General features: G+C 43.0%; 3 protein-coding genes, 2 long non-coding RNA genes and 221 other non-coding genes across 233 annotated transcripts; 2 read left to right on the forward strand and 224 right to left on the reverse strand.

The window, feature by feature from the left end:
- Nucleotides 1-19,474: 19,474 nt before the first annotated feature.
- LOC125724529 (serine/threonine-protein kinase pim-1-like) lies at nt 19,475-214,943 on the reverse strand. Of its 6 annotated transcripts, none has more exons than XM_049001269.1 (6): nt 159,963-160,221; nt 32,657-32,751; nt 32,463-32,507; nt 32,001-32,379; nt 24,291-24,467; nt 19,475-24,199 (listed from the first exon to the last, which is right to left on the reverse strand). In XM_049001269.1, exons 1-6 carry the CDS (start codon nt 160,075-160,077, stop codon nt 24,102-24,104), a joined length of 909 nt encoding a protein of 302 aa, XP_048857226.1. In that variant the 5' UTR covers nt 160,078-160,221; the 3' UTR covers nt 19,475-24,101. The 6 variants fall into 6 exon arrangements, with proteins under 6 accessions (XP_048857226.1, XP_048857223.1, XP_048857227.1 ...); XM_049001266.1 differs by lacking the exon at nt 159,963-160,221 and adding an exon at nt 33,178-33,444; XM_049001270.1 differs by lacking the exons at nt 19,475-24,199; nt 24,291-24,467; nt 32,001-32,379; nt 32,463-32,507; nt 32,657-32,751 and adding exons at nt 73,169-74,135; nt 74,227-74,403; nt 81,500-81,878; nt 81,962-82,006; nt 82,155-82,249 and having other exon boundaries at nt 159,963-160,220.
- LOC125724532 (uncharacterized) lies at nt 56,960-57,852 on the forward strand. Its single transcript, XR_007387212.1, has 3 exons — nt 56,960-57,106; nt 57,196-57,673; nt 57,790-57,852. It is a non-coding gene; the product is annotated as an uncharacterized LOC125724532 (long non-coding RNA).
- On the reverse strand, nt 94,808-94,889 carry trnal-uag (transfer RNA leucine (anticodon UAG)). The gene has a single exon. It is a non-coding gene; the product is annotated as a tRNA-Leu (tRNA).
- Nucleotides 95,734-95,815, reverse strand: trnar-ucg (transfer RNA arginine (anticodon UCG)). Its single transcript has one exon. It is a non-coding gene; the product is annotated as a tRNA-Arg (tRNA).
- On the reverse strand, nt 96,043-96,124 carry trnal-aag (transfer RNA leucine (anticodon AAG)). The gene has a single exon. It is a non-coding gene; the product is annotated as a tRNA-Leu (tRNA).
- On the reverse strand, nt 96,352-96,433 carry trnal-uag (transfer RNA leucine (anticodon UAG)). The gene has a single exon. It is a non-coding gene; the product is annotated as a tRNA-Leu (tRNA).
- On the reverse strand, nt 97,279-97,360 carry trnal-aag (transfer RNA leucine (anticodon AAG)). The gene has a single exon. It is a non-coding gene; the product is annotated as a tRNA-Leu (tRNA).
- Nucleotides 98,514-98,595, reverse strand: trnal-uag (transfer RNA leucine (anticodon UAG)). Its single transcript has one exon. It is a non-coding gene; the product is annotated as a tRNA-Leu (tRNA).
- Nucleotides 99,132-99,213, reverse strand: trnal-aag (transfer RNA leucine (anticodon AAG)). The gene has a single exon. It is a non-coding gene; the product is annotated as a tRNA-Leu (tRNA).
- trnal-aag (transfer RNA leucine (anticodon AAG)) lies at nt 99,789-99,870 on the reverse strand. The gene has a single exon. It is a non-coding gene; the product is annotated as a tRNA-Leu (tRNA).
- Nucleotides 100,097-100,178, reverse strand: trnal-uag (transfer RNA leucine (anticodon UAG)). Its single transcript has one exon. It is a non-coding gene; the product is annotated as a tRNA-Leu (tRNA).
- Nucleotides 100,715-100,796, reverse strand: trnal-aag (transfer RNA leucine (anticodon AAG)). Its single transcript has one exon. It is a non-coding gene; the product is annotated as a tRNA-Leu (tRNA).
- On the reverse strand, nt 101,372-101,453 carry trnal-aag (transfer RNA leucine (anticodon AAG)). Its single transcript has one exon. It is a non-coding gene; the product is annotated as a tRNA-Leu (tRNA).
- trnal-uag (transfer RNA leucine (anticodon UAG)) lies at nt 101,680-101,761 on the reverse strand. Its single transcript has one exon. It is a non-coding gene; the product is annotated as a tRNA-Leu (tRNA).
- On the reverse strand, nt 101,989-102,070 carry trnal-aag (transfer RNA leucine (anticodon AAG)). The gene has a single exon. It is a non-coding gene; the product is annotated as a tRNA-Leu (tRNA).
- On the reverse strand, nt 102,606-102,687 carry trnal-aag (transfer RNA leucine (anticodon AAG)). The gene has a single exon. It is a non-coding gene; the product is annotated as a tRNA-Leu (tRNA).
- On the reverse strand, nt 102,915-102,996 carry trnal-aag (transfer RNA leucine (anticodon AAG)). The gene has a single exon. It is a non-coding gene; the product is annotated as a tRNA-Leu (tRNA).
- trnal-aag (transfer RNA leucine (anticodon AAG)) lies at nt 103,842-103,923 on the reverse strand. The gene has a single exon. It is a non-coding gene; the product is annotated as a tRNA-Leu (tRNA).
- On the reverse strand, nt 104,460-104,541 carry trnal-aag (transfer RNA leucine (anticodon AAG)). The gene has a single exon. It is a non-coding gene; the product is annotated as a tRNA-Leu (tRNA).
- trnal-aag (transfer RNA leucine (anticodon AAG)) lies at nt 105,078-105,159 on the reverse strand. Its single transcript has one exon. It is a non-coding gene; the product is annotated as a tRNA-Leu (tRNA).
- On the reverse strand, nt 105,696-105,777 carry trnal-aag (transfer RNA leucine (anticodon AAG)). Its single transcript has one exon. It is a non-coding gene; the product is annotated as a tRNA-Leu (tRNA).
- Nucleotides 106,005-106,086, reverse strand: trnal-aag (transfer RNA leucine (anticodon AAG)). The gene has a single exon. It is a non-coding gene; the product is annotated as a tRNA-Leu (tRNA).
- Nucleotides 106,622-106,703, reverse strand: trnal-uag (transfer RNA leucine (anticodon UAG)). The gene has a single exon. It is a non-coding gene; the product is annotated as a tRNA-Leu (tRNA).
- Nucleotides 106,930-107,011, reverse strand: trnal-aag (transfer RNA leucine (anticodon AAG)). The gene has a single exon. It is a non-coding gene; the product is annotated as a tRNA-Leu (tRNA).
- Nucleotides 107,239-107,320, reverse strand: trnal-aag (transfer RNA leucine (anticodon AAG)). The gene has a single exon. It is a non-coding gene; the product is annotated as a tRNA-Leu (tRNA).
- On the reverse strand, nt 107,548-107,629 carry trnal-uag (transfer RNA leucine (anticodon UAG)). The gene has a single exon. It is a non-coding gene; the product is annotated as a tRNA-Leu (tRNA).
- trnal-aag (transfer RNA leucine (anticodon AAG)) lies at nt 108,782-108,863 on the reverse strand. The gene has a single exon. It is a non-coding gene; the product is annotated as a tRNA-Leu (tRNA).
- trnal-aag (transfer RNA leucine (anticodon AAG)) lies at nt 110,634-110,715 on the reverse strand. Its single transcript has one exon. It is a non-coding gene; the product is annotated as a tRNA-Leu (tRNA).
- trnal-aag (transfer RNA leucine (anticodon AAG)) lies at nt 112,177-112,258 on the reverse strand. The gene has a single exon. It is a non-coding gene; the product is annotated as a tRNA-Leu (tRNA).
- Nucleotides 112,795-112,876, reverse strand: trnal-aag (transfer RNA leucine (anticodon AAG)). The gene has a single exon. It is a non-coding gene; the product is annotated as a tRNA-Leu (tRNA).
- On the reverse strand, nt 113,722-113,803 carry trnal-aag (transfer RNA leucine (anticodon AAG)). Its single transcript has one exon. It is a non-coding gene; the product is annotated as a tRNA-Leu (tRNA).
- On the reverse strand, nt 114,032-114,113 carry trnal-uag (transfer RNA leucine (anticodon UAG)). The gene has a single exon. It is a non-coding gene; the product is annotated as a tRNA-Leu (tRNA).
- Nucleotides 114,340-114,421, reverse strand: trnal-uag (transfer RNA leucine (anticodon UAG)). Its single transcript has one exon. It is a non-coding gene; the product is annotated as a tRNA-Leu (tRNA).
- On the reverse strand, nt 115,266-115,347 carry trnal-uag (transfer RNA leucine (anticodon UAG)). Its single transcript has one exon. It is a non-coding gene; the product is annotated as a tRNA-Leu (tRNA).
- Nucleotides 115,574-115,655, reverse strand: trnal-uag (transfer RNA leucine (anticodon UAG)). Its single transcript has one exon. It is a non-coding gene; the product is annotated as a tRNA-Leu (tRNA).
- Nucleotides 116,807-116,888, reverse strand: trnal-aag (transfer RNA leucine (anticodon AAG)). Its single transcript has one exon. It is a non-coding gene; the product is annotated as a tRNA-Leu (tRNA).
- Nucleotides 117,425-117,506, reverse strand: trnal-aag (transfer RNA leucine (anticodon AAG)). The gene has a single exon. It is a non-coding gene; the product is annotated as a tRNA-Leu (tRNA).
- On the reverse strand, nt 118,043-118,124 carry trnal-uag (transfer RNA leucine (anticodon UAG)). The gene has a single exon. It is a non-coding gene; the product is annotated as a tRNA-Leu (tRNA).
- Nucleotides 118,351-118,432, reverse strand: trnal-uag (transfer RNA leucine (anticodon UAG)). The gene has a single exon. It is a non-coding gene; the product is annotated as a tRNA-Leu (tRNA).
- Nucleotides 118,659-118,740, reverse strand: trnal-aag (transfer RNA leucine (anticodon AAG)). Its single transcript has one exon. It is a non-coding gene; the product is annotated as a tRNA-Leu (tRNA).
- On the reverse strand, nt 119,276-119,357 carry trnal-aag (transfer RNA leucine (anticodon AAG)). The gene has a single exon. It is a non-coding gene; the product is annotated as a tRNA-Leu (tRNA).
- Nucleotides 119,894-119,975, reverse strand: trnal-aag (transfer RNA leucine (anticodon AAG)). Its single transcript has one exon. It is a non-coding gene; the product is annotated as a tRNA-Leu (tRNA).
- Nucleotides 120,512-120,593, reverse strand: trnal-aag (transfer RNA leucine (anticodon AAG)). The gene has a single exon. It is a non-coding gene; the product is annotated as a tRNA-Leu (tRNA).
- trnal-aag (transfer RNA leucine (anticodon AAG)) lies at nt 121,130-121,211 on the reverse strand. Its single transcript has one exon. It is a non-coding gene; the product is annotated as a tRNA-Leu (tRNA).
- On the reverse strand, nt 121,748-121,829 carry trnal-aag (transfer RNA leucine (anticodon AAG)). Its single transcript has one exon. It is a non-coding gene; the product is annotated as a tRNA-Leu (tRNA).
- LOC125724531 (serine/threonine-protein kinase pim-1-like) lies at nt 204,817-358,032 on the reverse strand. Of its 3 annotated transcripts, none has more exons than XR_007387211.1 (7): nt 357,775-358,032; nt 357,253-357,347; nt 357,061-357,105; nt 356,599-356,977; nt 348,586-348,762; nt 348,331-348,494; nt 204,817-204,831 (listed from the first exon to the last, which is right to left on the reverse strand). XR_007387211.1 is itself a non-coding variant. In XM_049001272.1 (6 exons), the coding sequence occupies exons 1-6, from the start codon at nt 357,887-357,889 to the stop codon at nt 348,397-348,399; spliced, it is 909 nt and encodes a 302-aa protein (XP_048857229.1). In that variant the 5' UTR covers nt 357,890-358,032; the 3' UTR covers nt 347,466-348,396. The 3 variants fall into 3 exon arrangements, 1 of the variants encoding a protein (XP_048857229.1); XR_007387210.1 differs by lacking the exon at nt 204,817-204,831 and adding an exon at nt 347,466-348,288; XM_049001272.1 differs by lacking the exon at nt 204,817-204,831 and having other exon boundaries at nt 347,466-348,494.
- On the reverse strand, nt 253,240-263,357 carry LOC125724528 (serine/threonine-protein kinase pim-1-like). Its single transcript, XM_049001263.1, has 7 exons — nt 263,072-263,357; nt 262,539-262,633; nt 262,346-262,390; nt 261,884-262,262; nt 254,780-254,956; nt 254,358-254,688; nt 253,240-254,227 (listed from the first exon to the last, which is right to left on the reverse strand). The coding sequence occupies exons 1-6, from the start codon at nt 263,304-263,306 to the stop codon at nt 254,591-254,593; spliced, it is 1,029 nt and encodes a 342-aa protein (XP_048857220.1). The 5' UTR covers nt 263,307-263,357; the 3' UTR covers nt 253,240-254,227; nt 254,358-254,590.
- trnal-aag (transfer RNA leucine (anticodon AAG)) lies at nt 274,570-274,651 on the reverse strand. Its single transcript has one exon. It is a non-coding gene; the product is annotated as a tRNA-Leu (tRNA).
- On the reverse strand, nt 275,806-275,887 carry trnar-acg (transfer RNA arginine (anticodon ACG)). The gene is given in 2 exon segments: nt 275,806-275,840; nt 275,850-275,887. It is a non-coding gene; the product is annotated as a tRNA-Arg (tRNA).
- On the reverse strand, nt 276,115-276,196 carry trnal-uag (transfer RNA leucine (anticodon UAG)). Its single transcript has one exon. It is a non-coding gene; the product is annotated as a tRNA-Leu (tRNA).
- trnal-uag (transfer RNA leucine (anticodon UAG)) lies at nt 276,423-276,504 on the reverse strand. The gene has a single exon. It is a non-coding gene; the product is annotated as a tRNA-Leu (tRNA).
- On the reverse strand, nt 276,731-276,812 carry trnal-aag (transfer RNA leucine (anticodon AAG)). Its single transcript has one exon. It is a non-coding gene; the product is annotated as a tRNA-Leu (tRNA).
- Nucleotides 277,040-277,121, reverse strand: trnal-aag (transfer RNA leucine (anticodon AAG)). The gene has a single exon. It is a non-coding gene; the product is annotated as a tRNA-Leu (tRNA).
- trnal-aag (transfer RNA leucine (anticodon AAG)) lies at nt 278,585-278,666 on the reverse strand. Its single transcript has one exon. It is a non-coding gene; the product is annotated as a tRNA-Leu (tRNA).
- trnal-aag (transfer RNA leucine (anticodon AAG)) lies at nt 278,894-278,975 on the reverse strand. Its single transcript has one exon. It is a non-coding gene; the product is annotated as a tRNA-Leu (tRNA).
- On the reverse strand, nt 279,203-279,284 carry trnal-aag (transfer RNA leucine (anticodon AAG)). Its single transcript has one exon. It is a non-coding gene; the product is annotated as a tRNA-Leu (tRNA).
- trnal-aag (transfer RNA leucine (anticodon AAG)) lies at nt 279,821-279,902 on the reverse strand. Its single transcript has one exon. It is a non-coding gene; the product is annotated as a tRNA-Leu (tRNA).
- trnar-acg (transfer RNA arginine (anticodon ACG)) lies at nt 280,130-280,211 on the reverse strand. The gene has a single exon. It is a non-coding gene; the product is annotated as a tRNA-Arg (tRNA).
- trnal-uag (transfer RNA leucine (anticodon UAG)) lies at nt 280,439-280,520 on the reverse strand. Its single transcript has one exon. It is a non-coding gene; the product is annotated as a tRNA-Leu (tRNA).
- Nucleotides 281,055-281,136, reverse strand: trnal-aag (transfer RNA leucine (anticodon AAG)). The gene has a single exon. It is a non-coding gene; the product is annotated as a tRNA-Leu (tRNA).
- Nucleotides 281,364-281,445, reverse strand: trnal-aag (transfer RNA leucine (anticodon AAG)). Its single transcript has one exon. It is a non-coding gene; the product is annotated as a tRNA-Leu (tRNA).
- On the reverse strand, nt 281,982-282,063 carry trnal-uag (transfer RNA leucine (anticodon UAG)). Its single transcript has one exon. It is a non-coding gene; the product is annotated as a tRNA-Leu (tRNA).
- Nucleotides 282,599-282,680, reverse strand: trnal-aag (transfer RNA leucine (anticodon AAG)). Its single transcript has one exon. It is a non-coding gene; the product is annotated as a tRNA-Leu (tRNA).
- trnal-aag (transfer RNA leucine (anticodon AAG)) lies at nt 283,217-283,298 on the reverse strand. The gene has a single exon. It is a non-coding gene; the product is annotated as a tRNA-Leu (tRNA).
- On the reverse strand, nt 283,526-283,607 carry trnal-uag (transfer RNA leucine (anticodon UAG)). The gene has a single exon. It is a non-coding gene; the product is annotated as a tRNA-Leu (tRNA).
- trnal-uag (transfer RNA leucine (anticodon UAG)) lies at nt 286,923-287,004 on the reverse strand. The gene has a single exon. It is a non-coding gene; the product is annotated as a tRNA-Leu (tRNA).
- Nucleotides 287,231-287,312, reverse strand: trnal-aag (transfer RNA leucine (anticodon AAG)). The gene has a single exon. It is a non-coding gene; the product is annotated as a tRNA-Leu (tRNA).
- On the reverse strand, nt 287,539-287,620 carry trnal-aag (transfer RNA leucine (anticodon AAG)). Its single transcript has one exon. It is a non-coding gene; the product is annotated as a tRNA-Leu (tRNA).
- On the reverse strand, nt 287,848-287,929 carry trnal-aag (transfer RNA leucine (anticodon AAG)). The gene has a single exon. It is a non-coding gene; the product is annotated as a tRNA-Leu (tRNA).
- Nucleotides 288,774-288,855, reverse strand: trnal-aag (transfer RNA leucine (anticodon AAG)). Its single transcript has one exon. It is a non-coding gene; the product is annotated as a tRNA-Leu (tRNA).
- Nucleotides 289,392-289,473, reverse strand: trnal-aag (transfer RNA leucine (anticodon AAG)). The gene has a single exon. It is a non-coding gene; the product is annotated as a tRNA-Leu (tRNA).
- trnal-uag (transfer RNA leucine (anticodon UAG)) lies at nt 290,627-290,708 on the reverse strand. The gene has a single exon. It is a non-coding gene; the product is annotated as a tRNA-Leu (tRNA).
- Nucleotides 292,169-292,250, reverse strand: trnal-uag (transfer RNA leucine (anticodon UAG)). Its single transcript has one exon. It is a non-coding gene; the product is annotated as a tRNA-Leu (tRNA).
- On the reverse strand, nt 292,477-292,558 carry trnal-aag (transfer RNA leucine (anticodon AAG)). The gene has a single exon. It is a non-coding gene; the product is annotated as a tRNA-Leu (tRNA).
- trnal-aag (transfer RNA leucine (anticodon AAG)) lies at nt 292,786-292,867 on the reverse strand. Its single transcript has one exon. It is a non-coding gene; the product is annotated as a tRNA-Leu (tRNA).
- On the reverse strand, nt 293,095-293,176 carry trnal-aag (transfer RNA leucine (anticodon AAG)). The gene has a single exon. It is a non-coding gene; the product is annotated as a tRNA-Leu (tRNA).
- On the reverse strand, nt 293,713-293,794 carry trnal-aag (transfer RNA leucine (anticodon AAG)). The gene has a single exon. It is a non-coding gene; the product is annotated as a tRNA-Leu (tRNA).
- trnal-uag (transfer RNA leucine (anticodon UAG)) lies at nt 294,022-294,103 on the reverse strand. Its single transcript has one exon. It is a non-coding gene; the product is annotated as a tRNA-Leu (tRNA).
- Nucleotides 294,639-294,720, reverse strand: trnal-aag (transfer RNA leucine (anticodon AAG)). Its single transcript has one exon. It is a non-coding gene; the product is annotated as a tRNA-Leu (tRNA).
- On the reverse strand, nt 294,948-295,029 carry trnal-uag (transfer RNA leucine (anticodon UAG)). The gene has a single exon. It is a non-coding gene; the product is annotated as a tRNA-Leu (tRNA).
- trnal-aag (transfer RNA leucine (anticodon AAG)) lies at nt 295,257-295,338 on the reverse strand. The gene has a single exon. It is a non-coding gene; the product is annotated as a tRNA-Leu (tRNA).
- On the reverse strand, nt 296,801-296,882 carry trnal-aag (transfer RNA leucine (anticodon AAG)). Its single transcript has one exon. It is a non-coding gene; the product is annotated as a tRNA-Leu (tRNA).
- On the reverse strand, nt 297,419-297,500 carry trnal-aag (transfer RNA leucine (anticodon AAG)). Its single transcript has one exon. It is a non-coding gene; the product is annotated as a tRNA-Leu (tRNA).
- On the reverse strand, nt 297,728-297,809 carry trnal-aag (transfer RNA leucine (anticodon AAG)). The gene has a single exon. It is a non-coding gene; the product is annotated as a tRNA-Leu (tRNA).
- Nucleotides 298,346-298,427, reverse strand: trnal-aag (transfer RNA leucine (anticodon AAG)). Its single transcript has one exon. It is a non-coding gene; the product is annotated as a tRNA-Leu (tRNA).
- Nucleotides 298,964-299,045, reverse strand: trnar-acg (transfer RNA arginine (anticodon ACG)). The gene has a single exon. It is a non-coding gene; the product is annotated as a tRNA-Arg (tRNA).
- trnal-aag (transfer RNA leucine (anticodon AAG)) lies at nt 300,200-300,281 on the reverse strand. Its single transcript has one exon. It is a non-coding gene; the product is annotated as a tRNA-Leu (tRNA).
- trnal-aag (transfer RNA leucine (anticodon AAG)) lies at nt 300,818-300,899 on the reverse strand. The gene has a single exon. It is a non-coding gene; the product is annotated as a tRNA-Leu (tRNA).
- trnal-uag (transfer RNA leucine (anticodon UAG)) lies at nt 301,436-301,517 on the reverse strand. The gene has a single exon. It is a non-coding gene; the product is annotated as a tRNA-Leu (tRNA).
- trnal-uag (transfer RNA leucine (anticodon UAG)) lies at nt 302,672-302,753 on the reverse strand. Its single transcript has one exon. It is a non-coding gene; the product is annotated as a tRNA-Leu (tRNA).
- trnal-uag (transfer RNA leucine (anticodon UAG)) lies at nt 303,290-303,371 on the reverse strand. The gene has a single exon. It is a non-coding gene; the product is annotated as a tRNA-Leu (tRNA).
- trnal-uag (transfer RNA leucine (anticodon UAG)) lies at nt 304,217-304,298 on the reverse strand. The gene has a single exon. It is a non-coding gene; the product is annotated as a tRNA-Leu (tRNA).
- Nucleotides 304,526-304,607, reverse strand: trnal-uag (transfer RNA leucine (anticodon UAG)). The gene has a single exon. It is a non-coding gene; the product is annotated as a tRNA-Leu (tRNA).
- On the reverse strand, nt 305,453-305,534 carry trnal-uag (transfer RNA leucine (anticodon UAG)). The gene has a single exon. It is a non-coding gene; the product is annotated as a tRNA-Leu (tRNA).
- On the reverse strand, nt 305,762-305,843 carry trnal-uag (transfer RNA leucine (anticodon UAG)). Its single transcript has one exon. It is a non-coding gene; the product is annotated as a tRNA-Leu (tRNA).
- On the reverse strand, nt 306,689-306,770 carry trnal-uag (transfer RNA leucine (anticodon UAG)). The gene has a single exon. It is a non-coding gene; the product is annotated as a tRNA-Leu (tRNA).
- trnal-uag (transfer RNA leucine (anticodon UAG)) lies at nt 306,998-307,079 on the reverse strand. Its single transcript has one exon. It is a non-coding gene; the product is annotated as a tRNA-Leu (tRNA).
- trnal-uag (transfer RNA leucine (anticodon UAG)) lies at nt 307,307-307,388 on the reverse strand. The gene has a single exon. It is a non-coding gene; the product is annotated as a tRNA-Leu (tRNA).
- trnal-uag (transfer RNA leucine (anticodon UAG)) lies at nt 307,616-307,697 on the reverse strand. The gene has a single exon. It is a non-coding gene; the product is annotated as a tRNA-Leu (tRNA).
- trnal-uag (transfer RNA leucine (anticodon UAG)) lies at nt 308,852-308,933 on the reverse strand. The gene has a single exon. It is a non-coding gene; the product is annotated as a tRNA-Leu (tRNA).
- Nucleotides 309,161-309,242, reverse strand: trnal-uag (transfer RNA leucine (anticodon UAG)). Its single transcript has one exon. It is a non-coding gene; the product is annotated as a tRNA-Leu (tRNA).
- trnal-uag (transfer RNA leucine (anticodon UAG)) lies at nt 309,470-309,551 on the reverse strand. Its single transcript has one exon. It is a non-coding gene; the product is annotated as a tRNA-Leu (tRNA).
- trnal-uag (transfer RNA leucine (anticodon UAG)) lies at nt 309,779-309,860 on the reverse strand. The gene has a single exon. It is a non-coding gene; the product is annotated as a tRNA-Leu (tRNA).
- On the reverse strand, nt 310,088-310,169 carry trnal-uag (transfer RNA leucine (anticodon UAG)). Its single transcript has one exon. It is a non-coding gene; the product is annotated as a tRNA-Leu (tRNA).
- Nucleotides 311,015-311,096, reverse strand: trnal-uag (transfer RNA leucine (anticodon UAG)). Its single transcript has one exon. It is a non-coding gene; the product is annotated as a tRNA-Leu (tRNA).
- Nucleotides 311,633-311,714, reverse strand: trnal-uag (transfer RNA leucine (anticodon UAG)). The gene has a single exon. It is a non-coding gene; the product is annotated as a tRNA-Leu (tRNA).
- On the forward strand, nt 325,344-325,999 carry LOC125724533 (uncharacterized). Its single transcript, XR_007387213.1, has 3 exons — nt 325,344-325,472; nt 325,562-325,654; nt 325,785-325,999. It is a non-coding gene; the product is annotated as an uncharacterized LOC125724533 (long non-coding RNA).
- An 11,647-nt stretch (nt 358,033-369,679) lies between the features above and the next one.
- Nucleotides 369,680-369,761, reverse strand: trnal-uag (transfer RNA leucine (anticodon UAG)). The gene has a single exon. It is a non-coding gene; the product is annotated as a tRNA-Leu (tRNA).
- A 535-nt stretch (nt 369,762-370,296) lies between these two features.
- trnal-aag (transfer RNA leucine (anticodon AAG)) lies at nt 370,297-370,378 on the reverse strand. The gene has a single exon. It is a non-coding gene; the product is annotated as a tRNA-Leu (tRNA).
- Nucleotides 370,379-370,914: 536 nt separating this feature from the next.
- Nucleotides 370,915-370,996, reverse strand: trnal-aag (transfer RNA leucine (anticodon AAG)). Its single transcript has one exon. It is a non-coding gene; the product is annotated as a tRNA-Leu (tRNA).
- A 1,154-nt stretch (nt 370,997-372,150) lies between these two features.
- Nucleotides 372,151-372,232, reverse strand: trnal-uag (transfer RNA leucine (anticodon UAG)). The gene has a single exon. It is a non-coding gene; the product is annotated as a tRNA-Leu (tRNA).
- A 226-nt stretch (nt 372,233-372,458) lies between these two features.
- On the reverse strand, nt 372,459-372,540 carry trnal-uag (transfer RNA leucine (anticodon UAG)). Its single transcript has one exon. It is a non-coding gene; the product is annotated as a tRNA-Leu (tRNA).
- Nucleotides 372,541-372,766: 226 nt separating this feature from the next.
- On the reverse strand, nt 372,767-372,848 carry trnal-aag (transfer RNA leucine (anticodon AAG)). The gene has a single exon. It is a non-coding gene; the product is annotated as a tRNA-Leu (tRNA).
- A 227-nt stretch (nt 372,849-373,075) lies between these two features.
- Nucleotides 373,076-373,157, reverse strand: trnal-aag (transfer RNA leucine (anticodon AAG)). The gene has a single exon. It is a non-coding gene; the product is annotated as a tRNA-Leu (tRNA).
- Nucleotides 373,158-373,384: 227 nt separating this feature from the next.
- On the reverse strand, nt 373,385-373,466 carry trnal-aag (transfer RNA leucine (anticodon AAG)). The gene has a single exon. It is a non-coding gene; the product is annotated as a tRNA-Leu (tRNA).
- Nucleotides 373,467-373,693: 227 nt separating this feature from the next.
- On the reverse strand, nt 373,694-373,775 carry trnal-aag (transfer RNA leucine (anticodon AAG)). The gene has a single exon. It is a non-coding gene; the product is annotated as a tRNA-Leu (tRNA).
- Nucleotides 373,776-374,002: 227 nt separating this feature from the next.
- On the reverse strand, nt 374,003-374,084 carry trnal-aag (transfer RNA leucine (anticodon AAG)). Its single transcript has one exon. It is a non-coding gene; the product is annotated as a tRNA-Leu (tRNA).
- Nucleotides 374,085-374,620: 536 nt separating this feature from the next.
- Nucleotides 374,621-374,702, reverse strand: trnar-acg (transfer RNA arginine (anticodon ACG)). Its single transcript has one exon. It is a non-coding gene; the product is annotated as a tRNA-Arg (tRNA).
- Nucleotides 374,703-375,547: 845 nt separating this feature from the next.
- On the reverse strand, nt 375,548-375,629 carry trnal-aag (transfer RNA leucine (anticodon AAG)). The gene has a single exon. It is a non-coding gene; the product is annotated as a tRNA-Leu (tRNA).
- Nucleotides 375,630-375,856: 227 nt separating this feature from the next.
- Nucleotides 375,857-375,938, reverse strand: trnal-aag (transfer RNA leucine (anticodon AAG)). The gene has a single exon. It is a non-coding gene; the product is annotated as a tRNA-Leu (tRNA).
- Nucleotides 375,939-376,474: 536 nt separating this feature from the next.
- Nucleotides 376,475-376,556, reverse strand: trnal-aag (transfer RNA leucine (anticodon AAG)). The gene has a single exon. It is a non-coding gene; the product is annotated as a tRNA-Leu (tRNA).
- A 227-nt stretch (nt 376,557-376,783) lies between these two features.
- trnar-acg (transfer RNA arginine (anticodon ACG)) lies at nt 376,784-376,865 on the reverse strand. Its single transcript has one exon. It is a non-coding gene; the product is annotated as a tRNA-Arg (tRNA).
- A 227-nt stretch (nt 376,866-377,092) lies between these two features.
- On the reverse strand, nt 377,093-377,174 carry trnal-uag (transfer RNA leucine (anticodon UAG)). Its single transcript has one exon. It is a non-coding gene; the product is annotated as a tRNA-Leu (tRNA).
- Nucleotides 377,175-377,400: 226 nt separating this feature from the next.
- Nucleotides 377,401-377,482, reverse strand: trnal-uag (transfer RNA leucine (anticodon UAG)). The gene has a single exon. It is a non-coding gene; the product is annotated as a tRNA-Leu (tRNA).
- Nucleotides 377,483-378,635: 1,153 nt separating this feature from the next.
- On the reverse strand, nt 378,636-378,717 carry trnal-aag (transfer RNA leucine (anticodon AAG)). The gene has a single exon. It is a non-coding gene; the product is annotated as a tRNA-Leu (tRNA).
- Nucleotides 378,718-378,944: 227 nt separating this feature from the next.
- Nucleotides 378,945-379,026, reverse strand: trnal-uag (transfer RNA leucine (anticodon UAG)). Its single transcript has one exon. It is a non-coding gene; the product is annotated as a tRNA-Leu (tRNA).
- A 535-nt stretch (nt 379,027-379,561) lies between these two features.
- trnal-aag (transfer RNA leucine (anticodon AAG)) lies at nt 379,562-379,643 on the reverse strand. Its single transcript has one exon. It is a non-coding gene; the product is annotated as a tRNA-Leu (tRNA).
- Nucleotides 379,644-381,723: 2,080 nt separating this feature from the next.
- On the reverse strand, nt 381,724-381,805 carry trnar-acg (transfer RNA arginine (anticodon ACG)). The gene has a single exon. It is a non-coding gene; the product is annotated as a tRNA-Arg (tRNA).
- Nucleotides 381,806-382,032: 227 nt separating this feature from the next.
- Nucleotides 382,033-382,114, reverse strand: trnal-uag (transfer RNA leucine (anticodon UAG)). Its single transcript has one exon. It is a non-coding gene; the product is annotated as a tRNA-Leu (tRNA).
- Nucleotides 382,115-382,340: 226 nt separating this feature from the next.
- trnal-uag (transfer RNA leucine (anticodon UAG)) lies at nt 382,341-382,422 on the reverse strand. Its single transcript has one exon. It is a non-coding gene; the product is annotated as a tRNA-Leu (tRNA).
- A 226-nt stretch (nt 382,423-382,648) lies between these two features.
- On the reverse strand, nt 382,649-382,730 carry trnal-uag (transfer RNA leucine (anticodon UAG)). The gene has a single exon. It is a non-coding gene; the product is annotated as a tRNA-Leu (tRNA).
- Nucleotides 382,731-382,957: 227 nt separating this feature from the next.
- Nucleotides 382,958-383,039, reverse strand: trnal-uag (transfer RNA leucine (anticodon UAG)). The gene has a single exon. It is a non-coding gene; the product is annotated as a tRNA-Leu (tRNA).
- Nucleotides 383,040-383,265: 226 nt separating this feature from the next.
- trnal-uag (transfer RNA leucine (anticodon UAG)) lies at nt 383,266-383,347 on the reverse strand. The gene has a single exon. It is a non-coding gene; the product is annotated as a tRNA-Leu (tRNA).
- Nucleotides 383,348-383,573: 226 nt separating this feature from the next.
- On the reverse strand, nt 383,574-383,655 carry trnal-aag (transfer RNA leucine (anticodon AAG)). The gene has a single exon. It is a non-coding gene; the product is annotated as a tRNA-Leu (tRNA).
- A 228-nt stretch (nt 383,656-383,883) lies between these two features.
- Nucleotides 383,884-383,965, reverse strand: trnal-aag (transfer RNA leucine (anticodon AAG)). Its single transcript has one exon. It is a non-coding gene; the product is annotated as a tRNA-Leu (tRNA).
- A 227-nt stretch (nt 383,966-384,192) lies between these two features.
- trnal-aag (transfer RNA leucine (anticodon AAG)) lies at nt 384,193-384,274 on the reverse strand. Its single transcript has one exon. It is a non-coding gene; the product is annotated as a tRNA-Leu (tRNA).
- A 227-nt stretch (nt 384,275-384,501) lies between these two features.
- Nucleotides 384,502-384,583, reverse strand: trnar-acg (transfer RNA arginine (anticodon ACG)). Its single transcript has one exon. It is a non-coding gene; the product is annotated as a tRNA-Arg (tRNA).
- Nucleotides 384,584-385,428: 845 nt separating this feature from the next.
- trnal-aag (transfer RNA leucine (anticodon AAG)) lies at nt 385,429-385,510 on the reverse strand. The gene has a single exon. It is a non-coding gene; the product is annotated as a tRNA-Leu (tRNA).
- A 536-nt stretch (nt 385,511-386,046) lies between these two features.
- Nucleotides 386,047-386,128, reverse strand: trnal-aag (transfer RNA leucine (anticodon AAG)). The gene has a single exon. It is a non-coding gene; the product is annotated as a tRNA-Leu (tRNA).
- Nucleotides 386,129-386,355: 227 nt separating this feature from the next.
- On the reverse strand, nt 386,356-386,437 carry trnal-aag (transfer RNA leucine (anticodon AAG)). The gene has a single exon. It is a non-coding gene; the product is annotated as a tRNA-Leu (tRNA).
- A 227-nt stretch (nt 386,438-386,664) lies between these two features.
- Nucleotides 386,665-386,746, reverse strand: trnal-aag (transfer RNA leucine (anticodon AAG)). Its single transcript has one exon. It is a non-coding gene; the product is annotated as a tRNA-Leu (tRNA).
- Nucleotides 386,747-387,282: 536 nt separating this feature from the next.
- trnal-aag (transfer RNA leucine (anticodon AAG)) lies at nt 387,283-387,364 on the reverse strand. The gene has a single exon. It is a non-coding gene; the product is annotated as a tRNA-Leu (tRNA).
- Nucleotides 387,365-387,900: 536 nt separating this feature from the next.
- Nucleotides 387,901-387,982, reverse strand: trnal-aag (transfer RNA leucine (anticodon AAG)). Its single transcript has one exon. It is a non-coding gene; the product is annotated as a tRNA-Leu (tRNA).
- A 536-nt stretch (nt 387,983-388,518) lies between these two features.
- On the reverse strand, nt 388,519-388,600 carry trnal-aag (transfer RNA leucine (anticodon AAG)). The gene has a single exon. It is a non-coding gene; the product is annotated as a tRNA-Leu (tRNA).
- A 536-nt stretch (nt 388,601-389,136) lies between these two features.
- trnal-aag (transfer RNA leucine (anticodon AAG)) lies at nt 389,137-389,218 on the reverse strand. The gene has a single exon. It is a non-coding gene; the product is annotated as a tRNA-Leu (tRNA).
- Nucleotides 389,219-389,754: 536 nt separating this feature from the next.
- On the reverse strand, nt 389,755-389,836 carry trnal-aag (transfer RNA leucine (anticodon AAG)). The gene has a single exon. It is a non-coding gene; the product is annotated as a tRNA-Leu (tRNA).
- Nucleotides 389,837-390,372: 536 nt separating this feature from the next.
- trnal-aag (transfer RNA leucine (anticodon AAG)) lies at nt 390,373-390,454 on the reverse strand. Its single transcript has one exon. It is a non-coding gene; the product is annotated as a tRNA-Leu (tRNA).
- A 227-nt stretch (nt 390,455-390,681) lies between these two features.
- trnar-acg (transfer RNA arginine (anticodon ACG)) lies at nt 390,682-390,763 on the reverse strand. Its single transcript has one exon. It is a non-coding gene; the product is annotated as a tRNA-Arg (tRNA).
- Nucleotides 390,764-391,299: 536 nt separating this feature from the next.
- trnar-acg (transfer RNA arginine (anticodon ACG)) lies at nt 391,300-391,381 on the reverse strand. Its single transcript has one exon. It is a non-coding gene; the product is annotated as a tRNA-Arg (tRNA).
- Nucleotides 391,382-391,608: 227 nt separating this feature from the next.
- Nucleotides 391,609-391,690, reverse strand: trnal-aag (transfer RNA leucine (anticodon AAG)). The gene has a single exon. It is a non-coding gene; the product is annotated as a tRNA-Leu (tRNA).
- Nucleotides 391,691-391,916: 226 nt separating this feature from the next.
- trnal-uag (transfer RNA leucine (anticodon UAG)) lies at nt 391,917-391,998 on the reverse strand. The gene has a single exon. It is a non-coding gene; the product is annotated as a tRNA-Leu (tRNA).
- Nucleotides 391,999-392,225: 227 nt separating this feature from the next.
- On the reverse strand, nt 392,226-392,307 carry trnal-uag (transfer RNA leucine (anticodon UAG)). Its single transcript has one exon. It is a non-coding gene; the product is annotated as a tRNA-Leu (tRNA).
- Nucleotides 392,308-392,533: 226 nt separating this feature from the next.
- trnal-uag (transfer RNA leucine (anticodon UAG)) lies at nt 392,534-392,615 on the reverse strand. The gene has a single exon. It is a non-coding gene; the product is annotated as a tRNA-Leu (tRNA).
- Nucleotides 392,616-392,841: 226 nt separating this feature from the next.
- trnal-aag (transfer RNA leucine (anticodon AAG)) lies at nt 392,842-392,923 on the reverse strand. Its single transcript has one exon. It is a non-coding gene; the product is annotated as a tRNA-Leu (tRNA).
- Nucleotides 392,924-393,151: 228 nt separating this feature from the next.
- Nucleotides 393,152-393,233, reverse strand: trnal-aag (transfer RNA leucine (anticodon AAG)). The gene has a single exon. It is a non-coding gene; the product is annotated as a tRNA-Leu (tRNA).
- A 227-nt stretch (nt 393,234-393,460) lies between these two features.
- trnal-aag (transfer RNA leucine (anticodon AAG)) lies at nt 393,461-393,542 on the reverse strand. The gene has a single exon. It is a non-coding gene; the product is annotated as a tRNA-Leu (tRNA).
- Nucleotides 393,543-393,769: 227 nt separating this feature from the next.
- Nucleotides 393,770-393,851, reverse strand: trnar-acg (transfer RNA arginine (anticodon ACG)). The gene has a single exon. It is a non-coding gene; the product is annotated as a tRNA-Arg (tRNA).
- A 536-nt stretch (nt 393,852-394,387) lies between these two features.
- trnar-acg (transfer RNA arginine (anticodon ACG)) lies at nt 394,388-394,469 on the reverse strand. Its single transcript has one exon. It is a non-coding gene; the product is annotated as a tRNA-Arg (tRNA).
- Nucleotides 394,470-394,696: 227 nt separating this feature from the next.
- On the reverse strand, nt 394,697-394,778 carry trnal-aag (transfer RNA leucine (anticodon AAG)). The gene has a single exon. It is a non-coding gene; the product is annotated as a tRNA-Leu (tRNA).
- Nucleotides 394,779-395,314: 536 nt separating this feature from the next.
- Nucleotides 395,315-395,396, reverse strand: trnal-aag (transfer RNA leucine (anticodon AAG)). Its single transcript has one exon. It is a non-coding gene; the product is annotated as a tRNA-Leu (tRNA).
- Nucleotides 395,397-395,623: 227 nt separating this feature from the next.
- trnal-aag (transfer RNA leucine (anticodon AAG)) lies at nt 395,624-395,705 on the reverse strand. The gene has a single exon. It is a non-coding gene; the product is annotated as a tRNA-Leu (tRNA).
- Nucleotides 395,706-395,932: 227 nt separating this feature from the next.
- On the reverse strand, nt 395,933-396,014 carry trnal-aag (transfer RNA leucine (anticodon AAG)). The gene has a single exon. It is a non-coding gene; the product is annotated as a tRNA-Leu (tRNA).
- Nucleotides 396,015-396,550: 536 nt separating this feature from the next.
- Nucleotides 396,551-396,632, reverse strand: trnal-aag (transfer RNA leucine (anticodon AAG)). The gene has a single exon. It is a non-coding gene; the product is annotated as a tRNA-Leu (tRNA).
- Nucleotides 396,633-397,168: 536 nt separating this feature from the next.
- trnal-aag (transfer RNA leucine (anticodon AAG)) lies at nt 397,169-397,250 on the reverse strand. The gene has a single exon. It is a non-coding gene; the product is annotated as a tRNA-Leu (tRNA).
- A 536-nt stretch (nt 397,251-397,786) lies between these two features.
- On the reverse strand, nt 397,787-397,868 carry trnal-aag (transfer RNA leucine (anticodon AAG)). Its single transcript has one exon. It is a non-coding gene; the product is annotated as a tRNA-Leu (tRNA).
- Nucleotides 397,869-398,404: 536 nt separating this feature from the next.
- Nucleotides 398,405-398,486, reverse strand: trnal-aag (transfer RNA leucine (anticodon AAG)). Its single transcript has one exon. It is a non-coding gene; the product is annotated as a tRNA-Leu (tRNA).
- A 536-nt stretch (nt 398,487-399,022) lies between these two features.
- On the reverse strand, nt 399,023-399,104 carry trnal-aag (transfer RNA leucine (anticodon AAG)). Its single transcript has one exon. It is a non-coding gene; the product is annotated as a tRNA-Leu (tRNA).
- A 536-nt stretch (nt 399,105-399,640) lies between these two features.
- Nucleotides 399,641-399,722, reverse strand: trnal-aag (transfer RNA leucine (anticodon AAG)). The gene has a single exon. It is a non-coding gene; the product is annotated as a tRNA-Leu (tRNA).
- A 227-nt stretch (nt 399,723-399,949) lies between these two features.
- On the reverse strand, nt 399,950-400,031 carry trnar-acg (transfer RNA arginine (anticodon ACG)). Its single transcript has one exon. It is a non-coding gene; the product is annotated as a tRNA-Arg (tRNA).
- Nucleotides 400,032-400,567: 536 nt separating this feature from the next.
- Nucleotides 400,568-400,649, reverse strand: trnar-acg (transfer RNA arginine (anticodon ACG)). Its single transcript has one exon. It is a non-coding gene; the product is annotated as a tRNA-Arg (tRNA).
- Nucleotides 400,650-400,876: 227 nt separating this feature from the next.
- On the reverse strand, nt 400,877-400,958 carry trnal-aag (transfer RNA leucine (anticodon AAG)). The gene has a single exon. It is a non-coding gene; the product is annotated as a tRNA-Leu (tRNA).
- A 536-nt stretch (nt 400,959-401,494) lies between these two features.
- trnal-aag (transfer RNA leucine (anticodon AAG)) lies at nt 401,495-401,576 on the reverse strand. Its single transcript has one exon. It is a non-coding gene; the product is annotated as a tRNA-Leu (tRNA).
- A 227-nt stretch (nt 401,577-401,803) lies between these two features.
- On the reverse strand, nt 401,804-401,885 carry trnal-aag (transfer RNA leucine (anticodon AAG)). The gene has a single exon. It is a non-coding gene; the product is annotated as a tRNA-Leu (tRNA).
- A 227-nt stretch (nt 401,886-402,112) lies between these two features.
- trnal-aag (transfer RNA leucine (anticodon AAG)) lies at nt 402,113-402,194 on the reverse strand. The gene has a single exon. It is a non-coding gene; the product is annotated as a tRNA-Leu (tRNA).
- A 536-nt stretch (nt 402,195-402,730) lies between these two features.
- trnal-aag (transfer RNA leucine (anticodon AAG)) lies at nt 402,731-402,812 on the reverse strand. Its single transcript has one exon. It is a non-coding gene; the product is annotated as a tRNA-Leu (tRNA).
- A 536-nt stretch (nt 402,813-403,348) lies between these two features.
- On the reverse strand, nt 403,349-403,430 carry trnal-aag (transfer RNA leucine (anticodon AAG)). The gene has a single exon. It is a non-coding gene; the product is annotated as a tRNA-Leu (tRNA).
- Nucleotides 403,431-403,966: 536 nt separating this feature from the next.
- Nucleotides 403,967-404,048, reverse strand: trnal-aag (transfer RNA leucine (anticodon AAG)). Its single transcript has one exon. It is a non-coding gene; the product is annotated as a tRNA-Leu (tRNA).
- A 536-nt stretch (nt 404,049-404,584) lies between these two features.
- trnal-aag (transfer RNA leucine (anticodon AAG)) lies at nt 404,585-404,666 on the reverse strand. The gene has a single exon. It is a non-coding gene; the product is annotated as a tRNA-Leu (tRNA).
- Nucleotides 404,667-405,202: 536 nt separating this feature from the next.
- Nucleotides 405,203-405,284, reverse strand: trnal-aag (transfer RNA leucine (anticodon AAG)). The gene has a single exon. It is a non-coding gene; the product is annotated as a tRNA-Leu (tRNA).
- Nucleotides 405,285-405,820: 536 nt separating this feature from the next.
- Nucleotides 405,821-405,902, reverse strand: trnal-aag (transfer RNA leucine (anticodon AAG)). The gene has a single exon. It is a non-coding gene; the product is annotated as a tRNA-Leu (tRNA).
- A 536-nt stretch (nt 405,903-406,438) lies between these two features.
- On the reverse strand, nt 406,439-406,520 carry trnal-aag (transfer RNA leucine (anticodon AAG)). Its single transcript has one exon. It is a non-coding gene; the product is annotated as a tRNA-Leu (tRNA).
- Nucleotides 406,521-406,747: 227 nt separating this feature from the next.
- On the reverse strand, nt 406,748-406,829 carry trnar-acg (transfer RNA arginine (anticodon ACG)). Its single transcript has one exon. It is a non-coding gene; the product is annotated as a tRNA-Arg (tRNA).
- Nucleotides 406,830-407,056: 227 nt separating this feature from the next.
- trnal-uag (transfer RNA leucine (anticodon UAG)) lies at nt 407,057-407,138 on the reverse strand. The gene has a single exon. It is a non-coding gene; the product is annotated as a tRNA-Leu (tRNA).
- Nucleotides 407,139-407,364: 226 nt separating this feature from the next.
- Nucleotides 407,365-407,446, reverse strand: trnal-uag (transfer RNA leucine (anticodon UAG)). The gene has a single exon. It is a non-coding gene; the product is annotated as a tRNA-Leu (tRNA).
- Nucleotides 407,447-407,672: 226 nt separating this feature from the next.
- Nucleotides 407,673-407,754, reverse strand: trnal-aag (transfer RNA leucine (anticodon AAG)). Its single transcript has one exon. It is a non-coding gene; the product is annotated as a tRNA-Leu (tRNA).
- A 227-nt stretch (nt 407,755-407,981) lies between these two features.
- trnal-aag (transfer RNA leucine (anticodon AAG)) lies at nt 407,982-408,063 on the reverse strand. Its single transcript has one exon. It is a non-coding gene; the product is annotated as a tRNA-Leu (tRNA).
- Nucleotides 408,064-408,599: 536 nt separating this feature from the next.
- Nucleotides 408,600-408,681, reverse strand: trnal-aag (transfer RNA leucine (anticodon AAG)). The gene has a single exon. It is a non-coding gene; the product is annotated as a tRNA-Leu (tRNA).
- A 536-nt stretch (nt 408,682-409,217) lies between these two features.
- Nucleotides 409,218-409,299, reverse strand: trnal-aag (transfer RNA leucine (anticodon AAG)). Its single transcript has one exon. It is a non-coding gene; the product is annotated as a tRNA-Leu (tRNA).
- Nucleotides 409,300-409,526: 227 nt separating this feature from the next.
- Nucleotides 409,527-409,608, reverse strand: trnar-acg (transfer RNA arginine (anticodon ACG)). Its single transcript has one exon. It is a non-coding gene; the product is annotated as a tRNA-Arg (tRNA).
- A 227-nt stretch (nt 409,609-409,835) lies between these two features.
- On the reverse strand, nt 409,836-409,917 carry trnal-uag (transfer RNA leucine (anticodon UAG)). Its single transcript has one exon. It is a non-coding gene; the product is annotated as a tRNA-Leu (tRNA).
- Nucleotides 409,918-410,143: 226 nt separating this feature from the next.
- Nucleotides 410,144-410,225, reverse strand: trnal-uag (transfer RNA leucine (anticodon UAG)). Its single transcript has one exon. It is a non-coding gene; the product is annotated as a tRNA-Leu (tRNA).
- Nucleotides 410,226-410,760: 535 nt separating this feature from the next.
- On the reverse strand, nt 410,761-410,842 carry trnal-aag (transfer RNA leucine (anticodon AAG)). The gene has a single exon. It is a non-coding gene; the product is annotated as a tRNA-Leu (tRNA).
- Nucleotides 410,843-411,378: 536 nt separating this feature from the next.
- trnal-aag (transfer RNA leucine (anticodon AAG)) lies at nt 411,379-411,460 on the reverse strand. The gene has a single exon. It is a non-coding gene; the product is annotated as a tRNA-Leu (tRNA).
- A 536-nt stretch (nt 411,461-411,996) lies between these two features.
- trnal-aag (transfer RNA leucine (anticodon AAG)) lies at nt 411,997-412,078 on the reverse strand. Its single transcript has one exon. It is a non-coding gene; the product is annotated as a tRNA-Leu (tRNA).
- Nucleotides 412,079-412,305: 227 nt separating this feature from the next.
- On the reverse strand, nt 412,306-412,387 carry trnal-uag (transfer RNA leucine (anticodon UAG)). Its single transcript has one exon. It is a non-coding gene; the product is annotated as a tRNA-Leu (tRNA).
- A 226-nt stretch (nt 412,388-412,613) lies between these two features.
- trnal-uag (transfer RNA leucine (anticodon UAG)) lies at nt 412,614-412,695 on the reverse strand. The gene has a single exon. It is a non-coding gene; the product is annotated as a tRNA-Leu (tRNA).
- A 226-nt stretch (nt 412,696-412,921) lies between these two features.
- Nucleotides 412,922-413,003, reverse strand: trnal-aag (transfer RNA leucine (anticodon AAG)). Its single transcript has one exon. It is a non-coding gene; the product is annotated as a tRNA-Leu (tRNA).
- A 227-nt stretch (nt 413,004-413,230) lies between these two features.
- Nucleotides 413,231-413,312, reverse strand: trnal-aag (transfer RNA leucine (anticodon AAG)). Its single transcript has one exon. It is a non-coding gene; the product is annotated as a tRNA-Leu (tRNA).
- Nucleotides 413,313-413,848: 536 nt separating this feature from the next.
- Nucleotides 413,849-413,930, reverse strand: trnal-aag (transfer RNA leucine (anticodon AAG)). The gene has a single exon. It is a non-coding gene; the product is annotated as a tRNA-Leu (tRNA).
- A 227-nt stretch (nt 413,931-414,157) lies between these two features.
- Nucleotides 414,158-414,239, reverse strand: trnar-acg (transfer RNA arginine (anticodon ACG)). Its single transcript has one exon. It is a non-coding gene; the product is annotated as a tRNA-Arg (tRNA).
- Nucleotides 414,240-414,465: 226 nt separating this feature from the next.
- Nucleotides 414,466-414,547, reverse strand: trnal-aag (transfer RNA leucine (anticodon AAG)). Its single transcript has one exon. It is a non-coding gene; the product is annotated as a tRNA-Leu (tRNA).
- Nucleotides 414,548-414,774: 227 nt separating this feature from the next.
- On the reverse strand, nt 414,775-414,856 carry trnal-aag (transfer RNA leucine (anticodon AAG)). The gene has a single exon. It is a non-coding gene; the product is annotated as a tRNA-Leu (tRNA).
- Nucleotides 414,857-415,392: 536 nt separating this feature from the next.
- trnal-aag (transfer RNA leucine (anticodon AAG)) lies at nt 415,393-415,474 on the reverse strand. Its single transcript has one exon. It is a non-coding gene; the product is annotated as a tRNA-Leu (tRNA).
- Nucleotides 415,475-415,701: 227 nt separating this feature from the next.
- On the reverse strand, nt 415,702-415,783 carry trnar-acg (transfer RNA arginine (anticodon ACG)). Its single transcript has one exon. It is a non-coding gene; the product is annotated as a tRNA-Arg (tRNA).
- Nucleotides 415,784-416,010: 227 nt separating this feature from the next.
- trnal-aag (transfer RNA leucine (anticodon AAG)) lies at nt 416,011-416,092 on the reverse strand. The gene has a single exon. It is a non-coding gene; the product is annotated as a tRNA-Leu (tRNA).
- Nucleotides 416,093-416,628: 536 nt separating this feature from the next.
- Nucleotides 416,629-416,710, reverse strand: trnal-aag (transfer RNA leucine (anticodon AAG)). The gene has a single exon. It is a non-coding gene; the product is annotated as a tRNA-Leu (tRNA).
- Nucleotides 416,711-416,937: 227 nt separating this feature from the next.
- On the reverse strand, nt 416,938-417,019 carry trnar-acg (transfer RNA arginine (anticodon ACG)). The gene has a single exon. It is a non-coding gene; the product is annotated as a tRNA-Arg (tRNA).
- Nucleotides 417,020-417,246: 227 nt separating this feature from the next.
- Nucleotides 417,247-417,328, reverse strand: trnal-uag (transfer RNA leucine (anticodon UAG)). Its single transcript has one exon. It is a non-coding gene; the product is annotated as a tRNA-Leu (tRNA).
- A 226-nt stretch (nt 417,329-417,554) lies between these two features.
- On the reverse strand, nt 417,555-417,636 carry trnal-uag (transfer RNA leucine (anticodon UAG)). Its single transcript has one exon. It is a non-coding gene; the product is annotated as a tRNA-Leu (tRNA).
- A 535-nt stretch (nt 417,637-418,171) lies between these two features.
- Nucleotides 418,172-418,253, reverse strand: trnal-uag (transfer RNA leucine (anticodon UAG)). The gene has a single exon. It is a non-coding gene; the product is annotated as a tRNA-Leu (tRNA).
- A 227-nt stretch (nt 418,254-418,480) lies between these two features.
- Nucleotides 418,481-418,562, reverse strand: trnar-acg (transfer RNA arginine (anticodon ACG)). The gene has a single exon. It is a non-coding gene; the product is annotated as a tRNA-Arg (tRNA).
- A 227-nt stretch (nt 418,563-418,789) lies between these two features.
- Nucleotides 418,790-418,871, reverse strand: trnar-acg (transfer RNA arginine (anticodon ACG)). The gene has a single exon. It is a non-coding gene; the product is annotated as a tRNA-Arg (tRNA).
- Nucleotides 418,872-419,098: 227 nt separating this feature from the next.
- trnal-uag (transfer RNA leucine (anticodon UAG)) lies at nt 419,099-419,180 on the reverse strand. The gene has a single exon. It is a non-coding gene; the product is annotated as a tRNA-Leu (tRNA).
- Nucleotides 419,181-419,715: 535 nt separating this feature from the next.
- Nucleotides 419,716-419,797, reverse strand: trnal-aag (transfer RNA leucine (anticodon AAG)). The gene has a single exon. It is a non-coding gene; the product is annotated as a tRNA-Leu (tRNA).
- Nucleotides 419,798-420,024: 227 nt separating this feature from the next.
- On the reverse strand, nt 420,025-420,106 carry trnar-acg (transfer RNA arginine (anticodon ACG)). The gene has a single exon. It is a non-coding gene; the product is annotated as a tRNA-Arg (tRNA).
- Nucleotides 420,107-420,332: 226 nt separating this feature from the next.
- Nucleotides 420,333-420,414, reverse strand: trnal-aag (transfer RNA leucine (anticodon AAG)). Its single transcript has one exon. It is a non-coding gene; the product is annotated as a tRNA-Leu (tRNA).
- Nucleotides 420,415-420,641: 227 nt separating this feature from the next.
- Nucleotides 420,642-420,723, reverse strand: trnal-aag (transfer RNA leucine (anticodon AAG)). Its single transcript has one exon. It is a non-coding gene; the product is annotated as a tRNA-Leu (tRNA).
- Nucleotides 420,724-421,568: 845 nt separating this feature from the next.
- Nucleotides 421,569-421,650, reverse strand: trnal-uag (transfer RNA leucine (anticodon UAG)). Its single transcript has one exon. It is a non-coding gene; the product is annotated as a tRNA-Leu (tRNA).
- Nucleotides 421,651-422,185: 535 nt separating this feature from the next.
- On the reverse strand, nt 422,186-422,267 carry trnal-uag (transfer RNA leucine (anticodon UAG)). Its single transcript has one exon. It is a non-coding gene; the product is annotated as a tRNA-Leu (tRNA).
- A 227-nt stretch (nt 422,268-422,494) lies between these two features.
- On the reverse strand, nt 422,495-422,576 carry trnar-acg (transfer RNA arginine (anticodon ACG)). Its single transcript has one exon. It is a non-coding gene; the product is annotated as a tRNA-Arg (tRNA).
- Nucleotides 422,577-422,803: 227 nt separating this feature from the next.
- On the reverse strand, nt 422,804-422,885 carry trnar-acg (transfer RNA arginine (anticodon ACG)). The gene has a single exon. It is a non-coding gene; the product is annotated as a tRNA-Arg (tRNA).
- Nucleotides 422,886-423,112: 227 nt separating this feature from the next.
- On the reverse strand, nt 423,113-423,194 carry trnal-uag (transfer RNA leucine (anticodon UAG)). The gene has a single exon. It is a non-coding gene; the product is annotated as a tRNA-Leu (tRNA).
- A 226-nt stretch (nt 423,195-423,420) lies between these two features.
- Nucleotides 423,421-423,502, reverse strand: trnal-uag (transfer RNA leucine (anticodon UAG)). The gene has a single exon. It is a non-coding gene; the product is annotated as a tRNA-Leu (tRNA).
- A 535-nt stretch (nt 423,503-424,037) lies between these two features.
- trnal-uag (transfer RNA leucine (anticodon UAG)) lies at nt 424,038-424,119 on the reverse strand. The gene has a single exon. It is a non-coding gene; the product is annotated as a tRNA-Leu (tRNA).
- Nucleotides 424,120-424,346: 227 nt separating this feature from the next.
- Nucleotides 424,347-424,428, reverse strand: trnar-acg (transfer RNA arginine (anticodon ACG)). Its single transcript has one exon. It is a non-coding gene; the product is annotated as a tRNA-Arg (tRNA).
- Nucleotides 424,429-424,964: 536 nt separating this feature from the next.
- On the reverse strand, nt 424,965-425,046 carry trnal-aag (transfer RNA leucine (anticodon AAG)). Its single transcript has one exon. It is a non-coding gene; the product is annotated as a tRNA-Leu (tRNA).
- Nucleotides 425,047-456,598: the final 31,552 nt, after the last annotated feature.

The raw sequence follows: 456,598 nt of genomic DNA on the forward strand, positions 1-456,598 counted from the left end.
CCTGCATACTAGCATAGCATTTCTCTCGGTTAATATGGCTTCAACCTGGCTTCCCGTAGCACTATAGTTAAGCTAAATAACGAAAAACGACAATTGGGTTTTCACAAATGTGATTATTACCTCAATTTTCCTCATTTATACAGCAACCATCTGAGTTAACAGCAAAATTAGGAATATGAACGTCATTAGATATACATCCTTTTCATGCTACGCCTGTGCAACATATAGTTTAAGACCATGCTAGCTAGTGTTGCACATAGCGATCACCAAATGAACTCACCGGAGAAAAGAAAACAATATCCCTGTCCGACTTTCTACGTATACTATGCTCAATGCTTAAAAAAAGAAACGGTTCGCTATTAAACATTGTTGCGCTATTTATTAGTTTTCTTCACATGAGCTAAATCTCCAACTCACTAACGTTCCACCGCTCGCGGTATTATTTCTCTTCTTCTTCCTGCTCGCTCGTAACCGCAACACTGACCTCCTCCCTCAATACCACACACTGCCATCTACTGGACAGGAAGATCTGAACAAACCTAAAAGTGACATAGAATTCAGATATATAACCAAAATGAATGAACCATTTTTATAGGCTGCTTTAAGTGGATCACATCAACATTTACTGTGTTTTAGTGTCTTTAATATGTATATGGTCTGAACATGCTTTCCAAATCTGCAGCAGTCAGCTTCTTAGCAGAGTGGTACAAGACCAGAACTAACACACTTGAATGCTGTTGCAGCGCGGTCAAAAACTGCAGAGTTGAAAGTCCATCTTTGAATCTATAAGGAGAAATGATCTTGTAACAGTTTACTGGATTTAAAGATCAAACGAACTATGAAATGCAACAAATCTACAGAACACATATGGAACCAATTTACCAAAATGTCTTTAAAGTCCCTACAGACAAGTCTATGCTTTAATTTTTAGAGATAAGGTTTGATTGCATAGATAAACTATGGAAGTGTTTTAAGAAAACTGAGCCTCTTCTGTGAATGTGACGCACACAAGAATTTTGTCACAATTTGTGTGTTTAATGGGCATTTTGTTCAAAAGCAATACTAGAATTGCTATTCCATTGTGTACCGCTAGAGGGGGTTATAGCCTAACGGGAACATTAGTTGAAGTTTCGCGGGATTTTCTATAGACAAAGAAACGTCTGGTTTATGTTGTCTGGGCCATGCAAGTGTGTCATTCAGTTTGTACATCTGAAAAAGGCTCTTTCTTGAACAGGTCTTTTTATGAGCATCTGATGACATTTAGGCAACTGTCTGAATATTATTAATCTGAATAAAAAATAGCACATGCAATATGCACGTATAAATATGGCATTTTATTATTTGTTTTCCCCATTACTCGGTCAGCTCTGAAACTAGCCTACTATTGGTAAAACGGACATGACTGAGTGATCTCAATTTTGTAATTAACATAACAACTAATAACAATACAATATGTCTTGGTTGGTTTTAGCTGTTTTAAGTGTGTTCATGTCTTCTTCCCAGAAAATGCTACTAAGGATGATCAGCGTATTGCCCATGCTGCTGGACTTTGCAAAAAATTGGTGGGACATTTGTCACACGACTGGAAGCAGAAGGTGGCACTGAAAGAAGCACAACAAGAGCATAACCTCCCAGAGCATTTACTCATCACAGAATGCAAAACCAGGTGGGGCTCAAGGCAAAAGATGATGGAGAGGGTCTTGGAGCAGCGGCAGGCCCTATCTGATGTCCTCTTGGCAGAGCGTAAAACACGGCATCTGGTTCCCTCATGGCAGGACCTAGATGTGCTTGAGTCTGTAACCTTGGCGTTACACCCTTTGCAAGAATTCACTGATGCTCTTTCCGGGGAAAGCTATGTAAGTGTTTCATATGTTAAACCTGTACTTCATCTTTTGAAGACCTCATTTCAAAGGTAGATGACTCTGATTTAACCAAAACTATAAAAGCAAATATCTTGGATTATATGATTACAAAGTATGATGACGCAGCAACACAAGAACTACTGGACATTGCATCTTTCAGTGACTCCAGGTTCAAGGGCAACTACATTAGGATGGAACATATCTATTTTTTTATTGTATTCTAAACTGCCTCTCTGTTTTAGGAGGGAACACTTTCTGACAACACTGAGGCCCAAAGCATGGATCCACCAAGTGACAAGAAGGCAAAGCGATCATTGGGCAGTTTGCTGAAAACAAATCCAGGCTCCACTCCCACTCCATCTTCCATGCAGCTGGGGCAAGCTGTTGAAGCTGAACTGAACAGCTACTTGCTGTCCCCGACCATTGACAGTGAGGCAGACCCTTTGCCTTGGTGGAAACTCCACCAGGTCACCTACCCAAAGCTAAGCAAACTAGCTCAGAAATATCTTTGTATACCTGCCACTAGCTCACCCTCTGAGAGGCTCTTTAGCACATCAGGGAATGTGGGCCCTTGTGAAAAAATAGTATGCCATTAACATATTTAAGCACACCCTATTTAGAGAATACTTCTATCAGACTTTTTTGACCCAGCTTTAAGTATATTTAATATACTAAAGTTGTGATAATGATATTAATTTAATATATTAAAAATATATTCAGTGTATTGACGTCATACTTTTTTGACCGAGCTTATTTCATACTTAAATATACTTTAAATATATTTAATGGAATGTACTTTTAAACATACTTGTAAGATGCTGCAAATATATTGCCCATATACTATTTACATGATATGTAAGCATTAATAGTCTAATTTTACTGCAATTTAAATGTTTCTGCATTCTACTACAGACATTAAGTATGCATATTAATATGGAAGAGTTATTCCGTTAAAACTGGGAAGAAAACTCGAGACAACATTAAGAAAAGTTTTTTTATTATGTGTATCAACCACAACATATAAATCAAACCAACAAAAGAACAATCAGCATCAACACTTTACTTGCTGTTTGTTTGTTTTGCAAAGCTCTCGTTATTGCACTTTCTCCTCAAGATATTCTTCACCTCTTGGGAAGAGGTCCCTGGGAATTGTGCGATGACGCAATCTGTTGATAAAATTTCAGATCACTTTTACTGAACCAGACAAATGGTGAGCATTACTGTAAATCAAGAGTTTCAAATGAAGGCAAACCAAAAATTTGAAATCTCATCTGCAAAACCCGTGTGTACGCAGGTTACCCTTTGCTCACAACCAGTCCCCTAATTAGAGTTGCAATAGTAACCTGCACACACAAAGGGGCTTTCTGGACATCCCTTCCCTAACATCTGCATAATGTAATTCCACACATCATTGGAGCGATCAGGAGTTTGGTTGAGATCCCTCTCTTTTCACATTTATAAAGCTTTTCTAAAGTTTCAGTGCCATAGAACTGATATGATTGAGAATAGATTTGTTTAAAAGACACAATAAATCTTTGCGGAAATGCAAACTTTACAAAAATTACTAAACTAATGGGCAACTTGCCTAAATTGTGCACAGAACATACCTATTAATGCTTTGACTTTTTCAGGGTCCAGCTGGTCTTTCTCTGGCAGGTCCTTATGATTGCTTGCATGCTTCCCTGTGATCGATGAGGATGCCAATGTCTCCTTCCCGAAAAGCAGTAGTGCCAGCTCTTGTGTATAAAGTGACATCCTGGTTTTGCTCAAACGATCAAAGAGCCTTTTCTGGACTTGAATGCTGGAGTTAGGCAATGTTACCTGAAAGTAAAATGTTAATTAATTTAATTTTTCTTTATGATTAACTTCCTTTTAGTCATGTACTTCAGACTTACAATACCATGTCCAACAAAGGTTAAGATGCTGCGTAAAACATAATATGGGAAACCTATCTATGTGCTAATCAGGGGCGCCGCTAAGGGGGGGAAAGTTGGGACAATTCTAAGGGCCCACGCCCTTTAGGGGCCCCAAGAGATCTGAATGGGTGTGGTAGGGGGGCCCAACCTCATATTTTGTCATAGGGCCCAAAATTGCTAGCGGCGCCCCTGGTGCTAATTAACAATATTTCCCATCTTTAGAACTTATCATATAAGGATAGCGGACCTTTATTATAACCATTAATGTTTTGAAAATGAGAAGTAATACAAAAATTACCAACTTGCCATTTTTGCTCATTTAATGCAATGTACAAACATTTACACTTGTTTGATGTTTACAAAATTTCTCAGTTGATGTACATGCTTATTTAATTTTGTTTCATTGGTACAGAACTAGGGCGGCATGGTGGTGCAGTGGTTAGGACTGTTGCCTCACACCTCTGGGACCCGGGTTCGGGTCTCCGCCTGGATCACATGTGTGTGGAGTTTGCATGTTCTCCCCATGTCGTCGTGGGGTTTCCTCCGGGTACTCTGGTTTCCCCCCACAGTCCAAAAACATGCTGAGGCTAATTGGAGTTGCTAAATTGCCCATAGGTGTGAATGGTGTGTGAGTGTGCCCTGCGATGGGCTGGCCCCCCATCCTGGGTTGTTCCCTGCCTCGTGCCCATTGCTTCTGGGATAGGCTCCGGATCCCCCGTGACCCAGTAGGATAAGCGGTTTGGAAAATGGATGGATGGTACAGAACTAATACCAATCTACCATGCCAGGAACCGTACCAAATTGAAAGTTCTGGTAGTGAACCAACCACCGAATACACAATAGTAGCAACAGCATTTGTGATTATGTAACCCATCCATGTAGGAGCAGTAGGGCATGCAGCGGCAGTAGTGATGTGGGACGATACCTTGATCAGCGCCACATTACTAGCCTAGGAATTGAACTAGCAACCCTGTGATCACAAGAACAACTCCCTAACCGTTAGGCTACCACTGCCCATCACCAGCTGATGTGAGGCAAAGACTGTTTCTGTTCTTTCAGCATCCTGCTTGCCTCACCTGGAGTATTATGTGGATAACCTTAGCTGAATATCATGTAGAAGTGGGCTATGCTCTTTGAAATCTAATACTTCTGATGCATCAAACAAGGATAGCTATATAAACTGAAAGAAATTTAGTTAAATGAATAATTAAAATTTTAAAATATGACAATAACATGAGTTAGATGCAGTTACTGCCTATTTTGTAAGGAACTATTAAAGGTCATCTGCAATCTGTAACACAATAATTACAAGAAAGGGCTTAATACCATGACTGGTGAACTTGCTGAAGCTGCTGTACCAGAGCTTGAAGGTCCTGCTGATTCGCTGCTCGGAGTGCTCCAGCTGGGGGGCGAGCCAGTGTGGCCAGCCAGTGGTAATTTTGACACTACGTCTTTTAGGGTTTTGACAATTGCAGGTAGCTCTGAAGAGAAATGGTGTTTTGCAATGTTTTGGTTAGTGCTGTGTATGAAGGTGAATATTTCATTTAAATACATAGAATTAATACAAAGTCATATGCTATTTCATAAATATGCTACTGAACATGCATAACTTTGAGCATCACCAACAACGCTTTGTGCCTTCTGTGGTAACAATACAAAATTATTGGATGATTTATATTTGAACCATAAAGCCATTTACAGACCTGCCAACCATAGGAAATTTTTTTGAGTACCACAACGGTGGCACTCGCAGACTCACACTCGCTTGGTGAGCATGACCGGAGTGCACAAGTGGTGACTTTAGTTGGGGGCAAGAGCGTAAATTTGGTTTTGATATTGGTGGGGACATATAAATCTAACACCCACCTAAACCCACCCCCCATAAGCTTATCAACACTATAATCGTTGGATATTGGTGGGGACATGTCCATGTTAACTCTACACCCTTGGTTGGAGGGGCAGCAATTTATGACTGGCAGGATGCTCGGCCAATCATTTCATGTGGTTTTCTTTTACCACAATTAAAACAGTTAATATGCATGTGATGGTTGTATGTACCATAGAAAACATACCTTTAAGAGCCTTTATGGTCTCCATGTCAAGACAACAGCTGGCACTTTGGGTTGTACTTGGTTTGATATAGCTGTCATCCTCTTCATCCTCTGAATCACTTACCAACTAAAATAAAAAGAAAAGAAAACATTAAGTTGTTACCTTTCTCAGTCTTCAGACGAGTGCGGGTATCCACTAATGTGCAGAGCCATAGAACTCTGGAAGCATGTTTGGGAAACCCTGGGAAGAAGGCTGCACACTGCACTATATTATGTGCTGTAAAGTTAGTTAATAAATGCAAATTTATAATTTACTGACAAATAAACTTGTATTTGTATTGAACAGCTTTAATTTATAATTCAACAAAATATTCTTACCAGGCGTTTTGACATACTCCTTTGACGTCGGGCACAGTCACTTTCTTCAGAATCATAACACACCGCTGTGGGAATTACAGACCTTTTTTTCAGAATTTCTTTCTTTAGCCTTTCTGCCATTGCAATGGCAGCATCCTTGTTTAGGGTGGGGTTCTTTTCCTATATTCAAATTAAAATGGTCAGGGTTAAAAATGGTAAAAAAATATATATTTATTTTATAACATGAATGCATTTTTGCAATAATAACATATGGTACTGGTAATTTGATTACACTTCCAGTAAATAACATTGTTTTACAACTACCAGATCATTTGCATTTACCATGCCTTCAATGGTTGGAAACATTTCAGAGTTTCACATTTCTGACAAATCTAACAATAGTGATTGTTTGCTTACCTTCTATTTTTCATTGACATTTTCAACAAGAAATCTGCTATTTACTTTTCTCTGTCTCTTCACATTCACAGTATTCCAAATATCCTCTCCACGAATGAACTTGTCTCTTTTTTCAGCCATGATTTTCCAGTCATCTGTAATAACGACATTAAAGAAGGATAATGCACACTATTTAGCATATGCACCTTTACTGTACAGTTGCACCGATTGCAATTTTCTTGGCCATTCTGTTTTTTGACCTGCCAATGTGTTTCGATTGTGCTGTTAGTTTTCTAATTTGTTAAAATGAAATGAAAAATTTTGCAGTTTAGCACACTCCATGCTCTTTTATCTCAAAGCAATGAGCTAACATAGACTCGGTGGCAAATTTAGACATGGACAACAGACATGCAACCGCATCTACTAGCTACTAAACCAGACTAATGTAATTATTATTAACTTGACAAACTAGTGTAATTAATCTTCAGATTACCTTACCTCCAAGAAGCAATATCTTTGCAGCAATACCGAGTTCTTTCTTCCCGCCTTTTTTTGATGGCCAAAGAACTTCCACCCAACCGTCTTCAGACTCTAAATCGGGGCATTTTGTAACCTGGGTTATGTCCTTCTTGTCTGATTTGTCTACAATATCTAAGCGTTCCACCTCTACAGACCTATCCTGAAAATAAAATAATGCTAAATTGTATTTTGCAGACATCTATGCTGCTATGCGTTGCTTATTAATTAGCAGAGAACAATCTGGTAAATCAAGGAACTAATTGCACACCTTTTTACCGATTATCAGTTTGAAAAATTGCATTGTCACGCTGTCATTGGTCACACTTGGCGCACAAGCGTTGCTTAGATCAGCCAATCGAAAAGACGTTTGCTGGTTTAATATTCTATTACCATCGTGACATATAATATTTAGTGTTAATAGCAAGCTGCCTGATCCTCAAAATATAGACGATGAAGTGTTATGATACTGATAATCAGATTTAACTTGCAGATTCTGATTTTCTCTTGAATTTTTATATTCATAAACATCAATATCTGAGGATGGATGAATGTTGTGAGAATGGCAAAAAAAGAGGAAGATATAAGAGATTCTTGGAGGAGGATGATTCGCGAGTACCGATAAAGACTAAATACAGACGCAAGGTGACAAAGGTATTACATCTGAGTTAATTAGCAATTTCATTTATTATACTGTGTAATGTTACTGAATATTTATGATAATTCCATGTTTTGTTCTGGAGGTACAACAGACTAACAAGACCCATTATAAGTCATATATTGATTCCGGAATCCCTATTCCTAGGAAAAGTGCTTACAGGAAAAAAACAAAGCAACGTAAGTCTTATTTTTAAAATGTACCGACTTGTTATATTTATTCAAAGTGAAATCATTTAAATATGTATTGTATAATATAAATTTGACTGAATTAGTGGTGTATGTGAAACATTAAAACGTGTTTTTTTAGCGCTCAGTTGAGCATTCTGAAACAGCTAATGAATCTGAGCAAGAAAGTGTGGGATTTCTTGGACAAGAGACAAAGCAACTGAAGGTAAATAAAATACATTTAAGATAAGTAGATATTCTGCATGAATGGAAACATATAATAGTCTGACTGTACATTTTAAGATTTCAGATGAATTATTTGAAGCCCATGGCCCTGATGTACATGATGAAAATCAAACAGATGTCATACAGTTACAGGAAGAAAAATGCACATTAGTAAGTTTAAGCTGTTTCATTACAATTAAATAGCAGAATGGAATTCTAAACAAGGTGGACAGGTGCAATGTCATTTATGGAAAAAGTAGAAGCAAATGATCCTGTTTTTTGTCTAGCCCATTGCAGAAGCTGACACTCAACAAAGTAATGAAGATGGCAATGATGAACGCGAGATCCATTCTGAAAAGATTGCCATGAGCAGACAGGTACTGTGAATTTTTGAATCACATTTGCACAAATAATCTTTGGTCCCCAGGAATTGCTGTATGTAAAAGGTGGGCGATAGGACCTAAAGTTAATATTACAGTATTTTTAACTTTTTAGACATTGATGGTATTATATCACGGTATTACATTTTTATATTTACAAACAAAAAACACCTTTCTTGAATGCAGAATTTTATTTTCATAACAAAAGACTTAGTAAACTTCACAATTCCAAATTAATAAAACTGAAGAACAAAGACATAAGAATAATAATAAAAAATAAACTGAAGTATACTATACTTTTCCAAATTATAATAGTTACGATGGGTAATATAACAAAGCACATTTTCTTTGTTGCCAATATATGTACAGTATAGGTAAAATACTATTACTTGAGCATTAATAGCCAGTTTTTCTTTACAAACAGAAGCATCTCTGCCTTGTCACCCACACTTATATGGTGGTTCCCCCATGGTTTACTTTGGTCTTACATGTGTTACAGACTGTGAGCTTTGTGACTTCTAAACTCACAGTTAAGAACTTTCACACTAATAATATGTAAACACATGGCTTAGTGTGTGTCCATTCAAAAAAGTCAGATCAGAAGGTAAACTTTGTGATATACAATATGGAATGGAATATCAAAAACTTGCATGCAGTGGGGATCTTGGTGAGAATGACATCAGCTTGTTATGGAATTGTGATGGAATCCCTGTGTTCAAGAGTTCCAAATGTCAGATTTGGCCTATTCAGTGTCAAATAATTGAGCTAGACCCACAACAGAGAAAGAATAATATTTGTGTCCCTTGTCTTTGGTTTGGGAAAAATAAACCCAACATGTTCACATTGCTACACCCCTTTGTGAGTGAAGCTCTTGTACTTGAGAAAGATGGAATCAAATGGAAGGACGCACAAAACAGAGATCAGGTTTCAAGAGTCCATGTTCTGCTCTGTAGTTCTGATTCTGTTGCTCGACCTCTCCTCAGAAATACTAAGCAGTTTAATGGTACTTATGGATGTGATTTTTGCTACCATAAAGGAGGAGGTCCATACGCATCTTGTACTCCTGAGCCCTCTCTGAGATCAGAGGAAGAGCATTATATCCATGCAATGGCAGCAACACCAAAAGAACCTCGATTTGGTGTCAAGGGGCCCTCCCCACAAATGAAGCTCAGTAAGTTCCAAATGATAAAAGGCTTTGTACCTGAATATCAACACAGTGTGTGTCTGGGTGTTACAAGACAGCTTGCATCTCTGTGGTTTAATTCATGTAATCATGAAAAAGAGTGGTACATTGGAACTAAAACTGATGTTGTTGATAAACAGCTAACTGCAATCCAGCCTCCAGTAGAGGTGACAAGAACACCTCGTTCTGTACAAGATCGCAAATTCTGGAAGGCATCAGAATGGAGGGCTTTTCTTTTGTTTTATGCATTACCAGTTTTTAAAGATGTTCTGCCAAAAAAATTCTGGAATCATCTTTTTCTTTTAGTTTTTGGAATTTACGCATTGCTTCAAGAGAAAGTGGAAATATGCAGCCTTGACTTTGCAGAGCTCTCACTGAAAAACTTTGTCACTGAATTCGAAAGATTGTATGCACAGAAAATGTAACATTCAATGTTCATTTGTTAACCCATATTGCTACAAGCGTCAGAAACTGGGGGCCCCTTTGGGCAACATCTACATTTTCTTTTGAATCCTTCAATGGAACACTCCTGAAATTTTTCAATGGAATTACACATGTACCACAGCAGATTGTAAAGCAGTTCTTACGGTGGAAGAGCTTGAGAGAACATGGTGAAAGATGCATGAAGGATGCTAATGAAAACGTGCAATGCTTGTTTAATGAACTGCAAAATGCCAATGTATTATTAGCAAGTTCACAGCGAATTAACAAACTCGTTAGAGTCTTTGGTAGTCCTTTTGCCCAAGAAAATGTACCTGTTACACACAGGATTGCAGTAGAGCAGTTACTGGGCTTTAAAGTAAATTCCTACTGCTATTATAACCGCTTTATTGTCAATGGAATAGTTTGTCACGCAGAATCCTCTAAATTACGCAAAAGAAACAACTCTGTTGTAGAGCTCAAAGATGGAATGCTATGTAGCATCAAAAGTCTTGTACTAGCCAAGCCCCAATGCATGCATGACTGTGCAATGTGTGACTGCAATAGAAGGTGCTGTGTTTTAGTACAGGAATTGGTAAAAAAAAAAAAAAGGGGGCATTTGTGCAGAGACTCTCAGCTAAATATATCCAGCGAATTTATTCATGAGGTCACACGATCAGACAATGTAATTGCTGTTCATCCAAGTTCTTTCAAAAGGAAATGTGTTGTGATCTGTTTTAAAGCCAGAGCATTTGCAATTCCTCTGCCAAATAATATTGAACGGGATTAGATATGCTGTCTCTTTAGCGCTGTTCATAAAATTTCCATGGTGGAGTTTAAACATGAACAGATACGTTTGTCTTACTGTTAGGGCTATTTTGAGAAAACCTGAAAGGTATATTCGTCCAGTCATTGCAATGCATTGCAGTTATGGTTATCTTTGTGTTTGCAAATTTTGTAATTACTTTAGGCATTTTAAAAGGGTAGAAGAATTTCAAGTGAAAATGTAGATTGATTTAGCATGTGTGTGTTTGTTCTTTATATAGACACACTCATACGTACATTTTTTTCAAATAAACCATTGTGCACAGTAGCTCCTATTTGTGTTATAACTTGTGAAGTGCATTAGTACAAATAGCTGTGAAAAGTAAATTAAATACATATAAGTGTGTGTTTAGAAATGAGTGGAAATGTGTTTTGTGTTTTTGTGGAAATGAGTGGGAACTGCTGACATACTTAAAATGTATTTTCTAATATTTTAAATACTGTGCTATTTTTGTTTTCACAAATTTTGGTTAGCGACTTTGAAGAATGAAATAAATATACAGTAATTGAAGTATATATGACTTTCTTAATTTATTTTATGTATATTTTAAGAAACAAAAAAATACATTTAATGTGTATTACACAAAACTAATTACTATACTGTTTTAAGTATACTGCTGAAAGCTATATCTAGCATCTCTAAAGTATATTTCAAGTGTACTTACTGTAATAAGGAAAATGATAGCATGTTTTAAGTATGTGCCATATACTTTTAGTATACTGGATATATATTTAAGTATACTATTTTTTTACAAGGGCAAGAACTCCAAATAGCAGGCTGAGGAGCTTGTACATGTGTTGTTTGTGATGAACAGTGGTGGGCAGAGCCAACCGAAAAGTTAGCTTCAATACCCTCTAATCTGCCAACTCCAAAGTTCAGTTTGATAACGCTAAACCTGTAAACCACTAAAAATTTAGCAGAAGCTAACAATTAGCACTAACCGCTAACTTTTATTGCACATGCGTGTGTTTTTTATGCTACTGGTTTTTGTTTTATTTATTTTTCTTTTTAATTGTATTTTAATGGTGCTTTTCACTGTTTATAATTTGTTAGGTTCTGGTTTTATTTCATTTTATATGTTGCTGATTGAGAAGCACTCTGACTACGGCATTGAGGTTGCTGTTTTAAATGTGCTATATAAATAAACTGCCATTGCCATTTTATTATATGAATATAGCTTTGGTTTAGTTTTTGACGTCTGAACCCTTAAAAACATACCTAGAGAGCTAAAATTTAACACTGAAGTCCAGTCTGTCGGACTAGAGTGATTAACAGGTGATATTTATAACTTGGAGTTTGGGATTATTCTGTGTTGAAATTTTAAGTGATATTCTATTCACAGGATGTAAGCATTTTTGTTTGTTATTTCACAATTGGCCATTTTGTTTTTAGTGAAGAACTTAGGGACTACAAACATGGTGCCATTTACCCTGAACTACGAAGGAAGGTCTCAGCTCTGTATTGGTCTATTGTTCTGTCAATCAGAACCTGGAAAATACAACCAGGGGCTTGTATGACAGAGCAGGATTTCTCACTTAGCCGAAGTACTTGTTGGATTTAGGGTAGTCTGAGCTAAATGTATCTGAACAAAGAAAGTCCAGAAGAAGCTAAATGGTCTGCTGACAGTTTTCAGAGTTGGCAGAAAAGCTAATCTAATGAAAAATGTAGCTTCGCTAATTAGCTGTAGGCAGATTAATGGAACACTGCCCTCCACTGGTAATGAATTTGGAGCCCTGTGATTTTTATTTTATTTTTTTTCGATGAGAATATTTATTTAGTTAACCAAAGACAGGCTACAGGAAGTACAGAAGCCTCTTGTAAATGTCAGTATCTCAGACTTTGTATGTTGTTTAATACTCCCCTGCTAAATTGGAGTATGTATCAGGTTTCACATTCATGTTTGTTTCATATCATTTGAAACGACACCATTTTTTTAGTTTTAGTTTAGTTTTAGTTTTTTTTTACAAATTAAGACTGAATGTGTCTGAAAATGCTAAATGGTGTAACCATAAAAGAGTTCGAAATATTTTAAGTATTTAATCCATTTGGAGCATATGTACGTGTAAATTAATTTGAAATATCACATAAAAACAGATTTTATTAGGATTAATAATTTTTTGTTATATTGAGTGGAACATACCTTGAAAACACTTTTGTTAAATAATCTTTGACAAATTATGTAAAAATTATTTAGACTATATTTTAATCTGTTTTTGCATGTGTTATCATTTTATGAAAAATATTGCTTATTTAAGTTATCACACTACGTGATCTATTTTGACTGACTAGATGAAAGTGATTAAAATTGTACCAAATGATGACAATTGTATAAAACCATTTGCATCTATGTACTAAAATATTTGGAAATTTGTGTAAAGCAATGAGAAATGATGTAATGTTGTGCAGACGTGCATTATGGTGTAGGGATTACTCTTGTTGTTTTGTAAATGTTAATTGTCATGTGAGGAAAAACTGTAACATTATGTCAAAATAAATATTGTAGGAATATATTTGTGGGACTTTTGTTGAGTACATTTACCTATACAAGTACATTTGTATTTCTGTATGAGAACTCCCACATTCCGCTCTTGATGCCACCCTCCCAAAATCTCTTGCCACCCCATGTAAACATTTCTGTAACCACCACTGCAGTTACAGCCACCGCCTGTGGCAAGTTTTCTAGGAGCCACTCTACTTTATAAATGACAAAATCATTGCTCACAGCTTCACTTTCTACCTGCTGCAGCAAAGAATATACTTCTTGCCTAAATATTGCTTTAAAAGACATTCTGAAGTGAGGTAGTAGCGTATTAACAGGGGCACAGCTGGGGTGTAATGGCGGTGGCCATAGCCTGTCGTGTAGCGGCTGTCGCATCATTGGTTAGATCTTACAGGATTGTCTCAGTCCTTTTTCCGTGACCACACCCCTTTGAGAGCTTGAGAGCTGTGATTGGACAGCGATTACATTTCCTGGTGGCACAGTTTCGGCAAGTATTTGAAAATGAGCCAATGTAGCAGAGCAAAGATGGTCACTGCTTTTCGGAGTGATGTGGCACAATTTCATTATTAAAATGTGTGTAATGTAAACCCTTCTTTTTCTGGAGGGTAGTTGAACACGGTCAATTAAATGATTGTTTTGTTTTCATTGTGTCGCGTTCTCTTCACGACACTCACGAAAAGCAATGCCTCTTGTCCGTCGCATTTCCACATAGCACGGTGTCTGCATGCTGTGCACTGTAAAACAATATATCGCGTTGACTGTTTTCCCCCAAAAGCCAAACTCGGGTTTGCATTCCAAGGCGGCACGAAATCTGCCCCATAAGTAGCAGATGGTATAAAAAGTCTTTTAAAGACCCGTGACGGCGCCGGCCTTCTTACTGATCCTGCTCGTCTGAGCTTCCTCCTCCTTTTTATATTGCCTCCCCAGCAAGAGACAGCATATGTCCAGGCGCTGGCCACGACAGAATGGTACAATATGTAGCAGTTTCTACTTATTCTGATACAATGTACTTTTAAATGGCTTACTTATTTTAAACAAACCTTTTATATTGGTTTATATTATAAACCATTATAATGGGATCACGTGATTTCAACAAGTACCTAGCTGGTAGCTACCATCAGAAATGCTGTCACCAGATTTAAACACGCTGGAATAGTGTTGCTTTTAAGAATGCTATTCAAATACAGTAGACCAGGGTGTAATGTCTGGACACTATAATGGGCACCACCTGTCCCCAGTCTCCTCTAAATATAACTACTACCTATTATTTTAAACGGAACTACTCCAGAGAAGCTGAACACTATAGGGATCAACATCATCTGTTCTGTCGATAATTAGAGCCAATATCCATCACATGTTCAATAATTGTAATCGTCCTTTTAATTTACTGATGTTACCGATAAATATTCATCATGCGCGTTGCATGCACTTTTCTACTGAAACTACTCTGAGGTCTCACACTGAGTTCAACCTACCGCATGGATTGGTTGAAATGTGAACGAGATCATCTCAAGTTAAACCAATGACTGGCTTTCTCCAGATATGAGTGACAGCTGAGGAAAGAGGCTGCGTACAGGCAATAGCGGAGAGATGGAAAGAGAACCATAAGTTCAGAAACATTAAAAGTACATTAAAAGCTGACTGTAAGCGCACCTGAGTAATATATTCCATCTTATCCTGTCTAATTATTAGTTTTGTAGTAGTGACACTTTTATCAAATGTGTACAGTACATAGGTATTTTTGCAATTTTCAAATGCTTTGGGAAGCCAAATTTTGAGCCATCTGACTGCAATCAAAAAACTAAAAATGCCAAAAGACATATTTTCTCAGCAAATTTAAAAGTGCTGGCTAACAGTAAGTGTAAATATTCTCAGATTATTATCCACGTTGGCACTAATGATGTCTGATTGAGGCATTTGGAGATACCTAAGATAAATTTCATAGAGGTGTGCAACCTTGCAAAGACGATGTCTGTGTCAGTAATGTGCTTTGGCCACATCTCTGCTAGACGTGGTGATGAAATGTACAGCAGATTATCATTGCTGTACCGCTGGCTGTCAGAATGGTGCCCGATAAATGGTGTGGGATTTAAAGACAATTGGCCGACGTTCTGGGGTAGGCCTGGGCTTTTGAAGAAGGAAGGTAATCACCCCTTGTGGGATGGTGCTGATCTCCTGTCCAAAAGCATTGCTCATGGTCTCAAGGCCAGTCGCTGACAAGCCAGATCCAAGTCCAGGCGGCAGGCAAACCGGCATAACTGACCGTCTGCTAGTCGCTTAGAGTCGTCACCCAGGGTTCATGTTATTGAGACTGTGTCTGTTTCCCGCACTTCTAATCGTGGAGGTGTATTCCACCATAGTGGATGTCATAATAACTTTAATGAAAACTGAACCAAATCCATTGTTAGATAATAGGTGTAATGTGAGCCTAAAATCCTGGACTTTTAAATGTAAGATCACAGGCACTAAGGCATTACTAATAAATGAAATGATTACTGATTTTAGTCTTGGTGCGTTATACTTTACTGAGACCTGGGTTAAACCAAATGAATTCATGGCATTAAATGAATCTACTTCAGCTGAATACAGTTATAAGCATAACCCTCGACCAAATGGCAAAGGTGGTGGTGTTGCTGCAATATTTCAGTCTAATCTAGGAGTGTCCAAGAAAAGTGGTTATAGCTTCTGAACATTTGAAATTCTTGTTCTTAGTTTTGCTGGCTCATCTCCTTGTGGTCCTTCACCTCCAGTCATCATCATTGTGTAAACACCACCTGGTCCATACAGAGTTTTTTTTTAACAAATCTGGTGGTCACTACTGACAAAGCCATGATTGTTGGTGATTTTAGTATTCACATGGAGAATGACAGTGATCCTTTAACAACAACGTTTGCTGCTATTCTTGACTCTGTAGATGTATGTCAGAATGTAGTCGGGCCTATTCATGCCTGTAACCCAGGACCTCGTAAGGATGTTAAGATGATTCAAGGACCCCGGAGTGACAGAAGCCCTAAAAAATTTGGAAAATAACTGGATTGGTCTGGACTTTTTCCCAATATGATATGCTTTTGTGGGGCACAAAATCTTTAGCAACGCCCCTGCCTGTAACCATACCCTGGATTCAGGGACGGATTATGGGTTGTGTGGGCCCCTGGGCAAAACGTTCGCGAGGGCCCCCCCACCACCACCAGCACCACCACCACAACCACCACAATTCAAGGGCCCTTGGCAGCCAAACACCCTCCCTATAGGGTCAGGGGCCCTTGTAGACAGAGGATCAAAGAATGTAGGCCCTCTAAAATAGACAAACGAAAATACATTTTTGATAAGTGTTGCAAATTGTTTTGGGCTAGGGGCCCCACGGGCCCCCTGCACCCCAAGGGCCCCTGGGCAGTGGCCCCCCTGGCCCGGTCCGTAATCCGTCCCTGCCTGGATTTGATTATTAGCCATGGTATTTGGGTGGAACACACATCTATTATCCCTCAGAATCCTCTACTTTCAGATCATTAATATAGTACAGCCTCCCTTCGGCCCCAGCTGGAAAGTACAATATCAGACGTCCCATCACCCCATTATCAACAACAATGTTTCTTGACCAACTTCCATAGTCCTTCAACCTTACATCTGAAGCCTCATGTGAAAATGAACTTGAACAGGTATCTGTGAACATGGTAAAATCCTTTCGCAGCACTCTAGGTCTTGTAACTCCACTTTAAACAAAGAGATAGAGATAAGAAAGCTGCACCCTGGTATTCTGAACTTCACTTCGTGCTCAACTAAACTAGTAGTTTTCTGATCAGTCTGGAAAGAGAGTCTCTCCAAGTACAGATAAGCACTAGTGACTGCTAGGTCTGTGTATCTTTCCAGATAAATAGAAGAGAACAAAAACAATTCTAACTTCCAGTCTGAATCTGTGTCTAGGTTAACACAGAATTCTTCAACCCTAAACTCGCAAGTCCCACAGGCTCTTAGGAGTGATGTCTTTATTACATTTTTTAATGGTAAAATAACTAAGATTAGAAAGACCATCACTTCTGTGGCCACATACAGCTACCAGCCTTCTACTAGTCCTGTTCCTACTGATATTGACACTTTTAAATCTTTCTGTCCTAAAAACAATCAGAACTTTTGAGCTTGGTTTTGAGCACGATCCTGTTAAACTTGTTAAACTCATCTCTTAGGCTTGGATATATTCCGAAACCTTTTAAAATAGCAGTTATTAGACCTGTTCTAAAGAAACCAAGTCTTGAACCTAGTGATTTAGGAAACTATAGACCCACGCCAGGATTGCAAATCTTCCTTAATGTATTAGGATGAATTTGCGGACGATTACGTCGCCCACGTGGCATGGAATTAACCCTTCTACTGTAATATTCTGGGAAGTCATAATTGTGGATTAATTCTGTGATTGTGTGGACAGATCATCCTGAAATTCAGATAAATCATCCATGATTCACCCAGAATATTATTGAACTGCACAAACGTTGTTTTTTACCAATCACCTGTAACACCTATTTTGTCATATATACCTTGAGTCTCATAAAAAGAAACCAGGTTGCTTATCTAAGCCATTAGATCGGCATGCAGTATGCTTATCTTGGTTTTGGGAGACAGGGGAGGGTCGTTATACAGCACCTTATATTCCCTTTAGGGGGAACAGGGAGGCATTGCGCAAAGACACCTGGCACAAGCATGCCTATTGTACAATGTTACCGCAAGCAGCATCACTCGGTCAAAAGGGGGAATTGGAGAACATATTGCCTGAGGGGAAGGGGTGAGCCTGGCCAGCTCATCCCCTGCCCTCACGCAACGCTAAATTTAGTATAAAGGAAGAGGAAAACTCAGTGTTGACCGAAGCTGAGCCGTGGGATAGAGCGCGCATCGCCCGGCACTTTCTCGGGACTTACATCTTGGTTTCCTGCCAGGACTGAAAGGGGCTCCCCAGTCTAAGAGTGAAGGTAGGTGATGATGGCACATTCGAGTGTGAATAGTTTTGCAGCAGCTTATGCGTTTAATTGATCATGGGGATTAACTATCACCGCTCGTTATAATAATTCACATTTACTATATTTTATTGTTTCTTTTCTATATATACTTCTTCGTATAATATATACTATTCTATATCCCTTGTAGTACGAGGTTATTTTGCATTGCTTTCAGTACGATAGTTTGGTATTGATGTCATTGTGAGGTTATTTTGTATTACTTATTAAAGCGTTTTTGAGTGAACCTAAGCGTGCCTGTTTGTTCCTTCGAGAGGCCTACATCACTCTCACATCCATTTTAATACACTTTCATTTCAAAGATCCTAGAAAACGTTGTTCATCAACTGTCTTCTTTTCTATGGAAAACTAATGCTAATGAATTATATCAGTCTGGCTTTAGATCAAACCACAGGGAAGACAGCTTCAATCAAAGTATTGAATGATTTGCTTATGGCTTCTGACCGTGGCTGGATATCTTTGTTGGTATTACTAGATCTAACCTCAGCTTTTGATACTGTGGACGATAATATTCCCTTGGACCACCTAGAATCTGTGGTTGACATTAATGTAACAGCTCTTTCTTGGTTTCACTCTTATTTAACTGATTATTATAAGTTTACCATGAAATATAATTTCCTTCCAGACAAGTCCAGAATTAACACTCATTTCTCATGCATAGTAAAATTAGCTTTAGCTTACACAACCCTTAAGACATACAAGCCAAGCATGAGTGACCTTGGGTCTAAGGCAGATGCAAAGCCATTGATGTGCAAATCATTGTAGCTCTTGCAGAATGTAGTACTCAGCAAAAGTGCTACTTATAATATGTAACAGACTCTGAGTCTCAATCATGCTCAGTCCAAGGTAAGGTATCCAACACTTGACACCCCAAGATTTTTGGATTCCCTCTGGCCCAGCCCTCGTCTTAATTAAGATCAAATCATTCTGATATGACTTGGATATTGGGAGAACCAGAACTAACCACTGTTACTGAGAAACCAGAACAAATGAAAAACACATATACAGAGCATCTGCATAAATAAATCTGTATTTTAATAACAGATAATAAAAAGAAATAATAATAATAATACATTTATTTTATATAGTGCTTTTATACTAGATACTCAAAGTCACTTTACAAAGGCAAATCAGGGAAAAACAAACACACACACACACACACATTAGGCAAACAAACAGGACAAAGTTCTATCAACAATTACAGGCAATTTTGAAAAGAGGCTCTTAAGAGAGTCTTTAAAAGATAAGAGAGATGAGGAGTTCCTAATGTCACTAGGAAGGGAGTTCCATAGAGAGGGGGCAGTAACAGAAAAGGTCCTGTCATGCTGTCAGTAATTAGTGATTTTAGGAGATTACAGGAGATTACTGTCAGTAGAATGAAGGCAATGTTTGGGGGAATGTCTATATAGTAGATCAGTTAGATATGATGGGGTAGGGTAAGCGGTTTGGAAAATGGATGGATGGATGGATGGGGCAAGACAGTGAAGAGATTTGCAGATGAAGAGCAAAACCTTAAACGAAATGCGCTGCTACATAGGAAGCCAGTCATACATCTGCTGTGCGATGTGTAAGGGAGTAAGAGAGCACAACAGATGTGTGACCTCTAGGTCTGTTCCCTCTGCAAATATTCCCCAATCTGTAGTGTCAAAACAGCCTTATACAGTAGGGCCCCGGCGCGGCTTCCTCAGTCCACACCTCAATAAGAGAGCACAAGTTCTCAAGGACATCTAGACTGGCAGACTCCACCGGAGAGCCAGCAACATCATCAAAGACTCCTCACACCCTGGATACTACCTTTTCTCCCCCCTCTCCTCTATCTTATCTAATCTGATCTTATGTTATATAATCTTCCATCCATCCATCATCTCCCGCTTATCCGAGGTCAGGTCACGGGGGCAGCAGTCTCAGCAGGGAAACCCAGACTTCCCTCTCCCCGGCCACTTCAGCCAGCTCCTCTGGGGGAATCCAGAGGTGTTCCCAGGCTAGCCGAGAGACATAGTCCCTCCAGCGTATCCTGGGTCTTCCCCTGGGCCTCCTCCCAGTAGGACATGCCCGGAACACATAACCAGGGAGGCATCCTAAGCAGATGCCTGAGCCACCTCATCTGGCTCCTCTCAATGTGGAGGAGCAGCGGTTCTACTCTGAGTCTCTCCCGAATGACCGAGCTCTTCACCCTATCTCTAAGGGAGAGCCCAGCCACCCTGCGGAAAAAACTCATTTTGGCCGCTTGTACTCGCGATCTAGTTCTTTCGGTCGCTACCCATAGCTCAAGACCATAGGTGAGGGTAGGAACGTAGATTGACTGGTAAAGCGAGAGCTTTGCCTTTTGGCTCAGCTCTTTCTTCATCACGACAGGCCGATGCAGTGCCCGCATCACTACTGACGCCGTACCGATCCGCCTGTCGATCTCTCGTTCCATCCATCCCTCACTCGTGAACAAAACCCCGAAATACTTAAACTCCTCCACTTGGGGAAGGACCCCCTCCCCGACCAGGAGAGAGCATTCCACCCTTTTCCAGCTGAGGACCATGGTCTCAGACTTGGAGGTGCTGATTCTCATCCCAGCTGCTTCACACTCAGCTGCGAACTGTCCCAGTGAGAGCCGAAGGTCACGGTCCAATGAAGCCAACAGAACCACATCATCTGCGAAAAGCAGAGACCTAATCCTGAGGTCACCAAACCTGACACCTTCAACGCCCTGGCTGCGCCTAGAAATTCCATCCATAAAAGCTACAAACGGAATCGGTGACAAAGGACAACCCTGACGGAGTCCAACTCTCACCGGAAACGAGTCCAACTTATTGCCGACCATGCGGACCAAGCTATAACACCAGTCATACAGGGACCGAACAGCTGTTATAAGGAAGCCCGGCACCCCATACTTCCGGAGCACTCCCAACAGGACTCCCCGAGAGAGACAGTCGAATGCCTTCTCCAAGTCCACAAAACACATTTAGACTGGTTGGGCAAAATCGTATGAACGCTCCAAGACCCTGCTGAGAGTATACAGCTGGTCCACTGTCCCACGGCCAGGGCGAAAACCACACTGCTCCTCCTGAATCTGAGGTTTGACAATCCGACAGACCTTCCTCTCCAGAACCCCCAAATAGACCTTACCAGGGAGGCTAAGTAGTGTGATCCCCATATAGTTGGAACACACCCTCCGGTCCCCTTTCTTGAAGAGGGGGACCACCATCCCGGTCTGCCAATCCAGAGGCACCGCCCCCGATGTCCACGCAATGCTGCAGATGCGTGTCAACAAAGACAGCCCCACAACATCCAGAGCCTTAAGGAACTCCAGGCGGATCTCATGCACCCCCAGGGCCCGGCCACTGAGGAGCTTTTTAACCACCTCAGTGACCTCCGCCCCAGAGATAGGAGTCCCAAGTCCCCAGACTCTGCCTCCTCATTGGAAGGCGTGTCAGTGGGATTGAGGAGGTCTTTGAAGTATTCCCTCCACCGACCCAAAATGTCCCGAGTTGAGGTCAGCAGTGCCCCATCACCACCATAAACAGTGTTGATGTTGCACCGCTTTCCCTTCCTGAGACGTCGGATGGTGGACCAGGATCTCCTTAAAGCCATCCGGAAGTCGTTTTCCATGGCCTCGCCAAACTCCTCCCACACCCAAGTTTTTGCCTTGGCGACCACCAAAGCTGCATTCCTCTTGGCCTGCCGGTACCCGTCAGCTGCCTCTGGAGTCCCACAGGCCAAAAAGGCCCGATAGGACTCCTTCTTCAGCTTGACGACATCCCTCACCACCGGTGTCCACCAACAGGTCGGGGATTGTTGTCACGACAGGCACCGACCACCTTATGGCTACAGCTCCAGTCACCTGCCTAAACAATTGAGGCGTGGAACATGGCCCATTCGGACTTAATGTCCCCCGCCTGCCCCAGGACATGGGAGAAGTCCTGCCGGAGGTAGGAGTTGAAACTCCTCCTGACAGGGGATTCCGTCAGACGTTCCCAGCAGACCCTCACTATATGCTTGGGCCTGCCAGGACTGGCCGGCTTCCTCCCCCACTAGCGGAGCCAACCCACCACTAGGTAGTGATCAGTTGACAGCTTTGCCCTTTTCTTCACCCGAGTGTCCAAGACATGCCTACACGACTACAAAGTCGAGTATCGAACTGCGGCTTAGGGTGTCCTGGTGCTAAGTGCACATATGGACACCCTTATGCTTGAACTTGGTGTTCATTATGGACAATCCGTGATGAACACAGAAGTCCAATAACAAGACACCACTCAGGTTCAAATCGGGGGGGGGGGCCGTTCTTCCCAATCGCGCCCCTCCAGGTCTCACTGTCATTGCCCAAGTGAGCATTGAAGTCCCCCAGCAGAACAAGAGTGTCCCCAGGAGGAGTGCTCTCCAACACCCCTTCCAAGGACTCCAAAATGGGTGTGGGTATTCTGAACTGCCACTTCAGAGCGCATAAGTGCAAACAACAGTCAGGACCCATCCCCCCACCTGAAAGCGAAGGGAGGTTACCCTCTCGTCCACTGCGGTAAACCCCAATGTACAGGCGCCCAGCCAGGGGGCAATAAGTATGCCCACCCCTGCTCGGCGCCTCTCCCCGCGAGCAACTCCAGAGTGGAGGAGGGTCCAAGCCCCCTCAGGCAGACTGGTTCCAGAGCCCAAGCCGACCCATATCTAGTCAGAACCTCATAACCTCATGCACCAGCTCAGGCTCCTTCCCCGTCAGAGAGGTGACATTCCATGTCCCTAGAGCTAGCTTCTGCAGCCGAGGATCGGACCGCCAAGGTCCCCGCCTTTGGCCACTGCTCAACTCGCACTGCACCTGACCCCTATGACCCCTCCTACAGGTGATGAGCCCATTGATGTGCTTTGTTCAGGCTGTGCCTGACCAGGCTCCATGGGTGCAGGCCTGGCCACCAGGCGCTCGCCATCGAGCCCCACCCTCAGACCTGGCTCAGGGGGGGCCTCGGTGACCCGCGTCCGGGCAAGGGAAATCGTGGATCCAATGATTTTCTTACCATAAGGTGTCTAGTGAGCCTAATTTGTCTGGTTCCTCACCCTGGACCTGTTTGCCTTGGGTGACCCTACCAGGGGCATAAAGCCCCGGACAACATAGCTCCTGGGATCATAGGAACACGCAAACCCCTCAAACACGATAAAGGGTCGGCTCAAAGACATCTTATCTTATCCAATCATATCTTAACTAATCTTATATAAACTTATCTTTTATAACCTTATCTTAGTCTTATATAAACTTATCTTAACTTATATAATCTTATCGTATATAATCTTATCTTATATAACCTTATCTTAACTTATATAAACTTATCTTATATAAACTTATCTTATATAAACTTATCTTATATAACCTTAACTTATATAACCTTAACTTATATAACCTTAACTTATATAATCTTCTTATATAACCTTATCTTAACTTATATAAACTTATCTTATATAAACTTATCTTATATAACCTTAACTTACATAACCTTAACTTATATAACCTTATCTTAACTTATATAATCTTATCTTATATAAACGTATCTTATATAATCTTAACTTATATAACAACTTAAAAAAACTTATCTTATATAACCTCATCTAATCAACCTTAATCAAAACAGTAAGAAAATAATTGACAAGGCCCAATAATAGTCAGCAGTCACTTCTGCTGCAGCCAGAGATGGCGCTGAATCTGCTCCAAGCTCCGCCGGTTCGCCGCCTTGCGTCTCAGGCACCCGCGAATTAGATTGCAGCAGCCTGTCAGAGAATAATTTGGCACATAGTTAGTCAGAAAAAAACACTCCCCGTCAGGAGACTCAAGTCACGGGACAAAAAATAAGCTGCTCACCAGAAGAGACCCATGGGGGGAATTTCAGGCGGCCTGAAATGATTGCCGTCTGGTTGTGGAAGGGTAGGTAGCCGCACACTAGAGTAAATAGTGTAACCCCCACAGACCAGACTGTGGCGGGGCCAGCCAGATACTCTCTGCTCAGGAACCACTCTGGGGGAGCGAAGATCTTTGTGCCTGAAACAACAAAGCAAAATCTTTCATAAACTCACAAAATCTTTCATAAACCTATATTTTTACTGAAACAAGTTAGATTAGGACTCATGAACACAAATCCAACTCCCCTGCAGGAAGTTTGATCACATGTCCAGATTTCTTGATCACTGCAGTGTTTCCCCTGGGTTTGCAGCTTTTTTTTTTGTTTGTTTTGGGGGGGCAGACAGTCACCGACAGGATTCATGGTCTTCATGTGTTTCTTTTAATGACAGCAGTCAATATAACAACTGAACTAAACATCAGAACATTTCTTTTTATGACAATTATCCATAAAATGTCACTGCAGTGTATCTTTCTGGGCTTCTGGAAGGACATTTCTAGAGCCTCTTGATATGGGAAGTCAGAAACGTCCGGCCCATTTATTCCCGATCTGCAGGCAGGCTGCAAGATGGTCTTCCTTGCAGCCTATTGCGGATGTTTGTCCTCCACCCTGGGAGCAGATATTTTTGTCTGCTTTTCAGGTGGTTGACGCGACATATTTTCCAACGTGTGCTCCCTGTCCGCTGGTGGGAGTGTGCTCACCTGTGTGCGTGCACGTGTCTGTGTGTGTGCATCGGGGCAGAACTCCATGTGCGATACAGAGACCAGAGGACAATTGTAAACGCACGACCGTGTAGAGACAAAAATGACAAGCTGTTGTGTAAATAAGATGAATAACATAAGGCTGTTTACTTTTGATAAAGGCACAATGTATAGCCCTGTTCTATAGGAAAGGTAACCTTAAATGACTTCTTTTGTGATCTGGAGCTATATAGCTATATAAAGAGCTATATAAAATTAAATAAAATTAACTTGACCTTCAACGGGGGGTGGGAGGTGCCGTTGGAGAGGCGGGGTGCCCCCCTTATATAATGGTAGACCTGCGTGAAGTTGGTCCCCCATATGCTTCAGATACTGGTCTCAATTGTATGTGCCGCGTTTGTGCCGTTAAAATTTTTTTTGTGCTGTTTTAGTTTCTGACATATAAATGTTTGTTTACATGTTGACGTCAGCAGTTTGAAGTTGGCCCCCCATTTCCAGCAGACCAATTGCAATCGTGTGTGTTGCGTTTGTGCTGGTTTGTGCCGTTAAAACTGTCCTTTGTGCTGCTTCAGTGCAGAGATATTATTTATTTACATGGTCATGTGACTCCGCCGTTAACTTTGCCCCCCATTTCCTTCCGAACCGGTCTCAGTAGTGCCCTTTAAAAATTCTGTACTATTTTTTCTGAGTTATACCTCTTAGTTTATGCCTTTACATGATTGTGTTTGATGATTCCGCGACAAAGCTGGACATAGACTTAGTCAGCCCCACCAGTCAGATACTGCATTTCAGGATCCTGCTGAATAAATTCAGATTCTCAGCGACTGATAGCCATATGCATTTCATATGTAGCATGGAATTAGGTAGTAATAAGGTAGTAATAGCAATAAGGGAGCGCTGCATTTTCACGTGAGCAATGCCATCTTAGAAAGGGGGGGGGGGAGCGTTAATATTTGTGAGGTCTATATGTGTGCATTAACTATACACACACACACACACACACACACACACACACACACACACACACACACACACACACATATATATATAGTCAAGCCCAGAATTATTCATACACCTGCCAAATTTTGACTTTACGTTACTTTTATTCAACCAGCAAGTTTTTTCTTGATTGGAAATGACACAGGCGTCTCCCAGAAGATAATAAGACATGTACAAGAGGTATCATTGTGGAAAAAAAATATTTCTCAGCTTTTACTTACATTTGAACAAAAAGTGGCATGTCCAGAATTGTTCATACTGTACCTTTTGCAAACTTGGCTAAAGAGCAGATAAAAATATCAGCGTCTTATTCGCGTTGCGTACCATGTGATAAGAAGGGACCCCGATGGAAAGAAATTACAGATGCGGTGACATTTCATATCGCCAAAGATATGGTGCCCATTTGCACTATTGAAAAACGGGGTTTTCCAGAAGCTAAAAACAATCGACCCCAAATATGAGCTCCCAAGCCGAAAGTATCATACCGAAGTAGCCCTACCATGTTTATATAGCAAAACAAAAAATTGCACAGCTGCTGGAGAATGTGCTGTGTTACTCAACTACCTCAGACCTGTGATCCAGCCGAAACATGCAGCCATACATGAGTTTGTATGCTAGTGTTTCATATGCATTAATGAAATGTAAAGAGGGGAAGCATTTAGGCATCCTATAAGTAAACAAATGTCTGTGCTGTACAGTGTGTAATTGTAGTTCGCCTTTTTGCTGTACAGAGAATGGTGTAAAGGACCCAAGAATTGACGAGCCACTGGTGTTTCTAAAAAGGCTGTCAGTGCCTCACATTCAGCTGGACAAGAAGAAGAGATATGGCTGTGGTACAAGCCGAGCTCGGCCTCCCCACCCACCAGCTTATCACAGAGGGCCCAACAAGGTGGGCTTCAAGGCAAAGGATGGTAGAGCGAGTTCTGGAACAGGAAAAAGCCATAGCCCGGATCTTGGGGTCTGAGAAGAAAACTCAGCACCTCATGCCGACATGGCAAGACATAGATATTTTATAATCAGTAAACAAAGCTGTGAAACCACACCAAGAATTCACTGAGGCCCAGTCTGGGGAGACTTATGTCAGTGTCTCTTACCTCAAACCGATGCTTCATCTGTTCAGAAGCAGTCTCTTACAGCCAGATGAGGGAGATACTGAACTAACAAAACTAAACAAAAACAACATACTGGGGTACCTTAATAGAAGATGAACTGTCACAGATGAACCCTTGGACATGTCTTCACTAATGGAGCCCAGATTCCGCACGACTTACACTGAACATAACAAGGTGGAACAAATTAAGGAAAGAGCTGTTATGGAGCTGAAGTTTCTCCTTGCTGACGAAGCAGCACAGCCTGAGCTGAAGAAGAAAAAGACATTGGCAAGCTTCTTCAAGAAGAAAGTGCCTTCTACCTCCCAGTCCAAGTCAGAAAAAGTCAAAAATGAGTTGGCAGCCTATATGCTGTCCCCTGACATAGACCCAGACACAGATACAAGTAAAAAAATCGGAGATTTTAGCTTTAGACAATATCGCCCAGCCCAACATACAGACATACGTATTTTTCGCTGTATTTTTACAAAGAAAGTAAAACTTCATTATCGGACATTTTTATTTAACCGCCATGTACAACAAGTAAGAGGGTCCATGGGAACCAATTTTCCCCTCCAAGGCGGCTGCCTGCCAAAAGCCAGCCAAAGGGAGTAACCCCCCTCCTTCTGGGGATGTGCCTAAATTCTCGTCTAAACCCGCCCATCTGTTCACTTGCAGGGTGTTACCATGAGATGGCGCTTTCTTTACTAAAACACAATTTAGTTGTGGTCACAAGTTTACACACACAGGTACAACAGGTATCAACCAGAATCTTTTGGTATCCATTAGCAAGCTTCTGGCATAATTCTGGCTGAATATTTGACCACTCTTCTTTGCAGAATTTCTAGTTAAATTAAACTAGCTGGGTTCCTGACACGGACCCGGCTTTTAAGCATAACCCACAAATTTTCAATAGGGTTGAGATCGGGGGTATTTCACAAAGCAGGATTTCTTGCTTAGCCGAATAACTTCTTGGAGTTAAGGTGAACTGAAGACACAGCCGAAGTTTTTACACCAGAGACAAACAGGGCTAGGTACTTGGCTAGCGCTCATGCTGGTACATACTAATCCAGCGCTATGATATTGTACAGTACATACAAAAACCCCTCGGAAGTGCAAAGCATGTGCTTTCAATCTCTGCCTTCAACCAGACAGGAACTGTTTTGAAGCTTGGCATCTTGATCAGGAGCGACAATTTGTTGTTCTAATATTCATTTATTGTTTTGTATTAGTCCTGTAATATAATGTGATTGCATATTTTATTTATCAACGTTTAATCTGTTGCATGTGATAAACTGTAAAAAGGCTAGTATTGTGTCTTTTCTTACAGTTTTTTTCAATCGCTAAGACAGAGTAGAATCTAGGGTAGTATCTCTTTACATGCCTGATCCATCCTTGGCATTTCTCTGGAGAAATATCTTGGCATCCAGCATTCATTGTTTGGTCTTGTGTCAATTTGTTTATATTATATGGCTTTTACCATCTATTTTAGAAAGGGTCTTGATAGTAATTTAAGAAAATTACATATTTCAGTTTTGACGGTCTTGTTAGCAGTTTTAGGGTCAGTATGTTGGTATGTGCAAAATGGCCTCTGAAAATTTAATGTTGTGAGTGAGACAGGAATCCATGACTTTTAGTCATGATTGCATTTAGTCATTGATTGCATTTTGTATAAGATAATGTTGTGGTGACTGTTTGAAGAGTTTTGAGAAAGCAACTCCAGAATTGCAGTATCTGTCTTAGCAATTGAAAAAAACTGTAAAATTCACACTGCCTTTCCAAACTGATTGGTGTGAGGAGCAGTGACAGACATTCCATGGGCCATTGACAGTATGCAAAGGTGTGGTGACTCCAAAGTCACTTCAAAGTTGTAACACTTTAGTAATCACACCAAATACAATTTTGTTTGTGTAGCCAGCCCCAATGTCTATAAGCCTCAGAGCTCAAAAGTCTTGGCTAAAAATGTTTATGATGTGATTTTTTACAATTTGTCAGCACCACTGAAAATAGGTTTTAACAAAAAGATAGAATAATCACTCTCTAAATGATCTCCAATTATTGGTGCTGAATAAAAGTATTTGTAGCAATTTGGGATAAATGTTTTTTTAGATAGGTGAAATATTTTAGTTTTTCCAAATTGTTGAAATAATAAAAATCATTTTGGGAACGAAACTGCCAATTGCCAAAAGTCATTTATTGAATCAGTCACTTGTTTGATGAAACTTTAAACCTTTCTCACCTAGTTAGACACAACTTGCAGACTTGTAACTTGGCTTCTGATGAGCCACACCTGTTCCTGATATTTACCTGAGGACAGGTGTGGCTCATCAGAAGCCAGGTAGGATAGAAAACCTGCTGGGCAGTAGCCCTCCAGGACCGGAGTTGGAGACCTCTGCACTAAGGAATGTGTCTGTTTTATTCAAGCACCGTACAGAACCATTTGATTTTTTTATTTTCATTTTCCACTCTGTCCACCTTTATTCTCCACAATCATCCTTATTACTTTGTTTAGGCCTGTAATTAGTCTGTTACACACATCTTGGGTCACTCTCCTTTTCCAAAACTACTGGTAAGACTTACTCTGGTAAGTCACTTCAGCTTTCATAATCACTGCTCTCCCTGGTGGTTGGATAAATCATTGCAAGTACTTTACAGACAGAGGTAAGGGGCAGATCATGCCGGCCCCCTTGTTCATTACATCATCGTGGGGGATCTCATTACAGTCAATGTCCCACCCAGGACCCAGCAGGGGCCAGTCATGGACCAGCCAAGGCCCCATCATGGAAACATGGGAAAATTCAAGTGGCTACATCTGTAGACATTGCAACACACAGTGCAGGCAAAATGACAAGAGTTTATTATACATTGTTGTAGAGTATTAAGCATTAACTGGTCGCATTTGCTGCCGTGGCGTTCACTAGCTACCTTGTAGCAAAACGCTATGTACGTCTGCACGTAATTTAGAGTTATGTGATGTGCTTTACCACTGTAAATGGCACACAATCGCTTTTCACACCGCAAGAGCCACTTTACATATTGTCGTTTTGCTTTTTCACTCCCACAACTCAAGAAATGGACGTCCTGTGCTGTGCTGAGTTGGTAGAACACATGATAACCTGGGTCAAGCCTGCACGTAACGAGGCAGTATGTAACGGTCGGTCATTTGTGAAAATATCTAGCAGGATCCTGAAATGCGGTATCTGGCTGGTGGGGCTGACTAAGTCTACGTCCAGCTTTGACACGGAGTCATCAAACGCTCCACCTTCTGTTCACATGAGAAACACGAGCCTGAGCACTATACGGCGATCATGTGAAGGCGTAAAGTAAGAGGTATAACTCAGAAAAATAACAGCACAGACAATTTTTAAACGGGACAAACTACTGAGACCGGTTCGGAGGCAAATGGGGGGCTAACTTAACAGCAGAGTCACGTGACCATGTAAATAAGCAATATCTCTGCACTGAAGCAGCACAAAGGATAGTTTTAATGGCACAAATGCAGCAAACGGGATTGCGATCGGTCTGGTGGAAATCAGACGCAAATGGGGCATCAACTTCACGCTGATGACGTCACCATGTAAACAGACATTAATATCGCAGAAACTAAAACAGCACAAAGGATAGTTTTAACAGCACAAGCCAGCACAAATGCAACACATACAATTGCGATCGGTCTGGTGGAAATCAGAGAAAAATGGGGCACCAACTTCACACTGATGATGTCACCATGTAAACAGACATTAATATCTCAGAAACTAAAACAGCACAAAGGATAGTTTTAACAGCACAAGCCAGCACAAAGCAACACACACAATTGCGATTGGTCTGGTGGAAATCAGACGCAAATGGGGCATCAACTTCACGCTGATGATGTCACCATGTAAACAGACATTAATATCTCAGAAACTAAAACAGCACAAAGGATAGTTTTAACAGCACAAGCCAGCACAAAGCAACACACACAATTGCGATCGGTCTGGTGGAAATCAGACGCAAATGGGGCATCAACTTCACGCTGATGACGTCACCATGTAAACAGACATAAATATCTCAGAAACTAAAACAGCACAAAGGATAGTTTTCAAAGCACAAGCCAGCACAAAGCAACACACACAATTGCGATCGGTCTGGTGGAAATCAGACGCAAATGGGGCATCAACTTCACGCTGATGACGTCACCATGTAAACAGACATTAATATCTCAGAAACTAAAACAGCACAAAGGATAGTTTTAACAGCACAAGCCAGCACAAATGCAACACACACAATTGCGATCAGTCTGGTGGAAATCAGAGGAAAATGGGGCATCAACTTCACGCTGATGATGTCACCATGTAAACAGACATTAATATCTCAGAAACTAAAACAGCACAAAGGATAGTTTTCACAGCACAAGCCAGCACAAAGCAACACACACAATTGCGATCGGGCTGGTGGAAATCAGACGCAAATGGGGCATCAACTTCACGCTGATGACGTCACCATGTAAACAGACATTAATATCGCAGAAACTAAAACAGCACAAAGGATAGTTTTAACAGCACAAGCCAGCACAAATGCAACACATACAATTGCGATCGGTCTGGTGGAAATCAGACGCAAATGGGGCATCAACTTCACGCTGATGACGTCACCATGTAAACAGACATTAATATCTCAGAAACTAAAACAGCACAAAGGATCGTTTTAATGGCCCAATCTGGCACAAGCGCGGCACATACGATTGAGACCAGTTTGGTTGAAATCTGAAACATATGGGGGGCAACTTCACGCAGGTTAATGGTAGGGGAAACACTGCACTGGAAAACACTGCACTGGACTACCCGCCACTTGCTATTGAACCAGGGGTTAGTTTGACAGGTTTTAATTAGCCTCTCTCACTGACCTGAAAATTTTGTGTAGTGGGAATCTGTCCAGATATCGCCACAGCCAAAGTCGATGAGCTTGACCTCCAGAGTGTCTGTCCTGATCAAAAGGTTCTCTGACTTCAGGTCTCGATGGAGGACGCCTGAGTCCTGGCAGTGACGCAAGGCGTGGAGGACCTGCACCATCACGTGCCTGGCAACACCTTCTGACAGGAGGCCTCCTTTCCTTTTGCAAAAATCAAAGAGATCTTCGCATGGGTCCGGTCTTTCCAGGATCATAATATAATCCTGTGGTCCATCAAACCAGTCGATGAGCTTGAGCACGTTGGCACAAGATGACTCATTGCTAACAAGCTTCATCAGCGCCACCTCCAATGGCATGGGCCCGTCAAGTCCAGGCTATGAATGGGAGGGAAGGATATACATATGTTTAGACAGAAATTCTTCCAAATAAACCCAGCTCTATGACTGAAAACACTTACCAGTTCTAGCTTCTTTTCAGTCTTTCTGGCATATTTGATTGCCACCTAGAGGTAAAAAAAAAAAAACACAAATTTAGTGTAGGATTTATTGAGAAATCATCACCTTTTATAGGTGCCTGTAACAGGTGCAATAAAAGGGATCCCTATGAGAGATATTACTACGCATGTCGCGGCTACACCATTTGGTCACTTACTGGGAAGCCATCTGCCTTGCGAATGCCGGCAAAAACTGCCCCATAGCCACCCGTTCCAAGTAGATGGCCCTGGAGGTACAGGTCCTCCAAATGTTCTACAACATTAAGCAGGTACACTTCAGAAAAAGAGTCCATACAGCATTTTCTACAGGATAACACAGTTGAAGACACTTCACTAATAACTTTAAATAGCATGCATTAATATTTCTTTACCACATGCCAATCCTAAACTTGGCTTTTAAATTCAGTATTATCATTAGTTTGCCTTTTAGATGCTGCAGTCAGAGTAAGATCGGGTTCAGAATCAAAACGTATTGAATCAATTTGGGTATGTTTGCTTTTCAAACGTTCAGCGACATTTTTTTTTATCAATCAATGAATCAATTGTTGCATTTATTTGTTTAATCTATAAGTCCAGTACACTATTCGCATCTGCTTTTGCAGCAAGCCTTATGAAAGAGATTTACATGGCTTTCTTAGGTGTCATTTTCATTCTCTATCAAAAGACTTCAACTTCCAACCTTTGCGGGGAGTTTTGGACCCGACTTCGTCGGTACTCCGGACTTCCGTACTCTCTCTCCTTCTTTTCGCAGGAGATTCATCAGCGGAATCGGAGTGGGAGCGTTTTTTACCCATTTTTACTGCTATGAGTAATAGATAATGAAAGAGTAAAGACGTTCTTCTGCAATGCTAAGCAAGAAGTAATTAAATGATGCTTTTGTGGCTGACCAGTTACGGATGGATGGATGAGCATCATTCAAATATTGTTGATTTTTGAACAACAGACGGCATCATGCACGGGGTTACATGGGCTGAAGCCCAGAGGTCCCTCACTCCCCCCCCCCCCCCCCCCCCCGTCGTAAAATTGAAAAAAAAGAAGAGACGTTTGAATATATTATTTAGCAATAATATAATTAGTTTTTAATTTGCATATTCTCCCCCTGTCATCGTGGTGTTTCTTCCGGGTTCTCCGGTTTCCCTGTATTTCAAGAACATGCTGAGGCTAATTGGACTTGCTAAATTGCCCGTAGCTATGCATGTGTGAGTGAATGGTGTGTGAGTGTGCCCTGCGATGGGCTGCCCCCCCATCCTGGGTTGTTCCCTACCTCGTGCCCATTGCTTGCGGGATAGGCTCCGGACCCCCGCGACCCAGTAGGATAAGCGGTTTGGAAAATGGATGGATGGATAATTAGTTGTGAATTTGCATATTGGTGTTTCTTCCGGGTTCTCTGGTTTCCCCGTAGTCCAAAATCATGCACGATTATTGAATATGGATGAATTGTTAATTGTTCTGTAATAAGCTGTGGTTCATTCGTTCTAAAGCTCAAAATATCTCCAAGTAGTACATCAGAAATCACGGAGTGACAAGGAATCTGCCATTACGATTAAAACAACTTAACCGATCACATAGGAAATGCAGTCTAAAGTTTCTGACTCAGTCATAAACAGCGTGGCTGGTTTGTGGGAATATTTAACAAAAATGATTAAGGAGAAAAAAGCGAACCAGATCACCGAAAGGCAGTCGTATTCCGCTGAATGGGAATACACTGGGCACCGCATCTAATGATCACGTTTGTCTGGGAGAAATTGATCATTATATATGCGGATGATGGTTATTACCGCTTTTTTCTGCTTCTTAATTATGTCTCAGACAGATTACCATCTGATTCACATATGTATATTTATATTAAAATACGGACAGCGTCGCAATTTACTTCATTTTATTGACGATTTAAAACTACAGTAGTTGTCTCAAACGCTTTTCAAATTACAGTACCTTACCAATTAAATTTCTGAAGTGCGTATAATGCCAATACGATATAACACAATACAGTACTGTACATAATATTCAATTCAATTTTATGTATACAGCGCATCTTCGTAACCTTACGTTGTCTGAAAGCATGATATGTTCCCAAGGCAGTCTGTGTTTCTCATCTTTCTGGCTCTTTACTGTAGGCTGTGAAAACGATCGTTTCTATTTATGTAGGCTCCTGAAACGTATGTAATATATTACCTATATTGTTAAAATACAGAAAACAACACACAGACAAATAAAAAAAGGTCATGGATTTTAAAATGGTTTGTTACTTAATACTCAGGCGCTTGTTAATATTGATTCAAAAGTTCAAAACAACAGACATGAACTTGGCACTTGCTACATTATAAGTGTGTATCAGATGTATAGTAACACTACGGAGCCCCTGTGTCTCCATATCTCTGCATCGGAAAATTAGATGAATAAGCAATGCACTTTTGTCCAATATTGCCTGTGCCCGCCCAGAAATTAGCCAGAGCTTATTAGCGAAATAACGTTACATCATGTATTATTCTGTGGGAAACGAAAGATCGATCTGCTGGCCAGATGTAATAAGAATCATAAACAATGCAGATCGTAAGTAAAAGTAAAATATAAATAAAAGTTCTGAACTGTGTTCCGTTTTGATCAATTGATCCCCCAAATAACTAATAAATTATTAACCAACAAAGTGATTGACTTATTTATCCTCCGTTGTTTCGGCTTGGCGGTGTAATTATGTGTGGAGTTTAAGCTACGATCTTAAAGTTCCCAGTTTCTATTGTGCGGTGTGACACATGAAAGTGACCAGGAGTTACAAAAGGCATGACAACCCAGGAACTTGTAAACCGGGACCAGGTTCCGTAACTTCGCTGTGAAAGCGCCTTACATATGGAATCTGTGCCAATATTATCAAGCAAACTTTTTTGACATCAAGCAAAAACAAGGCTAAAGAAAAAAACTAACTGAAGCAAAAAAAAAATGTCATCTCAAAAGTCAAAATTATAACTTGCAAACACATGATTGGTCTTTTGATTATGTTTTCATTTGTTTACGTTGCAAGCTTACTCGCTCGCGCTCCCCGACTTTTTTGTTTATAGTTCTGACATAAACGTCTCGCGTGGGCGGGTTTTTTTTTTCAGAGTCGCGTCCCCATTGGCTAATACGTTTTTGACTGACAGGTCAGTTCCCCCCCACCGCGACCCTAAATAAGACAAGTGGTTTCAGAAAATGGATGTATAGTGTAATAGAAACTGTGTTGCGATATTGTAAGAGAAGAATATTGTAAGAATATTTCTGACAGTTTGACGGCTAAGGAATGCAGTGAACTACATTACTGTAATGGGAACACGTGATCTTTTAGCATGTAAATGTTGAGATTACCCAGCTCCATGCCAAAGACATGGCTGAACTTGAAGCTCACCCACAACCCAAAAACCAAACCAAAAAACACTGTTACTCATATTTATATTCAATTTGCTATTGATAAATAATTTGATAAATAATAAAACTATCTAATAAAAAATCAATTATATGTTCAATATTCATTATTTTAGTATATATTTTGGCTATTATCGTCTCACACTGTAGCCCACACATAGATTATGAGTTTACTCAGAAATGTCAGTCTTGATTTAACTGAACATTTTAAAAGTAGAATGTCTTATTTATTGTCCCTTGAAACCTTATCGTTTAGCCCAAGGAAGATCTAGAGTCTAGATCTACAGCTGCATCATTAGCCATGCCATTGTCTAATATAACATTGTCTAGTCCAGTGGATCCCAAACTCTCTCTGCAGGGCCCCCCTTTCCCAGATAGGAACATTATTGATCCCCCCCCACCCCATTCAATCTACACAGGTTCAGAATCAAACTTTATTTAATAAAGTTTTCTAATCGAGCGAAACAAATGCAATTACAAATGGTGCAATTTCATCACTGTGGGAGAAATAAAGAGCATAGTGAAGTTATAAAGAAGAATAAACAGCTGTCTCCACAGGAATGGCTGGGAAATTAACCAGCTCCCAGTCAGAAGAAAACGTAAAAGGGGATCATCTCAAGTCTCACACTTTTCCGTGGCTGGTGTGGACTTGCTTTGTGCTGCACATCTTCTCAATTCAGGGTTGCAGCTGGGAAACAGTCACTCTTAGTTCCTTTTCAATGTGCAGCTTTGATCTGTATTTTGTCTTAATAGAGACCACAGCAGAAAAGCTTACAGGTAGGATGTAGCAAAAGGAAGGAGTGTGCCCACAGCTTTCCCTCCTAACACTGAGTAATCCTTCTCCACTCCAATTCAAAATGCAGCCAGTGTTTTAGACTTAAACTGCAATGAACTGTTCCTCCTCTGCAGTGCTGAAATCCTCATCTGGTGTAGCACTGAAGGGGTCTCCGATCCAGTCAAATATTTTAGGCTCCTGGAAACGTTTTTGTAGAGTGGAGAGGTGAGCTTTCATGTATGGGATCATTGTGTTCTGAAGTTTGTTGAGCTCAATGAATGTTTTCAGGTTCCCAAATGAGTCTATATTTCCCTCAGTAACTCGCTGCTCCCACATCTCCAGTTTTCTTGTGAATGATGTGATTTTATCTGCCCGATGTGGAAGGTGTGTATCGGTGCCTTGCATCTGCAGATTTAGCTCACTGAGTTTCTGAAACATGTTACTCAAGTATGCAACTTTCAGGAGGAATTTGTCATTTTTAAACTTATTGGCAAGCTCGTGACCCTCTTCCTCCATGAAAGCGCTGATCTCATCTCGGAGCTCAAATATTCTGGTAAAAACTTTCCCGCGTGACAGACAACGAGCCTCACTGTGAAACAAAGCAGCTGTGTGGTTGGAGCCCATTTCCTCGCACAGGGCAGGAAAAATCCGGACTTTGATGGCGCGTATTTTAATGCAGTTTACTGTAGCGATGACATCCGTCATTACATCGTTTAGCTCGGGACTCAGCTGTTTAGACACCGACGCTTCTCAGTGGATCATACAGTGTGTCCATCGCACATTGGGGGAGATGCGCTTCACGAGTGCTTGCAGTCCGCCCCGTTTCCCAGCCATAGCCTGAGCCCCGTCGGTGTTTATGATTTTAAGCATTTATTCTGCAGTGGCTCTGCCAGTAATTTACTTACAGAATCCTTGAAAATTGCTGCTTGAAATCCTCAGCATCGATACATCTGATGTACGTTATGAATAAACAGTCTCTGTCACTGTCAGTAGCTTCATCCACCTGCAGCGTGAAGTGGCGTCTTTCCCGCACCTTGTCAGTCAGCTGCTCCTCTATGTCTTCTGACATGTCATGAATGCACATCGCAATCATATTGTTTTATAATGGAATTGCCTTTTACATGCTGGCTGTTGTTTCATCAATCATAGTTGCAACCATATCGATAGCGGAGGGAAGCATTAATTCCTCAGCTATTGTGTGTGGTGTTTGACAGTGAGCAATTCAGTAGGCAACTTTATATGATGCTAGTTGAGCGTTTTTAGGCAAAGATACTGTATAACTTTAGTAATGATGCTTTGTTGTGCACGGCGGTTTGTGAGTTTTCCTTTAAAGAAACCAACTGGCTTATCTTTATGCTTAGGGTTTGTTGTCTCCAGATGACGTCTTAATTTGTTTGGCTTCAGACTGTCAGCAGCGAGTATTTTCAGACACACAACACACTGTGGTCTCTCCTGGTTACCCACCATTGTCGTTGTGAAACCAAGGGCCAGATATGACTCATCATATTTTCTCTTCTTTGCTTTGGAGCTTGAACTTGCAGCTGATGAAGAGTCAGCCTCTGCTGGAGGCTTGGCTGGGTGCACAAACTTGTCCATGTTTTTGCTAGCAGTGTTCGAGTGGAACGTAGGCTATCCTATTGGCGTGCCCCCCTGCAATACCTGGGGTGCACCCCCCAGTCTGAGAACCACTGGTCTACTCTAATATAATGGGTATGGGGTTTAGGCACAACAGACTTTCTTATTCTGTAAAACACGTCACATTGCTTCCAGGTCAGGTCTGCGCTACAATCTAAGTTGAATATACTGCTATTTTACTCAAGAGATGCTTTCACAAGCTACCAAAGATGGGTGCAGGTTGACATCTAAAACTCCTGCCACCAAAATGGATAAGGGCTTTAAGCTATACGCTTCCTCATACATAAGCAACTACAAGTGAATGTATCTGCTTATGTTATCTAATGTTATTAGGATAGAGCCTTAAGAAAAATTGGATTTTATAATGTTAGCTAACGTTAGTAGTCCTGAATGGGGATAATTCAGTACGTCACTAGCAATCTAACACCAACAAGTTAATCTTAACCGATAGAGAACTCTCTGCAAATTTCTGATTTCTTATTGTTAGCTATTAGAGCTTCATAGTCTTGCTGTTGCTTATTTTCCCCCAGTATCATACAAAGACAGGCTGAGTGGTGATGTTAGCACCTGGGCAGCCTGTCACATGGCTATGAGGAAGCCACACAGCCTGAGAGTAACTTTAGGGATGTGTTGGGTGTTCTGTTGGAGTTCTCAGTCTGTTCCAGTTCAGGGACAGTATTTATCAAGCTTCTTAGGATATAAGTAGGAGTAGAATGATCAGTGATCATGATCCGGCCCCCTTGACTAATAATATTATGGTTCTTTATGGCATATTTGTGGTTCTCCCCTATTTATAAATTCATGTCTCACATTATATATCCATAATATCCAAAGATTTCATGTGATGGAAACTTATGGTTGAAATTCCTTGATTTTGTGCATTATAATATACAGCAGAAATCACTGCTAGGATTGTCCCACTTCTAGAACTTTACTGGTCATGACAAGTACATTTTCTTCTTCTCACTAACATTTGGATATTTAAATCCAATAAAATGCCAACAATAAAAACCAATAGCTTTCTCCTTCTCAGACAAGTGGATGTAATGAGACCTGGTTTCTGGTTCGGTCATGTGACCTTTGATATAACCCCTATTAAAATGCACAGTTTGTTACTAGTGTGGTATTTGTGTGTTTGATGTTGATCTGCCCGGCAACTAGATGGCCAGCCATTGGTTCAGGTGTCGGATTCCTGGTCATCCCTATTCATGAACTTGATGAGAATACCATCAAGAAATCGCCAGACCACCGCAAAGCCCAGTAAAGAAACCAGTCCTGAAGCCTGCTGGTGAAGACCTGCTACCCAACAGTGAACTGCAACCCCAAGACAAAACCTTTTACCTTAAACCTTCACAAAGAGAGAAATTCAAAGGGGCTCCACTCCAACAACCGCTCAAAACACCGCACCTTCTGGAGTGCTACCATTCCCTCAGCTCATCACCTCTACAACCTACTGTCATCCACCTAAAGAAACAGATTCATATACTACATCTGTCATGTTAGTTGTCGTGTTAGTTAAGAATAAATGCATGTTTTTTTACACAACTTCAGCCTCCGTTCATTGAGTGCTCACTGCCTCTGTGCGAACTGGCTGTTACGCTCTGAAACCTCAAACTCGCCTGAAATATCATGAGACTCTCTCTCTCAACAGCCATGAGGGGAACTTTGCTACCAATCGTTTACATGATCTGGTAATGCAGCTCACTGGACGTGCATTCTAACACAGGTTACTAAGTGATATTGGTAATTGGTAAATCCCATTTATGTCTCACATTTGCAAACTCACGGAGATTCACAGTTGAGTTTGGAGGAACCAACCATTCGGTATAACCGCACTGCACTGCTGGAATTCATGGACACTTTGTTGATATAGATATAAGTAGGCAGCTACAAGTTCATAACGTCTTTCGGACGTTATTTAATGAGGCCATAAAGCAAAGATACATGTCAACCAGAAATCTTTGTGCCGACTGACCACCAGTAGCGAATAAGTTAACCTCATGAAATTTTTAAATGTGAAGAAAATAAATCGATGGATGAAGGAAAATAACACATAATTTCGATTCTATGTTTGATAAGAAAATAAACTAATTAGAAGCCATCAATTAACAAATCAATAACAAATAGCCGTTGCCATCGATGACTATGTTGTTTTGGATTGCAGTGATTCTCAGCTATCAGTCCGTCATATAACATTAGTGGGTGGCCTGTCAGTCAGCTCAAAAGCTTGAGTGCCTAAATGAAGATGTACAGAGGTCTGTTTCTCTTCATTTAATGTAATGTAACATATAACAGTAGTCAGTGTTGACGTAGACAAACTTGGTCTCCCAGACAGCTTTCCAACATGTACTCTAAATGTTTTCATGCTGCATGTTGCCAAGCCATTAGCTTCTGTCATCTTGGCCAGATTGTTTTGTTACCCCACCTCTTTTACATATCCACTGGCCAGGGGACACACGGTATAAGCATGTATTCCATACAACTAAATGGATTTTGTTGCAGTTTTATTTGCCTAGACATTGCTGGGCTGACTGTACTTTAAGATGACGGCTATCATAGGGCATTATGGTGTGTGTATGCGTTTCATTTTAATATATTAAACTTCTTTTTCATAGCATTGCTTAGGGAAGTTCTTATGAAACTTGAGATGGTGTTTGATCAACAAAAAATCATTATTGGTCTTGGGCTAAGTTGTTGGACCTAGGCATTGACGAAGGTCTGCTGCCCCTGCAAGACCTTCATCAACTCAGTCTGGAGCAGAGGATGCAGCAGGATCCAGACCTTAAACTAAAACTGATGAGCATTTCTCAGGGTCGGCATGGTGATGCAGTGGTTGGCACTGTTGCCTCATATCTCTGGGACCCAGGTTTGAGTCTCAGCCTGGGTCACATGCGTGTGGAGTTTGCATGTTCTCCCCATGTCCTCGTGGGGTTTCCTCTGGGTACTCCGGTTTCCCCCACAGTCCAAAAACATGCTGAGGCTAATTGGAGTTACTAAATTGCCCATAGGTGTGTGTGTGTGAGTGAATGGTGTGTGAGTGTGCCCTGCGATGGGCTGGCCCCCCATCCTGGGTTGTTCCCTGCCTCGTGCCCATTGCTTCCTGGATAGGCTCCGGACCCCCCGCGACCCAGTAGGATAAGCGGTTTGGAAAATAGATGGATGGATGGATTTCTCAGGGTTTTTTTTATATAATAAACAGACTGCATTCTATTCTGACGGTGCTTCTGAAACTAGAAGTGATCATCTTTTAGGATTATTCCTGTTAGGGCCTTGGGGGTGAGAACACAAAATGGCATCCAGAGGGCGGTCTGTTCATTCAGCCTTACCTCTAGTGCCAAGCCCCACATCTCAGCATCTCACCAGCTGTTGCGCGGCAGGGGGTGGTTAGCGCCATGCCTTTCACCTGTTTTAAAAGCACTTTAGAACAACATGCACCAACACCACATCTGAGCGGGCGAAGGGGGGCATGGGGTCTTTTCACACCCCCATTCTCTGTTCGCCATTTGGAGCTGGGGGCTGAGAGGAAGAGCTGGCCGCCTGGCCGGGGTCTGAGCTGCTGGGCTTCTCGGCTGCTGCGGGGTCCTGGGTGGTCTTCTGGTCTCCTCGCCAGAGGAAACAATAGGGGTCCACATAGAGTATATATGGGGAGTGAGAGTATGTGTACAGCATTCATTTCTGTGTGTCTAAATGTTGGGTGAATGTGTAAATATTTGTTTATGTGTGCATGAGGGTGGGAACGTATGCTTGTATATGTGTGTGCCTGTTTGTCTATACGCACATGTCAGGTTGGGTCCTAGACTCCACCTGAAATATCATCTCGGACTCTATTCCCCCCGCCACACTCCCTGCTGGTGGATGGGGCCCCCGGCCGCTGGTGCGTTGGTGGTTCTCGATGTCCGGGACTGGGTGCTTGGGTGGGTGCTGGTTTCACCTTCAGCGGTTGCCTGGCGGGGTCTTGCCCTCCTGGCTCAGTCGGGCCCTTGCTGGCGGGTTGGGGCGCCCTTGGATCTCTGGGCCGGGGGCCCGGTCTGCCCTGGTGGGGCCGGCCGCTGGTGTAGCCTGCGGGCTCGCCTCCAGGCCCCCTGGGGCTCCTGCACTGTGGCTGCCGGATGGCCTCCCTCCGGAGCTCTCCTCTGCCCTTTTCTGGGTGAGGGCTGCTATTCTCCCTGTGGTGGTCCTCCGGGGCTCCCATGCCCTGGGGGGCCTCTGGATGTCTGGGGCCCGGGTCTCCTCCGTGTCTGCTTCATGTCCTGAGGGGTGGGGCTGTGGCTCCCCACACACACTACTAGACATTTACATGGAGAAATCTTTTGAACACCAGCGCGCTCACACACACAGGTGTGCACACAGGTGTACAAACTGGTACTCACAGACACACACTGTCTCGGCTGTTGCTTCTTAACATGGTCATTGTGATTCGTACAGATGTTGGTTGTTTTCTCTCATCAGCAGGTATTGAAGCAGATTATCTGTGTTTTTTTTTCCTCTTTTCCCTACCTCTCTGTTTCCCTTCTTCTCAGTTTTCGTCCTTCTTTCCCCCTCTTTCTCCCTCTCATGAGGAAATAAATAAAAATAAATAAATAGAAATAAAGTAGTCCTCCGCAGAGCGGGGGTGGTGGAGGGAAAAAAAAATAAAAATAAATAAAAATCCCTGATGACGAGAGGACAGGGCCACTGTGCTACACGCACAGCCAGACAGTCAAAATAGGAGGCACAACGGGCCCCATCAGTCGGCGCGTGCACGACTACTATACTACAGGCGAAGCCGCCCCCTAAAAGCAGTCTGACTGCCAGGCACTTACCCCCACCGTCCAAGTACAGCAGTGATGCTGACTCGACTAGGGGGCCACGACAGAGCAGCGTGACTCCCCAACCGTTGATACCCGGTCTTACGGAGGCGGTGGAGAAGACGTCGCCCCCCCATACGTCTCGCACCCGATCAATAAAAGCCCCATCCCACCCAGTCTCCTGCAGACATAAAACAGTAGTGTCTTTGCACATTGTTAAAATAGCCTGCACCTTCGCCCAGGAGCACAGCCCCCGGGCATTCAAGGATGTCAATAAAAGTCATTTAAATAAAAAACAGGCACAAAGAGACACGATAAAACCAGTAAAACCAGGACACGGACCTAAAAGACACAAACCCACTAAAAGCAAGACGTCCCCACACCAAGTAAAAAAAAACCCCAGCACCACCACCCGCCACCCAACCCAATGAGCGGGCGACGTCAGGGATAAACCAATAATATCTCACCGGATAAAAAGGAAATAAAACAATAAAACTCATAAATAAACCATCAATAAATAAGTACAACACCAAACAAAAAAAAAAAACTAAAAACATGGGATGGGGCGCTAAGGGACGATGGCAAAACAAAAAAATAATCCAAACACAATAACCACAACTATTCAGTTAAAAGCCATCGCCATCATCCAGACCCGAGCTCGCAGCACGCAGGGATTGGGCAAAAATAATATCTGTGATTGAGATGAGCGTTAAAAAACCTCAACATTTTGTGGTATGAGAACTCATTTGTTCCTGGTTGCATTTTGACAATTTTTTATGTTTCTTGACATCACTGAAAATGCAAGTAGACTTTCTATTTTCTGTTGTGCATTGAAAAAGCATTACAAACATGGGTCTAAATGTTTCAAAAAAGGCATAATACATTATGGCCATTATGGCCATGTGTTTTGTGCATTATGAATGCTTCATGAAGCTGTCGTCTGTTATTTTTGTTTTTCTGATTTGGTTTTGAAATGGAAAATTCAAAGAATGAACGATACACATATTATGCACGGATTCAAAACACTCCCATCCTACAGCAACTCTGAAGGGGCACAGCTCACTAATGGTACTCATCACAACACACAAGAAGTACTAATACTGTGTATGTGTAAGTCTGTTACAGTACATTAGTGCAAAAGTTTCACATAAAAATTTTTCAGAAAATATAACAGAGCTTTTTAAGCTACTTTATATTTGTATCCAAATCCATTTCGCTATATTGACAGCGGAAAAAAAAAACTTTGCATCAGTGCAAGGCACTAAAAGGTTGTCCTGACTGTTTTAATGTTTCAGAGGTATGTTTAGGTGTAACAGGCAATGAACCAATGAGAATGAACCACCTCAGCTTTAGAAGGCAGCAGTGCATGAGCTACAGCAGATTGCTATTACAATGGTGCCTTTGCCTGCCAAGCCTGATCGGTTTTCATCTGTGAAAACAGACCTGCTCCTGCTGGAGCACATCATTTATGGGAGGACCACTGTTCCAGCTCAGCCTTCCAAGGTGAAACAGGTATGGGATGTAGCAGTGAGTATGTCCTCGTTTTCTGACATCAGCAGACCATCCGCTCAGTGCTGAGAGCGGTATAATGATGTCAGAAGACAGGGAAACCAGAAGCTCCCTGCTGAACCTGGTGTGTTTAAATATCCATGTGTTTGGCACGACTGAATGGCTTGGAGTCTGCAATCTCAGCAGCTGGACCCAGAGTCTCAGATCTCCAGAGTGCAGGGCAAACTTAATGGTCCGCTTATGTGTAAGGCTACAGTACATGTTCACCCACCCAGGACACGGTATGTTAATGGAGCAAAGCCTAGTAAGTTGTTAGCGCTCAAGCTCCTTCAGTGCAACTCCTTTGCTACTATTTCATGTGTGAAATCCAAATATGGTACTATAACCAATAATACTTAAATCAATGATTGCAAAAAATAAGGCTCCCAAGAATTCAAGCTGAAGTGTTGCAATATCCTATTGGCCACTGTTAGCCCATCCTCTGTTTCGTATGCTGTCCTTGGCCATGAGGTCTTCTCAACTCTATTACTCTATAAACTCTGTGATAATTTCGTTACTTTTAAAACATGGCAAGAACCCTGCTGATTGTTCCAGCTATCGTCACCTGTCCTTAATGAATTCAGATGTGAAGCTGCTAGAGAAGGTGTTAGCTTACCTTTAATCGATAATAGCTAAACTTATAAATCCTGAACAGGTCAGGTCAGGTCAGGTCAGGGCGGGGAGTGTGTGCTGATGCAGCGTGTCGCCGCACCCACCACATGGGGAAACTCCTTGGGATCTCAGTTGGCGACCCCCCAGGCAGACACACGGTCCAGTCCCACCCTCTGGAGATGGCCATCCATCTGCCGCAGCCATGTGTTACGTGGGCGTCCCCTCGGCCTGGTCCAGCCACTCAGGTTATCAGCAATGAGGATCCCATGAGCCGGATCATCCTCAGAGAAACACCATAGCGCCGTAACTGACGCTCCATCACAAAGCAGGTAACGTGCCTCATTCGGGACTCCTCTAGCAACTGCTCCTTCATCACAAAGTCAAACCAGCGATACCCAAGGATTCTCCAAAGAGACAGTACCTTACATTACAACAAGGAAGGAATAGTATTGGTCTCTCCAAGATTCTGAATTTAAAAAAAATAATCGACTTAATCTTACTGATGTAACCTGTATTATGTCATTACATATCTCGTTTTGATAATACAGTATATTGATACTCTGTAAACATTCAAAAATTGGTCCGTCTTGTTTCATTGTCACCCAAAAACTTCACAACTGTATCGAGAAAGGATCTGCAGCACTTCCGCGTGCATCATAACAATTGTAACTGCATTTACAGTTTTGATTTGAACATTCAAAGCAGCTCAGTTCCGCAGTTTTCACCCTCCCTGAGGTTGATCCGGCTTTTATTTAAATTTTACTTTACACTGTAGAAGGTAACACTTGTTCTCTATTAAAATATATCAGGGTCCTTTACTTGTATGTCATTATCCTGTTAAATTAATTAAAATAATGAGTAATGGTCTCCTTTTACATGATATAATTCTAATACTAAGTTAGGTGAGTAAAGTGGACTTGTAACGTTGCATTGCTGGAGAGAAAAAGCCGAGTCGAGCTTTGCACATGTGCAGTGATGTAGCAGGAGTTTCCATTGACTAGAACCTTCCACGTGGACTTGGCAGTCTGGGAGCATAAGCTTTTCTAGGTAAGTTGTTCGACATGAATGTTTAAATTTATTAGGTTAAATTTCACAATTTACAATCGCATATTTACAGGTACAGGCAATAGCGTTGTCACAGCGTCATGTTAGGCCAAAGTTAACCCGCTACGAGTTTTAACGCTAGCTAACTTTAATGTTAGCTAGTTAACATGAACCTTAAACAGTGAAGTATGAAGTCATACAAAAAACAAAAAAGAAGGTGACATCTTACAGTCGTGTTCTACTTGCTCTCAAACATTTTTTGTTTTGATTCAGTTTGATAAAAAGCCAACGTGTAAAGCTGTTCATCTTTATGGACAAGAATCAAGAATCGACATTTGTCAATAGACTGACAGGTAACACATGAAGCTCTTTTCTTCTTAAATTATAATTCTTATTTGATAGACAAATGGTCAAAGTGGTCAAGGCTAAAACAAATTTAACCAAATAATAATACAAGGCTATGAGCACTAACAAAAACCTCTACTCTGAATGAATTACGAAGGGACGGATCTCAGAACATGCAGGAGATGATGACACACAGGCCAACTCAAAACTACATGTCGTCCAAAATATACACGGCATGTAGGATGAAACAATAAACTGAACCTTTGGAACACTTGTTAGAGGACAAACATTTGGATTATTGCATGTTTAGGTATGTTTATAAGCCAACTTCTCAGTGGCTTCTAAAATTCAGACTCAGCATAGTCAAGTTTTAAAAGCAGCAAAAAGCCTGGAGAATTCTGAATATCAAACTCCATGTTTGTCTCAAAGTCACTGTATGATTCTAAGAGTGGCAGCTTTAGCGTATCTGCACAGGTCTTTGACATTGGGGAAAGATAATCAGTCAAAAACTGAATGCATGGTAGTGGTGTCATTCCTGCAAGTGGAAATGATGCTATAGCCCTCTGGCAAACATCAACACATCCTCTAAGGACAGGGCAGTCACTCGTTCTGAAAGGATAAGTCAGTCAATGTAAGGGGGCACACTATGTAGTACAGAATGTTACTACGACAGGTCAGTGCCCTCTTTCTAAGGAACTTTTCCAATAGGAGTAATAAGAGCAACAGGACCTCGCCGAAATGAACAGCCGGCATTTATTTTCAAAAACAGATATAAACAAAGTGTACCTCTTTTAAGGCTTTTCCCCACAGTTGCAATTACAAAACATAACCGAAACATACAAAATATACTCGGAGCTCTTTCAAAACCCCAAAGCAAAATGTCCAATCCACCCGCGTAGCATATGTTTGCTTTCAAGGTGAGATGAGGTCTCGGCGCTTATCTGTAACATGGGACGAAGGCACAAGGCACGGAAAGGTCCGCTTCGGCAGGCAGACGCTCCTCTTCAGTCTTCTCCTTCGTAGCCGCCGCTCGTCCGTCCGATCGACAAGTTTCCATCCAATGTAGAAAAAAAAACAAGCTACATAGCAGCGTAATACCCAATTCTCTCAAAATTAAGCTATCAGATCTGGAGAAAATCTTACTCGAAAACCCATATTCGTTGAACACACAGTAGTTTTGTTGGAGTTAGACTCCGCCGAGTCCGTTGATGAGGAAAGAGATGCATACGTGAGGCGAAGGATGGTTGTAAGTCCGCTCTCTTTATTCCTTGCACAGACCGCGATCCGGGAGCCGCTCAGATGCACAAACAGTACATACCCGAGGAAGCTCAAACTCTATTGTCTGTGTCTGGCTTATATAGCCCGTCTGGGGCGTCAGCAACCCCTTCCCTTGTTAGGCCCAGTAGGTCAAGAGTAAGCATAATGTCACAACAACCCTGCAACACACACCTTCTGCTTTTTCTGCTACACCAGTCTAGGGTGAGGCCTCCTCCCCTGCCTGCCTGCAAGTTGGTTCCTATTTTTTAGTGTGACAAGGTTTAGCACAAAGCTTGGCCCCCCTTCAATTTAGAATTAAAATTTACTAAACCTTATTGCCTGCATACTAGCATAGCATTTCTCTCGGTTAATATGGCTTCAACCTGGCTTCCCGTAGCACTATAGTTAAGCTAAATTACGAAAAACGACAATTGGGTTTTCACAAATGTGATTATTACCTCAATTTTCCTCATTTATACAGCAACCATCTGAGTTAACAGCAAAATTAGGAATATGAACGTCATTAGATATACATCCTTTTCATGCTACGCCTGTGCAACATATAGTTTAAGACCATGCTAGCTAGTGTTGCACATAGCGATCACCAAATGAACTCACCGGAGAAAAGAAAACAATATCCCTGTCCGACTTTCTACGTATACTATGCTCAATGCTTAAAAAAAGAAACGGTTCGCTATTAAACATTGTTGCGCTATTTATTAATTTTCTTCACATGAGCTAAATCTCCAACTCACTAACGTTCCACCGCTCGCGGTATTATTTCTCTTCTTCTTCCTGCTCGCTAGTAACTGCAAATCTGACCTCCTCCCTCAATACGACATACTGCCATCTACTGGACAGGAAGATCTGAACAAACCTAAAAGTGACATAGAATATAACCAAAATGAATGAACCATTTTTATAGGCTGCTTTAAGTGGATCACATCAACATTTACTGTGTTTTAGGGTCTTTAATATGTATATGGTCTGAACATGCTTTCCAAATCTGCAGCAGTCAGCTTCTTAGCAGAATGGTACAAGACCGGAACTAACACACTTGAATGCTGTTGCAGCGCGGTCAAAAACTGCAGAGTTGAAAGTCCATCTTTGAATCTATAAGGAGAAATGATCTTGTAACAGTTTACTGGATTTAAAGATCAAACGAACTATGAAATGCAACAAATCTACAGAACACATATAGAACCAACTTACCAAAATGTCTTTAAAGTCCCTACAGACAAGTCTATGCTTTAATTTTTAGAGATAAGGTTTGATTGCATAGATAAACTATGGAAGTGTTTTAAGAAAACTGAGCCTCTTCTGTGAATGTGACGCACACAAGAATTTTGTCACAATTTGTGTGTTTAATGGGTATTTTGTTCAAAAGCAATACTAGAATTGCTATTCCATTGTGTACCGCTAGAGGGGGTTATAGCCTAACGGGAACATTAGTTGAAGTTTCGCGGGATTTTCTATAGACAAAGAAACGTCTGGTTTATGTTGTCTGGGCCATGCAAGTGTGTCATTCAGTTTGTACATCTGAAAAAGGCTCTTTCTTGAACAGGTCTTTTTATGAGCATCTGATGACATTTAGGCAACTGTCTGAATATTATTAATCTGAATAAAAAATAGCACATGCGAAATGCACGTATAAATATGGCAGTTATTATTTGTTTCCCCATTACTCGGTCAGCTCTGAAACTAGCCTACTATTGGTAAAACGGACATGACTGAGTGATCTCAATTTTGTAATTAACATAACAACTGGTAACAATACAATATATCTTGGTTGGTTTTAGCTGTTTTAAGTGTGTTCATGTCTTCTTCCCAGAAAATGCTACTAAGGATGATCAGCGTATTGCCCATGCTGCTGGACTTTGCAAAAAATTGGTGGGACATTTCTCACACGACTGGAAGCAGAAGGTGGCACTGAAAGAAGCACAACAAGAGCATAACCTCCCAGAGCATTCATTCATCACGGAATGCAAAACCAGGTGGGGCTCAAGGCAAAAGATGATGGAGAGGGTCTTGGAGCAGCGGCAGGCCCTATCTGATGTCCTCTTGGCAGAGTGTAAAACACAGCATCTGGTTCCCTCATGGCAGGACCTAGATGTGCTTAAGTCTGTAACCTTGGCGTTACACCCTTTGCAAGAATTCATTGATGCTCTTTCCGGGGAAAGCTATGTAAGTGTTTCATATGTTAAACCTGTACTTCATCTTTTGAAGACCTCATTTCAAAGGTAGATGACTCTGATTTAACCAAAACTATAAAAGCAAATATCTTGGATTATATGATTACAAAGTATGATGACGCAGCAACACAAGAACTACTGGACATTGCGTCTTTCATTGACTCCAGGTTCAAGGGCAACTACATTAGCAAAGAAAAAGTCAAAGACATCAAGACAAGGGTGATGTCAGAAATGGAAGAAACAGCACAGAAAGTAATTAGGTTACACATTTTATGACATGCCCGAATACTGTAATCGCATGTTGCATTATCTGAATGTGGATGGAACATATCTATTTTTTTATTGTATTCTAAACTGCCTCTCTGTTTTAGTAGGGAACACTTTCTGACAACACTGAGGCCCAAAGCATGGATCCACCAAGTGACAAGAAGGCAAAGCGATCATTGGGCAGTTTGCTGAAAACAAATCCAGGCTCCACTCCCACTCCATCTTCCATGCAGCTGGGGCAAGCTGTTGAAGCTGAACTGAACAGCTACTTGCTGTCCCCGACCATTGACAGTGAGGCAGACCCTTTGCCTTGGTGGAAACTCCACCAGGTCACCTACCCAAAGCTAAGCAAACTAGCTCAGAAATATCTTTGTATACCTGCCACTAGCTCACCCTCTGAGAGGCTCTTTAGCACATCAGGGAATGTGGGCCCTTGTGAAAAAATAGTATGCCATTAACATATTTAAGCACACCCTATTTAGAGAATACTTCTATCAGACTTTTTTGACCCAGCTTTAAGTATATTTAATATACTAAAGTTGTGATAATGATATTAATTTAATATATTAAAAATATATTCAGTGTATTGACGTCATACTTTTTTGACCGAGCTTATTTCATACTTAAATATACTTTAAATATATTTAATGGAATGTACTTTTAAACATACTTGTAAGATGCTGCAAATATATTGCCCATATACTATTTACATGATATGTAAGCATTAATAGTCTAATTTTACTGCAATTTAAATGTTTCTGCATTCTACTACAGACATTAAGTATGCATATTAATATGGAAGAGTTATTCCGTTAAAACTGGGAAGAAAACTCGAGACAACATTAAGAAAAGTTTTTTTATTATGTGTATCAACCACAACATATAAATCAAACCAACAAAAGAACAATCAGCATCAACACTTTACTTGCTGTTTGTTTGTTTTGCAAAGCTCTCGTTATTGCACTTTCTCCTCAAGATATTCTTCACCTCTTGGGAAGAGGTCCCTGGGAATTGTGCGATGACGCAATCTGTTGATAAAATTTCAGATCACTTTTACTGAACCAGACAAATGGTGAGCATTACTGTAAATCAAGAGTTTCAAATGAAGGCAAACCAAAAATTTGAAATCTCATCTGCAAAACCCGTGTGTACGCAGGTTACCCTTTGCTCACAACCAGTCCCCTAATTAGAGTTGCAATAGTAACCTGCACACACAAAGGGGCTTTCTGGACATCCCTTCCCTAACATCTGCATAATGTAATTCCACACATCATTGGAGCGATCAGGAGTTTGGTTGAGATCCCTCTCTTTTCACATTTATAAAGCTTTTCTAAAGTTTCAGTGCCATAGAACTGATATGATTGAGAATAGATTTGTTTAAAAGACACAATAAATCTTTGCGGAAATGCAAACTTTACAAAAATTACTAAACTAATGGGCAACTTGCCTAAATTGTGCACAGAACATACCTATTAATGCTTTGACTTTTTCAGGGTCCAGCTGGTCTTTCTCTGGCAGGTCCTTATGATTGCTTGCATGCTTCCCTGTGATCGATGAGGATGCCAATGTCTCCTTCCCGAAAAACAGTAGTGCCAGCTCTTGTGTATAAAGTGACATCCTGGTTTTGCTCAAACGATCAAAGAGCCTTTTCTGGACTTGAATGCTGGAGTTAGGCAATGTTACCTGAAAGTAAAATGTTAATTAATTTAATTTTTCTTTATGATTAACTTCCTTTTAGTCATGTACTTCAGACTTACAATACCATGTCCAACAAAGGTTAAGATGCTGCGTAAAACATAATATGGGAAACCTATCTATGTGCTAATCAGGGGCGCCGCTAAGGGGGGGAAAGTTGGGACAATTCTAAGGGCCCACGCCCTTTAGGGGCCCCAAGAGATCTGAATGGGTGTGGTAGGGGGGCCCAACCTCATATTTTGTCATAGGGCCCAAAATTGCTAGCGGCGCCCCTGGTGCTAATTAACAATATTTCCCATCTTTAGAACTTATCATATAAGGATAGCGGACCTTTATTATAACCATTAATGTTTTGAAAATGAGAAGTAATACAAAAATTACCAACTTGCCATTTTTGCTCATTTAATGCAATGTACAAACATTTACACTTGTTTGATGTTTACAAAATTTCTCAGTTGATGTACATGCTTATTTAATTTTGTTTCATTGGTACAGAACTAGGGCGGCATGGTGGTGCAGTGGTTAGGACTGTTGCCTCACACCTCTGGGACCCGGGTTCGGGTCTCCGCCTGGATCACATGTGTGTGGAGTTTGCATGTTCTCCCCATGTCGTCGTGGGGTTTCCTCCGGGTACTCTGGTTTCCCCCCACAGTCCAAAAACATGCTGAGGCTAATTGGAGTTGCTAAATTGCCCATAGGTGTGAATGGTGTGTGAGTGTGCCCTGCGATGGGCTGGCCCCCCATCCTGGGTTGTTCCCTGCCTCGTGCCCATTGCTTCTGGGATAGGCTCCGGATCCCCCGTGACCCAGTAGGATAAGCGGTTTGGAAAATGGATGGATGGTACAGAACTAACACCAATCTTCCATGCCAGGAACCGTACCAAATTGAAAGTTCTGGTAGTGAACCAACCACCGAATACACAATAGTAGCAACAGCATTTGTGATTATGTAACCCATCCATGTAGGAGCAGTAGGGCATGCAGCGGCAGTAGTGATGTGGGACGATACCTTGATCAGCGCCACATTACTAGCCTAGGAATTGAACTAGCAACCCTGTGATCACAAGAACAACTCCCTAACCGTTAGGCTACCACTGCCCATCACCAGCTGATGTGAGGCAAAGACTGTTTCTGTTCTTTCAGCATCCTGCTTGCCTCACCTGGAGTATTATGTGGATAACCTTAGCTGAATATCATGTAGAAGTGGGCTATGCTCTTTGAAATCTAATACTTCTGATGCATCAAACAAGGATAGCTATATAAACTGAAAGAAATTTAGTTAAATGAATAATTAAAATTTTAAAATATGACAATAACATGAGTTAGATGCAGTTACTGCCTATTTTGTAAGGAACTATTAAAGGTCATCTGCAATCTGTAACACAATAATTACAAGAAAGGGCTTAATACCATGACTGGTGAACTTGCTGAAGCTGCTGTACCAGAGCTTGAAGGTCCTGCTGATTCGCTGCTCGGAGTGCTCCAGCTGGGGGGCGAGCCAGTGTGGCCAGCCAGTGGTAATTTTGACACTACGTCTTTTAGGGTTTTGACAATTGCAGGTAGCTCTGAAGAGAAATGGTGTTTTGCAATGTTTTGGTTAGTGCTGTGTATGAAGGTGAATATTTCATTTAAATACATAGAATTAATACAAAGTCATATGCTATTTCATAAATATGCTACTGAACATGCATAACTTTGAGCATCACCAACAACGCTTTGTGCCTTCTGTGGTAACAATACAAAATTATTGGATGATTTATATTTGAACCATAAAGCCATTTACAGACCTGCCAACCATAGGAAATTTTTTTGAGTACCACAACGGTGGCACTCTCGCAGACTCACACTCGCTTGGTGAGCATGACCGGAGTGCACAAGTGGTGACTTTAGTTGGGGGCAAGAGCGTAAATTTGGTTTTGATATTGGTGGGGACATATAAATCTAACACCCACCTAAACCCACCCCCCATAAGCTTATCAACACTATAATCGTTGGATATTGGTGGGGACATGTCCATGTTAATTCTACACCCTTGGTTGGAGGGGCAGCAATTTATGACTGGCAGGTTGCTCGGCCAATCATTTCATGTGGTTTTCTTTTACCACAATTAAAACAGTTAATATGCATGTGATGGTTGTATGTACCATAGAAAACATACCTTTAAGAGCCTTTATGGTCTCCATGTCAAGACAACAGCTGGCACTTTGGGTTGTACTTGGTTTGATATAGCTGTCATCCTCTTCATCCTCTGAATCACTTACCAACTAAAATAAAAAGAAAAGAAAACATTAAGTTGTTACCTTTCTCAGTCTTCAGACGAGTGCGGGTATCCACTAATGTGCAGAGCCATAGAACTCTGGAAGCATGTTTGGGAAACCCTGGGAAGAAGGCTGCACACTGCACTATATTATGTGCTGTAAAGTTAGTTAATAAATGCAAATTTATAATTTACTGACAAATAAACTTGTATTTGTATTGAACAGCTTTAATTTATAATTCAACAAAATATTCTTACCAGGCGTTTTGACATACTCCTTTGACGTCGGGCACAGTCACTTTCTTCAGAATCATAACACACCGCTGTGGGAATTACAGACCTTTTTTTCAGAATTTCTTTCTTTAGCCTTTCTGCCATTGCAATGGCAGCATCCTTGTTTAGGGTGGGGTTCTTTTCCTATATTCAAATTAAAATGGTCAGGGTTAAAAATGGTAAAAAAATATATATTTATTTTATAACATGAATGCATTTTTGCAATAATAACATATGGTACTGGTAATTTGATTACACTTCCAGTAAATAACATTGTTTTACAACTACCAGATCATTTGCATTTACCATGCCTTCAATGGTTGGAAACATTTCAGAGTTTCACATTTCTGACAAATCTAACAATAGTGATTGTTTGCTTACCTTCTATTTTTCATTGACATTTTCAACAAGAAATCTGCTATTTACTTTTCTCTGTCTCTTCACATTCACAGTATTCCAAATATCCTCTCCACGAATGAACTTGTCTCTTTTTTCAGCCATGATTTTCCAGTCATCTGTAATAACGACATTAAAGAAGGATAATGCACACTATTTAGCATATGCACCTTTACTGTACAGTTGCACCGATTGCAATTTTCTTGGCCATTCTGTTTTTTGACCTGCCAATGTGTTTCGATTGTGCTGTTAGTTTTCTAATTTGTTAAAATGAAATGAAAAATTTTGCAGTTTAGCACACTCCATGCACTTTTATCTCAAAGCAATGAGCTAACGTAGACTCGGTGGCAAATTTAGACATGGACAACAGACATGCTAACCGCATCTACTAGCTACTAAACCAGACTAATGTAATTATTATTAACTAGACAAACTAGTGTAATTAATCTTCAGATTAGCTTACCTCCAAGAAGCAATATCTTTGCAGCAATACCGAGTTCTTTCTTCCCGCCTTTTTTTGATGGCCAAAGAACTTCCACCCAACCGTCTTCAGACTCTAAATCGGGGCATTTTGTAACCTGGGTTATGTCCTTCTTGTCTGATTTGTCTACAATATCTAAGCGTTCCACCTCTACAGACCTATCCTGAAAATAAAATAATGCTAAATTGTATTTTGCAGACATCTATGCCGCTATGCGTTGCTTATTAATTAGCAGAGAACAATCTGGTAAATCAAGGAACTAATTGCACACCTTTTTACCGATTATCAGTTTGAAAAATTGCATTGTCGCGCTGTCATTGGTCACACTTGGCGCGCAAGCGCTGCTTAGATCAGCCAATGGAAAAGACGTTTGCTGGTTTAATATTCTATTACCATCGTGACATATAATATTTAGTGTTAATAGCAAGTTGCCTGATCCTCAAAATATAGACGATGAAGTGTTACGATAACTTGCGTTCATAGTGGGGTACCGCAGGGTTCGATTTTAGGACCACTATTGTTCCTAATTTACATAAATGATATGGATACCAATATATACAGTAAACTGCTGAAATTTGCAGATGACACCAAGGTGGGTGGTGTAGCAGATACTGAATTAGTGGCTCAGCAGCTACAGCGGGATCTTGATTTAATTAGTGACTGGGCCGATACCTGGCAGATGAAATTTAACGTCGATAAATGTAAGGTACTCCATCTAGGGAGCAGAAATATAAAGTACAGGTATTTCATGGGTGTCACTGAAATAAAGGTAGCTGATCATGAGAAAGACCTTGGTGTGTATGTTGATGCTTCCATGTCCCATTCTCGCCAGTGTGGGGAAGCAATAAAAAAGGCCAATAGGATGTTGGGGTATATCTCCAGGTGTGTGGAGTTTAAGTCAAGGGAGGTAATGCTAAGATTATACAATTCCTTGGTGAGACCTCACCTAGAATATTGTGTGCAGGTTTGGTCACCATATCTTAAAAAGGACATTGTGGCCTTAGAAAAGGTGCAGCGTAGGGCCACAAAAATGATTTCTGGTCTTAGAGGAATGTCATATGAGGAACGGTTACTTGAGCTAAATCTGTTCAGTCTCAAGCAAAGGAGACTGAGGGGGGACATGATCCGGGTATATAAGATTCTAACAGGTTTGGATGCTGTTCAACCAAATAGTTACTTCAGCATTAGTTTAAATACACGAACTCGTGGCTATAGGTGGAAATTAGCGGGAGAACACTTCAAGCTGGATTTAAGGAAGCACTTCTTTACACAGCGTGTAGTCGGAGTATGGAATAGCCTTCCTGATAATGTAGTGCAAGCTGAATCCTTGGGTTCCTTTAAATCAGAGCTAGATAAGATTTTAACGACTCTGAGCTATTAGTTTAGTTCTCCCCAAGCGAGCTTGATGGGCCGAATGGCCTCCTCTCGTTTGTATAGTTCTTATGTTCTTATGTTCTTATGATACTGATAATCAGATGTAACTTGCAGATTCTGATTTTCTCTTGAATTTTTATATTCATAAACATCAATATCTGAGGATGGATGAATGGTGTGAGAATGGCAAAAAAAGAGGAAGATATAAGAGATTCTTGGAGGAGGATGATTCGCGAGTACCGATAAAGACTAAATACAGACGCAAGGTGACAAAGGTATTACATCTGAGTTAATTAGCAATTTCATTTATTATACTGTGTAATGTTACTGAATATTTAAGATAATTCCATGTTTTGTTCTGGAGGTACAACAGACTAACAAGACCCATTATAAGTCATATATTGAATCCGGAATCCCTATTCCTAGGAAAAGTGCTTACAGGAAAAAAACAAAGCAACGTAAGTCTTATTTTTAAAATGTACCGACTTGTTATATTTATTCAAAGTGAAATCATTTAAATATGTATTGTATAATATAAATTTGACTGAATTAGTGGTGTATGTGAAACATTAAAACGTGTTTTTTTAGCGCTCAGTTGAGCATTCTGAAACAGCTAATGAATCTGAGCAAGAAGGTGTGGGATTTCTTGGACAAGAGACAAAGCAACTGAAGGTAAATAAAATACATTTAAGATAAGTAGATATTCTGCATGAATGGAAACATATAATAGTCTGACTGTACATTTTAAGATTTCAGATGAATTATTTGAAGCCCATGGCCCTGATGTACATGATGAAAATCAAACAGATGTCGTACAGTTACAGGAAGAAAAATGCACATTAGTAAGTTTAAGCTGTTTCATTACAATTAAATAGCAGAATGGAATTCTAAACAAGGTGGACAGGTGCAATGTCATTTATGGAAAAAGTAGAAGCAAATGATCCTGTTTTTTGTCTAGCACATTGCAGAAGCTGACACTCAACAAAGTAATGAAGATGGTAATGATGAACGCGAGATCCATTCTGAAAAGACTGCCATGAGCAGACAGGTACTGTGAATTTTTGAATCACATTTGCACAAATAATCTTTGGTCCCCAGGAATTGCTGTATGTAAAAGGTGGGCGATAGGACCTAAAGTTAATATTACAGTATTTTTCACTTTTTAGACATTGATGGTATTATATCACGGTATTACATTTTTATATTTACAAACAAAAAACACCTTTCTTGAATGCAGAATTTTATTTTCATAACAAAAGACTTAGTAAACTTCACAATTCCAAATTAATAAAACTGAAGAACAAAGACATAAGAATAATAATAAAAAATAAACTGAAGTGTACTATACTTTTCCAAATTATAATAGTTACGATGGGTAATATAACAAAGCACATTTTCTTTGTTGCCAATATATGTACAGTATAGGTAAAATGCTATTACTTGAGCATTAATAGCCAGTTTTTCTTTACAAACAGAAGCATCTCTGCCTTGTCAGCCACACTTATATGGTGGTTCCCCCATGGTTTACTTTGGTCTTACATGTGTTACAGACTGTGAGCTTTGTGACTTCTAAACTCACAGTTAAGAACTTTCACACTAATAATATGTAAACACATGGCTTAGTGTGTGTCCACGGCTGTGATGTTGCCTGTGCTGCCATGTAATATGACTGACTCGGAATTTCTTTATCCATTCATCTTAATGTGGATCTGATATCTGATCAGCTGAACCAAACCTGACAACATGAGGAAATGTTTGAGACCCATTGCTATGGCTTAGGATAAAACAGGATATCAAAATGGATATCATTAAAACATTTATAATACATTTCAAATAAGAGTTTCAGAGACTCTAACTTCTGATATGGTCTCTTAATTTTTTTGTTGTATACATTAATCTTGTTTTCTCTTTAGGTGGATGAAACTGATGATTGTGATCCCCTTTACCCTGGTGCACCTCTGACCAAAGGACAGAGTCTGCTTTTACTGATGTCATACATTCTTCGACACAGCCTCACAGGGAAAGCGCTTGAACATATCCTAAGGTTGTTTAATGAACATTTCCCAGGACTGGTGCCTTCAACAGTTTATCTCTTTCACAAAGCATATGGAGAGTATGGACATTATGAACCTCATTTCTACTGTTCCTCCTGTTCAGGCTATATTGGGATGAGTCACAATAGTCCAAAGCATTGTATTTTGTGTAGGGCTGAATTTAATGTCAATGAAAGCCTATTGAACGGCTCGTATTTTCTGGTTCTTAACTTGGCGTCACAAATTATGGATGTTTTAGAAAATCCTAATCTTTCATGGTGCAAAAAAGTCAGATCAGAAGGTAAACTTTGTGACATACAATATGGAATGGAATATCAAAAACTTGTATGCAGTGGGGATCTTGGTGAGAATGACATCAGCTTGTTATGGAATTGTGATGGAATCCCTGTGTTCAAGAGTTCCAAATGTCAGATTTGGCCTATTCAGTGTCAAATAATTGAGCTAGACCCACAACAGAGAAAGAATAATATTTGTGTCCCTTGTCTTTGGTTTGGGAAAAATAAACCCAACATGTTCACATTGCTACACCCCTTTGTGAGTGAGGCTCTTGTACTTGGGAAAGATGGAATCAAATGGAAGGACGCACAAAACAGAGATCAGGTTTCAAGAGTCCATGTTCTGCTCTGTAGTTCTGATTCTGTTGCTCGACCTCTCCTCAGAAATACTAAGCAGTTTAATGGTACTTATGGATGTGATTTTTGCTACCATAAAGGAGGAGGTCCATACGCATCCTGTACTCCTGAGCCCTCTCTGAGATCAGAGGAAGAGCATTATATCCATGCAATGGCAGCAACACCAAAAGAACCTCGATTTGGTGTCAAGGGGCCCTCCCCACTAATGAAGCTCAGTAAGTTCCAAATGATAAAAGGCTTTGTACCTGAATATCAACACAGTGTGTGTCTGGGTGTTACAAGACAGCTTGCATCTCTGTGGTTTGATTCATGTAATCATGAAAAAGAGTGGTACATTGGAACTAAAACTGATGTTGTTGATAAACAGCTAACTGCAATCCAGCCTCCAGTAGAGGTGACAAGAACACCTCGTTCTGTACAAGATCGCAAATTCTGGAAGGCATCAGAATGGAGGGCTTTTCTTTTGTTTTATGCATTACCAGTTTTTAAAGATGTTCTGCCAAAAAAATTCTGGAATCATCTTTTTCTTTTAGTTTTTGGAATTTACGCATTGCTTCAAGAGAAAGTGGAAATATGCAGCCTTGACTTTGCAGAGCTCTCACTGAAAAACTTTGTCACTGAATTCGAAAGATTGTATGGCACAGAAAATGTAACATTCAATGTTCATTTGTTAACCCATATTGCTACAAGCGTCAGAAACTGGGGGCCCCTTTGGGCAACATCTACATTTTCTTTTGAATCCTTCAATGGAACACTCCATGTGAAAGATGCATGATGAAAGATGCATGAAGGATGCTAATGAAAATATGCAATGCTTGTTTAATGAACTGCAAAATGCCAATGTAGTATTAGCAAGTTCACAGCGAATTAACGAACTCGTTAGAGTCTTTGGTAGTCCTTTTGCCCAAGAAAATGTACCTGTTACACACAGGATTGCAGTAGAGCAGTTACTGGGCTTTAAAGTAAATTCCTACTGCTATTATAACCGCTTTATTGTCAATGGAATAGTTTGTCACGCAGAATCCTCTAAATTACGCAAAAGAAACAACTCTGTTGTAGAGCTCAAAGATGGAATGCTATGTAGCATCAAAAGTCTTGTACTAGCCAAGCCCCAATGCATGCATGACTGTGCAATGTGTGACTGCAATAGAAGGTGCTGTGTTTTAGTACAGGAATTGGTAAAAAAAAAAAAGGGGGCATTTGTGCAGAGACTCTCAGCTAAATATATCCAGCGAATTTATTCATGAGGTCACACGATCAGACAATGTAATTGCTGTTCATCCAAGTTCTTTCAAAAGGAAATGTGTTGTGATCTGTTTGAAAGCCAGAGCATTTGCAATTCCTCTGCCAAATAATATTGAACGGGATTAGATATGCTGTCTCTTTAGCACTGTTCATAAAATTTCCATGGTGGAGTTTAAACATGAACAGATACATTTGTCTTACTGTTAGGGCTATTTTGAGAAAACCTGAAAGGTATATTCGTCCAGTCATTGCAATGCATTGCAGTTATGGTTATCTTTGTGTTTGCAAATTTTGTAATTACTTTAGGCATTTTAAAAGGGTAGAAGAATTTCAAGTGAAAATGTAGATTGATTTAGCATGTATGTGTTTGTTCTTTATATAGACACACTCATACGTACATTTTTTTCAAATAAACCATTGTGCACAGTAGCTCCTATTTGTGTTATAACTTGTGAAGTGCATTAGTACAAATAGCTGTGAAAAGTAAATTAAATACATATAAGTGTGTGTCTAGAAATGAGTGGAAATGTGTTTTGTGTTTTTGTGGAAATGAGTGGGAACTGCTGACATACTTAAAATGTATTTTCTAATATTTTAAATACTGTGCTATTTTTGTTTTCACAAATTTTGGTTAGCAACTTTGAAGAATGAAATAAATATACAGTAATTGAAGTATATATGACTTTCTGAATTTATTTTATGTATATTTTAAGAAACAAAAAAATACATTTAATGTGTATTACACAAAACTAATTACTATACTGTTTTAAGTATACTGCTGAAAGCTATATCTAGCATCTCTAAAGTATATTTCAAGTGTACTTACTGTAATAAGGAAAATGATAGCATGTTTTAAGTATGTGCCATATACTTTTAGTATACTGGATATATATTTAAGTATACTATTTTTTTACAAGGGCAAGAACTCCAAATAGCAGGCTGAGGAGCTTGTACATGTGTTGTTTGTGATGAACAGTGGTGGGCAGAGCCAACCGAAAAGTTAGCTTCAATACCCTCTAATCTGCCAACTCCAAAGTTCAGTTTGATAACGCTAAACCTGTAAACCACTAAAAATTTAGCAGAAGCTAACAATTAGCACTAACCGCTAACTTTTATTTCACATGCGTGTTTTTTATGCTACTGGTTTTTGTTTTATTTATTTTTCTTTTTAATTGTATTTTAATGGTGCTTTTCACTGTTTATAATTTGTTAGGTTCTGGTTTTATTTCATTTTATATGTTGCTGATTGAGAAGCACTCTGACTACGGCATTGAGGTTGCTGTTTTAAATGTGCTATATAAATAAACTGTCATTGCCATTTTATTATATGAATATAGCTTTGGTTTAGTTTTTGACGTCTGAACCCTTAAAAACATACCTAGAGAGCTAAAATTTAACACTGAAGTCCAGTCTGTCGGACTAGAGTGATTAACAGGTGATATTTATAACTTGGAGTTTGGGATTATTCTGTGTTGAAATTTTAAGTGATATTCTATTCACAAGATGTAAGCATTTTTGTTGGTGAAGCCCTATTTCACAATTGGCCATTTTGTTTTTAGTGAAGAACTTAGGGACTACAAACATGGTGCCATTTACCCTGAACTACGAAGGAAGGTCTCAGCTCTGCATTGGTCTATTGTTCTGTCAATCAGAACCTGGAAAATACAACCAGGGGCTTGTATGACAGAGCAGGATTTCTCACTTAGCCGAATTACTTGTTGGATTTAGGGTAGTCTGAGCTAAATGTATCTGAACAAAGAAAGTCCAGAAGAAGCTAAATGGTCTGCTGACAGGTTTCAGAGTTGGCAGAAAAGCTAATCTAATGAAAAATGTAGCTTCGCTAATTAGCTGTAGGCAGATTAATGGAACACTGCCCTCCACTGGTAATGAATTTGAAGCCCTGTGATTTTTATTTTTTTTTTTCGATGAGAATATTTGTTTAGTTAACCAAAGACAGGCTTCAGGAAGTACAGAAGCCTCTTGTAAATGTCAGTATCTCAGACTTTGTATGTTGTTTAATACTCCCCTGCTAAATTGGAGTATGTATCAGGTTTCACATTCATGTTTGTTTCATATCATTTGAAACGACATTTGCACCATTTTTTTAGTTTTAGTTTAGTTTTAGTTTTTTTTTTTTACAAATTAAGACTGAATGTGTCTGAAAATGCTAAATGGTGTAACTATAAAAGAGTTCGAAATATTTTAAGTATTTAATCCATTTGGAGCATATGTACGTGTAAATTAATTTGAAATATCACATAAAAACAGATTTTATTAGGATTAATAATTTTTTGTTATATTGAGTGGAACATACCTTGAAAACACTTTTGTTAAATAATCTTTGACAAATTATGTAAAAATTATTTAGACTATATTTTAATCCGTTTTTCCATGTGTTATCATTTTATGAAAAATACTGCTTATTTAAGTTATCACACTACGTGATCTATTTTGACTGACTAGATGAAAGTGATTAAAATTGTACCAAATGATGACAATTGTATAAAACCATTTGCATCTATGTACTAAAATATTTGGAAATTTGTGTAAACCAATGAGAAATGATGTAATGTTGTGCAGACGTGCATTATGGTGTAGGGATTACACTTGTTGTTTTGTAAATGTTAATTGTCATGTGAGGAAAAACTGTAACATTATGTCAAAATAAATATTGTAGGAATGTATTTGTGGGACTTTTGTTGAGTACATTTACCTATACAAGTACATTTGTATTTCTGTATGAGAACTCCCACATTCCGCTCTTGATGCCACCCTCCCAAAATCTCTTACCACCCCATGTAAACATTTCTGTAACCACCACTGCAGTTACAGCCACCGCCTGTGGCAAGTTTTCTAGGAGCCACTCTACTTTATAAATGACAAAATCATTGCTCACAGCTTCACTTTCTACCTGCTGCAGCAAAGAATATACTTCTTGCCTAAATATTGCTTTAAAAGACATTCTGAAGTGAGGTAGTAGCGTATTAACAGGGGCACAGCTGGGGTGTAATGGCGGTGGCCATAGCCTGTCGTGTAGCGGCTGTCGCTTCATTGATTAGATCTTACAGGATTGTCTCAGTCCTTTTTCCGTGACCACACCCCTTTGAGAGCTTGAGAGCTGTGATTGGACAGCGATTACATTTCCTGGTGGCACAGTTTCGGCAAGTACTTTTCAAAAATGAGCCAATGTAGCAGAGCAAAGATGGTCACTGCTTTTCGGAGTGATGTGGCACAATTTCATTATTAAAATGTGTGTAATGTAAACCCTTCTTTTTCTGGAGGGTAGTTGAACACGGTCAATTAAATGATTGTTTTGTTTTCATTGTGTCGCGTTCTCTTCACGACACTCATGAAAAGCAATGCCTCTTGTCCGTCGCATTTCCACATAGCACGGTTTCTGCATGCTGTTCACTGTAAAACAATATATCACGTTGACTGTTTTCCCCCAAAAGCCAAACTCGGGTTTGCATTCCAAGGCGGCACGAAATCTGCGCCATAAGTAGCAGATGGTATAAAAAGTCTTTTAAAGACCCGTGACGGCGCCGGCCTTCTTACTGATCCTGCTCGTCTGAGCTTCCTCCTCCTTTTTATATTGCCTCCCCAGCAAGAGACAGCATATGTCCAGGCGCTGGCCACGACAGAATGGTACAATATGTAGCAGTTTCTACTTATTCTGATACAATGTACTTTTAAATGGCTTACTTATTTTAAACAAACCTTTTATATTGGTTTATATTATAAACCATTATAATGGGATCACGTGATTTCAACAAGTACCTAGCTGGTAGCTACCATCAGAAATGCTGTCACCAAGATCTAAACATGCTGGAATAGTGTTGCTTTTAAGAATGCTATTCAAATACAGTAGACCAGGGTGTAATGTCTGGACACTATAATGGGCACCACCTGTCCCCAGTCTCCTCTAAATATAACTACTACCTATTATTTTAAACGGAACTACTCCAAAGAAGCTGAACACTATAGGGATCAACATCATCTGTTCTGTCGATAATTAGAGGAAATATCCATCACATGTTCAATAATTGTAATCGTCCTTTTAATTTACTGATGTTACCGATAAATATTCATCATGCGCGTTGCATGCACTTTTCTACTGAAACTACTCTGAGGTCTCACACTGAGTTCAACCTACCGCATGGATTGGTTGTAATGTGAACGAGATCATCTCAAGTTAAACCAATGACTGGCTTTCTCCAGATATGAGTGACAGCTGAGGAAAGAGGCTGCGTACAGGCAATAGCGGAGAGATGGAAAGAGAACCATAAGTTCAGAAACATTAAAAGTACATTAAAAGCTGACTGTAAGAGCACCTGAGTAATATATTCCATCTTATCCTGTCTAATTATTAGTTTTGTAGTAGTGACGCTTTTATCAAATGTGTACAGTTCATAGGTATTTTTGCAATTTTCAAATGCTTTGGGAAGCCAAATTTTGAGCCATCTGACTGCAATCAAAAAACTAAAAATGCCAAAAGACATATTTTCTCAGCAAATTTAAAAGTGCTGGCTAACAGTAAGTGTAAATATTCTCAGATTATTATCCACGTTGGCACTAATGATGTCTGATTGAGATATTTGGAGATACCTAAGATAAATTTCATAGAGGTGTGCAACCTTGCAAAGACGATGTCTATGTCAGTAATGTGCTTTGGCCACATCTCTGCTAGACGTGGTGATGAAATGTACAGCAGATTATCATTGCTGTACCGCTTGCTGTCAGAATGGTGCCCGATAAATGGTGTGGGATTTAAAGACAATTGGCCGACGTTCTGGGGTAGGCCTGGGCTTTTGAAGAAGGAAGGTAATCACCCCTTGTGGGATGGTGCTGATCTCCTGTCCAAAAGCATTGCTCATGGTCTCAAGGCCAGTCGCTGACAAGCCAGATCCAAGTCCAGGCGGCAGGCAAACCGGCATAACTGACCGTCTGCTAGTCGCTTAGAGTCGTCACCCAGGGTTCATGTTATTGAGACTGTGTCTGTTTCCCGCACTTCTAATCGTGGAGGTGTATTCCACCATAGTGGATGTCATAATAACTTTAATGAAAACTGAACCAAATCCATTGTTAGATAATAGGTGTAATGTGAGCCTAAAATCCTGGACTTTTAAATGTAAGATCACAGGCACTAAGGCATTACTAATAAATGAAATGATTACTGATTTTAGTCTTGGTGCGTTATGCTTTACTGAGACCTGGGTTAAACCAAATGAATTCATGGCATTAAATGAATCTACTTCAGCTGAATACAGTTATAAGCATAACCCTCGACCAAATGGCAAAGGTGGTGGTGTTGCTGCAATATTTCAGTCTAATCTAGGAGTGTCCAAGAAAAGTGGTTATAGCTTCTGAACATTTGAAATTCTTGTTCTTAGTTTTGCTGGCTCATCTCCTTGTGGTCCTTCACCTCCAGTCATCATCATTGTGTAAACACCACCTGGTCCATACAGAGTTTTTTTTTAACAAATCTGGTGGTCACTACTGACAAAGCCATGATTGTTGGTGATTTTAATATTCACATGGAGAATGACAGTGATCCTTTAACAACAACGTTTGCTGCTATTCTTGACTCTGTAGATGTATGTCAGAATGTAGTCAGGCCTATTCATGCCTGTAACCCAGGACCTCGTAAGGATGTTAAGATGATTCAAGGACCCCGGAGTGACAGAAGCCCTAAAAAATTTGGAAAATAACTGGATTGGTCTGGACTTTTTCCCAATATGAAATGCTTTTTTGGGGCACAAAATCTTTAGCAACGCCCCTGCCTGTAACCATACCCTGGATTCAGGGACGGATTATGGGTTGTGGGCCCCTGGGCAAAACGTTCGCGAGGGCCCCCCCACCACCACCAGCACCACCACCACAACCACCACAATTCAAGGGCCCTTGGCAGCCAAACACCCTCCCTATAGGGTCAGGGGCCCTTGTAGGCAGAGGATCAAAGAATGTAGGCCCTCTAAAATAGACAAACGAAAATACATTGTTGATAAGTGTTGCAAATTGTTTTGGGCTAGGGGCCCCATGGGCCCCCTGCACCCCAAGGGCCCCTGGGCAGCGGCCCCGCTGGCCCTGTCCGTAATCCGTCCCTGCCTGGATTTGATTATTAGCCATGGTATTTGGGTGGAACACACATCTATTATCCCTCAGAATCCTCTACTTTCAGATCATTAATACAGTACAGCCTCCCTTCGGCCCCAGCTGCAAAGTACAATATCAGACGTCCCATCACCCCATTATCAACAACAATGTTTCTTGACCAACTTCCATAGTCCTTCAACCTTACATCTGAAGCCTCATGTGAAAATGAACTTGAACAGGTATCTGTGAACATGGTAAAATCCTTTCGCAGCACTCTAGGTCTTGTAACTCCACTTTAAACAAAGAGATAGAGATAAGAAAGCTGCACCCTGGTATTCTGAACTTCACTTCGTGCTCAACTAAACTAGTAGTTTTCTGATCAGTCTGGAAAGAGAGTCTCTCCAAGTACAGATAAGCACTAGTGACTGCTAGGTCTGTGTATCTTTCCAGAAAAATAGAAGAGAACAAAAACAATTCTAACTTCCAGTCTGAATCTGTGTCTAGGTTAACACAGAATTCTTCAACCCTAAACTCGCAAGTCCCACAGGCTCTTAGGAGTGATGTCTTTATTACATTTTTTAATGGTAAAATAACTAAGATTAGAAAGACCATCACTTCTGTGGCCACATACAGCTACCAGCCTTCTACTAGTCCTGTTCCTACTGATATTGACACTTTTAAATCTTTCTGTCCTAAAAACAATCAGAACTTTTGAGCTTGGTTTTGAGCACGATCCTGTTAAACTTGTTAAACTCATCTCTTAGGCTTGGATATATTCCGAAACCTTTTAAAATAGCAGTTATTAGACCTGTTCTAAAGAAACCAAGTCTTGAACCTAGTGATTTAGGAAACTATAGACCCACGCAAGGATTGCAAATCTTCCTTAATGTATTAGGATGAATTTGCGGACGATTACGTTGCCCACGTGGCATGGAATTAACCCTTCTACTGAAATATTCTGGGAAGTCATAATTGTGGATTAATTCTGTGATTATGTGGACTGATCATCCTGAAATTCAGATAAATCGTCCATGATTCACCCAGAATATTATTGAACTGCACAAACGTTGTTTTTTACCAATCACCTGTAACACCTATTTTGTCATATATACCTTGAGTCTCATAAAAAGAAACCAGGTTGCTTATCTAAGCCATTAGATCGGCATGCAGTATGCTTATCTTGGTTACAGGAGACAGGGGAGGGTCGTTACACAGCACCTTATATTCTCTTTAGGGGGAACAGGGAGGCTTTGCGCAAAGACACCTAGCACAAGGATGCCTATTGTACAATGTTACCGCAAGCAGCATCACTCGGACAAAAGGGGGAATTGGAGAACATATTGCCTGAGGGGAAGGGGTGAGCCTGGCCAGCTCATCCCCTGCCCTCACGCAACGCTACATTTAGTATAAAGGAAGAGGAAAACTCAGTGTTAACCGAAGCTCAGCCGTGGGATAGAGCGCGCATCGCCCGGCACTTTCTCAGGACTTACATCTTGGTTTCCTGCCAGGACTGAAAGGGACTCCCCAGTCTAAGAGTGAAGGTAGGTGATGATGGCACATCCGAGTGTGAATAGTTTTGCAGCAGCTTATGCGTTTAATTGATCATGGGGATTAACTATCACCGCTCGTTATAATAATTCACATTTACTATATTTTATTGTTTCTTTTCTATATATACTTCTTCGTATAATATATACTATTCTATATCCCTTGTAGTACGAGGTTATTTTGCATTGCTTTCAATACGATAGTTTGGTATTGATGTCAGTGTGAGGTTATTTTGTATTACTTATTAAAGCGTTTTTGAGTGAACCTAAGCGTGCCTGTTTGTTCCTTCGAGAGGCCTACATCCCTCTCACATCCATTTTAATACACTTTCATTTCAAAGATCCTAGAAAACGTTGTTCATCAACTGTCTTCTTTTCTATGGAAAACTAATGCTAATGAATTATATCAGTCTGGCTTTAGATCAAACCACAGGGAAAACAGCTTCAATCAAAGTATTGAATGATTTGCTTATGGCTTCTGACCGTGGCTGGATATCTTTGTTGGTATTACTAGATCTAACTGCAGCTTTTGATACTGTGGACGATAATATTCCCTTGGACCACCTAGAATCTGTGGTTGACATTAATGTAACAGCTCTTTCTTGGTTTCACTCTTATTTAACTGATTATTATAAGTTTACCCATGAAATATAATTTCCTTCCAGACAAGTCCAGAATTAACACTCATTTCTCATGCATAGTAAAATTAGCTTTAGCTTACACAACCCTTAAGACATACAAGCCAAGCATGAGTGACCTTGGGTCTAAGGCAGATGCAAAGCCATTGCTGTGCAAATCATTGGGAACAGCTCTTGCAGAATGTAGTACTCAGCAAAAGTGCTAGTTATAATATGTAACAGACTCTGAGTCTCAATCATGCTCAGTCCAAGGTAAGGTATCCAACACTTGACACCCCAAGATTTTTGGATTCCCTTTGGCCCAGCCCTCGTCTTAATTAAGATCAAATCATTATGATATGACTTGGATATTGGGAGAACCAGAACTAACCACTGTTACTGAGAAACCAGAACAAATGAAAAACACATATACAGAGCATCTGCATAAATAAATCTGTATTTTAATAACAGATAATAAAAAGAAATAATAATAATAATACATTTATTTTATATAGTGCTTTTATACTAGATACTCAAAGTCACTTTACAAAGGCAAATCAGGGAAAAACAAACACACACACACACATTAGGCAAACAAACAGGACAAAGTTCTATCAACAATTACAGGCAATTTTGAAAAGAGGCTCTTAAGAGAGTCTTTAAAAGATAAGAGAGATGAGGAGTTCCTAATGTCACTAGGAAGGGAGTTCCATAGAGAGGGGGCAGTAACAGAAAAGGTCCTGTCATGCTGTCAGTAATTAGTGATTTTAGGAGATTACTGGAGATTACTGTCAGCAGAATGAAGGCAATGTTTGGGGGAATGTCTATATAGTAGATCAGTTAGATATGATGGGGTAGGGTAAGCGGTTTGGAAAATGGATGGATGGATGGCTGGGTCAAGACAGTGAAGAGATTTGCAGATGAAGAGCAAAACCTTAAACGAAATGCGCTGCTACATAGGAAGCCAGTCATACATCTGCTGTGCGATGTGTAAGGGAGTAAGAGAGCACAACAGATGTGTGACCTCTAGGTCTGTTCCCTCTGCAAATATTCCCCAATCTGTAGTGTCAAAACAGCCTTATACAGTAGGGCCCCGGCGCGGCTTCCTCAGTCCACACCTCAATAAGAGGGCACAAGTTCTCAAGGACATCTAGACTGGCAGACTCCACCGGAGAGCCAGCAACATCATCAAAGACTCCTCACACCCTGGATACTACCTTTTCTCCCCCCTCTCCTCTATCTTATCTAATCTGATCTTATGTTATATAATCTTCCATCCATCCATCATCTCCCGCTTATCCGAGGTCAGGTCATGGTGGCAGCAGACTCAGCAGGGAAACCCAGACTTCCCTCTCCCCGGCCACTTCAGCCAGCTCCTCCGGGGGAATCCCGAGGTGTTCCCAGGCTAGCCGAGAGACATAGTCCCTCCAGCGTGTCCTGGGTCTTCCCCTGGGCCTCCTCCCAGTAGGACATGCCCGGAACACATAACCAGGGAGGCATCCTAAGCAGATGCCTGAGCCACCTCATCTGGCTCCTCTCAATGTGGAGGAGCAGCGGTTCTACTCTGAGTCTCTCCCGAATGACCGAGCTCTTCACCCTATCTCTAAGGGAGAGCCCAGCCACCCTGCGGAAAAAACTCATTTTGGCCGCTTGTACTCGCGATCTAGTTCTTTCGGTGGCTACCCATAGCTCAAGACCATAGGTGAGGGTAGGAACGTAGATTGACTGGTAAAGCGAGAGCTTTGCCTTTTGGCTCAGCTCTTTCTTCATCACGACAGGCCGATGCAGTGCCCGCATCACTACTGACGCCGTACCGATCCGCCTGTCGATCTCTCGTTCCATCCATCCCTCACTCGTGAACAAAACCCCGAAATACTTAAACTCCTCCACTTGGGGAAGGACCCCCTCCCCGACCAGGAGAGAGCATTCCACCCTTTTCCAGCTGAGGACCATGGTCTCAGACTTGGAGGTGCTGATTCTCATCCCAGCCGCTTCACATTCAGCTGCGAACTGTCCCAGTGAGAGCCGAAGGTCACGGTCCAATGAAGCCAACAGAACCACATCATCTGCGAAAAGCAGAGACCTAATCCTGAGGTCACCAAACCTGACACCTTCAACGCCCTGGCTGCACCTAGAAATTCCATCCATAAAAGCTACAAATGGAATCGGTGACAAAGGACAACCCTGACGGAGTCCAACTCTCACCGGAAACGAGTCCAACTTATTGCCGACCATGCGGACCAAGCTATAACACCAGTCATACAGGGACCGAACAGCCGTTATAAGGAAGCCCGGCACCCCATACTTCCGGAGCACTCCCAACAGGACTCCCCGAGAAAGACAGTCGAATGCCTTCTCCAAGTCCACAAAACACATTTAGACTGGTTGGGCAAAATCGTATGAACGCTCCAAGACCCTGCTGAGAGTATACAGCTGGTCCACTGTCCCACGGCCAGGGCGAAAACCACACTGCTCCTCCTGAATCTGAGGTTTGACAATCCGACAGACCTTCCTCTCCAGAACCCCCAAATAGACCTTACCAGGGAGGCTAAGTAGTGTGATCCCCATATAGTTGGAACACACCCTCCGGTCCCCTTTCTTGAAGAGGGGGACCACCATCCCGGTCTGCCAATCCAGAGGCACCGCCCCCGATGTCCACGCAATGCTGCAGATGCGTGTCAACAAAGACAGCCCCACAACATCCAGAGCCTTAAGGAACTCCAGGCGGATCTCATGCACCCCCAGGGCCCGGCCACTGAGGAGCTTTTTAACCACCTCAGTGACCTCCGCCCCAGAGATAGGAGAGTCCACTCCCAAGTCCCCAGACTCTGCCTCCTCATTGGAAGGCGTGTCAGTGGGATTGAGGAGGTCTTTGAAGTATTCCCTCCACCGACCCAAAACGTCCCGAGTTGAGGTCAGCAGTGCCCCATCACCACCATCAACAGTGTTGATGTTGCACCGCTTTCCCTTCCTGAGACGTCGGATGGTGGACCAGGATCTCCTTAAAGCCATCCGGAAGTCGTTTTCCATGGCCTCGCCAAACTCCTCCCACACCCAAGTTTTTGCCTTGGCGACCACCAAAGCTGCATTCCTCTTGGCCTGCCGGTACCCGTCAGCTGCCTCTGGAGTCCCACAGGCCAAAAAGGCCCGATAGGACTCCTTCTTCAGCTTGACGACATCCCTCACCACCGGTGTCCACCAACAGGTCGGGGATTGTTGTCACGACAGGCACCGACCACCATATGGCTACAGCTCCAGTCACCTGCCTAAACAATTGAGGCGTGGAACATGGCCCATTCGGACTTAATGTCCCCCGCCTGCCCCAGGACATGGGAGAAGTCCTGCCGGAGGTAGGAGTTGAAACTCCTCCTGACAGGGGATTCCGTCAGACGTTCCCAGCAGACCCTCACTATATGCTTGGGCCTGCCAGGACTGGCCGGCTTCCTCCCCCACTAGCGGAGCCAACCCACCACTAGGTAGTGATCAGTTGACAGCTTTGCCCCTTTCTTCACCCGAGTGTCCAAGACATGCCTACACGACTACAAAGTCGAGTATCGAACTGCGGCTTAGGGTGTCCTGGTGCTAAGTGCACATATGGACACCCTTATGCTTGAACTTGGTGTTCATTATGGACAATCCATGATGAACACAGAAGTCCAATAACAAGACACCACTCAGGTTCAAATCGGGGGGGGGCCGTTCTTCCCAATCACACCCCTCCAGGTCTCACTGTCATTGCCCAAGTGAGCATTGAAGTCCCCCAGCAGAACAAGAGTGTCCCCAGGAGGAGTGCTGTCCAACACCCCTTCTAAGGACTCCAAAATGGGTGTGGGTATTCTGAACTGCCACTTGGCGCAAAAGTGCAAACAACAGTCAGGACCCATCCCCCCACCTGAAAGCGAAGGGAGGTTACCCTCTCGTCCACTGCGGTAAACCCCAATGTACAGGCGCCCAGCCAGGGGGCAATAAGTATGCCCACCCCTGCTCGGCGCCTCTCCCCGCAAGCAACTCCAGAGTGGAGGAGGGTCCAAGCCCCCTCAGGCAGACTGGTTCCAGAGCCCAAGCCGACCCATATCTAGTCAGAACCTCATAACCTCATGCACCAGCTCAGGCTCCTTCCCCGTCAGAGAGGTGACATTCCATGTCCCTAGAGCTAGCTTCTGTAGCCGAGGATCGGACCGCCAAGGTCCCCGCCTTTGGCCACTGCTCAACTCGCACTGCACCTGACCCCTATGACCCCTCCTACAGGTGATGAGCCCATTGATGTGCTTTGTTCAGGCTGTGCCTGACCAGGCTCCATGGGTGCAGGCCTGGCCACCAGGCGCTCGCCATTGAGCCCCACCCTCAGACCTGGCTCAGGGGGGGCCTCGGTGACCCGCGTCCGGGCAAGGGAAATCGTGGATCCAATGATTTTCTTACCATAAGGTGTCTAGTGAGCCTAATTTGTCTGGTTCCTCACCCTGGACCTGTTTGCCTTGGGTGACCCTACCAGGGGCATAAAGCCCCGGACAACATAGCTCCTGGGATCATTGGAACACGCAAACCCCTCAAACACGATAAAGGGTCGGCTCAAAGACATCTTATCTTATCCAATCATATCTTAACTAATCTTATATAAACTTATCTTTTATAACCTTATCTTAGTCTTATATAAACTTATCTTAACTTATATAATCTTATCTTCTATAAAGTTATCTTGTATAACCTTATCTTAACTTATATAAACTTATCTTATATAAACTTATCTTATATAACCTTAACTTATATAACCTTAACTTATATAACCTTATCTTAACTTATATAATCTTATCGTATATAATCTTATCGTATATAACCTTATCTTAACTTATATAATCTTATCTTATATAAACGTATCTTATATAATTTTAACTTATATGACAACTTACAAAACAATACAAAACAACAACAATACAAAACTTATCTTATATAACCTTATCTAATCAACCTTAATCAAAACAGTAAGAAAATAATTGACAAGGCCCAATAATAGTCAGCAGTCACTTCTGCTGCAGCCAGAGATGGCGCTGAATCTGCTCCAAGCTCCGCCGGTTCGCCGCCTTGCGTCTCAGGCACCCGCGAATTAGATTGCAGCAGCCTGTCAGAGAATAATTTGGCACATAGTTAGTCAGAAAAAAACACTCCCCGTCAGGAGACTCAAGTCACGGGACAAAAAATAAGCTGCTCACCAGAAGAGACCCATGGGGGGAATTTCAGGCGGCCTGAAATGATTGCCGTCTGGTTGTGGAAGGGTAGGTAGCCGCACACTAGATTAAATAGTGTAACCCCCACAGACCAGACTGTGGCGGGGCCAGCCAGATACTCTCTGCTCAGGAACCACTCTGGGGGAGCGAAGATCTTTGTGCCTGAAACAACAAAGCAAAGTCTTTCATAAACTCACAAAATCTTTCATAAACCTATATTTTTACTGAAACGAGTTAGATTAGGACTCATGAACACAAATCCAACTCCCCTGCAGGAAGTTTGATCACATGTCCAGATTTCTTGATCACTGCAGTGTTTCCCCTGGGTTTGTAGCTTTATTTTTTTTGTTTGTTTTGGGGGGGGGGGGGGGCAGACAGTCACCGACAGGATTCATGGTCTTCATGTGTTTCTTTTAATGACAGCAGTCAATATAACAACTGAACTAAACATCAGAACATTTCTTTTTATGACAATTATCCATAAAATGTCACTGCAGTGTATCTTTCTGGGCTTCTGGAAGGACATTTCTAGAGCCTCTTGATATGGGAAGTCAGAAACGTCCGGCCCATTTATTCCCGATCTGCAGGCAGGCTGCAAGATGGTCTTCCTTGCAGCCTATTGTGGATGTTTGTCCTCCACCCTGGGAGCAGATATTTTTGTCTGCTTTTCAGGTGGTTGACGCGACATATTTTCCGACGTGCGCTCCCTGTCTGCTGGTGGGAGTGTGCTCACCTGTGTGCGTGCACGTGTCTGTGTGTGTGCATCGGGGCAGAACTCCATGTGCGATACAGAGACCAGAGGACAATTGTAAACGCACGACCGTGTAGAGACAAAAATGACAAGCTGTTGTGTAAATAAGATGAATAACATAAGGCTGTTTACTTTTGATAAAGGCACAATGTATAGCCCTGTTCTATAGGAAAGGTAACCTTAAATGACTTCTGTTGTGATCTGGAGCTATATAGAAAATAAAATTAAATAAAATTAACTTGACCTTCAATGGGGGGTGGGAGGTGCCGTTGGAGAGGCGGGGTGCCCCCCTTATATAATGGTAGACCTGCGTGAAGTTGGTCCCCCATATGCTTCAGATACTGGTCTCAATTGTATGTGCCGCGTTTGTGCCGTTAAAATTTTTTTTGTGCTGTTTTAGTTTCTGACATATAAATGTTTGTTTACATGTTGACGTCAGCAGTTTGAAGTTGGCCCCCCATTTCCAGCAGACCAATTGCAATCGTGTGTGTTGCGTTTGTGCTGGTTTGTGCCGTTAAAACTGTCCTTTGTGCTGCTTCAGTGCAGAGATATTATTTATTTACATGGTCACGTGACTCCGCCGTTAACTTTGCCCCCCATTTGCTTCCGAACCGGTCTCAGTAGTGCCCTTTAAAAATTCTGTACTATTTTTTCTGAGTTATACCTCTTAGTTTATGCCTTTACTTGATTGCGTTTGATGACTTCGCGACAAAGCTGGACATAGACTTAGTCAGTCCCACCAGCCATATACTGCATTTCAGGATCCTGCTGAATAATTCAGATTCTCAGCGACTGACAGCCATATGCATTTCATATGTAGCATGGAATTAGGTAGTAATAAGGTAGTAATAGCAATAAGGGAGCGCTGCATTTTCACGTGAGCAATGCCATCTTAGAAAGGGGGGGGGAGTGTTAATATTTGTGAGGTCTATATGTGTGCATTAACTATACACACACACACACACACACACACACACACACACACACACATATATATAGTCAAGCCCAGAATTATTCATACACCTGCCAAATTTTGACTTTAATTTACTTTTATTCAACCAGCAAGTTTTTTCTTGATTGGAAATGACACAAGCGTCTCCCAGAAGATAATAAGACATGTACAAGAGGTATCATTGTGGAAAAAAAATATTTCTCAGCTTTTACTTACATTTGAACAAAAAGTGGCATGTCCAGAATTGTTCATACTGTACCTTTTGCAAACTTGGCTAAAGAGCAGATAAAAATATCAGCGTCTTATTCGCGTTGCGTACCATGTGATAAGAAGGGACCCCGATGGAAAGAAATTACAGATGCGGTGACATTTCATATCGCCAAAGATATGGTGCCCATTTGCACTATTGAAAAACGGGGTTTTCCAGAAGCTAAAAACAATCGACCCCAAATATGAGCTCCCAAGCCGAAAGTATTATACCGAAGTAGCCCTACCATGTTTATACAGCAAAACAAAAAATTGCACAGCTGCTGGAGAATGTGCTGTGTTACTCAACTACCTCAGACCTGTGATCCAGCCGAAACATGCAGCCATACATGAGTTTGTATGCTAGTGTTTCATATGCATTAATGAAATGTAAAGAGGGGAAACATTTAAGCATCCTAAAAGTAAACAAATGTCTGTGCTGTACAGTGTGTAATTGTAGTTCGCCTTTTTGCTGTACAGAGAATGGTGTAAAGGACCCAAGAATTGACGAGCCACTGGTGTTTCTAAAAAGGCTGTCAGTGCCTCACATTCAGCTGGACAAGAAGAAGAGATATGGCTGTGGTACAAGCCGAGCTCGGCCTCCCCACCCACCAGCTTATCACAGAGGGCCCAACAAGGTGGGCTTCAAGGCAAAGGATGGTAGAGCGAGTTCTGGAACAGGAAAAAGCCATAACCCGGATCTTGGGGTCTGAGAAGCAAACTCGTCACCTCATGTCGACATGGCAAGACATAGATATTTTATAATCAGTAAACAAAGCTGTGAAACCACACCAAGAATTCACTGAGGCCCAGTCTGGGGAGACTTATGTCAGTGTCTCTTACCTCAAACCGATGCTTCATCTGTTCAGAAGCAGTCTCTTACAGCCAGATGAGGGAGATACTGAACTAACAAAACTAAACAAAAACAACATACTGGGGTACCTTAATAGAAGATGAACTGTCACAGATGAACCCTTGGACATGTCTTCACTAATGGAGCCCAGATTCCGGATGACTTACACTGAACATAACAAGGTGGAACAAATTAAGGAAAGAGCTGTTATGGAGCTGAAGTTTCTCCTTGCTGACGAAGCCACACCACAACCTGACCCTACTTTGCAGGTGCAAGATGAAGATGCAGCACAGCCTGAGCTGAAGAAGAAAAAGACATTGGCAAGCTTCTTCAAGAAGAAAGTGCCTTCTACCTCCCAGTCCAAGTCAGAAAAAGTCAAAAATGAGTTGGCAGCCTATATGCTGTCCCCTGACATAGACCCAGACACAGATACAAGTAAAAAAATTGGAGATTTTAGTTTTAGACAATATCGCCCAGCCCAGCATACAGACATACGTATTTTTCGCTGTAGTTTTACAAAGAAAGTAAAACTTCATTATCGGACATTTTTATTTAACCGCCATGTACAACAAGTAAGAGGGTCCATGGGAACCAATTTTCCCCTCCAAGGCGGCTGCCTGCCAAAAGCCAGCCAAAGGGAGTAACCCCCCTCCTTCTGGGGGTGTGCCTAAATTCTCGTCTAAACCCGCCCATCTGTTCACTTGCAGGGTGTTACCATGAGATGGCACTTTCTTTACTAAAACACAATTTAGTTGTGGTCACAAGTTTACACACACAGGTACAACAGGTATCAACCAGAATCTTTTGGTATCCATTAGCAAGCTTCTGGCATAATTCTGGCTGAATATTTGACCACTCTTCTTTGCAGAATTTCTAGTTAAATTAAACTAGCTGGGTTCCTGACACGGACCCGGCTTTTAAGCATAACCCACAAATTTTCAATAGGGTTGAGATCGGGGGTATTTCACAAAGCAGGATTTCTTGCTTAGCCGAATAACTTCTTGGAGTTAAGGTGAACTGAAGACACAGCCGAAGTTTTTACACCAGAGACAAACAGGGCTAGGTACTTGGCTAGCGCTCATGCTGGTACATACTAATCCAGCGCTATGATATTGTACAGTACATACAAAAACCCCTCGGAAGTGCAAAGCATGTGCTTTCAATCTCTGCCTTCAACCAGACAGGAACTGTTTTGAAGCTTGGCATCTTGATCAGGAGCGACAATTTGTTGTTCTAATATTCATTTATTGTTTTGTATTAGTCCTGTAATATAATGTGATTGCACATTTTATTTATCAACGTTTAATCTGTTGCATGTTATAAACTGTAAAAAGGCTAGTATTGTGTCTTTTCTTACAGTTTTTTTCAATCGCTAAGACAGAGTAGAATCTAGGGTAGTATCTCTTTACATGCCTGATCCATCCTTGGCATTTCTCTGGAGAAATATCTTGGCATCCAGCATTCATTGTTTGGTCTTGTGTCAATTTGTTTATATTATATGGCTTTTACCATCTATTTTAGAAAGGGTCTTGATAGTAATTTAAGAAAATTACATATTTCAGTTTTGACGGTCTTGTTAGCAGTTTTAGGGTCAGTATGTTGGTATCTGCAAAATGACCTCTGAAAATTTAATGTTGTGAGTGAGACAGGAATCCATGACTTTTAGTCATGATTGCATTTAGTCATTGATTGCATTTTGTATAAGATAATGTTGTGGTGACTGTTTGAAGAGTTTTGAGAAAGCAACTCCAGAATTGCAGTATCTGTCTTAGCAATTGAAAAAAACTGTAAAATTCACACTGCCTTTCCACACTGATTGGTGTGAGGAGCAGTGACAGACATTCCATGGGCCATTGACAGTATGCAAAGGTGTGGTGACTCCAAAGTCACTTCAAAGTTGTAACACTTTAGTAATCACACCAAATACAATTTTGTTTGTGTAGCCAGCCCCAATGTCTATAAGCCTCAGAGCTCAAAAGTCTTGGCTAAAAATGTTTATGATGTGATTTTTTACAATTTGTCAGCACCACTGAAAATAGGTTTTAACAAAAAGATAGAATAATCACTCTCTAAATGATCTCCAATTATTGGTGCTGAATAAAAGTATTTGTAGCAATTTGGGATAAATGTTTTTTTAGATAGGTGAAATATTTTAGTTTTTCCAAATTGTTGAAATAATAAAAATCATTTTGGGAACGAAACTGCCAATTGCCAAAAGTCATTTATTGAATCAGTCACTTGTTTGATGAAACTTTAAACCTTTCTCACCTAGTTAGACACAACTTGCAGACTTGTAACTTGGCTTCTGATGAGCCACACCTGTTCCTGATATTTACCTGAGGACAGGTGTGGCTCATCAGAAGCCAGGTAGGATAGAAAACCTGCTGGGCAGTAGCCCTCCAGGACCGGAGTTGGAGACCTCTGCACTAAGGAATGTGTCTGTTTTATTCAAGCACCGTACAGAACCATTTGATTTTTTTATTTTCATTTTCCACTCTGTCCACCTTTATTCTCCACAATCATCCTTATTACTTTGTTTAGGCCTGTAATTATTCTGTTACACACATCTTGGGTCACTCTCCTTTTCCAAAACTACTGGTAAGACTTACTCTGGTAAGTCACTTCAGCTTTCATAATCACTGCTCTCCCTGGTGGATGGATAAATCATTGCAAGTACTTTACAGACAGAGGTAAGGGGCAGATCATGCCGGCCCCCTTGTTCATTACATCATCGTGGGGGATCTCATTACAGTCAATGTCCCACCCAGGACCCAGCAGGGGCCAGTCATGGACCAGCCAAGGCCCCATCATGGAAACAGGGGAAAATTCAAGTGGCTACATCTGTAGACATTGCAACACACAGTGCAGGCAAAATGACAAGAGTTTATTATACATTGTTGTAGAGTATTAAGCATTAACTGGTCGCATTTGCTGCCGTGGCGTTCACTAGCTACCTTGTTGCAAAACGCTATGTACGTCTGCACGTAATTTAGAGTTATGTGATGTGCTTTACCACTGTAAATGGCACACAATCGCTTTTCACACCGCAAGAGCCACTTTACATATTGTCGTTTTGCTTTTTCACTCCCACAACTCAAGAAATGGACGTCCTGTGCTGTGCTGAGTTGGTAGAACACATGATAACCTGGGTCAAGCCTGCAAGTAACGAGGCAGTATGTAACGGTCGGTCATTTGTGAAAATATCTAGCAGGATCCTGAAATGCGGTATCTGGCTGGTGGGGCTGACTAAGTCTACGTCCAGCTTTGACACGGAGTCATCAAACGCTCCACCTTCTGTTCACATGAGAAACACGAGCCTGAGCACTATACGGCGATCATGTGAAGGCGTAAAGTAAGAGGTATAACTCAGAAAAATAACAGCACAGACAATTTTTAAACGGCACAAACTACTGAGACCGGTTCGGAGGCAAATGGGGGGCTAACTTAACAGCAGAGTCACGTGACCATGCAAATAAGCAATATCTCTGCACTGAAGCAGCACAAAGGATAGTTTTAATGGCCCAAATGCAGCAAACGGGATTGCGATCGGCCTGGTGGAAATCAGACGCAAATGGGGCACCAACTTCACGCTGATGACGTCACCATGTACACAGACATTAATGTCTCAGAAACTAAAACAGCACAAAGGATAGTTTTAACGGCACAAGCCAGCACAAATGCAACACACACAATTGCGATTGGTCTGGAGGAAATCAGAGAAAAATGGGGCGCAACTTCACGCTGATGACGTCACCATGTAAACAGACATTAATGTCTCAGAAACTAAAACAGCACAAAGGATAGTTTTAACGGCACAAGCCAGCACAAATGCAACACACACAATTGCGATCGGTCTGGAGGAAATCAGAGAAAAATGGGGCGCAACTTCACGCTGATGACGTCACCTTGTAAACAGACATTAATATCGCAGAAACTAAAACAGCACAAAGGATAGTTTTAACAGCACAAGCCAGCTCAAATGCAACACACACAATTGCGATCGGTCTGGTGGAAATCAGACGCAAATGGGGCACCAACTTCACACTGATGACGTCACCATGTAAACAGACATTAATATCTCAGAAACTAAAACAGCACAAAGGATAGTTTTAATGGCACAACCCAGCACAAATGCAACACACACAATTGCGATCGGTCTGGAGGAAATCAGAGAAAAATGGGGCGCAACTTCACGCTGATGACGTCACCATGTACACAGACAATATCTCAGAAACTAAAACAGCACAAAGGATCGTTTTAATGGCCCAATCTGGCACAAGCGCGGCACATACGATTGAGACCAGTTTGGTTGAAATCTGAAACATATGGGGGGCAACTTCACGCAGGTTAATGGTAGGGGAAACACTGCACTGGAAAACACTGCACTGGACTACCCGCCACTTGCTATTGAACCAGGGGTTAGTTTGACAGGTTTTAATTAGCCCCTCTCACTGACCTGAATATTTTGTGTAGTGGGAATCTGTCCAGATATCGCCACAGCCAAAGTCGATGAGCTTGACCTCCAGAGTGTCTGTCCTGATCAAAAGGTTCTCTGACTTCAGGTCTCGATGGAGGACGCCTGAGTCCTGGCAGTGACGCAAGGCGTGGAGGACCTGCACCATCACGTGCCTGGCAACACCTTCTGACAGGAGGCCTCCTTTCCTTTTGCAAAAATCAAAGAGATCTTCGCATGGGTCCGGTCTTTCCAGGATCATAATATAATCCTGTGGTCCATCAAACCAGTCGATGAGCTTGAGCACGTTGGCACAAGATGACTCATTGCTAACAAGCTTCATCAGCGCCACCTCCAATGGCATGGGCCCGTCAAGTCCAGGCTATGAATGGGAGGGAAGGATATACATATATTTAGACAGAAATTCTTCCAAATAAACCCAGCTCTATGACTGAAAACACTTACCAGTTCTAGCTTCTTTTCAGTTTTTCTGGCATATTTGATTGCCACCTAGAGGTAAAAAAAAAAAACACAAATTTAGTGTAGGATTTATTGAGAAAGCATCACCTTTTATAGGTGCCTGTAACAGGTGCAATAAAAGGGATCCCTATGAGAGATATTACTACGCATGTCGCGGCTACACCATTTGGTCACTTACTGGGAAGCCATCTGCCTTGCGAATGCCGGCAAAAACTGCCCCATAGCCACCCGTTCCAAGTAGATGGCCCTGGAGGTACAGGTCCTCCAAATGTTCTACAACATTAAGCAGGTACACTTCAGAAAAAGAGTCCATACAGCATTTTCTACAGGATAATACAGTTGCAGACACTTCACTAATAACTTTAAATAGCATGCATTAACATTTCTTTACCACATGCCTATCCTAAACTTGGCTTTTAAATACAGTATTATCATTAGTTTGCCTTTTAGATGGTGCAGTCCGAGTAAGCTCGGCTTCTGAATCAAAACAGCTACAGTACTAGTATTGAATCAATTTGGGTATGTTTACTTTTCAAACGTTCAGCGATATTTTTTATCAATCAATGTTGCATTTATTTATTTGTTTAATCTATAAGTCCAGTACACTGTTCACATCTGGTCTTGCAGCAAGCCTTATGAAAGAGATTTACATGGCTTTCTTAGGTGTCATTTTCATTCTCTATCGAAAGACGATAAAATTTAAATTCCAACCTTTGCGGGGAGTTTTGGACCTGACTTCGCCGGTACTCCGAACTTCCGTACTCTCTCTCCTTCTTTTCGCAGGAGATTCGTCAGCAGAATCGAAGTGGGAGCGTTTTTTACCCATTTTTGCTATCATGAGTAATCGATACTGAAGGAGTAAAGACGTCCTTCTGAATGCTAAGCAAGATGCAATTAAATGATGCTTTTGTGGCTGACCAGTTACGGATGGATGGATGAGCATCATTCAAATATTGTTGATTTTAGAACAACAGACGGCATCATGCACGGGGTTACATGGGCTGCAGCCCAGAGGCCCCTCAGTCCCCCCGTCGTAAAATTGAATAATAAAAGAGACATTTGAATATATTATTTAGCAATAATATAATTAGTTGTGAATTTACATATTCTCCCCCTGTCATCGTGGTGTTGCTTCCGGGTTCTCCGGTAGTCCAAGAACATGCAGAGGCTAATTGGACTTGCTAAATTGCCCGTAGCTATGCATGTGACAGTGAATGGTGTGTGAGTGTCCCCTGTGATGGGCTGGCCCCCATCCTGGGTTGTTCCCTGCCTCGTGCCCATTGCTTGCGGGATAGGTTCCGGACCCCCGCGACCCAGTAAGATAAGCGCTTTGGAAAATGGATGGATGGGATGGATGGATGGTGTTTCTTCCGGGTTCTCCGGTTTCCCCGTAGTCCAAAATCATGCACGACTATTGAATATGGATGAATTGTTAATTGTTAGTTACCTGTTCTCTAACAAGCTGTGGTTCATTCGTTCTAAAGCTCAAAATATCTCCAACTAGTACATCAGAAATCACGGAGTGACAAGGAATCTGCCATTACGATTAAAACGCAGAAACAACTTAACCGATCACATAGGAAATGCAGTCTAAAGTTTCTGGCTCAGTCATAAACAGCGTGGCTGGTTTGTGGGAATATTTAACAAATTGATTAAGGAGAAAAAAGCGAACCAGATCACCGAAAGGCAGTCGTATTCCGCTGAATGGGAATACACTGGGCACCGCATCTAATGATCACGTTTGTCTGGGAGAAATTGATCATTTTATATGCGGATGATGGTTATTACCGCTTTTTTCTGCTTCTTAATTATGTCTCAGATTACCATCTGATTCACATTTGTATATTATATTAAAATAAGGACAGTGTCACGCTTCATGATCACTGGCTAGGCAAACGGGCAGGCGAGCAGACAGGAAGCAGGCAGACAGGCGAATTAACGGGGCAAAACGAGGGTTTAATTGGAATCATGGGTCGACAAACACCAGGTAACATCAATGACAGACAACGGGTTCGTGTACAACAGAGACTTAAATACAGGGAACTAATCAGAAAAGAACATGATGCGACTTGGCACAATCAGGGAATCACACGTGGGTAATTAGGGGGCGTGGCACACACGAGGAGCGGACGGAGCGGGTGTCACAGACAGCGTCGCTATTTACTTCATTTTATTGACGATTTAAAACTACAGTAGTTGTCTGAAACGCTTTTCAAATTACAGTACTGTACCAATTAAATTTCTGAAGTGCGTATAATGCCAATACGATATAACACAATACAGCGCTGTACATAATATTCAATTCAATTTTATGTATACAGCGCATCTTCATAACCTAACGTTGTCTCAAAGCAAACGATCGTTTCTATTTATGTAAGCTCCTGAAACGTATGTAATATATTACCTATATTGTTAAAATACAGAAAACAACACACAGACAAATAAAAAAAGGTCATGGATCTTAAAATGGTTTGTTACTTAATACTCAGGCTCTTGTTAATATTGATTCAAAAGTTCAAAACAACAGACATGAACTTGGCACTTGCTACATTATAAGTGTGTATCAGATGTATAGTAACACTACGGAGCCCCTGTGTCTCCATATCTCTGCATCGGAAAATTAGATGAATAAGCAATACACTTTTGTCCAATATTGCCTGTGCCAGCCCAGAAATTAGCCAGAGCTTATTAGCGGAATAACGTTACATCATGTATTATTCTGTGGGAAACGAAAGATCGATCTGCTGGCCAGATGTAATAAGAATCATAAACAATGCAGATCGTAAGTAAAAGTAAAATATAAATAAAAGTTCTGAATTGTGTTCCGTTTTGATCAATTGATCCCCCAAATAACTAATAAATTATTAACTAACAAAGTGATTGACTTATTTATCCACCGTTGTTTCGGCGTGGCGGTGTAATTATGTGTGGAGTTTAAGCAACGACCTTAAAGTTCCTAGTTTCTATTGTGCGGTGTGACACATGAAAGTGACCAGGAGTTACAAAAGGCATGACAACCCAGGAACTTGTAAACCGGGACCAGGTTCCGTAACTTCGCTGTGAAAGCGCCTTACATATGGAATCTGTGCCAATATTATCAAGCAAACTTTTTTGACATCAAGCAAAAACAAGGCTAAAGAAAAAAACTAACTGAAGCAAAAAAAATGTCATCTCAAAAGTAAAAATTATAACTTGCAAACACATGATTGGTCTTTTGATTATGTTTTCATTTGTTTACGTTGCAAGCTTCCTCGCTCTCGCTCCCCGACTGTTTTGTTTATAGTTCTGACATAAACGTCTTGCGTGGGCGGGTTTTTTTTTCAGGGTCGCGTCCCCATTGGCTAATACGTTTTTGACTGACAGGTCAGTTCCCCCCCACCGCGACCCTAAATAAGACAAGTGGTTTCAGAAAATGGATGTATAGTGTAATAGAAACTGTGTTGCGATATTGTCAGAGAAGAATATTGTAAGAATATTTCTGATGGTTTGACGGCTAAGGAATGCAGTGAACTACATTACTGTAATAGGAACACGTGATCTTTTAGCGTGTAAATGTTGAGATTACCCAGCTCCATGCCAAAGACATGGCTGAACTTGAAGCTCACCCACAACCCAAAAACCAAACCAAACAACACTGTTACTCATATTTATATTCAATTTGCTATTGATAAATAATTTGATAAATAATAAAACTATCTAATAAAAAATCAATTATATATTCAATATTCATTATTTTTGTATATATTTTGGCTATTATCATCTCACACTGTAGCCCATGATGCAGTAGATATAGCACATAGATTATGAGTTTACTCAGAAATGTCAGTCTGGATTTAATTGAACATTTTAAAAGTAGAATGTCTTATTTATTGTCCCTTGAAACCTTATCGTTTAGCCCAAGGAAGATCTAGAGTCTAGATCTACAGCTGCATCATTAGCCATGCCATTGTCTAATATAACATTGTCTAGTCCAGTGGATCCCAAACTCTCTCTGCAGGGCCCCCCTTTCCCAGATAGGAACATTATTGATCCCCCCCCCCCCCCCCATTCAATCTACACAGGTTCAGAATCAAACTTTATTTAATAAAGTTTTCTAATCGAGCGAAACAAATGCAATTACAAATGGTGCAATTTCATCACTGTGGGAGAAATAAAGAGCATAGTGAAGTTATAAAGAAGAATAAACAGCTGTCTCCACACGAATGGCTGGGAAATTAACCAGCTCCCAGTCAGAAGAAAACGTAAAAGGGGATCATCTCAAGTCTCACACTTTTCCGTGGCTGGTGTGGACTTGCTTTGTGCTGCACATCTTCTCAATTCAGGGTTGCAGCTGGGAAACAGTCACTCTTAGTTCCTTTTCAATGTGCAGCTTTGATGTGTATTTTGTCTTAATAGAGACCACAGCAGAAAAGCTTATAGGTAGGATGTAGCAAAAGGGAGGAGTGTGCCCACAGCTTTCCCTCCTAGCACTGAGTAATCCTTCTCCACTCCAATCCAAAATGCAGCCAGTGTTTTAGACTTAAACTGCAGGCTCATTGATGAATCTGAGGTGACAACAATGAACTGTTCCTCCTCTGCAGTGTACCACTGAAGGGGTCTCGGATCCAGTCAAATATTTTAGGCTCCTGGAAACGTTTTTGTAGAGTGGAGAGGTGACCTTTCATGCATGGGATCATTGTGTTCTGAAGTTTGTTGAGCTCAATGAATGTTTTCAAGTTCCCAAAGGAGTCTATATTTCCCTCAGTAACTCGCTGATCCCACATCTCCAGTTTTCTTGTGAATGATGTGATTTTATCTGCCCGATGTGGAAGGTGTGTATCGGTGGCTTGCATCTGTAGATTTAGCCCATTGAGTTTCTGAAACATCTTACTCAAGTATGCAACTTTCAGGAGGAATTTGTCATTTTTAAACTTATTGGCAAGCTCGTGACCCTCTTCCTCCATGAAAGCGCTGATCTCATCTCGGAGCTCAAATATTCTGGTAAAACCTTTCCCGCGTGACAGACAACGAGCCTCACTGTGAAACAAAGCAGCTGTGTGGTTGGAGCCCATTTCCTCGCACAGGGCAGGAAAAATCCGGGCTTTGATGGGGCGTGTTTTAATGCAGTTTACTGTAGCGATGACATCCGTCATTACATCGTTTAGCTCGGGACTCAGCTGTTTAGACACCGACGCTTCTCAGTGGATCATACAGTGTGTCCATCGCACATTGGGGGAGATGCGCTTCACGAGTGCTTGCAGTCCGCCCCGTTTCCCAGCCATAGCCATAGCCCCGTCGGTGTTTATGATTTTAAGCATTTATTCTGCAGTGGCTCTGCCAGTAATTTGCTTACAGAATCCTTGAAATTTGCTGCTTGAAATCCTCAGCATCGATACATCTGATGTATGTTATGAATAAACAGTCTCTGTCACTGTCAGTAGCTTCATCCACCTGCAGCGTGAAGTGGCGTCTGTCCCGCACCTTGTCAGTCAGCTGCTCCTCTATGTCTTTTGACATGTCATGAATGCAGCTTGCGATCATATTGTTTTATAACAGAATTGCCTTTTACTTGCTGGCTGTTGCTTCATCAATCATAGTTGCAACCATATCGATGGTGGAGGGAAATATTAAATCCTCAGCTATTGTGTGTGGTGTTTGACAGTGAGCAACTCGGTAGGCAACTTTATATGATGCCAGTTGAGCGTTTTTAGGCAAAGATACTGTATAACTTTAGTAATGATGCTTTGTTGTGCACAGCGGTTTGTGAGTTTTCCTTTAAAGAAACCAACTGGCTTATCTTTATGCTTAGGGTTTGTTGTCTCCAGATGATGTCTTAATTTGTTTGGCTTCAGACTGTCAGCAGCGAGTATTTTCAGACACACAACACACTGTGGTCTCTCCTGGTTACCCACCATTGTCGTTGTGAAACCAAGGGCCAGATATGACTCATCATAATTTCTCTTCTTTGCTTTGGAGCTTGAAGTTGCAGCTGATGAAGAGTCAGCCTCTGCTGGAGGCTTGGCTGGGTGCACAAACTTGTCCATGTTTTTGCTAGCAGTGTTCGAGTGGAGCGTAGGCTATCCTATTGGTCTGCCCCCCTGCAATACCTAGGGTGCACCCCCCAGTCTGAGAACCACTGGTCTACTCTAATATAATGGGTATGGGGTTTAGGCACAACAGACTTTCTTATTCTGTAAAACAGGTCACATTGCTTCCAGGTCAGGTCTGTGCTACGATCAAAGTTGAACATGCTGCTGTTTTATTCAAGAGATGCTTTCACAAGCTACCAAAGATGGGTGCAGGTTGACATCTAAAACTCCTGCCACCAAAATGGATAAGGGCTTTAAGCTATACGCTTCCTCATACATAAGCAACTACAAGGGAATGTATCTGCTTATGTTAGCTAATGTTATTAGGATAGAGCTTTAAGAAAAAAAATGGATTTTATAATGTTAGCTAACATTAGTAGTCCTGAATGGGGATAATTCAGTACGTCACTAGCAATCTAACACCAACAAGTTAATCTTAGCCGATAGAGAACTCTCTGCAAATTTCTGATTTCTTATTGTTAGCTATTTGAGCTTCATAGTCTTGCTGTCGCTTATTTTCCCCCAGTATCATACAAAGACAGGCTGAGTGGTGATGTTAGCACCTGGGCAGCCTGTCACATGGCTATGAGGAAGCCACACAGCCTGAGAGTAACTTTAGGGATGTGTTGGGTGTTCTGTTGGAGTTCTCAGTCTGTTCCAGTTCAGGGACAGTATTTATCAAGCTTCTTAGGATATAAGTAGGAGTAGAATGATCAGTGATCATGACCCGGCCCCCTTGACTAATAATATTATGGTTCTTTATGGCATATTTGTGGTTCTCCCCTATTTATAAATTCATGTCTCACATTATATATCCATAATATCCAAAGATTTCATGTGATGGAAACTTATGGTTGAAATTCCTTGATTTTGTGCATTATAATATACAGCAGAAATCACTGCTAGGATTGTCCCACTTCTAGAACTTTACTGGTCATGACAAGTACATTTTCTTCTTCTCACTAACATTTGGATATTTAAATCCAAGAAAATGCCAACAATAAAAACCAATAGCTTTCTCCTTCTCAGACAAGTGGATGTAATGAGACCTGGTTTCTGGTTCGGTCATGTGACCTTTGATATAACCCCTATTAAAATACACAGTTTGTTACTAATGTGGTATTTGTGTGTTTGATGTTGATCTGCCCGGCAACTAGATGGCCAGCCATTGGTTCAGGTGTCGGATTCCTGGTCATCCCTATTCATGAACTTGATGAGAATACCATCAAGAAATCGCCAGACCACCGCAAAGCCCAGTAAAGAAACCAGTCCTGAAGCCTGCTGGTGAAGACCTGCTACCCAACAGTGAACTGCAACCCCAAGACAAAACCTTTCACCTTAAACCTTCACAAAGAGAGAAATTCAAAGGGGCTCCACTCCAACAACCGCTCAAAACACCGCACCTTCTGGAGTGCTACCATTCCCTCAGCTCATCAATTCTACAACCTACTGTCATCCACCTAAAGAAACAGATCCATATACTACATCTGTCATGTTAGTTGTCGTGTTAGTTCAGAATAAATGCATGTTTTTTACACAACTTCAGCCTCCGTTCATTGAGTGCTCACTGCCTCTGTGCGAACTGGCTGTTACGCTCTGAAACCTCAAACTCGCCTGAAATATCACGAGACTCTCTCTCTCAACAGCCATGAGGGGAACTTTGCTACCAATCGTTTACATGATCTGGTAATGCAGCTCACTGGACGTGCATTCTAACACAGGTTACTAAGTGATATTGGTAATTGGTAAATCCCATTTAAGTCTCACATTTGCAAACTCACGGAGATTCACAGTTGAGTTTGGAGGAACCAACCATTCGGTATAACCGCACTGCACTGCTGGAATTCATGGACACTTTGTTGATATAGATGAAATAGGCAGCTACAAGTTCATAACGTCTTTCGGACTTTATTTAATGAGGCCATAAAGCAAAGATACATGTCAACCAGAAATCTTTGTGCCGACTGACCACCAGTAGTGAATAAGTTAACCTCATGAAATTTTTTAATGTGAAGAAAATAAATCGATGGATGAAGGAAAATAACACATAATTTCGATTCTATGTTTGATAAGAAAATAAACTAATTAGAAGCCATCAATTAACAAATCAATAACAAATAGCCGTTGCCATCGATGACTATGTTGTTTTGGATTGCAGTGATTCTCAGCTATCAGTCCGTCGTATAACATTAGTGGGTGGCCTGTCAGTCAGCTAAAAAGCTTGAGTGCCTAAATGAAGATGTACAGAGGTCTGTTTCTATTGATTTAAGGTAATGTAACATATAAACAGTAGTCAGCGTTGACGTAGACAAACTTGGTCTCCCAGACAGCTTTCCAACATGTACTCTAAATGTTTTCATGCTGCATGTTGCCAAGCCATTAGCTTCTGTCATCTTGGCCAGATTGTTTTGTTACCCCACCTCTTTTACAAATCCACTGGCCAGGGGACACATGGTATAAGCATGTATTCCATACAACTAAATGGATTTTGTTGCAGTTTTATTTGCCTAGACATTGCTGGGCTGACTGTACTTTAAGATGACGGCTATCATAGGGCATTATGGTGTGTGTATGCGTTTCATTTTAATATATTAAACTTCTTTTTCATAGCATTACTTAGGGAAGTTCTTATGAAACTTGAGATGGTGTTTGATCAACAAAAAATCATTATTGGTCTTGGGCTAAGTTGTTGGACCTAGGCACTGACGAAGATCTGCTGCCCCTGCAAGACCATCATCAACTCAGTCTGGAACAGAGGATGCAGCAGGATCCAGACCTTAAACTAAAACTGATGAGCATTTCTCAGGGTCGGCATGGTGATGCAGTGGTTGGCACTGTTGCCTCATATCTCTGGGACCCAGGTTTGAGTCTCAGCCTGGGTCACATGTGTGTGGAGTTTGCATGTTCTCCCCATGTCCTCGTGGGGTTTCCTCTGGGTACTCCGGTTTCCCCCGCAGTCCAAAAACATGCTGAGGCTAATTGGAGTTACTAAATTGCCCATAGGTGTGTGTGTGTGAGTGAATGGTGTGTGAGTGTGCCCTGCGATGGGCTGGCCCCCCATCCTGGTGTTGTTCCCTGCCTCGTGCCCATTGCTTCCTGGATAGGCTACGGGCCCCCCGCGACCCAGTAGGATAAGCGGTTTGGAAAATGGATGGATGGATGGATTTCTCAGGGTTTTTTTTATATAATAAACTGATTGCATTCTATTCTGACGGTGCTTCTGAAACTAGAAGTGATCATCTTTTAGGATTATTCCTGTTAGGGCCTTGGGGGTGAGAACACAGAATGGCATCCAGAGGGCGGTCTGTTCATTCAGCCTTACCTCTAGTGCCAAGCCCCACATCTCAGCATCTCACCAGCTGTTGCGTGGCAGGGGGTGGTTAGCGCCATGCCTTTCACCTGTTTTAAAAGCACTTTAGAACAACATGCACCAACACCACATTTGAGCGGGCGAAGGGGGGCATGGGGTCTTTTCACACCCCCATTCTCTGTTCGCCATTTGGAGCTGGGGGCTGAGAGGAAGAGCTGGCCGTCTGGCCGGGGTCTGAGCTGCTGGGCTTCTCGGCTGCTGCGGGGTCCTGGGTGGTCTTCTGGTCTCCTCGCCAGAGGAAACAATAGGGGTCCACATAGAGTATATATGGGGAGTGAGAGTATGTGTACAGCATTCATTTCTGTGTGTCTAAATGTTGGGTGAATGTGTAAATATTTGTTTATGTGTGCATGAGGGTGGGAACGTATGCTTGTATATGTGTGTGCCTGTTTGTTTATACACACATGTCAGGTTGGGTCCTAGACTCCACCTGAAATAACATCTCGGACTCTATTCCCCCCCGCCACACTCCCTGCTGGTGGATGGGGCCCCCGGCCGCTGATGCGTTGGTGGTTCTCGATGTCTGGGACTGGGTGCTCGGGTGGGTGCTGGTTTCACCTTCAGCGGTTGCCTGGCAGGGTCTTGCCCTCCTGGCTCAGTCGGGCCCTTGCTGGTGGGTTGGGGCACCTTTGGATCTCTGGGCCGGGGGCCCGGTCTGTCCTGGTGGGGCCGGCCGCTGGTGGAGCCTGCGGGCTCGCCTCCAGACCCCCTGGGGCTCCTGCACTGTGGCTGCCGGATGGCCTCCCTCCAGAGCTCTCCTCTGCCCTTTTCTGGGTGAGGGCTGCTATTCTCCCTGTGGTGGTCCTCCGGGGCTCCCATGCCCTGGGGGGCCTCTGCATGTCTGGGGCCCGGGTCTCCTCTGTGTCTGCTTCATGTCCTGAGGGGTGGGGCTCCCCACACACACTACTAGACATTTACATGGAGAAATCTTTTGAACACCAGCGCGCTCACACACACAGGTGTACAAACTGGTACTCACAGACACACACTGTCTCGATCGGCTGTTGCTTCTTAACATGGTCATTGTGATTCGTACAGATGTTGGTTGTTTTCTCTCATCAGCAGGTACTGAAGCAGATTATCTGTGTTTTTTTTTCCTCTTTTCCCTCCCTCTCTATTTCCCTTCTTCTCAGTTTTCGTCCTTCTTTCCCCCTCTTTCTCCCTCTCATGAGGAAATAAATAAAAATAAATAAATAGAAATAAAGTAGTCCTCCGCAGAGCGGGGGTGGTGGAGGGAAAAAAAATAAATAAATAAAAATCCCGATGACGAGAGGACAGGGCCACTGTGCTACACGCACAGCCAGACAGTCAAAATAGGAGGCACAACGGGCCCCATCAGTCAGCGCGTGCACGACTACTATACTACAGGCGAAGCCGCCCCCTAAAAGCAGTCTGACTGCCAGGCACTTACCCCCACCGTCCAAGTACAGCAGTGATGCTGACTCGACTAGGGGGCCACGACAGAGCAACGCGACGCCCCAACCAATGATACCCGGCCTTACGGAGGCGGTGGAGAAGAAGACGTCGCCCACCCATACGTCTCGCACCCGATCAATAAAAGCCCCATCCCACCCAGTCTCCTGGAGGCATAAAACGGTAGTGTCTTTGCACATTGTTAAAATAGCCTGCACCTTCGCCCAGGAGCACAGCCCCCGGGCATTCAAGGATGTCAATAAAAGAGTCATTTTAAAAGCAGGCACAAGGAGACACGATAAAACCAGTAAAAACGGGGCACGGAGCTAAAACACACACAAAACCACTGAAAGCGAGACGTCCCCACACCAGATAAAACCGCCAGCACCACCACCCGCCACCCAACTCAATGAGCGGGCGACGTCATGGATAAAAGACACAGAGCCCACCGGATAAAAAGGAAATAAAACAATAAAACTCATAAATAAATGATCAAGAAAAAAGTATACCCGCAGACAACAAAAACATAAAACAGGGGATGGGGCGCTAAGGGATGATGGTAAATCATAAAAATAAACCAAACAAAATAAATAGACAAGAAACATACATCAAAAAAAAGGAAACAGAAAACCACAAAGCATTCAGTTAAAAGTCGTCGCCATCGTCCGGACCCGAGCTTGCAGCACTGCCGCAGACTGCATCTTCTCCTTCTGCTGGTGAAGTGAGAACACGATGTTGTAAATAAGGCAGTCGTGGGATTCGAACCCACACCTCCGAAGAGACTGGAGCCTTAATCCAGCGCCTTGGACCGCTCGGTCACACTACCCATGTTATGCCTTATCTTGCAGTTCGGCTCATATGAAGAACCTTTATATACAATAGGCATCCTAAGAGAAACAGGCAGGTCTTGTACGCTGATTTGTGTTAAACCGCGGTCGAACTCCAATGAGTCGGCAACAAGAGAAAGTCACATTAGACACCCACATACATTTTTAGTGTGAGGAAACTTTCTCTATATAAATACAGACAACCACGCTACGTAGAAGTTAAACAGGCCAGCGGTGGGATTCGAACCCACGCCTCCAAAGAGACTGGAGCCTTTATCCAGTGCCTTGGACCGCTCGGCCACACTATCCATGTTATTCCTTATTTTGCAGTTCGGCTCATATGAAGAAGCTTTATATACAATAGGTATCCTAAAAGAAACAGGCAGGTCTTGAATGCTGATTGGTGTTGAACCGTGGTCGAACTCCAATGAGTCAGCAACAAGAGAAAGTCACATTAGACCCCCACATGCATTTTTAGTGTGAGGAAACTTTCTCTAGACAAATACAGACAACCAGGCTTCTTAGAAGTTAAACATGGCAGCGGTGGGATTCGAACCCACGCCTCCGAAGAGACTGGAGCCTTAATCCAGCGCCTTGGACCGCTCGGACACACTACCCATATTATTCCTTATTTTGCAGCTCGGCTCATATGAAGAAGCTTTATATACAATAGGTATCCTAAAAGAAACAGGCAGGTCTTGTATGCTGATTTCTGTTGAACCGTTATAGAACTCCAATAAGTCGGCCTCAAGAGAAAGTCACATTAGACACCCTCATGCAATTTTAGGATGAGGCAACTTTTTCTAGACAAACGCAGACAAGCAGGCTTCTTAAAAGTTAAACATGGCAGCGGTGGGATTCGAACCCACGCCTCCGAAGAGACTGGAGCCTAAATCCAGCGCCTTTGACCGCTTGGCCACAGTCCCCATGTCGTTTCTTGTTTTACAGTTCGGCCCTTATGAAAGACCTTTATATACAATAGGTATCCTAAGAGAAACAGGCAGGTCTTGTCTGCTGATTTGTGTTGAACCGTGGTCGAACTCCAATGAGTCGGCAACAAGAGAAAGTCACATTAGACACCCACATGCATTTTTAGCGTGAGGAAACGTTTTCTAGACAAATGCAGACAAGCAGGATTCTGATAAGTTGAACATGGCAGTGGTGGGATTCGAACCCACGCCTCCGAAGAGACTGGAGCCTAAATCCAGCGCCTTTGACCGCTCGGCCACACTACCCATGTCATTTCTTGTTTTACAGTTCGGCCCTTATGAAAAACTTTATATACAATAGGTATCCTAAGAGAAACAGGCAGGTCTTGTCTGCTGATTTGTGTTGAACCGTGGTCGAACTCCAATGAGTCGGCAACAAGAGAAAGTCACATTAGACACCCACATGCATTTTTAGGGTGAGGCAACTTTTTGTAGACAAATGCAGACGATCGGGCTTATTCGAAGTTAAACCTGGCAGCGGTGGGATTCGAACCCATGCCTCCGAAGAGACTGGAGCCTTAATCCAGCACCTTGGACCGCTCGGCCACACTACCCATGTTATTTCTTATTTTGCAGTTCGGCTCATATGAAGAACCTTTATATACAATAGGTATCCTAAGAGAAACAGGCAGGTCTTGTCTGCTGATTGGTGTTGAACCGTGGTCGAACTCCAATGAGTCGGCAACAAGAGAAAGTCACATTAGACCCCAACATGCATTTTTAGTGTGAGGAAACTTTCTCTAGACAAATACAGACAACCTGGCTTCTTAGAAGTTAAACATGGCAGCGGTGGGATTCCAACCCACGCCTCCGAAGAGACTGGAGCCTTAATCCAGCGCCTTGGACCGCTCGGCCACACTACCCATGTTATTCCTTATTTTGCAGTTCGGCTCATATGAAGAAGCTTTATATACAATAGGTATCCTAAGAGAAACAGGCAGGTCTTGTACGCTGATTTGTGTTGAACCGCGGTCGAACTCCAATGAGTTGGCAACAAGAGAAAGTCACATTACACACCCACATGCATTTTTAGCGTGAGGAAACGTTTTCTAGACAAATGCAGACAAGCAGGCTTCTTAGAAGTTACATATGGCAGCGGTGGGATTCGAACCCACATCTCCGAAGAGACTGGAGCCGAAATCCAGCGCCTTGGACCGCTCGGTCACACTACCGATGTTATGCCTTATTTTGCAGTTCGGCTCATATGAAGAACCTTTATATACAATAGGTATCCTAAGAGAAACAGGCAGGTCTTGTCTGCTGATTGGTGTTGAACCGTGGTCGAACTCCAATGAGTCGGCAACAAGAGAAAGTCACATTAGACCCCAACATGCATTTTTAGTGTGAGGAAACTTTCTCTAGACAAATACAGACAACCTGGCTTCTTAGAAGTTAAACATGGCAGCGGTGGGATTCGAACCCACGCCTCCGAAGAGACTGGAGCCTTAATCCAGCGCCTTGGACCGCTCGGCCACACTACCCATGTTATTCCTTATTTTGCAGTTCGGCTCATATGAAGAAGCTTTATATACAATAGGTATCCTAAGAGAAACAGGCAGGTTTTGTCTGCTGATTTGTGTTGAACTGTGGTCGAACTCCAATGAGTCGGCAACAAGAGAAAGTCACATTAGACACCCACATGCATTTTTAGGGTGAGGCAACTTTTTCTAGACAAATGCAGACAAGCAGGATTCTGAGAAGTTAAACATGGCAGTGGTGGGATTCGAACCCACGCCTCCGAAGAGACTGGAGCCTAAATCCAGCGCCTTGGACCGCTCGGCCACACTACCCATGTCGTTTCATGTTTTACAGTTCAGCACTCATGAAAAACCTTTATATATAATAGGTATCCTAAGAGAAACAGGCAGGTCTTGTCTGCTGATTTGTGTTGAACCGTTATAGAACTCCAATAAGTCGGCCTCAAGAGAAAGTCACAGTAAACACCCACATGCATTTTTAGAGTGAGGCAACTTATTCTAGACAAATGCAGACAAGCAGGCTTCTTAGAAGTTAAACATGGCAGCAGTGGGATTTGAACCCACGCCTCCGAAGAGACAGGAGCCTAAATCTAGCGCCTTTGACCGCTCGGCCACACTACCCATGTCGGTTCTTGTTTTACAGTTCAGCCCTTATGAAAAACCTTTATATACAATAGGTATCCTAAGAGAAACAGGCAGGTCTTGTACGCTGATTTGTGTTGAACCGCGGTCGAACTCCAATGAGTTGGCAACAAGAGAAAGTCACATTACACACCCACATGCATTTTTAGCGTGAGGAAACGTTTTCTAGACAAATGCAGACAAGCAGGCTTCTTAGAAGTTACATATGGCAGCGGTGGGATTCGAACCAACATCTCCGAAGAGACTGGAGCCTTAATCCAGCGCCTTGGACCGCTCGGTCACACTACCGATGTTATGCCTTATTTTGCAGTTCGGCTCATATGAAGAACCTTTATATACAATAGGTATCCTAAGAGAAACAGGCAGGTCTTGTCTGCTGATTGGTGTTGAACCGTGGTCGAACTCCAATGAGTCGGCAACAAGAGAAAGTCACATTAGACCCCAACATGTATTTTTAGTGTGCGGAAACTTTCTCTAGACAAATACAGACAACCTGGTTTCTTAGAAGTTAAACATGGCAGCGGTGGGATTCGAACCCACGCCTCCGAAGAGACTGGAGCCTTAATCCAGCGCCTTGGACCGCTCGGCCACACTACCCATGTTATTCCTTATTTTGCAGTTCGGCTCATATGAAGAAGCTTTATATACAATAGGTATCCTAAGAGAAACAGGCAGGTTTTGTCTGCTGATTTGTGTTGAACTGTGGTCGAACTCCAATGAGTCGGCAACAAGAGAAAGTCACATTAGACACCCACATGCATTTTTAGGGTGAGGCAACTTTTTCTAGACAAATGCAGACAAGCAGGATTCTGAGAAGTTACACATGGCAGTGGTGGGATTCCAACCCACGCCTCCGAAGAGACTGGAACCTAAATCCAGCGCCATGGACCCCTCGGCCACACTACCCATGTCGTTTCATGTTTTACAGTTCAGCCCTCATGAAAAACCTTTATATATAATAGGTATCCTAAGAGAAACAGGCAGGTCTTGTCTGCTGATTTGTGTTGAACCGTTATCGAACTCCAATAAGTCGGCCTCAAGAGAACGTCACATTAAACACCCACATGCATTTTTAGAGTGAGGCAACTTTTTCTAGACAAATGCAGACAAGCAGGCTTCTTAGAAGTTAAACATGGCAGCAGTGGGATTTGAACCCACGCCTCCGAAGAGACAGGAGCCTAAATCTAGCGCCTTTGACCGCTCGACCACACTACCCATGACGTTTCTTGCTTTACAGTTCAGCCCTTATGAAAAACCTTTATATACAATAGGTATCCTAAGAGAAACAGGCAGATCTTGTCAGCTGATTTGGTTTAACCGTGGTCGAACTCCAATGAGTCGGCAAAAAGAGAAAGTTACATTAGACACCCACATGTATTTTTAGTGTGAGGAAACTTTCTCTAGACAAATACAGACAACCAGGCTTCTTAGAAGTTGAACATGGCAGCGGTGGGATTCGAACCCACGCCTCCGAAGAGACTAGAGCCTTAATCCAGCGCCTTGGACCGCTCGGCCACACTACCCATGTTACTCCTTATTTTGCAGTTCGGCTCATATGAAGAACCTTTATATACAATAAGTATCCTAAGAGAAACAGGCAGGTCTTGTCTGCTGATTTGTGTTGAATCGTGGTTGAACTCCAATGAGTCGGCAACAAGAGAAAGTCACATTAGACACCCACACGCATTTTTAGTGTGAGGAAACCTTTTCTAGACAAATGCAGACAAGCAGGCTTCTTAGAAGTTAAATATGGCAGCGGTGGGATTCGAACCCACGCCTCCGAAGAGACTGGAGCCTAAATCCAGCGCCTTGGACCGCTCGGCCACACTACTCATGTTATTCCTTATTTTGCAGTTCGGCTCATATGAAGAACCTTTATATACAATAAGTATCCTAAGAGAAACAGGCAGGTCTTGTATGCTGATTTGTGTTGAACCGTGGTCGAACTCCAATGAGTCGGCAACAAGAGAAAGTCACATTAGAGACCCACATGCATTTTTAGTGTGAAGAAACTTCCTCTAGACAAATACAGACATCCAGGCTTCTTAGAAGTTAAACATGGCAGCGGTGGGATTCGAACCCACGCCTCCGAAGAGACTGGAGCCTTAATCCAGCGCCTTGGACCGCTCGGCCATACTACCCATGTTATTCCTTACTTGGCAGTTTGGCTCATATGAAGAAGCTTTATATACAATAGGTATCCTAAGAGAAACAGGCAGGTCTTGTATGCTGATTTGTGTTGAACCGTTATCGAACTCCAATAAGTCGGCCTCAAGAGAAAGTCACATTAGACACCCACATGCATTTTTAGGGTGAGGCAACTTTTTCTAGACAAATGCAGACAAGCAGGCTTCTTAGAAGTTAAACATGGCAGCGGTGGGATTCGAACCCACGCCTCCGAAGAGACTGGAGCCTTAATCCAGCGCCTTGGACCGCTCGGCCACACTACCCATGTTATTCCTTATTTTGCAGTTCGGCTCATATGAAGAACCTTTATATACAATAAGTATCCTAAGAGAAACAGGCCACATTCTATATACAATAGGTATCCTAAGAGAAACAGGCAGGTCTTGTATGCTGATTTGTGTTGAACCGTTATCGAACTCCAATAAGTCGGCCTCAAGAGAAAGTCACATTAGACACCCACATGCATTTTTAGGGTGAGGCAACTTTTTCTAGACAAATGCAGAGAAGCAGGCTTCTTAGAAGTTAAACATGGCAGCGGTGGGATTCGAACCCACGCCTCCGAAGAGACTGGAGCCTATATCCAGCACCTTTGACCGCTCGGCCACACTACCCATGTCGTTTCTTATTTCATAGCTCGGCCCTTATGAAAAACCTTTATATACAATAGGAATCCTAAGAGAAACAGGCAGGTCTTGTCTGCCGATTTGTGTTGAACCGTGGTCGAACTCCAATGAGTCGGCAACAAGAGAAAGTCACATTAGACACCCACATGCATTTTTAGTGTGAGGAAACTTTCTCTAGACAAATACAGACACCCAGGCTTCTTAGAAGTTAAACATGGCAGTGGTGGGATTCGAACCCACGCCTCCGAAGAGACTGGAGCCTTAATCCAGCGCCTTGGACCGCTCGGCCACACTACCCACGTTATTCCTTATTTTGCAGTTCGGCTCATATGAAGAAGCTTTATATACAATAGGTATCCTAAGAGAAACAGGCAGGTCTTGTCTGCTGATTTGGTTGAACCGTGGTCGAACTCCAATGAGTCGGCAACAAGAGAAAGTCACATTAGACACCCACATGCATTTTTAGTGTGAGGAAACTTTTTCTAGACAAATGCAGAGAAGCAGGCTTCTTAGAAGTTAAATATGGCAGCGGTGGGATTCGAACCCACGCCTCCGAAGAGACTGGAGCCTAAATCCAGCGCCTTGGACCGCTCGGCCACACTACTCATGTTATTCCTTATTTTGCAGTTCGGCTCATATGAAGAACCTTTATATACAATAAGTATCCTAAGAGAAACAGGCAGGTCTTGTATGCTGATTTGTGTTGAACCGTGGTCGAACTCCAATGAGTCGGCAACAAGAGAAAGTCACATTAGAGACCCACATGCATTTTTAGTGTGAAGAAACTTCCTCTAGACAAATACAGACATCCAGGCTTCTTAGAAGTTAAACATGGCAGCGGTGGGATTCGAACCCACGCCTCCGAAGAGACTGGAGCCTTAATCCAGCGCCTTGGACCGCTCGGCCATACTACCCATGTTATTCCTTACTTGGCAGTTTGGCTCATATGAAGAAGCTTTATATACAATAGGTATCCTAAGAGAAACAGGCAGGTCTTGTATGCTGATTTGTGTTGAACCGTTATCGAACTCCAATAAGTCGGCCTCAAGAGAAAGTCACATTAGACACCCACATGCATTTTTAGGGTGAGGCAACTTTTTCTAGACAAATGCAGACAAGCAGGCTTCTTAGAAGTTAAACATGGCAGCGGTGGGATTCGAACCCACGCCTCCGAAGAGACTGGAGCCTTAATCCAGCGCCTTGGACCGCTCGGCCACACTACCCATGTTATTCCTTATTTTGCAGTTCGGCTCATATGAAGAACCTTTATATACAATAAGTATCCTAAGAGAAACAGGCCACATTCTATATACAATAGGTATCCTAAGAGAAACAGGCAGGTCTTGTATGCTGATTTGTGTTGAACCGTTATCGAACTCCAATAAGTCGGCCTCAAGAGAAAGTCACATTAGACACCCACATGCATTTTTAGGGTGAGGCAACTTTTTCTAGACAAATGCAGAGAAGCAGGCTTCTTAGAAGTTAAACATGGCAGCGGTGGGATTCGAACCCACGCCTCCGAAGAGACTGGAGCCTATATCCAGCACCTTTGACCGCTCGGCCACACTACCCATGTCGTTTCTTATTTCATAGCTCGGCCCTTATGAAAAACCTTTATATACAATAGGAATCCTAAGAGAAACAGGCAGGTCTTGTCTGCCGATTTGTGTTGAACCGTGGTCGAACTCCAATGAGTCGGCAACAAGAGAAAGTCACATTAGACACCCACATGCATTTTTAGTGTGAGGAAACTTTCTCTAGACAAATACAGACACCCAGGCTTCTTAGAAGTTAAACATGGCAGTGGTGGGATTCGAACCCACGCCTCCGAAGAGACTGGAGCCTTAATCCAGCGCCTTGGACCGCTCGGCCACACTACCCACGTTATTCCTTATTTTGCAGTTCGGCTCATATGAAGAAGCTTTATATACAATAGGTATCCTAAGAGAAACAGGCAGGTCTTGTCTGCTGATTTGGTTGAACCGTGGTCGAACTCCAATGAGTCGGCAACAAGAGAAAGTCACATTAGACACCCACATGCATTTTTAGTGTGAGGAAACTTTTTCTAGACAAATGCAGAGAAGCAGGCTTCTTAGAAGTTAAACATGGCAGCGGTGGGATTCGAACCCACGCCTCCGAAGAGACTGGAGCCTAAATCCGGCGCCTTTGACCGCTCGGCCACACTACCCATGTCGTTTCTTATTTTATAGCTCGGCCCTTATGAAAAACCTTTATATACAATAGGAATCCTAAGAGAAACAGGCAGGTCTTGTCTGCCGATTTGTGTTGAACCGTGGTCGAACTCCAATGAGTCGGCAACAAGAGAAAGTCACATGAGACACCCACATGCATTTTTAGTGTGAGGAAACTTTCTCTAGACAAATACAGACACCCAGGCTTCTTAGAAGTTAAACATGGCAGCGGTGGGTTTCGAACCCACGCCTCCGAAGAGACTGGAGCCTTAATCCAGCGCCTTGGACCGCTCGGCCACACTACCCACGTTACTCCTTATTTTGCAGTTCGGCTCATATAAAGAACCTTTATATACAATAGGTATCCTAAGAGAAACAGGCAGGTCTTGTCTGCTGATTTGGTTGAACCGTGGTCGAACTCCAAAGAGTCGGCCACAAGAGAAAGTCACATTAAACACCCACATGCATTTTTAGTGTGAGGAAACTTTCTCTCGACAAATACAGACAACCTGGCTTCATAGAAGTTAAATATGGCAGCGGTGGGATTCGAACCCACGCCTCCGAAGAGACTGCAGCCTTAATTCAGTGCCTTGGACCGCTCGGCCACACTACCCATGTTATTCCTTATTTTGCAGTTCGGCTCATATGAAGAACCATTATATACAATAGGTATCCAAAGAGAAACAGGCAGGTCTTGTATGCTGATTTGTGTTGAACCGTGGTCGAACTCCAAAGAGTCGGCAACAAGAGAAAGTCACATTAGACACCCACATACATTTTTAGTGTGAGGAAACTTTCTCTAGACAAATACAGACAACCAGGCTTCTTAGAAGTTAAACATGGCAGCGGTGGGATTCGAACCCACGCCTCCGAAGAGACTGGAGCCTTAATCCAGCGCCTTGGACCGCTCGGCCACACTACCCACGTTATTCCTTATTTTGCAGTTCGGCTCATATGAAGAACCTTTATATACAATAGGTATCCTAAGAGAAACAGGCAGGTCTTGTCTGCTGATTTGTGTTGAACCGTGGTTGAACTCCAAAGAGTCGGCAACAAGAGAAAGTCACATTAGACACCCACATGCATTTTTAGTGTGAGGAAACTTCCTCTAGACAAATACAGACAAGCAGGCTTCTTAGAAGTTAAATATGGCAGCGGTGGGATTCGAACCCACACCTCCGAAGAGACTGGAGTCTTAATCCAGCGCCTTGGACCGCTCGGCCACACTACCCATGTTATTCCTTATTTTGCAGTTCGGCTCATATGAAGAACCTTTATATACAATAAGTATCCAAAGAGAAACAGGCAGGTCTTGTCTGCTGATTTGTGTTGAACCGTGGTCGAACTCCAATGAGTCGGCCACAAGAGAAAGTCACATTAGACACCCACATGCACTTTTAGTGTGAGGAAACTTTCTCTCAACAAATACAGACAACCCGGCTTCTTTGAAGTTAAACATGGCAGCGGGGGGATTTGAACCCATGCCTCCGAAGAGACAGGAGCCTTAATTCAGCGCCTTGGACCGCTCGGCCACACTACCCATGTTAATCCTTGTTTTGCAGTTCGGCTCATATGAAGAACCATTATATACAATAGGTATCCAAAGAGAAACAGGCAGGTCTTGTATGCTGATTTGTGTTGAACCGTGGTCGAACTCCAAAGAGTCGGCAACAAGAGAAAGTCACATTAGACACCCACATACATTTTTAGTGTGAGGAAACTTTCTCTAGACAAATACAGACAACCAGGCTTCTTAGAAGTTAAACATGGCAGCGGTGGGATTCGAACCCACGCCTCCGAAGAGACTGGAGCCTTAATCCAGCGCCTTGGATCGCTCGGCCACACTACCCACGTTATTCCTTATTTTGCAGTTCGGCTCATATGAAGAACCTTTATATACAATAGGTATCCTAAGAGAAACAGGCAGGTCTTGTCTGCTGATTTGTGTTGAACCGTGGTCGAACTCCAAAGAGTCGGCAACAAGAGAAAGTCACATTAGACACCCACATGCATTTTTAGTGTGAGGAAACTTCCTCTAGACAAATACAGACAAGCAGGCTCCTTAGAAGTTAAATATGGCAGCGGTGGGATTCGAACCCACACCTCCGAAGAGACTGGAGTCTTAATCCAGCGCCTTGGACCGCTCGGCCACACTACCCATGTTATTCCTTATTTTGCAGTTCGGCTCATATGAAGAACCTTTATATACAATAAGTATCCAAAGAGAAACAGGCAGGTCTTGTCTGCTGATTTGTGTTGAACCGTGGTCGAACTCCAATGAGTCGGCCACAAGAGAAAGTCACATTAGACACCCACATGCACTTTTAGTGTGAGGAAACTTTCTCTCGACAAATACAGACAACCCGGCTTCTTAGAAGTTAAACATGGCAGCGGGGGGATTCGAACCCATGCCTCCGAAGAGACAGGAGCCTTAATTCAGCGCCTTGGACCGCTCGGCCACACTACCCATGTTAATCCTTGTTTTGCAGTTCGGCTCATATGAAGAACCATTATATACAATAGGTATCCAAAGAGAAACAGGCAGGTCTTGTCTGCTGATTTGTGTTGAACCGCGGTCGAACTCCAATGAGTCGGCAATAAGAGAAAGTTACATTAGAGACCCACATGCATTTTTAGTGTGAGGAAACTTCCTCTAGACAAATACAGACAACCAGGCTTCTTAGAAGTTAAACATGGCAGCGGTGGGATTCGAACCCACGCCTCCGAAGAGACTGGAGCCTTAATCCAGCGCCTTGGACCGCTCGGCCACACTACCCATGTTATTCCTTACTTGGCAGTTCGGCTCATATGAAGAAGCTTTATATACAATAGGTATCCAAAGAGAAACAGGCAGGTCTTGTATGCTGATTTGTGTTGAACCGTGGTCGAACTCCAAAGAGTCGGCAACAAGAGAAAGTCACATTAGACACCCACATACATTTTTAGTGTGAGGAAACTTTCTCTAGACAAATACAGACAACCAGGCTTCTTAGAAGTTAAACATGGCAGCGGTGGGATTCGAACCCACGCCTCCGAAGAGACTGGAGCCTTAATCCAGCGCCTTGGATCGCTCGGCCACACTACCCACGTTATTCCTTATTTTGCAGTTCGGCTCATATGAAGAACCTTTATATACAATAGGTATCCTAAGAGAAACAGGCAGGTCTTGTCTGCTGATTTGTGTTGAACCGTGGTCGAACTCCAAAGAGTCGGCAACAAGAGAAAGTCACATTAGACACCCACATGCATTTTTAGTGTGAGGAAACTTCCTCTAGACAAATACAGACAAGCAGGCTCCTTAGAAGTTAAATATGGCAGCGGTGGGATTCGAACCCACACCTCCGAAGAGACTGGAGTCTTAATCCAGCGCCTTGGACCGCTCGGCCACACTACCCATGTTATTCCTTATTTTGCAGTTCGGCTCATATGAAGAACCTTTATATACAATAAGTATCCAAAGAGAAACAGGCAGGTCTTGTCTGCTGATTTGTGTTGAACCGTGGTCGAACTCCAATGAGTCGGCCACAAGAGAAAGTCACATTAGACACCCACATGCACTTTTAGTGTGAGGAAACTTTCTCTCGACAAATACAGACAACCCGGCTTCTTAGAAGTTAAACATGGCAGCGGGGGGATTCGAACCCATGCCTCCGAAGAGACAGGAGCCTTAATTCAGCGCCTTGGACCGCTCGGCCACACTACCCATGTTAATCCTTGTTTTGCAGTTCGGCTCATATGAAGAACCATTATATACAATAGGTATCCAAAGAGAAACAGGCAGGTCTTGTCTGCTGATTTGTGTTGAACCGCGGTCGAACTCCAATGAGTCGGCAATAAGAGAAAGTTACATTAGAGACCCACATGCATTTTTAGTGTGAGGAAACTTCCTCTAGACAAATACAGACAACCAGGCTTCTTAGAAGTTAAACATGGCAGCGGTGGGATTCGAACCCACGCCTCCGAAGAGACTGGAGCCTTAATCCAGCGCCTTGGACCGCTCGGCCACACTACCCATGTTATTCCTTACTTGGCAGTTCGGCTCATATGAAGAAGCTTTATATACAATAGGTATCCTAAGAGAAACAGGCAGGACTTGTATGATGATTTGTTTTGAACCGTTATCGAACTCCAATAAGTCGGCCTCAAGAGAAAGTCACATTAGACACCCACATGCATTTTTAGTGTGAGGAAACTTTCTCTAGACAAATACAGACAACCAGGCTTCTTAGAAGTTAAACATGGCAGCGGTGGGATTCGAACCCACGCCTCCGAAGAGACTGGAGCCTTAATCCAGCGCCTTGGACCGCTCGGCCACACTACCCCTGTTATACCTTGTTTTGCAGTTCGGCTCATATGAAGAAGCTTTATATACAATAAGTATCCTAAGAGAAACAGGCAGGTCTTGTCTGCTGATTTGTGTTGAACCGTGGTCAAACTCCAATGAGTCGGCAACAAGAGAAAGTCACATTAGACACCCACATGCATTTTTAGTGTGAGGAAACTTTCTCTAGACAAATACAGAGGAGCAGGCTTCTTAGAAGTTAAACATGGCAGCGGTGGTATTCGAACCCACGCCTCCGAAGAGACTGGAGCCTAAATCCATCACCTTTGACCGCTCGGCCACACTACCCATGTCGTTCCTTGTTTTACAGTTCGGCCCTCATGAAAAACCTTTATATACAATAGGTATCCCAAGAGAAACAGGCAGGTCTTGTCTGCTGATTTGGTTGAACCGTGGTCGAACTCCAATGAGTCGGCAACAAGAGAAAGTCACATTAGACACCCACATGCATTTTTAGTGTGAGGGAACTTTCTCTCGACAAATGCAGATGAGCAGGCTTCTTAGAAGTTAAATATGGCAGCGGTGGGATTTGAACCCACGCCTCCGAAGAGACTGGAGCCTAAATCCAGCGCCTTGGACCGCTCGGCCACACTACCCATGTTATTCCTTATTTTGCAGTTCGGCTCATATGAAGAACCTTTATATACAATAAGTATCGTAAGAGAAACAGGCAGGCCTTGTCTGCTGATTTGGTTGAACCGTGGTCGAACTCCAAAGAGTCGGCAACAAGAGAAAGTCACATTAAACACCCACATGCATTTTTAGTGTGAGGAAACTTTCTCTCGACAAATACAGACAACCTGGCTTCATAGAAGTTAAATATGGCAGCGGTGGGATTCGAACCCACGCCTCCGAAGAGACTGGAGCCTTAATCCAGCGCCTTGGACCGCTCGGCCACACTACCCATGTTATTCCTTATTTTGCAGTTCGGCTCATATGAAGAACCTTTATATACAATAGGTATCCTAAGAGAAACAGGCAGGTCTTGTCTGCTGATTTGTGTTGAACCGTGGTCGAACTCCAAAGAGTCGGCAACAAGAGAAAGTCACATTAGACAACCACATGCATTTTTAGTGTGAGGAAACTTCCTCTAGACAAATACAGACAAGCAGGCTTCTTAGAAGTTAAATATGGCAGCGGTGGGATTCGAACCCACGCCTCCGAAGAGACTGGAGCCTTAATCCAGCGCCTTGGACCGCTCGGCCACCCTACCCATGTTATTCCTTACTTGGCAGTTCGGCTCATATGAAGAAGCTTTATATACAATAGGTAAACTAAGAGAAACAGGCAGGTCTTGTATGCTGATTTGTGTTGAACCGTTATCGAACTCCAATAAGTCGGCCTCAAGAGAAAGTCACATTAGACACCCACATGCATTTTTAGGGAGAGGCAACTTTTTCTAGACAAATGCAGAGAAGCAGGCTTCTTAGAAGTTAAACATGGCAGCGGTGGGATTCGAACCCACGCCTCCGAAGAGACTGGAGCCTAAATCCAGGGCCTTTGACCGCTCGGCCACACTACCCATGTCGTTTCTTATTTCATAGCTCGGCCCTTATGAAAAACCTTTATATACAATAGGAATCCTAAGAGAAACAGGCAGGTCTTGTCTGCCGATTTGTGTTGAACCGTGGTCGAACTCCAATGAGTCGGCAACAAGAGAAAGTCACATTAGACACCCACATACATTTTTAGTGTGAGGAAACTTTCTCTCGACAAATGCAGATGAGCAGGCTTCTTAGAAGTTAAACATGGCAGCTGTGGGATTCGAACCCACGCCTCCGAAGAGACTGGAGCCTTAATCCAGCGCCTAAGACCGCTCGGTCACACTACCAATGTTATTCCTTATTTTGCAGTTCGGCTCATATGAAGAACCTTTATATACAATAAGTATCCAAAGAGAAACAGGCAGGTCTTGTCTGCTGATTTGGTTGAACCGTGGTCGAACTCCAAAGAGTCGGCATCAAGAGAAAGTCACATTAGACACCCACATGCATTTTTAGGTCGAGGAAACTTCCTCTAGACAAATACAGACAACCAGGCTTCTTAGAAGTTAAACATGGCAGCGGTGGGATTCGAACCCACGCCTCCGAAGAGACTGGAGCCTTAATCCAGCGCCTTGGACCGATCGGCCACACTACCCACGTTACTCCTTATTTTGCAGTTCGGCTCATATGAAGAACCTTTACATACAATAGGTATCCTAAGAGAAACAGGCAGGTCTTGTCTGCTGATTTGGTTGAACCGTGGTCGAACTCCAAAGAGTCGGCCACAAGAGAAAGTCACATTAAACACCCACATGCATTTTTAGTGTGAGGAAACTTTCTCTCGACAAATACAGACAACCTGGCTTCATAGAAGTTAAATATGGCAGCAGTGGGATTCGAACCCACGCCTCCGAAGAGACTGCAGCCTTAATTCAGCGCCTTGGACCGCTCGGCCACACTACCCACGTTATTCCTTATTTTGCAGTTCGGCTCATATGAAGAACCATTATATACAATAGGTTTCCAAAGAGAAACAGGCAGGTCTTGTATGCTGATTTGTGTTGAACCGTGGTCGAACTCCAAAGAGTCGGCAACAAGAGAAAGTCACATTAGACAACCACATGCATTTTTAGTGTGAGGAAACTTCCTCTAGACAAATACAGACAAGCAGGCTTCTTAGAAGTTAAATATGGCAGCGGTGGGATTCGAACCCACGCCTCCGAAGAGACTGGAGCCTTAATCCAGCGCCTTGGACCGCTCGGCCACGCTACCCATGTTATTCCTTACTTGGCAGTTCGGCTCATATGAAGAAGCTTTATATACAATAGGTAAACTAAGAGAAACAGGCAGGTCTTGTATGCTGATTTGTGTTGAACCGTTATCGAACTCCAATAAGTCGGCCTCAAGAGAAAGTCACATTAGACACCCACATGCATTTTTAGGGAGAGGCAACTTTTTCTAGACAAATGCAGAGAAGCAGGCTTCTTAGAAGTTAAACATGGCAGCGGTGGGATTCGAACCCACGCCTCCGAAGAGACTGAAGCCTAAATCCAGGGCCTTTGACCGCTCGGCCACACTACCCATGTCGTTTCTTATTTCATAGCTCGGCCCTTATGAAAAACCTTTATATACAATAGGAATCCTAAGAGAAACAGGCAGGTCTTGTCTGCCGATTTGTGTTGAACCGTGGTCGAACTCCAATGAGTCGGCAACAAGAGAAAGTCACATTAGAAACCCACATGCATTTTTAGTGTGAGGAAACTTTCTCTCGACAAATGCAGATGAGCAGGCTTCTTAGAAGTTAAACATGGCAGCTGTGGGATTCGAACCCACGCCTCCGAAGAGACTGGAGCCTTAATCCAGCGCCTAAGACCGCTCGGTCACACTACCAATGTTATTCCTTATTTTGCAGTTCGGCTCATATGAAGAACCTTTATATACAATAAGTATCCAAAGAGAAACAGGCAGGTCTTGTCTGCTGATTTGGTTGAACCGTGGTCGAACTCCAAAGAGTCGGCATCAAGAGAAAGTCACATTAGACACCCACATGCATTTTTAGTTCGAGGAAACTTCCTCTAGACAAATACAGACAACCAGGCTTCTTAGAAGTTAAACATGGCAGCGGTGGGATTCGAACCCACGCCTCCGAAGAGACTGGAGCCTTAATCCAGCGCCTTGGACCGATCGGCCACACTACCCACGTTACTCCTTATTTTGCAGTTCGGCTCATATGAAGAACCTTTACATACAATAGGTATCCTAAGAGAAACAGGCAGGTCTTGTCTGCTGATTTGGTTGAACCGTGGTCGAACTCCAAAGAGTCGGCCACAAGAGAAAGTCACATTAAACACCCACATGCATTTTTAGTGTGAGGAAACTTTCTCTCGACAAATACAGACAACCTGGCTTCATAGAAGTTAAATATGGCAGCAGTGGGATTCGAACCCACGCCTCCGAAGAGACTGCAGCCTTAATTCAGCGCCTTGGACCGCTCGGCCACACTACCCACGTTATTCCTTATTTTGCAGTTCGGCTCATATGAAGAACCATTATATACAATAGGTATCCAAAGAGAAACAGGCAGGTCTTGTATGCTGATTTGTGTTGAACCGTGGTCGAACTCCAAAGAGTCGGCAACAAGAGAAAGTCATATTAGACACCCACATACATTTTTAGTGTGAGGAAACTTTCTCTAGACAAATACAGACAACCAGGCTTCTTAGAAGTTAAACATGGCAGCGGTGGGATTCGAACCCATGCCTCCGAAGAGACTGGAGCCTTAATCCAGCGCCTTGGACCGCTCGGCCACACTACCCACGTTATTCCTTATTTTACAGTTCGGCTCATATGAAGAACCTTTATATACAATAGGTATCCTAAGAGAAACAGGCAGGTCTTGTCTGCTGATTTGTGTTGAACCGTGGTCGAACTCCAAAGAGTCGGCAACAAGAGAAAGTCACATTAGACACCCACATGCATTTTTAGTGTGAGGAAACTTCCTCTAGACAAATACAGACAAGCAGGCTTCTTAGAAGTTAAATATGGCAGTGGTGGGATTCGAACCCACACCTCCGAAGAGACTGGAGTCTTAAACCAGCGCCTTGGACCGCTCGGCCACACTACCCATGTTATTCCTTATTTTGCAGTTCGGCTCATATGAAGAACCTTTATATACAATAAGTATCCTAAGAGAAACAGGCAGGTCTTGTCTGCTGATTTGTGTTGAACCGTGGTCGAACTCCAATGAGTCGGCCACAAGAGAAAGTCACATTAGACACCCACATGCACTTTTAGTGTGAGGAAACTTTCTCTCGACAAATACAGACAACCCGGCTTCTTAGAAGTTAAATATGGCAGCGGTGGGATTCGAACCCATTCCTCCGAAGAGACTGGAGCCTTAATCCAGCGCCTAAGACCGCTCGGTCACACTACCAATGTTATTCCTTATTTTGCAGTTCGGCTCATATGAAGAACCTTTATATACAATAAGTATCCAAAGAGAAACAGGCAGGTCTTGTCTGCTGATTTGGTTGAACCGTGGTCGAACTCCAAAGAGTCGGCATCAAGAGAAAGTCACATTAGACACCCACATGCATTTTTAGTTCGAGGAAACTTCCTCTAGACAAATACAGACAACCAGGCTTCTTAGAAGTTAAACATGGCAGCGGTGGGATTCGAACCCACGCCTCCGAAGAGACTGGAGCCTTAATCCAGCGCCTTGGACCGATCGGCCACACTACCCACGTTACTCCTTATTTTGCAGTTCGGCTCATATGAAGAACCTTTACATACAATAGGTATCCTAAGAGAAACAGGCAGGTCTTGTCTGCTGATTTGGTTGAACCGTGGTCGAACTCCAAAGAGTCGGCCACAAGAGAAAGTCACATTAAACACCCACATGCATTTTTAGTGTGAGGAAACTTTCTCTCGACAAATACAGACAACCTGGCTTCATAGAAGTTAAATATGGCAGCAGTGGGATTCGAACCCACGCCTCCGAAGAGACTGCAGCCTTAATTCAGCGCCTTGGACCGCTCGGCCACACTACCCACGTTATTCCTTATTTTGCAGTTCGGCTCATATGAAGAACCATTATATACAATAGGTATCCAAAGAGAAACAGGCAGGTCTTGTATGCTGATTTGTGTTGAACCGTGGTCGAACTCCAAAGAGTCGGCAACAAGAGAAAGTCATATTAGACACCCACATACATTTTTAGTGTGAGGAAACTTTCTCTAGACAAATACAGACAACCAGGCTTCTTAGAAGTTAAACATGGCAGCGGTGGGATTCGAACCCATGCCTCCGAAGAGACTGGAGCCTTAATCCAGCGCCTTGGACCGCTCGGCCACACTACCCACGTTATTCCTTATTTTACAGTTCGGCTCATATGAAGAACCTTTATATACAATAGGTATCCTAAGAGAAACAGGCAGGTCTTGTCTGCTGATTTGTGTTGAACCGTGGTCGAACTCCAAAGAGTCGGCAACAAGAGAAAGTCACATTAGACACCCACATGCATTTTTAGTGTGAGGAAACTTCCTCTAGACAAATACAGACAAGCAGGCTTCTTAGAAGTTAAATATGGCAGTGGTGGGATTCGAACCCACACCTCCGAAGAGACTGGAGTCTTAAACCAGCGCCTTGGACCGCTCGGCCACACTACCCATGTTATTCCTTATTTTGCAGTTCGGCTCATATGAAGAACCTTTATATACAATAAGTATCCTAAGAGAAACAGGCAGGTCTTGTCTGCTGATTTGTGTTGAACCGTGGTCGAACTCCAATGAGTCGGCCACAAGAGAAAGTCACATTAGACACCCACATACATTTTTAGTGTGAGGAAACTTTCTCTAGACAAATACAGACAACCAGGCTTCTTAGAAGTTAAACATGGCAGCGGTGGGATTCGAACCCATGCCTCCGAAGAGACTGGAGCCTTAATCCAGCGCCTTGGACCGCTCGGCCACACTACCCACGTTATTCCTTATTTTACAGTTCGGCTCATATGAAGAACCTTTATATACAATAGGTATCCTAAGAGAAACAGGCAGGTCTTGTCTGCTGATTTGTGTTGAACCGTGGTCGAACTCCAAAGAGTCGGCAACAAGAGAAAGTCACATTAGACACCCACATGCATTTTTAGTGTGAGGAAACTTCCTCTAGACAAATACAGACAAGCAGGCTTCTTAGAAGTTAAATATGGCAGTGGTGGGATTCGAACCCACACCTCCGAAGAGACTGGAGTCTTAAACCAGCGCCTTGGACCGCTCGGCCACACTACCCATGTTATTCCTTATTTTGCAGTTCGGCTCATATGAAGAACCTTTATATACAATAAGTATCCTAAGAGAAACAGGCAGGTCTTGTCTGCTGATTTGTGTTGAACCGTGGTCGAACTCCAATGAGTCGGCCACAAGAGAAAGTCACATTAGACACCCACATGCACTTTTAGTGTGAGGAAACTTTCTCTCGACAAATACAGACAACCCGGCTTCTTAGAAGTTAAATATGGCAGCGGTGGGATTCGAACCCATGCCTCCGAAGAGACAGGAGCCTTAATTCAGCGCCTTGGACCGCTCGGCCACACTACCCATGTTAATCCTTGTTTTGCAGTTCGGCTCATATGAAGAACCATTATATACAATAGGTATCCAAAGAGAAACAGGCAGGTCTTGTCTGCTGATTTGTGTTGAACCGCGGTCGAACTCCAATGAGTCGGCCACAAGAGAAAGTCACATTAGACACCCACATGCACTTTTAGTGTGAGGAAACTTTCTCTCGACAAATACAGACAACCCGGCTTCTTAGAAGTTAAATATGGCAGCGGTGGGATTCGAACCCATGCCTCCGAAGAGACAGGAGCCTTAATTCAGCGCCTTGGACCGCTCGGCCACACTACCCATGTTAATCCTTGTTTTGCAGTTCGGCTCATATGAAGAACCATTATATACAATAGGTATCCAAAGAGAAACAGGCAGGTCTTGTCTGCTGATTTGTGTTGAACCGCGGTCGAACTCCAATGAGTCAGCAACAAGAGAAAGTTACATTAGAGACCCACATGCATTTTTAGTGTGAGGAAACTTCCTCTAGACAAATACAGACAAGCAGGCTTCTTAGAAGTTAAATATGGCAGCGGTGGGATTCGAACCCACACCTCCGGAGAGACTGGAGTCTTAATCCAGCGCCTTGGACCGCTCGGCCACACTACCCATGTTATTCCTTATTTTGCAGTTCGGCTCATATGAAGAACCTTTATATACAATAAGTATCCTAAGAGAAACAGGCAGGTCTTGTCTGCTTGATTTGTGTTGAACCGTGGTCGAACTCCAATGAGTCGGCCACAAGAGAAAGTCACATTAGACAGCCACATGCATTTTTAGTGTGAGGAAACTTTCTCTAGACAAATACAGAGGAGCAGGCTTCTTAGAAGTTAAACATGGCAGCGGTGGGATTCGAACCCACGCCTCCGAAGAGACTGGAGCCTAAATCCAGCACCTTTGACCGCTCGGCCACACTACCCATGTCGTTCCTTGTTTTACAGTTCGGCCCTTATGAAAAACCTTTATATACAATAGGTATCCTAAGAGAAACAGGCAGGTCTTGTCTGCTGATTTGGTTGAACCGTGGTCGAACTCCAATGAGTCGGCAACAAGAGAAAGTCACATTAGACACCCACATGCATTTTTAGTGTGAGGAAACTTTCTCTCGACAAATGCAGATGAGCAGGCTTCTTAGAAGTTAAATATGGCAGCGGTGGGATTTGAACCCACGCCTCCGAAGAGACTGGAGCCTAAATCCAGCGCCTTGGACCGCTCGGCCACACTACCCATGTTATTCCTTATTTTGCAGTTCGGCTCATATGAAGAACCTTTATATACAATAAGTATCCTAAGAGAAACAGGCAGGCCTTGTCTGCTGATTTGGTTGAACCATGGTCGAACTCCAAAGAGTCGGCAACAAGAGAAAGTCACATTAAACACCCACATGCATTTTTAGTGTGAGGAAACTTTCTCTCGACAAATACAGACAACCTGGCTTCATAGAAGTTAAATATGGCAGCGGTGGGATTCGAACCCAAGCCTCCGAAGAGACTGGAGCCTTAATCCAGCGCCTTGGACCGCTCGGCCACACTACCCATGTTATTCCTTATTTTGCAGTTCGGCTCATATGAAGAACCTTTATATACAATAAGTATCCTAAGAGAAACAGGCAGGTCTTGTCTGCTGATTTGTGTTGAACCGTGGTCGAACTCCAATGAGTCGGCCACAAGAGAAAGTCACATTAGACACCCACATGCACTTTTAGTGTGAGGAAACTTTCTCTCGACAAATACAGACAACCCGGCTTCTTAGAAGTTAAATATGGCAGCGGTGGGATTCGAACCCATGCCTCCGAAGAGACAGGAGCCTTAATTCAGCGCCTTGGACCGCTCGGCCACACTACCCATGTTAATCCTTGTTTTGCAGTTCGGCTCATATGAAGAACCATTATATACAATAGGTATCCTAAGAGAAACAGGCAGGACTTGTATGCTGATTTGTGTTGAACCGCGGTCAAACTCCAATGAGTCGGCAACAAGAGAAAGTCACATTAGACACCCACATGCATTTTTAGTGTGAGGAAACTTTCTCTAGACAAATACAGAGGAGCAGGCTTCTTAGAAGTTAAACATGGCAGCGGTGGGATTCGAACCCACGCCTCCGAAGAGACTGGAGCCTAAATCCAGCACCTTTGACCGCTCGGCCACACTACCCATGTCGTTCCTTGTTTTACAGTTCGGCCCTTATGAAAAACCTTTATATACAATAGGTAGCCTAAGAGAAACAGGCAGGTCTTGTCTGCTGATTTGGTTGAACCGTGGTCGAACTCCAATGAGTCGGCAACAAGAGAAAGTCACATTAGACACCCACATGCATTTTTAGTGTGAGGAAACTTTCTCTCGACAAATGCAGATGAGCAGGTTTCTTAGAAGTTAAATATGGCAGCGGTGGGATTTGAACCCACGCCTCCGAAGAGACTGGAGCCTAAATCCAGCGCCTTGGACCGCTCGGCCACACTACCCATGTTATTCCTTATTTTGCAGTTCGGCTCATATGAAGAACCTTTATATACAATAAGTATCCTAAGAGAAACAGGCAGGTCTTGTCTGCTGATTTGGTTGAACCGTGGTCGAACTCCAAAGAGTCGGCAACAAGAGAAAGTCACATTAAACACCCACATGCATTTTTAGTGTGAGGAAACTTTCTCTCGACAAATACAGACAACCTGGCTTCATAGAAGTTAAATATGGCAGCTGTGGGATTCGAACCCACGCCTCCGAAGAGACTGGAGCCTTAATCCAGCGCCTTGGACCGCTCGGCCACACTACCCATGTTATTTCATATTTTGCAGTTCGGCTCATATGAAGAACCTTTATATACAATAGGTATCCTAAGAGAAACAGGCAGGTCTTGTCTGCTGATTTCTGTTGAACCGTGGTCGAACTCCAAAGAGTCGGCAACAAGAGAAAGTCACATTAGACACCCACATGCATTTTTAGTGTGAGGAAACTTTCTCTCGACAAATGCAGATGAGCAGGCTTCTTAGAAGTTAAATATGGCAGCGGTGGGATTTGAACCCACGCCTCCGAAGAGACTGGAGCCTAAATCCAGCGCCTTGGACCGCCCGGCCACACTACCCATGTTATTCCTTATTTTGCAGTTCGGCTCATATGAAGAACCTTTATATACAATAAGTATCCTAAGAGAAACAGGCAGGCCTTGTCTGCTAATTTGGTTGAACCATGGTCGAACTCCAAAGAGTCGGCAACAAGAGAAAGTCACATTAAACACCCACATGCATTTTTAGTGTGAGGAAACTTTCTCTCGACAAATACAGACAACCTGGCTTCATAGAAGTTAAATATGGCAGCGGTGGGATTCGAACCCAAGCCTCCGAAGAGACTGGAGCCTTAATCCAGCGCCTTGGACCGCTCGGCCACACTACCCATGTTATTCCTTATTTTGCAGTTCGGCTCATATGAAGAACCTTTATATACAATAAGTATCCTAAGAGAAACAGGCAGGTCTTGTCTGCTAATTTGGTTGAACCATGGTCGAACTCCAAAGAGTCGGCAACAAGAGAAAGTCACATTAAACACCCACATGCATTTTTAGTGTGAGGAAACTTTCTCTCGACAAATACAGACAACCTGGCTTCATAGAAGTTAAATATGGCAGCGGTGGGTTTCGAACCCACGCCTCCAAAGAGACTGGAGCCTTAATCCAGCGCCTTGGACCGCTCGGCCACACTACCCATGTTATTCCTTATTTTGCAGTTCGGCTCATATGAAGAACCTTTATATACAATAGGTATCCTAAGAGAAACAGGCAGGTCTTGTCTGCTGATTTGTGTTGAACCGTGGTCGAACTCCAAAGAGTCGGCAACAAGAGAAAGTCACATTAGACACCCACATGCATTTTTAGTGTGAGGAAACTTCCTCTAGACAAATACAGACAAGCAGGCTTCTTAGAAGTTAAATATGGCAGCGGTGGGATTCGAACCTACGCCTCCGAAAAGACTGGAGCCTTAATCCAGCGCCTTGGACCGCTCGGCCACGCTACCCATGTTATACCTTGTTTTGCAGTTCGGCTCATATGAAGAAGCTGTATATACAATAAGTATCCTAAGAGAAACAGGCAGGTCTTGTCTGCTGATTTGTGTTGAACCGTGGTCGAACTCCAATGAGTCGGCCACAAGAGAAAGTCACATTAGACACCCACATGCATTTTTAGTGTGAGGAAACTTCCTCTAGACAAATACAGACAAGCAGGCTTCTTAGAAGTTAAATATGGCAGCGGTGGGATTCGAACCCACACCTCCGAAGAGACTGGAGTCTTAATCCAGCGCCTTGGACCGCTCGGCCACACTACCCATGTTATTCCTTATTTTGCAGTTCGGCTCATATGAAGAACCTTTATATACAATAAGTATCCTAAGAGAAACAGGCAGGTCTTGTCTGCTGATTTGTGTTGAACCGTGGTTGAACTCCAATGAGTCGGCCACAAGAGAAAGTCACATTAGACACCCACATGCACTTTTAGTGTGAGGAAACTTTCTCTCGACAAATACAGACAACCCGGCTTCTTAGAAGTTAAATATGGCAGCGGTGGGATTCGAACCCATGCCTCCGAAGAGACAGGAGCCTTAATTCAGCGCCTTGGACCGCTCGGCCACACTACCCATGTTAATCCTTGTTTTGCAGTTCGGCTCATATGAAGAACCATTATATACAATAGGTATCCAAAGAGAAACAGGCAGGTCTTGTCTGCTGATTTGTGTTGAACCGCGGTCGAACTCCAAAGAGTCGGCAACAAGAGAAAGTCACATTAGACACCCACATGCATTTTTAGTGTGAGGAAACTTCCTCTAGACAAATACAGACAAGCAGGCTTCTTAGAAGTTAAATATGGCAGCGGTGGGATTCGAACCCACGCCTCCGAAGAGACTGGAGCCTAAATCCAGCACCTTTGACCGCTCGGCCACACTACCCATGTCGTTCCTTGTTTTACAGTTCGGCCCTTATGAAAAACCTTTATATACAATAGGTAGCCTAAGAGAAACAGGCAGGTCTTGTCTGCTGATTTGGTTGAACCGTGGTCGAACTCCAATGAGTCGGCAACAAGAGAAAGTCACATTAGACACCCACATGCATTTTTAGTGTGAGGAAACTTTCTCTCGACAAATGCAGATGAGCAGGCTTCTTAGAAGTTAAATATGGCAGCGGTGGGATTTGAACCCACGCCTCCGAAGAGACTGGAGCCTAAATCCAGCGCCTTGGACCGCTCGGCCACACTACCCATGTTATTCCTTATTTTGCAGTTCGGCTCATATGAAGAACCTTTATATACAATAAGTATCCTAAGAGAAACAGGCAGGTCTTGTCTGCTGATTTGGTTGAACCGTGGTCGAACTCCAAAGAGTCGGCAACAAGAGAAAGTCACATTAAACACCCACATGCATTTTTAGTGTGAGGAAACTTTCTCTCGACAAATACAGACAACCTGGCTTCATAGAAGTTAAATATGGCAGCGGTGGGATTCGAACCCACGCCTCCGAAGAGACTGGAGCCTTAATCCAGCGCCTTGGACCGCTCGGCCACACTACCCATGTTATTTCATATTTTGCAGTTCGGCTCATATGAAGAACCTTTATATACAATAGGTATCCTAAGAGAAACAGGCAGGTCTTGTCTGCTGATTTCTGTTGAACCGTGGTCGAACTCCAAAGAGTCGGCAACAAGAGAAAGTCACATTAGACACCCACATGCATTTTTAGTGTGAGGAAACTTTCTCTCGACAAATGCAGATGAGCAGGCTTCTTAGAAGTTAAATATGGCAGCGGTGGGATTTGAACCCACGCCTCCGAAGAGACTGGAGCCTAAATCCAGCGCCTTGGACCGCCCGGCCACACTACCCATGTTATTCCTTATTTTGCAGTTCGGCTCATATGAAGAACCTTTATATACAATAAGTATCCTAAGAGAAACAGGCAGGCCTTGTCTGCTAATTTGGTTGAACCATGGTCGAACTCCAAAGAGTCGGCAACAAGAGAAAGTCACATTAAACACCCACATGCATTTTTAGTGTGAGGAAACTTTCTCTCAACAAATACAGACAACCTGGCTTCATAGAAGTTAAATATGGCAGCGGTGGGTTTCGAACCCACGCCTCCAAAGAGACTGGAGCCTTAATCCAGCGCCTTGGACCGCTCGGCCACACTACCCATGTTATTCCTTATTTTGCAGTTCGGCTCATATGAAGAACCTTTATATACAATAGGTATCCTAAGAGAAACAGGCAGGTCTTGTCTGCTGATTTGTGTTGAACCGTGGTCGAACTCCAAAGAGTCGGCAACAAGAGAAAGTCACATTAGACACCCACATGCATTTTTAGTGTGAGGAAACTTCCTCTAGACAAATACAGACAAGCAGGCTTCTTAGAAGTTAAATATGGCAGCGGTGGGATTCGAACCTACGCCTCCGAAAAGACTGGAGCCTTAATCCAGCGCCTTGGACCGCTCGGCCACGCTACCCATGTTATACCTTGTTTTGCAGTTCGGCTCATATGAAGAAGCTTTATATACAATAAGTATCCTAAGAGAAACAGGCAGGTCTTGTCTGCTGATTTGTGTTGAACCGTGGTCGAACTCCAATGAGTCGGCCACAAGAGAAAGTCACATTAGACACCCACATGCATTTTTAGTGTGAGGAAACTTCCTCTAGACAAATACAGACAAGCAGGCTTCTTAGAAGTTAAATATGGCAGCGGTGGGATTCGAACCCACACCTCCGAAGAGACTGGAGTCTTAATCCAGCGCCTTGGACCGCTCGGCCACACTACCCATGTTATTCCTTATTTTGCAGTTCGGCTCATATGAAGAACCTTTATATACAATAAGTATCCTAAGAGAAACAGGCAGGTCTTGTCTGCTGATTTGTGTTGAACCGTGGTCGAACTCCAATGAGTCGGCCACAAGAGAAAGTCACATTAGACACCCACATGCACTTTTAGTGTGAGGAAACTTTCTCTCGACAAATACAGACAACCCGGCTTCTTAGAAGTTAAATATGGCAGCGGTGGGATTCGAACCCATGCCTCCGAAGAGACAGGAGCCTTAATTCAGCGCCTTGGACCGCTCGGCCACACTACCCATGTTAATCCTTGTTTTGCAGTTCGGCTCATATGAAGAACCATTATATACAATAGGTATCCAAAGAGAAACAGGCAGGTCTTGTCTGCTGATTTGTGTTGAACCGCGGTCGAACTCCAATGAGTCGGCAACAAGAGAAAGTCACATTAGAGACCCACATGCATTTTTAGTGTGAGGAAACTTCCTCTAGACAAATACAGACAACCAGGCTTCTTAGAAGTTAAACATGGCAGCGGTGGGATTCGAACCCACGCCTCCGAAGAGACTGGAGCCTTAATCCAGCGCCTTGGACCGCTCGGCCACACTACCCATGTTATTCCTTACTTGGCAGTTCGGCTCATATGAAGAAGCTTTATATACAATAGGTATCCTAAGAGAAACAGGCAGGTCTTGTCTGCTGATTTGTGTTGAACCGTTATCGAACTCCAATAAGTCGGCCTCAAGAGAAAGTCACATTAGACACCCACATGCATTTTTAGTGTGAGGAAACTTTCTCTCGACAAATACAGACAACCTGGCTTCATAGAAGTTAAATATGGCAGCGGTGGGATTCGAACCCACGCCTCCGAAGAGACTGGAGCCTTAATTCAGCGCCTTGGACCGCTCGGCCACACTACCCATGTTATTCCTTATTTTGCAGTTCGGCTCATATGAAGAACCTTTATATACAATAGGTATCCTAAGAGAAACAGGCAGGTCTTGTCTGCTGATTTGTGTTGAACCGTGGTCGAACTCCAAAGAGTCGGCAACAAGAGAAAGTCACATTAGACACCCACATGCATTTTTAGTGTGAGGAAACTTTCTCTCGACAAATGCAGATGAGCAGGCTTCTTAGAAGTTAAATATGGCAGCGGTGGGATTCGAACCCACACCTCCGAAGAGACTGGAGTCTTAATCCAGCGCCTTGGACCGCTCGGCCACACTACCCATGTTATTCCTTATTTTGCAGTTCGGCTCATATGAAGAACCTTTATATACAATAAGTATCCTAAGAGAAACAGGCAGGTCTTGTCTGCTGATTTGTGTTGAACCGTGGTCGAACTCCAATGAGTCGGCCACAAGAGAAAGTCACATTAGACACCCACATGCACTTTTAGTGTGAGGAAACTTTCTCTCGACAAATACAGACAACCCGGCTTCTTAGAAGTTAAATATGGCAGCGGTGGGATTCGAACCCATGCCTCCGAAGAGACAGGAGCCTTAATTCAGCGCCTTGGACCGCTCGGCCACACTACCCATGTTAATCCTTGTTTTGCAGTTCGGCTCATATGAAGAACCATTATATACAATAGGTATCCAAAGAGAAACAGGCAGGTCTTGTCTGCTGATTTGTGTTGAACCGTGGTCGAACTCCAATGAGTCGGCCACAAGAGAAAGTCACATTAGACACCCACATGCACTTTTAGTGTGAGGAAACTTTCTCTCGACAAATACAGACAACCCGGCTTCTTAGAAGTTAAACATGGCAGCGGTGGGATTCGAACCCACGCCTCCGAAGAGACTGGAGCCTTAATCCAGCGCCTTGGACCGCTCGGCCACACTACCCATGTTATTCCTTACTTGGCAGTTCGGCTCATATGAAGAACCTTTATATACAATAAGTATCCTAAGAGAAACAGGCAGGTCTTGTCTGCTGATTTGTGTTGAACCGTGGTCGAACTCCAATGAGTCGGCCTCAAGAGAAAGTCACATTAGACACCCACATGCATTTTTAGTGTGCGGAAACTTCCTCTAGACAAATACAGACAAGCAGGCTTCTTAGAAGTTAAATATGGCAGCCCAGTAACCATGCACTGCGCGCAGAACACCGGGCGTGTCAGTCACCAGAAGGCCATCAGGGCAGCGCACCGACTGGAGCAGCCATGCAGCACCCCTGGACTCCTCCAACGCCTTAAAATAGCGGGAAGAGAGTTCTCCGGGGCGACAAAACGCACACCACTCCGCAGTGCCACCCCAGCATACCCCCGCTCAGAGAGGAGAGCCAGCTCATCTTGCAGCCCCGAGACCCTATCACTAACAATACAGTCCTTTAAAAGGGAGGGATTCAAAATCCACTTTCCTCGCCCACGCTACACCGACCCAGAATCCAGAGCGCAGATGAAATAGTCATGATCGCTTAAAGCGCACTCCCGATAATACAAAGCACGGACGCAGGCAGCGACAGCAGGGGACACTAAAGCGTAATCCAGCCTGCTTCCCTGCAATACTCCCCTGACGCCTGTCCTGGAGAGAACACGCACGCCGGGGTTGCGATCCATCCACAGATCCGCAAGCTGACAGGCACGCATCATATAGAGGAGTGCAGCTCGCCCCATAACAGGCCGCATGGCAGCCCCCGCCCCGCATGTCCAGGTGAGTCAGGGATACGTTGAAATCCCCGATGACGAGAGGACAGGGCCACTGTGCTAGACGCGCAGCCAGACAGTTAAAATAGGAGGCACAACGGGCCCCATCAGTCAGCGCGTGCACGACTACTATACTACAGGCGAAGCCGCCCCCTAAAAGCAGTCTGACTGCCAGGCACTTACCCCCACCATCCAAGTACAGCAGTGATGCTGACTCGACTAGGGGGCCACGACAGAGCAGCGTGACTCCCCAACCAATGATACCCGGTCTTACGGAGGCGGTGGAGAAGACGTCGCCCACCCAAACGTCTCGCACCCGATCAATAAAAGCCCCATCCCACCCAGTCTCCGGCAGACATAAAACAGTAGTGTCTTTGCACATTGTTAAAATAGCCTGCACCTTCGCCCAGGAGCACAGCCCCCGGGCATTCAAGGATGTCAATAAAAGTCATTTAAATAAAAAACAGGCACAAAGAGACACGATAAAACCAGTAAAACCAGGACACGGACCTAAAAGACACAAACCCACTAAAAGCAAGACGTCCCCACACCAAGTAAAAAAAAACCCCAGCACCACCACCCGCCACCTAACCCAATGAGCGGGCGACGTCAGGGATAAACCAATAATATCTCACCGGATAAAAAGGAAATAAAACAATAAAACTCATAAATAAACCATCAATAAATAAGTACAACACCAAACAAAAAAAAAATAAATAAAAACATGGGATGGGGCGCTAAGGGACGATGGCAAAACAAAAAAATAATCCAAACACAATAACCACAACTATTCAGTTAAAAGCCATCGCCATCATCCAGACCCGAGCTCGCAGCACGCAGGGCCGCGTGAGCTGCCGCAGACTGCCTCCTCTCCTTCTGCCTTCGAAGCGCAGCCGCGATGTCAGGCAGGGGGTGCTGACGAAGAGCCCCAGACCGGGGCGATTCTGAATGCTTAGTCTTAGCTAGGGCCTTTCCAGGCCTCCACAGGCGTTGCATTCAGTACTGTTGAAATCGTAGGTGAGCCCTGGTCTAGGGCATCTAAAAGGCGGTAAGTCTCGCTTCCCATGGAGGGCGTCGCCCAGGACGCAGCTGATGGGGAGGGAGAGGGAGACGGGGGAGGGGGGGCAGCATCAGACCGTCCCTCGGCCAGGTGTGACGCCTGGCACACTCCACCCGCAGCCCGAGCGGCGAGCACAGAGTCAGTCACAGGGGAAGACAGGGGAAGGGGCTCCGGGATCAAGGGCTGGGAGACAGGCATCTGAGGTGAGGTGAGCTCGGCCACACTACCTGCACTTTTTTACAAAAAAAAGAAAGAAAAAAAAGGGTTATTTCTGTTGCAGTCAATATGGTTAGAATGAACATCTGAACATGCCCTATATGAGGATGATGTATTGCCATTTGACAATGCTGTGTATGACATAATGCTTTGTGATGTAATGCTGTGTAACTGAAACGATTACTTGCTGAATATGTACACATAATAGAGTGCTGTTTACCATGATCAGCCAATCATGTAAGCATGGATCACAACAGGGCTACTTATTTTAGGAAAGGCAGTTTTAATGCTGTGTCACTGGCGGAAGACCGACTGGAATCAATCCAGTATGTTGTGTGTCTCCAAGTATGACTGAAGATGAGCAGTGACTGTCTTCTCCAGAACTTTTGCCAAAAATGGAATGTAAGTCAGGTCTGTAATTGCTAAGCTAGATTTGAAGCAGCATAAAAATGTATGCAAACGTGGAACAGATCAGGCAGTGTCGTATCCTGCACATACTTGGTAAAAGGAAGTATATGTACTTGACCGTACTTGTGTGCTCATGTACCTGTTTTACCTCATCTTCCATTGCTGAAGACCAGTTCCAAGACTAAGAACACAAGTACATGAGGACGGTAAATGTTGGTCTTGCTCCACCCCAAATGTCAAGCATACATTGGATGCATCCTTGCCAAAAGAGAACAATTCCATGATTCATTGCGCCCCAAGTTCGTTCTTGGAAGGCAAGTTAACAGACCAATTATGGCAAGATCACAAGTACAGTCTTTGAATTCCTGATACAGAGATTCACCCACTGACTTTTGAACTTGTGCAGAGCAGATCCTGCTTCTGGGTATGGAGTGGAGGTATGGCCAAGTGCAAGTCTGATGTCATTTTGTAGGCGGTTTTCTAGCATTTTAGATCATCCGTTTCCCTCGGCAAAAAGCCTAAGAGGAAAGTGAACGGGATTTCAGGAATTGGGCAAAAATAATATCTGTGATTGAGATGAGCTTTAAAAAACCTCAACATTTTGTGGTATGAGAACTCATTTGTTCCTGGTTGCATTTTGACAATTTTTAATGTTTCTTGACATCACTGAAAATGCAAGTAGACTTTCTATTTTCTGTTGTGCATTGAAAAAGCATTACAAACATGGGTCTAAATGTTTCAAAAAAGACATAATACATTATGGCCATGTGTTTTGTGCATTATGAATGCTTCATGAAGCTGTCGTCTGTTTTTTTGGTTTTTCCGATTTGGTTTTGAAATGGAAAATTCAAAGAATGAACAATACACATATTATGCAAGGATTCAAAACACTCCCATCCTACAGCAACTCTGAAGGGGCACAGCTCACTAATGGTACTTTTCACAACACACAAGAAGTACTAATACTGTGTATGTGTAAGTCTGTTACAGTACATTAGTGCAAAAGTTTCACATAAAATATTTTCAGAAAATATAACAGAGCTTTTTAAGCTACTTTATGGTTGTATCCAAATCCATTTTGCTATTTTGACAGCGAAAAAAAAAACTTTGCATCAGTCCAAGGCACTAAAAGGTTGTCCTGACTGTCTTAATGTTTCAGAGGTATGTTTAGCCGTAACAGGCAATGAACCAATGAGAATGAACCACCTCAGCTTTAGAAGGCAGCAGTGCATGAGCTACAGCGGATTGCTATTACAATGGTGCCTTTGCCTGCCAAGCCTGATCGGTTTTCATCTGTGAAAACAGACCTGCTCCTACTGGAGCACATCATTTATGGGAGGACCACTGTTCCAGCTCAGCCTTCCAAGGTGAAACAGGTATGGGATGTAGCAGCGTATGTCCTTGTTTTCTGACATCAGCAGACCATCCGTTCAGTGCTGAAAACGGTATAATGATGTCAGAAGACAGGGAAACCAGAAGGTCCCTGCTGAACCTGGTGTGTTTAAATATCCATGTGTTTGGAACGACTGAATGGTTTGGAGTCTGCAATCTCAGCAGCTGGAGCCAGAGTCTCAGATCTCCAGAGTGCAGGGCAAACTTAATGGTCCACTTATGTGTAAGGCTACAGTACATGTTCACCCACCCAGGACACGGTATGTTAATGGAGCAAAGCCTAGTAAGTTGTTAGCGCTCAAGCTCCTTCAGTGCAACTCCTTTGCTACTATTTCATGTGTGAAATCCAAATATGGTACTATAACCAATAATACTTATGAAATCAATGATTGCAAAAAATAAGGCTCCCAAGAATTCAAGCTGAAGTGTTGCAATATCCTATTGGCCACTGTTAGCCCATCCTCTGTTTCGTATGCTGTCCTTGGCCATGAAGTCTTCTCAACTCTATTACTATATAAACTCTGTGATAATTTCGTTACTTTTAAAACATGGCAAGAACCCTGCTGATTGTTCCAGCTATCGTCACCTGTCCTTAATGAATTCAGATGTGAAGCTGCTAGAGAAGGTGTTAGCTTACCTTTAATCGATAATAGCTAAACTTATAAATCCTGAACAGGTCAGGTCAGGTCAGGGCGGAGAGTGTGTGCTGATGCAGCATGTCGCCGCACCCACCACATGGGGAAACTCCTTGGGATCTCGGCTGGTGACCCACCCAGGCAGACACACGGTCCAGTCCCACCCTTTGGAGATGGCCATCCATCTGCCGCAGCCATGTGTTACGTGGGCGTCCCCTCGGCCTGGTCCAGCCACTCAGGTTATCAGCAATGAGGATCCCATGAGCCGGATCATCCTCAGAGAAACACCATAGCGCCGTAACTGACGCTCCATCACAAAGCAGGTAACGTGCCTCATTCGGGACTCCTCTAGCAACTGCTCCTTCATCACAAAGTCAAACCAGCGATACCCAAGGATTCTCCAAAGAGACAGTACCTTACATTACAACAAGGAAGGAATAGTATTGGTCTCTCCAAGATTCTGAATTAAAAAAAAATAATCGACTTAGTCTTACTGATGTAACCTGTATTATGTCATTACATATCTTGTTTTGATAATACAGTATATTGATACTCTGTAAACATTCAAAAATTGGTCCGTCTTGTTTCATTGTCACCCAAAAACTTCACAACTGTATCGAGAAAGGATCTGCAGCACTTCCGCGTGCATCATAACAATTGTAACTGCATTTACAGTTTTGATTTGAACATTCAAAGCAGCTCAGTTCCGCAGTTTTCACCCTCCCTGAGGTTGATCCGGCTTTTATTTAAATTTTACTTTACACTGTAGAAGGTATCACTTGTTCTCTATTAAAATATATCAGTGTCCTTTACTTGTATGTCATTATCCTGTTAAATTAATTAAAATAATGAGTAATGGTCTCCTTTTACATGATATAATTCTAATACTAAGTTAGGTGAGTAAAGTGGACTTGTAACGTTGCATTGCTGGAGAGAAAAAGCCGAGTCGAGCTTTGCACATGTGCAGTGATGTAGCAGGAGTTTCCATTGACTAGAACCTTCCACGTGGACTTGGCAGTCTGGGAGCATAAGCTTTTCTAGGCAAGTTGTTCGACATGAATGTTTAAATTTATTAGGTTAAATTTCACAATTTGCAATCGCATATTTACAGGTACAGGCAATAGCGTTGTCACAGCGTCATGTTAGGCCAAAGTTAAAACTTGTAGCGGGTTAACGCTAGCTAACTTTAATGTTAGCTAGTTAATATGAACCTTAAACAAGTAAGCATAAGCAAGTAAATCAGTCCGGCATTCACCAGAGAGCCCATACATCACATGACAGGTTAGCCAGGATTCACTGACGTTACTTTTCAAACATACAAAAGCAATTTAACGTGAGAAAGAAAAAACAGGCTGTGGAACAAAACGGACTCCAGCAGCCACACGACTGGGAGTCAGACTCAGAACCATATTTTACTCTACAGGCAATAGCTGGGCTGTAAGTATTGACTAATACGTATTACTACAGCCCACTGTCAGAGGCCCGGTATTATCAAAAATCACTTGTCAATATTACAATTCACAGTAGTAAGACAAATTTTCCTGCTTTATCAAAATATAGGTTTACAAACATGCAGAAGTGACAATTTGTGGGCTTATAAAAGTGCCTCTTTCGTGAAATTCTACTAAATCCTAAATTGTTCACTGACACAAAAACCCCATGAAGAGTTTTCATTGATGATAAAACAGAATTATCCTAATGTGCTCAAAAGGTTCTGCTTATTCCAAACTGGGAAATCTCACTGATTACCAGCAAGATGTAATGTCATGTACTATTGCCTTTGTGCAGTGGGAGCTTTAACACAAGTACTCACACTCTGGACAATTAAAAACATATTTAGGAAAAAACTGTCGTAAAAGATTATACTAATGTTTTATACTTTTACTGGGTTAATGTTTTAAAAAAATCACCAGGGGGTCATTTATCACTGCAATTAGATTCAGGTCAAGAGATTAAAACACAGAAAGCACCTGGAAAACATTTATAGCACAGTGACAAGCAGCACCACTCATATAATCAGCCATAACCATCCAATGCATATTGATCATGAATAATCATGTACTTACATGTTGTCCCTGTGAAGAATGGAGGCACTTTTACAGTCTGCTGACTGCGGCCATTTGACAAACAGGATATGAAGTCATACCAAAACAAAAAGATGACATCTTACAGTCGTGTTCTACTTGGTCTCAAATATTTTTAGTTTTGATTCAGTTTGATAAAAAGCCAACGTGTAAAGCTGTTCATCTTTATGGACAAGAATCAAGAATCCACATTTGTCAATAGACCGATAGGTAACACATTAAGCTCTTTTCTTACTTGATAGACAAATGGTCAAAGTGGTCAAGGCTAAAACAAATTTAACCAAATAATAATAATACAAGGCTATGAGCACTAACAAAAACATCTACTCTGAATGAATTACGAAGGGACGGATCTCAGAACATGCAGGAGATGATGACACACAGGCCAACTCAAAACTACATGTCGTCCAAAATATACACGGCATGTAGGATGAAACAATAAACTGAACCTTTGGAACACTTGTTAGAGGACAAACATTTGGATTATTGCATGTTTAGGTATGTTTATAAGCCAACTTTTCTGTGGCTTCTAAAATTCAGACTCAGCATAGTCAAGTTTTAAAAGCAGCAAAAAGCCTGGAGAATTCTGAATCTCAAACACCATGTTTGTCTTAAAGTCACTGTATGATTCTAAGAGTGGCAGCTTTAGTGTATTTGCACTAGTGATGCTCCGATTGATCGGCCACCGATCATGATCGGCCGATATTGGCAAAAAAAAATAGCTTGATCGGCAAACCCCAAAAGCGCCGATCAAAAAAGCCGATCACTTGACGTAAATTACTTGCGCGACTTTTTCCACACGTGCTTGCATGGCGCACAGGTAAACAGCAGCAGAGCGGAGCTTACCAGTGGCAACATGAGTTCTCCCGTCTGGAAGTTTTTCAAAGTGTCCAATAAAGAAGTAAAGTTTGTCGTTTGCAATGTATGTCGTGATGAAATCCCTCGAGGTGGAAGCAAGCAACGGTATTTTAACACCACTAACATGATTAGGCATCTTAGAACACGCCATACAACTGAATATGCCGAGTATAAGAAACTAAACCAGCCGAAGCCAACAACATCCCCATCCCTCAACCAGCCGACTGCGAGTGATGCATTTAAACGACGTGAACCATACAGCAGGGATAGTACGAGGTGGAAAGACATCACGTTCAGAATTATGGAATTCATTTGCCTCGATGAACAACCTCTATCCGTTGTGGAGGATAAAGGGTTCCGTCGCCTGCTAAGCTGCCTTGATCCACGAATAATTTTAAGTTACTCTGCCTTATTTGGGAAAGATGGCCTACAGTAGCCTTAAGTTCTCATTTTCTAAAATAAACACTTGGTGGTTCTTCAAGATCTTGACTGTAGCCTATTTCTACAGTTTTTTTTTTCAATATAGTTAATTTAGAGTTAGCTTCATTTCTACAAATGGTGCAAACTCTGCTAGATTATAGATAAAAGATTCCCATTCCCCTGCCATTCTGTGATCGGCAGTGATCGGTAATCGGCTCCAAAAATGCTGATCGGAGCATCTCTAATTAGCACAGGTCTTGACATTGGGGAAAGATAATCAGTGAAAAACTGAATGCATGGTAGTGGTGTCATTTCTGCAGGTGGAAATGATGCTATAGCCCTCTGGCAAACATCAACACATCCTCTAAGGACAGGGCAGTCACTCGTTCTGAAAGAATAAAAGTCAGTCAATGTAAGGGGGCACACTATGTAGTACAGAATGTTACTACGACAGGTCAGTGCCCTCTTTCTAAGGAACTTTTCCAATAGGAGTAATAAGAGCAACAGGACCTCGCCGAAATGAACAGCCGGCATTTATTTTCAAAAACAGATATAAACAAAGTGTACCTCTTTTAAGGCTTTTCCCCACAGTTGCAATTACAAAACATAACCGAAACATACAAAATATACTCGGAGCTCTTTCAAAACCCCAAAGCAAAATGTCCAATCCACCCGCGTAGCATATGTTTGCTTTCAAGGTGAGATGAGGTCTCGGCACTTATCTGTAACATGGGACGAAGGCACAAGGCACGGAAAGGTCCGCTTCGGCAGGCAGACGCTCCTCTTCAGTCTTCTCCTTCGTAGCCGCCGCTCGTCCGTCCGATCGACAAGTTTCCATCCAATGTAGAAAAAAAAACAAGCTACATAGCAGCGTAATACCCAATTCTCTCAAAATTAAGCTATCAGATCTGGAGAAAATCTTACTCGAAAACCCATATTCGTTGAACACACAGTAGTTTTGTTGGAGTTAGACTCCGCCGAGTCCGTTGATGAGGAAAGAGATGCATACGTGAGGCGAAGGATGGTTGTAAGTCCGCTCTCTTTATTCCTTGCACAGACCGCGATCCGGGAGCCGCTCAGATGCACAAACAGTACATACCCGAGGAAGCTCAAACTCTATTGTCTGTGTCTGGCTTATATAGCCCGTCTGGGGTGTCAGCAACCCCTTCCCTTGTTAGGCCCAGTAGGTCAAGAGTAAGCATAATGTCACAACAACCCTGCAACACACACCTTCTGCTTTTTCTGCTACACCAGTCTAGGGTGAGGCCTCCTCCCCTGCCTGCCTGCAAGTTGGTTCCTATTTTTTAGTGTGACAAAGTTTAGCACAAAGCTTGGCCCCCCTTCAATTTAGAATTAAAATTTACTAAACCTTATTGCCTGCATACTAACATAGCATTTCTCTCGGTTAATATAACTTCAACCTGGCTACCCGTAGCACTATAGTTAAGCTAAATTACGAAAAACGACAATTGGGTTTTCACAAATGTGATTATTACCTCAATTTTCCTCATTTATACAGCAACCATCTGAGTTAACAGCAAAATTAGGAATATGAACGTCATTAGATATACATCCTTTTCATGCTACGCCTGTGCAACATATAGTTTAAGACCATGCTAGCTAGTGTTGCACATAGCGATCACCAAATGAACTCACCGGAGAAAAGAAAACAATATCCCTGTCCGACTTTCTACGTATACTATGCTCAATGCTTAAAAAAAGAAACGGTTCGCTATTAAGCATTGTTGTGCTATTTATTAGTTTTCTTCACATGAGCTAAATCTCCAACTCACTAACGTTCCACCGCTCGCGGTATTATTTCTCTTCTTCTTCCCGCTCGCTCGTAACCGCAATACTGACCTCCTCCCTCAATACGACACACTGCCATCTACTGGACAGGAAGATCTGAACAAACCTAAAAGTGACATAGAATTCAGATATATAACCAAAATGAATGAACCATTTTTATAGGCTGCTTTAAGTGGATCACATCAACATTTACTGTGTTTTAGTGTCTTTAATATGTATATGGTCTGAACATGCTTTCCAAATCTGCAGCAGTCAGCTTTTTAGCAGAGTGGTACAAGACCGGAACTAACACACTTGAATGCTGTTGCAGCGCGGTCAAAAAGTCCATCTTTGAATCTATAAGGAGAAATGATCTTGTAACAGTTTACTGGATTTAAAGATCAAACGAACTATGAAATGCAACAAATCTACAGAACACATATAGAACCAATTTACCAAAATGTCTTTAAAGTCCCTACAGACAAGTCTATGCTTTAATTTTTAGAGATAAGGTTTGATTGCATAGATAAACTATGGAAGTGTTTTAAGAAAACTGAGCCTCTTCTGTGAATGTGACGCACACAAGAATTTTGTCACAATTTGTGTGTTTAATGGGCATTTTGTTCAAAAGCAATACTAGAATTGCTATTCCATTGTGTACCGCCAGAGGGGGTTATAGCCTAACGGGAACATTAGTTGAAGTTTCGCGGGATTTTCTATAGACAAAGAAACGTCTGGTTTATGTTGTCTGGGCCATGCAAGTGTGTCATTCAGTTTGTACATCTGAAAAAGGCTCTTTCTTGAACAGGTCTTTTTATGAGCATCTGATGACATTTAGGCAACTGTCTGAATATTATTAATCTGACCATACTATTAATACCATGACTGGTGAACTTGCTGAAGCTGCTGTACCAGAGCTTGAAGGTCCTGCTGATTCGCTGCTCGGAGTGCTCCAGCTGGGGGGCGAGCCAGTGTGGCCAGCCAGTGGTAATTTTGACACTATGTCTTTTAGGGTTTTGACAATTGCAGGTAGCTCTGAAGAGAAATGGTGTTTTGCAATGTTTTGGTTAGTGCTGTGTATGAAGGTGAATATTTCATTTAAATACATAGAATTAATATAAAGTCATATGCTATTTCATAAATATGCTACTGAACATGCATAACTTTGAGCATCACCAACAACGCTTTGTGCCTTCTGTGGTAACAATACAAAATTATTGGATGATTTATATTTGAACCATAAAGCCATTTACAGACCTGCCAACCATAGGAAATTTTTTTGAGTACCACAACGGTGGCACTCTCGCAGACTCACACTCGCTTGGTGGGCATGACCGGAGTGCACAAGTGGTGACTTTAGTTGGGGGCAAGAGCGTAAATTTGGTTTTGATATTGGTGGGGACATATAAATCTAACACCCACCTAAACCCACCCCCCATAAGCTTATCAGCACTATAATCATTGGATATTGGTGGGGACATGTCCATGTTAACTCTACACCCTTGGTTGGAGGGGCAGCAATTTATGACTGGCAGGATGCTCGGCCAATCATTTCATGTGGTTTTCTTTTACCACAATTAAAACAGTTAATATGCATGTGATGGTTGTATGTACCATAGAAAACATACCTTTAAGAGCCTTTATGGTCTCCATGTCAAGACAACAGCTGGCACTTTGGGTTGTACTTGGTTTGATATAGCTGTCATCCTCTTCATCCTCTGAATCACTTACCAACTAAAATAAAAAGAAAAGAAAACATTAAGTTGTTACCTTTCTCAGTCTTCAGACGAGTGCGGGTATCCACTAATGTGCAGAGCCATAGAACTCTGGAAGCATGTTTGGGAAACCCTGGGAAGAAGGCTGCACACTGCACTATATTATGTGCTGTAAAGTTAGTTAATAAATGCAAATTTATAATTTACTGACAAATAAACTTGTATTTGTATTGAACAGCTTTAATTTATAATTCAACAAAATATTCTTACCAGGCGTTTTGACATACTCCTTTGACGTCGGGCACAGTCACTTTCTTCAGAATCATAACAGACCTCTGTGGGAATTACAGACCTTTTTTTCCGAATTTCTTTCTTTAGCCTTTCTGCCATTGCAATGGCAGCATCCTTGTTTAGGGTGGGGTTCTTTTCCTATATTCAAATTAAAATGGTCAGGGTTAAAAATGGTAAAAAATATATATTTATTTTATAACATGAATGCATTTTTGCAATAATAACATATGGTACTGGTAATTTGATTACACTTCCAGTAAATAACATTGTTTTACAACTACCAGATCATTTGCATTTACCATGCCTTCAATGGTTGGAAACATTTCAGAGATTCACATTTCTGACAAATCTAACAATAGTGATTGTTTGCTTACCTTCTTTTTTTCATTGACATTTTCAACAAGAAATCTGCTATTTACTTTTCTCTGTCTCTTCACATTCACAGTATTCCAAATATCCTCTCCACGAATGAACTTGTCTCTTTTTTCAGCCATGATTTTCCAGTCATCTGTAATAACGACATTAAAGAAGGATAATGCACACTATTTAGCATATGCACCTTTACTGTACAGTTGCACCGATTGCAATTTTCTTGGCCATTCTGTTTTTTGACCTGCCAATGTGTTTCGATTGTGCTGTTAGTTTTCTAATTTGTTAAAATGAAATGAAAAAGTTTGCAGTTTAGCACACTCCATGCTCTTTTATCTCAAAGCAATGAGCTAACGTAGACTCGGTGGCAAATTTAGACATGGACAACAGACATGCAACCGCATCTACTAGCTACTAAACCAGACTAATGTAATTATTATTAACTTGACAAACTAGTGTAATTAATCTTCAGATTACCTTACCTCCAAGAAGCAATATCTTTGCAGCAATACCGAGTTCTTTCTTCCCGCCTTTTTTTGATGGCCAAAGAACTTCCACCCAACCGTCTTCAGACTCTAAATCGGGGCATTTTGTAACCTGGGTTATGTCCTTCTTGTCTGATTTGTCTACAATATCTAAGCGTTCCACCTCTACAGACCTATCCTGAAAATAAAATAATGCTAAATTGTATTTTGCAGACATCTATGCTGCTATGCGTTGCTTATTAATTAGCAGAGAACAATCTGGTAAATCAAGGAACTAATTGCACACCTTTTTACGATTATCAGTTTGAAAAATTGCATTGTCACGCTGTCATTGGTCACACTTGGCGCACAAGCGTTGCTTAGATCAGCCAATCGAAAAGACGTTTGCTGGTTTAATATTCTATTACCATCGTGACATATAATATTTAGTGTTAATAGCAAGCTGCCTGATCCTCAAAATATAGACGATGAAGTGTTATGATACTGATAATCAGATTTAACTTGCAGATTCTGATTTTCTCTTGAATTTTTATATTCATAAACATCAATATCTGAGGATGGATGAATGTTGTGAGAATGGCAAAAAAAGAGGAAGATATAAGAGATTCTTGGAGGAGGATGATTCGCGAGTACCGATAAAGACTAAATACAGACGCAAGGTGACAAAGGTATTACATCTGAGTTAATTAGCAATTTCATTTATTATACTGTGTAATGTTACTGAATATTTATGATAATTCCATGTTTTGTTCTGGAGGTACAACAGACTAACAAGACCCATTATAAGTCATATATTGATTCCGGAATCCCTATTCCTAGGAAAAGTGCTTACAGGAAAAAAACAAAGCAACGTAAGTCTTATTTTTAAAATGTACCGACTTGTTATATTTATTCAAAGTGAAATCATTTAAATATGTATTGTATAATATAAATTTGACTGAATTAGTGGTGTATGTGAAACATTAAAACGTGTTTTTTTAGCGCTCAGTTGAGCATTCTGAAACAGCTAATGAATCTGAGCAAGAAAGTGTGGGATTTCTTGGACAAGAGACAAAGCAACTGAAGGTAAATAAAATACATTTAAGATAAGTAGATAATCTGCATGAATGGAAACATATAATAGTCTGACTGTACATTTTAAGATTTCAGATGAATTATTTGAAGCCCATGGCCCTGATGTACATGATGAAAATCAAACAGATGTCGTACAGTTACAGGAAGAAAAATGCACATTAGTAAGTTTAAGCTGTTTCATTACAATTAAATAGCAGAATGGAATTCTAAACAAGGTGGACAGGTGCAATGTCATTTATGGAAAAAGTAGAAGCAAATGATCCTGTTTTTTGTCTAGCCCATTGCAGAAGCTGACACTCAACAAAGTAATGAAGATGGCAATGATGAACGCGAGATCCATTCTGAAAAGATTGCCATGAGCAGACAGGTACTGTGAATTTTTGAATCACATTTGCACAAATAATCTTTGGTCCCCAGGAATTGCTGTATGTAAAAGGTGGGCGATAGGACCTAAAGTTAATATTACAGTATTTTTAACTTTTTAGACATTGATGGTATTATATCACGGTATTACATTTTTATATTTACAAACAAAAAACACCTTTCTTGAATGCAGAATTTTATTTTCATAACAAAAGACTTAGTAAACTTCACAATTCCAAATTAATAAAACTGAAGAACAAAGACATAAGAATAATAATAAAAAATAAACTGAAGTATACTATACTTTTCCAAATTATAATAGTTACGATGGGTAATATAACAAAGCACATTTTCTTTGTTGCCAATATATGTACAGTATAGGTAAAATACTATTACTTGAGCATTAATAGCCAGTTTTTCTTTACAAACAGAAGCATCTCTGCCTTGTCACCCACACTTATATGGTGGTTCCCCCATGGTTTACTTTGGTCTTACATGTGTTACAGACTGTGAGCTTTGTGACTTCTAAACTCACAGTTAAGAACTTTCACACTAATAATATGTAAACACATGGCTTAGTGTGTGTCCATTCAAAAAAGTCAGATCAGAAGGTAAACTTTGTGATATACAATATGGAATGGAATATCAAAAACTTGCATGCAGTGGGGATCTTGGTGAGAATGACATCAGCTTGTTATGGAATTGTGATGGAATCCCTGTGTTCAAGAGTTCCAAATGTCAGATTTGGCCTATTCAGTGTCAAATAATTGAGCTAGACCCACAACAGAGAAAGAATAATATTTGTGTCCCTTGTCTTTGGTTTGGGAAAAATAAACCCAACATGTTCACATTGCTACACCCCTTTGTGAGTGAAGCTCTTGTACTTGAGAAAGATGGAATCAAATGGAAGGACGCACAAAACAGAGATCAGGTTTCAAGAGTCCATGTTCTGCTCTGTAGTTCTGATTCTGTTGCTCGACCTCTCCTCAGAAATACTAAGCAGTTTAATGGTACTTATGGATGTGATTTTTGCTACCATAAAGGAGGAGGTCCATACCCATCTTGTACTCCTGAGCCCTCTCTGAGATCAGAGGAAGAGCATTATATCCATGCAATGGCAGCAACACCAAAAGAACCTCGATTTGGTGTCAAGGGGCCCTCCCCACTAATGAAGCTCAGTAAGTTCCAAATGATAAAAGGCTTTGTACCTGAATATCAACACAGTGTGTGTCTGGGTGTTACAAGACAGCTTGCATCTCTGTGGTTTGATTCATGTAATCATGAAAAAGAGTGGTACATTGGAACTAAAACTGATGTTGTTGATAAACAGCTAACTGCAATCCAGCCTCCAGTAGAGGTGACAAGAACACCTCGTTCTGTACAAGATCGCAAATTCTGGAAGGCATCAGAATGGAGGGCTTTTCTTTTGTTTTATGCATTACCAGTTTTTAAAGATGTTCTGCCAAAAAAATTCTGGAATCATCTTTTTCTTTTAGTTTTTGGAATTTACGCATTGCTTCAAGAGAAAGTGGAAATATGCAGCCTTGACTTTGCAGAGCTCTCACTGAAAAACTTTGTCACTGAATTCGAAAGATTGTATGGCACAGAAAATGTAACATTCAATGTTCATTTGTTAACCCATATTGCTACAAGCGTCAGAAACTGAGGACCCCTTTGGGCAACATCTACATTTCCTTTTGAATCCTTCAATGGAACACTCCTGAAATTTTTCAATGGAATTACACATGTACCACAGCAGATTGTAAAGCAGTTCTTACGGTGGAAGAGCTTGAGAGAACATGGTGAAAGATGCATGAAGGATGCTAATGAAAACGTGCAATGCTTGTTTAATGAACTGCAAAATGCCAATGTATTATTAGCAAGTTCACAGCGAATTAACAAACTCGTTAGAGTCTTTGGTAGTCCTTTTGCCCAAGAAAATGTACCTGTTACACACAGGACTGCAGTAGAGCAGTTACTGGGCTTTAAAGTAAATTCCTACTGCTATTATAACCGCTTTATTGTCAATGGAATAGTTTGTCACGCAGAATCCTCTAAATTACGCAAAAGAAACAACTCTGTTGCAGAGCTCAAAGATGGAATGCTATGTAGCATCAAAAGTCTTGTACTAGCCAAGCCCCAATGCATGCATGACTGTGCAATGTGTGACTGCAATAGAAGGTGCTGTGTTTTAGTACAGGAATTGGTAAAAAAAGGGACTCTCAGCTAAATATATCCAGCAAATTTATTCATGAGGTCACACGATCAGACAATGTAATTGCTGTTCATCCAAGTTCTTTCAAAAGGAAATGTGTTGTGATCTGTTTGAAAGCCAGAGCATTTGCAATTCCTCTGCCAAATAATATTGAACGGGATTAGATATGCTGTCTCTTTAGCACTGTTCATAAAATTTCCATGGTGGAGTTTAAACATGAACAGATACATTTGTCTTACTGTTAGGGCTATTTTGAGAAAACCTGAAAGGTATATTCGTCCAGTCATTGCAATGCATTGCAGTTATGGTTATCTTTGTGTTTGCAAATTTTGTAATTACTTTAGGCATTTTAAAAGGGTAGAAGAATTTCAAGTGAAAATGTAGATTGATTTAGCATGTATGTGTTTGTTCTTTATATAGACACACTCATACGTACATTTTTTTCAAATAAACCATGGTGCACAGTAGCTCCTATTTGTGTTATAACTTGTGAAGTGCATTAGTACAAATAGCTGTGAAAAGTAAATTAAATACATATAAGTGTGTGTCTAGAAATGAGTGGAAATGTGTTTTGTGTTTTTGTGGAAATGAGTGGGAACTGCTGACATACTTAAAATGTATTTTCTAATATTTTAAATACTGTGCTATTTTTGTTTTCACAAATTTTGGTTAGCGACTTTGAAGAATGAAATAAATATACAGTAATTGAAGTATATATGACTTTCTGAATTTATTTTATGTGTATTTTAAGAAACAAAAAAATACATTTAATGTGTATTACACAAAACTAATTACTATGCTGTTTTAAGTATACTGCTGAAAGCTATATCTAGCATCTCTAAAGTATATTTCAAGTGTACTTACTGTAATAAGGAAAATGATAGCATGTTTTAAGTATGTGCCATATACTTTTAGTATACTGGATATATATTTAAGTATACTATTTTTTTACAAGGGCAAGAACTCCAAATAGCAGGCTGAGGAGCTTGTACATGTGTTGTTTGTGATGAACAGTGGTGGGCAGAGCCAACCGAAAAGTTAGCTTCAATACCCTCTAATCTGCCAACTCCAAAGTTCAGTTTGATAACGCTAAACCTGTAAACCACTAAAAATTTAGCAGAAGCTAACAATTAGCACTAACCGCTAACTTTTATTTCACATGCGTGTTTTTTATGCTACTGGTTTTTGTTTTATTTATTTTTCTTTTTAATTGTATTTTAATGGTGCTTTTCACTGTTTATAATTTGTTAGGTTCTGGTTTTATTTCATTTTATATGTTGCTGATTGAGAAGCACTCTGACTATGGCATTGAGGTTGCTGTTTTAAATGTGCTATATAAATAAACTGTCATTGCCATTTTATTATATGAATATAGCTTTGGTTTAGTTTTTGACGTCTGAACCCTTAAAAACATACCTAGAGAGCTAAAATTTAACACTGAAGTCCAGTCTGTCGGACTAGAGTGATTAACAGGTGATATTTATAACTTGGAGTTTGGGATTATTCTGTGTTGAAATTTTAAGTGATATTCTATTCACAAGATGTAAGCATTTTTGTTGGTGAAGCCCTATTTCACAATTGGCCATTTTGTTTTTAGTGAAGAACTTAGGGACTACAAACATGGTGCCATTTACCCTGAACTACGAAGGAAGGTCTCAGCTCTGTATTGGTCTATTGTTCTGTCAATCAGAACCTGGAAAATACAACCAGGGGCTTGTATGACAGAGCAGGATTTCTCACTTAGCCGAATTACTTGTTGGATTTAGGGTAGTCTGAGCTAAATGTATCTGAACAAAGAAAGTCCAGAAGAAGCTAAATGGTCTGCTGACAGGTTTCAGAGTTGGCAGAAAAGCTAATCTAATGAAAAATGTAGCTTCGCTAATTAGCTGTAGGCAGATTAATGGAACACTGCCCTCCACTGGTAATGAATTTGAAGCCCTGTGATTTTTTTTTTTTTTTTTTCGATGAGAATATTTGTTTAGTTAACCAAAGACAGGCTTCAGGAAGTACAGAAGCCTCTTGTAAATGTCAGTATCTCAGACTTTGTATGTTGTTTAATACTCCCCTGCTAAATTGTAGTATGTATCAGGTTTCACATTCATGTTTGTTTCATATCATTTGAAACGACATTTGCACCATTTTTTTAGTTTTAGTTTAGTTTTAGTTTTTTTTTTTTACAAATTAAGACTGAATGTGTCTGAAAATGCTAAATGGTGTAACTATAAAAGAGTTCGAAATATTTTAAGTATTTAATCCATTTGGAGCATATGTACGTGTAAATTAATTTGAAATATCACATAAAAACAGATTTTATTAGGATTAATCATTTTTTGTTATATTGAGTGGAACATACCTAGAAAACACTTTTGTTAAATAATCTTTGACAAATTATGTAAAAATAATTTAGACTATATTTTAATCCGTTTTTCCATGTGTTATCATTTTATGAAAAATATTGCTTATTTAAGTTATCACACTACGTGATGTATTTTGACTGACTAGATGAAAGTGATTAAAATTGTACCAAATGATGACAATTGTATAAAACCATTTGCATCTATGTACTAAAATATTTGGAAATTTGTGTAAAGCAATGAGAAATGATGTAATGTTGTGCAGACGTGCATTATGGTGTAGGGATTACTCTTGTTGTTTTGTAAATGTTAATTGTCATGTGAGGAAAAACTGTAACATTATGTCAAAATAAATATTGTAGGAATGTATTTGTGGGACTTTTGTTGAGTACATTTACCTATACAAGTACATTTGTATTTCTGTATGAGAACTCCCACATTCCACTCTTGATGCCACCCTCCCAAAATCTCTTGCCACCCCATGTAAACATTTCTGTAACCACCACTGCAGTTACAGCCACCGCCTGTGGCAAGTTTTCTAGGAGCCACTCTACTTTATAAATGACAAAATCATTGCTCACAGCTTCACTTTCTACCTGCTGCAGCAAAGAATATACTTCTTGCCTAAATATTGCTTTAAAAGACATTCTGAAGTGAGGTAGTAGCGTATTAACAGGGGCACAGCTGGGGTGTAATGGCGGTGGCCATAGCCTGTCGTGTAGCGGCTGTCGCTTCATTGATTAGATCTTACAGGATTGTCTCAGTCCTTTTTCCGTGACCACACCCCTTTGAGAGCTTGAGAGCTGTGATTGGACAGCGATTACATTTCCTGGTGGCACAGTTTCGGCAAGTACTTGAAAATGAGCCAATGTAGCAGAGCAAAGATGGTCACTGCTTTTCGGAGTGATGTGGCACAATTTCATTATTAAAATGTGTGTAATGTAAACCCTTCTTTTTCTGGAGGGTAGTTGAACACGGTCAATTAAATGATTGTTTTGTTTTCATTGTGTCGCGTTCTCTTCACGACACTCAAAAGCAATGCCTCTTGTCCGTCGCATTTCCACATAGCACAGTGTCTGCATGCTGTTCACTGTAAAAGAATATATCGCGTTGACTGTTTTCCCCCAAAAGCCAAACTCGGGTTTGCATTCCAAGGCGGCACGAAATCTGCCCCATAAGTAGCAGATGGTATAAAAAGTCTTTTAAAGACCCGTGACGGCGCCGGCCTTCTTACTGATCCTGCTCGTCTGAGCTTCCTCCTCCTTTTTATATTGCCTCCCCAGCAAGAGACAGCATATGTCCAGGCGCTGGCCACGACAGAATGGTACAATATGTAGCAGTTTCTACTTATTCTGATACAATGTACTTTTAAATGGCTTACTTATTTTAAACAAACCTTTTATATTGGTTTATATTATAAACCATTATAATGGGATCACGTGATTTCAACAAGTACCTAGCTGGTAGCTACCATCAGAAATGCTGTCACCAAGATCTAAACATGCTGGAATAGTGTTGCTTTTAAGAATGCTATTCAAATACAGTAGACCAGGGTGTAATGTCTGGACACTATAATCGGCACCACCTGTCCCCAGTCTCCTCTAAACATAACTACTACCTATTATTTTAAACGGAACTACTCCAGAGAAGCTGAACACTATAGGGATCAACATCATCTGTTCTGTCGATAATTAGAGGAAATATCCATCACATGTTCAATAATTGTAATCGTCCTTTTAATTTACTGATGTTACCGATAAATATTCATCATGCGCGTTGCATGCACTTTTCTACTGAAACTACTCTGAGGTCTCACACTGAGTTCAACCTACCGCATGGATTGGTTGTAATGTGAACGAGATCATCTCAAGTTAAACCAATGACTGGCTTTCTCCAGATATGAGTGACAGCTGAGGAAAGAGGCTGCGTACAGGCAATAGCGGAGAGATGGAAAGAGAACCATAAGTTCAGAAACATTAAAAGTACATTAAAAGCTGACTGTAAGAGCACCTGAGTAATATATTCCATCTTATCCTGTCTAATTATTAGTTTTGTAGTAGTGACGCTTTTATCAAATGTGTACAGTTCATAGGTATTTTTGCAATTTTCAAATGCTTTGGGAAGCCAAATTTTGAGCCATCTGACTGCAATCAAAAAACTAAAAATGCCAAAAGACATATTTTCTCAGCAAATTTAAAAGTGCTGGCTAACAGTAAGTGTAAATATTCTCAGATTATTATCCACGTTGGCACTAATGATGTCTGATTGAGGCATTTGGAGATACCTAAGATATATTTCATAGAGGTGTGCAACCTTGCAAAGACGATGTCTGTGTCAGTAATGTGCTTTGGCCACATCTCTGCTAGACGTGGTGATGAAATGTACAGCAGATTATCATTGCTGTACCGCTGGCTGTCAGAATGGTGCCCGATAAATGGTGTGGGATTTAAAGACAATTGGCTGACGTTCTGGGGTAGGCCTGGGCTTTTGAAGAAGGAAGGTAATCACCCCTTGTGGGATGGTGCTGATCTCCTGTCCAAAAGCATTGCTCATGGTCTCAAGGCCAGTCGCTGACAAGCCAGATCCAAGTCCAGGCGGCAGGCAAACCGGCATAACTGACCGTCTGCTAGTCGCTTAGAGTCGTCACCCAGGGTTCATGTTATTGAGACTGTGTCTGTTTCCCGCACTTCTAATCGTGGAGGTGTATTCCACCATAGTGGATGTCATAATAACTTTAATGAAAACTGAACCAAATCCATTGTTAGATAATAGGTGTAATGTGAGCCTAAAATCCTGGACTTTTAAATGTAAGATCACAGGCACTAAGGCATTACTAATAAATGAAATGATTACTGATTTTAGTCTTGGTGCGTTATACTTTACTGAGACCTGGGTTAAACCAAATGAATTCATGGCATTAAATGAATCTACTTCAGCTGAATACAGTTATAAGCATAACCCTCGACCAAATGGCAAAGGTGGTGGTGTTGCTGCAATATTTCAGTCTAATCTAGGAGTGTCCAAGAAAAGTGGTTATAGCTTCTGAACATTTGAAATTCTTGTTCTTAGTTTTGCTGGCTCATCTCCTTGTGGTCCTTCACCTCCAGTCATCATCATTGTGTAAACACCACCTGGTCCATACAGAGTTTTTTCTTTAACAAATCTGGTGGTCACTACTGACAAAGCCATGATTGTTGGTGATTTTAATATTCACATGGAGAATGACAGTGATCCTTTAACAACAACGTTTGCTGCTATTCTTGACTCTGTAGATGTATGTCAGAATGTAGTCAGGCCTATTCATGCCTGTAACCCAGGACCTCGTAAGGATGTTAAGATGATTCAAGGACCCCGGAGTGACAGAAGCCCTAAAAAATTTGGAAAATAACTGGATTGGTCTGGACTTTTTCCCAATATGATATGCTTTTGTGGGGCACAAAATCTTTAGCAACGCCCCTGCCTGTAACCATACCCTGGATTCAGGGACGGATTATGGGTTGTGGGCCCCTGGGCAAAACGTTCGCGAGGGCCCCCCCACCACCACCAGCACCACCACCACAACCACCACAATTCAAGGGCCCTTGGCAGCCAAACGCCCTCCCTATAGGGTCAGGGGCCCTTGTAGGCAGAGGATCAAAGAATGTAGGCCTTCTAAAATAGACAAACGAAAATACATTGTTGATAAGTGTTGCAAATTGTTTTGGGCTAGGGGCCCCATGGGCCCCCTGCACCCCAAGGGCCCCTGGGCAGCGGCCCCGCTGGCCCGGTCCGTAATCCGTCCCTGCCTGGATTTGATTATTAGCCATGGTATTTGGGTGGAACACACATCTATTATCCCTCAGAATCCTCTACTTTCAGATCATTAATACAGTACAGCCTCCCTTCGGCCCCAGCTGCAAAGTACAATATCAGACGTCCCATCGCCCCATTATCAACAACAGTGTTTCTTGACCAACTTCCATAGTCCTTCAACCTTACATCTGAAGCCTCATGCGAAAATGAACTTGAACAGGTATCTGTGAACATGGTAAAATCCTTTCGCAGCACTCTAGGTCTTGTAACTCCACTTTAAACAAAGAGATAGAGATAAGAAAGCTGCACCCTGGTATTCTGAACTTCACTTCGTCCTCAACTAAACTAGTAGTTTTCTGATCAGTCTGGAAAGAGAGTCTCTCCAAGTACAGATAAGCACTAGTGACTGCTAGGTCTGTGTATCTTTCCAGAAAAATAGAAGAGAACAAAAACAATTCTAACTTCCAGTCTGAATCTGTGTCTAGGTTAACACAGAATTCTTCAACCCTAAACTCGCAAGTCCCACAGGCTCTTAGGAGTGATGTCTTTATTACATTTTTTAATGGTAAAATAACTAAGATTAGAAAGACCATCACTTCTGTGGCCACATACAGCTACCAGCCTTCTACTAGTCCTGTTCCTACTGATATTGACACTTTTAAATCTTTCTGTCCTAAAAACAATCAGAACTTTTGAGCTTGGTTTTGAGCACGATCCTGTTAAACTTGTTAAACTCATCTCTTAGGCTTGGATATATTCCGAAACCTTTTAAAATAGCAGTTATTAGACCTGTTCTAAAGAAACCAAGTCTTGAACCTAGTGATTTAGGAAACTATAGACCCACGCAAGGATTGCAAATCTTCCTTAATGTATTAGGATGAATTTGCGGACGATTACGTTGCCCACGTGGCATGGAATTAACCCTTCTACTGAAATATTCTGGGAAGTCATAATTGTGGATTAATTCTGTGATTATGTGGACTGATCATCCTGAAATTCAGATAAATCGTCCATGATTCACCCAGAATATTATTGAACTGCACAAACGTTGTTTTTTACCAATCACCTGTAACACCTATTTTGTCATATATACCTTGAGTCTCATAAAAAGAAACCAGGTTGCTTATCTAAGCCATTAGATCGGCATGCAGTATGCTTATCTTGGTTACAGGAGACAGGGGAGGGTCGTTACACAGCACCTTATATTCTCTTTAGGGGGAACAGGGAGGCTTTGCGCAAAGACACCTAGCACAAGGATGCCTATTGTACAATGTTACCGCAAGCAGCATCACTCGGACAAAAGGGGGAATTGGAGAACATATTGCCTGAGGGGAAGGGGTGAGCCTGGCCAGCTCATCCCCTGCCCTCACGCAACGCTACATTTAGTATAAAGGAAGAGGAAAACTCAGTGTTAACCGAAGCTCAGCCGTGGGATAGAGCGCGCATCGCCCGGCACTTTCTCAGGACTTACATCTTGGTTTCCTGCCAGGACTGAAAGGGACTCCCCAGTCTAAGAGTGAAGGTAGGTGATGATGGCACATCCGAGTGTGAATAGTTTTGCAGCAGCTTATGCGTTTAATTGATCATGGGGATTAACTATCACCGCTCGTTATAATAATTCACATTTACTATATTTTATTGTTTCTTTTCTATATATACTTCTTCGTATAATATAAACTATTCTATATCCCTTGTAGTACGAGGTTATTTTGCATTGCTTTCAATACGATAGTTTGGTATTGATGTCAGTGTGAGGATATTTTGTATTACTTATTAAAGCGTTTTTGAGTGAACCTAAGCGTGCCTGTTTGTTCCTTCGAGAGGCCTACATCCCTCTCACATCCATTTTAATACACTTTCATTTCAAAGATCCTAGAAAACGTTGTTCATCAACTGTCTTCTTTTCTATGGAAAACTAATGCTAATGAATTATATATATCAGTCTGGCTTTAGATCAAACCACAGGGAAGACAGCTTCAATCAAAGTATTGAATGATTTGCTTATGGCTTCTGACCGTGGCTGGATATCGTTGTTGGTATTACTAGATCTAACTGCAGCATTTGATACTGTGGACGATAATATTCCCTTGGACCACCTAGAATCTGTGGTTGACATTAATGTAACAGCTCTTTCTTGGTTTCACTCTTATTTAACTGATTATTATAAGTTTACCCATGAAATATAATTTCCTTCCAGACAAGTCCAGAATTAACACTCATTTCTCATGCATAGTAAAATTAGCTTTAGCTTACACAACCCTTAAGACATACAAGCCAAGCATGAGTGACCTTGGGTCTAAGGCAGATGCAAAGCCATTGATGTGCAAATCATTGTAGCTCTTGCAGAATGTAGTACTCAGCAAAAGTGCTACTTATAATATGTAACAGACTCTGAGTCTCAATCATGCTCAGTCCAAGGTAAGGTATCCAACACTTGACACCCCAAGATTTTTGGATTCCCTCTGGCCCAGCCCTCATCTTAATTAAGATCAAATCATTATGATATGACTTGGATATTGGGAGAACCAGAACTAACCACTGTTACTGAGAAACCAGAACAAATGAAAAACACATATACAGAGCATCTGCAAAAATAAATCTGTATTTTAATAACAGATAATAAAAAGAAATAATAATAATAATACATTTATTTTATATAGTGCTTTTATACTAGATACTCAAAGTCACTTTACAAAGGCAAATCAGGGAAAAACAAACACAGACACACACATTAGGCAAACAAACAGGACAAAGTTCTATCAACAATTACAGGCAATTTTCAAAAGAGGCTCTTAAGAGAGTCTTTAAAAGATAAGAGAGATGAGGAGTTCCTAATGTCACTAGGAAGGGAGTTCCATAGAGAGGGGGCAGTAACAGAAAAGGTCCTGTCATGCTGTCAGTAATTAGTGATTTTAGGAGATTACTGGAGATTACTGTAAGCAGAATGAAGGCAATGTTTGGGGGAATGTCTATATAGTAGATCAGTTAGATATGATGGGGTAGGGTAAGCGGTTTGGAAAATGGATGGATGGATGGATGGGGCAAGACAGTGAAGAGATTTGCAGATGAAGAGCAAAACCTTAAACGAAATGCGCTGCTACATAGGAAGCCAGTCATACATCTGCTGTGCGATGTGTAAGGGAGTAAGAGAGCACAACAGATGTGTGACCTCTAGGTCTGTTCCCTCTGCAAATATTCCCCAATCTGAAGTGTCAAAACAGCCTTATACAGTAGGGCCCCGGCGCGGCTTCCTCAGTCCACACCTCAATAAGAGAGCACAAGTTCTCAAGGACATCTAGACTGGCAGACTCCACCGGAGAGCCAGCAACATCATCAAAGACTCCTCACACCCTGGATACTACCTTTTCTCCCCCCTCTCCTCTATCTTATCTAATCTGATCTTATGTTATATAATCTTCCATCCATCCATCATCTCCCGCTTATCCGAGGTCAGGTCACGGGGACAGCAGTCTCAGCAGGGAAACCCAGACTTCCCTCTCCCCGGCCACTTCAGCCAGCTCCTCTGGGGGAATCCAGAGGTGTTCCCAGGCTAGCCGAGAGACATAGTCCCTCCAGCGTGTCCTGGGTCTTCCCCTGGGCCTCCTCCCAGTAGGACATGCCCGGAACACATAACCAGGGAGGCATCCTAAGCAGATGCCTGAGCCACCTCATCTGGCTCCTCTCAATGTGGAGGAGCAGCGGTTCTACTCTGAGTCTCTCCCGAATGACCGAGCTCTTCACCCTATCTCTAAGGGAGAGCCCAGCCACCCTGCGGAAAAAACTCATTTTGGCCGCTTGTACTCGCGATCTAGTTCTTTCGGTCGCTACCCATAGCTCAAGACCATAGGTGAGGGTAGGAACGTAGATTGACTGGTAAAGCGAGAGCTTTGCCTTTTGGCTCAGCTCTTTCTTCATCACGACAGGCCGATGCAGTGCCCGCATCACTACTGACGCCGTACTGATCCGCCTGTCGATCTCTCGTTCCATCCATCCCTCACTCGTGAACAAAACCCCGAAATACTTAAACTCCTCCACTTGGGGAAGGACCCCCTCCCCGACCAGGAGAGAGCATTCCACCCTTTTCCAGCTGAGGACCATGGTCTCAGACTTGGAGGTGCTGATTCTCATCCCAGCCGCTTCACACTCAGCTGCGAACTGTCCCAGTGAGAGCCGAAGGTCACGGTCCAATGAAGCCAACAGAACCACATCATCTGCGAAAAGCAGAGACCTAATCCTGAGGTCACCAAACCTGACACCTTCAACGCCCTGGCTGCGCCTAGAAATTCCATCCATAAAAGCTACAAACGGAATCGGTGACAAAGGACAACCCTGACGGAGTCCAACTCTCACCGGAAACGAGTCCAACTTATTGCCGACCATGCGGACCAAGCTATAACACCAGTCATACAGGGACCGAACAGCTGTTATAAGGAAGCCCGGCACCCCATACTTCCGGAGCACTCCCAACAGGACTCCCCGAGAGAGACAGTCGAATGCCTTCTCCAAGTCCACAAAACACATTTAGACTGGTTGGGCAAAATCGTATGAACGCTCAAAGACCCTGCTGAGAGTATATAGCTGGTCCACTGTCCCACGGCCAGGGCGAAAACCACACTGCTCCTCCTGAATCTGAGGTTTGACAATCCGACAGACCTTCCTCTCCAGAACCCCCAAATAGACCTTACCAGGGAGGCTAAGTAGTGTGATCCCCATATAGTTGGAACACACCCTCCGGTCCCCTTTCTTGAAGAGGGGGACCACCATCCCGGTCTGCCAATCCAGAGGCACCGCCCCCGATGTCCACGCAATGCTGCAGATGCGTGTCAACAAAGACAGCCCCACAACATCCAGAGCCTTAAGGAACTCCAGGCGGATCTCATGCACCCCCAGGGCCCGGCCACTGAGGAGCTTTTTAACCACCTCAGTGACCTCCGCCCCAGAGATAGGAGAGTCCACTCCCAAGTCCCCAGACTCTGCCTCCTCATTGGAAGGCGTGTCAGTGGGATTGAGGAGGTCTTTGAAGTATTCCCTCCACCGACCCAAAACGTCCCGAGTTGAGGTCAGCAGTGCCCCATCACCACCATAAACAGTGTTGATGTTGCACCGCTTTCCCTTCCTGAGATGTCGGATGGTGGACCAGGATCTCCTTAAAGCCATCCGGAAGTCGTTTTCCATGGCCTCGCCAAACTCCTCCCACACCCAAGTTTTTGCCTTGGCGACCACCAAAGCTGCATTCCTCTTGGCCTGCCGGTACCCGTCAGCTGCCTCTGGAGTCCCACAGGCCAAAAAGGCCCGATAGGACTCCTTCTTCAGCTTGACGACATCCCTCACCACCGGTGTCCACCAACAGGTCGGGGATTGTTGTCACGACAGGCACCGACCACCTTATGGCTACAGCTCCAGTCACCTGCCTAAACAATTGAGGCGTGGAACATGGCCCATTCGGACTTAATGTCCCCCGCCTGCCCCAGGACATGGGAGAAGTCCTGCCGGAGGTAGGAGTTGAAACTCCTCCTGACAGGGGATTCCGTCAGACGTTCCCAGCAGACCCTCACTATATGCTTGGGCCTGCCAGGACTGGTCGGCTTCCTCCCCCACTAGCGGAGCCAACCCACCACTAGGTAGTGATCAGTTGACAGCTTTGCCCCTTTCTTCACCCGAGTGTCCAAGACATGCCTACACGACTACAAAGTCAAGTATCGAACTGCGGCTTAGGGTGTCCTGGTGCTAAGTGCACATATGGACGCCCTTATGCTTGAACTTGGTGTTCATTATGGACAATCCGTGATGAACACAGAAGTCCAATAACAAGACACCACTCAGGTTCAAATCGGGGGGGGGGCGTTCTTCCCAATCACACCCCTCCAGGTCTCACTGTCATTGCCCAAGTGAGCATTGAAGTCCCCCAGCAGAACAAGAGTGTCCCCAGGAGGAGTGCTCTCCAACACCCCTTCCAAGGACTCCAAAATGGGTGTGGGTATTCTGAACTGCCACTTAGCGCATAAGTGCAAACAACAGTCAGGACCCATCCCCCCACCTGAAAGCGAAGGGAGGTTACCCTCTCGTCCACTGCGGTAAACCCCAATGTACAGGCGCCCAGCCAAGGGGCAATAAGTATGCCCACCCCTGCTCGGAGCCTCTCCCCGTAAGCAACTCCAGAGTGGAGGAGGGTCCAAGCCCCCTCAGGCAGACTGGTTCCAGAGCCCAAGCCGACCCATATCTAGTCAGAACCTCATGCACCAGCTCAGGCTCCTTCCCCGTCAGAGAGGTGACATTCCATGTCCCTAGAGCTAGCTTCTGCAGCCGAGGATCGGACCGCCAAGGTCCCCGCCTTTGGCCACTGCTCAACTCGCACTGCACCTGACCCCTATGACCCCTCCTACAGGTGATGAGCCCATTGATGTGCTTTGTTCAGGCTGTGCCTGACCAGGCTCCATGGGTGCAGGCCTGGCCACCAGGCGCTCGCCATCGAGCCCCACCCTCAGACCTGGCTCAGGGGGGGCCTCGGTGACCCGCGTCCGGGCAAGGGAAATCGTGGATCCAATGATTTTCTTACCATAAGGTGTCTAGTGAGCCTAATTTGTCTGGTTCCTCACCCTGGACCTGTTTGCCTTGGGTGACCCTACCAGGGGCATAAAGCCCCGGACAACATAGCTCCTGGGATCATAGGAACACGCAAACCCCTCAAACACGATAAAGGGTCGGCTCAAAGACATCTTATCTTATCCAATCATATCTTAACTAATCTTATATAAACTTATCTTTTATAACCTTGTCTTAGTCTTATATAAACTTATCTTAACTTATATAATCTTATCGTATATAATCTTATCTTATATAACCTTATCTTAACTTATATAAACTTATCTTATATAAACTTATCTTATATAACCTTAACTTATATAACATTATCTTATATAACCTTATCTTAACTTATATAAACTTATCTTATATAAACTTATCTTATATAACTTTAACTTACATAACCTTAACTTATATAACCTTATCTTAACTTATATAATCTTATCGTATATAACCTTATCTTAACTTATATAATCTTATCTTATATAAACGTATCTTATATAATCTTAACTTATATAACAACTTAAAAAAACTTATCTTATATAACCTCATCTAATCAACCTTAATCAAAACAGTAAGAAAATAATTGACAAGGCCCAATAATAGTCAGCAGTCACTTCTGCTGCAGCCAGAGATGGCGCTGAATCTGCTCCAAGCTCCGCCGGTTCGCCGCCTTGCGTCTCAGGCACCCGCGAATTAGATTGCAGCAGCCTGTCAGAGAATAATTTGGCACATAGTTAGTCAGAAAAAAACACTCCCCGTCAGGAGACTCAAGTCACGGGACAAAAAATAAGCTGCTCACCAGAAGAGACCCATGGGGGGAATTTCAGGCGGCCTGAAATGATTGCCGTCTGGTTGTGGAAGGGTAGGTAGCCGCACACTAGAGTAAATAGTGTAACCCCCACAGACCAGACTGTGGCGGGGCCAGCCAGATACTCTCTGCTCAGGAACCACTCTGGGGGAGCGAAGATCTTTGTGCCTGAAACAACAAAGCAAAATCTTTCATAAACTCACAAAATCTTTCATAAACCTATATTTTTACTGAAACAAGTTAGATTAGGACTCATGAACACAAATCCAACTCCCCTGCAGGAAGTTTGATCACATGTCCAGATTTCTTGATCACTGCAGTGTTTCCCCTGGGTTTGCAGCTTTTTTTTTTGTTTGTTTTGGGGGGGCAGACAGTCACCGACAGGATTCATGGTCTTCATGTGTTTCTTTTAATGACAGCAGTCAATATAACAACTGAACTAAACATCAGAACATTTCTTTTTATGACAATAATCCATAAAATGTCACTGCAGTGTATCTTTCTGGGCTTCTGGAAGGACATTTCTAGAGCCTCTTGATATGGGAAGTCAGAAACGTCCGGCCCATTTATTCCCGATCTGCAGGCAGGCTGCAAGATGGTCTTCCTTGCAGCCTATTGCGGATGTTTGTCCTCCACCCTGGGAGCAGATATTTTTGTCTGCTTTTCAGGTGGTTGACGCGACATATTTTCCAACGTGTGCTCCCTGTCCGCTGGTGGGAGTGTGCTCACCTGTGTGCGTGCACGTGTCTGTGTGTGTGCATCGGGGCAGAACTCCATGTGCGATACAGAGACCAGAGGACAATTGTAAACGCACGACCGTGTAGAGACAAAAATGACAAGCTGTTGTGTAAATAAGATGAATAACATAAGGCTGTTTACTTTTGATAAAGGCACAATGTATAGCCCTGTTCTATAGGAAAGGTAACCTTAAATGACTTCTGTTGTGATCTGGAGCTATATAGAAAATAAAATTAAATAAAATTAACTTGACCTTCAACGGGGGGTGGGAGGTGCCGTTGGAGAGGCGGGGTGCCCCCCTTATATAATGGTAGACCTGCGTGAAGTTGGTCCCCCATATGCTTCAGATACTGGTCTCAATTGTATGTGCCGCGTTTGTGCCGTTAAAATTTTTTTTGTGCTGTTTTAGTTTCTGACATATAAATGTTTGTTTACATGTTGACGTCAGCAGTTTGAAGTTGGCCCCCCATTTCCAGCAGACCAATTGCAATCGTGTGTGTTGCGTTTGTGCTGGTTTGTGCCGTTAAAACTGTCCTTTGTGCTGCTTCAGTGCAGAGATATTATTTATTTACATGGTCATGTGACTCCGCCGTTAACTTTGCCCCCCATTTCCTTCCGAACCGGTCTCAGTAGTGCCCTTTAAAAATTCTGTACTATTTTTTCTGAGTTATACCTCTTAGTTTATGCCTTTACATGATTGTGTTTGATGATTCCGCGACAAAGCTGGACATAGACTTAGTCAGCCCCACCAGTCAGATACTGCATTTCAGGATCCTGCTGAATAAATTCAGATTCTCAGCGACTGACAGCCATATGCATTTCATATGTAGCATGGAATTAGGTAGTAATAAGGTAGTAATAGCAATAAGGGAGCACTGCATTTTCACGTGAGCAATGCCATCTTAGAAAGGGGGGGGGGGGAGCGTTAATATTTGTGAGGTCTATATGTGTGCATTAACTATACACACACACACACACACACACACACACACACACACACACACACACACACACACACACACACACATATATATATAGTCAAGCCCAGAATTATTCATACACCTGCCAAATTTTGACTTTACGTTACTTTTATTCAACCAGCAAGTTTTTTCTTGATTGGAAATGACACAAGCGTCTCCCAGAAGATAATAAGACATGTACAAGAGGTATCATTGTGGAAAAAAAATATTTCTCAGCTTTTACTTACATTTGAACAAAAAGTGGCATGTCCAGAATTGTTCATACTGTACCTTTTGCAAACTTGGCTAAAGAGCAGATAAAAATATCAGCGTCTTATTCGCGTTGCGTACCATGTGATAAGAAGGGACCCCGATGGAAAGAAATTACAGATGCGGTGACATTTCATATCGCCAAAGATATGGTGCCCATTTGCACTATTGAAAAACGGGGTTTTCCAGAAGCTAAAAACAATCGACTCCAAATATGAGCTCCCAAGCCGAAAGTATCATACCGAAGTAGCCCTACCACGTTTATATAGCAAAACAAAAAATTGCACAGCTGCTGGAGAATGTGCTGTGTTACTCAACTACCTCAGACCTGTGATCCAGCCGAAACATGCAGCCATACATGAGTTTGTATGCTAGTGTTTCATATGCATTAATGAAATGTAAAGAGGGGAAGCATTTAGGCATCCTATAAGTAAACAAATGTCTGTGCTGTACAGTGTGTAATTGTAGTTCGCCTTTTTGCTGTACAGAGAATGGTGTAAAGGACCCAAGAATTGACGAGCCACTGGTGTTTCTAAAAAGGCTGTCAGTGCCTCACATTCAGCTGGACAAGAAGAAGAGATATGGCTGTGGTACAAGCCGAGCTCGGCCTCCCCACCCACCAGCTTATCACAGAGGGCCCAACAAGGTGGGCTTCAAGGCAAAGGATGGTAGAGCGAGTTCTGGAACAGGAAAAAGCCATAGCCCGGATCTTGGGGTCTGAGAAGAAAACTCAGCACCTCATGCCGACATGGCAAGACATAGATATTTTATAATCAGTAAACAAAGCTGTGAAACCACACCAAGAATTCACTGAGGCCCAGTCTGGGGAGACTTATGTCAGTGTCTCTTACCTCAAACCGATGCTTCATCTGTTCAGAAGCAGTCTCTTACAGCCAGATGAGGGAGATACTGAACTAACAAAACTAAACAAAAACAACATACTGGGGTACCTTAATAGAAGATGAACTGTCACAGATGAACCCTTGGACATGTCTTCACTAATGGAGCCCAGATTCCGCACGACTTACACTGAACATAACAAGGTGGAACAAATTAAGGAAAGAGCTGTTATGGAGCTGAAGTTTCTCCTTGCTGACGAAGCAGCACAGCCTGAGCTGAAGAAGAAAAAGACATTGGCAAGCTTCTTCAAGAAGAAAGTGCCTTCTACCTCCCAGTCCAAGTCAGAAAAAGTCAAAAATGAGTTGGCAGCCTATATGCTGTCCCCTGACATAGACCCAGACACAGATACAAGTAAAAAAATCGGAGATTTTAGCTTTAGACAATATCGCCCAGCCCAACATACAGACATACGTATTTTTCGCTGTATTTTTACAAAGAAAGTAAAACTTCATTATCGGACATTTTTATTTAACCGCCATGTACAACAAGTAAGAGGGTCCATGGGAACCAATTTTCCCCTCCAAGGCGGCTGCCTGCCAAAAGCCAGCCAAAGGGAGTAACCCCCCTCCTTCTGGGGATGTGCCTAAATTCTCGTCTAAACCCGCCCATCTGTTCACTTGCAGGGTGTTACCATGAGATGGCGCTTTCTTTACTAAAACACAATTTAGTTGTGGTCACAAGTTTACACACACAGGTACAACAGGTATCAACCAGAATCTTTTGGTATCCATTAGCAAGCTTCTGGCATAATTCTGGCTGAATATTTGACCACTCTTCTTTGCAGAATTTCTAGTTAAATTAAACTAGCTGGGTTCCTGACACGGACCCGGCTTTTAAGCATAACCCACAAATTTTCAATAGGGTTGAGATCGGGGGTATTTCACAAAGCAGGATTTCTTGCTTAGCCGAATAACTTCTTGGAGTTAAGGTGAACTGAAGACACAGCCGAAGTTTTTACACCAGAGACAAACAGGGCTAGGTACTTGGCTAGCGCTCATGCTGGTACATACTAATCCAGCGCTATGATATTGTACAGTACATACAAAAACCCCTCGGAAGTGCAAAGCATGTGCTTTCAATCTCTGCCTTCAACCAGACAGGAACTGTTTTGAAGCTTGGCATCTTGATCAGGAGCGACAATTTGTTGTTCTAATATTCATTTATTGTTTTGTATTAGTCCTGTAATATAATGTGATTGCATATTTTATTTATCAACGTTTAATCTGTTGCATGTTATAAACTGTAAAAAGGCTAGTATTGTGTCTTTTCTTACAGTTTTTTTCAATCGCTAAGACAGAGTTGAATCTAGGGTAGTATCTCTTTACATGCCTGATCCATCCTTGGCATTTCTCTGGAGAAATATCTTGGCATCCAGCATTCATTGTTTGGTCTTGTGTCAATTTGTTTATATTATATGGCTTTTACCATCTATTTTAGAAAGGGTCTTGATAGTAATTTAAGAAAATTACATATTTCAGTTTTGACGGTCTTGTTAGCAGTTTTAGGGTCAGTATGTTGGTATCTGCAAAATGACCTCTGAAAATTTAATGTTGTGAGTGAGACAGGAATCCATGACTTTTAGTCATGATTGCATTTAGTCATTGATTGCATTTTGTATAAGATAATGTTGTGGTGACTGTTTGAAGAGTTTTGAGAAAGCAACTCCAGAATTGCAGTATCTGTCTTAGCAATTGAAAAAAACTGTAAAATTCACACTGCCTTTCCAAACTGATTGGTGTGAGGAGCAGTGACAGACATTCCATGGGCCATTGACAGTATGCAAAGGTGTGGTGACTCCAAAGTCACTTCAAAGTTGTAACACTTTAGTAATCACACCAAATACAATTTTGTTTGTGTAGCCAGCCCCAATGTCTATAAGCCTCAGAGCTCAAAAGTCTTGGCTAAAAATGTTTATGATGTGATTTTTTACAATTTGTCAGCACCACTGAAAATAGGTTTTAACAAAAAGATAGAATAATCACTCTCTAAATGATCTCCAATTATTGGTGCTGAATAAAAGTATTTGTAGCAATTTGGGATAAATGTTTTTTTAGATAGGTGAAATATTTTAGTTTTTCCAAATTGTTGAAATAATAAAAATCATTTTGGGAACGAAACTGCCAATTGCCAAAAGTCATTTATTGAATCAGTCACTTGTTTGATGAAACTTTAAACCTTGCTCACCTAGTTAGACACAACTTGCAGACTTGTAACTTGGCTTCTGATGAGCCACACCTGTTCCTGATATTTACCTGAGGACAGGTGTGGCTCATCAGAAGCCAGGTAGGATAGAAAACCTGCTGGGCAGTAGCCCTCCAGGACCGGAGTTGGAGACCTCTGCACTAAGGAATGTGTCTGTTTTATTCAAGCACCGTACAGAACCATTTGATTTTTTTATTTTCATTTTCCACTCTGTCCACCTTTATTCTCCACAATCATCCTTATTACTTTGTTTAGGCCTGTAATTAGTCTGTTACACACATCTTGGGTCACTCTCCTTTTCCAAAACTACTGGTAAGACTTACTCTGGTAAGTCACTTCAGCTTTCATAATCACTGCTCTCCCTGGTGGATGGATAAATCATTGCAAGTACTTTACAGACAGAGGTAAGGGGCAGATCATGCCGGCCCCCTTGTTCATTACATCATCGTGGGGGATCTCATTACAGTCAATGTCCCACCCAGGACCCAGCAGGGGCCAGTCATGGACCAGCCAAGGCCCCATCATGGAAACAGGGGAAAATTCAAGTGGCTACATCTGTAGACATTGCAACACACAGTGCAGGCAAAATGACAAGAGTTTATTATACATTGTTGTAGAGTATTAAGCATTAACTGGTCGCATTTGCTGCCGTGGCGTTCACTAGCTACCTTGTAGCAAAACGCTATGTACGTCTGCACGTAATTTAGAGTTATGTGATGTGCTTTACCACTGTAAATGGCACACAATCGCTTTTCACACCGCAAGAGCCACTTTACATATTGTCGTTTTGCTTTTTCACTCCCACAACTCAAGAAATGGACGTCCTGTGCTGTGCTGAGTTGGTAGAACACATGATAACCTGGGTCAAGCCTGCAAGTAACGAGGCAGTATGTAACGGTCGGTCATTTGTGAAAATATCTAGCAGGATCCTGAAATGCGGTATCTGGCTGGTGGGGCTGACTAAGTCTACGTCCAGCTTTGACACGGAGTCATCAAACGCTCCACCTTCTGTTCACATGAGAAACACGAGCCTGAGCACTATACGGCGATCATGTGAAGGTGTAAAGTAAGAGGTATAACTCAGAAAAATAACAGCACAGACAATTTTTAAACGGCACAAACTACTGAGACTGGTTCGGAGGCAAATGGGGGGCTAACTTAACAGCAGAGTCACGTGACCATGTAAATAAGCAATATCTCTGCACTGAAGCAGCACAAAGGATAGTTTTAATGGCACAAATGCAGCAAACGGGATTGCGATCGGTCTGGTGGAAATCAGACGCAAATGGGGCATCAACTTCACGCTGATGACGTCACCATGTAAACAGACATTAATATCGCAGAAACTAAAACAGCACAAAGGATAGTTTTAACAGCACAAGCCAGCACAAATGCAACACATACAATTGCGATCAGTCTGGTGGAAATCTGAGAAAAATGGGGCACCAACTTCACACTGATGATGTCACCATGTAAACAGACATTAATATCTCAGAAACTAAAACAGCACAAAGGATAGTTTCAACGGCACAAGCCAGCACAAATGCAACACACACAATAGCAATCGGTCTGGTGGAAATCAGACGCAAATGGGGCACCAACTTCACACTGATGATGTCACCATGTAAACAGACATTAATATCTCAGAAACTAAAACAGCACAAAGGATAGTTTTAACAGCACAAGCCAGCACAAATGCAACACACACAATTGCGATCAGTCTGGTGGAAATCAGAGGAAAATGGGGCATCAACTTCACGCTGATGATGTCACCATGTAAACAGACATTAATATCTCAGAAACTAAAACAGCACAAAGGATAGTTTTAACAGCACAAGCCAGCACAAAGCAACACACACAATTGCGATCGGTCTGGTGGAAATCAGACGCAAATGGGGCATCAACTTCACGCTGATGATGTCACCATGTAAACAGACATTAACATCTCAGAAACTAAAACAGCACAAAGGATCGTTTTAATGGCCCAATCTGGCACAAGCGCGGCACATACGATTGAGACCAGTTTGGTTGAAATCTGAAACATATGGGGGGCAACTTCACGCAGGTTAATGGTAGGGGAAACACTGCACTGGAAAACACTGCACTGGACTACCCGCCACTTGCTATTGAACCAGGGGTTAGTTTGACAGGTTTTAATTAGCCTCTCTCACTGACCTGAATATTTTGTGTAGTGGGAATCTGTCCAGATATCGCCACAGCCAAAGTCGATGAGCTTGACCTCCAGAGTGTCTGTCCTGATCAAAAGGTTCTCTGACTTCAGGTCTCGATGGAGGACGCCTGAGTCCTGGCAGTGACGCAAGGCGTGGAGGACCTGCACCATCACGTGCCTGGCAACACCTTCTGACAGGAGGCCTCCTTTCCTTTTGCAAAAATCAAAGAGATCTTCGCATGGGTCCGGTCTTTCCAGGATCATAATATAATCCTGTGGTCCATCAAACCAGTCGATGAGCTTGAGCACGTTGGCACAAGATGACTCATTGCTAACAAGCTTCATCAGCGCCACCTCCAATGGCATGGGCCCGTCAAGTCCAGGCTATGAATGGGAGGGAAGGATATACATATGTTTAGACAGAAATTCTTCCAAATAAACCCAGCTCTATGACTGAAAACACTTACCAGTTCTAGCTTCTTTTCAGTCTTTCTGGCATATTTGATTGCCACCTAGAGGTAAAAAAAAAAAAACACAAATTTAGTGTAGGATTTATTGAGAAATCATCACCTTTTATAGGTGCCTGTAACAGGTGCAATAAAAGGGATCCCTATGAGAGATATTACTACGCATGTCGCGGCTACACCATTTGGTCACTTACTGGGAAGCCATCTGCCTTGCGAATGCCGGCAAAAACTGCCCCATAGCCACCCGTTCCAAGTAGATGGCCCTGGAGGTACAGGTCCTCCAAATGTTCTACAACATTAAGCAGGTACACTTCAGAAAAAGAGTCCATACAGCATTTTCTACAGGATAACACAGTTGAAGACACTTCACTAATAACTTTAAATAGCATGCATTAATATTTCTTTACCACATGCCAATCCTAAACTTGGCTTTTAAATTCAGTATTATCATTAGTTTGCCTTTTAGATGCTGCAGTCAGAGTAAGATCGGGTTCAGAATCAAAACGTATTGAATCAATTTGGGTATGTTTGCTTTTCAAACGTTCAGCGACATTTTTTTTTATCAATCAATGAATCAATTGTTGCATTTATTTGTTTAATCTATAAGTCCAGTACACTATTCGCATCTGCTTTTGCAGCAAGCCTTATGAAAGAGATTTACATGGCTTTCTTAGGTGTCATTTTCATTCTCTATCAAAAGACTTCAACTTCCAACCTTTGCGGGGAGTTTTGGACCCGACTTCGTCGGTACTCCGGACTTCCGTACTCTCTCTCCTTCTTTTCGCAGGAGATTCATCAGCGGAATCGGAGTGGGAGCGTTTTTTACCCATTTTTACTGCTATGAGTAATAGATAATGAAAGAGTAAAGACGTTCTTCTGCAATGCTAAGCAAGAAGTAATTAAATGATGCTTTTGTGGCTGACCAGTTACGGATGGATGGATGAGCATCATTCAAATATTGTTGATTTTTGAACAACAGACGGCATCATGCACGGGGTTACATGGGCTGAAGCCCAGAGGTCCCTCACTCCCCCCCCCCCCCGTCGTAAAATTGAAAAAAAAGAAGAGACGTTTGAATATATTATTTAGCAATAATATAATTAGTTTTTAATTTGCATATTCTCCCCCTGTCATCGTGGTGTTTCTTCCGGGTTCTCCGGTTTCCCTGTATTTCAAGAACATGCTGAGGCTAATTGGACTTGCTAAATTGCCCGTAGCTATGCATGTGTGAGTGAATGGTGTGTGAGTGTGCCCTGCGATGGGCTGCCCCCCCATCCTGGGTTGTTCCCTACCTCGTGCCCATTGCTTGCGGGATAGGCTCCGGACCCCCGCGACCCAGTAGGATAAGCGGTTTGGAAAATGGATGGATGGATAATTAGTTGTGAATTTGCATATTGGTGTTTCTTCCGGGTTCTCTGGTTTCCCCGTAGTCCAAAATCATGCACGATTATTGAATATGGATGAATTGTTAATTGTTCTGTAATAAGCTGTGGTTCATTCGTTCTAAAGCTCAAAATATCTCCAAGTAGTACATCAGAAATCACGGAGTGACAAGGAATCTGCCATTACAACGCATTAAAACGCAGAAACAACTTAACCGGATCCTATCACATAGGAAATGCAGTCTAAAGTTTCTGACTCAGTCATAAACAGCGTGGCTGGTTTGTGGGAATATTTAACAAAAATGATTAAGGAGAAAAAAGCGAACCAGATCACCGAAAGGCAGTCGTATTCCGCTGAATGGGAATACACTGGGCACCGCATCTAATGATCACGTTTGTCTGGGAGAAATTGATCATTATATATGCGGATGATGGTTATTACCGCTTTTTTCTGCTTCTTAATTATGTCTCAGACAGATTACCATCTGATTCACATATGTATATTTATATTAAAATACGGACAGCGTCGCAATTTACTTCATTTTATTGACGATTTAAAACTACAGTAGTTGTCTCAAACGCTTTTCAAATTACAGTACCTTACCAATTAAATTTCTGAAGTGCGTATAATGCCAATACGATATAACACAATACAGTACTGTACATAATATTCAATTCAATTTTATGTATACAGCGCATCTTCGTAACCTTACGTTGTCTCAAAGCATGATATGTTCCCAAGGCAGTCTGTGTTTCTCATCTTTCTGGCTCTTTACTGTAGGCTGTGAAAACGATCGTTTCTATTTATGTAGGCTCCTGAAACGTATGTAATATATTACCTATATTGTTAAAATACAGAAAACAACACACAGACAAATAAAAAAAGGTCATGGATTTTAAAATGGTTTGTTACTTAATACTCAGGCGCTTGTTAATATTGATTCAAAAGTTCAAAACAACAGACATGAACTTGGCACTTGCTACATTATAAGTGTGTATCAGATGTATAGTAACACTACGGAGCCCCTGTGTCTCCATATCTCTGCATCGGAAAATTAGATGAATAAGCAATACACTTTTGTCCAATATTGCCGGTGCCAGCCCAGAAATTAGCCAGAGCTTATTAGCGAAATAACGTTACATCATGTATTATTCTGTGGGAAACGAAAGATCGATCTGCTGGCCAGATGTAATAAGAATCATAAACAATGCAGATCGTAAGTAAAGTAAAATATAAATAAAAGACTGTGTTCCGTTTTGATCAATTGATCCCCCAAATAACTAATAAATTATTAACCAACAAAGTGATTGACTTATTTATCCTCCGTTGTTTCGGCTTGGCGGTGTAATTATGTGTGGAGTTTAAGCTACGATCTTAAAGTTCCCAGTTTCTATTGTGCGGTGTGACACATGAAAGTGACCAGGAGTTACAAAAGGCATGACAACCCAGGAACTTGTAAACCGGGACCAGGTTCCGTAACTTCGCTGTGAAAGCGCCTTACATATGGAATCAGATTTGTGCCAATATTATCAAGCAAACTTTTTTGACATCAAGCAAAAACAAGGCTAAAGAAAAAAACTAACTGAAGCAAAAAAAAATGTCATCTCAAAAGTAAAAATTATAACTTGCAAACACATGATTGGTCTTTTGATTATGTTTTCATTTGTTTACGTTGCAAGCTTACTCGCTCGCGCTCCCCGACTTTTTTGTTTATAGTTCTGACATAAACGTCTCGCGTGGGCGGGTTTTTTTTTCAGAGTCGCGTCCCCATTGGCTAATACGTTTTTGACTGACAGGTCAGTTCCCCCCCACCGCGACCCTAAATAAAAATAAGAAGTGGGTTCAGAAAATGGATGTATAGTGTAATAGAAACTGTGTTGCGATATTGTAAGAGAAGAATATTGTAAGAATATTTCTGACAGTTTGACGGCTAAGGAATGCAGTGAACTACATTACTGTAATGGGAACACGTGATCTTTTAGCATGTAAATGTTGAGATTACCCAGCTCCATGCCAAAGACATGGCTGAACTTGAAGCTCACCCACAACCCAAAAACCAAACCAAAAAACACTGTTACTCATATTTATATTCAATTTGCTATTGATAAATAATTTGATAAATAATAAAACTATCTAATAAAAAATCAATTATATGTTCAATATTCATTATTTTAGTATATATTTTGGCTATTATCGTCTCACACTGTAGCCCATGATGCAGTAGATATAGCACATAGATTATGAGTTTACTCAGAAATGTCAGTCTTGATTTAATTGAACATTTTAAAAGTAGAATGTCTTATTTATTGTCCCTTGAAACCTTATCGTTTAGCCCAAGGAAGATCTAGAGTCTAGATCTACAGCTGCATCATTAGCCATGCCATTGTCTAATATAACATTGTCTAGTCCAGTGGATCCCAAACTCTCTCTGCAGGGCCCCCCTTTCCCAGATAGGAACATTATTGATCCCCCCCACCCCATTCAATCTACACAGGTTCAGAATCAAACTTTATTTAATAAAGTTTTCTAATCGAGCGAAACAAATGCAATTACAAATGGTGCAATTTCATCACTGTGGGAGAAATAAAGAGCATAGTGAAGTTATGAAGAAGAATAAACAGCTGTCTCCACAGGAATGGCTGGGAAATTAACCAGCTCCCAGTCAGAAGAAAACGTAAAAGGGGATCATCTCAAGTCTCACACTTTTCCGTGGCTGGTGTGGACTTGCTTTGTGCTGCACATCTTCTCAATTCAGGGTTGCAGCTGGGAAACAGTCACTCTTAGTTCCTTTTCAATGTGCAGCTTTGATCTGTATTTTGTCTTAATAGAGACCACAGCAGAAAAGCTTACAGGTAGGATGTAGCAAAAGGAAGGAGTGTGCCCACAGCTTTCCCTCCTAACACTGAGTAATCCTTCTCCACTCCAATTCAAAATGCAGCCAGTGTTTTAGACTTAAACTGCAATGAACTGTTCCTCCTCTGCAGTGCTGAAATCCTCATCTGGTGTAGCACTGAAGGGGTCTCCGATCCAGTCAAATATTTTAGGCTCCTGGAAACGTTTTTGTAGAGTGGAGAGGTGAGCTTTCATGCATGGGATCATTGTGTTCTGAAGTTTGTTGAGCTCAATGAATGTTTTCAGGTTCCCAAATGAGTCTATATTTCCCTCAGTAACTCGCTGCTCCCACATCTCCAGTTTTCTTGTGAATGATGTGATTTTATCTGCCCGATGTGGAAGGTGTGTATCGGTGCCTTGCATCTGCAGATTTAGCTCACTGAGTTTCTGAAACATGTTACTCAAGTATGCAACTTTCAGGAGGAATTTGTCATTTTTAAACTTATTGGCAAGCTCGTGACCCTCTTCCTCCATGAAAGCGCTGATCTCATCTCGGAGCTCAAAGATTCTGGTAAAAACTTTCCCGCATGACAGACAACGAGCCTCACTGTGAAACAAAGCAGCTGTGTGGTTGGAGCCCATTTCCTCGCACAGGGCAGGAAAAATCCGGACTTTGATGGTGCGTATTTTAATGCAGTTTACTGTAGCGATGACATCCGTCATTACATCGTTTAGCTCGGGACTCAGCTGTTTAGACACCGACGCTTCTCAGTGGATCATACAGTGTGTCCATCGCACATTGGGGGAGATGCGCTTCACGAGTGCTTGCAGTCCGCCCCGTTTCCCAGCCATAGCCTGAGCCCCGTCGGTGTTTATGATTTTAAGCATTTATTCTGCAGTGGCTCTGCCAGTAATTTGCTTACAGAATCCTTGAAATTTGTTGCTTGAAATCCTCAGCATCGATACATCTGATGTACGTTATGAATAAACAGTCTCTGTCACTGTCAGAGGGGCGGCATGGTGGTGCAGTGGTTAGCACTGTCGCCTCCCACCTCTGGGACCCGGGTTCGAGTCTCCGCCTGGGTCACATGTGTGCGGAGTTTGCATGTTCTCCCCGTGTCGTCGTGGGGTTTCCTCCGGGTACTCCGGTTTCCCCACAGTCCAATAACATGCTGAGGCTAATTGGAGTTGCTGAATTGCCCGTAGGTGTGCATGTGTGAGTGAATGGTGTGTGAGTGTGCCCTGCGATGGGCTGGCCACCCATCCTGGGTTGTTCCCTGCCTCGTGCCCATTGATTCCGGGATAGGCTCCGGACCCCCCGCGACCCAATAGGATAAGCGGTTTGGAAAATGGATGGATGGATGGATGTCACTGTCAGTAGCTTCATCCACCTGCAGCGTGAAGTGGCGTCTGTCCCGCATCTTGTCAGTCAGCTGCTCCTCTATGTCTTCTGACATGTCATGAATGCACATCGCAATCATATTGTTTTATAATGGAATTGCCTTTTACATGCTGGCTGTTGTTTCATCTATCATAGTTGCAACCATATCGATAGCGGAGGGAAGCATTAATTCCTCAGCTATTGTGTGTGGTGTTTGACAGTGAGCAATTCAGTAGGCAACTTTATATGATGCTAGTTGAGCGTTTTTAGGCAAAGATACTGTATAACTTTAGTAATGATGCTTTGTTGTGCATGGTGGTTTGTGAGTTTTCCTTTAAAGAAACCAACTGGCTTATCTTTATGCTTAGGGTTTGTTGTCTCCAGATGACGTCTTCATTTGTTTGGCTTCAGACTGTCAGCAGCGAGTATTTTCAGACACACAACACACTGTGGTCTCTCCTGGTTACCCACCATTGTCGTTGTGAAACCAAGGGCCAGATATGACTCATCATATTTTCTCTTCTTTGCTTTGGAGCTTGAACTTGCAGCTGATGAAGAGTCAGCCTCTGCTGGAGGCTTGGCTGGGTGCACAAACTTGTCCATGTTTTTGCTAGCAGTGTTCGAGTGGAACGTAGGCTATCCTATTGGCGTGCCCCCCTGCAATACCTGGGGTGCACCCCCCAGTCTGAGAACCACTGGTCTACTCTAATATAATGGGTATGGGGTTTAGGCACAACAGACTTTCTTATTCTGTAAAACACGTCACATTGCTTCCAGGTCAGGTCTGCGCTACAATCTAAGTTGAATATACTGCTATTTTACTCAAGAGATGCTTTCACAAGCTACCAAAGATGGGTGCAGGTTGACATCTAAAACTCCTGCCACCAAAATGGATAAGGGCTTTAAGCTATACGCTTCCTCATACATAAGCAACTACAAGTGAATGTATCTGCTTATGTTATCTAATGTTATTAGGATAGAGCCTTAAGAAAAATTGGATTTTATAATGTTAGCTAACGTTAGTAGTCCTGAATGGGGATAATTCAGTACGTCACTAGCAATCTAACACCAACAAGTTAATCTTAACCGATAGAGAACTCTCTGCAAATTTCTGATTTCTTATTGCTAGCTATTAGAGCTTCATAGTCTTGCTGTCGCTTATTTTCCCCCAGTATCATACAAAGACAGGCTGAGTGGTGATGTTAGCACCTGGGCAGCCTGTCACATGGCTATGAGGAAGCCACACAGCCTGAGAGTAACTTTAGGGATGTGTTGGGTGTTCTGTTGGAGTTCTCAGTCTGTTCCAGGTCAGGGACAGTATTTATCAAGCTTCTCAGGATATAAGTAGGAGTAGAATGATCAGTGATCATGACCCGGCCCCCTTGACTAATAATATTATGGTTCTTTATGGCATATTTGTGGTTCTCCCCTATTTATAAATTCATGTCTCACATTATATATCCATAATATCCAAAGATTTCATGTGATGGAAACTTATGGTTGAAATTCCTTGATTTTGTGCATTATAATATACAGCAGAAATCACTGCTAGGATTGTCCCACTTCTAGAACTTTACTGGTCATGACAAGAACATTTCCTTCTTCTCACTAACATTTGGATATTTAAATCCAAGAAAATGCCAACAATAAAAACCAATAGCTTTCTCCTTCTCAGACAAGTGGATGTAATGAGACCTGGTTTCTGGTTCGGTCATGTGACCTTTGATATAACCCCTATTAAAATACACAGTTTGTTACTAGTGTGATATTTGTGTGTTTGATGTTGATCTGCCCGGCAACTAGATGGCCAGCCATTGGTTCAGGTGTCGGATTCCTGGTCATCCCTATTCATGAACTTGATGAGAATACCATCAAGAAATCGCCAGACCACCGCAAAGCCCAGTAAAGAAACCAGTCCTGAAGCCTGCTGGTGAAGACCTGCTACCCAACAGTGAACTGCAACCCCAAGACAAAACCTTTCACCTTAAACCTTCACAAAGAGAGAAATTCAAAGGGGCTCCACTCCAACAACCGCTCAAAACACCGCACCATCTGGAGTGCTACCATTCCCTCAGCTCATCACCTCTACAACCTACTGTCATCCACCTAAAGAAACAGATCCATATACTACATCTGTCATGTTAGTTGTCGTGTTAGTTAAGAATAAATGCATGTTTTTTTACACAACTTCAGCCTCCGTTCATTGAGTGCTCACTGCCTCTGTGCGAACTGGCTGTTACGCTCTGAAACCTCAAACTCGCCTGAAATATCATGAGACTCTCTCTCTCAACAGCCATGAGGGGAACTTTGCTACCAATCGTTTACATGATCTGGTAATGCAGCTCACTGGACGTGCATTCTAATACAGGTTACTAAGTGATATTGGTAATTGGTAAATCCCATTTAAGTCTCACATTTGCAAACTCACGGAGATTCACAGTTGAGTTTGGAGGAACCAACCATTCGGTATAACCGCACTGCACTGCTGGAATTCATGGACACTTTGTTGATATAGATATAAATAGGCAGCTACAAGTTCATAACGTCTTTCGGACGTTATTTAATGAGGCCATAAAGCAAAGATACATGTCAACCAGAAATCTTTGTGCCGACTGACCACCAGTAGCGAATAAGTTAACCTCATGAAATTTTTAAATGTGAAGAAAATAAATCGATGGATGAAGGAAAATAACACATAATTTCGATTCTATGTTTGATAAGAAAATAAACTAATTAGAAGCCATCAATTAACAAATCAATAACAAATAGCCGTTGCCATCGATGACTATGTTGTTTTGGATTGCAGTGATTCTCAGCTATCAGTCCGTCATATAACATTAGTGGGTGGCCTGTCAGTCAGCTCAAAAGCTTGAGTGCCTAAATGAAGATGTACAGAGGTCTGTTTCTCTTCATTTAATGTAATGTAACATATAACAGTAGTCAGTGTTGACGTAGACAAACTTGGTCTCCCAGACAGCTTTCCAACATGTACTCTAAATGTTTTCATGCTGCATGTTGCCAAGCCATTAGCTTCTGTCATCTTGGCCAGATTGTTTTGTTACCCCACCTCTTTTACATATCCACTGGCCAGGGGACACACGGTATAAGCATGTATTCCATACAACTAAATGGATTTTGTTGCAGTTTTATTTGCCTAGACATTGCTGGGCTGACTGTACTTTAAGATGACGGCTATCATAGGGCATTATGGTGTGTGTATGCGTTTCATTTTAATATATTAAACTTCTTTTTCATAGCATTGCTTAGGGAAGTTCTTATGAAACTTGAGATGGTGTTTGATCAACAAAAAATCATTATTGGTCTTGGGCTAAGTTGTTGGACCTAGGCATTGACGAAGGTCTGCTGCCCCTGCAAGACCTTCATCAACTCAGTCTGGAGCAGAGGATGCAGCAGGATCCAGACCTTAAACTAAAACTGATGAGCATTTCTCAGGGTCGGCATGGTGATGCAGTGGTTGGCACTGTTGCCTCATATCTCTGGGACCCAGGTTTGAGTCTCAGCCTGAGTCACATGCGTGTGGAGTTTGCATGTTCTCCCCATGTCCTCGTGGGGTTTCCTCTGGGTACTCCGGTTTCCCCCACAGTCCAAAAACATGCTGAGGCTAATTGGAGTTACTAAATTGCCCATAGGTGTGTGTGTGTGAGTGAATGGTGTGTGAGTGTGCCCTGCGATGGGCTGGCCCCCCATCCTGGGTTGTTCCCTGCCTCGTGCCCATTGCTTCCTGGATAGGCTCCGGACCCCCCGCGACCCAGTAGGATAAGCGGTTTGGAAAATAGATGGATGGATGGATTTCTCAGGGTTTTTTTTATATAATAAACAGATTGCATTCTATTCTGATGGTGCTTCTGAAACTAGAAGTGATCGTCTTTTAGGATTATTTCTGTTAGGGCCTTGGGGGTGAGAACACAAAATGGCATCCAGAGGGCGGTCTGTTCATTCAGCCTTACCTCTAGTGCCAAGCCCCACATCTCAGCATCTCACCAGCTGTTGCGCGGCAGGGGGTGGTTAGCGCCATGCCTTTCACCTGTTTTAAAAGCACTTTAGAACAACATGCACCAACACCACATTTGAGCGGGCGAAGGGGGGCATGGGGTCTTTTCACACCCCCATTCTCTGTTCGCCATTTGGAGCTGGGGGCTGAGAGGAAGAGCTGGCCGCCTGGCCGGGGTCTGAGCTGCTGGGCTTCTCGGCTGCTGCGGGGTCCTGGGTGGTCTTCTGGTCTCCTCGCCAGAGGAAACAATAGGGGTCCACATAGAGTATATATGGGGAGTGAGAGTATGTGTACAGCATTCATTTCTGTGTGTCTAAATGTTGGGTGAATGTGTAAATATTTGTTTATGTGTGCATGAGGGTGGGAACGTATGCTTGTATATGTGTGTGCCTGTTTGTTTATACACACATGTCAGGTTGGGTCCTAGACTCCACCTGAAATAACATCTCGGACTCTATTCCCCCCCGCCACACTCCCTGCTGGTGGATGGGGCCCCCGGCCGCTGGTGCGTTGGTGGTTCTCAATGTCCGGGACTGGGTGCTCGGGTGGGTGCTGGTTTCACCTTCAGCGGTTGCCTGGCGGGGTCTTGCCCTCCTGGCTCGGTCGGGCCCTTGCTGGCAGGTTGGGGCGCCCTTGGATCTCTGGGCTCGGGGCCCGGTCTGCCCTGGTGGGGCCGGCCGCTGGTGGAGCCTGCGGGCTCGCCTCCAGGCCCCCTGGGGCTCCTGCACTGTGGCTGCCGGATGGCCTCCCTCCAGAGCTCTCCTCTGCCCTTTTCTGGGTGAGGGCTGCTATTCTCCCTGTGGTGGTCCTCTGGGGCTCCCATGCCCTGGGGGGCCTCTGCATGTCTGGGGCCCGGGTCTCCTCTGTGTCTGCTTCATGTCCTGAGGGGTGGGGCTCCGCACACACACTACTAGACATTTACATGGAGAAATCTTTTGAACACCAGCGCGCTCACACACACAGGTGTACAAACTGGTACTCACAGACACACACTGTCTCGGCTGTTGCTTCTTAACATGGTCATTGTGATTCGTACAGATGTTGGTTGTTTTCTCTCATCAGCAGGTATTGAAGCAGATTATCTGTGTTTTTTTTTCCTCTTTTCCCTCCCTCTGTATTTCCCTTCTTCTCAGTTTTCGTCCTTCTTTCCCCCTCTTTCTCCCTCTCATGAGGAAATAAATAAAAATAAATAAATAGAAATAAAGTAGTCCTCCGCAGAGCGGGGGTGGTGGAGGGAAAAAAAATAAATAAATAAATAAAAATCCCTGATGACGAGAGGACAGGGCCACTGTGCTACACGCACAGCCAGACAGTCAAAATAGGAGGCACAACGGGCCCCATCAGTCAGCGCGTGCACGACTACTATACTACAGGCGAAGCCGCCCCCTAAAAGCAGTCTGACTGCCAGGCACTTACCCCCACCGTCCAAGTACAGCAGTGATGCTGACTCGACTAGGGGACCACGACAGAGCAACGCGACGCCCCAACCAATGATACCCGGCCTAAAGGAAGCAGTGGAGAAGAAGACGTCGCCCGCCCATACGTCTCGCACCCGATCAATAAAAGCCCCATCCCACCCAGTCTCCTGGAGACATAAAACGGTAGTGTCTTTGCACATTATTAAAATAGCCTGCACCTTTGCCCAGGAGCACAGCCCCAGGGCATTCAAAGAAGTCAATAAAAGAGTCATTTTAAAAGCAGGCACAAGGAGACACGATAAAACCAGTAAAACCGGGGCACGGAGCTAAAACACACACAAAACCACTGAAAGCGAGACGTCCCCACACCAGATAAAACCGCCAGCACCACCACCCGCCACCCAACTCAATGAGCGGGCGACGTCAGGGATAAAAGACACAGAGCGCACCGGATAAAAAGGAAATAAAACAATAAAACTGATAAATAAATGATCAAGAAATAAGTATACCCACAGACAACAAAAACATAAAACAGGGGATGGGGCGCTAAGGGATGATGGTAAATCATAAAAATAAACCAAACAAAATAAATAGACAAGAAACATACATCAAAAAAAAGGAAACAGAAAACCACAAAGCATTCAGTTAAAAGTCATCGCCATCGTCCGGACCCGAGCTTGCAGCACTGCCGCAGACTGCATCTTCTCCTTCTGCTGGTGAAACGAAAACACGATGTTGTAAATAAGGCAGTCGTGGGATTCGAACCCACACCTCCCAAGAAACGAGAGTTTAAATCCAGCTCCTTGGACCGCTCGGCCACACTACCCACGTTATTCCTTATTTTGCAATTCGGCTCATATGAAGAACCTTTATATACAATAGGTATCCTAAGAGAAACAGGCAGGTCTTGTACGCTGATTTGTGTTGAACCGTTATCGAACTCCAATAAGTCGGCCTCAAGAGAAAGTCACATTAGACACCCACATGCATTTTTAGCGTGAGGAAACTCTCTCTAGACATATACAGACAACCAGGCTTCTTAGAAGTTAAATATGGCAGCGGTGGGATTCGAACCCACGCCTCCGAAGAGACTGGAGCCTTAATCCAGCGCCTTTTTTTTCTTTTTTTTTTATTAAACACTCAGACAGACAGCGCTGCACATATGCCACCAGCAAAGGGCAGTACAGGGAGGCAGGGTCGGGACAGGGGCAAGCCTACCGCCCAGAACCCCACTCAGCAGTCTTCATCATGGAGGCGTGCTTTAATAGAAAAAGTCAATGAATAAAACCATAATTAAACAATACAATTAAAAGCCAATTTACCGAAAGACAAACAACACAAACCCGAAAAAAAGTTAATAAATCCCACCCCGCAAATTAAATAAAACAAATAGTAAAAGAATACAGACAGAAAAAAAAACCTAAAAAACATCCCAAACCAAACGCCCACCCACAAAAGAAAGAAAAAGAACCCGGTTTACATAATCATGCAAAAACCGGGGCAAGTCATGAGGCCCGGCAGATAATAAAAGCACCTTAGTTAAAACCATCCGCAACCGTCGCTTACAAATCAAAACAGGGTCTAAAACAACACCAGCGTAGCGAGCCTTGTTACGCCGCAGCCACACAGCGTATTTGGCTACGGTTAAAAACAAATTTAAAAAGGTGCTGGCGGGGTGACACTTTTCCATTCCAAATAAAAACATGACTTGCCACCCCGCCTCAGTAAAAGCAGGCACAGGCCCCACCGCCCGGCAACCTTGTCCACCACTCCTAGAGCCCAGACAATAAAATCCACTAACTATTTACAGCCAAAGAACATGTGTGTGAGGCCCTCCTCCACGTCCCGGCACACTGGGCAGAGCGGAGACGCGCCCAAGCCCAGTCTATGCAGGCTCCACATTGTCAGTAGGGCATTGTGCCTCTGTCTGTAATCAAAATAGGCGAGGGCTGGGTCCACTGGGCAGGCCAGCACATTACCCCACAGCAGGACAGGCTCCAGGGCAGGGAAGCGGGTGCTCCAAAACTCCTGCGCCACCGGAGGGGCAAAAGCACGTTGCCTGCAGAGGCGGCTGAAATCGCGGGTCACACACGCCCCTAGAGGGACTAGAGACCCGGCCATCCGCCTCACATACACCGCGGGAAAACGAGGGGCCACATCGCGGGGTCCACCAATGCGCTCAATGGCGCGCACCCAGTCAGGAGGGAGGGCAGCCCGAGCAGCCAGACACTGCCTGGTGACAGTGACCCTAGAGGCCCTCCCGAACACCACCTCAACCTGGTCGTAAATCGCTGCGGGCGGCAAGAAGCCAGGGCGCACCTCATAGAAGAGGTCTCTCACCTGACGCACTCCGGCTGCCCACCAGTGCCGGAAGTCGAGGGGCCGCCCCACGGAGAGGATGCGCGGGTTCAGCAGCAGCGGCTGCCGTAGAAGAAGCTGCCGCCCCTCAGGCACCACAACAGTGTGCTCCTGGAACTCACCCCACGCCAGCAAGAGCTTCTCATAATGGGAGGGGATGCCATGCATCATGCCGGGCCGGAGGCGCATCCATAGGGCGTCTTCAGCCAGCTCACTCCCAGCACACTGTACCAGACGGAGCGAGAGCACCTCCTTCCAAAGGGAGGGGCGACCCTCGTCCAGAAAGGCCTGTAGCATCCGCACACACAGGGCCTTCGACCGAACCATGGGGTCCAGGAGGCCCAGTCCACCCCTGTCCGGGGGCCAATCAAGGCTGCGTAAGCCACCATGACTCTGCCCCCTCCCCCCAGAGGAAGCGCAGGATGACTTTCCGCAACCGGGCGTAATGTACGTGGGGCAGGGGAGTAACTCAGGTGATACCACAGGACTGATAACACCAAAGCATTGAGCAGGAACACCTTCTGCTGCAGAGAGAGGATGCGGCCCGACCACCCGGCCAGCCGCCGCTCCACATCACCCGTCAGGTCGTCCCACATCCTCCCCATAGCAACCTCAGTGCTCACCCCGAGCAGGACGCCCAGGAGGCGCACCTCCCCCTCAGCCTCAGTCAGGCCCAGCTCAGCGGGCAGACGCTCAACCGAGCCCAAACGCAGGTAGACCAACTTATGCAGGTTAACCCTGGCCCCAGTGACGTCACAGTACCGCTGAACGCTGCGCAACGCAGCCCCCACACTGGCCGCATTGGGCACGAGTAGGGTGGTGTCATCAGCGTGCTGAAAGACAAGGGGGGCAGTACATGTCAGGCCGATGGGCACCCTAGCAGCACCAAGGGCAGAGGCCACCAGGAGGCCGAGGGGTTCGACCGCCAAGGTATACAAGGCGGCCGACAGGGGGCAGCCCTGCCGCACTGACCGCGTCATTCGGAAGGAGGCTGTCACATAGCCATTACAGGCGACTGCGGACATGGCGGAACCGCACAAGAGGCGCATCCAGGTGAGGAAGCCTGGGCCGAAACCAAATACCTCCAGCACACGCAGAAGGTATGGGTGCTCGACCCTGTCAAAAGCCTTGGCGAAGTTCAGCTTCACCAAGTAACCAGGCGTACCTGCCGTCTCCATGTAACCCACTGCCGCCTGCACATCCCGGATGGTGTCCAGGATGCTGCGGCCCATCACTCCGTACGTCTGGGTGGTGCGGATGAGAGACGGCACCACCCAACTGAGGCGGGAGGCCAAGACCGATGCCAACACCTTGTAATCGGTATTGAGCATGGTGAGGGGCCGGTAATTTGCTAGATGCCCCCTGTCTCCTGTATGATTAAAAAGCAGCTTTACCAACCCCAGCCGCATGGAGCCACAGATCTCACCACGGGCGAGAACGTCGCTATAAACGGCCTGCAACACAGGCACAATAACACCCTTAAAGGCCCTATAGAAGTCTGCCGTCAGACCATCAGAGCCAGGACACTTACGCGGCTGAAGCTGGTCTATGGCTGCCTCAATCTCATCCTCGGACAAGGGGGCATCACACAGGGCCACATCCTCCGGAGCGAGGCGCGCCTCCAGCAGGTCCATAAGGGGGGAGAGGGCATCCAAATCAGGGCACTCACTGGTAAACATGGCAGCCCAGTAACCATGCACTGCGCGCAGAACACCGGGCGTGTCAGTCACCAGAAGGCCATCAGGGCAGCGCACGGACCGGAGCAGTCTCGCAGCACCCCTGGACTCCTCCAACGCCTTAAAATAGCGGGGGGAGAGTTCTCCCGGGGCGACAAAACGCACCCCACTCCGCAGTGCCACCCCAGCATACCCCCGCTCAGAGAGGAGAGCCAGCTCATCTTGCAGCACCGAGACCCTATCACTAACAATACAGTCCTTTAAAAGGGAGGGATTCAAAATCCACGTCCCTTGCCCACGCTGCACCGACCCAGAATCGAGAGCGCAGATGAAATATTCATGATCGCTTAAAGCGCACTCCCGATAATACAAAGCACGGACGCGGGCAGCGACAGCAGGGGACACTAAAGCGTAATCCAGCCTGCTTCCCTGCAATACTCCCCTGATGCCTGTCCTGGAGAGAACACGCACGCCGGGGTTGCGATCCATCCACAGATCCGCAAGCTGACAGGCACGCATCATACAGAGGAGTGCAGCTCGCCCCATAACAGGCCGCATGGCAGCCCCCGCCCCGCATGTCCAGGTGAGTCAGGGATACGTTGAAATCCCCGATGACGAGAGGACAGGGCCACTGTGCTAGACGCGCAGCCAGACAGTTAAAATAGGAGGCACAACGGGCCCCATCAGTCAGCGCGTGCACGACTACTATACTACAGGCAAAGCCGCCCCCTAAAAGCAGTCTGACTGCCAGGCACTTACCCCCACCATCCAAGTGCTGACTCGACTAGGGGGCCACGACAGAGCAGTTTGACTCCCCAACCAATGATACCCGGTCTTACGGAGGCGGTGGAGAAGAAGACGTCGCCCACCCATACGTCTCGCACCCAATCTATAAAAGCCCCATCCCAGCCAGTCTCCTGGAGGCATAAAACGGTAGTGTCTTTGCACATTGTTAAAATAGCCTGCACCTTCGGGAGCACAGCCCCCGGGCATTCAAGGATGTCAATAAAAACCCCAGAACCATCACCCGCCACCCAACCCAATGAGCGGGCGACGTCAGGGATAAACCAATAATATCTCACCGGATAAAAAGGAAATAAAACAATAAAACTCATAAATAAACCATCAATAAATAAGTACAACACCAAACAAAAAAAAAAAAACTAAAAACATGGGATGGGGCGCTAAGGGACGATGGCAAAACAAAAAAATAATCCAAACACAATAACCACAACTATTCAGTTAAAAGCCATCGCCATCATCCAGACCCGAGCTCGCAGCACGCAGGGCCGCGTGAGCTGCCGCAGACTGCCTCCTCTCCTTCTGCCTTCGAAGCGCAGCCGCGATGTCAGGCAGGGGGTGCTGACGAAGAGCCCCAGACCGGGGCGATTCTGAATGCTTAGTCTTAGCTAGGGCCTTTCCAGGCCTCCACAGGCGTTGCATTCAGTACTGTTGAAATCGTAGGTGAGCCCTGGTCTAGGGCATCTAAAAGGCGGTAAGTCTCGCTTCCCATGGAGGGCGTCGCCCAGGACGCAGCTGATGGGGAGGGAGAGGGAGACGGGGGAGGGGGGGCAGCATCAGACCGTCCCTCGGCCAGGTGTGACGCCTGGCACACTCCACCCGCAGCCCGAGCGGCGAGCACAGAGTCAGTCACAGGGGAAGACAGGGGAAGGGGCTCCGGGATCAAGGGCTGGGAGACAGGCATCTGAGGTGAGGTGAGCTCGGCCACACTACCTGCACTTTTTTACAAAAAAAAGAAAGAAAAAAAAGGGTTATTTCTGTTGCAGTCAATATGGTTAGAATGAACGTCTGAACATGCCCTATATGAGGATGATGTATTGCCATTTGACAATGCTGTGTATGACATAATGCTTTGTGATGTAATGCTGTGTAACTGAAACGATTACTTGCTGAATATGTACACATAATAGAGTGCTGTTTACCATGATCAGCCAATCATGTAAGCATGGATCACAACAGGGCTACTTATTTTGGGAAAGGCAGTTTTAATGCTGTGTCACTGGCGGAAGACCGACTGGAATCAATCCAGTATGTTGTGTGTCTCCAAGTATGACTGAAGTTGAGCAGTGACTGTCTTCTCCAGAACTTTTGCCAAAAATGGAATGTAAGTCAGGTTTGTAATTGCTAAGCTAGATTTGAAGCAGCATAAAAATGTATGCATACGTGGAACAGATCAGGCAGTGTCGTATCCTGCACATACTTGGTAAAAGGAAGTATATGTACTTGACTGTACTTGTGTGCTCATGTACCTGTTTTACCTCATCTTCCATTGCTGAAGAGCAGTTCCAAGACTAAGAACACAAGAACATGAGGACGGTAAATGTTGGTCTTGCTCCACCCCAAATGTCAAGCATACATTGGATGCATCCTTGCCAAAAGAAAACAATTCCATGATTCATTGCGCCCCAAGTTCGTTCTTGGAAGGCAAGTTAACAGACCAATTATAGCAAGATCACAAGTACAGTCTTTGAATTCCTGATACAGAGATTCACCCACTGACTTTTTAACTTGTGCAGAGCAGATCCTGCTTCTGGGTATGGAGTGGAGGTATGGCCAAGTGCAAGTCTGATGTCATTTTGTAGGCGGTTTTCTAGCATTTTAGATCATCCGTTTCCCTCGGCAAAAAGCCTAAGAGGAAAGTGAACGGGATTTCAGGAATTGGGCAAAAATAATATCTGTGATTGAGATGAGCGTTTAAAAACCTCAACATTTTGTGGTATGAGAACTCATTTGTTCCTGGTTGCATTTTGACAATTTTTAATGTTTCTTGACATCACTGAAAATGCAAGTAGACTTTCTATTTTCTGTTGTGTATTGAAAAAGCATTACAAACATGGGTCTAAATGTTTCAAAAAAAGACATAATACATTATGGCCATGTGTTTTGTGCATTATGAATGCTTCATGAAGCTGCCGTCTGTTTTTTTGGTTTTTCCGATTTGGTTTTGAAATGGAAAATTCAAAGAATGAACGACACACATATTATGCACGGATTCAAAATACTCCCAACCTACAGCAACTCTGAAGGGGCACAGCTCACTAATGGTACTTATCACAACACACAAGAAGTACTAATACTGTGTATGTGTAAGTCTGTTACAGTACATTAGTGCAAAAGTTTCACATAAAATATTTTCAGAAAATATAAGAGCTTTTTAAGCTACTTTATGGTTGTATCCAAATCCATTTTGCTATTTTGACAGCGAAAAAAAAAACTTTGCATCAGTCCAAGGCACTAAAAGGTTGTCCTGACTGTCTTAATGTTTCAGAGGTATGTTTAGCCGTAACAGGCAATGAACCAATGAGAATGAACCACCTCAGCTTTAGAAGGCAGCAGTGCATGAGCTACAGCGGATTGCTATTACAATGGTGCCTTTGCCTGCCAAGCCTGATCGGTTTTCATCTGTGAAAACAGACCTGCTCCTACTGGAGCACATCATTTATGGGAGGACCACTGTTCCAGCTCAGCCTTCCAAGGTGAAACAGGTATGGGATGTAGCAGCGTATGTCCTCGTTTTCTGACATCAGCAGACCATCCGTTCAGTGCTGGAAACGGTATAATGATGTCAGAAGACAGGGAAACCAGAAGGTCCCTGCTGAACCTGGTGTGTTTAAATATCCATGTGTTTGGAACGACTGAATGGTTTGGAGTCTGCAATCTCAGCAGCTGGAGCCAGAGTCTCAGATCTCCAGAGTGCAGGGCAAACTTAATGGTCCACTTATGTGTAAGGCTACAGTACATGTTCACCCACCCAGGACACGGTATGTTAATGGAGCAAAGCCTAGTAAGTTGTTAGCGCTCAAGCTCCTTCAGTGCAACTCCTTTGCTACTATTTCATGTGTGAAATCCAAATATGGTACTATAACCAATAATACTTATGAAATCAATGATTGCAAAAAATAAGGCTCCCAAGAATTCAAGCTGAAGTGTTGCAATATCCTATTGGCCACTGTTAGCCCATCCTCTGTTTCGTATGCTGTCCTTGGCCATGAAGTCTTCTCAACTCTATTACTATATAAACTCTGTGATAATTTCGTTACTTTTAAAACATGGCAAGAACCCTGCTGATTGTTCCAGCTATCGTCACCTGTCCTTAATGAATTCAGATGTGAAGCTGCTGGAGAAGGTGTTAGCTTACCTTTAATCGATAATAGCTAAACTTATAAATCCTGAACAGGTCAGGTCAGGTCAGGGCGGAGAGTGTGTGCTGATGTAGCATGTCGCCGCACCCACCACATGGGGAAACTCCTTGGGATCTCGGCTGGTGACCCACCCAGGCAGACACACGGTCCAGTCCCACCCTTTGGAGATGGCCATCCATCTGCCGCAGCCATGTGTTACGTGGGCGTCCCCTCGGCCTGGTCCAGCCACTCAGGTTATCAGCAATGAGGATCCCATGAGCCGGATCATCCTCAGAGAAACACCATAGCGCCGTAACTGACGCTCCATCACAAAGCAGGTAACGTGCCTCATTCGGGACTCCTCTAGCAACTGCTCCTTCATCACAAAGTCAAACCAGCGATACCCAAGGATTCTCCAAAGAGACAGTACCTTACATTACAACAAGGAAGGAATAGTATTGGTCTCTCCAAGATTCTGAATTAAAAAAAAATAATCGACTTAGTCTTACTGATGTAACCTGTATTATGTCATTACATATCTTGTTTTGATAATACAGTATATTGATACTCTGTAAACATTCAAAAATTGGTCCGTCTTGTTTCATTGTCACCCAAAAACTTCACAACTGTATCGAGAAAGGATCTGCAGCACTTCCGCGTGCATCATAACAATTGTAACTGCATTTACAGTTTTGATTTGAACATTCAAAGCAGCTCAGTTCCGCAGTTTTCACCCTCCCTGAGGTTGATCCGGCTTTTATTTAAATTTTACTTTACACTGTAGAAGGTATCACTTGTTCTCTATTAAAATATATCAGTGTCCTTTACTTGTATGTCATTATCCTGTTAAATTAATTAAAATAATGAGTAATGGTCTCCTTTTACATGATATAATTCTAATACTAAGTTAGGTGAGTAAAGTGGACTTGTAACGTTGCATTGCTGGAGAGAAAAAGCCGAGTCGAGCTTTGCACATGTGCAGTGATGTAGCAGGAGTTTCCATTGACTAGAACCTTCCACGTGGACTTGGCAGTCTGGGAGCATAAGCTTTTCTAGGCAAGTTGTTCGACATGAATGTTTAAATTTATTAGGTTAAATTTCACAATTTACAATCGCATATTTACAGGTACAGGCAATAGCGTTGTCACAGCGTCATGTTAGGCCAAAGTTAAAACTTGTAGCGGGTTAACGCTAGCTAACTTTAATGTTAGCTAGTTAATATGAACCTTAAACAAGTAAGCATAAGCAAGTAAATCAGTCCGGCATTCACCAGAGAGCCCATACATCACATGACAGGTTAGCCAGGATTCACTGACGTTACTTTTCAAACATACAAAAGCAATTTAACGTGAGAAAGAAAAAACAGGCTGTGGAACAAAACGGACTCCAGCAGCCACACGACTGGGAGTCAGACTCAGAACCATATTTTACTCTACAGGCAATAGCTGGGCTGTAAGTATTGACTAATACGTATTACTACAGCCCACTGTCAGAGGCCCGGTATTATCAAAAATCACTTGTCAATATTACAATTCACAGTAGTAAGACAAATTTTCCTGCTTTATCAAAATATAGGTTTACAAACATGCAGAAGTGACAATTTGTGGGCTTATAAAAGTGCCTCTTTCGTGAAATTCTACTAAATCCTAAATTGTTCACTGACACAAAAACCCCATGAAGAGTTTTCATTGATGATAAAACAGAATTATCCTAATGTGCTCAAAAGGTTCTGCTTATTCCAAACTGGGAAATCTCACTGATTACCAGCAAGATGTAATGTCATGTACTATTGCTTTTGTGCAGTGGGAGCTTTAACACAAGTACTCACACTCTGGACAATTAAAAACATATTTAGGAAAAAACTGTCGTAAAAGATTATACTAATGTTTTATACTTTTACTGGGTTAATGTTTTAAAAAAATCACCAGGGGGTCATTTATCACACTGCAATTAGATTCAGGTCAAGAGATTAAAACACAGAAAGCACCTGGAAAACATTTATAGCACAGTGACAAGCAGCACCACTCATATAATCAGCCATAACCATCCAATGCATATTGATCATGAATAATCATGTACTTACATGTTGTCCCTGTGAAGAATGGAGGCACTTTTACAGTCTGCTGACTGCGGCCATTTGACAAACAGGATATGAAGTCATACCAAAACAAAAAGATGACATCTTACAGTCGTGTTCTACTTGGTCTCAAATATTTTTAGTTTTGATTCAGTTTGATAAAAAGCCAACGTGTAAAGCTGTTCATCTTTATGGACAAGAATCAAGAATCCACATTTGTCAATAGACCGATAGGTAACACATTAAGCTCTTTTCTTACTTGATAGACAAATGGTCAAAGTGGTCAAGGCTAAAACAAATTTAACCAAATAATAATAATACAAGGCTATGAGCACTAACAAAAACATCTACTCTGAATGAATTACGAAGGGACGGATCTCAGAACATGCAGGAGATGATGACACACAGGCCAACTCAAAACTACATGTCGTCCAAAATATACACGGCATGTAGGATGAAACAATAAACTGAACCTTTGGAACACTTGTTAGAGGACAAACATTTGGATTATTGCATGTTTAGGTATGTTTATAAGCCAACTTTTCTGTGGCTTCTAAAATTCAGACTCAGCATAGTCAAGTTTTAAAAGCAGCAAAAAGCCTGGAGAATTCTGAATCTCAAACACCATGTTTGTCTTAAAGTCACTGTATGATTCTAAGAGTGGCAGCTTTAGTGTATTTGCACTAGTGATGCTCCGATTGATCGGCCACCGATCATGATCGGCCGATATTGGCAAAAAAAATAGCTTGATCGGCAAACCCCAAAAGCGCCGATCAAAAAAGCCGATCACTTGACGTAAATTACTTGCGCGACTTTTTCCACACGTGCTTGCATGGCGCACAGGTAAACAGCAGCAGAGCGGAGCTTACCAGTGGCAACATGAGTTCTCCCGTCTGGAAGTTTTTCAAAGTGTCCAATAAAGAAGTAAAGTTTGTCGTTTGCAATGTATGTCGTGATGAAATCCCTCGAGGTGGAAGCAAGCAACGGTATTTTAACACCACTAACATGATTAGGCATCTTAGAACACGCCATACAACTGAATATGCCGAGTATAAGAAACTAAACCAGCCGAAGCCAACAACATCCCCATCCCTCAACCAGCCGACTGCGAGTGATGCATTTAAACGACGTGAACCATACAGCAGGGATAGTACGAGGTGGAAAGACATCACGTTCAGAATTATGGAATTCATTTGCCTCGATGAACAACCTCTATCCGTTGTGGAGGATAAAGGGTTCCGTCGCCTGCTAAGCTGCCTTGATCCACGAATAATTTTAAGTTACTCTGCCTTATTTGGGAAAGATGGCCTACAGTAGCCTTAAGTTCTCATTTTCTAAAATAAACACTTGGTGGTTCTTCAAGATCTTGACTGTAGCCTATTTCTACAGTTTTTTTTTTCAATATAGTTAATTTAGAGTTAGCTTCATTTCTACAAATGGTGCAAACTCTGCTAGATTATAGATAAAAGATTCCCATTCCCCTGCCATTCTGTGATCGGCAGTGATCGGTAATCGGCTCCAAAAATGCTGATCGGAGCATCTCTAATTAGCACAGGTCTTGACATTGGGGAAAGATAATCAGTGAAAAACTGAATGCATGGTAGTGGTGTCATTTCTGCAGGTGGAAATGATGCTATAGCCCTCTGGCAAACATCAACACATCCTCTAAGGACAGGGCAGTCACTCGTTCTGAAAGAGTAAAAGTCAGTCAATGTAAGGGGGCACACTATGTAGTACAGAATGTTACTACGACAGGTCAGTGCCCTCTTTCTAAGGAACTTTTCCAATAGGAGTAATAAGAGCAACAGGACCTCGCCGAAATGAACAGCCGGCATTTATTTTCAAAAACAGATATAAACAAAGTGTACCTCTTTTAAGGCTTTTCCCCACAGTTGCAATTACAAAACATAACCGAAACATACAAAATATACTCGGAGCTCTTTCAAAACCCCAAAGCAAAATGTCCAATCCACCCGCGTAGCATATGTTTGCTTTCAAGGTGAGATGAGGTCTCGGCGCTTATCTGTAACATGGGACGAAGGCACAAGGCACGGAAAGGTCCGCTTCGGCAGGCAGACGCTCCTCTTCAGTCTTCTCCTTCGTAGCCGCCGCTCGTCCGTCCGATCGACAAGTTTCCATCCAATGTAGAAAAAAAAACAAGCTACATAGCAGCGTAATACCCAATTCTCTCAAAATTAAGCTATCAGATCTGGAGAAAATCTTACTCGAAAACCCATATTCGTTGAACACACAGTAGTTTTGTTGGAGTTAGACTCCGCCGAGTCCGTTGATGAGGAAAGAGATGCATACGTGAGGCGAAGGATGGTTGTAAGTCCGCTCTCTTTATTCCTTGCACAGACCGCGATCCGGGAGCCGCTCAGATGCACAAACAGTACATACCCGAGGAAGCTCAAACTCTATTGTCTGTGTCTGGCTTATATAGCCCGTCTGGGGCGTCAGCAACCCCTTCCCTTGTTAGGCCCAGTAGGTCAAGAGTAAGCATAATGTCACAACAACCCTGCAACACACACCTTCTGCTTTTTCTGCTACACCAGTCTAGGGTGAGGCCTCCTCCCCTGCCTGCCTGCAAGTTGGTTCCTATTTTTTAGTGTGACAAAGTTTAGCACAAAGCTTGGCCCCCCTTCAATTTAGAATTAAAATTTACTAAACCTTATTGCCTGCATACTAACATAGCATTTCTCTCGGTTAATATAACTTCAACCTGGCTACCCGTAGCACTATAGTTAAGCTAAATTACGAAAAACGACAATTGGGTTTTCACAAATGTGATTATTACCTCAATTTTCCTCATTTATACAGCAACCATCTGAGTTAACAGCAAAATTAGGAATATGAACGTCATTAGATATACATCCTTTTCATGCTACGTCTGTGCAACATATAGTTTAAGACCATGCTAGCTAGTGTTGCACATAGCGATCACCAAATGAACTCACCGGAGAAAAGAAAACAATATCCCTGTCCGACTTTCTACGTATACTATGCTCAATGCTTAAAAAAAGAAACGGTTCGCTATTAAGCATTGTTGTGCTATTTATTAGTTTTCTTCACATGAGCTAAATCTCCAACTCACTAACGTTCCACCGCTCGCGGTATTATTTCTCTTCTTCTTCCCGCTCGCTCGTAACCGCAATACTGACCTCCTCCCTCAATACGACACACTGCCATCTACTGGACAGGAAGATCTGAACAAACCTAAAAGTGACATAGAATTCAGATATATAACCAAAATGAATGAACCATTTTTATAGGCTGCTTTAAGTGGATCACATCAACATTTACTGTGTTTTAGTGTATTTAATATGTATATGGTCTGAACATGCTTTCCAAATCTGCAGCAGTCAGCTTCTTAGCAGAGTGGTACAAGACCGGAACTAACACACTTGAATGCTGTTGCAGCGCGGTCAAAAACTGCAGAGTTGAAAGTCCATCTTTGAATCTATAAGGAGAAATGATCTTGTAACAGTTTACTGGATTTAAAGATCAAACGAACTATGAAATGCAACAAATCTACAGAACACATATGGAACCAATTTACCAAAATGTCTTTAAAGTCCCTACAGACAAGTCTATGCTTTAATTTTTAGAGATAAGGTTTGATTGCATAGATAAACTATGGAAGTGTTTTAAGAAAACCGAGCCTCTTCTGTGAATGTGACGCACACAAGAATTTTGCCACAATTTGTGTGTTTAATGGGCATTTTGTTCAAAAGCAATACTAGAATTGCTATTCCATTGTTTACCGCTAGAGGGGGTTATAGCCTAACGGGAACATTAGTTGAAGTTTCGCGGGATTTTCTATAGACAAAGAAACGTCTGGTTTATGTTGTCTGGGCCATGCAAGTGTGTCATTCAGTTTGTACATCTGAAAAAGGCTCTTTCTTGAACAGGTCTTTTTATGAGCATCTGATGACATTTAGGCAACTTTCTGAATATTATTAATCTGAATAAAAAATAGCACATGCAATATGCACGTATAAATATGGCATTTTATTATTTGTTTTCCCCATTACTCGGTCAGCTCTGAAACTAGCCTACTATTGGTAAAACGGACATGACTGAGTGATCTCAATTTTGTAATTAACATAACAACTAATAACAATACAATATGTCTTGGTTGGTTTTAGCTGTTTTAAGTGTGTTCATGTCTTCTTCCCAGAAAATGCTACTAAGGATGATGAGCGTATTGCCCATGCTGCTGGACTTTGCAAAAAATTGGTGGGACATTTCTCACAGGACTGGAAGCAGAAGGTGGCACTGAAAGAAGCACAACAAGAGCATAACCTCCCAGAGCATTTACTCATCACAGAATGCAAAACCAGGTGGGGTTCAAGGCAAAAGATGATGGAGAGGGTCTTGGAGCAGCGGCAGGCCCTATCTGATGTCCTCTTGGCAGAGCGTAAAACACGGCATCTGGTTCCCTCATGGCAGGACCTAGATGTGCTTGAGTCTGTAACCTTGGCGTTACACCCTTTGCAAGAATTCACTGATGCTCTTTCCGGGGAAAGCTATGTAAGTGTTTCATATGTTAAACCTGTACTTCATCTTTTGAAGACCTCATTTCAAAGGTAGATGACTCTGATTTAACCAAAACTATAAAAGCAAATATCTTGGATTATATGATTACAAAGTATGATGACGCAGCAACACAAGAACTACTGGACATTGCATCTTTCAGTGACTCCAGGTTCAAGGGCAACTACATTAGGATGGAACATATCTATTTTTTTATTGTATTCTAAACTGCCTCTCTGTTTTAGGAGGGAACACTTTCTGACAACACTGAGGCCCAAAGCATGGATCCACCAAGTGACAAGAAGGCAAAGCGATCACTGGGCAGTTTGCTGAAAACAAATCCAGGCTCCACTCCCACTCCATCTTCCATGCAGCTGGGGCAAGCTGTTGAAGCTGAACTGAACAGCTACTTGCTGTCCCCGACCATTGACAGTGAGGCAGACCCTTTGCCTTGGTGGAAACTCCACTAGGTCACCTACCCAAAGCTAAGCAAACTAGCTCAGAAATATCTTTGTATACCTGCCACTAGCTCACCCTCTGAGAAGCTCTTTAGCACATCAGGGAATGTGGGCCCTTGTGAAAAAATAGTATGCCATTAACATATTTAAGCACACCCTATTTAGAGAATACTTCTATCAGACTTTTTTGACCCAGCTTTAAGTATATTTAATATACTAAAGTTGTGATAATGATATAAATTTAATATATTAAAAATATATTCAGTGTATTGACTTCATACTTTTTTGACCGAGCTTATTTCATACTTAAATATACTTTAAATATATTTAATGGAATGTACTTTTAAACATACTTGTAAGATGCTGCAAATATATTGCCCATATACTATTTACATGATATGTAAGCATTAATAGTCTAATTTTACTGCAATTTAAATGTTTCTGCATTCTACTACAGACATTAAGTATGCATATTAATATGGAAGAGTTATTCCGTTAAAACTGGGAAGAAAACTCGAGACAACATTAACAAAAGTTTTTTTATTATGTGTATCAACCACAACATATAAATCAAACCAACAAAAGAACAATCAGCATCAACACTTTACTTGCTGTTTGTTTGTTTTGCAAAGCTCTCGTTATTGCACTTTCTCCTCAAGATATTCTTCACCTCTTGGGAAGAGGTCCCTGGGAATTGTGCGATGACGCAATCTGTTGATAAAATTTCAGATCACTTTTACTGAACCAGACAAATGGTGAGCATTACTGTAAATCAAGAGTTTCAAATGAAGGCAAACCAAAAATTTGAAATCTCATCTGCAAAACCCGTGTGTACGCAGGTTACCCTTTGCTCACAACCAGTCCCCTAATTAGAGTTGCAATAGTAACCTGCACACACAAAGGGGCTTTCTGGACATCCCTTCCCTAACATCTGCATAATGTAATTCCACACATCATTGGAGCGATCAGGAGTTTGGTTGAGATCCCTCTCTTTTCACATTTATAAAGCTTTTCTAAAGTTTCAGTGCCATAGAACTGATATGATTGAGAATAGATTTGTTTAAAAGACACAATAAATCTTTGCGGAAATGCAAACTTTACAAAAATTACTAAACTAATGGGCAACTTGCCTAAATTGTGCACAGAACATACCTATTAATGCTTCGACCTTTTCAGGGTCCAGCTGGTCTTTCTCTGGCAGGTCCTTATGATTGCTTGCATGCTTCCCTGTGATCGATGAGGATGCCAATGTCTCCTTCCCGAAAAGCAGTAGTGCCAGCTCTTGTGTATAAAGTGACATCCTGGTTTTGCTCAAACGATCAAAGAGCCTTTTCTGGACTTGAATGCTGGAGTTAGGCAATGTTACCTGAAAGTAAAATGTTAATTAATTTATTTTTTCTTTATGATTAACTTCCTTTTAGTCATGTACTTCAGACTTACAATACCATGTCCAACAAAGGTTAAGATGCTGCGTAAAACATAATATGGGTAACCTATCTATGTGCTAATTAACAATATTTCCCATCTTTAGAACTTATCATATAAGGATAGCGGACCTTTATTATAACCATTAATGTTTTGAAAATGAGAAGTAATACAAAAATTACCAACTTGCCATTTTTGCTCATTTAATGCAATGTACAAACATTTACACTTGTTTGATGTTTACAAAATTTCTCAGTTGATGTACATGCTTATTTAATTTTGTTTCATTGGTACAGAACTAGGGCGGCATGGTGGTGCAGTGGTAAGGACTGTTGCCTCACACCTCTGGGACCCGGGTTCAAGTCTCCGCCTGGATCACATGTGTGTGGAGTTTGCATGTTCTCCCCATGTCGTCGTGGGGTTTCCTCCGGGTACTCTGGTTTCCCCCCACAGTCCAAAAACATGCTGAGGCTAATTGGAGTTGCTAAATTGCCCATAGGTGTGAATGGTGTGTGAGTTTGCCCTGCGATGGGCTGGCCCCCCATCCTGGGTTGTTCCCTGCCTCGTGCCCATTGCTTCTGGGATAGGCTCCGGATCCCCCGCGACCCAGTAGGATAAGCGGTTTGGAAAATGGATGGATGGTACAGAACTAATACCAATCTACCATGCCAGGAACCGTACCAAATTGAAATTTCTGGTAGTGAACCAACCACCGAATACACAATAGTAGCAACAGCATTTGTGATTATGTAACCCATCCATGTAGGAGCAGTAGGGCATGCAGCGGCAGTAGTGATGTGGGATGATACCTTGATCAGCGCCACATTACTAGCCTAGGAATTGAACTAGCAACCCTGTGATCACAAGAACAACTCCCTAACCGTTAGGCTACCACTGCCCATCACCAGCTGATGTGAGGCAAAGACTGTTTCTGTTCTTTCAGCATCCTGCTTGCCTCACCTGGAGTATTATGTGGATAACCTTAGCTGAATATCATGTAGAAGTGGGCTATGCTCTTTGAAATCTAATACTCCTGATGCATCAAACAAGGATAGCTATATAAACTGAAAGAAAGTTAGTTAAATGAATAATTAAAATTTTAAAATATGACAATAACATGAGTTAGATGCAGTTACTGCCTATTTTGTAAGGAACTATTAAAGGTCATCTGCAATCTTTAACACAATAATTACAAGAAAGGGCTTAATACCATGACTGGTGAACTTGCTGAAGCTTGGAGGAGGATGATTCGCGAGTACCGATAAAGACTAAATACAGACGCAAGGTGACAAAGGTATTACATCTGAGTTAATTAGCAATTTCATTTATTATACTGTGTAATGTTACTGAATATTTATGATAATTCCATGTTTTGTTCTGGAGGTACAACAGACTAACAAGACCCATTATAAGTCATATATTGAATCCGGAATCCCTATTCCTAGGAAAAGTGCTTACAGGAAAAAAACAAAGCAACGTAAGTCTTATTTTTAAAATGTACCGACTTGTTATATTTATTCAAAGTGAAATCATTTAAATATGTATTGTACAATATAAATTTGACTGAATTAGTGGTGTATGTGAAACATTAAAACGTGTTTTTTTAGCGCTCAGTTGAGCATTCTGAAACAGCTAATGAATCTGAGCAAGAAAGTGTGGGATTTCTTGGACAAGAGACAAAGCAACTGAAGGTAAATAAAATACATTTAAGATAAGTAGATATTCTGCATGAATGGAAACATATAATAGTCTGACTGTACATTTTAAGATTTCAGATGAATTATTTGAAGCCCATGGCCCTGATGTACATGATGAAAATCAAACAGATGTCGTACAGTTACAGGAAGAAAAATGCACATTAGTAAGTTTAAGCTGTTTCATTACAATTAAATAGCAGAATGGAATTCTAAACAAGGTGGACAGGTGCAATGTCATTTATGGAAAAAGTAGAAGCAAATGATCCTGTTTTTTGTCTAGCACATTGCAGAAGCTGACACTCAACAAAGTAATGAAGATGGTAATGATGAACGCGAGATCCATTCTGAAAAGATTGCCATGAGCAGACAGGTACTGTGAATTTTTGAATCACATTTGCACAAATAATCTTTGGTCCCCAGGAATTGCTGTATGTAAAAGGTGGGCGATAGGACCTAAAGTTAATATTACAGTATTTTTCACTTTTTAGACATTGATGGTATTATATCACGGTATTACATTTTTATATTTACAAACAAAAAACACCTTTCTTGAATGCAGAATTTTATTTTCATAACAAAAGACTTAGTAAACTTCACAATTCCAAATTAATAAAACTGAAGAACAAAGACATAAGAATAATAATAAAAAATAAACTGAAGTGTACTATACTTTTCCAAATTATAATAGTTACGATGGGTAATATAACAAAGCACATTTTCTTTGTTGCCAATATATGTACAGTATAGGTAAAATGCTATTACTTGAGCATTAATAGCCAGTTTTTCTTTACAAACAGAAGCATCCCTGCCTTGTCACCCACACTTATATGGTGGTTCCCCCATGGTATACTTTGGTCTTACATGTGTTACAGACTGTGAGCTTTGTGACTTCTAAACTCACAATTAAGAACTTTCACACTAATAATATGTAAACACATGGCTTAGTGTGTGTCCACGGCTGTGATGTTGCCTGTGCTGCCATGTAATATGACTGACTCGGAATTTCTTTATCCATTCATCTTAATGTGGATCTGATATCTGATCAGCTGAACCAAACCTGACAACATAAGGAAATGTTTGAGACCCATTGCTATGGCGTAGGATAAAACAGGATATCAAAATGGATATTATTAAAACATTTATAATACATTTCAAATAAGAGTTTCAGAGACTCTAACTTCTGATATGGTCTCTTAATTTTTTTGTTGTATACGTTAATCTTGTTTTCTCTCTAGGTGGATGAAACTGATGATTGTGATCCCCTTTACCCTGGTGCACCTCTGACCAAAGGACAGAGTCTGCTTTTACTGATGTCATACATTCTTCAACACAGCCTCACAGGGAAAGCGCTTGACTGAGAAAGGTAACAACTTAATGTTTTCTTTTCTTTTTATTTTAGTTGGTAAGTGATTCAGAGGATGAAGAGGATGACGGCTATATCAAACCAAGTACAACCCAAAGGTTGTTTAATGAACATTTCCCAGGACTGGTGCCTTCAACAGTTTATCTCTTTCACAAAGCATATGGAGAGTATGGACATTATGAACCTCATTTCTACTGTTCCTCCTGTTCAGGCTATATTGGGATGAGTCACAATAGTCCAAAGCATTGTATTTTGTGTAGGGCTGAATTTAATGTCAATGAAAGCCTATTGAACGGCTCGTATTTTCTGGTTCTTAACTTGGCGTCACAAATTAACGATGTTTTAGAAAATCCTAATCTTTCATGGTGCAAAAAAGTCAGATCAGAAGGTAAACTTTGTGATATACAATATGGAATGGAATATCAAAAACTTGCATGCAGTGGGGATCTTGGTGAGAATGACATCAGCTTGTTATGGAATTGTGATGGAATCCCTGTGTTCAAGAGTTCCAAATGTCAGATTTGGCCTATTCAGTGTCAAATAATTGAGCTAGACCCACAACAGAGAAAGACTAATATTTGTGTCCCTTGTCTTTGGTTTGGGAAAAATAAACCCAACATGTTCACATCGCTACACCTCTTTGTGAGTGAAGCTCTTGTACTTGAGAAAGATGGAATCAAATGGAAGGACGCACAAAACAGAGATCAGGTTTCAAGAGTCCATGTTCTGCTCTGTAGTTCTGATTCTGTTGCTCGACCTCTCCTCAGAAATACTAAGCAGTTTAATGGTACTTATGGATGTGATTTTTGCTACCATAAAGGAGGAGGTCCATACGCATCTTGTACTCCTGAGCCCTCTCTGAGATCAGAGGAAGAGCATTATATCCATGCAATGGCAGCAACACCAAAAGAACCTCGATTTCAAGGGGCCCTCCCCACTAATGAAGCTCAGTAAGTTCCAAATGATAAAAGGCTTTGTACCTGAATATCAACACAGTGTGTGTCTGGGTGTTACAAGACAGCTTGCATCTCTGTGGTTTGATTCATGTAATCATGAAAAAGAGTGGTACATTGGAACTAAAACTGATGTTGTTGATAAACAGCTAACTGCAATCCAGCCTCCAGTAGAGGTGACAAGAACACCTCGTTCTGTACAAGATTGCAAATTCTGGAAGGCATCAGAATGGAGGGCTTTTCTTTTGTTTTATGCATTACCAGTTTTTAAAGATGTTCTGCCAAAAAAATTCTGGAATCATCTTTTTCTTTTAGTTTTTGGAATTTACGCATTGCTTCAAGAGAAAGTGGAAATATGCAGCCTTGACTTTGCAGAGCTCTCACTGAAAAACTTTGTCACTGAATTCGAAAGATTGTATGGAACATTCAATGTTCATTTGTTAACCCATATTGCTACAAGCGTCAGAAACTGGGGGCCCCTTTGGGCAACATCTACATTTTCTTTTGAATCCTTCAATGGAACACTCCTGAAATTTTTCAATGGAATTACACATGTACCACAGCAGATTGTAAAGCAGTTCTTACGGTGGAAGAGCTTGAGAGAACATGGTGAAAGATGCATGAAGGATGCTAATGAAAACGTGCAATGCTTGTTTAATGAACTGCAAAATGCCAATGTATTATTAGCAAGTTCACAGTGAATTAACGAACTCGTTAGAGTCTTTGGTAGTCCTTTTGCCCAAGAAAATGTACCTGTTACACACAGGATTGCAGTAGAGCAGTTACTGGGCTTTAAAGTAAATTCCTACTGCTATTATAACCGCTTTATTGTCAATGGAATAGTTTGTCACGCAGAATCCTCTAAATTACGCAAAAGAAACAACTCTGTTGTAGAGCTCAAAGATGGAATGCTATGTAGCATCAAAAGTCTTGTACTAGCCAAGCCCCAATGCATGCATGACTGTGCAATGTGTGACTGCAATAGAAGGTGCTGTGTTTTAGTACAGGAATTGGTAAAAAAAGGGGGCATTTGTGCAGAGACTCTCAGCTAAATATATCCAGCAAATTTATTCATGAGGTCACACGATCAGACAATGTAATTGCTGTTCATCCAAGTTCTTTCAAAAGGAAATGTGTTGTGATCTGTTTGAAAGCCAGAGCATTTGCAATTCCTCTGCCAAATAATATTGAACGGGATTAGATATGCTGTCTCTTTAGCACTGTTCATAAAATTTCCATGGTGGAGTTTAAACATGAACAGATACATTTGTCTTACTGTTAGGGCTATTTTGAGAAAACCTGAAAGGTATATTCGTCCAGTCATTGCAATGCATTGCAGTTATGGTTATCTTTGTGTTTGCAAATTTTGTAATTACTTTAGGCATTTTAAAAGGGTAGAAGAATTTCAAGTGAAAATGTAGATTGATTTAGCATGTGTGTGTTTGTTCTTTATATAGACACACTCATACGTACATTTTTTTCAAATAAACCATTGTGCACAGTAGCTCCTATTTGTGTTATAACTTGTGAAGTGCATTAGTACAAATAGCTGTGAAAAGTAAATTAAATACATATAAGTGTGTGTCTAGAAATGAGTGGAAATGTGTTTTGTGTTTTTGTGGAAATGAGTGGGAACTGCTGACATACTTAAAATGTATTTTCTAATATTTTAAATACTGTGCTATTTTTGTTTTCACAAATTTTGGTTAGCAACTTTGAAGAATGAAATAAATATACAGTAATTGAAGTATATATGACTTTCTGAATTTATTTTATGTATATTTTAAGAAACAAAAAAATACATTTAATGTGTATTACACAAAACTAATTACTATACTGTTTTAAGTATACTGCTGAAAGCTATATCTAGCATCTCTAAAGTATATTTCAAGTGTACTTACTGTAATAAGGAAAATGATAGCATGTTTTAAGTATGTGCCATATACTTTTAGTATACTGGATATATATTTAAGTATACTATTTTTTTACAAGGGCAAGAACTCCAAATAGCAGGCTGAGGAGCTTGTACATGTGTTGTTTGTGATGAACAGTGGTGGGCAGAGCCAACCGAAAAGTTAGCTTCAATACCCTCTAATCTGCCAACTCCAAAGTTCAGTTTGATAACGCTAAACCTGTAAACCACAAAAAATTTAGCAGAAGCTAACAATTAGCACTAACCGCTAACTTTTATTTCACATGCGTGTTTTTTATGCTACTGGTTTTTGTTTTATTTATTTTTCTTTTTAATTGTATTTTAATGGTGCTTTTCACTGTTTATAATTTGTTAGGTTCTGGTTTTATTTCATTTTATATGTTGCTGATTGAGAAGCACTCTGACTACAGCATTGAGGTTGCTGTTTTAAATGTGCTATATAAATAAACTGTCATTGCCATTTTATTATATGAATATAGCTTTGGTTTAGTTTTTGACGTCTGAACCCTTAAAAACATACCTAGAGAGCTAAAATTTAACACTGAAGTCCAGTCTGTCGGACTAGAGTGATTAACAGGTGATATTTATAACTTGGAGTTTGAGAATATTCTGTGTTGAAATTTTAAGTGATATTCTATTCACAAGATGTAAGCATTTTTGTTGGTGAAGCCCTATTTCACAATTGGCCATTTTGTTTTTAGTGAAGAACTTAGGGACTACAAACATGGTGCCATTTACCCTGAACTACGAAGGAAGGTCTCAGCTCTGTATTGGTCTATTGTTCTGTCAATCAGAACCTGGAAAATACAACCAGGGGCTTGTATGACAGAGCAGGATTTCTCACTTAGCCGAATTACTTGTTGGATTTAGGGTAGTCTGAACTAAATGTATCTGAACAAAGAAAGTCCAGAAGAAGCTAAATGGTCTGCTGACAGTTTTCAGAGTTGGCAGAAAAGCTAATCTAATGAAAAATGTAGCTTCGCTAATTAGCTGTAGGCAGATTAATGGAACACTGCCCTCCACTGGTAATGAATTTGAAGCCCTGTGATTTTTATTTTTTTTTTTCGATGAGAATATTTGTTTAGTTAACCAAAGACAGGCTTCAGGAAGTACAGAAGCCTCTTGTAAATGTCAGTATCTCAGACTTTGTATGTTGTTTAATACTCCCCTGCTAAATTGTAGTATGTATCAGGTTTCACATTCATGTTTGTTTCATATCATTTGAAACGACATTTGCACCATTTTTTTAGTTTTAGTTTAGTTTTAGTTTTTTTTTTTTACAAATTAAGACTGAATGTGTCTGAAAATGCTAAATGGTGTAACTATAAAAGAGTTCGAAATATTTTAAGTATTTAATCCATTTGGAGCATATGTACGTGTAAATTAATTTGAAATATCACATAAAAACAGATTTTATTAGGATTAATAATTTTTTGTTATATTGAGTGGAACATACCTTGAAAACACTTTTGTTAAATAATCTTTGACAAATTATGTAAAAATTATTTAGACTATATTTTAATCCGTTTTTCCATGTGTTATCATTTTATGAAAAATATTGCTTATTTAAGTTATCACACTACGTGATGTATTTTGACTGACTAGATGAAAGTGATTAAAATTGTACCAAATGATGACAATTGTATAAAACCATTTGCATCTATGTACTAAAATATTTGGAAATTTGTGTAAAGCAATGAGAAATGATGTAATGTTGTGCAGACGTGCATTATGGTGTAGGGATTACTCTTGTTGTTTTGTAAATGTTAATTGTCATGTGAGGAAAAACTGTAACATTATGTCAAAATAAATATTGTAGGAATGTATTTGTGGGACTTTTGTTGAGTACATTTACCTATACAAGTACATTTGTATTTCTGTATGAGAACTCCCACATTCCGCTCTTGATGCCACCCTCCCAAAATCTCTTGCCACCCCATGTAAACATTTCTGTAACCACCACTGCAGTTACAGCCACCGCCTGTGGCAAGTTTTCTAGGAGCCACTCTACTTTATAAATGACAAAATCATTGCTCACAGCTTCACTTTCTACCTGCTGCAGCAAAGAATATACTTCTTGCCTAAATATTGCTTTAAAAGACATTCTGAAGTGAGGTAGTAGCGTATTAACAGGGGCACAGCTGGGGTGTAATGGCGGTGGCCATAGCCTGTCGTGTAGCGGCTGTCGCATCATTGATTAGATCTTACAGGATTGTCTCAGTCCTTTTTCCGTGACCACACCCCTTTGAGAGCTTGAGAGCTGTGATTGGACAGCGATTACATTTCCTGGTGGCACAGTTTCAGCAAGTACTTTTCAAAAATGAGCCAATGTAGCAGAGCAAAGATGGTCACTGCTTTTCGGAGTGATGTGGCACAATTTCATTATTAAAATGTGTGTAATGTAAACCCTTCTTTTTCTGGAGGGTAGTTGAACACGGTCAATTAAATGATTGTTTTGTTTTCATTGTGTCGCGTTCTCTTCACGACACTCAAAAGCAATGCCTCTTGTCCGTCGCATTTCCACATAGCACGGTGTCTGCATGCTGTTCACTGTAAAAGAATATATCGCGTTGACTGTTTTCCCCCAAAAGCCAAACTCGGGTTTGCATTCCAAGGCGGCACGAAATCTGCGCCATAAGTAGCAGATGGTATAAAAAGTCTTTTAAAGACCCGTGACGGCGCCGGCCTTCTTACTGATCCTGCTCGTCTGAGCTTCCTCCTCCTTTTTATATTGCCTCCCCAGCAAGAGACAGCATATGTCCAGGCGCTGGCCACGACAGAATGGTACAATATGTAGCAGTTTCTACTTATTCTGATACAATGTACTTTTAAATGGCTTACTTATTTTAAACAAACCTTTTATATTGGTTTATATTATAAACCATTATAATGGGATCACGTGATTTCAACAAGTACCTAGCTGGTAGCTACCATCAGAAATGCTGTCACCAGATTTAAACACGCTGGAATAGTGTTGCTTTTAAGAATGCTATTCAAATACAGTAGACCAGGGTGTAATGTCTGGACACTATAATGGGCACCACCTGTCCCCAGTCTCCTCTAAATATAACTACTACCTATTATTTTAAACGGAACTACTCCAGAGAAGCTGAACACTATAGGGATCAACATCATCTGTTCTGTCGATAATTAGAGCCAATATCCATCACATGTTCAATAATTGTAATCGTCCTTTTAATTTACTGATGTTACCGATAAATATTCATCATGCGCGTTGCATGCACTTTTCTACTGAAACTACTCTGAGGTCTCACACTGAGTTCAACCTACCGCATGGATTGGTTGAAATGTGAACGAGATCATCTCAAGTTAAACCAATGACTGGCTTTCTCCAGATATGAGTGACAGCTGAGGAAAGAGGCTGCGTACAGGCAATAGCGGAGAGATGGAAAGAGAACCATAAGTTCAGAAACATTAAAAGTACATTAAAAGCTGACTGTAAGCGCACCTGAGTAATATATTCCATCTTATCCTGTCTAATTATTAGTTTTGTAGTAGTGACACTTTTATCAAATGTGTACAGTTCATAGGTATTTTTGCAATTTTCAAATGCTTTGGGAAGCCAAATTTTGAGCCATCTGACTGCAATCAAAAAACTAAAAATGCCAAAAGACATATTTTCTCAGCAAATTTAAAAGTGCTGGCTAACAGTAAGTGTAAATATTCTCAGATTATTATCCACGTTGGCACTAATGATGTCTGATTGAGGCATTTGGAGATACCTAAGATAAATTTCATAGAGGTGTGCAACCTTGCAAAGACGATGTCTGTGTCAGTAATGTGCTTTGGCCACATCTCTGCTAGACGTGGTGATGAAATGTACAGCAGATTATCATTGCTGTACCGCTGGCTGTCAGAATTGTGCCCGATAAATGGTGTGGGATTTAAAGACAATTGGCCGACGTTCTGGGGTAGGCCTGGGCTTTTGAAGAAGGAAGGTAATCACCCCTTGTGGGATGGTGCTGATCTCCTGTCCAAAAGCATTGCTCATGGTCTCAAGGCCAGTCGCTGACAAGCCAGATCCAAGTCCAGGCGGCAGGCAAACCGGCATAACTGACCGTCTGCTAGTCGCTTAGAGTCGTCACCCAGGGTTCATGTTATTGAGACTGTGTCTGTTTCCCGCACTTCTAATCGTGGAGGTGTATTCCACCATAGTGGATGTCATAATAACTTTAATGAAAACTGAACCAAATCCATTGTTAGATAATAGGTGTAATGTGAGCCTAAAATCCTGGACTTTTAAATGTAAGATCACAGGCACTAAGGCATTACTAATAAATGAAATGATTACTGATTTTAGTCTTGGTGCGTTATACTTTACTGAGACCTGGGTTAAACCAAATGAATTCATGGCATTAAATGAATCTACTTCAGCTGAATACAGTTATAAGCATAACCCTCGACCAAATGGCAAAGGTGGTGGTGTTGCTGCAATATTTCAGTCTAATCTAGGAGTGTCCAAGAAAAGTGGTTATAGCTTCTGAACATTTGAAATTCTTGTTCTTAGTTTTGCTGGCTCATCTCCTTGTGGTCCTTCACCTCCAGTCATCATCATTGTGTAAACACCACCTGGTCCATACAGAGTTTTTTTTTTAACAAATCTGGTGGTCACTAATGACAAAGCCATGATTGTTGGTGATTTTAATATTCACATGGAGAATGACAGTGATCCTTTAACAACAACGTTTGCTGCTATTCTTGACTCTGTAGATGTATGTCAGAATGTAGTCGGGCCTATTCATGCCTGTAACCCAGGACCTCGTAAGGATGTTAAGATGATTCAAGGACCCCGGAGTGACAGAAGCCCTAAAAAATTTGGAAAATAACTGGATTGGTCTGGACTTTTTCCCAATATGATTTTTTTTGTTCGGCACAAAATCTTTAGCAACGCCCCTGCCTGTAACCATACCCTGGATTCAGGGACGGATTATGGGTTGTGGGGGCCCCTGGGCAAAATGTTCGCGAGGGCCCCCCCACCACCACCAGCACCACCACCACAACCACCACAATTCAAGGGCCCTTGGCAGCCAAACGCCCTCCCTATAGGGTCAGGGGCCCTTGTAGGCAGAGGATCAAAGAATGTAGGCCCTCTAAAATAGACAAACGAAAATACATTGTTGATAAGTGTTGCAAATTGTTTTGGGCTAGGGGCCCCACGGGCCCCCTGCACCCCAAGGGCCCCTGGGCAGCGGCCCCGCTGGCCCGGTCCGTAATCCGTCCCTGCCAGGATTTGATTATTAGCCATGGTATTTGGGTGGAACACACATCTATTATCCCTCAGAATCCTCTACTTTCAGATCATTAATACAGTACAGCCTCCCTTCAGCCCCAGCTGCAAAGTACAATATCAGACGTCCCATCACCCCATTATCAACAACAATGTTTCTTGACCAACTTCCATAGTCCTTCAACCTTACATCTGAAGCCTCATGTGAAAAATGAACTTGAACAGGTATCTGTGAACATGGTAAAATCCTTTCGCAGCACTCTAGGTCTTGTAACTCCACTTTAAACAAAGAGATAGAGATAAGAAAGCTGCACCCTGGTATTCTGAACTTCACTTCGTGCTCAACTAAACTAGTAGTTTTCTGATCAGTCTGGAAAGAGAGTCTCTCCAAGTACAGATAAGCACTAGTGACTGCTAGGTCTGTGTATCTTTCCAGATAAATAGAAGAGAACAAAAACAATTCTAACTTCCAGTCTGAATCTGTGTCTAGGTTAACACAGAATTCTTCAACCCTAAACTCGCAAGTCCCACAGGCTCTTAGGAGTGATGACTTTATTACATTTTTTAATGGTAAAATAACTAAGATTAGAAAGACCATCACTTCTGTGGCCACATACAGCTACCAGCCTTCTACTAGTCCTGTTCCTACTGATATTGACACTTTTAAATCTTTCTGTCCTAAAAACAATCAGAACTTTTGAGCTTGGTTTTGAGCACGATCCTGTTAAACTTGTTAAACTCATCTCTTAGGCTTGGATATATTCCGAAACCTTTTAAAATAGCAGTTATTAGACCTGTTCTAAAGAAACCAAGTCTTGAACCTAGTGATTTAGGAAACTATAGACCCACGCCAGGATTGCAAATCTTCCTTAATGTATTAGGATGAATTTGTGGACGATTACGTTGCCCACGTGGCATGGAATTAACCCTTCTACTGAAATATTCTGGGAAGTCATAATTGTGGATTAATTCTGTGATTATGTGGACTGATCATCCTGAAATTCAGATAAATCGTCCATGATTCACCCAGAATATTATTGAACTGCACAAACGTTGTTTTTTACCAATCACCTGTAACACCTATTTTGTCATATATACCTTGAGTCTCATAAAAAGAAACCAGGTTGCTTATCTAAGCCATTAGATCGGCATGCAGTATGCTTATCTTGGTTACAGGAGACAGGGGAGGGTCGTTACACAGCACCTTATATTCTCTTTAGGGGGAAAAGGGAGGCATTGCGCAAAGACACCTAGCACAAGGATGCCTATTGTACAATGTTACCGCAAGCAGCATCACTCGGACAAAAGGGGGAATTGGATAACATATTGCCTGAGGGGAAGGGGTGAGCCTGGCCAGCTCATCCCCTGCCCTCACGCAACGCTAAATTTAGTATAAAGGAAGAGGAAAACTCAGTGTTGACCGAAGCTCAGCCGTGGGATAGAGCGCGCATCACCCGGCACTTTCTCGGGACTTACATCTTGGTTTCCTGCCAGGACTAAAAGGGGCTCCCCAGTCTAAGAGTGAAGGTAGGTGATGATGGCACATCCGAGTGTGAATAGTTTTGCAGCAGCTTATGCGTTTAATTGATCATGGGGATTAACTATCACCGCTCGTTATAATAATTCACATTTACTATATTTTATTGTTTCTTTTCTATATATACTTCTTCGTATAATATATACTATTCTATATCCCTTGTAGTACGAGGTTATTTTGCATTGCTTTCAATACGATAGTTTGGTATTGATGTCAGTGTGAGGTTATTTTGTATTACTTATTAAAGCGTTTTTGAGTGAACCTAAGCGTGCCTGTTTGTTCCTTCGAGAGGCCTACATCCCTCTCACATCCATTTTAATACACTTTCATTTCAAAGATCCTAGAAAACGTTGTTCATCAACTGTCTTCTTTTCTATGGAAAACTAATGCTAATGAATTATATCAGTCTGGCTTTAGATCAAACCACAGGGAAGACAGCTTCAATCAAAGTATTGAATGATTTGCTTATGGCTTCTGACCGTGGCTGGATACCTTTGTTGGTATTACTAGATCTAACTGCAGCATTTGATACTGTGGACGATAAAATTCCCTTGGACCACCTAGAATCTGTGGTTGACATTAATGTAACAGCTCTTTCTTGGTTTCACTCTTATTTAACTGATTATTATAAGTTTATCCATGAAATATAATTTCCTTCCAGACAAGTCCAGAATTAACACTCATTTCTCATGCATAGTAAAATTAGCTTTAGCTTACACAACCCTTAAGACATACAAGCCAAGCATGAGTGACCTTGGGTCTAAGGCAGATGCAAAGCCATTTATGTGCAAATCATTGTAGCTCTTGCAGAATGTAGTACTCAGCAAAAGTGCTACTTATAATATGTAACAGACTCTGAGTCTCAATCATGCTCAGTCCAAGGTAAGGTATCCAACACTTGACACCCCAAGATTTTTGGATTCCCTCTGGCCCAGCCCTCGTCTTAATTAAGATCAAATCATTATGATATGACTTGGATATTGGGAGAACCAGAACTAACCACTGTTACTGAGAAACCAGAACAAATGAAAAACACATATACAGAGCATCTGCATAAATAAATCTGTATTTTAATAACAGATAATAAAAAGAAATAATAATAACAATACATTTATTTTATATAGTGCTTTTATACTAGATACTCAAAGTCACTTTACAAAGGCAAATCAGGGAAAAACAAACACAGACACACACATTAGGCAAACAAACAGGACAAAGTTCTATCAACAATTACAGGCAATTTTGAAAAGAGGCTCTTAAGAGAGTCTTATACAGTAGGGCCCCGGCGCGGCTTCCTCAGTCCACACCTCAATAAGAGAGCACAAGTTCTCAAGGACATCTAGACTGGCAGACTCCACCGGAGAGCCAGCAACATCATCAAAGACTCCTCACACCCTGGATACTACCTTTTCTCCCCCCTCTCCTCTATCTTATCTAATCTGATCTTATGTTATATAATCTTCCATCCATCCATCATCTCCCGCTTATCCGAGGTCAGGTCACGGGGGCAGCAGTCTCAGCAGGGAAACCCAGACTTCCCTCTCCCCGGCCACTTCAGCCAGCTCCTCTGGGGGAATCCAGAGGTGTTCCCAGGCTAGCCGAGAGACATAGTCCCTCCAGCGTGTCCTGGGTCTTCCCCTGGGCCTCCTCCCAGTAGGACATGCCCGGAACACATAACCAGGGAGGCATCCTAAGCAGATGCCTGAGCCACCTCATCTGGCTCCTCTCAATGTGGAGGAGCAGCGGTTCTACTCTGAGTCTCTCCCGAATGACCGAGCTCTTCACCCTATCTCTAAGGGAGAGCCCAGCCACCCTGCGGAAAAAACTCATTTTGGCCGCTTGTACTCGCGATCTAGTTCTTTCGGTCGCTACCCATAGCTCAAGACCATAGGTGAGGGTAGGAACGTAGATTGACTGGTAAAGCGAGAGCTTTGCCTTTTGGCTCAGCTCTTTCTTCATCACGACAGGCCGATGCAGTGCCCGCATCACTACTGACGCCGTACCGATCCGCCTGTCGATCTCTCGTTCCATCCATCCCTCACTCGTGAACAAAACCCCGAAATACTTAAACTCCTCCACTTGGGGAAGGACCCCCTCCCCGACCAGGAGAGAGCATTCCACCCTTTTCCAGCTGAGGACCATGGTCTCAGACTTGGAGGTGCTGATTCTCATCCCAGCCGCTTCACACTCAGCTGCGAACTGTCCCAGTGAGAGCCGAAGGTCACGGTCCAATGAAGCCAACAGAACTACATCATCTGCGAAAAGCAGAGACCTAATCCTGAGGTCACCAAACCTGACACCTTCAACGCCCTGGCTGCGCCTAGAAATTCCATCCATAAAAGCTACAAACGGAATCGGTGACAAAGGACAACCCTGACGGAGTCCAACTCTCACCGGAAACGAGTCCAACTTATTGCCGACCATGCGGACCAAGCTATAACACCAGTCATACAGGGACCGAACAGCTGTTATAAGGAAGCCCGGCACCCCATACTTCCGGAGCACTCCCAACAGGACTCCCCGAGAGAGACAGTCGAATGCCTTCTCCAAGTCCACAAAACACATTTAGACTGGTTGGGCAAAATCGTATGAACGCTCCAAGACCCTGCTGAGAGTATACAGCTGGTCCACTGTCCCACGGCCAGGGCGAAAACCACACTGCTCCTCCTGAATCTGAGGTTTGACAATCCGACAGACCTTCCTCTCCAGAACCCCCAAATAGACCTTACCAGGGAGGCTAAGTAGTGTGATCCCCATATAGTTGGAACACACCCTCCGGTCCCCTTTCTTGAAGAGGGGGACCACCATCCCGGTCTGCCAATTCAGAGGCACCGCCCCCGATGTCCACGCAATGCTGCAGATGCGTGTCAACAAAGACAGCCCCACAACATCCAGAGCCTTAAGGAACTCCAGGCGGATCTCATGCACCCCCAGGGCCCGGCCACTGAGGAGCTTTTTAACCACCTCAGTGACCTCCGCCCCAGAGATAGGAGAGTCCACTCCCAAGTCCCCAGACTTTGCCTCCTCATTGGAAGGCGTGTCAGTGGGATTGAGGAGGTCTTTGAAGTATTCCCTCCACCGACCCAAAACGTCCCGAGTTGAGGTCAGCAGTGCCCCATCACCACCATAAACAGTGTTGATGTTGCACCGTTTTCCCTTCCTGAGACGTCGGATGGTGGACCAGGATCTCCTTAAAGCCATCCGGAAGTCGTTTTCCATGGCCTCGCCAAACTCCTCCCACACCCAAGTTTTTGCCTTGGCGACCACCAAAGCTGCATTCCTCTTGGCCTGCTGGTACCCGTCAGCTGCCTCTGGAGTCCCACAGGCCAAAAAGGCCCGATAGGACTCCTTCTTCAGCTTGACGACATCCCTCACCACCGGTGTCCACCAACAGGTCGGGGATTGTTGTCACGACAGGCACCGACCACCTTATGGCTACAGCTCCAGTCACCTGACTAAACAATTGAGGCGTGGAACATGGCCCATTCGGACTTAATGTCCCCCGCCTGCCCCAGGACATGGGAGAAGTCCTGCCGGAGGTAGGAGTTGAAACTCCTCCTGACAGGGGATTCCGTCAGACGTTCCCAGCAGACCCTCACTATATGCTTGGGCCTGCCAGGACTGGCCGGCTTCCTCCCCCACTAGCGGAGCCAACCCACCACTAGGTAGTGATCAGTTGACAGCTTTGCCCCTTTCTTCACCTGAGTGTCCAAGACATGCCTACACGACTACAAAGTCAAGTATCGAACTGCGGCTTAGGGTGTCCTGGTGCTAAGTGCACATATGGACGCCCTTATGCTTGAACTTGGTGTTCATTATGGACAATCCGTGATGAACACAGAAGTCCAATAACAAGACACCACTCAGGTTCAAATCGGGGGGGGGGGGGGCGTTCTTCCCAATCACACCCCTCCAGGTCTCACTGTCATTGCCCAAGTGAGCATTGAAGTCCCCCAGCAGAACAAGAGTGTCCCCAGGAGGAGTGCTCTCCAACACCCCTTCCAAGGACTCCAAAATGGGTGTGGGTATTCTGAACTGCCACTTAGCGCATAAGTGCAAACAACAGTCAGGACCCATCCCCCCACCTGAAAGCGAAGGGAGGTTACCCTCTCGTCCACTGCGGTAAACCCCAATGTACAGGCGCCCAGCCAGGGGGCAATAAGTATGCCCACCCCTGCTCGGCGCCTCTCCCCGCGAGCAACTCCAGAGTGGAGGAGGGTCCAAGCCCCCTCAGGCAGACTGGTTCCAGAGCCCAAGCCGACCCATATCTAGTCAGAACCTCATAACCTCATGCACCAGCTCAGGCTCCTTCCCCGTCAGAGAGGTGACATTCCATGTCCCTAGAGCTAGCTTCTGCAGCCGAGGATCGGACCGCCAAGGTCCCCGCCTTTGGCCACTGCTCAACTCGCACTGCACCTGACCCCTATGACCCCTCCTACAGGTGATGAGCCCATTGATGTGCTTTGTTCAGGCTGTGCCTGACCAGGCTCCATGGGTGCAGGCCTGGCCACCAGGCGCTCGCCATCGAGCCCCACCCTCAGACCTGGCTCAGGGGGGGCCTCGGTGACCCGCGTCCGGGCAAGGGAAATCGTGGATCCAATGATTTTCTTACCATAAGGTGTCTAGTGAGCCTAATTTGTCTGGTTCCTCACCCTGGACCTGTTTGCCTTGGGTGACCCTACCAGGGGCATAAAGCCCCGGACAACATAGCTCCTGGGATCATTGGAACACGCAAACCCCTCAAACACGATAAAGGGTCGGCTCAAAGACATCTTATCTTATCCAATCATATCTTAACTAATCTTATATAAACTTATCTTTTATAACCTTATCTTAGTCTTATATAAACTTATCTTAACTTATATAATCTTATCGTATATAATCTTATCTTATATAACCTTATCTTAACTTATATAAACTTATCTTATATAACCTTAACTTATATAACCTTAACTTATATAATCTTATCGTATATAAACTTATCTTATATAAACTTATCTTATATAACCTTAACTTATATAACCTTAACTTATATAACCTTATCTTAACTTATATAATCTTATCTTATATAAACGTATCTTATATAATTTTAACTTATATAACAACTTACAAAACAATACAAAACAACAACAATACAAAACTTATCTTATATAACCTTATCTAATCAACCTTAATCAAAACAGTAAGAAAAGGCCCAATAATAGTCAGCAGTCACTTCTGCTGCAGCCAGAGATGGCGCTGAATCTGCTCCAAGCTCCACCGGTTCGCCGCCTTGCGTCTCAGGCACCCGCGAATTAGATTGCAGCAGCCTGTCAGAGAATAATTTGGCACATAGTTAGTCAGAAAAAAACACTCCCCGTCAGGAGACTCAAGTCACGGGACAAAAAATAAGCTGCTCACCAGAAGAGACCCATGGGGGGAATTTCAGGCGGCCTGAAATGATTGCCGTCTGGTTGTGGAAGGGTAGGTAGCCGCACACTAGATTAAATAGTGTAACCCCCACAGACCAGACTGTGGCGGGGCCAGCCAGATACTCTCTGCTCAGGAACCACTCTGGGGGAGCAAAGATCTTTGTGCCTGAAACAACAAAGCAAAATCTTTCATAAACTCACAAAATCTTTCATAAACCTATATTTTTACTGAAACGAGTTAGATTAGGACTCATGAACACAAATCCAACTCCCCTGCAGGAAGTTTGATCACATGTCCAGATTTCTTGATCACTGCAGTGTTTCCCCTGGGTTTGTAGCTTTTTTTTTTTTGTTTGTTTTGGGGGGGGGGGGGGGGCAGACAGTCACCGACAGGATTCATGGTCTTCATGTGTTTCTTTTAATGACAGCAGTCAATATAACAACTGAACTAAACATCAGAACATTTCTTTTTATGACAATTATCCATAAAATGTCACTGCAGTGTATCTTTCTGGGCTTCTGGAAGGACATTTCTAGAGCCTCTTGATATGGGAAGTCAGAAACGTCCGGCCCATTTATTCCCGATCTGCAGGCAGGCTGCAAGATGGTCTTCCTTGCAGCCTATTGCGGATGTTTGTCCTCCACCCTGGGAGCAGATATTTTTGTCTGCTTTTCAGGTGGTTGACGCGACATATTTTCCAACGTGTGCTCCCTGTCCGCTGGTGGGAGTGTGCTCACCTGTGTGCGTGCACGTGTCTGTGTGTGTGCATCGGGGCAGAACTCCATGTGCGATACAGAGACCAGAGGACAATTGTAAACGCGACGACCGTGTAGAGACAAAAATGACAAGCTGTTGTGTAAATAAGATGAATAACATAAGGCTGTTTACTTTTGATAAAGGCACAATGTATAGCCCTGTTCTATAGGAAAGGTAACCTTAAATGACTTCTGTTGTGATCTGGAGCTATATAGCTATATAAAGAGCTATATAAAATTAAATAAAATTAACTTGACCTTCAACGGGGGGTGGGAGGTGCCGTTGGAGAGGCGGGGTGCCCCCCTTATATAATGGTAGACCTGCGTGAAGTTGGTCCCCCATATGCTTCAGATACTGGTCTCAATTGTATGTGCCGCGTTTGTGCCGTTAAAATTTTTTTTGTGCTGTTTTAGTTTCTGACATATAAATGTTTGTTTACATGTAGACGTCAGCAGTTTGAAGTTGGCCCCCCATTTCCAGCAGACCAATTGCAATCGTGTGTGTTGCGTTTGTGCTGGTTTGTGCCGTTAAAACTGTCCTTTGTGCTGCTTCAGTGCAGAGATATTATTTATTTACATGGTCACGTGACTCCGCCGTTAACTTTGCCCCCCATTTGCTTCCGAACCGGTCTCAGTAGTGCCCTTTAAAAATTCTGTACTATTTTTTCTGAGTTATACCTCTTAGTTTATGCCTTTACTTGATTGCGTTTGATGATTCCGCGACAAAGCTGGACATAGACTTAGTCAGCCCCACCAGCCAGATACTGCATTTCAGGATCCTGCTGAATAATTCAGATTCTCAGCGACTGATAGCCATATGCATTTCATATGTAGCATGGAATTAGGTAGTAATAAGGTAGTAATAGCAATAAGGGAGCACTGCATTTTCACGTGAGCAATGCCATCTTAGAAAGGGGGGGGGGGGAGCGTTAATATTTGTGAGGTCTATATGTGTGCATTAACTATACACACACACACACACACACACACACATATATATAGTCAAGCCCAGAATTATTCATACACCTGCCAAATTTTGACTTTACGTTACTTTTATTCAACCAGCAAGTTTTTTCTTGATTGGAAATGACACAGGCGTCTCCCAGAAGATAATAAGACATGTACAAGAGGTATCATTGTGGAAAAAAAATATTTCTCAGCTTTTACTTACATTTGAACAAAAAGTGGCATGTCCAGAATTGTTCATACTGTACCTTTTGCAAACTTGGCTAAAGAGCAGATAAAAATATCAGCGTCTTATTCGCGTTGCGTACCATGTGATAAGAAGGGACCCCGATGGAAAGAAATTACAGATGCGGTGACATTTCATATCGCCAAAGATATGGTGCCCATTTGCACTATTGAAAAACGGGGTTTTCCAGAAGCTAAAAACAATCGACCCCAAATATGAGCTCCCAAGCCGAAAGTATCATACCGAAGTAGCCCTACCACGTTTATATAGCAAAACAAAAAATTGCACAGCTGCTGGAGAATGTGCTGTGTTACTCAACTACCTCAGACCTGTGATCCAGCCGAAACATGCAGCCATACATGAGTTTGTATGCTAGTGTTTCATATGCATTAATGAAATGTAAAGAGGGGAAGCATTTAGGCATCCTATAAGTAAACAAATGTCTGTGCTGTACAGTGTGTAATTGTAGTTCGCCTTTTTGCTGTACAGAGAATGGTGTAAAGGACCCAAGAATTGACGAGCCACTGGTGTTTCTAAAAAGGCTGTCAGTGCCTCACATTCAGCTGGACAAGAAGAAGAGATATGGCTGTGGTACAAGCCGAGCTCGGCCTCCCCACCCACCAGCTTATCACAGAGGGCCCAACAAGGTGGGCTTCAAGGCAAAGGATGGTAGAGCGAGTTCTGGAACAGGAAAAAGCCATAGCCCGGATCTTGGGGTCTGAGAAGAAAACTCAGCACCTCATGCCGACATGGCAAGACATAGATATTTTATAATCAGTAAACAAAGCTGTGAAACCACACCAAGAATTCACTGAGGCCCAGTCTGGGGAGACTTATGTCAGTGTCTCTTACCTCAAACCGATGCTTCATCTGTTCAGAAGCAGTCTCTTACAGCCAGATGAGGGAGATACTGAACTAACAAAACTAAACAAAAACAACATACTGGGGTACCTTAATAGAAGATGAACTGTCACAGATGAACCCTTGGACATGTCTTCACTAATGGAGCCCAGATTCCGCACGACTTACACTGAACATAACAAGGTGGAACAAATTAAGGAAAGAGCTGTTATGGAGCTGAAGTTTCTCCTTGCTGACGAAGCAGCACAGCCTGAGCTGAAGAAGAAAAAGACATTGGCAAGCTTCTTCAAGAAGAAAGTGCCTTCTACCTCCCAGTCCAAGTCAGAAAAAGTCAAAAATGAGTTGGCAGCCTATATGCTGTCCCCTGACATAGACCCAGACACAGATACAAGTAAAAAAATCGGAGATTTTAGCTTTAGACAATATCGCCCAGCCCAACATACAGACATACGTATTTTTCGCTGTATTTTTACAAAGAAAGTAAAACTTCATTATCGGACATTTTTATTTAACCGCCATGTACAACAAGTAAGAGGGTCCATGGGAACCAATTTTCCCCTCCAAGGCGGCTGCCTGCCAAAAGCCAGCCAAAGGGAGTAACCCCCCTCCTTCTGGGGATGTGCCTAAATTCTCGTCTAAACCCGCCCATCTGTTCACTTGCAGGGTGTTACCATGAGATGGCGCTTTCTTTACTAAAACACAATTTAGTTGTGGTCACAAGTTTACACACACAGGTACAACAGGTATCAACCAGAATCTTTTGGTATCCATTAGCAAGCTTCTGGCATAATTCTGGCTGAATATTTGACCACTCTTCTTTGCAGAATTTCTAGTTAAATTAAACTAGCTGGGTTCCTGACACGGACCCGGCTTTTAAGCATAACCCACAAATTTTCAATAGGGTTGAGATCGGGGGTATTTCACAAAGCAGGATTTCTTGCTTAGCCGAATAACTTCTTGGAGTTAAGGTGAACTGAAGACACAGCCGAAGTTTTTACACCAGAGACAAACAGGGCTAGGTACTTGGCTAGCGCTCATGCTGGTACATACTAATCCAGCGCTATGATATTGTACAGTACATACAAAAACCCCTCGGAAGTGCAAAGCATGTGCTTTCAATCTCTGCCTTCAACCAGACAGGAACTGTTTTGAAGCTTGGCATCTTGATCAGGAGCGACAATTTGTTGTTCTAATATTCATTTATTGTTTTGTATTAGTCCTGTAATATAATGTGATTGCATATTTTATTTATCAACGTTTAATCTGTTGCATGTGATAAACTGTAAAAAGGCTAGTATTGTGTCTTTTCTTACAGTTTTTTTCAATCGCTAAGACAGAGTAGAATCTAGGGTAGTATCTCTTTACATGCCTGATCCATCCTTGGCATTTCTCTGGAGAAATATCTTGGCATCCAGCATTCATTGTTTGGTCTTGTGTCAATTTGTTTATATTATATGGCTTTTACCATCTATTTTAGAAAGGGTCTTGATAGTAATTTAAGAAAATTACATATTTCAGTTTTGACGGTCTTGTTAGCAGTTTTAGGGTCAGTATGTTGGTATGTGCAAAATGGCCTCTGAAAATTTAATGTTGTGAGTGAGACAGGAATCCATGACTTTTAGTCATGATTGCATTTAGTCATTGATTGCATTTTGTATAAGATAATGTTGTGGTGACTGTTTGAAGAGTTTTGAGAAAGCAACTCCAGAATTGCAGTATCTGTCTTAGCAATTGAAAAAAACTGTAAAATTCACACTGCCTTTCCAAACTGATTGGTGTGAGGAGCAGTGACAGACATTCCATGGGCCATTGACAGTATGCAAAGGTGTGGTGACTCCAAAGTCACTTCAAAGTTGTAACACTTTAGTAATCACACCAAATACAATTTTGTTTGTGTAGCCAGCCCCAATGTCTATAAGCCTCAGAGCTCAAAAGTCTTGGCTAAAAATGTTTATGATGTGATTTTTTACAATTTGTCAGCACCACTGAAAATAGGTTTTAACAAAAAGATAGAATAATCACTCTCTAAATGATCTCCAATTATTGGTGCTGAATAAAAGTATTTGTAGCAATTTGGGATAAATGTTTTTTTAGATAGGTGAAATATTTTAGTTTTTCCAAATTGTTGAAATAATAAAAATCATTTTGGGAACGAAACTGCCAATTGCCAAAAGTCATTTATTGAATCAGTCACTTGTTTGATGAAACTTTAAACCTTTCTCACCTAGTTAGACACAACTTGCAGACTTGTAACTTGGCTTCTGATGAGCCACACCTGTTCCTGATATTTACCTGAGGACAGGTGTGGCTCATCAGAAGCCAGGTAGGATAGAAAACCTGCTGGGCAGTAGCCCTCCAGGACCGGAGTTGGAGACCTCTGCACTAAGGAATGTGTCTGTTTTATTCAAGCACCGTACAGAACCATTTGATTTTTTTATTTTCATTTTCCACTCTGTCCACCTTTATTCTCCACAATCATCCTTATTACTTTGTTTAGGCCTGTAATTAGTCTGTTACACACATCTTGGGTCACTCTCCTTTTCCAAAACTACTGGTAAGACTTACTCTGGTAAGTCACTTCAGCTTTCATAATCACTGCTCTCCCTGGTGGTTGGATAAATCATTGCAAGTACTTTACAGACAGAGGTAAGGGGCAGATCATGCCGGCCCCCTTGTTCATTACATCATCGTGGGGGATCTCATTACAGTCAATGTCCCACCCAGGACCCAGCAGGGGCCAGTCATGGACCAGCCAAGGCCCCATCATGGAAACATGGGAAAATTCAAGTGGCTACATCTGTAGACATTGCAACACACAGTGCAGGCAAAATGACAAGAGTTTATTATACATTGTTGTAGAGTATTAAGCATTAACTGGTCGCATTTGCTGCCGTGGCGTTCACTAGCTACCTTGTAGCAAAACGCTATGTACGTCTGCACGTAATTTAGAGTTATGTGATGTGCTTTACCACTGTAAATGGCACACAATCGCTTTTCACACCGCAAGAGCCACTTTACATATTGTCGTTTTGCTTTTTCACTCCCACAACTCAAGAAATGGACGTCCTGTGCTGTGCTGAGTTGGTAGAACACATGATAACCTGGGTCAAGCCTGCACGTAACGAGGCAGTATGTAACGGTCGGTCATTTGTGAAAATATCTAGCAGGATCCTGAAATGCGGTATCTGGCTGGTGGGGCTGACTAAGTCTACGTCCAGCTTTGACACGGAGTCATCAAACGCTCCACCTTCTGTTCACATGAGAAACACGAGCCTGAGCACTATACGGCGATCATGTGAAGGCGTAAAGTAAGAGGTATAACTCAGAAAAATAACAGCACAGACAATTTTTAAACGGGACAAACTACTGAGACCGGTTCGGAGGCAAATGGGGGGCTAACTTAACAGCAGAGTCACGTGACCATGTAAATAAGCAATATCTCTGCACTGAAGCAGCACAAAGGATAGTTTTAATGGCACAAATGCAGCAAACGGGATTGCGATCGGTCTGGTGGAAATCAGACGCAAATGGGGCATCAACTTCACGCTGATGACGTCACCATGTAAACAGACATTAATATCGCAGAAACTAAAACAGCACAAAGGATAGTTTTAACAGCACAAGCCAGCACAAATGCAACACATACAATTGCGATCGGTCTGGTGGAAATCAGAGAAAAATGGGGCACCAACTTCACACTGATGATGTCACCATGTAAACAGACATTAATATCTCAGAAACTAAAACAGCACAAAGGATAGTTTTAACAGCACAAGCCAGCACAAAGCAACACACACAATTGCGATTGGTCTGGTGGAAATCAGACGCAAATGGGGCATCAACTTCACGCTGATGATGTCACCATGTAAACAGACATTAATATCTCAGAAACTAAAACAGCACAAAGGATAGTTTTAACAGCACAAGCCAGCACAAAGCAACACACACAATTGCGATCGGTCTGGTGGAAATCAGACGCAAATGGGGCATCAACTTCACGCTGATGACGTCACCATGTAAACAGACATAAATATCTCAGAAACTAAAACAGCACAAAGGATAGTTTTCAAAGCACAAGCCAGCACAAAGCAACACACACAATTGCGATCGGTCTGGTGGAAATCAGACGCAAATGGGGCATCAACTTCACGCTGATGACGTCACCATGTAAACAGACATTAATATCTCAGAAACTAAAACAGCACAAAGGATAGTTTTAACAGCACAAGCCAGCACAAATGCAACACACACAATTGCGATCAGTCTGGTGGAAATCAGAGGAAAATGGGGCATCAACTTCACGCTGATGATGTCACCATGTAAACAGACATTAATATCTCAGAAACTAAAACAGCACAAAGGATAGTTTTCACAGCACAAGCCAGCACAAAGCAACACACACAATTGCGATCGGGCTGGTGGAAATCAGACGCAAATGGGGCATCAACTTCACGCTGATGACGTCACCATGTAAACAGACATTAATATCGCAGAAACTAAAACAGCACAAAGGATAGTTTTAACAGCACAAGCCAGCACAAATGCAACACATACAATTGCGATCGGTCTGGTGGAAATCAGACGCAAATGGGGCATCAACTTCACGCTGATGACGTCACCATGTAAACAGACATTAATATCTCAGAAACTAAAACAGCACAAAGGATAGTTTTAACAGCACAAGCCAGCACAAATGCAACACACACAATTGCGATCAGTCTGGTGGAAATCAGAGGAAAATGGGGCATCAACTTCACGCTGATGATGTCACCATGTAAACAGACATTAATATCTCAGAAACTAAAACAGCACAAAGGATAGTTTTCACAGCACAAGCCAGCACAAAGCAACACACACAATTGCGATCGGGCTGGTGGAAATCAGACGCAAATGGGGCATCAACTTCACGCTGATGACGTCACCATGTAAACAGACATTAATATCGCAGAAACTAAAACAGCACAAAGGATAGTTTTAACAGCACAAGCCAGCACAAAGCAACACACACAATTGCGATCGGTCTGGTGGAAATCAGACGCAAATGGGGCATCAACTTCACGCTGATGACGTCACCATGTAAACAGACATTAATATCTCAGAAACTAAAACAGCACAAAGGATCGTTTTAATGGCCCAATCTGGCACAAGCGCGGCACATACGATTGAGACCAGTTTGGTTGAAATCTGAAACATATGGGGGGCAACTTCACGCAGGTTAATGGTAGGGGAAACACTGCACTGGAAAACACTGCACTGGACTACCCGCCACTTGCTATTGAACCAGGGGTTAGTTTGACAGGTTTTAATTAGCCTCTCTCACTGACCTGAAAATTTTGTGTAGTGGGAATCTGTCCAGATATCGCCACAGCCAAAGTCGATGAGCTTGACCTCCAGAGTGTCTGTCCTGATCAAAAGGTTCTCTGACTTCAGGTCTCGATGGAGGACGCCTGAGTCCTGGCAGTGACGCAAGGCGTGGAGGACCTGCACCATCACGTGCCTGGCAACACCTTCTGACAGGAGGCCTCCTTTCCTTTTGCAAAAATCAAAGAGATCTTCGCATGGGTCCGGTCTTTCCAGGATCATAATATAATCCTGTGGTCCATCAAACCAGTCGATGAGCTTGAGCACGTTGGCACAAGATGACTCATTGCTAACAAGCTTCATCAGCGCCACCTCCAATGGCATGGGCCCGTCAAGTCCAGGCTATGAATGGGAGGGAAGGATATACATATGTTTAGACAGAAATTCTTCCAAATAAACCCAGCTCTATGACTGAAAACACTTACCAGTTCTAGCTTCTTTTCAGTCTTTCTGGCATATTTGATTGCCACCTAGAGGTAAAAAAAAAAAAACACAAATTTAGTGTAGGATTTATTGAGAAATCATCACCTTTTATAGGTGCCTGTAACAGGTGCAATAAAAGGGATCCCTATGAGAGATATTACTACGCATGTCGCGGCTACACCATTTGGTCACTTACTGGGAAGCCATCTGCCTTGCGAATGCCGGCAAAAACTGCCCCATAGCCACCCGTTCCAAGTAGATGGCCCTGGAGGTACAGGTCCTCCAAATGTTCTACAACATTAAGCAGGTACACTTCAGAAAAAGAGTCCATACAGCATTTTCTACAGGATAACACAGTTGAAGACACTTCACTAATAACTTTAAATAGCATGCATTAATATTTCTTTACCACATGCCAATCCTAAACTTGGCTTTTAAATTCAGTATTATCATTAGTTTGCCTTTTAGATGCTGCAGTCAGAGTAAGATCGGGTTCAGAATCAAAACGTATTGAATCAATTTGGGTATGTTTGCTTTTCAAACGTTCAGCGACATTTTTTTTTTATCAATCAATGAATCAATTGTTGCATTTATTTGTTTAATCTATAAGTCCAGTACACTATTCGCATCTGCTTTTGCAGCAAGCCTTATGAAAGAGATTTACATGGCTTTCTTAGGTGTCATTTTCATTCTCTATCAAAAGACTTCAACTTCCAACCTTTGCGGGGAGTTTTGGACGCGACTTCGTCGGTACTCCGGACTTCCGTACTCTCTCTCCTTCTTTTCGCAGGAGATTCATCAGCGGAATCGGAGTGGGAGCGTTTTTTACCCATTTTTACTGCTATGAGTAATAGATAATGAAAGAGTAAAGACGTTCTTCTGCAATGCTAAGCAAGAAGTAATTGAATGATGCTTTTGTGGCTGACCAGTTACGGATGGATGGATGAGCATCATTCAAATATTGTTGATTTTTGAACAACAGACGGCATCATGCACGGGGTTACATGGGCTGAAGCCCAGAGGTCCCTCACCCCCCCGTCGTAAAATTGAAAAAAAAAAGAAGAGACGTTTGAATATATTATTTAGCAATAATATAATTAGTTTTTAATTTGCATATTCTCCCCCTGTCATCGTGGTGTTTCTTCCGGGTTCTCCGGTTTCCCTGTATTTCAAGAACATGCTGAGGCTAATTGGACTTGCTAAATTGCCCGTAGCTATGCATGTGTGAGTGAATGGTGTGTGAGTGTGCCCTGCGATGGGCTGCCCCCCCATCCTGGGTTGTTCCCTACCTCGTGCCCATTGCTTGCGGGATAGGCTCCGGACCCCCGCGACCCAGTAGGATAAGCGGTTTGGAAAATGGATGGATGGATAATTAGTTGTGAATTTGCATATTGGTGTTTCTTCCGGGTTCTCTGGTTTCCCCGTAGTCCAAAATCATGCACGATTATTGAATATGGATGAATTGTTAATTGTTCTGTAATAAGCTGTGGTTCATTCGTTCTAAAGCTCAAAATATCTCCAAGTAGTACATCAGAAATCACGGAGTGACAAGGAATCTGCCATTACGATTAAAACAACTTAACCGATCACATAGGAAATGCAGTCTAAAGTTTCTGACTCAGTCATAAACAGCGTGGCTGGTTTGTGGGAATATTTAACAAAAATGATTAAGGAGAAAAAAGCGAACCAGATCACCGAAAGGCAGTCGTATTCCGCTGAATGGGAATACACTGGGCACCGCATCTAATGATCACGTTTGTCTGGGAGAAATTGATCATTATATATGCGGATGATGGTTATTACCGCTTTTTTCTGCTTCTTAATTATGTCTCAGACAGATTACCATCTGATTCACATATGTATATTTATATTAAAATACGGACAGCGTCGCAATTTACTTCATTTTATTGACGATTTAAAACTACAGTAGTTGTCTCAAACGCTTTTCAAATTACAGTACCTTACCAATTAAATTTCTGAAGTGCGTATAATGCCAATACGATATAACACAATACAGTACTGTACATAATATTCAATTCAATTTTATGTATACAGCGCATCTTCGTAACCTTACGTTGTCTGAAAGCATGATATGTTCCCAAGGCAGTCTGTGTTTCTCATCTTTCTGGCTCTTTACTGTAGGCTGTGAAAACGATCGTTTCTATTTATGTAGGCTCCTGAAACGTATGTAATATATTACCTATATTGTTAAAATACAGAAAACAACACACAGACAAATAAAAAAAGGTCATGGATTTTAAAATGGTTTGTTACTTAATACTCAGGCGCTTGTTAATATTGATTCAAAAGTTCAAAACAACAGACATGAACTTGGCACTTGCTACATTATAAGTGTGTATCAGATGTATAGTAACACTACGGAGCCCCTGTGTCTCCATATCTCTGCATCGGAAAATTAGATGAATAAGCAATGCACTTTTGTCCAATATTGCCTGTGCCCGCCCAGAAATTAGCCAGAGCTTATTAGCGAAATAACGTTACATCATGTATTATTCTGTGGGAAACGAAAGATCGATCTGCTGGCCAGATGTAATAAGAATCATAAACAATGCAGATCGTAAGTAAAAGTAAAATATAAATAAAAGTTCTGAACTGTGTTCCGTTTTGATCAATTGATCCCCCAAATAACTAATAAATTATTAACCAACAAAGTGATTGACTTATTTATCCTCCGTTGTTTCGGCTTGGCGGTGTAATTATGTGTGGAGTTTAAGCTACGATCTTAAAGTTCCCAGTTTCTATTGTGCGGTGTGACACATGAAAGTGACCAGGAGTTACAAAAGGCATGACAACCCAGGAACTTGTAAACCGGGACCAGGTTCCGTAACTTCGCTGTGAAAGCGCCTTACATATGGAATCAGATTTGTGCCAATATTATCAAGCAAACTTTTTTGACATCAAGCAAAAACAAGGCTAAAGAAAAAAACTAACTGAAGCAAAAAAAAAATGTCATCTCAAAAGTCAAAATTATAACTTGCAAACACATGATTGGTCTTTTGATTATGTTTTCATTTGTTTACGTTGCAAGCTTACTCGCTCGCGCTCCCCGACTTTTTTGTTTATAGTTCTGACATAAACGTCTCGCGTGGGCGGGTTTTTTTTTTCAGAGTCGCGTCCCCATTGGCTAATACGTTTTTGACTGACAGGTCAGTTCCCCCCCACCGCGACCCTAAATAAGACAAGTGGTTTCAGAAAATGGATGTATAGTGTAATAGAAACTGTGTTGCGATATTGTAAGAGAAGAATATTGTAAGAATATTTCTGACAGTTTGACGGCTAAGGAATGCAGTGAACTACATTACTGTAATGGGAACACGTGATCTTTTAGCATGTAAATGTTGAGATTACCCAGCTCCATGCCAAAGACATGGCTGAACTTGAAGCTCACCCACAACCCAAAAACCAAACCAAAAAACACTGTTACTCATATTTATATTCAATTTGCTATTGATAAATAATTTGATAAATAATAAAACTATCTAATAAAAAATCAATTATATGTTCAATATTCATTATTTTAGTATATATTTTGGCTATTATCGTCTCACACTGTAGCCCATGATGCAGTAGATATAGCACATAGATTATGAGTTTACTCAGAAATGTCAGTCTTGATTTAATTGAACATTTTAAAAATAGAATGTCTTATTTATTGTCCCTTGAAACCTTATCGTTTAGCCCAAGGAAGATCTAGAGTCTAGATCTACAGCTGCATCATTAGCCATGCCATTGTCTAATATAACATTGTCTAGTCCAGTGGATCCCAAACTCTCTCTGCAGGGCCCCCCTTTCCCAGATAGGAACATTATTGATCCCCCCCACCCCATTCAATCTACACAGGTTCAGAATCAAACTTTATTTAATAAAGTTTTCTAATCGAGCGAAACAAATGCAATTACAAATGGTGCAATTTCATCACTGTGGGAGAAATAAAGAGCATAGTGAAGTTATAAAGAAGAATAAACAGCTGTCTCCACAGGAATGGCTGGGAAATTAACCAGCTCCCAGTCAGAAGAAAACGTAAAAGGGGATCATCTCAAGTCTCACACTTTTCCGTGGCTGGTGTGGACTTGCTTTGTGCTGCACATCTTCTCAATTCAGGGTTGCAGCTGGGAAACAGTCACTCTTAGTTCCTTTTCAATGTGCAGCTTTGATCTGTATTTTGTCTTAATAGAGACCACAGCAGAAAAGCTTACAGGTAGGATGTAGCAAAAGGAAGGAGTGTGCCCACAGCTTTCCCTCCTAACACTGAGTAATCCTTCTCCACTCCAATTCAAAATGCAGCCAGTGTTTTAGACTTAAACTGCAATGAACTGTTCCTCCTCTGCAGTGCTGAAATCCTCATCTGGTGTAGCACTGAAGGGGTCTCCGATCCAGTCAAATATTTTAGGCTCCTGGAAACGTTTTTGTAGAGTGGAGAGGTGAGCTTTCATGTATGGGATCATTGTGTTCTGAAGTTTGTTGAGCTCAATGAATGTTTTCAGGTTCCCAAATGAGTCTATATTTCCCTCAGTAACTCGCTGCTCCCACATCTCCAGTTTTCTTGTGAATGATGTGATTTTATCTGCCCGATGTGGAAGGTGTGTATCGGTGCCTTGCATCTGCAGATTTAGCTCACTGAGTTTCTGAAACATGTTACTCAAGTATGCAACTTTCAGGAGGAATTTGTCATTTTTAAACTTATTGGCAAGCTCGTGACCCTCTTCCTCCATGAAAGCGCTGATCTCATCTCGGAGCTCAAATATTCTGGTAAAAACTTTCCCGCGTGACAGACAACGAGCCTCACTGTGAAACAAAGCAGCTGTGTGGTTGGAGCCCATTTCCTCGCACAGGGCAGGAAAAATCCGGACTTTGATGGTGCGTATTTTAATGCAGTTTACTGTAGCGATGACATCCGTCATTACATCGTTTAGCTCGGGACTCAGCTGTTTAGACACCGACGCTTCTCAGTGGATCATACAGTGTGTCCATCGCACATTGGGGGAGATGCGCTTCACGAGTGCTTGCAGTCCGCCCCGTTTCCCAGCCATAGCCTGAGCCCCGTCGGTGTTTATGATTTTAAGCATTTATTCTGCAGTGGCTCTGCCAGTAATTTGCTTACAGAATCCTTGAAAATTGCTGCTTGAAATCCTCAGCATCGATACATCTGATGTACGTTATGAATAAACAGTCTCTGTCACTGTCAGTAGCTTCATCCACCTGCAGCGTGAAGTGGCGTCTTTCCCGCACCTTGTCAGTCAGCTGCTCCTCTATGTCTTCTGACATGTCATGAATGCACATCGCAATCATATTGTTTTATAATGGAATTGCCTTTTACATGCTGGCTGTTGTTTCATCAATCATAGTTGCAACCATATCGATAGCGGAGGGAAGCATTAATTCCTCAGCTATTGTGTGTGGTGTTTGACAGTGAGCAATTCAGTAGGCAACTTTATATGATGCTAGTTGAGCGTTTTTAGGCAAAGATACTGTATAACTTTAGTAATGATGCTTTGTTGTGCACGGCGGTTTGTGAGTTTTCCTTTAAAGAAACCAACTGGCTTATCTTTATGCTTAGGGTTTGTTGTCTCCAGATGACGTCTTAATTTGTTTGGCTTCAGACTGTCAGCAGCGAGTATTTTCAGACACACAACACACTGTGGTCTCTCCTGGTTACCCACCATTGTCGTTGTGAAACCAAGGGCCAGATATGACTCATCATATTTTCTCTTCTTTGCTTTGGAGCTTGAACTTGCAGCTGATGAAGAGTCAGCCTCTACTGGAGGCTTGGCTGGGTGCACAAACTTGTCCATGTTTTTGCTAGCAGTGTTCGAGTGGAACGTAGGCTATCCTATTGACGTGCCCCCCTGCAATACCTGGGGTGCACCCCCCAGTCTGAGAACCACTGGTCTACTCTAATATAATGGGTATGGGGTTTAGGCACAACAGACTTTCTTATTCTGTAAAACACGTCACATTGCTTCCAGGTCAGGTCTGCGCTACAATCTAAGTTGAATATACTGCTATTTTACTCAAGAGATGCTTTCACAAGCTACCAAAGATGGGTGCAGGTTGACATCTAAAACTCCTGCCACCAAAATGGATAAGGGCTTTAAGCTATACGCTTCCTCATACATAAGCAACTACAAGTGAATGTATCTGCTTATGTTATCTAATGTTATTAGGATACAGCCTTAAGAAAAATTGGATTTTATAATGTTAGCTAACGTTAGTAGTCCTGAATGGGGATAATTCAGTACGTCACTAGCAATCTAACACCAACAAGTTAATCTTAACCGATAGAGAACTCTCTGCAAATTTCTGATTTCTTATTGTTAGCTATTAGAGCTTCATAGTCTTGCTGTTGCTTATTTTCCCCCAGTATCATACAAAGACAGGCTGAGTGGTGATGTTAGCACCTGGGCAGCCTGTCACATGGCTATGAGGAAGCCACACAGCCTGAGAGTAACTTTAGGGATGTGTTGGGTGTTCTGTTGGAGTTCTCAGTCTGTTCCAGTTCAGGGACAGTATTTATCAAGCTTCTTAGGATATAAGTAGGAGTAGAATGATCAGTGATCATGATCCGGCCCCCTTGACTAATAATATTATGGTTCTTTATGGCATATTTGTGGTTCTCCCCTATTTATAAATTCATGTCTCACATTATATATCCATAATATCCAAAGATTTCATGTGATGGAAACTTATGGTTGAAATTCCTTGATTTTGTGCATTATAATATACAGCAGAAATCACTGCTAGGATTGTCCCACTTCTAGAACTTTACTGGTCATGACAAGTACATTTTCTTCTTCTCACTAACATTTGGATATTTAAATCCAATAAAATGCCAACAATAAAAACCAATAGCTTTCTCCTTCTCAGACAAGTGGATGTAATGAGACCTGGTTTCTGGTTCGGTCATGTGACCTTTGATATAACCCCTATTAAAATGCACAGTTTGTTACTAGTGTGGTATTTGTGTGTTTGATGTTGATCTGCCCGGCAACTAGATGGCCAGCCATTGGTTCAGGTGTCGGATTCCTGGTCATCCCTATTCATGAACTTGATGAGAATACCATCAAGAAATCGCCAGACCACCGCAAAGCCCAGTAAAGAAACCAGTCCTGAAGCCTGCTGGTGAAGACCTGCTACCCAACAGTGAACTGCAACCCCAAGACAAAACCTTTTACCTTAAACCTTCACAAAGAGAGAAATTCAAAGGGGCTCCACTCCAACAACCGCTCAAAACACCGCACCTTCTGGAGTGCTACCATTCCCTCAGCTCATCACCTCTACAACCTACTGTCATCCACCTAAAGAAACAGATTCATATACTACATCTGTCATGTTAGTTGTCGTGTTAGTTAAGAATAAATGCATGTTTTTTTACACAACTTCAGCCTCCGTTCATTGAGTGCTCACTGCCTCTGTGCGAACTGGCTGTTACGCTCTGAAACCTCAAACTCGCCTGAAATATCATGAGACTCTCTCTCTCAACAGCCATGAGGGGAACTTTGCTACCAATCGTTTACATGATCTGGTAATGCAGCTCACTGGACGTGCATTCTAACACAGGTTACTAAGTGATATTGGTAATTGGTAAATCCCATTTATGTCTCACATTTGCAAACTCACGGAGATTCACAGTTGAGTTTGGAGGAACCAACCATTCGGTATAACCGCACTGCACTGCTGGAATTCATGGACACTTTGTTGATATAGATATAAGTAGGCAGCTACAAGTTCATAACGTCTTTCGGACGTTATTTAATGAGGCCATAAAGCAAAGATACATGTCAACCAGAAATCTTTGTGCCGACTGACCACCAGTAGCGAATAAGTTAACCTCATGAAATTTTTAAATGTGAAGAAAATAAATCGATGGATGAAGGAAAATAACACATAATTTCGATTCTATGTTTGATAAGAAAATAAACTAATTAGAAGCCATCAATTAACAAATCAATAACAAATAGCCGTTGCCATCGATGACTATGTTGTTTTGGATTGCAGTGATTCTCAGCTATCAGTCCGTCATATAACATTAGTGGGTGGCCTGTCAGTCAGCTCAAAAGCTTGAGTGCCTAAATGAAGATGTACAGAGGTCTGTTTCTCTTCATTTAATGTAATGTAACATATAACAGTAGTCAGTGTTGACGTAGACAAACTTGGTCTCCCAGACAGCTTTCCAACATGTACTCTAAATGTTTTCATGCTGCATGTTGCCAAGCCATTAGCTTCTGTCATCTTGGCCAGATTGTTTTGTTACCCCACCTCTTTTACATATCCACTGGCCAGGGGACACACGGTATAAGCATGTATTCCATACAACTAAATGGATTTTGTTGCAGTTTTATTTGCCTAGACATTGCTGGGCTGACTGTACTTTAAGATGACGGCTATCATAGGGCATTATGGTGTGTGTATGCGTTTCATTTTAATATATTAAACTTCTTTTTCATAGCATTGCTTAGGGAAGTTCTTATGAAACTTGAGATGGTGTTTGATCAACAAAAAATCATTATTGGTCTTGGGCAAAGTTGTTGGACCTAGGCATTGACGAAGGTCTGCTGCCCCTGCAAGACCTTCATCAACTCAGTCTGGAGCAGAGGATGCAGCAGGATCCAGACCTTAAACTAAAACTGATGAGCATTTCTCAGGGTCGGCATGGTGATGCAGTGGTTGGCACTGTTGCCTCATATCTCTGGGACCCAGGTTTGAGTCTCAGCCTGGGTCACATGCGTGTGGAGTTTGCATGTTCTCCCCATGTCCTCGTGGGGTTTCCTCTGGGTACTCCGGTTTCCCCCACAGTCCAAAAACATGCTGAGGCTAATTGGAGTTACTAAATTGCCCATAGGTGTGTGTGTGTGAGTGAATGGTGTGTGAGTGTGCCCTGCGATGGGCTGGCCCCCCATCCTGGGTTGTTCCCTGCCTCGTGCCCATTGCTTCCTGGATAGGCTCCGGACCCCCCGCGACCCAGTAGGATAAGCGGTTTGGAAAATAGATGGATGGATGGATTTCTCAGGGTTTTTTTTATATAATAAACAGACTGCATTCTATTCTGACGGTGCTTCTGAAACTAGAAGTGATCATCTTTTAGGATTATTCCTGTTAGGGCCTTGGGGGTGAGAACACAAAATGGCATCCAGAGGGCGGTCTGTTCATTCAGCCTTACCTCTAGTGCCAAGCCCCACATCTCAGCATCTCACCAGCTGTTGCGCGGCAGGGGGTGGTTAGCGCCATGCCTTTCACCTGTTTTAAAAGCACTTTAGAACAACATGCACCAACACCACATCTGAGCGGGCGAAGGGGGGCATGGGGTCTTTTCACACCCCCATTCTCTGTTCGCCATTTGGAGCTGGGGGCTGAGAGGAAGAGCTGGCCGCCTGGCCGGGGTCTGAGCTGCTGGGCTTCTCGGCTGCTGCGGGGTCCTGGGTGGTCTTCTGGTCTCCTCGCCAGAGGAAACAATAGGGGTCCACATAGAGTATATATGGGGAGTGAGAGTATGTGTACAGCATTCATTTCTGTGTGTCTAAATGTTGGGTGAATGTGTAAATATTTGTTTATGTGTGCATGAGGGTGGGAACGTATGCTTGTATATGTGTGTGCCTGTTTGTCTATACGCACATGTCAGGTTGGGTCCTAGACTCCACCTGAAATATCATCTCGGACTCTATTCCCCCCGCCACACTCCCTGCTGGTGGATGGGGCCCCCGGCCGCTGGTGCGTTGGTGGTTCTCGATGTCCGGGACTGGGTGCTTGGGTGGGTGCTGGTTTCACCTTCAGCGGTTGCCTGGCGGGGTCTTGCCCTCCTGGCTCAGTCGGGCCCTTGCTGGCGGGTTGGGGCGCCCTTGGATCTCTGGGCCGGGGGCCCGGTCTGCCCTGGTGGGGCCGGCCGCTGGTGTAGCCTGCGGGCTCGCCTCCAGGCCCCCTGGGGCTCCTGCACTGTGGCTGCCGGATGGCCTCCCTCCGGAGCTCTCCTCTGCCCTTTTCTGGGTGAGGGCTGCTATTCTCCCTGTGGTGGTCCTCCGGGGCTCCCATGCCCTGGGGGGCCTCTGGATGTCTGGGGCCCGGGTCTCCTCCGTGTCTGCTTCATGTCCTGAGGGGTGGGGCTGTGGCTCCCCACACACACTACTAGACATTTACATGGAGAAATCTTTTGAACACCAGCGCGCTCACACACACAGGTGTGCACACAGGTGTACAAACTGGTACTCACAGACACACACTGTCTCGGCTGTTGCTTCTTAACATGGTCATTGTGATTCGTACAGATGTTGGTTGTTTTCTCTCATCAGCAGGTATTGAAGCAGATTATCTGTGTTTTTTTTTCCTCTTTTCCCTACCTCTCTGTTTCCCTTCTTCTCAGTTTTCGTCCTTCTTTCCCCCTCTTTCTCCCTCTCATGAGGAAATAAATAAAAATAAATAAATAGAAATAAAGTAGTCCTCCGCAGAGCGGGGGTGGTGGAGGGAAAAAAAAATAAAAATAAATAAAAATCCCTGATGACGAGAGGACAGGGCCACTGTGCTACACGCACAGCCAGACAGTCAAAATAGGAGGCACAACGGGCCCCATCAGTCGGCGCGTGCACGACTACTATACTACAGGCGAAGCCGCCCCCTAAAAGCAGTCTGACTGCCAGGCACTTACCCCCACCGTCCAAGTACAGCAGTGATGCTGACTCGACTAGGGGGCCACGACAGAGCAGCGTGACTCCCCAACCGTTGATACCCGGTCTTACGGAGGCGGTGGAGAAGACGTCGCCCCCCCATACGTCTCGCACCCGATCAATAAAAGCCCCATCCCACCCAGTCTCCTGCAGACATAAAACAGTAGTGTCTTTGCACATTGTTAAAATAGCCTGCACCTTCGCCCAGGAGCACAGCCCCCGGGCATTCAAGGATGTCAATAAAAGTCATTTAAATAAAAAACAGGCACAAAGAGACACGATAAAACCAGTAAAACCAGGACACGGACCTAAAAGACACAAACCCACTAAAAGCAAGACGTCCCCACACCAAGTAAAAAAAAACCCCAGCACCACCACCCGCCACCCAACCCAATGAGCGGGCGACGTCAGGGATAAACCAATAATATCTCACCGGATAAAAAGGAAATAAAACAATAAAACTCATAAATAAACCATCAATAAATAAGTACAACACCAAACAAAAAAAAAAAACTAAAAACATGGGATGGGGCGCTAAGGGACGATGGCAAAACAAAAAAATAATCCAAACACAATAACCACAACTATTCAGTTAAAAGCCATCGCCATCATCCAGACCCGAGCTCGCAGCACGCAGGGATTGGGCAAAAATAATATCTGTGATTGAGATGAGCGTTAAAAAACCTCAACATTTTGTGGTATGAGAACTCATTTGTTCCTGGTTGCATTTTGACAATTTTTTATGTTTCTTGACATCACTGAAAATGCAAGTAGACTTTCTATTTTCTGTTGTGCATTGAAAAAGCATTACAAACATGGGTCTAAATGTTTCAAAAAAGGCATAATACATTATGGCCATTATGGCCATGTGTTTTGTGCATTATGAATGCTTCATGAAGCTGTCGTCTGTTTTTTTTGTTTTTCTGATTTGGTTTTGAAATGGAAAATTCAAAGAATGAACGATACACATATTATGCACGGATTCAAAACACTCCCATCCTACAGCAACTCTGAAGGGGCACAGCTCACTAATGGTACTTATCACAACACACAAGAAGTACTAATACTGTGTATGTGTAAGTCTGTTACAGTACATTAGTGCAAAAGTTTCACATAAAAATTTTTCAGAAAATATAACAGAGCTTTTTAAGCTACTTTATATTTGTATCCAAATCCATTTCGCTATATTGACAGCGGAAAAAAAAAACTTTGCATCAGTGCAAGGCACTAAAAGGTTGTCCTGACTGTTTTAATGTTTCAGAGGTATGTTTAGGTGTAACAGGCAATGAACCAATGAGAATGAACCACCTCAGCTTTAGAAGGCAGCAGTGCATGAGCTACAGCAGATTGCTATTACAATGGTGCCTTTGCCTGCCAAGCCTGATCGGTTTTCATCTGTGAAAACAGACCTGCTCCTGCTGGAGCACATCATTTATGGGAGGACCACTGTTCCAGCTCAGCCTTCCAAGGTGAAACAGGTATGGGATGTAGCAGTGAGTATGTCCTCGTTTTCTGACATCAGCAGACCATCCGCTCAGTGCTGAGAGCGGTATAATGATGTCAGAAGACAGGGAAACCAGAAGCTCCCTGCTGAACCTGGTGTGTTTAAATATCCATGTGTTTGGCACGACTGAATGGCTTGGAGTCTGCAATCTCAGCAGCTGGACCCAGAGTCTCAGATCTCCAGAGTGCAGGGCAAACTTAATGGTCCGCTTATGTGTAAGGCTACAGTACATGTTCACCCACCCAGGACACGGTATGTTAATGGAGCAAAGCCTAGTAAGTTGTTAGCGCTCAAGCTCCTTCAGTGCAACTCCTTTGCTACTATTTCATGTGTGAAATCCAAATATGGTACTATAACCAATAATACTTAAATCAATGATTGCAAAAAATAAGGCTCCCAAGAATTCAAGCTGAAGTGTTGCAATATCCTATTGGCCACTGTTAGCCCATCCTCTGTTTCGTATGCTGTCCTTGGCCATGAGGTCTTCTCAACTCTATTACTCTATAAACTCTGTGATAATTTCGTTACTTTTAAAACATGGCAAGAACCCTGCTGATTGTTCCAGCTATCGTCACCTGTCCTTAATGAATTCAGATGTGAAGCTGCTAGAGAAGGTGTTAGCTTACCTTTAATCGATAATAGCTAAACTTATAAATCCTGAACAGGTCAGGTCAGGTCAGGGCGGGGAGTGTGTGCTGATGCAGCGTGTCGCCGCACCCACCACATGGGGAAACTCCTTGGGATCTCAGTTGGCGACCCCCCAGGCAGACACACGGTCCAGTCCCACCCTCTGGAGATGGCCATCCATCTGCCGCAGCCATGTGTTACGTGGGCGTCCCCTCGGCCTGGTCCAGCCACTCAGGTTATCAGCAATGAGGATCCCATGAGCCGGATCATCCTCAGAGAAACACCATAGCGCCGTAACTGACGCTCCATCACAAAGCAGGTAACGTGCCTCATTCGGGACTCCTCTAGCAACTGCTCCTTCATCACAAAGTCAAACCAGCGATACCCAAGGATTCTCCAAAGAGACAGTACCTTACATTACAACAAGGAAGGAATAGTATTGGTCTCTCCAAGATTCTGAATTTAAAAAAAATAATCGACTTAATCTTACTGATGTAACCTGTATTATGTCATTACATATCTCGTTTTGATAATACAGTATATTGATACTCTGTAAACATTCAAAAATTGGTCCGTCTTGTTTCATTGTCACCCAAAAACTTCACAACTGTATCGAGAAAGGATCTGCAGCACTTCCGCGTGCATCATAACAATTGTAACTGCATTTACAGTTTTGATTTGAACATTCAAAGCAGCTCAGTTCCGCAGTTTTCACCCTCCCTGAGGTTGATCCGGCTTTTATTAAAATTTTACTTTACACTGTAGAAGGTAACACTTGTTCTCTATTAAAATATATCAGGGTCCTTTACTTGTATGTCATTATCCTGTTAAATTAATTAAAATAATGAGTAATGGTCTCCTTTTACATGATATAATTCTAATACTAAGTTAGGTGAGTAAAGTGGACTTGTAACGTTGCATTGCTGGAGAGAAAAAGCCGAGTCGAGCTTTGCACATGTGCAGTGATGTAGCAGGAGTTTCCATTGACTAGAACCTTCCACGTGGACTTGGCAGTCTGGGAGCATAAGCTTTTCTAGGTAAGTTGTTCGACATGAATGTTTAAATTTATTAGGTTAAATTTCACAATTTACAATCGCATATTTACAGGTACAGGCAATAGCGTTGTCACAGCGTCATGTTAGGCCAAAGTTAACCCGCTACAAGTTTTAACGCTAGCTAACTTTAATGTTAGCTAGTTAACATGAACCTTAAACAGTGAAGTATGAAGTCATACAAAAAACAAAAAAGAAGGTGACATCTTACAGTCGTGTTCTACTTGCTCTCAAACATTTTTTGTTTTGATTCAGTTTGATAAAAAGCCAACGTGTAAAGCTGTTCATCTTTATGGACAAGAATCAAGAATCCACATTTGTCAATAGACTGACAGGTAACACATGAAGCTCTTTTCTTCTTAAATTATAATTCTTATTTGATAGACAAATGGTCAAAGTGGTCAAGGCTAAAACAAATTTAACCAAATAATAATACAAGGCTATGAGCACTAACAAAAACCTCTACTCTGAATGAATTACGAAGGGACGGATCTCAGAACATGCAGGAGATGATGACACACAGGCCAACTCAAAACTACATGTCGTCCAAAATATACACGGCATGTAGGATGAAACAATAAACTGAACCTTTGGAACACTTGTTAGAGGACAAACATTTGGATTATTGCATGTTTAGGTATGTTTATAAGCCAACTTCTCAGTGGCTTCTAAAATTCAGACTCAGCATAGTCAAGTTTTAAAAGCAGCAAAAAGCCTGGAGAATTCTGAATATCAAACTCCATGTTTGTCTCAAAGTCACTGTATGATTCTAAGAGTGGCAGCTTTAGCGTATCTGCACAGGTCTTTGACATTGGGGAAAGATAATCAGTCAAAAACTGAATGCATGGTAGTGGTGTCATTCCTGCAAGTGGAAATGATGCTATAGCCCTCTGGCAAACATCAACACATCCTCTAAGGACAGGGCAGTCACTCGTTCTGAAAGGATAAGTCAGTCAATGTAAGGGGGCACACTATGTAGTACAGAATGTTACTACGACAGGTCAGTGCCCTCTTTCTAAGGAACTTTTCCAATAGGAGTAATAAGAGCAACAGGACCTCGCCGAAATGAACAGCCGGCATTTATTTTCAAAAACAGATATAAACAAAGTGTACCTCTTTTAAGGCTTTTCCCCACAGTTGCAATTACAAAACATAACCGAAACATACAAAATATACTCGGAGCTCTTTCAAAACCCCAAAGCAAAATGTCCAATCCACCCGCGTAGCATATGTTTGCTTTCAAGGTGAGATGAGGTCTCGGCGCTTATCTGTAACATGGGACGAAGGCACAAGGCACGGAAAGGTCCGCTTCGGCAGGCAGACGCTCCTCTTCAGTCTTCTCCTTCGTAGCCGCCGCTCGTCCGTCCGATCGACAAGTTTCCATCCAATGTAGAAAAAAAAACAAGCTACATAGCAGCGTAATACCCAATTCTCTCAAAATTAAGCTATCAGATCTGGAGAAAATCTTACTCGAAAACCCATATTCGTTGAACACACAGTAGTTTTGTTGGAGTTAGACTCCGCCGAGTCCGTTGATGAGGAAAGAGATGCATACGTGAGGCGAAGGATGGTTGTAAGTCCGCTCTCTTTATTCCTTGCACAGACCGCGATCCGGGAGCCGCTCAGATGCACAAACAGTACATACCCGAGGAAGCTCAAACTCTATTGTCTGTGTCTGGCTTATATAGCCCGTCTGGGGCGTCAGCAACCCCTTCCCTTGTTAGGCCCAGTAGGTCAAGAGTAAGCATAATGTCACAACAACCCTGCAACACACACCTTCTGCTTTTTCTGCTACACCAGTCTAGGGTGAGGCCTCCTCCCCTGCCTGCCTGCAAGTTGGTTCCTATTTTTTAGTGTGACAAGGTTTAGCACAAAGCTTGGCCCCCCTTCAATTTAGAATTAAAATTTACTAAACCTTATTGCCTGCATACTAGCATAGCATTTCTCTCGGTTAATATGGCTTCAACCTGGCTTCCCGTAGCACTATAGTTAAGCTAAATAACGAAAAACGACAATTGGGTTTTCACAAATGTGATTATTACCTCAATTTTCCTCATTTATACAGCAACCATCTGAGTTAACAGCAAAATTAGGAATATGAACGTCATTAGATATACATCCTTTTCATGCTACGCCTGTGCAACATATAGTTTAAGACCATGCTAGCTAGTGTTGCACATAGCGATCACCAAATGAACTCACCGGAGAAAAGAAAACAATATCCCTGTCCGACTTTCTACGTATACTATGCTCAATGCTTAAAAAAAGAAACGGTTCGCTATTAAACATTGTTGCGCTATTTATTAATTTTCTTCACATGAGCTAAATCTCCAACTCACTAACGTTCCACCGCTCGCGGTATTATTTCTCTTCTTCTTCCTGCTCGCTAGTAACTGCAAATCTGACCTCCTCCCTCAATACGACATACTGCCATCTACTGGACAGGAAGATCTGAACAAACCTAAAAGTGACATAGAATTCAGATATATAACCAAAATGAATGAACCATTTTTATAGGCTGCTTTAAGTGGATCACATCAACATTTACTGTGTTTTAGGGTCTTTAATATGTATATGGTCTGAACATGCTTTCCAAATCTGCAGCAGTCAGCTTCTTAGCAGAATGGTACAAGACCGGAACTAACACACTTGAATGCTGTTGCAGCGCGGTCAAAAACTGCAGAGTTGAAAGTCCATCTTTGAATCTATAAGGAGAAATGATCTTGTAACAGTTTACTGGATTTAAAGATCAAACGAACTATGAAATGCAACAAATCTACAGAACACATATAGAACCAACTTACCAAAATGTCTTTAAAGTCCCTACAGACAAGTCTATGCTTTAATTTTTAGAGATAAGGTTTGATTGCATAGATAAACTATGGAAGTGTTTTAAGAAAACTGAGCCTCTTCTGTGAATGTGACGCACACAAGAATTTTGTCACAATTTGTGTGTTTAATGGGTATTTTGTTCAAAAGCAATACTAGAATTGCTATTCCATTGTGTACCGCTAGAGGGGGTTATAGCCTAACGGGAACATTAGTTGAAGTTTCGCGGGATTTTCTATAGACAAAGAAACGTCTGGTTTATGTTGTCTGGGCCATGCAAGTGTGTCATTCAGTTTGTACATCTGAAAAAGGCTCTTTCTTGAACAGGTCTTTTTATGAGCATCTGATGACATTTAGGCAACTGTCTGAATATTATTAATCTGAATAAAAAATAGCACATGCAATATGCACGTATAAATATGGCAGTTATTATTTGTTTCCCCATTACTCGGTCAGCTCTGAAACTAGCCTACTATTGGTAAAACGGACATGACTGAGTGATCTCAATTTTGTAATTAACATAACAACTGGTAACAATACAATATATCTTGGTTGGTTTTAGCTGTTTTAAGTGTGTTCATGTCTTCTTCCCAGAAAATGCTACTAAGGATGATCAGCGTATTGCCCATGCTGCTGGACTTTGCAAAAAATTGGTGGGACATTTCTCACACGACTGGAAGCAGAAGGTGGCACTGAAAGAAGCACAACAAGAGCATAACCTCCCAGAGCATTCACTCATCACGGAATGCAAAACCAGGTGGGGCTCAAGGCAAAAGATGATGGAGAGGGTCTTGGAGCAGCGGCAGGCCCTATCTGATGTCCTCTTGGCAGAGTGTAAAACACAGCATCTGGTTCCCTCATGGCAGGACCTAGATGTGCTTAAGTCTGTAACCTTGGCGTTACACCCTTTGCAAGAATTCATTGATGCTCTTTCCGGGGAAAGCTATGTAAGTGTTTCATATGTTAAACCTGTACTTCATCTTTTGAAGACCTCATTTCAAAGGTAGATGACTCTGATTTAACCAAAACTATAAAAGCAAATATCTTGGATTATATGATTACAAAGTATGATGACGCAGCAACACAAGAACTACTGGACATTGCGTCTTTCATTGACTCCAGGTTCAAGGGCAACTACATTAGCAAAGAAAAAGTCAAAGACATCAAGACAAGGGTGATGTCAGAAATGGAAGAAACAGCACAGAAAGTAATTAGGTTACACATTTTATGACATGCCCGAATACTGTAATCGCATGTTGCATTATCTGAATGTGGATGGAACATATCTATTTTTTTATTGTATTCTAAACTGCCTCTCTGTTTTAGTAGGGAACACTTTCTGACAACACTGAGGCCCAAAGCATGGATCCACCAAGTGACAAGAAGGCAAAGCGATCATTGGGCAGTTTGCTGAAAACAAATCCAGGCTCCACTCCCACTCCATCTTCCATGCAGCTGGGGCAAGCTGTTGAAGCTGAACTGAACAGCTACTTGCTGTCCCCGACCATTGACAGTGAGGCAGACCCTTTGCCTTGGTGGAAACTCCACCAGGTCACCTACCCAAAGCTAAGCAAACTAGCTCAGAAATATCTTTGTATACCTGCCACTAGCTCACCCTCTGAGAGGCTCTTTAGCACATCAGGGAATGTGGGCCCTTGTGAAAAAATAGTATGCCATTAACATATTTAAGCACACCCTATTTAGAGAATACTTCTATCAGACTTTTTTGACCCAGCTTTAAGTATATTTAATATACTAAAGTTGTGATAATGATATTAATTTAATATATTAAAAATATATTCAGTGTATTGACGTCATACTTTTTTGACCGAGCTTATTTCATACTTAAATATACTTTAAATATATTTAATGGAATGTACTTTTAAACATACTTGTAAGATGCTGCAAATATATTGCCCATATACTATTTACATGATATGTAAGCATTAATAGTCTAATTTTACTGCAATTTAAATGTTTCTGCATTCTACTACAGACATTAAGTATGCATATTAATATGGAAGAGTTATTCCGTTAAAACTGGGAAGAAAACTCGAGACAACATTAAGAAAAGTTTTTTTATTATGTGTATCAACCACAACATATAAATCAAACCAACAAAAGAACAATCAGCATCAACACTTTACTTGCTGTTTGTTTGTTTTGCAAAGCTCTCGTTATTGCACTTTCTCCTCAAGATATTCTTCACCTCTTGGGAAGAGGTCCCTGGGAATTGTGCGATGACGCAATCTGTTGATAAAATTTCAGATCACTTTTACTGAACCAGACAAATGGTGAGCATTACTGTAAATCAAGAGTTTCAAATGAAGGCAAACCAAAAATTTGAAATCTCATCTGCAAAACCCGTGTGTACGCAGGTTACCCTTTGCTCACAACCAGTCCCCTAATTAGAGTTGCAATAGTAACCTGCACACACAAAGGGGCTTTCTGGACATCCCTTCCCTAACATCTGCATAATGTAATTCCACACATCATTGGAGCGATCAGGAGTTTGGTTGAGATCCCTCTCTTTTCACATTTATAAAGCTTTTCTAAAGTTTCAGTGCCATAGAACTGATATGATTGAGAATAGATTTGTTTAAAAGACACAATAAATCTTTGCGGAAATGCAAACTTTACAAAAATTACTAAACTAATGGGCAACTTGCCTAAATTGTGCACAGAACATACCTATTAATGCTTTGACTTTTTCAGGGTCCAGCTGGTCTTTCTCTGGCAGGTCCTTATGATTGCTTGCATGCTTCCCTGTGATCGATGAGGATGCCAATGTCTCCTTCCCGAAAAGCAGTAGTGCCAGCTCTTGTGTATAAAGTGACATCCTGGTTTTGCTCAAACGATCAAAGAGCCTTTTCTGGACTTGAATGCTGGAGTTAGGCAATGTTACCTGAAAGTAAAATGTTAATTAATTTAATTTTTCTTTATGATTAACTTCCTTTTAGTCATGTACTTCAGACTTACAATACCATGTCCAACAAAGGTTAAGATGCTGCGTAAAACATAATATGGGAAACCTATCTATGTGCTAATCAGGGGCGCCGCTAAGGGGGGGAAAGTTGGGACAATTCTAAGGGCCCACGCCCTTTAGGGGCCCCAAGAGATCTGAATGGGTGTGGTAGGGGGGCCCAACCTCATATTTTGTCATAGGGCCCAAAATTGCTAGCGGCGCCCCTGGTGCTAATTAACAATATTTCCCATCTTTAGAACTTATCATATAAGGATAGCGGACCTTTATTATAACCATTAATGTTTTGAAAATGAGAAGTAATACAAAAATTACCAACTTGCCATTTTTGCTCATTTAATGCAATGTACAAACATTTACACTTGTTTGATGTTTACAAAATTTCTCAGTTGATGTACATGCTTATTTAATTTTGTTTCATTGGTACAGAACTAGGGCGGCATGGTGGTGCAGTGGTTAGGACTGTTGCCTCACACCTCTGGGACCCGGGTTCGGGTCTCCGCCTGGATCACATGTGTGTGGAGTTTGCATGTTCTCCCCATGTCGTTGTGGGGTTTCCTCCGGGTACTCTGGTTTCCCCCCACAGTCCAAAAACATGCTGAGGCTAATTGGAGTTGCTAAATTGCCCATAGGTGTGAATGGTGTGTGAGTGTGCCCTGCGATGGGCTGGCCCCCCATCCTGGGTTGTTCCCTGCCTCGTGCCCATTGCTTCTGGGATAGGCTCCGGATCCCCCGTGACCCAGTAGGATAAGCGGTTTGGAAAATGGATGGATGGTACAGAACTAATACCAATCTACCATGCCAGGAACCGTACCAAATTGAAAGTTCTGGTAGTGAACCAACCACCGAATACACAATAGTAGCAACAGCATTTGTGATTATGTAACCCATCCATGTAGGAGCAGTAGGGCATGCAGCGGCAGTAGTGATGTGGGACGATACCTTGATCAGCGCCACATTACTAGCCTAGGAATTGAACTAGCAACCCTGTGATCACAAGAACAACTCCCTAACCGTTAGGCTACCACTGCCCATCACCAGCTGATGTGAGGCAAAGACTGTTTCTGTTCTTTCAGCATCCTGCTTGCCTCACCTGGAGTATTATGTGGATAACCTTAGCTGAATATCATGTAGAAGTGGGCTATGCTCTTTGAAATCTAATACTTCTGATGCATCAAACAAGGATAGCTATATAAACTGAAAGAAATTTAGTTAAATGAATAATAAAAATTTTAAAATATGACAATAACATGAGTTAGATGCAGTTACTGCCTATTTTGTAAGGAACTATTAAAGGTCATCTGCAATCTGTAACACAATAATTACAAGAAAGGGCTTAATACCATGACTGGTGAACTTGCTGAAGCTGCTGTACCAGAGCTTGAAGGTCCTGCTGATTCGCTGCTCGGAGTGCTCCAGCTGGGGGGCGAGCCAGTGTGGCCAGCCAGTGGTAATTTTGACACTACGTCTTTTAGGGTTTTGACAATTGCAGGTAGCTCTGAAGAGAAATGGTGTTTTGCAATGTTTTGGTTAGTGCTGTGTATGAAGGTGAATATTTCATTTAAATACATAGAATTAATACAAAGTCATATGCTATTTCATAAATATGCTACTGAACATGCATAACTTTGAGCATCACCAACAACGCTTTGTGCCTTCTGTGGTAACAATACAAAATTATTGGATGATTTATATTTGAACCATAAAGCCATTTACAGACCTGCCAACCATAGGAAATTTTTTTGAGTACCACAACGGTGGCACTCGCAGACTCACACTCGCTTGGTGAGCATGACCGGAGTGCACAAGTGGTGACTTTAGTTGGGGGCAAGAGCGTAAATTTGGTTTTGATATTGGTGGGGACATATAAATCTAACACCCACCTAAACCCACCCCCCATAAGCTTATCAACACTATAATCGTTGGATATTGGTGGGGACATGTCCATGTTAATTCTACACCCTTGGTTGGAGGGGCAGCAATTTATGACTGGCAGGATGCTCGGCCAATCATTTCATGTGGTTTTCTTTTACCACAATTAAAACAGTTAATATGCATGTGATGGTTGTATGTACCATAGAAAACATACCTTTAAGAGCCTTTATGGTCTCCATGTCAAGACAACAGCTGGCACTTTGGGTTGTACTTGGTTTGATATAGCCGTCATCCTCGTCATCCTCTGAATCACTTACCAACTAAAATAAAAAGAAAAGAAAACATTAAGTTGTTACCTTTCTCAGTCTTCAGACGAGTGCGGGTATCCACTAATGTGCAGAGCCATAGAACTCTGGAAGCATGTTTGGGAAACCCTGGGAAGAAGGCTGCACACTGCACTATATTATGTGCTGTAAAGTTAGTTAATAAATGCAAATTTATAATTTACTGACAAATAAACTTGTATTTGTATTGAACAGCTTTAATTTATAATTCAACAAAATATTCTTACCAGGCGTTTTGACATACTCCTTTGACGTCGGGCACAGTCACTTTCTTCAGAATCATAACACACCGCTGTGGGAATTACAGACCTTTTTTTCAGAATTTCTTTCTTTAGCCTTTCTGCCATTGCAATGGCAGCATCCTTGTTTAGGGTGGGGTTCTTTTCCTATATTCAAATTAAAATGGTCAGGGTTAAAAATGGTAAAAAAATATATATTTATTTTATAACATGAATGCATTTTTGCAATAATAACATATGGTACTGGTAATTTGATTACACTTCCAGTAAATAACATTGTTTTACAACTACCAGATCATTTGCATTTACCATGCCTTCAATGGTTGGAAACATTTCAGAGTTTCACATTTCTGACAAATCTAACAATAGTGATTGTTTGCTTACCTTCTATTTTTCATTGACATTTTCAACAAGAAATCTGCTATTTACTTTTCTCTGTCTCTTCACATTCACAGTATTCCAAATATCCTCTCCACGAATGAACTTGTCTCTTTTTTCAGCCATGATTTTCCAGTCATCTGTAATAACGACATTAAAGAAGGATAATGCACACTATTTAGCATATGCACCTTTACTGTACAGTTGCACCGATTGCAATTTTCTTGGCCATTCTGTTTTTTGACCTGCCAATGTGTTTCGATTGTGCTGTTAGTTTTCTAATTTGTTAAAATGAAATGAAAAATTTTGCAGTTTAGCACACTCCATGCACTTTTATCTCAAAGCAATGAGCTAACGTAGACTCGGTGGCAAATTTAGACATGGACAACAGACATGCTAACCGCATCTACTAGCTACTAAACCAGACTAATGTAATTATTATTAACTAGACAAACTAGTGTAATTAATCTTCAGATTAGCTTACCTCCAAGAAGCAATATCTTTGCAGCAATACCGAGTTCTTTCTTCCCGCCTTTTTTTGATGGCCAAAGAACTTCCACCCAACCGTCTTCAGACTCTAAATCGGGGCATTTTGTAACCTGGGTTATGTCCTTCTTGTCTGATTTGTCTACAATATCTAAGCGTTCCACCTCTACAGACCTATCCTGAAAATAAAATAATGCTAAATTGTATTTTGCAGACATCTATGCCGCTATGCGTTGCTTATTAATTAGCAGAGAACAATCTGGTAAATCAAGGAACTAATTGCACACCTTTTTACCGATTATCAGTTTGAAAAATTGCATTGTCGCGCTGTCATTGGTCACACTTGGCGCGCAAGCGCTGCTTAGATCAGCCAATGGAAAAGACGTTTGCTGGTTTAATATTCTATTACCATCGTGACATATAATATTTAGTGTTAATAGCAAGTTGCCTGATCCTCAAAATATAGACGATGAAGTGTTACGATAACTTGCGTTCATAGTGGGGTACCGCAGGGTTCGATTTTAGGACCACTATTGTTCCTAATTTACATAAATGATATGGATACCAATATATACAGTAAACTGCTGAAATTTGCAGATGACACCAAGGTGGGTGGTGTAGCAGATACTGAATTAGTGGCTCAGCAGCTACAGCGGGATCTTGATTTAATTAGTGACTGGGCCGATACCTGGCAGATGAAATTTAACGTCGATAAATGTAAGGTACTCCATCTAGGGAGCAGAAATATAAAGTACAGGTATTTCATGGGTGTCACTGAAATAAAGGTAGCTGATCATGAGAAAGACCTTGGTGTGTATGTTGATGCTTCCATGTCCCATTCTCGCCAGTGTGGGGAAGCAATAAAAAAGGCCAATAGGATGTTGGGGTATATCTCCAGGTGTGTGGAGTTTAAGTCAAGGGAGGTAATGCTAAGATTATACAATTCCTTGGTGAGACCTCACCTAGAATATTGTGTGCAGGTTTGGTCACCATATCTTAAAAAGGACATTGTGGCCTTAGAAAAGGTGCAGCGTAGGGCCACAAAAATGATTTCTGGTCTTAGAGGAATGTCATATGAGGAACGGTTACTTGAGCTAAATCTGTTCAGTCTCAAGCAAAGGAGACTGAGGGGGGACATGATCCGGGTATATAAGATTCTAACAGGTTTGGATGCTGTTCAACCAAATAGTTACTTCAGCATTAGTTTAAATACACGAACTCGTGGCTATAGGTGGAAATTAGCGGGAGAACACTTCAAGCTGGATTTAAGGAAGCACTTCTTTACACAGCGTGTAGTCGGAGTATGGAATAGCCTTCCTGATAATGTAGTGCAAGCTGAATCCTTGGGTTCCTTTAAATCAGAGCTAGATAAGATTTTAACGACTCTGAGCTATTAGTTTAGTTCTCCCCAAGCGAGCTTGATGGGCCGAATGGCCTCCTCTCGTTTGTATAGTTCTTATGTTCTTATGTTCTTATGATACTGATAATCAGATGTAACTTGCAGATTCTGATTTTCTCTTGAATTTTTATATTCATAAACATCAATATCTGAGGATGGATGAATGGTGTGAGAATGGCAAAAAAAGAGGAAGATATAAGAGATTCTTGGAGGAGGATGATTCGCGAGTACCGATAAAGACTAAATACAGACGCAAGGTGACAAAGGTATTACATCTGAGTTAATTAGCAATTTCATTTATTATACTGTGTAATGTTACTGAATATTTAAGATAATTCCATGTTTTGTTCTGGAGGTACAACAGACTAACAAGACCCATTATAAGTCATATATTGAATCCGGAATCCCTATTCCTAGGAAAAGTGCTTACAGGAAAAAAACAAAGCAACGTAAGTCTTATTTTTAAAATGTACCGACTTGTTATATTTATTCAAAGTGAAATCATTTAAATATGTATTGTATAATATAAATTTGACTGAATTAGTGGTGTATGTGAAACATTAAAACGTGTTTTTTTAGCGCTCAGTTGAGCATTCTGAAACAGCTAATGAATCTGAGCAAGAAAGTGTGGGATTTCTTGGACAAGAGACAAAGCAACTGAAGGTAAATAAAATACATTTAAGATAAGTAGATAATCTGCATGAATGGAAACATATAATAGTCTGACTGTACATTTTAAGATTTCAGATGAATTATTTGAAGCCCATGGCCCTGATGTACATGATGAAAATCAAACAGATGTCGTACAGTTACAGGAAGAAAAATGCACATTAGTAAGTTTAAGCTGTTTCATTACAATTAAATAGCAGAATGGAATTCTAAACAAGGTGGACAGGTGCAATGTCATTTATGGAAAAAGTAGAAGCAAATGATCCTGTTTTTTGTCTAGCCCATTGCAGAAGCTGACACTCAACAAAGTAATGAAGATGGCAATGATGAACGCGAGATCCATTCTGAAAAGATTGCCATGAGCAGACAGGTACTGTGAATTTTTGAATCACATTTGCACAAATAATCTTTGGTCCCCAGGAATTGCTGTATGTAAAAGGTGGGCGATAGGACCTAAAGTTAATATTACAGTATTTTTAACTTTTTAGACATTGATGGTATTATATCACGGTATTACATTTTTATATTTACAAACAAAAAACACCTTTCTTGAATGCAGAATTTTATTTTCATAACAAAAGACTTAGTAAACTTCACAATTCCAAATTAATAAAACTGAAGAACAAAGACATAAGAATAATAATAAAAAATAAACTGAAGTATACTATACTTTTCCAAATTATAATAGTTACGATGGGTAATATAACAAAGCACATTTTCTTTGTTGCCAATATATGTACAGTATAGGTAAAATACTATTACTTGAGCATTAATAGCCAGTTTTTCTTTACAAACAGAAGCATCTCTGCCTTGTCACCCACACTTATATGGTGGTTCCCCCATGGTTTACTTTGGTCTTACATGTGTTACAGACTGTGAGCTTTGTGACTTCTAAACTCACAGTTAAGAACTTTCACACTAATAATATGTAAACACATGGCTTAGTGTGTGTCCATTCAAAAAAGTCAGATCAGAAGGTAAACTTTGTGATATACAATATGGAATGGAATATCAAAAACTTGCATGCAGTGGGGATCTTGGTGAGAATGACATCAGCTTGTTATGGAATTGTGATGGAATCCCTGTGTTCAAGAGTTCCAAATGTCAGATTTGGCCTATTCAGTGTCAAATAATTGAGCTAGACCCACAACAGAGAAAGAATAATATTTGTGTCCCTTGTCTTTGGTTTGGGAAAAATAAACCCAACATGTTCACATTGCTACACCCCTTTGTGAGTGAAGCTCTTGTACTTGAGAAAGATGGAATCAAATGGAAGGACGCACAAAACAGAGATCAGGTTTCAAGAGTCCATGTTCTGCTCTGTAGTTCTGATTCTGTTGCTCGACCTCTCCTCAGAAATACTAAGCAGTTTAATGGTACTTATGGATGTGATTTTTGCTACCATAAAGGAGGAGGTCCATACGCATCTTGTACTCCTGAGCCCTCTCTGAGATCAGAGGAAGAGCATTATATCCATGCAATGGCAGCAACACCAAAAGAACCTCGATTTGGTGTCAAGGGGCCCTCCCCACTAATGAAGCTCAGTAAGTTCCAAATGATAAAAGGCTTTGTACCTGAATATCAACACAGTGTGTGTCTGGGTGTTACAAGACAGCTTGCATCTCTGTGGTTTGATTCATGTAATCATGAAAAAGAGTGGTACATTGGAACTAAAACTGATGTTGTTGATAAACAGCTAACTGCAATCCAGCCTCCAGTAGAGGTGACAAGAACACCTCGTTCTGTACAAGATCGCAAATTCTGGAAGGCATCAGAATGGAGGGCTTTTCTTTTGTTTTATGCATTACCAGTTTTTAAAGATGTTCTGCCAAAAAAATTCTGGAATCATCTTTTTCTTTTAGTTTTTGGAATTTACGCATTGCTTCAAGAGAAAGTGGAAATATGCAGCCTTGACTTTGCAGAGCTCTCACTGAAAAACTTTGTCACTGAATTCGAAAGATTGTATGGCACAGAAAATGTAACATTCAATGTTCATTTGTTAACCCATATTGCTACAAGCGTCAGAAACTGGGGGCCCCTTTGGGCAACATCTACATTTTCTTTTGAATCCTTCAATGGAACACTCCATGTGAAAGATGCATGATGAAAGATGCATGAAGGATGCTAATGAAAATATGCAATGCTTGTTTAATGAACTGCAAAATGCCAATGTAGTATTAGCAAGTTCACAGCGAATTAACGAACTCGTTAGAGTCTTTGGTAGTCCTTTTGCCCAAGAAAATGTACCTGTTACACACAGGATTGCAGTAGAGCAGTTACTGGGCTTTAAAGTAAATTCCTACTGCTATTATAACCGCTTTATTGTCAATGGAATAGTTTGTCACGCAGAATCCTCTAAATTACGCAAAAGAAACAACTCTGTTGTAGAGCTCAAAGATGGAATGCTATGTAGCATCAAAAGTCTTGTACTAGCCAAGCCCCAATGCATGCATGACTGTGCAATGTGTGACTGCAATAGAAGGTGCTGTGTTTTAGTACAGGAATTGGTAAAAAAAAAAAAAAGGGGGCATTTGTGCAGAGACTCTCAGCTAAATATATCCAGCGAATTTATTCATGAGGTCACACGATCAGACAATGTAATTGCTGTTCATCCAAGTTCTTTCAAAAGGAAATGTGTTGTGATCTGTTTGAAAGCCAGAGCATTTGCAATTCCTCTGCCAAATAATATTGAACGGGATTAGATATGCTGTCTCTTTAGCGCTGTTCATAAAATTTCCATGGTGGAGTTTAAACATGAACAGATACATTTGTCTTACTGTTAGGGCTATTTTGAGAAAACCTGAAAGGTATATTCGTCCAGTCATTGCAATGCATTGCAGTTATGGTTATCTTTGTGTTTGCAAATTTTGTAATTACTTTAGGCATTTTAAAAGGGTAGAAGAATTTCAAGTGAAAATGTAGATTGATTTAGCATGTATGTGTTTGTTCTTTATATAGACACACTCATACGTACATTTTTTTCAAATAAACCATTGTGCACAGTAGCTCCTATTTGTGTTATAACTTGTGAAGTGCATTAGTACAAATAGCTGTGAAAAGTAAATTAAATACATATAAGTGTGTGTCTAGAAATGAGTGGAAATGTGTTTTGTGTTTTTGTGGAAATGAGTGGGAACTGCTGACATACTTAAAATGTATTTTCTAATATTTTAAATACTGTGCTATTTTTGTTTTCACAAATTTTGGTTAGCAACTTTGAAGAATGAAATAAATATACAGTAATTGAAGTATATATGACTTTCTGAATTTATTTTATGTATATTTTAAGAAACAAAAAAATACATTTAATGTGTATTACACAAAACTAATTACTATACTGTTTTAAGTATACTGCTGAAAGCTATATCTAGCATCTCTAAAGTATATTTCAAGTGTACTTACTGTAATAAGGAAAATGATAGCATGTTTTAAGTATGTGCCATATACTTTTAGTATACTGGATATATATTTAAGTATACTATTTTTTTACAAGGGCAAGAACTCCAAATAGCAGGCTGAGGAGCTTGTACATGTGTTGTTTGTGATGAACAGTGGTGGGCAGAGCCAACCGAAAAGTTAGCTTCAATACCCTCTAATCTGCCAACTCCAAAGTTCAGTTTGATAACGCTAAACCTGTAAACCACTAAAAATTTAGCAGAAGCTAACAATTAGCACTAACCGCTAACTTTTATTTCACATGCGTGTTTTTTATGCTACTGGTTTTTGTTTTATTTATTTTTCTTTTTAATTGTATTTTAATGGTGCTTTTCACTGTTTATAATTTGTTAGGTTCTGGTTTTATTTCATTTTATATGTTGCTGATTGAGAAGCACTCTGACTACGGCATTGAGGTTGCTGTTTTAAATGTGCTATATAAATAAACTGTCATTGCCATTTTATTATGTGAATATAGCTTTGGTTTAGTTTTTGACGTCTGAACCCTTAAAAACATACCTAGAGAGCTAAAATTTAACACTGAAGTCCAGTCTGTCGGACTAGAGTGATTAACAGGTGATATTTATAACTTGGAGTTTGGGATTATTCTGTGTTGAAATTTTAAGTGATATTCTATTCACAAGATGTAAGCATTTTTGTTGGTGAAGCCCTATTTCACAATTGGCCATTTTGTTTTTAGTGAAGAACTTAGGGACTACAAACATGGTGCCATTTACCCTGAACTACGAAGGAAGGTCTCAGCTCTGCATTGGTCTATTGTTCTGTCAATCAGAACCTGGAAAATACAACCAGGGGCTTGTATGACAGAGCAGGATTTCTCACTTAGCCGAATTACTTGTTGGATTTAGGGTAGTCTGAGCTAAATGTATCTGAACAAAGAAAGTCCAGAAGAAGCTAAATGGTCTGCTGACAGGTTTCAGAGTTGGCAGAAATGCTAATCTAATGAAAAATGTAGCTTCGCTAATTAGCTGTAGGCAGATTAATGGAACACTGCCCTCCACTGGTAATGAATTTGAAGCCCTGTGATTTTTATTTTTTTTTTTCGATGAGAATATTTGTTTAGTTAACCAAAGACAGGCTTCAGGAAGTACAGAAGCCTCTTGTAAATGTCAGTATCTCAGACTTTGTATGTTGTTTAATACTCCCCTGCTAAATTGGAGTATGTATCAGGTTTCACATTCATGTTTGTTTCATATCATTTGAAACGACATTTGCACCATTTTTTTAGTTTTAGTTTAGTTTTAGTTTTTTTTTTTTTACAAATTAAGACTGAATGTGTCTGAAAATGCTAAATGGTGTAACTATAAAAGAGTTCGAAATATTTTAAGTATTTAATCCATTTGGAGCATATGTACGTGTAAATTAATTTGAAATATCACATAAAAACAGATTTTATTAGGATTAATAATTTTTTGTTATATTGAGTGGAACATACCTTGAAAACACTTTTGTTAAATAATCTTTGACAAATTATGTAAAAAATTTTTAGACTATATTTTAATCCGTTTTTCCATGTGTTATCATTTTATGAAAAATACTGCTTATTTAAGTTATCACACTACGTGATCTATTTTGACTGACTAGATGAAAGTGATTAAAATTGTACCAAATGATGACAATTGTATAAAACCATTTGCATCTATGTACTAAAATATTTGGAAATTTGTGTAAAGCAATGAGAAATGATGTAATGTTGTGCAGACGTGCATTATGGTGTAGGGATTACACTTGTTGTTTTGTAAATGTTAATTGTCATGTGAGGAAAAACTGTAACATTATGTCAAAATAAATATTGTAGGAATGTATTTGTGGGACTTTTGTTGAGTACATTTACCTATACAAGTACATTTGTATTTCTGTATGAGAACTCCCACATTCCGCTCTTGATGCCACCCTCCCAAAATCTCTTACCACCCCATGTAAACATTTCTGTAACCACCACTGCAGTTACAGCCACCGCCTGTGGCAAGTTTTCTAGGAGCCACTCTACTTTATAAATGACAAAATCATTGCTCACAGCTTCACTTTCTACCTGCTGCAGCAAAGAATATACTTCTTGCCTAAATATTGCTTTAAAAGACATTCTGAAGTGAGGTAGTAGCGTATTAACAGGGGCACAGCTGGGGTGTAATGGCGGTGGCCATAGCCTGTCGTGTAGCGGCTGTCGCATCATTGGTTAGATCTTACAGGATTGTCTCAGTCCTTTTTCCGTGACCACACCCCTTTGAGAGCTTGAGAGCTGTGATTGGACAGCGATTACATTTCCTGGTGGCACAGTTTCGGCAAGTACTTTTCAAAAATGAGCCAATGTAGCAGAGCAAAGATGGTCACTGCTTTTCGGAGTGATGTGGCACAATTTCATTATTAAAATGTGTGTAATGTAAACCCTTCTTTTTCTGGAGGGTAGTTGAACACGGTCAATTAAATGATTGTTTTGTTTTCATTGTGTCGCGTTCTCTTCACGACACTCACGAAAAGCAATGCCTCTTGTCCGTCGCATTTCCACATAGCACGGTGTCTGCATGCTGTGCACTGTAAAACAATATATCGCGTTGACTGTTTTCCCCCAAAAGCCAAACTCGGGTTTGCATTCCAAGGCGGCACGAAATCTGCGCCATAAGTAGCAGATGGTATAAAAAGTCTTTTAAAGACCCGTGACGGCGCCGGCCTTCTTACTGATCCTGCTCGTCTGAGCTTCCTCCTCCTTTTTATATTGCCTCCCCAGCAAGAAACAGCATATGTCCAGGCGCTGGCCACGACAGAATGGTACAATATGTAGCAGTTTCTACTTATTCTGATACAATGTACTTTTAAATGGCTTACTTATTTTAAACAAACCTTTTATATTGGTTTATATTATAAACCATTATAATGGGATCACGTGATTTCAACAAGTACCTAGCTGGTAGCTACCATCAGAAATGCTGTCACCAAGATCTAAACATGCTGGAATAGTGTTGCTTTTAAGAATGCTATTCAAATACAGTAGACCAGGGTGTAATGTCTGGACACTATAATGGGCACCACCTGTCCCCAGTCTCCTCTAAATATAACTACTACCTATTATTTTAAACGGAACTACTCCAAAGAAGCTGAACACTATAGGGATCAACATCATCTGTTCTGTCGATAATTAGAGGAAATATCCATCACATGTTCAATAATTGTAATCGTCCTTTTAATTTACTGATGTTACCGATAAATATTCATCATGCGCGTTGCATGCACTTTTCTACTGAAACTACTCTGAGGTCTCACACTGAGTTCAACCTACCGCATGGATTGGTTGTAATGTGAACGAGATCATCTCAAGTTAAACCAATGACTGGCTTTCTCCAGATATGAGTGACAGCTGAGGAAAGAGGCTGCGTACAGGCAATAGCGGAGAGATGGAAAGAGAACCATAAGTTCAGAAACATTAAAAGTACATTAAAAGCTGACTGTAAGAGCACCTGAGTAATATATTCCATCTTATCCTGTCTAATTATTAGTTTTGTAGTAGTGACGCTTTTATCAAATGTGTACAGTTCATAGGTATTTTTGCAATTTTCAAATGCTTTGGGAAGCCAAATTTTGAGCCATCTGACTGCAATCAAAAAACTAAAAATGCCAAAAGACATATTTTCTCAGCAAATTTAAAAGTGCTGGCTAACAGTAAGTGTAAATATTCTCAGATTATTATCCACGTTGGCACTAATGATGTCTGATTGAGTTATTTGGAGATACCTAAGATAAATTTCATAGAGGTGTGCAACCTTGCAAAGACGATGTCTATGTCAGTAATGTGCTTTGGCCACATCTCTGCTAGACGTGGTGATGAAATGTACAGCAGATTATCATTGCTGTACCGCTGGCTGTCAGAATGGTGCCCGATAAATGGTGTGGGATTTAAAGACAATTGGCCGATGTTCTGGGGTAGGCCTGGGCTTTTGAAGAAGGAAGGTAATCACCCCTTGTGGGATGGTGCTGATCTCCTGTCCAAAAGCATTGCTCATGGTCTCAAGGCCAGTCGCTGACAAGCCAGATCCAAGTCCAGGCGGCAGGCAAACCGGCATAACTGACCGTCTGCTAGTCGCTTAGAGTCGTCACCCAGGGTTCATGTTATTGAGACTGTGTCTGTTTCCCGCACTTCTAATCGTGGAGGTGTATTCCACCATAGTGGATGTCATAATAACTTTAATGAAAACTGAACCAAATCCATTGTTAGATAATAGGTGTAATGTGAGCCTAAAATCCTGGACTTTTAAATGTAAGATCACAGGCACTAAGGCATTACTAATAAATGAAATGATTACTGATTTTAGTCTTGGTGCGTTATGCTTTACTGAGACCTGGGTTAAACCAAATGAATTCATGGCATTAAATGAATCTACTTCAGCTGAATACAGTTATAAGCATAACCCTCGACCAAATGGCAAAGGTGGTGGTGTTGCTGCAATATTTCAGTCTAATCTAGGAGTGTCCAAGAAAAGTGGTTATAGCTTCTGAACATTTGAAATTCTTGTTCTTAGTTTTGCTGGCTCATCTCCTTGTGGTCCTTCACCTCCAGTCATCATCATTGTGTAAACACCACCTGGTCCATACAGAGTTTTTTTTTAACAAATCTGGTGGTCACTACTGACAAAGCCATGATTGTTGATGATTTTAGTATTCACATGGAGAATGACAGTGATCCTTTAACAACAACGTTTGCTGCTATTCTTGACTCTGTAGATGTATGTCAGAATGTAGTCAGGCCTATTCATGCCTGTAACCCAGGACCTCGTAAGGATGTTAAGATGATTCAAGGACCCCGGAGTGACAGAAGCCCTAAAAAATTTGGAAAATAACTGGATTGGTCTGGACTTTTTCCCAATATGATATGCTTTTTTGGGGCACAAAATCTTTAGCAGCGCCCCTGCCTGTAACCATACCCTGGATTCAGGGACGGATTATGGGTTGTGTGGGCCCCTGGGCAAAACGTTCGCGAGGGCCCCCCCACCACCACCAGCACCACCACCACAACCACCACAATTCAAGGGCCCTTGGCAGCCAAACACCCTCCCTATAGGGTCAGGGGCCCTTGTAGGCAGAGGATCAAAGAATGTAGGCCCTCTAAAATAGACAAACGAAAATACATTGTTGATAAGTGTTGCAAATTGTTTTGGGCTAGGGGCCCCATGGGCCCCCTGCACCCCAAGGGCCCCTGGGCAGCGGCCCCGCTGGCCCGGTCCGTAATCCGTCCCTGCCTGGATTTGATTATTAGCCATGGTATTTGGGTGGAACACACATCTATTATCCCTCAGAATCCTCTACTTTCAGATCATTAATACAGTACAGCCTCCCTTCGGCCCCAGCTGCAAAGTACAATATCAGACGTCCCATCACCCCATTATCAACAACAATGTTTCTTGACCAACTTCCATAGTCCTTCAACCTTACATCTGAAGCCTCATGTGAAAATGAACTTGAACAGGTATCTGTGAACATGGTAAAATCCTTTCGCAGCACTCTAGGTCTTGTAACTCCACTTTAAACAAAGAGATAGAGATAAGAAAGCTGCACCCTGGTATTCTGAACTTCACTTCGTGCTCAACTAAACTAGTAGTTTTCTGATCAGTCTGGAAAGAGAGTCTCTCCAAGTACAGATAAGCACTAGTGACTGCTAGGTCTGTGTATCTTTCCAGAAAAATAGAAGAGAACAAAAACAATTCTAACTTCCAGTCTGAATCTGTGTCTAGGTTAACACAGAATTCTTCAACCCTAAACTCGCAAGTCCCACAGGCTCTTAGGAGTGATGTCTTTATTACATTTTTTAATGGTAAAATAACTAAGATTAGAAAGACCATCACTTCTGTGGCCACATACAGCTACCAGCCTTCTACTAGTCCTGTTCCTACTGATATTGACACTTTTAAATCTTTCTGTCCTAAAAACAATCAGAACTTTTGAGCTTGGTTTTGAGCACGATCCTGTTAAACTTGTTAAACTCATCTCTTAGGCTTGGATATATTCCGAAACCTTTTAAAATAGCAGTTATTAGACCTGTTCTAAAGAAACCAAGTCTTGAACCTAGTGATTTAGGAAACTATAGACCCACGCAAGGATTGCAAATCTTCCTTAATGTATTAGGATGAATTTGCGGACGATTACGTTGCCCACGTGGCATGGAATTAACCCTTCTACTGAAATATTCTGGGAAGTCATAATTGTGGATTAATTCTGTGATTATGTGGACTGATCATCCTGAAATTCAGATAAATCGTCCATGATTCACCCAGAATATTATTGAACTGCACAAACGTTGTTTTTTACCAATCACCTGTAACACCTATTTTGTCATATATACCTTGAGTCTCATAAAAAGAAACCAGGTTGCTTATCTAAGCCATTAGATCGGCATGCAGTATGCTTATCTTGGTTACAGGAGACAGGGGAGGGTCGTTACACAGCACCTTATATTCTCTTTAGGGGGAACAGGGAGGCTTTGCGCAAAGACACCTAGCACAAGGATGCCTATTGTACAATGTTACCGCAAGCAGCATCACTCGGACAAAAGGGGGAATTGGAGAACATATTGCCTGAGGGGAAGGGGTGAGCCTGGCCAGCTCATCCCCTGCCCTCACGCAACGCTAAATTTAGTATAAAGGAAGAGGAAAACTCAGTGTTAACCGAAGCTCAGCCGTGGGATAGAGCGCGCATCGCCCGGCACTTTCTCAGGACTTACATCTTGGTTTCCTGCCAGGACTGAAAGGGACTCCCCAGTCTAAGAGTGAAGGTAGGTGATGATGGCACATCCGAGTGTGAATAGTTTTGCAGCAGCTTATGCGTTTAATTGATCATGGGGATTAACTATCACCGCTCGTTATAATAATTCACATTTACTATATTTTATTGTTTCTTTTCTATATATACTTCTTCGTATAATATATACTATTCTATATCCCTTGTAGTACGAGGTTATTTTGCATTGCTTTCAATACGATAGTTTGGTATTGATGTCAGTGTGAGGTTATTTTGTATTACTTATTAAAGCGTTTTTGAGTGAACCTAAGCGTGCCTGTTTGTTCCTTCGAGAGACCTACATCCCTCTCACATCCATTTTAATACACTTTCATTTCAAAGATCCTAGAAAACGTTGTTCATCAACTGTCTTCTTTTCTATGGAAAACTAATGCTAATGAATTATATCAGTCTGGCTTTAGATCAAACCACAGGGAAAACAGCTTCAATCAAAGTATTGAATGATTTGCTTATGGCTTCTGACCGTGGCTGGATATCTTTGTTGGTATTACTAGATCTAACTGCAGCTTTTGATACTGTGGACGATAATATTCCCTTGGACCACCTAGAATCTGTGGTTGACATTAATGTAACAGCTCTTTCTTGGTTTCACTCTTATTTAACTGATTATTATAAGTTTACCCATGAAATATAATTTCCTTCCAGACAAGTCCAGAATTAACACTCATTTCTCATGCATAGTAAAATTAGCTTTAGCTTACACAACCCTTAAGACATACAAGCCAAGCATGAGTGACCTTGGGTCTAAGGCAGATGCAAAGCCATTGCTGTGCAAATCATTGGGAACAGCTCTTGCAGAATGTAGTACTCAGCAAAAGTGCTAGTTATAATATGTAACAGACTCTGAGTCTCAATCATGCTCAGTCCAAGGTAAGGTATCCAACACTTGACACCCCAAGATTTTTGGATTCCCTCTGGCCCAGCCCTCGTCTTAATTAAGATCAAATCATTATGATATGACTTGGATATTGGGAGAACCAGAACTAACCACTGTTACTGAGAAACCAGAACAAATGAAAAACACATATACAGAGCATCTGCATAAATAAATCTGTATTTTAATAACAGATAATAAAAAGAAATAATAATAATAATACATTTATTTTATATAGTGCTTTTATACTAGATACTCAAAGTCACTTTACAAAGGCAAATCAGGGAAAAACAAACACACACACACACATTAGGCAAACAAACAGGACAAAGTTCTATCAACAATTACAGGCAATTTTGAAAAGAGGCTCTTAAGAGAGTCTTTAAAAGATAAGAGAGATGAGGAGTTCCTAATGTCACTAGGAAGGGAGTTCCATAGAGAGGGGGCAGTAACAGAAAAGGTCCTGTCATGCTGTGAGTAATTAGTGATTTTAGGAGATTACTGGAGATTACTGTCAGCAGAATGAAGGCAATGTTTGGGGGAATGTCTATATAGTAGATCAGTTAGATATGATGGGGTAGGGTAAGCGGTTTGGAAAATGGATGGATGGATGGCTGGGGCAAGACAGTGAAGAGATTTGCAGATGAAGAGCAAAACCTTAAACGAAATGCGCTGCTACATAGGAAGCCAGTCATACATCTGCTGTGCGATGTGTAAGGGAGTAAGAGAGCACAACAGATGTGTGACCTCTAGGTCTGTTCCCTCTGCAAATATTCCCCAATCTGTAGTGTCAAAACAGCCTTATACAGTAGGGCCCCGGCGCGGCTTCCTCAGTCCACACCTCAATAAGAGGGCACAAGTTCTCAAGGACATCTAGACTGGCAGACTCCACCGGAGAGCCAGCAACATCATCAAAGACTCCTCACACCCTGGATACTACCTTTTCTCCCCCCTCTCCTCTATCTTATCTAATCTGATCTTATGTTATATAATCTTCCATCCATCCATCATCTCCCGCTTATCCGAGGTCAGGTCATGGTGGCAGCAGACTCAGCAGGGAAACCCAGACTTCCCTCTCCCCGGCCACTTCAGCCAGCTCCTCCGGGGGGAATCCCGAGGTGTTCCCAGGCTAGCCGAGAGACATAGTCCCTCCAGCGTGTCCTGGGTCTTCCCCTGGGCCTCCTCCCAGTAGGACATGCCCGGAACACATAACCAGGGAGGCATCCTAAGCAGATGCCTGAGCCACCTCATCTGGCTCCTCTCAATGTGGAGGAGCAGCGGTTCTACTCTGAGTCTCTCCCGAATGACCGAGCTCTTCACCCTATCTCTAAGGGAGAGCCCAGCCACCCTGCGGAAAAAACTCATTTTGGCCGCTTGTACTCGCGATCTAGTTCTTTCGGTGGCTACCCATAGCTCAAGACCATAGGTGAGGGTAGGAACGTAGATTGACTGGTAAAGCGAGAGCTTTGCCTTTTGGCTCAGCTCTTTCTTCATCACGACAGGCCGATGCAGTGCCCGCATCACTACTGACGCCGTACCGATCCGCCTGTCGATCTCTCGTTCCATCCATCCCTCACTCGTGAACAAAACCCCGAAATACTTAAACTCCTCCACTTGGAGAAGGACCCCCTCCCCGACCAGGAGAGAGCATTCCACCCTTTTCCAGCTGAGGACCATGGTCTCAGACTTGGAGGTGCTGATTCTCATCCCAGCCGCTTCACATTCAACTGTCCCAGTGAGAGCCGAAGGTCACGGTCCAATGAAGCCAACAGAACCACATCATCTGCGAAAAGCACAGACCTAATCCTGAGGTCACCAAACCTGACACCTTCAACGCCCTGGCTGCACCTAGAAATTCCATCCATAAAAGCTACAAATGGAATCGGTGACAAAGGACAACCCTGACGGAGTCCAACTCTCACCGGAAACGAGTCCAACTTATTGCCGACCATGCGGACCAAGCTATAACACCAGTCATACAGGGACCGAACAGCCGTTATAAGGAAGCCCGGCACCCCATACTTCCGGAGCACTCCCAACAGGACTCCCCGAGAAAGACAGTCGAATGCCTTCTCCAAGTCCACAAAACACATTTAGACTGGTTGGGCAAAATCGTATGAACGCTCCAAGACCCTGCTGAGAGTATACAGCTGGTCCACTGTCCCACGGCCAGGGCGAAAACCACACTGCTCCTCCTGAATCTGAGGTTTGACAATCCGACAGACCTTCCTCTCCAGAACCCCCAAATAGACCTTACCAGGGAGGCTAAGTAGTGTGATCCCCATATAGTTGGAACACACCCTCCGGTCCCCTTTCTTGAAGAGGGGGACCACCATCCCGGTCTGCCAATCCAGAGGCACCGCCCCCGATGTCCACGCAATGCTGCAGATGCGTGTCAACAAAGACAGCCCCACAACATCCAGAGCCTTAAGGAACTCCAGGCGGATCTCATGCACCCCCAGGGCCCGGCCACTGAGGAGCTTTTTAACCACCTCAGTGACCTCCGCCCCAGAGATAGGAGAGTCCACTCCCAAGTCCCCAGACTCTGCCTCCTCATTGGAAGGCGTGTCAGTGGGATTGAGGAGGTCTTTGAAGTATTCCCTCCACCGACCCAAAACGTCCCGAGTTGAGGTCAGCAGTGCCCCATCACCACCATCAACAGTGTTGATGTTGCACCGCTTTCCCTTCCTGAGACGTCGGATGGTGGACCAGGATCTCCTTAAAGCCATCCGGAAGTCGTTTTCCATGGCCTCGCCAAACTCCTCCCACACCCAAGTTTTTGCCTTGGCGACCACCAAAGCTGCATTCCTCTTGGCCTGCCGGTACCCGTCAGCTGCCTCTGGAGTCCCACAGGCCAAAAAGGCCCGATAGGACTCCTTCTTCAGCTTGACGACATCCCTCACCACCGGTGTCCACCAACAGGTCGGGGATTGTTGTCACGACAGGCACCGACCACCATATGGCTACAGCTCCAGTCACCTGCCTAAACAATTGAGGCGTGGAACATGGCCCATTCGGACTTAATGTCCCCCGCCTGCCCCAGGACATGGGAGAAGTCCTGCCGGAGGTAGGAGTTGAAACTCCTCCTGACAGGGGATTCCGTCAGACGTTCCCAGCAGACCCTCACTATATGCTTGGGCCTGCCAGGACTGGCCGGCTTCCTCCCCCACTAGCGGAGCCAACCCACCACTAGGTAGTGATCAGTTGACAGCTTTGCCCCTTTCTTCACCCGAGTGTCCAAGACATGCCTACACGACTACAAAGTCGAGTATCGAACTGCGGCTTAGGGTGTCCTGGTGCTAAGTGCACATATGGACACCCTTATGCTTGAACTTGGTGTTCATTATGGACAATCCATGATGAACACAGAAGTCCAATAACAAGACACCACTCAGGTTCAAATCGGGGGGGGGGCCGTTCTTCCCAATCACACCCCTCCAGGTCTCACTGTCATTGCCCAAGTGAGCATTGAAGTCCCCCAGCAGAACAAGAGTGTCCCCAGGAGGAGTGCTCTCCAACACCCCTTCCAAGGACTCCAAAATGGGTGTGGGTATTCTGAACTGCCACTTCAGAGCGCATAAGTGCAAACAACAGTCAGGACCCATCCCCCCACCTGAAAGCGAAGGGAGGTTACCCTCTCGTCCACTGCGGTAAACCCCAATGTACAGGCGCCCAGCCAGGGGGCAATAAGTATGCCCACCCCTGCTCGGCGCCTCTCCCCGCGAGCAACTCCAGAGTGGAGGAGGGTCCAAGCCCCCTCAGGCAGACTGGTTCCAGAGCCCAAGCCGACCCATATCTAGTCAGAACCTCATAACCTCATGCACCAGCTCAGGCTCCTTCCCCGTCAGAGAGGTGACATTCCATGTCCCTAGAGCTAGCTTCTGTAGCCGAGGATCGGACCGCCAAGGTCCCCGCCTTTGGCCACTGCTCAACTCGCACTGCACCTGACCCCTATGACCCCTCCTACAGGTGATGAGCCCATTGATGTGCTTTGTTCAGGCTGTGCCTGACCAGGCTCCATGGGTGCAGGCCTGGCCACCAGGCGCTCGCCATTGAGCCCCACCCTCAGACCTGGCTCAGGGGGGGCCTCGGTGACCCGCGTCCGGGCAAGGGAAATCGTGGATCCAATGATTTTCTTACCATAAGGTGTCTAGTGAGCCTAATTTGTCTGGTTCCTCACCCTGGACCTGTTTGCCTTGGGTGACCCTACCAGGGGCATAAAGCCCCGGACAACATAGCTCCTGGGATCATTGGAACACGCAAACCCCTCAAACACGATAAAGGGTCGGCTCAAAGACATCTTATCTTATCCAATCATATCTTAACTAATCTTATATAAACTTATCTTTTATAACCTTATCTTAGTCTTATATAAACTTATCTTAACTTATATAATCTTATCTTCTATAAAGTTATCTTGTATAACCTTATCTTAACTTATATAAACTTATCTTATATAAACTTATCTTATATAACCTTAACTTATATAACCTTAACTTATATAACCTTATCTTAACTTATATAATCTTATCGTATATAATCTTATCGTATATAACCTTATCTTAACTTATATAATCTTATCTTATATAAACGTATCTTATATAATTTTAACTTATATGACAACTTACAAAACAATACAAAACAACAACAATACAAAACTTATCTTATATAACCTTATCTAATCAACCTTAATCAAAACAGTAAGAAAATAATTGACAAGGCCCAATAATAGTCAGCAGTCACTTCTGCTGCAGCCAGAGATGGCGCTGAATCTGCTCCAAGCTCCGCCGGTTCGCCGCCTTGCGTCTCAGGCACCCGCGAATTAGATTGCAGCAGCCTGTCAGAGAATAATTTGGCACATAGTTAGTCAGAAAAAAACACTCCCCGTCAGGAGACTCAAGTCACGGGACAAAAAATAAGCTGCTCACCAGAAGAGACCCATGGGGGGAATTTCAGGCGGCCTGAAATGATTGCCGTCTGGTTGTGGAAGGGTAGGTAGCCGCACACTAGATTAAATAGTGTAACCCCCACAGACCAGACTGTGGCGGGACCAGCCAGATACTCTCTGCTCAGGAACCACTCTGGGGGAGCGAAGATCTTTGTGCCTGAAACAACAAAGCAAAATCTTTCATAAACTCACAAAATCTTTCATAAACCTATATTTTTACTGAAACGAGTTAGATTAGGACTCATGAACACAAATCCAACTCCCCTGCAGGAAGTTTGATCACATGTCCAGATTTCTTGATCACTGCAGTGTTTCCCCTGGGTTTGTAGCTTTATTTTTTTTGTTTGTTTTGGGGGGGGGGGGGGGCAGACAGTCACCGACAGGATTCATGGTCTTCATGTGTTTCTTTTAATGACAGCAGTCAATATAACAACTGAACTAAACATCAGAACATTTCTTTTTATGACAATTATCCATAAAATGTCACTGCAGTGTATCTTTCTGGGCTTCTGGAAGGACATTTCTAGAGCCTCTTGATATGGGAAGTCAGAAACGTCCGGCCCATTTATTCCCGATCTGCAGGCAGGCTGCAAGATGGTCTTCCTTGCAGCCTATTGTGGATGTTTGTCCTCCACCCTGGGAGCAGATATTTTTGTCTGCTTTTCAGGTGGTTGACGCGACATATTTTCCGACGTGCGCTCCCTGTCTGCTGGTGGGAGTGTGCTCACCTGTGTGCGTGCACGTGTCTGTGTGTGTGCATCGGGGCAGAACTCCATGTGCGATACAGAGACCAGAGGACAATTGTAAACGCACGACCGTGTAGAGACAAAAATGACAAGCTGTTGTGTAAATAAGATGAATAACATAAGGCTGTTTACTTTTGATAAAGGCACAATGTATAGCCCTGTTCTATAGGAAAGGTAACCTTAAATGACTTCTGTTGTGATCTGGAGCTATATAGAAAATAAAATTAAATAAAATTAACTTGACCTTCAATGGGGGGTGGGAGGTGCCGTTGGAGAGGCGGGGTGCCCCCCTTATATAATGGTAGACCTGCGTGAAGTTGGTCCCCCATATGCTTCAGATACTGGTCTCAATTGTATGTGCCGCGTTTGTGCCGTAAAAATTTTTTTTGTGCTGTTTTAGTTTCTGACATATAAATGTTTGTTTACATGTTGACGTCAGCAGTTTGAAGTTGGCCCCCCATTTCCAGCAGACCAATTGCAATCGTGTGTGTTGCGTTTGTGCTGGTTTGTGCCGTTAAAACTGTCCTTTGTGCTGCTTCAGTGCAGAGATATTATTTATTTACATGGTCACGTGACTCCGCCGTTAACTTTGCCCCCCATTTGCTTCCGAACCGGTCTCAGTAGTGCCCTTTAAAAATTCTGTACTATTTTTTCTGAGTTATACCTCTTAGTTTATGCCTTTACTTGATTGCGTTTGATGACTTCGCGACAAAGCTGGACATAGACTTAGTCAGTCCCACCAGCCAGATACTGCATTTCAGGATCCTGCTGAATAATTCAGATTCTCAGCGACTGACAGCCATATGCATTTCATATGTAGCATGGAATTAGGTAGTAATAAGGTAGTAATAGCAATAAGGGAGCGCTGCATTTTCACGTGAGCAATGCCATCTTAGAAAGGGGGGGGGAGTGTTAATATTTGTGAGGTCTATATGTGTGCATTAACTATACACACACACACACACACACACACATATATATAGTCAAGCCCAGAATTATTCATACACCTGCCAAATTTTGACTTTAATTTACTTTTATTCAACCAGCAAGTTTTTTCTTGATTGGAAATGACACAAGCGTCTCCCAGAAGATAATAAGACATGTACAAGAGGTATCATTGTGGAAAAAAAATATTTCTCAGCTTTTACTTACATTTGAACAAAAAGTGGCATGTCCAGAATTGTTCATACTGTACCTTTTGCAAACTTGGCTAAAGAGCAGATAAAAATATCAGCGTCTTATTCGCGTTGCGTACCATGTGATAAGAAGGGACCCCGATGGAAAGAAATTACAGATGCGGTGACATTTCATATCGCCAAAGATATGGTGCCCATTTGCACTATTGAAAAACGGGGTTTTCCAGAAGCTAAAAACAATCGACCCCAAATATGAGCTCCCAAGCCGAAAGTATTATACCGAAGTAGCCCTACCATGTTCATACAGCAAAACAAAAAATTGCACAGCTGCTGGAGAATGTGCTGTGTTACTCAACTACCTCAGACCTGTGATCCAGCCGAAACATGCAGCCATACATGAGTTTGTATGCTAGTGTTTCATATGCATTAATGAAATGTAAAGAGGGGAAACATTTAAGCATCCTAAAAGTAAACAAATGTCTGTGCTGTACAGTGTGTAATTGTAGTTCGCCTTTTTGCTGTACAGAGAATGGTGTAAAGGACCCAAGAATTGACGAGCCACTGGTGTTTCTAAAAAGGCTGTCAGTGCCTCACATTCAGCTGGACAAGAAGAAGAGATATGGCTGTGGTACAAGCCGAGCTCGGCCTCCCCACCCACCAGCTTATCACAGAGGGCCCAACAAGGTGGGCTTCAAGGCAAAGGATGGTAGAGCGAGTTCTGGAACAGGAAAAAGCCATAACCCGGATCTTGGGGTCTGAGAAGCAAACTCGTCACCTCATGTCGACATGGCAAGACATAGATATTTTATAATCAGTAAACAAAGCTGTGAAACCACACCAAGAATTCACTGAGGCCCAGTCTGGGGAGACTTATGTCAGTGTCTCTTACCTCAAACCGATGCTTCATCTGTTCAGAAGCAGTCTCTTACAGCCAGATGAGGGAGATACTGAACTAACAAAACTAAACAAAAACAACATACTGGGGTACCTTAATAGAAGATGAACTGTCACAGATGAACCCTTGGACATGTCTTCACTAATGGAGCCCAGATTCCGGATGACTTACACTGAACATAACAAGGTGGAACAAATTAAGGAAAGAGCTGTTATGGAGCTGAAGTTTCTCCTTGCTGACGAAGCCACACCACAACCTGACCCTACTTTGCAGGTGCAAGATGAAGATGCAGCACAGCCTGAGCTGAAGAAGAAAAAGACATTGGCAAGCTTCTTCAAGAAGAAAGTGCCTTCTACCTCCCAGTCCAAGTCAGAAAAAGTCAAAAATGAGTTGGCAGCCTATATGCTGTCCCCTGACATAGACCCAGACACAGATACAAGTAAAAAAATTGGAGATTTTAGTTTTAGACAATATCGCCCAGCCCAGCATACAGACATACGTATTTTTCGCTGTAGTTTTACAAAGAAAGTAAAACTTCATTATCGGACATTTTTATTTAACCGCCATGTACAACAAGTAAGAGGGTCCATGGGAACCAATTTTCCCCTCCAAGGCGGCTGCCTGCCAAAAGCCAGCCAAAGGGAGTAACCCCCCTCCTTCTGGGGGTGTGCCTAAATTCTCGTCTAAACCCGCCCATCTGTTCACTTGCAGGGTGTTACCATGAGATGGCGCTTTCTTTACAAAAACATAATTTAGTTGTGGTCACAAGTTTACACACACAGGTACAACAGGTATCAACCAGAATCTTTTGGTAGCCATTAGCAAGCTTCTGGCATAATTCTGGCTGAATATTTGACCACTCTTCTTTGCAGAATTTCTAGTTAAATTAAACTAGCTGGGTTCCTGACACGGACCCGGCTTTTAAGCATAACCCACAAATTTTCAATAGGGTTGAGATCGGGGGTATTTCACAAAGCAGGATTTCTTGCTTAGCCGAATAACTTGTTGTAGTTAAGGTGAACTGAAGACACAGCCGAAGTTTTTACACCAGAGACAAACAGGGTTAGGTACTTGGCTAGCGCTCATGCTGGTACATACTAATCCAGCGCTATGATATTGTACAGTACATACAAAAACCCCTCGGAAGTGCAAAGCATGTGCTTTCAATCTCTGCCTTCAACCAGACAGGAACTGTTTTGAAGCTTGGCATCTTGATCAGGAGCGACAATTTGTTGTTCTAATATTCATTTATTGTTTTGTATTAGTCCTGTAATATAATGTGATTGCATATTTTATTTATCAACGTTTAATCTGTTGCATGTTATAAACTGTAAAAAGGCTAGTATTGTGTCTTTTCTTACAGTTTTTTTCAATCGCTAAGACAGAGTAGAATCTAGGGTAGTATCTCTTTACATGCCTGATCCATCCTTGGCATTTCTCTGGAGAAATATCTTGGCATCCAGCATTCATTGTTTGGTCTTGTGTCAATTTGTTTATATTATATGGCTTTTACCATCTATTTTAGAAAGGGTCTTGATAGTAATTTAAGAAAATTACATATTTCAGTTTTGACGGTCTTGTTAGCAGTTTTAGGGTCAGTATGTTGGTATCTGCAAAATGACCTCTGAAAATTTAATGTTGTGAGTGAGACAGGAATCCATGACTTTTAGTCATGATTGCATTTAGTCATTGATTGCATTTTGTATAAGATAATGTTGTGGTGACTGTTTGAAGAGTTTTGAGAAAGCAACTCCAGAATTGCAGTATCTGTCTTAGCAATTGAAAAAAACTGTAAAATTCACACTGCCTTTCCACACTGATTGGTGTGAGGAGCAGTGACAGACATTCCATGGGCCATTGACAGTATGCAAAGGTGTGGTGACTCCAAAGTCACTTCAAAGTTGTAACACTTTAGTAATCACACCAAATACAATTTTGTTTGTGTAGCCAGCCCCAATGTCTATAAGCCTCAGAGCTCAAAAGTCTTGGCTAAAAATGTTTATGATGTGATTTTTTACAATTTGTCAGCACCACTGAAAATAGGTTTTAACAAAAAGATAGAATAATCACTCTCTAAATGATCTCCAATTATTGGTGCTGAATAAAAGTATTTGTAGCAATTTGGGATAAATGTTTTTTTAGATAGGTGAAATATTTTAGTTTTTCCAAATTGTTGAAATAATAAAAATCATTTTGGGAACGAAACTGCCAATTGCCAAAAGTCATTTATTGAATCAGTCACTTGTTTGATGAAACTTTAAACCTTTCTCACCTAGTTAGACACAACTTGCAGACTTGTAACTTGGCTTCTGATGAGCCACACCTGTTCCTGATATTTACCTGAGGACAGGTGTGGCTCATCAGAAGCCAGGTAGGATAGAAAACCTGCTGGGCAGTAGCCCTCCAGGACCGGAGTTGGAGACCTCTGCACTAAGGAATGTGTCTGTTTTATTCAAGCACCGTACAGAACCATTTGATTTTTTTATTTTCATTTTCCACTCTGTCCACCTTTATTCTCCACAATCATCCTTATTACTTTGTTTAGGCCTGTAATTAGTCTGTTACACACATCTTGGGTCACTCTCCTTTTCCAAAACTACTGGTAAGACTTACTCTGGTAAGTCACTTCAGCTTTCATAATCACTGCTCTCCCTGGTGGATGGATAAATCATTGCAAGTACTTTACAGACAGAGGTAAGGGGCAGATCATGCCGGCCCCCTTGTTCATTACATCATCGTGGGGGATCTCATTACAGTCAATGTCCCACCCAGGACCCAGCAGGGGCCAGTCATGGACCAGCCAAGGCCCCATCATGGAAACAGGGGAAAATTCAAGTGGCTACATCTGTAGACATTGCAACACACAGTGCAGGCAAAATGACAAGAGTTTATTATACATTGTTGTAGAGTATTAAGCATTAACTGGTCGCATTTGCTGCCGTGGCGTTCACTAGCTACCTTGTAGCAAAACGCTATGTACGTCTGCACGTAATTTAGAGTTATGTGATGTGCTTTACCACTGTAAATGGCACACAATCGCTTTTCACACCGCAAGAGCCACTTTACATATTGTCGTTTTGCTTTTTCACTCCCACAACTCAAGAAATGGACGTCCTGTGCTGTGCTGAGTTGGTAGAACACATGATAACCTGGGTCAAGCCTGCAAGTAACGAGGCAGTATGTAACGGTCGGTCATTTGTGAAAATATCTAGCAGGATCCTGAAATGCGGTATCTGGCTGGTGGGGCTGACTAAGTCTACGTCCAGCTTTGACACGGAGTCATCAAACGCTCCACCTTCTGTTCACATGAGAAACACGAGCCTGAGCACTATACGGCGATCATGTGAAGGCGTAAAGTAAGAGGTATAACTCAGAAAAATAACAGCACAGACAATTTTTAAACGGCACAAACTACTGAGACCGGTTCGGAGGCAAATGGGGGGCTAACTTAACAGCAGAGTCACGTGACCATGTAAATAAGCAATATCTCTGCACTGAAGCAGCACAAAGGATAGTTTTAATGGCCCAAATGCAGCAAACGGGATTGCGATCGGCCTGGTGGAAATCAGACGCAAATGGGGCACCAACTTCACGCTGATGACGTCACCATGTACACAGACATTAATGTCTCAGAAACTAAAACAGCACAAAGGATAGTTTTAATGGCACAACCCAGCACAAATGCAACACACACAACTGTGATCGGTCTGGTGGAAATCAGAGGAAAATGGGGCACCAACTTCACGCTGATGACGTCACTATGTACACAGACAATATCTCAGAAACTAAAACAGCACAAAGGATAGTTTTAACAGCACAAGCCAGCACAAAGCAACACACACAATTGCGATCGGCCTGGTGGAAATCAGACGCAAATGGGGCACCAACTTCACGCTGATGACGTCACCATGTAAACAGACATTAATATCTCAGAAACTAAAACAGCACAAAGGATAGTTTTAATGGCACAACCCAGCACAAATGCAACACACACAGTTGCGATCGGTCTGGTGGAAATCAGAGGAAAATGGGGCACCAACTTCACGCTGATGACGTCACCATGTACACAGACAATATCTCAGAAACTAAAACAGCACAAAGGATCGTTTTAATGGCCCAATCTGGCACAAGCGCGGCACATACGATTGAGACCAGTTTGGTTGAAATCTGAAACATATGGGGGGCAACTTCACGCAGGTTAATGGTAGGGGAAACACTGCACTGGAAAACACTGCACTGGACTACCCGCCACTTGCTATTGAACCAGGGGTTAGTTTGACAGGTTTTAATTAGCCCCTCTCACTGACCTGAATATTTTGTGTAGTGGGAATCTGTCCAGATATCGCCACAGCCAAAGTCGATGAGCTTGACCTCCAGAGTGTCTGTCCTGATCAAAAGGTTCTCTGACTTCAGGTCTCGATGGAGGACGCCTGAGTCCTGGCAGTGACGCAAGGCGTGGAGGACCTGCACCATCACGTGCCTGGCAACACCTTCTGACAGGAGGCCTCCTTTCCTTTTGCAAAAATCAAAGAGATCTTCGCATGGGTCCGGTCTTTCCAGGATCATAATATAATCCTGTGGTCCATCAAACCAGTCGATGAGCTTGAGCACGTTGGCACAAGATGACTCATTGCTAACAAGCTTCATCAGCGCCACCTCCAATGGCATGGGCCCGTCAAGTCCAGGCTATGAATGGGAGGGAAGGATATACATATATTTAGACAGAAATTCTTCCAAATAAACCCAGCTCTATGACTGAAAACACTTACCAGTTCTAGCTTCTTTTCAGTTTTTCTGGCATATTTGATTGCCACCTAGAGGTAAAAAAAAAAAACACAAATTTAGTGTAGGATTTATTGAGAAAGCATCACCTTTTATAGGTGCCTGTAACAGGTGCAATAAAAGGGATCCCTATGAGAGATATTACTACGCATGTCGCGGCTACACCATTTGGTCACTTACTGGGAAGCCATCTGCCTTGCGAATGCCGGCAAAAACTGCCCCATAGCCACCCGTTCCAAGTAGATGGCCCTGGAGGTACAGGTCCTCCAAATGTTCTACAACATTAAGCAGGTACACTTCAGAAAAAGAGTCCATACAGCATTTTCTACAGGATAATACAGTTGCAGACACTTCACTAATAACTTTAAATAGCATGCATTAACATTTCTTTACCACATGCCTATCCTAAACTTGGCTTTTAAATACAGTATTATCATTAGTTTGCCTTTTAGATGGTGCAGTCCGAGTAAGCTCGGCTTCTGAATCAAAACAGCTACAGTACTAGTATTGAATCAATTTGGGTATGTTTACTTTTCAAACGTTCAGCGATATTTTTTATCAATCAATGTTGCATTTATTTATTTGTTTAATCTATAAGTCCAGTACACTGTTCACATCTGGTCTTGCAGCAAGCCTTATGAAAGAGATTTACATGGCTTTCTTAGGTGTCATTTTCATTCTCTATCGAAAGACGATAAAATTTAAATTCCAACCTTTGCGGGGAGTTTTGGACCTGACTTCGCCGGTACTCCGAACTTCCGTACTCTCTCTCCTTCTTTTCGCAGGAGATTCGTCAGCAGAATCGAAGTGGGAGCGTTTTTTACCCATTTTTGCTATCATGAGTAATCGATACTGAAGGAGTAAAGACGTCCTTCTGAATGCTAAGCAAGATGCAATTAAATGATGCTTTTGTGGCTGACCAGTTACGGATGGATGGATGAGCATCATTCAAATATTGTTGATTTTAGAACAACAGACGGCATCATGCACGGGGTTACATGGGCTGCAGCCCAGAGGCCCCTCAGTCCCCCCGTCGTAAAATTGAATAATAAAAGAGACATTTGAATATATTATTTAGCAATAATATAATTAGTTGTGAATTTACATATTCTCCCCCTGTCATCGTGGTGTTGCTTCCGGGTTCTCCGGTAGTCCAAGAACATGCAGAGGCTAATTGGACTTGCTAAATTGCCCGTAGCTATGCATGTGACAGTGAATGGTGTGTGAGTGTCCCCTGTGATGGGCTGGCCCCCATCCTGGGTTGTTCCCTGCCTCGTGCCCATTGCTTGCGGGATAGGTTCCGGACCCCCGCGACCCAGTAAGATAAGCGCTTTGGAAAATGGATGGATGGGATGGATGGATGGTGTTTCTTCCGGGTTCTCCGGTTTCCCCGTAGTCCAAAATCATGCACGACTATTGAATATGGATGAATTGTTAATTGTTAGTTACCTGTTCTCTAACAAGCTGTGATTCATTCGTTCTAAAGCTCAAAATATCTCCAACTAGTACATCAGAAATCACGGAGTGACAAGGAATCTGCCATTACGATTAAAACGCAGAAACAACTTAACCGATCACATAGGAAATGCAGTCTAAAGTTTCTGGCTCAGTCATAAACAGCGTGGCTGGTTTGTGGGAATATTTAACAAATTGATTAAGGAGAAAAAAGCGAACCAGATCACCGAAAGGCAGTCGTATTCCGCTGAATGGGAATACACTGGGCACCGCATCTAATGATCACGTTTGTCTGGGAGAAATTGATCATTTTATATGCGGATGATGGTTATTACCGCTTTTTTCTGCTTCTTAATTATGTCTCAGATTACCATCTGATTCACATTTGTATATTATATTAAAATAAGGACAGTGTCACGCTTCATGATCACTGGCTAGGCAAACGGGCAGGCGAGCAGACAGGAAGCAGGCAGACAGGCGAATTAACGGGGCAAAACGAGGGTTTAATTGGAATCATGGGTTGACAAACACCAGGTAACATCAATGACAGACAACGGGTTCGTGTACAACAGAGACTTAAATACAGGGAACTAATCAGAAAAGAACATGATGCGACTTGGCACAATCAGGGAATCACACGTGGGTAATTAGGGGGCGTGGCACACACGAGGAGCGGACGGAGCGGGTGTCACAGACAGCGTCGCTATTTACTTCATTTTATTGACGATTTAAAACTACAGTAGTTGTCTGAAACGCTTTTCAAATTACAGTACTGTACCAATTAAATTTCTGAAGTGCGTATAATGCCAATACGATATAACACAATACAGCGCTGTACATAATATTCAATTCAATTTTATGTATACAGCGCATCTTCATAACCTAACGTTGTCTCAAAGCAAACGATCGTTTCTATTTATGTAAGCTCCTGAAACGTATGTAATATATTACCTATATTGTTAAAATACAGAAAACAACACACAGACAAATAAAAAAAGGTCATGGATCTTAAAATGGTTTGTTACTTAATACTCAGGCGCTTGTTAATATTGATTCAAAAGTTCAAAACAACAGACATGAACTTGGCACTTGCTACATTATAAGTGTGTATCAGATGTATAGTAACACTACGGAGCCCCTGTGTCTCCATATCTCTGCATCGGAAAATTAGATGAATAAGCAATACACTTTTGTCCAATATTGCCTGTGCCAGCCCAGAAATTAGCCAGAGCTTATTAGCGGAATAACGTTACATCATGTATTATTCTGTGGGAAACGAAAGATCGATCTGCTGGCCAGATGTAATAAGAATCATAAACAATGCAGATCGTAAGTAAAAGTAAAATATAAATAAAAGTTCTGAACTGTGTTCCGTTTTGATCAATTGATCCCCCAAATAACTAATAAATTATTAACTAACAAAGTGATTGACTTATTTATCCACCGTTGTTTCGGCGTGGCGGTGTAATTATGTGTGGAGTTTAAGCAACGACCTTAAAGTTCCTAGTTTCTATTGTGCGGTGTGACACATGAAAGTGACCAGGAGTTACAAAAGGCATGACAACCCAGGAACTTGTAAACCGGGACCAGGTTCCGTAACTTCGCTGTGAAAGCGCCTTACATATGGAATCTGTGCCAATATTATCAAGCAAACTTTTTTGACATCAAGCAAAAACAAGGCTAAAGAAAAAAACTAACTGAAGCAAAAAAAATGTCATCTCAAAAGTAAAAATTATAACTTGCAAACACATGATTGGTCTTTTGATTATGTTTTCATTTGTTTACGTTGCAAGCTTCCTCGCTCTCGCTCCCCGACTGTTTTGTTTATAGTTCTGACATAAACGTCTTGCGTGGGCGGGTTTTTTTTTCAGGGTCGCGTCCCCATTGGCTAATACGTTTTTGACTGACAGGTCAGTTCCCCCCCCACCGCGACCCTAAATAAGACAAGTGGTTTCAGAAAATGGATGTATAGTGTAATAGAAACTGTGTTGCGATATTGTAAGAGAAGAATATTGTAAGAATATTTCTGATGGTTTGACGGCTAAGGAATGCAGTGAACTACATTACTGTAATAGGAACACGTGATCTTTTAGCATGTAAATGTTGAGATTACCCAGCTCCATGCCAAAGACATGGCTGAACTTGAAGCTCACCCACAACCCAAAAACCAAACCAAACAACACTGTTACTCATATTTATATTCAATTTGCTATTGATAAATAATTTGATAAATAATAAAACTATCTAATAAAAAATCAATTATATATTCAATATTCATTATTTTTGTATATATTTTGGCTATTATCATCTCACACTGTAGCCCATGATGCAGTAGATATAGCACATAGATTATGAGTTTACTCAGAAATGTCAGTCTGGATTTAATTGAACATTTTAAAAGTAGAATGTCTTATTTATTGTCCCTTGAAACCTTATCGTTTAGCCCAAGGAAGATCTAGAGTCTAGATCTACAGCTGCATCATTAGCCATGCCATTGTCTAATATAACATTGTCTAGTCCAGTGGATCCCAAACTCTCTCTGCAGGGCCCCCCTTTCCCAGATAGGAACATTATTGATCCCCCCCACCCCATTCAATCTACACAGGTTCAGAATCAAACTTTATTTAATAAAGTTTTCTAATCGAGCGAAACAAATGCAATTACAAATGGTGCAATTTCATCACTGTGGGAGAAATAAAGAGCATAGTGAAGTTATGAAGAAGAATAAACAGCTGTCTCCACAGGAATGGCTGGGAAATTAACCAGCTCCCAGTCAGAAGAAAACGTAAAAGGGGATCATCTCAAGTCTCACACTTTTCCGTGGCTGGTGTGGACTTGCTTTGTGCTGCACATCTTCTCAATTCAGGGTTGCAGCTGGGAAACAGTCACTCTTAGTTCCTTTTCAATGTGCAGCTTTGATGTGTATTTTGTCTTAATAGAGACCACAGCAGAAAAGCTTATAGGTAGGATGTAGCAAAAGGGAGGAGTGTGCCCACAGCTTTCCCTCCTAGCACTGAGTAATCCTTCTCCACTCCAATCCAAAATGCAGCCAGTGTTTTAGACTTAAACTGCAGGCTCATTGATGAATCTGAGGTGACAACAATGAACTGTTCCTCCTCTGCAGTGTACCACTGAAGGGGTCTCGGATCCAGTCAAATATTTTAGGCTCCTGGAAACGTTTTTGTAGAGTGGAGAGGTGAGCTTTCATGCATGGGATCATTGTGTTCTGAAGTTTGTTGAGCTCAATGAATGTTTTCAAGTTCCCAAAGGAGTCTATATTTCCCTCAGTAACTCGCTGATCCCACATCTCCAGTTTTCTTGTGAATGATGTGATTTTATCTGCCCGATGTGGAAGGTGTGTATCGGTGGCTTGCATCTGTAGATTTAGCCCATTGAGTTTCTGAAACATCTTACTCAAGTATGCAACTTTCAGGAGGAATTTGTCATTTTTAAACTTATTGGCAAGCTCGTGACCCTCTTCCTCCATGAAAGCGCTGATCTCATCTCGGAGCTCAAATATTCTGGTAAAACCTTTCCCGCGTGACAGACAACGAGCCTCACTGTGAAACAAAGCAGCTGTGTGGTTGGAGCCCATTTCCTCGCACAGGGCAGGAAAAATCCGGGCTTTGATGGGGCGTGTTTTAATGCAGTTTACTGTAGCGATGACATCCGTCATTACATCGTTTAGCTCGGGACTCAGCTGTTTAGACACCGACGCTTCTCAGTGGATCATACAGTGTGTCCATCGCACATTGGGGGAGAAGCGCTTCACGAGTGCTTGCAGTCCGCCCCGTTTCCCAGCCATAGCCTGAGCCCCGTCGGTGTTTATGATTTTAAGCATTTATTCTGCAGTGGCTCTGCCAGTAATTTGCTTACAGAATCCTTGAAATTTGCTGCTTGAAATCCTCAGCATCGATACATCTGATGTATGTTATGAATAAACAGTCTCTGTCACTGTCAGTAGCTTCATCCACCTGCAGCGTGAAGTGGCGTCTGTCCCGCACCTTGTCAGTCAGCTGCTCCTCTATGTCTTCTGACATGTCATGAATGCAGCTTGCGATCATATTGTTTTATAACAGAATTGCCTTTTACTTGCTGGCTGTTGCTTCATCAATCATAGTTGCAACCATATCGATGGTGGAGGGAAATATTAAATCCTCAGCTATTGTGCGTGGTGTTTGACAGTGAGCAACTCGGTAGGCAACTTTATATGATGCCAGTTGAGCGTTTTTAGGCAAAGATACTGTATAACTTTAGTAATGATGCTTTGTTGTGCACGGCGGTTTGTGAGTTTTCCTTTAAAGAAACCAACTGGCTTATCTTTATGCTTAGGGTTTGTTGTCTCCAGATGATGTCTTAATTTGTTTGGCTTCAGACTGTCAGCAGCGAGTATTTTCAGACACACAACACACTGTGGTCTCTCCTGGTTACCCACCATTGTCGTTGTGAAACCAAGGGCCAGATATGACTCATCATAATTTCTCTTCTTTGCTTTGGAGCTTGAAGTTGCAGCTGATGAAGAGTCAGCCTCTGCTGGAGGCTTGGCTGGGTGCACAAACTTGTCCATGTTTTTGCTAGCAGTGTTCGAGTGGAGCGTAGGCTATCCTATTGGTCTGCCCCCCTGCAATACCTAGGGTGCACCCCCCAGTCTGAGAACCACTGGTCTACTCTAATATAATGGGTATGGGGTTTAGGCACAACAGACTTTCTTATTCTGTAAAACAGGTCACATTGCTTCCAGGTCAGGTCTGTGCTACGATCAAAGTTGAACATGCTGCTGTTTTATTCAAGAGATGCTTTCACAAGCTACCAAAGATGGGTGCAGGTTGACATCTAAAACTCCTGCCACCAAAATGGATAAGGGCTTTAAGCTATACGCTTCCTCATACATAAGCAACTACAAGGGAATGTATCTGCTTATGTTAGCTAATGTTATTAGGATAGAGCTTTAAGAAAAAAATGGATTTTATAATGTTAGCTAACATTAGTAGTCCTGAATGGGGCTAATTCAGTACGTCACTAGCAATCTAACACCAACAAGTTAATCTTAGCCGATAGAGAACTCTCTGCAAATTTCTGATTTCTTATTGTTAGCTATTTGAGCTTCATAGTCTTGCTGTCGCTTATTTTCCCCCAGTATCATACAAAGACAGGCTGAGTGGTGATGTTAGCACCTGGGCAGCCTGTCACATGGCTATGAGGAAGCCACACAGCCTGAGAGTAACTTTAGGGATGTGTTGGGTGTTCTGTTGGAGTTCTCAGTCTGTTCCAGTTCAGGGACAGTATTTATCAAGCTTCTCAGGATATAAGTAGGAGTAGAATGATCAGTGATCATGATCCGGCCCCCTTGACTAATAATATTATGGTTCTTTATGGCATATTTGTGGTTCTCCCCTATTTATAAATTCATGTCTCACATTATATATCCATAATATCCAAAGATTTCATGTGATGGAAACTTACGGTTGAAATTCCTTGATTTTGTGCATTATAATATACAGCAGAAATCACTGCTAGGATTGTCCCACTTCTAGAACTTTACTGGTCATGACAAGTACATTTTCTTCTTCTCACTAACATTTGGATATTTAAATCCAATAAAATGCCAACAATAAAAACCAATAGCTTTCTCCTTCTCAGACAAGTGGATGTAATGAGACCTGGTTTCTGGTTCGGTCATGTGACCTTTGATATAACCCCTATTAAAATACACAGTTTGTTACTAATGTGGTATTTGTGTGTTTGATGTTGATCTGCCCGGCAACTAGATGGCCAGCCATTGGTTCAGGTGTCGGATTCCTGGTCATCCCTATTCATGAACTTGATGAGAATACCATCAAGAAATCGCCAGACCACCGCAAAGCCCAGTAAAGAAACCAGTCCTGAAGCCTGCTGGTGAAGACCTGCTACCCAACAGTGAACTGCAACCCCAAGACAAAACCTTTCACCTTAAACCTTCACAAAGAGAGAAATTCAAAGGGGCTCCACTCCAACAACCGCTCAAAACACCGCACCTTCTGGAGTGCTACCATTCCCTCAGCTCATCAATTCTACAACCTACTGTCATCCACCTAAAGAAACAGATTCATATACTACATCTGTCATGTTAGTTGTCGTGTTAGTTCAGAATAAATGCATGTTTTTTACACAACTTCAGCCTCCGTTCATTGAGTGCTCACTGCCTCTGTGCGAACTGGCTGTTACGCTCTGAAACCTCAAACTCGCCTGAAATATCACGAGACTCTCTCTCTCAACAGCCATGAGGGGAACTTTGCTACCAATCGTTTACATGATCTGGTAATGCAGCTCACTGGACGTGCATTCTAACACAGGTTACTAAGTGATATTGGTAATTGGTAAATCCCATTTAAGTCTCACATTTGCAAACTCACGGAGATTCACAGTTGAGTTTGGAGGAACCAACCATTCGGTATAACCGCACTGCACTGCTGGAATTCATGGACACTTTGTTGATATAGATGAAATAGGCAGCTACAAGTTCATAACGTCTTTCGGACTTTATTTAATGAGGCCATAAAGCAAAGATACATGTCAACCAGAAATCTTTGTGCCGACTGACCACCAGTAGTGAATAAGTTAACCTCATGAAATTTTTTAATGTGAAGAAAATAAATCGATGGATGAAGGAAAATAACACATAATTTCGATTCTATGTTTGATAAGAAAATAAACTAATTAGAAGCCATCAATTAACAAATCAATAACAAATAGCCGTTGCCATCGATGACTATGTTGTTTTGGATTGCAGTGATTCTCAGCTATCAGTCCGTCGTATAACATTAGTGGGTGGCCTGTCAGTCAGCTAAAAAGCTTGAGTGCCTAAATGAAGATGTACAGAGGTCTGTTTCTATTGATTTAAGGTAATGTAACATATAAACAGTAGTCAGCGTTGACGTAGACAAACTTGGTCTCCCAGACAGCTTTCCAACATGTACTCTAAATGTTTTCATGCTGCATGTTGCCAAGCCATTAGCTTCTGTCATCTTGGCCAGATTGTTTTGTTACCCCACCTCTTTTACAAATCCACTGGCCAGGGGACACATGGTATAAGCATGTATTCCATACAACTAAATGGATTTTGTTGCAGTTTTATTTGCCTAGACATTGCTGGGCTGACTGTACTTTAAGATGACGGCTATCATAGGGCATTATGGTGTGTGTATGCGTTTCATTTTAATATATTAAACTTCTTTTTCATAGCATTACTTAGGGAAGTTCTTATGAAACTTGAGATGGTGTTTGATCAACAAAAAATCATTATTGGTCTTGGGCTAAGTTGTTGGACCTAGGCACTGACGAAGATCTGCTGCCCCTGCAAGACCATCATCAACTCAGTCTGGAACAGAGGATGCAGCAGGATCCAGACCTTAAACTAAAACTGATGAGCATTTCTCAGGGTCGGCATGGTGATGCAGTGGTTGGCACTGTTGCCTCATATCTCTGGGACCCAGGTTTGAGTCTCAGCCTGGGTCACATGTGTGTGGAGTTTGCATGTTCTCCCCATGTCCTCGTGGGGTTTCCTCTGGGTACTCCGGTTTCCCCCGCAGTCCAAAAACATGCTGAGGCTAATTGGAGTTACTAAATTGCCCATAGGTGTGTGTGTGTGAGTGAATGGTGTGTGAGTGTGCCCTGCGATGGGCTGGCCCCCCATCCTGGTGTTGTTCCCTGCCTCGTGCCCATTGCTTCCTGGATAGGCTACGGGCCCCCCGCGACCCAGTAGGATAAGCGGTTTGGAAAATGGATGGATGGATGGATTTCTCAGGGTTTTTTTTATATAATAAACTGATTGCATTCTATTCTGACGGTGCTTCTGAAACTAGAAGTGATCATCTTTTAGGATTATTCCTGTTAGGGCCTTGGGGGTGAGAACACAGAATGGCATCCAGAGGGCGGTCTGTTCATTCAGCCTTACCTCTAGTGCCAAGCCCCACATCTCAGCATCTCACCAGCTGTTGCGTGGCAGGGGGTGGTTAGCGCCATGCCTTTCACCTGTTTTAAAAGCACTTTAGAACAACATGCACCAACACCACATTTGAGCGGGCGAAGGGGGGCATGGGGTCTTTTCACACCCCCATTCTCTGTTCGCCATTTGGAGCTGGGGGCTGAGAGGAACAGCTGGCCGTCTGGCCGGGGTCTGAGCTGCTGGGCTTCTCGGCTGCTGCGGGGTCCTGGGTGGTCTTCTGGTCTCCTCGCCAGAGGAAACAATAGGGGTCCACATAGAGTATATATGGGGAGTGAGAGTATGTGTACAGCATTCATTTCTGTGTGTCTAAATGTTGGGTGAATGTGTAAATATTTGTTTATGTGTGCATGAGGGTGGGAACGTATGCTTGTATATGTGTGTGCCTGTTGGTCTATACGCACATGTCAGGTTGGGTCCTAGACTCCACCTGAAATAACATCTCGGACTCTATTCCCCCCCGCCACACTCCCTGCTGGTGGATGGGGCCCCCGGCCGCTGATGCGTTGGTGGTTCTCGATGTCTGGGACTGGGTGCTCGGGTGGGTGCTGGTTTCACCTTCAGCGGTTGCCTGGCAGGGTCTTGCCCTCCTGGCTCAGTCGGGCCCTTGCTGGTGGGTTGGGGCACCTTTGGATCTCTGGGCCGGGGGCCCGGTCTGTCCTGGTGGGGCCGGCCGCTGGTGGAGCCTGCGGGCTCGCCTCCAGGCCCCCTGGGGCTCCTGCACTGTGGCTGCCGGATGGCCTCCCTCCAGAGCTCTCCTCTGCCCTTTTCTGGGTGAGGGCTGCTATTCTCCCTATGGTGGTCCTCCGGGGCTCCCATGCCCTGGGGGGCCTCTGCATGTCTGGGGCCCGGGTCTCCTCTGTGTCTGCTTCATGTCCTGAGGGGTGGGGCTCCCCACACACACTACTAGACATTTACATGGAGAAATCTTTTGAACACCAGCGCGCTCACACACACAGGTGTACAAACTGGTACTCACAGACACACACTGTCTCGATCGGCTGTTGCTTCTTAACATGGTCATTGTGATTCGTACAGATGTTGGTTGTTTTCTCTCATCAGCAGGTACTGAAGCAGATTATCTGTGTTTTTTTTTCCTCTTTTCCCTCCCTCTCTATTTCCCTTCTTCTCAGTTTTCGTCCTTCTTTCCCCCTCTTTCTCCCTCTCATGAGGAAATAAATAAAAATAAATAAATAGAAATAAAGTAGTCCTCCGCAGAGCGGGGGTGGTGGAGGGAAAAAAAATAAATAAATAAAAATCCCGATGACGAGAGGACAGGGCCACTGTGCTACACGCACAGCCAGACAGTCAAAATAGGAGGCACAACGGGCCCCATCAGTCAGCGCGTGCACGACTACTATACTACAGGCGAAGCCGCCCCCTAAAAGCAGTCTGACTGCCAGGCACTTACCCCCACCGTCCAAGTACAGCAGTGATGCTGACGCGACTAGGGGGCCACGACAGAGCAACGCGACGCCCCAACCAATGATACCCGGCCTTACGGAGGCGGTGGAGAAGAAGACGTCGCCCACCCATACGTCTCGCACCCGATCAATAAAAGCCCCATCCCACCCAGTCTCCTGCAGACATAAAACGGTAGTGTCTTTGCACATTGTTAAAATAGCCTGCACCTTCGCCCAGGAGCACAGCCCCCGGGCATTCAAGGATGTCAATAAAAGAGTCATTTTAAAAGCAGGCACAAGGAGACACGATAAAACCAGTAAAAACGGGGCACGGAGCTAAAACACACACAAAACCACTGAAAGCGAGACGTCCCCACACCAGATAAAACCGCCAGCACCACCACCCGCCACCCAACTCAATGAGCGGGCGACGTCAGGGATAAAAGACACAGAGCCCACCGGATAAAAAGGAAATAAAACAATAAAACTCATAAATAAATGATCAAGAAAAAAGTATACCCGCAGACAACAAAAACATAAAACAGGGGATGGGGCGCTAAGGGATGATGGTAAATCATAAAAATAAACCAAACAAAATAAATAGACAAGAAACATACATCAAAAAAAAGGAAACAGAAAACCACAAAGCATTCAGTTAAAAGTCGTCGCCATCGTCCGGACCCGAGCTTGCAGCACTGCCGCAGACTGCATCTTCTCCTTCTGCTGGTGAAGTGAGAACACGATGTTGTAAATAAGGCAGTCGTGGGATTCGAACCCACACCTCCGAAGAGACTGGAGCCTTAATCCAGCGCCTTGGACCGCTTGGTCACACTACCCATGTTATGCCTTATCTTGCAGTTCGGCTCATATGAAGAACCTTTATATACAATAGGCATCCTAAGAGAAACAGGCAGGTCTTGTACGCTGATTTGTGTTGAACCGCGGTCGAACTCCAATGAGTCGGCAACCAGAGAAAGTCACATTAGACACCCACATACATTTTTAGTGTGAGGAAACTTTCTCTATATAAATACAGACAACCACGCTACGTAGAAGTTAAACAGGCCAGCGGTGGGATTCGAACCCACATCTCCGAAGAGACTGGAGCCTTAATCCAGCGCCTTGGACCGCTCGGTCACACTACCGATGTTATGCCTTATCTTGCAGTTCGGCTCATATGAAGAACCTTTATATACAATAGGTATCCTAAGAGAAACAGGCAGGTCTTGAATGCTGATTGGTGTTGAACCGTGGTCGAACTCCAATGAGTCGGCAACAAGAGAAAGTCACATTAGACCCCAACATGCATTTTTAGTGTGAGGAAACTTTCTCTAGACAAATACAGACAACCTGGCTTCTTAGAACTTAAACATGGCAGCGGTGGGATTCGAACCCACGCCTCCGAAGAGACTGGAGCCTTAATCCAGCGCCTTGGACCGCTCGGCCACACTACCCACGTTATTCCTTATTTTAAAGTTCGGCTCATATGAAGAACCTTTATATACAATAGGTATCCTAAGAGAAACAGGCAGGTCTTGTCTGCTGATTTGTGTTGAACCGTGGTCGAACTCCAAAGAGTCGGCAACAAGAGAAAGTCACATTAGACACCCACATGCATTTTTAGTGTGAGGAAACTTCCTCTAGACAAATACAGACAAGCAGGCTTCTTAGAAGTTAAACATGGCAGCGGTGGGATTCGAACCCACACCTCCGAAGAGACTGGAGTCTTAAACCAGCGCCTTGGACCGCTCGGCCACACTACCCATGTTATTCCTTATTTTGCAGTTCGGCTCATATGAAGAACCTTTATATACAATAAGTATCCTAAGAGAAACAGGCAGGTCTTGTCTGCTGATTTGTGTTGAACCGTGGTCGAACTCCAATGAGTCGGCCACAAGAGAAAGTCACATTAGACACCCACATGCACTTTAAGTGTGAGGAAACTTTCTCTCGACAAATACAGACAACCCGGCTTCTTAGAAGTTAAATATGGCAGCGGTGGGATTCGAACCCATGCCTCCGAAGAGACAGGAGCCTTAATTCAGCGCCTTGGACCGCTCGGCCACACTACCCATGTTAATCCTTGTTTTGCAGTTCGGCTCATATGAAGAACCATTATATACAATAGGTATCCAAAGAGAAACAGGCAGGTCTTGTCTGCTGATTTGTGTTGAACCGCGGTCGAACTCCAATGAGTCGGCAACAAGAGAAAGTTACATTAGAGACCCACATGCATTTTTAGTGTGAGGAAACTTCTTCTAGACAAACACAGACAACCAGGCTTCTTAGAAGTTAAACATGGCAGCGGTGGGATTCAAACCCACGCCTCCGAAGAGACTGGAGCCTTAATCCAGCGCCTTGGACCGCTCCGCCACACTACCCATGTTATTCCTTACTTGGCAGTTCGGCTCATATGAAGAAGCTTTATATACAATAGGTATCCTAAGAGAAACAGGCAGGACTTGTATGCTGATTTGTGTTGAACCGTTATCGAACTCCAATAAGTCGGCCTCAAGAGAAAGTCACATTAGACACCCACATGCATTTTTAGTGTGAGGAAACTTTCGCTAGACAAATACAGACAACCAGGCTTCTTAGAAGTTAAACATGGCAGCGGTGGGATTCGAACTCACGCCTCCTAAGAGACTTAAGCCGTAATCAGGCGCCTTGGACCGCTCAGCCACGCTACCCATGTTATACCTTGTTTTGCAGTTCGGCTCATATGAAGAAGCTTTATATACAATAAGTATCCTAAGAGAAACAGGCAGGTCTTGTCTGCTGATTTGTGTTGAACCGTGGTCGAACTCCAAAGAGTCGGCAACAAGAGAAAGTCACATTAGACACCCACATGCATTTTTAGTGTGAGGAAACTTCCTCTAGACAAATACAGAGGAGCAGGCTTCTTAGAAGTTAAACATGGCAGCGGTGGGATTCGAACCCACGCCTCCGAAGAGACTGGAGCCTAAATCCAGCACCTTTGACCGCTCGGCCACACTACCCATGCCGTTCCTTGTTTTACAGTTCGGCCCTTATGAAAAACCTTTATATACAATAGGTATCCTAAGAGAAACAGGCAGGTCTTGTCTGCTGATTTGGTTGAACCGTGGTCGAACTCCAATGAGTCGGCAACAAGAGAAAGTCACATTAGACACCCACATGCATTTTTAGTGTGAGGAAACTTTCTCTCGACAAATGCAGATGAGCAGGCTTCTTAGAAGTTAAATATGGCAGCGGTGGGATTTGAACCCACGCCTCCGAAGAGACTGGAGCCTAAATCCAGCGCCTTGGACCGCTCGGCCACACTACCCATGTTATTCCTTATTTTGCAGTTCGGCTCATATGAAGAACCTTTATATACAATAAGTATCCTAAGAGAAACAGGCAGGCCTTGTCTGCTGATTTGGTTGAACCATGGTCGAACTCCAAAGAGTCGGCAACAAGAGAAAGTCACATTAAACACCCACATGCATTTTTAGTGTGAGGAAACTTTCTCTCGACAAATACAGACAAGCAGGCTTCTTAGAAGTTAAATATGGCAGCGGTGGGATTCGAACCCACGCCTCCGAAGAGACTGGAGCCTTAATCCAGCGCCTTGGACCGCTCGGCCACGCTACCCATGTTATACCTTGTTTTGCAGTTCGGCTCATATGAAGAAGCTTTATATACAATAAGTATCCTAAGAGAAACAGGCAGGTCTTGTCTGCTGATTTGTGTTGAACCGTGGTCGAACTCCAATGAGTCGGCCACAAGAGAAAGTCACATTAGACACCCACATGCATTTTTAGTGTGAGGAAACTTCCTCGAGACAAATACAGACAAGCAGGCTTCTTAGAAGTTAAATATGGCAGCGGTGGGATTCGAACCCACACCTCCGGAGAGACTGGAGTCTTAATCCAGCGCCTTGGACCGCTCGGCCACACTACCCATGTTATTTCTTATTTTGCAGTTCGGCTCATATGAAGAACCTTTATATACAATAAGTATCCTAAGAGAAACAGGCAGGTCTTGTCTGCTGATTTGTGTTGAACCGTGGTCGAACTCCAATGAGTCGGCCACAAGAGAAAGTCACATTAGACACCCACATGCACTTTTAGTGTGAGGAAACTTTCTCTCGACAAATACAGACAACCCGGCTTCTTAGAAGTTAAATATGGCAGCTGTGGGATTCGAACCCATGCCTCCGAAGAGACAGGAGCCTTAATTCAGCGCCTTGGACCGCTCGGCCACACTACCCATGTTAATCCTTGCTTTGCAGTTCGGCTCATATGAAGAACCATTATATACAATAGGTATCCTAAGAGAAACAGGCAGGACTTGTATGCTGATTTGTGTTGAACCGTTATCGAACTCCAATAAGTCGGCCTCAAGAGAAAGTCACATTAGACACCCACATGCATTTTTAGTGTGAGAAAACTTTCTCTAGACAAATACAGACAACCTGGCTTCATAGAAGTTAAATATGGCAGCGGTGGGATTCGAACCCACGCCTCCGAAGAGACTGCAGCCTTAATTCAGCGCCTTGGACCGCTCGGCCACACTACCCATGTTATTCCTTATTTTGCAGTTCGGCTCATATGAAGAACCATTATATACAATAGGTATCCAAAGAGAAACAGGCAGGTCTTGTATGCTGATTTGTGTTGAACCGTGGTCGAACTCCAAAGAGTCGGCAACAAGAGAAAGTCACATTAGACACCCACATACATTTTTAGTGTGAGGAAACTTTCTCTAGACAAATACAGACAACCAGGCTTCTTAGAAGTTAAACATGGCAGCGGTGGGATTCGAACCCACGCCTCCGAAGAGACTGGAGCCTTAACCCAGCGCCTTGGACCGCTCGGCCACACTACCCACGTTATTCCTTATTTTGCAGTTCGGCTCATATGAAGAACCTTTATATACAATAGGTATCCTAAGAGAAACAGGCAGGTCTTGTCTGCTGATTTGTGTTGAACCGTGGTCGAACTCCAAAGAGTCGGCAACAAGAGAAAGTCACATTAGACACCCACATGCATTTTTAGTGTGAGGAAACTTCCTCTAGACAAATACAGACAAGCAGGCTTCTTAGAAGTTAAATATGGCAGCGGTGGGATTCGAACCCACACCTCCGAAGAGACTGGAGTCTTAATCCAGCGCCTTGGACCGCTTCGCCACACTACCCATGTTATTCCTTATTTTGCAGTTCGGCTCATATGAAGAACCTTTATATACAATAAGTATCCAAAGAGAAACAGGCAGGTCTTGTCTGCTGATTTGTGTTGAACCGTGGTCGAACTCCAATGAGTCGGCCACAAGAGAAAGTCACATTAGACACCCACATGCACTTTTAGTGTGAGGAAACTTTCTCTCGACAAATACAGACAACCCGGCTTCTTAGAAGTTAAACATGGCAGCGGTGGGATTCGAACCCACGCCTCCGAAGAGACTGGAGCCTTAATCCAGCGCCTTGGACCGCTCGGCCACACTACCCATGTTAATCCTTGTTTTGCAGTTCGGCTCATATGAAGAACCATTATATACAATAGGTATCCAAAGAGAAACAGGCAGGTCTTGTATGCTGATTTGTGTTGAACCGTGGTCGAACTCCAAAGAGTCGGCAACAAGAGAAAGTCACATTAGACACCCACATACATTTTTAGCGTGAGGAAACCTTCTCTAGACAAATACAGACAACAAGGCTTCTTAGAAGTGAAACATGGCAGCGGTGGGATTCGAACCCACGCCTCCGAAGAGACTGGAGCCTTAATCCAGCGCCTTGGACCGCTCGGCCACACTACCCACGTTATTCCTTATTTTGCAGTTCGGCTCATATGAAGAACCTTTATATACAATAGGTATCCTAAGAGAAACAGGCAGGTCTTGTCTGCTGATTTGTGTTGAACCGTGGTCGAACTCCAAAGAGTCGGCAACAAGAGAAAGTCACATTAGACACCCACATGCATTTTTAGTGTGAGGAAACTTCCTCTAGACAAATACAGACAAGCAGGCTTCTTAGAAGTTAATTATGGCAGCGGTGGGATTCGAACCCACACCTCCGAAGAGACTGGAGTCTTAATCCAGCGCCTTGGACCGCTCGGCCACACTACCCATGTTATGCCTTATTTTGCAGTTCGGCTCATATGAAGAACCTTTATATACAATAAGTATCCAAAGAGAAACAGGCAGGTCTTGTCTGCTGATTTGTGTTGAACCGTGGTCGAACTCCAATGAGTCGGCCACAAGAGAAAGTCACATTAGACACCCACATGCACTTTTAGTGTGAGGAAACTTTCTCTCGACAAATACAGACAACCCGGCTTCTTAGAAGTTAAACAAGGCAGCGGGGGGATTCGAACCCATGCCTCCGAAGAGACAGGAGCCTTAATTCAGCGCCTTGGACCGCTCGGCCACACTACCCATGTTAATCCTTGTTTTGCAGTTCGGCTCATATGAAGAACCATTATATACAATAGGTATCCAAAGAGAAACAGGCAGGTATTGTCTGCTGATTTGTGTTGAACCGCGGTCGAACTCCAATGAGTCGGCAATAAGAGAAAGTTACATTAGAGACCCACATGCATTTTTAGTGTGAGGAAACTTCCTCTAGACAAATACAGACAACCAGGCTTCTTAGAAGTTAAACATGGCAGCGGTGGGATTCGAACCCACGCCTCCGAAGAGACTGGAGCCTTAATCCAGCGCCTTGGACCGCTCGGCCACACTACCCATGTTATTCCTTACTTGGCAGTTCGGCTCATATGAAGAAGCTTTATATACAATAGGTATCCTAAGAGAAACAGGCAGGACTTGTATGATGATTTGTGTTGAACCGTTATCGAACTCCAATAAGTCGGCCTCAAGAGAAAGTCACATTAGACACCCACATGCATTTTTAGTGTGAGGAAACTTTCTCTAGACAAATACAGACAACCAGGCTTCTTAGAAGTTAAACATGGCAGCAGTGGGATTCGAACTCACGCCTCCTAAGAGACTTGAGCCGTAATCCAGCGCCTTGGACCGCTCGGCCACGCTACCCATGTTATACCTTGTTTTGCAGTTCGGCTCATATGAAGAAGCTTTATATACAATAAGTATCCTAAGAGAAACATGCAGGTCTTGTCTGCTGATTTGTGTTGAACCGTGGTCAAACGCCAATGAGTCGGCAACAAGAGAAAGTCACATTAGACACCCACATGCATTTTTAGTGTGAGGAAACTTTCTCTAGACAAATACAGAGGAGCAGGCTTCTTAGAAGTTAAACATGGCAGCGGTGGGATTCGAACCCACGCCTCCGAAGAGACTGGAGCCTAAATCCAGCACCTTTGACCGCTCGGCCACACTACCCATGTCGTTCCTTGTTTTACAGTTCGGCCCTTATGAAAAACCTTTATATACAATAGGTATCCCAAGAGAAACAGGCAGGTCTTGTCTGCTGATTTGGTTGAACCGTGGTCGAACTCCAATGAGTCGGCAACAAGAGAAAGTCACATTAGACACCCACATGCATTTTTAGTGTGAGGAAACTTTCTCTCGACAAATGCAGATGAGCAGGCTTCTTAGAAGTTAAATATGGCAGCGGTGGGATTTGAACCCACGCCTCCGAAGAGACTGGAGCCTAAATCCAGCGCCTTGAACTGCTCGGCCACACTACCCATGTTATTCCTTATTTTGCAGTTCGGCTCATATGAAGAACCTTTATATACAATAAGTATCCTAAGAGAAACAGGCAGGCCTTGTCTGCTGATTTGGTTGAACCATGGTCGAACTCCAAAGAGTCGGCAACAAGAGAAAGTCACATTAAACACCCACATGCATTTTTAGTGTGAGGAAACTTTCTCTCGACAAATACAGACAACCTGGCTTCATAGAAGTTAAATATGGCAGCGGTGGGATTCGAACCCACGCCTCCGAAGAGACTGGAGCCTTAATCCAGCGCCTTGGACCGCTCGGCCACACTACCCATGTTATTCCTTATTTTGCAGTTCGGCTCATATGAAGAACCTTTATATACAATAGGTATCCTAAGAGAAACAGGCAGGTCTTGTCTGCTGATTTGTGTTGAACCGTGGTCGAACTCCAAAGAGTCGGCAACAAGAGAAAGTCACATTAGACACCCACATGCATTTTTAGTGTGAGGAAACTTCCTCTAGACAAATACAGACAAGCAGGCTTCTTAGAAGTTAAATATGGCAGCGGTGGGATTCGAACCCACGCCTCCGAAGAGACTGGAGCCTTAATCCAGCGCCTTGGACCGCTCGGCCACGCTACCCATGTTATACCTTGTTTTGCAGTTCGGCTCATATGAAGAAGCTTTATATACAATAAGTATCCTAAGAGAAACAGGCAGGTCTTGTCTGCTGATTTGTGTTGAACCGTGGTCGAACTCCAATGAGTCGGCCACAAGAGAAAGTCACATTAGACACCCACATGCACTTTTAGTGTGAGGAAACTTTCTCTCGACAAATACAGACAACCCGGCTTCTTAGAAGTTAAATATGGCAGCGGTGGGATTCGAATCCATGCCTCCGAAGAGACAGGAGCCTTAATTCAGCACCTTGGACCGCTCGGCCACACTACCCATGTTAATCCTTGTTTTGCAGTTCGGCTCATATGAAGAACCATTATATACAATAGGTATCCAAAGAGAAACAGGCAGGTCTTGTCTGCTGATTTGTGTTGAACCGTTATCGAACTCCAATAAGTCGGCCTCAAGAGAAGGTCACATTAGACACCCACATGCATTTTTAGGGTGAGGCAACTTTTTCTAGACAAATGCAGAGAAGCAGGCTTCTTAGAAGTTAAACATGGCAGCGGTGGGATTCGAACCCACGCCTCCGAAGAGACTGGAGCCTAAATCCAGCGCCTTTGACCGCTCGGCCACACTACCCATGTCGTTTCTTATTTCATAGCTCGGCCCTTATGAAAAACCTTTATATACAATAGGAATCCTAAGAGAAACAGGCAGGTCTTGTCTGCCGATTTGTGTTGAACCGTGGTCGAACTCCAATGAGTCGGCAACAAGAGAAAGTCACATTAGACACCCACATGCATTTTTAGTGTGAGGAAACTTTCTCTCGACAAATGCAGATGAGCAGGCTTCTTAGAAGTTAAACATGGCAGCGGTGGGATTCGAACCCACGCCTCCGAAGAGACTGGAGCCTTAATCCAGCGCCTAAGACCGCTCGGTCACACTACCAATGTTATTCCTTATTTTGCAGTTCGGCTCATATGAAGAACCTTTATATACAATAAGTATCCAAAGAGAAACAGGCAGGTCTTGTCTGCTGATTTGGTTGAACCGTGGTCGAACTCCAAAGAGTCGGCATCAAGAGAAAGTCACATTAAATACCCACATGCATTTTTAGTGCGAGGAAACTTCCTCTAGACAAATACAGACAACCAGGCTTCTTAGAAGTTAAACATGGCAGCGGTGGGATTCGAACCCACGCCTCCGAAGAGACTGGAGCCTTAATCCAGCGCCTTGGACCGCTCGGCCACGCTACCCATGTTATACCTTGTTTTGCAGTTCGGCTCATATGAAGAAGCTTTATATACAATAAGTATCCTAAGAGAAACAGGCAGGTCTTGTCTGCTGATTTGTGTTGAACCGTGGTCGAACTCCAATGAGTCGGCCACAAGAGAAAGTCACATTAGACACCCACATGCACTTTTAGTGTGAGGAAACTTTCTCTCGACAAATACAGACAACCCGGCTTCTTAGAAGTTAAATATGGCAGCGGTGGGATTCGAATCCATGCCTCCGAAGAGACAGGAGCCTTAATTCAGCACCTTGGACCGCTCGGCCACACTACCCATGTTAATCCTTGTTTTGCAGTTCGGCTCATATGAAGAACCATTATATACAATAGGTATCCAAAGAGAAACAGGCAGGTCTTGTCTGCTGATTTGTGTTGAACCGCGGTCGAACTCCAATGAGTCGGCAACAAGAGAAAGTCACATTAGAGATCCACTTGCATTTTTAGTGTGAGGAAACTTCCTCTAGACAAATACAGACAACCAGGCTTCTTAGAAGTTAAACATGGCAGCGGTGGGATTCGAACCCACGCCTCCGAAGAGACTGGAGCCTTAATCCAGCGCCTTGGACCGCTCGGCCACACTACCCATGTTATTCCTTACTTGGCAGTTCGGCTCATATGAAGAAGCTTTATATACAATAGGTAAACTAAGAGAAACAGGCAGGTCTTGTATGCTGATTTGTGTTGAACCGTTATCGAACTCCAATAAGTCGGCCTCAAGAGAAAGTCACATTAGACACCCACATGCATTTTTAGGGTGAGGCAACTTTTTCTAGACAAATGCAGAGAAGCAGGCTTCTTAGAAGTTAAACATGGCAGCGGTGGGATTCGAACCCACGCCTCCGAAGAGACTGGAGCCTAAATCCAGCGCCTTTGACCGCTCGGCCACACTACCCATGTCGTTTCTTATTTCATAGCTCGGCCCTTATGAAAAACCTTTATATACAATAGGAATCCTAAGAGAAACAGGCAGGTCTTGTCTGCCGATTTGTGTTGAACCGTGGTCGAACTCCAATGAGTCGGCAACAAGAGAAAGTCACATTAGACACCCACATGCATTTTTAGTGTGAGGAAACTTTCTCTCGACAAATGCAGATGAGCAGGCTTCTTAGAAGTTAAACATGGCAGCGGTGGGATTCGAACCCACGCCTCCGAAGAGACTGGAGCCTTAATCCAGCGCCTAAGACCGCTCGGTCACACTACCAATGTTATTCCTTATTTTGCAGTTCGGCTCATATGAAGAACCTTTATATACAATAAGTATCCAAAGAGAAACAGGCAGGTCTTGTCTGCTGATTTGGTTGAACCGTGGTCGAACTCCAAAGAGTCGGCATCAAGAGAAAGTCACATTAAATACCCACATGCATTTTTAGTGCGAGGAAACTTCCTCTAGACAAATACAGACAACCAGGCTTCTTAGAAGTTAAACATGGCAGCGGTGGGATTCGAACCCACGCCTCCGAAGAGACTGGAGCCTTAATCCAGCGCCTTGGACCGATCGGCCACACTACCCACGTCACTCCTTATTTTGCAGTTCGGCTCATATGAAGAACCTTTACATACAATAGGTATCCTAAGAGAAACAGGCAGGTCTTGTCTGCTGATTTGGTTGAACCGTGGTCGAACTCCAAAGAGTCGGCCACAAGAGAAAGTCACATTAAACACCCATATGCATTTTTAGTGTGAGGAAACTTTCTCTCGACAAATACAGACAACCTGGCTTCATAGAAGTTAAATATGGCAGCAGTGGGATTCGAACCCACGCCTCCGAAGAGACTGCAGCCTTAATTCAGCGCCTTGGACCGCTCGGCCACACTACCCACGTTATTCCTTATTTTGCAGTTCGGCTCATATGAAGAACCATTATATACAATAGGTATCCAAAGAGAAACAGGCAGGTCTTGTATGCTGATTTGTGTTGAACCGTGGTCGAACTCCAAAGAGTCGGCAACAAGAGAAAGTCACATTAGACACCCACATACATTTTTAGTGTGAGGAAACTTTCTCTAGACAAATACAGACAACCAGGCTTCTTAGAAGTTAAACATGGCAGCGGTAGGATTCGAACCCATGCCTCCGAAGAGACTGGAGCCTTAATCCAGCGCCTTGGACCGCTCGGCCACACTACCCACGTTATTCCTTATTTTACAGTTCGGCTCATATGAAGAACCTTTATATACAATAGGTATCCTAAGAGAAACAGGCAGGTCTTGTCTGCTGATTTGTGTTGAACCGTGGTCGAACTCCAAAGAGTCGGCAACAAGAGAAAGTCACATTAGACACTCACATGCATTTTTAGTGTGAGGAAACTTCCTCTAGACAAATACAGACAAGCAGGCTTCTTAGAAGTTAAACATGGCAGCGGTGGGATTCGAACCCACACCTCCGAAGAGACTGGAGTCTTAAACCAGCGCCTTGGACCGCTCGGCCACACTACCCATGTTATTCCTTATTTTGCAGTTCGGCTCATATGAAGAACCTTTATATACAATAAGTATCCTAAGAGAAACAGGCAGGTCTTGTCTGCTGATTTGTGTTGAACCGTGGTCGAACTCCAATGAGTCGGCCACAAGAGAAAGTCACATTAGACACCCACATGCACTTTTAGTGTGAGGAAACTTTCTCTCGAGAAATACAGACAACCCGGCTTCTTAGAAGTTAAATATGGCAGCGGTGGGATTCGAACCCATGCCTCCGAAGAGACAGGAGCCTTAATTCAGCGCCTTGGACCGCTCAGCCACACTACCCATGTTAATCCTTGTTTTGCAGTTCGGCTCATATGAAGAACCATTATATACAATAGGTATCCAAAGAGAAACAGGCAGGTCTTGTCTGCTGATTTGTGTTGAACCGCGGTCGAACTCCAATGAGTCGGCAACAAGAGAAAGTCACATTAGACACCCACATACATTTTTAGTGTGAGGAAACTTTCTCTAGACAAATACAGACAACCAGGCTTCTTAGAAGTTAAACATGGCAGCGGTAGGATTCGAACCCATGCCTCCGAAGAGACTGGCGCCTTAATCCAGCGCCTTGGACCGCTCGGCCACACTACCCACGTTATTCCTTATTTTACAGTTCGGCTCATATGAAGAACCTTTATATACAATAGGTATCCTAAGAGAAACAGGCAGGTCTTGTCTGCTGATTTGTGTTGAACCGTGGTCGAACTCCAAAGAGTCGGCAACAAGAGAAAGTCACATTAGACACCCACATGCATTTTTAGTGTGAGGAAACTTCCTCTAGACAAATACAGACAAGCAGGCTTCTTAGAAGTTAAACATGGCAGCGGTGGGATTCGAACCCACACCTCCGAAGAGACTGGAGTCTTAAACCAGCGCCTTGGACCGCTCGGCCACACTACCCATGTTATTCCTTATTTTGCAGTTCGGCTCATATGAAGAACCTTTATATACAATAAGTATCCTAAGAGAAACAGGCAGGTCTTGTCTGCTGATTTGTGTTGAACCGTGGTCGAACTCCAATGAGTCGGCCACAAGAGAAAGTCACATTAGACACCCACATGCACTTTTAGTGTGAGGAAACTTTCTCTCGACAAATACAGACAACCCGGCTTCTTAGAAGTTAAATATGGCAGCGGTGGGATTCGAACCCATGCCTCCGAAGAGACAGGAGCCTTAATTCAGCGCCTTGGACCGCTCAGCCACACTACCCATGTTAATCCTTGTTTTGCAGTTCGGCTCATATGAAGAACCATTATATACAATAGGTATCCAAAGAGAAACAGGCAGGTCTTGTCTGCTGATTTGTGTTGAACCGCGGTCGAACTCCAATGAGTCGGCAACAAGAGAAAGTTACATTAGAGACCCACATGCATTTTTAGTGTGAGGAAACTTCCTCTAGACAAATACAGACAACCAGGCTTCTTAGAAGTTAAACATGGCAGCGGTGGGATTCAAACCCACGCCTCCGAAGAGACTGGAGCCTTAATCCAGCGCCTTTGACAGCTCCGCCACACTACCCATGTTATTCCTTACTTGGCAGTTCGGCTCATATGAAGAAGCTTTATATACAATAAGTATCCTAAGAGAAACAGGCAGGTCTTGTCTGCTGATTTGTGTTGAACCGCGGTCAAACTCCAATGAGTCGGCAACAAGAGAAAGTCACATTAGACACCCACATGCATTTTTAGTGTGAGGAAACTTTCTCTAGACAAACACAGAGGAGCAGGCTTCTTAGAAGTTAAACATGGCAGCGGTGGGATTCGAACCCACGCCTCCGAAGAGACTGGAGCCTAAATCCAGCGCCTTGGACCGCTCGGCCACACTACCCATGTTATTCCTTATTTTGCAGTTCGGCTCATATGAAGAACCTTTATATACAATAAGTATCCTAAGAGAAACAGGCAGGTCTTGTCTGCTGATTTGGTTGAACCGTGGTCGAACTCCAAAGAGTCGGCAACAAGAGAAAGTCACATTAAACACCCACATGCATTTTTAGTGTGAGGAAACTTTCTCTCGACAAATACAGACAACCTGGCTTCATAGAAGTTAAATATGGCAGCGGTGGGATTCGAACCCACGCCTCCGAAGAGACTGGAGCCTTAATCCAGCGCCTTGGACCGCTCGGCCACACTACCCATGTTATTCCATATTTTGCAGTTCGGCTCATATGAAGAACCTTTATATACAATAAGTATCCTAAGAGAAACAGGCAGGCCTTGTCTGCTAATTTGGTTGAACCATGGTCGAACTCCAAAGAGTCGGCAACAAGAGAAAGTCACATTAAACACCCACATGCATTTTTAGTGCGAGGAAACTTTCTCTCGACAAATACAGACAACCTGGCTTCATAGAAGTTAAATATGGCAGCGGTGGGTTTCGAACCCACGCCTCCGAAGAGACTGGAGCCTTAATCCAGCGCCTTGGACCGCTCGGCCACACTACCCATGTTATTCCTTATTTTGCAGTTCGGCTCATATGAAGAACCTTTATATACAATATGTATCCTAAGAGAAACAGGCAGGTCTTGTCTGCTGATTTGTGTTGAACCGTGGTCGAACTCCAAAGAGTCGGCAACAAGAGAAAGTCACATTAGACACCCACATGCATTTTTAGTGTGAGGAAACTTCCTCTAGACAAATACAGACAAGCAGGCTTCTTAGAAGTTAAATATGGCAGCGGTGGGATTCGAACCCACACCTCCGAAGAGACTGGAGTCTTAATCCAGCGCCTTGGACCGCTCGGCCACACTACCCATGTTATTCCTTATTTTGCAGTTCGGCTCATATGAAGAACCTTTATATACAATAAGTATCCTAAGAGAAACAGGCAGGTCTTGTCTGCTGATTTGTGTTGAACCGTGGTCGAACTCCAATGAGTCGGCCACAAGAGAAAGTCACATTAGACACCCACATGCACTTTTAGTGTGAGGAAACTTTCTCTCGACAAATACAGACAACCCGGCTTCTTAGAAGTTAAATATGGCAGCGGTGGGATTCGAACCCATGCCTCCGAAGAGACAGGAGCCTTAATTCAGCGCCTTGGACCGCTCGGCCACACTACCCATGTTAATCCTTGTTTTGCAGTTCGGCTCATATGAAGAACCATTATATACAATAGGTATCCAAAGAGAAACAGGCAGGTCTTGTCTGCTGATTTGTGTTGAACCGCGGTCGAACTCCAATGAGTCGGCAACAAGAGAAAGTCACATTAGAGACCCACATGCATTTTTAGTGTGAGGAAACTTCCTCTAGACAAATACAGACAACCAGGCTTCTTAGAAGTTAAACATGGCAGCGTGGGATTCGAACCCACGCCTCCGAAGAGACTGGAGCCTTAATCCAGCGCCTTGGACCGCTCGGCCACACTACCCATGTTATTCCTTACTTGGCAGTTCGGCTCATATGAAGAAGCTTTATATACAATAGGTATCCTAAGAGAAACAGGCAGGTCTTGTCTGCTGATTTGTGTTGAACCGTTATCGAACTCCAATAAGTCGGCCTCAAGAGAAAGTCACATTAGACACCCACATGCATTTTTAGTGTGAGGAATCTTTCTCTCGACAAATACAGACAACCTGGCTTCATAGAAGTTAAATATGGCAGCGGTGGGATTCGAACCCACGCCTCCGAAGAGACTGGAGCCTTAATCCAGCGCCTTGGACCGCTCGGCCACACTACCCATGTTATTCCATATTTTGCAGTTCGGCTCATATGAAGAACCTTTATATACAATAGGTATCCTAAGAGAAACAGGCAGGTCTTGTCTGCTGATTTCTGTTGAACCGTGGTTGAACTCCAAAGAGTCGGCAACAAGAGAAAGTCACATTAGACACCCACATGCATTTTTAGTGTGAGGAAACTTTCTCTCGACAAATGCAGATGAGCAGGCTTCTTAGAAGTTAAATATGGCAGCGGTGGGATTTGAACCCACGCCTCCGAAGAGACTGGAGCCTAAATCCAGCGCCTTGGACCGCCCGGCCACACTACCCATGTTATTCCTTATTTTGCAGTTCGGCTCATATGAAGAACCTTTATATACAATAAGTATCCTAAGAGAAACAGGCAGGTCTTGTCTGCTGATTTGTGTTGAACCGTGGTCGAACTCCAAAGAGTCGGCAACAAGAGAAAGTCACATTAAACACCCACATGCATTTTTAGTGTGAGGAAACTTTCTCTAGACAAATACAGACAACCTGGCTTCATAGAAGTTAAATATGGCAGCGGTGGGTTTCGAACCCACGCCTCCGAAGAGACTGGAGCCTTAATCCAGCGCCTTGGACCGCTCGGCCACACTACCCATGTTATTCCTTATTTTGCAGTTCGGCTCATATGAAGAACCTTTATATACAATAGGTATCCTAAGAGAAACAGGCAGGTCTTGTCTGCTGATTTGTGTTGAACCGTGGTCGAACTCCAAAGAGTCGGCAACAAGAGAAAGTCACATTAGACACCCACATGCATTTTTAGTGTGAGGAAACTTCCTCTAGACAAATACAGACAAGCAGGCTTCTTAGAAGTTAAATATGGCAGCGGTGGGATTCGAACCTACGCCTCCGAAGAGACTGGAGCCTTAATCCAGCGCCTTGGACCGCTCGGCCACGCTACCCATGTTATACCTTGTTTTGCAGTTCGGCTCATATGAAGAAGCTTTATATACAATAAGTATCCTAAGAGAAACAGGCAGGTCTTGTCTGCTGATTTGTGTTGAACCGTGGTCGAACTCCAATGAGTCGGCCACAAGAGAAAGTCACATTAGACACCCACATGCATTTTTAGTGTTAGGAAACTTCCTCTAGATAAATACAGACAACCCGGCTTCTTAGAAGTTAAATATGGCAGCGGTGGGATTCGAACCCATGCCTCCGAAGAGACAGGAGCCTTAATTCAGCGCCTTGGACCGCTCGGCCACACTACCTATGTTAATCCTTGTTTTGCAGTTCGGCTCATATGAAGAACCATTATATACAATAGGAATCCTAAGAGAAACAGGCAGGTCTTGTCTGCCGATTTGTGTTGAACCGTGGTCGAACTCCAATGAGTCGGCAACAAGAGAAAGTCACATTAGAGACCCACATGCATTTTTAGTGTGAGGAAACTTCCTCTAGACAAATACAGACAACCAGGCTTCTTAGAAGTTAAACATGGCAGCGTGGGATTCGAACCCACGCCTCCGAAGAGACTGGAGCCTTAATCCAGCGCCTTGGACCGCTCGGCCACACTACCCATGTCGTTTCTTATTTTGCAGTTCGGCTCATATGAAGAATCTTTATATACAATAGGTATCCTAAGAGAAACAGGCAGGTCTTGTCTGCTGATTTGTGTTGAACCGTGGTCGAACTCCAAAGAGTCGGCAACAAGAGAAAGTCACATTAGACACCCACATGCATTTTTAGTGTGAGGAAACTTTCTCTCGACAAATGCAGATGAGCAGGCTTCTTAGAAGTTAAATATGGCAGCGGTGGGATTTGAACCCACGCCTCCGAAGAGACTGGAGCCTAAATCCAGCGCCTTGGACCGCTCGGCCACACTACCCATGTTATTCCTTATTTTGCAGTTCGGCTCATATGAAGAACCTTTATATACAATAAGTATCCTAAGAGAAACAGGCAGGCCTTGTCTGCTGATTTGGTTGAACCATGGTCGAACTCCAAAGAGTCGGCAACAAGAGAAAGTCACATTAAACACCCACATGCATTTTTAGTGTGAGGAAACTTTCTCTCGACAAATACAGACAACCCGGCTTCTTAGAAGTTAAATATGGCAGCGGTGGGATTCGAACCCATGCCTCCGAAGAGACAGGAGCCTTAATTCAGCGCCTTGGACCGCTCGGCCACACTACCCATGTTAATCCTTGTTTTGCAGTTCGGCTCATATGAAGAACCATTATATACAATAGGAATCCTAAGAGAAACAGGCAGGTCTTGTCTGCCGATTTGTGTTGAACCGTGGTCGAACTCCAATGAGTCGGCAACAAGAGAAAGTCACATTAGAGACCCACATGCATTTTTAGTGTGAGGAAACTTCCTCTAGACAAATACAGACAACCAGGCTTCTTAGAAGTTAAACATGGCAGCGTGGGATTCGAACCCACGCCTCCGAAGAGACTGGAGCCTTAATCCAGCGCCTTGGACCGCTCGGCCACACTACCCATGTCGTTTCTTATTTTGCAGTTCGGCTCATATGAAGAACCTTTATATACAATAGGTATCCTAAGAGAAACAGGCAGGTCTTGTCTGCTGATTTGTGTTGAACCGTGGTCGAACTCCAAAGAGTCGGCAACAAGAGAAAGTCACATTAGACACCCACATGCATTTTTAGTGTGAGGAAACTTCCTCTAGACAAATACAGACAACCAGGCTTCTTAGAAGTTAAACATGGCAGCGTGGGATTCGAACCCACGCCTCCGAAGAGACTGGAGCCTTAATCCAGCGCCTTGGACCGCTCGGCCACACTACCCATGTCGTTTCTTATTTCATAGCTCGGCCCTTATGAAAAACCTTTATATACAATAGGAATCCTAAGAGAAACAGGCAGGTCTTGTCTGCCGATTTGTGTTGAACCGTGGTCGAACTCCAAAGAGTCGGCATCAAGAGAAAGTCACATTAAATACCCACATGCATTTTTAGTGTGAGGAAACTTCCTCTAGACAAATACAGACAACCAGGCTTCTTAGAAGTTAAACATGGCAGCAGTGGGATTCGAATCCACGCCTCCGAAGAGACTGGAGCCTTAATCCAGCGCCTTGGACCGCTCGGCCACACTACCCATGTTATTCCTTATTTTGCAGTTCGGCTCATATGAAGAACCTTTATATACAATAGGTATCCTAAGAGAAACAGGCAGGTCTTGTCTGCTGATTTGTGTTGAACCGTGGTCGAACTCCAAAGAGTCGGCAACAAGAGAAAGTCACATTAGACACCCACATGCATTTTTAGTGTGAGGAAACTTTCTCTCGACAAATGCAGATGAGCAGGCTTCTTAGAAGTTAAATATGGCAGCGGTGGGATTTGAACCCACGCCTCCGAAGAGACTGGAGCCTAAATCCAGCGCCTTGGACCGCTCGGCCACACTACCCATGTTATTCCTTATTTTGCAGTTCGGCTCATATGAAGAACCTTTATATACAATAAGTATCCTAAGAGAAACAGGCAGGCCTTGTCTGCTGATTTGGTTGAACCATGGTCGAACTCCAAAGAGTCGGCAACAAGAGAAAGTCACATTAAACACCCACATGCATTTTTAGTGTGAGGAAACTTTCTCTCGACAAATACAGACAACCTGGCTTCATAGAAGTTAAATATGGCAGCGGTGGGATTCGAACCCACGCCTCCGAAGAGACTGGAGCCTTAATCCAGCGCCTTGGACCGCTCGGCCACACTACCCATGTTATTCCTTATTTTGCAGTTCGGCTCATATGAAGAACCTTTACATACAATAGGTATCCTAAGAGAAACAGGCAGGTCTTGTCTGCTGATTTGTGTTGAACCGTGGTCGAACTCCAAAGAGTCGGCAACAAGAGAAAGTCACATTAGACACCCACATGCATTTTTAGTGTGAGGAAACTTCCTCTAGACAAATGCAGACAAGCAGGCTTCTTAGAAGTTAAATATGGCAGCGGTGGGATTCGAACCCACGCCTCCGAAGAGACTGGAGCCTTAATCCAGCGCCTTGGACCGCTCTGCCACGCTACCCATGTTATACCTTGTTTTGCAGTTCGGCTCATATGAAGAAGCTTTATATACAATAAGTATCCTAAGAGAAACAGGCAGGTCTTGTCTGCTGATTTGTGTTGAACCGTGGTCGAACTCCAATGAGTCGGCCACAAGAGAAAGTCACATTAGACACCCACATGCATTTTTAGTGTGAGGAAACTTCCTCTAGACAAATACAGACAAGCAGGCTTCTTAGAAGTTAAATATGGCAGCGGTGGGATTCGAACCCACACCTCCGAAGAGACTGGAGTCTTAATCCAGCGCCTTGGACCGCTCGGCCACACTACCCATGTTATTCCTTATTTTGCAGTTCGGCTCATATGATGAACCTTTATATACAATAAGTATCCTAAGAGAAACAGGCAGGTCTTGTCTGCTGATTTGTGTTGAACCGTGGTCGAACTCCAATGAGTCGGCCACAAGAGAAAGTCACATTAGACACCCACATGCACTTTTAGTGTGAGGAAACTTTCTCTCGACAAATACAGACAACCCGGCTTCTTAGAAGTTAAATATGGCAGCGGTGGGATTCGAACCCATGCCTCCGAAGAGACAGGAGCCTTAATTCAGCGCCTTGGACCGCTCGGCCACACTACCCATGTTAATCCTTGTTTTGCAGTTCGGCTCATATGAAGAACCATTATATACAATAGGTATCCAAAGAGAAACAGGCAGGTCTTGTCTGCTGATTTGTGTTGAACCGTGGTCGAACTCCAATGAGTCGGCCACAAGAGAAAGTCACATTAGACACCCACATGCACTTTTAGTGTGAGGAAACTTTCTCTCGACAAATACAGACAACCCGGCTTCTTAGAAGTTAAACATGGCAGCGGTGGGATTCGAACCCACGCCTCCGAAGAGACTGGAGCCTTAATCCAGCGCCTTGGACCGCTCGGCCACACTACCCATGTTATTCCTTACTTGGCAGTTCGGCTCATATGAAGAAGCTTTATATACAATAGGTATCCTAAGAGAAACAGGCAGGTCTTGTATGCTGATTTGTGTTGAACCGTTATCGAACTCCAATAAGTCGGCCTCAAGAGAAAGTCACATTAGACACACACATGCATTTTTAGGGTGAGGCAACTTTTTCTAGACAAATGCAGAGAAGCAGGCTTCTTAGAAGTTAAACATGGCAGTGGTGGGATTCGAACCCACGCCTCCGAAGAGACGGGAGCCTAAATCCAGCGCCTTTGACCGCTCGGCCACACTACCCATGTCGTTTCTTATTTCATAGCTCGGCCCTTATGAAAAACCTTTATATACAATAGGAATCCTAAGAGAAACAGGCAGGTCTTGTCTGCCGATTTGTGTTGAACCGTGGTCGAACTCCAATGAGTCGGCAACAAGAGAAAGTCACATTAGACACCCACATGCATTTTTAGTGTGAGGAAACTTTCTCTCGACAAATGCAGATGAGCAGGCTTCTTAGAAGTTAAACATGGCAGCGGTGGGATTCGAACCCACGCCTCCGAAGAGACTGGAGCCTTAATCCAGCGCCTTGGACCGCTCGGTCACACTACCCATGTTATTCCTTATTTTGCAGTTCGGCTCATATGAAGAACCTTTATATACAATAAGTATCCAAAGAGAAACAGGCAGGTCTTGTCTGCTGATTTGGTTGAACCGTGGTCGAACTCCAAAGAGTCGGCATCAAGAGAAAGTCACATTAAATACCCACATGCATTTTTAGTGTGAGGAAACTTCCTCTAGACAAATACAGACAACCAGGCTTCTTAGAAGTTAAACATGGCAGCGGTGGGATTCGAACCCACGCCTCCGAAGAGACTGGAGCCTTAATCCAGCGCCTTGGACCGCTCGGCCACACTACCCATGTTATTCCTTATTTTGCAGTTCGGCTCATATGAAGAAGCTTTATGTACAATAGGTATCCTAAGAGAAACAGGCAGGTCTTGTATGCTGATTTGTGTTGAACCGTTATCGAACTCCAAAAAGTCGGCCTCAAGAGAAAGTCACATTAGACACCCACATGCATTTTTAGGGTGAAGCAAATTTTTCTAGACAAATGCAGAGAACCAGGCTTCTTAGAAGTTAAACATGGCAGCGGTGGGATTCGAACCCACGCCTCCGAAGAGACTGGAGCCTAAATCCGGCGCCTTTGACCGCTCGGCCACACTACCTATGTCGTTTCTTATTTTATAGCTCGGCCCTTATGAAAAACCTTTATATACAATAGGAATCCTAAGAGAAACAGGCAGGTCTTGTCTGCCGATTTGTGTTGAACCGTGGTCGAACTCCAATGAGTCGGCAACAAGAGAAAGTCACATTAGACACCCACATGCATTTTTAGTGTGAGGAAACTTTCTCTAGACAAATACAGACACCCAGGCTTCTTAGAAGTTAAACATGGCAGCGGTGGGATTCGAACCCACGCCTCCGAAGAGACTGGAGCCTTAATCCAGCGCCTTGGACCGCTCGGCCACACTACCCACGTTACTCCTTATTTTGCAGTTCGGCTCATATGAAGAACCTTTATATACAATAGGTATCCGTAGAGAAACAGGCAGGTCTTGTCTGCTGATTTGGTTGAACCGTGGTCGAACTCCAAAGAGTCGGCCACAAGAGAAAGTCACATTAAACACCCACATGCATTTTTAGTGTGAGGAAACTTTCTCTCGACAAATACAGACAACCTGGCTTCATAGAAGTTAAATATGGCAGCGGTGGGATTCAAACCCACGCCTCCGAAGAGACTGCAGCCTTAATTCAGCGCCTTGGACCGCTCGGCCACACTACCCATGTTACACCTTATTTTGCAGTTCGGCTCATATGAAGAACCATTATATACAATAGGTATCCAAAGAGAAACAGGCAGGTCTTGTATGCTGATTTGTGTTGAACCGTGGTCGAACTCCAAAGAGTCGGCAACAAGAGAAAGTCACATTAGACACCCACATACATTTTTAGTGTGAGGAAACTTTCTCTAGACAAATACAGACAACCAGGCTTCTTAGAAGTTAAACATGGCAGCGGTGGGATTCGAACCCATGCCTCCGAAGAGACTGGAGCCTTAATCCAGCGCCTTGGACCGCTCAGCCACACTACCCACGTTATTCCTTATTTTACAGTTCGGCTCATATGAAGAACCTTTATATACAATAGGTATCCTAAGAGAAACAGGCAGGTCTTGTCTGCTGATTTGTGTTGAACCGTGGTCGAACTCCAAAGAGTCGGCAACAAGAGAAAGTCACATTAGACACCCACATGCATTTTTAGTGTGAGGAAACTTCCTCTAGACAAATACAGACAAGCAGGCTTCTTAGAAGTTAAATATGGCAGCGGTGGGATTCGAACCCACACCTCCGAAGAGACTGGAGTCTTAAACCAGCGCCTTGGACCGCTCGGCCACACTACCCATGTTATTCCTTATTTTACAGTTCGGCTCATATGAAGAACCTTTATATACAATAGGTATCCTAAGAGAAACAGGCAGGTCTTGTCTGCTGATTTGTGTTGAACCGTGGTCGAACTCCAAAGAGTCGGCAACAAGAGAAAGTCACATTAGACACCCACATGCATTTTTAGTGTGAGGAAACTTTCTCTCGACAAATACAGACAACCCGGCTTCTTAGAAGTTAAATATGGCAGCGGAGGGATTCGAACCCATGCCTCCGAAGAGACAGGAGCCTTAATTCAGCGCCTTGGACCGCTCGGCCACACTACCCATGTTAATCCTTGTTTTGCAGTTCGGCTCATATGAAGAACCATTATATACAATAGGTATCCAAAGAGAAACAGGCAGGTCTTGTCTGCTGATTTGTGTTGAACCGCGGTCGAACTCCAATGAGTCGGCAACAAGAGAAAGTCACATTAGAGACCCACATGCATTTTTAGTGTGAGGAAACTTCCTCTAGACAAATACAGACAACCAGGCTTCTTAGAAGTTAAACATGGCAGCGGTGGGATTCGAACCCACGCCTCCGAAGAGACTGGAGCCTTAATCCAGCGCCTTGGACCGCTCGGCCACACTACCCATGTTATTCCTTACTTGGCAGTTCGGCTCATATGAAGAAGCTTTATATACAATAGGTATCCTAAGAGAAACAGGCAGGACTTGTATGCTGATTTGTGTTGAACCGTTATCGAACTCCAATAAGTCGGCCTCAAGAGAAAGTCACATTAGACACCCACATGCATTTTTAGTGTGAGGAAACTTTCTCTCGACAAATACAGACAACCTGGCTTCATAGAAGTTAAATATGGCAGCGGTGGGATTCGAACCTACGCCTCCGAAGAGACTGGAGCCTTAATCCAGCGCCTTGGACCGCTCGGCCACACTACCCATGTTATTCCTTATTTTGCAGTTCGGCTCATATGAAGAACCTTTATATACAATAGGTATCCTAAGAGAAACAGGCAGGTCTTGTCTGCTGATTTGTGTTGAACCGTGGTCGAACTCCAAAGAGTCGGCAACAAGAGAAAGTCACATTAGACACCCACATGCATTTTTAGTGTGAGGAAACTTCCTCTAGACAAATACAGACAACCAGGCTTCTTAGAAGTTAAATATGGCAGCGGTGGGATTCGAACCCACGCCTCCGAAGAGACTGGAGTCTTAATCCAGCGCCTTGGACCGCTCGGCCACACTACCCATGTTACTCCTTATTTTGCAGTTCGGCTCATATGAAGAACCTTTATATACAATAAGTATCCAAAGAGAAACAGGCAGGTCTTGTCTGCTGATTTGTGTTGAACCGCGGTCGAACTCCAATGAGTCGGCAACAAGAGAAAGTCACATTAGAGACCCACATGCATTTTTAGTGTGAGGAAACTTCCTCTAGACAAATACAGACAACCAGGCTTCTTAGAAGTTAAACATGGCAGCGGTGGGATTCGAACCCACGCCTCCGAAGAGACTGGAGCCTTAATCCAGCGCCTTGGACCGCTCGGCCACACTACCCATGTTATTCCTTACTTGGCAGTTCGGCTCATATGAAGAAGCTTTATATACAATAGGTATCCTAAGAGAAGCAGGCAGGACTTGTATGCTGATTTGTGTTGAACCGTTATCGAACTCCAATAAGTCGGCCTCAAGAGAAAGTCACATTAAACACCCACATGCATTTTTAGAGTGAGGCAACTTTCTCTAGACAAATACAGACAACCAGGCTTCTTAGAAGTTAAACATGGCAGCGGTGGGATTCGAACCCATGCCTCCGAAGAGACAGGAGCCTTAATTCAGCGCCTTGGACCGCTCGGCCACACTACCCATGTTAACCCTTGTTTTGCAGTTCGGCTCATATGAAGAACCATTATATACAATAGGTATCCAAAGAGAAACAGGCAGGTCTTGTCTGCTGATTTGTGTTGAACCGCGGTCGAACTCCAATGAGTCGGCAACAAGAGGAAGTCACATTAGAGACCCACATGCATTTTTAGTGTGAGGAAACTTCCTCTAGACAAATACAGACAACCAGGCTTCTTAGAAGTTAAACATGGCAGCGGTGGGATTCGAACCCACGCCTCCGAAGAGACTGGAGCCTTAATCCAGCGCCTTGGACCGCTCGGCCACACTACCCATGTTATTCCTTACTTGGCAGTTCGGCTCATATGAAGAAGCTTTATATACAATAGGTATCCTAAGAGAAACAGGCAGGACTTGTATGCTGATTTGTGTTGAACCGTTATCGAACTCCAATAAGTCGGCCTCAAGAGAAAGTCACATTAAACACCCACAAGCATTTTTAGAGTGAGGCAACTTTCTCTAGACAAATACAGACAACCAGGCTTCTTAGAAGTTAAACATGGCAGCGGTGGGATTCGAACCCATGCCTCCGAAGAGACAGGAGCCTTAATTCAGCGCCTTGGACCGCTCGGCCACACTACCCATGTTAACCCTTGTTTTGCAGTTCGGCTCATATGAAGAACCATTATATACAATAGGTATCCAAAGAGAAACAGGCAGGTCTTGTCTGCTGATTTGTGTTGAACCGCGGTCGAACTCCAATGAGTCGGCAACAAGAGAAAGTCACATTAGAGACCCACATGGATTTTTAGTGTGAGGACACTTCCTTTAGACTAATACAGACAACCAGGCTTCTTAGAAGTTAAACATGGCAGCGGTGGGATTCGAACTCACGCCTCCTAAGAGACTTGAGCCGTAATCCAGCGCCTTGGACCGCTCAGCCACACTACCCATGTTACACCTTATTTTGCAGTTCGGCTCATATGAAGAACCATTATATACAATAGGTATCCAAAGAGAAACAGGCAGGTCTTGTATGCTGATTTGTGTTGAACCGTGGTCGAACTCCAAAGAGTCGGCAACAAGAGAAAGTCACATTAGACACCCACATGCATTTTTAGTGTGAGGAAACTTTCTCTAGACAAATACAGAGGAGCAGGCTTCTTAGAAGTTAAACATGGCAGCGGTGGGATTCGAACCCACGCCTCCGAAGAGACTGCAGCCTTAATTCAGCGCCTTGGACCGCTCAGCCACACTACCCATGTTACACCTTATTTTGCAGTTCGGCTCATATGAAGAACCATTATATACAATAGGTATCCAAAGAGAAACAGGCAGGTCTTGTATGCTGATTTGTGTTGAACCGTGGTCGAACTCCAAAGAGTCGGCAACAAGAGAAAGTCACATTAGACACCCACATACATTTTTAGTGTGAGGAAACTTTCTCTAGACAAATACAGACAACCAGGCTTCTTAGAAGTTAAACATGGCAGCGGTGGGATTCGAACCCATGCCCCCGAAGAGACTGGAGCCTTAATCCAGCGCCTTGGACCGCTCAGCCACACTACCCACGTTATTCCTTATTTTACAGTTCGGCTCATATGAAGAACCTTTATATACAATAGGTATCCTAAGAGAAACAGGCAGGTCTTGTCTGCTGATTTGTGTTGAACCGTGGTCGAACTCCAAAGAGTCGGCAACAAGAGAAAGTCACATTAGACACCCACATGCATTTTTAGTGTGAGGAAACTTTCTCTCGACAAATACAGACAACCCGGCTTCTTAGAAGTTAAATATGGCAGCGGAGGGATTCGAACCCATGCCTCCGAAGAGACAGGAGCCTTAATTCAGCGCCTTGGACCGCTCGGCCACACTACCCATGTTAATCCTTGTTTTGCAGTTCGGCTCATATGAAGAACCATTATATACAATAGGTATCCAAAGAGAAACAGGCAGGACTTGTATGCTGATTTGTGTTGAACCGTTATCGAACTCCAATAAGTCGGCCTCAAGAGAAAGTCACATTAGACACCCACATGCATTTTTAGTGTGAGGAAACTTTCTCTCGACAAATACAGACAACCTGGCTTCATAGAAGTTAAATATGGCAGCGGTGGGATTCGAACCCACGCCTCCGAAGAGACTGGAGCCTTAATCCAGCGCCTTGGACCGCTCGGCCACACTACCCATGTTATTCCTTATTTTGCAGTTCGGCTCATATGAAGAACCTTTATATACAATAGGTATCCTAAGAGAAACAGGCAGGTCTTGTCTGCTGATTTGTGTTGAACCGTGGTCGAACTCCAAAGAGTCGGCAACAAGAGAAAGTCACATTAGACACCCACATGCATTTTTAGTGTGAGGAAACTTCCTCTAGACAAATACAGACAACCAGGCTTCTTAGAAGTTAAATATGGCAGCGGTGGGATTCGAACCCACGCCTCCGAAGAGACAGGAGCCTTAATTCAGCGCCTTGGACCGCTCGGCCACACTACCCATGTTAACCCTTGTTTTGCAGTTCGGCTCATATGAAGAACCATTATATACAATAGGTATCCAAAGAGAAACAGGCAGGTCTTGTCTGCTGATTTGTGTTGAACCGCGGTCGAACTCCAATGAGTCGGCAACAAGAGAAAGTCACATTAGAGACCCACATGCATTTTTAGTGTGAGGAAACTTCCTCTAGACAAATACAGACAACCAGGCTTCTTAGAAGTTAAACATGGCAGCGGTGGGATTCGAACCCACGCCTCCGAAGAGACTGGAGCCTTAATCCAGCGCCTTGGACCGCTCGGCCACACTACCCATGTTATTCCTTACTTGGCAGTTCGGCTCATATGAAGAAGCTTTATATACAATAGGTATCCTAAGAGAAACAGGCAGGACTTGTATGCTGATTTGTGTGGAACCGTTATCGAACTCCAATAAGTCGGCCTCAAGAGAAAGTCACATTAAACACCCACAAGCATTTTTAGAGTGAGGCAACTTTCTCTAGACAAATACAGACAACCAGGCTTCTTAGAAGTTAAATATGGCAGCGGTGGGATTCGAACCCATGCCTCCGAAGAGACAGGAGCCTTAATCCAGCGGCTTGGACCGCTCGGCCACACTACCCAGGTCAGTCTTTGTTTTATAGTTCGGCTCATATGAAGAACCTTTATATACAACAGTTATCCTAAGAGAAACTGGCAGGTCTTGTCTGCTGATTTGTGTTGAATCGTTGTCGAACTCCAATGAGTCGGCAACAAGAGAAAGTCACATTAGACACCCACATGCATTTTTAGTGTGAGGAAACTTTCTCTAGACAAATACAGACAACCAGGCTTCTTAGAAGTTAAACATGGCAGCGGTGGGATTCGAACCCACGCCTCCGAAGAGACTGGAGCCTAAATCCAGCGCCTTGGACCGCTCGGCCACACTACCCATATTATTTCTTATTTTGCAGTTCGGTTCATATGAAGAACCTTTATATACAATAGGTATTCTAAGACAAACAGTCAGGTCTTGTCTGCTGATTTGTGTTGAACCGTGGTCGAACTCCAATGAGTCGGCAACATGAGAAAGTCACATTAGACACCCACATGCATTTTTAGTGTGAGGAAACTTTCTCTAGACAAATACAGACAACCAGGCTTCTTGGAAGTTAAACATGGCAGCGCTGGGATTCGAACCCACGCCTCCGAAGAGACTGGAGCCTAAGTCCAGCGGCATGGACCGCTCGGCCACACTACCCATGTTATTCCTTATTTTGCAGTTCGGCTCATATGAAGAACCTTCATATACAATAGTTATCCTAAGAGAAACAGGCAGGTCTTGTCTGCTGATTTGTGTTGAACCGCGGTCGAACTCCAATGAGTCGGCAACATGAGAAAGTCACATTAGACACCCACATGCATTTTTAGTGTGAGGAAACTTTCTCTAGACAAATACAGACAACCAGGCTTCTTAGAAGTTAAATATGGCAGCGGTGGGATTCGAACACACGCCTCCGAAGAGACTGGAGCCTTAATCCAGCGCTTTGGACCGCTCGGCCACACTACCCATGTCAATCTTTATTTTGCAGTTCGGCTCATATGAAGAACCTTTATATACAATAGGTATCCTAAGAGAAACAGGCAGGTCTTGTATGCTGATTTGTGTTGAATCGTTGTCGAACTCCAATGAGTCGACCACAAGAGAAAGTCACATTAGACAACCACATGCATTTTTAGCGTGAGGAAATTTTCTCTAGACAAATACAGACAACCAGGCTTCTTAGAAGTTAAACATGGCAGCGGTGGGATTCGAAACCACGCCTCCGAAGAGACTGGAGCCTAAATCCAGCGCCTTGGACCGCTCGGCCACACTACCCGTGTTATTCCTTATTTTGCAGTTCGGCTCATATGAAGAACCTTTATATACAATAAGTATTCTAAGACAAACAGGCAGGTCTTGTCTGCTGATTTGTGTTGAACCGTGGTCGAACTCCAATGAGTCGGCAACATGAGAAAGTCACATTAGACACCCACATGCATTTTTAGTGTGAGGAAACTTTCTCTAGACAAATACAGACAATCAGGTTTATTAGAAGTTAAATATGGCAGCGGTGGGATTCGAACCCACGCCTCCAAAGACACTGGAGCCTAAATCCAGCGCCTTGGACCGCTCGGCCACACTACCCATGTTAATCCTTATTTTGCAGTTCGGCTCATACGAAGAACCTTTATATACAATAGGTATTCTAAGATAAACAGGCAGGTCTTGTCTGCTGATTTGTGTTGAACCGTGGTCGAACTCCAATGAGTCGGCAACATGAGAAAGTCACATTAAACACCCACATGCATTTTTAGTGTGAGGAAACTTTCTCTAGACAAATACAGACAACCAGGCTTCTTAGAAGTTAAATATGCCAGCGGTGGGATTCTAACACACGCCTCCAAAGAGACTGGAGCCTTAATCCAGCGGCTTGGACCGCTCGGCCACACTACCCAGGTCAGTCTTTGTTTTACAGTTCGGCTCATATGAAGAACCTTTATATACAATAGGTATCCTAAGAGAAACTGGCAGGTCTTGTCTGCTGATTTGTGTTGAATCGTTGTCGAACTCCAATGAGTCAGCCACAAGAGAAAGTCACATTAGACACCCACATGCATTTTTAGCGTGAGGAAATTTTCTCTAGACAAATACAGACAACTAGGCTTCTTAGAAGTTAAATATGGCAGCGGTGGGATTCGAACCCACGCCTCCAAAGAGACTGGAGCCTAAATCCAGCGCCTTGGACCGCTCGGCCACACTACCCATGTTATTCCTTATTTTGCAGTTCGGCTCATATGAAGAACCTTTATATACAATAGGTATTCTAAGACAAACAGGCAGGTCTTGTCTGCTGATTTGTGTTGAACCGTGGTCGAACTCCAATGAGTCGGCAACATGAGAAAGTCACATTAGACACCCACATGCATTTTTAGTGTGAGGAAACTTTCTCTAGACAAATACAGACAACCAGGCTTCTTAGAAGTTAAATATGGCAGCGGTGGGATTCTAACACACGCCTCCAAAGAGACTGGAGCCTTAATCCAGCGGCTTGGACCGCTCGGCCACACTACCCAGGTCAGTCTTTGTTTTACAGTTCGGCTCATATGAAGAACCTTTATATACAATAGTTATCCTAAGAGAAACTGGCAGGTCTTGTCTGCTGATTTGTGTTGAATCGTTGTCGAACTCCAATGAGTCAGCCACAAGAGAAAGTCACATTAGACACCCACATGCATTTTTAGCGTGAGGAAATTTTCTCTAGACAAATACAGACAACCAGGCTTCTTAGAAGTTAAATATGGCAGCGCTGGGATTCGAACCCACGCCTCCGAAGAGACTGGAGCCTTAATCCAGCGCCTTGGACCGCTCGGCCACACTACCCATGTCAGTCTTTGTTTTACAATTCGGCTCATATGAAGAAGCTTTATATACAATAGGTATCCTAAGAGAAACAGGCAGGTCTTGTACGCTGATTTGTGTTGAACCGCGGTCGAACTCCAATGAGTCGGCAACATGAGAAAGTCACATCAGACACGCACATGCATTTTTAGTGTGAGAAAACTTTCTCTAGACAAATACAGACAACCAGGCTTATTAGAAGTTAAATATGGCAGCAGCGGGATTCGAACCCACGCCTCCAAAGAGACTGGAGCCTAAATCCAGCGCCTTGGACCGCTCGGCCACACTACCCATGTTATTCCTTATTTTGTAGTTCGGCTCATATGAAGAACCTTTATATACAATAGTTATCCTAAGAGAAACAGGCATGTCATGTCTGCTGATTTGTGTTGAACCGCGGTCGAACTCCAATGAGTTGGCAACAAGAGAAAGTCACATTAGACACCCACATGCATTTTTAGTGTGAGGAAACTTTCTCTAGACAAATACAGACAACCAGGCTTCTTAGAAGTTAAACATGGCAGCGGTGGGATTCGAACCCACGCCTCCGAAGAGACTGGAGCCTAAATCCAGCGCCTTGGACCGCTCGGCCACACTACCCATGTTATTCCTTATTTTGCAGTTCGGCTCATATGAAGAACCTTTATATACAATAGGTATTCTAAGACAAACAGGCAGGTCTTGTCTGCTGATTTGTGTTGAACCGTGGTCGAACTCCAATGAGTCGGCAACATGAGAAAGTCACATTAGACACCCACATGCATTTTTAGTGTGAGGAAACTTTCTCTAGACAAATACAGACAACCAGGCTTCTTAGAAGTTAAATATGGCAGCGGTGGGATTCTAACACACGCCTCCAAAGAGACTGGAGCCTTAATCCAGCGGCTTGGACCGCTCGGCCACACTACCCAGGTCAGTCTTTGTTTTACAGTTCGGCTCATATGAAGAACCTTTATATACAATAGTTATCCTAAGAGAAACTGGCAGGTCTTGTCTGCTGATTTGTGTTGAATCGTTGTCGAACTCCAATGAGTCAGCCACAAGAGAAAGTCACATTAGACACCCACATGCATTTTTAGCGTGAGGAAATTTTCTCTAGACAAATACAGACAACCAGGCTTCTTAGAAGTTAAATATGGCAGCGCTGGGATTCGAACCCACGCCTCCGAAGAGACTGGAGCCTTAATCCAGCGCCTTGGACCGCTCGGCCACACTACCCATGTCAGTCTTTGTTTTACAATTCGGCTCACATGAAGAAGCTTTATATACAATAGGTATCCTAAGAGAATCAGGCAGGTCTTGTACGCTGATTTGTGTTGAACCGCGGTCGAACTCCAATGAGTCGGCAACATGAGAAAGTCACATCAGACACGCACATGCATTTTTAGTGTGAGAAAACTTTCTCTAGACAAATACAGACAATCAGGCTTATTAGAAGTTAAATATGGCAGCGGTGGGATTCGAACCCACGCCTCCAAAGAGACTGGAGCCTAAATCCAGCGCCTTGGACCGCTCGGCCACACTACCCATGTTATTCCTTATTTTGCAGTTCGGCTCATATGAAGAACCTTTATATACAATAGTTATCCTAAGAGAAACAGGCATGTCATGTCTGCTGATTTGTGTTGAACCGCGGTCGAACTCCAATGAGTCGGCAACAAGAGAAAGTCACATTAGACACCCACATGCATTTTTAGTGTGAGGAAACTTTCTCTAGACAAATACAGACAACCAGGCTTCTTAGAAGTTAAACATGGCAGCGGTGGGATTCGAACCCATGCCTCCGAAGAGACTGGAGCCTAAATCCAGCGCCTTGGACCGCTCGGCCACACTACCCATGTTATTCCTTATTTTGCAGTTCGGCTCATATGAAGAACCTTTATATACAATAGGTATTCTAAGACAAACAGGCAGGTCTTGTCTGCTGATTTGTGTTGAACCGTGGTCGAACTCCAATGAGTCGGCAACATGAGAAAGTCACATTAGACACCCACATGCATTTTTAGTGTGAGGAAACTTTCTCTAGACAAATACAGACAACCAGGCTTCTTAGAAGTTAAATATGGCAGCGGTGGGATTCTAACACACGCCTCCAAAGAGACTGGAGCCTTAATCCAGCGGCTTGGACCGCTCGGCCACACTACCCAGGTCAGTCTTTGTTTTACAGTTCGGCTCATATGAAGAACCTTTATATACAATAGTTATCCTAAGAGAAACTGGCAGGTCTTGTCTGCTGATTTGTGTTGAATCGTTGTCGAACTCCAATGAGTCAGCCACAAGAGAAAGTCACATTAGACACCCACATGCATTTTTAGCGTGAGGAAATTTTCTCTAGACAAATACAGACAACCAGGCTTCTTAGAAGTTAAATATGGCAGCGCTGGGATTCGAACCCACGCCTCCGAAGAGACTGGAGCCTTAATCCAGCGCCTTGGACCGCTCGGCCACACTACCCATGTTATTCCTTATTTTGCAGTTCGGCTCATATGAAGAACCTTTATATACAATAGTTATCCTAAGAGAAACAGGCATGTCATGTCTGCTGATTTGTGTTGAACCGCGGTCGAACTCCAATGAGTCGGCAACAAGAGAAAGTCACATTAGACACCCACATGCATTTTTAGTGTGAGGAAACTTTCTCTAGACAAATACAGACAACCAGGCTTCTTAGAAGTTAAACATGGCAGCGGTGGGATTCGAACCCACGCCTCCGAAGAGACTGGAGCCTAAATCCAGCGCCTTGGACCGCTCGGCCACACTACCCATGTTATTCCTTATTTTGCAGTTCGGCTCATATGAAGAACCTTTATATACAATAGGTATTCTAAGACAAACAGGCAGGTCTTGTCTGCTGATTTGTGTTGAACCGTGGTCGAACTCCAATGAGTCGGCAACATGAGAAAGTCACATTAGACACCCACATGCATTTTTAGTGTGAGGAAACTTTCTCTAGACAAATACAGACAACCAGGCTTCTTAGAAGTTAAACATGGCAGCGGTGGGATTCGAACCCACGCCTCCGAAGAGACTGGAGCCTAAATCCAGCGCCTTGGACCGCTCGGCCACACTACCCGTATTATTTCTTATTTTGCAGTTCGGTTCATATGAAGAACCTTTATATACAATAGGTATTCTAAGACAAACAGTCAGGTCTTGTCTGCTGATTTGTGTTGAACCGTGGTCGAACTCCAATGAGTCGGCAACATGAGAAAGTCACATTAGACACCCACATGCATTTTTAGTGTGAGGAAACTTTCTCTAGACAAATACAGACAACCAGGCTTCTTAGAAGTTAAACATGGCAGCGGTGGGATTCGAACCCACGCCTCCGAAGAGACTGGAGCCTAAGTCCAGCGCCATGGACCGCTCGGCCACACTACCCATGTTATTCCTTATTTTGCAGTTCGGCTCATATGAAGAACCTTCATATACAATAGTTATCCTAAGAGAAACAGGCAGGTCTTGTCTGCTGATTTGTGTTGAACCGCGGTCGAACTCCAATGAGTTGGCAACATGAGAAAGTCACATTAGACACCCACATGCATTTTTAGTGTGAGGAAACTTTCTCCAGACAAATACAGACAACCAGGCTTCTTAGAAGTTAAATATGGCAGCGGTGGGATTCGAACACACGCCTCCAAAGAGACTGGAGCCTAAATCCAGCGCCTTGGACCGCTCGGCCACACTACCCATGTTATTCCTTATTTTGCAGTTCGGCTCATATGAAGAACCTTTATATACAATAGTTATCCTAAGAGAAACAGGCATGTCATGTCTGCTGATTTGTGTTGAACCGCGGTCGAACTCCAATGAGTCGGCAACAAGAGAAAGTCACATTAGACACCCACATGCATTTTTAGTGTGAGGAAACTTTCTCTAGACAAATACAGACAACCAGGCTTCTTAGAAGTTAAACATGGCAGCGGTGGGATTCGAACCCACGCCTCCGAAGAGACTGAAGCCTAAATCAAGCGCCTTGGACCGCTCGGCCACACTACCCATGTTATTCCTTATTTTGCAGTTCGGCTCATATGAAGAACCTTTATATACAATAGGTATTCTAAGACAAACAGGCAGGTCTTGTCTGCTGATTTGTGTTGAACCGTGGTCGAACTCCAATGAGTCGGCAACATGAGAAAGTCACATTAGACACCCACATGCATTTTTAGTGTGAGGAAACTTTCTCTAGACAAATACAGACAACCAGGCTTCTTAGAAGTTAAATATGGCAGCGGTGGGATTCTAACACACGCCTCCAAAGAGACTGGAGCCTTAATCCAGCGGCTTGGACCGCTCGGCCACACTACCCAGGTCAGTCTTTGTTTTACAGTTCGGCTCATATGAAGAACCTTTATATACAATAGTTATCCTAAGAGAAACTGGCAGGTCTTGTCTGCTGATTTGTGTTGAATCGTTGTCGAACTCCAATGAGTCAGCCACAAGAGAAAGTCACATTAGACACCCACATGCATTTTTAGCGTGAGGAAATTTTCTCTAGACAAATACAGACAACCAGGCTTCTTAGAAGTTAAATATGGCAGCGCTGGGATTCGAACCCACGCCTCCGAAGAGACTGGAGCCTTAATCCAGCGACTTGGACCGCTCGGCCACACTACCCATGTCAGTCTTTGTTTTACAATTCGGCTCATATGAAGAAGCTTTATATACAATAGGTATCCTAAGAGAAACAGGCAGGTCTTGTACGCTGATTTGTGTTGAACCGCGGTCGAACTCCAATGAGTCGGCAACATGAGAAAGTCACATTAGACACCCACATGCATTTTTAGTGTGAGGAAACTTTCTCTAGACAAATACAGACAACCAGGCTTCTTAGAAGTTAAACATGGCAGCGGTGGGATTCGAACCCACGCCTCCGAAGAGACTGGAGCCTAAATCCAGCGCCTTGGACCGCTCGGCCACACTACCCATGTTATTCCTTATTTTGCAGTTCGGCTCATATGAAGAACCTTTATATACAATAGGTATTCTAAGACAAACAGGCAGGTCTTGTCTGCTGATTTGTGTTGAACCGTGGTCGAACTCCAATGAGTCGGCAACATGAGAAAGTCACATTAGACACCCACATGCATTTTTAGTGTGAGGAAACTTTCTCTAGACAAATACAGACAACCAGGCTTCTTAGAAGTTAAACATGGCAGCGGTGGGATTCGAACCCACGCCTCCGAAGAGACTGGAGCCTAAATCCAGCGCCTTGGACCGCTCGGCCACACTACCCGTATTATTTCTTATTTTGCAGTTCGGTTCATATGAAGAACCTTTATATACAATAGGTATTCTAAGACAAACAGTCAGGTCTTGTCTGCTGATTTGTGTTGAACCGTGGTCGAACTCCAATGAGTCGGCAACATGAGAAAGTCACATTAGACACCCACATGCATTTTTAGTGTGAGGAAACTTTCTCTAGACAAATACAGACAACCAGGCTTCTTAGAAGTTAAACATGGCAGCGGTGGGATTCGAACCCACGCCTCCGAAGAGACTGGAGCCTAAGTCCAGCGCCATGGACCGCTCGGCCACACTACCCATGTTATTCCTTATTTTGCAGTTCGGCTCATATGAAGAACCTTCATATACAATAGTTATCCTAAGAGAAACAGGCAGGTCTTGTCTGCTGATTTGTGTTGAACCGCGGTCGAACTCCAATGAGTTGGCAACATGAGAAAGTCACATTAGACACCCACATGCATTTTTAGTGTGAGGAAACTTTCTCTAGACAAATACAGACAACCAGGCTTCTTAGAAGTTAAATATGGCAGCGGTGGGATTCGAACACACGCCTCCAAAGAGACTGGAGCCTAAATCCAGCGCCTTGGACCGCTCGGCCACACTACCCATGTTATTCCTTATTTTGCAGTTCGGCTCATATGAAGAACCTTTATATACAATAGTTATCCTAAGAGTAACAGGCATGTCATGTCTGCTGATTTGTGTTGAACCGCGGTCGAACTCCAATGAGTCGGCAACAAGAGAAAGTCACATTAGACACCCACATGCATTTTTAGTGTGAGGAAACTTTCTCTAGACAAATACAGACAACCAGGCTTCTTAGAAGTTAAACATGGCAGCGGTGGGATTCGAACCCACGCCTCCGAAGAGACTGGAGCCTAAATCCAGCGCCTTGGACCGCTCGGCCACACTACCCATGTTATTCCTTATTTTGCAGTTCGGCTCATATGAAGAACCTTTATATACAATAGGTATTCTAAGACAAACAGGCAGGTCTTGTCTGCTGATTTGTGTTGAACCGTGGTCGAACTCCAATGAGTCGGCAACATGAGAAAGTCACATTAGACACCCACATGCATTTTTAGTGTGAGGAAACTTTCTCTAGACAAATACAGACAACCAGGCTTCTTAGAAGTTAAATATGGCAGCGGTGGGATTCTAACACACGCCTCCAAAGAGACTGGAGCCTTAATCCAGCGGCTTGGACCGCTCGGCCACACTACCCAGGTCAGTCTTTGTTTTACAGTTCGGCTCATATGAAGAACCTTTATATACAATAGTTATCCTAAGAGAAACTGGCAGGTCTTGTCTGCTGATTTGTGTTGAATCGTTGTCGAACTCCAATGAGTCAGCCACAAGAGAAAGTCACATTAGACACCCACATGCATTTTTAGCGTGAGGAAATTTTCTCTAGACAAATACAGACAACCAGGCTTCTTAGAAGTTAAATATGGCAGCGCTGGGATTCGAACCCACGCCTCCGAAGAGACTGGAGCCTTAATCCAGCGACTTGGACCGCTCGGCCACACTACCCATGTCAGTCTTTGTTTTACAATTCGGCTCATATGAAGAAGCTTTATATACAATAGGTATCCTAAGAGAAACAGGCAGGTCTTGTACGCTGATTTGTGTTGAACCGCGGTCGAACTCCAATGAGTCGGCAACATGAGAAAGTCACATCAGACACGCACATGCATTTTTAGTGTGAGAAAACTTTCTCTAGACAAATACAGACAATCAGGCTTATTAGAAGTTAAATATGGCAGCGGTGGGATTCAAACCCACGCCTCCAAAGAGACTGGAGCCTAAATCCAGCGCCTTGGACCGCTCGGCCACACTACCCATGTTATTCCTTATTTTGCAGTTCGGCTCATATGAAGAACCTTTATATACAATAGTTATCCTAAGAGAAACAGGCATGTCATGTCTGCTGATTTGTGTTGAACCGCGGTCGAACTCCAATGAGTCGGCAACAAGAGAAAGTCACATTAGACACCCACATGCATTTTTAGTGTGAGGAAACTTTCTCTAGACAAATACAGGAAACCAGGCTTCTTAGAAGTTAAATATGGCAGCGGTGGGATTTGAACACACGCCTCCGAAGAGACTGGAGCCTTAATCCAGCGCTTTGGACCGCTCGGCCACACTACCCATGTCAATCTTTATTTTGCAGTTCGGCTCATATGAAGAACCTTTATATACAATAGGTATCCTAAGAGAAACAGGCAGGTCTTGTATGCTGATTTGTGTTGAATCGTTGTCGAACTCCAATGAGTCGACCACAAGAGAAAGTCACATTAGACAACCACATGCATTTTTAGCGTGAGGAAATTTTCTCTAGACAAATACAGACAACCAGGCTTCTTAGAAGTTAAACATGGCAGCGGTGGGATTCGAACCCACGCCTCCGAAGAGACTGGAGCCTAAATCCAGCGCCTTGGACCGCTCGGCCACACTACCCGTGTTATTCCTTATTTTGCAGTTCGGCTCATATGAAGAACCTTTATATACAATAGGTATTCTAAGACAAACAGGCAGGTCTTGTCTGCTGATTTGTGTTGAACCGCGGTCGAACTCCAATGAGTCGGCAAAATGAGAAAGTCACATTAGACACCCACATGCATTTTTAGTGTGAGGAAACTTTCTCTAGACAAATACAGACAACCAGGCTTCTTAGAAGTTAAATATGGCAGCGCTGGGATTCGAACCCACGCCTCCAAAGAGACTGGAGCCTTAATCCAGCGCCTTGGACCGCTCGGCCACACTACCCATGTCAGTCTTTGTTTTACAGTTCGGCTCATATGAAGAAGCTTTATACACAATAGGTATCCTAAGACAAACAGGCAGGTCTTGTCTGCTGATTTGTGTTGAACCGCGGTCGAACTCCAATGAGTTGGCAATATGAGAAAGTCACATTAGACACCCACATGCATTTTTAGTGTGAGGAAATTTTCTCTAGACAAATACAGACAACCAGGCTTCTTAGAAGTTAAATATGGCAGCGGTGGGATTCCAACACACGCCTCCGAAGAGACTGGAGCCTAAATCCAGCGCCTTGGACCGCTCGGCCACACTACCCGTGTTATTCCTTATTTTGCAGTTCGGTTCATATGAAGAACCTTTATATGCAATAGGTATTCTAAGACAAACAGTCAGGTCTTGTCTGCTGATTTGTGTTGAACCGTGGTCGAACTCCAATGAGTCGGCCACAAGAGAAAGTCACATTAGACACCCACATGCATTTTTAGCGTGAGGAAATTTTCTCTAGACAAATACAGACAACCAGGCTTCTTAGAAGTTAAACATGGCAGCGGTGGGATTCGAACCCATGCCTCCGAAGAGACTGGAGCCTAAATCCAGCGCCTCGGACCGCTCGGCCACACTACCCATGTTATTCCTTATTTTGCAGTTCAGCTCATATGAAGAACCTTCATATACAATAGTTATCCTAAGAGAAACAGGCAGGTCTTGTCTGCTGATTTGTGTTGAACCGCGGTCGAACTCCAATGAGTCGGCAACATGAGAAAGTCACATTAGACACCCACATGCATTTTTAGCGTGAGGAAATTTTCTCTAGACAAATACAGACAACCAGGCTTCTTAAAAAACTTTGCATCAGTGCAAGGCACTAAATGGTTGTCCTGACTGTCTTAATGTTTCAGAGGTATGTTTAGGCGTAACAGGCAATGAACCAATGAGAATGAACCACCTCAGCTTTAGAAGGCAGCAGTGCATGAGCTACAGCGGATTGCTATTACAATGGTGCCTTTGCCTGCCAAGCCTGACCGGTTTTCATCTGTGAAAACAGACCTGCTCCTGCTGGAGCACATCATTTATGGGTGGACCACTGTTCCAGCTCAGCCTTCCAAGGTGAAACAGGTATGGGATGTAGCAGCGAGTATGTCCTCGTTTTCTGACATCAGCAGACCATCCGTTCAGTGCTGAAAGCGGTATAATGATGTCAGAAGACAGGGAAACCAGAAGGTCCCTGCTGAACCTGGTGTGTTTAAATATCCATGTGTTTGGAACGACTGAATGGTTTGGAGTCTGCAATCTCAGCAGCTGGAGCCAGAGTCTCAGATCTCCAGAGTGCAGCGCAAACTTAATGGTCCGCTTATGTGCAAGGCTACAATACATGTTCACCCACTCAGGACACGGTATGTTAATGGAGCAAAGCCTAGTAAGTTGATAGCGCTCAAGCTCCTTCAGTGCAACTCCTTTGCTACTATTTCATGTGTGAAATCCAAATATGGTACTATAACCAATAAAACTTATGAAATCAATGATTGCAAAAAATAAGGCTCCCAAGAATTCAAGCTGAAGTGTTGCAATATCCTATTGGCCACTGTTAGCCCATCCTCTGTTTCGTATGCTGTCCTTGGCCATGAAGTCTTCTCAACTCTATTACTCTATAAACTGTGATAATTTCGTTACTTTTAAAACATGGCAAGAACCCTGCTGATTGTTCCAGCTATCGTCACCTGTCCTTAATGAATTCAGATGTGAAGCTGCTAGAGAAGGTGTTAGCTTACCTTTAATCGATAATAGCTAAACTTATAAATCCTGAACAGGTCAGGTCAGGTCAGGGCGGAGAGTGTGTGCTGATGCAGCATGTCGCCACACCCACCACATGGGGAAACTCCTTGGGATCTCGGCTGGCGACCCCCCAGGCAGCCACACGGTCCAGTCCCACCCTCTGGAGATGGCCATCCATCTGCCGCAGCCATGTGTTACGTGGGCGTCCCCTCGGCCTGGTCCAGCCACTCAGGTTATCAGCAATGAGGATCCCATGAGCCGGATCATCCTCAGAGAAACACCATAGCGCCGTAACTGACGCTCCATCACAAAGCAGGTAACGTGCCTCATTCGGGACTCCTCTAGCAACTGCTCCTTCATCACAAAGTCAAACCAGCGATACCCAAGGATTCTCCAAAGAGACAGTACCTTACATTACAACAAGGAAGGAATAGTATTGGTCTCTCCAAGATTCTGAATTAAAAAAAAATAATCGACTTAATCTTACTGATGTAACCTGTATTATGTCATTACATATCTCGTTTTGATAATACAGTATATTGATACTCTGTAAACATTCAAAAATTGGTCCGTCTTGTTTCATTGTCACCCAAAAACTTCACAACTGTATCGAGAAAGGATCTGCAGCACTTCCACGTGCATCATAACAATTGTAACTGCATTTACAGTTTTGATTTGAACATTCAAAGCAGCTCAGTTCCGCAGTTTTCACCCTCCCTGAGGTTGATCCGGCTTTTATTTAAATTTTACTTTACACTGTAGAAGGTAACACTTGTTCTCTATTAAAATATATCAGGGTCCTTTACTTGTATGTCATTATCCTGTTAAATTAATTAAAATTATGAGTAATGGTCTCCTTTTACATGATATAATTCTAATACTAAGTTAGGTGAGTAAAGTGGACTTGTAACGTTGCATTGCTGGAGAGAAAAAGCCGAGTCGAGCTTTGCACATGTGCAGTGATGTAGCAGGAGTTTCCATTGACTAGAACCTTCCACGTGGACTTGGCAGTCTGGGAGCATAAGCTTTTCTAGGTAAGTTGTTCGACATGAATGTTTAAATTTATTAGGTTAAATTTCACAATTTACAATCGCATATTTACAGGTACAGGCAATAGCGTTGCCACAGCGTCATGTTAGGCCAAAGTTAACCCGCTACAAGTTTTAACGCTAGCTAACTTTAATGTTAGCTAGTTAACATGAACCTTAAACAGTGAAGTATGAAGTCATACAAAAAACAAAAAAGAAGGTGACATCTTACAGTCGTGTTCTACTTGCTCTCAAACATTTTTTGTTTTGATTCAGTTTGATAAAAAGCCAACGTGTAAAGCTGTTCATCTTTATGGACAAGAATCAAGAATCCACATTTGTCAATAGACTGACAGGTAACACATGAAGCTCTTTTCTTCTTAAATTATAATTCTTATTTGATAGACAAATGGTCAAAGTGGTCAAGGCTAAAACAAATTTAACCAAATAATAATACAAGGCTATGAGCACTAACAAAAACCTCTACTCTGAATGAATTACGAAGGGACGGATCTCAGAACATGCAGGAGATGACACACAGGCCAACTCAAAACTACATGTCATCCAAAATAAACACGGCATGTAGGATGAAACAATAAACTGAACCTTTGGAACACTTGTTAGAGGACAAACATTTGGATTATTGCATGTTTAGGTATGTTTATAAGCCAACTTCTCAGTGGCTTCTAAAATTCAGACTCAGCATAGTCAAGTTTTAAAAGCAGCAAAAAGCCTGGAGAATTCTGAATATCAAACTCCATGTTTGTCTCAAAGTCACTGTATGATTCTAAGAGTGGCAGCTTTAGCGTATCTGCACAGGTCTTTGACATTGGGGAAAGATAATCAGTCAAAAACTGAATGCATGGTAGTGGTGTCATTCCTGCAAGTGGAAATGATGCTATAGCCCTCTGGCAAACATCAACACATCCTCTAAGGACAGGGCAGTCACTCGTTCTGAAAGGATAAGTCAGTCAATATAAGGGGGCACACTATGTAGTACAGAATGTTACTACGACAGGTCAGTGCCCTCTTTCTAAGGAACTTTTCCAATAGGAGTAATAAGAGCAACAGGACCTCGCCGAAATGAACAGCCGGCATTTATTTTCAAAAACAGATATAAACAAAGTGTACCTCTTTTAAGGCTTTTCCCCACAGTTGCAATTACAAAACATAACCGAAACATACAAAATATACTCGGAGCTCTTTCAAAACCCCAAAGCAAAATGTCCAATCCACCCGCGTAGCATACATTTGCTTTCAAGGTGAGATGAGGTCTCGGCGCTTATCTGTAACATGGGACGAAGGCACAAGGCACGGAAAGGTCCGCTTCGGTCGGCAGACGCTCCTCTTCAGTCTTCTCCTTCGTAGCCGCCGCTCGTCCGTCCGTCCGATCGACAAGTTTCCATCCAATGTAGAAAAAAAAACAAGCTACATAGCAGCGTAATACCCAATTATTCTCTCAAAATTAAGCTATCAGATATGGAGAAAATCTTACTCGAAAACCCATATTCGTTGAACACACAGTAGTTTTGTTGGAGTTAGACTCCGCCGAGTCCGTTGATGAGGAAAGAGATGCATACGTGAGGCGAAGGATGGTTGTAAGTCCGCTCTCTTTATTCCTTGCACAGACCGCGATCCGGGAGCCGCTCAGATGCACAAACAGTACATACCCGAGGAAGCTCAAACTCTATTGTCTGTGTCTGGCTTATATAGCCCGTCTGGGGCGTCAGCAACCACTTCCCTTGTTAGGCCCAGTAGGTCAAGAGTAAGCATAATGTCACAACAACCCTGCAACACACACCTTCTGCTTTTTCTGCTACACCAGTCTAGGGTGAGGCCTCCTCCCCTGCCTGCCTGCAAGTTGGTTCCTATTTTTTAGTGTGACAAAGTTTAGCACAAAGCTTGGCCCCCCCTTCAATTTAGAATTAAAATTTACTAAACCTTATTGGCTGCATACTAGCATAACATTTCTCTCGGTTAATATGGCTTCAACCTGGCTTTCCGTAGCACTATAGTTAAGCTAAATTACGAAAAACGACAATTGGGTTTTCACAAATGTGATTATTACCTCAATTTTCCTCATTTATACAGCAACCATCTGAGTTAACAGCAAAATTAGGAATATGAACGTCATTAGATATACATCCTTTTCATGCTACGCCTGTGCAACATATAGTTTAAGACCATGCTAGCTAGTGTTGCACATAGCGATCACCAAATGAACTCACCGGAGAAAAGAAAACAATATCCCTGTCCGACTTTCTACGTATACTATGCTCAATGCTTAAAAAAAGAAACGGTTCGCTATTAAACATTGTTGTGCTATTTATTAGTTTCCTTCACATGAGCTAAATCTCCAACTCACTAACGTTCCACCGCTCGCGATATTATTTTTCTTCTTCTTCCCGCTAGCTTGTAACCGCAATACTGACCTCCTCCCTCAATACGACGCACTGCCATCTACTGGACAGGAAGATCTGAACAAACCTAAAAGTGACATAGAATTCAGATATATAACCAAAATCAATGAACCATTTTTATAGGCTGCTTTAAGTGGATCACATCAACATTTACTGTGTTTTAGTGTCTTTAATATGTATATGGTCTGAACATGCTTTCCAAATCTGCAGCAGTCAGCTTCTTAGCAGAGTGGTACAAGACCGGAACTAACACACTTGAATGCTGTTGCAGCGCGGTCAAAAACTGCAGAGTTGAAAGTCCATCTTTGAATCTATAAGGAGAAATGATCTTGTAACAGTTTACTGGATTTAAAGATCAAACGAACTATGAAATGCAACAAATCTACAGAACACATATGGAACCAATTTACCAAAATGTCTTTAAAGTCCCTACAGACAAGTCTATGCTTTAATTTTTAGAGATAAGGTTTGATTGCATAGATAAACTATGGAAGTGTTTTAAGAAAACCGAGCCTCTTCTGTGAATGTGACGCACACAAGAATTTTGTGACAATTTGTGTGTTTAATGGGCATTTTGTTCAAAAGCAATACTAGAATTGCTATTCCATTGTTTACCGCTAGAGGGGGTTATAGCCTAACGGGAACATTAGTTGAAGTTTCGCGGGATTTTCTATAGACAAAGAAACGTCTGGTTTATGTTGTCTGGGCCATGCAAGTGTGTCATTCAGTTTGTACATCTGAAAAAGGCTCTTTCTTGAACAGGTCTTTTTATGAGCATCTGATGACATTTAGGCAACTTTCTGAATATTATTAATCTGAATAAAAAATAGCACATGCAATATGCACGTATAAATATGGCATTTTATTATTTGTTTTCCCCATTACTCGGTCAGCTCTGAAACTAGCCTACTATTGGTAAAACGGACATGACTGAGTGATCTCAATTTTGTAATTAACATAACAACTAATAACAATACAATATGTCTTGGTTGGTTTTAGCTGTTTTAAGTGTGTTCATGTCTTCTTCCCAGAAAATGCTACTAAGGATGATCAGCGTATTGCCCATGCTGCTGGACTTTGCAAAAAATTGGTGGGACATTTCTCACACGACTGGAAGCAGAAGGTGGCACTGAAAGAAGCACAACAAGAGCATAACCTCCCAGAGCATTTACTCATCACAGAATGCAAAACCAGGTGGGGCTCAAGGCAAAAGATGATGGAGAGGGTCTTGGAGCAGCGGCAGGCCCTATCTGATGTCCTCTTGGCAGAGCGTAAAACACGGCATCTGGTTCCCTCATGGCAGGACCTAGATGTGCTTGAGTCTGTAACCTTGGCGTTACACCCTTTGCAAGAATTCACTGATGCTCTTTCCGGGGAAAGCTATGTAAGTGTTTCATATGTTAAACCTGTACTTCATCTTTTGAAGACCTCATTTCAAAGGTAGATGACTCTGATTTAACCAAAACTATAAAAGCAAATATCTTGGATTATATGATTACAAAGTATGATGACGCAGCAACACAAGAACTACTGGACATTGCATCTTTCATTGACTCCAGGTTCAAGGGCAACTACATTAGCAAAGAAAAAGTCAAAGACATCAAGACAAGGGTGATGTCAGAAATGGAAGAAACAGCACAGAAAGTAATTAGGTTACACATTTTATGACATGCCCGAATACTGTAATCGCATGTTGCATTATCTGAATGTGGATGGAACATATCTATTTTTTTATTGTATTCTAAACTGCCTCTCTGTTTTAGGAGGGAACACTTTCTGACAACACTGAGGCCCAAAGCATGGATCCACCAAGTGACAAGAAGGCAAAGCGATCACTGGGCAGTTTGCTGAAAACAAATCCAGGCTCCACTCCCACTCCATCTTCCATGCAGCTGGGGCAAGCTGTTGAAGCTGAACTGAACAGCTACTTGCTGTCCCCGACCATTGACAGTGAGGCAGACCCTTTGCCTTGGTGGAAACTCCACTAGGTCACCTACCCAAAGCTAAGCAAACTAGCTCAAAAATATCTTTGTATACCTGCCACTAGCTCACCCTCTGAGAAGCTCTTTAGCACATCAGGGAATGTGGGCCCTTGTGAAAAAATAGTATGCCATTAACATATTTAAGCACACCCTATTTAGAGAATACTTCTATCAGACTTTTTTGACCCAGCTTTAAGTATATTTAATATACTAAAGTTGTGATAATGATATTAATTTAATATATTAAAAATATATTCAGTGTATTGACTTCATACTTTTTTGACCGAGCTTATTTCATACTTAAATATACTTTAAATATATTTAATGGAATGTACTTTTAAACGTACTTGTAAGATGCTGCAAATATATTGCCCATATACTATTTACATGATATGTAAGCATTAATAGTCTAATTTTACTGCAATTTAAATGTTTCTGCATTCTACTACAGACATTAAGTATGCATATTAATATGGAAGAGTTATTCCGTTAAAACTGGGAAGAAAACTCGAGACAACATTAACAAAAGTTTTTTTATTATGTGTATCAACCACAACATATAAATCAAACCAACAAAAGAACAATCAGCATCAACACTTTACTTGCTGTTTGTTTGTTTTGCAAAGCTCTCGTTATTGCACTTTCTCCTCAAGATATTCTTCACCTCTTGGGAAGAGGTCCCTGGGAATTGTGCGATGATGCAATCTGTTGATAAAATTTCAGATCACTTTTACTGAACCAGACAAATGGTGAGCATTACTGTAAATCAAGAGTTTCAAATGAAGGCAAACCAAAAATTTGAAATCTCATCTGCAAAACCCGTGTGTACGCAGGTTACCCTTTGCTCACAACCAGTCCCCTAATTAGAGTTGCAATAGTAACCTGCACACACAAAGGGGCTTTCTGGACATCCCTTCCCTAACATCTGCATAATGTAATTCCACACATCATTGGAGCGATCAGGAGTTTGGTTGAGATCCCTCTCTTTTCACATTTATAAAGCTTTTCTAAAGTTTCAGTGCCATAGAACTGATATGATTGAGAATAGATTTGTTTAAAAGACATAATAAATCTTTGCGGAAATGCAAACTTTACAAAAATTACTAAACTAATGGGCAACTTGCCTAAATTGTGCACAGAACATACCTATTAATGCTTCGACCTTTTCAGGGTCCAGCTAGTCTTTCTCTGGCAGGTCCTTATGATTGCTTGCATGCTTCCCTGTGATCGATGAGGATGCCAATGTCTCCTTCCCGAAAAGCAGTAGTGCCAGCTCTTGTGTATAAAGTGACATCCTGGTTTTGCTCAAACGATCAAAGAGCCTTTTCTGGACTTGAATGCTGGAGTTAGGCAATGTTACCTGAAAGTAAAATGTTATGCTTAATTTTTCTTTATGATTAACTTCCTTTTAGTCATGTACTTCAGACCTACAATACCATGTCCAACAAAGGTTAAGATGCTGCGTAAAACATAATATGGGTAACCTATCTATGTGCTAATTAACAATATTTCCCATCTTTAGAACTTATCATATAAGGATAGCGGACCTTTATTATAACCATTAATGTTTTGAAAATGAGAAGTAATACAAAAATTACCAACTTGCCATTTTTGCTCATTTAATGCAATGTACAAACATTTACACTTGTTTGATGTTTACAAAATTTCTCAGTTGATGTACATGCTTATTTAATTTTGTTTCATTGGTACAGAACTAGGGCGGCATGGTGGTGCAGTGGTTAGGACTGTTGCCTCACACCTCTGGGACCCGGGTTCGGGTCTCCGCCTGGATCACATGTGTGTGGAGTTTGCATGTTCTCCCCATGTCGTCGTGGGGTTTCCTCTGGGTACTCTGGTTTCCCCCCACAGTCCAAAAACATGCTGAGGCTAATTGGAGTTGCTAAATTGCCCATAGGTGTGAATGGTGTGTGAGTGTGCCCTGCGATGGGCTGGCCCCCCATCCTGGGTTGTTCCCTGCCTCGTGCCCATTGCTTCTGGGATAGGCTCCGGATCCCCCGCGACCCAGTAGGATAAGCGGTTTGGAAAATGGATGGATGGTACAGAACTAATACCAATCTACCATGCCAGGAACCGTACCAAATTGAAAGTTCTGGTAGTGAACCAACCACCGAATACACAATAGTAGCTACAGCATTTGTGATTATGTAACCCATCCATGTAGGAGCAGTAGGGAATGCAGCGGCAGTAGTGATGTGGGACGATACCTTGATCAGCGCCACATTACTAGCCTAGGAATTGAACTAGCAACCCTGTGATCACAAGAACAACTCCCTAACCGTTAGGCTACCACTGCCCATCACCAGCTGATGTGAGGCAAAGACTGTTTCTGTTCTTTCAGCATCCTGCTTGCCTCACCTGGAGTATTATGTGGATAACCTTAGCTGAATATCATGTAGAAGTGGGCTATGCTCTTTGAAATCTAATACTCCTGATGCATCAAACAAGGATAGCTATATAAACTGAAAGAAAGTTAGTTAAATGAATAATTAAAATTTTAAAATATGACAATAACATGAGTTAGATGCAGTTACTGCCTATTTTGTAAGGAACTATTAAAGGTCATCTGCAATCTGTAACAAAATAATTACAAGAAAGGGCTTAATACCATGACTGGTGAACTTGCTGAAGCTGCTGTACCAGAGCTTGAAGGTCCTGCTGATTCGCTGCTTGGAGTGCTCCAGCTGGGGGGTGTGGCCAGCCAGTGGTAATTTTGACACTACGTCTTTTAGGGTTTTGACAATTGCAGGTAGCTCTGAAGAGAAATGGTGTTTTGCAATGTTTTGGTTAGTGCTGTGTATGAAGGTGAATATTTCATTTAAATACATAGAATTAATATAAAGTCATATGCTATTTCATAAATATGCTACTGAACATGCATAACTTTGAGCATCACCAACAACGCTTTGTGCCTTCTGTGGTAACAATACAAAATTATTGGATGATTTATATTTGAACCATAAAGCCATTTACAGACCTGCCAACCATAGGAAATTTTTTTGAGTACCACAACGGTGGCACTCTCGCAGACTCACACTCGCTTGGTGGGCATGACCGGAGTGCACAAGTGGTGACTTTAGTTGGGGGCAAGAGCGTAAATTTGGTTTTGATATTGGTGGGGGACATATAAATCTAACACCCACCTAAACCCACCCCCCATAAGCTTATCAACACTATAATCATTGGATATTGGTGGGGACATGTCCATGTTAATTCTACACCCTTGGTTGGAGGGGCAGCAATTTATGACTGGCAGGATGCTCGGCCAATCATTTCATGTGTTTTTCTTTTACCACAATTAAAACAGTTAATATGCATGTGATGGTTGTATGTACCATAGAAAACATACCTTTAAGAGCCTTTATGGTCTCCATGTCAAGACAACAGCTGGCACTTTGGGTTGTACTTGGTTTGATATAGCCGTCATCCTCTGAATCACTTACCAACTAAAATAAAAAGAAAAGAAAACATTAAGTTGTTACCTTTCTCAGTCTTCAGACGAGTGCGGGTATCCACTAATGTGCAGAGCCATAGAACTCTGGAAGCATGTTTGGGAAACCCTGGGAAGAAGGCTGCACACTGCACTATATTATGTGCTGTAAAGTTAGTTAATAAATGCAAATTTATAATTTACTGACAAATAAACTTGTATTTGTATTGAACAGCTTTCATTTATAATTCAACAAAATATATTCTTACCAGGCGTTTTGACATACTCCTTTGACGTCGGGCACAGTCACTTTCTTCAGAATCATAACACACCTCTGTGGGAATTACAGACCTTTTTTTCCGAATTTCTTTCTTTAGCCTTTCTGCCATTGCAATGGCAGCATCCTTGTTTAGGGTGGGGTTCTTTTCCTATATTCAAATTAAAATGGTCAGGGTTAAAAATGGTAAAAAAATATATATATTTATTTTATAACATGAATGCATTTTTGCAATAATAACATATGGTACTGGTAATTTGATTACACTTCCAGTAAATAACATTGTTTTACAACTACCAGATCATTTGCATTTACCATGCCTTCAATGGTTGGAAACATTTCAGAGTTTCACATTTCTGACAAATCTAACAATAGTGATTGTTTGCTTACCTTCTTTTTTTCATTGACATTTTCAACAAGAAATCTGCTATTTACTTTTCTCTGTCTCTTCACATTCACAGTACTCCAAATATCCTCTCCACGAATGAACTTGTCTCTTTTTTCAGCCATGATTTTCCAGTCATCTGTAATAACGACATTAAAGAAGGATAATGCACACTATTTAGCATATGCACCTTTACTGTACAGTTGCACCGATTGCATTTTTCTTGGCCATTCTGTTTTTTGACCTGCCAATGTGTTTCGATTGTGCTGTTAGTTTTCTAACTTGTTAAAATGAAATGAAAAATTTTGCAGTTTAGCACACTCCATGCACTTTTATCTCAAAGCAATGAGCTAACGTAGACTCGGTGGCAAATTTAGACATGGACAACAGACATGCTAACCGCATCTACTAGCTACTAAACCAGACTAATGTAATTATTATTAACTAGACAAACTAGTGTAATTAATCTTCAGATTAGCTTACCTCCAAGAAGCAATATCTTTGCAGCAATACCGAGTTCTTTCTTCCCGCCTTTTTTTGATGGCCAAAGAACTTCCACCCAACCGTCTTCAGACTCTAAATCGGGGCATTTTGTAACCTGGGTTATGTCCTTCTTGTCTGATTTGTCTACAATATCTAAGCGTTCCACCTCTACAGACCTATCCTGAAAATAAAATAATGCTAAATTGTATTTTGCAGACATCTATGCCGCTATGCGTTGCTTATTAATTAGCAGAGAACAATCTGGTAAATCAAGGAACTAATTGCACACCTTTTTACCGATTATCAGTTTGAAAAATTGCATTGTCGCGCTGTCATTGGTCACACTTGGCGCGCAAGCGCTGCTTAGATCAGCCAATGGAAAAGACGTTTGCTGGTTTAATATTCTATTACCATCGTGACATATAATATTTAGTGTTAATAGCAAGTTGCCTGATCCTCAAAATATAGACGATGAAGTGTTACGATAACTTGCGTTCATAGTGGGGTACCGCAGGGTTCGATTTTAGGACCACTATTGTTCCTAATTTACATAAATGATATGGATACCAATATATACAGTAAACTGCTGAAATTTGCAGATGACACCAAGGTGGGTGGTGTAGCAGATACTGAATTAGTGGCTCAGCAGCTACAGCGGGATCTTGATTTAATTAGTGACTGGGCCGATACCTGGCAGATGAAATTTAACGTCGATAAATGTAAGGTACTCCATCTAGGGAGCAGAAATATAAAGTACAGGTATTTCATGGGTGTCACTGAAATAAAGGTAGCTGATCATGAGAAAGACCTTGGTGTGTATGTTGATGCTTCCATGTCCCATTCTCGCCAGTGTGGGGAAGCAATAAAAAAGGCCAATAGGATGTTGGGGTATATCTCCAGGTGTGTGGAGTTTAAGTCAAGGGAGGTAATGCTAAGATTATACAATTCCTTGGTGAGACCTCACCTAGAATATTGTGTGCAGGTTTGGTCACCATATCTTAAAAAGGACATTGTGGCCTTAGAAAAGGTGCAGCGTAGGGCCACAAAAATGATTTCTGGTCTTAGAGGAATGTCATATGAGGAACGGTTACTTGAGCTAAATCTGTTCAGTCTCAAGCAAAGGAGACTGAGGGGGGACATGATCCGGGTATATAAGATTCTAACAGGTTTGGATGCTGTTCAACCAAATAGTTACTTCAGCATTAGTTTAAATACACGAACTCGTGGCTATAGGTGGAAATTAGCGGGAGAACACTTCAAGCTGGATTTAAGGAAGCACTTCTTTACACAGCGTGTAGTCGGAGTATGGAATAGCCTTCCTGATAATGTAGTGCAAGCTGAATCCTTGGGTTCCTTTAAATCAGAGCTAGATAAGATTTTAACGACTCTGAGCTATTAGTTTAGTTCTCCCCAAGCGAGCTTGATGGGCCGAATGGCCTCCTCTCGTTTGTATAGTTCTTATGTTCTTATGATACTGATAATCAGATGTAACTTGCAGATTCTGATTTTCTCTTGAATTTTTATATTCATAAACATCAATATCTGAGGATGGATGAATGGTGTGAGAATGGCAAAAAAAGAGGAAGATATAAGAGATTCTTGGAGGAGGATGATTCGCGAGTACCGATAAAGACTAAATACAGACGCAAGGTGACAAAGGTATTACATCTGAGTTAATTAGCAATTTCATTTATTATACTGTGTAATGTTACTGAATATTTAAGATAATTCCATGTTTTGTTCTGGAGGTACAACAGACTAACAAGACCCATTATAAGTCATATATTGAATCCGGAATCCCTATTCCTAGGAAAAGTGCTTACAGGAAAAAACAAAGCAACGTAAGTCTTATTTTTAAAATGTACCGACTTGTTATATTTATTCAAAGTGAAATCATTTAAATATGTATTGTATAATATAAATTTGACTGAATTAGTGGTGTATGTGAAACATTAAAACGTGTTTTTTTAGCGCTCAGTTGAGCATTCTGAAACAGCTAATGAATCTGAGCAAGAAGGTGTGGGATTTCTTGGACAAGAGACAAAGCAACTGAAGGTAAATAAAATACATTTAAGATAAGTAGATATTCTGCATGAATGGAAACATATAATAGTCTGACTGTACATTTTAAGATTTCAGATGAATTATTTGAAGCCCATGGCCCTGATGTACATGATGAAAATCAAACAGATGTCGTACAGTTACAGGAAGAAAAATGCACATTAGTAAGTGTCACGATCGGGTATAAGCAGGTAGGCGATCGTGCAGGCAAGGCGTGCAAGGAGCAAGCGGACAGGTAAAAACGGGGCAAAACGGGAGTTTAATTGGGAAGCGTGGACGGGGAAACATCTCACGCATACAAACATCAATGACAGACACTGGACTCAGGTAAGACACGGACTGAAATACACAGGACTGAGCAAATTAACTAGATACAGCTGGGTACAATCGGGAGAAAACACGTGGGTAATCAGGGGGCGTGGCACACAGGAGGAGCGGACGAGCCGGGCATGACAGAACCCCCCCCCAAAGGCGCGCTTCACCGGGCGCGCCAAGGAAGGGGGCGACGGACGGGACGAGGCAAAACAGGACCTGAAAAACAAAATCAACGCAGGACGGGAAACAAGACCGAGGCACAGAACAGAGCGAGGGACAAGACAAAAGACAAAACCTGACAGAGGGTCGGGAAAGCAGATAGGCAAACCAGGAAGGGAGACACAGAAGGAACGGGCGGAACAATGGGGCCAGGAGTGCAAGGCGGGTACACCGGGGCACAAGGAACAGAGACGGGCGGAACGAAAGGGCGAGCAGAAAACGAAGGGGCAGAGACAGGCGGGACAAAGGCAGGGGCGTAGGGAGACAAGGAGGGGGAACTAAGGGGAGCCCGAGGGAGACCCAGCGGGCGACGGGGGGCGACCGGAGGGGCCGCAGGCGACAGCCGACCCGGAGGGCTTGAACATATCCTAAGGTTGTTTAATGAACATTTCCCAGGACTGGTGCCTTCAACAGTTTATCTCTTTCACAAAGCATATGGAGAGTATGGACATTATGAACCTCATTTCTACTGTTCCTCCTGTTCAGGCTATATTGGGATGAGTCACAATAGTCCAAAGCATTGTATTTTGTGTAGGGCTGAATTTAATGTCAATGAAAGCCTATTGAACGGCTCGTATTTTCTGGTTCTTAACTTGGCGTCACAAATTATGGATGTTTTAGAAAATCCTAATCTTTCATGGCGCAAAAAAGTCAGATCAGAAGGTAAACTTTGTGATATACAATATGGAATGGAATATCAAAAACTTGTATGCAGTGGGGATCTTGGTGAGAATGACATCAGCTTGTTATGGAATTGTGATGGAATCCCTGTGTTCAAGAGTTCCAAATGTCAGATTTGGCCTATTCAGTGTCAAATAATTGAGCTAGACCCACAACAGAGAAAGAATAATATTTGTGTCCCTTGTCTTTGGTTTGGGAAAAATAAACCCAACATGTTCACATTGCTACACCCCTTTGTGAGTGAAGCTCTTGTACTTGAGAAAGATGGAATCAAATGGAAGGACGCACAAAACAGAGATCAGGTTTCAAGAGTCCATGTTCTGCTCTGTAGTTCTGATTCTGTTGCTCGACCTCTCCTCAGAAATACTAAGCAGTTTAATGGTACTTATGGATGTGATTTTTGCTACCATAAAGGAGGAGGTCCATACGCATCTTGTACTCCTGAGCCCTCTCTGAGATCAGAGGAAGAGCATTATATCCATGCAATGGCAGCAACACCAAAAGAACCTCGATTTCAAGGGGCCCTCCCCACTAATGAAGCTCAGTAAGTTCCAAATGATAAAAGGCTTTGTACCTGAATATCAACACAGTGTGTGTCTGGGTGTTACAAGACAGCTTGCATCTCTGTGGTTTGATTCATGTAATCATGAAAAAGAGTGGTACATTGGAACTAAAACTGATGTTGTTGATAAACAGTTAACTGCAATCCAGCCTCCAGTAGAGGTGACAAGAACACCTCGTTCTGTACAAGATTGCAAATTCTGGAAGGCATCAGAATGGAGGGCTTTTCTTTTGTTTTATGCATTACCAGTTTTTAAAGATGTTCTGCCAAAAAAATTCTGGAATCATCTTTTTCTTTTAGTTTTTGGAATTTACGCATTGCTTCAAGAGAAAGTGGAAATATGCAGCCTTGACTTTGCAGAGCTCTCACTGAAAAAGTTTGTCACTGAATTCGAAAGATTGTATGCACAGAAAATGTAACATTCAATGTTCATTTGTTAACCCATATTGCTACAAGCGTCAGAAACTGGGGGCCCCTTTGGGCAACATCTACATTTTCTTTTGAATCCTTCAATGGAACACTCCTGAAATTTTTCAATGGAATTACACATGTACCACAGCAGATTGTAAAGCAGTTCTTACGGTGGAAGAGCTTGAGAGAACATGGTGAAAGATGCATGAAGGATGCTAATGAAAACGTGCAATGCTTGTTTAATGAACTGCAAAATGCCAATGTATTATTAGCAAGTTCACAGCGAATTAACGAACTCGTTAGAGTCTTTGGTAGTCCTTTTGCCCAAGAAAATGTACCTGTTACACACAGGATTGCAGTAGAGCAGTTACTGGGCTTTAAAGTAAATTCCTACTGCTATTATAACCGCTTTATTGTCAATGGAATAGTTTGTCACGCAGAATCCTCTAAATTACGCAAAAGAAACAACTCTGTTGTAGAGCTCAAAGATGGAATGCTATGTAGCATCAAAAGTCTTGTACTAGCCAAGCCCCAATGCATGCATGACTGTGCAATGTGTGACTGCAATAGAAGGTGCTGTGTTTTAGTACAGGAATTGGTAAAAAAAAAAAAAAGGGGGCATTTGTGCAGAGACTCTCAGCTAAATATATCCAGCGAATTTATTCATGAGGTCACACGATCAGACAATGTAATTGCTGTTCATCCAAGTTCTTTCAAAAGGAAATGTGTTGTGATCTGTTTGAAAGCCAGAGCATTTGCAATTCCTCTGCCAAATAATATTGAACGGGATTAGATATGCTGTCTCTTTAGCGCTGTTCATAAAATTTCCATGGTGGAGTTTAAACATGAACAGATACGTTTGTCTTACTGATAGGGCTATTTTGAGAAAACCTGAAAGGTATATTCGTCCAGTCATTGCAATGCATTGCAGTTATGGTTATCTTTGTGTTTGCAAATTTTGTAATTACTTTAGGCATTTTAAAAGGGTAGAAGAATTTCAAGTGAAAATGTAGATTGATTTAGCATGTGTGTGTTTGTTCTTTATATAGACACACTCATACGTACATTTTTTTCAAATAAACCATTGTGCACAGTAGCTCCTATTTGTGTTATAACTTGTGAAGTGCATTAGTACAAATAGCTGTGAAAAGTAAATTAAATACATATAAGTGTGTGTCTAGAAATGAGTGGAAATGTGTTTTGTGTTTTTGTGGAAATGAGTGGGAACTGCTGACATACTTAAAATGTATTTTCTAATATTTTAAATACTGTGCTATTTTTGTTTTCACAAATTTTGGTTAGCGACTTTGAAGAATGAAATAAATATACAGTAATTGAAGTATATATGACTTTCTTAATTTATTTTATGTATATTTTAAGAAACAAAAAAATACATTTAATGTGTATTACACAAAACTAATTACTATACTGTTTTAAGTATACTGCTGAAAGCTATATCTAGCATCTCTAAAGTATATTTCAAGTGTACTTACTGTAATAAGGAAAATGATAGCATGTTTTAAGTATGTGCCATATACTTTTAGTATACTGGATATATATTTAAGTATACTATTTTTTTACAAGGGCAAGAACTCCAAATAGCAGGCTGAGGAGCTTGTACATGTGTTGTTTGTGATGAACAGTGGTGGGCAGAGCCAACCGAAAAGTTAGCTTCAATACCCTCTAATCTGCCAACTCCAAAGTTCAGTTTGATAACGCTAAACCTGTAAACCACTAAAAATTTAGCAGAAGCTAACAATTAGCACTAACCGCTAACTTTTATTGCACATCCGTGTGTTTTTTATGCTACTGGTTTTTGTTTTATTTATTTTTCTTTTTAATTGTATTTTAATGGTGCTTTTCACTGTTTATAATTTGTTAGGTTCTGGTTTTATTTCATTTTATATGTTGCTGATTGAGAAGCACTCTGACTACGGCATTGAGGTTGCTGTTTTAAATGTGCTATATAAATAAACTGCCATTGCCATTTTATTATATGAATATAGCTTTGGTTTAGTTTTTGACGTCTGAACCCTTAAAAACATACCTAGAGAGCTAAAATTTAACACTGAAGTCCAGTCTGTCGGACTAGAGTGATTAACAGGTGATATTTATAACTTGGAGTTTGGGATTATTCTGTGTTGAAATTTTAAGTGATATTCTATTCACAGGATGTAAGCATTTTTGTTTGTTATTTCACAATTGGCCATTTTGTTTTTAGTGAAGAACTTAGGGACTACAAACATGGTGCCATTTACCCTGAACTACGAAGGAAGGTCTCAGCTCTGTATTGGTCTATTGTTCTGTCAATCAGAACCTGGAAAATACAACCAGGGGCTTGTATGACAGAGCAGGATTTCTCACTTAGCCGAAGTACTTGTTGGATTTAGGGTAGTCTGAGCTAAATGTATCTGAACAAAGAAAGTCCAGAAGAAGCTAAATGGTCTGCTGACAGTTTTCAGAGTTGGCAGAAAAGCTAATCTAATGAAAAATGTAGCTTCGCTAATTAGCTGTAGGCAGATTAATGGAACACTGCCCTCCACTGGTAATGAATTTGGAGCCCTGTGATTTTTATTTTATTTTTTTTCGATGAGAATATTTATTTAGTTAACCAAAGACAGGCTACAGGAAGTACAGAAGCCTCTTGTAAATGTCAGTATCTCAGACTTTGTATGTTGTTTAATACTCCCCTGCTAAATTGGAGTATGTATCAGGTTTCACATTCATGTTTGTTTCATATCATTTGAAACGACACCATTTTTTTAGTTTTAGTTTAGTTTTAGTTTTTTTTTACAAATTAAGACTGAATGTGTCTGAAAATGCTAAATGGTGTAACCATAAAAGAGTTCGAAATATTTTAAGTATTTAATCCATTTGGAGCATATGTACGTGTAAATTAATTTGAAATATCACATAAAAACAGATTTTATTAGGATTAATAATTTTTTGTTATATTGAGTGGAACATACCTTGAAAACACTTTTGTTAAATAATCTTTGACAAATTATGTAAAAATTATTTAGACTATATTTTAATCTGTTTTTGCATGTGTTATCATTTTATGAAAAATATTGCTTATTTAAGTTATCACACTACGTGATCTATTTTGACTGACTAGATGAAAGTGATTAAAATTGTACCAAATGATGACAATTGTATAAAACCATTTGCATCTATGTACTAAAATATTTGGAAATTTGTGTAAAGCAATGAGAAATGATGTAATGTTGTGCAGACGTGCATTATGGTGTAGGGATTACTCTTGTTGTTTTGTAAATGTTAATTGTCATGTGAGGAAAAACTGTAACATTAAGTCAAAATAAATATTGTAGGAATGTATTTGTGGGACTTTTGTTGAGTACATTTACCTATACAAGTACATTTGTATTTCTGTATGAGAACTCCCACATTCCGCTCTTGATGCCACCCTCCCAAAATCTCTTGCCACCCCATGTAAACATTTCTGTAACCACCACTGCAGTTACAGCCACCGCCTGTGGCAAGTTTTCTAGGAGCCACTCTACTTTATAAATGACAAAATCATTGCTCACAGCTTCACTTTCTACCTGCTGCAGCAAAGAATATACTTCTTGCCTAAATATTGCTTTAAAAGACATTCTGAAGTGAGGTAGTAGCGTATTAACAGGGGCACAGCTGGGGTGTAATGGCGGTGGCCATAGCCTGTCGTGTAGCGGCTGTCGCATCATTGGTTAGATCTTACAGGATTGTCTCAGTCCTTTTTCCGTGACCACACCCCTTTGAGAGCTTGAGAGCTGTGATTGGACAGCGATTACATTTCCTGGTGGCACAGTTTCGGCAAGTACTTTTCAAAAATGAGCCAATGTAGCAGAGCAAAGATGGTCACTGCTTTTCGGAGTGATGTGGCACAATTTCATTTGTTACGTGCCGTAAGGTTTGGGGGGGGATTGTCCTGATTGTTGTTCGGCTGCCTTCGTCTCCGCCTCCTGGACCTGGCCACGCCCCGAGCCTCGACGCTACTTCCGCGTTTGTGAGTTGAAAAGGCCGGCGCGGGAGAGTAGCGGGAGCTCTGCTCATAGTTGGTTTTTGCTGTATTGGGTTGCTTGTGTTCTTGTGATTTATCGTGTATGACAGTTTTTGGTTTTCCGGTTTTCGTCTCTTGCCTTATCCCTCTGTACCTTTGCCTTTGGTTTTGACTGCTTTCTGGTTTGTGATCTATTGCCTTCCTCCTGACTCCTCTCTTGCTTCGCCCCTCGGATACTGTGTTTCGGCTTTGGTGTTCTGTATGTCCGTTTCTGTTAAGTGCGTAGGGAGTGACGGCTGTTTTGGTTTGCGTACGTGTTGCTTATTCTGTGTTTTGGTTAGGGAGTTAGGATTAGTCTGTGTCATTTTCTTTTCGTTTAGAGTTAGCTTAGTTTGGGACGTATTCGTTAGTGGTGTTTTGTTTATTGTTTTGCCGGTGTCACTCCCGAAGTCTGTTGCCCTATTGTGTGTGAAGGTCTTTGTGAATAAACATAAAAAAAATACAAAAAAAGATCCCTTTGTGTCCCGTGTTCCCTTTTCCCATACCCTGGTTGTCTCGTTTTCCCCTCTCCTTTCCCTTTACCTTTCTGGCGGTCCTCAACCCTAGACTGAGGATCGTAACAGAAATTGGGGGCTCGTCCGTTCCTTTCTTTTTTTCTGGTGTTTGCCTGGCGGTTTATTTTGTGTGGGGGGGTGTGTGGTTGTGTGGTGGAAATGGCTCGGTTCGATCTCGTTGCTTTCACCTTCTACCCCACACTCGAACAGTTTGATAAGTGCCGTAAGGACGATCTGCTAGGAATAGCAGAGTTCTTTAATGTTTCGGTCCCCGCTGAAGCCTCTAAGCGGGTTATAAAGCAAGCGTTGCAGGACGAGCTGATTCGGCAGGGTATCCTACCCGAGTTAGGCGGCTCGCCGAGTGTTGCACCCACTCCCGTACCGTTGACAGCTACGGCGGAAGCCGGCAGCGTTGATCTGGGAACAGGGATCCGCATGGATCTCGGCGATCCACGTTCAGCCAGGGAGGATCTGCTGCTGACAATTCGACTTCGGGAGCTGGAACTGGAGATTAAAAGGCAGGAGTACCAGGCTCAGTTACTCCGTGTCCGGGAAGTGGAGGTTGAAGCTGACAAGGAGGTGGCACTGCGCAGAATGGGTATGGGTGAACAAAAACCTGTTCCCCTTCCGCGTCGAGTACAATCACCACGTACAACCCTTCAAGCCGACCTGCCCGCCCGTGACCAGGCTGATGCCCCAGACGCTCCTCGGTCTAGCCTTCGTTCTCCCTCAGGTTCACCAGTCTCCCAGGAAATTGGAGGTAGAAATTCTGACTTTGATGTTAGTCGCCATATCGCTCTTGTTCCTGTGTTTCGGGAGAATGAGGTGGATGCTTACTTCGCTATGTTTGAGAAGATTGCTACGACCTTGAACTGGCCTAGACATTTGTGGTCATTGCTTCTGCAATGCAAGTTAGTGGGGAAAGCTCAGGAAGTTTGCTCGGCTCTGGCGTTAGCCCAGAGTCTTGATTATGACATTGTTAAGGCTACCGTATTAAGGGCGTATGAATTAGTACCTGAGGCTTACTGGCAGAATTTCCGGAAGCTGGTTAAAACCGCCAGCCAAACCCATGTTGAGTTTGCCCGTGAGAAAGCTTTGTTGTTTGACAAGTGGTGTGCTGCGTGTGGTGTTACCAACTTTGAGCAACTCAAGGAACTATTGCTGTTAGAGGAATTTAAAAATTGTGTTCATGATCGGGTAGTAGTATACTTGAATGAACAAAAGGTAACATGTTTAGCTTTAGCTGCTACTCTGGCTGATGAATTTATTCTAACCCATAAGACTGTGTTTACCCCAACCCCTTTGCCTCGCAAACTCGGTTCCCGTCCTGTGATATCCTCTCCTTCGTCCGCTTCTTATTCACCACCTGTAGAGAAAAGAGAGTGTTTCTATTGCCATGAGGTGGGTCACATCATTTCTGTTTGTCCCGCTCTTAAACGTAAAGAGACCCGTGCAGCGACCAGAAAGGTGCAGATCGCAGCTCGTGTTAATGTGTTACCGACATGTGAAACTGTTGAACCTACATTCCAACCATTTGTGTTTCCTGGTTCTGTGTCGCTCGGTGAAGACGGGGTACGCCACCCGGTAACTATCCTACGGGATACGGGAGCGGCCCAGTCTTTCGTAATTGAAGGAATTTTACCTTTAGATGGTACCACTTACTGTGGCACCGACGTACTGGTGCAAGGTATCGATCTGTGTGTGGCTGCGGTTCCGTTGCATACTGTATATTTATGTACTCCTGATTTCTCCGGACTTGTGCGTGTTGCGGTCCAGTCCCAGCTACCTGTTCCAGGGGTCACGTTCATTCTGGGGAATGACATTGCGGGGAAAAGGATCGTTCCCCTTCCTGAAGTTGCCCCAGAGCCGGAGATCTGCGCTGATGACGTTGCGGCGGAACTGCCCCAGGTGTTCCCGGCTTGTGTGCTGACACGGGCCCAGCAGCGCAAGTTCGCCGACGTCCAGCTGGCTGAGACATTTATGTCCGACCCAACACCTTCGACTTGTGACTCGGACTCCCTGGTCTCCGTGGAACCTGCTGTGTCCCCTGAGGTCCCTTCCACTACGGACGCTTTGACCAAGGCACAGGCGGAGGATTTGTCATTGGAAGCGTGTCGTACCTCCGCTGTGAACAAGAAAGAATTAAAGAACCACCCCACAGCCTATTTCTACCGCAACCAGGTATTAATGAGGAAATGGACCCCTCCGGACTCGCCTTTTGAGTGGGCTACTGTATTTCAGGTGGTAGTCCCTGGGTTATATCGGGATTATGTGTTGTCTCTCGCTCATGACCACCCGTGTTCGGGGCATCTTGGAATTAGAAAAACCTTAAATCGACTCTTAGCATATTTTTTTTGGCCAGGTGTTAATACGGACGTGAAGAGATATTGTAAAACCTGTCGTGTGTGTCAGCTGGTAGGTAAACCGAACCAAGCTATTGTACCGGTTCCATTACATCCGGTACCGGCTATTGGCGAACCTTTTGAGCGTGTGTTGATCGATTGCGTAGGTCCATTGCCAAAAACTCGTTCGGGTAACATGTATTTGTTCACCCTCATGTGTGCCGCCACTCGTTTCCCGGAAGCTATTCCTGTCCGTAGTCTCCGGACTCCCGTCATAGTAAAGCAGTTAATTAAGTTCTTCACTACTTTTGGGCTGCCTAAGTGTGTGCAATCCGACCAAGGCCCGAACTTCATGTCGAAGTTATTCGCACAAGTTGTTCGCGAGCTAGGAATACGTCATACCGTCTCCAGCGCCTATCACCCTGAGAGCCAAGGGGCGCTGGAGCGTTTCCATCAAACCTTCAAAAATATGCTTCGTACCTTTTGTTTAGATGCAGGGAGAGAGTGGGATGAGGGAGTGCCCCTTCTACTTTTTGCAATACGCGATGCTGTCCAAGAATCGACCGGGTTTAGTCCTGCTGGACTTGTCTTTGGCCACACTGTTCGAGGTCCCCTGAAGGCGTTACAGGAGCAGTGGTTATCCCCCGATGCGTCCTCCTCTACGCAGGATGTGTCCAAGTTTGTGAAATCCCTTCGGGACCGGATGTCTACAGCTAGGGAATTGGCTCGACAGTCTCTGGGAATAGCACAGAAGAAAATGAAAGGGCAATTTGATAAGTCTGCAAAACCCCGGTGTTTCCAACCTGGTGATCGTGTCTTAGTCCTTCTCCCGTTGCCCGGTTCCTCCCTTAGCGCCCGATTCTCAGGTCCATATGTTGTACTAGAAAGGCTTAGCCCCACCAACTATGTTGTAGAGACCCCAAACCGTAGGAGGAAGACTCGCGTGTGCCACATAAATATGTTGAAACCGTACCTTGATCGCTCGGTCCCCGTCCCCTCGCCTACTTCTATTCCGGTCCCCGCTCCTGTGGGCGTCTTGTCTCTCAGTAAGTACTCGCCAGAGACTGATGACTTACATCTCGGTAGGAATTGTCTCCCCTGTGCTCGCCTTCCTAACTCAGAGGCTCTGCAAAACCTTACGTCCCGGCTCAGCCACTTACCTGGGTCAGCCCAAACTGACATTTTGTCCCTAGTAGATCGCTTCCGACCCCTGTTCGCTGATACCCCTTCGCGTACCCCTGCTGGAGAACATGATATCGACGTTGGTGATCACGCTCCCGTTAAGCAGCATCCCTACCGGGTCAACCCCCGGAAGAGAGCTGTGTTATCTCGAGAGACCGCTTACCTGGTAGAGACGGGTCTTGCTGTTCCCAGCAATAGTCCTTGGTGTTCCCCGTGCCTGCTTGTTCCCAAACCGGATGGGACGTTCCGGTTCTGCACGGATTATCGGAAGGTTAATGCCGTGACTCGTCCAGATGCTTACCCCCTGCCTCGTATGGAAGACTGTGTTGACCGTATCGGTTCTGCAAAATACGTGACTAAGTTGGACCTATTAAAGGGCTATTGGCAAGTTCCACTGACCCCCCGTGCTTCAGAGATTTCCGCGTTCGCTACCCCTGACACCTTCCTCCAATATACAGTCATGCCCTTCGGATTACGGAATGCCCCAGCCACCTTCCAGCGGCTGATGCATAAAGTATTATGTGGTGTCCAAAATTGTGAGGCTTACCTAGATGATGTGGTGATTTATTCCGACTCGTGGGAACAGCATGTGAGTTCCCTTGAACAGGTGTTTGTTCGGTTACAAAAGGCTTCGCTGGTGCTCAACCTCGAAAAATGTGAATTCGGACAGGGCAGGGTCAGCTATTTGGGGAAATTAGTGGGTCGAGGCGAGGTTAAGCCCCTGGACATAAAAGTCCAGGCTATCCGTTTATTCCCCGTTCCAAAGACGCCGCGAGAGCTGAAGCGGTTCCTCGGGATGGCAGGGTATTACCGTTGTTTCTGCCGAAATTTCTCAGAGGTTGTCATGCCCCTTACTCACTTGCTTCGTAAGGGGGTGCCATTTGTGTGGTCCCCAGACTGCCAGAGTGCTTTCGATTCGGTGAAAATGTTGCTCAGTAGTTCCCCCGTCCTAGCTGCCCCCGACTTTGCCAAACCGTTCAAGTTAGAAGTAGATGCCAGTGGATTGGGTGCTGGTGCCGTCCTCCTGCAGGAAGACAGTCACGGGTTGAACCATCCTATATGCTACTTCTCCAAGAAATTTTTAAAACACCAGTTAGCGTATAGCACAATCGAGAAGGAAGCCCTAGCCCTCCTTTTAGCTTTACAGCATTTTGAAGTATATGTAGGGGACAGTGCTCGTCCGGTAGTGGTGTATACAGACCACAATCCTTTGGTTTTCCTCGCTCGGATGTGTAACACTAACCAGCGGTTAATGCGTTGGGCTCTCATTATCCAGGCGTTTAATTTAGAGATCGTACATAAAAAAGGGGTCACTAATCTCGTGGCTGACGCCCTCTCCCGAGCCTGATTCCGGTTCTTCCTGTCTATTAGTTACTTGTTATTTGTTTTGTATGCCCGCAGTTATGGAGGATTGCGAACACCTGGCAGGTTCGCTCTTGTGTGGGGGGGTGTTACGTGCCGTAAGGTTTGGGGGGGGATTGTCCTGATTGTTGTTCGGCTGCCTTCGTCTCCGCCTCCTGGACCTGGCCACGCCCCGAGCCTCGACGCTACTTCTACGTTTGTGAGTTGAAAAGGCCGGCGCGGGAGAGTAGCGGGAGCTCTGCTCATAGTTGGTTTTTGCTGTATTGGGTTGCTTGTGTTCTTGTGATTTATCGTGTATGACAGTTTTTGGTTTTCCGGTTTTCGTCTCTTGCCTTATCCCTCTGTACCTTTGCCTTTGGTTTTGACTGCTTTCTGGTTTGTGATCTATTGCCTTCCTCCTGACTCCTCTCTTGCTTCGCCCCTCGGATACTGTGTTTCGGCTTTGGTGTTCTGTATGTCCGTTTCTGTTAAGTGCGTAGGGAGTGACGGCTGTTTTGGTTTGCGTACGTGTTGCTTATTCTGTGTTTTGGTTAGGGAGTTAGGATTAGTCTGTGTCATTTTCTTTTCGTTTAGAGTTAGCTTAGTTTGGGACGTATTCGTTAGTGGTGTTTTGTTTATTGTTTTGCCGGTGTCACTCCCGAAGTCTGTTGCCCTATTGTGTGTGAAGGTCTTTGTGAATAAACATAAAAAAAATACAAAAAAAGATCCCTTTGTGTCCCGTGTTCCCTTTTCCCATACCCTGGTTGTCTCGTTTTCCCCTCTCCTTTCCCTTTACCTTTCTGGCGGTCCTCAACCCTAGACTGAGGATCGTAACACATTATTAAAATGTGTGTAATGTAAACCCTTCTTTTTCTGGAGGGTAGTTGAACACGGTCAATTAAATGATTGTTTTGTTTTCATTGTGTCGCGTTCTCTTCACGACACTCACGAAAAGCAATGCCTCTTGTCCGTCGCATTTCCACATAGCACGGTGTCTGCATGCTGTGCACTGTAAAACAATATATCGCGTTGACTGTTTTCCCCCAAAAGCCAAACTCGGGTTTGCATTCCAAGGCGGCACGAAATCTGCGCTATAAGTAGCAGATGGTATAAAAAGTCTTTTAAAGACCCGTGACGGCGCCGGCCTTCTTACTGATCCTGCTCGTCTGAGCTTCCTCCTCCTTTTTATATTGCCTCCCCAGCAAGAGACAGCATATGTCCAGGCGCTGGCCACGACAGAATGGTACAATATGTAGCAGTTTCTACTTATTCTGATACAATATACTTTTAAATGGCTTACTTGTTTTAAACAAACCTTTTATATTGGTTTATATTATAAACCATTATAATGGGATCACGTGATTTCAACAAGTACCTAGCTGGTAGCTACCATCAGAAATGCTGTCACCAGATTTAAACACGCTGGAATAGTGTTGCTTTTAAGAATGCTATTCAAATACAGTAGACCAGGGTGTAATGTCTGGACACTATAATGGGCACCACCTGTCCCCAGTCTCCTCTAAATATAACTACTACCTATTATTTTAAACGGAACTACTCCAGAGAAGCTGAACACTATAGGGATCAACATCATCTGTTCTGTCGATAATTAGAGCCAATATCCATCACATGTTCAATAATTGTAATCGTCCTTTTAATTTACTGATGTTACCGATAAATATTCATCATGCGTGTTGCATGCACTTTTCTACTGAAACTACTCTGAGGTCTCACACTGAGTTCAACCTACCGCATGGATTGGTTGAAATGTGAACGAGATCATCTCAAGTTAAACCAATGACTGGCTTTCTCCAGATATGAGTGACAGCTGAGGAAAGAGGCTGCGTACGGGCAATAGCGGAGAGATGGAAAGAGAACCATAAGTTCAGAAACATTAAAAGTACATTAAAAGCTGACTGTAAGCGCACCTGAGTAATATATTCCATCTTATCCTGTCTAATTATTAGTTTTGTAGTAGTGACACTTTTATCAAATGTGTACAGTTCATAGGTATTTTTGCAATTTTCAAATGCTTTGGGAAGCCAAATTTTGAGCCATCTGACTGCAATCAAAAAACTAAAAATGCCAAAAGACATATTTTCTCAACAAATTTAAAAGTGCTGGCTAACAGTAAGTGTAAATATTCTCAGATTATTATCCACGTTGGCACTAATGATGTCTGATTGAGGCATTTGGAGATACCTAAGATAAATTTCACAGAGGTGTGCAACCTTGCAAAGACGATGTCTGTGTCAGTAATGTGCTTTGGCCACATCTCTGCTAGACGTGGTGATGAAATGTACAGCAGATTATCATTGCTGGCTGTCAGAATGGTGCCCGATAAATGGTGTGGGATTTAAAGACAATTGGCCGACGTTCTGGGGTAGGCCTGGGCTTTTGAAGAAGGAAGGTAATCACCCCTTGTGGGATGGTGCTGATCTCCTGTCCAAAAGCATTGCTCATGGTCTCAAGGCCAGTCGCTGACAAGCCAGATCCAAGTCCAGGCGGCAGGCAAACCGGCATAACTGACCGTCTGCTAGTCGCTTAGAGTCGTCACCCAGGGTTCATGTTATTGAGACTGTGTCTGTTTCCTGCACTTCTAATCGTGGAGGTGTATTCCACCATAGTGGATGTCATAATAACTTTAATGAAAACTGAACCAAATCCATTGTTAGATAATAGGTGTAATGTGAGCCTAAAATCCTGGACTTTTAAATGTAAGATCACAGGCACTAAGGCATTACTAATAAATGAAATGATTACTGATTTTAGTCTTGGTGCGTTATACTTTACTGAGACCTGGGTTAAACCAAATGAATTCATGGCATTAAATGAATCTACTTCAGCTGAATACAGTTATAAGCATAACCCTCGACCAAATGGCAAAGGTGGTGGTGTTGCTGCAATATTTCAGTCTAATCTAGGAGTGTCCAAGAAAAGTGGTTATAGCTTCTGAACATTTGAAATTCTTGTTCTTAGTTTTGCTGGCTCATCTCCTTGTGGTCCTTCACCTCCAGTCATCATCATTGTGTAAACACCACCTGGTCCATACAGAGTTTTTTTTTAACAAATCTGGTGGTCACTACTGACAAAGCCATGATTGTTGATGATTTTAGTATTCACATGGAGAATGACAGTGATCCTTTAACAACAACGTTTGCTGCTATTCTTGACTCTGTAGATGTATGTCAGAATGTAGTCGGGCCTATTCATGCCTGTAACCCAGGACCTCGTAAGGATGTTAAGATGATTCAAGGACCCCGGAGTGACAGAAGCCCTAAAAAATTTGGAAAATAACTGGATTGGTCTGGACTTTTTCCCAATATGAAATGCTTTTGTGGGGCACAAAATCTTTAGCAACACCCCTGCCTGTAACCATACCCTGGATTCAGGGACGGATTATGGGTTGTGTGGGCCCCTGGGCAAAACGTTCGCGAGGGCCCCCCCACCACCACCAGCACCACCACCACAACCACCACAATTCAAGGGCCCTTGGCAGCCAAACGCCCTCCCTATAGGGTCAGGGGCCCTTGTAGACAGAGGATCAAAGAATGTAGGCCCTCTAAAATAGACAAACGAAAATACATTGTTGATAAGTGTTGCAAATTGTTTTGGGCTAGGGGCCCCACGGGCCCCCTGCACCCCAAGGGCCCCTGGGCAGCGGCCCCCCTGGCCCGGTCCGTAATCCGTCCCTGCCTGGATTTGATTATTAGCCATGGTATTTGGGTGGAACACACATCTATTATCCCTCAGAATCCTCTACTTTCAGATCATTAATATAGTACAGCCTCCCTTCGGCCCCAGCTGCAAAGTACAATATCAGACGTCCCATCACCCCATTATCAACAACAATGTTCTTGACCAACTTCCATAGTCCTTCAACCTTACATCTGAAGCCTCATGTGAAAATGAACTTGAACAGGTATCTGTGAACATGGTAAAATCCTTTCGCAGCACTCTAGGTCTTGTAACTCCACTTTAAACAAAGAGATAGAGATAAGAAAGCTGCACCCTGGTATTCTGAACTTCACTTCGTGCTCAACTAAACTAGTAGTTTTCTGATCAGTCTGGAAAGAGAGTCTCTCCAAGTACAGATAAGCACTAGTGACTGCTAGGTCTGTGTATCTTTCCAGATAAATAGAAGAGAACAAAAACAATTCTAACTTCCAGTCTGAATCTGTGTCTAGGTTAACACAGAATTCTTCAACCCTAAACTCGCAAGTCCCACGGGCTCTTAGGAGTGATGTCTTTATTACATTTTTTAATGGTAAAATAACTAAGATTAGAAAGACCATCACTTCTGTGGCCACATACAGCTACCAGCCTTCTACTAGTCCTGTTCCTACTGATATTGACACTTTTAAATCTTTCTGTCCTAAAAACAATCAGAACTTTTGAGCTTGGTTTTGAGCACGATCCTGTTAAACTTGTTAAACTCATCTCTTAGGCTTGGATATATTCCGAAACCTTTTAAAATAGCAGTTATTAGACCTGTTCTAAAGAAACCAAGTCTTGAACCTAGTGATTTAGGAAACTATAGACCCACGCCAGGATTGCAAATCTTCCTTAATGTATTAGGATGAATTTGCGGACGATTACGTTGCCCACGTGGCATGGAATTAACCCTTCTACTGTAATATTCTGGGAAGTCATAATTGTGGATTAATTCTGTGATTGTGTGGACAGATCATCCTGAAATTCAGATAAATCATCCATGATTCACCCAGAATATTATTGAACTGCACAAACGTTGTTTTTTACCAATCACCTGTAACACCTATTTTGTCATATATACCTTGAGTCTCATAAAAAGAAACCAGGTTGCTTATCTAAGCCATTAGATCGGCATGCAGTATGCTTATCTTGGTTTTGGGAGACAGGGGAGGGTCGTTATACAGCACCTTATATTCCCTTTAGGGGGAACAGGGAGGCATTGCGCAAAGACACCTGGCACAAGGATGCCTATTGTACAATGTTACCGCAAGCAGCATCACTCGGTCAAAAGGGGGAATTGGAGAACATATTGCCTGAGGGGAAGGGGTGAGCCTGGCCAGCTCATCCCCTGCCCTCACGCAACGCTAAATTTAGTATAAAGGAAGAGGAAAACTCAGTGTTGACCGAAGCTGAGCCGTGGGATAGAGCGCGCATCGCCCGGCACTTTCTCGGGACTTACATCTTGGTTTCCTGCCAGGACTGAAAGGGGCTCCCCAGTCTAAGAGTGAAGGTAGGTGATGATGGCACATCCGAGTGTGAATAGTTTTGCAGCAGCTTATGCGTTTAATTGATCATGGGGATTAACTATCACCGCTCGTCATAATAATTCACATTTACTATATTTTATTGTTTCTTTTCTATATATACTTCTTCGTATAATATATACTATTCTATATCCCTTGTAGTACGAGGTTATTTTGCATTGCTTTCAATATGATAGTTTGGTATTGATGTCAGTGTGAGGTTATTTTGTATTACTTATTAAAGCGTTTTTGAGTGAACCTAAGCGTGCCTGTTTGTTCCTTCGAGAGGCCTACATCCCTCTCACATCCATTTTAATACACTTTCATTTCAAAGATCCTAGAAAACGTTGTTCATCAACTGTCTTCTTTTCTATGGAAAACTAATGCTAATGAATTATATCAGTCTGGCTTTAGATCAAACCACAGGGAAGACAGCTTCAATCAAAGTATTGAATGATTTGCTTATGGCTTCTGACCGTGGCTGGATATCTTTGTTGGTATTACTAGATCTAACCTCAGCTTTTGATACTGTGGACGATAATATTCCCTTGGACCACCTAGCATCTGTGGTTGACATTAATGTAACAGCTCTTTCTTGGTTTCACTCTTATTTAACTGATTATTATAAGTTTACCATGAAATATAATTTCCTTCCAGACAAGTCCAGAATTAACACTCATTTCTCATGCATAGTAAAATTAGCTTTAGCTTACACAACCCTTAAGACATACAAGCCAAGCATGAGTGACCTTGGGTCTAAGGCAGATGCAAAGCCATTGATGTGCAAATCATTGTAGCTCTTGCAGAATGTAGTACTCAGCAAAAGTGCTACTTATAATATGTAACAGACTCTGAGTCTCAATCATGCTCAGTCCAAGGTAAGGTATCCAACACTTGACACCCCAAGATTTTTGGATTCCCTCTGGCCCAGCCCTCGTCTTAATTAAGATCAAATCATTATGATATGACTTGGATATTGGGAGAACCAGAACTAACCACTGTTACTGAGAAACCAGAACAAATGAAAAACACATATACAGAGCATCTGCATAAATAAATCTGTATTTTAATAACAGATAATAAAAAGAAATAATAATAATAATACATTTATTTTATATAGTGCTTTTATACTAGATACTCAAAGTTACTTTACAAAGGCAAATCAGGGAAAAACAAACACACACACACACATTAGGCAAACAAACAGGACAAAGTTCTATCAACAATTACAGGCAATTTTGAAAAGAGGCTCTTAAGAGAGTCTTTAAAAGATAAGAGAGATGAGGAGTTCCTAATGTCACTAGGAAGGGAGTTCCATAGAGAGGGGGCAGTAACAGAAAAGGTCCTGTCATGCTGTCAGTAATTAGTGATTTTAGGAGATTACAGGAGATTACTGTCAGCAGAATGAAGGCAATGTTTGGGGGAATGTCTATATAGTAGATCAGTTAGATATGATGGGGTAGGGTAAGCGGTTTGGAAAATGGATGGATGGATGGATGGGGCAAGACAGTGAAGAGATTTGCAGATGAAGAGCAAAACCTTAAACGAAATGCGCTGCTACATAGGAAGCCAGTCATACATCTGCTGTGCGATGTGTACGGGAGTAAGAGAGCACAACAGATGTGTGACCTCTAGGTCTGTTCCCTCTGCAAATATTCCCCAATCTGTAGTGTCAAAACAGCCTTATACAGTAGGGCCCCGGCGCGGCTTCCTCAGTCCACACCTCAATAAGAGAGCACAAGTTCTCAAGGACATCTAGACTGGCAGACTCCACCGGAGAGCCAGCAACATCATCAAAGACTCCTCACACCCTGGATACTACCTTTTCTCCCCCCTCTCCTCTATCTTATCTAATCTGATCTTATGTTATATAATCTTCCATCCATCCATCATCTCCCGCTTATCCGAGGTCAGGTCACGGGGGCAGCAGTCTCAGCAGGGAAACCCAGACTTCCCTCTCCCCGGCCACTTCAGCCAGCTCCTCTGGGGGAATCCAGAGGTGTTCCCAGGCTAGCCGAGAGACATAGTCCCTCCAGCGTATCCTGGGTCTTCCCCTGGGCCTCCTCCCAGTAGGACATGCCCGGAACACATAACCAGGGAGGCATCCTAAGCAGATGCCTGAGCCACCTCATCTGGCTCCTCTCAATGTGGAGGAGCAGCGGTTCTACTCTGAGTCTCTCCCGAATGACGGAGCTCTTCACCCTATCTCTAAGGGAGAGCCCAGCCACCCTGCGGAAAAAACTCATTTTGGCCGCTTGTACTCGCGATCTAGTTCTTTCGGTCGCTACCCATAGCTCAAGACCATAGGTGAGGGTAGGAACGTAGATTGACTGGTAAAGCGAGAGCTTTGCCTTTTGGCTCAGCTCTTTCTTCATCACGACAGGCCGATGCAGTGCCCGCATCACTACTGACGCCGTACCGATCCGCCTGTCGATCTCTCGTTCCATCCATCCCTCACTCGTGAACAAAACCCCGAAATACTTAAACTCCTCCACTTGGGGAAGGACCCCCTCCCCGACCAGGAGAGAGCATTCCACCCTTTTCCAGCTGAGGACCATGGTCTCAGACTTGGAGGTGCTGATTCTCATCCCAGCCGCTTCACACTCAGCTGCGAACTGTCCCAGTGAGAGCCGAAGGTCACGGTCCAATGAAGCCAACAGAACCACATCATCTGCGAAAAGCAGAGACCTAATCCTGAGGTCACCAAACCTGACACCTTCAACGCCCTGGCTGCGCCTAGAAATTCCATCCATAAAAGCTACAAACGGAATCGGTGACAAAGGACAACCCTGACGGAGTCCAACTCTCACCGGAAACGAGTCCAACTTATTGCCGACCATGCGGACCAAGCTATAACACCAGTCATACAGGGACCGAACAGCTGTTATAAGGAAGCCCGGCACCCCATACTTCCGGAGCACTCCCAACAGGACTCCCCGAGAGAGACAGTCGAATGCCTTCTCCAAGTCCACAAAACACATTTTGACTGGTTGGGCAAAATCGTATGAACGCTCAAAGACCCTGCTGAGAGTATATAGCTGGTCCACTGTCCCACGGCCAGGGCGAAAACCACACTGCTCCTCCTGAATCTGAGGTTTGACAATCCGACAGACCTTCCTCTCCAGAACCCCCAAATAGACCTTACCAGGGAGGCTAAGTAGTGTGATCCCCATATAGTTGGAACACACCCTCCGGTCCCCTTTCTTGAAGAGGGGGACCACCATCCCGGTCTGCCAATCCAGAGGCACCGCCCCCGATGTCCACGCAATGCTGCAGATGCGTGTCAACAAAGACAGCCCCACAACATCCAGAGCCTTAAGGAACTCCAGGCGGATCTCATGCACCCCCAGGGCCCGGCCACTGAGGAGCTTTTTAACCACCTCAGTGACCTCCGCCCCAGAGATAGGAGAGTCCACTCCCAAGTCCCCAGACTCTGCCTCCTCATTGGAAGGCGTGTCAGTGGGATTGAGGAGGTCTTTGAAGTATTCCCTCCACCGACCCAAAATGTCCCGAGTTGAGGTCAGCAGTGCCCCATCACCACCATAAACAGTGTTGATGTTGCACCGCTTTCCCTTCCTGAGACGTCGGATGGTGGACCAGGATCTCCTTAAAGCCATCCGGAAGTCGTTTTCCATGGCCTCGCCAAACTCCTCCCACACCCAAGTTTTTGCCTTGGCGACCACCAAAGCTGCATTCCTCTTGGCCTGCCGGTACCCGTCAGCTGCCTCTGGAGTCCCACAGGCCAAAAAGGCCCGATAGGACTCCTTCTTCAGCTTGACGACATCCCTCACCACCGGTGTCCACCAACAGGTCGGGGATTGTTGTCACGACAGGCACCGACCACCTTATGGCTACAGCTCCAGTCACCTGCCTAAACAATTGAGGCGTGGAACATGGCCCATTCGGACTTAATGTCCCCCGCCTGCCCCAGGACATGGGAGAAGTCCTGCCGGAGGTAGGAGTTGAAACTCCTCCTGACAGGGGATTCCGTCAGACGTTCCCAGCAGACCCTCACTATATGCTTGGGCCTGCCAGGACTGGCCGGCTTCCTCCCCCACTAGCGGAGCCAACCCACCACTAGGTAGTGATCAGTTGACAGCTTTGCCCCTTTCTTCACCCGAGTGTCCAAGACATGCCTACACGACTACAAAGTCAAGTATCGAACTGCGGCTTAGGGTGTCCTGGTGCTAAGTGCACATATGGACGCCCTTATGCTTGAACTTGGTGTTCATTATGGACAATCCGTGATGAACACAGAAGTCCAATAACAAGACACCACTCAGGTTCAAATCGGGGGGGGGGCCGTTCTTCCCAATCACACCCCTCCAGGTCTCACTGTCATTGCCCAAGTGAGCATTGAAGTCCCCCAGCAGAACAAGAGTGTCCCCAGGAGGAGTGCTCTCCAACACCCCTTCCAAGGACTCCAAAATGGGTGTGGGTATTCTGAACTGCCACTTCAGAGCGCATAAGTGCAAACAACAGTCAGGACCCATCCCCCCACCTGAAAGCGAAGGGAGGTTACCCTCTCGTCCACTGCGGTAAACCCCAATGTACAGGCGCCCAGCCAGGGGGCAATAAGTATGCCCACCCCTGCTCGGCGCCTCTCCCCGCGAGCAACTCCAGAGTGGAGGAGGGTCCAAGCCCCCTCAGGCAGACTGGTTCCAGAGCCCAAGCCGACCCATATCTAGTCAGAACCTCATAACCTCATGCACCAGCTCAGGCTCCTTCCCCTTCAGTGAGGTGACATTCCATGTCCCTAGAGCTAGCTTCTGCAGCCGAGGATCGGACCGCCAAGGTCCCCGCCTTTGGCCACTGCTCAACTCGCACTGCACCTGACCCCTATGACCCCTCCTACAGGTGATGAGCCCATTGATGTGCTTTGTTCAGGCTGTGCCTGACCAGGCTCCATGGGTGCAGGCCTGGCCACCAGGCGCTCGCCATCGAGCCCCACCCTCAGACCTGGCTCAGGGGGGGCCTCGGTGACCCGCGTCCGGGCAAGGGAAATCGTGGATCCAATGATTTTCTTACCATAAGGTGTCTAGTGAGCCTAATTTGTCTGGTTCCTCACCCTGGACCTGTTTGCCTTGGGTGACCCTACCAGGGGCATAAAGCCCCGGACAACATAGCTCCTGGGATCATAGGAACACGCAAACCCCTCAAACACGATAAAGGGTCGGCTCAAAGACATCTTATCTTATCCAATCATATCTTAACTAATCTTATATAAACTTATCTTTTATAACCTTATCTTAGTCTTATATAAACTTATCTTAACTTATATAATCTTATCGTATATAATCTTATCTTATATAACCTTATCTTAACTTATATAAACTTATCTTATATAAACTTATCTTATATAAACTTATCTTATATAACCTTAACTTATATAACCTTAACTTATATAACCTTAACTTATATAATCTTCTTATATAACCTTATCTTAACTTATATAAACTTATCTTATATAAACTTATCTTATATAACCTTAACTTACATAACCTTAACTTATATAACCTTATCTTAACTTATATAATCTTATCTTATATAAACGTATCTTATATAATCTTAACTTATATAACAACTTAAAAAAACTTATCTTATATAACCTTATCTAATCAACCTTAATCAAAACAGTAAGAAAATAATTGACAAGGCCCAATAATAGTCAGCAGTCACTTCTGCTGCAGCCAGAGATGGCGCTGAATCTGCTCCAAGCTCCGCCGGTTCGCCGCCTTGCGTCTCAGGCACCCGCGAATTAGATTGCAGCAGCCTGTCAGAGAATAATTTGGCACATAGTTAGTCAGAAAAAAACACTCCCCGTCAGGAGACTCAAGTCACGGGACAAAAAATAAGCTGCTCACCAGAAGAGACCCATGGGGGGAATTTCAGGCGGCCTGAAATGATTGCCGTCTGGTTGTGGAAGGGTAGGTAGCCGCACACTAGAGTAAATAGTGTAACCCCCACAGACCAGACTGTGGCGGGGCCAGCCAGATACTCTCTGCTCAGGAACCACTCTGGGGGAGCGAAGATCTTTGTGCCTGAAACAACAAAGCAAAATCTTTCATAAACTCACAAAATCTTTCATAAACCTATATTTTTACTGAAACAAGTTAGATTAGGACTCATGAACACAAATCCAACTCCCCTGCAGGAAGTTTGATCACATGTCCAGATTTCTTGATCACTGCAGTGTTTCCCCTGGGTTTGCAGCTTTTTTTTTTGTTTGTTTTGGGGGGGCAGACAGTCACCGACAGGATTCATGGTCTTCATGTGTTTCTTTTAATGACAGCAGTCAATATAACAACTGAACTAAACATCAGAACATTTCTTTTTATGACAATTATCCATAAAATGTCACTGCAGTGTATCTTTCTGGGCTTCTGGAAGGACATTTCTAGAGCCTCTTGATATGGGAAGTCAGAAACGTCCGGCCCATTTACTCCCGATCTGCAGGCAGGCTGCAAGATGGTCTTCCTTGCAACCTATTGCGGATGTTTGTCCTCCACCCTGGGAGCAGATATTTTTGTCTGCTTTTCAGGTGGTTGACGCGACATATTTTCCAACGTGTGCTCCCTGTCCGCTGGTGGGAGTGTGCTCACCTGTGTGCGTGCACGTGTCTGTGTGTGTGCATCGGGGCAGAACTCCATGTGCGATACAGAGACCAGAGGACAATTGTAAACGCACGACCGTGTAGAGACAAAAATGACAAGCTGTTGTGTAAATAAGATGAATAACATAAGGCTGTTTACTTTTGATAAAGGCACAATGTATAGCCCTGTTCTATAGGAAAGGTAACCTTAAATGACTTCTGTTGTGATCTGGAGCTATATAGAAAATAAAATTAAATAAAATTAACTTGCCCTTCAACGGGGGGTGGGAGGTGCCGTTGGAGAGGTGGGGTGCCCCCCTTATATAATGGTAGACCTGCGTGAAGTTGGTCCCCCATATGCTTCAGATACTGGTCTCAATTGTATGTGCCGCGTTTGTGCCGTTAAAATTTTTTTTGTGCTGTTTTAGTTTCTGACATATAAATGTTTGTTTACATGTTGACGTCAGCAGTTTGAAGTTGGCCCCCCATTTCCAGCAGACCAATTGCAATCGTGTGTTGCGTTTGTGCTGGTTTGTGCCGTTAAAACTGTCCTTTGTGCTGCTTCAGTGCAGAGATATTATTTATTTACATGGTCACGTGACTCCGCCGTTAACTTTGCCCCCCATTTGCTTCCGAACCGGTCTCAGTAGTGCCCTTTAAAAATTCTGTACTATTTTTTCTGAGTTATACCTCTTAGTTTATGCCTTTACATGATTGTGTTTGATGATTCCGCGACAAAGCTGGACATAGACTTAGTCAGCCCCACCAGTCAGATACTGCATTTCAGGATCCTGCTGAATAAATTCAGATTCTCAGCGACTGACAGCCATATGCATTTCATATGTAGCATGGAATTAGGTAGTAATAAGGTAGTAATAGCAATAAGGGAGCACTGCATTTTCACGTGAGCAATGCCATCTTAGAAAGGGGGGGGGGGGGAGCGTTAATATTTGTGAGGTCTATATGTGTGCATTAACTAAACACACACACACACACACACACACATATATATAGTCAAGCCCAGAATTATTCATACACCTGCCAAATTTTGACTTTACGTTACTTTTATTCAACCAGCAAGTTTTGTCTTGATTGGAAATGACACAGGCGTCTCCCAGAAGATAATAAGACATGTACAAGAGGTATCATTGTGGAAAAAAAATATTTCTCAGCTTTTACTTACATTTGAACAAAAAGTGGCATGTCCAGAATTGTTCATACTGTACCTTTTGCAAACTTGGCTAAAGAGCAGATAAAAATATCAGCGTCTTATTCGCGTTGCGTACCATGTGATAAGAAGGGACCCCGATGGAAAGAAATTACAGATGCGGTGACATTTCATATCGCCAAAGATATGGTGCCCATTTGCACTATTGAAAAACGGGGTTTTCCAGAAGCTAAAAACAATCGACCCCAAATATGAGCTCCCAAGCCGAAAGTATCATACCGAAGTAGCCCTACCACGTTTATATAGCAAAACAAAAAATTGCACAGCTGCTGGAGAATGTGCTGTGTTACTCAACTACCTCAGACCTGTGATCCAGCTGAAACATGCAGCCATACATGAGTTTGTATGCTAGTGTTTCATATGCATTAATGAAATGTAAAGAGGGGAAGCATTTAGGCATCCTATAAGTAAACAAATGTCTGTGCTGTACAGTGTGTAATTGTAGTTCGCCTTTTTGCTGTACAGAGAATGGTGTAAAGGACCCAAGAATTGACGAGCCACTGGTGTTTCTAAAAAGGCTGTCAGTGCCTCACATTCAGCTGGACAAGAAGAAGAGATATGGCTGTGGTACAAGCCGAGCTCGGCCTCCCCACCCACCAGCTTATCACAGAGGGCCCAACAAGGTGGGCTTCAAGGCAAAGGATGGTAGAGCGAGTTCTGGAACAGGAAAAAGCCATAGCCCGGATCTTGGGGTCTGAGAAGAAAACTCAGCACCTCATGCCGACATGGCAAGACATAGATATTTTATAATCAGTAAACAAAGCTGTGAAACCACACCAAGAATTCACTGAGGCCCAGTCTGGGGAGACTTATGTCAGTGTCTCTTACCTCAAACCGATGCTTCATCTGTTCAGAAGCAGTCTCTTACAGCCAGATGAGGGAGATACTGAACTAACAAAACTAAACAAAAACAACATACTGGGGTACCTTAATAGAAGATGAACTGTCACAGATGAACCCTTGGACATGTCTTCACTAATGGAGCCCAGATTCCGCACGACTTACACTGAACATAACAAGGTGGAACAAATTAAGGAAAGAGCTGTTATGGAGCTGAAGTTTCTCCTTGCTGACGAAGCCACATCACAACCTGACCCTACTTTGCAGGAGCAAGATGAAGAAGCAGCACAGCCTGAGCTGAAGAAGAAAAAGACATTGGCAAGCTTCTTCAAGAAGAAAGTGCCTTCTACCTCCCAGTCCAAGTCAGAAAAAGTCAAAAATGAGTTGGCAGCCTATATGCTGTCCCCTGACATAGACCCAGACACAGATACAAGTAAAAAAATCGGAGATTTTAGCTTTAGACAATATCGCCCAGCCCAACATACAGACATACGTATTTTTCGCTGTATTTTTACAAAGAAAGTAAAACTTCATTATCGGACATTTTTATTTAACCGCCATGTACAACAAGTAAGAGGGTCCATGGGAACCAATTTTCCCCTCCAAGGCGGCTGCCTGCCAAAAGCCAGCCAAAGGGAGTAACCCCCCTCCTTCTGGGGGTGTGCCTAAATTCTCGTCTAAACCCGCCCATCTGTTCACTTGCAGGGTGTTACCATGAGATGGCACTTTCTTTACTAAAACACAATTTAGTTGTGGTCACAAGTTTACACACACAGGTACAACAGGTATCAACCAGAATCTTTTGGTATCCATTAGCAAGCTTCTGGCATAATTCTGGCTGAATATTTGACCACTCTTCTTTGCAGAATTTCTAGTTAAATTAAACTAGCTGGGTTCCTGACACGGACCCGGCTTTTAAGCATAACCCACAAATTTTCAATAGGGTTGAGATCGGGGGTATTTCACAAAGCAGGATTTCTTGCTTAGCCGAATAACTTGTTGCAGTTAAGGTGAACTGAAGACACAGCCGAAGTTTTTACACCAGAGACAAACAGGGCTAGGTACTTGGCTAGCGCTCATGCTGGTACATACTAATCCAGCGCTATGATATTGTACAGTACATACAAAAACCCCTCGGAAGTGCAAAGCATGTGCTTTCAATCTCTGCCTTCAACCAGACAGGAACTGTTTTGAAGCTTGGCATCTTGATCAGGAGCGACAATTTGTTGTTCTAATATTCATTTATTGTTTAGTATTAGTCCTGTAATATAATGTGATTGCATATTTTATTTATCAACGTTTAATCTGTTGCATGTTATAAACTGTAAAAAGGCTAGTATTGTGTCTTTTCTTACAGTTTTTTTCAATCGCTAAGACAGAGTTGAATCTAGGGTAGTATCTCTTTACATGCCTGATCCATCCTTGGCATTTCTCTGGAGAAATATCTTGGCATCCAGCATTCATTGTTTGGTCTTGTGTCAATTTGTTTATATTATATGGCTTTTACCATCTATTTTAGAAAGGGTCTTGATAGTAATTTAAGAAAATTACATATTTCAGTTTTGACGGTCTTGTTAGCAGTTTTAGGGTCAGTATGTTGGTATCTGCAAAATGACCTCTGAAAATTTAATGTTGTGAGTGAGACAGGAATCCATGACTTTTAGTCATGATTGCATTTAGTCATTGATTGCATTTTGTATAAGATAATGTTGTGGTGACTGTTTGAAGAGTTTTGAGAAAGCAACTCCAGAATTGCAGTATCTGTCTTAGCAATTGAAAAAAACTGTAAAATTCACACTGCCTTTCCAAACTGATTGGTGTGAGGAGCAGTGACAGACATTCCATGGGCCATTGACAGTATGCAAAGGTGTGGTGACTCCAAAGTCACTTCAAAGTTGTAACACTTTAGTAATCACACCAAATACAATTTTGTTTGTGTAGCCAGCCCCAATGTCTATAAGCCTCAGAGCTCAAAAGTCTTGGCTAAAAATGTTTATGATGTGATTTTTTACAATTTGTCAGCACCACTGAAAATAGGTTTTAACAAAAAGATAGAATAATCACTCTCTAAATGATCTCCAATTATTGGTGCTGAATAAAAGTATTTGTAGCAATTTGGGATAAATGTTTTTTTAGATAGGTGAAATATTTTAGTTTTTCCAAATTGTTGAAATAATAAAAATCATTTTGGGAACGAAACTGCCAATTGCCAAAAGTCATTTATTGAATCAGTCACTTGTTTGATGAAACTTTAAACCTTTCTCACCTAGTTAGACACAACTTGCAGACTTGTAACTTGGCTTCTGATGAGCCACACCTGTTCCTGATATTTACCTGAGGACAGGTGTGGCTCATCAGAAGCCAGGTAGGATAGAAAACCTGCTGGGCAGTAGCCCTCCAGGACCGGAGTTGGAGACCTCTGCACTAAGGAATGTGTCTGTTTTATTCAAGCACCGTACAGAACCATATGTTTTTTTTATTTTCATTTTCCAATCTGTCCACCTTTATTCTCCACAATCATCCTTATTACTTTGTTTAGGCCTGTAATTAGTCTGTTACACACATCTTGGGTCACTCTCCTTTTCCAAAACTACTGGTAAGACTTACTCTGGTAAGTCACTTCAGCTTTCATAATCACTGCTCTCCCTGGTGGTTGGATAAATCATTGCAAGTACTTTACAGACAGAGGTAAGGGGCAGATCATGCCGGCCCCCTTGTTCATTACATCATCGTGGGGGATCTCATTACAGTCAATGTCCCACCCAGGACCCAGCAGGGGCCAGTCATGGACCAGCCAAGGCCCCATCATGGAAACAGGGGAAAATTCAAGTGGCTATATCTGTAGACATTGCAACACACAGTGCAGGCAAAATGACAAGAGTTTATTATACATTGTTGTAGAGTATTAAGCATTAACTGGTCGCATTTGCTGCCGTGGCATTCACTAGCTACCTTGTAGCAAAACGCTATGTACGTCTGCACATAATTTAGAGTTATGTGATGTGCTTTACCACTGTAAATGGCACACAATCGCTTTTCACACCGCAAGAGCCACTTTACATATTGTCGTTTTGCTTTTTCACTCCCACAACTCAAGAAATGGACGTCCTGTGCTGTGCTGAGTTGGTAGAACACATGATAACCTGGGTCAAGCCTGCAAGTAACGAGGCAGTATGTAATGGTCGGTCATTTGTGAAAATATCTAGCAGGATCCTGAAATGCGGTATCTGGCTGGTGGGGCTGACTAAGTCTACGTCCAGCTTTGACACGGAGTCATCAAACGCTCCACCTTCTGTTCACATGAGAAACACGAGCCTGAGCACTATACGGCGATCATGTGAAGGCGTAAAGTAAGAGGTATAACTCAGAAAAATAACAGCACAGACAATTTTTAAACGGCACAAACTACTGAGACCGGTTCGGAGGCAAATGGGGGGCTAACTTAACAGCAGAGTCACGTGACCATGTAAATAAGCAATATCTCTGCACTGAAGCAGCACAAAGGATAGTTTTAATGGCACAAATGCAGCAAACGGGATTGCGATCGGTCTGGTGGAAATCAGACGCAAATGGGGCATCAACTTCACGCTGATGACGTCACCATGTAAACAGACATTAATATCGCAGAAACTAAAACAGCACAAAGGATAGTTTTAACAGCACAAGCCAGCACAAATGCAACACATACAATTGCGATCGGTCTGGTGGAAATCAGACGCAAATGGGGCACCAACTTCACACTAATGACGTCACCATGTAAACAGACATTAATATCTCAGAAACTAAAACAGCACAAAAGATAGTTTTAACGGCACAAGCCAGCACAAATGTAACACACACAATTGCGATTGGTCTGGTGGAAATCAGACGCAAATGGGGCATCAACTTCACGCTGATGACGTCACCATGTAAACAGACATAAATATCTCAGAAACTAAAACAGCACAAAGGATACTTTTAACAGCACAAGCCAGCACAAATGCAACACACACAATTGTGATCTGTCTGGTGGAAATCAGATGCAAATGGGGCACCAACTTCACGCTGAAGACGTCACCATGTACACAGACATTAATATCTCAGAAATCAAAACAGCACAAAGGATAGTTTTAACGGCACAAGCCAGCACAAATGCAACACACACAATTGCGATCGGTCTGGAGGAAATCAGAGAAAAATGGGGCACCAACTTCACACTGATGATGTCACCATGTAAACAGACATTAATATCGCAGAAACTAAAACAGCACAAAGGATAGTTTTAACGGCACAAGCCAGCACAAAGCAACACACACAATTGCGATAGGTCTGGTGGAAATCAGACGCAAATGGGGCACCAACTTCACACTGATGACGTCACCATGTAAACAGACATTAATATCTCAGAAACTAAAACAGCACAAAGGATAGTTTTAACGGCACAAGCCAGCACAAATGCAACACACACAATTGCGATCGGTCTGGAGGAAATCAGATAAAAATGGGGCATCAACTTCACGCTGATGACGTCACCATGTAAACAGACATTAATATCGCAGAAACTAAAACAGCGCAAAGGATAGTTTTAACAGCACAAGCCAGCTCAAATGCAACACACACAATTGCGATCGGTCTGGTGGAAATCAGACGCAAATGGGGCACCAACTTCACACTGATGATGTCACCATGTAAACAGACATTAATATCTCAGAAACTAAAACAGCACAAAGGATAGTTTTAACAGCACAAGCCAGCACAAAGCAACACACACAATTGCGATCGGTCTGGTGGAAATCAGACGCAAATGGGGCATCAACTTCACGCTGAAGACGTCACCATGTAAACAGACATAAATATCTCAGAAACTGAAACAGCACAAAGGATAGTTTTCACAGCACAAGCCAGCACAAAGCAACACACACAATTGCGATCGGTCTGGTGGAAATCAGACGCAAATGGGGCATCAACTTCACGCTGATGACGTCACCATGTAAACAGACATTAATATCTCAGAAACTAAAACAGCACAAAGGATCGTTTTAATGGCCCAATCTGGCACAAGCGCGGCACATACGATTGAGACCAGTTTGGTTGAAATCTGAAACATATGGGGGGCAACTTCACGCAGGTTAATGGTAGGGGAAACACTGCACTGGAAAACACTGCACTGGACTACCCGCCACTTGCTATTGAACCAGGGGTTAGTTTGACAGGTTTTAATTAGCCTCTCTCACTGACCTGAAAATTTTGTGTAGTGGGAATCTGTCCAGATATCGCCACAGCCAAAGTCGATGAGCTTGACCTCCAGAGTGTCTGTCCTGATCAAAAGGTTCTCTGACTTCAGGTCTCGATGGAGGACGCCTGAGTCCTGGCAGTGGCGCAAGGCGTGGAGGACCTGCACCATCACGTGCCTGGCAACACCTTCTGACAGGAGGCCTCCTTTCCTTTTGCAAAAATCAAAGAGATCTTCGCATGGGTCCGGTCTTTCCAGGATCATAATATAATCCTGTGGTCCATCAAACCAGTCGATGAGCTTGAGCACGTTGGCACAAGATGACTCATTGCTAACAAGCTTCATCAGCGCCACCTCCAATGGCATGGGCCCGTCAAGTCCAGGCTATGAATGGGAGGGAAGGATATACATATGTTTAGACAGAAATTCTTCCAAATAAACCCAGCTCTATGACTGAAAACACTTACCAGTTCTAGCTTCTTTTCAGTCTTTCTGGCATATTTGATTGCCACCTAGAGGTAAAAAAAAAAACACAAATTTAGTGTAGGATTTATTGAGAAATCATCACCTTTTATAGGTGCCTGTAACAGGTGCAATAAAAGGGATCCCTATGAGAGATATTACTACGCATGTCGCGGCTACACCATTTGGTCACTTACTGGGAAGCCATCTGCCTTGCGAATGCCGGCAAAAACTGCCCCATAGCCACCCGTTCCAAGTAGATGGCCCTGGAGGTACAGGTCCTCCAAATGTTCTACAACATTAAGCAGGTACACTTCAGAAAAAGAGTCCATACAGCATTTTCTACAGGATAACACAGTTGAAGACACTTCACTAATAACTTTAAATAGCATGCATTAATATTTCTTTACCACATGCCAATCCTAAACTTGGCTTTTAAATTCAGTATTATCATTAGTTTGCCTTTTAGATGCTGCAGTCAGAGTAAGATCGGGTTCAGAATCAAAACGTATTGAATCAATTTGGGTATGTTTGCTTTTCAAACGTTCAGCGACATTTCTTTTTTATCAATCAATGAATCAATTGTTGCATTTATTTGTTTAATCTATAAGTCCAGTACACTATTCGCATCTGCTTTTGCAGCAAGCCTTATGAAAGAGATTTACATGGCTTTCTTAGGTGTCATTTTCATTCTCTATCAAAAGACTTCAACTTCCAACCTTTGCGGGGAGTTTTGGACCCGACTTCGTCGGTACTCCGGACTTCCGTACTCTCTCTCCTTCTTTTCGCAGGAGATTCATCAGCGGAATCGGAGTGGGAGCGTTTTTTACCCATTTTTACTGCTATGAGTAATAGATAATGAAAGAGTAAAGACGTTCTTCTGCAATGCTAAGCAAGAAGTAATTAAATGATGCTTTTGTGGCTGACCAGTTACGGATGGATGGATGAGCATCATTCAAATATTGTTGATTTTTGAACAACAGACGGCATCATGCACGGGGTTACATGGGCTGAAGCCCAGAGGTCCCTCACTCCCCCCCCGTCGTAAAATTGAAAAAAAAGAAGAGACGTTTGAATATATTATTTAGCAATAATATAATTAGTTTTTAATTTGCATATTCTCCCCCTGTCATCGTGGTGTTTCTTCCGGGTTCTCCGGTTTCCCTGTATTTCAAGAACATGCTGAGGCTAATTGGACTTGCTAAATTGCCTGTAGCTATGCATGTGTGAGTGAATGGTGTGTGAGTGTGCCCTGCGATGGGCTGCCCCCCCATCCTGGGTTGTTCCCTACCTCGTGCCCATTGCTTGCGGGATAGGCTCCGGACCCCCGCGACCCAGTAGGATAAGCGGTTTGGAAAATGGATGGATGGATAATTAGTTGTGAATTTGCATATTGGTGTTTCTTCCGGGTTCTCTGGTTTCCCCGTAGTCCAAAATCATGCACGATTATTGAATATGGATGAATTGTTAATTGTTCTGTAATAAGCTGTGGTTCATTCGTTCTAAAGCTCAAAATATCTCCAAGTAGTACATCAGAAATCACGGAGTGACAAGGAATCTGCCATTACGATTAAAACGCAGAAACAACTTAACCGATCACATAGGAAATGCAGTCTAAAGTTTCTGACTCAGTCATAAACAGCGTGGCTGGTTTGTGGGAATATTTAACAAAAATGATTAAGGAGAAAAAAGCGAACCAGATCACCGAAAGGCAGTCGTATTCCGCTGAATGGGAATACACTGGGCACCGCATCTAATGATCACGTTTGTCTGGGAGAAATTGATCATTATATATGCGGATGATGGTTATTACCGCTTTTTTCTGCTTCTTAATTATGTCTCAGACAGATTACCATCTGATTCACATATGTATATTTATATTAAAATACGGACAGCGTCGCAATTTACTTCATTTTATTGACGATTTAAAACTACAGTAGTTGTCTCAAACGCTTTTCAAATTACAGTACCTTACCAATTAAATTTCTGAAGTGCGTATAATGCCAATACGATATAACACAATACAGTACTGTACATAATATTCAATTCAATTTTATGTATACAGCGCATCTTCGTAACCTTACGTTGTCTCAAAGCATGATATGTTCCCAAGGCAGTCTGTGTTTCTCATCTTTCTGGCTCTTTACTGTAGGCTGTGAAAACGATCGTTTCTATTTATGTAGGCTCCTGAAACGTATGTAATATATTACCTATATTGTTAAAATACAGAAAACAACACACAGACAAATAAAAAAAGGTCATGGATTTTAAAATGGTTTGTTACTTAATACTCAGGCGCTTGTTAATATTGATTCAAAAGTTCAAAACAACAGACATGAACTTGGCACTTGCTACATTATAAGTGTGTATCAGATGTATAGTAACACTACGGAGCCCCTGTGTCTCCATATCTCTGCATCGGAAAATTAGATGAATAAGCAATACACTTTTGTCCAATATTGCCTGTGCCCGCCCAGAAATTAGCCAGAGCTTATTAGCGAAATAACGTTACATCATGTATTATTCTGTGGGAAACGAAAGATCGATCTGCTGGCCAGATGTAATAAGAATCATAAACAATGCAGATCGTAAGTAAAGTAAAATATAAATAAAAGACTGTGTTCCGTTTTGATCAATTGATCCCCCAAATAACTAATAAATTATTAACCAACAAAGTGATTGACTTATTTATCCTCCGTTGTTTCGGCTTGGCGGTGTAATTATGTGTGGAGTTTAAGCTACGATCTTAAAGTTCCCAGTTTCTATTGTGCGGTGTGACACATGAAAGTGACCAGGAGTTACAAAAGGCATGACAACCCAGGAACTTGTAAACCGGGACCAGGTTCCGTAACTTCGCTGTGAAAGCGCCTTACATATGGAATCAGATTTGTGCCAATATTATCAAGCAAACTTTTTTGACATCAAGCAAAAACAAGGCTAAAGAAAAAAACTAACTGAAGCAAAAAAAAATGTCATCTCAAAAGTAAAAATTATAACTTGCAAACACATGATTGGTCTTTTGATTATGTTTTCATTTGTTTACGTTGCAAGCTTACTCGCTCGCGCTCCCCGACTTTTTTGTTTATAGTTCTGACATAAACGTCTCGCGTGGGCGGGTTTTTTTTTCAGAGTCGCGTCCCCATTGGCTAATACGTTTTTGACTGACAGGTCAGTTCCCCCCCACCGCGACCCTAAATAAAAATAAGAAGTGGGTTCAGAAAATGGATGTATAGTGTAATAGAAACTGTGTTGCGATATTGTAAGAGAAGAATATTGTAAGAATATTTCTGACAGTTTGACGGCTAAGGAATGCAGTGAACTACATTACTGTAATGGGAACACGTGATCTTTTAGCATGTAAATGTTGAGATTACCCAGCTCCATGCCAAAGACATGGCTGAACTTGAAGCTCACCCACAACCCAAAAACCAAACCAAAAAACACTGTTACTCATATTTATATTCAATTTGCTATTGATAAATAATTTGATAAATAATAAAACTATCTAATAAAAAATCAATTATATGTTCAATATTCATTATTTTAGTATATATTTTGGCTATTATCGTCTCACACTGTAGCCCATGATGCAGTAGATATAGCACATAGATTATGAGTTTACTCAGAAATGTCAGTCTTGATTTAATTGAACATTTTAAAAGTAGAATGTCTTATTTATTGTCCCTTGAAACCTTATCGTTTAGCCCAAGGAAGATCTAGAGTCTAGATCTACAGCTGCATCATTAGCCATGCCATTGTCTAATATAACATTGTCTAGTCCAGTGGATCCCAAACTCTCTCTGCAGGGCCCCCCTTTCCCAGATAGGAACATTATTGATCCCCCCCACCCCATTCAATCTACACAGGTTCAGAATCAAACTTTATTTAATAAAGTTTTCTAATCGAGCGAAACAAATGCAATTACAAATGGTGCAATTTCATCACTGTGGGAGAAATAAAGAGCATAGTGAAGTTATGAAGAAGAATAAACAGCTGTCTCCACAGGAATGGCTGGGAAATTAACCAGCTCCCAGTCAGAAGAAAACGTAAAAGGGGATCATCTCAAGTCTCACACTTTTCCGTGGCTGGTGTGGACTTGCTTTGTGCTGCACATCTTCTCAATTCAGGGTTGCAGCTGGGAAACAGTCACTCTTAGTTCCTTTTCAATGTGCAGCTTTGATCTGTATTTTGTCTTAATAGAGACCACAACAGAAAAGCTTACAGGTAGGATGTAGCAAAAGGAAGGAGTGTGCCCACAGCTTTCCCTCCTAACACTGAGTAATCCTTCTCCACTCCAATTCAAAATGCAGCCAGTGTTTTAGACTTAAACTGCAATGAACTGTTCCTCCTCTGCAGTGCTGAAATCCTCATCTGGTGTAGCACTGAAGGGGTCTCCGATCCAGTCAAATATTTTAGGCTCCTGGAAACGTTTTTGTAGAGTGGAGAGGTGAGCTTTCATGCATGGGATCATTGTGTTCTGAAGTTTGTTGAGCTCAATGAATGTTTTCAGGTTCCCAAATGAGTCTATATTTCCCTCAGTAACTCGCTGCTCCCACATCTCCAGTTTTCTTGTGAATGATGTGATTTTATCTGCCCGATGTGGAAGGTGTGTATCGGTGCCTTGCATCTGCAGATTTAGCTCACTGAGTTTCTGAAACATGTTACTCAAGTATGCAACTTTCAGGAGGAATTTGTCATTTTTAAACTTATTGGCAAGCTCGTGACCCTCTTCCTCCATGAAAGCGCTGATCTCATCTCGGAGCTCAAATATTCTGGTAAAAACTTTCCCGCGTGACAGACAACGAGCCTCACTGTGAAACAAAGCAGCTGTGTGGTTGGAGCCCATTTCCTCGCACAGGGCAGGAAAAATCCGGACTTTGATGGCGCGTATTTTAATGCAGTTTACTGTAGCGATGACATCCGTCATTACATCGTTTAGCTCGGGACTCAGCTGTTTAGACACCGACGCTTCTCAGTGGATCATACAGTGTGTCCATCGCACATTGGGGGAGATGCGCTTCACGAGTGCTTGCAGTCCGCCCCATTTCCCAGCCATAGCCTGAGCCCCGTCGGTGTTTATGATTTTAAGCATTTATTCTGCAGTGGCTCTGCCAGTAATTTGCTTACAGAATCCTTGAAAATTGCTGCTTGAAATCCTCAGCATCGATACATCTGATGTACGTTATGAATAAACAGTCTCTGTCACTGTCAGTAGCTTCATCCACCTGCAGCGTGAAGTGGCGTCTTTCCCGCACCTTGTCAGTCAGCTGCTCCTCTATGTCTTCTGACATGTCATGAATGCACATCGCAATCATATTGTTTTATAATGGAATTGGCTTTTACATGCTGGCTGTTGTTTCATCAATCATAGTTGCAACCATATCGATAGCGGAGGGAAGCATTAATTCCTCAGCTATTGTGTGTGGTGTTTGACAGTGAGCAATTCAGTAGGCAACTTTATATGATGCTAGTTGAGCGTTTTTAGGCAAAGATACTGTATAACTTTAGTAATGATGCTTTGTTGTGCACGGCGGTTTGTGAGTTTTCCTTTAAAGAAACCAACTGGCTTATCTTTATGCTTAGGGTTTGTTGTCTCCAGATGACGTCTTAATTTGTTTGGCTTCAGACTGTCAGCAGCGAGTATTTTCAGACACACAACACACTGTGGTCTCTCCTGGTTACCCACCATTGTCGTTGTGAAACCAAGGGCCAGATATGACTCATCATATTTTCTCTTCTTTGCTTTGGAGCTTGAACTTGCAGCTGATGAAGAGTCAGCCTCTGCTGGAGGCTTGGCTGGGTGCACAAACTTGTCCATGTTTTTGCTAGCAGTGTTCGAGTGGAACGTAGGCTATCCTATTGGCGTGCCCCCCTGCAATACCTGGGGTGCACCCCCCAGTCTGAGAACCACTGGTCTACTCTAATATAATGGGTATGGGGTTTAGGCACAACAGACTTTCTTATTCTGTAAAACACGTCACATTGCTTCCAGGTCAGGTCTGCGCTACAATCTAAGTTGAATATACTGCTATTTTACTCAAGAGATGCTTTCACAAGCTACCAAAGATGGGTGCAGGTTGACATCTAAAACTCCTGCCACCAAAATGGATAAGGGCTTTAAGCTATACGCTTCCTCATACATAAGCAACTACAAGTGAATGTATCTGCTTATGTTATCTAATGTTATTAGGATAGAGCCTTAAGAAAAATTGGATTTTATAATGTTAGCTAACGTTAGTAGTCCTGAATGGGGATAATTCAGTACGTCACTAGCAATCTAACACCAACAAGTTAATCTTAGCCGATAGAGAACTCTCTGCAAATTTCTGATTTCTTATTGTTAGCTATTAGAGCTTCATAGTCTTGCTGTTGCTTATTTTCCCCCAGTATCATACAAAGACAGGCTGAGTGGTGATGTTAGCACCTGGGCAGCCTGTCACATGGCTATGAGGAAGCCACACAGCCTGAGAGTAACTTTAGGGATGTGTTGGGTGTTCTGTTGGAGTTCTCAGTCTGTTCCAGGTCAGGGACAGTATTTATCAAGCTTCTCAGGATATAAGTAGGAGTAGAATGATCAGTGATCATGATCCGGCCCCCTTGACTAATAATATTATGGTTCTTTATGGCATATTTGTGGTTCTCCCCTATTTATAAATTCATGTCTCACATTATATATCCATAATATCCAAAGATTTCATGTGATGGAAACTTATGGTTGAAATTCCTTGATTTTGTGCATTATAATATACAGCAGAAATCACTGCTAGGATTGTCCCACTTCTAGAACTTTACTGGTCATGACAAGAACATTTCCTTCTTCTCACTAACATTTGGATATTTAAATCCAATAAAATGCCAACAATAAAAACCAATAGCTTTCTCCTTCTCAGACAAGTGGATGTAATGAGACCTGGTTTCTGGTTCGGTCATGTGACCTTTGATATAACCCCTATTAAAATACACAGTTTGTTACTAGTGTGATATTTGTGTGTTTGATGTTGATCTGCCCGGCAACTAGATGGCCAGCCATTGGTTCAGGTGTCGGATTCCTGGTCATCCCTATTCATGAACTTGATGAGAATACCATCAAGAAATCGCCAGACCACCGCAAAGCCCAGTAAAGAAACCAGTCCTGAAGCCTGCTGGTGAAGACCTGCTACCCAACAGTGAACTGCAACCCCAAGACAAAACCTTTCACCTTAAACCTTCACAAAGAGAGAAATTCAAAGGGGCTCCACTCCAACAACCGCTCAAAACACCGCACCTTCTGGAGTGCTACCATTCCCTCAGCTCATCACCTCTACAACCTACTGTCATCCACCTAAAGAAACAGATTCATATACTACATCTGTCATGTTAGTTGTCGTGTTAGTTAAGAATAAATGCATGTTTTTTTACACAACTTCAGCCTCCGTTCATTGAGTGCTCACTGCCTCTGTGCGAACTGGCTGTTACGCTCTGAAACCTCAAACTCGCCTGAAATATCATGAGACTCTCTCTCTCAACAGCCATGAGGGGAACTTTGCTACCAATCGTTTACATGATCTGGTAATGCAGCTCACTGGACGTGCATTCTAATACAGGTTACTAAGTGATATTGGTAATTGGTAAATCCCATTTAAGTCTCACATTTGCAAACTCACGGAGATTCACAGTTGAGTTTGGAGGAACCAACCATTCGGTATAACCGCACTGCACTGCTGGAATTCATGGACACTTTGTTGATATAGATATAAATAGGCAGCTACAAGTTCATAACGTCTTTCGGACGTTATTTAATGAGGCCATAAAGCAAAGATACATGTCAACCAGAAATCTTTGTGCCGACTGACCACCAGTAGCGAATAAGTTAACCTCATGAAATTTTTAAATGTGAAGAAAATAAATCGATGGATGAAGGAAAATAACACATAATTTCGATTCTATGTTTGATAAGAAAATAAACTAATTAGAAGCCATCAATTAACAAATCAATAACAAATAGCCGTTGCCATCGATGACTACGTTGTTTTGGATTGCAGTGATTCTCAGCTATCAGTCCGTCATATAACATTAGTGGGTGGCCTGTCAGTCAGCTCAAAAGCTTGAGTGCCTAAATGAAGATGTACAGAGGTCTGTTTCTCTTCATTTAATGTAATGTAACATATAACAGTAGTCAGTGTTGACGTAGACAAACTTGGTCTCCCAGACAGCTTTCCAACATGTACTCTAAATGTTTTCATGCTGCATGTTGCCAAGCCATTAGCTTCTGTCATCTTGGCCAGATTGTTTTGTTACCCCACCTCTTTTACATATCCACTGGCCAGGGGACACACGGTATAAGCATGTATTCCATACAACTAAATGGATTTTGTTGCAGTTTTATTTGCCTAGACATTGCTGGGCTGACTGTACTTTAAGATGACGGCTATCATAGGGCATTATGGTGTGTGTATGCGTTTCATTTTAATATATTAAACTTCTTTTTCATAGCATTGCTTAGGGAAGTTCTTATGAAACTTGAGATGGTGTTTGATCAACAAAAAATCATTATTGGTCTTGGGCTAAGTTGTTGGACCTAGGCATTGACGAAGGTCTGCTGCCCCTGCAAGACCTTCATCAACTCAGTCTGGAGCAGAGGATGCAGCAGGATCCAGACCTTAAACTAAAACTGATGAGCATTTCTCAGGGTCGGCATGGTGATGCAGTGGTTGGCACTGTTGCCTCATATCTCTGGGACCCAGGTTTGAGTCTCAGCCTGAGTCACATGCGTGTGGAGTTTGCATGTTCTCCCCATGTCCTCGTGGGGTTTCCTCTGGGTACTCCGGTTTCCCCCACAGTCCAAAAACATGCTGAGGCTAATTGGAGTTACTAAATTGCCCATAGGTGTGTGTGTGTGAGTGAATGGTGTGTGAGTGTGCCCTGCGATGGGCTGGCCCCCCATCCTGGGTTGTTCCCTGCCTCGTGCCCATTGCTTCCTGGATAGGCTCCGGACCCCCCGCGACCCAGTAGGATAAGCGGTTTGGAAAATAGATGGATGGATGGATTTCTCAGGGTTTTTTTTATATAATAAACAGATTGCATTCTATTCTGATGGTGCTTCTGAAACTAGAAGTGATCGTCTTTTAGGATTATTTCTGTTAGGGCCTTGGGGGTGAGAACACAAAATGGCATCCAGAGGGCGGTCTGTTCATTCAGCCTTACCTCTAGTGCCAAGCCCCACATCTCAGCATCTCACCAGCTGTTGCGCGGCAGGGGGTGGTTAGCGCCATGCCTTTCACCTGTTTTAAAAGCACTTTAGAACAACATGCACCAACACCACATCTGAGCGGGCGAAGGGGGGCATGGGGTCTTTTCACACCCCCATTCTCTGTTCGCCATTTGGAACTGGGGGCTGAGAGGAAGAGCTGGCCGCCTGGCCGGGGTCTGAGCTGCTGGGCTTCTCGGCTGCTGCGGGGTCCTGGGTGGTCTTCTGGTCTCCTCGCCAGAGGAAACAATAGGGGTCCACATAGAGTATATATGGGGAGTGAGAGTATGTGTACAGCATTCATTTCTGTGTGTCTAAATGTTGGGTGAATGTGTAAAAATTTGTTTATGTGTGCATGAGGGTGGGAACGTATGCTTGTATATGTGTGTGCCTGTTGGTCTATACGCACATGTCAGGTTGGGTCCTAGACTCCACCTGAAATAACATCTCGGACTCTATTCCCCCCCGCCACACTCCCTGCTGGTAGATGGGGCCCCCGGCCGCTGATGCGTTGGTGGTTCTCGATGTCTGGGACTGGGTGCTCGGGTGGGTGCTGGTTTCACCTTCAGCGGTTGCCTGGCAGGGTCTTGCCCTCCTGGCTCAGTCGGGCCCTTGCTGGTGGGTTGGGGCACCTTTGGATCTCTGGGCCGGGGGCCCGGTCTGTCCTGGTGGGGCCGGCCGCTGGTGGAGCCTGCGGGCTCGCCTCCAGGCCCCCTGGGGCTCCTGCACTGTGGCTGCCGGATGGCCTCCCTCCAGAGCTCTCCTCTGCCCTTTTCTGGGTGAGGGCTGCTATTCTCCCTGTGGTGGTCCTCCAGGGCTCCCATGCCCTGGGGGGCCTCTGCATGTCTGGGGCCCGGGTCTCCTCTGTGTCTGCTTCATGTCCTGAGGGGTGGGGCTCCCCACACACACTACTAGACATTTACATGGAGAAATCTTTTGAACACCAGCGCGCTCACACACACAGGTGTACAAACTGGTACTCACAGACACACACTGTCTCGATCGGCTGTTGCTTCTTAACATGGTCATTGTGATTCGTACAGATGTTGGTTGTTTTCTCTCATCAGCAGGTACTGAAGCAGATTATCTGTGTTTTTTTTTCCTCTTTTCCCTCCCTCTCTATTTCCCTTCTTCTCAGTTTTCGTCCTTCTTTCCCCCTCTTTCTCCCTCTCATGAGGAAATAAATAAAAATAAATAAATAGAAATAAAGTAGTCCTCCGCAGAGCGGGGGTGGTGGAGGGAAAAAAAATAAATAAATAAAAATCCCGATGACGAGAGGACAGGGCCACTGTGCTACACGCACAGCCAGACAGTCAAAATAGGAGGCACAACGGGCCCCATCAGTCAGCGCGTGCACGACTACTATACTACAGGCGAAGCCGCCCCCTAAAAGCAGTCTGACTGCCAGGCACTTACCCCCACCGTCCAAGTACAGCAGTGATGCTGACTCGACTAGGGGGCCACGACAGAGCAACGCGACGCCCCAACCAATGATACCCGGCCTTACGGAGGCGGTGGAGAAGAAGACGTCGCCCACCCATACGTCTCGCACCCGATCAATAAAAGCCCCATCCCACCCAGTCTCCTGCAGACATAAAACGGTAGTGTCTTTGCACATTGTTAAAATAGCCTGCACCTTCGCCCAGGAGCACAGCCCCCGGGCATTCAAGGATGTCAATAAAAGAGTCATTTTAAAAGCAGGCACAAGGAGACACGATAAAACCAGTAAAAACGGGGCACGGAGCTAAAACACACACAAAACCACTGAAAGCGAGACGTCCCCACACCAGATAAAACCGCCAGCACCACCACCCGCCACCCAACTCAATGAGCGGGCGACGTCAGGGATAAAAGACACAGAGCCCACCGGATAAAAAGGAAATAAAACAATAAAACTCATAAATAAATGATCAAGAAAAAAGTATACCCGCAGACAACAAAAACATAAAACAGGGGATGGGGCGCTAAGGGATGATGGTAAATCATAAAAATAAACCAAACAAAATAAATAGACAAGAAACATACATCAAAAAAAAGGAAACAGAAAACCACAAAGCATTCAGTTAAAAGTCGTCGCCATCGTCCGGACCCGAGCTTGCAGCACTGCCGCAGACTGCATCTTCTCCTTCTGCTGGTGAACTGAGAACACGATGTTGTAAATAAGGCAGTCGTGGGATTCGAACCCACACCTCCGAAGAGACTGGAGCCTTAATCCAGCGCCTTGGACCGCTTGGTCACACTACCCATGTTATGCCTTATCTTGCAGTTCGGCTCATATGAAGAACCTTTATATACAATAGGCATCCTAAGAGAAACAGGCAGGTCTTGTACGCTGATTTGTGTTGAACCGTTATCGAACTCCAATAAGTCGGCCTCAAGAGAAAGTCACATTAAACACCCACATGCATTTTTAGAGTGAGGCAACTTTCTCTATATAAATACAGACAACCACGCTACGTAGAAGTTAAACAGGCCAGCGGTGGGATTCGAACCCACGCCTCCAAAGAGACTGGAGCCTTTATCCAGTGCCTTGGACCGCTCGGCCACACTATCCATGTTATTCCTTATTTTGCAGTTCGGCTCATATGAAGAAGCTTTATATACAATAGGTATCCTAAAAGAAACAGGCAGGTCTTGAATGCTGATTGGTGTTGAACCGTGGTCGAACTCCAATGAGTCAGCAACAAGAGAAAGTCACATTAGACCCCCACATGCATTTTTAGTGTGAGGAAACTTTCTCTAGACAAATACAGACAACCAGGCTTCTTAGAAGTTAAACATGGCAGCGGTGGGATTCGAACCCACGCCTCCGAAGAGACTGGAGCCTTAATCCAGCGCCTTGGACCGCTCGGACACACTACCCATATTATTCCTTATTTTGCAGCTCGGCTCATATGAAGAAGCTTTATATACAATAGGTATCCTAAAAGAAACAGGCAGGTCTTGTATGCTAATTTCTGTTGAACCGTTATAGAACTCCAATAAGTCGGCCTCAAGAGAAAGTCACATTAGACACCCTCATGCAATTTTAGGATGAGGCAACTTTTTCTAGACAAAGGCAGACAAGCAGGCTTCTTAAAAGTTAAACATGGCAGCGGTGGGATTCGAACCCACGCCTCCGAAGAGACTGGAGCCTAAATCCAGCGCCTTTGACCGCTTGGCCACAGTCCCCATGTCGTTTCTTGTTTTACAGTTCGGCCCTTATGAAAGACCTTTATATACAATAGGTATCCTAAGAGAAACAGGCAGGTCTTGTCTGCTGATTTGTGTTGAACCGTGGTCGAACTCCAATGAGTCGGCAACAAGAGAAAGTCACATTAGACACCCACATGCATTTTTAGCGTGAGGAAACGTTTTCTAGACAAAGGCAGACAAGCAGGATTCTGAGAAGTTGAACATGGCAGTGGTGGGATTCGAACCCACGCCTCCGAAGAGACTGGAGCCTAAATCCAGCGCCTTTGACCGCTCGGCCACACTACCCATGTCATTTCTTGTTTTACAGTTCGGCCCTTATGAAAAACTTTATATACAATAGGTATCCTAAGAGAAACAGGCAGGTCTTGTCTGCTGATTTGTGTTGAACCGTGGTCGAACTCCAATGAGTCGGCAACAAGAGAAAGTCACATTAGACACCCACATGCATTTTTAGGGTGAGGCAACTTTTTCTAGACAAATGCAGACGATCGGGCTTATTCGAAGTTAAACCTGGCAGCGGTGGGATTCGAACCCATGCCTCCGAAGAGACTGGAGCCTTAATCCAGCACCTTGGACCGCTCGGCCACACTACCCATGTTATTTCTTATTTTGCAGTTCGGCTCATATGAAGAACCTTTATATACAATAGGTATCCTAAGAGAAACAGGCAGGTCTTGTCTGCTGATTGGTGTTGAACCGTGGTCGAACTCCAATGAGTCGGCAACAAGAGAAAGTCACATTAGACCCCAACATGCATTTTTAGTGTGAGGAAACTTTCTCTAGACAAATACAGACAACCTGGCTTCTTAGAAGTTAAACATGGCAGCGGTGGGATTCGAACCCACGCCTCCGAAGAGACTGGAGCCTTAATCCAGCGCCTTGGACCGCTCGGCCACACTACCCATGTTATTCCTTATTTTGCAGTTCGGCTCATATGAAGAAGCTTTATATACAATAGGTATCCTAAGAGAAACAGGCAGGTCTTGTACGCTGATTTGTGTTGAACCGCGGTCGAACTCCAATGAGTTGGCAACAAGAGAAAGTCACATTACACACCCACATGCATTTTTAGCGTGAGGAAACATTTTCTAGACAAATGCAGACAAGCAGGCTTCTTAGAAGTTACATATGGCAGCGGTGGGATTCGAACCCACATCTCCGAAGAGACTGGAGCCTTAATCCAGCGCCTTGGACCGCTCGGTCACACTACCGATGTTATGCCTTATTTTGCAGTTCGGCTCATATGAAGAACCTTTATATACAATAGGTATCCTAAGAGAAACAGGCAGGTCTTGTCTGCTGATTGGTGTTGAACCGTGGTCGAACTCCAATGAGTCGGCAACAAGAGAAAGTCACATTAGACCCCAACATGCATTTTTAGTGTGAGGAAACTTTCTCTAGACAAATACAGACAACCTGGCTTCTTAGAACTTAAACATGGCAGCGGTGGGATTCGAACCCACGCCTCCGAAGAGACTGGAGCCTTAATCCAGCGCCTTGGACCGCTCGGCCACACTACCCACGTTATTCCTTATTTTACAGTTCGGCTCATATGAAGAACCTTTATATACAATAGGTATCCTAAGAGAAACAGGCAGGTCTTGTCTGCTGATTTGTGTTGAACCGTGGTCGAACTCCAAAGAGTCGGCAACAAGAGAAAGTCACATTAGACACCCACATGCATTTTTAGTGTGAGGAAACTTCCTCTAGACAAATACAGACAAGCAGGCTTCTTAGAAGTTAAACAGTGCAGCGGTGGGATTCGAACCCACACCTCCGAAGAGACTGGAGTCTTAAACCAGCGCCTTGGACCGCTCGGCCACACTACCCATGTTATTGCTTATTTTGCAGTTCGGCTCATATGAAGAACCTTTATATACAATAAGTATCCTAAGAGAAACAGGCAGGTCTTGTCTGCTGATTTGTGTTGAACCGTGGTCGAACTCCAATGAGTCGGCCACAAGAGAAAGTCACATTAGACACCCACATGCACTTTTAGTGTGAGGAAACTTTCTCTCGACAAATACAGACAACCCGGCTTCTGAGAAGTTAAATATGGCAGCGGTGGGATTCGAACCCATGCCTCCGAAGAGACAGGAGCCTTAATTCAGCGCCTTGGACCGCTCGGCCACACTACCCATGTTATTCCTTACTTGGCAGTTCGGCTCATATGAAGAAGCTTTATATACAATAGGTATCCAAAGAGAAACAGGCAGGACTTGTATGCTGATTTGTGTTGAACCGTTATCGAACTCCAATAAGTCGGCCTCAAGAGAAAGTCACATTCGACACCCACATGCATTTTTAGTGTGAGGAAACTTTCGCTAGACAAATACAGACAACCAGGCTTCTTAGAAGTTAAACATGGCAGCGGTGGGATTCGAACTCACGCCTCCTAAGAGACTTAAGCCGTAATCCAGCGCCTTGGACCGCTCAGCCACGCTACCCATGTTATACCTTGTTTTGCAGTTCGGCTCATATGAAGAAGCTTTATATACAATAAGTATCCTAAGAGAAACAGGCAGGTCTTGTCTGCTGATTTGTGTTGAACCGTGGTCAAACTCCAATGAGTCGGCAACAAGAGAAAGTCACATTAGACACCCACATGCATTTTTAGTGTGAGGAAACTTTCTCTAGACAAATACAGAGGAGCAGGCTTCTTAGAAGTTAAACATGGCAGCGGTGGGATTCGAACCCACGCCTCCGAAGAGACTGGAGCCTAAATCCAGCACCTTTGACCGCTCGGCCACACTACCCATGTCGTTCCTTGTTTTACAGTTCGGCCCTTATGAAAAACCTTTATATACAATAGGTATCCTAAGAGAAACAGGCAGGTCTTGTCTGCTGATTTGGTTGAACCGTGGTCGAACTCCAATGAGTCGGCAACAAGAGAAAGTCACATTAGACACCCACATGCATTTTTAGTGTGAGGAAACTTTCTCTCGACAAATGCAGATGAGCAGGCTTCTTAGAAGTTAAATATGGCAGCGGTGGGATTTGAACCCACGCCTCCGAAGAGACTGGAGCCTAAATCCAGCGCCTTGGACCGCTCGGCCACACTACCCATGTTATTCCTTATTTTGCAGTTCGGCTCATATGAAGAACCTTTATATACAATAAGTATCCTAAGAGAAACAGGCAGGCCTTGTCTGCTGATTTGGTTGAACCATGGTCGAACTCCAAAGAGTCGGCAACAAGAGAAAGTCACATTAAACACCCACATGCATTTTTAGTGTGAGGAAACTTTCTCTCGACAAATACAGACAACCTGGCTTCATAGAAGTTAAATATGGCAGCGGTGGGATTCGAACCCACGCCTCCGAAGAGACTGGAGCCTTAATCCAGCGCCTTGGACCGCTCGGCCACACTACCCATGTTATTCCTTATTTTGCAGTTCGGCTCATATGAAGAACCTTTATATACAATAGGTATCCTAAGAGAAACAGGCAGGTCTTGTCTGCTGATTTGTGTTGAACCGTGGTCGAACTCCAAAGAGTCGGCAACAAGAGAAAGTCACATTAGACACCCACATGCATTTTTAGTGTGAGGAAACTTCCTCTAGACAAATACAGACAAGCAGGCTTCTTAGAAGTTAAATATGGCAGCGGTGGGATTCGAACCCACGCCTCCGAAGAGACTGGAGCCTTAATCCAGCGCCTTGGACCGCTCGGCCACGCTACCCATGTTATACCTTGTTTTGCAGTTCGGCTCATATGAAGAAGCTTTATATACAATAAGTATCCTAAGAGAAACAGGCAGGTCTTGTCTGCTGATTTGTGTTGAACCGTGGTCGAACTCCAATGAGTCGGCCACAAGAGAAAGTCACATTAGACACCCACATGCATTTTTAGTGTGAGGAAACTTCCTCTAGACAAATACAGACAAGCAGGCTTCTTAGAAGTTAAATATGGCAGCGGTGGGATTCGAACCCACACCTCCGGAGAGACTGGAGCCTTAATCCAGCGCCTTGGACCGCTCGGCCACACTACCCATGTTATTCCTTATTTTGCAGTTCGGCTCATATGAAGAACCTTTATATACAATAGGTATCCTAAGAGAAACAGGCAGGTCTTGTCTGCTGATTTGTGTTGAACCGTGGTCGAACTCCAAAGAGTCGGCAACAAGAGAAAGTCACATTAGACACCCACATGCATTTTTAGTGTGAGGAAACTTCCTCTACACAAATACAGACAAGCAGGCTTCTTAGAAGTTAAATATGGCAGCGGTGGGATTCGAACCCACGCCTCCGAAGAGACTGGAGCCTTAATCCAGCGCCTTGGACCGCTCGGCCACGCTACCCATGTTATACCTTGTTTTGCAGTTCGGCTCATATGAAGAAGCTTTATATACAATAAGTATCCTAAGAGAAACAGGCAGGTCTTGTCTGCTGATTTGTGTTGAACCGTGGTCGAACTCCAATGAGTCGGCCACAAGAGAAAGTCACATTAGACACCCACATGCATTTTTAGTGTGAGGAAACTTCCTCTAGACAAATACAGACAAGCAGGCTTCTTAGAAGTTAAATATGGCAGCGGTGGGATTCGAACCCACACCTCCGGAGAGACTGGAGTCTTAATCCAGCGCCTTGGACCGCTCGGCCACACTACCCATGTTATTCCTTATTTTGCAGTTCGGCTCATATGAAGAACCTTTATATACAATAAGTATCCTAAGAGAAACAGGCAGGTCTTGTCTGCTGATTTGTGTTGAACCGTGGTCGAACTCCAATGAGTCGGCCACAAGAGAAAGTCACATTAGACACCCACATGCACTTTTAGTGTGAGGAAACTTTCTCTCGACAAATACAGACAACCCGGCTTCTTAGAAGTTAAATATGGCAGCTGTGGGATTCGAACCCATGCCTCCGAAGAGACAGGAGCCTTAATTCAGCGCCTTGGACCGCTCGGCCACACTACCCATGTTAATCCTTGTTTTGCAGTTCGGCTCATATGAAGAACCATTATGTACAATAAGTATCCTAAGAGAAACAGGCAGGACTTGTATGCTGATTTGTGTTGAATCGTTATCGAACTCCAATAAGTCGGCCTCAAGAGAAAGTCACATTAGACACCCACATGCATTTTTAGTGTGAGGAAACTTTCTCTAGACAAATACAGACAACCAGGCTTCTTAGAAGTTAAACATGGCAGCGGTGGGATTCGAACTCACGCCTCCTAAGAGACTTGAGCCGTAATCCAGCGCCTTGGACCGCTCGGCCACGCTACCCATGTTATACCTTGTTTTGCAGTTCGGCTCATATGAAGAAGCTTTATATACAATAAGTATCCTAAGAGAAACAGGCAGGTCTTGTCTGCTGATTTGTGTTGAACCGCGGTCGAACTCCAATGAGTCGGCCACAAGAGAAAGTCACATTAGACACCCACATGCACTTTTAGTGTGAGGAAACTTTCTCTCGACAAATACAGACAACCCGGCTTCTTAGAAGTTAAATATGGCAGCGGTGGGATTCGAACCCATGCCTCCGAAGAGACAGGAGCCTTAATTCAGCGCCTTGGACCGCTCGGCCACACTACCCATGTTAATCCTTGTTTTGCAGTTCGGCTCATATGAAGAACCATTATATACAATAGGTATCCTAAGAGAAACAGGCAGGACTTGTATGCTGATTTGTGTTGAACCGTTATCGAACTCCAATAAGTCGGCCTCAAGAGAAAGTCACATTAGACACCCACATGCATTTTTAGTGTGAGGAAACTTTCTCTAGACAAATACAGACAACCTGGCTTCATAGAAGTTAAATATGGCAGCGGTGGGATTCGAACCCACGCCTCCGAAGAGACTGCAGCCTTAATTCAGCGCCTTGGACCGCTCGGCCACACTACCCATGTTATTCCTTATTTTGCAGTTCGGCTCATATGAAGAACCATTATATACAATAGGTATCCAAAGAGAAACAGGCAGGTCTTGTATGCTGATTTGTGTTGAACCGTGGTCGAACTCCAAAGAGTCGGCAACAAGAGAAAGTCACATTAGACACCCACATACATTTTTAGCGTGAGGAAACTTTCTCTAGACAAATACAGACAACCAGGCTTCTTAGAAGTTAAACATGGCAGCGGTGGGATTCGAACCCACGCCTCCGAAGAGACTGGAGCCTTAATCCAGCGCCTTGGACCGCTCGGCCACACTACCCACGTTATTCCTTATTTTGCAGTTCGGCTCATATGAAGAACCTTTATATACAATAGGTATCCTAAGAGAAACAGGCAGGTCTTGTCTGCTGATTTGTGTTGAACCGTGGTCGAACTCCAAAGAGTCGGCAACAAGAGAAAGTCACATTAGACACCCACATGCATTTTTAGTGTGAGGAAACTTCCTCTAGACAAATACAGACAAGCAGGCTTCTTAGAAGTTAAATATGGCAGCGGTGGGATTCGAACCCACACCTCCGAAGAGACTGGAGTCTTAATCCAGCGCCTTGGACCGCTCGGCCACACTACCCATGTTATTCCTTATTTTGCAGTTCGGCTCATATGAAGAACCTTTATATACAATAAGTATCCAAAGAGAAACAGGCAGGTCTTGTCTGCTGATTTGTGTTGAACCGTGGTCGAACTCCAATGAGTCGGCCACAAGAGAAAGTCACATTAGACACCCACATGCACTTTTAGTGTGAGGAAACTTTCTCTCGACAAATACAGACAACCCGGCTTCTTAGAAGTTAAACATGGCAGCGGGGGGATTCGAACCCATGCCTCCGAAGAGACAGGAGCCTTAATTCAGCGCCTTGGACCGCTCGGCCACACTACCCATGTTAATCCTTGTTTTGCAGTTCGGCTCATATGAAGAACCATTATATACAATAGGTATCCAAAGAGAAACAGGCAGGTCTTGTCTGCTGATTTGTGTTGAACCGCGGTCGAACTCCAATGAGTCGGCAATAAGAGAAAGTTACATTAGAGACCCACATGCATTTTTAGTGAAAGGAAACTTCGTCTAGACAAATACAGACAACCAGGCTTCTTAGAAGTTAAACATGGCAGCGGTGGGATTCGAACCCACGCCTCCGAAGAGACTGGAGCCTTAATCCAGCGCCTTGGACCGCTCGGCCACACTACCCATGTTATTCCTTACTTGGCAGTTCGGCTCATATGAAGAAGCTTTATATACAATAGGTATCCTAAGAGAAACAGGCAGGACTTGTATGATGATTTGTGTTGAACCGTTATCGAACTCCAATAAGTCGGCCTCAAGAGAAAGTCACATTAGACACCCACATGCATTTTTAGTGTGAGGAAACTTTCTCTAGACAAATACAGACAACCAGGCTTCTTAGAAGCTAAACATGGCAGCGGTGGGATTCGAACTCACGCCTCCTAAGAGACTTGAGCCGTAATCCAGCGCCTTGGACCGCTCGGCCACGCTACCCATGTTATACCTTGTTTTGCAGTTCGGCTCATATGAAGAAGCTTTATATACAATAAGTATCCTAAGAGAAACAGGCAGGTCTTGTCTGCTGATTTGTGTTGAACCGTGGTCAAACTCCAATGAGTCGGCAACAAGAGAAAGTCACATTAGACACCCACATGCATTTTTAGTGTGAGGAAACTTTCTCTAGACAAATACAGAGGAGCAGGCTTCTTAGAAGTTAAACATGGCAGCGGTGGGATTCGAACCCACGCCTCCGAAGAGACTGGAGCCTAAATCCAGCACCTTTGACCGCTCGGCCACACTACCCATGTCGTTCCTTGTTTTACAGTTCGGCCCTTATGAAAAACCTTTATATACAATAGGTATCCCAAGAGAAACAGGCAGGTCTTGTCTGCTGATTTGGTTGAACCGTGGTCGAACTCCAATGAGTCGGCAACAAGAGAAAGTCACATTAGACACCCACATGCATTTTTAGTGTGAGGAAACTTTCTCTCGACAAATGCAGATGAGCAGGCTTCTTAGAAGTTAAATATGGCAGCGGTGGGATTTGAACCCACGCCTCCGAAGAGACTGGAGCCTAAATCCAGCGCCTTGAACCGCTCGGCCACACTACCCATGTTTTTCCTTATTTTGCAGTTCGGCTCATATGAAGAACCTTTATATACAATAAGTATCCTAAGAGAAACAGGCAGGCCTTGTCTGCTGATTTGGTTGAACCATGGTAGAACTCCAAAGAGTCGGCAACAAGAGAAAGTCACATTAAACACCCACATGCATTTTTAGTGTGAGGAAACTTTCTCTCGACAAATACAGACAACCTGGCTTCATAGAAGTTAAATATGGCAGCGGTGGGATTCAAACCCACGCCTCCGAAGAGACTGGAGCCTTAATCCAGCGCCTTGGACCGCTCGGCCACACTACCCATGTTATTCCTTATTTTGCAGTTCGGCTCATATGAAGAACCTTTATATACAATAGGTATCCTAAGAGAAACAGGCAGGTCTTGTCTGCTGATTTGTGTTGAACCGTGGTCGAACTCCAAAGAGTCGGCAACAAGAGAAAGTCACATTAGACACCCACATGCATTTTTAGTGTGAGGAAACTTCCTCTAGACAAATACAGACAAGCAGGCTTCTTAGAAGTTAAATATGGCAGCGGTGGGATTCGAACCCACGCCTCCGAAGAGACTGGAGCCTTAATCCAGCGCCTTGGACAGCTCGGCCACGCTACCCATGTTATACCTTATTTTGCAGTTCGGCTCATATGAAGAAGCTTTATATACAATAAGTATCCTAAGAGAAACAGGCAGGTATTGTCTGCTGATTTGTGTTGAACCGTGGTCGAACTCCAATGAGTCGGCCACAAGAGAAAGTCACATTAGACACCCACATGCACTTTTAGTGTGAGGAAACTTTCTCTCGACAAATACAGACAACCCGGCTTCTTAGAAGTTAAATATGGCAGCGGTGGGATTCGAACTCATGCCTCCGAAGAGACGGGAGCCTTAATTCAGCGCCTTGGACCGCTCGGCCACACTACCCATGTTAATCCTTGTTTTGCAGTTCGGCTCATATGAAGAACCATTATATACAATAGGTATCCAAAGAGAAACAGGCAGGTCTTGTGTGCTGATTTGTGTTGAACCGCGGTCGAACTCCAATGAGTCGGCAACAAGAGAAAGTCACATTAGAGATCCACATGCATTTTTAGTGTGAGGAAACTTCCTCTAGACAAATACAGACAACCAGGCTTCTTAGAAGTTAAACATGGCAGCGGTGGGATTCGAACCCACGCCTCCGAAGAGACTGGAGCCTTAATCCAGCGCCTTGGACCGCTCGGCCACACTACCCATGTTATTCCTTACTTGGCAGTTCGGCTCATATGAAGAAGCTTTATATACAATAGGTAAACTAAGAGAAACAGGCAGGTCTTGTATGCTGATTTGTGTTGAACCGTTATCGAACTCCAATAAGTCGGCCTCAAGAGAAAGTCACATTAGACACCCACATGCATTTTTAGGGTGAGGCAACTTTTTCTAGACAAATGCAGAGAAGCAGGCTTCTTAGAAGTTAAACATGGCAGCGGTGGGATTCGAACCCACGCCTCCGAAGAGACTGGAGCCTAAATCCAGCGCCTTTGACCGCTCGGCCACACTACCCATGTCGTTTCTTATTTCATAGCTCGGCCCTTATGAAAAACCTTTATATACAATAGGAATCCTAAGAGAAACAGGCAGGTCTTGTCTGCCGATTTGTGTTGAACCGTGGTCGAACTCCAATGAGTCGGCAACAAGAGAAAGTCACATTAGACACCCACATGCATTTTTAGTGTGAGGAAACTTTCTCTCGACAAATGCAGATGAGCAGGCTTCTTAGAAGTTAAACATGGCAGCGGTGGGATTCGAACCCACGCCTCCGAAGAGACTGGAGCCTTAATCCAGCGCCTAAGACCGCTCGGTCACACTACCAATGTTATTCCTTATTTTGCAGTTCGGCTCATATGAAGAACCTTTATATACAATAAGTATCCAAAGAGAAACAGGCAGGTCTTGTCTGCTGATTTGGTTGAACCGTGGTCGAACTCCAAAGAGTCGGCATCAAGAGAAAGTCACATTAAATACCCACATGCATTTTTAGTGCGAGGAAACTTCCTCTAGACAAATACAGACAACCAGGCTTCTTAGAAGTTAAACATGGCAGCGGTGGGATTCGAACCCACGCCTCCGAAGAGACTGGAGCCTTAATCCAGCGCCTTGGACCGCTCGGCCACACTACCCATGTTATTCCTTATTTTGCAGTTCGGCTCATATGAAGAAGCTTTATGTACAATAGGTATCCTACGAGAAACAGGCAGGTCTTGTATGCTGATTTGTGTTGAACCGTTATCGAACTCCAAAAAGTCGGCAACAAGAGAAAGTCACATTAGACACCCACATGCATTTTTAGTGTGAGGAAACTTTCTCTAGACAAATACAGACACCCAGGCTTCTTAGAAGTTAAACATGGCAGCGGTGGGATTCGAACCCACGCCTCCGAAGAGACTGGAGCCTTAATCCAGCGCCTTGGACCGATCGGCCACACTACCCACGTTACTCCTTATTTTGCAGTTCGGCTCATATGAAGAACCTTTACATACAATAGGTATCCCAAGAGAAACAGGCAGGTCTTGTCTGCTGATTTGGTTGAACCGTGGTCGAACTCCAAAGAGTCGGCCACAAGAGAAAGTCACATTAAACACCCACATGCATTTTTAGTGTGAGGAAACTTTCTCTCGACAAATACAGACAACCTGGCTTCATAGAAGTTAAATATGGCAGCAGTGGGATTCGAACCCACGCCTCCGAAGAGACTGCAGCCTTAATTCAGCGCCTTGGACCGCTCGGCCAGACTACCCACGTTATTCCTTATTTTGCAGTTCGGCTCATATGAAGAACCATTATATACAATAGGTATCCAAAGAGAAACAGGCAGGTCTTGTATGCTGATTTGTGTTGAACCGTGGTCGAACTCCAAAGAGTCGGCAACAAGAGAAAGTCACATTAGACACCCACATACATTTTTAGTGTGAGGAAACTTTCTCTAGACAAATACAGACAACCAGGCTTCTTAGAAGTTAAACATGGCAGCGGTAGGATTCGAACCCATGCCTCCGAAGAGACTGGAGCCTTAATCCAGCGCCTTGGACCGCTCGGCCACACTACCCATGTTATTCCTTATTTTACAGTTCGGCTCATATGAAGAATCTTTATATACTATAGGTATCCTAAGAGAAACAGGCAGGTCTTGTCTGCTGATTTGTGTTGAACCGTGGTCGAACTCCAAAGAGTCGGCAACAAGAGAAAGTCACATTAGACACCCACATGCGTTTTTAGTGTGAGGAAACTTCCTCTAGACAAATACAGACAAGCAGGCTTCTTAGAAGTTAAACATGGCAGCGGTGGGATTCGAACCCACACCTCCGAAGAGACTGGAGTCTTAAACCAGCGCCTTGGACCGCTCGGCCACACTACCCATGTTATTCCTTATTTTGCAGTTCGGCTCATATGAAGAACCTTTATATACAATAAGTATCCTAAGAGAAACAGGCAGGTCTTGTCTGCTGATTTGTGTTGAACCGTGGTCGAACTCCAATGAGTCGGCCACAAGAGAAAGTCACATTAGACACCCACATGCACTTTTAGTGTGAGGAAACTTTCTCTCGACAAATACAGACAACCCGGCTTCTTAGAAGTTAAATATGGCAGCGGTGGGATTCGAACCCATGCCTCCGAAGAGACAGGAGCCTTAATTCAGCGCCTTGGACCGCTCAGCCACACTACCCATGTTAATCCTTGTTTTGCAGTTCGGCTCATATGAAGAACCATTATATACAATAGGTATCCAAAGAGAAACAGGCAGGTCTTGTCTGCTGATTTGTGTTGAACGGCGGTCGAACTCCAATGAGTCGGCAACAAGAGAAAGTTACATTAGAGACCCACATGCATTTTTAGTGTGAGGAAACTTCCTCTAGACAAATACAGACAACCAGGCTTCTTAGAAGTTAAACATGGCAGCGGTGGGATTCAAACCCACGCCTCCGAAGAGACTGGAGCCTTAATCCAGCGCCTTGGACCGCTCCGCCACACTACCCATGTTATTCCTTACTTGGCAGTTCGGCTCATATGAAGAAGCTTTATATACAATAGGTATCCTAAGAGAAACAGGCAGGACTTGTATGCTGATTTGTGTTGAACCGTTATCGAACTCCAATAAGTCGGCCTCAAGAGAAAGTCACATTAGACACCCACATGCATTTTTAGTGTGAGGAAACTTTCGCTAGACAAATACAGACAACCAGGCTTCTTAGAAGTTAAACATGGCAGCGGTGGGATTCGAACTCACGCCTCCTAAGAGACTTGAGCCGTAATCCAGCGCCTTGGACCGCTCAGCCACGCTACCCATGTTATACCTTGTTTTGCAGTTCGGCTCATATGAAGAAGCTTTATATACAATAAGTATCCTAAGAGAAACAGGCAGGTCTTGTACGCTGAATTGTGTTGAACCGCGGTCGAACTCCAATGAGTCGGCAACAAGAGAAAGTCACATTAGACACCCACATGCATTTTTAGTGTGAGGAAACTTTCTCTAGACAAATACAGAGGAGCAGGCTTCTTAGAAGTTAAACATGGCAGCGGTGGGATTCGAACCCACGCCTCCGAAGAGACTGGAGCCTAAATCCAGCACCTTTGACCGCTCGGCCACACTACCCATGTCGTTCCTTGTTTTACAGTTCGGCCCTTATGAAAAACCTTTATATACAATAGGTATCCTAAGAGAAACAGGCAGGTCTTGTCTGCTGATTTGGTTGAACCGTGGTCGAACTCCAATGAGTCGGCAACAAGAGAAAGTCACATTAGACACCCACATGCATTTTTAGTGTGAGGAAACTTTCTCTCGACAAATGCAGATGAGCAGGCTTCTTAGAAGTTAAATATGGCAGCGGTGGGATTTGAACCCACGCCTCCGAAGAGACTGGAGCCTAAATCCAGCGCCTTGGACCGCTCGGCCACACTACCCATGTTATTCCTTATTTTGCAGTTCGGCTCATATGAAGAACCTTTATATACAATAAGTATCCTAAGAGAAACAGGCAGGCCTTGTCTGCTGATTTGGTTGAACCATGGTCGAACTCCAAAGAGTCGGCAACAAGAGAAAGTCACATTAAACACCCACATGCATTTTTAGTGTGAGGAAACTTTCTCTCGACAAATACAGACAACCTGGCTTCATAGAAGTTAAATATGGCAGCGGTGGGATTCGAACCCACGCCTCCGAAGAGACTGGAGCCTAAATCCAGCGCCTTGGACCGCTCGGCCACACTACCCATGTTATTCCTTATTTTGCAGTTCGGCTCATATGAAGAACCTTTATATACAATAAGTATCCTAAGAGAAACAGGCAGGTCTTGTACGCTGAATTGTGTTGAACCGCGGTCGAACTCCAATGAGTCGGCAACAAGAGAAAGTCACATTAGACACCCACATGCATTTTTAGTGTGAGGAAACTTTCTCTAGACAAATACAGAGGAGCAGGCTTCTTAGAAGTTAAACATGGCAGCGGTGGGATTCGAACCCACGCCTCCGAAGAGACTGGAGCCTAAATCCAGCACCTTTGACCGCTCGGCCACACTACCCATGTCGTTCCTTGTTTTACAGTTCGGCCCTTATGAAAAACCTTTATATACAATAGGTATCCTAAGAGAAACAGGCAGGTCTTGTCTGCTGATTTGGTTGAACCGTGGTCGAACTCCAATGAGTCGGCAACAAGAGAAAGTCACATTAGACACCCACATGCATTTTTAGTGTGAGGAAACTTTCTCTCGACAAATGCAGATGAGCAGGCTTCTTAGAAGTTAAATATGGCAGCGGTGGGATTTGAACCCACGCCTCCGAAGAGACTGGAGCCTAAATCCAGCGCCTTGGACCGCTCGGCCACACTACCCATGTTATTCCTTATTTTGCAGTTCGGCTCATATGAAGAACCTTTATATACAATAAGTATCCTAAGAGAAACAGGCAGGCCTTGTCTGCTGATTTGGTTGAACCATGGTCGAACTCCAAAGAGTCGGCAACAAGAGAAAGTCACATTAAACACCCACATGCATTTTTAGTGTGAGGAAACTTTCTCTCGACAAATACAGACAACCTGGCTTCATAGAAGTTAAATATGGCAGCGGTGGGATTCGAACCCACGCCTCCGAAGAGACTGGAGCCTTAATCCAGCGCCTTGGACCGCTCGGCCACACTACCCATGTTATTCCTTATTTTGCAGTTCGGCTCATATGAAGAACCTTTATATACAATAGGTATCCTAAGAGAAACAGGCAGGTCTTGTCTGCTGATTTGTGTTGAACCGTGGTCGAACTCCAAAGAGTCGGCAACAAGAGAAAGTCACATTAGACACCCACATGCATTTTTAGTGTGAGGAAACTTCCTCTAGACAAATACAGACAAAGCAGGCTTCTTAGAAGTTAAATATGGCAGCGGTGGGATTCGAACCCACGCCTCCGAAGAGACTGGAGCCTTAATCCAGCGCCTTGGACCGCTCGGCCACGCTACCCATGTTATACCTTGTTTTGCAGTTCGGCTCATATGAAGAAGCTTTATATACAATAAGTATCCTAAGAGAAACAGGCAGGTCTTGTCTGCTGATTTGTGTTGAACCGTGGTCGAACTCCAATGAGTCGGCCACAAGAGAAAGTCACATTAGACACCCACATGCATTTTTAGTGTGAGGAAACTTCCTCTAGACAAATACAGACAAGCAGGCTTCTTAGAAGTTAAATATGGCAGCGGTGGGATTCGAACCCACACCTCCGGAGAGACTGGAGTCTTAATCCAGCGCCTTGGACCGCTCGGCCACACTACCCATGTTAGTCCTTATTTTGCAGTTCGGCTCATATGAAGAACCTTTATATACAATAAGTATCCTAAGAGAAACAGGCAGGACTTGTATGCTGATTTGTGTTGAACCGTTATCGAACTCCAATAAGTCGGCCTCAAGAGAAAGTCACATTAGACACCCACATGCATTTTTAGTGTGAGGAAACTTTCTCTAGACAAATGCAGACAACCAGGCTTCTTAGAAGTTAAACATGGCAGCGGTGGGATTCGAACTCACGCCTCCTAAGAGACTTGAGCCGTAATCTAGCGCCTTGGACCGCTCGGCCACGCTACCCATGTTAAACCTTGTTTTGCAGTTCGGCTCATATGAAGAAGCTTTATATACAATAAGTATCCTAAGAGAAACAGGCAGGTCTTGTCTGCTGATTTGTGTTGAACCGCGGTCGAACTCCAATGAGTCGGCCACAAGAGAAAGTCACATTAGACACCCACATGCACTTTTAGTGTGAGGAAACTTTCTCTCGACAAATACAGACAACCCGGCTTCTTAGAAGTTAAATATGGCAGCGGTGGGATTCGAACCCATGCCTCCGAAGAGACAGGAGCCTTAATTCAGCGCCTTGGACCGCTCGGCCACACTACCCATGTTAATCCTTGTTTTGCAGTTCGGCAAATATGAAGAACCATTATATACAATAGGTATCCTAAGAGAAACAGGCAGGACTTGTATGCTGATTTGTGTTGAACCGTTATCGAACTCCAATAAGTCGGCCTCAAGAGAAAGTCACATTAGACACCCACATGCATTTTTAGTGTGAGGAAACTTTCTCTAGACAAATACAGACAACCAGGCTTCTTAGAAGTTAAACATGGCAGCGGTGGAATTCGAACTCACGCCTCCTAAGAGACTTGAGCCGTAATCCAGCGCCTTGGACCGCTCGGCCACGCTACCCATGTTATACCTTGTTTTGCAGTTCGGCTCATATGAAGAAGCTTTATATACAATAAGTATCCTAAGAGAAACAGGCAGGTCTTGTCTGCTGATTTGTGTTGAACCGTGGTCGAACTCCAATGAGTCGGCCACAAGAGAAAGTCACATTAGACACCCACATGCATTTTTAGTGTGAGGAAACTTCCTCTAGACAAATACAGACAAGGAGGCTTCTTAGAAGTTAAATATGGCAGCGGTGGGATTCGAACCCACACCTCCGAAGAGACTGGAGTCTTAATCCAGCGCCTTGGACCGCTCGGCCACACTACCCATGTTATTCCTTATTTTGCAGTTCGGCTCATATGAAGAACCTTTATATACAATAAGAATCCTAAGAGAAACAGGCAGGTCTTGTCTGCTGATTTGTGTTGAACCGTGGTCGATCTCCAATGAGTCGGCCACAAGAGAAAGTCACATTAGACACCCACATGCACTTTTAGTGTGAGGAAACTTTCTCTCGACAAATACAGACAACCCGGCTTCTTAGAAGTTAAATATGGCAGCGGTGGGATTCGAACCCATGCCTCCGAAGAGACAGGAGCCTTAATTCAGCGCCTTGGACCGCTCGGCCACACTACCCATGTTAATCCTTGTTTTGCAGTTCGGCTCATATGAAGAACCATTATATACAATAGGTATCCAAAGAGAAACAGGCAGGTCTTGTCTGCTGATTTGTGTTGAACCGCGGTCGAACTCCAATGAGTCGGCAACAAGAGAAAGTCACATTAGAGACCCACATGCATTTTTAGTGTGAGGAAACTTCCTCTAGACAAATACAGACAACCAGGCTTCTTAGAAGTTAAACATGGCAGCGGTGGGATTCGAACCCACGCCTCCGAAGAGACTGGAGCCTTAATCCAGCGCCTTGGACCGCTCGGCCACACTACCCATGTTATTCCTTACTTGGCAGTTCGGCTCATATGAAGAAGCTTTATATACAATAGGTATCCTAAGAGAAACAGGCAGGACTTGTATGCTGATTTGTGTTGAACCGTTATCGAACTCCAATAAGTCGGCCTCAAGAGAAAGTCACATTAGACACCCACATGCATTTTTAGTGTGAGGAAACTTTCTCTCGACAAATACAGACAACCTGGCTTCATAGAAGTTAAATATGGCAGCGGTGGGATTCGAACCCACGCCTCCGAAGAGACTGGAGCCTTAATCCAGCGCCTTGGACCGCTCGGCCACACTACCCATGTTATTCCTTATTTTGCAGTTCGGCTCATATGAAGAACTTTTATATACAATAGGTATCCTAAGAGAAACAGGCAGGTCTTGTCTGCTGATTTGTGTTGAACCGTGGTCGAACTCCAAAGAGTCGGCAACAAGAGAAAGTCACATTAGACACCCACATGCATTTTTAGTGTGAGGAAACTTCCTCTAGACAAATACAGACAAGCAGGCTTCTTAGAAGTTAAATATGGCAGCGGTGGGATTCGAACCCACGCCTCCGAAGAGACTGGAGTCTTAATCCAGCGCCTTGGACCGCTCGGCCACACTACCCATGTTACTCCTTATTTTGCAGTTCGGCTCATATGAAGAACCTTTATGTACAATAAGTATCCTAAGAGAAACAGGCAGGTCTTGTCTGCTGATTTGTGTTGAACCGTGGTCGAACTCCAATGAGTCGGCCACAAGAGAAAGTCACATTAGACACCCACATGCACTTTTAGTGTGAGGAAACTTTCTCTCGACAAATACAGACAACCTGGCTTCTTAGAAGTTAAATATGGCAGCGGTGGGATTCGAACCCATGCCTCCGAAGAGACAGGAGCCTTAATTCAGCGCCTTGGACCGCTCGGCCACACTACCCATGTTAATCCTTGTTTTGCAGTTCGGCTCATATGAAGAACCATTATATACAATAGGTATCCAAAGAGAAACAGGCAGGTCTTGTCTGCTGATTTGTGTTGAACCACGGTCGAACTCCAATGAGTCGGCAACAAGAGAAAGTCACATTAGAGAACCACATGCATTTTTAGTGTGAGGAAACTTCCTCTAGACAAATACAGACAACCAGGCTTCTTAGAAGTTAAACATGGCGGCGGTGGGATTCGAACCCACGCCTCCGAAGAGACTGGAGCCTTAATCCAGCGCCTTGGACCGCTCGGCCACACTACCCATGTTATTCCTTACTTGGCAGTTCGGCTCATATGAAGAAGCTTTATATACAATAGGTATCCTAAGAGAAACAGGCAGGAATTGTATGCTGATTTGTGTTGAACCGTTATCGAACTCCAATAAGTCGGCCTCAAGAGAAAGTCACATTAAACACCCACGTGCATTTTTAGAGTGAGGCAACTTTCTCTAGACAAATACAGACAACCAGGCTTCTTAGAAGTTAAACATGGCAGCGGTGGGATTCGAACCCATGCCTCCGAAGAGACAGGAGCCTTAATTCAGCGCCTTGGACCGCTCGGCCACACTACCCATGTTAACCCTTGTTTTGCAGTTCGGCTCATATGAAGAACCATTATATACAATAGGTATCCAAAGAGAAACAGGCAGGTCTTGTCTGCTGATTTGTGTTGAACCGCGGTCGAACTCCAATGAGTCGGCAACAAGAGAAAGTCACATTAGACACCCACATGCATTTTTAGTGTGAGGAAACTTCCTCTAGACAAATACAGACAAGCAGGCTTCTTAGAAGTTAAATATGGCAGCGGTGGGATTCGAACCCACGCCTCCGAAGAGACTGGAGTCTTAATCCAGCGCCTTGGACCGCTCGGCCACACTACCCATGTTACTCCTTATTTTGCAGTTCGGCTCATATGAAGAACCTTTATATACAATAAGTATCCTAAGAGAAACAGGCAGGTCTTGTCTGCTGATTTGTGTTGAACCGTGGTCGAACTCCAATGAGTCGGCCACAAGAGAAAGTCACATTAGACACCCACATGCACTTTTAGTGTGAGGAAACTTTCTCTCGACAAATACAGACAACCTGGCTTCTTAGAAGTTAAATATGGCAGCGGTGGGATTCGAACCCATGCCTCCGAAGAGACAGGAGCCTTAATTCAGCGCCTTGGACCGCTCGGCCACACTACCCATGTTAATCCTTGTTTTGCAGTTCGGCTCATATGAAGAACCATTATATACAATAGGTATCCAAAGAGAAACAGGCAGGTCTTGTCTGCTGATTTGTGTTGAACCACGGTCGAACTCCAATGAGTCGGCAACAAGAGAAAGTCACATTAGAGACCCACATGCATTTTTAGTGTGAGGAAACTTCCTCTAGACAAATACAGAGAACCAGGCTTCTTAGAAGTTAAACATGGCAGCGGTGGGATTCGAACCCACGCCTCCGAAGAGACTGGAGCCTTAATCCAGCGCCTTGGACCGCTCGGCCACACTACCCATGTTATTCCTTACTTGGCAGTTCGGCTCATATGAAGAAGCTTTATATACAATAGGTATCCTAAGAGAAACAGGCAGGACTTGTATGCTGATTTGTGTTGAACCGTTATCGAACTCCAATAAGTCGGCCTCAAGAGAAAGTCACATTAAACACCCACATGCATTTTTAGAGTGAGGCAACTTTCTCTAGACAAATACAGACAACCAGGCTTCTTAGAAGTTAAACATGGCAGCGGTGGGATTCGAACCCATGCCTCCGAAGAGACAGGAGCCTTAATTCAGCGCCTTGGACCGCTCGGCCACACTACCCATGTTAACCCTTGTTTTGCAGTTCGGCTCATATGAAGAACCATTATATACAATAGGTATCCAAAGAGAAACAGGCAGGTCTTGTCTGCTGATTTGTGTTGAACCGCGGTCGAACTCCAATGAGTCGGCAACAAGAGAAAGTCACATTAGAGACCCACATGCATTTTTAGTGTGAGGAAACTTCCTCTAGACAAATACAGACAACCAGGCTTCTTAGAAGTTAAACATGGCAGCGGTGGGATTCGAACCCACGCCTCCGAAGAGACTGGAGCCTTAATCCAGCGCCTTGGACCGCTCGGCCACACTACCCATGTTATTCCTTACTTGGCAGTTCGGCTCATATGAAGAAGCTTTATATACAATAGGTATCCTAAGAGAAACAGGCAGGACTTGTATGCTGATTTGTGTTGAACCGTTATCGAACTCCAATAAGTCGGCCTCAAGAGAAAGTCACATTAAACACCCACATGCATTTTTAGAGTGAGGCAACTTTCTCTAGACAAATACAGACAACCAGGCTTCTTAGAAGTTAAACATGGCAGCGGTGGGATTCGAACCCATGCCTCCGAAGAGACAGGAGCCTTAATTCAGCGCCTTGGACCGCTCGGCCACACTACCCATGTTAACCCTTGTTTTGCAGTTCGGCTCATATGAAGAACCATTATATACAATAGGTATCCAAAGAGAAACAGGCAGGTCTTGTCTGCTGATTTGTGTTGAACCGCGGTCGAACTCCAATGAGTCGGCAACAAGAGAAAGTCACATTAGAGACCCACATGCATTTTTAGTGTGAGGAAACTTCCTCTAGACAAATACAGACAACCAGGCTTCTTAGAAGTTAAACATGGCAGCGGTGGGATTCGAACCCACGCCTCCGAAGAGACTGGAGCCTTAATCCAGCGCCTTGGACCGCTCGGCCACACTACCCATGTTATTCCTTACTTGGCAGTTCGGCTCATATGAAGAAGTTTTATATACAATAGGTATCCTAAGAGAAACAGGCAGGACTTGTATGCTGATTTGTGTTGAACCGTTATCGAACTCCAATAAGTCGGCCTCAAGAGAAAGTCACATTAGACACCCACATGCATTTTTAGTGTGAGGAAACTTTCTCTAGACAAATACAGACAAGCAGGCTTCTTAGAAGTTAAACATGGCAGCGGTGGGATTCGAACTCACGCCTCCTAAGAGACTTGAGCCGTAATCCAGCGCCTTGGACCGCACGGCCACGCTACCCATGTTATACCTTGTTTTGCAGTTCGGCTCATATGAAGAAGCTTTATATACAATAAGTATCCTAAGAGAAACAGGCAGGTCTTGTCTGCTGATTTGTGTTGAACCGTGGTCAAACTCCAATGAGTCGGCAACAAGAGAAAGTCACATTAGAGACCCACATGCATTTTTAGTGTGAGGAAACTTCCTCTAGACAAATACAGACAACCAGGCTTCTTAGAAGTTAAATATGGCAGCGGTGGGATTCGAACCCACACCTCCGGAGAGACTGGAGTCTTAATCCAGCGCCTTGGACCGCTCGGCCACACTACCCATGTTAGTCCTTATTTTGCAGTTCGGCTCATATGAAGAACCTTTATATACAATAAGTATCCTAAGAGAAACAGGCAGGACTTGTATGCTGATTTGTGTTGAACCGTTATCGAACTCCAATAAGTCGGCCTCAAGAGAAAGTCACATTAGACACCCACATGCATTTTTAGTGTGAGGAAACTTTCTCTAGACAAATACAGACAACCAGGCTTCTTAGAAGTTAAACATGGCAGCGGTGGGATTCGAACTCACGCCTCCTAAGAGACTTGAGCCGTAATCCAGCGCCTTGGACCGCTCGGCCACGCTACCCATGTTAAACCTTGTTTTGCAGTTCGGCTCATATGAAGAAGCTTTATATACAATAAGTATCCTAAGAGAAACAGGCAGGTCTTGTCTGCTGATTTGTGTTGAACCGCGGTCGAACTCCAATGAGTCGGCCACAAGAGAAAGTCACATTAGACACCCACATGCACTTTTAGTGTGAGGAAACTTTCTCTCGACAAATACAGACAACCCGGCTTCTTAGAAGTTAAATATGGCAGCGGTGGGATTCGAACCCATGCCTCCGAAGAGACAGGAGCCTTAATTCAGCGCCTTGGACCGCTCGGCCACACTACCCATGTTAATCCTTGTTTTGCAGTTCGGCAAATATGAAGAACCATTATATACAATAGGTATCCTAAGAGAAACAGGCAGGACTTGTATGCTGATTTGTGTTGAACCGTTATCGAACTCCAATAAGTCGGCCTCAAGAGAAAGTCACATTAGACACCCACATGCATTTTTAGTGTGAGGAAACTTTCTCTAGACAAATACAGACAACCAGGCTTCTTAGAAGTTAAACATGGCAGCGGTGGGATTCGAACTCACGCCTCCTAAGAGACTTGAGCCGTAATCCAGCGCCTTGGACCGCTCGGCCACGCTACCCATGTTATACCTTGTTTTGCAGTTCGGCTCATATGAAGAAGCTTTATATACAATAAGTATCCTAAGAGAAACAGGCAGGTCTTGTCTGCTGATTTGTGTTGAACCGTGGTCGAACTCCAATGAGTCGGCCACAAGAGAAAGTCACATTAGACACCCACATGCATTTTTAGTGTGAGGAAACTTCCTCTAGACAAATACAGACAAGGAGGCTTCTTAGAAGTTAAATATGGCAGCGGTGGGATTCGAACCCACACCTCCGAAGAGACTGGAGTCTTAATCCAGCGCCTTGGACCGCTCGGCCACACTACCCATGTTATTCCTTATTTTGCAGTTCGGCTCATATGAAGAACCTTTATATACAATAAGTATCCTAAGAGAAACAGGCAGGCCTTGTCTGCTGATTTGGTTGAACCATGGTCGAACTCCAAAGAGTCGGCAACAAGAGAAAGTCACATTAAACACCCACATGCATTTTTAGTGTGAGGAAACTTTCTCTCGACAAATACAGACAACCTGGCTTCATAGAAGTTAAATATGGCAGCGGTGGGATTCGAACCCACGCCTCCGAAGAGACTGGAGCCTAAATCCAGCGCCTTGGACCGCTCGGCCACACTACCCATGTTATTCCTTATTTTGCAGTTCGGCTCATATGAAGAACCTTTATATACAATAAGTATCCTAAGAGAAACAGGCAGGTCTTGTACGCTGAATTGTGTTGAACCGCGGTCGAACTCCAATGAGTCGGCAACAAGAGAAAGTCACATTAGACACCCACATGCATTTTTAGTGTGAGGAAACTTTCTCTAGACAAATACAGAGGAGCAGGCTTCTTAGAAGTTAAACATGGCAGCGGTGGGATTCGAACCCACGCCTCCGAAGAGACTGGAGCCTAAATCCAGCACCTTTGACCGCTCGGCCACACTACCCATGTCGTTCCTTGTTTTACAGTTCGGCCCTTATGAAAAACCTTTATATACAATAGGTATCCTAAGAGAAACAGGCAGGTCTTGTCTGCTGATTTGGTTGAACCGTGGTCGAACTCCAATGAGTCGGCAACAAGAGAAAGTCACATTAGACACCCACATGCATTTTTAGTGTGAGGAAACTTTCTCTCGACAAATGCAGATGAGCAGGCTTCTTAGAAGTTAAATATGGCAGCGGTGGGATTTGAACCCACGCCTCCGAAGAGACTGGAGCCTAAATCCAGCGCCTTGGACCGCTCGGCCACACTACCCATGTTATTCCTTATTTTGCAGTTCGGCTCATATGAAGAACCTTTATATACAATAAGTATCCTAAGAGAAACAGGCAGGCCTTGTCTGCTGATTTGGTTGAACCATGGTCGAACTCCAAAGAGTCAGCAACAAGAGAAAGTCACATTAAACACCCACATGCATTTTTAGTGTGAGGAAACTTTCTCTCGACAAATACAGACAACCTGGCTTCATAGAAGTTAAATATGGCAGCGGTGGGATTCGAACCCACGCCTCCGAAGAGACTGGAGCCTTAATCCAGCGCCTTGGACCGCTCGGCCACACTACCCATGTTATTCCTTATTTTGCAGTTCGGCTCATATGAAGAACCTTTATATACAATAGGTATCCTAAGAGAAACAGGCAGGTCTTGTCTGCTGATTTGTGTTGAACCGTGGTCGAACTCCAAAGAGTCGGCAACAAGAGAAAGTCACATTAGACACCCACATGCATTTTTAGTGTGAGGAAACTTCCTCTAGACAAATACAGACAAAGCAGGCTTCTTAGAAGTTAAATATGGCAGCGGTGGGATTCGAACCCACGCCTCCGAAGAGACTGGAGCCTTAATCCAGCGCCTTGGACCGCTCGGCCACGCTACCCATGTTATACCTTGTTTTGCAGTTCGGCTCATATGAAGAAGCTTTATATACAATAAGTATCCTAAGAGAAACAGGCAGGTCTTGTCTGCTGATTTGTGTTGAACCGTGGTCGAACTGCAATGAGTCGGCCACAAGAGAAAGTCACATTAGACACCCACATGCATTTTTAGTGTGAGGAAACTTCCTCTAGACAAATACAGACAAGCAGGCTTCTTAGAAGTTAAATATGGCAGCGGTGGGATTCGAACCCACACCTCCGGAGAGACTGGAGTCTTAATCCAGCGCCTTGGACCGCTCGGCCACACTACCCATGTTAGTCCTTATTTTGCAGTTCGGCTCATATGAAGAACCTTTATATACAATAAGTATCCTAAGAGAAACAGGCAGGACTTGTATGCTGATTTGTGTTGAACCGTTATCGAACTCCAATAAGTCGGCCTCAAGAGAAAGTCACATTAGACACCCACATGCATTTTTAGTGTGAGGAAACTTTCTCTAGACAAATGCAGACAACCAGGCTTCTTAGAAGTTAAACATGGCAGCGGTGGGATTCGAACTCACGCCTCCTAAGAGACTTGAGCCGTAATCTAGCGCCTTGGACCGCTCGGCCACGCTACCCATGTTAAACCTTGTTTTGCAGTTCGGCTCATATGAAGAAGCTTTATATACAATAAGTATCCTAAGAGAAACAGGCAGGTCTTGTCTGCTGATTTGTGTTGAACCGCGGTCGAACTCCAATGAGTCGGCCACAAGAGAAAGTCACATTAGACACCCACATGCACTTTTAGTGTGAGGAAACTTTCTCTCGACAAATACAGACAACCCGGCTTCTTAGAAGTTAAATATGGCAGCGGTGGGATTCGAACCCATGCCTCCGAAGAGACAGGAGCCTTAATTCAGCGCCTTGGACCGCTCGGCCACACTACCCATGTTAATCCTTGTTTTGCAGTTCGGCAAATATGAAGAACCATTATATACAATAGGTATCCTAAGAGAAACAGGCAGGACTTGTATGCTGATTTGTGTTGAACCGTTATCGAACTCCAATAAGTCGGCCTCAAGAGAAAGTCACATTAGACACCCACATGCATTTTTAGTGTGAGGAAACTTTCTCTAGACAAATACAGACAACCAGGCTTCTTAGAAGTTAAACATGGCAGCGGTGGGATTCGAACTCACGCCTCCTAAGAGACTTGAGCCGTAATCCAGCGCCTTGGACCGCTCGGCCACGCTACCCATGTTATACCTTGTTTTGCAGTTCGGCTCATATGAAGAAGCTTTATATACAATAAGTATCCTAAGAGAAACAGGCAGGTCTTGTCTGCTGATTTGTGTTGAACCGTGGTCGAACTCCAATGAGTCGGCCACAAGAGAAAGTCACATTAGACACCCACATGCATTTTTAGTGTGAGGAAACTTCCTCTAGACAAATACAGACAAGGAGGCTTCTTAGAAGTTAAATATGGCAGCGGTGGGATTCGAACCCACACCTCCGAAGAGACTGGAGTCTTAATCCAGCGCCTTGGACCGCTCGGCCACACTACCCATGTTATTCCTTATTTTGCAGTTCGGCTCATATGAAGAACCTTTATATACAATAAGAATCCTAAGAGAAACAGGCAGGTCTTGTCTGCTGATTTGTGTTGAACCGTGGTCGATCTCCAATGAGTCGGCCACAAGAGAAAGTCACATTAGACACCCACATGCACTTTTAGTGTGAGGAAACTTTCTCTCGACAAATACAGACAACCCGGCTTCTTAGAAGTTAAATATGGCAGCGGTGGGATTCGAACCCATGCCTCCGAAGAGACAGGAGCCTTAATTCAGCGCCTTGGACCGCTCGGCCACACTACCCATGTTAATCCTTGTTTTGCAGTTCGGCTCATATGAAGAACCATTATATACAATAGGTATCCAAAGAGAAACAGGCAGGTCTTGTCTGCTGATTTGTGTTGAACCGCGGTCGAACTCCAATGAGTCGGCAACAAGAGAAAGTCACATTAGAGACCCACATGCATTTTTAGTGTGAGGAAACTTCCTCTAGACAAATACAGACAACCAGGCTTCTTAGAAGTTAAACATGGCAGCGGTGGGATTCGAACCCACGCCTCCGAAGAGACTGGAGCCTTAATCCAGCGCCTTGGACCGCTCGGCCACACTACCCATGTTATTCCTTACTTGGCAGTTCGGCTCATATGAAGAAGCTTTATATACAATAGGTATCCTAAGAGAAACAGGCAGGACTTGTATGCTGATTTGTGTTGAACCGTTATCGAACTCCAATAAGTCGGCCTCAAGAGAAAGTCACATTAGACACCCACATGCATTTTTAGTGTGAGGAAACTTTCTCTCGACAAATACAGACAACCTGGCTTCATAGAAGTTAAATATGGCAGCGGTGGGATTCGAACCCACGCCTCCGAAGAGACTGGAGCCTTAATCCAGCGCCTTGGACCGCTCGGCCACACTACCCATGTTATTCCTTATTTTGCAGTTCGGCTCATATGAAGAACTTTTATATACAATAGGTATCCTAAGAGAAACAGGCAGGTCTTGTCTGCTGATTTGTGTTGAACCGTGGTCGAACTCCAAAGAGTCGGCAACAAGAGAAAGTCACATTAGACACCCACATGCATTTTTAGTGTGAGGAAACTTCCTCTAGACAAATACAGACAAGCAGGCTTCTTAGAAGTTAAATATGGCAGCGGTGGGATTCGAACCCACGCCTCCGAAGAGACTGGAGTCTTAATCCAGCGCCTTGGACCGCTCGGCCACACTACCCATGTTACTCCTTATTTTGCAGTTCGGCTCATATGAAGAACCTTTATGTACAATAAGTATCCTAAGAGAAACAGGCAGGTCTTGTCTGCTGATTTGTGTTGAACCGTGGTCGAACTCCAATGAGTCGGCCACAAGAGAAAGTCACATTAGACACCCACATGCACTTTTAGTGTGAGGAAACTTTCTCTCGACAAATACAGACAACCTGGCTTCTTAGAAGTTAAATATGGCAGCGGTGGGATTCGAACCCATGCCTCCGAAGAGACAGGAGCCTTAATTCAGCGCCTTGGACCGCTCGGCCACACTACCCATGTTAATCCTTGTTTTGCAGTTCGGCTCATATGAAGAACCATTATATACAATAGGTATCCAAAGAGAAACAGGCAGGTCTTGTCTGCTGATTTGTGTTGAACCACGGTCGAACTCCAATGAGTCGGCAACAAGAGAAAGTCACATTAGAGAACCACATGCATTTTTAGTGTGAGGAAACTTCCTCTAGACAAATACAGACAACCAGGCTTCTTAGAAGTTAAACATGGCGGCGGTGGGATTCGAACCCACGCCTCCGAAGAGACTGGAGCCTTAATCCAGCGCCTTGGACCGCTCGGCCACACTACCCATGTTATTCCTTACTTGGCAGTTCGGCTCATATGAAGAAGCTTTATATACAATAGGTATCCTAAGAGAAACAGGCAGGAATTGTATGCTGATTTGTGTTGAACCGTTATCGAACTCCAATAAGTCGGCCTCAAGAGAAAGTCACATTAAACACCCACGTGCATTTTTAGAGTGAGGCAACTTTCTCTAGACAAATACAGACAACCAGGCTTCTTAGAAGTTAAACATGGCAGCGGTGGGATTCGAACCCATGCCTCCGAAGAGACAGGAGCCTTAATTCAGCGCCTTGGACCGCTCGGCCACACTACCCATGTTAACCCTTGTTTTGCAGTTCGGCTCATATGAAGAACCATTATATACAATAGGTATCCAAAGAGAAACAGGCAGGTCTTGTCTGCTGATTTGTGTTGAACCGCGGTCGAACTCCAATGAGTCGGCAACAAGAGAAAGTCACATTAGACACCCACATGCATTTTTAGTGTGAGGAAACTTCCTCTAGACAAATACAGACAAGCAGGCTTCTTAGAAGTTAAATATGGCAGCGGTGGGATTCGAACCCACGCCTCCGAAGAGACTGGAGTCTTAATCCAGCGCCTTGGACCGCTCGGCCACACTACCCATGTTACTCCTTATTTTGCAGTTCGGCTCATATGAAGAACCTTTATATACAATAAGTATCCTAAGAGAAACAGGCAGGTCTTGTCTGCTGATTTGTGTTGAACCGTGGTCGAACTCCAATGAGTCGGCCACAAGAGAAAGTCACATTAGACACCCACATGCACTTTTAGTGTGAGGAAACTTTCTCTCGACAAATACAGACAACCTGGCTTCTTAGAAGTTAAATATGGCAGCGGTGGGATTCGAACCCATGCCTCCGAAGAGACAGGAGCCTTAATTCAGCGCCTTGGACCGCTCGGCCACACTACCCATGTTAATCCTTGTTTTGCAGTTCGGCTCATATGAAGAACCATTATATACAATAGGTATCCAAAGAGAAACAGGCAGGTCTTGTCTGCTGATTTGTGTTGAACCACGGTCGAACTCCAATGAGTCGGCAACAAGAGAAAGTCACATTAGAGACCCACATGCATTTTTAGTGTGAGGAAACTTCCTCTAGACAAATACAGACAACCAGGCTTCTTAGAAGTTAAACATGGCAGCGGTGGGATTCGAACCCACGCCTCCGAAGAGACTGGAGCCTTAATCCAGCGCCTTGGACCGCTCGGCCACACTACCCATGTTATTCCTTACTTGGCAGTTCGGCTCATATGAAGAAGCTTTATATACAATAGGTATCCTAAGAGAAACAGGCAGGACTTGTATGCTGATTTGTGTTGAACCGTTATCGAACTCCAATAAGTCGGCCTCAAGAGAAAGTCACATTAAACACCCACATGCATTTTTAGAGTGAGGCAACTTTCTCTAGACAAATACAGACAACCAGGCTTCTTAGAAGTTAAACATGGCAGCGGTGGGATTCGAACCCATGCCTCCGAAGAGACAGGAGCCTTAATTCAGCGCCTTGGACCGCTCGGCCACACTACCCATGTTAACCCTTGTTTTGCAGTTCGGCTCATATGAAGAACCATTATATACAATAGGTATCCAAAGAGAAACAGGCAGGTCTTGTCTGCTGATTTGTGTTGAACCGCGGTCGAACTCCAATGAGTCGGCAACAAGAGAAAGTCACATTAGAGACCCACATGCATTTTTAGTGTGAGGAAACTTCCTCTAGACAAATACAGACAACCAGGCTTCTTAGAAGTTAAACATGGCAGCGGTGGGATTCGAACCCACGCCTCCGAAGAGACTGGAGCCTTAATCCAGCGCCTTGGACCGCTCGGCCACACTACCCATGTTATTCCTTACTTGGCAGTTCGGCTCATATGAAGAAGCTTTATATACAATAGGTATCCTAAGAGAAACAGGCAGGACTTGTATGCTGATTTGTGTTGAACCGTTATCGAACTCCAATAAGTCGGCCTCAAGAGAAAGTCACATTAAACACCCACATGCATTTTTAGAGTGAGGCAACTTTCTCTAGACAAATACAGACAACCAGGCTTCTTAGAAGTTAAACATGGCAGCGGTGGGATTCGAACCCATGCCTCCGAAGAGACAGGAGCCTTAATTCAGCGCCTTGGACCGCTCGGCCACACTACCCATGTTAACCCTTGTTTTGCAGTTCGGCTCATATGAAGAACCATTATATACAATAGGTATCCAAAGAGAAACAGGCAGGTCTTGTCTGCTGATTTGTGTTGAACCGCGGTCGAACTCCAATGAGTCGGCAACAAGAGAAAGTCACATTAGAGACCCACATGCATTTTTAGTGTGAGGAAACTTCCTCTAGACAAATACAGACAACCAGGCTTCTTAGAAGTTAAACATGGCAGCGGTGGGATTCGAACCCACGCCTCCGAAGAGACTGGAGCCTTAATCCAGCGCCTTGGACCGCTCGGCCACACTACCCATGTTATTCCTTACTTGGCAGTTCGGCTCATATGAAGAAGTTTTATATACAATAGGTATCCTAAGAGAAACAGGCAGGACTTGTATGCTGATTTGTGTTGAACCGTTATCGAACTCCAATAAGTCGGCCTCAAGAGAAAGTCACATTAGACACCCACATGCATTTTTAGTGTGAGGAAACTTTCTCTAGACAAATACAGACAAGCAGGCTTCTTAGAAGTTAAACATGGCAGCGGTGGGATTCGAACTCACGCCTCCTAAGAGACTTGAGCCGTAATCCAGCGCCTTGGACCGCACGGCCACGCTACCCATGTTATACCTTGTTTTGCAGTTCGGCTCATATGAAGAAGCTTTATATACAATAAGTATCCTAAGAGAAACAGGCAGGTCTTGTCTGCTGATTTGTGTTGAACCGTGGTCAAACTCCAATGAGTCGGCAACAAGAGAAAGTCACATTAGAGACCCACATGCATTTTTAGTGTGAGGAAACTTCCTCTAGACAAATACAGACAACCAGGCTTCTTAGAAGTTAAATATGGCAGCGGTGGGATTCGAACCCACACCTCCGGAGAGACTGGAGTCTTAATCCAGCGCCTTGGACCGCTCGGCCACACTACCCATGTTAGTCCTTATTTTGCAGTTCGGCTCATATGAAGAACCTTTATATACAATAAGTATCCTAAGAGAAACAGGCAGGACTTGTATGCTGATTTGTGTTGAACCGTTATCGAACTCCAATAAGTCGGCCTCAAGAGAAAGTCACATTAGACACCCACATGCATTTTTAGTGTGAGGAAACTTTCTCTAGACAAATACAGACAACCAGGCTTCTTAGAAGTTAAACATGGCAGCGGTGGGATTCGAACTCACGCCTCCTAAGAGACTTGAGCCGTAATCCAGCGCCTTGGACCGCTCGGCCACGCTACCCATGTTAAACCTTGTTTTGCAGTTCGGCTCATATGAAGAAGCTTTATATACAATAAGTATCCTAAGAGAAACAGGCAGGTCTTGTCTGCTGATTTGTGTTGAACCGCGGTCGAACTCCAATGAGTCGGCCACAAGAGAAAGTCACATTAGACACCCACATGCACTTTTAGTGTGAGGAAACTTTCTCTCGACAAATACAGACAACCCGGCTTCTTAGAAGTTAAATATGGCAGCGGTGGGATTCGAACCCATGCCTCCGAAGAGACAGGAGCCTTAATTCAGCGCCTTGGACCGCTCGGCCACACTACCCATGTTAATCCTTGTTTTGCAGTTCGGCAAATATGAAGAACCATTATATACAATAGGTATCCTAAGAGAAACAGGCAGGACTTGTATGCTGATTTGTGTTGAACCGTTATCGAACTCCAATAAGTCGGCCTCAAGAGAAAGTCACATTAGACACCCACATGCATTTTTAGTGTGAGGAAACTTTCTCTAGACAAATACAGACAACCAGGCTTCTTAGAAGTTAAACATGGCAGCGGTGGGATTCGAACTCACGCCTCCTAAGAGACTTGAGCCGTAATCCAGCGCCTTGGACCGCTCGGCCACGCTACCCATGTTATACCTTGTTTTGCAGTTCGGCTCATATGAAGAAGCTTTATATACAATAAGTATCCTAAGAGAAACAGGCAGGTCTTGTCTGCTGATTTGTGTTGAACCGTGGTCGAACTCCAATGAGTCGGCCACAAGAGAAAGTCACATTAGACACCCACATGCATTTTTAGTGTGAGGAAACTTCCTCTAGACAAATACAGACAAGGAGGCTTCTTAGAAGTTAAATATGGCAGCGGTGGGATTCGAACCCACACCTCCGAAGAGACTGGAGTCTTAATCCAGCGCCTTGGACCGCTCGGCCACACTACCCATGTTATTCCTTATTTTGCAGTTCGGCTCATATGAAGAACCTTTATATACAATAAGAATCCTAAGAGAAACAGGCAGGTCTTGTCTGCTGATTTGTGTTGAACCGTGGTCGATCTCCAATGAGTCGGCCACAAGAGAAAGTCACATTAGACACCCACATGCACTTTTAGTGTGAGGAAACTTTCTCTCGACAAATACAGACAACCCGGCTTCTTAGAAGTTAAATATGGCAGCGGTGGGATTCGAACCCATGCCTCCGAAGAGACAGGAGCCTTAATTCAGCGCCTTGGACCGCTCGGCCACACTACCCATGTTAATCCTTGTTTTGCAGTTCGGCTCATATGAAGAACCATTATATACAATAGGTATCCAAAGAGAAACAGGCAGGTCTTGTCTGCTGATTTGTGTTGAACCGCGGTCGAACTCCAATGAGTCGGCAACAAGAGAAAGTCACATTAGAGACCCACATGCATTTTTAGTGTGGGGAAACTTCCTCTAGACAAATACAGACAACCAGGCTTCTTAGAAGTTAAACATGGCAGCGGTGGGATTCGAACCCACGCCTCCGAAGAGACTGGAGCCTTAATCCAGCGCCTTGGACCGCTCGGCCACACTACCCATGTTATTCCTTACTTGGCAGTTCGGCTCATATGAAGAAGCTTTATATACAATAGGTATCCTAAGAGAAACAGGCAGGACTTGTATGCTGATTTGTGTTGAACCGTTATCGAACTCCAATAAGTCGGCCTCAAGAGAAAGTCACATTAGACACCCACATGCATTTTTAGTGTGAGGAAACTTTCTCTCGACAAATACAGACAACCTGGCTTCATAGAAGTTAAATATGGCAGCGGTGGGATTCGAACCCACGCCTCCGAAGAGACTGGAGCCTTAATCCAGCGCCTTGGACCGCTCGGCCACACTACCCATGTTATTCCTTATTTTGCAGTTCGGCTCATATGAAGAACTTTTATATACAATAGGTATCCTAAGAGAAACAGGCAGGTCTTGTCTGCTGATTTGTGTTGAACCGTGGTCGAACTCCAAAGAGTCGGCAACAAGAGAAAGTCACATTAGACACCCACATGCATTTTTAGTGTGAGGAAACTTCCTCTAGACAAATACAGACAAGCAGGCTTCTTAGAAGTTAAATATGGCAGCGGTGGGATTCGAACCCACGCCTCCGAAGAGACTGGAGTCTTAATCCAGCGCCTTGGACCGCTCGGCCACACTACCCATGTTACTCCTTATTTTGCAGTTCGGCTCATATGAAGAACCTTTATGTACAATAAGTATCCTAAGAGAAACAGGCAGGTCTTGTCTGCTGATTTGTGTTGAACCGTGGTCGAACTCCAATGAGTCGGCCACAAGAGAAAGTCACATTAGACACCCACATGCACTTTTAGTGTGAGGAAACTTTCTCTCGACAAATACAGACAACCTGGCTTCTTAGAAGTTAAATATGGCAGCGGTGGGATTCGAACCCATGCCTCCGAAGAGACAGGAGCCTTAATTCAGCGCCTTGGACCGCTCGGCCACACTACCCATGTTAATCCTTGTTTTGCAGTTCGGCTCATATGAAGAACCATTATATACAATAGGTATCCAAAGAGAAACAGGCAGGTCTTGTCTGCTGATTTGTGTTGAACCACGGTCGAACTCCAATGAGTCGGCAACAAGAGAAAGTCACATTAGAGACCCACATGCATTTTTAGTGTGAGGAAACTTCCTCTAGACAAATACAGACAACCAGGCTTCTTAGAAGTTAAACATGGCGGCGGTGGGATTCGAACCCACGCCTCCGAAGAGACTGGAGCCTTAATCCAGCGCCTTGGACCGCTCGGCCACACTACCCATGTTATTCCTTACTTGGCAGTTCGGCTCATATGAAGAAGCTTTATATACAATAGGTATCCTAAGAGAAACAGGCAGGAATTGTATGCTGATTTGTGTTGAACCGTTATCGAACTCCAATAAGTCGGCCTCAAGAGAAAGTCACATTAAACACCCACGTGCATTTTTAGAGTGAGGCAACTTTCTCTAGACAAATACAGACAACCAGGCTTCTTAGAAGTTAAACATGGCAGCGGTGGGATTCGAACCCATGCCTCCGAAGAGACAGGAGCCTTAATTCAGCGCCTTGGACCGCTCGGCCACACTACCCATGTTAACCCTTGTTTTGCAGTTCGGCTCATATGAAGAACCATTATATACAATAGGTATCCAAAGAGAAACAGGCAGGTCTTGTCTGCTGATTTGTGTTGAACCGCGGTCGAACTCCAATGAGTCGGCAACAAGAGAAAGTCACATTAGACACCCACATGCATTTTTAGTGTGAGGAAACTTCCTCTAGACAAATACAGACAAGCAGGCTTCTTAGAAGTTAAATATGGCAGCGGTGGGATTCGAACCCACGCCTCCGAAGAGACTGGAGTCTTAATCCAGCGCCTTGGACCGCTCGGCCACACTACCCATGTTACTCCTTATTTTGCAGTTCGGCTCATATGAAGAACCTTTATATACAATAAGTATCCTAAGAGAAACAGGCAGGTCTTGTCTGCTGATTTGTGTTGAACCGTGGTCGAACTCCAATGAGTCGGCCACAAGAGAAAGTCACATTAGACACCCACATGCACTTTTAGTGTGAGGAAACTTTCTCTCGACAAATACAGACAACCTGGCTTCTTAGAAGTTAAATATGGCAGCGGTGGGATTCGAACCCATGCCTCCGAAGAGACAGGAGCCTTAATTCAGCGCCTTGGACCGCTCGGCCACACTACCCATGTTAATCCTTGTTTTGCAGTTCGGCTCATATGAAGAACCATTATATACAATAGGTATCCAAAGAGAAACAGGCAGGTCTTGTCTGCTGATTTGTGTTGAACCACGGTCGAACTCCAATGAGTCGGCAACAAGAGAAAGTCACATTAGAGACCCACATGCATTTTTAGTGTGAGGAAACTTCCTCTAGACAAATACAGACAACCAGGCTTCTTAGAAGTTAAACATGGCAGCGGTGGGATTCGAACCCACGCCTCCGAAGAGACTGGAGCCTTAATCCAGCGCCTTGGACCGCTCGGCCACACTACCCATGTTATTCCTTACTTGGCAGTTCGGCTCATATGAAGAAGCTTTATATACAATAGGTATCCTAAGAGAAACAGGCAGGACTTGTATGCTGATTTGTGTTGAACCGTTATCGAACTCCAATAAGTCGGCCTCAAGAGAAAGTCACATTAAACACCCACATGCATTTTTAGAGTGAGGCAACTTTCTCTAGACAAATACAGACAACCAGGCTTCTTAGAAGTTAAACATGGCAGCGGTGGGATTCGAACCCATGCCTCCGAAGAGACAGGAGCCTTAATTCAGCGCCTTGGACCGCTCGGCCACACTACCCATGTTAACCCTTGTTTTGCAGTTCGGCTCATATGAAGAACCATTATATACAATAGGTATCCAAAGAGAAACAGGCAGGTCTTGTCTGCTGATTTGTGTTGAACCGCGGTCGAACTCCAATGAGTCGGCAACAAGAGAAAGTCACATTAGAGACCCACATGCATTTTTAGTGTGAGGAAACTTCCTCTAGACAAATACAGACAACCAGGCTTCTTAGAAGTTAAACATGGCAGCGGTGGGATTCGAACCCACGCCTCCGAAGAGACTGGAGCCTTAATCCAGCGCCTTGGACCGCTCGGCCACACTACCCATGTTATTCCTTACTTGGCAGTTCGGCTCATATGAAGAAGCTTTATATACAATAGGTATCCTAAGAGAAACAGGCAGGACTTGTATGCTGATTTGTGTTGAACCGTTATCGAACTCCAATAAGTCGGCCTCAAGAGAAAGTCACATTAAACACCCACATGCATTTTTAGAGTGAGGCAACTTTCTCTAGACAAATACAGACAACCAGGCTTCTTAGAAGTTAAACATGGCAGCGGTGGGATTCGAACCCATGCCTCCGAAGAGACAGGAGCCTTAATTCAGCGCCTTGGACCGCTCGGCCACACTACCCATGTTAACCCTTGTTTTGCAGTTCGGCTCATATGAAGAACCATTATATACAATAGGTATCCAAAGAGAAACAGGCAGGTCTTGTCTGCTGATTTGTGTTGAACCGCGGTCGAACTCCAATGAGTCGGCAACAAGAGAAAGTCACATTAGAGACCCACATGCATTTTTAGTGTGAGGAAACTTCCTCTAGACAAATACAGACAACCAGGCTTCTTAGAAGTTAAACATGGCAGCGGTGGGATTCGAACCCACGCCTCCGAAGAGACTGGAGCCTTAATCCAGCGCCTTGGACCGCTCGGCCACACTACCCATGTTATTCCTTACTTGGCAGTTCGGCTCATATGAAGAAGTTTTATATACAATAGGTATCCTAAGAGAAACAGGCAGGACTTGTATGCTGATTTGTGTTGAACCGTTATCGAACTCCAATAAGTCGGCCTCAAGAGAAAGTCACATTAGACACCCACATGCATTTTTAGTGTGAGGAAACTTTCTCTAGACAAATACAGACAACCAGGCTTCTTAGAAGTTAAACATGGCAGCGGTGGGATTCGAACTCACGCCTCCTAAGAGACTTGAGCCGTAATCCAGCGCCTTGGACCGCACGGCCACGCTACCCATGTTATACCTTGTTTTGCAGTTCGGCTCATATGAAGAAGCTTTATATACAATAAGTATACTAAGAGAAACAGGCAGGTCTTGTCTGCTGATTTGTGTTGAACCGTGGTCAAACTCCAATGAGTCGGCAACAAGAGAAAGTCACATTAGAGACCCACATGCATTTTTAGTGTGAGGAAACTTCCTCTAGACAAATACAGACAACCAGGCTTCTTAGAAGTTAAACATGGCAGCGGTGGGATTCGAACCCACGCCTCCGAAGAGACTGGAGCCTTAATCCAGCGCCTTGGACCGCTCGGCCACACTACCCATGTTATTCCTTACTTGGCAGTTCGGCTCATATGAAGAAGTTTTATATACAATAGGTATCCTAAGAGAAACAGGCAGGACTTGTATGCTGATTTGTGTTGAACCGTTATCGAACTCCAATAAGTCGGCCTCAAGAGAAAGTCACATTAGACACCCACATGCATTTTTAGTGTGAGGAAACTTTCTCTAGACAAATACAGACAACCAGGCTTCTTAGAAGTTAAACATGGCAGCGGTGGGATTCGAACTCACGCCTCCTAAGAGACTTGAGCCGTAATCCAGCGCCTTGGACCGCACGGCCACGCTACCCATGTTATACCTTGTTTTGCAGTTCGGCTCATATGAAGAAGCTTTATATACAATAAGTATCCTAAGAGAAACAGGCAGGTCTTGTCTGCTGATTTGTGTTGAACCGTGGTCAAACTCCAATGAGTCGGCAACAAGAGAAAGTCACATTAGAGACCCACATGCATTTTTAGTGTGAGGAAACTTCCTCTAGACAAATACAGACAACCAGGCTTCTTAGAAGTTAAACATGGCAGCGGTGGGATTCGAACCCACGCCTCCGAAGAGACTGGAGCCTTAATCCAGCGCCTTGGACCGCTCGGCCACACTACCCATGTTATTCCTTACTTGGCAGTTCGGCTCATATGAAGAACCTTTATATACAATAGGTATCCTAAGAGAAACAGGCAGGACTTGTATGCTGATTTGTGTTGAACCGTTATCGAACTCCAATAAGTCGGCCTCAAGAGAAAGTCACATTAGACACCCACATGCATTTTTAGTGTGAGGAAACTTTCTCTAGACAAATACAGACAACCAGGCTTCTTAGAAGTTAAACATGGCAGCGGTGGGATTCGAACTCACGCCTCCTAAGAGACTTGAGCCGTAATCCAGCGCCTTGGACCGCTCGGCCACGCTACCCATGTTATACCTTGTTTTGCAGTTCGGCTCATATGAAGAAGCTTTATATACAATAAGTATCCTAAGAGAAACAGGCAGGTCTTGTCTGCTGATTTGTGTTGAACCGTGGTCAAACTCCAATGAGTCGGCAACAAGAGAAAGTCACATTAGACACCCACATGCATTTTTAGTGTGAGGAAACTTTCTCTAGACAAATACAGAGGAGCAGGCTTCTTAGAAGTTAAACATGGCAGCGGTGGGATTCGAACCCACGCCTCCGAAGAGACTGGAGCCTAAATCCAGTGCCTTTGACCGCTCGGCCACACTACCCATGTCGTTCCTTGTTTTATAGTTCGGCCCTTATGAAAAACCTTTATATACAATAGGTATCCTAAGAGAAACAGGCAGGTCTTGTCTGCTGATTTGGTTGAACCGTGGTCGAACTCCAATGAGTCGGCAACAAGAGAAAGTCACATTAGACACCCACATGCATTTTTAGTGTGAGGAAACTTTCTCTCGACAAATGCAGATGAGCGGGCTTCTTAGAAGTTAAATATGGCAGCGGTGGGATTTGAACCCACGCCTCCGAAGAGACTGGAGCCTAAATCCAGCGCCTTGGACCGCTCGGCCACACTACCCATGTTATTCCTTATTTTGCAGTTCGGCTCATATGAAGAACCTTTATATACAATAAGTATCCTAAGAGAAACAGGCAGGTCTTGTCTGCTGATTTGGTTGAACCGTGGTCGAACTCCAAAGAGTCGGCAACAAGAGAAAGTCACATTAAACACCCACATGCATTTTTAGTGTGAGGAAACTTTCTCTCGACAAATACAGACAACCTGGCTTCATAGAAGTTAAATATGGCAGCGGTGGGATTCGAACCCACGCCTCCGAAGAGACTGGAGCCTTAATCCAGCGCCTTGGACCGCTCGGCCACACTACCCATGTTATTCCTTATTTTGCAGTTCGGCTCATATGAAGAACCTTTATATACAATAGGTATCCTAAGAGAAACAGGCAGGTCTTGTCTGCTGATTTGTGTTGAACCGTGGTCGAACTCCAAAGAGTCGGCAACAAGAGAAAGTCACATTAGACACCCACATGCATTTTTAGTGTGAGGAAACTTCCTCTAGACAAATACAGACAAGCAGGCTTCTTAGAAGTTAAATATGGCAGCGGTGGGATTCGAACCCACGCCTCCGAAGAGACTGGATTCTTAATCCAGCGCCTTGGACCGCTCGGCCACACTACCCATGTTACTCCTTATTTTGCAGTTCGGCTCATATGAAGAACCTTTATATACAATAAGTATCCTAAGAGAAACAGACAGGTCTTGTCTGCTGATTTGTGTTGAACCGTGGTCGAACTCCAATGAGTCGGCCACAAGAGAAAGTCACATTAGACACCCACATGCACTTTTAGTGTGAGGAAACTTTCTCTCGACAAATACAGACAACCTGGCTTCTTAGAAGTTAAATATGGCAGCGGTGGGATTCGAACCCATGCCTCCGAAGAGACAGGAGCCTTAATTCAGCGCCTTGGACCGCTCGGCCACACTACCCATGTTAATCCTTGTTTTGCAGTTCGGCTCATATGAAGAACCATTATATACAATAGGTATCCAAAGAGAAACAGGCAGGTCTTGTCTGCTGATTTGTGTTGAACCGCGGTCGAACTCCAATGAGTCGGCAACAAGAGAAAGTCACATTAGAGACCCACATGCATTTTTAGTGTGAGGAAACTTCCTCTAGACAAATACAGACAACCAGGCTTCTTAGAAGTTAAACATGGCAGCGGTGGGATTCGAACCCACGCCTCCGAAGAGACTGGAGCCTTAATCCAGCGCCTTGGACCGCTCGGCCACACTACCCATGTTATTCCTTACTTGGCAGTTCGGCTCATATGAAGAAGCTTTATATACAATAGGTATCCTAAGAGAAACAGGCAGGACTTGTATGCTGATTTGTGTTGAACCGTTATCGAACTCCAATAAGTCGGCCTCAAGAGAAAGTCACATTAAACACCCACATGCATTTTTAGAGTGAGGCAACTTTCTCTAGACAAATACAGACAACCAGGCTTCTTAGAAGTTAAACATGGCAGCGGTGGGATTCGAACCCATGCCTCCGAAGAGACAGGAGCCTTAATTCAGCGCCTTGGACCGCTCGGCCACACTACCCATGTTAACCCTTGTTTTGCAGTTCGGCTCATATGAAGAACCATTATATACAATAGGTATCCAAAGAGAAACAGGCAGGTCTTGTCTGCTGATTTGTGTTGAACCGCGGTCGAACTCCAATGAGTCGGCAACAAGAGAAAGTCACATTAGAGACCCACATGCATTTTTAGTGTGAGGAAACTTCCTCTAGACAAATACAGACAACCAGGCTTCTTAGAAGTTAAACATGGCAGCGGTGGGATTCGAACCCACGCCTCCGAAGAGACTGGAGCCTTAATCCAGCGCCTTGGACCGCTCGGCCACACTACCCATGTTATTCCTTACTTGGCAGTTCGGCTCATATGAAGAAGTTTTATATACAATAGGTATCCTAAGAGAAACAGGCAGGACTTGTATGCTGATTTGTGTTGAACCGTTATCGAACTCCAATAAGTCGGCCTCAAGAGAAAGTCACATTAGACACCCACATGCATTTTTAGTGTGAGGAAACTTTCTCTAGACAAATACAGACAACCAGGCTTCTTAGAAGTTAAACATGGCAGCGGTGGGATTCGAACTCACGCCTCCTAAGAGACTTGAGCCGTAATCCAGCGCCTTGGACCGCTCGGCCACGCTACCCATGTTATACCTTGTTTTGCAGTTCGGCTCATATGAAGAAGCTTTATATACAATAAGTATCCTAAGAGAAACAGGCAGGTCTTGTCTGCTGATTTGTGTTGAACCGTGGTCAAACTCCAATGAGTCGGCAACAAGAGAAAGTCACATTAGACACCCACATGCATTTTTAGTGTGAGGAAACTTTCTCTAGACAAATACAGAGGAGCAGGCTTCTTAGAAGTTAAACATGGCAGCGGTGGGATTCGAACCCACGCCTCCGAAGAGACTGGAGCCTAAATCCAGCGCCTTTGACCGCTCGGCCACACTACCCATGTCGTTCCTTGTTTTATAGTTCGGCCCTTATGAAAAACCTTTATATACAATAGGTATCCTAAGAGAAACAGGCAGGTCTTGTCTGCTGATTTGGTTGAACCGTGGTCGAACTCCAATGAGTCGGCAACAAGAGAAAGTCACATTAGACACCCACATGCATTTTTAGTGTGAGGAAACTTTCTCTCGACAAATGCAGATGAGCGGGCTTCTTAGAAGTTAAATATGGCAGCGGTGGGATTTGAACCCACGCCTCCGAAGAGACTGGAGCCTAAATCCAGCGCCTTGGACCGCTCGGCCACACTACCCATGTTATTCCTTATTTTGCAGTTCGGCTCATATGAAGAACCTTTATATACAATAAGTATCCTAAGAGAAACAGGCAGGTCTTGTCTGCTGATTTGGTTGAACCGTGGTCGAACTCCAAAGAGTCGGCAACAAGAGAAAGTCACATTAAACACCCACATGCATTTTTAGTGTGAGGAAACTTTCTCTCGACAAATACAGACAACCTGGCTTCATAGAAGTTAAATATGGCAGCGGTGGGATTCGAACTCACGCCTCCGAAGAGACTGGAGCCTTAATCCAGCGCCTTGGACCGCTCGGCCACACTACCCATGTTATTCCTTATTTTGCAGTTCGGCTCATATGAAGAACCTTTATATACAATAGGTATCCTAAGAGAAACAGGCAGGTCTTGTCTGCTGATTTGTGTTGAACCGTGGTCGAACTCCAAAGAGTCGGCAACAAGAGAAAGTCACATTAGACACCCACATGCATTTTTAGTGTGAGGAAACTTCCTCTAGACAAATACAGACAAGCAGGCTTCTTAGAAGTTAAATATGGCAGCGGTGGGATTCGAACCCACGCCTCCGAAGAGACTGGATTCTTAATCCAGCGCCTTGGACCGCTCGGCCACACTACCCATGTTACTCCTTATTTTGCAGTTCGGCTCATATGAAGAACCTTTATATACAATAAGTATCCTAAGAGAAACAGACAGGTCTTGTCTGCTGATTTGTGTTGAACCGTGGTCGAACTCCAATGAGTCGGCCACAAGAGAAAGTCACATTAGACACCCACATGCACTTTTAGTGTGAGGAAACTTTCTCTCGACAAATACAGACAACCTGGCTTCTTAGAAGTTAAATATGGCAGCGGTGGGATTCGAACCCATGCCTCCGAAGAGACAGGAGCCTTAATTCAGCGCCTTGGACCGCTCGGCCACACTACCCATGTTAATCCTTGTTTTGCAGTTCGGCTCATATGAAGAACCATTATATACAATAGGTATCCAAAGAGAAACAGGCAGGTCTTGTCTGCTGATTTGTGTTGAACCGCGGTCGAACTCCAATGAGTCGGCAACAAGAGAAAGTCACATTAGAGACCCACATGCATTTTTAGTGTGAGGAAACTTCCTCTAGACAAATACAGACAACCAGGCTTCTTAGAAGTTAAACATGGCAGCGGTGGGATTCGAACCCACGCCTCCGAAGAGACTGGAGCCTTAATCCAGCGCCTTGGACCGCTCGGCCACACTACCCATGTTATTCCTTACTTGGCAGTTCGGCTCATATGAAGAAGCTTTATATACAATAGGTATCCTAAGAGAAACAGGCAGGACTTGTATGCTGATTTGTGTTGAACCGTTATCGAACTCCAATAAGTCGGCCTCAAGAGAAAGTCACATTAAACACCCACATGCATTTTTAGAGTGAGGCAACTTTCTCTAGACAAATACAGACAACCAGGCTTCTTAGAAGTTAAACATGGCAGCGGTGGGATTCGAACCCATGCCTCCGAAGAGACAGGAGCCTTAATTCAGCGCCTTGGACCGCTCGGCCATACTACCCATGTTAACCCTTGTTTTGCAGTTCGGCTCATATGAAGAACCATTATATACAATAGGTATCCAAAGAGAAACAGGCAGGTCTTGTCTGCTGATTTGTGTTGAACCGCGGTCGAACTCCAATGAGTCGGCAACAAGAGAAAGTCACATTAGAGACCCACATGCATTTTTAGTGTGAGGAAACTTCCTCTAGACAAATACAGACAACCAGGCTTCTTAGAAGTTAAACATGGCAGCGGTGGGATTCGAACCCACGCCTCCGAAGAGACTGGAGCCTTAATCCAGCGCCTTGGACCGCTCGGCCACACTACCCATGTTATTCCTTACTTGGCAGTTCGGCTCATATGAAGAAGTTTTATATACAATAGGTATCCTAAGAGAAACAGGCAGGACTTGTATGCTGATTTGTGTTGAACCGTTATCGAACTCCAATAAGTCGGCCTCAAGAGAAAGTCACATTAGACACCCACATGCATTTTTAGTGTGAGGAAACTTTCTCTAGACAAATACAGAGGAGCAGGCTTCTTAGAAGTTAAACATGGCAGCGGTGGGATTCGAACCCACGCCTCCGAAGAGACTGGAGCCTAAATCCAGCACCTTTGACCGCTCGGCCACACTACCCATGTCGTTCCTTGTTTTACAGTTCGGCCCTTATGAAAAACCTTTATATACAATAGGTATCCTAAGAGAAACAGGCAGGTCTTGTCTGCTGATTTGGTTGAACCGTGGTCGAACTCCAATGAGTCGGCAACAAGAGAAAGTCACATTAGACACCCACATGCATTTTTAGTGTGAGGAAACTTTCTCTCGACAAATGCAGATGAGCAGGCTTCTTAGAAGTTAAATATGGCAGCAGTGGGATTTGAACCCACGCCTCCGAAGAAACTGGAGCCTAAATCCAGCGCCTTGGACCGCTCGGCCACACTACCCATGTTATTCCTTATTTTGCAGTTCGGCTCATATGAAGAACCTTTATATACAATAAGTATCCTAAGAGAAACAGGCAGGTCTTGTCTGCTGATTTGGTTGAACCGTGGTCGAACTCCAAAGAGTCGGCAACAAGAGAAAGTCACATTAAACACCCACATGCATTTTTAGTGTGAGGAAACTTTCTCTCGACAAATACAGACAACCTGGCTTCATAGAAGTTAAAGATGGCAGCGGTGGGATTCGAACCCACGCCTCCGAAGAGACTGGAGCCTTAATCCAGCGCCTTGGACCGCTCGGCCACACTACCCATGTTATTCCTTATTTTGCAGTTCGGCTCATATGAAGAACCTTTATATACAATAGGTATCCTAAGAGAAACAGGCAGGTCTTGTCTGCTGATTTGTGTTGAACCGTGGTCGAACTCCAAAGAGTCGGCAACAAGAGAAAGTCACATTAGACACCCACATACATTTTTAGTGTGAGGAAACTTCCTCTAGACAAATACAGACAAGCAGGCTTCTTAGAAGTTAAATATGGCAGCGGTGGGATTCGAACCCACGCCTCCGAAGAGACTGGAGTCTTAATCCAGCGCCTTGGACCGCTCGGCCACACTACCCATGTTACTCCTTATTTTGCAGTTCGGCTCATATGAAGAACCTTTATATACAATAAGTATCCTAAGAGAAACAGGCAGGTCTTGTCTGCTGATTTGTGTTGAACCGTGGTCGAACTCCAATGAGTCGGCCACAAGAGAAAGTCACATTAGACACCCACATGCACTTTTAGTGTGAGGAAACTTTCTCTCGACAAATACAGACAACCTGGCTTCTTAGAAGTTAAATATGGCAGCGATGGGATTCGAACCCATGCCTCCGAAGAGACAGGAGCCTTAATTCAGCGCCTTGGACAGCTCGGCCACAATACCCATGTTAATCCTTGTTTAGCAGTTCGGCTCATATGAAGAACCATTATATACAATAGGTATCCAAAGAGAAACAGGCAGGTCTTGTCTGCTGATTTGTGTTGAACCGCGGTCGAACTCCAATGAGTCGGCAACAAGAGAAAGTCACATTAGAGACCCACATGCATTTTTAGTGTGAGGAAACTTCCTCTAGACAAATACAGACAACCAGGCTTCTTAGAAGTTAAACATGGCAGCGGTGGGATTCGAACCCACGCCTCCGAAGAGACTGGAGCCTTAATCCAGCGCCTTGGACCGCTCGGCCACACTACCCATGTTATTCCTTACTTGGCAGTTCGGCTCATATGAAGAAGCTTTATATACAATAGGTATCCTAAGAGAAACAGGCAGGACTTGTATGCTGATTTGTGTTGAACCGTTATCGAACTCCAATAAGTCGGTCTCAAGAGAAAGTCACATTAAACACCCACATGCATTTTTAGAGTGAGGCAACTTTCTCTAGACAAATACAGACAACCAGGCTTCTTGGAAGTTAAACATGGCAGCAGTGGGATTCGAACTCACGCCTCCTAAGAGACTTGAGCCGTAATCCAGCACCTTGGACCGCTCGGCCACGCTACCCATGTTATACCTTGTTTTGCAGTTCGGCTCATATGAAGAAGCTTTATATACAATAAGTATCCTAAGAGAAACAGGCAGGTCTTGTCTGCTGATTTGGTTGAACCGTGGTCGAACTCCAAAGAGTCGGCAACAAGAGAAAGTCACATTAAACACCCACATGCATTTTTAGTGTGAGGAAACTTTCTCTCGACAAATACAGACAACCTGGCTTCATAGAAGTTAAATATGGCAGCGGTGGGATTCGAACCCACGCCTCCGAAGAGACTGGAGCCTTAATCCAGCGCCTTGGACCGCTCGGCCACACTACCCATGTTATTCCTTATTTTGCAGTTCGGCTCATATGAAGAACCTTTATATACAATAGGTATCCTAAGAGAAACAGGCAGGTCTTGTCTGCTGATTTGTGTTGAACCGTGGTCGAACTCCAAAGAGTCGGCAACAAGAGAAAGTCACATTAGACACCCACATGCATTTTTAGTGTGAGGAAACTTCCTCTAGACAAATACAGACAAGCAGGCTTCTTAGAAGTTAAATATGGCAGCGGTGGGATTCGAACCCACGCCTCCGAAGAGACTGGAGTCTTAATCCAGCGCCTTGGACCGCTCGGCCACACTACCCATGTTACTCCTTATTTTGCAGTTCGGCTCATATGAAGAACCTTTATATACAATAAGTATCCTAAGAGAAACAGGCAGGTCTTGTCTGCTGATTTGTGTTGAACCGTGGTCGAACTCCAATGAGTCGGCCACAAGAGAAAGTCACATTAGACACCCACATGCACTTTTAGTGTGAGGAAACTTTCTCTCGACAAATACAGACAACCTGGCTTCTTAGAAGTTAAATATGGCAGCGGTGGGATTTGAACCCATGCCTCCGAAGAGACAGGAGCCTTAATTCAGCGCCTTGGACAGCTCGGCCACAATACCCATGTTAATCCTTGTTTAGCAGTTCGGCTCATATGAAGAACCATTATATACAATAGGTATCCAAAGAGAAACAGGCAGGTCTTGTCTGCTGATTTGTGTTGAACCGCGGTCGAACTCCAATGAGTCGGCAACAAGAGAAAGTCACATTAGAGACCCACATGCATTTTTAGTGTGAGGAAACTTCCTCTAGACAAATACAGACAACCAGGCTTCTTAGAAGTTAAACATGGCAGCGGTGGGATTCGAACCCACGCCTCCGAAGAGACTGGAGCCTTAATCCAGCGCCTTGGACCGCTCGGCCACACTACCCATGCTATTCCTTACTTGGCAGTTCGGCTCATATGAAGAAGCTTTATATACAATAGGTATCCTAAGAGAAACAGGCAGGACTTGTATGCTGATTTGTGTTGAACCGTTATCGAACTCCAATAAGTCGGCCTCAAGAGAAAGTCACATTAAACACCCACATGCATTTTTAGAGTGAGGCAACTTTCTCTAGACAAATACAGACAACCAGGCTTCTTGGAAGTTAAACATGGCAGCAGTGGGATTCGAACTCACGCCTCCTAAGAGACTTGAGCCGTAATCCAGCACCTTGGACCGCTCGGCCACGCTACCCATGTTATACCTTGTTTTGCAGTTCGGCTCATATGAAGAAGCTTTATATACAATAAGTATCCTAAGAGAAACAGGCAGGTCTTGTCTGCTGATTTGTGTAGAACCGTGGTCAAACTCCAATGAGTCGGCAACAAGAGAAAGTCACATTAGACACCCACATGCATTTTTAGTGTGAGGAAACTTCCTCTAGACAAATACAGACAAGCAGGCTTCTTAGAAGTTAAATATGGCAGCGGTGGGATTCGAACCCACGCCTCCGAAGAGACTGGAGTCTTAATCCAGCGCCTTGGACCGCTCGGCCACACTACCCATGTTACTCCTTATTTTGCAGTTCGGCTCATATGAAGAACCTTTATATACAATAAGTATCCTAAGAGAAACAGGCAGGTCTTGTCTGCTGATTTGTGTTGAACCGTGGTCGAACTCCAATGAGTCGGCCACAAGAGAAAGTCACATTAGACACCCACATGCACTTTTAGTGTGAGGAAACTTTCTCTCGACAAATACAGACAACCTGGCTTCTTAGAAGTTAAATATGGCAGCGGTGGGATTCGAACCCATGCCTCCGAAGAGACAGGAGCCTTAATTCAGCGCCTTGGACAGCTCGGCCACAATACCCATGTTAATCCTTGTTTAGCAGTTCGGCTCATATGAAGAACCATTATATACAATAGGTATCCAAAGAGAAACAGGCAGGTCTTGTCTGCTGATTTGTGTTGAACCGCGGTCGAACTCCAATGAGTCGGCAACAAGAGAAAGTCACATTAGAGACCCACATGCATTTTTAGTGTGAGGAAACTTCCTCTAGACAAATACAGACAACCAGGCTTCTTAGAAGTTAAACATGGCAGCGGTGGGATTCGAACCCACGCCTCCGAAGAGACTGGAGCCTTAATCCAGCGCCTTGGACCGCTCGGCCACACTACCCATGCTATTCCTTACTTGGCAGTTCGGCTCATATGAAGAAGCTTTATATACAATAGGTATCCTAAGAGAAACAGGCAGGACTTGTATGCTGATTTGTGTTGAACCGTTATCGAACTCCAATAAGTCGGCCTCAAGAGAAAGTCACATTAAACACCCACATGCATTTTTAGAGTGAGGCAACTTTCTCTAGACAAATACAGACAACCAGGCTTCTTGGAAGTTAAACATGGCAGCAGTGGGATTCGAACTCACGCCTCCTAAGAGACTTGAGCCGTAATCCAGCACCTTGGACCGCTCGGCCACGCTACCCATGTTATACCTTGTTTTGCAGTTCGGCTCATATGAAGAAGCTTTATATACAATAAGTATCCTAAGAGAAACAGGCAGGTCTTGTCTGCTGATTTGTGTAGAACCGTGGTCAAACTCCAATGAGTCGGCAACAAGAGAAAGTCACATTAGACACCCACATGCATTTTTAGTGTGAGGAAACTTTCTCTAGACAAATACAGAGGAGCAGGCTTCTTAGAAGTTAAACATGGCAGCGGTGGGATTCGAACCCACGCCTCCGAAGAGACTGGAGCCTAAATCCAGCGCCTTTGACCGCTCGGCCACACTACCCATGTCGTTCCTTGTTTTACAGTTCGGCCCTTATGAAAAACCTTTATATACAATAGGTATCCTAAGAGAAACAGGCAGGTCTTGTCTGCTGATTTGGTTGAACCGTGGTCGAACTCCAATGAGTCGGCAACAAGAGAAAGTCACATTAGACACCCACATGCATTTTTAGTGTGAGGAAACTTTCTCTCGACAAATGCAGATGAGCAGGCTTCTTAGAAGTTAAATATGGCAGCGGTGGGATTTGAACCCACGCCTCCGAAGAGACTGGAGCCTAAATCCAGCGCCTTGGACCGCTCGGCCACACTACCCATGTTATTCCTTATTTTGCAGTTCGGCTCATATGAAGAAGCTTTATATACAATAAGTATCCTAAGAGAAACAGGCAGGTCTTGTCTGCTGATTTGGTTGAACCGTGGTCGAACTCCAATGAGTCGGCCACAAGAGAAAGTCACATTAGACACCCACATGCACTTTAAGTGTGAGGAAACTTTCTCTAGACAAATACAGACAACCAGGCTTCTTAGAAGTTAAACATAGCAGCGGTGGGATTCGAACTCACGCCTCCTAAGAGACTTGAGCCGTAATACAGCGCCTTGGACCGCTCGGCCACACTACCCATGTTATTCCTTACTTGGCAGTTCGGCTCATATGAAGAAGCTTTATATACAATAGGTATCCTAAGAGAAACAGGCAGGTCTTGTATGCTGATTGGTGTTGAACCGTTATCGAACTCCAATAAGACGGCCTCAAGATAAAGTCACATTAGACACCCACATGCATTTTCAGGGTGAGGCAACTTTTTCTAGACAAATGCAGACAAGCAGGCTTCTTAGAAGTTACACATGGCAGCGGTGGGATTCGAACCCACGCCTCCGAAGAGACTGGAGCCTAAATCCAGCGCCTTTGACCGCTCGGCCACACTACCCATGTCTTTTCTTATTTTATAGTTCGGCCCTTATGAAAAACCTTTATATACAATAGGAATCCTAAGAGAAACAGGCAGGTCTTGTCTGCCGATTTGTGTTGAACCGTGGTCGAACTCCAATGAGTCGGCAACAAGAGAAAGTCACATTAGACACCCACATGCATTTTTAGTGTGAGGAAACTTTCTCTAGACAAATACAGACAACCAGGCTTCTTAGAAGTTAAACATGGCAGCGGTGGGATTCGAACTCACGCCTCCTAAGAGACTTGAGCCGTAATCCAGCGCCTAGGACCGCTCGGCCACGCTACCCATGTTATACCTTGTTTTGCAGTTCGGCTCATATGAAGAAGCTTTATATACAATAGGTATCCTAAGAGAAACAGGCAGGACTTGTATGCTGATTTGTGTTGAACCGTTATCGAACTCCAATAAGTCGGCCTCAAGAGAAAGTCACATTAAACACCCACATGCATTTTTAGAGTGAGGCAACTTTCTCTAGACAAATACAGACAACCAGGCTTCTTGGAAGTTAAACATGGCAGCAGTGGGATTCGAACTCACGCCTCCTAAGAGACTTGAGCCGTAATCCAGCACCTTGGACCGCTCGGCCACGCTACCCATGTTATACCTTGTTTTGCAGTTCGGCTCATATGAAGAAGCTTTATATACAATAAGTATCCTAAGAGAAACAGGCAGGTCTTGTCTGCTGATTTGTGTAGAACCGTGGTCAAACTCCAATGAGTCGGCAACAAGAGAAAGTCACATTAGACACCCACATGCATTTTTAGTGTGAGGAAACTTTCTCTAGACAAATACAGAGGAGCAGGCTTCTTAGAAGTTAAACATGGCAGCGGTGGGATTCGAACCCACGCCTCCGAAGAGACTGGAGCCTAAATCCAGCGCCTTTGACCGCTCGGCCACACTACCCATGTCGTTCCTTGTTTTACAGTTCGGCCCTTATGAAGAACCTTTATATACAATAAGTATCCTAAGAGAAACAGGCAGGTCTTGTCTGCTGATTTGGTTGAACCGTGGTCGAACTCCAATGAGTCGGCCACAAGAGAAAGTCACATTAGATACCCACATGCACTTTTAGTGTGAGGAAACTTTCTCTCGACAAATACAGACAACCTGGCTTCTTAGAAGTTAAATATGGCAGCGGTGGGATTCGAACCCATGCCTCCGAAGAGACAGGAGCCTTAATTCAGCGCCTTGGACAGCTCGGCCACAATACCCATGTTAATCCTTGTTTAGCAGTTCGGCTCATATGAAGAACCATTATATACAATAGGTATCCAAAGAGAAACAGGCAGGTCTTGTCTGCTGATTTGTGTTGAACCGCGGTCGAACTCCAATGAGTCGGCAACAAGAGAAAGTCACATTAGAGACCCACATGCATTTTTAGTGTGAGGAAACTTCCTCTAGACAAATACAGACAACCAGGCTTCTTAGAAGTTAAACATGGCAGCGGTGGGATTCGAACCCACGCCTCCGAAGAGACTGGAGCCTTAATCCAGCGCCTTGGACCGCTCAGCCACACTACCCATGTTATTCCTTACTTGGCAGTTCGGCTCATATGAAGAAGCTTTATATACAATAGGTATCCTAAGAGAAACGGGCAGGACTTGTATGCTGATTTGTGTTGAACCGTTATCGAACTCCAATAAGTCGGCCTCAAGAGAAAGTCACATTAAACACCCACATGCATTTTTAGAGTGAGGCAACTTTCTCTAGACAAATACAGACAACCAGGCTTCTTGGAAGTTAAACATGGCAGCAGTGGGATTCGAACTCACGCCTCCTAAGAGACTTGAGCCGTAATCCAGCACCTTGGACCGCTCGGCCACGCTACCCATGTTATACCTTGTTTTGCAGTTCGGCTCATATGAAGAAGCTTTATATACAATAGGTATCCTAAGAGAAACAGGCAGGACTTGTATGCTGATTTGGTTGAACCGTGGTCGAACTCCAAAGAGTCGGCAACAAGAGAAAGTCACATTAAACACCCACATGCATTTTTAGTGTGAGGAAACTTTTTCTCGACAAATACAGACAACCTGGCTTCATAGAAGTTAAATATGGCAGCGGTGGGATTCGAACCCACGCCTCCGAAGAGACTGGAGCCTTAATCCAGCGCCTTGGACCGCTCGGCCACACTACCCATGTTATTCCTTATTTTGCAGTTCGGCTCATATGAAGAACCTTTATATACAATAGGTATCCTAAGAGAAACAGGCAGGTCTTGTCTGCTGATTTGTGTTGAACCGTGGTCGAACTCCAAAGAGTCGGCAACAAGAGAAAGTCACATTAGACACCCACATGCATTTTTAGTGTGAGGAAACTTCCTCTAGACAAATACAGACAAGCAGGCTTCTTAGAAGTTAAATATGGCAGCGGTGGGATTCGAACCCACGCCTCCGAAGAGACTGGAGTCTTAATCCAGCGCCTTGGACCGCTCGGCCACACTACCCATGTTACTCCTTATTTTGCAGTTCGGCTCATATGAAGAACCTTTATATACAATAAGTATCCTAAGAGAAACAGGCAGGTCTTGTCTGCTGATTTGTGTTGAACCGTGGTCGAACTCCAATGAGTCGGCCACAAGAGAAAGTCACATTAGACACCCACATGCACTTTTAGTGTGAGGAAACTTTCTCTCGACAAATACAGACAACCTGGCTTCTTAGAAGTTAAATATGGCAGCGGTGGGATTCGAACCCATGCCTCCGAAGAGACAGGAGCCTTAATTCAGCGCCTTGGACAGCTCGGCCACAATACCCATGTTAATCCTTGTTTAGCAGTTCGGCTCATATGAAGAACCATTATATACAATAGGTATCCAAAGAGAAACAGGCAGGTCTTGTCTGCTGATTTGTGTTGAACCGCGGTCGAACTCCAATGAGTCGGCAACAAGAGAAAGTCACATTAGAGACCCACATGCATTTTTAGTGTGAGGAAACTTCCTCTAGACAAATACAGACAACCAGGCTTCTTAGAAGTTAAACATGGCAGCGGTGGGATTCGAACCCACGCCTCCGAAGAGACTGGAGCCTTAATCCAGCGCCTTGGACCGCTCGGCAACACTACCCATGCTATTCCTTACTTGGCAGTTCGGCTCATATGAAGAAGCTTTATATACAATAGGTATCCTAAGAGAAACAGGCAGGACTTGTATGCTGATTTGTGTTGAACCGTTATCGAACTCCAATAAGTCGGCCTCAAGAGAAAGTCACATTAAACACCCACATGCATTTTTAGAGTGAGGCAACTTTCTCTCGACAAATGCAGATGAGCAGGCTTCTTAGAAGTTAAATATGGCAGCGGTGGGATTTGAACCCACGCCTCCGAAGAGACTGGAGCCTAAATCCAGCGCCTTGGACCGCTCGGCCACACTACCCATGTTATTCCTTATTTTGCAGTTCGGCTCATATGAAGAAGCTTTATATACAATAAGTATCCTAAGAGAAACAGGCAGGTCTTGTCTGCTGATTTGGTTGAACCGTGGTCGAACTCCAATGAGTCGGCCACAAGAGAAAGTCACATTAGACACCCACATGCACTTTAAGTGTGAGGGAACTTTCTCTAGACAAATACAGACAACCAGGCTTCTTAGAAGTTAAACATAGTAGCGGTGGGATTCGAACTCACGCCTCCTAAGAGACTTGAGCCGTAATACAGCGCCTTGGACCGCTCGGCCACACTACCCATGTTATTCCTTACTTGGCAGTTCGGCTCATATGAAGAAGCTTTATATACAATAGGTATCCTAAGAGAAACAGGCAGGTCTTGTATGCTGATTGGTGTTGAACCGTTATCGAACTCCAATAAGACGGCCTCAAGAGAAAGTCACATTAGACACCCACATGCATTTTCAGGGTGAGGCAACTTTTTCTAGACAAATGCAGACAAGCAGGCTTCTTAGAAGTTACACATGGCAGCGGTGGGATTCGAACCCACGCCTCCGAAGAGACTGGAGCCTAAATCCAGCGCCTTTGACCGCTCGGCCACACTACCCATGTCGTTTCTTATTTTATAGTTCGGCCCTTATGAAAAACCTTTATATACAATAGGAATCCTAAGAGAAACAGGCAGGTCTTGTCTGCCGATTTGTGTTGAACCGTGGTCGAACTCCAATGAGTCGGCAACAAGAGAAAGTCACATTAGACACCCACATGCATTTTTAGTGTGAGGAAACTTTCTCTAGACAAATACAGACAACCAGGCTTCTTAGAAGTTAAACATGGCAGCGGTGGGATTCGAACTCACGCCTCCTAAGAGACTTGAGCCGTAATCCAGCGCCTAGGACCGCTCGGCCACGCTACCCATGTTATACCTTGTTTTGCAGTTCGGCTCATATGAAGAAGCTTTATATACAATAGGTATCCTAACAGAAACAGGCAGGACTTGTATGCTGATTTGTGTTGAACCGTTATCGAACTCCAATAAGTCGGCCTCAAGAGAAAGTCACATTAAACACCCACATGCATTTTTAGAGTGAGGCAACTTTCTCTAGACAAATACAGACAACCAGGCTTCTTGGAAGTTAAACATGGCAGCAGTGGGATTCGAACTCACGCCTCCTAAGAGACTTGAGCCGTAATCCAGCACCTTGGACCGCTCGGCCACGCTACCCATGTTATACCTTGTTTTGCAGTTCGGCTCATATGAAGAAGCTTTATATACAATAAGTATCCTAAGAGAAACAGGCAGGTCTTGTCTGCTGATTTGTGTAGAACCGTGGTCAAACTCCAATGAGTCGGCAACAAGAGAAAGTCACATTAGACACCCACATGCATTTTTAGTGTGAGGAAACTTTCTCTAGACAAATACAGAGGAGCAGGCTTCTTAGAAGTTAAACATGGCAGCGGTGGGATTCGAACCCACGCCTCCGAAGAGACTGGAGCCTAAATCCAGCGCCTTGGACCGCTCGGCCACACTACCCATGTCGCTCCTTGTTTTACAGTTCGGCCCTTATGAAAAACCTTTATATACAATAGGTATCCTAAGAGAAACAGGCAGGTCTTGTCTGCTGATTTGGTTGAACCGTGGTCGAACTCCAATGAGTCGGCAACAAGAGAAAGTCACATTAGACACCCACATGCATTTTTAGTGTGAGGAAACTTTCTCTCGACAAATGCAGATGAGCAGGCTTCTTAGAAGTTAAATATGGCAGCGGTGGGATTTGAACCCACGCCTCCGAAGAGACTGGAGCCTAAATCCAGCGCCTTGGACCGCTCGGCCACACTACCCATGTTATTCCTTATTTTGCAGTTCGGCTCATATGAAGAAGCTTTATATACAATAAGTATCCTAAGAGAAACAGGCAGGTCTTGTCTGCTGATTTGGTTGAACCGTGGTCGAACTCCAATGAGTCGGCCACAAGAGAAAGTCACATTAGACACCCACATGCACTTTAAGTGTGAGGAAACTTTCTCTAGACAAATACAGACAACCAGGCTTCTTAGAAGTTAAACATAGCAGCGGTGGGATTCGAACTCACGCCTCCTAAGAGACTTGAGCCGTAATACAGCGCCTTGGACCGCTCGGCCACACTACCCATGTTATTCCTTACTTGGCAGTTCGGCTCATATGAAGAAGCTTTATATACAATAGGTATCCTAAGAGAAACAGGCAGGTCTTGTATGCTGATTGGTGTTGAACCGTTATCGAACTCCAATAAGTCGGCCTCAAGAGAAAGTCACATTAGACACCCACATGCATTTTCAGGGTGAGGCAACTTTTTCTAGACAAATGCAGACAAGCAGGCTTCTTAGAAGTTACACATGGCAGCGGTGGGATTCGAACCCACGCCTCCGAAGAGACTGGAGCCTAAATCCAGCGCCTTTGACCGCTCGGCCACACTACCCATGTCGTTTCTTATTTTATAGTTCGGCCCTTATGAAAAACCTTTATATACAATAGGAATCCTAAGAGAAACAGGCAGGTCTTGTCTGCCGATTTGTGTTGAACCGTGGTCGAACTCCAATGAGTCGGCAACAAGAGAAAGTCACATTAGACACCCACATGCATTTTTAGTGTGAGGAAACTTTCTCTAGACAAATACAGACAACCAGGCTTCTTAGAAGTTAAACATGGCAGCGGTGGGATTCGAACTCACGCCTCCTAAGAGACTTGAGCCGTAATCCAGCGCCTAGGACCGCTCGGCCACGCTACCCATGTTATACCTTGTTTTGCAGTTCGGCTCATATGAAGAAGCTTTATATACAATAAGTATCCTAAGAGAAACAGGCAGGTCTTGTCTGCTGATTTGTGTTGAACCGTGGTCGAACTCCAAAGAGTCGGCCACAAGAGAAAATCACATTAAATACCCACATGCATTTTTAGTGTGAGGAAACCTTTTCTACACAAATGCAGACAAGCAGGCTTCTTAGAAGTTAAACATGGCAGCGGTGGGATTCGAACACACGCCTCCGAAGAGACTGGAGCCTTAACCCAGCGCCTTGGACCGCTCGGCCACACTACCCATGTTATTCCTTATTTTGCAGTTCAGCTCATATGAAGAACCATTATATACAATAGGTATGCTAAAAGAAACAGGCAGGTCTTGTATGCTGATTTATGTTGAACCGCGGTCGAACTCCAATGAGTCGGCAACAAGAGAAAGTCACATTAGAGACCCACATGCATTTTTAGTGTGAGGAAACTTCCTCTAGACAAATACAGACAAGCAGGCTTCTTAGAAGTTAAATATGGCAGCGGTGGGATTCGAACCCACGCCTCCGAAGAGACTGGAGCCTTAATCCAGCGCCTTGGACCGCTCGGCCACACTACCCATGTTATTCCTTACTTGGCAGTTCGGCTCATATGAAGAAGCTTCATATACAATAGGTATCCTAAGAGAAACAGGCAGGTCTTGTATGCTGATTTGTGTTGAACCGAGGTCGAACTCCAATGAGTCGGCAACAAGAGAAAGTCACATTAGACACCCACATGCATTTTTAGGGTGAGGCAACTTTTTCGAGACAAATGCAGACAAGCAGGCTTCTTAGAAGTTAAATATGGCAGCCCAGTAACCATGCACTGCGCGCAGAACACCGGGCGTGTCAGTCACCAGAAGGCCATCAGGGCAGCGCACCGACTGGAGCAGCCATGCAGCACCCCTGGACTCCTCCAACGCCTTAAAATAGCGGGAAGAGAGTTCTCCGGGGCGACAAAACGCACACCACTCCGCAGTGCCACCCCAGCATACCCCCGCTCAGAGAGGAGAGCCAGCTCATCTTGCAGCCCCGAGACCCTATCACTAACAATACAGTCCTTTAAAAGGGAGGGATTCAAAATCCACTTTCCTCGCCCACGCTGCACCGACCCAGAATCCAGAGCGCAGATGAAATAGTCATGATCGCTTAAAGCGCACTCCCGATAATACAAAGCACGGACGCAGGCAGCGACAGCAGGGGACACTAAAGCGTAATCCAGCCTGCTTCCCTGCAATACTCCCCTGACGCCTGTCCTGGAGAGAACACGCACGCCGGGGTTGCGATCCATCCACAGATCCGCAAGCTGACAGGCACGCATCATATAGAGGAGTGCAGCTCGCCCCATAACAGGCCGCATGGCAGCCCCCGCCCCGCATGTCCAGGTGAGTCAGGGATACGTTGAAATCCCCGATGACGAGAGGACAGGGCCACTGTGCTAGACGCGCAGCCAGACAGTTAAAATAGGAGGCACAACGGGCCCCATCAGTCAGCGCGTGCACGACTACTATACTACAGGCGAAGCCGCCCCCTAAAAGCAGTCTGACTGCCAGGCACTTACCCCCACCATCCAAGTACAGCAGTGATGCTGACTCGACTAGGGGGCCACGACAGAGCAGCGTGACTCCCCAACCAATGATACCCGGTCTTACGGAGGCGGTGGAGAAGACGTCGCCCACCCAAACGTCTCGCACCCGATCAATAAAAGCCCCATCCCACCCAGTCTCCGGCAGACATAAAACAGTAGTGTCTTTGCACATTGTTAAAATAGCCAGCACCTTCGCCCAGGAGCACAGCCCCCGGGCATTCAAGGATGTCAATAAAAGTCATTTAAATAAAAAACAGGCACAAAGAGACACGATAAAACCAGTAAAACCAGGACACGGACCTAAAAGACACAAACCCACTAAAAGCAAGACGTCCCCACACCAAGTTAAAAAAAACCCCAGCACCACCACCCGCCACCCAACCCAATGAGCGGGCGACGTCAGGGATAAACCAATAATATCTCACCGGATAAAAAGGAAATAAAACAATAAAACTCATAAATAAACCATCAATAAATAAGTACAACACCAAACAAAAAAAAAAAAAATAAAAACATGGGATGGGGCGCTAAGGGACGATGGCAAAACAAAAAAATAATCCAAACACAATAACCACAACTATTCAGTTAAAAGCCATCGCCATCATCCATACCCGAGCTCGCAGCACGCAGGGCCGCGTGAGCTGCCGCAGACTGCCTCCTCTCCTTCTGCCTTCGAAGCGCAGCCGTGATGTCAGGCAGGGGGTGCTGACGAAGAGCCCCAGACCGGGGCGATTCTGAATGCTTAGTCTTAGCTAGGGCCTTTCCAGGCCTCCACAGGCGTTGCATTCAGTACTGTTGAAATCGTAGGTGAGCCCTGGTCTAGGGCATCTAAAAGGCGGTAAGTCTCGCTTCCCATGGAGGGCGTCGCCCAGGACGCAGCTGATGGGGAGGGAGAGGGAGACGGGGGAGGGGGGGCAGCATCAGACCGTCCATCGGCCAGGTGTGACGCCTGGCACACTCCACCCGCAGCCCGAGCGGCGAGCACAGAGTCAGTCACAGGGGAAGACAGGGGAAGGGGCTCCGGGATCAAGGGCTGGGAGACAGGCATCTGAGGTGAGGTGAGCTCGGCCACACTACCTGCACTTTTTTACAAAAAAAAGAAAGAAAAAAAAGGGTTATTTCTGTTGCAGTCAATATGGTTAGAATGAACGTCTGAACATGCCCTATATGAGGATGATGTATTGCCATGTGACAATGCTGTGTATGACATAATGCTTTGTGATGTAATGCTGTGTAACTGAAACGATTACTTGCTGAATATGTACACATAATAGAGTGCTGTTTACCATGATCAGCCAATCATGTAAGCATGGATCACAACAGGGCTACTTATTTTAGGAAAGGCAGTTTTAATGCTGTGTCACTGGCGGAAGACCGACTGGAATCAATCCAGTATGTTGTGTGTCTCCAAGTATGACTGAAGATGAGCAGTGACTGTCTTCTCCAGAACTTTTGCCAAAAATGGAATGTAAGTCAGGTCTGTAATTGCTAAGCTAGATTTGAAGCAGCATAAAAATGTATGCAAACGTGGAACAGATCAGGCAGTGTCGTATCCTGCACATACTTGGTAAAAGGAAGTATATGTACTTGACCGTACTTGTGTGCTCATGTACCTGTTTTACCTCATCTTCCATTGCTGAAGACCAGTTCCAAGACTAAGAACACAAGTACATGAGGAAGGTAAATGTTGGTCTTGCTCCACCCCAAATGTCAAGCATACATTGGATGCATCCTTGCCAAAAGAGAACAATTCCATGATTCATTGCGCCCCAAGTTCGTTCTTGGAAGGCAAGTTAACAGACCAATTATGGCAAGATCACAAGTACAGTCTTTGAATTCCTGATACAGAGATTCACCCACTGACTTTTTAACTTGTGCAGAGCAGATCCTGCTTCTGGGTATGGAGTGGAGGTATGGCCAAGTGCAAGTCTGATGTCATTTTGTAGGCGGTTTTCTAGCATTTTAGATCATCCGTTTCCCTCGGCAAAAAGCCTAAGAGGAAAGTGAACGGGATTTCAGGAATTGGGCAAAAATAATATCTGTGATTGAGATGAGCTTTAAAAAACCTCAACATTTTGTGGTATGAGAACTCATTTGTTCCTGGTTGCATTTTGACAATTTTTAATGTTTCTTGACATCACTGAAAATGCAAGTAGACTTTCTATTTTCTGTTGTGCATTGAAAAAGCATTACAAACATGGGTCTAAATGTTTAAAAAAAGACATAATACATTATGGCCATGTGTTTTGTGCATTATGAATGCTTCATGAAGCTGTCGTCTGTTTTTTTGGTTTTTCCGATTTGGTTTTGAAATGGAAAATTCAAAGAATGAACAATACACATATTATGCAAGGATTCAAAACACTCCCATCCTACAGCAACTCTGAAGGGGCACAGCTCACTAATGGTACTTATCACAACACACAAGAAGTACTAATACTGTGTATGTGTAAGTCTGTTACAGTACATTAGTGCAAAAGTTTCACATAAAATATTTTCAGAAAATATAACAGAGCTTTTTAAGCTACTTTATGGTTGTATCCAAATCCATTTTGCTATTTTGACAGCGAAAAAAAAAACTTTGCATCAGTCCAAGGCACTAAAAGGTTGTCCTGACTGTCTTAATGTTTCAGAGGTATGTTTAGCCGTAACAGGCAATGAACCAATGAGAATGAACCACCTCAGCTTTAGAAGGCAGCAGTGCATGAGCTACAGCGGATTGCTATTACAATGGTGCCTTTGCCTGCCAAGCCTGATCGGTTTTCATCTGTGAAAACAGACCTGCTCCTACTGGAGCACATCATTTATGGGAGGACCACTGTTCCAGCTCAGCCTTCCAAGGTGAAACAGGTATGGGATGTAGCAGCGTATGTCCTCGTTTTCTGACATCAGCAGACCATCCGTTCAGTGCTGGAAACGGTATAATGATGTCAGAAGACAGGGAAACCAGAAGGTCCCTGCTGAACCTGGTGTGTTTAAATATCCATGTGTTTGGAACGACTGAATGGTTTGGAGTCTGCAATCTCAGCAGCTGGAGCCAGAGTCTCAGATCTCCAGAGTGCAGGGCAAACTTAATGGTCCACTTATGTGTAAGGCTACAATACATGTTCACCCACCCAGGACACGGTATGTTAATGGAGCAAAGCCTAGTAAGTTGTTAGCGCTCAAGCTCCTTCAGTGCAACTCCTTTGCTACTATTTCATGTGTGAAATCCAAATATGGTACTATAACCAATAATACTTATGAAATCAATGATTGCAAAAAATAAGGCTCCCAAGAATTCAAGCTGAAGTGTTGCAATATCCTATTGGCCACTGTTAGCCCATCCTCTGTTTCGTATGCTGTCCTTGGCCATGAAGTCTTCTCAACTCTATTACTATATAAACTCTGTGATAATTTCGTTACTTTTAAAACATGGCAAGAACCCTGCTGATTGTTCCAGCTATCGTCACCTGTCCTTAATGAATTCAGATGTGAAGCTGCTGGAGAAGGTGTTAGCTTACCTTTAATCGATAATAGCTAAACTTATAAATCCTGAACAGGTCAGGTCAGGTCAGGGCGGAGAGTGTGTGCTGATGTAGCATGTCGCCGCACCCACCACATGGGGAAACTCCTTGGGATCTCGGCTGGTGACCCACCCAGGCAGACACACGGTCCAGTCCCACCCTTTGGAGATGGCCATCCATCTGCCGCAGCCATGTGTTACGTGGGCGTCCCCTCGGCCTGGTCCAGCCACTCAGGTTATCAGCAATGAGGATCCCATGAGCCGGATCATCCTCAGAGAAACACCATAGCGCCGTAACTGACGCTCCATCACAAAGCAGGTAACGTGCCTCATTCGGGACTCCTCTAGCAACTGCTCCTTCATCACAAAGTCAAACCAGCGATACCCAAGGATTCTCCAAAGAGACAGTACCTTACATTACAACAAGGAAGGAATAGTATTGGTCTCTCCAAGATTCTGAATTAAAAAAAAATAATCGACTTAGTCTTACTGATGTAACCTGTATTATGTCATTACATATCTTGTTTTGATAATACAGTATATTGATACTCTGTAAACATTCAAAAATTGGTCCGTCTTGTTTCATTGTCACCCAAAAACTTCACAACTGTATCGAGAAAGGATCTGCAGCACTTCCGCGTGCATCATAACAATTGTAACTGCATTTACAGTTTTGATTTGAACATTCAAAGCAGCTCAGTTCCGCAGTTTTCACCCTCCCTGAGGTTGATCCGGCTTTTATTTAAATTTTACTTTACACTGTAGAAGGTATCACTTGTTCTCTATTAAAATATATCAGTGTCCTTTACTTGTATGTCATTATCCTGTTAAATTAATTAAAATAATGAGTAATGGTCTCCTTTTACATGATATAATTCTAATACTAAGTTAGGTGAGTAAAGTGGACTTGTAACGTTGCATTGCTGGAGAGAAAAAGCCGAGTCGAGCTTTGCACATGTGCAGTGATGTAGCAGGAGTTTCCATTGACTAGAACCTTCCACGTGGACTTGGCAGTCTGGGAGCATAAGCTTTTCTAGGCAAGTTGTTCGACATGAATGTTTAAATTTATTAGGTTAAATTTCACAATTTACAATCGCATATTTACAGGTACAGGCAATAGCGTTGTCACAGCGTCATGTTAGGCCAAAGTTAAAACTTGTAGCGGGTTAACGCTAGCTAACTTTAATGTTAGCTAGTTAATATGAACCTTAAACAAGTAAGCATAAGCAAGTAAATCAGTCCGGCATTCACCAGAGAGCCCATACATCACATGACAGGTTAGCCAGGATTCACTGACGTTACTTTTCAAACATACAAAAGCAATTTAACGTGAGAAAGAAAAAACAGGCTGTGGAACAAAACGGACTCCAGCAGCCACACGACTGGGAGTCAGACTCAGAACCATATTTTACTCTACAGGCAATAGCTGGGCTGTAAGTATTGACTAATACGTATTACTACAGCCCACTGTCAGAGGCCCGGTATTATCAAAAATCACTTGTCAATATTACAATTCACAGTAGTAAGACAAATTTTCCTGCTTTATCAAAATATAGGTTTACAAACATGCAGAAGTGACAATTTGTGGGCTTATAAAAGTGCCTCTTTCGTGAAATTCTACTAAATCCTAAATTGTTCACTGACACAAAAACCCCATGAAGAGTTTTCATTGATGATAAAACAGAATTATCCTAATGTGCTCAAAAGGTTCTGCTTATTCCAAACTGGGAAATCTCACTGATTACCAGCAAGATGTAATGTCATGTACTATTGCTTTTGTGCAGTGGGAGCTTTAACACAAGTACTCACACTCTGGACAATTAAAAACATATTTAGGAAAAAACTGTCGTAAAAGATTATACTAATGTTTTATACTTTTACTGGGTTAATGTTTTAAAAAAATCACCAGGGGGTCATTTATCACACTGCAATTAGATTCAGGTCAAGAGATTAAAACACAGAAAGCACCTGGAAAACATTTATAGCACAGTGACAAGCAGCACCACTCATATAATCAGCCATAACCATCCAATGCATATTGATCATGAATAATCATGTACTTACATGTTGTCCCTGTGAAGAATGGAGGCACTTTTACAGTCTGCTGACTGCGGCCATTTGACAAACAGGATATGAAGTCATACCAAAACAAAAAGATGACATCTTACAGTCGTGTTCTACTTGGTCTCAAATATTTTTAGTTTTGATTCAGTTTGATAAAAAGCCAACGTGTAAAGCTGTTCATCTTTATGGACAAGAATCAAGAATCCACATTTGTCAATAGACCGATAGGTAACACATTAAGCTCTTTTCTTACTTGATAGACAAATGGTCAAAGTGGTCAAGGCTAAAACAAATTTAACCAAATAATAATAATACAAGGCTATGAGCACTAACAAAAACATCTACTCTGAATGAATTACGAAGGGACGGATCTCAGAACATGCAGGAGATGATGACACACAGGCCAACTCAAAACTACATGTCGTCCAAAATATACACGGCATGTAGGATGAAACAATAAACTGAACCTTTGGAACACTTGTTAGAGGACAAACATTTGGATTATTGCATGTTTAGGTATGTTTATAAGCCAACTTTTCTGTGGCTTCTAAAATTCAGACTCAGCATAGTCAAGTTTTAAAAGCAGCAAAAAGCCTGGAGAATTCTGAATCTCAAACACCATGTTTGTCTTAAAGTCACTGTATGATTCTAAGAGTGGCAGCTTTAGTGTATTTGCACTAGTGATGCTCCGATTGATCGGCCACCGATCATGATCGGCCGATATTGGCAAAAAAAATAGCTTGATCGGCAAACCCCAAAAGCGCCGATCAAAAAAGCCGATCACTTGACGTAAATTACTTGCGCGACTTTTTCCACACGTGCTTGCATGGCGCACAGGTAAACAGCAGCAGAGCGGAGCTTACCAGTGGCAACATGAGTTCTCCCGTCTGGAAGTTTTTCAAAGTGTCCAATAAAGAAGTAAAGTTTGTCGTTTGCAATGTATGTCGTGATGAAATCCCTCGAGGTGGAAGCAAGCAACGGTATTTTAACACCACTAACATGATTAGGCATCTTAGAACACGCCATACAACTGAATATGCCGAGTATAAGAAACTAAACCAGCCGAAGCCAACAACATCCCCATCCCTCAACCAGCCGACTGCGAGTGATGCATTTAAACGACGTGAACCATACAGCAGGGATAGTACGAGGTGGAAAGACATCACGTTCAGAATTATGGAATTCATTTGCCTCGATGAACAACCTCTATCCGTTGTGGAGGATAAAGGGTTCCGTCGCCTGCTAAGCTGCCTTGATCCACGAATAATTTTAAGTTACTCTGCCTTATTTGGGAAAGATGGCCTACAGTAGCCTTAAGTTCTCATTTTCTAAAATAAACACTTGGTGGTTCTTCAAGATCTTGACTGTAGCCTATTTCTACAAGTTTTTTTTTTCAATATAGTTAATTTAGAGTTAGCTTCATTTCTACAAATGGTGCAAACTCTGCTAGATTATAGATAAAAGATTCCCATTCCCCTGCCATTCTGTGATCGGCAGTGATCGGTAATCGGCTCCAAAAATGCTGATCGGAGCATCTCTAATTAGCACAGGTCTTGACATTGGGGAAAGATAATCAGTGAAAAACTGAATGCATGGTAGTGGTGTCATTTCTGCAGGTGGAAATGATGCTATAGCCCTCTGGCAAACATCAACACATCCTCTAAGGACAGGGCAGTCACTCGTTCTGAAAGAGTAAAAGTCAGTCAATGTAAGGGGGCACACTATGTAGTACAGAATGTTACTACGACAGGTCAGTGCCCTCTTTCTAAGGAACTTTTCCAATAGGAGTAATAAGAGCAACAGGACCTCGCCGAAATGAACAGCCGGCATTTATTTTCAAAAACAGATATAAACAAAGTGTACCTCTTTTAAGGCTTTTCCCCACAGTTGCAATTACAAAACATAACCGAAACATACAAAATATACTCGGAGCTCTTTCAAAACCCCAAAGCAAAATGTCCAATCCACCCGCGTAGCATATGTTTGCTTTCAAGGTGAGATGAGGTCTCGGCGCTTATCTGTAACATGGGACGAAGGCACAAGGCACGGAAAGGTCCGCTTCGGCAGGCAGACGCTCCTCTTCAGTCTTCTCCTTCGTAGCCGCCGCTCGTCCGTCCGATCGACAAGTTTCCATCCAATGTAGAAAAAAAAACAAGCTACATAGCAGCGTAATACCCAATTCTCTCAAAATTAAGCTATCAGATCTGGAGAAAATCTTACTCGAAAACCCATATTCGTTGAACACACAGTAGTTTTGTTGGAGTTAGACTCCGCCAAGTCCGTTGATGAGGAAAGAGATGCATACGTGAGGCGAAGGATGGTTGTAAGTCCGCTCTCTTTATTCCTTGCACAGACCGCGATCCGGGAGCCGCTCAGATGCACAAACAGTACATACCCGAGGAAGCTCAAACTCTATTGTCTGTGTCTGGCTTATATAGCCCGTCTGGGGCGTCAGCAACCCCTTCCCTTGTTAGGCCCAGTAGGTCAAGAGTAAGCATAATGTCACAACAACCCTGCAACACACACCTTCTGCTTTTTCTGCTACACCAGTCTAGGGTGAGGCCTCCTCCCCTGCCTGCCTGCAAGTTGGTTCCTATTTTTTAGTGTGACAAAGTTTAGCACAAAGCTTGGCCCCCCTTCAATTTAGAATTAAAATTTACTAAACCTTATTGCCTGCATACTAACATAGCATTTCTCTCGGTTAATATAACTTCAACCTGGCTACCCGTAGCACTATAGTTAAGCTAAATTACGAAAAACGACAATTGGGTTTTCACAAATGTGATTATTACCTCAATTTTCCTCATTTATACAGCAACCATCTGAGTTAACAGCAAAATTAGGAATATGAACGTCATTAGATATACATCCTTTTCATGCTACGCCTGTGCAACATATAGTTTAAGACCATGCTAGCTAGTGTTGCACATAGCGATCACCAAATGAACTCACCGGAGAAAAGAAAACAATATCCCTGTCCGACTTTCTACGTATACTATGCTCAATGCTTAAAAAAAGAAACGGTTCGCTATTAAGCATTGTTGTGCTATTTATTAGTTTTCTTCACATGAGCTAAATCTCCAACTCACTAACGTTCCACCGCTCGCGGTATTATTTCTCTTCTTCTTCCCGCTCGCTCGTAACCGCAATACTGACCTCCTCCCTCAATACGACACACTGCCATCTACTGGACAGGAAGATCTGAACAAACCTAAAAGTGACATAGAATTCAGATATATAACCAAAATGAATGAACCATTTTTATAGGCTGCTTTAAGTGGATCACATCAACATTTACTGTGTTTTAGTGTATTTAATATGTATATGGTCTGAACATGCTTTCCAAATCTGCAGCAGTCAGCTTCTTAGCAGAGTGGTACAAGACCGGAACTAACACACTTGAATGCTGTTGCAGCGCGGTCAAAAACTGCAGAGTTGAAAGTCCATCTTTGAATCTATAAGGAGAAATGATCTTGTAACAGTTTACTGGATTTAAAGATCAAACGAACTATGAAATGCAACAAATCTACAGAACACATATGGAACCAATTTACCAAAATGTCTTTAAAGTCCCTACAGACAAGTCTATGCTTTAATTTTTAGAGATAAGGTTTGATTGCATAGATAAACTATGGAAGTGTTTTAAGAAAACCGAGCCTCTTCTGTGAATGTGACGCACACAAGAATTTTGCCACAATTTGTGTGTTTAATGGGCATTTTGTTCAAAAGCAATACTAGAATTGCTATTCCATTGTTTACCGCTAGAGGGGGTTATAGCCTAACGGGAACATTAGTTGAAGTTTCGCGGGATTTTCTATAGACAAAGAAACGTCTGGTTTATGTTGTCTGGGCCATGCAAGTGTGTCATTCAGTTTGTACATCTGAAAAAGGCTCTTTCTTGAACAGGTCTTTTTATGAGCATCTGATGACATTTAGGCAACTTTCTGAATATTATTAATCTGAATAAAAAATAGCACATGCAATATGCACGTATAAATATGGCATTTTATTATTTGTTTTCCCCATTACTCGGTCAGCTCTGAAACTAGCCTACTATTGGTAAAACGGACATGACTGAGTGATCTCAATTTTGTAATTAACATAACAACTAATAACAATACAATATGTCTTGGTTGGTTTTAGCTGTTTTAAGTGTGTTCATGTCTTCTTCCCAGAAAATGCTACTAAGGATGATCAGCGTATTGCCCATGCTGCTGGACTTTGCAAAAAATTGGTGGGACATTTCTCACACGACTGGAAGCAGAAGGTGGCACTGAAAGAAGCACAACAAGAGCATAACCTCCCAGAGCATTTACTCATCACAGAATGCAAAACCAGGTGGGGTTCAAGGCAAAAGATGATGGAGAGGGTCTTGGAGCAGCGGCAGGCCCTATCTGATGTCCTCTTGGCAGAGCGTAAAACACGGCATCTGGTTCCCTCATGGCAGGACCTAGATGTGCTTGAGTCTGTAACCTTGGCGTTACACCCTTTGCAAGAATTCACTGATGCTCTTTCCGGGGAAAGCTATGTAAGTGTTTCATATGTTAAACCTGTACTTCATCTTTTGAAGACCTCATTTCAAAGGTAGATGACTCTGATTTAACCAAAACTATAAAAGCAAATATCTTGGATTATATGATTACAAAGTATGATGACGCAGCAACACAAGAACTACTGGACATTGCATCTTTCAGTGACTCCAGGTTCAAGGGCAACTACATTAGGATGGAACATATCTATTTTTTTATTGTATTCTAAACTGCCTCTCTGTTTTAGGAGGGAACACTTTCTGACAACACTGAGGCCCAAAGCATGGATCCACCAAGTGACAAGAAGGCAAAGCGATCACTGGGCAGTTTGCTGAAAACAAATCCAGGCTCCACTCCCACTCCATCTTCCATGCAGCTGGGGCAAGCTGTTGAAGCTGAACTGAACAGCTACTTGCTGTCCCCGACCATTGACAGTGAGGCAGACCCTTTGCCTTGGTGGAAACTCCACTAGGTCACCTACCCAAAGCTAAGCAAACTAGCTCAGAAATATCTTTGTATACCTGCCACTAGCTCACCCTCTGAGAAGCTCTTTAGCACATCAGGGAATGTGGGCCCTTGTGAAAAAATAGTATGCCATTAACATATTTAAGCACACCCTATTTAGAGAATACTTCTATCAGACTTTTTTGACCCAGCTTTAAGTATATTTAATATACTAAAGTTGTGATAATGATATAAATTTAATATATTAAAAATATATTCAGTGTATTGACTTCATACTTTTTTGACCGAGCTTATTTCATACTTAAATATACTTTAAATATATTTAATGGAATGTACTTTTAAACATACTTGTAAGATGCTGCAAATATATTGCCCATATACTATTTACATGATATGTAAGCATTAATAGTCTAATTTTACTGCAATTTAAATGTTTCTGCATTCTACTACAGACATTAAGTATGCATATTAATATGGAAGAGTTATTCCGTTAAAACTGGGAAGAAAACTCGAGACAACATTAACAAAAGTTTTTTTATTATGTGTATCAACCACAACATATAAATCAAACCAACAAAAGAACAATCAGCATCAACACTTTACTTGCTGTTTGTTTGTTTTGCAAAGCTCTCGTTATTGCACTTTCTCCTCAAGATATTCTTCACCTCTTGGGAAGAGGTCCCTGGGAATTGTGCGATGACGCAATCTGTTGATAAAATTTCAGATCACTTTTACTGAACCAGACAAATGGTGAGCATTACTGTAAATCAAGAGTTTCAAATGAAGGCAAACCAAAAATTTGAAATCTCATCTGCAAAACCCGTGTGTACGCAGGTTACCCTTTGCTCACAACCAGTCCCCTAATTAGAGTTGCAATAGTAACCTGCACACACAAAGGGGCTTTCTGGACATCCCTTCCCTAACATCTGCATAATGTAATTCCACACATCATTGGAGCGATCAGGAGTTTGGTTGAGATCCCTCTCTTTTCACATTTATAAAGCTTTTCTAAAGTTTCAGTGCCATAGAACTGATATGATTGAGAATAGATTTGTTTAAAAGACACAATAAATCTTTGCGGAAATGCAAACTTTACAAAAATTACTAAACTAATGGGCAACTTGCCTAAATTGTGCACAGAACATACCTATTAATGCTTCGACCTTTTCAGGGTCCAGCTGGTCTTTCTCTGGCAGGTCCTAATGATTGCTTGCATGCTTCCCTGTGATCGATGAGGATGCCAATGTCTCCTTCCCGAAAAGCAGTAGTGCCAGCTCTTGTGTATAAAGTGACATCCTGGTTTTGCTCAAACGATCAAAGAGCCTTTTCTGGACTTGAATGCTGGAGTTAGGCAATGTTACCTGAAAGTAAAATGTTATGCTTAATTTTTCTTTATGATTAACTTCCTTTTAGTCATGTACTTCAGACCTACAATACCATGTCCAACAAAGGTTAAACATATGCCATATGCCAAACATGCTGCGTAAAACATAATATGGGTAACCTATCTATGTGCTAATTAACAATATTTCCCATCTTTAGAACTTATCATATAAGGATAGCGGACCTTCATTATAACCATTAATGTTTTGAAAATGAGAAGTAATACAAAAATTACCAACTTGCCATTTTTGCTCATTTAATGCAATGTACAAACATTTACACTTGTTTGATGTTTACAAAATTTCTCAGTTGATGTACATGCTTATTTAATTTTGTTTCATTGGTACAGAACTAGGGCGGCATGGTGGTGCAGTGGTTAGGACTGTTACCTCACACCTCTGGGACCCGGGTTTGAGTCTCCGCCTGGATCACATGTGTGTGGAGTTTGCATGTTCTCCCCATGTCGTCGTGGGGTTTCCTCCGGGTACTCTGGTTTCCCCCCACAGTCCAAAAACATGCTGAGGCTAATTGGAGTTGCTAAATTGCCCATAGGTGTGAATGGTGTGTGAGTGTGCCCTGCGATGGGCTGGCCCCCCATCCTGGGTTGTTCCCTGCCTCGTGCCCATTGCTTCTGGGATAGGCTCCGGATCCCCCGCGACCCAGTAGGATAAGCGGTTTGGAAAATGGATGGATGGTACAGAACTAACACCAATCTACCATGCCAGGAACCGTACCAAATTGAAAGTTCTGGTAGTGAACCAACCACCGAATACACAATAGTAGCAACAGCATTTGTGATTATGTAACCCATCCATGTAGGAGCAGTAGGGCATGCAGCGGCAGTAGTGATGTGGGACGATACCTTGATCAGCGCCACATTACTAGCCTAGGAATTGAACTAGCAACCCTGTGATCACAAGAACAACTCCCTAACCGTTAGGCTACCACTGCCCATCACCAGCTGATGTGAGGCAAAGACTGTTTCTGTTCTTTCAGCATCCTGCTTGCCTCACCTGGAGTATTATGTGGATAACCTTAGCTGAATATCATGTAGAAGTGGGCTATGCTCTTTGAAATCTAATACTTCTGATGCATCAAACAAGGATAGCTATATAAACTGAAAGAAATTTAGTTAAATGAATAATTAAAATTTTAAAATATGACAATAACATGAGTTAGATGCAGTTACTGCCTATTTTGTAAGGAACTATTAAAGGTCATCTGCAATCTGTAACACAATAATTACAAGAAAGGGCTTAATACCATGACTGGTGAACTTGCTGAAGCTGCTGTACCAGAGCTTGAAGGTCCTGCTGATTCGCTGCTCGGAGTGCTCCAGCTGGGGGGCGAGCCAGTGTGGCCAGCCAGTGGTAATTTTGACACTACGTCTTTTAGGGTTTTGACAATTGCAGGTAGCTCTGAAGAGAAATGGTGTTTTGCAATGTTTTGGTTAGTGCTGTGTATGAAGGTGAATATTTCATTTAAATACATAGAATTAATATAAAGTCATATGCTATTTCATAAATATGCTACTGAACATGCATAACTTTGAGCATCACCAACAACGCTTTGTGCCTTCTGTGGTAACAATACAAAATTATTGGATGATTTATATTTGAACCATAAAGCCATTTACAGACCTGCCAACCATAGGAAATTTTTTTGAGTACCACAACGGTGGCACTCTCGCAGACTCACACTCGCTTGGTGAGCATGACCGGAGTGCACAAGTGGTGACTTTAGTTGGGGGCAAGAGCGTAAATTTGGTTTTGATATTGGTGGGGACATATAAATCTAACACCCACCTAAACCCACCCCCCATAAGCTTATCAGCACTATAATCATTGGATATTGGTGGGGACATGTCCATGTTAACTCTACACCCTTGGTTGGAGGGGCAGCAATTTATGACTGGCAGGATGCTCGGCCAATCATTTCATGTGGTTTTCTTTTACCACAATTAAAACAGTTAATATGCATGTGATGGTTGTATGTACCATAGAAAACATACCTTTAAGAGCCTTTATGGTCTCCATGTCAAGACAACAGCTGGCACTTTGGGTTGTACTTGGTTTGATATAGCCGTCATCCTCTTCATCCTCTGAATCACTTACCAACTAAAATAAAAAGAAAAGAAAACATTAAGTTGTTACCTTTCTCAGTCTTCAGACGAGTGCGGGTATCCACTAATGTGCAGAGCCATAGAACTCTGGAAGCATGTTTGGGAAACCCTGGGAAGAAGGCTGCACACTGCACTATATTATGTGCTGTAAAGTTAGTTAATAAATGCAAATTTATAATTTACTGACAAATAAACTTGTATTTGTATTGAACAGCTTTAATTTATAATTCAACAAAATATTCTTACCAGGCGTTTTGACATACTCCTTTGACGTCGGGCACAGTCACTTCCTTCAGAATCATAACAGACCTCTGTGGGAATTACAGACCTTTTTTTCCGAATTTCTTTCTTTAGCCTTTCTGCCATTGCAATGGCAGCATCCTTGTTTAGGGTGGGGTTCTTTTCCTATATTCAAATTAAAATGGTCAGGGTTAAAAATGGTAAAAAATATATATTTATTTTATAACATGAATGCATTTTTGCAATAATAACATATGGTACTGGTAATTTGATTACACTTCCAGTAAATAACATTGTTTTACAACTACCAGATCATTTGCATTTACCATGCCTTCAATGGTTGGAAACATTTCAGAGATTCACATTTCTGACAAATCTAACAATAGTGATTGTTTGCTTACCTTCTTTTTTTCATTGACATTTTCAACAAGAAATCTGCTATTTACTTTTCTCTGTCTCTTCACATTCACAGTATTCCAAATATCCTCTCCACGAATGAACTTGTCTCTTTTTTCAGCCATGATTTTCCAGTCATCTGTAATAACGACATTAAAGAAGGATAATGCACACTATTTAGCATATGCACCTTTACTGTACAGTTGCACCGATTGCAATTTTCTTGGCCATTCTGTTTTTTGACCTGCCAATGTGTTTCGATTGTGCTGTTAGTTTTCTAATTTGTTAAAATGAAATGAAAAATTTTGCAGTTTAGCACACTCCATGCTCTTTTATCTCAAAGCAATGAGCTAACGTAGACTCGGTGGCAAATTTAGACATGGACAACAGACATGCAACCGCATCTACTAGCTACTAAACCAGACTAATGTAATTATTATTAACTTGACAAACTAGTGTAATTAATCTTCAGATTACCTTACCTCCAAGAAGCAATATCTTTGCAGCAATACCGAGTTCTTTCTTCCCGCCTTTTTTTGATGGCCAAAGAACTTCCACCCAACCGTCTTCAGACTCTAAATCGGGGCATTTTGTAACCTGGGTTATGTCCTTCTTGTCTGATTTGTCTACAATATCTAAGCGTTCCACCTCTACAGACCTATCCTGAAAATAAAATAATGCTAAATTGTATTTTGCAGACATCTATGCTGCTATGCGTTGCTTATTAATTAGCAGAGAACAATCTGGTAAATCAAGGAACTAATTGCACACCTTTTTACCGATTATCAGTTTGAAAAATTGCATTGTCACGCTGTCATTGGTCACACTTGGCGCACAAGCGTTGCTTAGATCAGCCAATCGAAAAGACGTTTGCTGGTTTAATATTCTATTACCATCGTGACATATAATATTTAGTGTTAATAGCAAGCTGCCTGATCCTCAAAATATAGACGATGAAGTGTTATGATACTGATAATCAGATTTAACTTGCAGATTCTGATTTTCTCTTGAATTTTTATATTCATAAACATCAATATCTGAGGATGGATGAATGTTGTGAGAATGGCAAAAAAAGAGGAAGATATAAGAGATTCTTGGAGGAGGATGATTCGCGAGTACCGATAAAGACTAAATACAGACGCAAGGTGACAAAGGTATTACATCTGAGTTAATTAGCAATTTCATTTATTATACTGTGTAATGTTACTGAATATTTATGATAATTCCATGTTTTGTTCTGGAGGTACAACAGACTAACAAGACCCATTATAAGTCATATATTGATTCCGGAATCCCTATTCCTAGGAAAAGTGCTTACAGGAAAAAAACAAAGCAACGTAAGTCTTATTTTTAAAATGTACCGACTTGTTATATTTATTCAAAGTGAAATCATTTAAATATGTATTGTATAATATAAATTTGACTGAATTAGTGGTGTATGTGAAACATTAAAACGTGTTTTTTTAGCGCTCAGTTGAGCATTCTGAAACAGCTAATGAATCTGAGCAAGAAAGTGTGGGATTTCTTGGACAAGAGACAAAGCAACTGAAGGTAAATAAAATACATTTAAGATAAGTAGATATTCTGCATGAATGGAAACATATAATAGTCTGACTGTACATTTTAAGATTTCAGATGAATTATTTGAAGCCCATGGCCCTGATGTACATGATGAAAATCAAACAGATGTCGTACAGTTACAGGAAGAAAAATGCACATTAGTAAGTTTAAGCTGTTTCATTACAATTAAATAGCAGAATGGAATTCTAAACAAGGTGGACAGGTGCAATGTCATTTATGGAAAAAGTAGAAGCAAATGATCCTGTTTTTTGTCTAGCCCATTGCAGAAGCTGACACTCAACAAAGTAATGAAGATGGCAATGATGAACGCGAGATCCATTCTGAAAAGATTGCCATGAGCAGACAGGTACTGTGAATTTTTGAATCACATTTGCACAAATAATCTTTGGTCCCCAGGAATTGCTGTATGTAAAAGGTGGGCGATAGGACCTAAAGTTAATATTACAGTATTTTTAACTTTTTAGACATTGATGGTATTATATCACGGTATTACATTTTTATATTTACAAACAAAAAACACCTTTCTTGAATGCAGAATTTTATTTTCATAACAAAAGACTTAGTAAACTTCACAATTCCAAATTAATAAAACTGAAGAACAAAGACATAAGAATAATAATAAAAAATAAACTGAAGTATACTATACTTTTCCAAATTATAATAGTTACGATGGGTAATATAACAAAGCACATTTTCTTTGTTGCCAATATATGTACAGTATAGGTAAAATACTATTACTTGAGCATTAATAGCCAGTTTTTCTTTACAAACAGAAGCATCTCTGCCTTGTCACCCACACTTATATGGTGGTTCCCCCATGGTTTACTTTGGTCTTACATGTGTTACAGACTGTGAGCTTTGTGACTTCTAAACTCACAGTTAAGAACTTTCACACTAATAATATGTAAACACATGGCTTAGTGTGTGTCCATTCAAAAAAGTCAGATCAGAAGGTAAACTTTGTGATATACAATATGGAATGGAATATCAAAAACTTGCATGCAGTGGGGATCTTGGTGAGAATGACATCAGCTTGTTATGGAATTGTGATGGAATCCCTGTGTTCAAGAGTTCCAAATGTCAGATTTGGCCTATTCAGTGTCAAATAATTGAGCTAGACCCACAACAGAGAAAGAATAATATTTGTGTCCCTTGTCTTTGGTTTGGGAAAAATAAACCCAACATGTTCACATTGCTACACCCCTTTGTGAGTGAAGCTCTTGTACTTGAGAAAGATGGAATCAAATGGAAGGACGCACAAAACAGAGATCAGGTTTCAAGAGTCCATGTTCTGCTCTGTAGTTCTGATTCTGTTGCTCGACCTCTCCTCAGAAATACTAAGCAGTTTAATGGTACTTATGGATGTGATTTTTGCTACCATAAAGGAGGAGGTCCATACCCATCTTGTACTCCTGAGCCCTCTCTGAGATCAGAGGAAGAGCATTATATCCATGCAATGGCAGCAACACCAAAAGAACCTCGATTTGGTGTCAAGGGGCCCTCCCCACTAATGAAGCTCAGTAAGTTCCAAATGATAAAAGGCTTTGTACCTGAATATCAACACAGTGTGTGTCTGGGTGTTACAAGACAGCTTGCATCTCTGTGGTTTGATTCATGTAATCATGAAAAAGAGTGGTACATTGGAACTAAAACTGATGTTGTTGATAAACAGCTAACTGCAATCCAGCCTCCAGTAGAGGTGACAAGAACACCTCGTTCTGTACAAGATCGCAAATTCTGGAAGGCATCAGAATGGAGGGCTTTTCTTTTGTTTTATGCATTACCAGTTTTTAAAGATGTTCTGCCAAAAAAATTCTGGAATCATCTTTTTCTTTTAGTTTTTGGAATTTACGCATTGCTTCAAGAGAAAGTGGAAATATGCAGCCTTGACTTTGCAGAGCTCTCACTGAAAAACTTTGTCACTGAATTCGAAAGATTGTATGGCACAGAAAATGTAACATTCAATGTTCATTTGTTAACCCATATTGCTACAAGCGTCAGAAACTGAGGACCCCTTTGGGCAACATCTACATTTCCTTTTGAATCCTTCAATGGAACACTCCTGAAATTTTTCAATGGAATTACACATGTACCACAGCAGATTGTAAAGCAGTTCTTACGGTGGAAGAGCTTGAGAGAACATGGTGAAAGATGCATGAAGGATGCTAATGAAAACGTGCAATGCTTGTTTAATGAACTGCAAAATGCCAATGTATTATTAGCAAGTTCACAGCGAATTAACAAACTCGTTAGAGTCTTTGGTAGTCCTTTTGCCCAAGAAAATGTACCTGTTACACACAGGACTGCAGTAGAGCAGTTACTGGGCTTTAAAGTAAATTCCTACTGCTATTATAACCGCTTTATTGTCAATGGAATAGTTTGTCACGCAGAATCCTCTAAATTACGCAAAAGAAACAACTCTGTTGCAGAGCTCAAAGATGGAATGCTATGTAGCATCAAAAGTCTTGTACTAGCCAAGCCCCAATGCATGCATGACTGTGCAATGTGTGACTGCAATAGAAGGTGCTGTGTTTTAGTACAGGAATTGGTAAAAAAAGGGACTCTCAGCTAAATATATCCAGCAAATTTATTCATGAGGTCACACGATCAGACAATGTAATTGCTGTTCATCCAAGTTCTTTCAAAAGGAAATGTGTTGTGATCTGTTTGAAAGCCAGAGCATTTGCAATTCCTCTGCCAAATAATATTGAACGGGATTAGATATGCTGTCTCTTTAGCACTGTTCATAAAATTTCCATGGTGGAGTTTAAACATGAACAGATACGTTTGTCTTACTGTTAGGGCTATTTTGAGAAAACCTGAAAGGTATATTCGTCCAGTCATTGCAATGCATTGCAGTTATGGTTATCTTTGTGTTTGCAAATTTTGTAATTACTTTAGGCATTTTAAAAGGGTAGAAGAATTTCAAGTGAAAATGTAGATTGATTTAGCATGTATGTGTTTGTTCTTTATATAGACACACTCATACGTACATTTTTTTCAAATAAACCATGGTGCACAGTAGCTCCTATTTGTGTTATAACTTGTGAAGTGCATTAGTACAAATAGCTGTGAAAAGTAAATTAAATACATATAAGTGTGTGTCTAGAAATGAGTGGAAATGTGTTTTGTGTTTTTGTGGAAATGAGTGGGAACTGCTGACATACTTAAAATGTATTTTCTAATATTTTAAATACTGTGCTATTTTTGTTTTCACAAATTTTGGTTAGCGACTTTGAAGAATGAAATAAATATACAGTAATTGAAGTATATATGACTTTCTGAATTTATTTTATGTATATTTTAAGAAACAAAAAAATACATTTAATGTGTATTACACAAAACTAATTACTATGCTGTTTTAAGTATACTGCTGAAAGCTATATCTAGCATCTCTAAAGTATATTTCAAGTGTACTTACTGTAATAAGGAAAATGATAGCATGTTTTAAGTATGTGCCATATACTTTTAGTATACTGGATATATATTTAAGTATACTATTTTTTTACAAGGGCAAGAACTCCAAATAGCAGGCTGAGGAGCTTGTACATGTGTTGTTTGTGATGAACAGTGGTGGGCAGAGCCAACCGAAAAGTTAGCTTCAATACCCTCTAATCTGCCAACTCCAAAGTTCAGTTTGATAACGCTAAACCTGTAAACCACTAAAAATTTAGCAGAAGCTAACAATTAGCACTAACCGCTAACTTTTATTTCACATGCGTGTTTTTTATGCTACTGGTTTTTGTTTTATTTATTTTTCTTTTTAATTGTATTTTTTTTTTTTTTTTTTTTTTTTTTTTTTTTTTTGTGACCAAATTTTTATTTGAGATTTTTATAACAAAGAACAAAATGGAACAAAACAGAACATACTCCACCCCCACCCCACCCCCAATACACCCTGAGACAGCAGTTCAAATATAAAGAAACAAAAAACCAATAAAGGTCACCGGCACACTCAGCCACGGAGAGCACAGATAAAAATTGAGGATAAAAGAAATAACACACTTATACCACTGAAAAATGTTAGAATTAGGAAAGTAAAATCAAAACAAAAAACAAGGAATATGGCCTCAGGACATGACCTGCAACCAATCTTTGACCAGCTGCACGTCATGGACCCAGCTCTGGATTGTAGAACCAGACGAGTTGTTAATCCGGGCTGCAGAGAGTTCCAGCAGAAGCAGATCAAGAAAGGTGGACTTCCAGACAGAAGGAATGGCACGATCAGGAGACTTCCAACGAGAGGCTAATAACAACTTGGCCGCTAAGGAGGCAGACATCAGAAGCCTCTGCTGGAAGCGAGAGAGAGAGAGAGAAGAGAAGTCCAGGAGAAGAAGGACCATGGGAGACAGGGGGATGGGAGAGGAAAGAACTGAAGAGAGAGATCTGGCCACATAATCCCAAAGAGCAGCCACTGGAGGACAGTCCCAGAACATATGGAGAAAGGTACCAGGGACCTGGAGGGGACAAAGATGACACAAGGGGTCAGGCTCTAAGCCCATGAGATGGCGTTTCCTGGGAGTGGGGTATAATCTGTGAACAAACTTAAATTGTGTTTGCTGGTGATTGGGATTTTTAGAACAATTTTTAATATTATGAAAAATAACACTCCAAGATAAGACGGGGGTGGGAGAGAGCTCCCCCTGCCAGACAGAAATTATGGGGAGAGGTTTATGAGAGGATTTGCGGAGGAGGGAATAGAGACTGGACACGGGCCTAGAAACAGGAGAAAGGGACAGAGCAAATCTGCACAGCGGGTGAAACGGAAGAGGTGAGGAAAAGGAGATATTACAGGCCCTAAGCATGGACCTCAGCTGGAGGTAGAAAAAATATGAAGAAGAGGGAAGATTAAATGTGACCTTAAGAGACTGGAACAATTTGAGACCCGAGCTATCAAAAATATCACCCAGGGTGGAGATACCTGACTGAGACCAGGGCGAGGAAGAGATGGGGCGGCCTCCAATGTTCAGGACAGGATTATGGAGCAACGGAACACTGGGGTGCCATTTTGGGAAGGGGCCCAACAATTTCTCAACCCTTCTCCATGTGCGAAGGGCCTGACAGATAATCGGACCGACTGAGGCAGAGATGGATTTGAATTTAACAGGGAGGAAAGGAAGCGAGGCTAGACGATGGGGGAGAACATATTCTGCTTCGATAGGAAGCCAGGCAGGGGGATGCTGGGGAGGACTGATCCAGCTCCAAACTGGCCTTAGAGTAAAAGCAAGGTGGTAAATTTCGAAGTCCGGTAGAGAGACGCCTCCATCCAACCGGTCACGGATTAGGGTAGAGTGTCTGACGGAGGGTCTCTTGCCATCCCAAAGAAAAGTAGAAATAGTAGACTTAACCGAAGCCCAGTACCCAGGTGGAGGGGAGAGGGTTTAATTGTATTTTAATGGTGCTTTTCACTGTTTATAATTTGTTAGGTTCTGGTTTTATTTCATTTTATATGTTGCTGATTGAGAAGCACTCTGACTATGGCATTGAGGTTGCTGTTTTAAATGTGCTATATAAATAAACTGTCATTGCCATTTTATTATATGAATATAGCTTTGGTTTAGTTTTTGACATCTGAACCCTTAAAAACATACCTAGAGAGCTAAAATTTAACACTGAAGTCCAGTCTGTCGGACTAGAGTGATTAACAGGTGATATTTATAACTTGGAGTTTGGGATTATTCTGTGTTGAAATTTTAAGTGATATTCTATTCACAAGATGTAAGCATTTTTGTTGGTGAAGGCCTATTTCACAATTGGCCATTTTGTTTTTAGTGAAGAACTTAGGGACTACAAACATGGTGCCATTTACCCTGAACTACGAAGGAAGGTCTCAGCTCTGTATTGGTCTATTGTTCTGTCAATCAGAACCTGGAAAATACAACCAGGGGCTTGTATGACAGAGCAGGATTTCTCACTTAGCCGAATTACTTGTTGGATTTAGGGTAGTCTGAGCTAAATGTATCTGAACAAAGAAAGTCCAGAAGAAGCTAAATGGTCTGCTGACAGGTTTCAGAGTTGGCAGAAAAGCTAATCTAATGAAAAATGTAGCTTCGCTAATTAGCTGTAGGCAGATTAATGGAACACTGCCCTCCACTGGTAATGAATTTGAAGCCCTGTGATTTATTTTTTTTTTTTTTCGATGAGAATATTTGTTTAGTTAACCAAAGACAGGCTTCAGGAAGTACAGAAGCCTCTTGTAAATGTCAGTATCTCAGACTTTGTATGTTGTTTAATACTCCCCTGCTAAATTGTAGTATGTATCAGGTTTCACATTCATGTTTGTTTCATATCATTTGAAACGACATTTGCACCATTTTTTTAGTTTTAGTTTAGTTTTAGTTTTTTTTTTTTACAAATTAAGACTGAATGTGTCTGAAAATGCTAAATGGTGTAACTATAAAAGAGTTCGAAATATTTTAAGTATTTAATCCATTTGGAGCATATGTACGTGTAAATTAATTTGAAATATCACATAAAAACAGATTTTATTAGGATTAATAATTTTTTGTTATATTGAGTGGAACATACCTAGAAAACACTTTTGTTAAATAATCTTTGACAAATTATGTAAAAATAATTTAGACTATATTTTAATCCGTTTTTCCATGTGTTATCATTTTATGAAAAATATTGCTTATTTAAGTTATCACACTACGTGATGTATTTTGACTGACTAGATGAAAGTGATTAAAATTGTACCAAATGATGACAATTGTATAAAACCATTTGCATCTATGTACTAAAATATTTGGAAATTTGTGTAAAGCAATGAGAAATGATGTAATGTTGTGCAGACGTGCATTATGGTGTAGGGATTACTCTTGTTGTTTTGTAAATGTTAATTGTCATGTGAGGAAAAACTGTAACATTATGTCAAAATAAATATTGTAGGAATGTATTTGTGGGACTTTTGTTGAGTACATTTACCTATACAAGTACATTTGTATTTCTGTATGAGAACTCCCACATTCCACTCTTGATGCCACCCTCCCAAAATCTCTTGCCACCCCATGTAAACATTTCTGTAACCACCACTGCAGTTACAGCCACCGCCTGTGGCAAGTTTTCTAGGAGCCACTCTACTTTATAAATGACAAAATCATTGCTCACAGCTTCACTTTCTACCTGCTGCAGCAAAGAATATACTTCTTGCCTAAATATTGCTTTAAAAGACATTCTGAAGTGAGGTAGTAGCGTATTAACAGGGGCACAGCTGGGGTGTAATGGCGGTGGCCATAGCCTGTCGTGTAGCGGCTGTCGCTTCATTGATTAGATCTTACAGGATTGTCTCAGTCCTTTTTCCGTGACCACACCCCTTTGAGAGCTTGAGAGCTGTGATTGGACAGCGATTACATTTCCTGGTGGCACAGTTTCGGCAAGTACTTGAAAATGAGCCAATGTAGCAGAGCAAAGATGGTCACTGCTTTTCGGAGTGATGTGGCACAATTTCATTATTAAAATGTGTGTAATGTAAACCCTTCTTTTTCTGGAGGGTAGTTGAACACGGTCAATTAAATGATTGTTTTGTTTTCATTGTGTCGCGTTCTCTTCACGACACTCAAAAGCAATGCCTCTTGTCCGTCGCATTTCCACATAGCACAGTGTCTGCATGCTGTTCACTGTAAAAGAATATATCGCGTTGACTGTTTTCCCCCAAAAGCCAAACTCGGGTTTGCATTCCAAGGCGGCACGAAATCTGCGCCATAGGTAGCAGATGGTATAAAAAGTCTTTTAAAGACCCGTGACGGCGCCGGCCTTCTTACTGATCCTGCTCGTCTGAGCTTCCTCCTCCTTTTTATATTGCCTCCCCAGCAAGAGACAGCATATGTCCAGGCGCTGGCCACGACAGAATGGTACAATATGTAGCAGTTTATACTTATTCTGATACAATGTACTTTTAAATGGCTTACTTATTTTAAACAAACCTTTTATATTGGTTTATATTATAAACCATTATAATGGGATCACGTGATTTCAACAAGTACCTAGCTGGTAGCTACCATCAGAAATGCTGTCACCAAGATCTAAACATGCTGGAATAGTGTTGCTTTTAAGAATGCTATTCAAATACAGTAGACCAGGGTGTAATGTCTGGACACTATAATCGGCACCACCTGTCCCCAGTCTCCTCTAAACATAACTACTACCTATTATTTTAAACGGAACTACTCCAGAGAAGCTGAACACTATAGGGATCAACATCATCTGTTCTGTCGATAATTAGAGGAAATATCCATCACATGTTCAATAATTGTAATCGTCCTTTTAATTTACTGATGTTACCGATAAATATTCATCATGCGCGTTGCATGCACTTTTCTACTGAAACTACTCTGAGGTCTCACACTGAGTTCAACCTACCGCATGGATTGGTTGTAATGTGAACGAGATCATCTCAAGTTAAACCAATGACTGGCTTTCTCCAGATATGAGTGACAGCTGAGGAAAGAGGCTGCGTACAGGCAATAGCGGAGAGATGGAAAGAGAACCATAAGTTCAGAAACATTAAAAGTACATTAAAAGCTGACTGTAAGAGCACCTGAGTAATATATTCCATCTTATCCTGTCTAATTATTAGTTTTGTAGTAGTGACGCTTTTATCAAATGTGTACAGTTCATAGGTATTTTTGCAATTTTCAAATGCTTTGGGAAGCCAAATTTTGAGCCATCTGACTGCAATCAAAAAACTAAAAATGCCAAAAGACATATTTTCTCAGCAAATTTAAAAGTGCTGGCTAACAGTAAGTGTAAATATTCTCAGATTATTATCCACGTTGGCACTAATGATGTCTGATTGAGGCATTTGGAGATACCTAAGATATATTTCATAGAGGTGTGCAACCTTGCAAAGACGATGTCTGTGTCAGTAATGTGCTTTGGCCACATCTCTGCTAGACGTGGTGATGAAATGTACAGCAGATTATCATTGCTGTACCGCTGGCTGTCAGAATGGTGCCCGATAAATGGTGTGGGATTTAAAGACAATTGGCTGACGTTCTGGGGTAGGCCTGGGCTTTTGAAGAAGGAAGGTAATCACCCCTTGTGGGATGGTGCTGATCTCCTGTCCAAAAGCATTGCTCATGGTCTCAAGGCCAGTCGCTGACAAGCCAGATCCAAGTCCAGGCGGCAGGCAAACCGGCATAACTGACCGTCTGCTAGTCGCTTAGAGTCGTCACCCAGGGTTCATGTTATTGAGACTGTGTCTGTTTCCCGCACTTCTAATCATGGAGGTGTATTCCACCATAGTGGATGTCATAATAACTTTAATGAAAACTGAACCAAATCCATTGTTAGATAATAGGTGTAATGTGAGCCTAAAATCCTGGACTTTTAAATGTAAGATCACAGGCACTAAGGCATTACTAATAAATGAAATGATTACTGATTTTAGTCTTGGTGCGTTATACTTTACTGAGACCTGGGTTAAACCAAATGAATTCATGGCATTAAATGAATCTACTTCAGCTGAATACAGTTATAAGCATAACCCTCGACCAAATGGCAAAGGTGGTGGTGTTGCTGCAATATTTCAGTCTAATCTAGGAGTGTCCAAGAAAAGTGGTTATAGCTTCTGAACATTTGAAATTCTTGTTCTTAGTTTTGCTGGCTCATCTCCTTGTGGTCCTTCACCTCCAGTCATCATCATTGTGTAAACACCACCTGGTCCATACAGAGTTTTTTTTTTAACAAATCTGGTGGTCACTACTGACAAAGCCATGATTGTTGGTGATTTTAATATTCACATGGAGAATGACAGTGATCCTTTAACAACAACGTTTGCTGCTATTCTTGACTCTGTAGATGTATGTCAGAATGTAGTCAGGCCTATTCATGCCTGTAACCCAGGACCTCGTAAGGATGTTAAGATGATTCAAGGACCCCGGAGTGACAGAAGCCCTAAAAAATTTGGAAAATAACTGGATTGGTCTGGACTTTTTCCCAATATGATATGCTTTTGTGGGGCACAAAATCTTTAGCAACGCCCCTGCCTGTAACCATACCCTGGATTCAGGGACGGATTATGGGTTGTGGGCCCCTGGGCAAAACGTTCGCGAGGGCCCCCCCACCACCACCAGCACCACCACCACAACCACCACAATTCAAGGGCCCTTGGCAGCCAAACGCCCTCCCTATAGGGTCAGGGGCCCTTGTAGGCAGAGGATCAAAGAATGTAGGCCTTCTAAAATAGACAAACGAAAATACATTGTTGATAAGTGTTGCAAATTGTTTTGGGCTAGGGGCCCCATGGGCCCCCTGCACCCCAAGGGCCCCTGGGCAGCGGCCCCGCTGGCCCGGTCCGTAATCCGTCCCTGCCTGGATTTGATTATTAGCCATGGTATTTGGGTGGAACACACATCTATTATCCCTCAGAATCCTCTACTTTCAGATCATTAATATAGTACAGCCTCCCTTCGGCCCCAGCTGCAAAGTACAATATCAGACGTCCCATCACCCCATTATCAACAACAATGTTCTTGACCAACTTCCATAGTCCTTCAACCTTACATCTGAAGCCTCATGTGAAAATGAACTTGAACAGGTATCTGTGAACATGGTAAAATCCTTTCGCAGCACTCTAGGTCTTGTAACTCCACTTTAAACAAAGAGATAGAGATAAGAAAGCTGCACCCTGGTATTCTGAACTTCACTTCGTCCTCAACTAAACTAGTAGTTTTCTGATCAGTCTGGAAAGAGAGTCTCTCCAAGTACAGATAAGCACTAGTGACTGCTAGGTCTGTGTATCTTTCCAGAAAAATAGAAGAGAACAAAAACAATTCTAACTTCCAGTCTGAATCTGTGTCTAGGTTAACACAGAATTCTTCAACCCTAAACTCGCAAGTCCCACAGGCTCTTAGGAGTGATGTCTTTATTACATTTTTTAATGGTAAAATAACTAAGATTAGAAAGACCATCACTTCTGTGGCCACATACAGCTACCAGCCTTCTACTAGTCCTGTTCCTACTGATATTGAGACTTTTAAATCTTTCTGTCCTAAAAACAATCAGAACTTTTGAGCTTGGTTTTGAGCACGATCCTGTTAAACTTGTTAAACTCATCTCTTAGGCTTGGATATATTCCGAAACCTTTTAAAATAGCAGTTATTAGACCTGTTCTAAAGAAACCAAGTCTTGAACCTAGTGATTTAGGAAACTATAGACCCACGCAAGGATTGCAAATCTTCCTTAATGTATTAGGATGAATTTGCGGACGATTACGTTGCCCAAGTGGCATGGAATTAACCCTTCTACTGAAATATTCTGGGAAGTCATAATTGTGGATTAATTCTGTGATTATGTGGACTGATCATCCTGAAATTCAGATAAATCGTCCATGATTCACCCAGAATATTATTGAACTGCACAAACGTTGTTTTTTACCAATCACCTGTAACACCTATTTTGTCATATATACCTTGAGTCTCATAAAAAGAAACCAGGTTGCTTATCTAAGCCATTAGATCGGCATGCAGTATGCTTATCTTGGTTACGGGAGACAGGGGAGGGTCGTTACACAGCACCTTATATTCCCTTTAGGGGGAACAGGGAGGCATTGCGCAAAGACACCTAGCACAAGGATGCCTATTGTACAATGTTACCGCAAGCAGCATCACTCGGACAAAAGGGGGAATTGGAGAACATATTGCCTGAGGGGAAGGGGTGAGCCTGGCCAGCTCATCCCCTGCCCTCACGCAACGCTAAATTTAGTATAAAGGAAGAGGAAAACTCAGTGTTGACCGAAGCTCAGCCGTGGGATAGAGCGCGCATCGCCCGGCACTTTCTGGGGACTTACATCTTGGTTTCCTGCCAGGACTGAAAGGGACTCCCCAGTCTAAGAGTGAAGGTAGGTGATGATGGCACATCCGAGTGTGAATAGTTTTGCAGCAGCTTATGCGTTTAATTGATCATGGGGATTAACTATCACCGCTCGTTATAATAATTCACATTTACTATATTTTATTGTTTCTTTTCTATATATACTTCTTCGTATAATATAAACTATTCTATATCCCTTGTAGTACGAGGTTATTTTGCATTGCTTTCAATACGATAGTTTGGTATTGATGTCAGTGTGAGGATATTTTGTATTACTTATTAAAGCGTTTTTGAGTGAACCTAAGCGTGCCTGTTTGTTCCTTCGAGAGGCCTACATCCCTCTCACATCCATTTTAATACACTTTCATTTCAAAGATCCTAGAAAACGTTGTTCATCAACTGTCTTCTTTTCTATGGAAAACTAATGCTAATGAATTATATCAGTCTGGCTTTAGATCAAACCACAGGGAAGACAGCTTCAATCAAAGTATTGAATGATTTGCTTATGGCTTCTGACCGTGGCTGGATACCTTTGTTGGTATTACTAGATCTAACTGCAGCATTTGATACTGTGGACGATAATATTCCCTTGGACCACCTAGAATCTGTGGTTGACATTAATGTAACAGCTCTTTCTTGGTTTCACTCTTATTTAACTGATTATTATAAGTTTACCCATGAAATATAATTTCCTTCCAGACAAGTCCAGAATTAACACTCATTTCTCATGCATAGTAAAATTAGCTTTAGCTTACACAACCCTTAAGACATACAAGCCAAGCATGAGTGACCTTGGGTCTAAGGCAGATGCAAAGCCATTGATGTGCAAATCATTGTAGCTCTTGCAGAATGTAGTACTCAGCAAAAGTGCTACTTATAATATGTAACAGACTCTGAGTCTCAATCATGCTCAGTCCAAGGTAAGGTATCCAACACTTGACACCCCAAGATTTTTGGATTCCCTCTGGCCCAGCCCTCATCTTAATTAAGATCAAATCATTATGATATGACTTGGATATTGGGAGAACCAGAACTAACCACTGTTACTGAGAAACCAGAACAAATGAAAAACACATATACAGAGCATCTGCATAAATAAATCTGTATTTTAATAACAGATAATAAAAAGAAATAATAATAATAATACATTTATTTTATATAGTGCTTTTATACTAGATACTCAAAGTCACTTTACAAAGGCAAATCAGGGAAAAACAAACACAGACACACACATTAGGCAAACAAACAGGACAAAGTTCTATCAACAATTACAGGCAATTTTCAAAAGAGGCTCTTAAGAGAGTCTTTAAAAGATAAGAGAGATGAGGAGTTCCTAATGTCACTAGGAAGGGAGTTCCATAGAGAGGGGGCAGTAACAGAAAAGGTCCTGTCATGCTGTCAGTAATTAGTGATTTTAGGAGATTACTGGAGATTACTGTAAGCAGAATGAAGGCAATGTTTGGGGGAATGTCTATATAGTAGATCAGTTAGATATGATGGGGTAATCTAATCTGATCTTATGTTATATAATCTTCCATCCATCCATCATCTCCCGCTTATCCGAGGTCAGGTCACGGGGACAGCAGTCTCAGCAGGGAAACCCAGACTTCCCTCTCCCCGGCCACTTCAGCCAGCTCCTCTGGGGGAATCCAGAGGTGTTCCCAGGCTAGCCGAGAGACATAGTCCCTCCAGCGTGTCCTGGGTCTTCCCCTGGGCCTCCTCCCAGTAGGACATGCCCGGAACACATAACCAGGGAGGCATCCTAAGCAGATGCCTGAGCCACCTCATCTGGCTCCTCTCAATGTGGAGGAGCAGCGGTTCTACTCTGAGTCTCTCCCGAATGACCGAGCTCTTCACCCTATCTCTAAGGGAGAGCCCAGCCACCCTGCGGAAAAAACTCATTTTGGCCGCTTGTACTCGCGATCTAGTTCTTTCGGTCGCTACCCATAGCTCAAGACCATAGGTGAGGGTAGGAACGTAGATTGACTGGTAAAGCGAGAGCTTTGCCTTTTGGCTCAGCTCTTTCTTCATCACGACAGGCCGATGCAGTGCCCGCATCACTACTGACGCCGTACTGATCCGCCTGTCGATCTCTCGTTCCATCCATCCCTCACTCGTGAACAAAACCCCGAAATACTTAAACTCCTCCACTTGGGGAAGGACCCCCTCCCCGACCAGGAGAGAGCATTCCACCCTTTTCCAGCTGAGGACCATGGTCTCAGACTTGGAGGTGCTGATTCTCATCCCAGCCGCTTCACACTCAGCTGCGAACTGTCCCAGTGAGAGCCGAAGGTCACGGTCCAATGAAGCCAACAGAACCACATCATCTGCGAAAAGCAGAGACCTAATCCTGAGGTCACCAAACCTGACACCTTCAACGCCCTGGCTGCGCCTAGAAATTCCATCCATAAAAGCTACAAACGGAATCGGTGACAAAGGACAA

This window comes from Brienomyrus brachyistius, unplaced genomic scaffold (genome assembly GCF_023856365.1).
Source record: "Brienomyrus brachyistius isolate T26 unplaced genomic scaffold, BBRACH_0.4 scaffold57, whole genome shotgun sequence".
In the NCBI taxonomy this organism is placed as follows: domain Eukaryota; kingdom Metazoa; phylum Chordata; class Actinopteri; order Osteoglossiformes; family Mormyridae; genus Brienomyrus; species Brienomyrus brachyistius.

What these genes read in the sequence shown, in the direction of transcription:
- LOC125724528 (XM_049001263.1), bottom strand. Translation starts at nt 263,306, where the DNA reads ATGATGCTCATCCATCCATCCGTAACTGGTCAGCCACAAAAGCATCAT. An exon ending in GTCCAAAACTCCCCGCAAAG is followed by an intron (nt 262,634 to 263,071) that starts GTTGGAATTTAA and finishes TTAATGTTGTAG; the next exon opens with AACATTTGGAGGACCTGTAC. An exon ending in CCCCCCATGGGTCTCTTCTG is followed by an intron (nt 254,689 to 254,779) that starts GTGAGCAGCTTA and finishes ATTCTCTGACAG; the next exon opens with GCTGCTGCAATCTAATTCGC.
- LOC125724529 (XM_049001265.1), bottom strand. Translation starts at nt 82,814, where the DNA reads ATGATAGCAAAAATGGGTAAAAAACGCTCCCACTTCGATTCTGCTGAC. An exon ending in GCAAGGCAGATGGCTTCCCA is followed by an intron (nt 82,007 to 82,154) that starts GTAAGTGACCAA and finishes TTTTACCTCTAG; the next exon opens with GTGGCAATCAAATATGCCAG. An exon ending in CCCCCCATGGGTCTCTTCTG is followed by an intron (nt 74,136 to 74,226) that starts GTGAGCAGCTTA and finishes ATTCTCTGACAG; the next exon opens with GCTGCTGCAATCTAATTCGC.
- LOC125724531 (XM_049001272.1), bottom strand. Translation starts at nt 357,889, where the DNA reads ATGGGTAAAAAACGCTCCCACTCCGATTCCGCTGATGAATCTCCTGCG. An exon ending in GTCCAAAACTCCCCGCAAAG is followed by an intron (nt 357,348 to 357,774) that starts GTTGGAAGTTGA and finishes TTAATGTTGTAG; the next exon opens with AACATTTGGAGGACCTGTAC. An exon ending in CCCCCCATGGGTCTCTTCTG is followed by an intron (nt 348,495 to 348,585) that starts GTGAGCAGCTTA and finishes ATTCTCTGACAG; the next exon opens with GCTGCTGCAATCTAATTCGC.